Genomic DNA, 408962 nt, shown 5'->3' on the forward strand with positions numbered 1-408962 from the left:
TACGACGGGCAAATGCGCCGAACCGAAAAGGCCCGGACCCTGAGTGTCTTCGACTTGGCAACACAAAAGTGTCAGCACATTTGACTCGGGTCGCTCACAAGGCCACAAGCGCCGGCTCAGACGCTAGCCCGGCGCCGCCAAACTTGACGAAAAGTACCACACGTGGCGGCGCATACGAAAACGAAGTCTCGCCGAATGGACCCTCCCGGAATTTCAACCGCCGCGATGATTGGCCCAACGTGGCTGATTGCTCCGGCTCAGATGCATGGTACTTTCAAACCAACAACATCCAAAAGTACACTGCAGGCCAATATATGTACGGTACTTTTGGACATGCTGTCCGAAAGTACGTTGCAGGTTCAAAAGTACCGTGCATGAACAAACATTGCGGGCACAATATAAATACTCCTAGTTCCCCCCGAGGAGAATTCAGAAGGCTTCTTTCGGAGGGTTTGCCTCTCGAGGTGGCTGGGTTTTGCTAAGTTGGTTCAGCCCCCCGTTTACACCAGCGTTTGGAGGCAGGATTACAGTGCAGCGGAGTGCTGCCGCCAACGGTGCGATGTAAATCTTATTAGGAACTCTCCTTGGCCATTGGTCTTTTCATGGACGAGTGGGTGGTCACCGGCGCCCTTCTCGGTCATCGATCCGGCGCGGAATTCTCTGTCTGCGCATCCGCAGTACTCGTCCGTGATGCATCAGCTTCTATCCTCCGCTCAGTCAAGTCGCAGCACTGTAACTCTGGACCCAAACGGTACCCCGTCTTGAAAACATCACCGTTATGATGCCTCTCCAGGAGCGACAAGATTTGCTTGCCAATCTAGAACCTGACCTTAATCCCATCCCAAGCCCGTCTTATTAATTAGCTTACTCCGACATCTGCCAATTTCTACCATTGGTTATTCAAGCTGAAATCTAAGCGCTGACAAGACACGGATGAGGGGCATCCTTATAATAGCAATCCTCGGTCCTCAGGGCGGCGACCTTGACGACCATCTCCGAAGAGACCTCCAGCTCGTCTCCGATACCGACATGGAAATGCACGTCCTGCCTTCCATAGTTCTGAAGTCCGTCCCATGACTTGGCAACTTTCGTTCTCAAGTAGTCGTACACTACTTCAAGATCGACTTTGTAATCTTCCGAGGGCCCGCCGTTGTCTCCGAGGATATGGTGCAGGAAAGGATGCACTTTGGGCAGGTGTCGTGTCTGCGTGGCCGAGCTGTACCAGTACGTCCCTGATTCCCTCACTGATGCGGCAAAGAACAGTAAGTACCACCCGCCCCTAGAGCTATGCGCCTGGATGGCAACCAAGGCGGTGTGGTAACCGTCTTTCGCCTCTGGAGATGGTGGCGAAAGAAAGAGGATGTTCCTCTTCGAATCCAGCAATCCTGGTGGGAAGGTCAAGGTCCGATGGATGCAGACCGGACTGTCGCCTAACGTTTCGGTTTCTTCGAACCTTTCGAAGAATACCTCCTCGTCTGTAAGAAGAAACAGTCCGAGCTTGGCCGGGGGCTTTGGATCCGAGCCAGGCGGCGGCCTGAACTCGGGCTTGGACTGGACTATCATGTGCCGGCGACACCAGTTGGCGGGATTGCCGGTTTCCAAAGCCACGGGCCGCCGCGGGAAACGCGACCGCTCGAAGATCATGGAGCCTTGACTGATGCGACACAGGTGAATGTACGACCTCTTGTCAGGTCCATCCTGGGATGGTCCTGCATCCAATGCTGCGTACACTCCAGACAGTGTATACAGCACCGGAAGACTGATGGAGAGCCCGAGGTTGGTGATAGAGTACGGCGCAAGGTTTCCCGGAGCCCTCTTCGTAACATAATATGCCGAATCTTTGAACATGCCCGGAGCAGGAGCCAGCATACTGACCCAGTTCGAGGGGACTTGCTCGTTCCAGGTCCAGCAGAAGATGGTGTGGTCGTTGGTAGATCGCAAAATCTCTTCCTGTAGCCTGGTGAATGCCCGCATACCTTCGCCGTAGAGCAGAGGCATGTTGATCTCGAAGAGCCCGAGCATACAATACGCAATGTCCTCGACCCGAGTTGTCTCCCTCCTGGCGAGCCACGACATCTTCTTCGCCACGCTGGCCTGCCGGATGCTGTCTTGGCCCGAAGTCTCGGAGAGGCATGCCATGTCGATGCCGGTTTCGGCGGCGATGGAAGACGAGAGACTGGTTTTGGTGCCAATACTCGTCCATGACCGAGAGTAAAAGACGAGCCGGCTCGTTGCCAGTAGCTCTTGCAGTGTCCATCCGCGCGTGAACCATCGGCTCCGCCGGAACGAGGAGAGAAGCTCGGTATGATCGCCAGAGGGTGTGGGAACGTCTGCCATATAGCAGTAGCAGATTGTCGAGTCTCGGTACCAGGCGTACATGGAATTGATGGCTTCGCTGAGCTCGGCCGAGCTGGCTTTGTCGATGCAGTTGGTGTCGACCCACAGCCAGGTCAGCTGATCTTCTTTGGCTCTTTCGCAGGCACCCATGATCTTCTGGAAACCCTTCTTGTTGGCCACCGAGGGACATGCAGAGGCCAGCCAGGCCAGCCACTCCTGATGGGTCACCTCTTCGCCATCCCAAGTGTGGGTGAGGATGGCATACTTAGGTACTTGGTTGCCCCAGAACTCGTGCAGTTCGTAGGTGTGGACGTTGATCAAACGCATGTTGGAGTTGGTTTTGAGGAGGGGTGAAAATGCACGATCAGGCATCAGTATATCCACAATAGCTGCATGGGAATCTATTGATAGGCACATTTGCAGTCACTAGTCTCTTATATGGATACGTAGCCCCGTTTGTACAGTATGGTGGACAAAAGCGGCATAGTCCAAGTGGTTATTCTTAGTGCCTACTGACCTCCTTTTAGAACATCGACACCAAAGTCGATGTGATTGTGGACCAACATGCTGTATACCTAAGTATCAAAACGTATTCTGAGATGAAATGGTGACATGATTGCTAATGATGTATTTCTCTAAATTGGGTCGATCTGTATTCCCGGGCGTGGCTGGATTAAATGATTGTGATACCCAATATTGCGTGAAATAACAAACAACCGAACAAAAAACAGTCTTTCTTCAGTTGATATACAACTCGAGCCACTTGTAGGCCTTCAGCACCGCCTTCCACCCCGCCGACTCCGGGTCATTGCTCATATCGCAAACATGCGGCGCATCCGGCACCAACACCAGCTGCGCATCGATCCCGCGCCGCTTCATCTCCTCAACGGTGCGGACCGACTGCGTGTACGGGATCAAGTCGTCCGCGGTGCCGTAGATCATGAAGGTCGGTGTCGCATACTTGCCGGCCCGGACCTGGGCCAGAGGACTGCAGCGCCGGATCTCCTCAACCGAGGGCTGCGGCAGCGCATTCCAGTCCTTCGCCCCAGCGTCGGACACGTGCTTTTCCTTGTCGGCCCGGGCCCGGCTGGGAAGGCCGCGGATGATTACTGGCAGGGTCTGCGCTTTCCAGTTGATGTGGAGGACGATGCGGCACCGCGGATCGGTTCGAATGCGTGGGTCTGAGAGCGGGGCCCAGGCGCCTACGACGCCGTAGTTGGTGATCTATATCGGCCAAAAGTTTAGTTACTGCCATTAAGGATAAAAGAAAAGGTTCTATTCGACATCATATGCAGTGTAACTTACCGGCTCATTCTGAACAGCCTCCAACACGTCGTACTCCATTCCCCAGTCTTCGGCCCCGATGGGTTGGATTGGTGACTGCCACCCTGATTCAAAGTGTTAGCATACAGAGCCCAAACCTATCAATTCTTCGCGCACGACTTACAATCGTCCTCATAGTCTGTAGGACTATAAAACGCCAAGATGGCATCCGGCGGCTTGAGCCCTCTCTGCGGCGCCGTCCACCCCGTCGACAAAGCAAGCTGCCCCCTGACGACCAGCCGACAACAACAACCCGGTCGGGGTCAGGTATGATGTTCCGGTTCTTCAGCGGGATGTTGGGCAACATCGTCCGAGCCCATACAAGCGCATCGCAGACATCGACCATGGGACCTTCGGCCAAGGCGACCTCGGGGCAAAGCCGGTGATCTAGACTGACGGGGAGGAGCCCCATGTCCAGCATGATGCGCGTCTGGGGAGGCCTGATGTCTTTCCGGGAGAAGAGGATGTGGCTGCCGCCGTGGATCATCAACGCTAGAAGTAGGCACCGTCAACCAGCCGTGGGGTTACAGAAGAGTCAGTCATTCTCGACTCACCAATTGGCATTTTCCTCGCCGGGTCGGCATTCTCCGGACAGTAAATGTCTGCGTGAATATCCTGTCGTGCGATGGTCTTGTATACTACCTCTTGCACAGTGAAGGGAGTGTGCTTGGGAACTCCCTCGGGGTTCTTAGATTCGGCGTGTGGTTTCGCAGGTGCGCTCTGAGGAAAGCCCCCAATAACCCGCACCGTCTTGGCCTCCTCCGACTCGCCATCCGAGAAGAGCACCTCCTTGAACCCCGCGTCAAGCATAGCCCTAGTCCAACGCGCCTCGTCCGCCAGCGCATGCGACCTGCCATCCTCAAACAGCCACCACCCCTCCAAGAGCCCGACGATGATGTCGAAAATGTACATCGTCCTCGTCATCTCGATCAGCGCGACCGCACCGTCCGGCCGCACCATCTTGCGCACGTTGCCCAGGCTGCGCGCGAGGTCCCGCGTGGCGTGGATGCAGTTGGTCGAAATGACGACGTGGAAGGCTTCGAGGAACTCGGCGGGCGGCTCTTGCTCGATGTCGAGGACGCCGAAGGTCATGGTGCCGTCGGGGACGAGGGTCTTGAAGGATCGCTTGGCTTTCTGGATGAGGGAGCCGGATAGGTCGGTGAAGTGGTACTCGAACTTGATGCCGTGTTTCTGCAGGAAGTCGACGATGTAGCGCGTGGTTCCGCCGGTCCCGGCGCCTACCTCCAGGATGCGGAAGGGACGGCCGGCGGCTTCATTGTTGTTGCCGGTAAACGCGTGGTGCAGGAAGTTTCCCAGAAGTTTAGTGGCGGCGACCAACATTGGCCAGTTCTCGTACAGGTCTTCCAAGGTTTTCTTGTTGGTTTTGTTTCCGAACACAATCTGGAGGCCGTCGGACTGGCCCATCAAGCACTCGGCGAGCTGGGACCCAACAGCGCGGATGAGGTGTCGGACGGTTGCATTTAGGGGATGCTTTTCAATGATCTGCTGATAGACCAGCTCTCCTGGCGTCTCGTCAATGACTGAATCCGATCTTACGAAACCACTTGGCGCCTGATGGGACGCCAAGATAGCACGTTCGTCCGCTAGAAACAGATGCAATTGGTGCATGAGCTGTCGGTGTCGAGGTAGCACTTTCTCCAGACGTGGTATGGCTTCATACGGCCTCAACTTCCTCAATTCGCAACCAAGCTTTGCGAACGCCTCCGTGATGTATGCCATCATCAGACGCGCATCGTCACAGTAGATTTCATTCCAGTAGTCCAGGGCACAGGCATCGGCAGCAAGCCCGTCGTAGCTCAGCCTTACCGCGTTGAAAGCATCATACGCAGAAGCAATAGTTGGCCCTACTGGGATACTGTTCTTCTCGTTGATACCAGACATGCGCTCATCTTTCTTCTCGAGTGCATGTTGGGACGGCTCCGCCACCGGCTCTCTTGAAAAAGCGCGAGATTTGCTGCCTTCTCTGCACTCTGCAGCACTGCCCGTACTTGGCACGGCATGAAGGCCCAATCGTTCATCAATGTGCGCGACGAGGGCATCGATGTCAGCCAAGGTTAGCATCGTGGACAAGCCAAGGTCCACATGCAGTATCGAGCTGATATCGCTGATCATCTCCGTGACACCCAAAGAATCAATACCAATATCGGGGAGTGTTATCCCACCCGATATCTCGTCGATTTCTACATCGGCTATGTTGGCAATGATCTGGAATATTTCTGGGCGCTTGGTGTTAGAGGCTTCTGTTGCCACAGCAGAAGTTCTCGTATTGCTGGTCGGGGAAACATTGTCAGGCACTGCGAACTTCTGTAAGTCGGAGCCATGGTCAAATGGGGCCTTGGGTTTCTCAGCACTACTGGCGCCGTCGAGTAGCCGGGCGAGCGTGGAACACGAGATCTTCGAGAACTCCATCCCGAGCACAGTGAGTACGAGCTTCTTGCTCTGCGCCTCGAATACGTACACGTCAACCGAGGTGTGTTCCTCAGAACTGTCCGTCATGCTCGCAAACACGAACCACCGGCCCGCGTCGGGCGAGAACGCGGGCCCGAACTCGAGGTGCTCGATATGGTGGCACACGAAGAGGCTGCTAGGAGTCGAGGCCTCGTTGAAGTAGTTGCTCAGAAACCCGGCGAACTGCATAAAGCTGTCGGCCATGGGCGTGTCGGTGAGTCGCTGGTCGGCTGCGTCGTTGGGGTCGGGGGTGATGCTGACTTCGCCTGCGGCTTCGCCTCCGAGGCACGAGATGGTCTTGATGCCTTTGAAGAGGTCGGAATACTGGACGATCTGGCTGAAGGCGCGGTAGATGTGTTTTCCTTGCATCCGCTCGGCATCTCGGTGCTGCAGGATCCCCTCCCATCGCGCGGGACCAATTAAGGTCTCGAATCGCTTGAAAGTCTGCGCCACGTGGGTATCTGTGCTCTTGTTCAAATGTACTACGCCAGTTGTCGTCTCTTGCGCTTTGTTGCAACCCGGTCCAGCAAGTAGGATCGAGAAGCTCCACGTTGGCGACGGACCGTCGAGACGTTTCATTGTCAGGGTGATCTCAGACTCCGGGTCAAGGCCGATTGGTGACTTCATTACCAGGTCTTTGACAGTTGGCACCCAAGTGGTTGCTGACAGGTCTTCCTGGAGTAGCAGTCCTGCTCTTGCTGCCACTTCGAGGTACAGCGAAGCAGGCATGGCCGCGCGGTCGGCCATAACATGGCTGGCGACCAAGGTCTTGAACCGCTCGCTCTTCGGCGAGATCCGGAAGACTGCTTCCCCTACCTTGCCACCTTTGACAAGAGACATCAGCTCGTGGCGTTGGGGCTCATCGGGTTGGCCACCAGCAGTCTTATTGTCGGTCATCTTTGGGACGACGTAGGGTAGCCAGTGCCGTGTCTTCTGGAACTGATATGGAGGCAGGCTGAGGGTCTTGTATTGCAATCGCTGACTGGGATGGAACTGCCAGTATTGGACCTTCTGGCCCTCTTTCCATAGCTTGACCGTGACGTCGACCAGCGAGTCCAAGGAATTGGGAGTAGCGAGCTGGGGAGCGTGCAACGAGTGACGCTCCGGCGACTTCAGACACCCTCGGACCAGCTGCGTGACGGACGAGCCTCGTCCGGCCTCAAGCCAGACACACTCTGGGAACCTGTCCTCCAGCCGTTCGATTGCCTGCTGGAAGTAGACTGGGCGACGCGTGTGTTGGGCAATTGAGCGGTGGTCAAGCTTCTGGTCTCTAGACGCTTCTTCGCAGAGCTCGAGATGGATCGTGGGATTGTTCCACTGTAGCTCACTTGCGAGGTCCTCCAAAGGAGGAAGTAGCGCCTCGGTAAAGGCCGAATGGAATCCATGCGTCACCGGCAGTCGCTTGGCACGGATGCCATCTCGCTGCCCTTCCTCAGCAACGAGCGCTTCGATCTTGTCGATGGACTTGGAGACCCCGACGACAACATGATTCTTCGGACCATTAAGACACGCAATCTCGGCGTAGTCTGTTTTATCTTTGACCTGTTCGAGAAACGCTTTGACTCTTTGTCGGTTGCCTTGGATAGCCAACATACAGCCCGGCTCGGCGCCCCAATGCGTCTTGATGAGCGCGGCCCTGCCCGTCACAAGCCGGATCGCGTCCGCCAGCGACAGCGCACCCGCGATGCAGAGTGCCGTCAGCTGCCCGAAGCTATGCCCGACGACGGCGCTCACGCGCAGGCCGCAGTCCATCCACGCCCTGGCGGACGCGTACTGGACCGAGAACAGGGCGGCATGCAGCGTGACGATGTCCGAGATCGGGGTGCGCTGGAAGATGGCCGGGTACAGCCCTTCGAGGCCGAGGTAGTGGACGAGCAGGTCCTGGCACTCGTCGAGGTGGTGTCGAAAGATGTCCAAGGTGGCGGGGATGGATTCCGATAGGCCGACATATTGGCTCTCTTGGCCGCTGAAGACTAGGACGACAGGCTTGGGTAATGGTGGCGTGATGAAGGCGCTGTTGTCTTCTCTGGTGGCGGCGGAGAGCTTGGATTTGAGATCGTCGATGTCGGAGACGGATGCGAGGAGGTTTTGCTCGAGTGACCTGTTTGCTCTGTCGGCCAAATTGAAGAGCACGTCTGCAATTTGCGTATCGGGCGACTCTGGCGAGCGGTTTACTTGTAGCCAATCTAGAAGCTTCTGGCAGTACTGTGACAGACTGCTCTTGGTTGCCGCAGATATTATCAAGGGCAATTTGGAAGGCATTCCGGCTCGAGAAGCATTGGTCCGAATAATAGGAGCTGGCGTTGGCGGTCCGCAAGCCATCACCACGGAGTTGCTGCCGGCGGCGCCGTAGCTATTGACACAAGCCACCTGCCTCGATGATTTCCATGGCGTCAGTTGGCGCGGGACCGCCATATGGTCTGGCTCAAGCGCTGGGATGGCAGGGTTTAGCGACTGGTGGCTGGCTTGCGGGGGATCTGGCCGTGTTCCAGCATCAGAAGAACCTTGATCAGGCCGGCGACCCCGGCGGCGGACTCGGCGTGGCCCATGTTGCCCTTGATGGAGGAGAAGTACAAGGTCGAATCTCTCTGAGAAGCCCCTCCGAAGGCGTCGCGCAGACTGCGGATCTCGATGGGATCCCCGACGGTGGTGCCGGTCCCATGAGCCTCCACGAACGTTACGTCCCCGGGCGCGACTTGGGACATGTTCATGACTTTCCGGTAGAGGCTGGTCTGAGACCCAGAATGCGGCACGGTTATGTGGGCTTCGTTGTAGTTCTGGTTCACGGCCGAACCCATGACGACGCCTAGGATGCGGTCGTGGTCTTCGATTGCGGCGGCCAGCGACTTCAGCACGACGACCGCGACCGCTTCGCCGCGACAGTAGCCGTCGGCGTCGGCGGCGAAGGGTTTGCACTGGCCGGTGGGGCTGAGGAAGCCGGCGGCTTGGAGGTCGCGGTAGTCGTGCGGGCTCGTAATGATGTTGGTGCCTCCCGCGACGGCGCCGGAACAGTCGCCCGCCAGGATGGCTTGGCAGGCGGTGTGGATGGCGACGAGCGAGGAAGAGCATGCGGTGTCGACCGTGATAGCCGGGCCGGTCCAGCCAAAGTAGTGGCATACGGCACCTGAGATGAAGGATCGTCCAGTGCCAATGGTGGCGTACGCAGACGGGGGTTGCGTGCTGACGTTGTTGACATAGTTATTCTGGGTGGCACCGATGTAGCAGCCATAGTCTGTTGATCCCGAAGTCCGACATGTCTGAGCGCCGAAGTAGCCGGATGATTCTAGCGCATCATATACCACCTCGAGCAGCTTTCGCTGTTGAGGGTCGCAGGCTAGCGCTTCTCGGGGCGACTTCTTGAACAGCTTGTGGTCGAAGGTGTCGGGGTCGTCTATGAAGTTGCCCCACCACTTCTTCTGTGCGTAATCGTCCGAGAGACAGTCGAGTCCGATCCTGTCGGGAGCTCTCTGGGCACAAGACCTCCCAGCGGAGAGAAGGCTCCAGAGCTCCTCGACCGAGTTGGCGCCTGGAAACCTCCCTGCCATGCCCACCACCGCAACGGAATGACGCGGGAAGTCGAAGGGCTGGTCGCCAGTCGCAGAATCGTCTGCGCTCGACTCTTCATCCGACGCAAAGATCCAGGATCTGTCAGTCGCATCGCCTCCGTTGATACTATCGGGCGTGGGCTCCTGACCAGTGGTGTTGCTAAAGTTGTCGCAGATCTCGGTGTCGGTTCCACCCACCTCCTTCAAGAACTGGAGCTGGATGTCCGTATTCTGCATCAAGGAGAGTGGGAAATGGTTGGACAAGCCTGCAAGTGCAATGTGCTTCTGCTTCTGTGGGACATCGGCCATGGCCAGAGTGAGGGTTCGATACCAATCCACCGGTTTGAGCAAGGTATTCTCTAAAGCGTGCCTGACCAAGTCGCCTTGGAAGATAGCTTTACCATCCGTGGATGACCGGATGGGCATCTGCAGATTCTCTGGTCCTGGGAATCGATGAGAATGCATCTTGTCAAAGAAATCAACAAGCACCTCGACCGCGGAAGTATAGACGCTGCTGTGAAATCGACCGTCGACCGGGATCTCTCTAACAGAGAACCCGTGGCCCTCAAGACCAGGGACTAGACCCGCGAGGTGCGCGTCTGGGACGGTAATGGTCATGGAGGTTCCATCCGTAATGCCCGCGATATAAGCCTGTTGACTCGATTAACACTGTGTTAAATAAAACATTCCGAGGAGGGTCATTACCTCTGGATAGTCCTGCAGAACAGCCAAGGCCTTGTCGAGCGCATTGAGTTGCTTATGCCTCCATCGTGCTGAGATGCAAGTTGTCGCTTCCTTGGACGCGTCTTTATCGACATGAACGCCAATGGCTAACGCCAAGCGTAGTGCACGAGAAGCATTGTCGGCAAGGTCCTCTTCGGTTTTAGAAAGTGACACCGTGACGGCGCAAAGAAATCCCACGCAAAACCCATGAACTCCACCATCTCGCAACCTTTCAAGCACCAGTGACTGCGCATCATCCGCCCCCTCAATGTCTAGAGAGCGCAAGAGACGTATGTATTGCTTGATTTGGATCAGGAAGTTGAGTATGAACGTGATCGTTATTGGACATTGCTGGGCACAGTAGGGCGCTTTGCGTTCTCCCTTCAGCCACTCCACGAACTCGTGCAAATGCGACTCTGCCGGAACTTGGGCCAGGTCGGGAATGAAGAGATTGAGCTCTTGCCAGAACCTGGGTAAATCTAAAGCTGCAGCTAGAACCTTGGAAAGTGTTGGGTTGTTTATAAGCTCGTGTCGCAATTCCGCGAGATCATCTGGCGAAGGACGGGTTTGAGGCCCAAAGACAAGTAGCGATGATACTGGTTGCTTGAACGTGGCCATGGTCACAGGATAAGGATATGAAGCTCCAACAAAGATGTTCATTCAATAATGATCTGCCGTGCGGTATGTTCGAAGTAGAAGTACCTCATGTGTCACTATTCTACAAAACCAATATGGTTATTACTTGAACACATTTATATGAATCCGTAGGATTCATATACGATGATGACTACAGCGTTGTTGACTTAGTCCCGATTTCCGCACTTGCTTTTAGTTGATCCACTGTCGAAGTTGGGGGTCTGGGGCTAACGGATGCCCCTAGGACTTACCCCTGAATTAAACTTCAGGGCCTGTAGATGCTGCTGCCCGTTGGCCGATGTAAATAAAATAGTAGTTTACCCCGCCAATTAGGTGACCTAAGTCGTGTAGAGAGTTCCGAACGAGCACGTCAATCCAAAGCCCGACCTCTCACGGGAAGACCAGTCTCATATCTCTGCGTTGAGTAGAACAACCGAGACCATACTTACTGGTACTCTTCCCGGGCAGAAGAAACGACTCGCTATTGACACTAATCCTGAAAGTCAAAGTACAACCATTGCCACCATGATTCCCACTTACATCCCAGTGCAAAAGATCGAGGCTAAGAATTGCATCACTTATGCCTACAGACGCCTTGGGCCTGCAGAAGGCATACCACTTGTTATGCACATGCATGTGAGTATCCGCCGTGGTAAAAACGTGTACAGTCGTCCATCTGACCAGGGGGATATGTCTCAAGGTACGGGCCTCTATGGGCTATTGGGATCCAGTATTCGTGCGCCCACTGGCCCTCAAGCGCCCCGTCATCATGTTCGACCCTCCCGCAGTTGGGCAGAGTAGCGGTACCACTGAGCGCATACCGTCTGATAGTAGGTTCTATCAGCCCACCGCGACATGCCATACCGTATACACCATCGCGAGACTAATAGTTACATACAGTCAAGGACATGGGCGATGACCTCAATGAGTTCCTCGATGCTCTGTCCCTCGATTTCATAGACCTCCTGGGGTTCTCCATGGGCAGCATGGCCTCCCAGATGGCCATCCTCGCCAAGCCAGAGCGCGTGCGCCGCCTCGTCCTCATCGGCGCCGACCCCTCGGGCCCGACCCCGGGCGACCATTTCTGGCCGCGCACCGACCCGGACCTGAACCGGTTCCTGATGCTGCAGAAGAGCGCGAGCGAGGCGGACTGGCAGCGTGCCTACACGCTCGTCTTCTTCCGCAACGAGCCCCAGGGCGTGGCGGCCGCCGACGCCTACTTCGGCCGCCTGCGCGAGAGCGAGTACAACGAGAACGCAGGGGAGGGCCGCCTGCCGGCCTTCCAGGACGTCGAGGGCTTCATGATCCAGCTCGGCGCCATCAAAGACTGGTGTAAGCCCAAGGACAAGGCGCTGCACTCGTTCTACCGCATGCACGAGCTCACGATGCCGACGCTGGTCATGACGGGGGACGATGACTACGTCGTCCCCACCCCGCGGAGCTACGAGCTGCTGCACGCGCTGCCCAACTGCCAGCTCGTCATCTGGCCGCGCGCTGGGCACGCGTCCATCTGGCAGTATGCGGAGAGCAATGCGGCTCGGGTCAATGAGTTTCTGGACAGTGACCCTGAGAACTACGCCGAGCCGAGGCTGTGAGCTACGATACTGTACCTGCCTTTCTTTGGCTTCCTATTGTGTTTTATCTTCTTCCAGCAGGACCAGCCAGAGATAGGATACAACGCAATCTCTACGATATCTTGAAAAGACCTGGGGGGGGGTTCTCCGTGCTGAGACACTACCCCTACATTCCTTTCTGTCACCCAGTTTCTAGTTATTGAATGTAGTCAATAAACATCACTCTCATTATCACCAAAGATCATGATTGATGTGGAACCCGGGGCCCAGCCTGTCCAGGGGTACGTGGCGATCGACAGCGCTAGGTACGGGGAAGGTTTGCAGGGAAGGGGTAGAGTAGAGTAGTTCGTACTCCGCCCGGGGAAAGGCGGGAACAACGCCATGTGGTAAGTGACATGAACTGCTGGAGAATTCCGACCGGGCGGTCCTGGGTTTCTTCCATACTTTGTTCTAACGTGCCTCTGGAGTCTAAAAGCACACCACCATCAAGTTTTGAGGCAACTAACGCCTGCTTTTCAGACGGCAAGCAATGACGTACCCCATATAACTACATTCCCGCGGAGGATCGATATCGACCAGGATATACGAAATATCAAACCTACGTATATTAACGCGAGTAAGGGGCTTGCATCTTCCAGTCGGTGGGTAGGTTCGAGATGTTTTGTCCCTGTTTGTATAAGAAATTCATCGGAAACTACCGCATGTTCGTATCGTATTCGAAACCCGAGTCGTGAATTCTTGAGCTGAAGTCCGTAAAGTTTGCTGATGTTGCCCATCAATGCTGAATTGACTTTCGTTTGTCTACCAGTACACGTGGACCAGTAGTTCAGGCGAAAGCTTGGTTGGGAACTTGGGGCACTCTAATGCATAAAGCTTGGCGTTAGCTACAACAGAAATGATGTTCTAGAATGTGTGACAGAACGAGGGGTTGCCAACAAGAGCTGTCTAGCATTGGACGGTTTCATCCTAGCTTAATTTGGGCAGTAATCACGCATCCTACCGCAGTGACACCACAATTCTCAAGACATTAAAGAAAACGGCAACTCCCGAGGTGCGGGCGGAGCGGAGGTGAGCCCGAGAGGAACTGACAAATCGTATGGGAATACGGACTCCGAGGCAGACACTGGCCTGACTTTAGGTAAACCTAGTTGCCTGCGGCCATCTATTAGTGCTCAAGCAGAACCCATGGATCACGCTTGGAACATTGTCTACAACAGTGACCTCAATTGTTGCGCTGAACATGGATACTTCTCTAATAGGTGGATGGAAAAGGGGGATACTGGGCGACCAGTTGCAAATCTGAATTGTGGTAACCTAAATGCAACGAAAGAAAGATATCATTATCTCTACCCATCATCATCACTGAGTCGAAACCAATGTGCTATAGAAACTTAGACCCATCTGACACCACATCTGATACCCTCTCTAGCCAAATACGCCATCGTTCGTAGGGGTAAACTCAACATGGGGCAGCATCTTGGCGTGATCTGGCACCTCATCAAGCATGCTCGAGTCCATGCCTTCGAGCAGAGGCGCCGCCATGCCCATCTAGATAGTTAATAGAGAATCAGTACTTTCTTCCAATGCCAAAAATGGGATTACGAGACATGACTTACCGCATAGTACTTGAACTTGTTCGAGTGCATCATAGTCGCGCCGCGGACCCGTATCTGCCACCGAAACACCGCCCACCCCAGCGGCGGCACCTCGTGCACCAGCTGCTTGGCCGATGTCTCCACCTCGAGCTCAACGCCCGCCCGGAGAGCGTCCTCGACCGTGTCCCACTCCCACTTGGCGTCCCCCCGCGCGCCCAGCAGGTACATGGGCTCGCCGTGCTTGTACAGCGGCATCGTGTCGTTGGCCGTGTTCTGCACGACGACGTCGACGGTCGTGCCCCAGGGCAGGTCCCCCACAACGGGCGGTTCGACGTCCGTCACGTTGGCGCGGAAGAGGTGCGGCGACATCTGCGCCCGGTAGAGCTGGTACGGCTTCTGGTTCAGGTACCACTCGGTGATGTGCGGCTCGTACTTGGACGGGACTGACCCGATCTCGAAGTGCAGCGTCTTGTTGGACACGCGCGGCGGCGCGGATGGGGGATAGGGTCTCAGTGACGCTACGGACGTCGTGGTGCAGGTGGCGTGCATGGTACCGTCGGGGTAGACACAGGGTACTGATCCACCGCGTGGCGGGGGAATGGTCATGGGAGCTCCGTGTAAGGGGTAGCGCAAAGCCTAAGTTTCGTCAGTACACAGATGCAATAGTATGAGCTAGAAGAGGGATATACTGGATATCGTAGGATTGAGTATCCCTGAAGGTTCTGCTTCGTGCTGGTCGACACCAGGCGCATCGCGTAGTCGGCACCTTCCTGATCTAGCTTCACCAGGATCGTGTAGCGGACCCCGTTGCTGATGTAGAGAACGTCGACTAGCTGGGGCTCGACAAATCCGCCGTCGTTGGCGACGATCCATATCTTGTGGTTGTCAATGGTGAATCGGACGGCGTGCTCAAAACCAATGTTCAAAACATTGAGCATGATCCACGGTCGTCCGTGAGTTTCAATGATCTGTGCAATTTTCAGCTCCAACACCCGATCTAAAGAAGAGCGATGTGTGAATAGAAACGCACCTCGTAGTCAGCTTCAGTTGGAGTACACGGGACCCCTTCGTTCCCAGATTCAATGGCGCAGCCGGATTCATCGAGCTTCAACCCATTCAAGGTGGGATAGTCGGGGTGCCGGCAATGTCGCCGCCCTTTAGAGTTCACGAGAATGGAGTCGTAGCAGTTGAGGTTGGTGCCCTCCCCCTTCAGCTCGAGGATCCGCCAACCGACATCGCGCCGGTAGTAGTTCCAGACCAGCATGTGCTGGATGTTGCGTTCGGCCTCGTGGATTAGCGCAAGCTCCGTCGGGGACGAGGTGATGCGATGATATGGCCTGGGTCGGGAGGTAGACGGGGCGATGTAGGCCACGCCATGAGCGCCATCGATGATGCCCACGCCTGTGTGGTCCGCGTACCAGTTCAAGCCCCAATGCCCCGTGGTGTCGTATCGCGATGTGAAGTTGCTGCGCTGGAAGAGACCGTACTGTCAAAGTGTTACAAGAGAGGAACCAAGACGTACTAAGCGGATGGAAGGGTTACAAACTTGGTTTAGGCCGCCTGTGCCGTCATTCCAGAATCCAAATCTACAATATGTCAACAACATAAGCCCCGATCACTCATGCTGCCAGCGACTTACCTTCGATGATCCATGCCTGACCAGTGAATAGATACTTGCGAAAACAGATCATTGTGGACGTTCAACTCCACTACATCTCCTTCTTCGGAGTAAAGGGTTGGACACGGCGTCTCCCCATTGCACACGAGTATGCCTCTCCAATACCCCCATCTATTCGCAAAAGTTAGCACCGCTGGCAGGCTGCTACGTTATACTCGTAATACAGGAGAACTGACCCAGGTTCATCCAGCGCGCCCCGATGGTGACATTGTACCGCCGAACTACTTGCTCAGTTTTCGGTTCATTGGATGTACTGTGTCCGACGTTGAATTTGGGCTCGGTGTTGTATTTAAAAGTGTTGGTAATCCACAGAGTTAGCATCAGTAGGCCGCTAATCAGTGCAGCAGCCAGCCAACGTCGCCAGTGGTCGTGTGGCCTTAGGAGAACCGACTCTGGGTAAAGAGGAGTCGGTGGTTGCTTGCCGCCGCGCGGCATGCCTTTCGTGATGCTATCGTATATGACAGGCAACTGCATTATGGGCGTTCTAGGCAGTGGATTCGACACCGTAGAAGCTATGGGAAAAGATGATGTTGATCCAGATGAGAGCAAAGCCTGGGTCACTTACAGAGCACTCGAGGGTGTGATACAGAATAGCATGGTGAGAATTCGCCACCTTGATGGCTTTGAAAGTCGCATGTTCTTCCGAGCCTTGAAGATCTTGATCTGAGCCCGTTCTGAGAAGCCGACAGTCGGAACCAGTTTCCGCGTACCCGTAAACGGATAGTCGATCGTCTGAACTCGCGGGGCCGGGGGCGCGATTCAGACACGGCCTCCTGCAACCCCCTTCCCCAGCATCCCAGTCTACTGAGATCGACGCATTTCCGCGTCGAGGGCGTTAGACTTGCCTTCTCCGGTAACGATGCACGCACGTAACCTCCCCCTAGCGGTATTGTCTCCGTCATTGGGCATTGGTACGATCCGGCCTACTGGACAGGGGAAATCTAAATCTTCCCACTTTTGCTGTTCCGCTGGGATCTAGAATGATGTATGATGTCTATGAAACTCGGCACGTCATGTCCAGCGCCCTCATGTCACTTGACCAGGATAGGTGAAGCGATCCATCTAGGTCACTTGTGTTTATTGCATACAGATGTGACCATCTGCTGGTCAATACTGACTGCTCCTTTGGATGCAACTTGGACTCTCCAAAATCAACATCTATACACCTGGAGTTGGCGATATTGCTTCTGTCATTATGAGGTTCGGCCAGTTACATCTAGCATCGCTTTTCGCGTGGCTGGCTTTGAGCAAAGAGGTGCGACGGTATCACCTCAACCTGACGTACGAATGGGACAAGCAAGGTATGTTTACTCGAGCTTCAAGCTTGACCTCACATTCTTACCCCAAGTGCAGATGGTCATGGCCGCCCAACATTCTTGATCAACGATGATACCCCTGGACCTCTCCTCACAGTCAATGAGGATGAGACTTTGGAGGTATTCGTTGAGAACCACATGGGAATCGAAACCACAATTCACTGGTAAACCTGGCACATCGGCGCGCTATCATACGTAATTGCTAAGGGACATCACAGGCACGGCATATATCAGATCAACGAGCCCTGGAACGATGGTGTACCAGGGGTCACTCAGGTAGGTTGCACATCCCCATCCGCACATTGGTTCCCAACTAACCTCTGGCAGTGGACGACCGCGCCGAGGGGCAACTACACTTATCGCTTCACGCCTACCGACCAATATGGGAGTTACTTCTACCATGGCCATTTCGGGCCCGCTTTCTCAGACGTGCGTGTACTTTGGCGAGGCGTATGTCCTGAGAACCACGGGGGAAAGCTAACAGCTGAACCAGGGGCAACGCGGTCCCTTATGGATCATACCCGCCGACTGGCGTCCCAGGCCATACCATCTCATCTCAGATGACGAGCACGATGTCAAAGCCATGCGCGAGGCGGAAAAGAACCCGCGCCACATCGTCATTGCGGACTGGAACGACCAGCCCATGGACATGTACCTGATCCGCTTCCGCGACACTGGTTACATCCCGGTCTGTGCCAACAGTCTAACTCTGAACGGGAGGGGCGGGACCCGATGCGAGTCTGCCAAAGACATCGAGGACGCCGGAGGGCCGGCCCGAAACGAGCGGGGCTGCGAGTATCTGATTCCAGGTCATGAGTACACTAATCCCGAGTACTGTACCGAGACCCGCCCAGAGCTCGAGGTCGTCCAGGCGCAGGCGGGCGAGGAGTGGGTGTTTATCAACTTCATCAACTCAGGGGCCCATCACGCCCTTGGCATCAGTATTGATGAGCACGAGTTCTGGGTAGTCGCTTCGGATGGCGAGTTCGTTCATCCCCAAAAGGTGGTCCGGACACACGTGAATTTAGGCGAAAGAACGAGGTATCACCCATGATACAGTCCTGATATGAAATGTCGAAGTACCGGCTAACCACTGCTGTAGCATCCTGGTCCACCTTAACAAGCCGGCGGGTGACTATGCCATTCGGCTGCATTCCCTACGCTTTGAGCAGGTGATCCAAGGAGCGGGCATACTCCGTTACCCGACGACTAAGGTGAGCAACAGCTGACAAGAGACGATGCCTTCCAGTACTAATATTTCACGTGAAGGACCTGTCAACAGCTTCCAATCGAACAGTCCCCAGCACGAAGCCATGGCTACATCTCAATGGCAGCGTCATGGACCCAACCAGCAAAGTCATGAACGAATCCCAGCTCGCGCCCTTCCCCCTCGCCCGCCACCACCCAAGGCCGACTTCACCCTCAAGTTCCTCGTCAACAAGACGGGCCCCTCGACCTGGGTCCTGAACGCGGCCCCGCACGAGTTCTTCCGGCAGAACGTGCCGCCCATCCTGTGGAGCGAGGGCTCGCGCGGCGAGACCTCGTGGGGCGACGCCCACGGCTTCCTGCGCAACGGGTCGGTCGTCGACCTCATCATCGAGAACGGCGCCGATATCGACTCGAACCACCCGTTCCACAAGCACAACCACAAGGTCTGGGTCATCGGCCAAGGCGAGGGCGGGTTCCCCTGGCGCAACGTGGGCGAGGCGCTGGAGAAGGGCGGCGACGGGGTGGCGCGGTACTTCAACTTGGATAACCCACCGTACCGCGATGGCTTCACGCTTTATGCGGGTGAGGGCAAGTTTGTCGTTATTCGCTACCATATTACTTTCCCGGCGGTCAGTATGCTGCACTGTCATATGATTCATCACTTTGCGGTAAGTCATCATTCCACTGATTTAAATTCACTGCTTCACTGGGCTTTGCTGATGAAACCCATGGCACAGAGCGGACAGCAAGTCATCCTGTTGGAGGGCATGGAGGTCATGCCGCCGGTGCCGCAGGAGCTGAAGGACAAACCTCACGTGGAGTTTGACATGCCAGCACGCTACGGACCGCTGGATTAGAGAGAAAACGATGCCTAATTCATTGTATTTCTTCCGATTAGTGTCTCATTAAATGGTTTCATTTCTAGTCTACCAGACCAATACAGTGTCGCTGCTTGAGATCGCTCGAAAAGGGGCTATATGACTTAGGGGTAGTTATGTTGACAGTCCGCTATCAAATCCATTCCAACTGTTTTTGCTCCACAAAGGTGCGACTTGTTTGGAGATGGACTAGACCAACTACCGTTGTCATGAATGTCCGCATGCCAGATTCCGATTCCCAATCTGCCGGTTTGTCTGATGCTATTGACACCTAGGTAGGACTGACTCTCTAGACCATCTGCCGAGGTACATCTGCTAGAGGGGCCACAGGAATGACCTATTCAAGTAAGCTTGAATATCTAGTTGCATGGTCGATCGTCTCCTGTTTTGAACGCGAGAAAAAAGCTTGTCAAAAGTCATCCGAACCTGCTTTTTCAGCTCCTGAGTCAAGTCTGTCTATCCACCTTCGCATCATCCCAACTATCGAAGAAGGGGCGAGTCAAGGTTTCCAGGCGAGCTAGTCAGGTGACACCCGTCACTGCCACATGCCGCATCTGATAGGCAGTTGGCACATCTGGGGCAGTTCCGGGGTCGACCGCTGATTCTACCACTACGCTTCGTTTCCTTTCTTTCGCCTCCTCAACAGGGCAAGAACCAGCGAAACCTTAGAGAAGGAGACATGTCACATGCCACCCCAGAGACTAGCAGTCACCAGTATTAGTCTTCGTTCTCATAGAACCTCCTTCCGGAACGTTCGAGACTCTGGTGGGAAGAAACGGCAGCTTCCCCCATAACCGGTTCTTGATGCTCCAGCCAGGCTGACTCACCTCAGCCCCGTAACTTTCCCGGCGCCTTACCGCAGATCAGGCATGCAACGAAGCTTTCCTTGCCCATTGGTCAGGTTGTTCGATCCGCTGCAGAGAAGCACTATCGCAGGCTTTCATACAACGGGTTCGCTATTATACCTGAAATATCTAGATTCGGGATCTGGGGTGACATTTCATGGAGCCCAAGTCATGGCTTTCCTACGGCGGAAGCCACTATTCATTCGGAACATACCACCACTCCGTCATGGATATTGCGGTAGTGATCGATTGTAGAATATGTGAGCAAAATGAGACATCGCCCGCCGCGTATCCGGGAGTATATCCGGGACAGCTGGGCGATGCTGGGGGCTACAACTAGAAGCAAATGACCATTCATACTGCGTAGACTAGGGACTTATGTAGACAAGAACTTGAACGTTTTCGCTCTTCCACTAAGATTACTTTCTCATCTTCGACTGGCCACAATGGAGTTCAAATATTCCGAGATCGTCGACCCTTCTCGCTATGAGACAGAGGGCCTGAGTGGCGGCATTGATGTCCGTAAGAGCAGGCTCACGGAGCTGGAGGATCGAGGCGCTATCAGAGCTCACCAGGACTGGGCCAGGCACGTAGGTCCCTGTAAGGGGTACCGTGGCGGTCTGGGACCGGAGTATAGCTTCATTTCGGTGGTTATGCCGGAGTGTATTCCCGGCAGAATGGAAGTAGTTGCCTACGCGAATGAGTTTGCATTCATGTATGATGGTACGTAGTAGCCCCTGTTCATTCAAATCTTGCGTATGCTTACTTGGGGACACCCAAAAAGATATCGTCGAGTGCATGGGATGCGATTTGGTGAGTTTTCCCAAGGACGTTTTGCTCAGGGGTAACATACTCATGACGAAGTTTTAAGGGGCAAACCGAGAACAACGAGATTATGAACGGATTCTTGGAGGCTTCTCAACTACGATCTGGTTCTAAACCAAACGCCGTGGACGAGAGAGCCGGGAAAAAGCAGATCCAGTCCCTCATCTTCAGTGAGATGCTGTCGATTGACCCCGACTGTGCCAAGACGACGATGAAGGCATGGGCACAATTCATTGAATCTGGGTCTGCTCGGAAGCACGACGTGCGGTTCAAGAGTATGGCCGAGTACATACCCTACCGCATCAAGGACGTTGGCGAAATGTGAGTAAATCACCAAGTCCCTTGTCAACATATATTTGCATGACCCCCTAACCTAGGATGAATACAGGTATTGGTACGGAGTAGTGACCTTCGGCATGGCGCTCCACATCCCAGACCACGAGCTAGAGCGCTGTCAGGCCCTGGTGGCACCAGCCTGGATTGCGGTTGGGCTCCAGAACGATCTCTGGTCGTGGCCTAAAGAGGTCGAGGCGGCCAAGGCTCAGGGGAAGGACCACGTCATCAACTCCATCTGGGTGCTGATGCAGGAGCACAGTATCAGCGTCCGCGAGGCGATGCAGATCTGCCGCCAGCTCATCAAGGGTTATGTGGCCGAGTATCTGGCGACGGTGGAAGCCTACAGAGACGACGAGGCGCTGTCCGGCGATCTGCGTCGGTATCTCGTGGCTATTAAATATAGCATCTCGGGCCACCTTGTGTGGAGTCTCAACTGTCCGAGGTACAACCCGGAGGTCTCGTTCAACAAGAGACAGCGGTCTTGGATGTGCAACGGTGTGCCGGCAACAGGCCCCTCACCTAATTTGACGCTCCAGCAAGGGGGAGAAACTGGATACATCGGAGGGAAGGTCGCTCTTCCTGCCTAGTGTTTAGGCTTCTTGGGGAAAAACAGGCATCCAATGGTTTGGTAACAGAGATTTATTCAGCAAGTATTATACATGATTATACCAGTCATAGATCTCTTCCCTCGGCTGTCTTCTATTACAATAAAACGTATGTGAATCGTGCATTTTACGTACATTGAAGCTACATCGTACATCTCGACACTCCTCCGATCCCTAGGTATACAATGATAATACATGAACGACCTGTATATGTACAGATATTTACCGCAAAACTCACTCAGTCTTTGCCAATCCCCACTGCCTCACCCAACGCGCCACCCATTCTGCATTAACAGCACCCACCGCCCGCAGCGTCTCACTCGCCGCTTCCGCCCTCGACGTCTCCATAATCGGCTGTCGATTCCTCTCGGAGATCCGCCTGTAGAACTCCGTCAGCTTGGCCGCCGGGTTCTTCTCGACATCCTGCAAAGACTCGCGGCTGCTGTCCTCGAGGCGCTCCAGCCAGGCGGCGAACGTGGCTTTCGGTAGCGTGATGTTCGTGCACAGGTACTCGACGAAGGCCGCCCAGGCGATGTGTCGGGGATTGGATACGTGGAACACTTGCATGTGTGCGTTGACCGGGATAGGCGAGTGCTCGAGCGAGTCCAGTATCTCGAGTAGAATAGGGGGACCATATCGACCGGCAGCCAGTCGACGATGTCACGACCCGGAAACTCTTCGGGCAGGAGGCCGAGGTACGCAGACGAGTTGATCAGCTGTTCTAGATTTTAGCCATACTCACAGCCAGGGGGACAGGATCAAACAAACAAGGTGCATACGTACCGCTGGTATATACTCATGTCGAGTCCACAGCCCTTCGACTCTTTGCACAGGCCCCGCCACCACCCCAATCCGACACACCGCCGCCCTCAGCCCCGAAGTCTCGACCGCGCGCTCGAGGACCTGCTCCGACACCAATTTCGCCTGCCCGTAGCCCATGACCGCCGCATTCAGATCGCGGACCGGCGCCTCGGGCAGCGGTCGTCCCGTGTCCTCCGCCCCCGCCCACGCGCCCACGGCCGAGACGCTCGAGACGAAGAGCAGGAGCGCGTCGTGTCGCGACGCGAAGCAGAGGTCCACCAGGTTGCGCACGCCGCGGACGTGCGGCTCGAAGCACGCGATGGGCCAGTGGAAGTTGACGGGCCACTGGTTGTGCAGCACGTGCGTCGTCTCGGCCTGCAGGCGGTGGTAGACGGCCGGGTACAGGCCCAGCAGCGGGGCCGACAGGTCGGCTTGCAGGAACGTGACGCGACTGGCGTCCCAGTCGCACGCGAGGCCGCGGCTCGCGGAGATGGCGCGTTGGCGGGCCTCGCTGTCGGCGCCGCGGTTAAGGCAGACGATGCTCGATACGCGGGGTTTTGGTATAGCGTGTCGAGGAGGTAGGAGCCCAGCGAGCCGGTGCTGCCGGTCAGGACGACGTGCATTCTCGCCTCTCGGGACGATTCCATGCAGTAATCATCATCGACAGTCGGCGTCTCTTTCTGAAGCTGTCGAGGCAGGGCGGCGGTGTATAGTCGTAAAAGCGACTCCATCTTATCCACCGAATCTGTGGAATCGGACCGCTCATAGCCTTGGTCGGATGCCGCGTCGACGAGGAAGGACGCGAGCAGACGGATAGTAGGATGGCGATAGATGGAGGAGGGTGAAATGCCTCCTATCTCCCGCGAGAGCTTCATCACGTGCAGCGAGTCCACCCCGGCCTTGAAGAGGTCGTCGTCCGGATCCAAGTCTTTCCCGGCGACCTCGATCAGCTGCAACTTGAGCCAGTTTATCGAGTCATATACGGAGAGGAACCGATGAGGGCTTGGGACCCGTTTTTTTCTCGATCGCCTCATAGGCGGCGGTGATGTCGTCCTTGTACATGTTGAATGTCATGTGCCGTTGGATCTTGCCCTGTCCGAGATAGTGGATCGGGCGGGAAGGCTCTGCGAAGAAGATGTGGTGGTGGTCGAGCTGGGCATGCGCCGGCGCGAACGCATTGGCCTCGTCGATGAACGGCGACAGCTCCTGGATCAAGTGGTTCCTCTCGTGCTCGTCTCCCGGCGGACTTTGACCGTCGGCCAGCTCCAGCAGGGCCAGCGGCTGAAACCGGCGGTGACCGACCACCATGGCCCCCTTCACCATCGGGCTGCTCGTCAGCGCGGCCTCCATGAGGACGGGCACCACCTTCTCGCCGTTGCTGAACACGATGACGTGGTCCTTCCGGCCCCGGTACCGCCACAGGAACGGCTTGGTCGGGTGCCGGTCGTACAGGTCGTTCATGGGCCACTCGTCTAGCTCCGGGTAGGCGTAGAACACCCCCTGAAACGCCTCGAGCTTGGGGTCGCGCACGATCACGAGCTCGTACAGGCTTTCGACGTGCTCGCGCATCTGGATGCCGGAGTGCGTGGGGTGCCAGTAGAAGTACTGCCAGTCCGCCATCGAGGGGCAGAGACGGGGCAAGCAGGCCGTTTCCGTCGCGCCGAGGTTGTTGATGACGCGCGAGTATTTGGAGATCTGGTCACCGGCAGCTCGTGAGAGTGGAGCTACGTTTTATCACGTATCAGTAGGATAGGAATAAATGCGTGTGTTGATACCCATAACGCAGCCAAGGAAAGCTCACCTCCGCTCGCCACTACATAATGGAGATGTCTCATGTGGACCAACATCTTGGGATGCGCACAGAGATCTTCGTAGAGGGACGGCGCGCCCATTGACCCTTCTACGTCGGCATAGCGATGGATCTCGTCCACGTAGTCGGCGTTGGGGATCACGTGGGCAGCGCCGTACACCAGCGTGACTCCCAGAGAAAGAGCCCAGATGAGGGCTGCGTTGAGCCCGCTTGTATGGAACATCGGCAGAGACGTGTAGACCCGCCGGGCCGTCTGGTAGATCTCGGGCGGGGGGCAAGTACCCGTCGATGGCCGGAATGGTCCGCCAGGCCTCGTAGGTGCTCAGCATGGCGTTCTTCCAGACGACGGGCTTGGGGAGGCCTGTCGAGCCCGTCGTGTGCAAGATGACGCACGGGTCGTTGCGCGCCTCCTCGAAAGTCTTCGTGTACGGGTACGGCTTGATGGGCGCCTCGTTCAGGAACCAGTCCAGCTCCGGGACGGTGAATGTCCGCATCGGCCGCTTGTCCAGAATAGGCTGGACCTGGGTCGACACACCACTGGCAAGGAGGAAGATACCGCATCCGCTCCTCTCTAATACGTTCAGGTGCCCATCTAGGTTGTTCCGAGGCGACGTAAAGACCATCTATTCCCGGATATTAGATAAGAGCACGAGACAAGCATAGGATATGATTCGATGCCCACTTTATATCCGACTTTGATCGCTCCTAGCATGAATAAAAGATACCGCAGATCATCTGGGGCTCGTCAGCCATTTGTCTCTTGAATTTTCCACGTTGTTATCTTGTCCCTACTTGTGCCGTAGTAGCCCACCGAGTCAAAGTCCTCCGGCTTCCCGAGTTCATCAGAGAGGTACCAACTGGCCCTATTCACGGCGTTGGCGAAGCAGCGGGCCGTGATGTCAACGAATTCATCTCGTGGATTTGCTGTCCGGGCATACGAGAAGAGGACATATTCCGGGACGGCTTCTGCCAGTTCATCGGGTCTCGTGTGGACCAGGCGGCGGCATGAAGCACTTTCGCGCTGGAATACGGGGTGGATCTCTGGATACCTCAAGGTTAGCTCCGACATGTTGTGTCCCTTGGGCGTTCAGCGGTATGTGCTAAAGAAAGGCATCGAGATGAGCACGAAGAGTTCATGACACTGCTTGCCTCTGTTCCCGCCAGTATGCAAGGGCGTCATTTTGGAAAGAAAAAAGCGAATGCGATTACCAAACAGGCAAAGACATCTGAACATCGAAACGGAAGGAAGAAATGATGTAATTCCATTAACGTCCCATCGCAGCTGGACACAAATCGGGGGATCGACACTTATGAGATGTGAAACTTGGATTAGGCCTTGGACATGTGCAAACGAGGTAGCCCCGAAGTCCGTAAGGGGATTCCCATGTAACGTCAACAGTGTGCCCGTTGGAGTTTATTTGTCTTAGAGTTCATCCGAGGTATAGACAGGTCTGCATGCTACGAAACGTTTCACGATACGTGAACCCTAGAGTCGCCGCCTGCAACGAGTCAAAAAACGCCAGTAAGAAGACTGCGACATAATATATATAAGATCGGATGGTTGTCATGCAGCTACGTCATGCCTCGAGAGCAGTGTGATATCATGCGCGGGTTGGATCATTCCTATTACTAACGACAGTACCGGGAAAGGGGAGTTCAAGAAAAAGAGAGATGCAATTCTGGTTTTCAATTTATACAAGGTCAACCCAGTAAGAGGAAGAGATTCGGAAATTGCGTTATGTAGTATTTCAGGGAGACGTCGAATGCGGGTCTGTGTGATACGCAAACCAAATACATTCTTATTCCTCGTTCGCAGCTCGGGTTTCCAGAGATGTCGCAGGCCTAAGGCCGTGCAGATTGCTGGCGGTGCCTTGTACGGGTAAGCCAAGTCCAAGTCACACCTGTCAAATAGCAAAGTTAGCTTTCGCTCAGACTGACTTTTGACTGAGATGAAGGAGCCTTATTATTCTAACCCCAGTGTCATCTGGTTTTTCGATGCCTGAGGATTGTTCTTCATTTTCGCCTCCTACGTAGTGACGGTCTGATCGCTAGAAGCTTATCATTTATGCTGAGGGGGCTGGGACGAAAAAGGGGTAGGAAGGGTTCCTGCGGTTCGCAGCCCTGTACACTTGCCTGTAGGATTGAACAAGCAAGCGCGGCATTTACCGCCAGCCGTTATCGCTGAATTCCGAGAAACGATACACAGTATTACGCCCAATGGCATGAAGGCGCGGTATGGTTCCAAGCGGCGGCCAGACGTCGGAAGTCATGAGCCGCACAGGGGGCTCGTGAGAGTTGATTGAGCGGTTTCGACACTGCGACTCAGGGGAAGTACAACGACGACAGCCGTCATGAGCTGGTTGCTATGACTACCAGCCACATTGTGCGCCACACATGTGGCGTCGCAGTACGTATCACAACCCCTATTCAGTTGGGACAAACTCATTGAACCATCCATGATAGGGATGCAACGTTTCCTGGAAGCCTCCCAGCCTTCCCCCAACCCCAGATTGACAAGATACATTACCTTAGCTGGATAAGGAGCCTTCTCAATCTGCCTGACCCCTTACCAGGTGGACGGCTAAGAAAATGTTGAATTGGTGACTGTTCCCAGGCTTTGATGAAGATACACAGTTTTAGTCTGCATTGTTTTGCAAGTCCGGAACGGGTCTCAATGGCTGTACTGTGCCTCGAACCAGTTATCTTGCCAATCGGGCAAACCTCGACATTTCAATGGCCAGTTGATGTTTCCATATGACTATTCTTCGAATTGGTCAGTCTGGGAATACAATATTACCAGGGCCTGTCGACATCGAAATGCCATCGTGACCGACTAGTTTTGGTGAAAGCGTTTGTCCAAAATCAGCGGTATAAGACGGCGTTGGCAACAGGAAGTTGGAGCCTGGAACGCAAAAGCAACTCAGACTAATCACTGCGCAATTGCTTTTCGGGTATTTAAACACTTTATGAAGCACGTGAAACAGGTATATATTGCGAATATATTTGATTGAAGGCGAGTTTTGGAGAAGTAAATACTTCGGAGGAGGCAGTAACGAAGTAGGCATTCGACGTGCCTTGCACAATGCAAACGAGCACGGAATGGGCGAACTAAAGCATTTGTAATTAGATAAACTGTTTCATAGAATCATTGCCGTGCGCATATGCTCGACCACAGCATAATATGCGTCCCAAATCCGCAGTTAATATTTGAGGAAATACCCTAACATATCTACGACAATTTGTCAATCCAATACCAAAAAGGGTTCTGTCCACTCTCTACATGATCAGAATAAAAAGCAGGGCAAGATCTTGCAAAAAGAGAACATGGACTGGAGACCCCGGGATTCGAACCCGGCCCCTTGCGCTCTGAGTGCGCTAGCAATGCGACCACAACACCTGGACCCCTTGAGATTTGGTTGCCGGAAAACGACGACAAGATGTTTTTAAATAGCATCGATGCGGGCATTGTTGGGAGGCGTGGCTGTATGTGCCAGAGGTGGCTTGAAGGGGCGTGGTGTGGTTGTGGTTGTGGTTGTGGTCATGGTTGTAGTATGACGGGTTGGTGAAGGAAGGCAGGAAGGCAGGAAGGCGCGATGTGCTGGTCTCAATGTCGTGTGGGTTTCAAAGTAACCAGCACGGGAGGCACGTACAGCAGCCTGGCTTAGGTACGCCTAATTACATGTAGCCCTTGGTTGGTCTGTCAACATGATTTTGTACAGTCCTCGATTGGCTCAATTAAGTGTTACGTATTCCCAAATGCCACATCTACTGTGAATGTCCCGGCCCTGACACCGGTTATTGCTAATTCCCTGAAACGGAGTTTTGGAGCTAGTATTCGTGTTCCGTATCCTCTGAGCAGCTCACCAGATGATCAGAAACACCTTCTGGTGTACTCTCGAAAAGACACCCAGTGTCGAAAGCTTCCACCGCCTCGGACCCAGAAGCCTCCTCTTGCAAAGTAGCCTGCTTGAAGGCAGCCTTTGCCTCCTTCTTGGCAGTCTTTTCCATCCTCTTCTGCTTTTTGCCCCTTTCTCGTTTCGGTGGAAGATAATATGTGGTATGGAAAGACGGGGTCGTCCCCTCACGACACGCCTTCCAAACGACCAGCAAAAGCATCATTGCCCTCATGGCGTCTGTGGCGGCAGGGGCCTGCTTCTTGGCGCGTCGGTCATCATACTGATACAGGCCGACCATGTAGGTGCGAAGGCTTGGTGTTTTGTCCATGTGATAACCGTCGAGTCCTCGAACGTCGACCTTCTCCACGGCAAGCTCCCGGGAGTCCACCCAGCCGTCGAAGCAGTTCAGTGCTGCCGGCCACCGTGACATCAACTTGCACAGGTCCCTAGTGAGATTGAAGCCCACCAGAACCAAGAACTTCTTGCCGCTCTCGGCTTTCCATTTCGATAGCAGATCTTCAAGTCGGGGTTCTACCTCGGATGCGTCTATGCGGAATTTTTGGCCGAAGTAAAACGGCCTTGTCAAGGGCTTTTTCTCGCCACCGTCTTCTCGTTTTGTGGTGCTCAAGGTTGTCACCTGGCAGCCGTCGAGCCTGTCGGCCATCCGCTTAACACCAGCGTTTAGCGTCGCGGTGCTTCCGACGGTGGACAGCTCGGGAAGGTAAACGACTCCAATTTGTCTGGGCAGTTGGTCGTCTAATCCGACGACCCGGCATCCGACAAAGGCGCAGTCGGGAGCATATTGCATCAGTAAGTCACAGTTCCACAACCTGTTTTGGAGGAATTGCTTGGGTATCGACGACTGGGGAGAGCTCGATGATCCTGTGCGGGTAAGCGTTTTGTAAGGCCAGTTGGAGGCATTGACATCGGTAGGAGGCTGGATATCCATTGTGGTGATGATCAAATATTGGGGAAGGGTAATCTAGAACTGGTGTTTTGGATACTAAAATGTCTCCAGAATACTTCTTTGGTCTGCAGTGAAGGACTGAGCAGACGCGACAGAACGGGTTGTGATCGAGTTGTGTGGGAATTTTCCTTGCTCAATTATGGGTGTAGTTTTTAGGTAGTAAACTCGGGGGAAAAGAATTGAAGACCGACTTGGGCCACCGTTTTCATGTAAAAAGCAGAACGTTCAGATGCCGAAAGAAACTTATGGCAGCGGAGATACCTGGAGTGGCCTCGGCGTCTCCAGTGCCTCATGAAAATAACAGATTACAGTTTACCGTCTTCAACTGGGTACGGCTTGTTTTCATTCTGCGAGGTGATTTAGCAGTAAAAACAGCCTTGACAAATAGGACGGGAGCAGATCCATTATGCCATATCAACATCGCATTGGAATAATGCATTGGAATAATAAAATCCATCTTGAGAATTGAATGGTTTGGCATACGGATCAATAACGATATGAGATGCATCACTGCTCGCTGAGCACAGGCAGCCAATCTTATTATCGCTACGATTACAGTTTCGCCACCCCATGGGTCGCAATGCGCAAGGTTCGCTGCCTCATACCCAAGATAGTCCAAAGTTAGGCCGAGTGACATTCGTGCACCCGGATTGAAAAAGAGGCGACATGTAAGAAAGTAAGCTGAGCCCTTCCTGGGAGGTGGCGAAGTGGCCAATTGGTGATACGACAGCACAATGGCACTTCAATCACATCTCAAGCTGAGAAATTCGAGGGCCTGCAATGCAAGTTAGCCATCGGCCGGGTCAATTTGGGTAAGCGAAACTCACGTCCGAGGCGGTGGCCCTGCTACTGTCGTACTTGACCAGTGCGGCGACCAGGTCGCGGAACGGAGGCTCGACATCGGGCAGGATCTCGGGCCACTCGCGCACATCAAAGGCGCGGTACATCTCGAAGGGGGCGTCCGGAAGCGCGCGGCCTCGGGCCAGGACTCGCGCGTCGGGCTGCCCATGGTCTGGAAGATGCTGAGGATGAGGCCGAGTTGGTTGCCGTCCTCGTGCACGGCGCGGGACTCGAAGAGGGGGCGCGGCGGCTCGCGGCAGCACTCGGCCAGCATCGCGCCCGCACCCCACATGTCGACGGGAGGCCCGTACGACTTGTCGCCGAAGAGCACCTCGGGCGCGCGGTAGGGTCCCGTGCCGATGTCGAGGATCTTGCCGTCGGACGGCTCCGTGACGACGGACAGCTCCGGGTGCCAGGCGGTGCCGAAGTCGGACAGGTATGCGGGCCCGTCGGGCGGCTCGAGCAGTACGGCGGACGGCTTCACGTCGCGGTGGATGATGCCCTGCGCGTGCAGATGCTGCAGGGCGCCGAAGAGGTCCCCAAAGATCCGCCGCGTCTGCGCTCGGGTCACGGGTTCGCGGCGGGCCAGCAGCGACTCGAGCGTCAGCGGCATGTAGGGGAAGACCAGCACGAACCGCTGTTCTTGGTCTCGGAACGTCTCGAGCAGCGGGACCACGTGAGAGGTCTGGCTCAGCGTGGCGAGGATCTTGGCCTCGCGGAATGGGTCGTGCGGCGCGATGTCTCTCGTCTCGGTGATTACCTTGAGCGCTCGGGCCTGAGCCCTGTACACCTCGGCCGTCACTCCGCCCGCCACATGGTGGCAGTCGTGGTATGGTCCGATGGTGATGCCCGGCGACGATGCAACATCCTGGTTCTCTTGTTCGCCTAGGCCTTGGTGAAATGGCGGCGAGGCTGGAGGTTGTTGTTGATCTGAGGAAGGGGCAGAGCAGATCGCATTGTATTCCTCCTGTTCAGGGTTAGTTAGTCTATTGAAACGGCCCACAGCTGCGCGTCTAGCCTTGGGCAGAAATGGGCAGAGAACGGTTGGATATAGTCAATAGTGTCGACGCCTAGAACGACTTACTATAGAAGACGAGTTCTTGTAGGCTTCGTTTTCCTTCGAAAAAGCTTCCTTCTGCGCAGATGTGTGGGCGGGATCTGATGTCTCAATCGCGGTTTTTCTACGGTGCGGGGTGAGAGTGAGCTCTCATGCAGCATGATGCCATGCTAGGTTAACGTGTTTTTGAGATGCTGCATCCCAAGGATGACTTACATTTTCTGGATGTTCTCGTAACGATCCAATGAGGACACAGTACTGCGCCAGTCGTGCTCGGACGACATGGCCAATATCTCAATCTCCCAGGTTGTTTTGGCGATGGATGACGGGCCAAATACCTTATCTCCTTTCCGCCCTAGGTTACAATGTTGGGCGTCAATTCTACGAGGCCTGTAACGGAGTGCCTCTAATAATTCTAGGTTTCCGGGGTTTGGCCAAAGGACGCCCAGTTAAGGTACCCGCACATCAGACGACAGAACATTAGTTGGGGCCTTTGCTGATGGGGACAGAGGACAGCCTTGTTGTTGCGGTGCGATGCCTACATACAGTGGTTATCCTGCATAGCATAGGTACATAGCATCCATATGTTCCATCTGCCATGTTTCACAACGTCATGATGGAGACAGGTTACTCAGGTTGTGACCGCCAGTTCGTTCGGGATTCAGCCGATCAAATGGATGTTTGCCCACGCTGCTGCATGAATGAGAGCGCCCGAACAGTGCACGCTAAACGTAGCGGTGCAGTTTCGATGTCAGCCTCGGCTCCATCCTTTGCTTCATTTGGAGCGTCGCATTACCGATTGGGCGAAAGTGGCTCTTGAACCTAAGCTTTTTTCGATCCAGTGGTCGTGTTTGCCGTTCCTCTGCAAGGCTCAACGACGTGAGAGAGGGGCTGTTCACGAATGAAAGGACGTTCATGAATGTCTCTGGTGAATCAGATTGCGATGGGAGCGATTGGCCTGAAAGCAAAGGGTTCAAATTAATTGTCAGCATTGGCGTCACCACTAAAAAAGTAGATTAGATTTGGCAGAGGGTGAGGACTACTACTGAGTGAGTGCCGCGTCAGGTGCCCATTCTGGCCCATTCAATCGCATGTTCAATTGCGGTCCAATAATAGCCCCTGCAACCTGGACAGACCTGGAGGTACCAGCCAAGAGTGGGCACCGCGGCCGGGGGCATGCCAGCTCCATCTATTTCCATCGTCGCCGAAGGAGAGAGAGCGAGCAAGCAGCGTCACAGTTGTTGTCAAATCAAGGCTGGCTGGGATGTGACAACGGCACCCGTCGCTTCGTTGATCCATCTGATGAAACAACCATCGCATCTCGCGTCCTCAACTTCCATTCTCTACCTGCACATTTCCATCCACCGGCGCATCTCCATCTCTATGCCTCTCTTTGCACCATTTGCTTCTGCTACGTAGCCCGCCTGGTGTTTACATGACTGTCCAGCTGAACTACCTACCACCGTCGCAATGGATGACTCCATGAGAGTAGAGTACCCGGCTATGCTGGTAAGTCGCGCATTGCTTCCATCCAATCTTGCTCGGCCGTTGGGTCAATTCGTCGCGATCGGGTCACTACAGCGATCCCGCTCAAGCCAATCCTGTCATGCTGCTGCTGCAAACTGCCGCAACCACTTTTACTGACCAGGCGTGATTACCATGACCACAGGACAACCTCCAGCCCCTTCAGGCCGTCCAGGCCCTCAACGATCGAGTGAAGCGCATATCCAAGGTCAACATAGAGATTGCCGACTGGTTACAGGTACGACCGAACCCGCCACTGCTTCCAGGGCCACCTGCTTCTGCAGCTGTTTAGAGACGAGTCGCTGAATCATTACCCCCCTACAGGAACGTCGCAAGGTCGAGGAGCAATATGTCCAAGCCATGCGGAAACTCACCCAATTTAGGGTCCCCAACGCGCAGTCCGAATTAGGGTACGCCTGCTCACCTCCATCCAGCGCAAGCGTGTCTTTAGCTGACATGTTGGTATAGCACATTTCAAACACAATGGGACAAAATCATGCTCTCCACCGAAGCGATCGCCATGTCACATCATCTTTTCGCCGCCAAGGTCGAAAAGGACGTCGAGGTGCCACTGCGGAACTTCCACGCGAAGAAGGAAATGCAAAACATTACGACAATACAGGGCAACCTGCAGAACATGGCAAAGGAGCTGGACGATGCGCAAAAGAAGTCCGAGTCGGTTGCTAAGAAAGCCGGCAAGACCAGTGCGGCCAAGATGGACCAGGCTGCCTCCAGGCTCGAGTCCGCCACCAACCAGTGGGAGTCGCAGGCCCCGTTCATTTTCGAATCATTGCAGGCACTCGACGAGACACGCCTAAACCAGCTTCGCGATGTCCTGACCCAATACGGCACTTACGAGGGGGAGCAGGCACAGCAACAACAGTCCGAAGCCGAATCGGTCCTCAATAGCCTGCTGGACTTCAACACGGCCAACGAGATCCAGGCATTTGTCGCAAAAACCACGGCCGGCCGACCGAAACTAGAAAAACGATCGACTATGTCTCGGCAAGCATCGACTGTCGGTCCTCCTCCTTCGTCGTCTCCTGCACCGCCGCCCATCCCGCCGGTCCCTCAAACTCCCGAAGATAACAGAAGTGTTCACTCGGGTCAAAAGGAGGACAGAGGTAGCGAGAACAAGCTCCGTAGTCGCATTGGTACCATGCTGGGCAGGCGGCGACAAAGCGTCCACGGCGGGTTCGGTCAACTCTCCCCTCCCAAGGGGGCATTTTCGAGGACCTCGAAGAGCGCCCACGGCATATCGCCTAGGGCATCTTCGAGCAATCTGAACGAGTCCCACAACAGGCTTTCCTCCCTCATAGAGCGCCCTGATCTCACAGAAGAGTCGGCCAAAGCGCCGGAGACAAACGGAAAAGCCAGCCATGAGGGCGCGAATGGTGTGGGCGGCGATGCTACAGCTGAGAGAGCATCCAGTCAGCTGGAGCCGTCCCATCTCAATGGCACGAATGCCAATGCCGCGATGGACGTGAACGATGTCTCTCCCCCACCCGGCCCACCACCAGCACAGATGGAAGCCATGAAGGATGCAGAAGGCTTCACCATACCACCCACGCGACATGACCCGATATCAGAAGCCGAGAAGGAAGCAGCCGGCGACGAGAGCGAGCCGGCCTTCAAGTTGAACATCCAAAAAGAGCCGGTCGCCGAGGAGGATCCGGAGGAGCGGGAGGCTGCTCTTTCCAAGTTCACGAATTCGCTCTCCGCCTTGGGGATGCCGGCTCGCAAGACCGGTACCATCCGCGGCCGCAGAGATGTTAGAAACACCATATACGTGCCCGCACCTGTTTCCGAGGGTTCCTCAGCAAGCAACCCGTTCCCGCCCACGCCAAGTCTCCCATTGGCCTTCTCGAAGCCTGCCACAACCTCGGCACTGGTGTCAGAGCCCAGTGTCACCGGAACTTCGGACACGCAATCCATTCGGTCCTCGAACTCCCTGGGCAACCATGCTCACTTTAAGCATCCTGATCTGCACGAGCCTGGCCTTTGCTCGTCATTCATGGAAACCGTATCCGCGACTTTTGAACGTGGCAACATCAAATCCACCAAAATTAGTGGAGAGATCGCGTTCTCATACAACCCGGAGGGCGCAGCGAACGCTCCTAGTAAGCATATTTCCACACGATCCAGTTGCATCGTGAGACTGACCATACAGCTCATCAAACTATCCGGATCAACAACTTCCCTGCCCTGGAGTCGATTGGCCCGAACCGCATCTTTGTTACGAATACCGCGCCCGACCAACCGGATCACTTCACGCTCGATCTTTCACACCTTCGGCCTAGTCAACCTACTGTTGGCTTCTCTTACCGCCTACATGTCGAAGAAGCGAACCCTCCCCTGGATCATGCCCCGTTGATCGTCAGCCAAGCTTGGAAGCCCCAAGGCGATAAGCTTGGACTGCTTCTTCAATACAAGCTCAATCCGGCCTTCAAGTTCGCGTCCAACGAGACGGTTACGCTGCACAATGTAGTTATCTATGCGACCTACGAAGGTAGAGCCTCGGGTGCTCAAACTAAGCCTGCGGGTACGCATCTGAAGGATAAGCACCTGGTCTATTGGCGACTCGGCGACCTCGCACTGAGTGCATCCCAAGATTGGCAAAAGCTAGTGGCCCGTATCGTGGGCGAGGGCGGAATCGAGCCTCAGCCGGGCACGGTTGAAGCCCGATGGGAATACATTACCGAAACAACCCTGACCCAGGACATCGCGGACATTACCGTGTCCCGACTGGAGGAGAGCAAGGGCAAGGAAGTCGAGTTGAACGACGACGACCCATTCGCGGACGTTGGGGAGACTACTTCGACGTCCGATGAGCAATGGCATGATGTTCCGGCAGTAAGGAAGCTTGTCAGTGGCAAGTACGAGTCGCTGAGCCAGTGAGTGATATCCAAGGGCGTAGGTTTGCCCAGCGTGGCGTGAGCCACTATGAGTTTATGGATTGGCTTCTTGCAAAAAGGGAGAGGAGTTCAACTGTACATACCTGTAAGTGTACAGGGGAGAAAGATCGCATCGAAGATCTGTTTGTTTATTCTCTTGTTCATTTGTCTCTGTTGTTTTCTATGTCCATTCATCGATGAGGGAGATTCAGCGTACGTAGTAGTATAGGGAATTGCATCCATACCAGGAATCTGATTGTGTGAAATCGCTACGTCCGAATAGCCCCGTGAAAACAAGTCACTTCTCCACCTCCCAAGCACGAGTTCTATTGGTTGCCACTGACTTGGCGACGTGTGTATATGTCCCAAATCTGCTGGTTACAATCACCCGCTTAGGTGAGACGATATATATAGCTAGCGATATCCTACTTGCGGGGTCGACGATAAAGCGTCAAATCTCACCCGGTGTTCAAACAATTCCCCAACCTACTCAGTAAGCGACAAACCAATAGCACACGAGTCAAGTATCGAACCCCTCGACAACATCTTTCGTATCAATCAATCATGGCCTCCGGGAACTTACTCCACAAGTGGTTTCCCACCGCGGAACGCCCCTTGGTCATTAGCGCCCCGATGTTCACCGTCGCGAACGGGGCGCTAGCGGCGGCCGTGACCAAGGCCGGCGGGCTCGGCATGGTCCCCGCGGGCATGGACCCGAGCGCGACGTCGCCGCACCTGGCCGCATTGGACGAGCAACTCGCGATCGCGGGCCGGATACTCGACGAAAGCGACCGCAGCAGCGACTCGACCGGGGGCGATGGAAGCCTTGCCTCGCTGCCGATTGGGGTGGGATTCCTCACGCTCCTCGCCACGCCCGAGGCTTACCGCGCCAATGCCCTGCCGATTATCCGCAGGCACCGCCCCGCCTTCGTCTGGCTCTTCGGTTCGGAGCCGGCGGGGTACGGGCCGCTTATCGAGCTGTTCCGCGAGGCGGGCGCGGGGTGGGGGATCAAGGTCTTTGTCCAGGTCGGCACCGTCGAGGCGGCGCGGGAGGTGGTCCGGCAGGGCGCTGATGTGGTGGTGGCGCAGGGGAGCGATGCGGGGGGACACCAGTTTGCGGCGGCGGCGAGCGTGGTGACGCTGGTGCCGGAGATTGTGGATGCGCTGCGCGGGGAGGGGGAGTTCAGGGAGGGGAGAGAGGAGAGAGGTCGCGGTGGTGGCGGCGGGAGGTGTGGTGGATGGGAGGGGGGTTGCGGCGGCGTTGGCGTTGGGGGCGGATGGGGTGGCGATGGGGACTCGGGTAAGTCTGGCAGAAGCTAAGAAGCTGCTTCGAGATTGTGCCCAGTAAGCGGCGGATTTTACTGAAACGATGATGATGATAGTTCATGGCCTGCCCCGAGGCAGATTCCAGCTCGTTTGTGCGGAACGCTATATTAAGCACAAGCGACGGCGGCGCGACCACGGCACGGTACACTCCTGAAAAACTTGCCCTTTTACCTAGTTACCGGAGCTGAACATATTATTAGGTCCTCTGTCAACGACGCCATCATGGGCTATCCTACGTGGTCCAATCTCTATGCTGGCAGAACGATATTGCACTCGGGTCTTGAGGACATTGCGAATGGTGTATCCATTGAACAAGTGCACGGAGCATTCAAGAATGCAATGTCCGAGGGCGATGAAAAACGAATGATCACATTTGCGTAAGTCCGAGATCGTACCTTAATATCTACCCTATCTCTGGAAGACTAGAGTGTCTAACATATTCGCTACTCAGGGGCACGGGAGTTGGCCTGGCAAACAAGTCTCAGCCGGCTGGCGAGATCGTCCACGAAGTGCGGGCTGAGGCTTTGGCTGTCATTGCAAAGCTGAAGGCCAACTTCTAGATGATCCATAATCTGGACAGTGTCGTATGATATGGTCGGGAGCAGCACTCTCGCTGTTTAAGGGATGACTGCATACTGTGCGCCGAGGCTTGTCAAATAGGGGGAAACCTTGTGAGGTAACGTATTTACATGACTGGAAACTCTACCATGTTGTGGGAGCATGTTTATCAGTGGTAGGTTTGTCTCCATTGCCAATAATAGCTTTCTTGGTTGGGAGTTGGGTGGTGAAAGGTTGGATTAATGTGAAGCTACCTGGCCCTGATAAAAGAAAGTAACGTTGTTGCCTAATGGGATGTAGTTATGGGCATTGGAGGATGCATAACTGCTCGCAAAGAACGAAGACAAATGGGACAACGGATCCTGTCCGCGTTATATAGTAAGGAACATCTCCGTCTACGAGCGCAATGATCCGAAAATAACGTCCTATTGTGGCTATTCTACGTCCAGCCACGCCAAAAGCTTCTCGAATGTCCCAGCCAGTAGGCCTTCCAATACACTATCTCGGAAGTACGATTCGTCAAAACCGCTGAGAGCCCAAATCCTGCCCCTGAATGTGTGGAGTATCACACAGTTCATGAGCTTCGCTCCCAGCGTCATGACGTAGGTATCTTCCACCTCCAGTTCCAACGTCGGGCCCCGGCTGCTGCGGAAGCTCTCCTCTTCTTCTCCCTCGCAGCCATGGCTTTCGTGGAGACAAACCTCTTCTCCCTCTTCTCTCCCAGAAAAGGATCTTCGGATAAAGTGCTCTGCCACCCCCAAGCTCGAAAAGATGGGCGCGCTCGGGGCCGGGGTCGACGGTACGAACATGGAATGGACGTAGTGCGTCAGAGCATCCAGGCCGGTCGGGTCCTGTCCGAATTCGTGCCTGGTGGTCTGGAAGAACTCGTTCATGTCATGTGCCAGCTCATCCAACGATCTCTCCTGAACAGTTTCTTCTCCCTTTGTTTCTGCAGCCCCAACCGGTGATGGGATTATCATACCCAGGGCAAAAGGTATAATGACGTGGTAGTCCACCCCGAGTCCAACGCGATTGGTGTTGCCTGTGGCCTGTAGCCACGGCCGCACGTCAAAGTGATGAAAGGTGACGGCGTGGCTTCCCCCACTACCGGCTCGCTCAGTTTCTTGGAGGGCGCGGGTGGCGCTCGCGAGCGCCGCGTAGAACGCTGCAGCGACGGTGATGCCTCTGGCTTTGCAGCCGGCCACGACGGCAGCAGTCCGACTCTCCGAGATAGAATGGCGAACAAAGTCGCCCGGTCCAGAGAGCCAGTCCTTAGACTCGCCCGCCGCCGGGATGGTCGTGCTAGGCGGCAATAGCACCAGGTCTAGCTTCATCGCGGACACGAGCAGGTCGTGGGCCTTCAGCCAGCCCTGGATACTGGGCCACGAGGGGAGACCGAGTAGATCGTCACGCGATGGGGGTAGGTTTGGGGGTTTTGTTGATTTCTCAAGATCTAACATGGCAGGGCTGGCTCCCTTGACGACCTTCTCGAGGAGGGCGTCCCAGAAGACCCACGTGCTGCGCGCGTCGGCGTAGCAGTGGTGCATCGTGAGCACCACTTCGCCCGTCTTGGGCAACCAATGCAGACGGGGCTGGGCTTCGCGCTTGAGCGAGCGAGTGAGTCCTCTCGCGTCGAGACCGGGGTGGACCAGGAACGTGGCGTCCAGCCAAGCGACCAAGTCGTCCTTCTGGGTCGGGACCTTGTACGTGCTGTGGTTGGGCCCGAACTCGACAGCGAGGCCCGGGTGGTCGTTACGCATCGCGGTCCATGCTTGCTTAAGGCGCATCTGCATCAGATCATCCTTTATTTGAGGGCCGGCGGGATGTGTATCGCTCGAAGAGCGAAAGCGTGCGCGTATCTTGACGACCGAGACAACGATCAGACTTGTCCGCTCGCTCTCCGACTCGCGGGCCACCCAGTCGGCGAAGAACTGGGCGAACGAGTCGTGCGTCTGGGTGTATACGCCCGGAGACGAGAGAGTCCAAGGGTGGTTCGCTGTAGCGGACATGGTTATCATGCAAAGGAGTTTACTCGATAGATTGATAATCAGGAGGCTACTGGATGCTTGTGGTTGTTTCAGGCAGTTCACATAAAATGCATCGTGAACACCCGTCTTTATATCACTCTGATAATGATGTAACATTCGGGATACAAACTACCCCGCTCCAAAGCAAGCCACTGGTACGCCATGTAGACATTCCTGGGATATTCCCCTGAAAGGAAGCATGTTGCGGCCTTGGGGGTGCCGTGTGACGTGAGAAGTGCCACTCGAATCGGGGACTAGAGCAAGCCGCATCATAAAACCAGTTTTGCTTGCGCCACTAAAATCGCCGAGTCTCTCCCATCTTAATATATATGTAGATCTGCAATATTAATAAGTCTTCACTCCGTGAAAATCAAGGCTTGTAACCGAAGATAGGGACACCTGAATAGATTGGGTAGTACAAGAGGATGCACTCTAGTCATTGAGGCTTCGACCCCTTGGTGGCTTAAAGTTGAGTGCTGGTACATTTCATTTGAAATCTATGCATTGACGAAGAGAATGTGCCATCAGCTTGGCCTATATCTATATCTAGACCCTAAAGGACAGTCCTATTCTAATTCAACTGCAAGTCTCCATCAATGTTCATGATTCTCTCATCCAGATGGATCCTGTCCCATCGCCAAGTGCCATCCATGGTGCGGAGTTCCGCCTCGAGGAAGCGGCCGTCCTCAACGAGGCGCACATTGCGGGCGCTGGCGCCAAAGTTGCCATGCTCCTCGCCGGACCACCGGAAATGGCCGTCCATGTTGGTCAAGTAGCGGTTGAGCGAGATGGACGACAACCTCTGCTGGCCGCTGATGGTGCGGCAGTCGGCGATCAGGTCATAGTCGCCGTCGATGCTGATCCGCCACGAGCTGAGGGAAAAGTTGCCGAACTGGGGCGGCTCGGGCTTCGGCGAGGGCGAGCGTGCCGGGGCTGGTGCAAATACGGGCGCGGGTGCAAGGACGGGGACTGCCGCGTACTGTGGCTGAGGCGGCGCCATCATCATTGGTGGCGGCGGCTGATGTTGCTGCTGGCTGCTACTGGAGGTGGGTCGACTGTTCTGCTTCTGGTCTTTCCAGGCCTCCTCCAGCCTGTGGCCGGCATATGCGCCGCCCAAAGCGCCTAGGAAGCCATGGTTCACCTTGTGCCCGGCAAAGGCGCCGGTCGCGCCGCCTAGCATGGCTCCCATCAGGCCGCGCTCCTCATCGGCGGTCGGGGGCATGGATCCGTCCGCAGCAGGCTTCTCCTGCTTGAAATCGCCAGGGATATCCCCATAGACGCTGCTGCTGTACGGTGGCGGGGCCGGGGGGCTCGCATACTCCGGTTGAGAGGGGTATTGGGATGGAGGCTGCGGAGATTGAGGCGGCTGTGGGGAGTATACAGGTTGCGGGGGATACGCAGGCTGCGGGGAGTAGACGGGCTGCGGGGAATAAGCAGGTTGGGCTGCCGGGGTCTCCGCATACGTTGGCTGCTGGGGATACTGCTGGGTGGCATAACTCGGGCTGGTGGGCTGGGTGGGCAGGCCGGCGTAGCCGTAAGAGGACGGGACCGGAGCCGGGGCTGGCTGCTGGTAGGAGTGGCCTCGCACGTATGAGGGGTAAGACAGCTGGTCCGGCGAGTAAGGATAATCAGCTGGCTTATCTTCGGTTATCGAGCCCGAGGACATGGGATGGATACGGGGGGATCCCGGGTTCGTGGGAATCCGTGGCAAGGGTGAGCCGTAGTACTCAGGCTTCTTCTGCTTCTCGCCGCCTTGCTGTGGCGGTGAGTCAGAGTCAGCCATGCCGGGCTCGTAAAGTTTTCTGATCACCATCTTGCCGATTCAGAAGATGAAATGGGTGCCTGAGATTGGTTCAATCCGTTAAGATATAGAGATGAATGAGGCAGCCGAGAGCAAGTTGATTGCCTGGAGTTTTGCGAGTCTCTCATCAAGGTGGCAGCCTAATAAGCTGCTGATGAACGTCGTTGTTGGGTGAGTTGGGGGGTTCAGTGGGGCGCAGCCGCTACGCCACCAAGCCACCCACCAGTGGACGAATCATCCACTGTTAGGAGCCCGCTTAGACGCTCAGAGAGGTACACGCCCTAACCTCAGCTTTCAAGGGCGCAAAAACAGCGGGCAGAACGAGAGCTGTCACTTGCTGTCATTGACGACAGGTCTGTTAGGGGACCCCTGACAGCTGACGCTTCACCGTTACTTCGACCCCAGACTACAGCTGGCTCCTGATTGGCGCGCTCCTTCCTAAAGGGTTATGCAGATCCCCGGAGACTTTGATCGTAATGTCGCAGCTTGGCATTGTGGGCAGGCGGGGTTTCCCGCACCTGCCACAACTGCATCGCGAGCAGCTGGCTGCGCTCAACGGCACCCGTGATTCTAATCGCGATTCTCTCATGTACAAGTTCAGTAGTCCATCGAAGCATCACAAGTAACATGATTTCTCGATCCTGCAGAGCAATCTATGGCCTCGTGGTAATCTATCGTAAAGACTCTAGTCGAATACCACGATCCCGAGTTTGTCGAGTTCAACCGCTCAGCGTTCGATGCGCCATCAGCAGCCAAAGTCTCTAACAGCAGGGTTGCCGCCATATGATGGTACTATAGCGCAGCATATCTTCCTATTGTTCGATGCAGTAACCAAAAAATTAACCAAACGAGCTTCGTTGCATGTGACCCTCGCTTCTGACATAATAGGGCCCGACGCGACGATAGAGCAGCTCCAAGTCCTGCCTTTCCAAATCCACGAAGCCCCTTGCTACATCCCCGAAAAATCCCAGCTCTTCTCTGTAGAATGGGGCGCCCCGGGTGGCCGAAACAGCGAGCATGACTATCAGTATCTGCTAGATCTCAAGACCAGCAACTTGACCACGATACGGACCAACCCGCCCACCCGGAATCTGCACGGCTGCGTGTATTGCAAGGGCAGGCTCCACGTCGTGGCGGACGGGGGCCCTCATGAGACCGAGTACTTGGCTACTATTGACCCTGCGACGTGGGAGCGGACGACTATCCTGAACAACCTTGAAGAGCAGCCGTTCATCAGTCTCAATGATCTTGATATGGACCGTGAGGGGAATTACTACATGACGAATTCCTTATCTGGCTGGGTATGTGCACAACCCCTAGCATTCTCCCATCTTACGAATGGGGTCTAATTTGTGTGCTGACTGCGTTTTTATTCACAGGGCCAATATCTGCATCCTTGCGGAGCGCCAACAGCCCCAACCGTCTACTTCGTCAACACCACGACCATGCGCATCAAGACGCTCCTGTACTTGCAAAACGGCAACACGAGCGGCGTCGCCGTGTCTGCGGACGGCGGCTTGCTAGGGACTGGTAGGCCTGTTGAGTAGGTGTCCGCTCTTGGTTATTTGCAGACCAAAATACAAATTTCAAATATTTCAGTAGACTTGGTAGGTGTTTCATGTGCAGTCACCGAAAGAAAATATGTAGCAAGCAAAAAGGAAACCCCATAATGACACCTCGGGGATTCGAACCCCAACCTCTAGAAATTGAAATCTGGATACTACCATTATACTAAAGTGTACTTCCAGCGCTTCGACGCGTTGAGTGCTGAAGTTTGCTCAAAACCATCTGAAATATGCCAATCCCATGGTAGCATACATGCCACAGTTTGGACGCCCTGATCGTAGCCTGCTAGATTATGAAAATGGAAATTCCCCAGAGGAGAATTAGGCAACGAGTGAGCAACGACAGCAAGAAAGACTGCCTATTTTGCAAGCTTGCTCACAGCAGTGCAGTGTAACTGAGTATAGTGATCATACGAAACTGTCGAAGAAGCAAACAGCGAGCAATACAGCAATGTCTAGGCGGTACACTTGTCATTAAAATGTCATCCTTTTATCCATCCGGTTGATCATGACTTGGGAGTTGTTCCTTTAAGATCATGCCAGTAGTTTGGTATAGTCTTCTGCGCAAAGCCACCCAAATCAACCCCTGACCTTGTGGCAGTAGAAGGTAGGACATCCACCATCAATATCAATATAAGCACATCTATCGAATCCGATTCCCCGGTTCAAAATAGAGCCAAAATATATCCACAAAATCCTACATCCTCTTCTACAGCCGCTCCGTTATACGGATCAGGAATATCTGCGAGATGAGTAGTCGGCCCACTTGAAAAAGGGGGCATGTCAACTGGTGCTCGCAGCAGTATCAACTTCACGAATGCTCGGTACGATGAGAAAGCCATACACTCCATGTGTCATAGAACGCCAATCATTGAGTCGTACTCAAATATGTGACTAGCACGAGTAGAATGTTGTGTCTATCCAGAACAGATTCCCCGTGGTGGACTCATCCTCATGTACCCTGGTGTTTCTTAACCTGGTTCGAATCAACGTGTATAAATCCAAACAATACAGATTGGAGTCATGGTATTCAGTTCCATAATGAGGCCCTGATCCCATTGAACTTATTGTATTGGTCTCCTATTCTTGAAGATTCATTAGAAACCATATTCCGTCCTGGTAGGTATCGTCTCCGTAGAGTTCAATATTGAAGGCAGCTTTCGGAGCATTGATACCGGTGGAAAGTATGCGAAGCAAATCGCAGATGCCGAGACGGACTCGGCATGTGACGGTATCATCTTGACTGTTGCACGTATAAACTGACTAATAATGCGACGATATCGGCATTGATGTTAAGACCAATCTGTACCATTCAGAACGGCGAGAGTCAGAGATACAAGTCCTACCATTGCACTCCACATGGCTGTCTGGAATTGAAACGGCGGTGTTGCTACCTTCCTCCCGCCTCACTGCGGCAGTTCGGTGCTGATGTGAGAGTCTTGGCGGGATGGGTGTCGACGCATGTCTGCAGATACACGAGGCGCTGCTGCACAGGCAAGGGGGCCTGATTAGCTGAACAGGGACGCAGTATGACGGAGGTTCATGCATGAACAACTAGCAGTTGCATCCAGATGGAAGGGACTTGTGGTAACCTGTAGCAAAAGTGCAATTTCGGCAAATCCACGATGCACAGAATACAAGGCAGGGCAGGGCAGCCTGATGGTTGCCTGACTCATTGAGTTGTGTTCGTCGTTGTTCACGGGCAGTGCAGCCCAATTTTGATGGAGCCTGAGCTTCTGCCTGAGGCCCGGTAGATCGCTAAAACGTATTTGGGCCAATTAAGGTAGGGCTGAGCAGGCGCTGTCCCCGCGCTGCTCCACAGAGCTGCAGGGCGGCCCCAACAGGCTTTTTGGCGGCCTCGTTCATTCCCCGGTCTGTCTTCGTTCAGCTGGCAGCTGGGTCGCCGACCCCTGGCCGAGTGAGTCTGCTGCTGCCTGCCTAAGCACCCACAATCCGGCATTCCAGGTAGGCAACCAAAGGAACAGCCGAGGAATTGATGATTGTTGTTGGTGCGTTTGGGAGTTCCAAGAGACTAACGTTAGGAAGGAATCCAAGCCTTCGAATATCCACCGAGCGATGAATCAGAAAAGGTAGGCCGAACCAGCGCTAAACTAAAAATCCGCAGTTGATCTGCTCCGATGCGTCACACCCGGTCTGCAAGGACAGTAGGACAGTGGCTTGGCTGGAAACCAATCGACTTGTGCAGTAGCAAGCATCCACAGTTTGCCAGGCATCGGGTATAAGTTATACCAGCGTCCCCTACCTCGCTGCCTGCCGTACCCAAGTGAGAGCAACATATTCCATACGTACAAATACATCTCAAGTCCTCTTGTCTCGTCACATCTCGCAATCAGGCATCTTTCGCGAGCTATCACGACACTAGCAAAAGGAACACACGAGACGAAACCGCCATCGTGGATTATCTGCGACACCAGGCGAGCGTCACACCACACCTCACCTCCGTCATGGAGAACATCACCTCCAGCCTGCCTCCGTTGGAGGAGGTCACACCCATGGGCATCTTCCAGGCCATTCTCGGCCAGTGGGCGGGGAAGATGGACGTCACACAGTTCAGCTCCATCCTCACATTAACAGCCTTCGCCTTCGGCACCCTGCGGTGGCTGCGGGGATCTACCAGCAGCGTCGTAGACTCCTTGCGGGACTACGCCACCATCCGCGTCGTCATTCCTAGCAGCAACGAGATGAGCACATTCGTGTCCGAGTGGGTGAACGGGACCATCCTGCCGCGGAGGTATAACCAGTCGTACATATTCCGGGAGACGGTAAACGACGAAGGGGATGAGAATGGTGGCAGCACGGGCGCCGTAGTCCCCATCATCGCGGAAGAGGACGAGGAGGACGAGGATGAAGATGCGGATTCGGGCTCAGCAGCAGCCGGTGGCGACCTGGCCTTGAAAAAGGACCGCCAGCAGGCCGACCGGCCCATCGAGTGCGTGCCACAGTTCAACCGCACATGGTTTTTCTATCGGGGCCGGTTCTTCACCATCAGGCGGGGCAAGAAGGGCAGCAGCGCCGACGATAGCGATGACGATGACGACGACGTTGAGGGAACCGACGTTTTCGGGAAGCCCCACATGTACAGTCTGACCATCACCTGCGTCAGCCACTCCAGTCAGCCCGTCGTCGAGTTCCTCGAGATGTGCCGGAAACAGGCCAAGGCCGGGATCAAGAAGAAGCCCCAGATACGCATCCACGGCCACGACGGTTACCGATACTGGAGCTTCAAGGGGAAGTCCCCTGCGCGCCCACTCTCCTCCGTTCACCTCGACAGCGCCCTCAAGAAGGATCTCTGTAAGTTCATATTCCCAACTCCTGAAACGGTTACAGCAGATAATCTGCCAACACAACTTATGGATTGCCTCCGTTAATGCAAGAATACAGTGGCCGACATTGAGAAGTATCTGAGCCCCGCCACAAGGCGCAGATACCACCAGCGCAACATACCCTACCAGAGGGGGTACCTTCTGCACGGCCCGCCCGGCACGGGCAAGTCAACACTGGCATCGGTCTTGGCGGGGCGCTATGGGCTCAGCCTCTACGTGTTGCAGCTGGCGCACATTGACGATAACGATCTGGAGCGGCTGTTCCAAGACCTGCCGTCGCGGTGTATCGTTCTGATGGAGGACATTGACGCCGCGGGCATCGACCGCGAGGAGACCGACTCGGAAGACTCCGGGAATGAGAGTGACAAGGAATCCTCTAGCAAGAAGAAGAAGAGCGACGGCAAGAAAGACCCCAAGGTCAAGCGGAAGGAGTCCGAGTGCACGCTTTCCGGGATCCTAAACGTGCTCGATGGCGTCGGCTCGCAGGAGGGCCGCATCGTCATCATGACGACCAACTTCCCCGACGAGCTGGACGAGGCCCTAGTCCGCCCTGGACGCATCGACAAGAAGATTTACATCGGCTATATCTCACGCAAGAGCTGCGAGGAGATGTTTATCCGCATGTTCCGGCCAATCAAAAACGACAAGAAGAGCAAATCCAAATCAGCGATATACACCTCGAACAAAGCTGTGAAAGACGGCTACGAAAGGATATCCGAGAAGAAGAAGTCAGGTATGAGCTCTTCGGACGAAAGCGATGTAGAGGACGACGAGGTCTGCCGGTGCGAAAAGTGCAAGGCCACCACCATCGCCAAGCTGGCCTCCGAGTTCGCGCAGCTGGTGCCCGAGAACAGCATCACGCCCTCGGAGCTGCAGGGCTTCTTCCAGGTGCACCTCGACTGCCCCGTCGAGGCGGTCGAGCGGTTCGGCAACTGGATGTGGCAGATGCGCGAGGAGAAGGCGCCGCGGCGGCGGAAGCAGCAGCAGCGGGAGCAGGGCGTCATCAGCTTGCCTGACAGCCCGAGGTCGGAGAAGACGGACGAGGGCGAGCAGCAGCCTATTACACCGTCATGATTACTGTGATACAGGCATCGAGAGCTGAGGGCTGATAGCAGCTTCTGTTATTGGTTTCGTGCCGTATATGTACTACATGTGCTATTTGTTCTCCTTTTCATCCTTAAGGCGTTCTTCTATATAGGGGAATGGTTGGAATGCATCAAGCAAGCGAGTGGAATTATTCATGGCGTACTGGTTGCTAGTATTTGTTTACCATCTTGTTTATAGTTATGATGAATTTACATGGAAATACCATGCGACAAATGCATCCTTCCTCCGTTGTAATTTGACATGTGGTATATCTGACGCCTGTCAAAGACATTTATGTCATGCTCATGTGTTTCTTGGACCCAAACGCCGGAATAGCAGGTCGACTTTGTACGGCATCGGAGTAGCTAGAAGGAACATTTAAAACAACTTCGCGGAGTGACCGGGGTGGGAGAGTAATGTGAACTTATCTTTCCGCTCATATACTCTAGCTCGTTTATCAATCTGACGAGTTTAAAAGTTATTAGAAACCGAACTACCATAGATAGAAAGAAAGTGTTGAGTGAAGAGGGTACGGGCTGGGAGAGTCAAGAGGCTATTCATATTCATACAACGTTCGGATATTACGACGACTATTAGTTGGACTTGAACATCTCCTGACAGTCCCAGCTAGCGGATTATGATACCAATGGTCTTTTTGACCAGCATGAGAGTGTTGGGACATATATAGTTATTTGCTTACACATTCAAGATTTATTGGATACAGTTTCTATCGTTGTAACGAATACAACAAATATATCATATAATAAAACATCACTCCCGCCAATTGTTTCAAACATACCATACATGTAAGTCTCTGTGGTGGGTGGAAATCTAAATTCAGAATCAGGACAAAAACAGCGTAAGAGCCAAACCACTTCCCATAACCAACGCCGATATCGAGACACGAGCATGAAAACTACCATCTGATGCATGTGTCACTTCCGGAGAAGATGTAGGTGCCGCTGCCTGAAGGCCGGATACGGTGGCCGTGTTCGCCGTCCCCATTCCAAAATTGCTGCTCCCGGAAATAGGGGTAGGTGTGGGGTCCCCCGTCAAAGTTCGCGTACTGCCGGGCTTCGTGCTGCTTTTCGGCACCGTTGACGAGCTATTGTCCATTTTCAAAGCCGCCGAGACAGATCCCGCTGAGACGGTTCCCGCAGAGGCCGGTTTCGCTCCCCAGGGCTCGCCACTGGTCGGGTTGCGGTACCAGTTGGCCTCGGGGTCACCCAGACACTGCCCCAGCGGCACGAGTTCGTACCCGAGCTTCTTGGCCTGGTCGATCATGTACTGTGCGAAGCTCTGTACCGTGTTGGGCTGGATGTCGTGCGCTAGCGTTATCCAGGATGATGAGGCCGGGCTGTGCTGGGACAGGATCGAGGAGTAAGTGTTGCGGGCGTAGTTGTAGTCTCCTTGGTAATCTTTGGTGTCGATATCGTAGTTGACCTGCACGGAAGTGACAGATTAGTGTGCCGGTTTCCCCGATTGACTTTGGTAGAAAGAAACAAAACAAAACAAATGATAGGGGGAGAGGAGGAGCGAAATCATACAATATGGTATCCGAGGTCGCTCAAGTCTTTCACGCAGCCATCCGGACAACTGGTATAAGGAGGCCGGAAGTACGTCGGGAAGAACCCAAGTATATCGACCAGCGCAAACTCATTGCGCAAGATCTGGTCCCGGCGCTGCTGGGGCGTAATAGCGCCCAAGTCCTGGTGGCTCCAGCTATGTGAGCCGATCTGGTGCCCGTCCTTGTACATGCGCTGTATGATAGCCGGGTACGACCCCTGCTCAACCTGCCCCTTGCCGCCGTTGTTGCCAACAACAAAAAAAGTCGCCCGGACGTTGTTCTTCTTGAGCAGGTCCAGCAGCTCCGACGTGTAGATGTACGGCCCGTCGTCGAACGTCAGCGCCACCTTGCCGTTGGTGCCGGCCGCGCAGTGGTTTAGGCTGACGCCGTAGGTGACGGAGCCGAACCGCGGCCGCGGCACGCGCGAGGTGTCGCTGCCGGGCGGGACTTGGTTTCCGTCGCAGGCGGGGCCGAAGGAGAGTTGGCAGTCGGGGCTGCTACAGTAGCTCGCCCCGGTACCACAGACGCCCTATTTTGTTCCTGGTGTCAGTACTCAAGCTAGGGGGAAGGAAAGTCGTTTGTGAGGAGGCTTGAAGGCTTAGTATACGCACGGCAGACGAGCAGCACAAACTCGGTGCGCATACGGCGTTACCAGCTGAAGGGCCGCATTTTCCGCCAGCGGGTACGTCTCTTCGGCTTAGGCTTGGGCGTTCAGCTGAGCAGGCATAACTAGTATGGATGAAACCGAGTAGGTAACCGAGTATGAGCGAACTTTGCATCATGATCGACGACTCGGCGAAAGAGGACTGATCCAGGAAGTGGGGAGGGGACTATGCAACGACAACCATGGTGCCGAAGCCATCTTAAGTATTTGTATGTGTCGTCTTCCATAAGCACCATCAAATCTATGTATGCAGGTATGGGCATATCGTATGCCTTTCCCACGTGTTGCTAGGAGTGATAGCTTCCCGACTTGACGGTTACGCCAAGTCGAATGCGTCTTGAACTTGTCCTGATGTGGACCAAGAAGGATCGGATAGTTGGGTCTTGCCTAGCATAGCCGTCCCATCGGTAACTTCAAGGGGGCTCATACATTCAAGGTTATAATTTGTATGGCAGGATTTAAGGCCAAGAACAATCCTTTGTTCTACGCCGTCTCCTTCATATGCATTTTAGCTCTTGTCAAGACCGAAAGAGTTTGCCGTAAACTTTCTAATATTTCAACAGCCGGGGAAGTAGGATCGGGGCATTGCCACAAAATCATAGGCCGACTGGTGAATTCGTAACCGTTGATTGCGGCATTGCAGTCAGGTTTATTCGTGTCCAAGCCACTCGATTCCGCCATCGTGATAGCTTGTCTGCCCGTCGACAGTTGCTCCTGAAAGTAGGCTGGCTATTAAAACCCTAGCGCATGGAGATCCAAGGCCATCCATGAGGCTAAGCCTGTCCATTTGCCTATTCCTGTCGCCGAACCCGAATCGATAGGTAGTGCCCACCTCGTGGTGTGGCTGTTAGCTGAACGTCTGCGCCAGCCAATCACCGGTCCGGATCCAGCCACCTGCCGTCGTTGTCTTTTCCACCTCTCCTAAACCACTCTAAATAGTAACACATAGCTAGACCAAAGAGAACCATTGTAGCTTTAGACCCCATCCCAAAGCCTCTCCGTTCATGATGCCATGTACATGACAATGGCATACAAGCGTGTAATACTGATCACGTAACTGATCTTGAGGACAGTGTGATGCACGTAAGACAAAGGGAACTTTCCCTCCGAAGAAGACATGAACTGTATCATCGACCTGTATCTCATGGCCGGCATAGCCAACATGTCCCTGGCCCGTGATGAAAATCCAAACATCGCGATCGTCCAAATTGCGCATCCTGTCGATCATATGCCCAATTATACCAAGATTTGTGTTTGTGTCTTGTGCAGAACAGACAGACAAGCTATCAATCCAACCCCTGAAAGATTCTGCAATATCTTCAGAAAGCGCTTGTGATGATGCTGTGTGTATATGGTACACTGCCATGACCCTACCGACCGATACTCCGAGTACATCAAATACTCCATGGCGGGGCGTGCGAACTTGAGCTCTCGTGGTTTTGGCCGAGAAGCCCTCATCATACTCATCGATCAGGCCAATCTCTCCGCCGGGCATGTTATCCTCCTGTATATAGCACCAGTTGGGAACCCATGAGGGCAGTGATGGATCCTTTGGAGTAATTGCAGCACATACCAACCCCTTGAGGTCGCCATGCAACTTGATCAGGCACAGTAGCAGTTCAGTCGATACTTGAGAGGTATCTTTGCTGTAGTCGACCTCCATGTATCGAGCGATGAGCGGGAACATCCCGAGCACTGCGTAAACCTTATCTCGCGGATTCGTAGCCTGTCGAGTTTTACATGAAAATAGGGCATGTGTGATATCACGCTCCTCTCCAAACTCTCCAAGATGCGCGATGGCCATGACCCAGAAGCTGAGGCGGTCCAGGACATGGCCCGCGGGGCCATACCGTGGCTCTGGCCGGGCCGCCATCGTCCGGTATTCGAGGTAATTATCCTGCGCTTTATCCATGGCTTCCAACGTGATTTCCGACGAGCCGCAGACAAATATTACACCTCGTGGCAGTACCGCTTCTTGCAATGTCCACATCCGGCTCCACCATGGCAGCGATAGGAGCATCTGCAGAGAGCCTACGCAACTGGATATCTCGGGTCTCCTGGTAAGCTCGTAGCCAACATGGCTGACACTCTTCGAGTCGGGATCGCCTGCTAGCCGGTGCAGCCATTCGAAAGCTTCTACGGCGTTCGCTTCAGGTATTGCATTCTCCAACCGCTCTCGGCGTGTTGTTTCTGTAGCTGGGTCGTAGAGCAGCTCGGAGTACTCACCAAGCCACAATATCCCTCTCGATGCAACCGAGTAGACATTTCCCATGAGCGATACCTGACGTGCTTTCTCCTCCAGATCGGCCTGGTTGATACAGAGGGCATCGGCCCAGAGTAGGCGGGCCAAGGTGCGGTACCGCAAGCGGCGCAAGGCGGCGAACAGGTTGACCGTCACGGCGATTGCGTGCCCATTGAGCAAGACGGGCCGGGTAACAGAAGGATCGCCCCACGCGTACGACAGCGACTCGAAGACTGGATTGTCACTGACGAAAGCATTTGAAGTGGCGCAGGAGACGGGGTCCTCCCAGGAGCCGGGCAGGAGATGGAGGAGGCGTATCTGCTTCCGCTTCGTGTCCAAGGGGCTGTAGGCAGGCGACGATCCGTCTTGGTCCGGGCTGTCGATCATTGCGACAAACTGAAACTACGGCATTGAAAGCGTGTGATGGTGGGCCAGCAAGGGGACATAGATGAACATTGTTATCCGCGATGATTGGCTCGAATCGTCAAAGGTGCGGCTCCATGTAGCACATGACTGTATCCGAGGTATTGGAGCGGGTGGATTTGATGAAGTGAGGTTGTTGTCGATTGGCCAAGAAACAGGGGGGTCACGGGATTATGTAATAATTCTACAGATAGATGGGGGCCACTTTGCCGCATAGAAAGGACCATGGCGGCGTAACATCAGATCGATCTGACCTCGCGCGCACTGATGGGGTAAAGCAGTTGTGAGTGCTGCACCTAGATCGTACTGAGTATCCCTGAATATCTGAAGAACCGGCAACACCAGTCAACACGACTTGTAAAGCAGGTGCGACGGTAGTACACCGACATCGTCGCCGTTTGGCCCAGAACACTCGGTATGCAGGGTATTTACCGCCATTTTCAAAGTTAAAGTGCTGCCTGAAAGGCCTATTGATCCCACGTATGCTCAACCTTAAATCATTCGGGAACAGGGGATCGGGTGAACGTGACAAGCAGTAGCGGTACTACCCTCCGTGCTTCCTGTCATTCGAGCATAGGACGTTTTCGAGTCTTTTCGTGCGATGTCCGTTTTCTTGACATGCCTTCCCGGCCGGTGGTGGGATGACAGGTGCTTGTCCCCGGAAGGGTAAAAGAAACATCCTTGGCCATGTGGCTGGTAAATCCCAGATACCTACGTGGCTATTGCTTAGCCTCCGGCTTCGTGGCACCCACCTTCCCTTCTCCTTGTCCCTGTCCCGTATTCGGTTATGGGCCCGAGAGGCAGAAGCATCTCGTGTGAGGGGCCGAATCTTTCCAACCTTGTGTCGGTGATTGCACTTTTCCGCTGTTGGTTCGGCTTCAAGGAATGGCTTGGCAGAATCGTTGTCTACTTCGAGCGGCTAGCGATTGGTGCTTTGCACTGCATGGATTCGCAAGCGCCTAAGCCACCCACTGTCCGATGGCGATTCCTCCCTGGCCAATCAGTTGGGTGCAAATCCAAAGTTACGCGACGCACATCTGGCATCTGCAACGAGGAACTTATTCATGTCTGTCTACCTTACACATTCGCATCAAGGAGGAAGATACCCTGGCTGCGGGGATAGTTAAACTATGCGCAGCCAGCTATCTCCCTTGACAGTGAACCCCAAAGAAACGAACTGCGGACTGAGCTGATTGTGGCCGATCGACTCTCGTCGCGCTTCTTTTCAAGAGACTCACTCCTTTGGCTTGACGTCATTTCCACGGGAAATTGCCTACAGGCTGAACGGATCACTGTACGTCCGTCGGTGATCACTATTACATATCGCTAGACAAATCTATTCGGTATTGATGATGGCGAATCTATTGGGAATCCAAATCGGCTATAGCCTCGTTTACCAATCGAAGGGAAATGTAACACGTTGGGATGCAACCATTGGTTCTGCCGCTGTGGGTTGACATCACTGCTGGCTACCAATCTTTCTGGGTGGGTAGCAGCCAGCGGCCGCAAATGCACAAAGATCGGCTCCCCGGACATTCCACAAAATGGATTCTCGATGTCGATGTCGATGTCGATATTGTGTTGCCCTGTCGCAACCGGGGCCAACGTCAAGTCGGTTTCAAAGATGACCTGCATGGGCAGGCTAGGTAGGGTATTTTCCTGCCTTCCAGCCATGCGACGAGAGGGGAAAATGAAGAGGAAGAAATATTTTCAAGTGTATGTTGAAACCTTTGACCGAATAACAAAGTACCTGAAGTAGAAGCATTGACCTGAAAGCGTATTCGGTAAACCCCTACCTACCTAGGATTAACGCTGTTTTTGAGACATCCCTACAACAAGAGGCTTAATATTCGATCGACGGCGAGCAGGTCCAACGTGGTGTTTCACTCGGCGAACAGTTCGTTAGTGTTTTTCTATTCCTTTTCTTTCCCTTCCTTCTTTCTTCTTTCACCTCCGGTCGGACTTTGCAAACTCCGATCTGCCGCTTGAGCTCATTACCGGTACCCATGTGGCATGTACCTATTGGAGCCGCGGGGCCTATCAATTTTTTTGTTTACATGCAACAAGAACGAGACACCGTCGCATGAATGCATGCATGTTGATCGAAGAAAAGGATCAAATATGGACATCTACCTCGTAAAAGAGTCGTCGAGATTGGGGAGTGGAAACATCGGTCGGGGATGCGAGAATGGCACGAATGACCATGCCAAAATCTCACTTGATGCTCGGGCTAGAGATCCCAAAAAAACGTTGAACAGAGGGGCCTCAAGGCCTGTACGACAGCTACCTTGCTAGAGGTTACCTTTGCCTGGGAATAGCCTAGCTGCTATCGTAGCTGCCTATGTAGCTGCCCCTTCACAGCCGCTCCACCCGCCTGCTAGGGCGGGCGGTACAAGGGGGGGGGCACAAGCGGACAATTGAAGCTCCAACATTGAAGGCCTCCAGGGGCAGTGCAAGTTAGCAGCATGCAGGAGCTTGGATAGCCCCAAGTGCGACCCAAATGCCAGGATCCCAGTTGGCTGGCCGCTGCCCGGACGACGCACCTTTAGCACCTATCCACCACGATACGATGGCGTCGGTCCAGAACCTGCTGATTCCGCGACTAGAAGTTGCGTATGCAAGGAGGAGAGAGAGAGGAGGAGTGTAGCTGTTGAATTTGATTCATGTATGACATAAGGCATGTGACCGGCTGTCTCTCTGTCCGTTTGGCTGCTGCCCAAGTAAGTGTCTGCATTTCCTCTCCCGCGCGCTTTGTCCTTCTTCTTCGACTTCTTCCTGAAAGCATATGGGCTCGTGGGTTGCTTCTTTTTCTTCGCCGCCAGCCGTTTGTTTGTCCTCGCCGCAAGTCGCGCTCAAAGAAGACGAAGAAGTCCATTCATCCTTTGGTCAGCAGGCCACAAGTAATCCTACCCAGCATCCAGCAAGCGATCAACAAGGGCAAATCAACCGCCCCTGGCCCCCTTTGCCCCGCGCTTGTTCGAAACTGGGTGCGTCGCTGGGGAGACTTGCGGCCCTCCACTCCCCCTACACCCTCAACCGCCTACGGTCCTACGCAACCTGCACTCTTACGTCCACCCAGCGGGAGCTCCCACAATAGCCGTCTCAAGATTTTGGTCGCGACATCCCCTTTTACTTTACGTCTTTCGTCTCGACTTTCTTGCTTCCTTTTTTTGCAGATAGAGTTGCATGCCCAATACATCAGTATCTTGCGGATCAATCAGCATTCTTCAGGCACAGTACGAAACACCGGATCGCCCACCCTTTTTGGACGACGACAGAAGCCATCCCGACCCACGAGACTTCATCTGAGCTGTAACGTGCATTATCCCGGCCTGCGATCCGAACATCTCAGCCACCGAATTTTCGAGTTGCTGGCTTTTTGATTTTTGCCTATTACACCTGGTTTATAGGGCACGCATTCGCAAACGAAATATTCACCTACTGCCAGTTCCCGTCGGTTTGAAGGTTGTCACCAGCACGCCATTCTCCTTACTAGGAAGGATAGTTTCGACCCGCTGTATTTATACGGCGCCGTCCCCAACTTTGTCCCCTTTCTGCCGAGATCATAATTTCTACACACGTTACACATCGACAAACGAACACTCCCAGGGTTAGCCTTAAAAGGCAAGACCGCAGCCGGTCCCGACACCACTTGACTGGCGGCGACCAGTTCGCCCCACGTCGCCCAGCATGGACCGCGCAGCGCAGGTCCTCGAGGTCGCCCACCACATCTACGCCCGAGCGAACGAGACGGAACCCGCTGGAGATCCGGAGAAGGCCACCCGGCCCCCATATACAAGGTCATCGGTATATGCCTGGCCATCGCCTCCGGTTTATTCATCGGCTGCTCCTTTGTGCTGAAGAAGGTCGGGTTGCTCAAGGCGAACGAAAAGTATGAGGAGGCCGCGGGCGAGGGATATGGCTACCTGAAGAACTTCCACTGGTGGGCGGGCATGATATTGATGATCGTAGGCGAGATCTGTAATTTCGTGGCATACGCCTTTACCGATGCGATCCTCGTCACCCCCCTGGGCGCGCTTTCCGTGGTTATTACCACTGTACTGTCCGCCGTTTTTCTGAAGGAGCGGCTGAGTATGGTGGGCAAGGTCTCCTGCTTTCTCTGCATTGTTGGCTCGGTGGTTATTGTTATGAACGCTCCACAGGAGTCTTCCGTCGCCAATATTCAGGAGATGCAGCATTATGTCATCGCGCCCGGTTTTCTGAGCTACGCCGGTGTCATCCTCGTGGGCTCGGCCATTACTGCATTCGTCGCCGGCCCGAGATGGGGCAAGAAGAATATGCTTGTCTATATCTCCATTTGTAGCTGGGTCGGAGGGCTCAGCGTTGTTGCGACACAAGGTCTTGGTGCCGCCATTGTTGCCCAGGTACAGGGGACCTCAGGGAGCCAGTTCAAGCACTGGTTCCTCTACGTGCTATTTGTTTTTGTCATAGGCACCTTGCTGACCGAAATTATCTTCCTCAATGTAAGACACCCACTTCCCCTCCCTACGAATGCTGTATGTAGTTTGTAGTTTTGCTAATTTGCCAACAGAAAGCGTTGAACTTATTCAATGCCGCCATGGTGACACCAACTTACTACGTCTATTTCACCAGCACAACTATCATAACATCGGCCGTTCTGTTTCAGGGATTCAAGGGCACGGCGTCATCCATCGTCACGGTTGTCATGGGGTTTCTCACTATCTGTTCGGGGGTTGTGCTGTTACAGCTCTCCAAGTCGGCCAAAGATGTACCCGATACCGCCGTGTTCAAAGGCGACTTGGACCAGATCCACACCATTGCCGAGCAAGAACAGCCCGAGACGGAGCCCAAGGCAGACGCAATTCGTGGCGCCGCCGCGATCGTGCGAAGATTCTCCGTTGCTCGCCAGAAGATGGAGGAAGAGGAGTTGAAGCGACTGCACGAAGAGAAAGAAAGAGAGAGGTTGGAGACGGTTAGCGAAGCTGGACCGGAATACGAATGGGATGGCTTGCGCAGGAGACGAACTACTATCAATAGTCAGATGAGTCGGCGCACTGTGTCACCGAACCCTTTCACGCCACACCAGCAGAGAGAACCTTTCCCTGCTCCGCCGAGAACGCCGCATCTGCCTTTGGGAATGTCCTATATGCCAACAGCGGAAGAGATGGAGGAGGAAGAAGAACGTAGGCGGCAGGGATCGCCAGGATTGCTCTCCAGCATCGCCGGCACTTTACGCAGCCGGGGACGTACTTTACGCTTCCAGGACACCCCGAGTTTCTCGACGACAGCCATTCGAAGAATGCCCAGAGTCCGATGCGCCCGGTACAGCTAACCGATATTGCCATACCGAACGCGAAGCTAGGTGGCGAGGATAGTTCTTACGGCAGCAGGCGCGAACACGTTTACGGTCTACCGGACGGACTTCGCCACCAGAGAACTGAGTACGGCGGCGCTGCGGCTGCGGCCCTTGCCCGCAGTGCGGCGAGCATCGTGTCGGCCAGCAGCACGGGACAGCGGATCCACTTCGCAGAGGAGGATGCCAGCTCCCTGGCGCCGCCGACGCCGCCGCCGCACAGGGATAGCAGCCAATCAGCTCGTCGGCAATTCTCGTTCCAAAATGTTTTCCGTCGGCATCAGGCTGATGGATTGCAGGAACTAGCACACCCGCACCAGGAACGACCGCCGAGCCACCACCACCAGAAGCCCCCGAGCCGGTCCGGGATAGGGTCCCGGGGGTACTCGAACCCGCAGGTGAAGAACGCGACCGAGGAGGAGCGGGCGGGCCTGGTCAAGGGCGACTCGAACTCGATACCGTCGCTCCCGCGCTATGACGACTCCTACGAGGAGGAAGAGACCGACGAGGACCCGGATGCGTACCTTGACGACAAGCGGGCCGAGCGATTCGGACGCGGTATCACGAGTAGTAGCCCGCCCCGCCCCAATAATAGCGATTCGGATCGGGAGATCGATTACGACGCCGCCAGCCGGAGAAAGTGGGACCATAGCCGCACCAACTCGAGTCACAGGACGCCCAGAGATTCGCAGTCTGGGTCTAGGCCGCCTCCCAGACCCCGGACGCCGCCAGGCGGAGGAAGAAGAAATCCGGGGTCCTACTACTAAAAGTACTTGGTTATGGTCGACCGGTTAGAGGAGTATATATATATTATACGCTTTTGCTTTCACGACAACAGCACGGGTATAGAGGCCACACACAAGACACGAATCGGAAATAGTGTTGTACAAGTATATAATGACTGTCACGAAACGAAAGAAAAGGGGGGTACATGATCAAGCAATGTGGGGAACAACATGGGGAAGGAGGAGGAAGCGAACAAAAGGGTTTCGCGAACGGTCAATCTCCTTCCCGCCTTTTTCTCTTGGTCTACGTATGTATGGACTTGGACTTTCCAGGTTGCGGGCGGCGGATGGATAGATGGATGGAGGCCCCTTGCTGTATAACAAGAACATTGGGGACATGGCATGGTGGCTTTGCGTGCGGTCTGGATACATAGCAGCGAATGGCGTTCCTTGAGGGATACGGGATATTTAGAAAATAACGTAATTGACGATTATTTAATGTTACCATTGCACTTCGAGACCGGTGTTGATATTCCCACAAGCTTGGGAGCTAGCAGGTATTGTTTGGTGCACTTCATATACCCAGGCAGATGCAACCTGTATTGCGTCGCATAGAAACAACAATGACAGGCTACATCGGATGGGTTCGACATCGTTCGCACATCGAAAGGTGACATCGCCGGCACTCTAATATGTAATACGGCATTCTGTGACCGCATCCTTCGCAGACCCGTGCCCCTCGTCTCTTACGCCACAATGGATGCTCGCACTCATGGTTCGCCTGGAGGTCCCTCTCCAACCCATCGTTTCGGCCCGCGTCAGCCGCTGCCCGGTGGTTGCCCTCGTCGCCGACGAAGATATGCCCCAGAGGGCGAGGCCTCGCATCGATCTGATGGTCGCGCTGCATAAGTCGGCGTTCGTCCCAGTTCTCGCAGTCGCATTGCTTCCAGGATGTGCCGCAGACGTAACAGAACTGGGCGCCACATCGACAGCTGGACATATAATAAATATCAGCTTCTAGGCGTCTATATATGATGAACTTCCTCTGCGCCAGGAATGATGCAGATATCGCCAACCTTGAAGGAGAGGGCATGATGACGAGTTGCGCACCATGGGCATACTCACGTCATGTGGTTGCATCCCACGTCGAGTTCCACCATGGTCCGGCACTCTGGACAGCGTTGCCATCCTTCTCTGCCTGCCAAAACAATTACTTTTTGAAGCTGTTTATCCTTAGGGCAGTCCCCGCCGTGGCTCGCCTTCTTGCAACTGGTGCAAGTCTTCGCTTTACAGTCATGGCAGCGAGCCACGCCGGTCACACATTTCTCAGGGGGTATGAATGCTGAACACCCTTACGGTGACAGTATGTGCGGTTCGGGGTGGAAAACTCGATGGTCTTCTTGCGAAATGCCTGCACTACTGTCGGCGGAAGAAACTTGGTGTTTTCATCGAGGGGTATGGCCTTTTTGCAACATCTTGGAGGAAACAGGGTCTCGTCACGAATTGCGTCCTCAAAGAGTCGCCGAAGACAGTTTCGGCAGTATTCGTGTTCGCAAGGGCGCTCGTGCGACGTCCTTGGCTTGTCGTCTGTCACCACAAGCGACGCACTCGCGAGTCCCACGCTGCTGTGGTGGGGAGTGCCGGGGCAGACGGGCAGCTGCCCATGCGGAACTCTCTGCTCTCTGGCTAGTGATACCTGTCTCTTCGTCGGGTATATCGCCGATATCGTATGCGATATCGTGCTCGCCGTTGAAATTGAGGCCCAGCATTTCCTCCGCGAGCCCCATGTCTGCGTAGTCCGTAACAAAGCTACTTGCGTGGGCCACTTCTTCCAAATAGACCTGGAGTGCTATCTCTAAATCGCTGGGCGTGCTACCTTCGCGTTGCTTGCCTTTGGTTCGTCTTCCCAGGCGTTCTGCATCTTGGCGTTCGAGCTCGAGGATCAAGGCGAGACTCTCATCGTCAATGCCGACCAGTGGTGTCGGTAGTCGATCAATTGCTGCCATTGTGGGAGTCCAAAAAGATGGGTACCATGAACACCATGAACAAGATGCGAGACGTGAAGGGGCGTTCATCGAGATACGAAGGCTTTGGGTCCATAGCGATTGATATTGACAGCAGCGCTGCGTGACGAGCGAGACGAGATCAGACGGTTGATGTCATGGATAGATAGGAAATTGAACAACTGGTAGGCCTCAAAGTCGATTGCTTTTTGAGGCCTCTTTGCGTCGCCCATCGTTGAGAATTTGGACAATGACATGTTTTTGCTCTTCGCCATACATCATTGGACGCGATACGACGAAGGGATGAAGCCACTACGGATCGTATTGCTTTGGTTGAAGAGGCATGCTGCTGTTGTTCTGGCAATTAATGTCTCGGGGACGAAGTACAAGTCTACATCCCAGGGCCAGGCGGGTCTCGGCAGCAGCCGATGCCGATCTCGATAGTTGTCAAGTGCCTTTCTGAGTGCTGAGTGCCTCGCATCTCGCGTGTCTTGGTTTATCCACTTTGGCCTTTAGCAGTTGGACCCCTGTTTCTCGAAGTTTCCGGGAGTGCCCCTTCTGACAAATGGATTGGGTCAATCGATCATGGTGGGCTTGATGCCAGTCTGTCCACCCGTCCATTCAATTACTTACATACAAGTAACCTGCCGATCGGGCGTTGAACGTCGGGGCTGAGGGCGTTCAACGTTCATTTGCATTTGTTTCTTTGTTTCCTCTTCCAAGCAAGCCAGCACGTCATTCAATTATACATAATCCGCCACCCATCCATCACACCGGGGAAACACTGCGCTTTCACATCGATACTGCTGTATCTACTACTTACCGATACCACACCACTACCCCGCCTACGCCCGCCTCGCATCGCATCGTATCCTCCCTTACACCTGCAAATCCCCTTTAGCCATGGCACGCGACACTGTCAAGGCTGGGCTCTTAAAGACCGACGGCAACAAGCGCTTCCAAAATGGCGACTTTGTTGGCGCAGAGAGTCTATATTCCAAGGCGTAAGTTCCCACTTGACCACCCCAACCGCTACAGACAAGCGCCCCCCGGATCTGACTCGCACCTCTTCTTCACGACCAATAGCATCATTGCCGATGACACGAATCCCGCTTTGTATACGAACCGAGCGATGGCAAGGCTAAAGCTCAGCCTCTGGGACTCGGTCATTGCCGACTGCCAGGCCTGCCTCAAGCTCAATGACGAGAGCATGAAGGCCCACTACTACCTCGCCCAGGCTTACCTCGAGCTGCGCGCCTTCGACGACGCCGTCACCCACGCGAACCGTGCCCGCGAGATCTGCGCCCAGACCAATGACAAATCCCTCGCCCAAGTGACCACGCTCGTCCTGCGCTGCAAGAAGGACCGCTGGGAAGACTCGGAAAAGAAGCGGAATCGCGCGCACAAGGAGCTCGAGGAAGACGTGCTCTCCATGCTGCGGCGCGAGAAGGCGGACATCACGGAGTCCATCTCGGACGACGGCGACCGGCGCCAGGTGGCCGAGGAGTGGGATGACAAGATGGCGCAGCTCTCGCGCGTGTTCGAGGCCGCGCGCACCAACGAGGACAAGCGGCGCGAGGTGCCCGAGTGGGCCATCGACGACATCACCTTCGCCTTCATGGTCGATCCCGTCATCACCGTCTCGGGCCAGAGCTATGAGCGGGCCTCCATCATGGAGCACCTGCGCCGCTCGTCCACCGACCCGCTCACGCGCGAACCCCTGCACCCGTCCGACCTGCGGCCCAACCTCGCGCTGCGCAAGGCCTGCGAGGAGTTCCTGGACCGGAACGGCTGGGCGGTGGACTGGTAGACAGACGACGACAATAATTCTCCTGATTTTCTATACCTCCTTTTTTTCATATGGGACTTGGTTCAGATCAGGGCTTTTCAGCCTATCATTCGACAGCGATAACAGGGAGCGGCCTGTTATCGAGCGGCATTCGAACGGACTCGAATCTCCGTTATTATTACCTGTATCGGCGGCTTACAATTTGCTTTTCTCATGTCCTTTTTTCGGTATACAATGATAGTATGCATTCGCAGCGGCGTTCAGGTTAGGTCAAGGGACAGCGTGGCAGTTATCACATACCCATTTTCAGTGTTTTTGTCTAGCATTAGCACTCGAGACGATTTTCAGTTTTCAGAAATATGAAACGAGTTCCATCGGTGTTCTGTTTTGATATTGACTGACTGAATCCAGTTTTGGGATTGTAGGCCAGTCGTGAGGACGACAATACAATCGTGTCTCCAATCGACTTGTGGCTTAGTCATCGCCCGTCTCGAAACAAGAAATGGGTTACTCGTACACGCCGTAGCCACTGACTACTACTTTATATTCCCTTCCCTTTGTGTATTCCGTCTCCAAAAGCGCTTTACAGCACGGTCGTCATGGCTGAGGCACCATCGCACGATGACTTGTTGTCGAGTCCCCTCTCCCCTCTCGATTGGCTCATGCCGCGCGCTTATATCCGTCAGATGCTGTGTTTTCCCGCCTCTCCTTCGGCCCCAGCATCACCCACCGCGAACCAGAATGTACTCGCTGAAAGCGACATCGCTCGGACGCTGCAAGATGGTCTCGTGGGCACGACGGTCCAGGTCCCGTACCTGCTGTCTCGTGTCGTAAGTCTGACGCACCCGCACGGCGCCGTGGGGCTCTCGGTCCCGTACCAAACGGCCGAGGACCTCTTCGATGTCCGGGACGTTTCGCGAGATTACAACTACACCGCCTTGAAATGTGCGGGGTTCCCGCCCGATGTGCTCGGTCGTGGCGGGTTTGCGCCGGAGACTTCCTCGTCGGACGAGGAGCCCGTTTTCAGGGCGCGGTTGAGTCTGGTCGAGGGTGGATTCGTGCTCGGGGTTGCAATACACCATTCCACGACGGATATCACGGGATTCGGTGCCTTGCTCAAGATTTGGGCTTCGAACTGTCGCCGGTTGCACAACCGCCCTGGGAATGGGAACGAGCTTCCCCTTCTTGATGCAGCGATGCTCGATCGGGCCGCGGTGCGCGACTTGGGATCTGGGGTGCCGGGCTCGGACATACCCAGCATGATACCACCTGTCTTATTCTTCCAGGACGGCGAGCCGATCCCGAAACCTGCAGCAGTCCGTCCTCCGTCAGAGTTCATGACAGCCATATTTTACTTTTCCCGAACCTCCCTGGAACAGCTCAAAGTTCTCGCCGCGAACCGGCTTCCGTCGGTCGTGGCCGATGTGTCCTGGGTATCCACCAGCGACGTACTGACGGCCTTGCTGTGGAGTGCCGTCGTAGCGGCCGAAACTCCGCCACCATCCCCGACGAGCCAGAATGATGCAACCTCATCGTCGACGATCTCGATCCCCGTCAACTTCCGCAGCCGATGCGAGCCGCCGCTGTCCCCAGACTACCTCGGTGCCGCATTCGGTAGGGCCGCGGCCTCGGCGCCCATTCATGAGTTGATGTCGATGTTGGCCTCCACCAATGATCACCAGCAGCAAGAAGAAACGGGAGCAGAGATGCTTCTCGTCAAGACCGCAGCGACGATCCACAGATCCATAAGAGACCAGGTCAGCGTGCAGAGTATCCGCGCCGCAATGGCGTACACGGCAGCGCAGCCGGATATCACCTGGGTAAAGCGCCGGCCGGCCGACGGGATCTCCATGGTCTCGTGGGCGGACCAGGGGTCTGCGCGCTCGACTGGGGCCCATACGTTGGACGGTGCGAGGCCGTGCGGCTGGGGAAGATGGCTGGGAGACGGTATCCCATCGTCTTGCCGCGGCTGGCCGATGGGGGACTGGATATCATCTTGAGCCTGGAGGCGGCAGCGATGGAGAGGTTCCGAGTTGGTGTGCTGGTGAGGCAGTTTGGGGAGTTGCGGTGTTTGGTTTAGAAGAGGATATTGTTGTGGTATGTCCCTCTGATACGACCAACAGCTAAAACATTCTGTCCTTGACGAGTAGCTTCAAGGCAATTTACTACATGAACAGAGGGCAAAGGCATTGTCTCATATATACTATACTAGGGTGCGGGTTTCTACAATACCTTTGTTACCAGTGCATGATCGATGTATCTGGAATGACACGAAACACTTCACGTGTACCGTTTCGAGACCCTCGTCCATTTCCATATATAAGGCATATCTTACCACCCATACCATGCATTTTACCTAATATTCTGCAATAACTCCCATCGTCCTATCAATACAACCCCATGGCAAGCAACACAAATCCCTCCCAGGGAACTTCCGGAACGCAGACAAAGCCAGAAGCGGCCAACGAGAAGCCACAAAGTGGCGAATCCTGGCCGACATGGTGCTCAACATGCCAAGCTCTCAAAGCTGGCGAGCACGCATGTGAGAAGCCCGAGTCGGCAGCCGCCGAGATTACAAAGCCAGAGTCTGTGTATCAGTCCAGGCTATCGCATGGGAGTGAGGCTCGTCCTGTATTTAGAGCGCAGAAGAGAGAAGGTTAGTGAATGAGGCCTTGCATGTGCTGCCAATGGAAGAGAGATATTGAGATAGATTGATGTAGAGAATTTTACCATTGTTATGGGGAGCTTCCATATACCGCCAGCCATCGGCGAGATGAGGCTCCGCTCTGTTAGACTATGTGCAAACCATTGATTAGCCATGTCGTAGCTCATATTGGTCCGTACATTCCTCTATTCACTTCGTCGGGGGACGTTGAAGTCTGGTTTTTCAGCCTCCAGGTGTATCAAGATATTAATGATATAAACATAAACCTGCCAAACTCCATCAGGGGCAGCCTTGGAGGTTGGACCCCCTTTCTTTTTCTCTGGCCTCGGACATTTTTTTCCGGGACAGATGGAGATAGTTATAGCAAATAGGAGCTCCCTGCAGTCTATCGACGTGCCGTGAAGCCAGAGTTTCCGGGATAGGGCGCGATGTGTCGGCGGTGGGACAAGGACTGAGGACCTAATTTGATCTGGCTGGTCTACATAAGCACGTTATATAGTGTTTATACACATGCGTGAAACGATAAGGGTCATGATTGAGACCATCTACTGGCTGAACAGGATCACTTGTGTTGCAATTACAGGGAAGAATCATGAAATACCAGGTACAATGCATGATTTTATTTCACCAACTCCAAATTACATCTCCCCGCATCCTATCTCATGACAGCAACCCGAAGAGACCGTTGTGCGGCGTGTGTGTGTGTGTGCATGTGAATAAAGACAACCCATTCGAAACGGAAAACCAAATCGGTTTATTCCAGAAGCTGCCAGGCCAACACGAACCTATGGAGTAAGTTAGCTGGGGGGGCTAATATCGAATTGAAGTTTTAGTGTGAGGAGGATGGGCGTGACAGACCTGGGTCAATAAGCGAAGGAAAGAAGGGGGAGGGGAGAACAGACGACAGGAGACGGAATCAACGACATGAGATGAGGACGACAGACTTACAGATTAACGCATGTACAGAGACTGGGTTGGATGAAGGGGCTCAGTCATCTTCTACCTCCTCTCTTTCTTCTTCACCACCGAGGACGAATCCCAGATAGCAATGAAAAAGGATCGAAGGTAGGTATAGGAAGTCGAAGTCGAAGTCGGAGACGAGGTGGGAGGAGGAAAAGGAGGTGGGAAGAGGTGGGAGGATGAGGTGGCAGACGGGGTGGCAGACGTGGCAGGTAACGCGGTAATCGAGATGGGAAACGAGGTCGGAAACGAGGCGGAAAACGGAGACGAGGTCGGAGGGGGAAAAGGAGGTGGAATCGAACATAGGTATGGGGGCTGGAAAATGAGGCGGGAGGAGTAGGGAGTAGGGAGGGGGTCGGAAAGGGAAAAGGGATCGAAGGTAGATATAAGGGGTGGTACACGAGATGGACGAGGTGGACGGCGAAGTGATAAACGATGCTGCAGACGAAATAAACGACTACATAAACGGCGAGGTGGATAACGGGCGAGGTGGATAACGGGCGAGGTGAACGATGGATTGAAGGACGAGGTGGACTACGGGTGGGGTGGACAACGGGGTGGACGACGAGGTGGACGACGAGGTGGCAAACGAGGTGGCGAGCGAGGTGGCAAACGAGGTCGGAGGGGGAAGAGGACGTGGGAAAAGGACGTGGAAAGAGGTCGGGAAAGGAGGAGGACGTGGGAAGAGGAGGTCAGCAGAGGAGGTCGGAAGAGGAGGTCGGAAACGTGGTCGGAAACGAGGTCGGAGAGGAAAGGGGAAACGGGATCGAAGGTAAGTCGGTATGGATGGTCATGGAAATCGAGGTGGAAGAGGAAGTCGAAAAATAAAGTAGGAAAGAAGAATGAAAGTGGGGGAGAGATAGAATTGACGAGAGGACGCCTTTTATATGATTTTCAGGGGTGGGCCTTTTCGTGGAAATAGAGTTGCCTATTCTTCTACCGGCGAGACACTGTGCCAGAGGGACCATGCGAACTGGCCTTCCCCCTATTTAAGTTTATGATTCCTATTAATACCTGCTCACTATTGCCCACTTCGCAAGCGGCCTGCGTAGGGCAGAAGACACACTCCCCTATCCCGCCGGCGTTAAGTGCAAACATATTCTCTACTAAGGCTGGCTCACTCGTAAATTTCAGCCCACAACCATAGAAGTAGTAGAAGACAATGTCATCGATGGACCTGAGAGTAAGGGTATTTGATCCATCTTCGGCTGCGTGGTGCCAGTTGCGTAAATGACGCTCGCAGTCAACTTTGTTGATGAAGCCATCAGGGGCGGCCACGCAATTGCACACAAGGCAGTAGAAACGCCGGCTAACACTTCGTCAGCTCGGAAACCTCGGGTTTCCATCCATGTGCCCTCTCCATGTGCTGCTTGCAGTTGCTTTCCCGTTTGGACTTGTACGGACAAGGCTGGTACAAGCACTCGTACAGGGCAGGAGCAGAAGAATGCTTGTCCATGACGTGTCGATTCAGCTCCTTCTCAGTAGGCCAACCGTGCTCGTGGTATTTGCATGTGATAATTGGGCACTTCCATGGACGCGGCAGATGATGTGTGATGTTCTCTGCGTGGGTGGACTTGCCCGGGGCGGTACCAGTTCCAGCTACACCAGCACCAGTGAGACTGCCCGCTTCAGTTCCATGTCTCATTTGCTTCGCGTCACTGGCTTTCGGAGACTCCCTTGATGATGGCCCCATTCTTCTCTCGAGGTCTTCCAGACGTCTTTTGAGTTTCTTTTCTATGGCGTGTGTCAGACAGTTGAAATAACAATGAGGATGGAGATGTTTGCTCAATTTGGCCATACTTACTGTAGTTACGTTGAGCGATTCGGTTTTGGATTCGTCTGCGTTCTCCAAGATCCGATATTTTGGTCCAATCTTCGTCGGGATTCGCCGAAGGAAGGTATGCGCTTTGTGCACCCCGGCCGAGGCGTTTGGTGTTGGCCTGGTATGGTGAAATGTGTTGCAGTTGGTTGGGGTCGGGGTACGTAACAGGCTGACCATAGTTCTCTTCGCCCAATCCTGTTGTCGGATACGAAGGGTCCTCTCCAGGGTAGCTCTCTCTCTTTATAGCATCACTGAAATGTGTCATAGACGGTAAAGTACCCGGAACCGTCGATTTCATGTCGGTAGAGTAACCCTCGGCTGTGGTGATGGGCTCGTAGAGTGCGGCTGTGCCGTAGGGCGGCAGCATCATCTCATCCGGGGAGGAGGGTAGTTGGAGTAGGTCATGTAGGGCGGCGTGTGCGACCGCTCGCGCTCGTCATAAAAGGGCGGGAACAGGAGCTCATCGTCGGAGTGCATGGATGGTGCGAACTGCGGCCCGGGTTGGGCTACCTTGTGCGAGGCGGATGTAGACTTCCTCACATTGCTCTGCTCACCTTGGGCCCTTGACTCCCGAGTCTGGTCTGTTGCGTTTTGCTGCGTCCCCGGAAGATCCTTTCCCATGGCTGGGTCGATCTTATTTTTGTGCTTTGATTCTGAATTGCTCCATTCCCCACGCCCAGCCCTACGCATAGCATAGCTTGGCGTGTTGATCACAGGTCTCTGCACCGGAGGATGTGAGACTGAGCTAGTGAGAGGGCCCAGATTTTCGGCGCTCTGTTGCGGCCGCGGGAATATGGTCATCGGACTCTGGGCAAAGCCGTCGTGGGCAGGCGCTAATGGCGAACTTGGTTGGAAAGGTGAGCGCGAGGATGAGGCGGCAGGTGCATTTAGGTGCTGACTGTTAGCAGCCTGGAGCCGCTGCGCGAAGAGGTCGTTGGTAGGCGACATCGCCAACTGGCTCTGAGCTGCAGGGGATGCCGACGTGATAGTGAAGTTTGGACTGTACAGCTCGTCACTATAGATGTCTGTCATCGTACGGGAAAGCCTGTTCTGTCACCATTGATTAGCAAGTTTTGTCCAGCACTTGGTTGGCTGCTAACTAACCTCATCCTCGGCCAGCTCATATGAAGGCGCATTCCTGTTATCTTTGCGTTTAGCCTTGTCATCAGGCGGACCCTGCTCGCAGAAACGAAGACGGCGGCTAGCTTTACGACTGCTCGTAGGTTCTACCTCTTTCAAGGCTTCGGCGATGGACCTTTCTACCGAGCCTGCTTCGGTGTCGACCAGGTCGCCCTCACCGATTGACCAGGCCTTCTCGGGGCCCGTTGAGTGTGTGCGCTCTGTCTTCCATGTCTCATACGGAGCACGAATATCTTCAGGCGCCGTTTGAAATTGGGACGTATCGTTCATCAAATTTTCCTCGCGAGAAACGGGGGACAAGGATTCTTCGGCTTCAGATGCTTCCACTGCCGCAACGTTTGCCGGAGTGGCTTGCGAGGGAGCAGAAGCTGGATGAATCGCCGGACTAGGCACTGTATTGCTGCGTGACTTATCAAGCGCCCGCCCGACGGATACTTGACTGTACCCCGCTGAAGTCTCCGAAGATGCCAATCCCGAATCTAGGTCCGTTCCATCCTCGGAGTCAAGATTTGTAGGCAAGATGGTGAGTGCGATCTCTTCGAGATGTCGAGCTAGGTGGACCTGAGCGGTAATTTGGGATTTGGAAATATCATCCTGGCAAATCGGGCATTCAGATGTTGACGATGAAGACCCAAGGGGGCCATGCTCCAGTAAGACATGATCCTCCCACTGGGCTTTGGTTAAAAACGGCGAGCCATTGGAGCCGCACCCGTCTTCAAGGCAAATGTACGGCTTGAGATCGAGAAACAAGTGTTTCCTATATGAGAAGTTAATATCACCCGAGTCGCAATTGGGATACTGCTCACTTACTTCCAAGCTGACTTGGTCTTGATAGTGACCCTCATCCCACAGCCCACGCAATTGAATGGTTCGCCTTCTCGCGCACCGTCCGGAAGCGGTGGCACTCGAACCGAGTCGCCTCGGCCCGCCCGGTAAGAGACCATAGTTTCCGCATATTCGGTCACTAGGTTTTCAGAAGCAACAATATTCGAAGGAACCGAACTGCCCAATGCGGAATCATGGAAAGTAGTCGATGCCGCATGACTGGGCGCTGGCTTGTTTGTCGAAGACAGCACCACCAGTTCTGACCGGCTGTTTTCGCTCACCGTTTCCCGATGCCTTAGGACGCGCGCCCAATTGGCTTTTCCAAGACGTTCGGCGAGATCCGTTTCGCATTGAGGATAACGCCAGCGAACGCGGTCAACGAAGTTCATGGAGGGCTCCCATGTAGTCAATTGAGCGGCGCTGACTGTAGGCTCGACAGCTATGGGACCAACATGGTCTTCTTGGAATCTAGATCCCAAGTCCATGAGACACTGAGTGTCAGTGAGAAGATCCTCGGCAATCTCTTCCAAGTCGGTATTCTCAGCTTGAAATGAGGTAACGCTGCTCGTATCAGAATCAGAGTCCCCAGTGTCGTCATGTTCAATGAGGAATTTGATCTTGTCCGCTGCATGAGTGATATCAGTGATCTTGGCGGAGAGTCTAGTTCGATGCTCTTGGGAGACGAGTTGAATAAGCCCTGCTAGTATAAGCTTCGAGATCAGAATGGACGAGGGGAGTGTGAGGCATACGCTTGGTTAGTGTTTGTGAAACGCTGTAAAGCAGTCGCAGAGTAGTCGCCCTTGCTCTTCGAGACTTATCGAGCGACTTGTCAAGCAAGCCATCGCTTACGCCATAGCCATCGGCCCATAGCACAAGATAGCTCTGGCTTCGTTGCAAGCTGAGTAACGCGGACTTGTCGATCGACAAGTTGCTGGTGAAGACTGTTAAAATGTCGCGAAAGAGAACAGAGCATGCACCGTAAAGTTGCGCGAGCAAGGGCGGATCGTCTGGGTGATCTTCAGGATCCCGGATTGCGGTAATGGACTGCTGCCATTCAGCGACACGGTCAGCCCCCGCCATCGCCTCGAGAAGTGGTCTGCCGAAACAGTGGCGTCCAGTCGCGACTATGATTTCTGCTCTCAGATCCCAAGGTAGGTTGTTTTCTGCTCGGTATCGAAGTAAAGCGTCACGAATGTGCGAGGATGGTATTGGCAAATGCATCTTGATCAGGCTCGCGAAGTGGCTGAGTACATCTTGCCCCGCCTGAAAATGCAATGTTGTGCAAGCATCATTCACACGTCTTATTGGAGGGCATAGCCGCTGAGTCCCCTGCGATAGCGAATCCGTTCTAGTCAATGTTTTCGCCTCTCACACATGCTGAGATGCCTTTGCTTCCCCAACCCTTCAACGGCCGCCATTTTCGAGATCGCAGTCATGGCGGAACTTGCGCTCGCAATTCTGCCCCTTTGCATTGGCACCATAAAGGGAATCGCGGTGGCTCGGAAGAGACTCAAGGTCCTCAAACACCATTACAGCGAGGCCAGGCGACTTCAGAAGAAACTCCGGTCTCAAAGCACCGCCTTCCTAGACGAAATGCAATTGCTCTTGCAAGACGTGGTAGGCCGGGACGAGGCCCAGGCTCTTATTGAAGACGCCGCAGATACCCGGTGGAGCTCAGAGGAGTTGCAAGGCCAGCTGAAGGAATACCTGGGTAGAAGGTACGAGGACTTCCAAGAGACGGTGGCTGAGATTCGCGACTGCACTACAGCGCTTAACGAAAAGCTGAACGCTGGTATGGAGGATGTGACAACCCCAGAGGTAAAAGTATGCCAGTCATATATACTTAACCTTGCCGGCATGATGGCCAGGTAACTTGAGTGACTGACACCGCGATACCTTCAGATCAAGGCCTCCGAGCGTATGCAACAAGCTGTCCATGTCATGGTGAGGAAGCCTAGCTATCAGGCCATATTAGGAGACCTTAGAGAGGCGATTGAAGAGCTGAAGAGATTGCGGAAGGGAGCAGCGAAGATCCAGCGAAGCCCACCCAAGTCGCACCACAAACGGGTACGGCCACTGCCCGAGTCATTTCAGCAGGTTACCCAACACTCCAGATCATTTTACGATGCACTCCGATCGTTCTGGTCGTGTTTCCAAGCCCAACATACGAGCCATGATCTGCGCCTACTGTTAGATTCTCGAAAGGATGGGAGTCTTCGGGTCATTGTGCGCTACCGGACACAGAATGGCTTTGAGACCAAGGAGTAGGTGACTTCCCAATTCTTCAGTCTTTTTCTCCTTCGAGCCCCAGTTGACTTGGTCGATAGCGGACTGCTTGACCTGTTTGTTCGTTCTCAAAGTTTGCGCCTGGTCCACATCACTATGCCGTCGACGAACACGACCGCAGCAGATTGTTCCGGTGGCGAAGAACGGCCTAGCAAGGCAAGACGGGTTCGGTTCTCTGACGACTGCGTATCGTCAATTGCTGTTATGGACAAGGCTGGTGATGCTCTGGCGCCGCGACCAACCAACGACACGAGCCCGAAGCCGTTGGACCTGTGCTCTTCGGGGGACTTGTGTACACAACTGTGCACACAGACTAGTCGCTGCGGTGGATATTTAGATACGCCAGAGCACCTGAGGCATCATTTGTATCCGGTTTGCGACGAGTCGTGTGATCATACGCAGTGCTTCAGTCCCAAACGGCTAGGCGAACCCTCTCTGTTGGACGAAATCTTCAAATATCCCGTTGAGCGCACCCTTTCGGTCCCCGCACAGCTTCGGCTTGCAGTCTCCCTGGTGAAAGGGGTGCTGCAGTTCCAATCGACTCCATGGTTACAGCCCTTATGGCGTTTGCAGGATTTGTCGTTTTTCCAGGTAAACGAGGGTCTAGCGGCGTCTCTGGCCACTTTGCACATCGGCACCGAGCTCACCAAAGGGAAACAACGTGACACCGTCATGGCCAATGGATCGGAAGATCTTGATAGTGCGCAACTGGTGCATGGTATCCGCAACCTGACCATGCACAGTCTCGGCGTGGCCCTCCTTCAGATCGGGCAGTGGGATGTGTTGAAGCCAGACGACATTGCCGAAGTGCGGCGAATCGCTGATCTTTCGGTGCACGACTCTAGACTCGGGCCTAGATTTCAAAGAATCACGCAGCAATGTCTTGACTGCGATTTTGGGTTTGGCAAGGATCTCAGTCAACCCGAACTGCAGGGCGCTATCTATCGAGACGTTGTCTGTGAGCTGGAGGGACTGATCCATACGTTGGAAGGGAGTTGACCGGAATCCGCATTGGCTTCTTGACCAGAGGTCTCAATAAAAAGATATGATGGCCGACACGGATTGGCCCAGGAAAATCTTTCAAATTTTCCAATTGATACGGGTACCGATTGGTAATCGAGGCAATTCTATACAAATTGATCTGAGTTGGATGGAGGACCATGAAACGCCCGAGAAGCGTCTCTTCAAGAAGAGCCAAGAACGTCCCTGAGCAATGCCAACTGCAAGCTCGAACCCACCGACCCAACGACCCTAACAAGGCAGGCAGCACCTACCCTCGACTGCCTACCTTATTTGCATAAGATGTACATAAGCTCAAAGCCGTTCAAATGGAATTGATTAGATCCGACGGGACTTCCTCGGTAAATAACACAAGGATTGGTTGTAGAGGGAGACGCAGTTAGGGATGTCGAAAGCCCAAACACACAAACATGGAGATCAAAGTAGTAGTAATAGTAACTGACAAGACTACTCTCCTTCTCAATTCATGAACTTGCCACCACAGCCACCACAGAGCTCCGCCGACACATCTCTCTCAATGTAATCGTGCAACTCGCTGTTCTGCGTCATGACCTTCACCTGCTGGGGCTTCAGGCACTTCAGCCCACATACGCTACAGGTGTGCGTGCTGCCAGGCGCGATGATGGGAACACCGGTAGCGGCGCAGTTCTCTATTAGAAAAGTTAGCATTGCTTTCGCAGAAAAAAAAAGAAAGGGTAGATTGCTTACCAAATGAATGCCCATTCCCACATCGCGATAAACGACCCTGCAGCTGCAGTTTACAACCACAAAACACACAAGACTGGCCGTGTGCGACCTCCATCAACCTCTCCCTAGTCGCGTTCCGAGCCGAGTGATTAACCGACGCCAAATCGCTCGCCCCCGGCACGGGCGGTCCGCCGCCGTACATCCACTCCCACATGCTCCCCTCGGTGCTGAGCTTCTTCATGGCCAGGACGCGCTCGTCGGGCGGGGCGATGTTCTGGCCGAACAGCACGCGGCACCGCATGCCGCCGAACGTGTGGCGTTCGGGCTTGATGGTGCTGTTGAGCGTCACGAAGACGGCGTGGGTGCCGCCGCCGGGGCTCGCCGTCATGCCCCAGGTGCGGATGCGCGTCATGTTGACCTTCTCCATCCCGGCCAGCCGCTCGAGCTCGCCCAGGTATTCCGTCTTACTGAAATCCTCGACGGAGCCCCAGTCCGAACCGTCGTCATCTTCTTCTTCATCCTCATCATCGTCGTCGTCGTCGTCTTCTTCTTCTTCCTCGTCGCCGGCGGCATCCTCGTCATTGTCGCCCTTAGGCAGCTTTCCCTCGGGGTTCACCGGCCGGTATGCCAACGCCATAGGTTGCTTCTCCTCAATGAATTGGGTCATCTCAGTGGCCCATTTTGGTCTGGTACTAGGGCTGTTGGGATCGGATGCGATAGGGAGGTTGGTTTGGTACCAGTCATGGTTCGAGGCCGTCGCTGATAGGCGCACTAATGAGAAATACGGACTTGGACCCGACTCGGAGAGGTTGGGCGGATGAATCACCATGCCGGTGATGGGGTTCAGTGCCTGCTCGGCTTCCTCGTCGGAAGCATAAGTAGTGCCGCAAACCTCCGTTGAATGCGGTGTGGTCACATCAGGGGATGCCGAGCTATCGAAGGTGACTTGAAAGGGCTGGACTCTTGCTGGAGTGGCTATGATTCCACGGCATACTCTGGCACCTTCAACGGTCCATATCTAGAATGACAAAAGTCAGTGATGAATCGATACTGCAGATTCCGATTGAACATACCATGTCTTCCCATTGGAGAAATGCATCGGGGGCGAGATGAATACAGATGCCATTCGAGTCAGATGATTGAACGTCCACTTTAGGAGTCTCCATCGGTCTCCATGTGCTTCGCATAATGACTTCGCGGAAGCCAACATAGTTCCTTGTGATGTACGCCAAGATGCAAGTCTTGTAATTACCGTTTTTCTTATACCATGGGCCCCAACGGAGAGCAAACGACGATCCATGGGGTGAGAAATCAGGGTGCGACGGCTAGAAACCTGTCAGTAACGCGTGATTTCGGAGTGGAAATGCCGTGAAACGTACATCTCCTTTCGGGTGCGGACCGTCGGCCACGAAGCGAACCACCTCCTCGACCTTCCACTCCCCAGCACTGCCGGAAGGTGCTGCAGGGTCATGCCTGGACTGCACCGCCAGAATGACGACCTCATCCTCGTCATTCACATAAGCCAAGAGACATCCAGGATCATCCCCCTCCTTCGCCCAAGCGAACGAAGTGATGCGCTCCTTGGAGTAATCGGATTCGTGGCCCTTGGCCCGGGGGGACCAGCAGATTGTCGCCCACGCTCCACGGGACAACCCAGGAGCTCACGGTCCTAACGTTGCGCCCCTTCATCTTGATGGTGCCGAGCCCGTCCGACACGCCTTCGCAGAAGATGGTGAGCGCGCCGGTGCCGGTGAGGACGGCCAGGACCGACCGCCGCATGAGTCCCAGCCCGCTCGGGGACCACTCCACCGCGACGGCATGGTTCAGGGACGTCCCGATGTTGGCGACGAGGCTGACGCCGGCGCCGAAGGTGGGTGGGAAGTCCGGGAACTCCTGCCCCGACGCGGTGAACAGGTGCCGATTCAATTCCGGGCGCCGGATCTCGACGACGGGGAACCGGAAGCTCACTTCGTAGTACTGCCGCTGCGTCTCAAAGTCGGACCCAAATGCGCCGGCCGCAGTGGTGCCCCCGGACGGGAATTCGGGAAAATACAAGTACACGCAATCATCGGAGGTGATGGCGAGCTCCGCATCGGGCGACCATGCAATGTTATGGGTGGTCAATGGAACCGCGCTCACACCGAAAGACTCCAATGGCAGGATATGGCCTCGGTCTGGGGCGGACATGTTTCCCGGTACGAAGGGTCATCAAGAAATAAGCAACAATTGTGGATGGAGCAGGGAGGTGGAATGATTGGGCAGCATCTCGGTTCAGGTACGGATCTGGAAATTATGTTGTTGGTTGGTCATTGAATATTTCATCGTATTGGATGTTGTTGTTGCAACTGACAGCGGTCAGAACGAAAATTGGAATTCGACCAAACACCAATCTCCGAAACGAGATAAACAGGAGGATCTCCCTCTTGAATGAATATCTCATCGCTATTTGACTGTAGTAAAACAACAATTTTTGAATCCTATTCTGGTTACCGATTTTGGTCAATTCAAATTGAAGGTAGCTTGCCAGCACTGATGGGCAGCTGGCGCCTGTGCTAAGCCCCATCAATCGTAACAGTTGGAGCGGACTCCGATCAATTACAGATAGTGCAAATAGCAAAACTGGGATACACTCAACTGTTGTTCTACCACTTCCTTGAGATTGGAATAACCAGTCCAGGGATAACCGGAAGTTCGAATGGCTTATTACGGCTGGAATAGTAGAATAAAAACATCTTATCCCAGCAGTTATTACCCTACACTAGTAGGTTACACTAGTAGGTTACACTAGTAGAATGACTTAAAAATGACATCTACTAACCTTACTATCGCCATATTTGGGGTAATCATCTGGAGTAATCAGTCCAGACGTTGGATTACTGCTGGCGCAAAATGTTTATGGCAGTAATATATTTCAAGTACTTCAAGCTCACTCGGTAGCTTTCCAGTCTTCCTACAGACTAATGTGACAACACGCTCGATGGTTTGGGCAACCCGGACCCCCGGCACGAAAGAGACGACGGAACGAGGGCCGACAGAGAAGCTAGAGGGCACGAAGGAATTGGAGACTTGCGGGGGCTTGAGACACAATGGGCCATCGGTCACACAATGGGTTGTTACGCAACTGGAGGGCACAAAGAACAACTCGCTATGGCTTGGCAAGAGGTGACCACTCATGTAGGATTAGCTAGATCCCCAAGGATAGGCACAACGGCCAGATATCTCGTTTAAGATCATGCGCACGTGGTTCGTTCCAGGAGTGTTTTCAAGCCTTTCGGAGTATAGCCAGCACCCTCTTCTGAGTCTCCAGTGATTCGGCATATCTCCAATCCGGCGATACTCGGCAGCTTGCTGGTAATGTGTGCGTCGTCTCTCCATTCGTGCCGCGGAGCTTCCTCAAGGATCTTCAGGAGTGCCTTGCGAGCGTCAGTGTATGGCGTTGCATTGGTGACATGTTGATCCGTGAAGCATTTCGTGGCTTCCTGGATGACGTCCGTAGGGTGTGCGATCCCGAGAGGCGGAGCTAGCTCAAAGGAATCTTGCCAGTACTTGTGATTTGTCCAGTAGATATGCAACGAATGAAGATATTGAACATCAATTGGACTCCTGCCCTGGCTCTACTCTAAACACTACAACTTCGGGGTGCCGTCATACAGATGATTCAAAGTATGATCCTAATCCCCACAGAGCAGCACATCCTGCCAAAGCCGTAGCTCCTACTAGTTTCTTTGTCCACCAATTATCGTCGGTCAGCGGTTTCGTAACCTGCACCTTCTGGGGCTGAGGCGCTGGCTTCGCGGCGTTGTTGCTCTCATTATGCGCAGCCGCCAATTCTTCCTCTCGAGCAAGCTCGGAGAGCCGAGCAATCGTCTTGCTGAGCGAAATCAGCTCATCGTCGATCATCGTGGTGTTTCTAGTCCCGTCAATCTCGACGTTCTGGACGTTGCCGAAGAAGTCCGTCAACAGGCGGCTGCGCGCCGCGTCCGCGCCGCCCTTGAAGAGGTCGTACCGCACACCAGCGTGCGAATGGATCTTCTCGTAGCTGTAGCTATCGAACAGGTCGCCAATGGTCTTCCTGCTGCTGGTATCGCGGACTTCGGACTCGAGGAACTCTAGGTTATAATAAGTGTACCGGTCGATGACGGCCACACCGACGTCGTTGTCGGCGTGATGCGAGTACGAGGACTGGTCGAGCTCGGACGAGCCGGTCGCGATGATGTTCGGGGAGTACAGCTTGCTGTACATGGTGTTGGCCTGGCAGGTGTCGATCATGAAGAGGATCTCGTGGTATCGCTTCTTCTCCCACATCTGCTCGAAGGCGTCTGCCAGATCCGGCGCGCCGATCTCCTCCGCATCCTGAAACTTCAGGAACTCGTTGCCGCCGTGGCCCGTCATGTAGACGAAGATGTTGCTGCGGTCGTCCGTGAGCAAACGCTTGCTTCGTGGCATCTCCTCCCCACACGATCGGTCAACAGTCTGATGAAGTTCTCGACGGTGACCTCGTAACCCCGGTAGTCGACTTCGATATTGTCGCCATATAGATCGACGGCACGGTCCGAGTTGCTGTAGACGGTTCCGGGGAATGCGTTTCTTGGGTTGCAGGCCATATCGTCTGGCAGCATGAGGATGATCTGGGAGTCTGGAATACCGAGTCGCTTAACGGTTCGGTACATCGACAGTACGTTGGCGAGGTGGCGGTAGTTGAACCAGAAGCGTGACGTGCCCACCAGAACTGCCCAGTTGCTGGTGTGCAAGCCTGCTACCACAGTCAGCAGTGGCGCCAACAGCAATGTGGCCAAATGGAGCTTCATGGTCGCTGGCTGTTGATGTTGTAAGTTGGTGAAGGTGGCAGAGGCGCAAACCCCTGGTGAGGTTGGAATAATACAATAGGTCAGGGTCAGGCTGCTGAATAATTGCTAATTGACAGCAACAGCCGTTACCCGCTAAAGCTTAATGGGATAATCGGCTTAGGTAATTCTGCTGCAGTGGGGTAATCGGGACAGGGGATAGCACGGTGGAGTAAACACTGACCAACTAACTCTGGCACCTGGGAGCACATCCCGACAACATCTAGAAAACAAGCCGGGCCCAGCAAGAACTTCGTCATCGTTCAGCGGTTTCGTAACCTGCATCTTCCCAGAGGAGAGACTGCATGGCCCTCGGCGGTGGCGGCGGAGGCAAGTGCAAATGGTACCATCTGGTTGTCTGGGGTGGAATGAAAATGAACACAGGGGCAAAGAACAAGAGAAACTGTCGAGCTTGATGACATCCCTAGACCTCTAGTAGACGGGTAGAGTGGGCGACGTGTTCGTGAACCGGGTGCCACTTACGAGATGGTCAGGTCATGGGAAACATTGATGATTGATTTAAATAACTCAGCAAGGCCTTGTCCATACGCCAAATGTCCGGGAAAGCCCGATCCAGACTGCCGCGGCCAAGGCAGGAAGCTGGAGCGCAGCCGGGAAAGGACTCAGCACCCCCATGTATCAGTTATAAGTGCATCCTAATGCAGTAGCCCCCAAGCCTGGTTTCATGTCTGATGAGAGAAGAAAGAAGAAATATGAATTTGATTATTGTCTCTGCCAGAGAAGTACATATTTCATCTCTACCTGCTCAGCTATGTTTCTGCTTTATGCAGCGGCTTTCCTGACATGTACCTTCTCCCTTCCCGACGAGATACATAGACATCTGACTGATCGATTTGCCGTGTTGGAAGTTGCAACACCGGGTAAGAGCATTGGCGAAATGCATTGGCGCCGAATGGACCATCAACCAGATTGCTGGTCAAATGGCAACACGCTGATACGTTTTGATTTGCAGTATGGGGGAGCAACTTCTCCAGCGTATGGGAGATATGTAGATGAACCTTGCCAAGTGAAAGTGTGATTCTTCTCTTCGGGGGTCGTGAGGTACGATTGCTTCGTATGGACGTTAATGGTGACGTTCGTCCCAGGTTTGATCGAAGAGTGGCGAATGCCGGTGTCAAAGTCGAACGAGCCAACCCAATAATCTCCCCGCCTCCTCGTGTTTCTCAACTTGGACGTTTTGCTTCGATTCGTCGGCGGCCGAAATATAATCGAGGTCAACATAAAAGGTATAGGTTCGTCTGGGATCGCAGTAGTATTGATCTTCGTCACGAAAAATGGCAACTGCCAGCTTATCATCAGGATTCGCTATGCAGAAAGATCCTTCCTCCGGCAAAACGTTGTACTTGACGTCAAAGCAGAAGCGGGGAGGAAGTGATCCCATACCCAACCGGGCAAGAGACAGAAGGAGGGCGAGTGCAGACAACATTGGAGCAATCTTTTCCCGTGATTGCTTTAGTTGGTGGTAGAGACGAGGAGAGGGTAACGTAATGGCCGTGTGTGTTGGGGGATAGAATCCACAGGAAAGAAGAGAATACGGGTCATCAAATACAGAATATTCCCCATTATTGAAGTTGCGTTAAATACTTACGACAGCCTTTCGTCGACCCAAGAATCTGCATGCTCCTGAGGCGTGGGTTTAATGCGCGATATTCCCTTCATGTTTCCCCCTCGAACAGGTGGTAAAGTGCTCGTGGTGACTCTCCCACTTACACTAAATGGAATATCAACTCAAAGTTGGCGAAGGCAACTACCTGATATCCCATTCCTCGTCTGCTCGCGATGCTCATTCGTACCCAGTCTCTATTGAGCCTTCCAGGGCCTAATGATGTTTAGCAGGACGGATGAGCATCTTCTCCAACCAGTTATAACTGGATGAAAACATTCAAGATGTCCTCCAAACGAAAACGATCCGTTCATGCTGCCGGATCGTGTTCCACCTGCCCTGAATAGAGAAATATCCCATTGCGGATAATGCCAACCTTATGGCGGGAGCATCGCCTCGGCCGAGCAAGATAGGGGCTTGCTTCATGCAGGTAGTTCAGGATGACTTGACACTCGAAAATCGACTTGAAATCCACAGTGAAGGCGCCTTTCAGGATGGGCGCGTAGGCTCTGTTAATGTTGCGGCGGTCGAGGGCGAGAAGTAGTATGTCGCCCTCGCTGGCTTGAGTACATAGACAGAGTTGATCCATGGCTGCTTGCGTAGTCGATACGTTGGGTTGCTAGCATGGCCATTGTTAGTTTGCTACCCAACCGGTCGAGAAGAAGGATGAATAAGATTGCCCAGCATTAAAAGCAATATGCCATGCCCGTGGGCCCATGCTGATAAAGTATTGAGGATCGCAAAAGCGACGTGGAAGCTGGCAGGTAAGTAGCTGGCCGGAGAATGCAAGACGGGCGGAGGAAGTCACACCAAGAATTCACCTACACTGTTTGACCATGCAGAAAAGATATCCCCTTAATGGCGACAGCGCTGCTTCCACCGTTTATGCTGTACTCTATGGACCAAATGATTGTCTATACTACTGGTATAATGTTTATTCTACTGGATATGATGGCTAGGAATTTATTCGAACATAATACCTAAGCTGTCCTGGAATGGATGCAATGCCTAATCGGGCAGATCGGGAACCAGTTGGTCATTCATGGAAAGTAGTGCCAAAAGCAGCGTTCTCGCCATTAAGGGGATAGCTCGCATGCGCTTCACTCTATCATCATCATCTGTCTTCACCACTGCTGTTACCATCATAGCAGCCAAGAGTCACTGGCCACCAGTCATCCCACTGCTCAATACTTGAGAGTATCGTGAAACGCACCAGCTCCGACGTTTCATCCGTTCCCCGAATTGAAGATTTGGGTTAACATCGAGAGTGCGGGAACAAGCTGCGAACCCTCGAAGAACACTGGAGTTATTGCTCTCAAGGAGCTGCTGGATCAACCCAGCACCGGCAAGTGGGCTGGCTACATACTTGTACATACCTAGATTGAAATGTGGCGCACCTGCAAGCGAAAGAGCATGGAGCTATCATGACGGGTCTGTGGTCTATCAGTTGGGGCGCCTCTTTCTTTTTTTTGGTTGCTATGGGTCTGGCAGATGGGCGAGCCGTCCGGAATGCTTGACTGCTTCTCCTGCATGCATGTGGATGGATAGGTTCCGGCTCGTTCGCTGCGATACATACACATGTACGTGTGTTCCCTTGACGTGGCTACGGCGCTGCTTGGGTGCTCTTGAATGGATTTCAGGTCCAAAGAAAAGGGGGTGTACCCTCAATTGAGATTGCCTCGACAACGACCTGAGCAAACATCAATTGGTTGGTCAGAGATCCCAAAGGGACTTGAGTTGTCTCAACAAAGGATTGCAACGAACATGCAGATGGCCAAATATGTCAAGTAGGCAAGTAGGCATTCAACGTTGTCGATTATGAAATGATGCAACACGCGATGCATTGCATCAGATGCGACGCGAATTACTCCAAATCATTAGATGCTCGTTCGACGACAGCCAGTTCGCGAGTGCCTGACCTGCATCTACCAAATGGCGAGCCGAGGCTTGGCGTGATGTAGCAGTAGCTGCAAGTGAGCAGATGACATACTAAAATGCGATTAAGCTCTTCAATTGATCGGTTCTGGACGCCTTAAGTGTTGTTATTATTACTATTGAGGCGACTAGGTAGGTAATATTGACCTAAGCACGATGATGGAATGAGACAACGCCCAGTAAACGCCCCAAGACCACCTGGGCAGTCAGTACCAGAAGCACACACAGACGGCGAAACGTGAGCTGGTCCATGCCCATGTCCCCCCGCTCTTTGCTTGCTGCCCGCTGCCCGCTGCCCGCTTGCCGCATCTTGTTTCCCAAACATGCATGTGTTTGATGCACTAAGTAAAAGTTATCCCAGGTCTCCAGTCCCGGCCGGTCGGGCCAGTCAGAAGCATAAACTCGTGCTCCAGTCACCACATTCCAGCTGCTAGCGGACTCTAGCCCCCGCTCATTTCAAGGGTCCTCGTCCAACTAATCCATCCATCTTTGCCCAGTTTGTCCCTCCTCGCCAGGTGGGTAACAAAAATAAAAAGACCGCGAACGCATTTAAGCCATTCTAAAAACGATAACACTACCCAAAGAACACTTAAAAATCTTAGAAGAAATTCGTTATAACTATTTAAATAAAAGAATGTATTTTTTCTAATTTTTAAAAATGTTGTTTCTATTAGTGAGCAGTCGTCGAAATAGAGAAACAATTTAGGGGTACTTCGATACACGCCCTTTTGCAGTCTTTTTATTTTTGTCACCCACCTGCTCGCAGCCAGACCAGGAAAAAAGGGCAGTCGAGCTAGAGAAAGGGAAACAGAGAGACACAGAGAGGGCAGCTCAACCTGCCGCCGCCGTCGTTTTGCCTGGCATCATTGATCTTTTCCTCCCGCCGACGACGACGACAGGTGCAATTGTGTACACCGCGCTGTCTCTTGTTGTCTCATCTTTCTCATCCGGCTATTTTGAGTTCGTCCAGATCCGCCACCACTACCGTTGCGTGCAGTTAGTAGGTTCCAGGCACGAACGCAGCCCACCTGGCCACCCACAGCAACAGCAAGGCAAGACAACGGGACGATGCTCAAGGTTTGGAGCTGCAGAGGTTCCACTGCCACTTGACTGATGATCGCCCAACCCGGTCGTCATTCCCATACGATATTGCTCAATTTACCAGTCCACCGGAGAAAGCACTTACACACGCCATCAAGTCACATTCGTCTGCGACAGCCTCACCGTTTTACCTGTCTCGTACGGCCAACGGTGGTCTGACTCGTGCTGCTAAAACACCACCACCAACCAATTCGACGATAACTGCACACCAACACTGCTGCATCTGTCTTCTTCCGTAGCAGATCCCTCTCCCGACTCGACCACCTCGAATTTACACGCCAGAAAACAGAACGGAAACAGAACGGATCATGGGTCGCCCTCCCGCCTACGTATTCATTGTGAGGCATGGCAACCGCCTGGATGCCGCCGACAAGCAGTGGCATTTGTCTTCGCCTGCTCCCTACGACCCGCCATTGACTTACGGAGGATGGCTGCAGTCAAGGATGGTAGGCGCTCGCATAGCCTCCATAATACAAGACCGTGAGGCCGAGGAAGAGGCTGCCACTGCAGTCAACCAGACGCCTCGCAAACGACGACGATACAATGTCATCCTACACAGCTCGCCCTTTCTTCGGTGCGTACAGACCTCGATAGCCATCAGCTCCGGCCTAGCTTTGGAACCGTCGTCCTCGCCCTCTCGCACACCTACCAGTGGACAGTCGCCTCGCACGAAGCCCACACGAGTAAACCAGATGTCTTCTTTCTCGAACCCGGCACCGTCGCGAACACGGCCTGCAATGGCACCCGAGAACGACTCGAATAATACCACCCAGAGCCCGGTACATATCAAGCGGTCGGTGCTACGGCTCGATCCCTTCCTGGGGGAATGGGCATCACCCGATTACTTCGACCACATCACGCCACCCCCTAGATCAGCACTCATGCTGGCGTCTGCGAAGGCTGAGCTACTACGGAAGGAGGATTACAACAGTTATGCACACTTCAATACGAAACCGGCGGCACCCAGCACCCCCAGTGCCTTGTGGAACTCTCCGTCCTTGCGCAGCCCTCTCGCGACACACGCCGAGTCGGCAGACGAAAACGCAGGCCTTCCTGGACTAGACAGTCTCTCGAAGCTAGATGAAGCACTCCCCAGCCCAGCGCTCAAGTCCCCTTGGGCAGTATCGCGTCGTGGAAGCATTGCCACCACGCCAGTGGGCTACAATGCACCCGTACCGCCATACGCTGTTTCGGCTTCCGACCCTATACCTATTGGCTATGTGGCACATGCACGTGATGCCTGTGTGGATGTTGACTATCAATGGGATTCATCGCGCGACAGTCTCGCGTGGGGCGACGGCGGTGCCCTGCCTGAAGAATGGGCGGCGATGCACCAGCGTTTTAGAAAGGGCCTACTGCGCTTAGTGGAATGGTATTCGACAACTGAGCGCCCGGGAGAGATGGTTACCAAAACGTCTTGCATGGCAAAGATTCCCCAAGGCAATGGAGCCCAAGGTGAATGTGCAATCGACGATGGGGATGACGATGTCGAGACAGAGAACATCGTCGTGTTGGTGTCACACGGTGCTGGCTGTAACGCTTTAGTCGGTGGCGTGACGGCCCAACCCGTGCTGGCAGACGTTGCCATGTCGTCTCTTACCGTGGCGAGGAGGCGGCCTGCGTACGACGGTGTTAACTCGATCGATGCCAGTACCCTGGCATCTCTAGACGATGCATTCTCGCGGCGGAACATGGCCATTCCGGAATTGTACGAGATGACGCTATTCGCGAATAGTGACCATCTCCTGCCTTCGGCTGGATCGCTCAGTAGATCGTCAAGCATCAATGGGGGCTCCCGAGGGCGGTTTAATAGCCCTCTCTCTCCTGCTTTTCGGGACGTTGGCTTTGGGGCGTCGCATGGGCAATCCTCGCCGGTTCATCGCAGCAATTCCGTCAATGCGTCACTCGGTAGCATGCGCCGGTCCTCCCACGCCGCCAGCATCAGCGCTCGAGCTAGCCAGGCCGAGAAGGGCGGCATCACCGTTGGGAGCGGCGTAACGAAGTTCATCAAACCCACCCACACCCGATCGAATTCTAACGGGCTGTGGGAACCCCCCACAAGAGGCAGAAAGGGCCCAGGAAGATCTGCCCCTAACGCTCAACTTTGAGCACGAAAAGGAAGCGAAGAAACCGGCGCCCTTGGACCTGAAGGCGACTAGGGACGAGAAGAGCAACGGACACCTGCCGGTTCAGCCGCCTGAGACTCCGGTAGAAGATAATGTCAACGAAAAGACGAAATCAAACAACGACGAGCGAGACGCCTCGGACGGTCGCTCTTCTCCAGGCCTCTGGGGTGGCGGCGGTGGCGGTGGCGGAGGCGGTGGAGGAGGGCTCTGGGGCTCACCTCGTCCACCAGGTGAAGCAGAAAGGTTACGTGATCTGACTCACAGCAAGAGACGGTGGACCGTTAATGAGCGATGAAATGGAGGAAAGTATCCCCTTAATGGCGATAGCGCTGCCCTCACTATACCATATCGTCCTGTACGCATTAGGGAATAGTATTAAATACGGTTGTATAATGCTTATTCCACTGTACATGGTGCTTATCCTACTGGATATAACACATAACTAGCCAAATAGACTAATCGATCATTTGCGGAAATTACCCAACCGATTAGACGAAAGGCAGCGTTGTCGCCATCAAGGGGATAAGACACGCCGACTGCATCTAGAGGCGTTAATGGGACCATAAGCCGGTTTTCTGCATAGCTCTCCTCTTGAAAGAGTTTGCGCAACGCAGCCTCCTCCTCTCCCAAGCTAGCGCAAGGGGGGATGGAAGCTAGATTTAGCCTGCCCTTGGCCCCCTTGGCCTGGGCTTGGTTGGTCGGACGCTTCTCCTTTGACCCGGGAGAAAGCGAATGGACGACAGCAATTGGGCGGCCGTCGAGAAGTTGGTTGCACCATGCGCGGCCGAACTGCTGTGCTGCAATGCAGGCAGGACATATGCAAGCTTACTGGGTGCTGGGTTTACAAACTTGGGTACATGAGATAGTGACAAGAAGTTAGGATCGTATCTCACGAGTCGCATGCCATTCATTGCTTGTGAGTAATTTGCTACATGACTGTCTACTTCATATTTGCGACTCAAGTTCTCAATTGCACGTATCTTTCGGAGCGCCACTTCGGTACCAGGGAGTGAAGTGAGTGGTGGGAGCCGAGTCAAGGCAACCCTGTAGAGATCTGATCTGATAAAAATCGTCGGTCAGTTCTTCTCGGCCCAAATTGCAATGCCAGCCGAGGCACTGACGTCGTTGGGGTGGCACCTTGGAGGGACAGTGCGCGCATCGGCTCAAGTGCTAGATTTTAGTGTCAAGGATGACCTCTGACTTGGTTCGAATAGCATTCCAGATAAGAAAATGTTACGGTTGCGATTGAACAACCAAGTGCCGGTTCCCAAATGAATGCGATTCTGTCAAAATTGAGGTCAATAGAGGTTCCTAGCATCGGGCTCATCTGAATTGCTCTCTTAAATTGCAACCGGGGCAATTCCCTAGACGTATATACTGCATTGCATGTATGCGAATAGAAAGTCAGATCTCACCTACAGACACACTTGCTGCGTTGTCCAATGTCTTGGGTCGATCCCATGCTGCGAGATCTGAAGCTTCCGTAACCCCGGACCTCCGCCCAATTTCTGTATTTGTCCTTTTGCATCGAACTCGATCTCCAAAACCGTTGTTTGCCCACTACCTACCTACATCATATCCTGCTGCCTCCAAGCCCTGGCACGGCCTGCCGAGAAAGGCGCTGTCCAGTCATTCGACCCCCTCCGCGCAAGCTGACGAGCGACTAAAGCCCACTTGTTTGCTGTACCAGATTCGTGGGGAAGTGGGTCGCGATCACAAGCCGAGGGAAGATACTCAATTGGCAACGCAGCACCAGCAGCACGGGACTTTGGCCCGGACTTTTACATCACTCACTCGCCCATCCTCCCAACCGCTTTTTGTTTCTTTGCGACCAGATCAATAGACCGGCCATTCCCCAACGACTTGTCTTTTTTTTTTCCTTCTAGGAGACAAAATCTTCCTATACCGCTTATACCGTAACATCTCCAAAGCAACTCTATCGACAGGAAAGGCCGTCTTTAATCCTTGTCCAACTCTCTCCTCTCTCCTCTTACCCCTCCAGAACCCTCCCTCTTCCCCCCAGCCAGGAGACAACATGACCTCCGACAGCATCGACAGCAAGCTGCGGTCCGCGGTTCCCTCGCCCGTCGCCGACAAGCTCCCGCACATCCCCGACTCGAAAGACGAGCTCAAGTCCGAGATCCAGCAAGAAGCCAAGGCCGCGGCGAGTAGCGGCCTGTCGCAGCTGCGCTCTTTTGCCGCGGGCGGCTTCGGAGGTATCTGCGCCGTCGTCGTCGGCCACCCCTTCGATCTCGTGAAGGTCCGCCTCCAGACCGCCGAGCGCGGTGTGTGTACAACAGCGCCATTGATGTCGTCCGCAAGAGCGTCGCACGCGATGGCTTGAGGAGGGGGCTGTATGCGGGTGTCAGCGCGCCGCTGGTGGGTGTCACGCCTATGTGTAAGCTGGCCCTTATTCCCTTTGCTTGTTTCCTATGCGCACCCTTCCCTACGCCGCTTAGCTTGTATCGTACGCACTGACCTGACCACCATTCGCACAGTCGCCGTGTCCTTCTGGGGCTACGACCTAGGCAAGCAAATTGTGACGTCCCCTCTCGACGCCCGAGATCTCCCCCGCGACGGGTCGGCCGACGCAGCTCTCCATCGCCCAGACCTCGGCCGCGGGCTTCTTCAGCGCCATCCCCATGACGGCCATCACGGCCCCCTTTGAGCGCGTCAAGGTGATCCTGCAGGTCCAGGACCAAAAGACCAAGCCCGGCGAGAAGCCCAAGTACAACGGCGGCCTCGACGTCGTCCGCCAGCTCTACCGCGAGGGCGGCGTCCGCTCCGTCTTCCGCGGCTCCGCCGCCACCCTCGCCCGCGACGGCCCCGGCAGCGCCGCCTACTTCGCCGCCTATGAGTACTGCAAGCGCAAGCTGACGCCCGTCGACCCCAAGACCGGCCGGCCCAGCGGTGAGCTCTCGCTGCTGGCCGTCACCGCCGCGGGCGGTGCGGCGGGCGTCGCCATGTGGATCCCCGTCTTCCCCGTCGATACCGTGAAGTCGCGCCTCCAGACCGCCGAGGGCAACCCCACGCTCAAGGGCGTCATCCGCGAGGTCTACGGCCGCGGCGGCGTCAAGGCCTTCTTCCCTGGCTTCGGGCCCGCGCTGGCGCGTGCGGTGCCGGCCAACGCGGCGACGTTCTTGGGTGTCGAGTTGGCTCACCAGGCCATGAACAAAGTATTCGGTTGAGAGACATAGGGAACGTACAGAGACGCAACCACCACAAAGGCCCTCGTGAGGCTAGAGTCTGGAGAGGATGAAACGAAAGCGGATTCAGGGGAGGTACAGGACGAGAGGTAGCTGCGAGGACGGAACCCGCCCGCACTGCATCCGGACCAGGAGGAAGTAGGAGGCGGAAGGCATGCTCACTCAGGTTCAATCGGTCCCTATCGCCCGCATGGGAAGTAGACAAACGGCGGAGCGACCAACAGAAGCTCCCCAGCAGCTGCAACAATCGACGCGCAGGATGTGGTGGAATTGGCATACCCACTCACTCATATAGACAGCGTAGACATGGGTGAGAGGGCTCTCGGTGGCTTTTTGTGTCTTCCCCAGTTTAGACACGATACATACGTAACACGTGACGTACGTAGATGTACTGCTTATTCGAGCAATCCGCGTTGTTTAGAGATAAATTGAGCTGTTTCCCCATTTCTGCCTGGTTTTTGAGCATGTTTTGTATGTATGCATGGGCATGTTGGCACGAAGCTGGCTTTTCCCCAAATACGACTTGGCCCGTATATAAAAAGAATGCATATAAGCGCATCGGAAAACGTTAGAAACTTCGAAGCTGCTCTTCATATCTTTCTTTATTCGAATTTAGAAATACGTCTATCCTATTCTCGGATTCTTTATACGTAAGGTCTGGTTTGGATATACAGTTCAGTTATACAGTCGTTATTTACCCCTCGTCTCCTCTATTTTTTGAACCCCGGGCTCATGGGCGCCAGCGAGCTCCAGCCGCCCCATGCCGCACCAGCACGCCGTGTCGCCCTCCCGCTCCATCTGCACCGTGCTGTCGATGCCGTTCTCCAGCAGGTAGTTCCCGACCCGCTCGCGGACGTCCTCCATGTCGGCCCCGCGCACCGCCGCCACGTGGATCACGCCGATGAGCTTGGTGCGGGACTCGCCGACGCTGCCGGTCCGGTCGTCCTCCCAAATCTTGGGGACCGCGTACGACGCGACCCCGCGCACGCCTGTGATGCCCGACAGCGTGTTCCGCAGGTTGTACTCGGTGTCGTCGGGGTTCGTCAGCAGCAGCTTGTGCGCCGACGACTTGACGAGCGGCACGGCCGTCATGCCGATCAGGTACGCGATCAGGAACGAGGCGACAGGGTCCCAGCCGGACCAGGGGATGAAGTAGGTCAGAATCGTCGAGAAGATGACGGATGCGCTTCCAAGTGTGTCAGCCAAAATATGCAGGTAAATTCCGTGCATGTTCTCGTTGTCGTGAGAGTGGCCATGCGAATGACCGTGGGAGTGGCCGTGATCGTGCCCGTGTCCGTGATCGTGGCCATGGTCGTGACCATGATGGGCGTGCGACCCAAAAGCGAAAATGCCCAGCAAGTTCACAATCAACCCCAAAGTGCTGACCACAAACAAGTCCAGGAGTCGTTTCGTCTCCCTACCCTCCATGAGCCGTTCAACACCTTCAAACATGATTTCCACGCTGATAAGTCTGAATCAAGATATTAGCATCATGGACCATGTCAACACCAAAAGTTTACCTACATCAGGAAAATGCCATTGGCGAAGCCACTCAGCGTCTCGATTTTTCCGAATCCGTAGGGAAATCGTTCGCTGGGTGCCCATTTGCTCATCACCGCCGCGAATAACCCCACGGCCAAAGCCACACAATCGAAAAACATGTGTATGCTGTCGCTGAGCAAGCCCAAAGAGTCGGTTACATAGCCGTAAAAGGCTTGGACAGCCATGAAGGAAAAGTTGACGCTGGCGCATAGTTGTTAGCTTAACGTCCCATTATTCCCTTGGGGGCAAAAAAAATGGTATCCCCCTGGTGGCGACAACGCTGCCTTTCGTGTAATCGGTACTTTTCGCAATAATTGATACATCTATTTGTCTAATCGGGCATTACATCCAGTAGAGTAAACATCATGCCCAGTGGAATAAACATTATACCACGGTAGCCTTATTAAATCTTCCTCGATGTACCTAGACAGGACGGATGGCATAGTGGGGGCAGCGGTGTCGCCATTAAGGGGATAGGAGGCACGTACATCATAAAGTAGAATATGCGCCTCGAGTCCTTCTCCGTCATGACAGAGTGTATAAGTGGCCAGCGAGACGTATATGGTAGTAACAAGCCGGTAAATTTGGAATGATGCGCCGCATGAACGTGGCCGTGGTCGTGGGCGTGAGCGTGGACGTGGTTGTGGCCGTGGTTGTGGCCGTGGTCGTGGCCGTGGTCGTGGTCGTGGCCGTGGTCGTGGCCGTGGTCATGATCGTGATCGTGATGGTGGCCGGCAGGAGTTCTGTCGAAATAGGCGGAACCGTTCAGGCCGGGTGTAGCAGGAGATGCGTCCTGTACTGGACTCAGCGTATTCCCGCCCATCGCATTGCCTGAGGTCTTTCTAGAGAGTGGCGAGGGTCTGTTCTCTCGCCTTTGCATGGGCAGAAAGGAGTTGGCCTTGTACTGAGTCGTGTTCTGGGTGTGCGCGGCGGCGTGGGCGTGGTCGTCGCCCTCGCTGTGGTACTGGTCATGACTCTGGCTGCGGCTGTGGCCGTGGCCGTGGCCGTGGCCGTGGCCGTTGGCGTAGGCATTCAGAGACTCCAAGCTCTGGCTGTAGGAATGCATGCTGGCGCTGCTGCCACGGTCGGATCGTCTGGAGTGGCCAAAGGTTGGCGGCGAGCGGGAATGAGAGTGAGATTGGACATGTTCGTGGCCATGATGGGCATGGTTGAGGGGGCAGAGGAGGCGTGGGAAAGGCATATGACGATGCCATGGTGTTATCGGGAGTTGCGAGTCACGCAGACGCAGTCTGTCTATTGTGCCACTTCGACGAAGAAGCTTAATCGAAGGTTGCGGCCTAGTGTCTGTCGTCGCAACCTGTCGGTGCAGCACAGCGCAGCACAGGAAAGTGGTGGATTTGAGGTCAGTGCGACCCCGAGCTTGTATCAGCTGGCACTTCATGGAGTTTGTCGAGTGGGATCGATAATTGGGGATTGGGATTGCAGCAGCTGAAAGTCCTCTTGGAATTCCCCGAACAAGTAGAGATGGTGTTCGATGACGCGAAAGTATGTAGGTACAGGTGTGGAATTGAATTGGAACAGAAACAGCTGAACGGATTCGTCGCGTTGTCTCACCGAGACTTCTTTGGAAATGTTCGATTGACCCGCACACGTTCTCGGTGCGAAGGGGGCGCACCAAGTGTAAGCGCGGGACGGGGCGTCAGGGAGGCGACCTTAGTTCGGCTGGTGGCACAACTATGATGTCGTCGTGTCGTCGTCGTATCAATCCAGGCCAGTTCTCGATCTACTGCCAGCCAATTCGGAGAAATGGAGAGAAGAGCAGGAGAGTAAAAAGACGAGGAGGACAGAAGATGCCACCTGCAGACGTCGACATGTTGTTTGCCCTGCCCAATCTGGTTCGGGTATTGCCCATCGCTAAGCTAATCTCCATCCCCCTGTTCTGCTCGCTGCAATCTGGCAGTACTGGTGCTGCAGTTGTTATCTGTCGACCTGCTGATGGGTCACAAGGTTCGGGGAGGTTGAAACTTGACAGGCACTAAAATTGGCGGAGCTTGGCACCCGCTCGCCATCTCAGGTCCCTTATGCTTTGTTCGGTCTGCTTCATTTTATGCCATTCTCCAGCCGCAAGAACAAATTTCAAAAGATAAGAATGGTGTTTGGGCAATGTTCATTCAATAGATAAGATTGGGAGAAAAGAATTGAGAAAAGAATGTGTTTATGAGATCGCAAGAATCTTGGTGCAGTGTTGGAGGTATGCTACAAGTATCTTGGAACCAGTGCTGTGAGTGAACCATCTTCCTTGCATCTCGTCACGCACTGGACGATGCATTATCTCCTAGCGGGGAAACACAGGGCAAGGCCTGCCGTCTGCCTGCCCCCCCATTGAGGCCTCTGATTTGATGCCTGGCAGTTGCGACGCTAAAATTGGCTCCTTGCTGCAAGGTCCCCCAATGATCCATATGACTGTGATTGAGCTCTGAGCTGAAAGCGTCCCTGCGGGAAACTCGGGTAATTTTTGGCGACGATGCCTGGCGGGGAGGGAGTCCGTGCTGCATTTCGTAACAACCAGTCTCCCAAACTTCGAGCTCGGATTGACGGCCGCTAGCGCCAAGCATTGAGGTTGGAAGTTGGTCAAGTTGGCATTTTACAGGCGGATGTCATCCCAAAAGGCTGGAATCATAAATGCAAATGAGATGAATCTTCGTCGAAACCTTGAGTAGGTAAGTTCAACTTCACACGCGACGACAGTACTGCTGGCTAACAATGATCAGTAGAAACAAAACCGAAAAGGACATCTTGTATTTTGGCACTGGCGCGCTGGTTACACACACATACACATACTGATGGCCTCGTCATAAGAAGGCCCAGTCCAGTAACAAAGCTCACCCTCAGTCTCATCGCGTCCAGATCATGGCAATCTTGATCATCTTTCTCACAAGTCTTCTGGCTGCAATTCTTGTCTCCGCTATCATGCTGCTACCGTCGCGATATGTCAAACACTCGCCAGCCACCAAGGAGTCGACTAGAGTCCACGTCCTTGTGCTGGGTGACATTGGACGTAGCCCCCGTATGAATTACCATGCGCGGAGTATTGCCAGTCATGGTGGTTATGTAGATCTCATAGGATATGATGGTAAGCCCTGTCTTCTGTGTCTAGAGCTTTCTCGATTGCGAGCTGACATTAGTACCACCTGATAGAGTCGCCGATTCTTCCCGACCTCCTGAGCGATGAGCGGGTCAATGTATATGGACTTGCCACACCACCCGCGGTGCTCAAGTCGCTTCCGTTTCTGATCGCAGGGCCACTCAAGGTTCTCTGGCAGATTTGGACTCTAATACGCGTGCTTGGCTACGACACTCCGCCTGCACGCTGGTTGTTGGTCCAGAACCCCCTTCCATCCCCACCCTGGTCATTGCCCTTATCATATGTTGCCTGCGCAACACCCATCTCATGATCGACTGGCACAACTATGGCTGGACCATCCTCGCTGGTACTCGAGGAGCAGATCACCCGTTTGTCAGGATCTCAAAGGCCTACGAATGCGCCCTAGGTCGCGCTGCGCCAACGGCCAACATCACCGTCACCCATGCCATGGAAAGGCAACTAAAAGAAGCACCGTACCATATCAAGACCCCCATTCTGACTCTACACGACCGGCCCGCCGACATATTCCAACCCCTCCGTTCCGAGCAGGACCGACGAGCGTTCCTGGAGAAACTGCCCGAGACCAAAGACGTGGCCCAGGACATCGTGGCGGGCCGGATGAAGCTCGTCGTGAGCAGCACGAGCTGGACGCCCGACGAAGACTTCTCGCTCCTCCTGGACGGCCTCGTCACGTACGCCAAGGTGTACGCGACCCCGATCCTCGCCATCATCACGGGCAAGGGCCCGCAGAAGGCCCACTACCTGGAGCGCATCGCGCGGCTGACCGAGGACGGGCAGCTGCCCAACATCCGCATCGGCACGGCCTGGCTGTCCATGGAGGACTACGCGACCCTGCTGAGCTGCGCCGACCTGGGCGTCTGCCTGCACATGTCGAGCTCCGGCGTCGACCTGCCGATGAAGGTCGTCGACATGTTCGGCTCGGGCCTGCCCGTCGCCGCGTACGCCAACTACGAGAGCTTCGGGGAGCTGGTCAAGGAGGGGGTCAACGGCTGCGGCTTCGAGACGGCCGATGAGCTCGCGGCGACCCTGGGACGTCTCTTTACGGAGGAGGGCGCCCATGAGCTGAAGCATCTTCGGGAGGGCGCGTGTAAGGAGGGTAGCTTGCGCTGGGACGAAGAGTGGGATCGTGTCATTGGACGTGTGCTTGGTGTGATTGAGTAGACTGCCTATGAATGAAATAACTATAATGTGCACATACACATCTATGTCTTCCAACTCGCTTCAAATGATACCACCCGCCCCCCTCCCCCTTACTACTACTACCCCTGAGCCCCCACCCCCATGAACCAAACCACCGGCGCTGTATCCGTGAACCGCTTCTCATCCTCCTCGAACCTCTGCTTCTCCTCATCCGGCGTCTTCGTCAGCATATCGTCGACGGCGTCCATGTCCCGCCACTCGGCCTCGAAGATCATCGCGTACGGATCCCCCGCCGTCTGGGACTGGGACTGGAGGGCGCGGTAGCCGACGAGGCCGAACGGCGTCCAGGACGCGGCCACGGCGGGTACGTGGTGGGATAGGTAGTAGGTGCTGTTGAAGACGGGGGTCGCGGGGTAGGCGATCAGCATGGTTACGGGGGCACCCGCTGTCGCTGCGGTGAGGGGGTTGCTGGTGGTGGTGCTGGCTAGGAGGAGTGCCAAGGAGGGATAGAGTCGCATCTTGTACGAAACTGACTCGTCACCGGGCCAAGAAGTGCGTAGGGACGAGATTCCACGAGAAGTGGGCAACCAGATGAAGATATGCTTCCTTTGAGGGATCGGTGGCTACTGAGAGCAGTTCTTCAGTGGAAAACTGATGAGGTTATGAAGTGATCGCCTTTGTGTACGTTAAGACAGCAATGGCAAGTCTTCCCGTGTTCCTACCGTGGAAGTTACATGTGAGAAGAACAAAAGTTGACGATGAATCGCTGTACTTCCATCCCTAAGCACGTGTCTCCAAAGCTAGGAGCGACACAACCCTCATGCGATTGGACGTTGCTGGTTGGTGACATTGCAATCTGGCTAAATGGCAGCCATTTTGCCATCGGAACATGTAGACTCTACGTCGTCGCAAAATCAAGACCCGCACGTCAGTATCTGCGTGCACTTTAGTGATAATCGGTCAAAAATACTTATTACGTGGTTAAGAAGAAATACTGACTATATGTACCCCTATTCTGACCTGGCCCCCTCTTGAATAGGGGTAGCTCCTATATCCCATCTCGACGTGCGGAGATGTTCAAGTTCAGAAGACGCCGTATAAAAGTGTCTTTACTAAGTGTCATCGAATCGCCGAATCCTGTTTATTACCGGTCGAGCAGTCAAGAGCTCGGCACTTCCAGAATGTCGTGCGTCCATGGTCAGTTTGTACGCCCCAGGAATGGACCCAACCGCCGTTAAGAGAGCAGCTCATAGATCCAACCTCCGTATCGTTCTTCCGATCACTCAGAGCGCAAGAAAACCGTCGAACACAAATTTTTTAAGATGGCATTTCCCCGGCCAATCGTATTATCATGCGAAATTATATACAATCTTCACCCGCTCGCGACTTTTGTCGACGAAAATCATCGCGTGGCTGCATCGACCTCGCTCTTGCGCCACCCTCCTGGGGTGTGCTTTATACAAAAGTTATTGCAACATCGCCGATAATCAATCATCGCATTCCCGGGGAGGTTTTATTATTATTCGCTTTCCCGTTATTCTTACTTTCTCTTTCTCCTTATAATGGTGGACCGATCCAACCCAAACCGATCAATCCTCGCCGAGGCTCTCGCGCACGCACTTCCGGACGCGCTTGCGGAACTCCTTGGGCCCGCCCTCGCGCTCGGCGCGGAGCAGCTTGGCGGCGTCGAGGTTGGCGGGGCTCTCGTCGTTGGGCTCGCTGAAGAGGCTGATGACGCTGACGAGGATGGTCTCGGGGGGTCTGGACGGGCGACCAGCGCTCCGAGGCCGACTCGTACCCGTACCGGTCCTCCTCGGGCGGGTGCAGGATCGAGATGCAGAGCTCGCCCGACGGGTAGATGTTGGGGTGGAAGGGCACGGGGGTCTGGAACACCAGCTTCGGCGGCATGAGCGGGTACTCGGCGGGGAAGGTCATGTAGGCGCGGAAGTAGGCTCCTGTTCGGTTTCGTAAAAGGGGATCGTTGTCAGTCGGATGCTCGATCCGGGCTCGCCTTCCCGATACGGGACCGGGTGTACTGAGACCAAGAGGTTGATTGAGGGGTGAGAAGCTTACCACCGTAGTATTTGCAGTCATCGTTAATCATGAGCATGACCTCCCACTCGAAGATATTGGTATCCTTGACCAGACCGACGGAGATGCCGGGCAAGTCCTTGGCGCGCTTCATTTCCATCAACTGTCTCTGCAGCAACCTCGCCGAGCCAGAATTCTGGCCCGACGCGGCCGCGTTCGGCGTGGTAGACATGTTTTATCTTGTCGTCGCGACGGCACTTTGATATACCTAGGTCGGGATTGGTCGAGAAGCAAAGTATTGGTGGGTGGTACTAGATATGTATGTACGCAGGTAGGTCGGTAGGGATTCAGCTTTCACTGGAGATGGTTGATAAGCAGTACCTCAACTGTCTGTTGCTTGTGAAGTAGAAGTAGTAGTACGTTTGGCCGGCAGCGAAGTTTCGAAAATAAATAGGTCGGTAAGTTGAGTATTGCAAAGGCTTCGGCAGGTTTGGGGGATTAGGTGTATGCTAGGCGTTTTGGTTAGGAAGAGACGGGGTGATGCTTTATCATGGTCGATCATGAACTACCTCAGGTAGGGGCTGGGCGGTGGGTTGGTGATAGCGGGGTTCTTATTCTGTATGCGAGGTCAGGTTAGCCGGAGTGGAAGGTGGAAAGCTGACAAGAGGTGCTGAGGTGGGGTTGGCCCAGCTAAAACCACTGTTCACGGTACGTCAGGGACCACGCCTAAGCCAGATGAAGCTACTTCTGTAGCTCCAGTGATGGTGCGCCAGGGTTGCTGCTGCAGCCTGCAGGCCGAGGAAGTGTGTGGATGAGATCATGGGGCACCGCATATTCCCGAGTCTTAGGTCGAGTTGGGATTGAATTCAACAACTTGACGCCTCGGTATTAGACAGATGGCAGATCTACTGCTTCGGGCAGCGCAATCTGCATGTCTGACCCTGCCCTGCATCGGGAGCCTCGATCTCAAGGGTTTCGTTTGGCCCCGAGGCAAGGGTTCTTGCAGATCACCGTCGCACAGACATCTTCAAAAATGTGGCAGGCCGCATGCCATGCGATGATTCCGTGCCGACCCCTGAATTGCATGTCAGACCTTCTAACCTAGCATGTCATGTACATGCACATCTTACTGGCATGGTGCTCACTCCAACATTTGTTTTCGAGACATTAATTATTACGTCTATTGCTGTTCCTAGAAATACCAATCCTGCATTCTGCTCCGGTCCCGTTCCCGAACCTTAATCAAACAGCTACGTTAACATAAGCGAGTGTGTCTATTTGCCGTGGCTGATGAAAGCAAGTGTTTGCTCAATTCGGCGTGTACCGGCCAACGAGACCACCGCCACCGGGCCACGATCCCTCGAATCCCTTTTGCGTCTCAATGTTGGTCCCGTCCGCCAGCCGCATCACGGCCCACGAGTCCTTGGAGCACAGGCCGAATGCCTGCAGGTTCTGCGGCGTCTGGGTGATCCAGTGCATGTGGTCTGGTGGAAATGTCAGTCAGTTATTCCAACAATAAGGACGGTATATAGTCGAAAGATGAGACAGGTAGGGTACTAGGTAAGTACTTACTTTGGCACTGGAAGTTCCCAGCGCAAGCCTGGTACCCCGGCCCGCTGAAGAAGGCCCAAGACGCCGAAGCATACGTGTAAATATTGGAGCCGCCCTGGATATAGTTGGCGAACCCCATCCGGCAGCGCGTATCGCCGCTGCCGCACCAGCTGAAGTCCGGGTCCCCCCAGCCCTGAACGTCCGCAGTCCACGGCTTCGGCGGCACGCTGCCCGCCGGCACGTGGTCGCCCTGGTCGTAGTTGGTCTCGGTCTGCAGCAGCGACACCATGACGTTGCTGGCGCCCCGCAGGTTCAGCTGGTACAGCCACCAGTGCTCGCTGCCGAGGGCGTGCAGCCAGGTGCCCCGGGTCGACTCGACGAGCGCGCCGCCCTTGGCCGCGATGTTCGACCCACCCGCGAAGTCCTCGGTCGTGTGGTCCGCGACCCAGTTCCACACGTTCTCGACGTACGCCGATGATGTTTTGGCGAAGTGCAGGCCCAGGTACGCGCCGCGGCACTGGTTGTCGGCGTCGCCGCACGCGTCCGTCAGGCCCGGCGCGCCGCGCGTGCCGCCCACCGTCACCAGCGAGTTCCAGAGCGCGACTTGCCCCGGCGCGGAGCCGGCCATGTTGAACTGCACGAGGATGGCGCCCGGGAGCACGTCCGACACGGTGAACCGCATGTCCTGGATCTGCGCCGTGCCGACGTCGCCCGCTTTGCCCACGCTCACCACGGGCTTCGGGTTGGCCGAGTCCTTGAAGTAGGCGCCGTGGCCCGTGATGGTGGCCCAGGCCTCGCCCACGATGCGCGAGCCCTTGGGGACCAGCAGTGTGCTGTCGACGCGGTACTTGCCGAAGGGGAAGTAGGCGATCTTGTTCTGGCCGGCGGCGAACGCCAGCACCTTGTTCAGCGCGGCGGCCTCGTCGATGGTGTTGTCGCCCAGGATCTTGACGCCGCCGTTCTGGGCCGGGTCCTTGACGTTGATGAAGTCGCTCGCCGGGTTGTTGGCGTAGTTGGGCGCCGGGGTCACCGGATACTTGCCGCCGGGCGCGAGGGCGGCCGGGCGGCTGTTGGTGGACGCGGTGCTGCCGTAGATGGGGTCGCGGCCGACGGTGTTGCCGTAGGTGAAGGTGTTGACGTGGCTCGAGGGGCCGATGACGGTGCCCTCGGGCACCTGGGCGACGTCCGAGTTGGTGTCCTTGGTAAGGTTCTCGATCATCCACGAGGGGTACGTGGTGGTCACGAAGGTGACGCCCGAGTTCTTGGATGTCGCGTCGATCAGCGACACCCAGGGGGCGCCGCCGGTGACGCGGACGCCGGTGCCGCAGGTATCGAAGGTGGCCCCGATAATGCTGATGGTGTTGCCGCCGGTGATGAGCATGCCGATGGTGTTCTGGTAGAAGTACAGGCCCTTGTAGAGGGCTTGCTGGTGCCCATCGTGCCAGACACCGTTCTATCATCGTCTCAGAGTCAGTACGCCTGATTGGAACCGGGTGTGTGAAAACAGCCGGGGGATATAACGTACCTGGCCCTTTTCAATGCGGGTGTCGGCAAGGCCCAGCGTGGAGCCTCTGCCGAGCCTGATACCAGTGTGGCCATTGCCGTTGCTGGAAGAAGCCATGGTGATCTTGACGTTCTGCAGCTGTGCGCCCTGAGCGACGCCCCACCACAGCGCAGTGAAAGCATTGCCTATTACCCGCCAGGGGTTGTCAGTCCACCGAAATCGAGGTCTGGATCAGAGGCGAAAGGAGTAAGTAGTTACCTCCAGGAATCTTGGTGGTATCCAGGATAATGTTCTTCAAGCCCACGGTGAAGGAGAGCTCTCCGGAAACCCCAGTCGTGGGATCTTGGCCTACGAAATTGTCAGTTAAGTAAGAGCATACTTGAGATGAATGAAAGGTCGATATACCTGAAAGGAGCGTCGCGTCATCGCTCCAGAAGTTGGCTGCAGCTCTGATAACTGGCGGCTGTTGGTCCTTGTCAGTGACTGGATCGTGCTTGCACTCAATCTCCAGAGGGGTGCCAAACTTACGTTGGTAGCATCTCCCATGATGATGGTGTCGGTGTTCATGTAGATGGTCTTGCTGACTTCGTAGGTTCCCGGCGGGAGGTACACAACCTGTGCGACATGTCAGTCTCTCGCTGAATATGGCTATGTTGCCGCTACACATAAGGGGGCACATACACGAGGCTGGGAGGCAAGCCATTGTCCGTGACGCTTGGCGCCGTCAGTGCCGTCGTTGATGGCCGCCTGGATGCCGTTGCCGTCGCCGGCTTTCACGGCCTTGTAGACGGCGTAGTTGTAGTCCTGGTCGAGGTCCGGGGCGTAGCCGCGGGCATTGCCGGTGTGGTCCATGTTGGCGTACCAGTACCCGGAGGCCCGGAAGAGGAGGTCCGGGAGGGTAACATTGACGTCGATTTCGGCGGCAATAGCAAGAGGCGAGGCGACCACGGCCTGGACCGCGAGGACGGCGGCCGCGATGAGGGTGGATCTCATCATGGTCGTTGGTAGTCGGTTGGTTCGACTGTCGACCTTACCTAGGACTGATACTTAGGATAGAACACAGGAACGAACTGCCGATAGGGAACCGGAATTCAATAGTAAACGGCAGCCATCTTAGGACTTCTTATATATACCAGCTAAGGCCCAAAAGCAACACTAGGGGCTCCTCCTCGGAGATTGGCCATGATGCTGCGCGCGGGCTAGCGCTGAAGTTCACCATAAGGCTACTGTTGAAATACAGGGATGTTCTCACTCAGCTGGACTAGCCCATCTGCCCATCTCGCGTGCGGATCGATGCTAATTCGGCCCATCCCCTTCAAGGCCGCCAAGGCAGGGCGGTCCCACATGGTCGGGACGCATATCCCTTGTCGGGAGCGTCATCCATCTCAAGGCGCTAGCTGCGGTGAGCTTAGTAACAGGGGGGCCGATTCAGCTGCGCTTACGGGCGGACCGGTCCCGCAATCTTATTTCATGCACGACTACATATCTGTATACGGCCAGCCGTTTTTAGCTGCTGCTATTTTTGACCATCGTGAAATCCCATATACCTTACTCGAGCCTCCAAGAAAAACCCATTCCTCTGGCAATAAATCGAGTTCTCCGTACAGACGACATTCTGGCGCGAAGAAGCGAGGAAATAAGCACGCGATGGCACGTGTTTGCCCCTGCTTCCACGCACGAGGGTGGTATAGCGCCTTAGTAAGCAAACTACTACCCCGGTGAAGATCACATCCACTTACCTTACTCATGCCCGAAAGCCATGGTGCACCCTCACCGCCTGGGCCATACTCGATCACCAAAAATTCTCTCGAAAAGGCATCAGACGTGGTCGCCAGATCGCAGCTTATTCATCTCCACTGGAACTGGATCATGCAGCTCAGGCTGGTAAGGTAATCAGATGAACTGGGCATGTTCGGATGCTCCTAGTAGACCCAGGGTATATAGATACGCACCCCACAGCTGGCATCAGCACTACTGCATTCAAGTGCTTGATGAGGGAAAGACGACCGTTTACTTGCAGGGGATCGATCCTGAAGAGGCTAGCACTCCCGAAAGTGCAAAAAGGAGAGTGCCCAAGCTTGGCGAAACGATCTATCGTGTCATCTGATGTCCTCGATGGTCATCAGCATACATGGGAATAACAGCCAACGGGCAGACTATCGGTGTGCTGTGGTGATAGTGGCATGCGGGCAATGACTGACTTGCCCATATGGAGAGGAATGCAGCCCAGATTCAACCGGCACTGATATACAACCTGGCTGGGTAATAGCCATGCTCCCGCATGTTGTATTTGCACCCTGGGTAGCAGCAAGAGGAAATTTATTCAGTAATGTTACACAAGTGGCGTTATTCTTTTTCGAAAAATGAAATTATATTTTTAACGTTCTTCGTAAAATGATTATTGTTTTCGTAGGAAAAATAGAAAACCTACTTACGTTTATCACTTTTTTTTAGTTTAAAGGAGAAATTCTGCAACCGAGGGAGTACTCGGTCCGCTTGAGCTATGTTTACAATGCGCAGACGGTTAGTATGTATTTCGTGGCGATAAGATAGGAGGGGGTTATGTGGTTTGAGGTAAGGCCGGTGGGCGGGCTGAAAACCTAAGAGAGAAGGAAGAAAAAAAAGCACTAAGCTTACCTCGTGGATGGGGTGCTTCCCCTCCTCCTCGATAACCTGCATCAAGTCCTCGTCGACAAGTCGAACCACCTGAGTCGCCTCCTCCAAAGCCATGCCGCCGCATGTGGGTTCGCCGACCGAATTGCAGACAGCCTCCAGCATCTTGGCGAACTGCGAGCCTTCTTCCAAGAGACCCACACCCACCGGCGATGATGAGGAGGCGGCGTGGCCCGACGTGGTGGTCTCGTACCCGGAGAGCACCTCCACGGCCCACACCAGCAAGCTGGCAATGGCGATAGCGGCGGCGACGCTGTAACCCTTCTCCTTCTCCCAGTTCTCTAGGCACATCATGATGTCTTCGGCAGAGTGGGCACAGCGGGCGCGGAACTGGGCATCGGAATCCGCCGTGCGGAACCAGGAGAACACCTTGTCTAGATGCTTGCGCTGGTTGGGGTCGTAGATGACGGGGAACAACAGGCGGGTGACTTGGATGACGCGAGTGTTGAAGAGACACTGCTTGAGAGTGCCGATGTGGTCGAAGCCGAGGTAGGCGGCGAGAGTGGCGAGCAGAGTGTTGCAGGTGCGGCACATGATATCCCCACAGCTAATGCTCACTGTTCAGGTTGCTTGGCCTCTGTTATACTTAATAAGGATAAAGCCGAATACAGCTTTTATTGTTGCAACGGATTACCACGCTGTGGAGGAAAACTGTGGAGGAAAAGTTACATGTATATTGCTGGGATTTGCTCGCTTTGAACTCTTTGCTAGCCGCCTATGATGGCATTCTCCGTCTTGTAGCTGGTGATTGGAAATACAGGACTCTGACACCAGTCAAATGGCAACAGCATGACGAGAGCCAAAAATGTAAAAAGATATTGTTAGTTCATGGGTTGAAACTAGAACTCCACGTTAGTCTGTATTCCACAGTGTACCTAGGCAGCAGGACGTCTTGGAAGACCAAAACAACAAAAGAAAACAAAGGAATACGAGGAAGAACTGAGAGGAGATTCGCAAGCACGCAATTAACAAACTAAATTTGACCTGCATGGCTGTCAATACTGTGGGCCAGACGCAATCCAATCGGGCTTGTGATCCCAAAACACACAGCGACAGACAGTGTGGTATCCCGCAGCACCGCATGTAGTTCAAGTGCTCCAGTCAGCAAGTAGAAGTGCCGATTATATTGATCATTTGCTCTGTATAATGCCTGATTCCAAATGCAACTTTCCATCATGAACCTGCATTATGCCTCGCAATTCGAGGAGTCTCCCTGGGTGATGATGACCAGGCACCAAATGCTAGGAGCAATCCGAGCGATGGCTTGTAGTGCATACCTAGATCATGGATCCAAAAGTTATGGCTTCGTATGCCAGTGCCTTTGGCTTCGACTCTCTGCCAAAACCTAATAAGAAAACACCGAAACTCCCCGTATGGATATATACTTGGGTACCCAGAGCCCGTGTGCACAGCCAATACCCAAGTGAGGCTCGGTTGGGGGAGACATGTGCTCGCCTAAAGATGTCTGGACTGTCAAAAATGTAAAAAGAATAACATATCGCCAGACCCGGGACTCGAACCCGGAACTCCAGCACCGCCCCCTGGCTGGAGGTTTTACCATTAAACTAGCCCGGCTTTGGGTGCCATGCTGGGTGGCATGATTGATGTGTGTGGGGGCGAAAAGGGGTACGAAGGTAGGGGAAGGGGCGAGCCTTGACCGAAGAACGCAGCCCGGCACCAGGAAGAGCCAAATCCGCAGGCAATTTTCGGAAAAGGAGTGCCGTCTCGCCACAACAGCAGGTTGGCTTATTGGAAAGGGGCATTGTTGGCAGGTATCAATACGTTTGGATTTGTAGACGTGTTTCGTCCTCGCTGATGTTGGGTGTCCTTTGCCGATGTACCTGACATGGGTATGAACCTGATATGTGCCCAATGTTGAACTCGGATACTAGAATATAGATATCCTGCTCGATGCAGCATCCCACCTTGTACCAGGGACTCAAGCACTGGCTAGTGCCCGTCAGCCCTGTTGACGATCTCAGCTGAAGCATTTCGGGGTGGGCGGCAGGGCAGGCAGGGTGGCAGGACGAGGATCAATGGGCTGATGACTTGCTCGGAATAGAGCGAGCAGGCGCCACTATCCCATGAAATACTATGCCGATGACGATGGATCGTATTGTACCTTGCTCGGGTTTGTTTGCTTCAACCGCTTTGCCAGTCGCCATTGAACGCATTCCTCCGTCTTCTGGCTGGGACATGGGATTAGGAATTCCTCGCCCCTCGCGAAGGCATCCCAGGCAGCAATCATGAGGGCCATTGCCATCAAGGCGTCGGCTCCCGCGTTATGCGTCCGGCCAATGTGAAGTCTTCTGATGCCTAAGCTATACGCCATCTTCGACAATGATGGTCTACTGGTGCCATGCACATCCCTGGGCGCTCTGGCACCCCGGGCCAGGTCCATGGTGTCTAGCCAACCATCGAAGACAAGTGCAGCCGATGGCCAGTGCTGCGTCAGCACTGTAAGATCCGAGGGCGTGCTGAAACCCACCATCACCAAATATTTCTTGCCGCTTTGCCTTTTCCAAGAGGAGAGGAGGTCAAGCAAGAATCCATCCACGTCCTTGGCACGGATGCTGGCTACACGCGTGGAAAATCGACACGGACACGGCGTATGGCGTGGCACAAAATCCTCTCTAGGCTTGATGTTAAGGGACCAGAGCTCCGAACAGATCTTGTCATTGAGAAACCACAAACCGCCATGTAGCACCCCAGGCGGGATGGGCGTGGCTGGAAGTCCCGGGAGGTACGAAAGGCCGAGTTGGGTGGGATCACTGTAGTGTCCTTCAACATCGAAGCCAACAAAGGCACAGTCGTCGGCGTATTCCTGGAGGATACCGCAGTCCCAGATTTTGTTGCCGACCATCCTCTTGCCCTCGGCTGTTTTATGAAATGGCGTTCTCCGTATCAAGGTGTTGTGCGAAACAGGCCACTCACCAGGATTTTGGCGTGGAGGGCACTTGATGTGTAGAGATGTCATGGTGCAAGAAGTCATGATGCAAAGATTGCCTTCTGCTTTGGTGCTTCAAGTTGCAGCAAATAGATGGAAAAGGATTCCCTGTCAAGTGCAATGTTCCCGGTGTGTGATCGGGGGTTATTCAAAGAAATAACAAAGGTGGGTGTCTAGAAAATGAGACGAACGAGTGTTTGCATATTTATCTATGTGAGACTGCTGCCTGACCCGATGGCCGCTTCAAACTTAATAATGGTCTTGGGCTTTCTCCATTGAATATAATAGAATTTAGCACTCTGATGGTTCTGTGAAAATTTGACTTACACACTGTGGTTCCAGCATAGACCTGATATATTCCCCAAAAGGGCTTTTTTTGTAACGTGGTGCTCTTTACGGATGCTTTATAATGACGAATGTTCTAATATATTGCTGTACGACTAGAGTGTAGCCCACCGTGGCCTCTTTTGTAGAAATAATATACGAGATTCGGATGCATGATTTGAGCACTTTAACCAACGGGGACGACTTACCAACGCTGTACCAAGCATAAAGCCAAGTCTTGATAGGGCTCATTGTTCCCCTGAGAAGACCAAACCTTAATACTTCTGAGTAAACTCAGGGGCGTCAGGGGGCCCACAAACTGTCAGTGTTTTGTCTTCTTACCCGAACATTATACCAACCGGAGAAAGCTTGGGCAACCCCTTTTGGGCAGACCAAATGGAGTTTGTCCAGAACGATCGACTAACCACTATCAGATATGGATTCTCCTGAATATATCAAGGCGCATTTGCTACTACCTCGCGGACTGCCTGACCCTATCCCATCACTATCCTCTTCAACACATTCATGCAGAGAGAGGTAAAAGGACACTCACTAAGCCATGCACATCCAATGTCCCCCTCTCCACGCCCCATCAAACTGGCCTCACCGAACCTCCTCCCTCCTCCGACGCACCCCCCTCTACAAATCCCCCACCGGGAAGCGCTTCCTCCAGAACAAGATCTGGAACTGCACCCTGCTGGCCCAGTATGCCGACGACTGCGCCTTCGTCGGCCTCGACGTCGACGGCGTGGCCAACGCTACCGCGACCCAGATCGGCCTTGTCTACCTACCGCAGCTCCCCAGCACCACACCTATCCCCGAGGACCTGATCCGCGGGCAGCGTCCTCCGGACCTCATGCGCAACTTCGGCGCCGAGGTCTGGTGCCTCAACCTCGACCCGCCCGAGGAAGCGGGCCGGACGGAGACGCCAAAAACCCGCCGTCGCCGGCGGTGTGTCTGGGCCACGCAAGTACTCAACCTCCGCGCCGCCGCCGTGGAAGCGCAGATATGCGAGCTGCTTTCGAAATGGAAAGCGCAGAGCGGGAAGAAGTACCTGGTCTTGGTCGGCTTCAATATGCCGGTGGAGTTCGAAGCCATGGCCACCCTGTTCCCGGCCGCGGCGACGACGGGGCTCCTCGACGGCTGGACCGACGCGCAAGATCTGGCCCGGGACACGAAGCGGTACATTGGCGAGGAAGCCGTCAGACAGCATATGCAGAAGGAACCGGTCAAGCCCTGGTTTCCCGCTTTGGCTACCATGGCGGCCAACCTGGGGATTACCGGGATACCGTCGCCGAAGCATAATGCCGCAACTGATGCCATTATGGCAGTGGCAGTCATGATAGCTGCCTGGAATGCGTATGAACAGGGTATGATACTTGACATTCCTCTCCCCAGAAGCCAAAGGGGACAATCTGCGGATGGCAAATAGATCATACAAGTAAGTCATGATTGAGAAGTCGATAGGCAATTAAGATTATATTAGACAATCCTTAGATTGTCGATATGAAGTAGAATTCTCTCAATCACATCCCTTTTTTCCAACATGTCTCATCATATCCTTCTCCAGGATAAAGTCGTTAAAATTCCGCATTAAAATCTTGACACTCCCTTGCCAATTATTCTAAGAGGTCATGTTCTTGCCAGTAATGTCCAAACTCGTCATGTTGTGGTTACCCGGCTTGATGAGCGACTTGTCCTTGGGCTGCGCGTCAATGACCTCGTCGGTCAGGTTCAGCGTGTCCTTGATAATCTGCTTGGGCGTCAGGGCCAGCCACTGCGATAGCGAAATGTCGGTGAACTTGGGTGCCTGCAGCACCTCGAGGAAGATGACGTCCTCGTCGCCCGTGTTCTCGACATAGTGGCAGTTGGCCGCCTCAATGTAGCCGACGTCGCCTGCCGTGTAGTCAAAGGTGCGCGCCGCCGAGGGGGCCGCGAAGACGGTGATGCGCGCCGAGCCCTGGAGGAAGTAGTTCCACCTTCGGGGGTGTCAGTTTTGTTTCGTTGCTTTCATAAGACCAGGAAAAAGGGCGAATACTTACTCGTCAGAGGTGGAGTGCCAGTGGATCTCTCGCATGGCACCTGGCTGCAGCGTCACGAGGGCAGACGAGAACATGCTCGCGACCGGGAAGGTGGTGGGGTCCAAAATCTTGACGGTACCACCCTCGGTTGTGAAGGGCTCCTGCTTCGACCAGTGGTAGGTGTAGCTATCGGGGCCGCCGCTGAGCGAGCCAGCCTTGGAGGTGATGTTCTGCTTCTCGATGTCGGCGGGTGCCGGAGTGCCGTTGAAAATCTGTGTCAAGTTAGGATATGATTAGCCAATGCTCTTGCCGCAGTTTGGGTAAGTGTGGTCATCACGGCAAAGGAAAACGTACGAAGAGCTCCTTCTTGGGAATGTCCTTGAAGGCAGACACGTCGACCTGAAGGTTCTTGGCCATGACGGCCTTGGGGTTGCGCATGAAGACCTCGCTGGCGAGGAAGGTCTCGTCCTCGGAGAACTCGCCGTCATCGAACACGAGAAGGAACTCGCAGCCCTCGTCGAGAGCCTGGATACTGTGGGGGACGCCAGGCGGGAAGAACCAGACATCGCCAGCCGTCACGTCGTCGATGAAGCTCTTTCCATCCTCGTTGATGGCCGCCACGCGCACGCTACCCTTCAGCATAAGAGCCCACTCACCCTTTTCGATCATGTCTTGATTAGTTTCTGAACCAAATTGGAGGGGTTTGAGCATGGAACTTCATGGTGTTTTACTCACAGCAGTGTGCCAGTGAAGCTCACGGTAGGCGTGGGGTGCAAGTCGCATGTCCACAGCAGCCATCGTGTCTGCAACGGGGAGCACCTTCTGGTTCTGCTGGCGAGACCAGCCTGAGCGCTCGCCAACTCCCTGCTTGACATGGCTCAGTCCCATGGGCCACATGGCGTTTGGCACATCGCCCTGGTCCCCCTCCGGAGGTGCGAAGAGATCCGGGTTCAGCTTCTCGTACTCGTACGTCCCTGTGGCATATTAGTTAATTGAGTCTTTTACGGAGTGCACTCGGCACTGCAACTTACTGGGTCCAGGAGCAGTGTTGCCTCGGGATCCTCGAATGGGTTGCGGGACGTCGACGCTGTTGAAGTCGAGGAACAGACCCAGGTCAGCGGGCTCCTCTTGTCCATTGACCAGCTCCGGGTTGGGGACGTTGGCGGAGTCGCCTCCGGATGCTGGTGGTCGTTCTGCGTTTCCTCCCAAGAGCTTGGCGTCGCCGTACAGCGAACCACTGGCGGCAGTCACGGTAGGGATGGGAGGCGAGACACCACCGACTGGGCCGCTGTTCTCACCATAGTGCATCCTGGGACGTGGTCAGTGGTGACAATGACGGGGGAGGGGGCCGGCTCTGACTTGTGAGCGAGCCCAGGTGGCGAACATACTGTGGTGCAGGCAGCGAGAGCACGAGGGGCAGCAGCCCCAATGCTCCAAGAGATCGAATCATTGCCGGTTATGTAGTCGGTCGTTGGGCCTGGCAGAAGCTGCAAGAGTGACAGTGGGATTGGGCAGGAGGGACTTGAAAGACCGTCGAGTGTGCTTTGTCAAACTGCGGTTGGAGTGGTGCTTCCTGCTCTCTCGTCCTAGGCGAGGGACCTGGCGATATTTATACTTGGGTCTAGGTAGCCGAATATATCCGTAGCCATAGCCATGGTACCGATTTAGTCCAATAGCTGCCGTGCGCTATGCATGTCGGCCAATACATTAGTGCCGCCTCGCTGCAGAGAACGCCCGCCTACAGCACCATGGGTGGATGGTTCTTGAGCATGAGGAGAAGAGGGGAGATGCTGGTATAGGGCCGAGTGAAGTCCGCATATGCACTGCAACCGTCTTCCCTGGCAGGAAGTGGTGTCGAGAAGGAAATGCGCCTAATCCCGTTCCAGCATGCATATCGAAATGAGATGATCAGGCAGCATAGTTACTTGACCCTGTCCTGGCTGACCAATCTGCAAGCAAGTGATGGTGCTGGAAGCGCCTGTGAGTGCGAATGCGATTGCTTTGGGGAGATGCTGGCTGTGGCAACGTGCCGCGGATCCGGTCTATTCCCGCGGAAAGCAGGATGTAAGGCCAGCGTCCTGCATTGTATTGTGTAAGCAATTCCTGTGACGTCAAAACATAGGTATCTCGAACGATCTCGGATCAGAATATGCCTCTTCGGCACCTAACCTATGAAGACGGTGGTACACAGCTTGTCAGTATTCCAGTCTGTAATGCCACCACCTGCCGGTCCTTCGGCCAGGGCCCCCGGCCCCCGTGCTAGTTAGTGTGCTGCGGAAGAAGCACCGGGCAAATCCCATGCCGAGGTTTTCCTTTCTGTTATTAATGTGCCGGCCAGGATATACCGGCGAGGGTGCCGCGTTGCAAGGTCACATTGGTGGAGATATTGTTACGCGGCAGCTGCTGTTGGCTGCCTTTGTTCATGTTTGCTTTCTCCTCATTGATGCCCGCAATCCCGCATTAGCATCGAGACCCACGGCCGATGGACATGGGGTTACCCGAGAGGAGAGAGGAGAGAGGAGAGGGAGCTAGCCATCTTGACTAATCAGAAGATGGAAGGTCGATGAGGGAGGCTAATATCGCCAGTACGCCTGTAATCTATTAGATCTGACTCGAGAAGGGCCGGTATGAAGGTGCCTGTGACCAGGACAGGCCCTATATCCATCGCAGACCAAATAGACGAGTCATCTCCATTTGATTGCATCGCTGCATCGCTCCAGGGCCCCGACCAAGGCCAATAATAAAAACACAAAACCAAAGCGCGATGGAGAAAGCGATGGGCTGTGGGAATTGTACGCCAGTTCGCAGCATGGAAGATGTTTGTGCGTACATGGAGGAACCCCACGCGTAGCAAACAAGCCTCCAGCCAAGCCCTGCAAAAATGCTTAGGTCCAACGTCCAGCTGCAGTGTAACTGGAGCTAGCACCACCAGCTGCGGCTTTTGGGGGGTTCTAGGTGCCAAGAGCGATTTCCTGCTCTAGCCAGTTGCCAGGGTGGTGAGTAATCCGCGTAACCCGCCCCGCTCTGGGAAACAGGGTGCCGGCATCCCGACTTAGGTATCATCTTCGACTCTTGTCACTCGTCTCGCTTCCTTTCTTTTCCTCCCAGAGGGCTCGGCATTTCGGCACTTTCGGGTTCCCAACAGATGATGCGTACATTCTTCCAAGTCTACCTCCTCTATTTTGATGCGAGATTTCCAAGGCCAGCCGCGCGAAATAAAGGATGCCTGCCTCCATCAGGCATCTGGGCATAAGCTGACCTACATATCTACTTAGTAACAGGCGGCTATGCACCACGCCGTCAGCCGTATCTACCTCATCTGCAACCATCTCCGGTGCTATCTCGTCATGTCAGCTCTCCGAGAATCTCATTATTCAGCATAGCAGGCCGCCTGAACTCGGAGTGTGCACCAGAAGCTGACCTCCATCCCGAAGTCTCCTAGGAGGTGTGGTTGGAAGCATGCTTAGTCTTTAGGTAACACCAACAAAAAGGAACGGACGGCAGTCAGCCCTACAGCAAAGCCAAGCTATTGGACGCCGGTAATGACTAATTATATCAGTTGACAGCCGGGTTTATCTCGGTGTTGAACGCCAAGTCGTAGTTGACGCGACACTCTCACCCGATGGAGAATGCTGCTCTGTGCAGCTGAGGTACAGTACTTGCCGGAACACGGCATCTTCGTCTGCAGTCTGGCACGGTTTCCCTTTCTCTCTCTCCTTTCCGTTTTCTTCATGTCGGATGTTTTTCTATGGGCTAGCCTGCAGATTTTAGGCTTGGGAAAGGCGCTTCGAGGCTCCAAAAGCAAAGTAGCACTGTCCCTGAAGAAGCAACGAGCCGTCTTGCCGTGCTTTAGAGCTGAGACAGCAACGGCGCTCAAGTATCCAATTTTTCCTACTCCTACACGCAGTTACGTTAGAACAAAAGCGTACAGTTGTGCTAGAGAAAGGAGAGGAGCCAGCACACTGGCGGTGACTGGGTTGATCCCTCCGTTCCTGGCCACTCCTCCCGTAAAAGGTGTCGGCAAGCCCCCGGCTCCTTCATAATGAACGAGTCTAAGGTCATAGCGTGGGAGCTTATTCCTGGTATGATATCTGGGTCGAGATGGCCATGAGCTTTGTTCTCAATAGTGACTTTAGGAATTAGAATAAGCCATCCATGAATTGTTCCAGGATATGGTCATGCGTGTCGGAACACTATACCTTTGTTAACAATAATCAACCAAGGCCATAGCTGCCGGTTGTGGTAAATATCAACACCTGCACTTAACCCCTATCCCCATGTCCAAGTACACTTGTCTAATAACAATTATCCCGAAAACAAAGTTAAAAAGTAGCCCGGTGGTGTTGCAATAGAGGTGCTCTTAGGTTAATCTACTTTGCTGTGTACAAGCCAAGAGACCATTGCTTGCTATTCCAAGGAAATGATTCTCAGTACTTGGGTTATGCAAATAATATGCAGCTTCGAATCTTCATTTTATATGGAGGCATTGAAAGCCTTAGAGAAGGACGTTGGAACTGTATATCTCGATGCTTTAGCAACCTTTGAAAGCCAAGGGTCTTGGAACCATCTCTGGGTTGAATTATACGCATATTGGCTGCTATAAGGCAACACTTGGGGCAAATGAAGCAAAAGAACACTTTTTGTGTAGAGACATCGGCATTATAAAGCATACATATAAGTAGTGTTGTTGTTTCAGATGGACCCGGTTCTCCCACTGACCACGTGGAGTTGACAATCATTGTCAGCAGCATGCACCCATACAGGCCAAACTGCTTTAGGTCTCTAGAAAGTGATACTGCTGGTAATATTTGACCAACTTCCATCATGATTTTGGGATGAGGTTGCCAAGGTCCAGGTTTTAGCAAATCAGATTCCAGGGATATCATACTCTGTTGCAAGGAGTGGCACCAGACATTACAATGGCGATTCCATTGTATTTTGTCCGAGTCAAAGCTGCCATGGCATTGGCCGATCATAAATCAATTTGAAAGTTTCGAGTAGGTGGGTTTACCCCTTTTCTTTGACCAAACCCCCAGAGACGCACCTCAAACGACATCCAATCTTCCAGTCCACTAGTGTCCCCCTTTCCCTCGCCCTCAGTCATCATACCCATCCACCGGCATCGTCAGCACCTCCTCCAAATCCACTACCGTCGCCGAAAACGGCGTATGCAGCCCGAGCCCCATGTCATCAAACGTCTCGCCCCCGTAGATCAGCAGGTGATCCGGGTACCCTTCCAGGATCTGGATGGCGCGGCTGTAGACCGCCCCCGCGGGCGTCCCGTGCTCCTCCCAGCGGTCCGGGTCGCCGCCGTAGCGGTTCGTATAGACCTGGCGCCGGTCCGCGTCCGACACCACGATGGTGCCGTACGGCGTGCCGCCCGCGGGGCTCCAGACGACGTACGGGCTCGCGTTGGGCGCGGTCTGGTTGTTGACCACGATGGGCCGCCCCACCGCCTGCCCGAACTCGAGCGGGCTGTCCGCCATGACGTAGTACACCGGGTAGTGCACGCCGTGCGACGACGAGTTGCCGATGGGCCGCTCGTGCACCAGGATCCACTGGTCCACGGGGTCTGGCAGGTACGCCACCACCGTCATGCCGGGGCGCGCTTCGTACAGGTCGTACGTGACGTCGTTGACCACGGGGCCCCAGGTGCGGAGGTCCGGCGAGGTCTGGTGGGCCAGCTTCTGCCCGTGCAGGGGGTCGCGCTGGTCCGAGTAGTAGCAGACGAGCTGGTGGTCGTAGACCCTATACGTGTGTCAGCATCAACACCAGGACCAATCATCATGCTCACTCGTGGAGTGTCAATATCAAGAAGAAAACAAGGGTTACTAACATGAGATATGGTTCCCAGATAGGATCAGCCCCATTCGTCGTATTAGGCCGGCCCCCTCAACAATATGACTGACAAACTCCCAAGTCCGAGCCCGATCCGTACTGGCGTACAAATCAATCCGAGTCCCGTTATTGCTCCAGCTATTGCCGGACCCCAATATCGTCCCCGCCGGGAACCCGCCCATCTCCTCCGTCAGCTCCGTCAGGGCCGGCTGCGCGCTCAGGCCCCACCCGTTGACCGTGTCGGTGAGGTTGGAGACCTGTTCCCAGCTGGCGCCGCCGTCCGTGCTCTCGAAGATGGGGAAGTACCCCGGCCCGCCCTGGCCCGACAGCGAGGCCGTGGCCAGGATGGTGCCGTCCTCGAGCGCCGCGTAGCGCGGGTACGTGATGGACTCGCGGCCCGTCGTCTGGTAGATGGTGTTGTTGGTGAAGAAGCCCCACGGCTCCGGCTTCTGTCGCGACGACAAAGACTTGGCCTCGGAGGGGGCGGAGGTGCCGAGCACCGCCGCGAATGCGGCGGCCTTCAAAAGCGGGAGCAACATGTGGACGACGATAATCAAAGACCAGATTCCGTAGGCTTTCGCAGACGGAGTGGTGTCCGTTCCTCGTTGCTACTTTACCAGTGGCCGGGCTCTGCTCCCCGCATCAATGGGGACCGCATTGGACGGCTATATATATGTATGCCCGTATGCGGGCTGTCGTTGTGCCATCGCATGTTCTTGCCTGCCATGAAGCGTGGAACCCGTTACGTGATGGTCCAAATGAGCCGACTTGGCGAGCTCTCTCGCCCCAGGAACGCCGATCAGACGATCCAAAGGCCTGTTGAACATCGGGGAATTTTACAAAGGGTCGTCGCGATCCAATCGCAGGCCGAACGGCCAATTAGCCGGTCCAATTCTACCTCCGAAGCTCACCCCCAAGGATCTGGCTACTTATTTACCCGGAAATCGCTTGAGAAAGCCGCATGCTACTAGCCGTAGGATGAGGGGCTCCCTGTATGTATTGGATGACAGTCCTCGACCTCATTGGTGGGAACATAACGGATGTAGCAGCAACGTCGATTCAAGACAAAGTCTTGCTTGTCGCCTGATCAAGCCATGCATCAATACGAGTCACGGTACGGCAAGCTGGCGGATCTAATTAAGAGCATGCGAAGCAACTGCAGCTGGTTACACGCTTCAGCTTGCCCCCCGGGGCAACGGGTCTACCCAATTAGCCGCATGGTAGTTGTGCTGCTCTGTACCGACATCCATCGTGATCCGGCCACACGGCTCGCGCTAAGACTTTGGTTCTGATACTTCTATCATATCAAAGATTCACCTCGGGTTTGGGTCGGCTTCCGCCAGTGTAAATCGCCCTTTGCGACTCATGAGCAGTAACTAAATGAATGAGATGCAAAATATTCTAGGCAGGCACATTTTGATCTGAGCCAGAGACGGGCACAAGCGACTTCGCAACGGCATTTGGCACAGTTGTCTGCCGTTTACCCATCTTACTGGCACTTTCGGTACTGCGCATCCCTCGAAATCGGAAGCAAAGATGTGTTATTATTCGCTGTATAGTATTAAGCGACTAAATACAACATGCCTAGCTCCGCATGCCTTGCTTCTCAAGTATGACGCGCAACCCGCTAAGGCTCGCCAATATCCCACCACCAAAACGCCTGGCTGCTTCCGTGCAAATGCTCAAAGCTAGTAGCTGGTATAATCTAACGCCGTTCCCTTTTTGTTTCCGTGTTCATCAAAGTCATCATTGTCATTAGCAGACGCATCAAATGTCGTCATCATACAGATCGTCCATGAGCTCGTCGGGAAGAATGGCTCCGGGGTGAACCTCGCCACAGTTCTCGCACATCATCCCCTCCTCTTCATCTGTGTCATCGAGGAAGTCGAACATCAGGGCCTCATCTTGGACCTCCTCCCACGGCAGACCGCTGACTCGGTCAAATAAGATCCAGTTTCGCTTGTGTGGTCGCTCAATCCACTCTGGAACCCGTTTCCAGATGGTACGGCAGGACAGGTACTGCGAATACGGCGGCTCGCCCTCATCCGGGGGTGCAGGAGGAAACTCGTCGAAGTAGTCAGGGTGGTCGTCATGATGGTGGTGGTGTACGCCCATAACAGGTCGCATAGATCGAACCACCTTCTTACGGAACTCATTTCCTTGCAAAACACGCAGCCCGCCCTGCTTCAGGGCGACCAATGTCGGTGCGTGGTTAATTAACAAGCCATCATCCTTGAGGAGGCCCGATAGCTCTGTGCCGGTCCGTGAACCGGTATCGTCCGTCGGCAAACCAGTGACAATCAGTTCATTGAGAGAGCATCCGAGTTGGTGAGATGCAACATCGTGCAGCTGGGCTGGGGGATACTGAAACATGTCGTCCCCGAAGTTGACAAGGTCGATGCGCATGACTTCGAGATTCGGCATCAGTCTAGCGCGCGGGACAGTGTGGTCATGGCCAGGAATGTGAGGGGGCAAGAGTGCTTCGAGGAAGTCTACAAGCTGGTACCAGGCGTAAGATCGGAAGCCCCGGCGTGCCAGAGTCGGTTCTCTGGCTCTTCGCTGGACTCTGAGTCTCGGTCGTCCGTGAATCTGCGGGTGGTGGTCTCTCGGGAGACGATGAGGCTTGTCCTCGTCATCATAGAATCTGGCGATGATGCGCAGATTGGCCTGCTTCACGAGACTTCGGTACGAGGCATCAACCTCGGAGAACAACTTGACGGATTGGACCGAGGTGAAGGTGAATGTGTTCTGGGTCCACAGCATCTTCTTCCCCTCTTCATAATAGGCTCGGCATGTGGCGAGGAAATGAATGGCGATCTGGTTAGGCCGGTTCTTTTCCTCGGGGGTCAGATGTTCCTTCTTGATCTTACCCAAAGGGTCGATGATGGGGAATTGCTGGTGAGGGCATACGAGAGAATCTTCAACATGATCTCAGGTGGCAGGTAGGGAATCGAGGTGTTTGTGGTGGAGCTGCGGGTGCGCTTGCGAGACACAGTCTGATGGATGCCATATTTGTTGGGCCAGGTGATGCCGTTCTTGCGCAGGATACGCTTCAGCTGGAGGTTCTCATCTTCCAGCTCCTTGGCCTTGGTGCGGAGAGGATGGTTGTAGTAGTCCTCGGCCTGATCGGCCTGGTCACGAACTTCCCAAGCCGAATTCTGTAAGGAAAAGGTGAGTAGGCGATGTCGGCCTCATGACGAACATACAAGACGGCTTACCATGATGAAGAGTGAGAGGCAGTGGCATGCATGCTCGATTGCTCAAGGTTGCGATGAAGAAGTTGGTGGTGATGGGGGGTCTCTGAACGAAGTGCTGACGGTCTGGTGGATTTCAGCTTGGCGGAACCTAAATATCTCAAGTAACGTTCACCGCGCCAATGGTGGCAGGTCTCAATTACTGTGCTGCACCTGATAACGGAGAAAGGCCAATTGCTGTGCCTGGGGAGAAATGGCTCGTCGTGTGTTGACTCGGGGATTTGAGGTTGGGAAAGTGAAATCGGGAAATCAGACTTTCTCATACACGATCGATGACTGCAGCGACGTCCCAATGTGGTCGCTTTCCATTCACTCCCGGACCAGAGCGTGCGTTTGTTCAGTTCGTTCTATCCTGAAGCTGACTGGGATTGACTGGGATTGACCGAGCTCCTAGGTTCCGAGAGCTCAGTGGAGGCAGGGACGGCCGTCAGGTGGTTTTTGGGAAATGCAGATGCAGGTGATGCCGGGCCGTTGCTACCCAATTAACCTTCTTCTGATGTCTCCGAAGCGATAACACATGGAAAGTGGGGAGGCAGGAAGCTGAGGCATATCGCATCAACACTCAATTGGCAGGCAGTCTTCGATCCCTTTCGGAAAGTAAAAGGTACCTACATGCATGTACCTATGACATCCATATCATGGGGCAGCTCGCCCCAAAATGTTCTAGTTCCATTCCCGAAATCCGATATGATTTTCTTATCTTATGTGAGCTTTACTTGGAGGCACTCGAAGCGGTCTTGATGAATGAATGTGTTGATTGGTGGATCCTGGTTTGGTTGCATTTCACGGCAGCTGCAGGGCAGGTAGGCAGCGTACTTGCATATGCCGAATAGCGGGGTGAGCTCCGAATCCTCCTGCCGCCTCTCTCATGTCAATCTTGCCCCTTCTTGATACAGTTGTAGAAATCGAGAAGATTGATTGATAGGACTCCAACCTATTACCTACATCAATGTATTTTACCTACGGCCCATGCATGAGGTATGTGCCTAGCTACCACATTTGAAAACATCGCTTGGAAGAAATGGCTACATAGCAGAATGAAGGTTACGTCATACCTGAACCTTGACGCCTACATGCAATATGGTCATTCGGCTGTGTGCCACACAGGACGAAGAGCGCTGACTGGGATTCGGTCGATTCAGCAATGATAGGTACTGTTACAGACCCGAACTCAATTCATGTTTTGACCAATGCTTTCTGGAAACTGTCAGCGCCTAGGTATCATTCGTCATGACACCAACTCATGTCTTGTTGTCTGCATGCACCTGCCACTTCAACACTACAAAACACGAACAGACAAGTAGCCTCCAATAACTCCCCAAAACCACGTCGACGATTTGCATTATGCTTAAATAGAGATGAAGACCTATGATGCGAGACTAGCAGTTTGAGGAACCGATGCGTGTCTTGCGGCAATGGGTTTGAGGAAACGTGATAGCCTTGATGTTGAATAAAGATCGTGTAAATACAAACGGTTGCTTTGCTTCGCTCCGAGAAAGCGAGGTTAGAAATCACATCGTACAGGTAATAAGTGGCCAATTTGTCCTCGATATGGGTATGTACGTAATCAACATTTATGCAATTTTTTGCACGCACTTATGGCTTAAAGACTGGCTTGCACTTTAGCATCTTCTTTCTCCTCGGCGTTGTCGTCAGTCTGCGGAGCAGCAGGCGCATCCTGCTTGCCGTAGTCCCTCGCCCACAACGTGTCCCACGTCTCCTTGTCGACCGCGAAGCCCCGGGCGAAGTCCCGCTCCAGCTCGTGCGCCCTGCGGCCCAGCAGCACCATGCTGTGCAGCGGTGGGCCCAGCGCGTCGTCGGAGTCGCAAAGCTCCTTGAGCGTGCCGGCGACGAACTTCTCGTTGCGGCCGCCGACGCGCGCGGCCCCGATGGCCAGGCTGTCGGGACCGTAGACGCCCTCGCCCTTCTCCTCCTCGATCTCGAGCATCTGGCGCGCGCACTGGCCCACCGTCATGTAGCGCGGGGGCTCGAAGACCTTGTTGCCGCGCATCATGTTCTCGATGGTCTGCTCCTTGACCTTGATGTCGAGCAGCAGCAGCGTGTGCAGGCCGATCTGGCGGTTCTCCCGCACCCGGTCGTAGAAGGAGGCCGGCCGCCAGTTGTCTGTGAAAAAGACCATGCTGACCGTCTGGCCGAAGTTGTACAGCTGCAGGCCGCACGCCCCGATTCCGCTCATGATGGACGCGTTGGGAACCGTGCTCACGGGGATGCCGAGATGGCGGGCGCGCAGCACGAGGTCGGCGTGCGTCGTGGCTCCGAACGGGTCGCCCACTACGAGCAAAGCGACATCCTCGGTCGCGGCGTATCGTAGGAGCTCGTTACTTTCGGAAGGGTCGTTGCTGTCGAACTCTACCGTCTCGCGATCGGCCACTATGATGGAGCGGCCATAGTAAGACTCCTACTGGAGCAGTTAGATTTCAGCCGTCCGGTCCATCTATTGTGTTGTAGACAAGAACTTCAAATCAGGCATAGGAGTCATTACCAGAATAGATTGGTCTACGAGCAGAATGCTAGTGTACGCCTCCAGGTAGACACGGGACGCCTTCTTGACGATCTCCAGGCCCTTGACTGTGATGTCGGTCTCATCCGAGAGACCTAAGCCGACTAGGTACAACATTTGGAGTATCTGGACCCTGGCCGTTAAATGATTACCGACAATGCAGATTCCGTGCCTGAACCTGGGCGCAAGCAAACTTCGTTCCTTTGCGACAAGAAATATTTTGGAGGGGCAGCGAATTGATGGCGGGGTAGCTTCAAAAGACCGGGTCGATAAGCACATGCTTGAAGCTTATCGCCTAGAAGTGGTTCCAGTTTTGATTCAATCCCAGCTATCCGTCGACTCCCTGTCGCGCGTCACTAATTGAACCTCAACCCCGGAACCGCGTCTGCATTTCCTCAAAACGTCGACTATTTCTCGGCCACGCCAACTCACCAGCCTTAGATATCCTTCATCGTATCGAACGGTACCACGATTTTCAAACTGACTATCGATCCATCGGGACAAGATGGCGTCCAATAAAGGTTCTGCCTATGGCACCGGCAAGGCCAGCGACACCTTCCGGGAGGACTGGGACCTCGACAAGTACGCCGCGAAGGCCAAGGCGCGCGAAACCGAGGAGCGCGAGGAGTCGAAGAAGCGATACGAGGCGAAACTGGAGGGCAAGAAATACTACAAGCCGATGACGGGCGACGAGTCTCTGACATCGGCGCGGTCGCGCGCCACCGACTTCTCGGCGCAGGTGGGCAAGACCATGTTGGTGCCCGGCGGCGCGGGCGTCGGCAAGCGTGGCAAGGGCGCGGGTCTCTACTGCGAGTCCTGTGACCTCACCTTCAAGGACAACTTGCAATGGCTCGACCACATCAACTCGATGCAGCATCTGCGCGCCATCGGCGAGACGGGCCACGTGCGCCAGGCCTCGGCCGCTGAGGTCCACGAGCGCATCGAGATGCTCTGGGAGATGCTGCAACAGGAGAAGACGAACGCCACTACCAGCCTGAAGGAGCGACTCGAGATCCAGAAGGTTGAAGATGACAAAGAGCGCGAGGCCAAGCGCCTCAAGCGTAGGGAGGCTGCCGAGAAGGTCCGACTCGAGCGCGAGAAGAGCAAAGACGTCAAGATGGAGTATGGTGAAGATGTCCGCATCGATGGAGAGCACGACGAGGACGATATGATGGCCATGATGGGTTTTGCCGGTGGCTTTGGCTCGTCCAAAAAGTGAGGTGAAGGAGACAAACATTTCAACGACGTTCAGCACGGAAATGACGCCTGCCAGCTTCAAGGTAGGGTGCCTAGTCCGCTTCTCGCCTTCCATACCTCAAGGGAAGGATCTGCGCGTCCTGTCTTGATCCACTACGTCCACGTGTCGGCCGGGACTCATAAGACCTCCCTGCGGCGAGAGTGCGAGAGAACGTAGTACATGATGCACCTCTCCCCCGTAATAAGAAGAGAGCTCGGGTCTAAGACGTATAGCGCAGCCTTTACGGAGTCGGGTCTTGCCTAGCGCATAGCATTTACAGCACTCAACTTGATGCAAGACCAGAGGACTCAGGTCGAACTTCTGTCGTAGGATAAACTGGTTTTGGCCAACAGTTAGTCAATCCCCACCGCTTCACGAGCACTCCTACTCCTCACGGTAGTCTAATAGATGTTGGGTTGCAGTCCAGATATTGTACTATAACATAGAAACCTCAACAATATACCCGCTTCATGCGTATCCTGAATCCGCAGTATCGTCACTATCTGAACTTCCGGTGTCGCTTTGCGATGATGTATACTCCCTTCTCTTCTTTTTCTTTGACTTTTGCTTCTTCCTACTCTTCCGCTTGGCCTCGAAGCCTGAAGATGAGTGCGATGAATCGGGACGGCCCCGAATAACCTCGTTCAACTCCTCTTCCACCCAGCTGGTATTAAAATCATGATAGCCGCTATCCACGCGTTCCGGCACATACAGAGTCAATAAGCTGCTTTCTGGTGGTGCCATCACCTTCGCCTTCTTGGCCCGCTTCCGCTGTTTAGCCTCTTCTTTTTCCAGCGAATCTAGGATGTTCAAGGAAAAGGGGCTCGTAACCAAGATCTTGACAAATAGATCTTCGTCCTTGACAAGCCCCAGAAGGCCATCAAGGACATCCTGGTCCTTGTCGTCCTGGACCTTCCAAACCCCGTCAATCACGATATGGACGCAGGTTGACTTCGGCACTCGCCTGAGGAGCTCTTCCAGTATGAGGAACAGGCGGTTTGTGTCATCGATTGCGTTCTTGAACTTGTTCCATCTCGTGGACAAGAAGTCCAGATCGACTCCGTGGGTATCTTTCAGATGTCCCAAGAGCTGGGATGTCAGGGATGCTAGAAGGCCTCGTCCGCCTGCGAACAGGTCGCTCTTCGGATCAGAATCGCTTGCTCGTGGTACGCAGAAGTGGTAGAGGATAGGAAACGTTCCGATCTTCTGCACGGCCCGGATAAGTACCGTGGAGGCATAAGATGCCGGAGTGAAGTACTCGTTCCGGTCACTCTGCAGTTCGACGACAAGCAGCTTTGACACAGTGCTCCGCGAGTATGCGCACATCTCCTCGGATGCGAGGATTAAAGCGACGCGGTTTTGTTCGGCGTGGTTAGGCTTGCAACCCAAATCTTGGAAGCAGTCGACGAGATCTCTAGTCGCTATCTTGCAGACTCTTCGAGATAGCTTGCTCCAATCTTTGGGTACAGAAGGCCGGCCAAGCCCCGGAGTGTTCGCTCTATATATAGTAGGTGCCGAAACCGGTGTGGCATCTAGTAGCAGCTTGAGCTGAGCCTGGACAGGGTCAACTTGATGCGGGTCAGCATCCAGATCATACAGCTTCCAATCTGGCAACTTACGCAGTCCCTTGTCACTGATCGTACCCAATATCTTCTCCGCGCTGTTTGTCAACATTATCAATCTTTCATTTATTGAAGCATGTCCCAGCCGGGCCTCTGTTGAGAATTGCTCTTGAAATTCGGCAAAACTTTGGGAGAGTTGCTGCGTGGTCATGAGCGTGCTTTGAGTGACTGCATCCACGCGACCCAGTCTTTGTGCGTCACAAAGGCTGGCCTCGTCGATGAATCCTTTCACGTTTGCCTCCAAGGTTGCGACGGCATCGTCAATCGTGGACCCGTAGGCCTCGCCTTTGAATGGTGCTTTGATGATTTTCTCTGGAGGTATGGGTCAGCAAGCAAATACCAGGGGCATCTAGGGCACCTGATCTTACTGGTAGTACTCCCTGACAATTCTCGGACAATGAGCTCCAGCAAAACGAAGATGGCTACCAACACAGCATCGGCACTGGATCTCAAGCGTCCCGACTCATGGTGGACGTCAAGCCATCCGTGCAGCCTCCTCAGAATGGCGGGGATCTTCTCTAACGTGCTACACATCTTGTCCCGCAGCGACTCGGCTCGCTCTAAGGCCTGCACACATTCTCAATCTCGATGACTTGTCTTTTGGCGGTCTACCAGTGGGACAAAGGGGCAATACGTACTCCCAGTATCATGGTAAACCCCCACATATCACCGAGCCGTACGCGTCACTCGGCACAAAGGCCAGGAGCTTCTTGAACGTCGAGGCGTTGCGCCCTGTGGCTCGGAATAGCCTCTTGATGCCGCTGGTACACTTGTTGACATTATCGAGCTTCTTGTTGCGCTCCTGGACCGTGTTCGCGATCTGCAGGACATCGTCCAACGTGTAGTCCTGTGCGTCCTTGATGGTGATGCCGAACCTCGTGTCTACCTTTCGATCGATCAGGTTCTTCTGGAACGCGACGAGGGTCTTCTTGAACTGCTCGAGTCTTTCGCGGGACTCTTTATGGTAATCCTGTCTGGGAGCGAATGAGTTAGTTCACGCAAAACCCCTGACTGGATCTGGATTTTCCGCAGCTTACTCGAAAGCATTCTCACTGCCACCGGAGTGATCATATCCCGGCACAAATTCGGGTGACGATGTTTCAACAATCTCTGCCCCCGTGATCACGTCGCCATGGGTCTTTGGGGACTCTGCCCCGCGGATTGTCAAGATCCGCGCCCGGGTTGAGTCCCCTGAAGCTGAAGCCATGGTACCGCAGTTTCCGTAGCAAAAGAGATGCCTCTCGAGGATTGAGTCAATCAGCCAGAGGTTACGACTACGATTTGAACATTTACTATCTGGAGTATCGCTCGCTCCTACGCAGCAGGCAGCATCGATTGATGCCCACAGCCATAGGAACTGCAGTGTCTTGCGTAGCATTGTGACAAGCCCCTGTTGCTTTCCCCTCCTCTCAATTCAGTGTGATGTGCCTTGCAACTTGCATGTCCAGGGGGTCAAATAGCGGGTGCAACATGGCGTTCTGCAAATTGACCCAGAAACACCAATCAGGTGCGCTTGTTGGTTCTGTAACGGCTGAGCGGTTATCTGTCTGGCCAATTACTGTAAGTCAGTATATGGGGTCGGGACGGGCCGTGTACCACACACACCATTATTAGCACTCCGCCCGACCCTTGAACAGGACTCGTCGTGCTCAAATCTGCCTAACTCCTTCTGAGTAAAGTCCTAGAGCGCCCATTATATTTAGTTGCAAGTCATCGTCTTCTCCCTCGACGGCCGTTCATAATAACAGACCAACATTGCACCTCTACGGATGCCGTCAGCCCACAAGCGAAGGCGGAGTCAACCACGGAGCCATCTTACCCACCAAAACCAAGAACAGCGGCTGTGGTCTCGGAAGAGAAGGATTCTCCTGTTGCCGAGATGGATGGCCAGACCAGCAACAAGGATATCGATCCATTGATCGCATCTGGTAGTCGGCGGCAAAGCTCAAGCTGCATCACAGACCCTGAAGTGCGATCTATCGTGAAAGAGTCTGACAACTCTGATGAGGCCGTCAGGAAACTAGCGAAACTCGTGGATAATCTTCGAGAACGAACCGAAGGTTTGGAGATATGGGCGAAGAAGAGCGGAGGCAATCCGAGCTTTGAGAAGCCTAGAAATCCACCAATCCTCTACAACACTCCGGGCCCCGAGTTTGAGCTCACAGCCAAATTTCTCTATTTCGATCAGACGGCTTGGTATATGCGCTTCGGCCCGGAGGAAGGACACCCATTCATCAAGGCGCGCTGGGCCAGGCCCCAAGTTGATGCATTGTCGCCAAGGACTGGCAACCCAAACCCAGAATCTGCCGATATCCTCGAGTTCTGTATGCATTCCCGGGTCATGAGAGACTACCTCGATCATCTGGCTGTCGCTGTCATACAAGGGGGAGACCCGTTGAGCGATTCGAGGATAAGCAAGCTGGAGGACCATGATGGCACTATTAGTTTCTGCAAGCCCTTTCGATGGCTCATACAGCATCGCCATCTGATTGAAAAGGATGCAAGATCACTCGAGGAAGACCGTACTCGTTTCCAGCCCCATCGAGCCAATGGTGAAAACCCGGGTGCTGCAACCGAGCCCCTGAGCCTTGAAGATGATCTTCTTCCACAGCTTCGATACCTCCTAGCATTCATGGAAGAACACCTCGGCGAGCAGCTTCAGCGTTACGAGGATGCGCAAACCGGGAAGTTTAGAACGATCCGATTCCAGGATCTCTGGATGCTGTATAAACCTGGAAACCTGATATACACCCCGTCCAGGAGAAAAGTCGAAGTGTTTAATCGAGAGATTCCCCGCTCAGTCATTACGAAACGGCACGAACTGGGAGGTGCCTGGGTGGGAGCTAACGTGCAACAAGAAATTGAAAGCGATGACGACGGAGATGAGAAAAAGCCGGTGATAGTAGGTACCGGCACACCGCAAGCCTACAGGATCGCCGCGGTAATGGGCGGGCTGCCCATCGAAGGCCCGAAGAAAACCAGCTCGAGGGCGCTCGAACTCTACCATCCGTTGCGAGTCGTGCGGTATTACCTGGACTTCAACGGAATGCGCTACGACTGTGTTTGTGATCCCATCACGTTCCACCCCCTACGACGGAGAAAAGGAGATTCTCAGTCTCCCTGCTTACCCTTTGGCATATGCACCTGATCCCGAAAAGCCGTTGGGGGCAGGCCCGTCTGGTCCTGGCGCGACGGCCATGCTCAAGTTCTTGAGCAGACGAGGCCGATCATTCGTCCAAGTGTCCGAGGCATCTCATAGGCTGTACGAAGGGCTTACAGTAGGACAGACGAAAGAAAAGGTGGGTGGTTTTCCCCTCTCGCACGATCCACTGATATGATCATGGACGACAAACTCCCACTGAATGTACTGACACCCTCACAAAGATCAACACCCCCGTGGTGATCGACCTCAAACTAGCCTACACGACCTTTCCTGGTCTCCAGCCACAGGCTTCTCTACCCGACGCTGACGGGTATCTGAATGTAGACACAAAAGATAGGCAGATCCATGTAGAAATTACCGGAAACTTCAGATCGGGTTCCAATCACTTCAAGGCAGTCAGAAGCTTCGACTGGTATCAACGTCATCAACAGAAGTTGACTGAGAAGGCCACAGTTGATCTCAACGACAATCTCGGCAGCTATCCGTCCGTGTCTTTGGACACGCCTGATGCTATCGAGAAGATTATGGATGCGATGAGCAGAGACGATTACCTTTGCCTCCTACCTGGAACGGTATATGCCTATGCTCTTCGATCACGCAAATGGGGTGAGTGCTCTCATTATTACCCCCATGCATGTTTGTACTTTGCTGACCGATTTGCAAAGTATCTCTCGATTTAAGCCTTGTGCGGCCTGCTGATAATCTGGGTAACTGGGACGACCTAATTTTGCCCTCTGGTCTTAAGGATATGGTCGAAGCCGTCGTGGAAACCCACATAGGTCGCTCGCAGTCGACTGCTCGCGTGAGGCGAGCGGCGGAAGTTGATATTGTTCGCGGGAAGGGTAAGCATGTGCTACACTTTGCTGCTCTTGGAATTTGATGACTCAAATACCCATAGGAAACGGGTGTGTTGTACTCTTGCACGGCGAGCCAGGTGTGGGCAAGACTTCAACGGCAGGTGAGCTTGGCATACTATCGTACTCACATCCCTGTTACGCTCCAGTCTGATACCCTTGCAGAGTGTGTGGCAGCCTTTACACAACGCCCATTACTTCCTATCACATGCGGTAAGCTTTTGGCAGCAGATTCGTGGCAGGATTGGAGGCTTATTTCAACCACAGGGGATATTGGATACGAGCCCGCCGAGGTTGAGCGAAGCCTCGAGAAGCTCTTCACTCTAGCGCACCATTGGGGCTGTGTCGTGCTTCTTGACGAGGCTGACGTCTTCCTCGCTAAACGAAGTGTAAGTAGACCTGTCTACGAAGCTTACTTCCATGTACTCACATCAAGTAGAAGGAGGACCTAAAACGGACCGGATTGGTCTCTGGTACGTAGCTCTACAGCCACCCGCTCCCCCAAAACTTATCCATCGGTTAGTCCTCTACCGATCATACTGAATGCCTAACGATATTCCCAGTCTTCTTGAGGATTCTCGAGTACTACCAAGGAATTCTGTTCCTGACTACCAATCGAGTCGGCTCCTTTGACGACGCCTTTCGTTCTCGTCTCCACTTGACGCTGTACTATCCGAAGCTTGACCGCAAACAAACCGTTGCGATTTGGAACGTGAACTTGCGCCGGCTCGACGAGCTGAACAAGAAGCGCCTCGAGTACGGGGAACAGCCCATCGAGGTGCAGAAGGACAGAATTCTGAAGTTCGCCAAACGCGAGTGGCAGAAGCTATCCTGGAACGGCCGCCAGATCCGAAACGCCTTCCAGACGGCTGTTGCGCTTGCCGAGTTCGATGCCAACAAGGCCAACGATGCTGCAAAGAAAAGCATCGGCGATAGGGATCAACATATACCGCCATCTGTAATACGACCCGTCATCACGAAGAAACACTTCGAGACCATCGCGGGGACGTCGATGCAGTTCGACGAGTATCTCTATCTGGCGCACGGCCGCAGCGACGAGTCCAACAATGCCAAACGGGACCAGGTGCGCTGGGACTATGAGCTCCAGGACACCAACCAGAACCAACAGCGGCAACGTCTGAAGCGGCTCGGAGGTAACCACAAGTTCTCATCGGACTCGTCGTCATCGGACAACGATGGTGGCACCGAGACTGGGTCATATTTCCCGGCGGATTCGTCAGGTCAAGACGATCATAGCGATAGTGGGTCCTCGAGTAATTCGGACAGTGACGAAAAGATGAAACGGAAGAAGAAGAGTAACAGCAGTAAAAGTAATAAAGATAAGTCGAAGGGGGACAAAGAAAGGAAGCATAGGTCAAGGAAGGACAAAATCTAGAGGGATGGCCTGGTTAGGTATCTTCAATGGTTGCCCCGTAGTTTCACGTACATGGTTACACCACCCCTCATGTGCATAGGCCCCGTCCTATAAGTAAACAGACACAAGAAATAAGTCGTGATATAATAATGCGGTCTATTTGTGATAAACAACTACAAAACCAGGTTGGGGTAGTTGAAAAGCGCGTCTGTGTTGATACGCCAGTTCGTCATGATTCGTGATATTCCTTTCCTTTCCGTAAATTAAGTTCCTTTTTCTGCATTTACTTATAACCTCGCCTTCGATGCTTGGTAGTCGTCGTTGTCAAGGTTGGTTCACAGGGAGGCATACTTCTTGAAGGCGCCAATCAGGCCACCGGTGCTGCTGTCGTGCTTACCCTCGCCATCCTGGTCCAGCTCAGTGAGGATCTTCTTGGCCAGGACCTTGCCCAGCTCGACACCCCACTGGTCGAAGCTGTTGATGTCCCAGATGGCACCCTCGGTGAAGGTAAGGTGCTCGTAGTAGGCAATCAGGGCACCGAGCTCGGCGGGTCCAATGTGACCACCGACCAGGATGCTGGTAGTGGGACGGTTACCCGGGAAGACCTTGTGGGGTACCAGGTCCTTGGGGGTATGTTCATCCTTGAGCTCCTGGGCAGTCTTGCCAATCATGAGAGCCTCAGCCTGAGCGAAGTAGTTGGAGGCCAGCATCTTCTGGTGGAGGTTGTCGGTGATGGGGTTGTGGCTCTTGGCAGCGAGGATGAAGTCGGTAGGGATCAGCTTGGTGCCTTGGTGGACGAGCTGGAAGAAGGAGTGCTGGGCGTTGGTGCAAGGCTCGCCGAAGAGGATGGGGCCGGTGGTGTACTTGGCGATCGAGCCATCGGAGGTGATGGTCTTGCCGTTAGACTCCATGGAGAGCTGCTGGAGGTAGGCCGGGAATCGGTGGAGGTACTGGTCGAAGGGAGCGACCAGGTGGGTCTGGCAGGCGAAGAAGTCGCTGTACCAGACACTCAGAAGACCACCGAGAACGGGGATGTTGTCCTTGAGAGGAGTCTCGCGGAAGTGCTTGTCCATCTCGTGGGCACCCGCCAGGAACTTGTGGAAGTTGTCGTAGCCGATGTAAAGGGCGACACTCAGGCCAATGGCACTCCAGACAGAGTAACGGCCACCGACCCAGCTCTCGAAGCCGAACATGTTCTTGGCGTCAATGCCGAACTTGGTGACCTCCGACTCGTTGGTGGACAGAGCCACGAAGTGTTTGGCGATGTCGCCCTTGTTGCCGGTCTTCTCGAGGAACCAGGTCTTGGCCGTGTTGGCGTTGGTGCAGGTCTCGGCCGTGGTGAAGGTCTTGGAGGCGACCAGGAAGAGGGTGGTCTCAGGGTCAGATGCCTTGAGAGCCTCGGCCATGTGGGTACCATCAATGTTGGACACGAAGTGGAGGGTCATGTCGTCGGCACCGTAGTGCTTCAGGGCCTCGGTGACCATAACGGGGCCACTGGCTAGCTGTCAGCTGCTTGTCGATTATACGACAGAGAGCGTGGGGGCAGCATGGATAAAGAACAAGCACAAACTTACAGGTCGGAACCACCAATACCAATGTTGACGATGTTGGTCAGCTTCTTGCCGGTGAAGCCCTTCCACTCACCACTGCGGACCTGCTCAGAGAACTCCTTCATGTGGTTGAGGACCTCGTTGACACCGCCCTTGTTGTTCATGACATCAGCACCCTCGACCTTCATGTCCCAGCCGCCAACATTGCGGAGGGCAGTGTGGTAGACAGCACGACCCTCAGTGAAGTTGATCTTCTCGCCGGCGAACATGGCATCACGCTTCTTCTCGACACCAGCCTCCTGGGCGAGCTTGACCAGCAGGTCAATAGTCTCGGAGGTGATGATGTTCTTGCTGAAGTCGAAGAGGATGTCGGTGTTACTGGGGCTGTTCTTGAAGGTCTTGGAGAGAGTCTCGAAGCGCTTGGGGTCCTTGTCGAAGGCAGCCTTCATGTTCAAGTCGGAACCGACGGAGCGGAAGTGAGCGTCCAGCTCGGCCCATGCCTTCAAAGAGTTTGCGGGCGCCATCTTGAGGTGTGTGTAGTCGGCAATTGAGCACAGCTGAGGGGTATATGAATATCTGGAGAAGGACTGCACCAGGCAGACGGATGGAGTGTCAGTATGTGAGGTCTGCCGAAGAGCAAAGAGTCTGAATCTGGAGAAGCAGGAGAGAGATCGGATGGGCAGATGATTTCGTGAGAGGGAGACGGGAGCTTAATAAGTAGCAGAGAGAGAGCTCTTTGCTGTTCCTTCACGAGCTGGCAGGAGTGGGTTAGGGAGAGAGCATGGAGCGTCGAGCGTCGAGCTTGGAACCTTATTTAGCCCATGAAAAAGCTCCGTAGTCTCCGGCAGCTCTCTCCAGCCCGTCCAAGCAAGCAGGCAGGCACAGGCACGCTGGAGCTCTCCGCTCTCTGATGGGTGAAGCTTCCGAAAGTCAGAAGCTTGCCTCATCGTCACCCAGCAGCGCTTGCTTTCCCCACCAGCCCCTCCACTCAATGAAAGGAGAAGGCCAAGATGCATTGAGCCCGACCGGTTTCAACTTACCTCCTAAACCCGATGTCTTCTGCAGACAATTCGGTTGGTATGGCCGAAAATGGATGGAGTGCAGTGAATGATTAAGCAAGCAGCAGAGATTGACTTGTCCGGTTGCAAGGCCACGGGCTGGACGGACTTATATTAAATACGTCGGCGGATCTCACGGCCAAAAGTGGTGATGGGTGAGGGGTCGGGCGATTGGGTGGGAAGCTGTCGCACCGCCTAAGTACGCCTCACCCATACCATACTCCAGTCAATCGTATGTAGCTTTGTCTCACTCATCTCATCACACAGGTACCCCGCGCACCCTGCCAACTGATACTCTCTTTTGCTGCAATGCAGGCGGTGACGTTATCCGATGCTCATCCACGGCCATGTCACCCAATGACACGATCCCGAGGTATCGACGAGAATCCATTTCAGTTGCTCCCCGAGGTTTGACTCGAGCAGCACTTGAGATATGCAAAAACAAATTTTGTCTGTTACCTTGACCGTCCCTGCCAATGACGAATGACGCTGTTCGTCCAAGTTTTACTTCGGACACAATATGGAGCCAGATAACGTGCGAGAGTTAGCGGGTGGGCAGTTGTAGCCCCACCCTCATGTCCCGCAGACACCGGGCGCAAGCTGAAGAACCATCGCAATGGCACCATATCGTCCACTCATCATGGCTTCTTGTTGTATTCATTCTTTTATTTCACTTATGTCCGAGAAGACTTTTACTTCTCCAGGGATTGGAAAGGCTGCCCCTACGGCAGCCTTGTCTAGTCGAGAAGCCGTATACGCCAGCTTGATCCATCTAAGTCCTTGTTCCCCCATACCCCGTACGTACGTAACATGCACCAAATCATGCTTTAACGACCCGAGATACTGCCAGCGAAACTTGGGTCCTTCACACTGCCACCAGCATCACCCAGCCCGGCAATCGGTCGGTTGTAGCTGAAGCCTTGGAATTGATCCTGCATCGTTTGCGACAGCATCGGGCCATCCACAAACGAGTCCTGCGGCGCCTCGTGGGTGAAGTCTTCGTCAAAGTTGGTCACGTCCAACGCGTCAGTCTGTAAGAGAAACAGCATATTAGTAGTCTTCTTCGGCAAGCTCGGAGAATACCGGAACTTACCACTCTGGGTTTGAAGGTCGGCTCGTATTTGCGCTGCAGCAGCTTGCGCCAGTCGATGGCGTGGAAGAAGGGGTGGGCCTTGATCTCGGCACTGCCACCAGCTCCCAATCGGTGTTCGGGGTCACGGTTGAGCAGCTTGGTAAGAAGGTCCTTGGCGGCCGGCGGCACAACCTCCGGGCCGGGGAAGTGTAGCGGCTCCGAAAGAATCTTCCTGTACATCTCATTTGTGTTCTCGTCGTAGAAAGGAGGTAGACCCGTAAGCATTTCGTAGAGCAGGACGCCCAGAGTCCACCAGTCCACCGTCTTGTTGTAGCCGTTACCCATCAGCAGCTCGGGTGCCAGGTACTCGGGCGTGCCACAGAACGTGTTGGTGCGGTCTTCGTCCTTCATATCCAGCTTGCACAGACCGAAATCGCAAAGGGCAATGTGGCCTTGGTAATCCAGCAGAATGTTCTCCGGCTTCAAGTCACGGTAAATGACGTTGAAACCGTGCAGACATTCAAGGGCACACAGCAGTTCGGCCGTGTAGAATCGCGCCCGGTTCACGTCGAACCTTTGCTCTTTTTGCAAGTGGTGGAACAACTCTCCGCCGTTGACGAAAGCCAAAACGAAGTACAGCTTCTCCGGCGACTGGAAGGTGAACTTGAGCGGCACAATAAAGGGGTTGTTGATTTGCGCAAGCACCGAACGTTCGGCCAACGTATGTGCTACTTCGGATCGCGAAATGATGTGGGCCTTTCGGATCGTCTTCAACGCGTAGATTCGGTTCGTATCTTTCTTGCGGACCTGCATCACTTTGCCGAAACTGCCCTTGCCCACGACTTTAAGGAGGTCAAAGTCCTCAATCTTGAGCTTGCCGGCGCGGTTCTCGACGTACTGGACACCGATCTTGAGCTTACCCGTGCCGTACTGCACATCTACCCAGTCAACGCCAGCCTGGCCTAAAGACTTCTCTTTGCTGGCATGCTCGGCTGCCGCCTTCTCGCGGTCCTTCTTGCTGGCTTTGGGGTCCTCCACAAAAGCTTGCTTCTCGTCGAACCGCGGGTTGATGCGGACAACACCAATGAAGATATCCTGACTTCGACCCGCTGACGGCGGGGCAGTAGGGTTTCTCATATACAGATGTACGGCGAGCTCTGTCACTCGAGACACATCGAACTTGTATTGTGTGTTGTCGCCTGCCCACAGCGGGTTCTCGGGGTTGCCGGAGACGGAGTTGACGAACACTTGGACCTTGTCGAAATCCAGAAGCGCGTATGGCAGCCATTTGCTAGAAACTCTGCCATGGTTGGAGGGCACAAAGTTGCCCCCTGAGGTCTGTGGCCTGCCGTTGATAAAGGAGCCAGGAGTGCCCCGAGAACCTGGCCGCACCGAGCCTGCAAGAGCACCGCCGGATGACAAGGAGCCTTGATGGGCTGCCTGGCTGAAAGCGCTGCGATGTTGCTCGGGGAGTTGGAAATTCTGGCCTTCGTGGAGGGTAACGACGAGGATACCGGGTTTCGGTGTCTTAATGACGGGCTGTTGTGCCATTGCTTCGGATGCAGCTACGGAAATGAAGAAAACCCAAGATCAATACGCGTGTCTTGCACAGAACAGACTGTTGCGGGTGCATTCGTTTGTTGTCACTTACCGATAGCGTTGTCAGGGGGGCGGGGGTAGATGAGCTGGTGGGCGGTGCAGCCATCTTCTCATCAGTGCCTGTGATGGTCGATGTCGAAGGGGATCTAGAGAAGGTATTGGACAGGGGACCCAGATGGGTCTCCTTCAACTCTGGAGGCAAGTCGTAAGTCAGTAAAGATCCCATCAATCAATCATATCATTGCCCTCGCTGCTCGTCTTCCACACCAAGTGGCACCGCCCATGACATGGCATGCAACCCCTCTTCTCGATTGCCAACCAGGCGGTTTGTTGACTGGAGAGGACCCGAGAAAACGAGGTGAATGCGCGTAGGGGAAAAGAACTCACTCTTGGTAAGCTTCCACGACATCTCGACGATGCACGGGGTAGATTGCTAAGAGACGGGCGAATTGGGGGTTGTTGTTGTTGTTCGTCGGAAATCGAGGGGGGTAATGTGTGGTTGGTATTTGGTAGAAGCTGATCTGGTGAGGGACTGTCTGTCTGGAAGGAATGGTATCTATGGAGGATTTGGGTGGCGTATGGGAGCAAGAAAAAGGAGAGGGAGAGAAAAGAAGATGCAAAAGTGCCCGTCCGAGAGTAGGAGCTAAATGTTGCAGTGAAGATCGGCAGGGCCAGGTCAGGAGAGAGGGAGAGAGGGTGAGGCAATGATGTCGGTTCGGGAGGGATCTGAGCCTAGGAGCTGATGCACTGGAGTGGGAGAGAAGAGTGCGTGTGCGTATTGAATCCGAGAATCAAGGGTCTCTCGTCTTGTCTTCCAATGTTGACTTTTGTGTGTGGGCGCGCGTGGTGGTGTGTGCCCAGGAGTTGTCTTGGGGGAGTCTGGTTTGGGCTGGAGTGAGCGAACGAACGGCTGTTTCGTTCTGTTGCAGCGTAGCAGGCCGAGCAGCAGCAAGCGGTTGAGTTGGTACAGTTGCTGTAGAGTAAAGACTGGACACTGCGCTGGACACTGGACACTGGACACACTGGACTTGGACTGGACTTGCGAGGTTGCGTTGCGTTGCGTTGCGTTGCCCACTGTAAATTGTCGGGGTCGGGTCGGCTGGCTTATCCGTTCCAAGCTGTGTTACGGAATTTGTACAGTACCAAGGTTAGGCTGCGTCGTTCCCCTCCCAGGCAAGACAAGGCAACCAAAGAAAAAAGAAGGATTCTTTCTGGCTGGTAGGAGAGAGTAAGAGAATAAGAGAGGAAATGAGGAAGATATGGAGGGAACAAGAGAAGATTCCACGTGGAATGGCTTCACCCAGTGCAGCCAATGCTATGTACATGTAGTTACGCGTGTGTGTGTACGTCTATCTGTCTTTCTCTGTCTGTCTGCCTACATGTACTTAAACCTACTACAGGACTACCACCTAGCGGTTTTGGCCACGAGTGAGGAGGGCATTTGAGCCCAAGGAAGTTTAATAATAAGGGGAGCTAGAATGCGGCTGGGTTTTTGGCGGTTGCTGGATCTGATTGATTGATTCGACGAGGGGAGGTACTGAGAGGGGGGCCGATGGATTGAATCGATAGACTCCCATGCTAGAAACTGAGAACCAAACCCCCCTCAGAGAGTCAGGACCCCCGAACCCCCTTCTGTCTCTCTCTCTCCAGTGCGTGCCAGCGACCCCCCTCTTTTCCCTAGCCTATCTCTCTCTCACACACCCATTTCTCTCCGTGTCTCCATCTCTCTCTCTTCCGCGCCCCTGCCTGTCCGATGTTGGTTCTCGAATCTCGGCTTCTCACTGGCCCTTATGCCTGTCCCATCGCATGCCGACTGTGCCTCTGCTAATATGGAGAGCGGTGGCAGTGGGGTCTCCATCATACATACATCCAAGCGTCCTGTTTGTCCCATGCTGCCTGTGTCAATGTCAATCGCGTACTTGTATATCAGCAATAAGTCAGCAGGCGCATATGTTGCTATTGTGTTTTTGCTGCCCTGACTCTGCCAAGGGAGCTTCAGTGGTGGTTACCATGAACTGCCTTTACTAGAGTGACGCTCCACATGGCACAAGGTTTTGTTGATCCGGATGGATGATACACATGGGCTTTATGCCCTTGAGCAAAGGGACGTCTTTCTTCTCGGGGTACATGCTTGAGAATTCCATTGTGGCAGTTGCAGTTCAGCAGCGAGCGGCTGGATGTTTCGCCTCGGCCACTGCACTGCGCAAGGAGCCGTTCGTCTAAGCCCGATCTACCCAGATTCTAGAAGTCGAAGAACGCCTACGTACATACCCGCCGCAACTGGATACTGGATGGGAGTCCTCTACGACACCTACCAGGAACGAGCTCGTTCGTTCAGGAGGACTCAGGAGGCATCCCAAGCGACGAACGGGGATCCCAGCCAGCCCCGCAGTCCAGTTGCATCGCCGAGTGGCTAGGCCAGGAGCCCCACACATCAACATCGACTATGCATGGTGGGATGCAGCCTTTCTCGTGCTTGCTGCTTCGCATTGCAGCCCAGTTCATTTCAGCTCCTTGCAATCCTAGCTGTGGTGTTTATTATTAGACGGGATGCATCTAAACTTTTTTTTTCGTTCTTCCCTACGCCCATCAAGTCAAGCCATTGTTGAAGTCAATCCCGAACCTACGAAACCCCATTCCTACATCGTGCAACAACATGACATCCTGTTCCAAGGCTAAGTACATGTGATTACACCCAAACCACTTATGGCCCTGTCTGTTTGTCGTACACTATATAGATCAATCGATCTTCCCGTACGTTGGGAATTTTGGCTCGAACAAGATGTAACCGATCCTCTATAAAGAGGGCTCTAAATTTAGTTCGGTTACATCCAGGATTTCATGTACTGTAGTAGCAGCCGGATATGGCCTGGAGGGGGCGGCGTCGGCGGGCTGTCGCGTCTCAAGCAGACGTTCCAGAAGGAATGATCCCAGAGGGAGATCAATCAACCAACTAGGTTGGCCGGCATCCCCTTTCTGCTGCGACCCTCGATCACTTCAACCCTGGAGGGGAAGAAAAAAATGTTATCCGCTCAAACATGCCAACTTCCCATGTCTGACGAATAGCATGCGTTTATCTTATGACGCTTGCCCGGCCTAAATAACCGATGGCTGGATATTGTATAAGCAAGCATGAATGTCTTCCCATCGCATAGAGGCAGATCAGTGATGCGTGTCGCGAAATGTGGACTCGGTCGTGGTCGCATGTCAACGGAGGTAATGCGCTCGAGAAAAGTATGGCCGGTCTTGTTCTGGTCCGTCGTTTAATATTCCTCGAATTCCTCCCTCGGAACAAGCCGCCTTCGGCGCTGTCAGCTCTGCCATCTAATAAGCCTCATTGACTCGAGGACACCCATCCCACTCCTATTCATCCCTATCATAGAGCCGGGGTAGCCTACCTAGATCTCACAGCGGCACTGCCATGCCATGGATGGTTTGCAAGGACACACATGCAGCCACCACACGTCAACTTTTTTCCCTCGATTTGCTCGAACGGCAACTAGAACCTAGCGCGCAACTCGCTGGGGGCCCCTTTGCAACCCGTGTGTTCCCAAGACAGCACCAGCACCCAGGTTTTTCCCTGGCAGTTCTAGTTCCGCGCAGACCGTTGACCAGAAGGGGCCACGTGGAGTACAGTGGACATTGCGATGTGACGCGGGAGCGTTGCCGGGAGAAAGCAATCGTACGTAGCGCGGCGCTTCGTATCGTAGTATACTCCGGTAACTTGACTTGCAATCTCTTAGAGCTTTGGGAAAGCCCCAAAGGTGAAGCTTGGCCGCGTAGTCTCTTTTAAACTGTTTGGGGATTTCTCAGCTGTACCAGGGTGCTGCTGTGTTAAGTCCTGGTTGTCAGTGTCTTTACCATGAACTATCAGTAGTCTACACCTATCAAATTCTAGCACGCTGCATAAGCGAGGTTGTCATCGATCCTTCGGAATGAGCAAGGGGTCCTACCAAAAACAAAAAGGACATGTAGCCTCAATCTCAATACATGATCTGTGTCCCATAAAGCTGAAGCTCCATAGTCTCATGTCTTATTTCCAATCCGCATTGCTTTCTTTTCCACCGCCAGCGCACTCGTGATATGCGCAATCAAATGTCACCAGAGCTAGGAACAGCAACGGGGAGGAACATATCGACCCCCGGTAACGCAGCGGAACCGACTCCGGATGGTGGCACTCGTCCGGTCCTGGCACCATTGGAAGTGGATGCCGGAGACGGCAATACCACTACGGATGCCCGTATCGGCGGTGGCGGCGGTCCCAACGTCCAGAGCCAGAGGAACTATATTCAAGGCTGGACGTTATATACATTGATAACTGCGTATGAGTGTCTTCTTGTTTTCTTAGGTCTTGCATATAACAACGAAATTGCCCAGAAACCACAGTTCGAGCCAGACTTGAATTATGGGATCCGTAGAGAATGGGCTTACATCCGAGAGTCGAGATCCTGATTTCCTTGAAAGCTAACTAATGTAATGTATCTGGACTAAAGGCTATTTTTGTCCCTGCTACTCTCTACCCTCGAAACGACCATCGTCAGCACCTCGCTGGTCTCCATCACGAACGCTCTCGGCGGCTTCGAGCAGCGAGATTGGGTCGTCACCTCCTACCTCATCACTTATACCGGCAAGCACTAACCTCTCATTCTCCTCATGTCCCACGACGACTTATGTCTAACCCCATCCCGCTTCTCTGTCCAATTTCAGGTTTCTTGATCATCTATGCCAAGTTCAGTGATATCCTGGGCAGGAAGTTCCTCCTCCTGGTCGCCGTGGCCTTCTTCACCGTCTTCTCCATCGTGTGCGGTTCCGTCTCCGGCATGACTCAACTGTACGTATTCGCGTTTCGATACTCATTGTTTCGGCATACTGTTGGCGAGGGTTCCAAACAGAAGTTGACATTCGGGTACGCAGCATCGTCTTCCGCGCGTTCCAGGGCATCGGCGCCTCGGGCATCTACGCCATGGTGACCGTCATCCAGCCCGAGCTAGTCCCTCCGGAGAAATGGGGCCATATCCTGGCAGCCGTGGCCATGGTGACCGTCGTCAGCTCCGTCCTGGGCCCCATCCTCGGCGGCCTGATCAACGACCACGGGTCATGGCGCTGGGTGTTTCTCCTGAAGTGAGTTGTGTCATTCTTCCACGTACCCCTTTCTCTCAATAAATCGCATCATCCCCATCAACTCACAGCTTCTGCCCCCATTATTCAGTGCCCCCGCCGGCGCCCTCGCCACCGCCATGATCGCCTTCCTCATGCCCACGCACTTCCCCAACCAGGGCCACCCCGAGGCCTACGTGCACCTCCGCGCCAAATTCTCCCGCGCCTCGCTCGCGCGCCTCGACCTCCTGGGCGCCGCGCTGCTCCTCGCCGCCACCGTCCTCGTCGTCTTCGGCTTCGAGGAGGCCGGGTCGCGGTACCCCTGGGCCAGCGCGCCCATCCTGGCCGCCCTCGTCGTCGGCGCCTTGTTGCTGGTGGCCTTTCTCTTCTGGGAGCGCGTCGTCGGGCGGCCGCACCGGGTGCAGGAGCCCATTTTCCCGTTGCGGTTGATGAAGCGGCGGATCTTCGCTGGTTTGATGCTGTAAGTTGATTCCCACCCTGGCGGGATGAAGAAGAAAGAGGACTGCTGCTCATACCAGGTCTCTTCCCCTACACAGAGTCGGCTTCCTAACCGGCCCGCCCTTCATGACCGTCCTAATCAACCTCCCCAACGGATCCAAGCCGTCGACGGCGTCTCCCCTTCGACGCCGGCGTGCGGCTCCTGCCCTTGCTCCTCGCCTCGCCCGTGGCCACGGCCGTCGCGGGCCAGCTGGTGACCAAGCTGAAGGTGCCGCCCTTCTACCTGACCATGTTCGCCGCCTCGTTGCAGATGCTCGGCATAGGGCTCTGCAGCTCCATACCCTACCAGAGTGGCGCGGTCCTCTACGGGTACGAGGTCCTCATGGGCTTCGGGTTCGGCATGGGGCTCATTTCGTTGATCATCTATGCGCCTCTGGTCGTGGACCGGGAGGATTTAGGTAAGACATTCGGGGGTCGTACGAGTTCAATATTCTTGGTAATTACGTAAAACTGATAATTGTTATTAAACGCAGCTGTCACCATGGGCGCTATTACTCAGATCCGTGTCCTCGGTGGAACGATTGGTCTTGCTATTGGGTAAGTTTCACATCATACGAGCACGGGACACACATCATGATATCTCTGTATACCGGCATTTTCCATTGCTGTGATCTTCTAACCGCCTGGATTCTTTTCATCTAGTGCCACGATCCTAAACAACCACCTAGCCTCGCACCTGCCGCCGCTCCTCACCCCAATGGAGATGCAGCAAGTCGCCCAGTCCCTGTCGTTCGTCAACGGCCTCCCGGACGCCACCCGCGACGCGGTGCGGCAGGTCTTCGCCGACGGGTACAACAGCCAGATGCGCGCAATGCTCTACTTCAGCGCTGCCACTTGGGTGTTTGCCGCCCTGTTGCTGTGGGAGAAGAAGCTGAGGACGGTCGTAGATGTCAAGATATGATAAGGAGAGAGAGAAAAGTAAGGTATTTTCTGTTAAACCTTGGTTGGTAATAGACTTATTATCTATGATATTTTGTTGTATATTATAGCAAGTATTATAATCAGAAATAGGGACCGCCGAGGATGTATATAGCGACCGATCATATACAACATGTATACCATGCTTGTTTTTGAGTCGTGGTAGGGTATCACTGAAGGACAAGAAATCCCTTTGAATAAACCCAACCCTGAACGCCGTTGCATCACGATCCTCCAAGCTAATAGGGGACGATGCCTGTAATATCCCTTAGGAGAACAGATCCCATAAATCCACACAAGCACACGCCACAACCACCCTCTCGATCGCAGTCCGCCACCATCACCGCGCCCCTTTCAAACCTCCTCCCAACAAACCTCGCAAACCTCCCCAATCCCATCCCTCTGCACCATCCGCCCCCGAGCCGCCATCCCACCGTCCCCGCCGCCACCGCGGCCGCCCGCTGCCGCCCCTCGAGCCGCCGCAGCAGCACGTCCCGGACGCACGTCCTGCACTGCCCCGTCCGGTCCACGTAGTGCCGCAGCTGCACCTGCAGCTGCTGCTCCGGCGACGGCAGCTGCGGCCGCGGCCGCGGCGCGAACACGTTGTAGATGTAAGCTTCTTCGCGCTCCTTGTCGTCGTCGACATTCTCGTCGGACTCGCTGACCTCGTCTTGGTGGTGTTGTTGGTGTCGGTGCCGCGCCTCCTCGCAAATCGCCTCGAGCTGCGACCACGGCGCGACCGCCGCGTAGTTGACCGAAGCGACGTCGGGCCGTAGCAGAGGCGTCATATCCACTTGCTTCGCGTCGCCGCTGGAGCTGGGGATGGCGGCTGCCACCAGTCCTCCCTCCAGTCGGCTCTGTTCTGATTGCTGTCGACGCCGACGTTCGCGGCGGCTCTTGTAGTGGTCGCGGTAGAGCACCGTACCGAGAATGGTCGTCAAGACCAGAACGGCAAGGACGCACAAGGGTAAGATCACCCTGACGTCCTTGAATGCGCTGTATGCGGGCTCGTCTCCTGGTGTTGGCTGTAGTGGTGGCTCTGCGCGAGACTGCACCATCATTGCGGCCCACGATGGCATTGGTCGTGCCCCAAGAGAGGCGGCTGATGGGGTCTGGAGAATATGTTGCATCCTCATGTTGTCAATGTACTAGTATCACGGTATCGAGAGAGTTTTCGAAGACTGGATATGTATAATGAAAGCACATGTTCGCGGTGGTGATAACTTTTTCATTTTGTAGACCAGGTGACAGATTTCTCCGATCACTGTTTATACTTTATTTTGCATACCAATGCCTCCCGTGGTTCGCCGTACCGTTAATTCGCGGAAATAGCTTCATGGTATCCCCTTAATGGCGAGAACGCTGCTTTTGGCATTACTTTCCATGAATGACCAACTGGTTCCCGATCTGTTCGATTAGGCATTGTATCCATTCCAAGGCAGCTTAGGTATTATTCGAATAAATACCTAGCCATTATATTTAATAGAATAAGCATTATGCCAGTAGTATAAACAATTATTAGTCCATACAGTACGGCATAAAATGGTGGAAGCAGCGCTGTCGCCATTAAGGGGATACATTGGTTCTCCGAGAACTTAAAAGTCCCCTCTCTGGCACTGTGGAAGCGGACCTTCTGCTCATCCTCCCAACTGTCGTTTCGGAACCATCAGAGTAGTTGACAGAAGGCCGGAATACTCTGCTATGGGGCATCTCAACGGGCGATGGCACCAGCCGAACATCATGGCCTTGAAGCCAAGTATGGCCTCTACTTCGTGGCACCGCCAAGATATACCCGATGCCGCCCTCAAGAGGCGAACGAGCGAGCTATCCCCATAAAAGGCCGTACGGTGATGGCTCTAGAGAGGAGGGTCTCATAACCCACGCAGTGTCTCGTTCCCTTCGTACTCTCGGTCGCCGACTTATTCGTCCCGTCTTCAATAATCCTCCCATATCTCCTTGCGGTACGCCTCGGTCAACCGCTCGTCGGGACCGTACTTCTCCTGCCAGCCCACAAAGCCGCGATCCAGGATGTATACCGTCTGCGGCGGTTGCTGTGTCTCGCCGCCCTCCGTCTCTTTATTCTTGTTGTCGACGTCCTTCGCAGCCTCCTTCTCGCGCATGTACCGCAGCGCCGCCGAGGGCCCGCGCTGCTGCGACAGGGCGCAGTGGAACACGACCGTCTCCTTGCCCTCGAGCTTGCGCAGCAGCGTCGGCATCATGGCGTCGAGGGAGCGCGAGGGGAAGTTGAGGGAGCCCTGGATGTGGCCGCCGATGTAGTCTGTGGTGGTGCCCAATGCGTATTCTGGTTAGCCAACTGGGAGGAGGATAATTCCAAGTAAATGGAGAGAGGAAGGAAGAGAGAGAGAGAGAGGGTCGGTAAACATGGTGCAGCTGCTCAGAGGTCCATACCATCATCTCTCACGTCCACAACCGCGAGCTTGGATGTGTCGCTGTTCAGACCCGCCGCCTGGACCGCCAGCATCATGTCTGCCAGCTGCGTAGCCTGCATCCGCTTCAAGCTGCTTAAGGTTACCAGCGACATCGTGCAGGGAGAGGTCTGGCGGAATAGAGGGCGAACGCAAGAAAGAATGCCGGAAATAAATTTAGGTGTAAGGGGAGGGAGAACTTGGTAGGACCCAACCCAACAAGGAAGAGCAGCGACCGCCAACCTGGATGCCAGAAGTTGCATGTACGTAAGTGGTTGCCAACCCCGCGATGGATCTGTTACATGCATAAAAGCGCCAAGTTGCATAAGCATGCGTCTTCAACATACGAAACTCCAGAGGTCGGTGCAAGTTTCACGACGGACAGTTGGAAGAAAAAGCAATGTGGCTAACGAACAAGAGGTCTACTTCAAACAATGCTGTATTGCCTTATAATCCTATTTGGCTCCAAAACGCCGGGTATTGAATGCGTGTAGTACAGTGACAGAAAACCATACAAAGGTGGTGTTGCTCATTCCATTTCGTTTAAGGCCACATGCCATCGAACATGAACAGCCAGTCCTCCCAATACTGATCGAAGCGTCCCACCATGTAACTGTATCCATCTCCGTCTGTGCCTGGCCTGTAGGGTCGGTAGTAAATGCCGCCCGTCTTGAGATGCCGCTTGAGAGTCATGTAGACCGAAAAGCTGCTGGGCATGGGCCCCACAAAGTAGGTGCTTCCTAGCAGGGCAATGAAATCAACCAGACCCTGCTGGTCCCAGGTGAGTGAGTCAAGTTCCTCAAGGTCTCTGTCCGTCAACAGCTCCCGCTTGGTAACTACGCGCACGCCAGCCTTCTCTGCAGCTTCACCGGCAAACTTCTTCGCCTCCGTGCTGTTACCCGTCGCCAGATAGGCCGCTTTGAAACCTCGCTCAATGGCCTTGTTCAGGTACGCCGGAGCTTGCGTGTCGTATACCGGCCAGAAGCTCATCGCGTCCGATTCGGTTCGTAGATGGGCACCCAGGAACTCTCCCGACCGCGCGCCCTGGCTCCTTGCGAAGCCGTGCATGTTCTTCAGCACCACCTTGCCCAAGCGCAAGAGCTGTTTATTGAACTTGAGGATATGACCGAAAGTGGCAGCAAACTCGGGGCCATCCTTGTACACTTGCCAATCCCACAAAACTCCCCATTTGAAACGAATGAGACGAGGCGTTTCCTTCGTAGGTGGTATTCCAAAGGTCTCGTTTTTCAGCCATCCCCGGAAGGTTTGGCCGAAGCGATCCGTGTGCCGGTTCTGGTCCTTCCAATCACAGCCTCCACGGTTTCCAAAGTCCTTTGGCGAGATCTCCTGGATAGCGGGCTGGCCATCGGGGCCCTTCATGTAGTGCGGAATGTCGGTCACGTTGCCATAGAGCATGATCTGTGGGCAGTAGGTCTTCCATGCATTCTTGAAATGATCTTCATCGAACATGTAGGAGAGCGGAAGATAGTCGGTAAAGAGGTTCTCTAGATCTTCTGCAGAACGTTGACGAATCTTGGGCATGACCAACGAGGTCGCGCCGGCTTCGACGGCGTATCGCAGACATGTTTGGATGTAGTTGCGGATGTTGCCAATGCCACCCGAGTTGTTGTCGCAGATGAAGACCAGACCCTCGACATATGTCGCCTCGTCGCAAATGCGCCGCAATGGCCAGCCGACGAAAGGGGCCTCGGGATCGGACAGGTCGACCGTGTTCGGGGCGGGTGGGTGTAGAACGCCGGCGGCGGGAGCGTGGCCGTAGCCGCTAGTTGCCGACCATTCGAAGGGGCTTGGCTGGAGGCGCCAGCTCCAAACGGCGATGAGGAGTAGTATGGCACAGGCGGGGAGCAAAAGGTTGCGTCGAGACATCGAAGCCACGAGCTGTTGTGGTAGTAGCCGATGAGCAACGTGCATGGTAGTATATAGAAGCTCTTGAAAGCGAGAGTCCGTCCGCCCCCAATCCGTCGGATTAGGAGAGGAGAGAGAGAAGAGAGCGAGAGGCTCACCCTCCCTTATCTTAAGTTCTTGGGGGATTCGCGCAAGGTCGTCTGCGTGGAATGTGCCGGGTGTGATGACGAGTGCTGGAGGACGCGGAAAAGCGGCAGGGCGCCAATGGTGGATCTCTCTGATGAAACGAGGCTCTCTAGACCAACCCTCAGGGAGGTGGCATGGACGTTCGCGCAATGGGGCGATCGATACAAGCGTGCTAACGTCGCGGCCTTCTTTGGCGTGTCCCTTGCAGCTAAATCGGGAATATGTATGGTACACTTCGTCAATCGTTAGAGGGCGGCAAAACAAGAGCGCGAGCAAACATAGGAAACAAAAGGGCGGGTGTGCTGCTGGGTAGGTATGCGAGGATACAAGTGAATGTATAAATGCCGGGAGTGGTTGGGCCAAGGGAGGGAAATAAGCTAATTTAGCATGCGCGGCCTTTAGAATGGCGGGTGTTAGGCGACTCATCAGCGGTACCTCCTGCAACGTTCCTACTGTAAATTCGATTGTCTTGGGAGTCAGCGGCACTAGAGGCATTCAGCGTTGACTCGCTTTTCGGGACACGACACCAGCGGACAACATAGCGACCTTGGCACACAGACACTCCTCTCTCTCCCCTTGCCATTCGATCCCTTAACCCGGTTCGGGTGCTACTACGTCGCTGCTGTTGGGTCTCCCAATCGACTGGGCGCATTCTATGTACTCCGTAATCCTTGGCGGTCAGCTGCTGGACGCCGCCTCTTTCTCCAGTCAGGCCTGGTCCCCATGGTGAGTTAGCGAGTTAGGTAGGTCCAAAAATAATCTATCAATTCAATTCTCCCAGCATGGCCCTCGTCACCGTTTGCTCTCATTGTACACATGGCTTGTTCAATCGGACCTCACCTCTACGAGACTCGGCAATAAAGTCGACGTCGACTTTTGCTATGAAGGGGTCCAATGTTTTGCTGGCCTTTAATACACGTTTGCGACATCTTGGCATCCGAAGAAATAAAACAACGCCCCCGTATACTATCGCATTTCAAGAGGATAGTTACCCAACCCTCAGGTCGGCTGGCTACCTCCACTATTGCTAATAGTCATTTCTGCATTTCTTCTCTTTTCTTGTCGAATGCCAGCTGCCTGCCTCCATTCCTTCCTCCAAACCCTCCCCGCAAGGGAGATCTTTCCTTTGCAACGAACCCCCTGGCCTCGCCTGTACTGCCTGGTTGTCTGGGCTCCTTCCTTCCCTCCCGCTGCGGGGACGCAGAGAGATCCCTGAGATAAACGCCATGGAGGATCGGCGGGCGCCACGCTGTGCCACCAGTGGTTACCAGCAACCAAAGCTCTGGAATGCCGATTTTCCGTGTTTGCTATATCGACACGCATACGTGCTACAGGTATTGGACATCAAGACATGTCTATCAATGCACAATCTCACGTTTTAGAACCTAGCCAATTCCACCACGAGATTCCCGAATAGTATCACGTGGGAGTTCAAGGTTAATCGGCGACGGTTACCTACTCCAAGACCCTTAATTTTTACGTTGTACCCATCCGGTTGTTTGGTAGCTCGTTCCGTCTGGAATGGTTTGCAACTACCCAGTTGGAAGGATTCGGGAACCAATCGCGTTGGGCTTGGGGCTTTCTGTCAAGGAAAGAATAAACGTTCAACGCCCGCCTTGCAACGGGAGTCTTGGCGTCCGTCTGTCGATGAACGGTTCCCTTTCTCTTTCGTTGGCACGAACCCATATATTGTCGTAGGTTGGGAAAACTCCACGTTGGCGTCCTGGCGAAATCGCCCTAGGCTGCTAGGCTTATTAGTCTGACGCGCTGTTCGTATTGACATATGACAAGGTGAATGAACCAGCGCCAAGGTGGCTCAAGTCCCTCCTGTCACTTCAACATGGCGGAACTGCTGTCAACAATAAGCCCTAACCTCCTAGCCTCAATCCCTCCGCGGTGCAATCCGTATGCGCACTATGCAGAGGTCCCGAACGACCCGAGGATCATCGCACAGGGGCAAAGGACATCGAACCTAGGCAGTAGTTGTTGGTTTGTGCCACAATAAATGCCACCAGCGGCTGAGACAGGAAAATAATGTGAGTGTGTAACAGTAATCATTGAGTTACCTACCTGCGCAGACGAAGTATACAGAGCCTTATCGTCCTGCTTGCCAGATCCCGTTTGATTCCGCCGACTCCTGCCTGCATACGTCACAGGCCACCACCATCAGCTGATTCTTCCATGTTCAATTCTCTTCGCGCAATCTCTTGCAGGTTGGTTTTCGGCTTACTAGGCTCATTCTCGATAGCGAAATTAAGTCCATGTACATCTATTTATATATCTTGCTAGATACCTCCTAGACTAGGTCAAGTACTAAGTCCGGAGAGTTGCGCTTGATGATAGCTCCGGAGGGCCCCGCATTTCCGGAAAGCCGCACGGGATGACGAATCGGCCATGGCCACGGTCACATTAGGCTTTTACCCTGTGCCAGCCGCTGTTCCAATTGGCAAATTGCCCCTTTTCATATTGATTGGACAAACACACATGCAAACTGAGCTCCTAAGCCTCAGCCATCTAGAGGCCATTCTTATACTATCTGCTGTTGTTACGGCTAAGGTATCACATCAAACACACGACAGAGGATGGCGTGGGATTTAGTATGCATGGAACTTATCATCTTTCAATTTCAAAAGATATAAGGTTGGGAAACACGACATCTCCTTCCAGCCACGTAAACACGTTAGACTATGGCTTGTTTACTCTTAATACTTGATTAGAAGGCAATACCCAAATTTCACCTGTAAGAAAGAAATCTTCCTGAAACAGTATTTCGCTTTTTCCAGGATAGCATACTGGGAACACAAAATCTACTTATTCACACACGAAACAAAGCTGCAGCATGTAGGGGACTGTGAAAAAGTATCTTGATCTGGGACCGCCGGTTGATGTAATGAAATAAAATATGATGCCAGAGGAGATATGGTAACCAAGTTCCACTCTGTGGGCTCTGCATCTGCTACTTATGCCTACTACTTGTTTGCTTTACAGTTAGTGACACATCCTCTAAGCCCGTGCCCTAACTTCCTCCTTCTCCGTGAGGGTGAAATCACTCGGCCTTTTCTGGTGTGCAAGGTGCCTCCTTTCAAGACCATCCCTAGGCTCGGTGCCTATCCATGCTCTCGTATCCGAAGGACCTTGTCTTGAAAGTATGTCCTCAGACGCAGACTGTTCATAAATCCCAGTGTTTCCCACAAGTAGGCCGTGACAAGCCGGAATAGGTGCTGGCCAGACCTACTATCGGATAGCATGGACCAAGCCCCTGGAGCTGTCAAGTGATCGGCAGGTACAGGCTTACGGAGGGGAAAACAATTCAGGATGGTTGTGATTTGTCTGTTTGGCGAGGTTAACTGGCAGCTGAGCTGTTGATCATATGCACCACAGAAGTCCAGATCTTCACCCGGGCTGCGCCGGAACCCCCAAGCCAACTTGCTACCCCTTTGGGAGCAGGCCTTTATCTCTAGCGTTTACTCTAAAAGGAGATCGTGCCTTTTCCCTTCTAAATCGGGAATATTAACATATAAAAGGCGGCAAACTTTACTGATGAAAAGCAATCATGAAAAAGACCGGGAGGTCATAATAATCACCAAGTAGTAGAGTATTCGAGTTAATTACTGGTGGTGATAAGATCCCAACCGCTGACTCTTACAATTCGACCAGTTCATATGAACCAAGAAGAAGAAGCAGGACAGGAAAGTTACGTGTATGGTCCCGGCATCTCCTGCCCGTTGTTTGTCCGGTTCCGTCACGCCGCGGTCCTGCGATGCGGTTTCCTATATCGACGTTAGTGCCATGCTATCGGCCCTATGCATAGCAGTAATCCCAGCCTTGACAGCCAACCCAGTCCATCACTTGGCACCCCGGAACCGATACCGCCACGTTGACTTCCGTCGGCGTTGTCAAGCAGGCGCCGCATGCCTCCCGCACGGGCATGCAAGATGCCTCGATGTGTGCGTGCCAATGTTTCCGCCAAGAAACCTGCCCAGCGCGCATGGGAAAGACTGTAATCAAACCAAAAGGTCCATGGGCGGGCGACAGACGAATCACAGGCGCAGACCCCATCAAAACGGCTCCAAGTCGACGTGTTTCTTTTAATATCGAGTGAGCCTCCGGGATTGGTGGACGACTGAGCCGCTGATGCCAACCTGGACCGGGGTGGTTTGGCCCACAACTGGCGGCGGTCCAGTGTCCGTACTTCCTAATCGGGACGCCCACGCAGGTCCGGATTGGGCGAGCCCTTCCGCATGTTTCTTGTGGGAAGGGGCAGCGCCCGTTTGTGGGCTTTGTTTCTCTTTGGGGGAGGAAAGGGATTCGGGCCATGAGCCGAACGCTACTCATCTTTGGTAACGAACATGTCAAGCATGCCGGGATGCGCAGGCAGATGGAAGCGCGTGCGTGACGTGGGATCACGGCCCATTCCTCGATCTGGATGGGTTATCTGCCTCTGCGGGAAATAGGGTGCTTCTCGGTATATCGTTCGATATATAATGACCCTCCCTCGCCCGTGTCCTTCAGGTTTGACTCTTCCCTGGTTGTCCGTCTCTACTGTCCGCTTCTCATCCCCTTGCTCGCAGCCAGTCAGCCGTCCATCATCCATCCGCTAGACCACTGTCCTTCCTTATTACACTTTATCAAGTTCCAATCATCGACTTAGTCAAGATGAAGGGCATCCTGACCGCAGCGGCGCTCTCGCTGGCCGCCACCGAGGTGTCGGGCCACTACATCTTCCAGCAGCTCGACATCGGCGGCACCAAGGGGTCCGTCTACCAGTACATCCGCAAGAACAGCAACGGCAACTCGCCCGTGACCGACCTGGCCTCCAACGACCTGCGCTGCAACGTGGGCGCCACGGGGGCCGGCACCGCCACCGTCGACGTCAAGGCCGGCGACTCCTTCACCTTCACGCTCGACACGCCGGTGTACCACCAGGGTCCCACTTCCATGTAAGTTCCTTTCCTTTCTTTCATTCTTTCTTTGGGTGTGAAATAAAAGGGGGCGATGTGAAAAAGCTGGCTGACACCCTTGGGTAAACTAGCTACATGTCCAAGGCCCCCGGCTCGGCGGCCGACTACGATGGCAGCGGCGGCTGGTTCAAGATCAAGGACTGGGGCGCAACCTTCAGCGGCGGCCAGGCCTCGTGGAAGCTCGACGGCTCCTACACCTTCAACATCCCGTCCTGCATCCCCAACGGCGAGTACCTCCTACGCATCTCGCAGCTGGGCATCCACAACCCCTGGCCCGCGGGCATTCCTCAGGTAAGCACCTCCTAGCTCCTTCCGCTTCTCATCCAGACGACAGCCAAAGAGGACTGACTGACACTTTTCTTCTTCTCCCAGTTCTACACCAGCTGCGCCCAAATCAAAGTCTCCGGCGGCGGCAGCGCCTCCCCCGGCCCCACCGTCAGCATCCCCGGCGCCTTCAAGGACACGGACCCGGGCTACACGGCCAACATCTACAACGGCCTCACGAGCTACACGGTGCCCGGCCCCTCGGTCTTCACCTGCAGCGGCGGCGGCGGCGGCGGTTCCAACCCGCAGCAGCCCGCCCCGGCGCCCACGACGACGCTGAGGACCTCGACCACCGCCGGCAACCCGGGCCCGACCAACAACCCCGGCAACGGCGGCGGCGGCTGCTCCGTGGCCAAGTACGGCCAGTGCGGCGGCAACGGCTACAGCGGCTGCACCGCCTGCGCCAGCGGCAGCACTTGCTCTGCTACCAACGAGTACTGTAAGTCGTCCTGCGCGAAGCGGCCTCCCTGCTTTTCGTCTTCGTATTGCACCGTTAGCTGACTAGAAATACGGCAGACTCTCAATGCATTTAAAGGCGCCATGGGCCGCCGATACTTTTCTAGGGGTTTTCCGGACGAGGACTGAAGCGACATAGTGCATACCAGCAGCTCGCCAGGAAACGACCTTCTGTATATAGCTTCACATATCTGGCTTGATTCATTGGGCGGACGGCTGGCATGATGACGAGAATTACACTACATTCACATACTAAAGACCAATGGCGTGGACCGAAAAGGAGGTGACAGTGCTTAATACCTACTTAGTATGTACAGGTATTGTACCAGCCTAGCTCAGCCTAGGCTAACCATCATCGCCAACACCACCTACAGTTGTCAATAAGCGACTTATGATCATGCAGTAGTTGATTATGTCAATGGTGCCCAGCAGGAATGAGTGAAGACAGTACACGGTCAGGGATCAGTCCGTACTACTTGTATTACAAGAACATTCAAGAAGCAGGGACCGCGCAATCACAAGACTTACCGATACTGTGGACATCAGGTGAACAGGTGTACTCTTCATGGAGTAAATTGGAAGGCAATAGCCATCAGACGAAGTCCACTCATTTCGAGTCGTTCTGTTCATATATGCATAACTAAATATGTAGGTATCATCTGCGCGGAATAGTAAAAAGTAGGGTTGTGCTTGCATCCATGGGCACGTGCAAGCTTCGTAATTATAAAAGCGATGTGCAAGACTGCCTTGCCGCATCTCCCCTCTATCTCGAAGGATTTTGGTTACGTGTGCACAGAGCAAATATGGTAACATCGAGCGAGAATCTCCTCTTCGACCCCATCGACCTCAATCTCACTAGGCCTTGCCGATCCACCCCGAATTGATGAAGAAGTCGAAGATCCGGCCGCCCTTCTGCGAGTCCAGCCGGCATATCTCCTTGACCTGCTTCTTCTTGAGTGTGCCGTTGCCCTTGAGCGCCTCCTTGAGGACCTGCTCCTTGATCATCAGATACGGCTTCGGCTGCAGCCGCGACACTTTGCAGAGCTCGGCCTCTTCGGGCGTAAGGAGGTGCAGGTCCGGCGCGTTGTCCTGGCTGAGGTTAAGGGGTTGCACACCCGAGATGGGCTGTGAGATGAACTTCTGCCGCGTATTCGCCGCAGGACCGGTGCCGTTGGTAATCACGCCGTTGGGAGCGCCGTTGGCGGCACCATGTCCGTTGGTTGTTGGCTTCGCTTCGAGATTAGTGCCATCCATAGCGTTGTGTGGAGTGGCACCGGTCGTGGCCGGTCGATAAGGTAACTCGGGTGCGATCAAGAGAGCCGCACCACTCGGAGGTTCTGGTTGCGTGTTCTGCTTGGATCGTTGGGCGGTTGCCAAGCGCTCGCGGTCCATTGAGCCCATAGGAATCGCTTTCTGTATCCTGGTAGCCTTGTCCTGCTCATACTTCTCCCCGCTGCGGAGATCACCAATCTTCAGGTTCCGCCATTCTTGTAGTTGGGCTATGGCCTGACGCAGGTTCAACTCGTCCACCAAGCCCTGGCAGAAACTCTCAAAGTCGTCATGGTTCATCATCCTCGCGAAAGGTTTCGCCTTGTTGAGTAGGTCCTTCTCTTCTTTCGTCCTCTTCTTCTCCAGCTTGCTGTTCTCCCTATAATCCAAGAGATTGTGTTCGAAAACCACCTTCTTCCTATCCACACGCTGTGTTAACCGTGCGTTGTATATGTCCATGACGGTGAGCTTAAGTTCCATCTCTGGTTCCAGCTCGCCGGTTCGGGGATTGATGCCATCACCGGGATCGAACTGCATGAGCTGCACTGCCTCTTCAGCCTCGTTGGCATGCTCTGTCTCGAACTCCAAACGACCGGGCATGTAGCCTTGGATTTCGTGACATGAAGGTACACTGGCGGTGGGCTTCGTCTTGGGTGCCATGGCCGGGGCGTTCTTCTGAGCTTCCCTTCGCTCTTCAATGCGCCTCTTCTTACGGGCCTGGAACTCCTCGCGCGAGACCTCCTGCGCCAGCTCCATATCGGAGGGGCGGCATCGCTTCGGCAGGGGGAAGCATGGGGACTCGACATAGGTCTTGATGTAGTGGTCGCGTACTTCGTCCTTATTCCGGTAGCCACCAATATGATCAGCAATGTCGGCCCAAGATCCTAACCCGTAGATTTCGCATCCTTCTAACAGTAGAAGCTCTTCATCGGCACCCCAGTCTGAATCAAATATCGGTATGGAGTTTTGTTCGATGACCTTGAAGGGATGTGTGGCTGGCTGATGGGAGCCGCTCGAGGAGCCGCTCGAGAAGCATTGTACGCAGAGATCGTATTCGTTGCAAGCGCTGTGGGCGCATCTTATTCGAACCTGTGAAACAATAATGAGCACGGATTAATCACCAAGGCGATAGTCAAAAGAGCTATAGGTGCATCCGGCAGGGCATGTGGGGAGGGACGGCCATGGCGGTTGAGGTGGCAGCGGCCGGAAACCGGCTGACACATCGAACGGGGGAGCCACATTGAGCCGACAAGGCCGCAGCAACAATCCGAAAAGCGGCAGGCAACGCGACCAGTAACGAAGAAAAAGAGACGGGGCAACAAGAACAACAACAACAACATGACGACTTACGGTTGAAGTTATGTCTGCCGAGCACGCATCGCAAACGTATTTCACACCTCCTTCACCACCCCCTCGTGGCCGTCTTCTTGCGAATAACACCCATCTTGTTTCGTGTAACTTGGTACCACCGAGCTCAAGGCCAGCTTGGTGCCCAGCAGAGTCAAAGCGCGAATTACCGACGCACAGCGGGCGGAGCAGCACTCAATTAATATTCGTCGGATAGTGCTCAATTTGGCGAGTGTATTGATATGCGTAGGTTGATGGATCGACGGGAGTAGGGTTGTTGTTTTGATGGACAGTGGTTGCGATGATGTCGTTCGAGCGCCCTTCGTGCTTGCGCCAGGCTACAATGGCCAGGGGGTGTTGGGTGGTGTAATTGAATCAATTCATTACTAACCCGAAAGTGCGACACGCGCTAAAACGAATTGTTGGTTTTGTCTGGTCCGAGCGTCTGGTTTCCCCCAGACTTTCCACAATCCAGCACTGATCCAGATGCCTTCGATTGACGAGACTCTGAACTAATAAGATGAGCACCAAACCGTCATACAATTATGTACATTACTTAGGTGCTGCAGAAGCCTGCGTGCCACTCAAATAAACGGTTACAAGCATAACAATCGGCCAACTCCTTTTCAGACGGTATCACACCTTGACGACTAGATTAAGCTGGTTCTTTGGGTTAGTCCAGTTCAGTGGACTTTGAGCCGCATGCACGTGACTCATGAGCTTGCTTGGTGGGGGTGGTCACTTCGGTTTAAAAATCTCCGAATAGCTCAGAGCTATCGCTATGGGATGGACGGACTGTTAGTTGGGATGTAATGAGTTTCGAATTGCAACAACAGTAAGTAGAAATTACGAGAACCGGATGCCGCTTATCATCGGATTTCAAATCCAGGTACTCAAAATTACTTGTAGCTGATATGTGGATTTAATTGTCCTCCTGAAGGACAAAAATTACCAGATACGATTACCTACATCTGCTGTATAAAAAATGGATTTCAAGCAAATCCTCTCCGAGAGCCTCAACAAGCCCTCCATCATCCCACCGGGCTATGTTCTCGGTTCTTGCTTCCTGGGCCTGGGCATAATGGGGATCATATCGCCCGCGCAGGCCGAGCTCGCCTTCCCAGTACGACGGGACGAGGAGAAGGACGAGGAGGAACCCAGCAACGTACACCCGGCTGCGCGCGGATTGACCATCACGCGCGTCCTCAGAGCGCACCTCTACTCCAAGGCCGGCCGTGATCTGGTTTTCGGTCTTTCCTTCTTTGCGCTGCAGTACCAGGGCAGCATGCGCGCTGTCGTGGCGCTCGAGGGCCTCGTTACGATAGTGGGGTTCGTCGACGGGTTCGCCGTGTGGAAGTACGGCGCCGAGGATGCGAAGCCGCTGGCTTGGAGCTATTGGACATGGAGCTTAAGTATTCTCGCGATTGCGGGCGCCAGACTCTATTTTCTGCCATCGAGTCAGTAGTAGCGACGACTACTTGTGGGATCTTCGATGATGTCCATGGACAATGCCACGGCTAGGAATAGACCAGCTCAGGGATAGCGATGCTGAACTTCAGAGACAGAATCACGGACTTTCCAGCCATTTTGAGTCGCTTAGATCTAGTTCAAATCCAGCCAATGTATCCAAGTGATAGAGGCCATCCAGAATATGACCAGAAAGTCGAACCAGGAGCCGAGAAACATGATCACGTGGGTACCAGAACAGGGACCAAACATCCGACGCGACTATTGCGTCATGATCGACATCAACGCATATATGTATAACACACCTTGTTTGGTTGTTTGGGTTGATGATTTATGTGTTCTTCTCTGGGATCCCTTATCCTGGAGGAGACAACCGTGTGAGCAAATATTGCCACAACCTACATAAAGTCAAACCACGAGGCCAATCACGACTTCTTTCATTTCCAATCCGTGAAACCTCAAAATAGTCATCGAAAGAACTATTGAGTTTCTTCAAAATGGTGCAGGAACAGATGGCTCGCCAATCAAGCCCTATGCTTAGCGACGCGGAACAACAATTGTGCTTCGTGGAGGACGGTGATAGAATCCGAGAGCGCCTTGTGTCCGCGGTGAAGCAAGACCGGGATGATGAAGACGAGATCCAAAACCTTGCTTTGAGCTTGAGCAAATTCCACAAAGCGACACATAGCCTCATCAAGTGCCTGCAGGGTGACATTCAGCGGCTCAAGCAGGACAATGCCGATTTACGATTAGGGTCGCGTCGCTTTACGTGTTTCAGCCGCCTGCCGACCGAGATCCGGACGGCGATCTGGGAACTGGCCGCGGTCGAAACTTACACGCCCAAGATCTTCCAGGCCAACATCAAGCGGGTGATCCGCCCAGACGGAATCCCAGAAGTTTGTGTGCGGTACCCGCGACATAATGTTGCGCAGGCATGCCGAGAATCGCGATACCTCTTACACCCACTCAAGCCTAACGAACATTCCTGGGAGACGATGAGTATAGAGCGCCGCGCCCTGGTCCAGGCCGGGCTGGATTGGTGCTGGAATGATATCGCGGGATGGCAATGGTTCAAGAGTGATCTGGACGGCATCTTGTTTGCCGCGACACTGCTCGATTCCGAGCAGGCGACAGGCAAGGAGTCGCTGAATACCCTCGAGGCCCTCGTGGGCCCCTTGCACCGCATCCTCCTGCCTTGGCGGGAGGACCCAAGCGGTAATGACCTGGGCCTCGGTTCAGGAATCTTTCCCAAGTTTGGCCATCTACAGCACTTGCGGAGCGTCGAATTCGTGATGGCGAGGCGCAAGCTCAAGCGGAGTGTGTGCGCACGATGGCCAATCCTGCCCTTCGCTGTGGATGTCAACGACAAGGTCGCTGTGAGGGAAACCCTTGCCGCCCTGGGCCCCGATGATGCGGAGTGGTTCCGAAGGGATGTACGCTACTTTGCAGAGCCTGGGTATGTGGATGGGACCGGGCCTGCCGACTATTGGGGTATCTTCCACACGTGTATCCGAGAGGACTGGTTGCTGGCGCAGCATGAGATGGACCCGCCTAGCGGTGATGGTCCTCCACCAGTTGTTGAACGTGAGGTCGTGAGTTGGGACCACCCTTGGGTGCAGGAACATCTAAAACGCATCCCGATATTCAAGAGAGTCATTTTGCTAGAATAGCCCAACAAAACAACATTGGCCGAGACGGACCTTGGTATGGTAGGACATGAATTGGTCAGGTGTGTGGTGATCATAGGGTATGACAGACAGGCAGGTATGCATGCGCTCTGGAAGGCATTTAATGCAAGGCATGACAAATCCCGGACAGATGGGAAGCCTTGAATGGTTGAAAATAAATTGATATTCTAGTTGGATAATGATGCATGTAGTTCATTGGTCACTACATGCATATCGTTGCGCCAGCTGTTCCTAGTCGGTGTCCTATTACTGAGAGGTATGTCATCGCTATCAATTCTCCCGAACCGACTGTTCCAAGTTGCGTAGGACGGAAGACCTTCTCGGGTGCACTATACTAGTCATATGAACCTAGGTTAGGTATATTCCAGCGCGTAGTAAATGAAGGCTGTCGATTCTGGAAACTGTCCAATTACATCATACGGATGTTCGTGGGGCTTACTTCCTGTCGCATCGCGATATTTGGACAGTTCTCACCCCACCATCGCATGTGATGGGCAATGCCCCGCGTCTATGCGGGCCCCCGGACCTACAAGATCAGCTTGTTCGCAATCCCCATAGCCTGACAACCAATCTCTACGCCTCTTCCCTAAGAACCAGCCCAATATGCCGGAGACGATCCTCGACGATATTTCGCATCGGCGATATAACCCTCTGAAGGGTTCTTGGCTTCTAGTATCACCTCACCGGACCAAGCGACCATGGCAGTAAGGACGCAACGCTTCGAGCTATTTTATGGTCCTTCCGCAGACTAACCATATAATGCGCGCAAAGAGGCCAACAGGAAGGTCCGAACACTATTGATCTCCCGGAATACGATCCCAAAGTGAGCACCAGCAACATGCAGCTCGAAGTAGCTCCTGCTGACCAACCATAGTGTTACTTGTGCCCCCGAAACTCGCGCGCTTCTGGCGACAGCAACCCCGATTATAGTAACACCTTTGTCTTTGTCAACGACTACAGCGCCGTGAAAGAGCAACAGGCCGACTACGACGCCGAGACCTCCAAGGATGGTATGACAAAGCCTGTCCCTATTTCTCGAGGCTGCAAGGCTAACCGTCCCAGACCTATCATCGCTGCTGCTGCGCGCAGAAGGCGTCAAAGGGCGATGTTACGTCTTGACCTTCTCTCCTAAGCATAACGTGACCCTCCCCGACATGTCCGCTGCCGATATCCTTCCCATCATCGAGACCTGGACCCGCATCTATGCGTCGCACCTCGCCCCTACAAACCCTCTCACCGAGGTGGCCGCCAAGTCCGACCTAGGGGAAGCGCCGGCCGAGACCAAGGTCGTCCCGCCCAAAGACCAGCTCCGCTACATGCAGATCTTCGAGAACAAGGGCGCCGCCATGGGCTGCTCCAACCCGCACCCGCACTGCCAGATCTGGACGACGAGCACGCTCCCCGAGGAGCCCGCGGCCGAGACGGTGCAGATGGCCAAGTACCGCGCCGAGCACGGCGGGCGCCACCTGCTGGCCGACTACGTGAAGCTCGAGATGGAGAAGCAGGAGCGCGTGGTGTGGCAGAACGACGCCTTCCTGGTCGTGTGCCCGTGGTGGGCCGTCTGGCCCTTCGAGGTCATGATCCTGGCCAAGCGCCACGTGCGCGCCCTCATCGACCTCACGGCCGCCGAGCGCCTGCAGTTCGCCGAGGCCGTGCAGGAGGTCACGCGCCGCTACGACAACCTGTTCGAGACCAGCTTCCCCTACAGCTCGGGCATCCACCAGGCGCCGCTCGAGGGCTCCGCCGACGAGGTTGAGAACAGCTACTTCCACATGCACTTCTACCCGCCGCTGCTGCGCTCGGCGACCGTCCGGAAGTTCTTGGTCGGGTACGAGCTCATGGCGGAGCCGCAGAGGGATATCACGCCCGAGCAGGCCGCGGCCAGGCTGCGGGACGACTGCGGCGGCGAGCTGTACCGCAAGAAGATGTGAAGAGAGGCATGGCGAGCCTTGTTCGAGTTCAATTACAAATTACGTTACATGGTATATACTGCACTCATAGGGGCGCAACCCCGCTTGACGATGTCAATTGACAATCCAACCCATTCAACTGGCTACCCAAGTCGCTCAATTTATTGTCCTAGCCATCTATGCGCCAGTGTAGTAGCTCTTCTGCATGACCATCCAGACCGTGCCGGTCGTGGCGAAGAAGAAGGGCATCAGCTGCGGGCCACCCATGTAGTAAGTCTTGTAGACGAAGTACTCGGCGAAGAAGTGGCCGAGGGCGACGAGGTAGGTGGACATGGCCATCATGTAGACGGGCTCGAGGTGGAGGTGGTAGCTGGCGTAGAGGCGGACGATGGCGGAGATGAGGGTGTAGGTGCCGAAGAGGCGGGCGGCCAGGGGCGTGACCTGGTCGACGCTCGCGGCCTTGCCCTTGGCCGGGCCCGCGGTGGTGTCGTAGTCGGCCGCGACGGGCAGCAGCTTGGCGGTCGAGTCCTCCGGGTCGAAGGCCGCGGTCTTGGGCGGCAGGGCCTTGTTGGGCACGAAGCGCCCGTTGTAGAAGCGGCGCGAGAAGTGCAGCGTCATGTAGTTCTGCAGCGAGTTGCCGACGGCGATCAGGGACAGGGTGAACATGTAGTAGGGCAGGTAGCCCTTGTCGCCCGCGGGCAGGTAGGCGGCGATGGCGTCCATTGCTTCAATTGTTATAAGTTGCTTGAGCAATCAATTGGCCGCGAGTACGGACGGAGTTGTTTGGAAGATGTTGGGTCGTTGGTTGCTAGGCGAGTATGCGATAATCGGAGTTGCAATTAAGTAAAGGCCAAATGTTCGGGGACCAGCACCCACTTCGAAGAATCGCTTCAGCTCCGCATCGCCAGACGATCTTCCGATTATTTTATTAGGCCCCCTGGTCTAAGCTTCATCTTGGCTGGTGTTAAGTCCAGTGATTTCCTGCCCCACATGATAACACCCAAGAAGATGCCGAGGATACGTGGCATACAGTCTTTGATACCTACTCCTAGAAATCCATTGTGAATGTGGGATAATTACCTAAAGTAGCAACGAGAAACCTCATTGGTAATGACATACATTGATGGTGGGTGTTAGAAGGATGCTTGGTTGTGGGATAGATGGCGGCGCATGTGGGATACCTACTCGTTGATGATGGAATGGATTATGAGCTGGCTTTATGCTGATAATTGTCGGGTCACTTACTAGGTTACCTACAGACTATGGAGGTCAGAAGAGGACCCTTTTGTTTCTTTATACATGAGATGTATACCCTGCCCAGTCCGATTTTGTTTTGTTTCGTTTTCTCTGATCCAGATGTTTCGAGTTCAGATCAAGACATGATGAAGGTGCTGTGAAAGCTGGTCCCAATGTTCACACGTGTACCCTTGATCCATGTTATAGAGCTATCAACGGTTCAATGCCAGCTTTGAGTTCACTTGATTGATACGCCTAATCTCTCGTACTATTCACTCAGAGACATAGTGATTGCCAGGTGGTCACCGTAATTGAGAAAGTATCCCAAAGGTTATGTGAAGCGCAGAGTGCAATGGAGGACCTACTAGCCCGCCCAGGCGCATGGCAAGAGCGTCAACCAATGAGACAGCAATTTGATTTTCCAATGACGCACAGCTGGGTAGTTCCCGGCCGCGTGGGGTCCACGTCCACAAACTCAACAAATCCCGGCAACTTTTCCATGTGCCATGTCAAAGTATTAGACACCACCACCTTGACATTTTCCTGTCAAACTGAAGGGTCCCCTCCACTCGTCCATCTCTCGTCAGATAGCCTCAATTGGTTGACATAACGAACCCGTCCCATCTCCAGGCGTCGAGTATTCTCAATATGGCCAACATGAACGATGTTCTGAGCGTTGTCCCGCAGTCGATCCTGTTGGGTTTCGCTGGTATTGGTGCTCTATTCCTGGGCTCCAAGGCGTTGAGCTACCTGCAGTTCTTCCTCAATGTTTTTGTCCTCAGCGGCACCAACGTAAGTCGACGACACAATGCCCAATTGAAATGGTCTATTGCGCCCCTTTTTGACCTGTATCTAACTGTTGTCCTCGTTTGCAGTTGCGCAAGTATGGAAAGAAGGGCACCTGGGCCGTTGTCACCGGCGCCTCGGACGGCCTCGGCAAGGAATTCGCCAGCCAGCTTGCAGCTAAGGGCTTCAACCTCGTCCTCGTCTCCCGAACCCAGTCCAAGCTCCAGGACCTCTCCAAGGAGCTCGAGCACAAGTTCACCCACATCCAGACCAAGATCCTGGCCATGGACTTCAGCGGCGACAACGACTCCGACTACGAGCGCCTGACCGAGCTGGTGCGGGATCTCGATGTCGCCATCCTGATCAACAACGTCGGCCAGTCCCACAGCATCCCCACGCCGTTCGTCTTGACCGATAAGAAGGAGTTGCAGGACATCATCACTATCAACTGCATGGGAACCCTGAAGGTCACCCAGATTGTTGCCCCCGGCATGCAGCAGCGCAAGCGCGGTCTCATTCTGACCATGGGCTCCTTCGGTGGCTGGGCGCCCACTCCCTACCTGGCTACTTACTCCGGTTCCAAGGCCTTCCTCCAGCAGTGGTCCTCTTCTCTGGCGGCCGAGCTCAAGTCCAGCAACGTCGATGTCCAGCTCTGCCTCTCTTACCTCGTCACCACTGCCATGTCCAAGGTCCGCCGCACGAGCGCCCTCATCCCTAGTGCCCGCGCCTTTGTCCGCTCTGCCCTGGGCAAGATCGGCACTGGCACCTGGCAGGCCATGCCTGATACCTACACGCCCTTCTGGAGCCACGCCTTGATGGGCTGGGCTGCCGAGACGTTCCTGGGCACAGGCAGCAGGATCCTCCGGTCCTACAACCTGAAGATGCACGTGGACATCCGTAACCGAGCCCTAAAGAAGGCTGCCAGAGAGGCCAGGAAGCAGTAGAGGACCCTCGGATGAGGTTTCGTTTATAAGGAAACCAGTCGAGAGACGGGGAACCTGGCAATGGAATGCGGAGAGGTGTTGTGCACTTCGAAATGCAGCTATTGGTAGTATATACAAGATGCCCAAGGCCTAATTACTAGCTCAACTAATCAATGAATAACCCAATTAACCAATCAGTTAATCAGCCCTTTGAATTGTGCATGTCACAACGTGATTTGCAGGTGTTCATTCCATCTAATTATTCCACCTGATTATTATTATGATTCAAGCCCCAGTGACGTACAATGGTTATTCCAGTAGAATGGAATCAGTGACACTGGAATAGGCCACTGGAGTAGCTGGAAGAGTTCCTGGATAACCGAATAAACATCTGAAGCAGCAGGAGACAACATTAGCTATACAAGAGCTCAAGCTACTATCCAGGTATAAACAATCATCTTTGCCTTGTCTACTCCATACCTATCAATGGAATAATTCAGAGACGGGACTCCTGCTTACCTTAGGTACTTAAGGGAGGCAGGTGTTTATGCTATGTACATGCAGATGCCGATACTGCTGCATCGGGCCTAGCGTGCATTTGTCGCGAGAAGCAGCTGGGAGCTTGTCCGCAGGGCTTTTCTATTGGCAGGAAGCGCGCCCAAGCTTTCGAGAGCTCCAGCCGATCGCCCTAAAAATTTCCAGCCTTCTCATAAAAAGTAAGGTACGAATGAACGCGCGACACGGGCCCGGGCAAAGGATTGAAGGCAGAAAGAATTGAGCGATGCTCCGGCCAAGTCCACATAAACATCGTCACGATTCACAAGCATCTACGTTGCAACACAATTGCATTTTTCCCCCAAGCAACGCGACCCTCCATCTCCAAAGGGAAGCAAACATTTCGACCCCGATTCCTTCATCTGCCAGCACTTGCCCACCTGCACGCGCACGCACTCGCACTCCTGAACCCGACGCCTGCAGCGAGCTCCGACGATTGCCATTGATGCCCTGGTAGTCTGTCGCCGAACCTGGTGCCTCGCCGGCTTCAAGTGGCATTGACTACACCCTTCGTTTTGTCTGCAGGCCGCTGCAGATAAACGGCTATTGTCCTTAAATACCTACCATCTCCATCGTCGTCCTCTTCGAAGCCCGTCATCGAGCGACCCCAGAACAATCCCTTCAACATGCAAGCAACACCAATGCGCCCCATCCCGGGCGCTTTCATGCATACGCCGGCCCTGGCACGGAGATTTGCTGCTCAAAATGACCCTGTTCGGAGACGTCTCTTTGGCGAGGAAGCCGCTGGCCAAACCTTCGACGCGCCCATGCAACAAGAACTCGGTCCTCAAGGACCAGATGAACAGTTACAAGCTGGACAAGCTCTTACGCCCATGGCCAATGGAGTAGCCCAAATCGCGCCGCCACGCCCACCTCAGTCGCCTCTTTCTAAAGCTGCAACATACATCAACACTGCGCTCGCGCAGGACGAAGCTTACCCCGAGCTCGACTCCTACTGTCGACAAGTATCCTCCGAATATGATATGCCCAGTTACGACTCGGCTTGGGCGCCTTTTGCCGAGTCCCAAGTCTACGAGATTCCCCAGCGCGTTTTCGAGCAATACAACACGGCTGAGGTCTCGACCATGATGGGTCTCTTCGGTGAGCTCAACTACGCGTGGGTTACCGTCGATAACAGCCTTTACCTATGGGACTACACCCACCCGAATCCCGAACTCATCGGCTACGAAGATAACCCACACAGTATCACGGCAGTCAAGCTGGTGGCTCCCAAGCCAGGCGTGTTTGTTCAGGAAATTAACTACATGTTGGTGGTCTCGACAGTTCAAGAGATGTTTCTTCTCGGCGTGGCAGCCGACATTCAGCCAAACGGTGCCAGCAGTGTCACTCTGTACCAGACGAAGATGACGCTGCCGCTTCGAGGCACTGAGGCTCGCGTTATCGCCGCGGCTGCCAATGGCCGCATCTTCTACGCGGGCCAATCGGAACCGGATATCTACGAACTTTACTACCAGCAGGAGGAGAAATGGTTCTCCAGTAGGACTGGCAAGATCAACCACTCCTCGCCCGGGTGGACATCAGTCGTGCCTCGTCCTCCATCGGTCATCTGGGGCGGCAAATCACATGAGTACATTGTTGATATAGTGATTGACGACACAAGGAATTTGCTGTACTCCCTCTCCAGCAACTCGACCATCCGCACCTACCACATGGAGGGAGCTGACAGATTGACCAAAGTCATCGAGAAAACCAAGAACGACTGTTTGCGTGACGTTTCTCACATGCTCACCAGTCACTCGCCCTTACTAAGCGATCGAATGGATATTGTTGCCATATCCCCCATTACGTCTACCGAGGACTCCAAGGTGCATCTCATGGCCGTCACTAATACAGGATGCCGCCTTTACCTCAGTGCTACGCGTAATAGATACGTTTCCTCGGGCTCTGCGGCGCAAGCTCCCCAAAGCATGCAGCTCCAGTCAATTAAATTTCCTCCGCCTACACAAAGCCGCCAAGCGCGCCCCCGCGATCCCTACGGCGGACCTAGCGATTACATCGATGTCAGCTCTCGGTCGTTGGCTCTCACTCGCAAGGCTATACGATACGCGCCAGGTTATTTCATCGCATTTGTTCATAAGGAAAACATGGGCGAGAACGACGTGGTGTTTGCGTCGGCTCCGGATACGGGCCGTATCAAGAACACGAGCCACGTACAAAACCTGAGGAATTATGAGCAGGCGAACTGGATAGAAATAAACAGCAAGGCCGAGGACATTGGCCTGATCAGCAAGCCATTTGGCGCGACAGAACAGCCCACGGGATTCGGGAATGAGCTGGCTGTCCAGTTCGATTGTCCTACCAGCGAGTTCGCGATTCTGACCAACACCGGCGTAATAGTTATACGCAGGAGGCGACTAATCGACATCTTCTCTGCATCCATCAGAACGACCGTCGGCGATGAGGGATTGAAGGATCAGTTCAACAAGTTCCAGACCCTATATGGCCGTGTCGAGTCTGTCACGGCGGCATTGGCGGTAGCTTGCGGCCAGGGCTCAGCCGATCAACGTATGGGTGCTGGACGAAGTGCTATTGACCAGACTATTGAGGATCGCGCGAGACAGGCTTTTGTCAACTTTGGTGGCAACCCCATGCTTCCTGAGCAGGATGGCCAAGCGCCTACGGTTGAATCTGTCCGGCCCTCGTCCCGGCACGCGGCTCTCAGCCTGTACCTGAGCCGTCTTATTCGATCGCTATGGAGATCTCCGGTCATCTCTCTTGGGACAGATGCGGCCGGTGCTCTTGCTATCACGTCGACAATCCCCAATACCAAGCTGGCTACCATTCAGGAGCACCTGGAGCGACTCAGGTCATTCCTCGACAACAACAGGGGCCTCATTCAAGGACTTTCTGGACCTTCCGACTTGGCGCGGGCCGGCAGCAGGGCAGAGGAGGTCGCTTTCCAGGGAGAGCACCAAGCTATGCATGCTCTGCAGGTCCTGATGGCAGGCATTTCCGAAGGGATCTCCTTTGTCATTATGCTGTTTGATGAGCGCGTCACGGACATTTACTCCCGCCTGGACGAGACTTCTCGCCAACAACTTCGCGAGCTTACTTTCGAGCGCCTTTTCTCCCAAACTGCCGGGAAGGATCTGGCGAAGGTGCTGGTTAAAGCCATCGTGAATCGAAACATCGAGAGCGGAGCGAATGTGGAGACGGTAGCCGATGCTCTGCGACGGCGTTGCGGCAGCTTCTGTAGCCCAGATGATGTCGTCATCTTCCGCGCGCAGGAGCAACTGCAGCGCGCGTCGGACGCCGCGCTGAACCCCAATACCTCTCGCACCCTTCTTGCCGAGAGTTTGAGGCTGTTCCAGAAGGTCGCAGGAAGTCTCGGCCAGGCGAACCTCGATAACGTCGTTGGTCAGTATATTGACCTGAGATACTACGCCGGCGCCATTCAGCTGTGTTTGACTGTGGCCCAAGAGAAGGACCGCGGAAACACGGCTTTGTCTTGGTTCAATGACAACAAGCCTGCCAACGATCCGAGAGAAAGGACGTTCCTGGAGCGCAAACGCTGCTACGAGCTGATTCAGCATGTTCTCCAGAACCTGGATGCCGCTTCAAGCAGGGAACCCGAGATGGTTGACGGCAAGAGGACATTGATCGCCACCAAACGCGACGAGGCCTATGAGGTGGTGAACAGCGCGCCAGACGAGGTGTTCCACTTCGATTTGTACGACTGGTATGTACAGCAGGGGTGGACCGAGCGCTTGCTCAACGTTGAGTCGCCACACGTGGTCACATTCCTACAACGCCTGGCCGTTAGCGAGTTCCGCCACGCGGAGCTGCTCTGCCGATATTATACAGCGCGGGCCCGCTACTTCGAGGCTGCCAAAGTGCAAGCCGACCTGGCGCAATCTGAATTCCCGATCTCCATCAAGGATCGGCTCAATCTGCTCAGTCTGGCGAAGACCAATGCTAGTGTCATGACCCCTGGTATTAGCCGGCAAGATATGCAGATGCTTCATCACACGGTGACTGAGCTACTCGAAGTGGCCCATATCCAGGACACGCTACTTGAGCGCCTTCAGACGGACCCCCGCATACCTGCTGAGAAGATCCCCGAGATCACCGATCAGCTGGATGGCCCTATTCAAGGCTTGTCTGAAGTAAGTTTCTGCTCCTTGCTCGCTCCTTCACGGTTCCGACGATACTGACTGATGTGCTACAGCTTTTTAATGATTACGCCGACCAAGCCGAATACCACGATCTGGCACTGCTGATATTCCACGCCGCGGACTTCCGCAATGCCACCACCATCTTGCAGACGTGGGGCGCCCTGATCGAGCGGACGCACAATGAGGTCGCAGGCGAGTGGGAAGCCTTCCACGCGGTGCGCAACGCTAGAGGCGCTGTGCCCGAGCCGCCACCTCAACCGTACGAGAAGATCATTGGTGTCATCCGCGAAGTATGCCACCGAGCCTCGAATGATTCGTTCATCTTCCCGGTGCCCCAGCTCCTTCCCGATTTGTGCCGCTACGCCGTGGATAATGCCCAGGATGGCCGCATGAACGCAGATCCCAACTGGCCCATCATGGTGTTCCTGGGGCTTGGAGTTAGTCACGATCTGGTGACACGCTGTCTGGAGCGGATGTTCGAGTCGCAAGAGATCCCCTTCCGGGGAGCCATGCTTTCGCGGGTGGTGGAGTGGATCGTGTATGCCGTCCGCGTGTGGATGAGGGAGCTGGCCCGCACCGGCCGACCGGAACAAAGTCTTCCGGAGTGGGTTTCTGCTTTGGTATCCGAATGCGATGCCTGGATCCGGACCGCACGCGGTAACAACGAGGGTGGTCTGGAGATGCCCGAGCTTGTGCGACAAGTCCGTGACCTGAAGAGGTCGACAGATGGAGCGGTCGGCCTCGGTGGCAGCTTCCGAGGCAGCATGGGCTTCCTATGATACAGATAAAGAAAGCAAAGAGAAAGGGTTGTGGCGAGAGGTGCAACTAGTATACCAGGGCTCAGACAGTGGTGGTACCTGGGGATGAAGAATATCACGATATAGCCTCCGACTACGACACCATCGAAGCAGACGGAATGTGCTCTGGCTTCTGAAGAAAGGTTGAGACAGGATGCCGGGCTTTTATTTTCCGCAGAGGTGGCACAACAAAAGAGGGTGGATGGAGAAATGTAGTTTTATTATTCTGATGCAATGTAGGCTTCCCGAGATGGTGTTTCCCCGTTGGCTACACCGCAGTACCGAAAAGAAAGAGCGAGATGGGCATAAAGAACCGGTGCTTGAGGCGTTTTTCATCAAGAGGGCGGCGCATGGGAGGCACGATTAATAATGCATGTGGCCTATATATCAAGTATGCATGTCTGTATCTCGCTGTTTGTGTGGTGTCTGTGTGTACATGTAATCGACTGTATGGCACTAGTGAGCGAGTGTACGTCCTGTCATTGACTTACTCATGGCTCGCTCTCTCAGTGCTTGGTGGTCTTCGTGATGAGGCTGCCACCCCTTTTCTCTTGGGAGTGTGAACTGCCAACAGTTCTCGAACTCGACCTGTGATTGTAGGCTACTTACTTCCCTGTCTATCTCCCGGGTCCTTCTACATAGAACCGTTGAACCGTTTTTTTCTTTTCCTCGCACACTTTCCCACCTGTAGACACAACATATGGTCCATGTCTTCCCAGAAACTGGCCCTAACCGTCACATTATGCTTTGAGAACCAACTGGAACGGGGCGTTACTGGTCTTCTACGTATATCATTTGAGTCTTTTTATATTGTGCAGGCCGGGTCGTTCATATTCAGTACTTCCAGGCCAGTCCCCCCGTTCCCTCTTTTCTTCTTCTCCTTTACTACAACGGCTACTTGCTGTTCATCCAGATCACTCATTGCAAGAGACTTGATGAAATTCATTCAATTGAGGGATATCACTCCAGCCTAGAACAAAATTTTGAGAATTGCTTGAATACTGTCTGCCTTCTTTTCCCTCTCTATCTTTATTTTTCTTGTAAATGGAGGCCAAAGGAAGTGGTAGAGGGCAGACTCTATAGTAATAGAGTTTCGGGACGTTGAATCGTGGTGAATACGAGTATAGCTTAAAAAGGGGGTGACGAACATAGGTGTTGATGTGGCAGCAGCAAGCACTCCAATTGTGTCCGAGCACTTCACATAATTCCTCCCCTTTCTCCCCAATGGAATCGGAAGAAGCAGTATATGGCGGGTGGCACGGCATCGCCACTTAGATGAAAGATACCCTCGCCAAGACTATGCGTTGTGATGGCAACAGCCCGTCATCTGGGCATATTGTTGAAGATCTGTAATTTATCAGGACCTCTATTGGACGCGGGCCATTGAAAGAGCGTAATGGAATCCACCGCGTGAGAATGAATCATAATTCCCTGGCTGCTGGTGCCAGGCGAGAGCCAACTGCCATGTTACGTAAAATGACCAAGAACAGGCCGCATCGCCAAGTCCAGCCGTAACAATATATTATGCCCCCTCGAGCGCCCCCAAGAAACCAAAAGGACTGTTGCATCTGCACTGCCAATAATCGCTATAGTCCCGGGTCTGTCGCCAACTATAAATTCCCGAATTACTTTAACTGCGCTGCCCTGCCCGAGCTTCTTCATACGAGAGCTTTCCCCGGTGACTCCTGACGCTGGCTATACAGTATGAACCCCCGATATGCCCAAACCTTCTTTTTCGAGGCACTTATAAACTCCTGCCCGCTCCCCGTCCTGAACTTCTGACATTCCATCTTATACAACCAACCATACGAACATACACTGAAGAGTCCACCCACATCTACCGAAACTTGAGCTTTCAATTACTGTCGCCAATCTGTCTGTACAGTCCAGCACTCTGCTACCACCACCGCCATACGCGTCATACGCATCATCATCACCGCCCACACACCCATCACTCAAGATGTTTCCTATGTTCCCTACCAGATCTGAAGGCCGTTCCGGCTCCAAGAAGGACCGTAACACTGAGGAGGACGCCACTCAAACCATGATCAGATCCAACGTCAACGGATTCGAATACACCATTCGCATCAGTCACCGTGTTGAAAGCCGCCATATCCGCTTCTCTCAATCCGACTCGCTGCCCCACAAAACGGCTTCGGATCCCTCCCTTCCCCGGGGCCAGCCCACCAACCAGATGAACGGCAACCGTGAGGGAAGCCGGGCTCCCTCGCCCTACCCTGAGGTCCGGGGCCGTACCACCACCCGCGAGGCGGACGGTGCGGGCAGTGTCGTCCGAAGCCGATCCCTCTCTCCCGCCGGCGAGGGACAAAGTCAAGGCCTGGTCACGTTCCCTCCCCCCAGGACCTGCCTTGCAAGACTGCTTCTCCTGGCTCTTCCCTCGTGAACCTTCCCACCAATCAGAAGCAGTCCAAGTCCCCATCATCATCATCATCGGTATCCAGCAGCGGCGATAGAAGCCGAGCCCCTTCGCCCTACCCTAGAAGCCGTCGCCTGATCAGCTTCCCCGGCCCTGAGGAGATGGCCCACAGGACGCTTCCCCCACTGCGGCCCACCAACCAGAAGCAATCCAAGAGGAACGGGTCATCTTCGTCATCATCATTTTCCTCCTCCTCATCGTCGTCGTCCACCAGTAGAAGCCGGGCCCCTTCTCCCCACCCTCTCAGCAGAGCCCATCGCAAACAGATCCTCCAACAGCTAGAATCATCCCGCACTGGTCACTGGAACGGCCTCCGCCAGCCTCAAACCAGCAACGACAACGAGGACATTGCCTCATCTCCCGTGTCGTCCAAAACGAATGTGTACCTCGACGACTTCCACCAGGCCGCCACCACCGATCGGGCAGTTCTTCCCTTCATGAACCCCCAGCCGAACAGCAGCTTGTCGTCCGGCGCCCAAGACGCAAAAACATCGACAGAGGAAGACGCCCAGGCACAGGAGCCAGCGCAACAGCAGCAGGAGCAAGAACAAAGCTTCCAGGAGTACTGGGACAAATTCGAAGACTTCAATGTTGCCCAGATCCCCCAGGGCTACTACGACGCCGACGAGGCCGAGTCCACCGAGTCGCGACGGGCAGGCGGCGGCTGGCCCTCCAGCTGGTTCGGCCGGGGCCACCGACACTGATCAGTCGTCACGTCGGACATGGTGCCATAGGAAGCTGGTCTCTGCTGGGGCCGCTGAGGTGAGGGGCAGGGGGAGCAGTTCTCGTCATTGTCATCCAATCCCTCCTCCCTCCCTTCTTCCCTCTCGGCCTTTTGGTCGAAGAACGAAACGTGCTTCCGAATGGAGTATCGGAAGTAATACAGGAGTTCCATGAGCATAGGGTCCATGATGTATGGGTATCGGCGTTGTTGAATTATCTGAATTGAAGTATGGCGTTTAGGTTGGAAAACGATACCAAGCAGCACCACAATTATTATCGGTTGCTGCAGCACGAATTGAGTTATTGTATATATAATGGGAGGGATCTGGGGGCCTGTAATGATGTTGCTGAGGTCAAGAGGCAAGGATGGGGAGACGGATTGTGTTCGTCAGGATACCCGCGGTCTGTACCGGCGAGGGACCGGGAAACCATCCGAGTTGCAATGGGATGAAAGCCAGTGGCAGATACTGGCTGGGTAATGAGGTAATCACATAGAAAATGAAGAAAGATCTTCGCCAAAAAGATGACTTCGTGAGAACTGTGAAGTTGGCGTCACAGACGTATGAGATGTGGATAAATGCAGTATTTGATCGTGTGTGGTATTCACATATATATGATGGTTCTTAGCCTGTCCGCCGCTGCTTCTCTCCAGCCTAGCTTTTAGACTTCTAGGGCCGCATGCGAAGCTGCAGAAAAGGGTGCAGAGCGATGAGCTACCAGGAGGGCGGCAGAACCCGGATTCACGTATCCGAGTAAGCACTAGGGGATTCTCAGCCGCGACACAAGCGCAAATTCTGTTCAAGAAGACGCTTGCGTCTATCCCTTGGCATCGAGGCGAAGCCACCTACCGAATGGTAGGCGGGATACGAGCCTGTTCGCAAGCTCGTGGTATATATAGGCAAGTCGCCACGTCTACTGGACGCCTGAAGCTTTCGGGGTGCATATCTTCCAGGGGCTGGAACCGTGGCACAGATGCCTGTGAGATATCCGTGTTGAGAGATAAAGCCCCCAGATAGAGATACCTAGTGTGTCACATGCTGTCCCAAGTAATTGGGATGCGCCAAAGTCTGCAATGGGGTTTGGGGACAACGAGATCTTCACCTTCAGCTTGACAGGCGGGTGGCTTAAAGACGGCATGTTTATTCGGTGGGGGAAGGGTTAGGGAAGTTGGGACGAAACAAAACAGGGGTGGCCGAGACAACACAGTGAACTCTCCCTTGCTGACGAGATCAAGCTAGAGGCTAGCAGGAAAGAGGGTTGTGAGTCTCGGGTCTCGACTCTCTTGGCTCACGATCAGACCAAGGAGGGTAGGCAGGCAGGCAACTTACATACGAGGCCGGCATATGTCAACTTGAATGGGACGAGCATCGGGGCTGGCTCGAAACCGACCGGAGGGAAAGGCGAGGTAACTTCCCGCCTAGGATGGACGGTATATTCTACGAATCTGTGCGCGTCAGAATTCACGTTGTTACTGGTAGAAAGTCCATTTTAGGCCAATTCCGCGATAGTTGCTGTTGGGCTTGTGCGATACGATATGACGACCTTGGCAAACGATATGGTTGTTGATACCCGTGACGGCATGTTTACCCAAAAACCCCCTTCGTCCCGGCCAGCCGCGCTTTTTGCCTCTTTAGGCTTGCAAGAGCTGTCGCTTGTCATGATCCTCTGGGTTGTTGATGGTGGTTAAAACTCTACCATTGCATCATGAAAATCAATCAGGCGGGAGACGATTCGCAGCCTTTCTCGGACCATCTTGGCATAGCCCAAGAGCATTCCTGTGAGCTCGACTTGAGAAGCATCGAATAACTCGTTTGTTTCTAGAAAAGCTTGCTGGCCGTTGCTCTAGGAAATTCTCAGGGTGAGAACAGGCCCTCGTCGGCGTCATCCGGGACAGTACCTGCCTCGCCGGCGGCAACTTGAAGATGAACCGCGTGCTTGAAGACCTGGAAAGAGGTGCCGAATCTTGGCTGGTAGGCGGTTCGGCCTCAAAGAAGAACTGCTTCCTGCCACGGAGCATGGCGGCGCAGGGGAACTCCCATGTGCGGGTTCTTCGCACTCGAGCAAAGCTGGTTCTCGTACTCATGGAGAGATTGAGATGCGCAGCGAAACGGGGCGCAATGAATAGGCATAGCAACTTGGTAAGATGACAGCAAAACGGCTGCGTCAATATGACGGTAGCTTATTTCACTCTCACTTGTAGGCCGTCGACAGTAGTTGATGTGTTTTGTCAAGTTGGTAGATCGTCTTGATCATGGTAAGTAGGTAGGCAAGTTAGTATTGAGCTGTGGAAGTGACGTTCAACCAATGGTGAGGTCCCTACTGCGTTGCGCCTAGATTACTTGGGCGGTTAGGCTTGGTTGCGCTGGAGGCTAGGTAGACCGATTGGCCACTAGAAAAATCCCCGCCGTTAGCAGTCGATAGCTTGGCCCAGCTTGAGCGAGCCTTCTGAAAGGACCAGGCTGTCCAGAGCAACAATTCCATCTTGGGGGAAGCTCCCTGTCGAACCCCGAATTCCCACGGACCTTTCAGCCTTCCACCTCCCCCTAAGCTCTAAGCTCTAAGCTCCCGCTGGGCGAGTTATTTGTTTTACTTTTACTAATATTAATATTTTTGGACACCATCGCCAACTGCACCGGCAGGCAAGCGAACACCATCTGCATGCCCCCGAACCACAATTGCGCAACTAGACATGTGCCACCTTTGGACGTAAGGGCAAGGCATATATCTTTTTATCCTGCACGGTTCCCCGAGGAGCAATTGGCCGACAATTGACAGTTGATCCCGCCCGCCATGCCGTCCGTCTCCCAAGCGCTCGTCGGCGCTCTGGTGTTGATGGTGGACTTTGCGACAGCCACCCTGCGCGAGGGTGTCCTGCCCGCCTACCACTATGGCGCACCCATTCCCGTCTCGTGTATGAACCGCAGCACGTACGTACCTACATGTAGTTTGCGATTGTCCTCTACTCTGACATAGCAAAAACCACTGACACTCTCCTTCGCGACGTTCCGCAGAGAAACGGGCGAGCACATCCAAGATGTCCACGACGAGATCCAGTGGATCCCCTTCCCCGTCTGCAACGAGACGTCCAAGCCGCTCGAGTTCCACTACGGCACCGAGTCCGAGGTCAACTGCACCGTCGCCATGATCGACGACCCCTTCTTCCACCTGCTCGAGTTCTATATCCACAGCGACGCCCCCTTAGCCTGCCGCCTGCCCGCGCGGCCCCAGCCGCACATCGAGGCCGTCGGCGAGGCCCCTACAAGCAAGAGTACATCCCCCTCGTGTTCGCGCTGGCCGGCACGCTGCAAAAGAGCCACCTGCACATCAGCACCCACCTCAACGTGCTGCTGCATTCGACGCCCAAGCACCACGTCCACCCGCACGACTCGGGCGTGCTCGACTCCGGCATCGCCTACAGCACCAGCCCGCTCAGCCACATGGACGGCAGCCAGACTAAGCGGCTCGTCATCGGCGACCCGCTGCCCCTATCCCTCAGCGTGCGCTGGTTCCCGACCCCGGCCCTGCCCAAGACCGAGGGCAAGGTCGAGTGGGCCGGCATGGGCGGCCACGTCTACGCCAGCACCATCTTCTACGGGCTCGTCTCCTTCACCGCCGGCGTCCTCGGCAGCGCCGTCTACTTCTTCGGCGTCGTCCTGCCCAAGCGGCTGCGGGGCCGCGGCCTTGGCGGCGCGACGCCCCTGGGGTATGGGTTGAACGGGAAGGGAGTCGGCAACGGCTGGGGTATCGCCAAGAGGATCGATTGAGTGGGGATGAAACATCGTTTCCCATCTTTTTAGTTATGTACCATCACCCGGAATAGGGATTCGGATATAGATGACGGGCGGGTTATCTTTGTAACAGTCGGTTTTTCTTGTACATATCATCTGGTCTTCTATTTTGTTGCGGAAGGTAGAAAGGGAAAATACCCCCAGCCCCAAAATATGAGACAGAGAGAGCGGCCATGAGAAGCTATGCTATGGGATTTGTTTGCTACTCCGGAGTTGAACGGCGTCATACCACCATACCGAGGACTAGGCTAGAGTCTGGCTATGGCTGAATAAGTAATAATGCCATTATTTCGTCTACCTTGCCCCCTTTCCGCCCGCGGTAGCAAGGTCAGACTATATGCCACCCATGCATGAATGAGGACTCGACACAGATTGCAGTAAGCAAGCTCACAAGGAGCACTTCTACTGTACCTTCTTGACCCTGTCTCCAGCTTCCAGTTTGCTGGTGAGCCGCATCCACATGTCGACGCTCAGAAGCAAAGCTACGATGGATCACACAGTCAGCACGACAGATCACCCCCTTAAACAACCTGGAACAGGAATGACGGGGACGAAAAGAAGACTTACCAACAGCGAAATAACTCCCATACAACCCCCAATCAACGTAACCTTCTCCGCCCCCGTAACCAGCTCCTCACTCCACCCATACGCCTCCCACATGCACGTCGCCGTCGTCAGCGCCGTCTCGACGCCGTACAGGAACAAGAGCAGCTCATCCCTTCCGCGCAGCGACGCCTTCTTGGCCAGGACGCCAACGGCCCAGACCGAGACGGGCAGGTGGAAGACGAGCTCGAGGAAGCAGAAGAGCGGGAAGAAGCTCGGCACCCCCGCCGGGCTGAAGAACTGGTCCTTGTAGCTCTCGAGGTAGTACGCCCGCAGGCGGCCCAGCGGCGCCAGCGGGCCCGCGGCGGCGTACCAGGCCGGCGGGTAGAAGTAGACGAGGTCGACGCCTGTCGGTGTCAGCGGTTAGTGAGATCCATCCATTGCAATAAGAGCTTTTCATTGACGATCATTGCCACCGCTTCATCAGACAAAACGGGGAGAGCGAGAAGGAAAAAACGTACAGAAGAGGATGGGGATGTGTATGATAAAGTACACGAGGTACACCGTGTTGAGCTTCGACGTGGCGCCCATGGTCGTTGTCGGTTGGCTACAACGCGTTGTGTAGACGCGACACACGATGGTTCAAAATGAATGAGGAATTTGAGTTATTACAAGACGAACACAAGACAGGTAGTCAATAGATCCCACGCGACGTGAGATTTCGCGATGAACGGAGGTAACCTTCAATGTTCTCATCAGCGTCGCATTTGCTTTTTTGGTCAGCTCGGGGAAATTAGGCCATGTGCAAATTAAGAAAATTACTATAAACAAACACCGTGCAAACCCAACCAACATGACCAACCAATCCCAATTCTTGTAGTGGCTACCTTCACTTGGCAACCCACCCCCTTACTCCAATTGCCAAAAACAAAAAGAGGCCAGCCTACCACCACTTCTGCCTACGGCTTTTCTCAAGTCTATGTTAGGGGGCTCAGGCTACTGGCAACGAAGGAGGATGCAGTGGGCCAGAAGATGTTAATGTCATGACTTCGTTATCACATTCTCCCTTCTTTTTCAAACGGGGGCGAGTATAAGATTGGTGTTCGGATCGGGCGTATCGGGGTTAGGGGAGAACAAGAAGAAGAGGAATATATATGAGTTGAAGTCCAGTAACGTCCGGCCGGGCGGGGAGGCGCTGAAGAAGAAGGCGAATGAAAGGGGAAAGCGGAACGAGGGGGAAATAAGGGAATCATCGACCCTCGAGATCAAATCTTCTCCCGTGCAGGACTGCTTATCTCGAGCTCGTTCCTCCCCGTTTGCCTGCCTCCCTTCTTGGGTTTCCTGAACGTCTGCACGAGGTCCATGACCGCGATTGTGCTGCCGATGGAGAACGTCTGGAAGAGAGCGAACCCGATGCCGATGGCGGCCGAGAACGGAATCACCTGGACCAAGCAGACGGTGAGCCCGCTGAGCTCCGAGAAGCCCAGGATGCTAGTGATCATGGCCATGAACACGAGGAGCGAGTTCGAGGCCGCTCGGACCTTGATCAGCGTCGCCGAGCCCGTCTGCTTGACCTTGACGATGAAGTGCAGGACCGTACAGCCCAAGGTCAGCATCACGGTGAGAAGACCCATGACCTATATTTTCCCCAGATGATTAGCAAAAATGCAGCCGGGTCGCCTCAAGACCCAGGAGAGACAGGGTACAGAGAGCAGGATTATCAATGTACTTACGTTATGTCCACTGCGGAAGTGCCCTGCGTTGCCGCGCCCGACAACGCCCATGATGAGCAGTAAGATAGTAGACGGGGCAATGATGAAAAGCCACGAGATATTGATCCATTTGTCATACTTGGCAAGAGAGTGTCCTCTCCCGATGCGGCCAAGCATGTTCTGGAGACCTTCCACACCAAGCACCATGGGCAGCAACGTGAGCATGACGCCGATCGCCAGGGCAACTAGAAGGATTGAGAGTCAGGTAACAGTCACGGGACATAGGACTGTGGGGAGGTATCTACTTACTATGCAGGGCCGTGACAACGACGGTAGTAATAATTCCGTTGCCATTGACCTTGAAGTTGCGATTGATTCCTCCCAGGTTGAGGGGCTTGATGTTGTTGATGAGCTGCGAGGCATCCATCTCGTAGTTGTTCGTTTTGTCGTTGGTGAAGTGGATGGTTCCTTTCGGGACGAGATCTTTGAAGGCAGTGAGGTTCATATCTCCTGAGTTGGGGTTGATGGTGCCCGACTCTACCAGGCCAACCCCAACAAGTGCGAGACCTGCGACACCTTCGCAGCTCAGTATATTGATACCTGTCTGGAGAATGGTGGAGATGGTGTCGGCTTGGAGCAAGCTAGAGATATTGAACGACGTGAGGTTCAAGTTGCCCAAGAGGCTTGACGGGGATGGCAATTCGGCCTCTCGCAATACCAGAGCCGTCGAGGCTTCGTCTCGCTTGCGCTTGCGAGATTGAGCGTTGAACTGTGTGACGAGCAGCTTCGCCACGGCAACACCCTGGCTACCGGCGCCTTGCCCCAACCCGACAGCAGCACCTCCCAAAGAATCGTCCATGTTCAGAGGGGTCAGAGGGATATCCGTCACGTTGCTTGCGTTTCCGTCGATCAGGGCCTTGACGCCTCCCATGGCCATGATGCCATCACCTGCTCCTTGCAAGAATCCACGCGCGAGGCCGCCGGCGGCCGCGCCCAGGTTCAAATTACCGACCAGGTTTTGAGCGCCTCCCAAACCGCCCGCTCCTCCAAGTCCGAGTATGTTCGGGTCTGATGCGATCTTCTGGATCGTGCCGTTGGCCAGGAGGCGGGACGTGAGACCAAAAGCTAAGCTTCGGGTGACACCATCGAAATCGATACCTCCATTGGGCATATCCTTGATGGCAACCTCACCAGGATCAGGCTGAGCACCCAGACCAACAGCAATACCTTGGCCAAGGCCCTTGCCAAGGCCGGAGGCAGCAGGCGGGAGGATGTCCTTCAAGCTCATGTTACCACCCAGGCCACCACCCAGGCCACCCAGGCCCGAACCGCCCGTAAGGTTAGACAACTGGTCTCCAATCTGCTTGATGTTGATGTTGGAAGCCACTGAATTCGTTAACCCGTAACCGAAGGAGCCTGCAATGTCGGGGATGCCGGTGCCAGACGGCGCAGGGACGTTATTAATCTTCAGACCGTTGACCAGACCATTGCCAATTCCGGAAGACAGACCCAAAGCCGCAGGGGCTATCTGAGCCATCAGCTGGCTTGTATCGATGCCACTTCCACTTCCGAGCATGCTCTTGATCTTGTTAACATCAATACCACTGGCCACGGTGTTTGTCAAGCCAAAACCGAAGTTGTTCGCGACGTCGGGCAGAGAAATGTTACCGAGAAGACCGCCGGCGGCCGAAGATTGCGCGGGTGGCGTAGACGCCTGACGGCGTGTAGGCGGTTTTTGACCTGTAGCCGGAGTGGGGGTACCCGTATTGATTTTGCCGATGTTAAGACCCTTAACTAGTCCATTGCCAATGCCGACTGCCAGTCCGTTGGCAGCAGGCGCGATCTGGTCGGTAAGTCCACTGCCAGCACCGGCAGAAAGAGATTTGAGATCGACGGATCCTAGGAGGGTAGCTGCTAGACCACTGCTGGTACTTTCGATAGTTGGGTTGAGCCCGGTGTTTTCCATACCAGCCGAAGCAGCGACCTTGGCTCCGATGGCCTTGGCCTTTTCCATAGTGGTCAAGTTGAGACCTGACGCAGCCCCCCTCACCCAGGCCAATGCCTAGAAACATGCCAGCACCTGCCACGTTCTTGGAAAGACCGTCTGTAATGCTTGCCAATCCGTTGGACAGGGCGTCGCCAATGGCGTCGCCCAGGCCTCTCTGCGTTATACCAGAGACAGGGTCCACGTCGCGGCGGCCCAGGCTTCCCAGACTGCCCCAGGTGCCGCTTCCAGACACGGTCCGGGAATGTACGCGCAGTGCCTCGCGCGTCTCCGTGAGTTCCAGCATCGGGTAGCGTTCCGTGAGCCATTCCGTGGCACGGGTGCCAAGGTCGACGACCTCGACGTAGCTCCTCCTCAGTTTCTCATCCCTTTCGATCGAGCGCAGCGTGTCTGGCGAAACTATCTCTGCGAGAGCTCTTCTCAGGAGGGGACTTGTAACGTGCTCGCGCGGGCTTGCGCTATACAGAGCGAAGCCCGTGAACAGCAAGCTTAAAAGGGCAAACGGCAGCAGGAAGAGACGCCACTGCAGCCACCGTGGGCCCTGGGCCGTTCCGGCTGTCGACGGCATCACGACGGTAGTGGCGCTTAGGTTTGTCGGAGTCGTGCCGGAGTGAATGTGAAGGGATTTGGAATAGGGTCGCCTGCGACTACTGACATTAAAATTAGACTGTAGAAAGAGCGAAGTGTACCCAAGCCAGGGGGCCGAAGGGCTTCAGTCCATGGACGTAAAGCAGAGAAAGGGCAACAGTGCTTCAGCTTCAGTAGACGGAAGAAACTTAGAACAAGCCATCGACCGCCTTGAAACCCACGTCTGGGGGTTACAGCAGTGTTAAATCAAGTCGAACCGAGAAGGGTGCAGCAGGGCGGGCAGGAAACATGATAGGCTCATTTCCGGAAGATCTGTGCGGATCGATCAGCCCGATGAACCAGTATGGATGATAGACAGGCACGCCAGCCGTGCATGTGCATCGCCATAGCGGCGTATTCGCTTGACTGGGAGCTGGGTTGAACTCAAGTGTTTGGTGTCAAGCCTGATATGGCATGTTTGAAGGGCCGCAATGGGGATAGACCAGGGAGGACCAGGGAGGTGGGCACGCACGGTGGCAGCTGGGCAGAGGCCATCCCGGCACACACCCAACCAGACCCCAGTACTTAAGAACAAGAGTATCCGTTTCACGGCGTTGCATCATTTATGTGCAGGCGGACGAGCTAAACATGACGTCGCATCGAGGGTCCAATGGAGGTGGATGCCTCGCTTGGGCGGCAGCTGTTGCAGTAAGCACCTCCGTGATGCCTCGAATCCAATTGAACTGCACCGCGTGCTGCTCAGCCGCTGCTTGAAAATTGGGCGAGTCATGGCCATATACTGTAGCTGCGCAAACACCCAGGGTCGTCCAGAAATAGATAGATAGATAGGCGACCAGGATAGACGGGCTGCGCCTTGCCTACCGCATACATATATGATTTGACCAAGGTTAGGCACTCGGCCGACGGTGTTTACTGGTCGCTGCTGGTGTCGATAGCGGGGCGGGAGGCGGCAGTTCACGCTTCTCAGCGCCCTGGCCAGGGTTGCTTGGTTGCTTGCAAACGGAGCCATGCCAGAATGAATGCTGCAGTCCCGTCAGGCCGTCGCATGTTTCGTCCGTGACCACGGACAGGTCTGGCAGTTAATTCGATTGGCCCATCGTGAGGGAACATGGAAAATTGCACGGTAGCAGCCGGGTGGGCCAATGGGAGAAAAAAGGAAACCAAGCCAGCAACGACAGCGCCCGACAGGGTTCAGGGCTAAAGTGTCAGAAGCGTTTGACGTTTCAATCTAAACGGGAAGGAACAGCTGGGGCCCCAGTCTTTCTCGGATCTTGAACCGTGGCCATCCCAACCTCCGAGAGGAAATCACGACAGACAGACACAACGCAACCCAATCAAACATCGCCCGCCACACTCTCAACTTATCCCAAAAACGTGCCGCAGAGGAGGTCACAACGTCCGAGTACGACCTCCACAGATCCAAAGAAGAAGAAGAAGAAGAAGAAGAAGAAGCAGAAGAAGCAGAAGAAGGCCCTACCCAGCCTATGTCTGTCAATGACAAATCTTTTTACCTTTCGTGCCCGGACGCCCGACTTGCGTAGAAGAACGCCTCTGAGCCGTTGACCTTCTTGGCCCAATCGATGTCGATCTACCACATCTCCCAGCATCCAATTCATTAATTGTCATGCGAAACTCACAATCCGCTTTAAAACACGTCGCAGTTCATTCTATGCAGGATGCTGTTTGTATACGAACCCGCCGTAGAATGGGTTTGTATGATATCCACTCTCCGTGGACAGTTCCGCTGCCAACTACCGATTATCAAATTACTCTTGGCTCTGCTCAATGAGTCATGAACATCGGCAGCAATGGGCCCCCATCTGCGCCTCAGGCCATCCAAGTTCTTCGGGCTGAACTGGCGGACGGCAATACCGCATGCGACACCGCACGGAAGAACCTTGGACTGCCAAAGATGGGATAACTGACCACTACCAAGTGCCGGCTTGGCTTGGCGATTTTGGAACAGGCTTCTGGTATGACAGACAGCCCTGAACGTGGGAGGAATCGCCGAGGCCGTAGTCTGCTCTGTGTCCTTCCAATTGCCGTGATCGAGATAGGCTCAGTATCCGTGCATTCTACTCAGCCTCTACCCACCGACCCCCAGCAAATATCGTCGTTCCTCTATCTCCGATTATGTAATCACACTGGTCTTGGAGTATGCCCACAAGACACGTCCTGCACTGGTCTGATATAGCTGGTGGTATGCCAGCTCATAGTATCAGATGACACCAATCTTGCCGCCACAGCGTTAGAAGTGTGACAAGGCCAATACAAAACCAACTTCTGTCGAGGTAGATTGCAGGCACGGCCTATCAAGCAAACGAGTTGATCGTAAGATGGGCTGTCAAGATTGTTCAGGAACTTTCGTGCCTCCCCTTGTCGAAGAGCACCCATTGCATCTATCCAATTAGTGTAGGAGTAATAGGGCTAGGCCTGTCTGGTAGTAGGAGACAGCATCCTGAGAGCATGGAAAGGGCTTTATTATTGACCACGTTCTGCATGAGCCCATTTTATATGATGCTGTTGCTTATATTGGTATGGTTGATTTACTCACAAGATTTCCGTACCTGCTGGATGATATGCTGCTCTGAGTATTGTATTAGGGCTTGGCGAAGACAATACTAGTATATATTCGTACTTATATAATACTGTGCAGATTAATAAAACCTATTGACACTTGCAACGTGACCTCGATACTATCCTGCCATTGCTTTTTCAAAGGCATGACAGTATCTATAACTAGCTGGATATTATAGTAAGGCTCATGGATTCACGTTTAATAATGCCCCTGCTTAAAATGCGTTTGCAGTTATTCGAATTGCCAGTTGTGGTATCGGACTCTAGGTCTGTGTTGTTGAAGGGAGCTGTGGGTATACCGGAAAGTAAAACCAGAAGAAGGTGCGCAATAAACACGTTTACCGTCCATCGTGTTTGCCAATGGCTCACCTGGACTGTGTTAGCCTTCGCCCAGGTTGACTCATACGCTTCTCATCGCGAAAAATGGTATCTCCGTTCCAAGCAAGAACTCTCAGCAGGGGAAAATGCGGCTCTCCATCAAAATTGAAAATTCTCTGCAACTTGCATCGTGGTTATAGATGTTTCTCCGTTATCCCAACACCATGAACTCGCAAAGACTCATATACGGCTGGGGTCACCCATAGCCTAAGCTGGAAGACCTTTGTTCACAGAGCCATATTCACACAGGTCCTGTCGTCTCTCCCCTCCGCGCGCATCGAAACAACCTCTTCGCGCGCGTATCAAAAAGGCAGTGACAGTCCAGCTAAATGGGTGCGAAACAGACCACCTCTGATACGGCAACCCAGCAACGACATGTCTTTCATCAGAGCGGCATCCTCAGATGCCCTTTGAGTCGGGACCAGACCAAGCCTGATAAGCGCAAGGTCACAATCAGCGACCTCCCAGCTCTCGGCTCCCTGAAGAGCACCAGCACTCTTGATCTCGAATCCCTGGACCCTCGGCTGCGCAAGGTGGCCAAGAAAATCGCCAAGCGCGTCTGGAAGGGGGCCAAGGTGTCCGCCATGCTGGTCTGCATCGCCCCTTACCTACCCGTGGTGCTGTTCCTCGTCTTGTGTGACTGGGTTAAGCACGAACTGGACGAGGTCCTAGTGAAGGGGGACAGCGGCTCCATATCATCAGACTGGTCTCAGTCCACACTAGTAAACTGGGAGGAGGCTTGTGAAAGTTGGAAACTGGAGGACCGATGGAGCGATTCTGATTAAGTGTCAGGAGAAATCATTGAAAAAGAATGGGTATACTCAGAACAGGATATCATTATGTAGTCCTGAGGGAAAAAACCCTTGTTGAGTGAAAACCCCTTTTTGGACAGTCAAGTCGATGATTCGTTCTAAAGTGCAACGTAACACCAATCAGAGTGATTGTAAATTGCCGCTTCTGATACACAACGGGGAAGCGTAGAGACCGCCTGATGGATATGCGTCGACGATTGGTTGCACTGCGCCACGGCTTGGCAACCTCGGGGAACTACAAAGCCGTTGACGGCGTGGAAAATTACCCCGAGAAGGACGACGGAACTATTGGCCCCCGGGTAAACATCCGGATCGTCAAATATATCTATACCGCATATATAGTCTGTCTCCCTGATTAAAGGCATTACATCGATGGTCCTCATCCCTCGAGGACCGGAGTATTTGGTAACTTTCTGTTGGTCGATTTCATACCATTTCGTGCCAGATATAACCCAGGATCCACAAGTAAACTACCAATGACACAAATGCCAAGATGGGAACTCAACTAGGCCATGTCTACCGCCAAATCACCTTCAAGCCAAAACCCCTCCCCCGTAGACGTCCGTCTTGACGGCCAGACCGCCATCGTAACCGGGACTAGCGCCGGCGGTCTCGGTTTCGAAGCCGCCAAGGAGCTCGCAGCCCACGGCCTGGCGCGGCTGATCCTAGCCGTGCGGAACGTCGCGTCCCGCAGTGCTGAAGCCGCCAGGGGGAAATCGCGGAGCAAAGTCCGTCCTGCAACGTCCAGATCTGGGAGCTCGACTACGAATCGTTCGAGAGCATGACGGCGTTCGCGGCGCGGGCTCGCTCCGAGCTGGATCGTCTGGATATTGTTATCCTGAGTGCCGGGGTCAAGAACCTCGAGTTCGTGCGGGCTAAGACGGGGCACGAATCGAGTGTTCAGGTATGTCCGTCAAACAGCATTACCGAGTATTTAGCGCTAATGACCATACACCATCCCCAGGTCAACCACTTGGGCACCGCCTACCTCTCCCTCCTCCTCCTCCCCATCCTCCGGTCTACAGCAACCCATACCAGCCGACCCGCCCGCCTCACCATCGTCGCCTCCGAGGTGCACTTCTGGACCCCCTTCTCGGAGCGCCACGCCCCGTCAATCCTGCAACGTCTAGACGAGGAGTCGAGCTTCAAGCCGGGGGAGATGGAGCGCTACAACACGAGCAAGCTGCTGAACGTCCTCTGGACGCGCGAGCTGAGCTCTCGGGTAGCAGAAGAAAGGAACGGTTCTTCTGGTCCTGCGGCTGTCACTATCAACGCTGTCAACCCGGGCTTCTGCGCCAGCGCGCTGCACCGCTCTCACGCGATGCCCGGCCAGGCCTTGATCAACAGATTGCTGGCTTGGACGCCGGGGCAGGGCGGGCACTGCCTTGCGGATGCGGGGTGCCGGCATGGCGACCAGCAGGGGGCGTATATCAGCGAGCAGGAGGTGAAAGCGTATGTCCAGACATCCTTCAGTCCCCAAATACAAAAAGAGAGTAGGGAAGTGAATCTTACCAAGTTTACTAACATACTCACTGTACTATAGTGCATCCAGCTTTGTAACATCAATGGAGGGAGAAAGGGCCCAGAAGAGGTTGTGGGACGAGACGATCGCGTTGTTCCAGGGGGTTGACTCATTGTTTGACTTGGCGAATCTACTTGAAGCATAAATACTTAATTTTTCGAGTATCCGTAGATTCAATGCAACGGACAATACATACTGGATTTTGCGAATCATGGCTACGCCGGAGTTGAAATTATGAAACGGGGGAAGGGGAAAAGGCAACTAAGCCCCCTGAATTGGCACGCAGTGGTCTTGTAATTAAATACCACGCCGAGGGACCTCATTTCTTTTTGAAATGCAGCAATGAAGTTTCCCTGATGGAAGGGAATGTCGGATAACCCAAAACATGGTATAGAGTTCAAGAGATCCATTGCTATACCAAACTTCGAACTCTCGCCTTTCTATGAGTGGACTATATCCGGCTTTGTCGTTAACCTTTCAGAACCTGCCCTCTGTAACGCTCATTAACGAACCGCTTCTGTTTTCCCTTTCGTTTCTCGTTCCAATGCGTACACCATTGTCACTCTGTTTGACTCTCTATTTCAGTGTCAACAACTCTAGTTAAGACCCATGTCGAGCCCTCATCCTACGTTAGACTAAGCTAACGACCATATCCATCCATGATCCGTCCTACAACCGCCTTTTGCCTCCACCATGGCACCTCTCCAGCTGCCAGGGGGTCTTGGAGGCCTGATGACGGCATTCCGCGAACCAAGCTCTATACCCGGACATAAAAATGTATTCCCATCATCATCATCGCCTCAGTTGTCCGACATCGAACCAGTCACCCCACCCTCACCACCACGAAGCTGGCCATCAGCAGCGTACTACTCGGCGCGTACGCCGTACTCTGCACCCTTATCGCCATCGCCATGCTCACCGACTGGGCTGGCCCTAATATTACCAGCCGAAGGAGCCCGTGGCGCTGGGTACTGCTCCTCTGCACCGGCATCCCCACCCTCGCCTTCATGTTCGCATTGCCGCTCATGGTGGCGCACCTGCTCCTGCAACTCATCGTATGGCTCTGCCTCAACATCTTCATCTTCACCGTCCGACAGAAACGGCAGCACGGACTGGTCCGCCTCTATCACCGACAGAACAACCACAGCAGCACCATGCAGCATTAGCGGCACATAAATAACAACTGCACCAACAAGATCAGCCCCTCCAGGTCCATCCGCCTCCTAAACCGCTACGTCGAACTGCCACCCCCTGCGCTGGTCCCCGCGGTACCCGCACTACAACACGCCCGACTACATCTGGGACTGGAAAACAACTTCCACAACAACCGACTGCTTGTCGCCCAGCGAGGCGGTGCGGCAACGGCGCCACGCGCTTCGGCGGTGGTGGACTGCGCAGCGGGACCGCCGGCAGCCACAGCAGCAGTTCCGCAGGTTGCGGCTGCTGCGACCGCAGTGGGCTTCGACACTGCCGTCCATGTACGAAAATCTGTCGGCTGCGTAAGGTGTCGCCGCCGCCGGGCTTTCTGCGACGGATGGGCGTGGCGGCTAGGACAAGTAAGAACGTGGAGTGAAGCAGAGAGATAGCCGGTGCCGAGAGTGGGCGCTCAACTACCTACCTAAACCATATCTAAGGGGTTGGGAAATCGGGAGATACCGCCAGCCAGCCGTTTTAGTAAATTTCAGGCATTAGAGTTAGCACGTCGTTGGTCTAGGCTACGATAACGCCCACAACGTGTTGTTACTGGCCATCAGACTACCTAGCTAAGCCACGTTTCAGGGCATGCGTTGGTATTTGATTGGATTATTGTCCGTTCTGATTAGAAATGATTGTATCGATTCCCCCAATCCAGATCCCCTCACCATGATTTACTTTGCCTGTGCCAAGATATAAGTCGCCGCCGCGCTGGCGTCCGTCAAGTATGTAAGATGAGACAACAGGACCAGGTCGCCATTAACGCAGATGTCATCGCCCAGGTGACATACGACCGAGACTTTGTTCGGCGACGCGCCTTGGACCGGGAACTTCGAGTCTAATGCACCGTGTGTCAGCCAAGTCACATTGCATACCCTTCCAATCAGAGATAGTGTCTGCATATGTATCAACTTACAAGGATCACCGAAAATCACGACCGAGCTGACAGCCGCCATGGTCGCTGCCGGGAGCAGCTTGGCAGCGTTATGTACGAGCTGGCCTCCTTGGGAGTAGCCGGAAATGACGATCTTGGACGAAGGGCATTGCTTAAACGCCTTCGATACCAGGTTGGCCCTATTTGAAGTTCATCAATATTAGTTCACCAAGGCAGTAAGTGCATGCAAGCCCTGTCAAAGGATTCCGTTCCGAGTGGAGTGCGCGAGGTATGCATGTCATGGATGTGACGTACATCTGCTGGCTCCCCGAGGCGTCGCCGCCCTGCAAGTACCCCGTAACACTAGCCTCGTAGCGATCAACGCCCTGGACGGCGAGGGTCCTGCCTTGGGCGCCCATCTGCGCGCGCAGGGCCTGGAACAGCGGCGGGCCGACGAGGGCGCCGACGTTGCCCGGGCTCCGTAGTCCCGCGCGCAAAGACGACGACGACGTCGCCGCAGCGGCCGTTCTGCACGTCGTTCTCCGTGGTCGAGAAACCCGCCAGTATCGCGAAAGCCTTCTCGGCGAGCGTCAGGAGCGCCGCACCGTCCTCGAGCGCGATGTTGACGGGGAAGAGCTGGGTGATGTAGCTCAGAAGCTGGTTGATGGGCTGGTTCTGCCGCTTGGTGATGATGGGCAGAGTGGCAACCGGACCCTCCTCCGCTGCCGCGGCGAGGGGCGCACCGGATGCTGCGGGCAGGAGGGAGAGCGATAGGGTGACGAGATTGAGGAGTTTCATGATTGCGACAAGGACAAGAGAGAGTCGGATTATGAAATATGAGTTATGGTACGAAAACGAATGGACGTCAGAGAGACACTCGACTACTTGCGTATATTACTGCGCGCAGCAAGCAATCTTGGATGGGGATGGGGATGGAGGTTCTGCAGCGGCAGAATGCACAATTTGAAGGAAGGCACGACCTATCCTGGCCATGATGAGCAAGACCAATGCTTCTATTCTTATATATAGAAAGCCCCAATCTTCCGTTTGAGCGAGGGCAGGCTGTGTAACGATGTAAAATGAGGTAGCACGATAAAAGAAAGATCTGCGACGGGAACGTAGGAGACACTGAGACACCTGAACTTAGCAGTCACCGAGGCACCCGTGGCACGAGCCGTTGCCTCTGCGACTTCTTGTTTTTGGACTTGTGATAACACGAAAAAGACGGCATTGCAATTTGATTTGCCGGCCGCAGCATGCCTAGTTCGCATGCTCCCCGTACGGTCGTGTGGGCATAGGCCCGATGATTAGATGACTGGCGCGCAGCTTGGACAATCTCCCCGGGCGATTGCTGGTGCCTTTCCAGTTTTCCACCCCTTTAAGATTTAGCGACCGGCCGCACCGTTGGAGGTCGCGTGCTTGGCAGGAGTGCTACCGCTTCGTCCTTGTGCCCAATCATCTTACATCCGCGCAGTGCTGCAGCTGCTTTGACGCCCCCTTTTCATCACAAGCTGTCCAATTGTCACATATTCTCGGCGTGCTCTGTTTTCGACATGAATACTCAATTCATACAATTGCGCAGCGTTTCTTTCTACATCCTATTCTCTATGTAACGCCTACATGTACTTACCTAGAAGTAGGTCCTTACTCACTTACCTTTACTTACCTAGTGCCTACCACAGTCCACATCCCAATAATGCTCGGAGCTGGTCTGCTGCTGGCCGACACAGGCGCCGGTGCCGTTCCTGACGGGAGCACACTTGCTGGTGATGCGGAATTGCCGCCGGACGGTCATGCCGCAGGTGGCGCAGAGGTGGAAAATGATCTTGCCTGTACACATTGTAGCGGTGGTGGTGGTGGTTTGGGGGTTTGTTGTCGAGGTTGGATGTTGGTAGTGTTTGCTTGGTGAAGCTGGTGGTGAAGATTCTCGAGAGATGTGCTAGTGAAGGGCGAGTTATATACACGATTCCTTGCCAAAAACCAGGCATCTTGTGGCGTGGGAAGCATTGTGCGCAAATACAATGCATTGTGTTCTCGACAATAAAAATGATGATATCAGGTCTTTGACATGGCCCTCTATTGTTTTTGGTTGTTCTTAAGTGTTGAGCTTCCTGCCTACTTGACTGCCCCTTTGCCAACCTTGGAAGACTTAAGGACGCCAAGGAAGCGGGTGTTGTCCGCAAAGCTTGCGATGATTGCCATCTCCACAAGTATCTTGACTGGCCTGATCTACAGAAGTGGAAGCTCCATGGTCTAGATAGAGTTCTGGCTCCAAGTGATCACTGGACGCTGCAATTGGTGAGATGTACGCGCCTTCATCCGCAGAAACTGCCAAGCCGCTTCCGTCAACCACAGAGGCGTGTCCGATATGATGTGTCAAAGTCAACGCGGCACGGCCGAAAGGAGTGACCTCTAGGTCATTCAAGCATCCGTTAACGTCGTATGCGTGACAAGACAGATCTCGCTAAAATCCGAGATCCAATGTCTCACCAGAGCCTCAATGTGCACCGGCTGTCGGGTTCGTACGAAAAGGGGGAAAACAGAAAAGATTGGAGTAACGTTCCCCAGGTTTTCGAGCCCCGGTTAGTACCCCGCAGTGCAGTGCGGACACTGCGGAGAAAAGCAGGTCTCCAACACCAAGCCCTCCTGCTCTGGGCTCCTACCAATTAGGCATGGATGCGCTACAAGTGCATCCTTGCACAGCTGAGGAAAATGACATGCACCAAAGCACGAAAGAATACGCGGCAGGTTACATGAGCGGCAATGCGTGACAGCTCCAGTACAAGAACGTGACTCTTTGCCTCGTACGTTCCGTAAGTCAGGTACCACCTTCCCATTTTATTGATTAATGCCCTTGTTGGGGGTTCGGAGACGGGCGCACCTCAAGCTGGGAGCGTTTAGGCAGCCGGAGAGCAGCCCGCGCTTTAGAGGCAGATTGGACTAGAGAGCCGCTAAGGAAAACTTTCAGCATCCGGAGTCTCGCCCAGTAAAAAGGCCCTATGGAATCAAAAATATTTCAAGGGAGGGGGAAAAGGGAGAGATAGTCGAAAATTAAAAGGAACAAAAAAGGTACGAAGAGTAGGCGAATGCTAATTGGGTAGGTATTGTCTCCAGAATCCCCTGCCTAAGTAGTCTCTGAGGAGGCTTCCTCCTCCCTACATGTACCCTCTACTGGACTCCAGTCGCATGTCGACTCGACCCATTCGGCCGTCTGGGGGTCATCTGCCCAAATCTTCGCGATGAGCTCTTGCTGGCCGCATGGTATCGTGTCCCAGCGCCCTGCGTCCCAGATGACGTACCCGGTACGTCTCAGCGGCTCCGGAACGAGTTGCCCGTAGATGTTGGCATACTTGTAATTCCACAGGAGACACCAGCCTAACGGCGGCTCATCGGGTGGTATGTTGTCGCCGACAAACTCGAGCGCGTCGCGCCTCTGTTCTGCTTCATCACTAGCGGTGGGAAAGCTGGGTAATTCATCGCGCCTGTCCGCCTGGGCAACAAATGACAAGACGTGTTTCATACGGTAGTCCATCTCATCGGAGTGGGTCAAGCAGCGCTCCATCTTGGCGACTAGCTTCTCGTGCCCCTTTACCGCCAGGAGTCGAGCTGTCAGGTCCAACCCGCGCGCCACTGTGCCATCCATATAGTCTGATTTGATTCCAAATTTAGCAATAACGCAATTCAAGTTTCAACCTGGCAAAGACTTACAGTCATACTCTCCTTCGAGGTCAAAAGAGTCACTCGGGTCAAAGTTGCCATTCTGATTGAACCGAGGGTTTCCGTCACATAAATCCCACGTTACCTGTGCAGTATGATGTAAGTGCCACCGTCACAATATAAACCATGGATGCTAGGGTACATACCTCTTCAAAAGCTTACGGTATTGCTCTCTGACGAATAGGTCGACTGTCCCGAACGCCTCAACTTCCCACGGGTCAAAGAGGCAGCAGAATATCTCATTAACATTATGGCGAAGGAATTCGGTTCCTCCACGGACGCCGCGGTTTTGACCAAAGAGATGGTAAAACGTGTCGTAACGGTAGATTGCTCGGAAGATGCGAATTTCTTCGCTCCGAGAGAGTTTGATCTCGTTGCCTTTGACATCAAGCCGCTCATCGTCGCTTGAGCCTCTCTGAACAGTAGTTACTGAAGATGCCAGATTTGTCAGATTCTCAATGGCCCATTTCGCATAACGTTGCGCTATGGGTCGGGCAACTGATAGGTGGTATGCTGCTATCCAACGAAGGCTGCTGGGATGCATCTCTGCCACGGAGAGGTATGGCCTGGACCCCGAGATCCAGCCACCGTACCCTTCGAGGAAGTCTCTGATCTTCTCGTCAGTTCGTGGTGAACCAATGTAGCGCACACGCGACGTGAGAAGGGCATAAGAGTCGAGAACGAAGCCATCCAACTCACGCTCCATGCATGAGCAGAGTATAGCGCTCCGATCATGAAGATATTGAGCGTGTAACACGGGGGAAGCTCGCACCAGCGCTCGGAGCGATAAGAGGTCTGGTACACTTGAAAGGATTTGAGATCTGAGCTCGGCGGGAAGACTTTCCAGTCTTGACGTGGAGCTGTCATCCTTTCTTTGGTTCATGATGTTGGCCGGGACCCGTCCTCCATTTTCTGGCTCGGAACAGTCAGGGCTGGTAGCAGTGAGCTCTTCAATCGGCTCAATGAATTCAACTGCGTCGTAATAGACGGAATTTGAATCTTCGCTGTCGCCAGGCTCTAACATAGTGAAAGAAATGAAAGCTTGAGCTTTACAAGAGGCTTGTGGGCGTTGGAAGTTGTGATGGGAAAGGCAAAAGCATGTTGGAATTGATTTGATGCAGTGTGATTAAGTGGGGATGGGGCAGTTGAGTAGAGCGCGCGCCAAACCCACCAATCAGAACAGCTCCAGACAGTGGCTGTAAACGCAGGGACAGAATAATGGGATCGACCAAGAGTTCAAGCCTTCGAGATATATAAGCGCTGACCCAAGATGTCGGTAACCTGCCAGCGAGCATGTCGGACAAGGAAGATTGGATCCTTATGGGGTTTCGACCTCTGCTACCGCAAGCACAGCGGCCGGAAGCTATCCGGCGCTTACAGCTTACAACCATACTGTGGGGACGAACTGGGTAATATATATATATATTGATTGTGACCCTTGTTTGCATATGTTTCAAGTCAAAGTCACTGGCCAATAGTATGTTAGCATGTTCTATGGTTCCTAAATGGTTGGATACCAGTTGTCGAGATCTGGCAGAAACTCGTGCGATTGCCAGCGACTCGCTAAGGGGTAGCCCTTACGGCCCGACGCCTTTTGCTTCTCTGATATATTATCACACGGGGGGTCGAGTATTAATATCTCGTACTACTCGACCTTGTTACTTTGGCATTTGCAAACCATCGCTCATCGCTACAAGCAAGCACATCATTCACCTCATAGATTCTGTTTGTCGAATCATCTTATAGAATCATATCACAATCCTACTCACTTTAGCCTACATCATCAGTTCTTTCTCATCCGAGTCTTTCCCATCTCATCCCACCCGTTACAGTCCATTATATAAACCCAAGCCCTATTTAAACCATGTCTCGACGCGGATCCGGCGACTCCAACGCATCCACCGCGTCCTACTGCTCGGCTCAATCCGACGTATCCATTCAATCCTACTATTCCATACTTTCTGACGACTCGTACGCCGTTGAACTCAAACCCATTGACAAATCCTTCCTCGAAATGTGCGAGGAGGTCCGGATACTGGATACCGAGCGGAACATCCTGGAAGAGCGGAAGATGCAGTCGCACAACGCTAAGAAGCGCGACCCCAAGGATACAGCTGAACGTGTCTGGCCGGACGCCCAGGCTGCAGATTACAAAGTCTACAAGGAGCTCGTGCGACGGATCCGGCCTGTGAAAGATGCACATGATGCAGCCATGGTCGCTGTCAAGAACAGCAAAAATGCAGATCTTGCAACGATAGAGGCAGCGCGAACAAGAGCCATGACAGTCGAACAGACATGGGTTGAAGCAGCTATGGCGTAAGTTTACGGTTCTAGGTCGATGGAAGACTCTGAATGGGTACTGATTGCTACTGAAACTCCAGAGCGGCGGAGGCTCGAGTCAGTTTTATGACCAAATATCCGGGCGCTTTCAAAACAGCCAGCCACCACAACATATCAAGGCGGCTGTAGACAATCTGAACTCGGCCAGGGCTGGTAAAAGAGAGATTCAGATCCAAAACAAAAGTGAGTTTAAGGTGTGCTTGGGTGATAAGAACTTTACTGATCGGCTTGAAACTTCTAGAGATAGCCGAGGCAAGGGCTATAGCTCAGAGGAAGGCTACGACGACGAGGTGATGTTGAGATAAGTGCTACGGCTGAGCCGTAGGCCAAAGGTGTATTTATAGTGTTCATATCAAGGGGTTTCTTGGGGATTGCATAATCGGACTATGTTTTCGAATCGTTACTACAATTTCAGAATACTTTTTCCGGGGAAAAGCCATACGCTTCATAATATTTGTGTGCTTGCCCTTACTGGTAATACCCAACCGTCATCATCTCAACTCGAACTTATGCTGAGCCAGCTTTCGCACGAATTTCTCCCGAATCGCCTCACCATCCATCATGCCGTGGATATAGCTCTCACCCATAACGTGGTAGAAGTAGTGCCTGTCATCGTACTCCTCGACCACCAGGTCCTCCTTGACCGGTGCCACCTTCAACAGATCCTTGGCGAGCTTGGCCAGCTCTTCTTTGGCTTCTTCCTCGGCTTTCTGTCGATTCTCAGCAATCGTCTTCAGAACTCCGAGATGCTTGTTGACCAGTCTGGTTGTATCTTCAACATACTTTTGGTACTCTTCCCCCATCATGCTGATCTTGGCATATTTGAAACCGTTGTTGCAGAGCTCTCGGTATCTCGCCTTTCGGATCTGTCTTTCCTCATACTTGCGCACAAATCTTTTCATTCTCTCCACGTTATCCTCTTTTTCCTCGCATAGGAGCTGGATTTGCAGATTGCGTTCCCGAACATCTTGGGATTTTGTCAGTTGCTGGCTTGATGTATTGCGCAGGAGTGCCTTTATATCGTCTTTGTTCTCGCGAACCAGCTCGAGAGCATCCGCTTCGGCGTCTTTCGCCTCCTGTGCAGTACCTGTATTGGATCGTCAATAATGATCGGGGTTATCATTTGAATATTTTCGACACTTACAGTGATTCCAACGCTCTATGGCATCAATTACCCTTTGAAGCCTTTCCTGCCACTAGGCTTCATACCGGTATCTGTGGCGTTGGGACTCGTCGGATGCTGCGCCTGAAGCTCCTTTGTATCTTCTAAGATGACATCTCCTTTGAAATGGCGCCTGAGTATGACTGGCACCGAGCAGCCATAGATGATGCACACAAAGTCCCCGGATTCGACCTTTTCCGGGGCCAATCCGAGAATTCCACGCTTGGTCTTGATCAGCCGTCGGTTCCATATCACCTCCTGGACCCTGCGGCAAAACTCGGTGATGATCGAGTTCTGTTCGCTGTTGATCAGGGCTTCAGTGTTCACACGACCACTCTCGATGCTACCCTTGCTAATAGATTCCCGGCAAGCCTTGGAGTAGTAATGCGGTGGGTTTCGATTCCCCTTTCCACGGTCTGCTACCAAGGTCCGCAGGAACGCATCCGGTGGATCTTCCTTGACATCTGCCCAACCACCTACATCGGTCCATACCTTGGGTATGTTCCCACCGTAGGCAGGGGCCGTCACTTCCGCAACTTCGTCCAACACAAACCCCTTTACGTAGAAGCTGTAATGGCCCAGTACTGGTCTCCTCTTGAACTCGAGGTCGTACGTCTTGTCTTCTGGCTTTTGCTTCTGTGCAGCGCTGTAATTCCTGTCGCTATCTTCCGGTAGCCCGACAAGGGGATCGGCATTCTTTCGGCCAGTTCTCCGGAAAATGCATACCGGGATGCTGGAATAGTCCGAAAGGTGCGGAATCAACAGTGGCGACCCATGATGGTAAGTTGATGTCTTTGCGGTGGGACTTCGAAAGAGCGCTTGGAAAATATTTCCATATTTCCTTCTGTACGGCCTCTTCTTTGCAGAGTACCTGTTTTCGATATTCTGCAAGCGTTCTGCGGTCTACCATCCATTTGGACTGGTCCGTACGATCCGACATCTCTCCTGCCTCCTGTTCTTTCACTTTAGGTTTCCTGATCCAAAATCTGGAGTCAGAACGAGGTAACAGCAATGACACTGGTTTGCCATCAACAAAGATCCCCTTTGGCCTTTTGCGTTGTTTGGATAGACTGGCATCGGGCAAGCTTTTATTCATTTTTCGGCTGCTCTGACTCAATGATTGGCTCTCGTCCAATTTGGTGGGCTTCAATGCCCATGGGCGGCACAGAATATCCAAGAACCTCGACGGATCCGCTGCCTGCGAGCGCTCGATACAGAATGAGAAAAAGTCTTTGCATACGTCTGAGTAGGGTAGTGTATAGTCGACGCGATATGGTTTCTTCTCAAGAAAGTTGGACAGTGTACTCAAAAGCAGGGCGTCCTTGGACTTGTCTCCATGATAGTCATTCACCTCGGCCGAAGGTGAAGTATCTTTTGCTATGGCCAGTAGTGCGTATATTGCATCACGTGGCTCGGTCGCTTCGAATGTAGACAACGTCGATACCAAGTACTCAAGACTGAGGAGTCCACGGCGTCCACGCGGATCAACTGATACCCCTTCCGCGCCCGATTCAGATTTGATTTCTTCATCCTCATCAGCAGCAGCAGGTACCGATCTGTTATTGAGCTGCTGATGGACCTGGATGGACTGGTCTTGGTTGGTACCATTGTCGATGTTGCCTCGTCCCTGCGACGTATTGTCGCCGTGCATAACATGATGTGACGTCTCCGATGTAGTTGCCGGTGTGTCATCGACAGCCACGACAGGACTGGAGATATCAGTCAGACCAGTAGATCGAGCAGCCATGGTCTGAGGTCTTGAATCTCCATCTTGTCTTAGCGTCTCCTGGTCCTTGGTGTCGCTCTTATGGATTTCTGTTGCACGAAAGACTTTGGCTGTAGCTCCGACCAGTAAACTGGCCCCAAGATGCGAAACATATTCGAACCATCCTGGTACATGGTAAAACCTTTCATCCTTTTGGATCACCTCGGACAGTCTATGCGTTGCAGTCTCGACTTCGACAAACAATTCGACAGCTACCGCGAAGTCCTTCCATGGAATCTCATCCGGGCCGCAGTAGACTCGAGCGTCCAGAGCCAAGGCAATCTCCTGAACAACCCATCGCCTTCCAAACCAAGGCCTCTGCATTAACGCTAACAGGGCTTGCCACTTGTCTGCATTGGCCTTGTTCTTGCAGATGTCGTCAAATCTCTCGAGCCGCATGATCTCTTGGCTAATGAACTTGATTGCCATGGCGCTGTCGTCGTCGTCGTCGCCGAGCCAAACGCATACTCTTGTGGCCCGGCTGTAAATCATTGCCATGATCTGAACCTGATGATTGCGCTCGGTAGGATTGGCCTGGTTGATGCATACTGCATCGATCCAAAGATAGCGATCCGTCTTGTCTTGGCGCAAATATTTCAAAGCCAGTACCAGTTCCTTCTTGGCCCGCAACTTGTACTTTTCCTCACCCCTGCGAATGCGGATGGCATAATCCGCATCTTCCAGACCCCAACACCAAGATAAAGCCTCATAGTGAACCTCCTTCTTTTGAAGATGAAATGGTGTAAAGGAAGGGATATCTGGTTGGCCCGGAACACCTGAAATGTCTGGAACACCGTGGGGTTTGTACTTGTCATTGAATTCAATCTCGAAGAGTTCGCAGTCAATGATGGGGTTCTGGATGGAACTGGAGTCCAGCTTGAGAATCCTAATCCTTTTTTCATGTCTTCCAGCTCGGGGTACTCGTACTCTTCGAGGTCGACCTCAGAATACCTTTGTACTCTGGAGCGTTCAGCCCTAGAGAGGGTTCGATCCTTGTCGTTCATCATCTTGTTGAGAGGCGGGCTGGGCAATCTGATTTGAGTAGAAAGGCGATGTTTTCACAGATGAGATTGACGAGCCAGTGGGTCCGCCAAGGCACTGCTGTATAAGCAGCCGGAATGGCTTTTATGTAGGGGATGAGAGGCCGCATCCTGGTCGATGAATGGGAGATGGCGCGCTGACCGGAAAACGACTCGGATACCAATCGTCGGTACTGACCGGAGATGGTGGGATCAGGTATCAGATACCAATGCAAGCCACGAAGCGCGTCGGACGCAGGTAAGGAAATAGAACACAAGTTGAGGATCATGATTGGAAGCCTGATTTCCGAACGCTCGGTGAATGATGTGACAGAGATGAGGTGGCGTTCCCAGCTGGGGTCCAGGTGAGACAGCGGGAGAGAAAAGGTTGCTGGGTACATATGTACTTGCGTACAGGTACACATGCCCCAGTTGGCGTTGGTAAGTTGATGCTTTTTGTAGGAAGGCACGACATGTGTATTTGTGCTCTTCCCCTTTGACCTTTGGATCGGTCTTTCCCTTTGATATTCGGATCATTCTGAATTGCATTTGTCCAAATGCCCCTTTCGTTAATCGACTCTGGACACTCAGGCAACGTGAAAGAAACCATGTGACATCTTTGCTGATAGTTCTCTTTTGACTGGGTGTGAATATGATGAGTAGATTACAGATGTGATACAACATGGAGATACGAAGAAACTGGAGCCTCAGGGGTGGGCACACATGCAAGTGCGATATGTTGTGTCACCCCAGCTTTCCAAAAACACCGGCTACTGAACAGCCACGGCGGCTATGGAAGATCTATACCTGGGCGCCACCCTCAAAATGGACTGAGTACCTAGGTATGAATAAATGTACATATACTGGCTGAGGCTTGAGACAGGGAGAGTATCACCTGCAGGCTGCGAGATAGCGGCAATACAGCAGTATCCTCACGGGATCATTCACTCATTAAGAAGCCATTTACGATAGCCTGATCTGGATCCCTGTCTGTGGTCCGCATGATCAATTATAATCCCGGTTCTGGACAGACGCGGCTTCTTGATACACTGCTCGATGACGCATGAGATTAGACTCGATTGCCTAGTCTCCAAGATGGTCCAGTAATTACACCTAAAGAATTATCTGCTGTGCGTATCCATGGCAGGTATGGTCCAAGGCAAAGAACCCAAGCGCTGATTACTACCCCAGTTCAGCAGCCAATACCACATGAAGGCTTTCCCTAGTGGACGTTCCCAGGTCTTCATACCCATCCTCAACGTAGCAACCCATCTAGAAACCTCAGAATCCCAAAGACCCCCCTTCATTCTTCTACTTCTTGAAGGTTCCCTGGATTATGCTTAGGTGCTTCTCCTTCTCGTCGAGCATCTGTTGCATCGTGGCAATCTTTGTCTTATCCTCGGCCGACTCCCGTTCCTGTTTAGCGATCGTCTTTCGAAGCTGGGCGACTTCTTCGGGTGTAGCCGTACTTCTCTGAAGCCGTTCAATCACCATGCGATTCATCTCATGCTTCAACTTGGCCTCGGCAAATCTCTTATCCTTGATGTCGCACTGCAGTCGGAGCTCCGTGTTGTCTTCCTTAAGTCTGGCCTCACGTTCCTGACCGGCCTTTTCGGCGTTCTTCGAAGCCTCTATGACCTGCTTGTACTCGGCCACCTGGAGAGACAAGCCTTGGCTCTTGGACCCCGCCTCGGCGCGGGCTAGTTGGGCGTCAGCAAGCTGATGTTGCATGTCGGATAAAGCTTGTTGGGCATCCGAGAGCTTCCGCTCGGCATTCAGGCGTCGTCGATGGTCCTTCTTTCCACTCTTGTCCATTAAGCCGACAAGGCCTTGGATTGTACTGGTGTTTATGTCCCAGTTCTCTTCGTCTTCGCCCTCGCCCTCGCCACCATCATCGTGATGGCCGCTGATGGTGGGAGTGTTGGTTACTGTGGCGGGATTGTGTTCCACGTCGGGCGTCTGAGAGCTTGAGTTGTTTTTCATCTCCTTGTTAACAGACTCATCCCTGTTCGACTTGATGTTATTGGGAGAGATCGTGCTCTCCTCGCTGTCCGAGTCGAGCGCGACGGCTCTGCGCTTCCTCTTCGATCTCAGGTTGGGCATTCTGGTGGCGACGCGAATTGTTGAATGAACAGATTCTTCTGAGTCGGATAGGGTGATGAGGTCTTCTGGCTGTTTGGGACTGGCTTGGTCTACCATGTCCGCAAAGAGTACTTTCCGTTTTGAAAACGAAGACCTCGCTTGAATTTTAGTGTTACAATTTTGCGAGGTCGTATAAGAATTTTGACCATTTTGGAGAGCCGGTGAGCTGTTGTTTGGGTGCTGAAATCGTCATCGGTGACGCTCCTTCCCAAAATGAGGGATGGTGCCTTGATGAGCCTGAAACCGCCACGCTAATGGTACCAAACGATACCTGTATTGCAAATTATGAGTTAGAACAGTACAAGGTGAACGATAGCTGGGCTTGGGCTTATGAGGGCAAGTACTGATACCCAGGCAGTCGATATAGGATGAGGAGGAAGTTCGAGACGCGGCTTACCTAGTCTGTTACGAATCTTGGTCTTATTCGAGGCACTGGCTGGTCATGTTACCAAGTTGACGGAAATGGAAGATCCAATGCCTTCTGTTTTCCAGCTTCGGTTCGGTTGGCCCAAAGTTCCCCAGGCTCGGTTTCCGGCTAATGAGGAAATCTTGTGCTTGCCCCTTTACCGACACAGGGTGCCGCGTACAAGTAACTCGCTTCGTCCAAGTGGGGGAAGTATGGTGTTTACTTGAATCGATAGAACAAGTAAGTGGTGGAGGGAAAATACAAAAGTTGATTCAAAGGCGGTCATGAGTCAAGGGTTATGGTTGAACTGTCATCTTCTATCCATACATAAGAAGTGACCCACGACGACATCTAATACATATTACACCACAGTGGCACCGGAAGAACTGCAAACACTGAATACGAGCAGATCTTTTGTACCAACTGAAGAAAAGGCAGTTTCTAAAGCATGCATCTATGATCTCAGTCTCATCTCATCCGTCCTTCACTTTAATACATAGCCCAGCCCTAGCAAAGAAATTCGAGTTAGCAAAAACACATCCTCACCAGAAACCACAACAAACAACCAAGAGCCCCTCCGAAACGGTAAGAGCACGAACAGGCAGGTTAGGTTGAAAGGGAAAAGTTCACAAAACTTACACCACTAGCACTAACAACCTGCCCCGAAATCCAGTCCCCGTCCCTCCCCGCCAGCGCCGCAACCACGCGCGCCACCTCCTCGATCGTCCCGAGCCGGTTCTGGATTGGCGTCTGCGCCTTCTGCATCTCGACGATGTCGGCCGGGATCTTGTCGAGCATGGCGCTCTGCACCGGCCCCGGACTGACGCAGTTGACCGTGACGCCGCGGCGGCCCAGCTCCGCGGCCCAGCACCGCGTCAGCGCCTCGAGCGCCGCCTTGGACGAGCAGTACAAGCTCAGGTCCTTGAACCCGGCGCGTGCGCCCACGGAACCGATGTTGAGGACGCGCGCGCCCGTCGCCGCCAGGTAGGGGAGCGCGGCCTGGGTCAGCAGGATCACGCCCCGCACGTTGACGTCGTACACCTCGTTGTAGTCGGCGACGTCGATCTGGCCGAGGGGCACGACGCGCTCGCACCCGGCGTTGTTCACCAGGATGTCGATGACAAACGGCCGCTGCGGGTGCGCGACGCCGTCGCCCGTGTGGGCCGCGGCCCGGAACTGCGCCTGCAGGTTCATGATGAGGTGCGAGGGGCCCTCGGTCGTCGAGAGGTCCGCCTGGACCGCGAAGGTGGGCGCCGCGTACGGCAGCGCCCGGATGCGCTCGGCGAGGGCGCGGACCTGGGCTTCGCTGCTGGGCGAGGTGTACGCCAAGGCGACCTGTTGTCAAAGGTCAGTCCCATCCGCGGAGATGATGTAGGTTGTGGTTTCCCTTGGGGCGTTTGTCTCACCGAAGCTCCGCGGCGGGCGAGCTCGAAGGCGATACCCTCGCCAATGCCCTGCTCGCGCCGGTAATGATCGCCAACTTTCCCTCCAAAGGGAGCCTGAATTCGGAAGATGACGAATCCGACATTTCCGTTTTCTCAACTTCAACCGAGATCGACCCTTGTCTTGGTATGTCGTCGTGGGATATAGGAGGCTTGTTAAACAAAGAGTTAATATATATCAATCAATGGATGCAACGCTTTATCATTAGATAAACCCCCAAGAGGAAAACATACCGGACGGGCGGGATCAAAGTGCGAAGTTTAAATATCCGCCGCCAAGACCTGGCATCATACCACGTCAAGAGATCCGACGTAACCAGTCGGCCGGTTCGCTGTATTCCTCGCCCGCCGATCCCCGACCCATTCTCGCGGGGCGGTCCCCCCAAGACAAGTTTAGCGGCCCGTTGACCCCATGACCGAACCCAAACGAAACGAAACTCAACCCGTGCCGCACGCACGCATGCTGCCGGCGATAATCGCCCTTTTCGGCTTTACGGTAAACGCCGAAACCCGCGCGAACAAGGTCCTACTATCTTTCCCCGGCTTCAGCACGAAGAAACGATCCGGGGAAGAAAGCTGAGCGGAGTTTAGGCGTGACATGGATTTGGCCCTGAGGTGGCATCAGTATTCTTCACCTTGTTCAGAAATGACTCTGAAAATCTGACAGGGGAAATGAGTTGTCACAATCACATTGAGCGTTACCCCTTGTCCGTCCCTTGACTGAAGCACAAGTCCCAACAGAAAGGTCGCATCCGCATCGATTCGATTCCAGATAATAATCAAGGATCTTCTTTACTTTGAATAGTAGATGCATCGACATATCCATGACCAGAATACTCTCTCCCAGCTACCACTGCTGACCCTAACAAGCCAAGTCCATACTCTAACAAAGGAAATGGTATATCTATATACCAAATATATGGTGACATATTATTCTATGCTTCTTTTATAAGCAGGAAGGAGCCCCATTATCCCAGCCCTGAAGTATCATCATAGGACAAGGGCTTTATCCTCCCAATGCATTATGTCCTTTTCCCCGATCCCAATATTCATTACAAAAGTCATCAAAACGTAAAAGGGGTATTGATATGTGTGCAGCATGCATGTCCAGATCCGAACGCCATCATTTCACAGCCCGTGGCCTGTCGATCTTCTTGTTAGACCGCGGGATGGCCCCCTCTCCTTCTCTTTTTCGTATTATTTTTATTTGTTTCTTTCATCTTCTTACGCGTTGGGGATAGGCGTAAGGAGCAGCACGACCCATTCGGTCACGCCCATGGCATTCTTAAGGGGCACCCAGTGACTGTACAAGTTCTCGTTCTTGGGCGTCTTGCCAGCGGCAGCGGCGCCGCCCTTCTTATCCGCCATCGTCGCCGCCATCATGACCGCCTCGCTCGAGTCCGAGTGGCGCGGTGGATCGCACTGGCCCGCCAGCTGCTGCATCGACTGGCGCGGGCTCATCGACGTCGACGTCCTTGTGGCGGCCGTGCTGCTTCGTCGGCGTTTCGAGAGCAGACCCGGGCGGCTGGAGCCGCTGTTGCGGTCCAGGACCATCTTGACCGTCGTGGAGCGGCCCTCGGCGAGACGCTCCCCGCACCGTGCTCTTAAATGACCGTGTCACGGTCGGCGAGTGCGCCTTGTCAGCCAGCACTTGGAAGATGTCGGCACCTGTCACGTCTCCCCGGATCGAGAGAAGGTCCACGGCGGCTTCGTTATAGTAGGCCACCGGTAGCTTCGGGTTGTGCTTCTTGCCGCTCTTCCCTCCTTGCGACAGCGACCCCGAGCCCGAGGTGGATGACGATGTGGCAGATGACGTACTCGACCCCAACGCAGAGGACGAGGAAGAGGAGGAAGTGTCAATGGTGCGCGGCAGGGGCCCAATCGAGCCATTGATGCCTGGCGGGGGAATCGGATCGGATGCCACGTAGCGCAATACCATGTAGTGGGAGTAAGCGGTAGGGTACACGTGTACCTGGGCGCGGGGCTGGTATCGCTGCGCCGCGAAGCGGGAGTTCTTGGGCATCTTTTGTTGGTTGGGCATCGGCTCCGAATTGTCGACGAGGGGCAATGGAGGGGCCGAGGATGCTGTCGCCGAGGCGGCACGTCGACGGAAGCTATCGAAGAGGCGGCGGGACTTCCCGCCGTTGCGCACACTGCTGTTCCTCCGCGACCTCTCCTCACCCTGATGCGTCGTGGGCGGCGAGTTGTTTTCCGACGACAACCTTTCGCTCGAACTCGAGCCGTCAAGTGCGTCGCCCCCGGGCGGCACGCCCGCGTTTAGGGCACACAGAAGATCTTTGCGGCTGTCCAGGTTCTCGGAGACGTTCACCTGGGCACCGAGCCAGTACTGGATTTGCCCCCGTCGCAAGTCCTTGAGGGGCAGCATGAACAAAAGATTCCAAAAGGCCTCGCCGTTCTTCCGGAAGTTGAGCACCAGCTCGACTGCTTCCCGTCCTTCTCGGATCGCGGCCTTCATACGCCGCAGCGCATCGAGATCTGTGAATGGCCCCTGTAGCAATGAGCAGTTCTGGCCGACAATGTCCGCCCGAGCATGGCCAGTCAGGGAGACGAAATGGTCCGACACGCAGAGAATAGGGTTATCGGCACCCATGGCATCTGTCAAACAGAAGCTTGTCCCGAGTCCAGGGTACTCGAGCTGAGATGACGACGCGCCCGCCATTCCGGATTCTAGCGCATTCACCGTGCATTGGACGAGCTGATTCTTGACGAAGCCCGGGAAGACGTCAGTAGCTAGGCGGTCTTCGATATGGGCCCGCGCATCGGTAAAGACTGCCTCTAAGCCCGGTATCGTAGTGTGCGCGATGCGTTTGACATCCGAATTAAGTGCCCTCGAGATAATGGAAGGGAACATCACCGGCTTGGTAGCGCCAAGAGATGTGTACTGAGTAGAAATACTCGTCAAGGCCACAGTCATGTCATTAGTGGCCTGGGCGTACTCTCGAATCTACATGTAGTCTTTCCCATTAACGATCGGCTGTTTAGCGGGGAAGGAGCAAGGATCGCAAACATATACGACGTACCTTGATGAGGAACTCAACATTTTCCTCGCACCCTTGCTTCTCGCAATAGTGCAGCAGCTGGCGCATTACAGCAGGACTGTCCAGTGCCATCTGGAAAACGTCTCGGCCCACGATATCCATGTAAGGAAGGCAAGACGTGAAGCCGCCCGGAAGGCTCGGAAGATCTCGGCTGTAGGGGCTAGCACTGCGTGCGAATCTGTCGTCGTTTGCCGGAGTCGGCAAACCTGGCGAGCTTACATCGAAAGCGCTTGGTGACCTTCCATAACAGTTGTAGTCGGTGTATTGGCTCAGGGCGTTATCGTTGGTATGGAGTGCCATTCCGGAATTGCTCTTCAGTCGCAGCGAGAGTCTGTCTGGCCTCATCATTGGACTCCTTGGTGTAGGGGTGGTGAGAGTACCCTCGGTGACAAGGGAATCGCATTCATGGAGTTGATATTCGGGAGAAACAATGAGTTCTGTCGTCCGCTATGCATTGCCCCCATCCCTTTGGGCGACAGAGGCGTGAGTTTGTCAGGCGCTTGAGACATGATGTGGATTGCCGAGACCAGGATGGCAAAAGTGGAAGAAGGAGACGCCTGTCTGGACCCGAACCCTTTCGGCAGGTATTGAAGCTCAAAGATCAAAACCAGCAGGCAAGACCGAAGTTTTGATTGGACACAGGCGACATATTTAGCGATTGCAAAGATTAGGGAGAGCCCAAGCGCAAGAAACAATGCGCAACAACAAGTTCCCCTCTCCCCAGGGGACATGATGGCTTGCAGCATGAAACTCTGGAAAGTAAGCATCGGGGATCCCACTTGGCGGCGCCGGTCGTGCCTAGTGCTGAACAAAATGATGCGCAGGGACTCTTGTGGTGACTATCAATAGAACAGCCCATTGCCTTGCAAATAGCTGCACTCGCGGTCTGGTGGGGAGCCACGACGATTAGAACGATTAGGACTCAGGAGCCTCGTTTTGAGTTCCACTTGCTGGACAGCATTAGCACTGGCGGGCGCGAACGTGGCTCGCGCCCCTCATTCAGGGAATACACACGCGCGAGCCGGCTAGGCAAATGCGTGGAGGCCTTGGTGTACAGACGGCTTCTGCCGTGGGAGGCCATGGGAGGTACTGCCGATGTGGCCTGGGGCGGCTGTTTCATGCCTCGAGATGGCACGGCGGAAATATATGTTGGGCCATCTGGTGGCTGCAGCGGCGAGCAATGCGAACGCATCCTTGGGCCATGAACTGTTAGATTGGCTGGAGTGGACACCGAGTTAGCGGGCTGGGTACAGAACCACAGAACCCAGGCCCCATCAATCAATGGAAATGAGCCGGCTAGTCCGTATGACAGCCCGCTTCGAGACCAAGGAAACAAGGGAGGAAGCAAGCAAGGAAGGAAGTGAGCTCCCGCTAGAAGCTTCGGGGAGATGTTGCTTGACAAAAGAATGGGGCATCATTGCAAAGACAACGGTCTGCGTGCACGCGTTGGAGATTAGGGGAATATCGTGGCGGGGAAGATTTTCAGGGAGGGACCCAGCGGCCTGGGGTTGTCGAAATGGCAACCCGATTGGCTCCTCCGAACCAGCCGCCACGCCCGGACTCGTAGATTAGACAGCAATTAAATACCACGAATGGCCCCCTTTGAGTCTTTGACGAGCTGTCGGCATTGTCACGGATGCATCAATCAAAGGGGTGTCTCCCATACGGAGCGCGTTGCATCCACGGCGCCCGTCCGACTCGAGGGCGCCGGACACGGACCGACCGTGATGCATAATTGCAGCGCCACCAACTGACGGCGCGACGCCAGGTGCGATCTTGCGCAACTACATATCCGTCATCTGACATGAGCACAGCACAGAGTTTTGGTCATTATCTTGAGCTGGACGCCATCGTCTGGAGAGAAAACCCTAGCAACCGGGGACACACAGAAGGGGGTGCCAATGACAACCAGCGGTGGTGACACGGTCAGACAGACTTTGTCTGTGTACAGTCTGGGTTGCGAAATGATATCCTATGCGAGCCCGTCCTTGGCTGTTGATATGAAAAGAAAAGATGGGTGCAGGCCAACTGACAGCTGGTGGTAGGTCGCAAGCGCCACATCCATTGACAACATCAGCACCCAAAAAGCTACAGCACTGCTCAGCTCGAAGCTCTTGCAGAGACGCGGTGTCTAGCGCGATTCAGTACTTCCGCTTCCTTGTCTTTCCTCCATTGGCAGGACTCGGCGAATTCGCACGTTCGGCATTTATAGGTCTCCTCTATTGCGACACCGTCCGGTTCTCTCTGGCCCTGCCACCATGCAAGATTGTAGTCGAGATATTTGTTCAATGCATCATAGTCGGCGGGGAAGACTTGGTTGCCAATGATGCGGCCGTCGCTACGGTGACGGTATTGAACCGACAACAGGTCGCCCATCGATTTGCTACCTTGAGGAAAGGTGGTCTGGAACTCAGATTGCAGCAACGGGACAATCTGCTGTAGCGTTCTATACCTGATTAAATCCGGAGGTGGAGTCACTGTAGGTTCAAGATTGGGTGAGGCATCCGGGTAATGGCCATGCGAGCTAGATGATGGCCCAGACGGGTTGCTTTGGGATGCAGTGCTCTCCATGTCGGAATCGGCGTCGTAGAACACCTCGTCATGGAGACTTCCAATTTCCGCCATGAACGCGTCTGAGAAGCGAACACCGGCTCGCAGGCCATAGCGATTAAAGACGGCGGAAAAGTCCAACTTGATAGCTGCCATATCGGAGAGTAGCCGGTGGTAGAGGAACAGTTGGACCTTGGCCGGGCGAATTGCAGCACCTGACGGCAAGGTGGCTGATCCTCTAGTCTTGACATCAGTCAAGTAAACTTGGCGTTGACCTGATTCAAAGTAGGTCTTGATGGACGATTGCTGGACGTCTTGGCCTTGGGAGCCCAAGTCCTGGCCGAACTCGGCGTTCGGGTTCGTGTAGCTGATTTCGTCGATGACGCCGTTGACAAAATGTCCGTTCACAATTCCCCAGACTTCTAGCTCGCGGGTGAACCCCGTATCCCGAAGAGTTCTTAGCCCTTGGATGATGTTCCATAAACGCGAAGCAAACGCTTCCTCTTTGGATGTGATCTGGACTTGAACCGTGGTATGCACCTGATCTTCCAAGGTTTGGTGGACCTTGGTGCCACCGCGCATGGCGGCGGTCCGCGTCTTCTTACCACCGGGCAGCGTGGTCAGTGTGTACCAGTACTGCAGTTCACACCATGCGCCAGACGACAGGTCCGTCACAGTAAGGGGCCTCCTGGGGAAGGAACGAAAGCGCTCCACGGGCGATTGGGTTTTCCTGAGATTATCATCGGCAGGCTCATTTGCATTGGATGGTGCCGCGTTTTGCGGTTGCAAGTCCGACAAGGCGCGACTCACTAGACGCTGTTAGTCAGTCAGAAAAGACGCGGAGGCGACACTGGGGAAAGGAAATCACCTACGGTCCGGGTAGTTGATACCATCCAGCGGCATGGACGCCATTTGCCAGCTTTCATGAAGGGCAGCTCGCGACAAGTTGTCCCGCATTGCGGCACGAGTCCGTGCCTGGCCCATGGTAGCCGGCCGCTGAGGTGCATCCTGGAAAGATGCATCATCGAGACTGCGCTCCTCTGGCAGTATTGGCGTGGCTTTGTCAGCTGTCAATTGCCGGGTCGGAGGATTGGATCCAGCTCGAGTCTCAGTTGGAATGGACTGAAGACCGTCAAGTAGTTGAATGACGAGGCTTTCTTCACCGAGCGAGAAGTCGGAGCCGTAGTCGTCTTCTGAAGGTGGGACATTTGCCGACATTGTGTCTGGGGGTTTTCTTGAGCGAGAAAAGGACTAGGTAAATTGGTGTAATAGAATATCTATGATGTAAGAATGGCCGAGCTGTCGGAGGGACGGTCCCAAGTCATGATGAATTCACCAAGCCCCGTCAATTGGAGGCAGCAACAGTAGCGGAGACTGGGCCAAGCTGGCCATTCACGTCTTGTGTTCGTGTTGTCTCTTGGATAATCACGACAACGCGGTGGCGAAGACGACTCGAAATCGCGAAATCACGTGCACCTAACCGAGAGAAACCTTTCCACGCTGGTGTATGATTGCGCGCAAACGACATCCTGGAACCCTGGAATCTTTAGGGGCTGAAGCTGAACATGTAGGCAGTGCAGTGCTTGAGTGCCACTGACTTTGGTTGACGCTTGCTCAGCCTAACCGGCCAGTTGCTCTTGTCCGCGTTGGAAGTAACTTCTAACTCTCATCGCCTAAGAAAAAGAAGCACTTACATGCATAGACCAAACCACAATAGCTCACTGATGCGCATCGTTCAATCGCAAAAAGTCGCCAAATGAAATGCATATATCGAAGAAGTCGGCCACTCACAGTAGTTCGTACTGGCCTTGGCAGTCGGGTCGCATCTATCACGGATTTGTTGGAATTCCAGATGGGCCGCTCGCTTGGTGCATCATTGATCTAGGTCTCCCTCCTTAGGCCCTAGGTTAGGCGCATTGGCGCATAACATTAGTTCCGCCGGTCGCTTTATCTCGGTGCCTGGGCATTAGCCGCCTTAACTGCCAACCGTTGCTCCCCACTTTCTGCCCAGCCAGCGCTGAAGCTCAGGTGAGCGGGCGGGAATCTCAGCTCAGCCCCCTTCCAGATTCGACGTTGATCTGGGCTAGCAAAGCTGCAACGCAGAGGCAGGCAGCCGTTTAAGCAATGTACAATACCATCGTCGTTCCGTGATTTCGTCTTGTTGCCAATTCATTCATTTCAACCGTACCATTGCGCTGTGTATCTGTATCTCGTTATTTCTCTTTTGTATTGCACTTGTAGTTTCATTTACCTGTTCCGATTGGAAGAATACCGCGTACGATTAAAGCAACCACCGCTCGTACCCATCAACCACCGGATTAGGCATCGTCGATTGCCTCCCAGAACCCACTCAATCCATACCTACCTCCTAACCTTACCGGAAATGCTGCTCAGGAGACACCAGTCGAACGATAATGCCGTGCTGTCGTCGTCGAAGCAGCATGTGCATGAACATGAGCTGCCGGGCAAGGAGGGTAGTGCCGACGACACCGCCAGCCAACCAACACCGCCAACAACAAGCCGGGGTTCGGCAAGTCTAGCGACGTTGCCGCCCGAGATCCACCACCTGATCGCCCAGCAGCTCATCTACCCCGATGCGCTCTCCCTGAAGCACACCTGCCGCTACTTCTACTCCCTGGTCAACACCGGCGTCCGGCTCAAGGTCGAGTGGCTCGTCCAGCGCCGCATGCTCCACCTCGAGTGCCCCAACGACAAGCGCTGCGACCTGGGCAGCGACTTGAAGTTCTGCAGGGGTAGCGTTCCGTACGTACTTCTCTCTTGTTTTCCCGGCCCCTTTCCTCTTATGCTACTTTTTTGTATAACCTCTCAAGCACACACACGAACACTTGCTTACTCAAACCACAGATTGCTCATGCAGCGCCGCCGAGAACACATGGAGTGCGAGTCCCGCCCGGGGCTCGGCTGCCTGGTCTACGGCACGACCTCATGCGCGCATCGGCCGCAGCTACAGCACCGCTGGAAGAAGTGGTTGCGCCTGCAGCTCACGGTAGAGCTGTGGTGGGTTCTGCTGGCGCTGCTGCCCATCGCACTTGGCTGGATGTGGCTGCTGGAGGTCGCAGCTTGGGTTCGCGGGGCATAATGAGTTATTTATATATCTTTGCAGAAGAAGAAGAGCATAGCGTAGGTGTAAGAGTACGTTCGTGGGTCCTTGATGGAACAACGATCTAGCAAGTAGGCAATGTTGATTTATACTCTTATATATTGAGGCACAATATATTAGTAGTCTGTCTATACTTGAAAACAATGGCTACGTTAAGCAATGGCTATCGAAGCAACAAGGGCAACCACGGCCCAGACCACCGTACTCCCCCAAAAACCTCTCCTCCAGGACACACCGTCACTGCTCGGTGCTGCTCCTTGCTGTTGCAACTTGCCCGTCACATTCGACGCCGCGAGGCCCTCGTTCGTCAGCATGCTCATCTTGCCGCCCGAGAAGGTCGCCTGCGTCTGGCTCATGACCTTGTCAACGCCCATCATGGCCTTCTTGAGCCCCGGCTGCGTCTGCGCCGTCATGACGACCTGCAGCGACGCGAACAGCTGGTCCATCTTGTTCTGCACGCCGGCAGCGTCCTCCACCACCTCTTTGCCAACTTTTTCTTTCATCATGATCGGGGCCTAGTGAAATCATTCGTTAGCCAAAGGTGGTTTCGCGTGTTAATTGTGACCCTTTTTCTTTTGTGATGTTTCTCTTAGTAGAGAGCGCCCCCGAAACAAAACGTACCTTCTCCTTCAGCGCCATCGCAACGGCCTTGACTTTGGGCAGCATGGCCGCGACCTGGCCCGCCACAGCCGAGTTCTCCTTGTCCGAGAGTGGTTTGCTCTTCTTGACGGCGGCGGTGGCCTCGTCGAGGAGGCCTCGGTCGCCTTCTCCGCCTTGTCGAGCGGCACCAGCGACAGGTAGCCGATCTTGTAGTTGCTGACGGCGCCCGCCCAGCCATTGAGGTTGTCGCTGACGGCGCCGATCCCGGCGATGATGGCTTGTGCGCCGCCGGCGTCGCCGCCCGCTGCGGCGCCTCGTATGCTGTTGCTGTGGGAGGGTGGCAAGGCGCTCGCGCGGGATTGCCCAACGAAGTAGACCGCGGCGACAAGTACGTTGCGGAGTTGCATATTGGCAGGTCAAAAGGTAGTGGTATAAGACTGGTATACCAGGTCCGAGCGTGAGATGGTGACCAACAGGAGTCTTGCTGGTTTGGTACAAAAGAGACAGGGAGAGCCCAAATAGAGCAAGGGAATGACGCAATACGGAATATGTCAAAAGTATACAACGAGAGTTTTCGAAATCTCTACCCAAGATAGCGAAGGTTCTATTGAATCTAATAACTTCAACAATGAGATTGATGTCGTTAATATCTCTAAGAAAGGGAACCAGATGCATGAGGTTGCGAGACAGACGCCTTTATAAGTCGGGCACATCGTTGGCCATGGCCCGATGGCCAAGTTTACAACACCGCCGACTACGTATGGAATTCTTCGTTACGATATTACGACTATTCCGCGTCCCGAACACAGCCTCGACTCCTGACGGCGAGGCTGAACCTAGCCCCCGATCAACGTAGAAGGTTCAAACTAGCGGATGAGCGCCAGTCTCATATGCACGCCCAAAGCTCGGATGAATATCACCCAGCCTCCGTGGACCCTTGTCGTAGTCTTGGTCTCCGAGTGACAGGAGAGATCCATGCTATTCTAGACTTATGTGACTGGCGGGTTGATCTTCAGATGAAACGGAGGCGCTCGCATACGATGCGCAGGTGCCGTGCAAGGACGGTGTGATATGACGACGGCGTTATATCATCCGACGCCCGATCCCACGGTTCTGCATATCACGTTGGGAGCCGTTTTAGGGCTTCGGATTCGATGGGCGGGAGTTGGATAAGCCGGCTTAATCGTTCATCTGGCGCTTGGAACGCATCCTCGAGACCCCCTTAAGCAGTAATTGACTTTCCGTGTTAGCCGATTGGCCTCTGAGTTTGCGTGCCCCTATTCCTTGACCAAAGGCGAAGAATGCTGGTGTGTCCAAGCTTAAGCTGAACTTGGACAACTCCGTGTTCAGGTCAGGTCTAGAATGGCCGGCCCTTCTACCCTCATATCACTAGTTATCTCGTGAGCATCTAGTTGTCACGTCGGTCCAGGCTCTCCGCTATGGGGAAACCAATACGAACGCTCACTGGGAACGTGTCCAATCGTATCTCCCGACGTGCCACGGTCCGTCACAAGTCGCGAGAACGATGCCTTGAACACCTTCGCATTTACGGTTGCGGCACGTGGCGCCGGCAGTGCCATCTCATATAAGATCTAGAAGGCGCCGACGACGGGTCACACCTGGTAGTAACCGGTCTGATGTGCCCGAATGCTTCCCCCATACCCTACTGGCTCTGCCACCCCTTCTTTCGTTGAAGATCCCAACCCGTCTGCGTACTTTCTGTTACACCAGCATGACCGCTGGGAGTATTATTGGTTTCTCTGCACGACTCCCCCACCAAGCTGCTGCCCACTTGAACGGATGCCCGCAAGCGGGATGGCTATCACGACATTCCTTCTGTTCCTCGCCACTCTGGTAGTGGTGTCACAAGGAGCCCGCATCAGGGTAGACGTCGGATCCAATGGCGCTCCTGCCTTAATCTATACGCCGAAGGTGGTCACCGCGCAGATTGGAGACATTGTCGACTTCCACTTCGTCGACGAGAATGCAGCGTCCAGCGTGGTGCGGGGAATAGCCGGGGCGCCCTGCACCCCTTCACGCCGACGAAGCAGGGCTTCTTCAACTCCGGGTTCGTCCTCGGAGATCCGACTGGTGTATGTGTGCTGTTGCTTGGCTTGTTACACACATACTCATGTATCCTTGAAAACCCCCTCCCCCTTTGTACCCTAGAGAGAAACAGAGACTTGAAGACTGATATTTGCACCTTCCCTCGATGTTTGCGGGCTATTTAGAGCAATATATTCTCAGTCAAGGTCAATGAGACAACCCCGATCCCGATTTACTGCAGCGTGGGCGGCCACTGCCGAAGTGGCATGGTTGGCTACATCAACCCTGGCCAGGGCGACTTCGAGGCCTACGCATCTGCGGCCGCAAAACTGTCGCAGAACCAGCCACCTCCTATGGTGCCACAGACTGGAGGGGTATTCCAGCAGGGCGTGGAAGGGGCTACATCATGATCACCTTCGTCAACGGTAAGTCGTCGGACAAGTGTCATCCCGAGCGTACTAGTCTTGGTACTTTGGCTAACGAGAACTTCTCTTCAGGTCCGCCTGGCAGTGGCGGTGGTGGAGGGGGAGGCAGCACCGGAGGATCAGGTGAGCCCCTAACAAAGCGGACTCGGCTCGGCTCCGTACTAACAGATTCTCAAAGATCCTTTGAGTTCGGCTGCGGATTCTTTGCTGGGAGGTTCGGGAGGCGGCTCTAAAGGCAAAGGCTCAAAGTAGTGTGGTATTCCTGGCAACAAAAAAAAAGTTAGCGTTCTGGTTGAATCTTTCCAATAGATTGGATTATATCACGACAAACAAGTGCAGTAAATGACTCCAAAGACGCCTGGTTCCAAGTGAAGTTGTTCGTCATGTCAAGGATGTTCATGGCCCCATGCCTGAAGACGTGAAGTTGGACCGGAAGAGACTAGCAGTGGTCTTTCAGACTGCCCAGTAGTCTGACTGAGGTCTTGTCAGAAAACGCTCCAATCCAAACGAAATGCCAAACAAAGTTTGATCAACCAGTGCATAGATGAGAGCTACTGACATGCTTTTGAGATTGGATAAAGTGGTGCTGGTGTATCTTAGGTACATGCCGAAGTCGTCGGTAGGGAACCCCCGACAATCGTCCGGGGAACACTCCGGATCGGGCCAAGAAGCTCCTTGAAGACCCACCGTAACTCCGCTCAGAATAACACCCAAGCACGCCGGCTGAAGAACTGATCCCCGGGGCCAAGACCTCTGGTCAACATCGATTTAATGACTAAAAAGGAACAGCCGATCCAGGTACTTCTGATGCATATGCAACATTATGCCGAGTAAGAGGTTATACACCCATATCCTAAAAGTCCAGGGGTGTAGGAAGGTTTTACACTCGATGCCACCTCATTTCCAGCACCTTGGTTGTTAAAGTTTTCATCCAGGGGTATACGGAACTTTATCTTCAACTGTAAAGAGGCAATCCATACCAAGCGGGACATTCTCATCATTACCCATCACCAACTTCGTTTAAGACGACACCAAGTCCCGCCGATAATCGTGAGTCCTTTGTGCGTAACCCAGGATCTATCCACCGACCAACCAAGGCTGACAATTGCGATGAAGTTCCTCACGAGTATCCTGTTGTTCGTCAGCTGCGCCAGTGCTTATACCTACGAGCGTCTGAACAAGAATGATACTGTATATAATGTCCATTCCCCCTTTCTGTTCTTGCGGGCTAAACAATTGTGCCAGGCATTTGTGATCATCGACATCCAGGTTGGTCTCTTCAGCATCGCTCGAGACTATGACGCCATCCTCTACCGAAATGCCATCTACGCCCATGCCGAGCTGGCCAAGGTCTTCGGCATTCCCATGGTTCTGACCACCTCTGGTGATGTCGGTGAGTCTGAAGATCGGCCCTGTCTGGGTAGTCAGTTGCATGGAAAGCAGGTGCTGATCATGGCTTCTAGGTCCCAACGGTCCGCTGCCAGCGGACTTCCTCGAAATGTTCCCGGATACTCCTGTGGTCAAGCGTCTGGGAGAGGTGTGAGTTACCAGCTAGCCCCGTATGACTCGAAGGGAACACAAGTGCATTCTGACACGTCACTTTCTCAACTTAGGAACGCATGGGACAATCCGGAATTCCGCAAGGCCATCGAGGCTACGGGAAAGAAGCAAGTCGTCCTGGCCGGCATCACTACCGACGTCTGTGAGTCTCACCCAAACACCCGTATGCCTTGAATTCAAACTGGGTATCTGAAGCAGTTAGCTGACCATCTGAGAAATCTCCGAAACAGGCACTTCCTTCGCCGCCTTGTCCATGCGGGAGGCGGGCTACAGCGTCTTTGTGAATGCTGAGGCCTCGGGAACCACCACCGAACTCGTCCGCAGCGTCAGCAACGACCGCATGCGCGATGCCGGTGTCCAAGTCCTGTCGACCTTTGCCATCATGAGCGAGCTGATGCGTGACTGGCGGGAGTGAGTTTATCCCCGTTTCCTCCCCTTTTGGCCCCTTCAATTCATTCTCTTCTTCATCCATGTGCTGTGATCACTTCAAAAGCTTACCCGACCCCTTTCTTCTTCTTTTGTAGAACTCCTGGTGCTGCTGAGCTCTTTCCCTTCCTCGACAAGTACTACCCGGCATACACCATGGTTGCTCGTGCGCATCGTGCTGCCGTCGAGAATGGGACCGTCATTACTGGTGAGGACAAGCTTCACTAGAGATAGCTATGTTCAAGACCATCTCCTAGTGATGGATCACTTCGTGGCGTGAATGGGATATTTCGAGTGAGATCAAATCGTCGTGTCGGTGGATGATAGGTGAAAGATGGTCGTAGACTCGGTCCTTTGCGCTTGGAATCGATGGCCCGTCAGTTTATTGAGAGGATAAAGTGGAATAATGTCTAGAAATCTAGAGAATGGTACTGGATGAGCCTCTGTACTTTTTGAATGGTCTTTCGGAGTTGACAGAGTTGGGCAATACTGACCTTAATAACAAAGCACTCTTCGCAATTCCTCGTGATACTCCTTGGTTATTTTAGAATGCTTCAAGATCATACATATCTCGCCCTGGAAACGCAGAGGAAAACACAGTCCTTGGGAGGTGGTTGCCGGAGAAGATTGGAAGATTGTTCTCTTTTTCCTCGAAACGCGTCAAAACTTGGCTTGGTTAATTGTGAAGTCCTTGTTGTGTTGTGCCAACAAAAGGTGTCGTCGACCCGGCCACTGTGAGCGGACCCTTTGCGTTTCTCGAACGGACGCTGCCTCCGATGGTGACCTCCCGAAGCTACAGCACATAATCTCAGCCTGTGTGACCTGAAAAAGGCACGAATGGTTTGTCTGTCAACCCCCATTCAAGTGCCAGCTGGGTGGTTCTGTTGGGTACACACTATCGCCGAGTATAAACAAGGGCCTTGTTTACCCCGTTTTGATTTCACGACAATAGACGAAGTTGGGCTCCGCCGTGCCACAACAACACGCTCTTGCCATTTGACTGCTCCTGCCATTTTTAAAATCAACGTGGCAAACACAATTTCATCACTTCCGATAGTCTGTACTGACGACAGTCTGCTCCGACGATAATCTGCACTGCACTGACGAAAGTCTGCAACCCTGATAGTCTGTACTCACGATAGCTTGTCATGTATTGACGATAGCCTGCATTTCCGATAGTCTGTGCTGACGATAGTTTGTACTCACGATAGTTTGCACTTCCGATAGTGAGCGCTGACAATACTTTGCACCCACGATAGTCTGTACTCACGATAGCCTGCATTGTACTGATAATAGTTTGCATTGTGCTTCCGATAGCGTACACTTCCGATGGTCTGTATTGTAATCCCGATAGTCTGCACTCACGATAGTCTACACTGCATTGACGATAGTCGGCACTGACGATAGTTGATACTCACGATATTTGCACTGACGATAGTCTGTACTTCCGATAGTCGGTACTTTCGATAGTCAACACTGACGATAGTCGACACTGGCGATAGTCGATAGTCGGCCCTTTCGATAGTCTGCGCTGACGATAGTCTGTCCTTCCGATAGTCGGTACTTTCGATAGTCAACACTGACGATAGTCGGCACTGACGATAGTTGATACTCACGATATTTGCACTGACGATAGTCTGTACTTCCGATAGTCGGTACTTTCGATAGTCAACACTGACGATAGTCGACACTGGCGATAGTCGATAGTCGGCACTTTCGATAGTCGGCACTGACGATAGTCTGCTGCCAAACGCTACCTCAGTACGGCATGGAGACTTTCGAGGCTCCACGTCTCTTCCGCTCCTTCACCTCACCCATTGTTTTACGTTCATCTGTCCACATTTCCACGTCTACCTCCTTCCGGCCATTCGTGTTTTCCACTTTCCACAACTTCCGCACCCGATTTTAATTCACCATTTACGAAATCCCATTACCACCCACAGAACTTCCACTTACTACACCATCAAGATGCCTGCTACCTGGACTACCGAGCAGGAGCTTCAGCTCGCCATGACCATGCTCTGGCATCACACCAACAACTTCAAGAACCTGGACTGGAAGAATGTCGATCCTCACATCTTGGGGGTCTTCGGCAAGACTCCGACTGCCAATGCCTGCCAGTAAGTCGATCACCCGCTCATCCTAATGCTTTTTGGGCCAGAAACTCTCGGTCTTCATCACTTGACTGAATTCAACATGGCCATTCACTAACGGGGTTTGCCCTGCCACCACAGTCTCCATTGGGCCGCCATGCGCGACAGATTCCTGAACGCCAAGGACAAGGGCGACGATACCGAGGCCGCTGCCCCCAAGGCCGAGGGCGGCAGAAGACGAAGTGCTCGCACCAACAAGCGCCCTGTCGCCAAGGATGACGACGACGAGGAGGTCAAGGTCGAGGACGACGGCAACCGAGCTCCCAAGCGAGCCCGACGAGCTTCCGCCAAGGGTAAGGAGGTCTCGTACGCTGAGCTTGTTGAGGACGATAATGATTTCGTCTAAAGACAGTCTACGCTCATGTGAGTTTACTCCAAATTATTCTTATTTTATTTTTCTTCATCTTTATTTTGAGCACTTGGATATATACTGACTCTCATAATCATACAGGCAGACACTCGCATCGAATTCCGTATTGAGCCCCCTTCGGTGGAAGTGAGGTTCTGTCATACAATTCTCGGTCTTGGTCTCAGGTTTGGCCATCTGGTCTACACGTTTCTTGCGACATGACGATTCACCTTTCAGTACACATCATCTTGAGACATGCGTGTGATACAATTACAGGGCACAACGAGAAGTCATAGGGGTGGACTCTCAACTTCATGTATTTCAGGTAGACAATAAAGGTCACCGTAAACCATAACGACTCCGTCAAACCGTATGCTCCGCGAACCCAGGTCATTGTAGAGATGCCAGGAAGTGTGGTTTTAGCTGCTTGCCCTCTTTTCTATCAAAAGTAGACTGTCGTACGTGTTTGAGCGTATGACCGGCGGGCGTCATCGCCGCTACAAGTTTGCTAAGTTTGGGCCTGCCTGCGTCACAATCACTTTGTTCCCCCCAAACGAAACGATGGACCCGTCACACCCAAATTACAACGCGCCTTCCCTATGTAATTGTCATTAACGCCTTCCCCATCAACAACAAGGCAGTCGCCTAACGTAAATCCGATGTGGTGTAGTGGTCAACATTCGAGATTCTCATTACACTGAAGATTCTCGGGCCCAGGGTTCGATTCCCTGCATCGGAGCGATTTCTCTTTTGGCCCTTTTTGAAATACGATAATCTACTGAACTGGGTCTTGCTTTGCATCCTATCTATCCACCATCCCTGTTTGTGTTCAAATTCCTGTTGACCACACGTCATTGGTAGGGACTTGGCCTGGCCAAGTTGGACCAGATACAACACTGCACGGAAACGTTGCCTGTACGAACGAACCCTCAGCCGGACGTGACGAAATATACGAGGCAATTTTGGCGTGATGGCGGCACGCCTTATTTCTTACTGCTTGATCACTGTTTTTGTCCATATCCCCGTTTTATGACACCCTTCTCATCGTACAAGCATTTCAGGGTAGTATTTACGTGGAAATACCTGTACCCACCTACGTGTAGAGTTATTATGCGCTCAGTTCCAAACGCCAAAGGGAGTCAACAAATGCATATTTGTAGGGTTCGATTCCTTTGAAAAGGGACAAGGCCAGCTGTGGACTCATGATCTTGATGCCAACCGCCTTGGTAGAGGTATACAACAGTAATTAGGTAGTTGGTTTGATGCCCCTAATGCAGCGATGCTTCTGGATACATGCAGTGCAGGTGGAAAATGAAACTCCGTGTAAAGGCTTTGGGCTCTCCAATTCAATTCAATCAAAATTTTCCGTAATGATATAAGACTAACCTTATAAAGCATGTACCTACACGCACTCAAGTATGGACACAAGTACCGCGTCGTGATTAATCGGCTGCATCAGTCATAGATCATTCTTGATATGCCAAGATCGTGGGACCCGGGACAAAACCTCCAAGCATCATTTTCTGCAGAACTGGTCTTCCACACCAAGGTACCCTTCCACATTCATGAGGTCCCCAACAGCGCTGTGTTGCTCTCGTTTTTAATAAAATCCATATTACTGTGAACGGAATCATCCTACAATCAAGAAAGGGGGTGGGAACGGAGCTTACGAGAATGAGGTCTTTGAGAGAAGGGACGTATCGGAACTTCCTCCCACCGTACAATACGATATCACCGTGCTTCGAGCACGATGATGTATGCCATATTAGATAACGTAACTCAGTTTCCGTCGTAAAATGCTGCGTGTTTTATTGCCGTTTTAGACACATAATTAATTAATATGCGATTCTGACAGACTGGGTAGGCGCATAATATATTTGAAGCTCAAACCGTAAAAGGACGCCGTCTCCAACCGAGAAGCCAAGTAGCCCAAATCGTGCAGTTCAATATCAAGCGGCCTACTACTAGATATTGCGGTAGCATTCTCCCAAATCCAACTGTCTCATGACGACCCCTTTTCTGTTGAAATCCCTAATCCATTCTCAATATCACCGCGTAGCATGCCCCTAAAGGCGTCTTTGCCCTCCTGGTTCCGAGAGTGATATGTGACGGTGAGGTCAGCGCGCATCATATCCAGTCCATTCTTAGAGTTTCCGAACAGGATGGATCCATGTCGTCGGTTCTGTTGGTTTCCGGTCGTGTTACATGGCGGATGGAGTCGGTTCATGAACGCCTCGGCAGCCCCGTATTCCGTCGAGGTCGAGGCCCCCACGTGCGAATATCGAGAGATGTACATTGCAAGTACGATGTAAAGCTGCCACCCAAGCCAAATATGTTGTATGCCGACCGGCATCCACATAACGTAGCAGAGCAGCCCGATAGGAAACAAGGAGATGAATATGAAGACCGTGCCCAACTGAAGGACTTCACGTACGTGGTCCCTTTGAGGGTGTCCGTAGTGCCGGAAGAACTGGAGAATCAAGGAAGGAGGGCCAGTGAGAACCATGAAGTTGCCATCCGACTGGGGACAGTGGATCTCATAGTTACACGGTGGCTCGCTGATAGAGGACGCGGATACCGCCGACACAAGTCGCTCGCGATGGATGGCAAAGACTGCACTGAACAGCCGGATCAGCAGCGGCGCGAGCCACAGCAAAGCCCAAGCCGATTGGTATACAGCAGTAATACCAATGGCGCATAGGATGGAAGTAAGCTCCGAGAACGAAATGCCGAGAAATACTCGAAAGCTTGGGGTCCTCGTCCCCTCCGAGACAAATGGGAGGCTTCTGCTCTTGTCTGCTGATGTTTCTCTGCTGATGTTCAGCCGGTAGACTGCCACTTTCGCACGGAGAGGTACGGATGTGGTTTTGACCTCAGCCTTCATCGGGTTGGGGGTTATGTTGGATGTTGACATGGATATGTAGCTCAGAACCCGAGTCCAAAGGCAATTGCGTAGATCTTCGGTGTGACTCTCGTAATATGTGCCACCGTGCATGGTGTAAGTCCATCCTTGGTCTGGGAAGAAGGCGGTCCCGAGCATGTGGCCCTGATATGACCCCCTCAGGAGGCCGTGCTTGTAGATGGTGTCGAGTGCCTTCAACGCAGCCCTATACATCGGCCCACCCATAGGCGTGAGCAAAGCCACACCAGGTGCTGATGAAAGGCTGAAATTCGAATATGCCCGCTGGGGCCATAGCAACCGCTCAAATGCTGAGTCGGCCGCGGCTTCGGCGCCTATGTAGCCCAAGATGGCCCCCAAAACTCCGAGAACGTTAGCTGAGGCTGCCTCGTCGTCTGAATCCATCTGGGGTGATTACGGACTTGGATCTGTAGCCATGTAGTGCTGCTGAGAAAACCCCAAGACTGAGTTCCCTCTGTCTACCATATCAGGGCCACTGTATATTTGACTGGGGAGTGCGGATTGGATGTCAGACTTAACCAAATGCGACATCTGAAGGCTGACAGCCCATGATAATATGTATTCTGAATACCTTACAAATATGCGATATAATTTAGATGTGGGAGGCAGCGAGGCCCAGTTCTTATAGAATTGGTGTCGAAGGAATGGTGCCGATCTGATGGAAATAAAAACAAAAACTCCTTCGCTGACCCCAGAACCCCACCCAAAGCCCTATGTGCCTGCCGGCAACTGCCAAGCACGGACTCCGATAGACCCATGTACTTTCATGTCCATGATTACACATGGCTGCCAAAGCCATGTACAGCCTACCATATGCGAATCATTTCCTTGTACGTCGATACTACATATCCGTAGATGCATGCTAATACATTGATTTGCCGACAATTGAGGTATTGGGCCCTTCAGAAGACTTGCTATCTGCTCGGGATGAATATCCCTTTTGCAACAGGCTGGCTGGGACGGCGTACGACGAACTTCATATGAAAAACGCCCAACTCAGGCTGTGGCACCACCCTCAGCCGGTCATTTGCCAATAGAGTCCCTAGCTGCAGGTGACGTGGCAGTTGTGCATGCACCTCGCCTCATAGTAATGGATGGAGATGTGAACCCCGCTCGAGACGAGACGCCCGGCTTTGCCTTATATTACTTTGATTCTGAAGTAGGCCTCGAACAACAGTGTCTATGTGCGAATTCATCGAGCTCTAATGTCCATCCGGAAGCTGCCATAACCTCCTATTGGCTCTGTGTTGTATCTGCTACCTTCCTCATCGAGGAAGCCTATCTGGCATACCTTATATGTCTATCAAGTCGTATGCCCACTCCTGTATCAACACCTACCACGCGTAGTGCCAGCACATGCAGTGCATAGATAGGACCTACATGATCTTAACGAAGGCCTGGAAACTCCAATTTTTTTATCCATAGATACCGCTCTTGGTTTGCCACAAATCCCAAATTCCGTTGCTACCCAGAGTCCCATATGCCCTCCCAAATCGGGTACTGTCAGCCAAATCAGCGACACTGTTGTGATTTCCAGCCTCCTGTAGCCCGTAAAGCATTTTTGGTCGCTCTTTCCCCCCGGTGTACCACACCATAATACCTAGCCTATGCCAATAGTGAACCTCCCTAACACTTAGGAACAATAGCAAAAGACAGTGGTGACGCCCATAGTAACACCCAAGGTAAAGAATACAGAGGCGATTTCTCCTAAACTTTCTTTCAAGGTAAGTCGCAAAGGCTCTGTGTCGTTCCCGCTTCTCGGGTATGTAGATGGGCGAGTGATATTCGACCGAGTCAATAAATAGCCGTGACGTGTCTGGGTAGAAACGCCGGAAGCCGGGCCAATCGCATTCGCCAGACAGTACGGAGGCATTGGCTTCAAGCTGGTCCCAGGCTTTGTTGAAGGCTGCGAGTGAACACATGCGACCGTGGAAGTGACCATATGTGGTTTCACCGATTTGCCTGGTCGATAGATGACAAGCAGGTCTTGGATCCTTCGGAAATTTCCAATCAAACACAGCATGAAAATCGTGGTGGACGTGGGATGAGCTGTTGATACGCCAGCCCTGGCCCTGTTCCGGCGGCTCCATGAATACGAAGAGTTGGCTCTGCGCCTGTCGGTCCGCGAGGAGGGTCGCCCCCAGCTCCAGTTCAAGGTCGCTGCGGTTGTACCATTCGTCGCTCCGGGCATTGGGCCGCGAGTTACCCAGCTGATACCCGAACACCTGGGAGATTCCGTACACGCAGTCCTCGTCCATAGTCGCCCAGCGGTGACTTGCAATGGTCAGGAGGTTTAGCGGGTTCCCGTCGCGTGCCATAGCGCTAATACCAGACAGCTGCACCAGTCGTTTCAGCTCATCCACAAAGCCGTCGATGCCGTCGCTTTTCAAGAAAAACTTCGCGTTGTGTGAGTATCGCAACACTCGCCGACAAGATTCGGCAAAATCCGCTAACGTATAAGGAAGAGAGTGCATTTTGCCGGCATCGGTGGGGGTGACCGCCCTCCTGCTGGAGATAGCAGCGGGACCCGGAGCGGCTGCTTCGCCAGGAGGAAAAAGGCTTTTCTCGCAAGAAATGCCTCTTGGAGTGTCCAAATTCCAGTGAACCACGGATCACACAGCATCTCCCGAACCCCATCGAGAACTTCGGTCTGAGCCACACTATCGAAGCGCAGGCGGAAGTGTCGTTGCTCGTCCTGTTGAGTCGCTGTACCGGCTCTTCCCTCGTGGGCCGTAGTCCCAGATCGGGCTGTCCTCAGCAGGCCGGCGGCTCTCTCGAGTAGGGCCAGCCTCCGCACGAGTCGAGCCGTGCTGCCGTCATCGCCACCAGTACGCGCCAACCACACGGCGACACCGGAAGCTCGCAAGAAGATGCTAGCTTGGCGGCCCACCTCACGCGAAGCCGCCGGTCCGCGCCGCTGGTCCATGCAGGCGATGTCGAGCCACACAAAATGCACGGGCGGGTCGCCGAGAGCGCACGCGCGCTGTAGCGCCTGCGTCAGATCCGCAGGGCGGAAGTGCACGGGGTCGATGCGCGGGATCCTCCAGGGCACCCCATGCACCTTGATCGCCGCTGACTCCACGCCCGTCTCCCCGTCGTCGTTCGGCAGCTGCCACCGGCCCCAGGTGTAGGACACGGCGCAGTAGGCGGGCTCCTTATGGCCGCCGTACACGTTCCCGGATGTCCACTCGTAAGAGACCATGGACTCCACGTGCAAGAGTCGCTGCGGCCAACCGCCAAGCTCCTCGATGTGGGTGTGGGTGTATGGGAGTTGGTCAGGAATGTACCAGTCACTTGGTGGTTGCCGCGTCTTGGGCGGTGACTGGGCTGTTCTACTTCCGCTTTCATCTTCAAGCGGATTGTAGGGAGGAAGCCCTTCAACATCGGAATCTACTACATCTTCTAGCATCATTTGTGTCTCGTAATCCCTGGTGCCCAATCTCGGTCGCTCAAGGAACTGTGGCCGAAATGTCACCTCTTCGGTGACTGGGTTATTCGCATTCTCCGCATTCACTGTTAGAATCTCGGGGTCTTCGTCGCTCATTGCCAAATGGTATTGATCCTTGAGTAATGAAATTAGGTAAATGTCGTTACTTGATTTCAATTACCAGTGTCTTCGTTTTAAGGGTGCACTGTTGAATCAAAATGAACTTTGAAACGTTTCGGAGCAGTAAACTTCTCGGTCAATGCTGCCTCATATACTTGATGGAGGATGGGCGTTAGAGTAGGGAGTTCGGTAAGGCTTTACGGCGTGCAGATCTCATAAGGCTTCTGACAAGTACCCCTTGGTAATGATCCGCGGTCCATGAATGCTGCACTCAGGATCGAAAGTACATGTTTACCTGGGGTTGGATAGTATCAGTACATTGGGACAACTTAACAGGTCTCATCATGCTGCTCACCTGGGCCAGGCGCAGCCCACGTCCGGGCGACCTGATTATGCAGTCATGAACATGTCCTACCCACAATTGGACAGGCATAAAGAAAAAGCCTTTCCGCGGTGCCTAAAGTTTGGTGCCACCTCGTCACAGCTTTACGATTGGCAGGGCGATCCCATCATTATTTATGCGGAAGCCTACCTGTGCCATATTAGGCGACGGCTTGGGGTTGCACTTGCAGTACAATACCCTAACAATACTCATATCTTACAAGAGGCCGTCTGCCTCGGATCTTTCTAGACCATATGACTCGTTATCTACTCCCTTCCTTCTATAAATCAAGACGAAAGCCCTCGTTGTTGTATGATAGACCATTTTGTCATAACACCTTAACAATGAGACTCCCCTCACTTTCAGGCTGCAGGAGCTAATACACTTGGGTGTCCCAGACATTTGGTCACATCGGCGATGCATGTTGCGGCGTATCTCTCATAAACTCAATGCGGCTGTCTTCTTTCTGCTGCCATCCTCAAATCGTTAATTTTGTTTCTCCTTGTAATGCCCTGAAATGAAGTAGTGGTCGCGAATTTCCACTGGTTTGAGTTTCGCTCCCATTTTTTCTCGTCCCCGCAACCGTGGTTCTCACCTACTCGGGGATGGTTTCCCAGATCTGCGCCATCGCCTAACACCCTGGGCCAAGCCACCTTGGGCCAGTCTAGGGGCTAGTAAGCGCCATGCCAACCGAGTTGTCAGCGTACATTTCTTGAGCACGAAGGTGCTTCTTCTCCCAAATCAGGTAGCCAATGTCGATTGACGGAGAATAATATTAAGCTACTGCAGGCTTCTGCTTGACGTGTTGACTCGTCCAAGTCAGGCCGGAAATGTCTGACAGGGGTACTCTTGGAGACAGTCGCTAACTGACAAGGGTGGCTTTTGCGAGCGACCTGAACCCCAGCTGATATTGAGAAGTAAGCTCGCAGGGCTCGGTCTTACTCAGCACCCCGCCATTAACGTCTTATCTTGCTTACGTCCGAGTAATGCATGATGTTTTCTGGCGGCCAGGCACCGAGCTGATGGCATTGCCAAAGAACATCGATTAAAGACGGTTGAGGCTTGAACGAACTACTTATCCGCTAACCTTAAGTGCCACATTATAAGCTTAAGTTCAACGGCCCTATCCGGAGTTACGGGTGATGAAATGCCCACTGATAATTATACGTTATATCACTGGAATGCAGCCAGCATCGAAACCAGATATCCCTACACAGCAACACCAGGGCCGAAAAATGGTAGAGGAACCGATTCCTCTCACTGACTTCTCACTCAATCGTGAGCCAAACTCTGACGTTGGCAATGGACCGCCGGCCGTTGTTTCGCCAGCCAACAGCGAGGAAGAGGACGGGCACGCCTGGGTTTCCGGGTGGAAGCTGGGTATCATCATCACTGCCATCACCTTACCCTGCTTTCTTTTGCTACTCGACACATCTATCATTGTGACGGTACGTACCGCATACCGCCCCATTGTTGCACTATTCGTGGTATACTGACAAAACTTAATCGCAACTCAGGCCATCCCTCAGATCACAGACGACTTCCGCTCACTTCCGGATGTAGGTTGGTATGCTGCTGCGTACATGATCTCAAGGTAGGTTCTAAAGGAAAGCCCCGACATGATCTCAAGATGTCCCCAAGCTGACTTCATCCTATAGTGCTGTCCTACAGCCCCTAACCGGTCGGTTCTACACCAGCTTCAACTCCAAAGTCAGTTCAGATGCAATCCCCTGAGACCACCCCCATGTCTTCTGACCTGCTCGTTGGATTATAGTGGGCTTTCGTCTCCTTCGTCACGCTCTTTGAGCTTGGATCTCTAGTGTGTGGGGTGGCGACCTCGTCCACCATGCTGATCATCGGGCGCGCGGTGGCCGGAATGGGCGGTTCCGGTATCGTGAACGGCGCTTTCACCATCATTGCCGGGTGTGTTCCCATGCCGAAGAGACCACGTACGTCAACTTCTTTACCCCACTGATGTGACACTCTGACTAAGGTGTTTGGCAGCATTGATCGGATTCGCCAGTGGCATCGCTCAGCTGGGACTTGTGACCGGTCCCCTGATCGGAGGTGTTTTGACAGAACACGCAACATGGAGATGGTGTAAGCGGCGCCCTCGTGTTGCTCCTGGCATTGAATGACCTTGGATTAGGCTTCTACATCAATCTTCCCATCGGCGGTCTCGTGCTCGGTCTCATCGCATTCGTCCACGTCCCCGACGAAGTCCCGAAGGCCCCGCCCCTGTCCGTCTTCCGAACCCTCCCATCCAATCTTGACTTCATCGGCTTCACCATCTTTGCTCCCTCCGCCATAATGCTACTCCTCGCCCTGCAATGGGGCGGCAATACCTTCGCCTGGAACAGTTCCCAGATCATCGGCTTGTTCGTCGGTTCCGGCGCCACGTTCTTCGTCTTTTTGGCGTGGGATCACCATAAGGGCGATGACGCCATGATCCCCTTCTCCATCATTCGCCAGCGGTATGTTTGGGCCAGCAGCTTGACTTACGGCTTCTTCATGGGCTCGGTCTTCTGTGCGAGCTATTACCTCCCCATCTACTTCCAGGGCGTCAGGGATGCCTCTCCGACCATGAGTGGCGTTTATATCCTTCCTTCCGTCTTGCCGAACATCCTATTCGCCCTCGCAGCAGGCTGGCTTCGTGAGTAAAACCTCCCCCATATCTAATCGTTTTACATTCGCACTGACTGAAGTTGATAGACGGTCGTGTGGGCTACTATCTACCATTCAGTCTGATTGGTGCCATCCTGGTCTCAATCTCCAATGGCCTGCTCTCTACGCTTTCACCTGCCACTTCGACCGCGAAGTGGATTGGATATCAAATCCTTGGAGGAGCCGGTCGAGGGATTGGAATGCAAGCTGTAAGAATTATCCCTTCTCCCCCTTTCCCCCCTTTTCCCTTTTTCCCTTTGTTCCATTTTCTTCTTCTCGCTCTCCCTTTTCCCAGTTGATTGTTCCGTTGCAAATACAGAAGAGACCCCTTTCTAACACATAAAACCCAGTCCATCATCGCCGTACAAAACACCGTCGAACCCTCCCAGATCCCCGTCGCCATGGCCTTCGTCATGTTCAGCCAAGCCTTCTGCGGTGCCGTCTGGCTCGCGTTCTGCGACCTCATCTTCACCAACGGCCTGCGCGCCCTGATCCCCGTCTATGCGCCCTCGGTCGACCCCCAGACCGTCATCGACGGCGGGGCCCGCAGTCTCTCGGCGGGCTCGGAGATCGACGCCGAAGCGGCGTGGGGCATCTTGGTGGCGTACGCCAAGACCGTCGACCGCGTCTTCTACTTCGCGGCGGGGTTGAGTGTGGCGTCCTTTGTGCTGGCTTGGTTTCAGGGGTTCAAGGATATTCGGAAGAAGAAACAGGTTGTGGGGGCCTGATTGATGAGTTGCTTATCTCGGAGCAAGGGGGTTCAACACACCCCATAAAGCTCATATCCGTATATTTCTTTTCCCTTTTGGGGGTTCTTTCAAAGATCAGACCATTTTACGTAGACTACATCTGCCACTTTGGGCACTGCGTACATATTGGTTGAGATTCATATGTATCACAGGGGACATCCCTATCTCAAGTGGAATATAGCTCGACAACAGGTAGACCCTCGTTCGAGTTCTCGGCCGTGTAATCTCCCATGCAACGGTACATGTTCACGGCGCGCTCGTAGATCAGTTTCGACGCTAGGAAGCAGCACGCGATCATCACAGGATCCTTATGATCTCATAGTGGGATGGAGCCTGCATTCCAGCGAGCAGGCATCGGCAGCCCTAGTTGCCGAACCTAATTTCTGCGGGTACATATAGAAGACTATCCTTTTTTGGCTCGAACGGCTGAGTCAGGGGATATATTGGAACCAATGGAGTGATGTTGTGCCCGGCTGCGTGTACCTGACAGCTCAGCTCCATGCATGCAGCACGGGTTGGAAGTGGGTCGAACAACAATATTCTACCACTTATAAGTTGCAGGATTCATACTATCTGGTGGTGCTGCCGTCCGCCAGAGTACTTTCAAACGGGATGGACCGTCATTGTGGGGTTGAGAGAGGGCTTTTGCCGCCTGTCGAGTAAGCCCACGCAACTACTTTATGGATTGCATCATTATACAGAAATGCCAAGACCGCTCCGATGAACTATTGCGCCGTTTATGTTTCCGACTGGTTCTACTAGGCAAAGAAGAAGAATAGAGTGTCCACAGTTTGTCGTTGGTCACTGTAAATAAGAAGTGTTTCCGGTTAAGACTCAAGCAAGTCAGATGGCGTTTATATGCGTATTAGACACACACAAGGGTCCCCTCATTGTCCCTTTCTTCTATCTACTTTTATCCGTTTTCCTCTATAATACCCTAGGTTTCTAGCCTAGCAGTGCCCAAATATGCCAAACCATACCCTAGGCTCCCACGACTACGTGCAGACACTCAAGGGCCAAAAGCTACGCTTTCCGGATTTTGATGGCCTCGTACAAGGATGGCCACAGGGTATCAACCCCAACTTCGAAGCTGTGAAAGAAGTTCATGAAGAGAGACTCAAAGCGTAGTTGTGCCAACAGAAGCCGGGATCCTATGATATTTGCTAACCCCCTGCCGCAGACTGCTTGGACCAGGCAAGCGGCTGGACATCCTGATCCACGCTAGTAGGTCTCATCTTTCTGTGTGCCAGCCCAAATATCGAAGCGATATATCTAACTGTCCACAGCGAAAACCGCCCATCTCGCTGCAACATGGGTGAGTAGACTACCATGTAATACTGGAATACTGTCAAACTCTTTCGTCCCCTACTTTTAGTGGCCAACCGCAAGTTTCGACGCGCTGTTGTTCGCAGCAGACCTTGCCGCCTGGGTAAGTTTTTCCAGTTAATATGCAATAAGACAAAAGCTGTACAAGATAACCAACCAAGCCGGGCTTCAGATGTACATCTGGGACGACGAACTGGACAGTCCCGAGCTCAGCGATCTTCACCGCGACTGGGTTGGAGGCGAACAGCTTCGGCACAAGACCATAGAGTACCTGGGCGCCGCCCTCTCCGAGACTCCACGGGGAGAAGACGATACGGCCCGCACCGACAACGTGCCCGTGACGCTGGCCAGCTTTGCTCCGGTAGCGAAGGTAGCGACCTCCCGAATGGCGCCCGGCCCTCGGCGGCTGTTCCTGCACGAGCTAGTCCGCTCGGTGGAGGCGGCTGGTGTCGAGCAGCTCTCCGAACTGAGTGGGCTGGCCCCGTCCCTCGACGAGTATATGGAGATTCGAATGCGGACCTGCGCGGCGGCACCCATCTCGGCCACCATCGAGTATGTGTATTTCATCAGATTGCCCCTTAATACGACCTGGACGGTCTGAAACTCACAGCAGTATTGGGATCAGGTTCATGAATAATGTCGATCTCGGCGATGAGATTCGAGCCCATCCTTGCGTTCAACAGATACATGAGGAAATCAGTTGTGTCATTGCGCTGACAAACGACGTCTTCTCGCTGAAGAGAGAGCTCAAGAATCCGTTTTACAACAATGTGTAAGTGCTGAGCCCTGTGTTGCACGACCACCTTATACGGGTTTGGCTAACGCCACCTGGCACTATTATAGTATCGCGGTCCTCTACCACCAGCACCATGACTTGCAGACCGCGGTCGACAAGACGTACGAGATGGTGAAGAGCAGCATTGAACGGCTGCTGGCCGCAGAGGCGAGACTATTGGAGCTCTTCCTGGGACGACGGGAAGATTTGCCTGCATTTTTCGGAGGCGCCAAGACGATGATTACCGGCAACATTACTTGGAGCATCCAGAATGAACGATACGGTCTAGGGATTTCGAAGTGCGACGGTACGACGGAGGTGGTGATCTGACGGGACAGTTAGAGCCGTATTCTTCTCACCACTGGCGTATCTGTATGGCAAGCGAATAGATTGTTTTCTTACCCGGGTTGGATGAATCTTTCGTGATATCGTGGCTTTGACAACGTCAGTAATGGCATTTTTCTGTAGAGCTCGGCGCCGAACTCGTTGGGGTGGAAGGACGGCCAGACCTGCCGTTGTGTCTATTCATAGAAACAAGAGACATATACCAATGGCGTATCAATACCGATGGTGTATCGTTAATATCGCCTGTCTTTAGTCAGAAGCATCTCCTCGCTGGAAGTTAGGAACTATTGTCATATGTTCAGTGTCCTTCGGAAACTTCTGTAATCACCCTGTGAGAAAGGTTAGCAACATACGTAGCTACAGACGTCACAGACTTAGGCGAGGGGACCATTCCTCCGCTAGGGCGGTAAAGCATAGCGTAAAGTGAGCAAGCAGCAACACTTCATACACAACAGATCAAAGGCAAACTTAACGGGTCAGTGGAACCTACTGTCAAGAGCTCAAAATGTAATTCCACTGGCATTTGGTTGAGGATAGCCCAAATCATTGTATGCCTTTCGCTGCAGCAGAGTACCTCCCTCAAGGGTTGCGTTTTTCTTCTTCGTTGCCAATGCGGACCTCCGGGGCGCCGTTGTCAACATCCTGCTCTCGTTGGGCAGAAAGGCTGGCCCAGAGCCTGTGGTGGAAGCGAGCAAATGATGAGAGGGTAAAGCTTCTCAGTTATTACAGTCAAGACTTTCCGCGTCCTGGTCTCAACTGATCCGTTGACGCCCTCACTGGAGCAAGGAGAACTGCCGGGACAACTTACTTCTGTTAGCGATGGTGTTAGGTTTAGTATGTCTTCCTGTTTATCAACAAATATATAAACAAATATATAAGACTTACACGAAGTGAGTCTACAATTCAGCAAGGTATTCAAATCATGATGGTTCGATTGTCGTGGCTTCATGTTTACTGAACAAAGAGCTCTTGCTCGACAAGCAGTGGGGAAGCGTAGAATGTATGTAATCTCTCTTCTCCTCAGTATTCGATCACATCTCGCATGTAGAGAGTGTAATAATGTGTAACCAAGAAAATTGAAAGCAGTCATAGTACTGTAGCTCATCCACGTCTCAGGGGTATGCCGGGATACCTTTCGTCCTGCGTGCCTCGTTTCAAGTATGTGGTACAGGTTTCTTTCACTTTGAGTACTCTCAACGGCCAAGACTTTGAACAGAGCAACTATTTTGGACTCAAATGCGCTGGATGCTACTCAAGCTCTTAAACAAGCAATTAGAATCAAGGGGCGAGCAGTATCCGAAACTGAATCTAGAAAGGGGTGACCAGGTCCGAGTCTCCTCCGCGGGAGTTTCGATATACGATCTGTCAAGATGTAGTAGAAGGCAACGTCAGAAATCTTCAGAGGCGCGACGGACAGCGCGATGTGCTTTTAAATATAACGCGGCTGAGCCTACGCGCTAATACTGCTAGCGATTTTTGGGGTAGCGTTATTGCCTTAGAGGCTGATATCAACGGAAAACTCGGATTCGTTGGCCAATCCTTCGTTTTCTAGGACAAGTTGGGGCCACCATCAGGGTCATTTATGACTTGGACTGGTTATGTTTCGGAGAGGAGCGGCTAAGCATGGTGGCGCGATGTATATCGGGTGATATAAGCATGTCGAGAATGCTGCATGAGACTCTAATGCACAGCATTCCCCCCACTGAGTGTCATATCTCAAATGTACTGAGTAATGGTCATTAACCAGACGGGAAATGAAGCTCTCTAAAGTTTCATAGAATCATACCCAGGAACAGGACAGGCCACACAGACATGAGCACTGTTGACTCAGACGTTACCCTGTTAGCAGATAAGAGGTCGATGTACGGATAAGAGTCATCCGATATGATTCGGGAAAATTCTTTATTCCTGTGTTCCACTACTCTGGATGGATAAGTTTAACTCTCTTACCTTTACAAAAGTGTACTTGGTAGGGGGCGTTAAACTATGCCCGGTAATTTCGTAGTACTTTCTTAGTCCTTATTACCAAACGACGTAGCAACCTAGGTTTGTAAGTTAAAGTCAATTGATATCGGTCAGAGGCGAATGCCGTTGAAAAAAAAATATTGCTCTGCTATATCTCCGGGTAACCGAATACAAAGTTGCTCACTTTTGAGAATCTGTTTCTGGTAGATGCGTCGTCTCTCATAATCATCGTAAATCGCTGGGTCGGTCCCGGTAAACACCAGAGCTTACTTGAGTAGGTAGGTAGCCAGAGTTTTGAAAGATTTCTTTTCATATGAAGAGTCAATCACGCAGCTTTCCCTCGGCTTTCTATCCGATCACCGCTTCCATTCCAGAGCAGATACATGAGGCAGTTGGTGTTCCACCTGACCGGGAAATTCTTCACTGTATCAAACGTCTGTTGGGCCATGAGCAAGTTCGATGCTTTTAAATCTCGTGAAGGGGCCGTGTTGTCCGATCATCGAGTTGCGGCATGTCTCCGGCATTCTTGCACATGCCTCAAATAGGCAACCTTCACATACTTCAATTTTTAAATTTGTGTCTGGCATCGACCCGATGCCACAAAGGTCTGGTCTGAGTTCACCACGAGAGCTCTTTCTCCCAAAGCCTCGCTGCTCTAGTAGGTCCACCATTGCTCTGAATACCGCTATTCATAGCAACAGCCTGCATGAGAGCGTTGCTTGCTCACTGTACCCATCTATTACTGAACACATATTGTCTCTATATATATGCACGGACATAAAACGGTCTTCATTTCTTTCTATTTAAAAGGAGCACTTGCTCTCGTGCTCATCATGGCAACCAGACGAGCCGGGACGAGAGCGGCATACCCAAACGTGCTTCGACTACTCATTGTATTACTAAAGGCATTCAATATCAACGTCGCTATGGTTGGATACATCTTAGCCTGGGAGTACGAAGAGGCGAGGGGCGAAAACGTCGTTGCGCCGGCGCTACAGACCCCGGACCCAACTCCGACGAGAGACCTGTCCGACAGCAATACCGACAGCAATTCCGACACCATGCCAAGCCCCGAAGCTGACAGAGCGGCAGAGATAGGCAGCACCGCCGTAGTAATACGACCGAAAGCGCCGCGGAACCTCGATACGCTTACTATCCCTGAAAAGAGGAGGGCAAAGAGGACAGCAGACGGTACCGCTAAGGCTCTGCTGGGAAACCCATCCAGCTTCCCCTTGTTCAACAAATTGCCGCCGGAGCTGCGTATCATCATCTGGAAAATGGCGGCCGAGCAGGGGCAATGCCTCGAGATGGGGCAGATGTGTCGGTGCACCAGCCACCCCGGCGCAGTGCACTTCAAAGCCGACATGGAGCTTCTCAAAAGGCGGCTCGCCCTGTTGCACGCGTGCCGCGAATCGCGCTTGGTTTTGGCCCCTCGTTACGATGCTTTCGAGTACAGGCGCAGCAGACAGGGGCTTGCGAAGAACAACAGCAGAGAAGGGTTCGTGGAGGCGTTGGGAGACCTTTACTTGAGACCGAGTCGTCTGGGAGCCGGGGACGCCAAGCAAAACGAAGACAAGCCGGAGCTGACTTGGAAGTTTGATCACAGCTACGTGCCCGGCGGCCTGAGCTGGCGCTATAACCAGCACCCCCATATGCTCGTGGACTGCCAGCAGGACACATTCAAGGGGAGACTGAGTTGGGTTGGCGTACCTTATTGTACCGCCAAACGCGATGTGATTCAATGTGCTCTTAAGAGGCCTGAGGAGCCTTTGCCGGGCAGACGTTCTGCCAATGGCATTTGGAAGAATTGAAAAAGGGACAAGTAGAATGTATCAATCAGCTTTAGTTGGATCGAGAAAACGGTGATGCAAGGGTCCGCGAGAATGAGGTGCTTCTCAGTAAGGAGATACGCTGGAGTATTCAGCATAATGAGAATCGAGATCACCAGCCAAACAGTCGACCTAAACTCTGATGATCAGCATACCGCTTGACTCGGTTATTGCTATGTGATTGAAGGCGTCCCCAGTCTTCCAATCGGGTTTTCGTATTTGTTGCGCTGAATCCAGCCCTTGGCGAAACCACTAATGCGCAAGAATTATCTCTAACCTCACCTCTTCTCGATTCCCTCCCTCCTTCCCGCTTCCGCTAATTGTATGTGAACTCAAGGTCAGCCCCCAAGTGAGTATCGTCAATAGCCGGTACAGCAATCTTAGAGTCTCCTCTACTAACCAGATCCCCCTTGCTGAGAAGGCCATTGACCGTTTTGGGGCGGGTTCTGCCCTTGCATTTGACTCTGTAGCGCCGCGAGGAACGCGGGGTTGTAGAATGCAGCATTTTGCGCGTTCTGCGTCTGTGGCTGCTGCTGCTGTTGGAATTGAGGGGGTGGCGGGGGAATGAAGTTCTGGGGCATGTTCTGTGGCCAAGAGGGGAACGGGTAGGGTGCGGGAGCTGCTGGCTGCTGACCACCGGCGCCTCCGAAAAATGGGGGCAGTGTTGGAGGGTACTGGCCTTGAGCAAACTGCGGCGGGGGAGGTGGAGCAGCGAAATTCGGGAATTGCTGAGGTGGCGCTTGCGTCTCCTGACCATACGACCTCGATGCCTGTCCGGAGTCGCCGCGGTGGTACCCGCGGCCGCCACGTCCACCTCGGTCATGCGGACGGCCACGCCCTCGGCCTCTATGGTCGCCACGACCGCCACAGCGATGAGGTCCGCCAGATCCGTGGCTGAATGGCGTAGACGATGCAGCGCCGGTGCCGAAGCCAGCAGGCCGGGCCAGTGGTCTATAAGGGCCATCGTCGTCTTCCTCGTCATCATACTTCAAGGAGCCGGGATCGGCCGCAGCATGTGACGTGCCATCATGGTATCCGCCACGACCTCCACGCTTACTAGGTGGGCCATTCGCGGCCCCGGCTTTGTTGGGGTTGCGCGCCCTCTTCTTCTCCTTCAATTCCCTCTTGTAGGCCTGCTCCTTCTCATCATCCGAGAACTCCATCTCGTCCTCGGCCACCTCCTCGTCATGCCAGTTGCTTGCATCTGTGCCCTTCATGGCCTTCAGGGGCCCAGTATCGACGAAAGTGGAATGTTCGGGGAAGAAGAAGACTTTAGACCCAACGGAGAGGCCAAAGGATTTGATTTCCTCCTCATTAGTGAAGCGAGCCGTGTAACGAGGTTCGCGCACACTTCCAATTATGTTGTCCATGGCGGCAATGACCACCCTGTCCTCGTTGCAAAGAACCGAACCCGTTTCCAGCGCGCGATATTCGCCAGTGGCGCTAGACTTGACAACGATGATGCTGTCAACAATATGTTCGACATGGCCTAGCTCCTCCATTTTGGTTTCGGGCGTGATGGTGACATCAGGCTTCGGTATCACCTCTTCAGGCATTTCGTTTTTGGTCCGAAGTTGACCGCCAGCGCCGGCACCTTTCCCACGGCCTTCGCCGTCATCATCTGATTCGGCCTCCATGAGAATGCGCGCCATGGTCTCGGGGTCCAGCAGCGGCTCTCCGTCATCATCCGAGTCATCATCGGAATCGTCAGAGCTGCTGGAATCGGATGAAGACTCGTACGGCGAAGAGTCCTCTTCCCATTCGGGCTGATCACCTTCGGCCTGCGTTGCCGCTTCATCTGCCAGGGGAGCCTGGGCCTCAGTGCCCTGGTCGAGCATTGCCGTATTCTGCTCAGCTGTGGGGGGCTGTGACTCTGATGGCTTGCTGGTTTCCACGGGAGCGGCGAAGGAACCTAGCTGGGCCTCTAAACTCTGAAGTAAGGAAGGCGGACTGGAAGGCGACTCAACGGCCGTCGAAGCAGAATCATCCTTTTTGGTGGTATTTTCAGCCGAGTCAATTTCCATGGATGCGGGTGACTCTTCTTGGCCCGCTGGCTCCTTTGACACCTCGTTTTTGCTGGCCAGAGTCTGTTTCTCATGGGATTCCGAGGTGCTTGGCTCCGTGACAACCCGATCTTGGGGCGGAACTTGAGCTGGTCCTTGTTGTGCCGGCGGCGACAACGTTGACAGCCCAGGAATCTGGAAGAACTGCGAACCCATTGTGAAAGTGATCTCACTGACCAGTTCCGAGAATCAATGTATGGAGTTCAGACGTTAGTGTTTTCTGAACTGGCGCAAGTCGCCAATGGTCGCAGGAACTGAGAGCTCGCGCACACCACTTGGGTCTGCTTGTATGCCTGGAGAACGAAGAATGAGTAACAAAATGGCCGACAGATCTATTTGGCGGCGGTACTGATGCCTACTGGATCTAAAAGAGGGATGATGCAAAGAATGGTATCGCGGTGTGAGCCAACCAAGCGGTAGAGATTTGTTATGAAGGTTCTACTTGTAGTAGTAGCCTGTCAAGGAAAAAAAAGTCCAGTGGAGCCTGGCCTAGTACCAAAATTTAGACTTCGGGATACCGCTAGCGCCGGCTGATAAGCCCCGTGCAGCTGCGCAACGATGGGGCCTGTCGCCTGTAGAATTTCGGTACGGAATTCCAGCCGCCGTTCTCTACGTTCCTGTCCGTTACTTACCTTGTACTGTCTCTAGAAGCTCGCCGGCCTTTTGCTTTCACTGACCGGTGCCGTTCCACTTCGGACTTGACTCAACATCGGATGGGCTATTTTTGGGTTAGGTCCAGTCTTCACATAGCCCATGATAAGCATGAGATGACAAAATGTGCCCGTATTTTGTAAGCCTTTTGATTCAACCAAGGACTTCCAGGTCGATGTTACTACATGTGTAATTGTACTACAGCAGGCTGATTCTGCAGGTGCTGTATGGAAATCGATCTGAAGGAAGCACCTGCCAAGATGGATCAATTGATTCTGGTCCGATTCATCTGAATCAGATTGGTCAATCAACCGTCTGGCACTTTTGGCGGGTGCGGGTACAGCTACGAAGTAAGTACTTAGGTACCACCCCCCGAGCTCCAGTGGCAGCTTCACGTCATGATTGCTCGGATGCACTAAAAGACCCTTGCGAGCCTCACCAAAATCTCCAGCTCAGCTGTTCTGGTGCGGGCAGCTGAAAGGTGACAACTTCCCACCAATTCCACCAACACCTCGTTGCCAGCCATTGCACCACATTGCAATCCCACACCATGGCGCCACCGGCAGGAGAAGCAGAGCAGCGCGAGTTTGTCCACCCAACGGCAAGCCATGCTAAGAAGAAGTAGGTTGTTTCCAGCTCTCTCTTGCGATAAACGTGGCGATTGCCCCGCTAACGAATGCCCTCAACACCCAGGCGCCCCTCGGCTTTCGCCATGGAACCCATCACGGCCTTCTACATTTTCCTCGGTGCCAACATGATCTCGGCCCTCTGCGCTCCCATCCAAGACTGCGACGAGACCTTCAACTACTGGGAACCCACCCACTACCTCTCCCACGGCTACGGTCTGCAGACCTGGGAGTACTCGCCCGACTTTGCCATCCGAAGCTGGCTCTACATCAGTCTGCACGCCATTGTCGGCAACATCAGGCGCCTCTTGCCCCAGTCAACCAAGCTTGGCGAGTTCTACTTCGTGAGATATGTCTTGGCTTTCGTATGCGCACTATGCCAGGTCTTGCTGTTCCGCGTCGTGAGCTTCACGCTCAATGCTCGAATCGGCCTCTTCTTCCTGATCGCGACAGTCATTTCACCTGGTAACTTCCATTCGGCCACCGCGTACCTGCCATCCAGCTTCGCCATGTACATGTCTCTCTTGGGGGCAGCAGCCTTTATGAATTGGCGGGGTGGCCTGAAGACGTCCCAGGGAATCTTCTGGTTTGCGGTCGGTGGTGTTGTTGGCTGGCCCTTTGCTGCTGCTCTTTGCGCCCCCTTCCTCCTCGAAGAGGCGATTTTCGCATTGATGAGCGATAAGGAACGGCTCTTCGAAGCCTTCATTCGCCTCGGCCGCGGTGCTGTGGCTACCGTTCTGCTACTTGTCAGTACATGGTCACTTCCTGGTCGTTCTAGCCCCATGCTAACAGTTGTTTTCGCAGCTCGGTGAAGGTACCATTAACTGGTTCTTCTATCGCAAGTTCGAGATCGCGTCGTGGAACATTGTCAAGTACAACCTGTTCTCCCAGACTGGTGGCCCTGACCTGTACGGAACTGAGCCGTGGACCTTCTACTTCCGAAACCTGGCCATCAACTTCAATATCTGGTTCGTGCTTGCGCTTCTGGCCCTGCCGCTCTTCCTGCTCCAGAAGGCGTTCTCTACACGCCATCATGGCTTCCAGTCAGGAATGCGCACCATCATTTTCCTTATGCCGTTCTACATGTGGCTGGCTATCTTCACTTTACAGCCACACAAGGAAGAACGCTTCATGTACCCGGCTTATCCGTTCTTGACTCTTAACGCTGCCCTGGCATTGCACATTATCCTCAATGCTTTTGGGCATACCGATCCCAAATCCCTTATTGGCCGCATCCCTGCGCGTCTCAAGCTCTTCGCCGTCACCCTTACTCTGTTCTTATCCCTGGATCTCGGCTTGGCGCGCATCGTCGGACTGTATACCGCTTACTCGGCCCCCTTGAAGCTGTACACGCCCTTGGGCGCGGGCGTACCTGGGCAGCAGGGAGTCGGTGGTCGGGGTGATTTCGTCTGTCTCGGGAAGGAGTGGTATCGATTCCCCAGTTCCTACTCTCTCCCGCGCGATATGCACGCCAAGTTCATCCGATCTGAGTTCCGCGGGCTACTGCCAGGTGAATTCTCGGAAGCGCGTGTTGGCTTTGGGTTCTTTGGCGGGACTTGGCTCCCTACGAGCGGCATGAACGACCGCAATGAAGAAGACATGGGCAAATATGTCGACATCCGACAGTGCTCCTTCCTGGTTGATACGCAATACCCCGAGCGCGGTGGACCACTCCCGCCCAACGAGCCAGACTACGTGGCCGATGAGCAGAACTGGGATGTGGTCAAATGTGTTCCATTCCTCGATGCGGAGAAGACGCCTTGGCTTGCTCGGGTCCTCTGGGTGCCGGATTCCAAGCTCGTGCCTGAGCGGTTCCGAAGACACTGGGGCCAGCATTGTCTGCTGCAGAAGAAGAAATGAGAAGGCGAAGGTTAATCACTATGGTTATTATATCTTGTGCCATTTTTAGTCGTGTATATCGATAACATTCCTCCAAAATCATATACGTAGGGATCGACCATATTGTCACAAGTTATTAAGCAATTTCAGTATTGCCCCTGTGATACGATGCAGACTTGGCTCTGCGAGATCCATATACATATTGCTATCATCGTTTTTAGTGTTGAGTTGACACCGATTCACCATCTTTCCCACGTTGGTTCGATATCAAGCGTGAAATGATTGAGGGCAAGTTCAGTGTACTACTCAGCAACCCGGAGTGTGCAGTCAACCAATCAATTCATCCTATTATCATTTACTTATACCGTATGTTTAGACAGCAGGCTCTCAGTCACTCCAACTCAAGAACGTACACCGCTTTCTCGAAGCAGTACACAAGCGGGTTGTTGTGCCAGATCGCGCCACGTCTGTCAAGACTCAGTAGCAGATTGCCTATCAGCCATCAGCGTAGTCGCCAGGATCGTGTACCGAGAGATGTCCAATGGAGATACGGAGCCAAGGTATCACAGTGAATCAGGAGGTCGTGCGCTTCTTCACTAACTAGGCGTTCTCCTGTTGGTTGGGTGAAAAACCGCCGTCGTCGCACAACTTGGGCCAGCCGTTCTCGTCTATCTCCATGTCCTTACCGCGCCGGATCTTCCCGTTGTCCACGAGCTTGTCGAGGACTCCGTACGTGGTCCGTAGTGTGGATAAGGTCGACGGGCCGTTGGGGACCTGCTGCCTGTGGTGCTTGCCGGCCTCGATTACGGTGTGTTGCCAAATGAGCCTATCGAAGGCGCTGACGAAGCTCTCCAGCTCTCGTTCGCCGTCCCCGGGCAGTTGCATGTGAGCGATTGCCTCTCCCATTGCCCTCTTCTTCTCAAGCAGGATTTTCAGCGTCTTGCCGGCCCTCTTTGCCCTAGATCGCGCCGCGACAACGGCCGCCTGCGAAGCGTCGGCTTCACTTGGGACTCCCTTTGGGACTGGGGGACCCTGCTCGGCAAATCCTGCAGTGATGGCATCTCAGTCGACTGCCTCGTGATATCCCACCTGCGTTTGTAGGCTTCTCTTAGCAGTGTGGTATGCAAGAAGCGCCGACGAAAAGTCGGCGTCCAGTTATACGCTTGCTTCGTAGCTACGGTCTGGTAAGCATACTCGCAATTTAACTCTGGTGCGTTGTACCCTCGCTTGCGTACCGTATTATCATTTCAGGATGTGCTTTGGTCGTCATATTGGCAGATGATGATGCCGCCGTGCCGGTGCTGGAATTGGCACTATTTGGAACTGTTCGGTCATCCGTGTATCCTGCGTTGTCTGTACAAGTTGTCTCGTGGCTGGGGCGGTCGGTGGTATTGGCCAGCTTACCCATGCTGTGAGAAGAGGTATATATAAAAACAACGGAGAAAAAGTAAATGCATGCGGAGAGATGTGATGACGACTCGATGTTGACGAAGTGGCGTGGCAGTCGCAGCCTCAAATGTTTGTCCGCTTCATCTCTTTCAACTCTTGTAACTGACGGCCATGAACATTTGAGGTGGCGACGGAATGGTTCTGAGAGGTAAATCCTTGGTCGCTGGCGGGAAATCTGCAACTATTTTGCTCATGGGCCTGATATAATGTCGCCTCTCTCTCTGACGTTTCTGGTTCGGTTCACCTCTCTTAACTGGTCTTTCAGACCATCCTTTCCAACAACCAATCCTTTGGGGTGTGATCCACTAGCAGCACATATATGGGCTTACATAAATATATTATTTGTCGCTGCTGTTTGTATTCTCAACCATACCCTTATATCGCCTGTTGCCCTGACTCTGGTACGCAGGTGATCATCAGCAGCATCTACTCCCGTCACACGCACCCTCAACATGTCGAATTTCTATTTCAGGCTCAACAAAGGCCGAATTGGCGTCAGTTCCGTCTCCGGGGAAATTATGTAAAGATCTCTAGCAGCCGCCATGAAGAGGAATGATACTGTCGTCGAAGAGCACGAGAGTCTCAACTCTGGCCCCGAGCCCAGCGATGAGACTTGTCATCTCAATGACCATAAATGGAGACTATTCTAGCGATGAGGACCTCGAGTATGACCATAGACCAATGCCATTCCTGTCGCCAGGATCAGTAACATCGTAGCAGTCTGCTAAAAGGAACAACAAGTAGCGAATATAAACTAAAACTAGCAAAATTGAATCTACAAAAAGTCTACAGTACGTTTTCATGTTTTATCCTACTAAATACTGTTTTCTATACCTTGTTTCACTTGCTCGTTGGTCAAGACGGTCACAAGAGGGATTCAGTGTAAGAATTCTTTCCTCCGCGATCATTGTCGCGACATGACGGATCAGCCTGACGTCCGTCCCTTGAGAGAATGTACTTTGAATTTGGAGGAGATAACCCTGTAATACAAAGCGCTCGATCCTCTGGAGTAAGTAATTTTACTGCGATCGTCGGCATCATTGCGCGGTTCTATCCCGCGCTTTGCGCATATGTCGTGATAGATATCCCGGGACAGGAGAGCCCATTGAGGGTCGTCGCCCAATGAAGGAGTGCCGCCATGTTCTCCCCAAAGCCGAAAACGAGACCCTCCACCCAACTTTAGGCTGCTCCATGAATGATAAGTCAGTCAGTCTCCTGCCGGAAAAAACTTGGGACTCACTACGTCAGTTAGCACGTGGAGGTTTGGGCAATGCACACCGCACCGGCCAGTACCCAGAATCTCCTCAGGGCGCCGATCGCCAAAACGTGGAGATGCCGACCCGCATCATACCGGAAAAGGGGGAAATGCGACCACGGTCCCTCTGCACAGTCTTTCCACCTGCCATGCGTTATCTCTTGCCGCCCACGGAACAGCAGCGGTTCGAGGACGACCCAGGTGCTCGTGGACCAGGACGGCACCAACGGAGTCAAGAACGATCTCAAGACTGTGGGAACCGACTGCGAACGGCGGCTCAAGCTTGATCGATCGCTTGGCCCAGGGCCTCACCACCCGGCAAGAAGGGCGAAAGAAGACGCAGTAGCAGTAAAACACGCAGGCAGCTACACAGATGTAGACCAGCTGCAAGCGTCCGATTGAATACAAACCTGCCGAGAAAGATGGATCAGAAGCGCGGCAATTGCGACTGCCATCGGGAATCCTTCAGGTCAGTGGCTTCCAACTAGCCCGGGGTATCAGACCTGAGGCTTCAAGGCTGGATTAGACCGCTTCTCCGTCACTGCTTCGTCGACGAATCAGACCTCTCTACCATGCAGCCTCAACGTCCGGATACCATTCTTATTCTTGCATGACGCCGGTTCCGGATCGCATTCTGTGGCATTGTTTTGCTACGAGATCGAAAAAAAAAAGAAAAAAAAAAAAAACCTTTGATGTTATGGAGAAAGCGGGACGAGTTCTCAAGAGCCGAGCGTGCATGCATGTCCAAGCAGAAGCAACGCGGGCCGCGCACGCCCACCTCCAGCTGTTTGGATCCTCAGCCGGCGCAAAGATGCAAACGTAGATCAGGGTAGCGGTGTGAAAATGCACCTTCCTTATCTTCGGCGAATTTGCATTGCATACACACATCTATGGCGGCACAGTATTGCTTTTTTGCCTTCCACTTACATGGACGTTCACGATGCCTTGGCGAAGCGGGCCTGGTGGACTGGCTTGGGAACCTGCGGACCAGGAACCCGCAGAGAGATGAAGCGGGACGTAAGTTGGGCGGCACGGGGAACCACTCAGCCACAAACGCGCAATGCGAAACGGCCATCATCTCTTTTTTGTTGGGTTTCGAACCTTTCGAGCTAGAAGCGCTGACTTGGTGTCATTATTGGTACTTTGCAATTTTCGCGTGAAGGCAAGCATGAGGCATGTCTTGGAGAATACCTACCAACCCAGCGCTGTGAAAGGGGGAATGGAGGCATGGCATAAGCCAGCCCGGACCACCGGGGCGGGTCGGGAATGTCCTGCAGAAAGAAGGATGCTGACAATGCGATGGTATGTGATGATTAGAAAACGTCATCGCCATACCCTAAATACCTTGCGCACTGCAGTGCAGTTGGTTGTTGCTGCCCGTCTCCAACTTCTCGAATGATCATCGTCAGCACAGCGCGTGGCGTGGTGTTCACACCCAACGAGCCAACCGCTGGCCAAAACAATCCAAAAAGGCTGCACTGCCCTGACCATTTTTAATACGGATCGGCCTTCTTCGAGGGCAGGGATGACGACGAAGCCAGGAAGGAGGGCATATCCTGGCTCTCAGGCCTTGGGGCTAGCTCGATGCGATGACCTGCACCTGGCTGTCAAGTTTCAACAGGAGAAACTGGGGAGAGATCGTCTGATTGCCCTGATGCAAACGCGACTCGCGGGTTGAAACGAAACAAAGAAAAAAAAAAGAATCCTGAGAAAACCTTGGGACAAACTCAATCGGAACAAACAAACACCTGTAACAGCTAGACATTGCTATGATTGGGCTGCTCGATGATCGATCCACCGCTGGAGGTCCGTGGCTTTCAAGTCTCGCCGCCAGAATACGAATATGAAGTATTAGTAGACGCCTCCAGCTTCAGGTTGCTGCCAGCTGCCATGCCAGTCTGTCTTTTTTGCTTCTGGAAGAAGGCCGACGAAGTCAATCATCAGGTCTGCGCTGCTCTGCCGACCACACCGTCGTGAAAGCGCCAGGGCGGCGTTCGGAGTAGGTACTCCAATTCTCACCCAAAGCCGCGGACTGTTTTAGTAGCTGTGATGGGATGGCATGATGAAAGCTCATTTCGGCTAAGCAGCTGGAGCTCTGCACTGCCGGCCAATCAAAGAGCTCGTGTTCCTGGATCGTGGCTGCCTGCGTGCCTGGCTAGCGCTTTTTAGTCGGAGCCAGCGCTGGGCAACCTGCAGTCCAGGGTTTGGGCTAAGGGGGTTTTAGTTAGTCGGGCGCTACGAAGAAGCCGCCGCCTGTTTGGGTCTTCTGCTCGCCTTCCTCACCTACCTCCCCCGTGTCCGTCAGGTAGCTTGTTGTTTGCACAATCTCGAAAAGTTTGAGGGTCCGAGGATATTGACAGAACTGACTGACCGACAGAGAGAGTGAGGAGCCTTTTATGTCAGGCCTGTGCTGCGTATGTAATTGTCTCGCCTGCGTGTCTGTCTGTCTTGTGTCTCCCGAAAATGACAGGTGCTCATGCTCTGCCGAACACAGGCTGGGCTTGGTCCTCGGGAAAATCAATCGAATGTAACGTGGCCATGTGCCCCCGTCAATTGATTCTATTGCAGGAGAACATACGTATGCGCTTGCTTTCAATATTGTGATGTGTGTATGTGATTGCGTACGAATATGGCTTCCTCCGCAAAAAAAGAAAAGTAAACAAAGGTTGGAGACATGTTCCGCAAATTGCATGCTATGTCAACCCTAAGAGCTCCAGCTTGCCTAAAGATGTTTTGCATCAATTGATTGATCTTCGGCTTCGGCTTCTGACCGCACCATCCAGAAATAGAGAAAACGCGCATCAGTTGAACAGTGTACAGTAAATACGACAATAATCCAGGAGGCATGATGGTGCCAAAATTGGACAAAATGCCTCTTCGCTGTGAATAGCAGAGCCCAGCATAACCGATACCACGCACTGATGGCCCGAAATTGTAAAGGATGCAGGTCAGCCAAAATTGATGGAGATGTTCGTGATCTTCGACTGTTCCCCTCCCAGCTTGAGCCACTCAGAGCCGATCCTGCCAGATGGTGGCTCCACCCACGGGCTCTTTCTGCTCCCGCCTTACTGAAAGGGGCTAGCGGCTGTTGGTCGCGAGAAAGCGCTGATCCCTGATCCCTGTCTGTTCCTGGCCTGTTCCTGGGCCTTGTACCCTCATTAGCTGCAGGCTCGCAGGCAGGTCCAGGTAGGCCCAGGTAGTTGTGCCGGGGCCCCAATATCGTATGCACCCAGGCACTTCGGGCAGACAGGCCCAGGCATTCACACACACGCCCTCTCCAGGAAAACGAACGACCATTTCTCTCCTCCCGTCCCCTCTCCCGCCTTTTTCCTTCTTTTTCCCTTACTTCGTCAAGTCGTTGCGACCCTACGGCCTCTCCTCCCTACCCTAGAGAAATCTGGCTTGTGACCTCACTATCACGACCAATTCTCGTTCCATTCTTTCCTCCCCCTCCTCGCGACTCAACTGCAAACACGCCTGTCAAAACAAACGACGTCGTCGATATCCGAGGTTTCGATCCCATTCCTTAATTTCACCAACACAACGCCTTGCTGGTCAGCACGATTCGATTCACTGCTTAACCCAGTCAACACCAAGCGCGTACATTCCGCTCGTTCTCTCGACCCGGATCCAAACCCGAAAGTAGCCTATCCAGCTACTTGACGTGCAAACTTCACGACGACGCTCTTGAGCGCATTACATTCACTGACCAAGTTTGACTGGCGGTCTATCACCCGCACTCAACTTACTCACAAGGAGGACCCGTACGATACACACGGCTACCGACACATACCACGCACCACCACCTCGATGCAGTGAAGCGCGCGCGCCCTACTTTAAAAACAACCCTCGTGCGCGCCTGTGTAAATCTCGGTTCATAATTCAACCTTAATACGACCCCAGTACAACAAATCGCCAATACATACATATTACCGAGTAGCAAGTAATTCAAAATGCCTAATCACAAGCATTTTCACCGGCGGTCGGTGGGCGAGAAGTGGGACGATATCAAGAGGGACATCAAGAACATCGCAAACGAGTTGACGCACAAGTCTCCCGACCAAGCGCAGATTGAAATCAGAGCCCCCGCCCCTTCGACGGTATTCAAGACGGTATTCAAGACGATGGCGCCAACTTTCACAGGAGAAATTGGTGGCTACGTAACGATGAGCTCCGGTGCCGACGGCAACCCGACTGTAGCGGTCTCACCGGCAGCTACTTCTGATCTCTCCCCTTCAAGGCTCAGGCCCTGCCAAGCAATGGCGGGGGTGTGTTGCCAGAGTCGCTTGTTCCTACTTCGGCTGGAGCTTTCAGCGACCACACCGGCTTGGCTATCGAAACCGCTCCTACCACCGCCCGGAACCAAGCGAGCAGTACCCTTGACCCTGCCGCCAACAATGTCGCCACCCCGTCGGCCTCATCCTCAGCCGCATCAGACTCTTCTAGTGAAGGCGGTGGCGCGGCAGTAAAGGCAGGTATCGCCATTGGTGTCCTCGGCGGTCTCCTGATAATTGGCTTGGCCGTTTTCTTCCTCTTCAGCAGGCGCAGAAAGCAAATGGAGAAGGAGCGCGCCGCGGCGGAGGCTGAGAAAAGCAGCCCCCGTTCGGCGGCGCAGCAGTTGCAGCGGCCGCAACCCACAACCGCCAACCTTCGGTTCACTCGACGCACACCACGCGTACCACGGCCACTGCTCCCCGCCTGAGCCTGCGTCCGGTCACTCAGTTCCTCCCGGAATTCGGCGAGCGACGTTCAAGCAAGGGTGCTGCCATGGCTCTTGCCCTGGGACCGGCACCCTCCAACTCGCAGGCCAACCGCCCGGCTGGCCAAAGCCCCTGGGAACGCCCGATGACAGCCCAGAGCAACAGTCAAGAGAACCCCTTTGGCGACCACGCAGAGCATTACGACGGAGCCTCGCGATCTGCAACCATGGAACAGCCCAACAACCCGTTCGATGCGCCCGAGCACGTTGTTGGAGTGGCTCAGACAACCGATGCGCCTAGACAAGCCCCTAACGGCATCGCTGCCGCTGCCGCTGCTGCCGCCGCCGCCTCTGGAGCTGGTCTTGCTCGCAAACAGTCTGTTCGCAAAGATGTTCCTCAGCCGCTTGACCTGACCAGAGTTAATGAAGCACCTCTTCCTCTTCCGTCTCTCGTTTCGCAGCCCAGCCCCACTGGTACCGAATTCAGCTTTACCTCAGTTGCTCCAGGTCAATCCCCCGGACCGTCGCAGAGCGCGAATGCTATCGCCGCAGCTGGAGGTCCGGCTCACTCGACTGTCCACCGTGTTCAATTGGATTTCAAGCCCTCCCTCGAGGATGAGATGGAGCTGAAGGCTGGGCAGCTTGTCAGACTTCTGCACGAGTACGATGATGGCTGGGCTCTCTGCATCCGGCTCGACCGTTCTCAACAAGGTGTTGTCCCGCGTACCTGTTTGTCCACTCGTCCTGTCAAGCCTCGCCCTGCCGGTGGTCCTCCCGGCGCACGCAATGGCCCGCCCATCAACCCGAACCGCGGTCCCGGTGGCGCTCCCCGTGGACAACGGCCAATGACACCTCAAGGCGGACGTCCTCAATCGCCTGCCATGATGGGCCGTCCCCAGTCACCCGCCATGATGGGCCGTCCCCAGTCGCCCGCCATGAGCCGTCCCCAATCCCCTGCGATGCGAGGACCGCAGTCTCCAGCGGGCATGCGTGGTCCCCAATCTCCCGGTGGTCCTATGAACGGAAGGCCCGCTTCTCCTGGGCCTCGCCCCATGAGCCCTGCAGGTGCGCGAGGACAGTCTCCTGGCCCCCGGCAGCGAAATGGCAGCGAAAGTGGCAAGAGCGCACGCCGCATGACCCCGCCGGGTCCTAGCCCCCTTCAGCAACAGCAGGAGCAGCAACAAGCACCACCGAGACCTGTGGCCAGGAAACCGGTGCCCGGTCAGGCATACTAGGCTGTAAATCATACGGACGGCTTATAGACTTCCTTCGGCGTATTCTACAACGGTGTCGAATTACTTCCTTTCGGTCTGCTAGACTTGAGCGTCTTGCGCTTTGGTCTTCACCTGGCCTTTCACGACTTTCTGACGAATCTCAAAACCCCATTTCCTTGAAAAAACAACCTTCTCGACACTCGCTTGCGACACGTTCTTTACTCTTTTGCGTACTTCATTTGCTTTGACTGCGGATACTTGGTGTCGCCCTGCGTTTTCCGCTGCGCAGATCAGCGTTGACATCTTCGAATACCCCGATTGTACGCGGTTTTTTTCTGTGCTTTTCAGAGCTGAGCAATCTGGTACTTTCTTGTCCAACTTCTGGTTCTATGCGAAGGGTGGTGTGTTCACTCGTGGTCTGAACGCTTCGGAAGTTTAATGATGCTCGAACAATCTGCCAGGCTTGCTTATACTGCTTGCTGGTAGTTCGGGGATCCTTATTATCTTAATTTTCTTCATGTGGATTTGGGTGCTACCCCCAAGACACACTTGGTTCTGGTCCTTTTCTTCCAGGCACTAGAACATTGGCAATGCCTACATTCTCCCCGCCGCATTTTCACAGTGCTGCGGGAACGAATCCAATGGCGACCTGGGCGTTGGACAGGATGTCCTCCGTTTGGGCATGATTGTGGTTGACGTGTTTCGGAGCGGGAACTGGGCGACAGGCAGGGCCCATGTATTATTGATGGTAGTGGACAGGGGGCCATTCGCCGCTGGGCGATGACGGCTAGTTCATTTGGGGGATGGCCATGTAAGCACTTTGTTAGAATAGTGCTGATGGCAGGGCAGGGTGGCCAGATGCTGTGTAGATAAGATAGACGGTTGAGAAAGTTGAAAACAATCTAGTGATGCTCTTGCATGCGTCCCACAAACAGTATTATGACCCTATCCCAGTGAATAGAACTGCCCAACCTAGAACTCGTTGTTTCCACGCAGACCCTGCAGACATAACACTGTTGACCTAGTACATGTACATGTAAACAGCTGTCGAGGGGTTGGTTATCTACAGACTCGTGTTTGAAACCTCATCCTTGCGTGTAAGGCCAGAAGTCCAACTGGTTGATCTGATCGATCTAGAACTAGCATAACCCCACGAGGCATAGAAGCAGACGACTGCTACCTTGCCCGTCTGTATTTGAAACCAGATGTAACAGTCGACGACCCAACTGTTGATCACGCCTAATTGAACGCCCAGTGGCAATCCGCACACCTCGGGTAGTTATACCTAAGCCGATCGTCTGGAACTACGACGGGGAAACTACTTCCCTTTCGGGCAATCTTCAGGCCGAGAGGGCCGTGGGTATATGGCATTATCCAGAAAGAGTGCGGCACGAGCAACGCGAAGGTGGAGATTCTGTTCGAGGCGACCTGGAAAGATAGGGCAAGGTAGAGCTGGTGAGGGGGCTTAGAAAGTAGCGAGAAGGAGTGTCAGTAGGTGAAAGAGAGACAATGTTGAATTTCACGCGAAATATAGAAGTATATACAAACGATGGGATATCTTTACGGCACCAAGGGAACAACACGCTACTCATCACAAACCACTACACCCTCCGCCCGACCAAGTACGCCATTCGGTCACGTTCACACATAAACCTCCCTCTCCGCATCCGAGCACCGTGGCCGCGACAAGTTGAGCGGCAAGCACCGCAGATTCTTCCCCTCCTCGAGCGCCGCCAGCAGGTCCCCGTAGTCGAGCTCGAGCATCTGGGCCATCTGCACGTAGTTGCGCCGCCGCAGCGTCGTCGCGGCTTCGACGATGCGCTCGCCGAACAGCGCCGTGTCGCCCGTCTCGAGCTCGAGGATGCCTACCATCAGCATCGCCGACGCGTACGCGCGGAAGATGATGACGAGGGGCTCGCCGGGCGTCGTGTCCATCTGCGCCGCGCACCGCCGCAGTAGGTCCTCCGCCATGGACCGCGCGCAGCAGGCCGTGTCTGTCAACCCCGCGACTTCCTCTTCCTCGGTCTCCTGCAGCACGTAGAAGACGTGGTACAGGAAATCGAAGAGGATGCCGATAGCGACGGGCGATTCGGGCCCCAAGTCGTCCTCGGCCTTGCGCAGCGCCTTGCGGTACTGCCGGACAAAGTTCTTGCTCGAGGCTGCGGACCCGCGCTGGTACCAGGCCAGCGTGTTCCAGGTCATGAGGATGGTCGGGTGCTCGTGCCCGAGCATCTCCTCGAGGGTGCGCGCGCTGGCCCGCATGCCGCTGTTGAGCGCATGCGTCACCACGGCGTCGCTGCACTCGCCCTCGAGGAAGGACCGGCTGAAGCGCAGGATCCGCGATACTGGGTGCGACGACACCGTCGTGCCGCGGAAGTTGTTCTCGGTCGCGTCGCACAGGAACGTGATGAGGGAGCGGAGCAGCTCGAACTTGTCGTCGTGCACTATAAAAGATTAGTTGGTTATACACAATCCTTCAAATGAACAAGATAAGTAAACATACCCATAACACAGATATCATAGGCCTTGCGCCACAGCAGCCAGAATTCGTAGAGCATCAGGGGGTGGAGAGTCGTCACCCCTTGCTTGAGCGTTTCGCAAAAGGCGTGGATGGTCTCGTAAGCCTCGCGGACGCAACCGATCTTCATGAGATGGAGGGTCCACAAGATGGTGGTCTCGGACTCGGTGAAGTCAAAGCGGTCGTGGTCGGCGCGGACCTGCTTGGTGCCCAATGCCTCGGCGACCCAGCCTTGGCCCTCGAACTGCGACCGCACGTACGCGCGCGAGGTCACGAGCGGCAGCTCCTGGAAGGCCAGGTGGTCCGGCAGGTTCAGCCATCGCGGGGCCACTGACGCCGCCACCGCCGGGTTCATGTGCGTCATCAGCCGCCCGCGGCGGTGGCCCCGCGTGACCGTGGAGCACTCCTCGCCCTCGCCGGCGGTGGTGGCGGCAGCGGCGATGGCCCGGGCGCGACTGGGATGCTTCCGGGAGATGTTCTTGAACCAGCCCCAGCGCTTGAAGCGCGTCTTGAACATCTTGGTACTTTTAACAAAACCATTAGCATGTACCACATCTTGCTTTCGATGTTATCAAAGACTTACGTGGCTGGGAACAAGTAAGCAGCCTTCATGATCTGCTGGACTTCTTGCAGGGTCCGCCCTTCGACCATGTACAGCTGATACAGGGTCGCCTTGTAGGCGTCCCATTCATCTTCGCTGTACTGGCTGATGCGGCCCACGCCCCGATGGGCTCGAGAGAATTCGGCCTGCTGCTTGTTCCGCCTCGGCTTCTTGGGCGTTGATCGCCCGGGTTCGCCTGCAGGCGGCTGCAAGAGGCTCTGCGAAGCTGCATGACGGGGTGCTGACGGTTAGCAAATCTGCAGGCCAATCAGGCAAACGAGTAATGCAGTCAAAAGCAAAGCCGCCACGTGGGATGTACCTTGATCGTCGGTTAATTGAAACGGTTGGACTATTGCGGTAATCCCTCCGGGGGACTGTAGCACTCAGATTTCGGCATTGGCTCATAGCCTGAGGCATAGATTAGATCACGCCGCCATCATGCATTGAGGGTAGATGTAACTGAACGCAGCAGGCTGCAACGATGTAAATGCAGATGCCTGCGGTAATCTTGTGATGGGCTTTGCATACTCTGAATGACGTTGGGAGCATTGCTCCCCGACCTCTCGCGCAATGCTTGCCCTGCATTGCTCGCATCGTCACCGGCGCTTCTGAGGTCACCTGGCGTGAAAAGGAGGGTTGACTCCATGGCCAAAGGCACAGACAGAGCACACAGGATATAGACGATTGCTACCGTAGGCAGGCAGGTGTATCTTGCTTGGTGTGTGAACCGATAAGAATAGAATTGGGCACTTTGCTGCATGAACGCCGCACTAGCCAGCATAGAGTCCTTGGGAAGGAGTGAGATGCCCGTGGCAAAGGGAACCAAGGGGCCGGTGCTCGAATTAAACAAAAACAGTCAGCAATGGTCCCGTACGGTCGGGTCATATATTAAACGCTCGCTGGCACACACTTGCTTCCGCGGAGACACCAGCGCACGCAACCAAATACCGAGCCTGCACGCACGTCAGCAATTGGGCGAACAGGGGCGGGGAGGCAGGGGGCCAATGCAACGGAAGGGAAATGAATGGCCAACCCCGATGCAGATCCCCAACGGGAGGGTTCAATGCAGCCTTCGCGTAACAGTACCCTCAGTCGTGTCGGAAAGCCATCATCTCTATTACATAAAGGGGGATGGACACACTCATCATGATGTGTACCACACGCCGAGACGCCCTCCTTTCCATCCTTTGAGCCGGATTTGGAGCAGCAGCAAGAGCCTGCGCGCTCTTGAAGCAATCTAGGGCTGACTAAGGGGCAGCGAACCGTTGTTGGCTCCCGATGGCTAGACCTCCAACAGCAACGTACGATGTTTATCGGTCGACTCAGGATGAAGCCCACACAACCTTCAGTGGGCAACACTATTGACAATAAGGTGCTCACGATGCAAGCGTGCGTTCCCAGCGGCTGTTGGTGAAAACATTTCGTACCCACATGCTTGACCGGTTCGTAGATCACCGTGGTGGCGGACAGCATGCGTATCAGTAATACATGACCCGGCTTCTTGGCCAAACCCCGCAGAACATGGTTGTAGGCGGGTGATCGACTTCCCACCAGTGCAAGGTACCAATGAGAGATCGCGCAGTGACCCGTCCAGAAGCTCGTCATGTCCAATATATGACCCGAGCACAAACCGTATTTGGTTAACTCACCCTGTGATGATTTGTTCTTTTCCGACGTTAAGAGACCTGTTCGGATATCTACACACGGAAATCGCTACAGATGGAATTCCGAAGATCGCCCGTCACCGTATTTGGATACGAACAAGCCCGATTTGGGCATTGGGTACAGCAGGGGCTCTGAATTGGTATTGCATTCGGAGGGCATCTTAGTCATTGACAGCTGCCGCGCGGTCACACACTATCCTCCACCCTTGGTGGAACCTCGTCCGTAGCTGGTCGGCGACCTCTATGCGGCCGATCATGCGATTGTAGCGTTCCAGTTCGCCCAGGGCACGAACAGTATGGCGTGCATCCGGACCAACCGCCTTGAGACATGCGTCATATCGTGCTTGGTATGACTTAAGCGCCTCATCTTCAAGCCCGAGGCTCTCCATGGTCTGCGCCCTCAGGTACCAGTATACGGTTTGTGTCCAGATGTCATAGCCGTCTGGCGTGGCCTCGATCCGTCTCCCGATATCCTCGAGCAGCTCGGCGGCTTCGGTGTCGAGACCTGCCTCGACATAGATGGTGACTAGTTCGAGCTTCGCCCACATGACGTAATCCAACGTCCAGTATTTGACGTCGGCAGCCATGTCGTCCACCATCTGCTGGATGCCGGCCTTTGCCGACATCATCGATAGGCCGCCAAACCGGTGCAAACTGCGAATCAACTCAAGTCGATGCACGGCAAGCTCTTTGTGGCGCGTGCCCAGACGCTGCTTGAGAGACTCCCACCAAGCCTGCAGAATCATCCAGAGGTAGGGCCGAATCGACACGACACCGAGGGCATTTATGTGGTGCCATATCCGACTGATTGGGTGGTTCTCCCCGAGTACTATGGGGAACAGGCTGGCTGAATACCGCACAAAGGAGGCGCCGAGCTCGGGGCCGGCTTGCAACATGTAGAAGGCCACGATTAATGTCTTGAGGAGCATTTCGGGCGGCTGCTCTGTCCGTATGATAGATTGGTACTGCTGGAAACAAATCTGCACCATTCGGAAACCGGCCTCAGTGTCGCCGCGGAGGACCACCTCCCTCGCGACACCAGCTTGGTTCGTCCAGAGCCCCATCTTAGGACCCAGCTCCATGCCCCAGTCATTGGAGGCATTCCAAGCCTGGTTCTCAAAGCGTTCATTCGTCCAGTCTAGGATGCATCGCGCACATTCCTCGGGTAAGCGTAGTATATCCGGCGTCTTCACGGGGAACGGCACCTGGGGCGGTGAGTTGGCGCGATGGAGCAGCCTTGCCGCCGCTGACTGCATGCTAGATAAGCGCGTAGCAACTGCATCCCCAACGGCTGCAGAATCGTCTTCTTCACTGCTCGATGATGAAGATGGCGATAATAAAGATGACGATACTGGCAAACGATTTGAGAGTGGTAGTACTTTGATGGGGCCTGTGCGGATGATGCTCTTCCCGACTGCGATGGGATTCCTGGGAGGTCCGACGAAGCCGCGCTTGGCTAGCATCTGGCGAGCGTCGCGCTGCTTGCGGCCCAGCTTCCGGGCATCGCGATATTGGTCTTGGAATGCCATGTTCGTTGTTGTAGCTGTAGTTTGTGAGCCGAGATGTTGGTCTTGGTCATTGAACAATGGAGGGGCCCGCGAGCGAGCGGCGCAGACTCACGTGTCCGAGGCCTCGGGGTCCAGCAGCATCATGTTCATGTCCATCTGGCCGAGGAGCGATTGGGTGCTCTCTCCATCGACGCACCCCTGCTCTGTGGTCCTGCGCGATGCTTCTGCCGTTGGGTAGTCCGACGCTGTGTAGACGGGCGTCATGGGAAAAGGTCAATTGCCAAATGCGACTTCCTGCATCTAGCTTCTCAACAAATGCGGGCGATGACTGGTATCATTCGATGATGATTAATTGAGAGGAAGGATAGTCCATCCAGCGTTAGGTAAGCGAGACGGAGAGCGGGCTTTTGAAAGAGACCCGTCGAGGCTCGACCCTCTTTGATCGATCTCGTTCTCTCTAGCTCTGTAGCAGCGCTCCTTCCGATCCTCACACTCAGCCCTTTCCTCCCCTCTTGCCCTGTCTACCCACTGGAACACTGCCCGCCATGGCACTAACCCACACAATCTGCCACTCACCAACCGTTCTGGGTCTTTCCCACCACCGGATGTCGATTCCATGACACCAATTCGCAGGGGCCCCAATCAGTCAAGGATTAGTAGTATGTAGCTGCCTAACATCCTCCCGTCTTCACTGCCAAAATCCCTTGATGATTGGTCCGGCTTTGGGGAAGGGCGTTACATTTGGGGCTGAAGGGGTCCGCATATTGATTATGCATCCTAAGCTTGACCACAAATAGCAAATAAGAACATGGACCACAATCTTGTGGGCGCCAATCCCCCAATCCCCCAGTCCCTGAGTCCCTCATTCCCCTCCTTTCCCGCTCCTCTCTTTCCATGATGTCAGGCAATTCCAGGCATTGGGGGTTTTCTACTAACCCGCACGAGACGGCTTCCTGTTGTTTTTCGAGTTGCCTTCAACCACTACTCGGTATGCACCTCCGTCTCGTAAAAGTATATTCTACGTTGCCTGGCAACTTTGTCCTGTAGAGGAGGGATATGTCAGTACCAAGTTATGACCCGGAGAGTCGGCTGAGACCGAAGGCCGAGTATTTGACGTATGCCATACGACCTACGTAGTTCCCATACTCTTATTGATCCTTTGATGGGCCCATGCCGCCAAAACGGGTTCTGCTCGTGTGCTGCAGTGGCGATCTCACCTTTTGCGGCCTCGATGTTGCGCAATCACGTTATCAACCGTGAAAGAGCTCGCGATCCTCTGCCTGGGGCCATGGGCGTTCAGATCTCCCACAAATTCGCCGCCCATGGGCCATGGCAGCTTGGTTCTCATCAAGACGGACATTTTTGTTATCAAGAACCCCCCAGCCCCCAGGGCCCAGAGATGTGCCGTGCAAGTAGACTATCGCCGGGATGTTTTCTGTAGTCGTGCAGCTTTTCTGTTTGAGGTGCGGTTGGACGAAGCTCGCTAGGATTCAAACGGGCATCGGCAGACATCAAGATTCATCAAGGCGTTCAAGCTATGCCGAATTGGATCGTGCCTCCTTGCCGCTTGCATCTCACCTCAAACCCCGAATCTCCTGGCCGAGAACTCTCGCGACCTCGAAGCTTGGTGGTTGATCTCAGTCACAGACTCGCGGCCTCACAGACGGGTTAGCATCGATGCGGTAATGGTCGCGTTGGCGGATCCTTAGTTCCTTGGCCGCTAAGGATATTTCCGAGCTCGCGCCTTCTGCCCTCAGCGTCTGGTCCCACCCCCGCAAACATCCAATCTTTTCCTGTCAAGAAACCGCAGTGATCACTAACTCTATTATGCGCAGGCGCATTGATCATATGTTGCGCGCGAAGCACTGGCACTGCTTGCCATCATTCTGCACATCTCCCGCCGTAGGCCGTGGCAAGCCGACGTCTGAAGTGGACGAAGATCCCGAGGAGGTCGTACGAGACAGCATCATCTTGACCGGATAGATCCCCGGGCTGCCTCAACGGAGGCCCCACTCTGGACCCACGGTTTGCTATGAGATACAGAAGACAGCACTCTGATGGAACCTTGCTTGACTGCAACTGCAATCCCTGAACGTGTTGGTCTCGTTGGCCGGCAGCTGCTCGCTCACTGGAAACCAACAGCCTGCCTCGCGTAACACCTAAGTTCGAACACCTCGTACGGGAACTCAATTGCGGCCTCCCGCACGTGGATCTGAAGCCCGCCGAGCTGTACCCCGCAGCGACAAGAAACGATCCAAAACCAACCAGACCCAAGCGGGAACCTTAGACGAGAGCATCTGGGACGATTTGAAGCATAAAAGGCAGGGCAATTAGGTTAAGGGTCTGGGGGTATCGCCTGCTAGCATGCCCGGGAGGTGGACGGCCCAGATCACAGGTGGCTGATGCAGCGCATCGATGCGGTGGGCAAACTCTCGATCGTCCAATGGTGTGGCTAGAGGGGGTGCTCGACAGGGATCAATCTCGACATCACTCAGCAGCAGTGACGACACGACTTCTCAACCTAAAACCTTGAATCCCTCTCCCCTTCCAACATGAGGCTTGCTGACCGCGCACGCTGCCAAAACGTAATGAGAAATGCCGACCCCTCTTCGGGGGCCCGTATCATAAATAGGGAGAGGGGAATGCCTGGCAGCGAACGAAACGCCTTTCTGCTTATCTTGTGTCTCTTGAGCCTCTGACGTATCAGGATATTTCGAGATAAACTATATGCAACCTCAACACTCACTCGCCAGTGAATCTCTAGCAACCGCTTATCAGCTCAGTACCATCGTCTTCACCATGGAGGAAGTTCTCAGGAAGACCACGGCCACGGCTACTGCCACGCCGACCAGTTTCCCCACCGTCACGCCGGACCTGCCGACTTTCTACTTCACTGATGTCGCCACTGACACTGGCAAGCGTACGCTATGGTGAGTAAACCCAGGTGCATACTACCACTGGATCCCCAAACTAATCATTTTTTGCAGGGTCGTCACCGTCTTCATGGCCCTGTCGTCGCTCGCCTTCTACGGAATGGCTATGAGAGTCCCAGTTGTTAGTATAGTCTATGACTCCATGAGGACTATGCTTGATCTCGTCGTAACTGACCATTGATAGCAAAAACGCCTGTTCCATGTCTTGACTGCCTTTATCACTACCATTGCCTTCATCTCGTACTTCGCCATGGCCTCTGGCGATGGAATCAACTTCCACGTCTACAAGGAGAAGACCACCAAGCACCACACCGCCATGGAGGTCTACTCGCGCCAGGTGTACTGGGCACGCTATGTTGACGTAAGTCTCGCGCTGGAGGTGTTGAGTGATGCGAACGAAAATGAAAGATGCTGACATCTCTTCAGTGGTCTTTGACCACCCCCTGTTGCTGGCGGATCTGGCTTTCCTCGCCGGCCTGAACGGTGCCAGTATGCTCGTCGCCATCTTCGCCGACGTCATCATGGTTCTCACCGGTCTCTTTGCTGCTTTTGGTAACAGCGACGGTCAGAAGTGGGGATACTATACCATGGGCTGCGCCGCCTACCTGGTCATCGTCTACCAGCTCGCCATCAACGGCCGCACCGCCATCTCGAACAAGGACACCAAGACCAAGACATTCTTCACCATGATTGCTGGCTACACCCTGCTTCTCTGGACTGCCTACCCCATGTGAGTTTTCCTGAGTGCGACACTGAATAAGATATTGACCATCCTTTTAGTGTCTGGGGAATCGGTGATGGTGCTCGCTTGATGAACGTGGATGCTGAGGTCGTCTGCTACGCCATCCTCGATGTTTTGGCCAAGCCCATCTTCGGTTTCTGGTTGTTGACTACACATGACAAGATGTCGCGCAACACTGCTTCCATTGAAGGCTTCTGGGCCTATGGTCTCACCCAGGAGGGTGCTATTCGAGTTGGCGACGGCGCTTAATAGCGAGACGTACGCAAGTCTCACACGGCATGTTCTCCCTTGGCTGCCGAAGCTATACGACATTACAGCACCTCTTGCAGAGGCCTAGTTGGGATAGGAGAGCTCAAGTTTGCGAGCCTTCACACGGGCGTTCTTCGAAAACGACGCTGTTCATGGTACGGGGGTGTTCAACTGGCATTGATCGTGCGAAGTCTCAGATTGATCACATGTTTTCTCTATCTATGTAGTACTTGGTCGATGGTTATGTATGATCAACGGTCTACGATCATTTAATAATTGAAAGCGTTAGCATTCGCATCGTCGCAGGAGACCGTATTACCTTCTTTTCCTTAGTAATCAATGAATACTATGTCCATGCAAAGTTCAAACTCTTAATACCCTGTTGTCAATCCAACTCAAATCATCCGGCTCGCCTTCCCAGCCCATGAACACATCCCTGGGACTGGCATATGGCTCCACACTCGTATCATTCAGGACAGTCGTGACATTACTTCCCCCCATCGCCGCCTCGTCGTAGCCGGGCCCCTGGTTGCGGTAGACAGCCTCCAAGGTCGTCGCGGCGTCGAAGCGCGGGTCGGTATCCTGCCACTGGATGTAGCCTGCGGGCAGGATGCTCGCGTCCAAGTACGAGTTCATGAAGACGCTGCGGTGCAGCGCGTTCCATGGGCGTCCCAATGGACACTGGCCTTCGATCGCCGCTCCGATGGTGCTGTTGGCGGCAATGACGCGCGAGGACGAGATGTAGGCGCCGTACTTATTGGGAAACGTCGTGTTCGTGCCTGCATGGAATCACACCGGCACTCATCAGTACAGTAAAAACCACGAAGTAAAAGAACGCAATACCCATACCTTTCCAAGTCGTGATCCCACCCCCGCAATTCCGCAGCGCCAGCGTCGACCTCTCCACCCACGCCGTCCCGAACCCGTACAAGAAGTCCACCTCGCCCGCCACGACGCAATCGTGGAAGAACGCGTTCCCGCGCTTGCCCACGTAGACGGTATCTTGGAAACTATAGAACCCGCAGCCGTAGAAACTAGCGCGCGCGTAGCCCACCCCAGCGCCAGCGCGGGCCCCACGGACCGGTCCGAGGCCAGGTTCCGCAGATCCACGTTGTACAGCCGGAAGTCGCGGCTGCCAGGCGGCGTCGAGGGGGAGACGGGGTAGCCCGTCGGTCCCGTGCCGGTCAGGGCGGCTTCCCAGGTCGGCGCGACGGTGAGGACGCTGGTGACGGCGTTGTCGGTTATTTTGCCGGTGCTGTCGGCGTTTGCGCGGGACCAGACCACCGTTACTTCGTTGGCGTGGTCCGTGTCGGAGTGCACGTCGGCGTAGGGCGCGGACCCGTTCGGGAACGGGGCGTTGGTCTGGCCTAGTAGGGTCAGGGGGCCTGGGCGCGTCACGTTGAGCTGCTCGATGTAGGTTCCCGGCGCGATGAGGATGGTGTGCGCGGTGGCGTCGTGCGGGAGCGAGGCGATGGCGGATTGGATCGTGGTGTGGTTCGCGAGCGGGCTGGTTGCGCTCACGAAGAGGGTCCCCGGGGACAGCCTGCCAGGGGACGGCAGGTCTTGCGCTGGCATTCTGCGTAGGTTCTGACCGGGGGCCCCAGGGATACATCGTCAACACCGCGGCGCTCGTTTGTCGTCGGGGCCGAGGTGGCGAGCTGGCTCAAGGCCAGGGCCTCGAGGATTGCTACACGTCCGAGCTGCCACATTGTGTTTCGCTGGATATCCTCACTGCATCAGACCAGGTGAATGGGGATAGTTGGCTGGCCGTTGATCAACGTGCGGGCCTAGGCCCAGTATATGTAGTCAGGCATCGTTACTGTCCCATGATCCATCTACGTTTGACAGGCAGTTCCTTCGATGTTCTCCGTATAGCTATTGCAGGCCAGGGGTCGAGATTGCGGGGAGTTGTGGGGAAGTTGGGGTAGACGCGGAGGAAGTAAATCCACGAAACACACAGCCTGTAAAAGCAGTGACTAGGTTCCACTTGACTGACCCCGGTGCATACAGCTGAGAGACTTGGAGTGCGCAAGCGAGGTCGATTGAGGAGATTAAGGCCCTCAGCACTCGGATTCATTCAAGTAAGCACAATGCTTTTCACTGGAAGACTTCATGACGGTGCCAAGCTGGGGGTGGGACTGGCAGGGACAAGACTAGAGACATCGGGATAGCCAACAACGGTATAGCTAGAAATGGGTATTTGCGTTGACATCGGTTGAATTCGAGATAATTGCTATGCCTTCCTCCATCTATCTGCCCCGTGGGGTATTAAAAACTACTATTATATCTCTTTCAACTTAAGCGATAACCAACACCTCCATCTCCTATCACCAGGGCAATAACGGCCTCGCAACCGACGACTCTTCCGTCCTTACAGAGAATGCAACTTGGAATCCTTGGTCATCCGGCGGAACCTCTTGCCGAAGGGGATGAAAACAGCCAATCCAATGACGCAGATTCCGACAGTAATGGCCATGAGAGTGAGGACAGGGGCCAGGTAGCCTCCAGTCGCAGCCCAGTCATTGAAGAAGAAGATCATTCCAAACTGCATTATTAGTCTAGTCAGTACCACATTCGGCGGACAGGTAGGGAAAGCGGAGTGACTTACACCAAACGTGTTCTTGACAATCGTGGCAGCGATCATGATCTCGCCGGGCAGCGACTTGTAGCAGTCTACGGCATAAGCGATGGCGATGGCAGGGATACCGACGACCTGGATACCGACCAGCATGTAGCCGGCGACGACGGTGGCGGCCCAGGGCCAGCTGCGCTGATAGCCGACGGCGGTGACGGTCATACCGATCAAACACAAGCATACGTAAGGGATAAGGGCGGGCAAGCGGAACTCAGCCTCGAGCACACCACGGTTCTTGCGGGCGTGGCGCAGCGCTATCCAGTCCGCAAAGGGCCCTGCGGTGACAAGCGCGATGGCAGCGCCCACAACAAAGGCGAAGTTGACGAAGCCGATTTGGTCGGGTGTGAAGAGGTAAGGCGGGGGACCAAACACCTGGGCCTGAGTCAAGTTGAGCGCGAGCAAGCAATTAGCCGCGAAGCCCATGGCGAACGCGGCCCAGAGGATGATGGGGAAGGAGAAGATCTGGATGGGCGAGACGATGTCGCGCGTCACCTTGGCGAGGCTGTAGTCAAAGCGCATACGGGGGATGAGGGAGAACTGCTCCTTGGAGGGCCGGCCGACGGGGCGGATCTGGACCGTCTGGGGCGCCGTCGACGGGGTGGATGTACGGCCCTCGGTGTCGGATCCGTTCTGGCCCTCGTTTGGCTTGTCGGACTGGTAGGTGATGTTGAAGACGGAGTTAGAGGGCGAGCCCTGGCTCGGGCGCTCGTACTTGGTCTCAGGGTGGGCGACGATGGTCAGGATCCAGCTGACGCCCTGCAGGATGGTGCAGACCCAGAACTAGGACACAGTCAATACTCTGAAGTCTACGAGGTATTGGTGGCATGACTTACAAACCACCTCCAGCTGATCTGGGATGCGATGGCACCCGAGATGATAGGGCCGATGAACAGACCCATGAAGTAAGCCCAGCTAAGTCCATTGTTAGCCCGGCCCCTTATCGAGTGATTCATGGGGGGTACTTACAAGTAAAAGGTCATGCTTCGGCCTCTCTGGTGGACGAACAGGATATCCGAGACGACCATGGGCATAATGCTCTCGTTGGCAGCCGCACCCAACCCGGAAATGACACGAGCCCCGATGAAGCTCGAGTAGCTGGTGACGAGCCCCTGCCAGATATTGGCGAGGATACAGATCAGGCCGCAGATGATGATGACGGGTCGGCGCCCGAAGACGTTGGCGGCAGGCACGATGAGGAAGTTGGCGTAGCCGAGGGTGATGGCGGCGGCGCCGAAGAGCATGTTGACCTGGGGCAGGGTCTTGTGGAACTCGGCCTCGAAGATCTGGGTCATGGGGGCGATGGCCAGGGGCGTCATGATGCTGATGAAGACGAAGACGAACTGGTTGGCGATGATGATGGTCTTCCACGTCGTCGACCAGTTGAGCGGGTCGTCGAAGTGGTTGGACGGGTGCGGCACCAGCACCAGCTCGTCCTGGGCCGGCTCGCCCGTCTCCTTGAACACGACCTCGGTGCCGGGGAGGAGCTCATCCTCTCTGTTGGTGGTGTGGGGAGCCATTGATGCCGATCGAATGGGTATGGACACTCACGGATCCAGTGGTAGCTTTGCAGAGGAGTGGCTACTGAACCTGTCTCTTGAACAGATAAGAGCGCGCGCGAGGATCTTATAGAGGGAGACATGGCTCTTCTCACAGTCAATGGCCGGTATACCACGAACGCCACATTTGATAAGCCAACTTCGGTTCAAGGTGCAGGATTTCTATTGACACAAGCCGTTGACCCAGATCCTTCAATAAGGCTACCCACATCCCAGCATTGCCGGTAAGGGACCATGTGCTCCATCCCCTGTGGTCTACTCTGCAGTTCCTCGGAAGGTTGGGATGTCCCCTGCGACCTGTGCATTGTGGCGTCGGACGTCCGAAGTCAATTTACATCACCGGTCCGACAGTCGTAGTAGGTCAATGGGGGTTGCGATCAGGAATGCAAGCGAGAAGGCGATTCTCGACGGCTCTTTTCTTCGTCCGAAGTTCTGTTCGCGATCTTTTGGGAGAGGTCGGCGTGGGTTTGACCCCCAAGGATCAGATACACTTTGTTGTTGGAATCCTTCAGCGCTCTTTCAAGTCCCAGCCGCCTTCAATTTACAGGCCTGGCGTGCTACCAAAACCCTCTACAGTGGGGAAGCCCGCTCGGCCGAGCTTCAAATGCACAACTGACAGGCAAACATCCCCCTCCCAGCTGAGACATTCCGCGAGCATGGTAACTTCAAGGGTTCTTTTTATCAAAGGCAGGATCTAGAACCGCGAACCTTTAACCTAGTGTACTTGGAGGCGAACAGAATACATCGTTCAGTACGCAAAACTCAGCGCCAACATACGTCCTCCCCCATCCCTGATTCCCATACCCAGCCCTCCTGTCATCCTCCTACCGAAGCTGCGATACCCGACTAAGCGCCGTGCTGACATGCGTTCGACCATCAATTATTGGCATGTGCATCATTATAGTAGTGAATCTGGGGCAACTGCGTCAGCCCGCTTCTAGAACACCCACCCACCAGGGAACGAGACCGTCTTACCGTCTGATCCGAGCACCCCGCCGGCGTCTGGTAGGCGTACGCGCCCGTGTTGATGAAGAGCGCCTGGTCCTTGCACACGAGCCACGCCGCGACGTTCTGGCGCTGCACCTCGGGCGCGCTCCACGTGAGGGCGTCGCCCTGGAACGCAAAGGCCCCGAAGCCGTTCTTGGTCGTGTTGAACCACGTCGCCAGCGTGCGCTGCGTGAAGTCGGACACGGGCTTCTCCACCCACATGTACAGCGGCGTACCCCCTCGCCCGTGTTCTCCACCAGCTGCCCGTCCACCACGTTGAACTGCCCCGCCGTCGTGTACGACTCGAGGAGCGCCGTCCCCGCCGCCACGGCCGGCTTCGTCTGCAGGTACTTGTGGTAGTTGGGCGCCGCTACGGCGCGGACCCAGTACCAGCCCTTCTGCAGCGTTGTGCCGGGCCCGGCTGCCTGTCTGTCTTCGAGCTCGACGGCTGTCGGCTGGGGTACGCGTGGGTTTCGTCCGTAAGGCTCGTCGGGGACCAGTGTCAAGGTCATCTCGGGCGATGTCAGTGTAAAGCCTGGCTCGGACTCGACACCGCGGGCTCGGGCATTCTGGGAGCCATCCTCTGCCACTGCAGACGCGGCAAAGAAGGCCAAGAGCGTTGACCTGCCTAGAATCATGTCGGTGATGTCTGCTGAATGCCTTTTCTTTTCCTGAATGAAATATGAAAACCCAGAGGCTAAGATACGTAAGTTGCCTTGAAAGAGTTGTATTCCAACCCAGCAAGGATTCGTGGCGATGCGGTATAAGTAGCGCTGTCGCGAGTAGAGATGCTCCGCCATTGCCATTCTGGGCCACCGGCGTCTCTCCTTCCACGGCCACGCTCAGCTCGCTTCTCGTTTGGCTGGAGACTGGGGACAACAATTGCCTGCCTACTAGTGGAAAATGCCTATTAGCGCCCATATTCTTCGGTAAGGGCTTCTGAAAGATCTTCCAATTCGTCGCAATTGACACCATTGGCTGAGTTAATCGCGGACATTGCGCTTCAATACCACGGCTATTAGGCTGATTGCACAAAGCCACACGCATGATGAAAAACATCTACGAGGTAATCTACTCCGAATTCAACAAGTCTATATAAAATGGATGTGCCGACAGGCTGGTCGAGGCGACATCTTGATGATTTCAGGTGTCACCCGTTGAGGGCGACCGTCGCTGAGAAGGGCGAACCCTAGGTGCACGGTGGTGGATCGACCCCCTTTCCAAGTCCACGACGGACAACGAATAGACCGGACCACAAAGACCGGCTTTATCATATCAGGCTGCGCCAAGCTTAAGATATATCCTATTATTCTAAGTATATATGTAGTAGTACAATTGTTCCACGGGACTTCGTTTGCCCCCGTTTGCCAGATCACTCGATGACAGACCTTTCTCCCACATTCAATGAGCTTCGAACCAACCTCTCCCGCCCAAACGTCAAACCCTTCCTTCCACGTGCTCACTCCGCCTCAGAACTAAACTGTGACATGCCAACTCTCAGCATCCTCGCGACCGGTGGGCAAAGGAGCACAGATGTCACCGTCCAGCATTACATCTCCATACTCAATCGCGGTGCCAGTCCCCTTCGAACCCAGTCCGCTGAAGAGCACACCGAGCAGCATCGCGATCATGCGCTCGCCAAACTTGTTAGACGCGGGGCATAAATGAGGAGCCAGTCCAAAGGGCATGTAGGCATCCTTCTGGGTTTGTGTCAAGCCCTGGCCCATGCGTGGCAGGAAGAAGTCGTGGGCGTTGTGGCCCCAGATGAAGGTGTCGCGATGGAGGGACTCGATGTCTGCGGCAATAACGACTGGTTTTGCTGTATGAGTGGGAAGTATGGCTCGGTGTATGCGTTTCGTCGGTGGGTAGAGCCTAAGAGCCTCCTGTAGAATGGCGTCAGTCTAGGCGCCTATCCCTGAGAACGATTACTGTTGCAGTGGAAACAGTTGGTGCTTACCTTGGATATCATCAACGCAGCGATTTCCTTTTCGCTACCTGTACCCAAGTGGCTTGGAAGGTCACCTAGTAAGCCCCTGGCCAAGGACTCCGTCGTGACCCGGGGTCCATCTGAACCAATGCCCCTGAAAGCAATATGCACATAAGTCAAGAGAACGACGCGCCACAGCGTTTCAAAGGCGGGCAGGGTGATGTTGAGCGGGTTGCTTTGCTCTCCGGGACCATAGATATCATACAGCTGTCCGTTCATGGGAAGCATATGGCGGATCATGGTCACTAGACGGTCCTGTTCGCGCTCGGATACAGGCCGAGATGCGTCCTTGGACTGGACCCAGAGACGGTTGATGTCCTCGGTAACGTTGCGGGCAGCTTGGAGATCGATGTTCTCGACTTCTGGGAACAGGAAGTGCAATACCACGACGAAGCAGAGGATCCGTACGGTCGATGTTAGGTGTAGCCGTTGCTGTTGGTCGCCGGGCTCGTGTCCTGACTCTGCTGAGAGAAGGCGCCGCAAGGTGTCTTGCCCAAGCAGCGAGAGGTGTCGCCATTCTTCATTGTCGGCGTTGACGCGATTGATCAGACCCGTGGCATAACGAACGAACCTCTTGTGCACCCAAGTATCCGTTGTGGTGAACGCATTGTTGATGCCGAATGCATCAATGAGTCGTTGGTTGGGGAAAGCTCTAATCAGTAATCGTTCCCCCAGAGTACGAGCGTTGAAGTACTTGAAGTTGACAATGCCCCTAGCGACATTCATCTTACGGGCCGAATGATGGTAGAGTACATCCCACTGGCGGCACACCAGGAAGAAAAACAAGAGAGCCACGAGGATGATAGTCCACATGTTGACTTTGAAGAGGAGGTTTAAAGGGGTAAGGTTGTGTGGGTCAGGACGCAGAAGCTTTGGCAAAGAGATGCAGTAAGTCCAAGATGGTACTCAGTGAAGGCTAATGAGATTTGCTTTAGGTAAATCTCTGGATATCTACTCTGAAAATGTCTCGAGTTAGAGAACCAACGTGATATATGTCTCAGATGGGCTCCATTACTACACTTCTGTGTGTCTATTCTTTTTGTCCGTCTGCGTTAAGATTGGCTTGTTCAGGATATATAATCTGTCGGCAAGTCAGTCGTGTCTTCATGCGTCCTTCCGTACCGTCCAGTCTTCGATTGAATTGTAGCTTAAGCGGATCTGATGGCAAACGCATGGAGTGCAGAGTTACTGACTGGGAGGCCATGGGCTTCCGGAGTCGGTTGAACCATACCCATGAGGAACAGCAAATAACAAAGGTAAATTGGACCCGGAGAAGCAGATATGCCATTCCATGTCGAGTTTGAGAGAGTATGCTGGCAAGAAGAATGCCACAATGCATATCGTTCTATGATGATTCTCGGTGAGTCTTCGTTCATCCCCTGCACTCTGCGTTTGTTCATGTTGCGATTCTCGGCCGCGCCGCAAAGACGCAGTCAGCCTCAAATACAGTACTCGATACATGACGGAAACGGCACGATATGAATTATCAAACGAGCCAAGCTTCATTGATAGGCCCAGAATTGATGTGCAGGTCTCTGAGTGCCAACTGGAATGTTGTTAGCCGCGCTCGGATAAGGTGGAAGGAGAGATGAGGCACTCACCCGTGCCTGTGACCAAATTTGAGATCAAGTCCCCAGAAGCAGCTGGAAACTTATAGAATATATTACCAGCATCAGTCAAACATGGGAAAGGCTTTCCTTCTGCATATGCAACTAGACGAAAGCGGTGACATGGGGTGCCCCCGGCCCTTCTCAGCCCAATGCAACCAGCAGCAACAGTAAAATCAAACGGACCTGCATCAACTTGAAACTCCATAGGCAGTGGAACGCTCGCTTGATCTACAGCCGTTGGCTTGTCCTACACCAGACAGATGCCACATCACCGAAACCTGCGAGGCTAAGGCGGGAGGCCCACCGCCGAGAGCAGATTTTTGGGGGAGACCGAACTGCGAAATCCCAGGCTGCGGACTGGACTTGATTCGGAAACACGCGCAACTTGATACTGAGTGGCCGGCCGGGGTTCCCGGAAAGATGGAAGACTTTTCATATCCAGGGGCAGGTAGGTTTCTAGGTCCTAAAGTGGATGGACGCAGTTTGCTGGACTGGAGGAGTAATCACAGGCGATATTGCGTTTTTCAACAACGGATGATTATTCCGGTAGCCCAATACTGGACTGTAAAAGGATCACTCCAGTTTCATTGAATAACTCTTCTCATAGCCAAAATTCACTTCCTTGAGCTGTTTTCTTTTTGTCATGGTGACCCCTTTTTATGGCGGCATAATCACTACGGTTGCGCTTATGATCGACGATGACCAAAATGTATCTTGTTTTATCCCAACAACTGTTCTATGTATACACTGTATTATAGGGAATAAAGATGACGGCACGTGAAGGCTTGTGGAGGATAGGATAGGACAGGACACGGCCCCTGACACCCCGAGGTTCATTATCAAGTTCTCTATGTCTGACAACATAGCTGCGCGGCATGATCCAACGTACCTTCTTCAAATAGAGTCACATTCCCATCACGGGCTTACAAAAACAGAACCTGGTCCGCAAAGGTATCCGGGGTTCAAAGCATTTGAAACCTAAAGACACAAGCACCATGACTAAATCTCAGAAAATCAAGATTTCCATTGAGCTCAAGCTGGAACTCCCGCAACCCTCAAAGGCCAAGGGTGTCCAACACGTGCATGTTACCGAGCCACCCCCTCCAAGCGTGAGCGATCCCCGGGCCACTGACGACTCTGGTTCGTACCCCTTGCACGTGGCTGGCGGAAGGTACGGCCGTTGCCGTTTCCACGGTCGCCGGGGCACATCAGTAAGCCGCGGACGTGCCGACTGCCGCGATAGCTGCAGCAACGACCGCTGCCAATACTATGGCCGTTGCTCCAAAAGCACCAGCCGCGAGGGTAGCAACAGCGAAAGGCCCGGGACGTCGGCGCGATCGAACGCCAGTAGCCCACCCGCTGAATCTGTTCACTGTGGCAACACCCCGCTCCTGATATGGGGGACTAGACTGAGACTGAGACGTTACAAACCCCTCTAGCTGAACAAAGTGGAGGTGACTGGGAGTCTCTTCCGAACAGCATGGAAGAGGACCAGATGACCACCGTAATACTTGTTGCCCCGCCGGTGTGAGTCGAAACATCTTTCTTTTGAAAAGAAAATGCAGAAAGTAAAGAAACACCCATCTTGTGCCTGAGAAAACACAGATGTACTCGGCCGCATGTGGCAGGTAACAAAGTAGCTCACCTTGGCTAGTTCTAATTCCATGTTTATCAGCCTGGCCTTGACAGATATCTGTGAGACATTCTCGATGGTTCAAATTCCCCCTTTCTTGCAGATGATGTAGTTTCTATAGCGATCACAACCCTAGGAAATAAGGGAACGTTCAACGAGCAGCCATGTCACTTTTTGTAGTCTGAGATATCAAGTAAAAGGAGTCGCTACTTCTAGTGGTGTGGTAAACGCATTCGATAGCTATTAAACCCGGAAGATAACTACGAAGGGAGTTTCTTCCCACGCAGCAATACTATCGGCATCCAAAGATGGCATGTCTATTCGTTCACGCCCCTTCCTCGAAGGGACACAATATTCGAAGAGTGAAATATGTTTATATATAGCTGGGTCTGCTCATATATATCAACAAATCTAAACGGTATGTGAAGTATCTCATAAACATCGGAAGTATCATATCGTGATAGGGGTCCGTCCCTGATGCCGCCCTAGTTAAATACCCAAAGTGCCCATGTTCAGCCGGGCCCTACGCCGGTATACCAACTGATTCCCCTGCAGGGGGCTTCTGTCCATAGACGACGACCAACAGGATATAAAACTGATTATTCCGATCGCTTATCTCCAGCTTGACGTTATTCGTCAACTCCTCGTACTCCAAATCCGACATGCCGCCCCGGAGGAAGATAGGCTTCGCGACCTGGAGGTCGCCCGTGCGGGTCTTGACCAGGGCGTAGCTGCCGGCGAGCTTCAGCTTCGGGTTGCTCGGCCAGGGGCTCATGGGGATGGGGATGAGCTCCTCCTGCACGTTGACGAAGCCGACCTCCTCGAGCCACTGCTTGTACTTGCGCGGGCACTGCAGGTCCCGCCCGAACTGGCTCATCGTCTCCAGGAACGTGGTCACGTAGCGGTGCCATACCGAGCCCTCGGCGGTGCCGCCGTGGCGCATGGGCTCCACGGACTGGTCTACGTATTCAATCCAGCCGCCGGGATTCACTGCCCACGTAATAATTAGCCGAGCATTTCTCACTGGTAGGAGAAACGATAATTGTCCATGTTCTTCAACGTAAAAGTTCTGGAAGGGTCTGCAGTGGTACCTCAAGGAGGTACAAGAAAAGGACTTCAGGGGCCACAAGGACCACTCACAATTCTCATAGGCGTGACGCATAATCGTCCTATGGTCTTTGAAGCACGTCACCACGTAACGCAAATGTACATAATCGAACTTATGATCTAAGTTATTTCACACGTCAGCCGCTGCATCTGGAATGGTACCCAATCGTGCATGCGACCCGAACGTACGTTCGGGTCGATGCAGGGTTGGTTGCTGCTTAGGGTTGGTGGCCGACAGCTGTGTTTGCTTGCTTGCTAGTAGAGTGCGCCAATCGAAAGTCGCACAAAGCCACTGAGACCTCTAATACGCTACCAGGATAACACGCGCAGAAGAAAAGAGAAAAGAAACACTCACCGTACGTCCAGGGATCTTCCGAGTCCTCGCGAATGAACCTGCAGTTGGGCACCGTATCCTCCATGTCCGGCTGGATCAGACTGAGGTCGGTGCCGATGACCTCGCTCTCGGGGTTCTCCGTGGCGTAGTCCAGCGCCCAGATCCCGGTGCCGGTCGCGATGTCGAGGACGTGCTTGGGGTTCTGCACGGGCGCGACGGCGAGCCGCTTGTCGAGCAGGATGGCCGTCATCTCGTGCTGGAAGTCGAGGCGGTCCTGCTCGTCGGCGTCGTTGGGCAGGTAGTACGTGTCCTCGCGGTAGGCCTGGTACGTCCGGCCGCCCACGCCCACCTGCGAGGCCGGGTCCGAGATGGAGGAGTTGGTCACCTCGCGCGGGCTGTCGAACAGCGCTGCGGGATCCATTGTGGCGGCGGCGGCGGCGATCTAAAAAAGAAGAATGGCAGGACTAAGTATGTATGTATGTATATCGTGACGTTGCTGAAAGGGAATGCGCAAACAAAAAGAGGCGTTCCTGAGACTGTCACACTGCAAAACCGACAGCGCACGCGCAGAGGCGGCAGGCCGTATATCTCATATGCAGGTCAAGCCAATTACCCCGCTATATCACACCTACAGAAACTGTGCCGCTTGCATGCGCATACCCTGGGTAAACTGGCAACAATAAAGTATTCTGCAAGAATAGATGCTCGTGGCCTGCGAATAGATTCTCGAAGCATAGCTAAGTAGGTAGATAATCATGGCAGCGCACTCTCTCGGCCATTGATACCATATGGACTATGAAGCGTCACACGCTTGGGACGACAATTACCGTAATGACTGGATTGTGTATGTACCTGAACTGTAATCTAAGCTACAGGCTAAGAGAGGTCGGCAGATTCACCAAGCTGCCGACCCTGCCCCTTCCACCCGGGAGAAAGTCCCCGTCGGGTCCTAAGCGAGACTAATGTGTCCTCGCTTGTTGATGTATCTCTGCTTGTACCAGATACTCGCGCCTTCCAGCGTCTGGAACAGGGCCAATGCGTACTCAAAGATGAGCACAGTAAGCCAGATGTTGCGCGTCCACTCCGGCACATACATCTTGCCGTCGACGCACAGCAAGCAATCGAGGGCCTTCTCGCGCGCCGCGAGCATAAAGACCAAGACCAGCGTCGCCAGCAGGACGTCCAGGAACGCGAGCCCCAGCTTGGCCGTCAGCGGCGCGAAGAGCCCGTCGCCGCTCTCGTCCGGGTCGCCGTACGAGAGGAGGGTGCGGCCGCGCACTGTGACCTTGACGGGGAAGGGCAGGCCGTCGGCCAGGCGCTGCAGGTGGGGGTGCACGGCGACGGCGACGACGCAGACGGCGTTCCAGGCGACGGCGGCCCAGCACACGGCGAAGGCGGCGCGGACGTCGGTGAACTGGTAGAAGGGGCCGATGTAGGAGTGGCCGTTGAGCAGGGCGAAGACGCTGAAGACGAGCAGGACGGTGCGCAGGATGGGCACCAGCTGGAGGCGCGGGGCTAGTTCCGACGCCATCGTTTGCTGCGGTGTCCTGTGGATATGGACGCAGCGAACTACGTTAGGGAATCCGGGGTGGTTCAACTAGTGTTCGTCTAGGGCAATTTTGCTTCAGTCCAATGATAATAGAGTTTCCAATTGATGAGATTCCAGCATCAAATGGGTTGTTGTTTTGTGCAATTTGGGCAAAGTTGGACCTGAGACTCCCGCTTCTACTTCAATGGACGGAACAGGGCATGACGTAACTTGCCGAACGCGCGTTTTCGGTGGTATTGCATGGGCGAGGTTCTGGTTAAACCCCTCACCCATTCTCACGCATGACCCTGCCGCTGTTTCAAGTGTCCATCACCAACGTCGCAGCCAATGGTTAGTCAGCTTGGTCGAGGCCCTGTCAAACATCAGACAAGATTGACACAATTGACGGCGTCCGATCGAGCCACCGACTCGGGTTCACGCCCGAAAGCTTGACAGGCGGCGTTTCGAAACGATCCTCAGAGTGACATCGCTTGGCACACGCACGATGGGAACATGCCGCCAGGAAAAGCCACTTGCAGCAGACGGGACCACTCCCCTACCCCCAGGCTTTGACAATGCCTCCTGAATAGGCTGTTCTGGACCTCCAGCGGGACCCGAGAACGCCGCAAATAGTTCCTTTCCCCAGATGGAAAGTTCGCAAATCTGGTTTGGTCGCAAAGAGGCCAAGGTTTGCGGTTTCATCGGGCGCACTGAGCACACGTCTCGATTGCCGCGGAGTCTACACGGGTTGGCCTCGGGGACAGGAATAGCATCATATCATGGCAGAAGGAGGCATCCATTCCTGGATGTATATATATGGAGTCGCCGCACTGGATGAATGTTGTCCGTGCAGGTTGGATACCCATCATCACCATGAGACGAGCGCACACCATATTCACGCTTCTCTGCGTGCCGTTGACACAGGTCTACGGCAAGCTACTGGACTCACACAATGGCCAGCTTTTACATCTTACTTCGTCCACTGGCTCGTTCTGCCCCTGGCACCGAGATTATTTGAGTCTGACTCCCGAGTGGGCGGAGACGGAACGCTCCCCACTGGGGCTGGTCGCCGGCTCCTGTGCCGGCAATCTATCCCAAGAGATATGCGTCTACTCCAACCCGTCATTCGGCAACAGTCAAGGGATTGCCTTTTTGACCAGCCCCAAGCGGGCGGCCCGGCTCGCACAGTCGACCACGTTGACAGACCCGTCGCTCCATAGCCAGACTGAACGGTTGAACATGGTCACCAATCCCAAATGGGAGGTGCAGCCGATCCCTGGAAAGGGGATGGGCGTGATCGCGACGAGCCATCTCAGCCTGGGAGACCATGTCATGAGCGCCACCCCGGCCATCGTGCAGGATTCCGCCATCTTCGAGCTGTCAGACGACGAGGCAATGGAGCTGAGAATCCGGGCAGTCGAGCACCTCCCTCCGGTTCTGCGCTCGGCCTTCCTGAAGTTGACTACCCACGACCATGCCGCCTCTTTGTCGGAGCGAATTGAGAAGATCATCGACGTCAACTCGTTTGAACTCGACCTCGTTGGGGACGTTGAAGATGACGAGGGCGAGAAAAGCTGGCTTGCCGTCTTCCCCGACAGTAAGCATTTCCACAGGCGGTTACGGGTCACAGGCTAACCAAGACTCGATAGTCTCACGACTAAACCATGCATGTCGGCCAAACGCGCAATACTACTTCGATCCTCTCACATTGACTCAGCATGTCCATGCGGTGAGGGACATCCACCCAGGAGAAGAGATCACAGTCTCGTATATCAAGTAGGATGCCTGCACCCCTATCAATACCCATACCTGCGAATAGAGAACTGACCTGAGCAAAGTGCCTTTCAAACACACCGACGACGCCAGAAGAAAATCGCGAGCATGTGGCACTTCGGATGCACCTGCGACTTCTGCTCGAAGAACCGCCATCAGATCAAAGCGTCGGACGAGCGGATCCTGCAGATCCAGAAGCTCATCAAGGAGTTCCAGGACCGCACTCCGCGTTCCAAAGCCACGCCGCAGGCAGCCGAGTTGCTGATCTCGCTGTACCGCCAAGAGAAGCTGTGGTATGCGTTCTACGAGGCGTACACGATGGCCGCCCTGGAGTACAGCTTCGTGGGCGAGGAACGGCAGGCTATCATGTACGCGCGGCTGGCCATTGAGCACGGCATCGCGAGCGCGGGGCCCGATGACGAGAACGTAGAGATGATGCGAACGCTGGCCAGAGACCCGCGGAACCATTGGAGTTGGATGTATCGGATCGACATACGAGAAGGCAACTATTAGGCTCGTACGTAATCAGCGTGAGGAGGTATCACATAGAACGAGGAGCCCAGTTAACGGATACAATTGTACATATTTATAGAGGCTATGTATATACTTCGAATACCTACGCCGAGAGGAACTCCTCGACCTTGGCAGCGAACTGGTCCGGGTCCTGGAGAGGAGCAAAGTGGCTGACGTTGGTCAACGTGACGCGCTGGCTCCCGACGATCCAGCTGTTGAGCAGGGCCGGCTCGGCCAGGACGACGGCCTCCTCGTACTGCCCGTCGGCGATGGTGACCTTGGCGCCGAGCTTGATCCGGGCGAAGTCGGCCTCGGTCCAGTTGGGCTGCGTCGACTCGAGCGTCTCGACCGCGGCCGCGAACGCCTTGAGGTCGCCGTTGGGCTGCAGGGCCGCGTACTCCTTGGTCGCGCGCCCGATGAAGGCCGCGTACGTCGCGCTCGACGAGAAGGTCGCGTTGGTCGACTGCGGGTTATGCCCCCGCCGAAGGCGAAGGCGCGCTCTACCAGCGTGCTGTTGTTGCTGTCGAGCAGCGCGGCGAAGGTGCCGATCGCCATGTCGCTCCAGCCTACCCAGGCGGCTTTCGCGATCCCCAGCGTCTCGAGCAGGGCCGAGGCGTCGGACGCGTACAGCTCGTACGTGAAGGGCGTGCTGTCCATGGTGCTGCGGCCGTGGCCGCGCGTGTCCATGACGATGACTTGGTGCTTGGCCATGAGGGACTTGACTACGTCGCCTGTATCACACGGGTTGGTTCAGTCAGCTTGCGAGCCTAAAGCTCAGGTGAAGACGGGTACTTACCATAATAATCCGAGTTGCCGAAGCCGCCGTGCAGCATCAGGACGGGGACTTGGCCGTCGACGGCGGTGCCCAACTCGGCGTGCCAGATCTTGACGCCGTTGATCTCGGTCAGGGTCCCGGCGGGGTTGCCGGGCAGTTGGGGCGTGGGAGGCAGGGTTTCCCAGACTGGCGTGGTCTGCGCAGCGGTTACTGCTGCGAGGCACGAGATAAGGCTCGAGTAGATGATTGAAGAACGCATTGTGGAAAGTTCTGACGCTAGGTGAAGGGACGACACTGAAGAGAGCGTATTGTAGTTGGATGATGCCGCGGCTTCAAAGGAACGAAATCTAGTGAGTGTGATACTGGATGAAGCAGTGGGTGAAGAACTCAAACACAGAGAATGGACACTTTAGATATGGTTATATATCAATTTCCTATTACTAGTACGTGAGGCTGTACATGATCTTCAGCAACGAAAACAAGACCTCGGGACGTGAACAGAGCATTGACGGACATGGGGGCTTGGAAACTAAGTCGGCGTGCACGACGTGTGCGTTACTCCCGAGTCATGCCCAACCAGGGGGGGCCTGCCTGTCAATTTTGGGACGAAAAGTCAATCCTCAAACTCTCGTCTAATAATATCCAGGGTCTAGAACTCTTCCATGGGGACTCTTGGCTAAGGAGGCTGGCCGCTTCCTTTTACTGGGCAGAGTCCAAGAACATTGTTCGGCTTGCCAATGGATGTTGAAGACAGGTCATTCAATGATTACCCTGCGCAAGATGAATATCAGGATCCCAACAGACGGAGAAGACGCAACTGTGTGCATAGTCGCACTACTCAAAGAACTAGAGTTGAATTGTCATTCTCCTTTTGGGTGAGTCCATGGAGGAGAGAAGACCGTAGCTAAACAGCGCCGGGCTTTCGACCCTACCAATTAGCACCACCAAAACCAGTGAACATTATGACCGATCAACAAATGGAATAATGGCCGTGGAATCAACAACAAAACGGACTCTTGAAATACTATATTCCAAGGTAACGATCGTTATACCAATGTATATTGAATTGATTATACCATCCGACAGTACACTAACGTTGGCACATGCTGCTCCGAAATCTGGTTGCCTGAGGGTCCTGTCAAAGGCACTAGCGTCCTGTAGAGGTGGCTGTCGTCGCCCACCATATTCACCCACCTACTCACGCTATTATATACCGCATGAACAAAGCTATTTCACATCGAACGGGGATGTGGTCTAGTGGTATGACGTTTCCTTAGCATGCGCTACTCTCTCTCCTAGAGTCTGTAGACCAGCATGGAAAAGGTTCTGGGTTCGATTCCCAGCCTCTCCACGATTTCTTTTGTGCATTGCGGGCGAGCTTTTTGCAACCTGCCTTTCCAGCGCATATCATTTACTGAGTCGCCGGGCGCCGTGCTGCATTATACTCTTTTGTTTCGGGGGATTTCCTTTTTCTCTGGATCCGGAGGAACTTCGTCGCTGCATTACTTGTTCAGTGCATCCTAGACACAACACTGTGACGTATGGGCATGCCAGTAATCGCTGCTGACAAATTTCCCCTGCTGGTCAACAATCGGGGGTGTAAGACGGTCTTAAGCCCAGCTGGAAGATGTATCCTCGACCCTCCCTCTAGGAACACGTATAGCAGTTGCTTTGTTGGGAATTGCTGAAAGTGTCCAGCAACCCTTATCCGTGAGAATGGCGTCTACCAGCGTGTCAACCATAGAGTTGGCGCCGATGCAGGATCGTGGGCTTGTATCTAGTAGTTCCGCCGATATTCTGCCAATTCCACCGGCCGCTGCGTCGAAACCGGCAACAGTAACAGCAATCCCAGCGCCGTCCACCAGCGCCTCCGCTGGAAACATCGGAGCCGGTACCTCCAGTTCCACCGTGACGGCCACCGACAAGATCTCCAAGGTCCGAGGCATCACCGTCATCGCCACACTCGCGGGGATCAGCTTCCTAAACACCATGGGCTCGGGGATCCTGGTCTCGGCGATCCCGCAGATCGCGCGCGACGTGAACCTGCAACGGGGCCTCGAGCTCTGGCCCGCGGCCGTCTACGCGCTCGCCGCGGGCTGCCTGCTGCTCATCTTCGGCGCGCTGGCCGACAGCGTCGTGGGCGCGAAGCCCATGTGGGTGGCCGGCAGCTACCTCTTCTGCGCCTTCACGGTCGCGCTCGGCTTCGCGCAGACGGGGCCGCAGGTCATCGCGCTCCGGACACTGCTGGGCGCGTCGATCGCCATGTGCCTGCCCACGGCCGTGGGGCTCATCACGCTGACCTTCCCGCACAAGGGCACCTGGCGCAACGTCGCGTTCGCCATGAACGGCATGGGCCAGCCGCTCGGCTTCGCGCTCGGGCTCGTGCTGGGCGGCATTTTCACGGATACTATCGGCTGGCGCTGGGCGTACTACATGATGGCGGGGATCAACTTCGTGCTGTCGACGGCGTCCATCTGGTCGCTGCCGCACAAGCCGGTGCGCACGGGGAAGACGCTGGCGACGCGCCTCGCCGAGATCGACTGGGTCGGCGCCGTCATGTTGAGCGCGGCGCTGGGGCTGCTGATGTATGTCCTGGCCATGACGACGTCGTCGTACCTCAGCATCGGCTATGCGCAGAACGCGGCGCTCCTTGCCGTTTCGCTGGCGCTGTTGATTGCCTTTCCGTTCTGGATGCATTGGCAGACGCTCAAGGGGCGCCCAGCGCTGATCCCCAACCGGCTTTGGCGCAATGCGACCTTCACCTCGGTTTGTATCAATGTGTTTTTCTGCTGGGCGGCGCTGAATGGTCTAGAGTACTTTACCACTCTCTAGTCAGTCATCCTCTTACCGAAACGATATACGGGGCGATTCACTAATGCATCTTGCAGCTTCCAAGAAGTTGAGGGTCTCAGTGCACTGCAGAGTTCACTGCGTTTCATCCCGCATCCGATCTTGGGGGCCCTCACCAACATCGCGACGGCGTACCTGATCTCAAGAGTGAAAGTTCAGACCTTAACGACCGTCTCGGCAGTGGCGACTATAGTTCCCCCAGTTTTGATGGCCACTATACGCGTGGGTGAGAACTACTGGTTCGCTCCCTTCTGGGTCCTGCTGCTGTCGCCTATGAATCCCGATGGTACTTAGCACTCTCCCCAACCGCCCCCCTCCTCAAACTGAGCGTTTGCTGATACACCAACAGTGCTCTTTACCGCATCGAACCTCGTCATCTCGGAGGCCTTTCCGCCAGAGCTTCAATCGCTGGCTGGCGGCGTCTTCAACGAAGTCGCCCAGTTCGGGAACAGTGTCGGTCTCGCTGTGACTGCGGCGATCGCAGCTTCCGTAACGGAGCATTCGCACTCTGTTGACAGTAAGGCGGCTCTCATGGAGGGTTACCGCGCGGCGTTTTGGACTATCTTTGCCGCCACCGGATTGGTAACCATTGTCTCATACGTTGGTTTCAGAAAGGGTGGCACCGTCGGCAAGAAGAACGATTAAGTGATATAGGAGGGGCAATTACTGTTTCGCTTTCGGAGTAGCCCTACGATGTCGACGGGTGTGGGCTTCTATGTTCCATGTGTAGACGGTAGTAAGCTGGGCGCTCAAGATCTTGAGTTGGGGCTTCTGCCAAGAAGAGTCGTAAAACCCCTTGTCCACTGCCTTGAGAAGGGTGCCAGTAGCAGTCGATAGCCCCTTTTTGAAGTTGACAATGATACTGAAAGGAGAAGGGCAGTGCCCAAATTTTGAAGATTAGAAGAAATCGCCAAGCTGGTCTGCACATGTGCGTGGTCAAGCTGAACGGAGATTGATATTACGATGACACGCCCCTTTTCCGATACGCAGTGCCAGTACAGGACGCCGTTTCCAAGATACCAACCAACATAGCTTGACTGCATGGGTTTTGTCTACCAGAACCATACGGGGTATTTTAGATAGAGCTTCTTTTCTATAACAGTGAGGCAAAGCACTCTCTTTACACGAGGCACAGTCTACGATCTTGAGACATAAGTCGAGTGTTAATGGTTATTAAATAATGGAGTTGGTTCCCCCAACCACTTCTAAAAAATCTCGCAGCTCAGGGATCTGGCTTTGACCAAGTCCTTCCGCAGCGCGAAGGAAGCTGAGAAGTAAAACAAAAGACCAACGAATGCGATACGCTTTCAAGTACTTCAGAATCATACCTTCCTTCCCCCTCCCCGTTAACTGCCAGCTCGTGCGGCACACGCCAAAAACACTCTAGAAGAGTTTAATGTTGCAGAAGTCGTGCTCGGAGGGCTTGGTATACCCGTAGGCGTAGCCATGGCCCCTGTAGCTACCTGCTTTATACAACCCGCACTCGTCGGTAATCATCTTATTGACGCCCTTGGAAGACCCGGTGTTGCATTTCGCCTCCTGACCGTACTGGCAGTAGAAGGCGACGACGTCATCGCTGATGATCCACTTAGTGCCGTACTCGCCGCCGCCGCAGATGCGCTGCAGCTCTGCGTTGGCGTTGTCCGTGTTGGTGTGATTAAGCTCGATATTGTCGCAGCCGGCTTTGCGGGCCACGAGAACGCCCTCGCCTGTAATCTTTGTGTTGTTCGTGGGGCGGTCCAGGGACGCTGTGCTTCTTCGAGCCGCATCGCTGGAGAATGGGGTATAGTTGATGGAAGGCGTGCCCACGTCATCGTATTCCACGCTGTAACTGCCCTCTTTCATCTCCTTATTCCCTGTGAATTTATAGAAGCTCAGCTTGCCCGAGTTTGCCGGGAGGGCGGAAGCGAAAGTTGCAACGAGGGCAGCAGTGGTAATGAAAATAGGGGTAAACAGCGTCATGATGTAGGACGATATGGGCTGTATGTGGAAGGTTATAGGTCTTCAGTGTCTTCAATTCAACCGTGTGATCAAATATGGAAGGAGGATTTGTTCTTGATATTAATGCTTTAGCTCCTTCAAGTTCTGCGATTATCGGGGATAATTTCGTGCTTATATACTGTCATTTGCCTTTGGCCAGCCAGCCTATACATCACAATAAACGCCACTGAATCTCTTTCATAAGCCACTACTGTGTTTTGGGTTCTTCAGAGCCAGCAAACTGCCGTCGCATGCGGCAATATCACTCATGTCCTGATGTAGCCTGCTGCAACCGGAGGGACCAACACCTTGCTGAAGGAGTTTGTAACATATACGTACCATCACAGTTCGCATCCAGCAGAACTACCCTTTCTTACTACTCAGTCACCACGGGTGGAAGTTTTCGACGTATATCTAGTATGCATTGGTATTCATGGTGTCTCGGTTGCTACGCTAGTGCAAGTACCCGATATGAAAAGAATTAGTGTCTGGCCCCTATTCTCGCAGGCTTGGAGCACATATCGCCATCGACATAGGACCGGGGAGCCCATGCCCTTTATTAACCTACATGAGAGGAATCGCGCCTTCGGTGTTTAAGCATGTCGCCCTACTTGGCCTACCAGGATCGACAGTACCCACTCACCCTTGCCAATGCCTCGGGACCAACCGCAAACGAATTTGATCCCTGTATTTCCAACCCAACTGTATTACGAGCGCCCCCTTACCAACACATCAGTGCCGAAAACGTCACTCGAAACCTTTCTAGACGTTAGACCCCCAACATCAATGTTACATCGCTGTAACATAATGTCTAACCAGTTGGCTAACTTCGTACATGAGGGACACTTGCAACCCCCAAAGCAAAAGCGAGTGGCTACCATCCTAGGTAGGATGACCGACGCGCCATTGTGTTCTGGGCAGCGACTTGTTTCCAACTACGTAATTTTCTGGACTTCATCTTCCATTTCGCGGTATACAGCGGTATACAGGGAATTATGTCTTTCTCAATACCAAGGTTTCCTCAGCAACGTCGAATTGTACTGTCAATTGTTTCCGTTGTTACGCTTCTGCTCTTGTTCTATTCGTACTACGCTTACTATTGGTCTCGTCCAAAGACTAACCTGCATTGGATTCCGACCTCGACCACGCCCTCGCTGATCCCGCGAAGGATATGGCAGATTCTATTGCCTATGCCCGGGAACGTACATGCGAAGGGGCTTGCGGACGCCCAGGCGCGCTCGTGGCTCCTCTTGAACCCCGACCACACGTTTAGCCGGTTCAGCACCGACGGCGCCGAAGACTTCCTGCGCCAGCACTATCCCCAGACGCCATTTTATCTCGACACCTTCCGCAGCCTCCCGAACCCGGCCCTGCAATCTGACTTCCTACGATATCTCGTGCTGCAGGCAGAGGGCGGCGTCTACACGGATCTTGACACCAGTACGATCCAGCCCATAAGCAGCTGGATCCCGGAGGAGTACCGAAGTCGCGCCAAGGTCCTCGTCGGCATTGAGTGGGATCAGCGCGACGAGAAGGACCTGCGAGGCATCTTTGCCTACCCTGTACAATTTCAGCAGTGGACGCTGGCCGCCACGCCGCACCACCCCATACTTGAGGACCTGGTTCATCACGTCGTCGACTCCTTCCAGAACTTGACCAAGACCTACAACGTCACCCTCGACCGGCTGTCGCTGAGCGACCAGGAGATACTGATGGCGACAGGGCCTGGCGCCTGGACGGGTGCTGTCTGGAGGTACATTGAGAGACACGGGGTGACCAGCCTGCGGCACCTGTCCTACCTGCAGAGACCTACCTTGGTGGAGGACGTGCTCATCTATCCCGTCAACGCTTTTGCCTCGGGTCAAGACCACTCGGGCGCCGCGAGGTGGTTCACGCCCAAAGAGGCCCTGATGAAGCACCACTTCAAGGGCTCATGGAGAGTACATGACTAGCTAATGGTACTTCGAACACGACAAAGTAGATAATTGCATTGAAACCTTAAAATTCGAACCGATTCCTCGTTCACAGCCACCTGCCTTTATTCCACCGGTGTCGTCTATCTGTCCTGGTGATTAGAGGAATGAAGGTGGTTTGTTTAACAGTAGAACCGTCAATTCCTGGATTCTCTACTAAGTCTGTTAAATGTACCGATGCCAGTGGGTTAGAGCTTAAGGAGTCGCTGCCAGTGATATTAGGTACATATGCCTCGAGGCATGTTGTGTCGATCAACGTACCTGCCCAAGGTACATACCTCTTGCTAAGATGTGGGTAATTTCTGGTCACAACGACTGCCGACAGAACTTGAGGTGGCAGCTACGAGGTAACTGTTAGCCATGCCCTTTCCACAACTCTATATACGAGATTCTGGGAAAAGTCAGGCTGGCGCCTACTTCAGAGCAGTCGCAAAAACGGCCAACCCCCGATGCGCTTCCCAACGCCCTACATACTTCGGGGTTCCTCAACCAGGTTCTCTCTAATCTTCCTAAAGTATACTCGAAACTGAATTCTGTTCTGCCTTTCTTCTTACCACAATCAAAACAGTTTCTTTCACCTCCTATCCTCAAATTCGCTCGCCGCGACCACTTTATCTTTCCTTCGAGTATCGCCCATACGCCCCCTAAAGGGTCGAAGGTCCCGACAAGATGGAGGGTGCCAAGCCGGTTCCGGTGGCCCTCCTTGGGGACACCAATCCGAGCGGCACGACAATCGACCACCTGGCTCAAGCAATCGCAAAGGCCCAATCTGCCCAGCACGAACGGGCAGCACAACAAGTCGATGACCGACACTTAGCTCTAGCCAACCGAATCGACGAGTTACAACAACGGGTCGACCGAGGCTTCGAAGCCACCATCGCACGATCGAGAGGAAGGGAAATGGAGAAGATTATTAGTCGACTCCACGAACGGAATCTGTATATCGTGCACAGGTCGGCTATACGTCCAGAGTTGCTTGGAGCGATCTCTGGAAGGAAGGTCGGCCGGCGGTCCTGCCACTCGGATGGATAAGTGTTCCCCATCATGTATTTAGTACTTTCTTTCTTGCTGTATCGTTAGCTTTCTGGTTGGGGTTGTTGTTTGGTTTGCTCTTTGTTTTCTTTCTGGATTTGGACATATGTAGGTAGCAACTTCGAAGAGCCTGCGCCTCACCATGGCGAGGGTGTCTAGTACATTGGTTGCGAGTGCAATCTATGGAAGCCAAGACAGGCTCATAGTGTACGTTAGGTATATAGAAAACACGCTCAAATATGTCATGTTGGTTGGTTGCTGGATGGTGTGGTTCGAGGTCTTGGCTATCGTGGATGAGCTCAATGGGGCCGAAGACCAGTTGATCAGTCTAGCGGGAAGAAACTCTAGTCTATTTCGTCTTTTTAATGAGGACGCTTTTGAAAACCCGTCTATGCCCACTCTAATGATGCGATGAAGCCGCACCAGTTCTAATCGAAGCTCTTCTTGATTTCCGCAACAGGAACCTTCTTATCCGCCAATGTGGCCTTCTCAGTGCCAGTGACACCAGGATGTGGCGTTCTCTCCAACGTCCAAACATCCGTGACACCAAGGCTCTCGAGAAACTCGAGGCCCCTCTTGTAATTCGTTGCTACCTGAGCGATACCGTGGCTGTCATCTGACATGGTGAACTTGCCGCCCATTTTCAGGAATTCCTAGAAAGACGTTAGTGTCTGCACCCCACATACGAATGGATCGGACTGCTTCTGCCAAACACACCTCTGCAATGGTCCAGCATGGGTAAGGCTCCGCCAGGCCTTTCTCAGCGCGCTGGTGTTGCACTCCAGCCAGCCGCCGTAGCCGGCGACGAACTGCAAGTTTCGAACAATCTTCTCCCACACGGCTGTCCACTGGCGAACGTCACGCGCAGGGTCTTTGCTCATCAGCCGGCAGAGGTCGAAGTGGCCGACCACGCGAGGCTTCAGCGCCTGCAGCATCTCAAACTGCTGGTCGTAGTATCGCTCGTAAAGCTTCTCCTCGGTCCCTCCGGCAGAGTCAACAGCCTTCTGGTAGTACGATAAGTCATAGTCGATTGGCACGGCGTTGACGTGGTGGAGGGAGCCCATGAAGTAGTCAATGCAGGGCTCGGCTGCAAGGGACTGGATAAAGGGCCCATAAGATGGCCGTAGCCACTCGCCCTCGAAGCCGATTAGGATATGGATCTGCGAGGCGTAGGCGGCTTGCAAGCGCTTGGCTTCTTTGAGGTAGGCCTCATGGCGGGGAGCAAGCTCAGCAAGGGATTGCTCTGGGTTATCCAACTGAATGTTCGTTAGGCATAGTTCTCCCAAGCACTGATGGAGTAGAATATAGTCACCTCTTCAGGATAAAGATCGTCGAGATCTGTTCGTGGCATGTGCTCCGTCAGGCCTATCGTCTTGTAGCCGACGCTGATGGCATGCTTGATCACCTCCTCCAGCTGGTCCTTGGCGTGACCTGGGCAGAATTGGCCCGAATGGGAGTGCATAGTGAACGCCATCTTGACAAGATTGGTCTTCTATATCTGTAGGTCCCAGAGCAGTTGCGACAAGAAAGGTGTACCTGAGAATACCGGCGAATCTCACACGCTAGGTTTGGTGAGGGGCGGTGGGGACTGAAGGTGGAAGCGAGTCTACTAGCAAACAAGATCTATGAATCTAGGAAATGGTGGAACGAAGAAGATATGGGCAGGCAATTTGCAGGATCGTCTTGACATTTCTGGTGAATTTACGAGAAGATATGAGTGTTAGGTATTACTTTTTCTCTAATAAGACGTACTAGACAAGGTTGAAGTCCAACCAAAATGTTGCGCAGTCAGATCCATGGATCTTTATCGGAGGCGGGCTGCCAATCGATAAAGCTGCCACCATCACGTTGTCTTAAATTGTGCAGAGATCCTGCCTGGGCTCGGGACAACGCTATCTTATGTTGAAGCCCTCAATGAATACCTTATTTGGCACTAGGTTCAATAATCTGCATACAAGGAATCTATCACCATCCAGCCTTGGCTATGGGCTGGGTAGAAGTGGAAGCAGATGATGGACGACCTTAAACGACATAACATCAGCCCTTGATTGAAGCTCTGATAGGCAGTGCCCCTCCCCCCGCACCAGTGATTCCAGCTGAAAGCCAGCCGCTGTGTAATTGCACTGAAGTGCCTGGGAGGAACCCACTCGGTGCTGATGATCCACAGTGCAGCGTAGCACGGCAACCTGAGCTCTCTAGCTGTCGCGTTGCCCCCACTAAAAAAAGAAAGAGCCGGTGCAGAAGCTCTCATCCTTTCAACACGCATCGCGCCTTTGTCATCCTGGTCCGAGATTCCATGCAAGCAGAATTTCGTCACATTTTCGCATGATTGACCAATCAAAACAACCCTGTCAAAAAATATCGCCAGAACCAACTCCTCCAGCCTTGCAGCTGAAGCTCGGTAATAAAGTTCCAGTGCTTGCTTGGGCTACCAGCTCTGATCCTGACGCCTCGGCCTTTTCTTCTTGGAATCCTGCGACCTAGGCGCAGTCACTACCGATCCGAAAGGTTGTCTGGCCTTTGTGGAAAGTTGCGGTCACATACTGCAACCACAAGCAGGACCGCCGTCAAAACCTCGCCAGTCGAATCGATTCGAATCGAAACCCACAATGACATAGAAGAGCATTCTATACGCCCAAAAATCGTCACATAGTAATCATGTTATTCGCCGAGGAGGATGCGTCGCATCTCAAATCGTGGATAGTCAAGCGGCTTGCTAATACGTGAGTTTGTTCCTTGTCAGCTTTCCATTCCACTCAAGCTCAAACTGACCCGATACCTCTTTCTTTAAACCAGCTCCGATGCCGATTCAGATGTCCTCGCCGATTATGTTTTAGCCCTGTTGCGACACGAGGGCGACACCGCGGCTATCCGACAGCTCTTCGAAGACGAAATACCCGATTTCCTTAGAGAGGATTCCGCCGCCTTCACCAACGATGTCTTCCAAGCCGTCCAGTATAAATCATACCTCCCCGGAGCACCGCCTGCTCCTCCCGCTCCTTCCGCCCATCCAAATCTAGCCCCGCCGGCCCCTCAAATACCCCAGGGCCCATCCGCCCAGCAGTTTCCTCTGCCGGGCCAGGGTTTCGCGGATTTCCAGCATACTCCCTACGCCGAAACACCCTCCGCTTTCCCCGGGTCTAATTTGCGCGGCGGTAAGAAGCGCTCGTATCGAGATCTGGACGCGCCGGATACTCAACAAATGAGCTGGGGCGCATATGGCGCCAATCCCTACCAGCAGGGTCCGCAACCACCATTTAAGCAGGCACGAAGAGGTGGATCACAGGCTGTACGCGGCGGTCGGTTTGACGATCCATATGCATCGCGAGGCCGCGGGGGTTATGGCGCGTTTCCTAGTCCCTCGGGTCAACATGGCCCTCCCTTTGGGGCTCCGGACGATGCCTACAACCCCAACCAGCCTTTTACTACGGCTCCCTCCGCAGGCATGCCCCAGCTGGATGCCAACACAATCATGGAGAATATTCGCCAACTGCAAGAGTTAGGGGCGCAAATGGGAATACAGATGCCTCAAGCTCCTCATCTGCCGCGACCGGTCTACTCGGGCAATGCCGCCACCCCCAAGCAGCCGCCCCGAAGGCGAGCGCCGTGCCGAGACTATGAAACTAAAGGTTTCTGCTCCAGAGGAAACAAGTGTATGTTCGAACATGGTGCAGGGTCGGGGTTCGTACCAGCATTCAAGCCTCCGCCGTCCGGAGCTGGGGAAGAATACGACCCCAACAATGCGGCACTGGCCTTGCCTTTTGAAAACCCCGGCCAATTCATGCAACCGATCGAGCCATTCGCGCCGCATATGCCTCCGAACAACCGTCGGGACTCTAAGAAACCTCGACGCAAAGGAGGCCGGCCGGATTTTGCGGCAGAAGGTCCGATGAACGACAAGACCAAGACCCAGATCGTGGTGGAAAGCATACCCGAAGAGAACTACACCGAAGAGGCAGTCCGCGAGTTCTTTGGCCAATTTGGGGTCATTGAAGAAGTCGAGCTCCGTCTGGCGCAGAAGCGCATAGCTATCATCAAATTCGATACGTGGGATTCAGCAAACGCCGCATGGAAGTCGCCCAAGGTGGTCTTCGACAATCGCTTCGTCAAAGTCTATTGGTTCAAGGACGAGTCTCATCTTCCCAATGGCAAGCATGCGAATGGATCCAGGAACGGCGCAAACCATTCTATGAATGGCGAGCAAGCTGACACTGAGCCCGAATTTGACATGGAAGAGTTTAGGCGGAAGCAAGAAGAAGCCCAGAAGGTACACCTTGAGAAGGCGCAATTGAAAGAAAAGGTCGAGCGTGAGAGGCAAGAGATCGAACAGAAACGCAAGGAGTTGTTGGCCCGCCAAGCAGAAGAGAAACGCAAACTCCAGGCCAGGTTGGCTGCCAGTGGTATCAAGGAGGCATCGCTGTCTCCCCGTCCTGCGAACGAGTTCCTTGCCTGCCTCGGAGGGTGGCAAACCTTCGACTCAGGCTGAAGCCCTGCGGGCCAAGCTGGCCGAGCTTGAGGCGGAGGCAAACTCCCTCGGAATCGATCCCAATGCAGCACAAGACGAGGCATCCATGTGGTCCGCACGGGGACGAGGCAGAGGACGGCCGTACAGAGGACGTGGTGGCTTCCCCTCCCCGCGGGTTCCGCGGCGGCTATGGCTACCGAGGCAGGGGTGGTGGTCTCGGCGGAGATGTGCACACCGCGTATGCCGCCTACTCTTTAGACAACCGGCCGAAGATCGTGGCATTGACTGGCGTGGACTTCACCGAGCCGGAGAAGGATGAAGCTCTACGCCACTACCTTCTTGTATGTACTTTCCCTCTTTCAATTTGTGTGAAATGACTTGACTAACATGGCCCAGGGTATTGGCGAATTCACGGCAATCCACAGCGACCAGACGACAACTCACGTCACGTTCAAAGACCGCAAGACGGCAGAGCAGTTCTACAATGGCGTATCGGCCAACAAGAACATCCCCCAGGTAGATGGAAGTGTGGATCTGGCTTGGGCTACTTCGGCACCCAAGGCCGCCGCCGCCGCAGCAGCAGATGGCGACGTCGCGATGGCTAGTGGCATCGAAGAGGATCAGTCCATGAAGCCCGCGGCGGAAATCGACGACAACAGTGGCTTTGGTGACCCGAGAGACCAAGGGGACATGGATTACGAGGGTGGCGACTGGGATATCTCATAATTGGCAATTGCATCCATCCGCTTGTATTATACGATGGCAGTTTTAGAGACGAATGATACCATACGATTATGCCGTACTAGACGCATCATGAATGGTTAAGCGCCGTTGGCGTAAACATTTGAAAGTGTTTATTACACGGGATTAATCTGAATTTGGCATGGGGCGTGCTAATGATGTTCTGCATCTGCATCTGGAAGGTTTTCATTGCGTTTCAAGCTCACGTCACCATGAGCAGAGACGATGACAACAGCAAACCGACAGGCTCAGGCTGTGTCTCCCCACCAGAAGCAACAGCAAACGATGTACCCAGACCACCACTCGCCTGCCGGGTACAAGGTCAAAATTCGCCGAAATCTCCGAAGCTCAACGATGTGTGGGAGTGTTCCGAGCACCAACCACTTCCGACACTTATTGGAAGAGGAGTCGTTTACTGCAGCTGTCATCACTCCCAAGGCGGTACATGAGGGCTCCACGGGCGACGGGCAAACGACACCCATGACGCGCGCTCGTGTTCAGTATATTAGTGCAAATACAGGCAGTCAAAAGACGAGACTTCTCGACAGAAGCTCCAGCTCAAGATTCCCAGGGACCGGGTCCTGGGCACCAAGCCCATGCCAATGTTACCATCTGCGCCAGGCCAGAAGCTGATTAAAATTGGCATGACGCTCCAGGCAGCATCTAGCCCGACGACCTCGGGCTCGTTCCGTTCTCTCGAGGCCTTCCGTGAACAGACCATTCCTTCGATGGGTTGGGGCTCGCACCAAGTCGACAGGCATTGAATCTCGGTTACATCCTCACTAGGTAAGTATGCAATCAGCGATGGCTCTTGTGCGACGAGCGCTAGATCCAGACATTGATTCTCTAGCAGTAAAATGGTACTCATGAGCTCCAGTCCATTCGTATCTTGCTCTCATACCATGCTTGTACTTTGCGGCCCGGTAAGCTGGCGGCGGTGTAATGATCGCCGGCTAGCGCTATGCTGGGATACCTAACAAGCGTACCTTTCCAGATCGCACATTGCCATGGTTGTTCGGTACCGAGGCTTTGGGTATCTGCAAGGCTTTTTGCTGTTGAGAATGGGTTCCCGAGCAATATGGCACCGTATCCGTGCCGCGTCCTTGTGCTGCGGCACATGTCCGAGGAGGCGGCCCGCTCTGAGACATCGCGGGCGGCCTCAGTCCGAAACCACCCCAGATAAAGAAGCAACCCCATTTGCCGACATTCGAGAGCCGCAGGTCTTGGTTATCCAGGGTATCGCTTGGTATTGGGGTCGAGGCCTCTTGGAGATCCCCATTGCAGATATTCGACTGGCCACAGATCCCAATGGCTCCTCCCTTGGCGTGTCGACTTCCTGGGAATCTGGGGATGGTGGACTTGGTTCTACCCCAGACAACCAAATATGGTGTCGGTGGAGTATGCGGGGAAGCTGGGGTAGCTTCCGACGATACGGTTGCGTTGACTGACTAGGTAGTCACTTGGCCAGCCGCTTCGAGGTCAGGAGTTGGGTTGCCCATCGCCGTCATGGGAGTACAAATACGAGTCCTGATCCCTAGGGGATTCCAGTCAACCTACTGGACTATGCGACACTGACTCCGCCTCTGTATTAGTTTCAAAGAAAGTGTGGCTTCTTTCAGCTCAGTCAACATGTCTCTGTCACGCAAATCCTCGATCGCCTCCAAGGCGGAACATTTCGAGGTCGAGGAGGTCCCTCCGCGGGATGCGACACTAGAGAAGTTTGCGCTGCTAAAGGACAAGACCGAAGATGAGCTGAAAGCCGTGGAGAAGTCCCTGGTTCGAAAGCTTGACTGGAAGTTCCTTCCCATGGTCACAGCTATGTTGCTAATGAAGTATGTAAACGACTCCGTCCCTTTCTTTGCCCATTCTCAATATCCCCTCCCTCCTTGAGAGCCGCACTAACAGTCGGCTCGGCGATAGCTACCTGGACCGTATAAACGTCTCCAACGCCCGCCTCGCCGGTATGCAGCGCGACTGCCACATGACCGACGTGCAATGGTCAGCGGGCATCTCGCTCTTCTACGTCGGCTACATCATCTCGCAGGTCCCGGCCAATATCATGGTCGCCAAGGGCAAGCCCCAGTACCTGATGCCGTGCTTCATGCTGTCCTGGTCCGCCGTGACCATCTCCATGACGGCCCTCAACTCGGTCTGGGGCTTCATGCTCTGCCGGTTCTTGGTCGGCGTGACCGAGGGGCCCTTCATCCCCGCCGTCTCGCTCATGACGTCGTCTTGGTACACCAAGAGCGAGTCGCCGCTGCGAATGAGCATCTGGCACGCGGGCAACGTCGTCTCCAACATCATCTCGGGCCTGCTCGCCGCCGCCGTCCTGCAAAACATGGACGGCATCCGCGGGCTCGCCTCGTGGCGCTGGTTCGTGCTCATTGAGGGCGCTGTGAGCATCGCCATCGGCATCGCGGCGTTTTGGTTCATGCCTAACTTCCCTTCGTCTACGGGCACCTACTTCATGTCTGCGGAGGAGGCCGAAATGGCACAGTATCGTCAAGAGGTCAATGCCGGCGGTATTTCTGAGGACGATGAGGGCGGGCATTGGGAGGGCGTCAGGCTCGCGCTCAAGGAGCCTTTCACATGGCTCTTCGCATCGAGTCATTTCTTTATCATCATCGGGCAGTCTTTCAAGGACTTCCTCCCATCGGTAAATCACTTGGTATTATTCGCGTTATTGAAGCCAGCCTAACACCTCTTGCAGATCATGAACACCTTCGGCTTCTCCAAAACCAACACCTACCTCCTCCAAGCCCCGCCCTACGTCTTCGCCTACTTGCTGACCATCGGCATCTCCTGGTCGAGCGGCCGTCGGCTCGAGCACTGCTGGCACATGGTGTTCGCCATGGCGCTCTGCCTCGTGGGCGCCGTCATCATGATCTCGACGCTGTCGCTGGGCCCCCGGTACTTCAGCCTGTTCCTCTTGTGCGGGGGCCCCTTCGTCGCCCTCAATCTGCAGATCTCCTGGGAGACGGCCGTGGTGCCGCGCCCGCGCACCAAGCGGGCCGCCCTGATCGCCATCGCCAACTGTGTCAGCAGCGTCAGCCACTGGTTCACGCCCTATTTCTTCCTCCGCAGCCAGGAGCCCCGGTACCAGACCGGCGGCGGGGTTATTGTGGCTGGATGCGGGCTCGCTATAATCTCGTGTATTGTGACGCGCTGGTGGTGCATGAAGAAGAACAAGGAGATTGAGAAGAGGGAGAATGAAACGGGCGAGACGAACGCGTGGCGGTTTGTCACTTGAAGAGCTACGTTGGGTATGAGTGTCGCCTGTGTCACTATGGATGCAAGATGTCCTGCTCAATTGACACTGTTTCTATAAATACATGTGTAATCCCCATACGATTTCTCCGCACAATTCCTTATTTACCGGGTACTTATCTGCATCAGGCAATGGCTTGCAGCTAGTTGCTGAAATCGTCGTCAGGGGCATGCACCTCTGCGGCACAGCCACCTGATCATATATTCTCAAAGGTAGCGAAAATTTCTATGAGTTACCTGGCTTCTATCTGTGGTTTTCATGGATGAAGTCGATATGCTGAATTCAATATGTTGTCAAAACACTTCAAAAAAGCTGCCGAGGTTCCTTGTGAACCGCCTCTGCCACCTCACCCTTATCTGTCGCTTCAGGGAGACGAGATTCGCTTGCTGACTATCAATCCCGGCTCTCCCAATCTGGAGTCCACATCGCAGATATCTTGCAGTCTACAGCATGTCGACCTACCCGGTAGCCAGGACAACGGTGTTGGTGGTGGTGTCGCTGATTCCGGCCGCCACCGTGGTTATGCCCGAGACTGGCCCGAACTACAAACAGCGCCAGATAAAGGCCGGCTTCTCAAGACCGATTCTTGGGTCCAGAAGCAAGTCTTGTCGAAGTATGACGAGAAGTCACAGCAATCACTTGACCCGGACGTCGGGGGCTGTACATTGGCCCACGAAGAAGGTCTTCCGTGGAGGCATAGCTGGGGCGACTACGTCGCGCTCTCGTACGTCTGGGGACCGCAGACCCCAGCCAAGACCATCTTGATCGACGGACTGCCATTCCTCGTAGGACCGAACTTGTACCTCGCGCTAGAACAGCTGCGCAGGAGCCAGAGGATCCAGCAGGGCTTCAAGGTCTGGATCGATGCCATCTGCATCAACCAGCAAGACATCGACGAGAGGGGCCAGCAGGTGGGCCGCATGCGCGACATCTACGCTTCAGCCTGGCAGGTGGTCAGCTGGCTGGGTGGCGGGCAGGATGACAGCGATATGGCGATTGATGCGCTGCGTTACATGGCACGCTTGCCGACCGAACCTGGCGAGATCGAGGGGTTGTACCGGGTCAAACGCGGGATGGACGTCCGGCCTCTGTTCATCACATGGGACAGTTATGAAAGTCCCTTTCGGAAGGAGGTTTTCAAAGCGATCCTTGGCTTCCTGACAAGACCCTATTGGCGCCGGATGTGGATCTTGCAGGAGGTTGCCATGGCGCACCCCGAAGCGCCGGTCTTGTGTGGAGGGAAATGCCTTTCCTGGGCGGAGATCCGCGATGCAGCAGCACTCATCACCGCCGACGAGGAGCGCTTTGGCCGTTTGGTCACGGGAACGCTACCGTCGACATGGAACTTCGAGATCGGCCAGGCCAGACTCAGCGAGAGGAGGCACCTGTCACCAGAGAGGCTGTGGAGGCTAATGACGGAGCTGCTCCAAGTCCAAAACGACCAAAACGATGCATCGTTTCCGGGAGTGACGACGGACATGTTAAGGCCACTGCTGCTGGCCCGCGACGCGGCCGTCACGCAAGAGAAGGACAGGGTGTACGGGATACTCGGGATCAAAGCCGTAGCGGAACGAGTGTCTCTGGTCCCGGACTACACCCTGCCGCTTGCCGTCAACTTCCAGAGGTTCTCTTCGGCGCTCCTTCTGGGCGGCAACTTGGACCTCTTCCGACTTGTGTCGCTCCTCGATAAACCCATCTACACGAAAGGCTCACTCGCCGGACTCGGAAGCAGAGTGCTCGAGGCTGCACCGTGCGTTCATAACCTCCCTTCCTGGGTCATCTGCTGGACGTGTGCCGCTCTGCCAGCCGCGCATTTGCGAGCTGCGTATCGCGCAGGCGGGAAGCCGACTGTCGAATCGCAGTCTGCGGTGGTGATATCCGACTCGTGTCTCAGGATGCAGGGCTTGATTGTCGATACTATTGTCAGCTTGGGGACATGCCATCCAGCGGAAGCCACAGATGACTACCCCGCTAGTGGTTCCAAATGCAGTAACAATCCATATGGTGGACTGGATGAAACACGCGAGGCACTATGGAGAACAATGGTCGGCAATAGTACAGCCCAAGGGGAGTGCCCTGCCCCTGAAGAGTACGCCTGGCTCCTGGATCCGAGAATATGGCGTGATGCCGTCGCGGGGGTCTTTGCCCACGGGCTCGGTCTGGAGAGCGTGATGAAGCGGTACGGGTCTCTCGACTTATGTGGATACAGTCTGAAAGAGCTCATTTTCGGCTCTGGACGGACGCGAAGACCGTGGGGAGAACGTTACTACAATCCGACGAAGACGCAAAGGGAAGCTTTGGCCTGGGCCGTGGACGTGTTGGCCTGGAGGCGGCTGATGAGCACGGAGTCGGGGAGACTGGGACTGGCGCCTACCGGCGCTGTTGTGGGGACAGGATCGTCATTTTTCCGGGTTGCGATGTGCCGATAGTTCTGAGACGGCACGATGCCATGGACGGATGGAGGCTGGTGGGCGAATGTTATGTGCATGGAATCATGGAGGGAGAGGCTCTCCGAGAAGGCGTCTTGTACTCCGACATTGTCATATATTAAAGTTACCTATGTAGGCAATGGTTAGGCTAGGCCATTGAATGATTACATGCGTGTGCCCGAGTATCAGTACACAGCATCAACCGGGTTGTTGCTAAAATGGTGAGTTCCCAATGCAACCAACGTCGTCTCACGAACTCCATCGACATCAAATGGTTGGAGAAATCATAGAAACTCCGAAGTGCAATATTTTATTTCCTTGAACCACCCTGAAAATATCCATCGGCAACAAGGTACTCAGTAGCATGAGAAGTTCGGTCGTACCTACCTAAATATGTACATAGTCCGTATCAGCTTTGGTGACCAGCACGTACCTGCTGTAGAAGCATCTGCAAATGTGAAGTTGTGGAGAACCACCAGTGGGAGGGACATGTAACACATCGCCCCATATGATACCTAATTCGTTCGTTTCTTTGCCAGCAGCTACCAGATATAAAGTCCTCTTTGTGAGCACTGATGCGGACGTGAAATGACGAATTGGACAAGACGGGTAACGTCGAGGGCATGATGAATGGCCATGCGGAACTATATCTGCGCTGGCTAATCGAGATACATATCATTTGCATATTAGGTAGTGGACAGTTCTGGCAACAATCTCGTTCATTTGCTTGGATTAAGACATTCGTGGCTAGCCTCGAGATTCAAGGCAGCATACATAGGTACCCAGGACGCTTAGAAGCCCATGGTCCTCGCGAACAAATTTAAGAGGAAAGATCCATGGGAAACAACACAAAGATGACCCACGGTGAGTCATCGCACAAGGCTGCAAGGAAGGAACCGTAGAGGTACGGGCATCTTGGGTACGGAACTTGATCATTTACGCTGCTCGCGCCTGACAGACATCCTTCAAGGAAGGAAGCTACGTGGTTTCGAAGTGCCTTCCCACTTTGCCATCCCATTCAAACCTGGGACCTATTCAGCACACCTTGCAAATCGAATTGACAGAACGCATCAATCTGCAACCCAACTCGGCAGCTTTCCACTCTTTAGATTCATCCTCCGTCCTTCTCTTTCAAAATCAAAGTCAAGTCCGAAACAATCACACCTCACTTCAGCAAAGCCTCATCAGCCATGCCCAGAAGATGAGCATCCAACTCCCCGAACTCGTTTTCCTCATCGTGGACCAGCTCCATGATCGCGGTGATGCACGTTTGGCTTCCTATGCATCCATCTCGCCCATTTGGCAGCATGCTGTCGAGCGGCGCACGTTCGCGCACCTGGAGATCTTCGACACTGATATCTCAGATTTCGCCAGAGTCTTCTCCAACTATCAGCACCGTCGCAACTACCTGCGTCAGCTTGATGTCGACTTTCATTTCCTTGAGCCTTGTATCTTGAATCAGCAAGTGGACGAAAACAAGCAGATATTCCAAAGCACTGTCACGTCACTTCTTGGAACACTCCAACAATGGGAAGACCAGGACGATAGGGAATCATCCCAACCCGGTACTTTCTTGACACTGTTGTTTCGGTACCACGAAGGCGTCAATATCTATGGGCCAAGAGGACGCCAAATCGAGCCGTCACACGACTGGCATGTTCTCCATCTCCCTAGATTACATAGAGTCGGGGGATTCATCGACTGTTCTCAGCCATATCTATATTCATTGCCTCCGCTCGTGCCGCATCCATCCGTGGTGTGCGACATGGCTAGGCTCTTCTCACAGTTGCGGACACTCGAACTCCAGAGCATCGAAATGAAGATACCGTCACAAGAAGGTATGTGGCCAGTTACGCGGGTCATTGGTAGCTTGCGACTAACAATTGTATTCTAGATCGCATGAAGTACCGCCTGGATTTGGCTTGCGGGCTGAATTCACTGTGTGGTACACTCCCTTACTTGGAAGCTTTCAAAATACTCACGGCGCCTTAGGGCCCCTTAGAGAATTCTGAACGATATCGTCAAGACTTTACAGAAGGGCAAGGAATCGATCCGCTGTGTGAGGCCATCAGAAGATTGGCTCAGCCTACCGTGAAAGTGTTGATGGTCGGAAGATTTGCCATTTCAGCAGATCTTTTCAGAAACAGGCGGCAGCATGCTACCAGGGAAGAAAACTCATGGAAGGCATTGGAGAAGATCGTATTATGGACACACCTCATGGACGCGACCGGAAGGTGGTATCTCGATGATGAAGCCTCAAGGAACAGAGGTCTCGGATCGTTCCTAGAAGACTACACTGATACAATCTTCAACAACATGCCCTGCATGCGCTACGCCCGATTGGTAATAGGTTGGGAGGAGAAGCGAGGTGTCGATATTCGCTGCTATAATTTTGGCAAGCATTTTCTCAAACCCGACAGAAGACATCTGCGACTTGCTTGGTGGGGGAGGACAAAGCAGTCACTACCGGACAGACTCAGGGCTAATTGGGACGATTGGCTAGAGGGATTCGATGTTGATGAGAGGGAACCGGGGTATATTGAAGAGAGTGATGAGTCTGATGATACACCTAGGGACGATGACGAGGAAACTTCATCTGTTGAGGAGGCAGGCTTGCTTGATGCAGAGGAAGATGTTTCAGGTGAGGATTGAGACTTGACAAATGTAGCTCAGCATACAAGTAGAATAAAACCCAAGAATACATCAACAACTATGAACTTACACAATCTAGACTTGTCAGCTCTGAAATAACTAGCGGCAGAGTAGCTAGCGATGATCATTTCTGGTGGCTTTAGATACATGGAATAATTGTCTCTGGCAGTATATATGATGATGTCAATTCTGCATGGACAGTAAGTTGACCATGCCTTGGCATGATACGTATGTCCTCTCAATGGCGAAAGCGCTACTCCCACAAGAGTATTCAGTGTTGTAGAATCAGGGATTACTTAGTGCCATTGGAAACGTGGATCTCCTGTTGAGTTATATAGAATTCAATTGGATAAATTTACCTGCAGATCATGTTCCTAAAGTATTATACCAAGGTAATCTATCATTTCGATTTCGCCACCCACTCACTCTCCTTCTCAAGCCAATCACCCCACGACTGCAGGTCCGGGTGCTCCTTGCGCAGCGCGGTCAAGTCGGCGCCGAAGCCCTCGTCGTGAAACCAGCGGAACATACTGCCAAACTCCGCCGACAGCCAGAAGAGTATGCGAGCGACGAACTGGAACGTCTCGGGCATGTCGCGCCCCGTCTTCTGCTGGAAGACGGCGCGCAAGTCGGAGAGCGTCAGCTCGTCCCCAGCCAGCGTGACGCTGCGACCCGCGTAGGCCTCGGGGCGGATGAAGGCCTGCGCCGCGAACCAGCCGATGTCCCGGGCCGACACGAACTGGAGCGGCTTGCCGTTGAGCGACACCCGCATCCCGGTGGCCATGATCTTGGTGCCGAAGCCGACGGTGAAGTTTTCCATGAAGGCGACAGGGCGGAGGATGGTCCAGGTCATGGCCGGTCGTCCGTTGGAGGAGGCGGCAGCAGCAGTGGCAGCAGCCTTCTCGACGAGGTGGTGCTCGATGTTGTACTTGCTGACGAAGTGCGGCACCTGGGTGGGGTTCGAGAAGGACCGGGCCTCGCCGCCACGGTCGGCCGAGGTGTAGACGAAGTGCGCGACGCCGTTGGCTAGGGCGGCGTCGACGAGGGCTTTGCCTTGGCGTTCTTCGCTTGCGGGCGAGGCGCCGCCGCCGATGGCTGCCTGGGGGATGATGTTAGTGACTAGACTGGCGATGCCACTTTCGAATTGCCCGGGTCGATTGCTTACCTGGACACTGAAAACGCCCCAGACTTTGGCGCTGTCGCCGCCGCTGCCCACCAGTTGCTTCTTGACATTGGCGAAGATGGCGGGGACGTCGTTGAGGTCGCCCTGGACCAGCTGGACGCCGCGGCTGGCTAGCTTCTGGGCGGAGCCCGACGCGGGGTTGCGGGTCACGGCGATGAGGGTGTGGGTATCAAGGGCACCGCTCGCGATGAGGGCGTCGATGGTGGCGCTTCCCTGTTTGCCAGTCGCTCCTGTTACCAGGATGACTCTCTTAGAAGGTTCGTCGGTCATTGCTTAGTGGATGTATTGGTTCCTTCTATTGGGTGGAGGCAGAGAAAAGAGGCAGTTGTGATTGGCTATCTTGGTTGAATTGAGGGTTTGGTAAGGGGTACCTAAGAGCAAATCTGTAAAGCTGGCGAGAATGAAAGGTGAGATGGATGCATGATGTTTTGATTCCATGAAGGCATGAACAGGTCATTATATACATCATCGCAACCCACAGTTGCTCCAAGATTCCTGCTTGTAGCAGAAGTTTGATGACTGTCGCTGTCCATGTTGTCGCTGCACGCATTGAAGCAATTGGAGACGAGCACACACAATTGAGCCGCCTGTTTGGTGTTTGGTAAGCCGCTACATGAGCTCGGTGCTTCGCGTCTAACGCCCCGGCACAATCAGACCTCCGAGCGTAGCTGGGTAGGTGCTTGATTTGAAATCGGTACATGTGTAGGGCTGTCAGCTGAACTAGGGACGGGCACTAGGAAGCATCAGCTCGTCATAGACTAGGGGCGCCAAGACATGCACGAATCCGGCATGGGACAGCATGATTCTATCCAATCTATCTACCATTTTTCATTGTTTTCCTCGCCCAACTCAGCGCCGGTGTATTATACATCGTCGCAAGGAGGTGGAATAGACCGTAGTAGTTAAGTTCCGCCCAAGAACTTCAGAGTGCATTCATTTTGCTGCAACCAGGACACCGACGATGCCGCTGCGTCTCCATCGATGTACCCTCTGACGACCACTACGTTGCGCTCGTGGCTGCCTGGCACTGAGCATCAGGCCATTAACCGCGCTGGTAGCAATATTGGTATAGTCCTCAACCTATCAGTAGTTGCTTCACCGCCGTGGATCCGGGGCAGTTTATAAGAAGCAGAGGAGGAGGGGGTCTAGGTCCCTCTATGCACTAACACACGGTCCCGAATCCAGGCCAACGCATGTTAGGCATGCATTACACCTTTACCAGCGCTGAAGAAGGCCACTCAGAGCAATAGATGTATAATTTTGTGTGGCGAACTAGTTCGCAAGAGCCCTGACTCCAAATCAGAAGATGGCGCCCTCAGCGAAGCCCCTTTCCTCGCACTCGTCAAACGGCAATAGGAACATTGCAAGCTCACCCTACTTCGTCAATCTTTGCTTTATGAGGTTTAAATTCCTACCAAACGAATACGTGGTGGTGATACGGAAACGTTATTGCGTTCAAGGAGCTACTTGCAACGCATGTTACTTTGCTTGTCCTCTTGTACTTGAAATGGCCCAGCCCGTCGCCGACGCCCCACACTACCCAGTTGGAATCTTGTCGTACGAAAAAGCAGCTTACTGCCTCAAAGAACCAATGAGAGCATGAGCATCAACCGCGTGATAGCTCATGCAAAGAGTTCGACGGCAGTGCTGAGACTGCGGTGTGATTGTGCTCAGTGAGCTTAGGGGATAAGGGTAACTACGCCTCCGCGGAGCTCTTCACTGTCCTGAAGGAGGATTTCCTACGGGGTATAGCCAGGGTACGTGACGTTCGCGTAGAAGGTTTAAGTTTTTCTGGAAGCCGACTTCGTGGCATCCGAGCAGGCGGCGATACCCGACGACTCCCGAGTGGGGACCGGTGGCCCGAGCCATGGTGGATGATCGGCCAAGCTTCCGATCTGAGTCATATAACCGAGTCATATATAGACTATCTCGTTTCATAAACATCTGCGCCTTTGGTACATCTGAGGCTCTGCTTTGGGACCCGCTCTGATGTAACTCGGCAGTGCTACCGTGACTATAGCCAGGGCTGTAATTCTAACCGGGCAAGCCATGAAGTTTAATGATGAAGCGAAAGGCATATGCCGTCAAGATTAGCTCTACCATGGTAGCACTTGCCAAGCCCCTGTTATAGTAGTAATAGACCGCCCTATACTCAGCTTCACTGAATGCACACTCGACAACTGTGACGACCCCTCAGTATATCGAAGAGTCAGTCGATGGACTGAATTAAATACCACGCCCCCTATTTGCAGCTGCTCAGATCACGTCTATATAAGGGTCCAACCCCGAGAGCCTAGTTTGAACTCTTCACCACTCACTCTCAAATCATCCTTCCCAGTCAGCCCTTAAACAACATCTCACTCTCACTCACTCCTTTCCGTCAGAACCGACTAGTACCATCTTTGGAACTCAACCAGTCACTACTACTACTACTACTACTACTACTACAGTAACCAACCAACCGCCCAACATGCAGTTCACCAACCTCGCCTTCGTCCTCCAGGTCGCCACCATCGCCGCGGCCGCCGCCATTCCCCCTCAACGGCGCCTCGGACGCCCTCCTCGACAAGCGCGAGCCCAAGGTCGAGGTCGATGTGCAGCAGAGCACCTACTGCATCCCGGGTACTTTCGGTTGCAACTCGCGCCGGTCCGAGCCCGAGCCCGTCGAGAAGCGTGAGCCTGTGGTCGAGGTCGACGTCCAGCAGAGCACCTACTGCATCCCGGGTACTTTCGGTTGCAACTCGCGCCGGGCCGAGTCAGAGTCCGTCGAGAAGCGTGAGCCTGTGGTCGAGGTCGACGTCCAGCAGAGCACCTACTGCATCCCGGGTACTTTCGGTTGCAAGTAAACTTGTCGCCGCGGGGGACTCTCCGACCAATGTAATTCACTCATGTAAGTCCAATCGTTCCGGAGTTCCATAACATCATGTCCTTGACACATGCTGGGCTCACAAGGCTGACTCGTTTCTTTGAGCAACCAGCGAACCGCGCAGCAGTACACGAGGATGCGACAGAGCGGAGATGACGGCTTAAGCAACGCGGAGAGACTTATCTGGCTATAGGCAATGAAAGTCGGGAGCGGACAGGAACGGGTGGTTAAATGACGGAAGACACACGTGTATGGATCAAGATAGACGAAGTGAAGACTAATAGACAACAATCCTTCCTTCCTATGATACGCTTAATTAAGCATGTTAATTTGTCTGTCATATCCGGAACGCTGAAAGAAAAATACCAAATGACTCAAATTTTGAGTCTCTTCTTGCCCTTGAACACTACCATCCCCTGCTTCTCAAGGAAAGGTCTCCAGAACAAAGGGTCATCTCTAATGATAGGGGCGTTCTCGGGAGGCTCCGTCTCAAAGTCCGTGATCCCGTACTTCTCCGGCACCTCGTACGAGCCCGACATGCTGACGTTCAGCGTGCTCGCCTCGAACTCGAGCGGCGGGTCCAGCTGGATGACATAGCGGTAGCGGACCCCGTCGGGCGTGTCCTCAAAGTCCTTCATGTAGACCCCGTAGCGCCCGTCCAAGGTCGGGGCCCGCGGGTCGCCCATGCGGACGCCCAGGAACCGCCCGCCGGGCTTGAGGTAGGCCGCGCAGTTGCGCCACATGCCGTCGTACTCGGCGCGGTCGCGCGCGTGGTCGAACACCCAGGCCGCGATGACGAGGTCGTAGGTCCCCTCCTCCTGCAGAGGCAGGTGGCCCAGCGGCTTCGAGACGTCGGCCTCGTGCCAGCGGATGCGGCCGACGCCCTCGCGGCCGAGGGACGCCTCGGTGGCGGCTTGGCCGGACTGCATCATGGCTGCCGAGATGTCGACCACGTCGACGCGGGCCGCGCCCGCGTCGAGGGCGGCGCGCGCCTTGAGGCCGCTGCCGCCGCCGAGGTCTAAGACCTTCAGGCCAGAACAGTCGTCGCCCAGGGCGAGTCGGAATAGCTGCGCTTCGAGGTCGCCGTAGGGGGTGGACGTCGTGTAGTTGTCGTATGACTTGGACTGTTCATTGTACTCCTTGGCCACCTGGCTGTTCATGTTGAAGAGTGTGTGCCACTTCAGGGTGTTGCTTTTTACTATGTATGCAAAGATAGGCTGATGTGTAATCAGTGAACACGGGGAGTTCAGCGGAGCAGGGTTTCAGAAATCATAGAGACAACACGGCGAATTTATTACCTGATCTCACTTACCCCTCGTAAGCGTACCTTCCTTTTCCGGAGCAGCTCCGCGGGCAATGATTACCTTGCTGTGACAGATGAACACGCTGTATCCCCGCTGTCAGTGATGGCGGTCAACGAAATCTGTTCCTGAATGCGGGGATGCCGTGTGCGGTAGCACAGAGAATTGTGCTTTGGCCGATAAGTTAAGCTGCCTGACAAAAGCAAACACGTCCTATTATTACCCCTTTCAATGAACATAACGTATCCTTGCATATCTCAACAAGTAAAGAACATGCCTGGAAGCGCCAGGCCAAGCCACCTCAAGGCCAAGTCTCGCGTGCGTGCACAACCCCGGCCACAAACCCATCGCCCGACGCGAACGAGGCCATCGCATACACGCCGTTGACCCACCACAGCAGCGAGAAGACGCCGTACTGCCAGATATTCCCATCCTCCTCGAGCCACAGCGGTCCGCCCGACTGGCCCTGCGACGTATCGGCGTCTGTGTCGAGGGGCCCCGTCGCATCGCAGCGTTTCTCCGTGCTAACCGTAATACTCTGCTGCCGGTACGGCCGACTACCAGAGTCCTTGTCGCCCGGGTATCCATAGTTATAGAAAATGGGCTTGCCGCGCTTACTATCGTCAATGGAGTTAGCGCCGAGGTAGCCGAGCTGCTCGCCCAGCGGCTTGTCCAGGATGAAGATGGCCCAGTCGTAGGGCTCGCCGCAGGCGCCCTCGGGGAATGGCTCGGCCGGCATCAGCACCGTGGTGACCTGGGCGCCGGGCAGGACCTCGCCGCCGTTGTAGGCCGGGGCGAAGTAGTAGGGGATCTCGGGGAAGTGGCAGTGGCGGGCGGTGGCGACGTGACGCGGGCCGATCAGGGAGGCGGAGCAGAGGAAGGTGGGGCCCGTGAGCCGGCCCATGGCCGAGTAGGGGTAGTTGGTGTCGTCCCAGCGGACCCGGTCATCGGGGCCGATGGTCTCGCGCTTCTTTTGCTGCTGTTGGGCGGCGGCAGGGCGGCTGCCGCTTGGGGGTGGCGGCGCGGTGATGTTGTATAGAGACATGAGATGTGCCTCGGAGATGGTGACCACATTGGGGGGAGGAATGTTTGCTAGTCGTCGGTCGGGCTTGTTGGGGTTGGGTAAGATGGGATGCATCGAAGTCAAACCGGGCCGGCCATTGGTGGGCATAGCGAATGACATGCTCGCGAGGCATATAGCCAGACTGAGAGCCGTATAAATCGACATGGCGGATGCGTAATCGTTTGATATGGCTAGTCTGGCTGAGGTTTATTATGTTGAACTGTTTCTCGATAAGATACTACATCCTGAGCCACCCCTTTTATACAACACCCCGCGCCCGAGTACCAGACTGCATTCCGACGGATATTCGAAGCGCCTACATAAATCAAAATTGGCCCAACCACGAACCCGAGGTCTGGAGCCGGCCCGAGATTCCCGTCATACTGAGGTTGGTCATTTCATCCGACCCCCTTCTCGAAGTCCATGGTAGGGAACTACGCCGATTGATTCGACATGATCCTTGTGCTGAATTGCAAGGGGATTTCCGGACCGCGATCTAGACCGGCCCGCGGAGCATCTGGGTATGTCCCGGGTGTTAGAAATTCGTCCGATTGGTATCATCGGCACACCCTCTTTGGGGGGCACCCGACAAAACTGAGGTGGTTGATTCATGCAGTGTTTATTAGAATCAGGAAGACGTTCGAGCCAAAGCCTGTGCGATTGATAGGATGTTAGCAATCTATAATTGCTGTGCTAAGATCTCTTCAAATTAGTAGGATGCATCTTCACGTTTCCGGGTAAGACCCCGAGCCGTATTCGGGCTCACTTTAAGGCAACCTATGACGGTCTAACCGGGGCTGATATTATTTGAGACACATGTATCGGTCTTGTCACCTTTTGTAGCTATCAAGAGAAACATCTCAGTGGTAATGTCAACATTGGGGTCCATGCAGTCATCAATACTTCCGACTGGATTCTATCACAGATATTAACCTCCCTCAAGCCAAGGCACCCAATCCTGCCGGTAAAATTGTAAGCGAGCTCAGTCCATTCTGGCAAATCACCGTTGTGCAGAATATGCGGGCAACTCCCATCACAGCCAATAGCAAATCTCCCTTGTCGGGTTCCAGTCTATCGGGTCCAACCGATTCGGAAAAACATGCATTTGAAGGGGCCACGTTGGTCGCATGAGAACTCCGACTTCTGAATTTTGGCAGATGGTAAATGCCTCGCTCACCCATTCGTGGCCGAAAAATGTTCAGCTACAGATAGATGCATGCATGTTTGCTACTTCCGTCTACATGGCACATGCTGTTATAGAATGTTCTGGATCTTATAATACATCTCTATACAACAATTTAAGCTTATGTAAGAGCAGGATGAGGGTTGCATATCAAGAGATAAGGCAAAGGGTAAAGCCTTCTAACCCGGAACCCCCGATGGCAACCGAGGAAGTCGGTATGGCATGAAATGCCAGCACAACCAAACAAAAGTGACTGATACTTCTGTGACAGGGCTGCATGGCCCGAATCTCTTGTATTTTACCAGATGAATTCCCACGCAAGAAACTTGGCTCGATCCCTTGCTGTGATCCTGACCTGCAAATCCTCCGCAGGAGTCTGAACGCTCATGGAGACATGGTTCCTCGTCTTGGGCATTCGCCATTTGCCGCGTAGGTGCGTGATATTATACCTGAGGGTCATGATGACCAGGATAGACATCATCTCGTTCATGGCAAAATGTCGGCCTGGACACAGGGCATTACCTCCGCCAAAGGCACGGTACGAAGAAGCCGGGGACCGATTAGTGCTATTTCGTTGCGACGATCCGAGGAAACGTGAAGGGTCGAACGTTTCCGCGTCCTGTCCCCAGGCGACTCTGTTGGCATGAACTGGTCCCGAGGGCATTGCGAGGAGCGAGTCCTTCTTGAGGAGGTACACGGTGCCGTCCTCGTCCGTGACGATGGTATCTTGAAGTATATAACGGGCGGACATACTGTTACTATGCACACGGAGCACCTCCTTAATTAATGACTCCAGCAGTGGGAAATCTTTGATAACGTGCTGGATGCTGATAGTGGTCGTTGAGAGGCCTCTCTCCTGGGCGGTAGGGCTCTTCAAGTGGTCAAAAGCCACATCTTCGATGCCTCGCCGAACCTTGTGCAGAAGCGATGGGTCGGAGAAGACATGGTACAGAACCCACCATACAGCCGGCACCGTGTTGACCAAAAGGGCAGTGCAAACGCCCAGATCGAAGTGTGCGATATCTTCATCCGAAACACCGTGCTTAGTGTTGACACCGTAGCGCTCATGGATGAACGGAGCTGCATTCTTGATACTACCAGTGGCGTAGTATTCTTTAAATGCTGCGAAGAAGCGCTTTCTTCCACGATTAGCAGCAGGTGCTATGATATCAGGCACGATGTTGAGGCCCAAAAAGGCAAACTCCTTGTCTACTTTCCTGTCGTTACAGTTTAGTCTCTACTTTCTTCATAGTCTTGTTTGAATACTGGGACTTTGAACTCACCAGAAGTCGTCTGAGACACTAGGATCTTTCATGGGGTTCTGCTCAGAGCCGTACGCGACATTTGTGCTAGTGATGCCCACAAATCTTCGAACCCATGAGAATAGGGGCACAGTTACTTCGGCCCCCCGAGCAAGGTGCGTATCCAAGAAGCCAACCGAGGATTTCAACATGGTCTTCATCATGTGGTCTAGCGATTCGCCTGGGCGGAGAAACTGTTGCATGACTTTCATAGTCTCAGGGCGAAGCGTCACGGGGCCTTTGTCCTCAAGTAGGTCCTCGGATAGAAGACAAACGCTTTTCTCCCCGGCAGCCAGAATTCTTTTGGCGGATGCCACAACGTACGGTGCAAACGAGACCGTCTTGGCACGCCTGTCGCATGCCGTGACTAGACTAGGCGAAGTGACGATGTACATCTTGGCTCCTGGGAACATGATGGTGAAGATGGGTCGCCCGCAGGCATTACTATGATACATCTAAGTGATTAGCTAGTGGAACCTGGCTAGTGAACATGTACCTTCCGATGACGACTAACGCAATTCTTGAGTGATAGTTGGTACCGCAACGCAGCAAGCCAAAGATATGCCCAAACAGCGGTATACTAGATGGGACTGATGGTGGCTCTAGTGTATCATGACTTGGAACCAGTACATAATGCAAGATACAGCACGCAACCACCAGAGTAGCGATTGCGGCGATAAATAGAGATTCCATTGCAGTTGTCAAGTCCGCTGCTGTACCAGATACTACCGAAATATGTGATTTGAGAATGACAAAGACAACTTCAAATGATAAATGTTGGTGCTGCTTCGAACAAAACAACAGTTGGGGAATGAAAAAGAGGGGAGGGGGTTCTTGCCAGTACTGACCGTTTGATGTTGGGCACCATATTACATACCCATGTCGTTGTGATGATCACGGCTGTGGAGGCAACGGGTGTATGTACTCCCAAAATGTTAGGTCAGATTATTACAATCACTGATCACCCCCACCAAAGGATGCCTGTGTGTCACATTCAGTTACCTGTGCAAGGCCTGCAACTCGGCATGCAGGCCGTGACCCGAAAGTTATGACGCTGTGACATCGGGATCACACCCCTCTCTCCGATGCAGCCTGATTCTGGATACTTACGATGATTCGATGCCCCCCTGAAAGGGCCACAGAAATCTCACTATCCTTGCCATGTTGCCAGCGGGTAACTGCGATACAATGGTACCCAACCTCTTTGCCCAATTCGGATCTGCGAATATTGGTGTGTCATCCCGCTGTGAGGACGTGACTAATGGCATGGAAAAGCGATTCGAGGCAATATTCAAGACACATCTCTTTGAGAATTTGGGGGCATCTTATGGGTCAGTATATTGGCTGAAATTTCTACGTACAAACTTGGTCCTAAACAATTAAATAGCCATCCTGACTAACTCAAAAGAGTAAGTCATGTCAAGATATTGAACCGATATACTAGTTATGGATGTTATGCTAGAGCCGCAGATTGCTCAACTCATAAATTAATGCTCCGAGGGGGTGGACTCGATTAGATAAAGTGTGTTATGGTGAGGGAGTGTGTAACCAACTAGCTTTGACGAGCAGTCTCACCGTCCGCCATGGCATCCTCCGAAACGAAATCGATTGCCTTGTCTGCTCCTGAAAACGTAAAAGTCCACTTCTTGTTCGGACCTCGAGGACGAAGCTCGACCTGAATGTCCTTGTCTGGAATGGGGGAATCCAGTTGGGGGTGTGTTCTCAAACGTAGGCTCGGTCCACTTTCCCCATCAGGGACGACGTCGAATTGGAGGATGATCAGCGCTGCAAGAGCCATGATCTCGTTGCTGGCAAGATGCCTTCCGGGGCAAAGGACGTGACCACCACCGAATGCGCGGAATGCGACTCGGTTGAACTTGTTTTGTCCCATTGCTGTGGGTGTGCGGGAGAAACGCAGGTGGTCGAACCTTCCAGCATCTTCACCCCACGCTGTAGTATCAGTATGATGAACCGTGGCTGGTATCATCAGCATGCTCCCCTTCTTCAGCAAGATGCCGTTATTGAGAGCCACGTCTTCGAGTATCACGCGTGGACCCGGATTCACGGCACGGTAACGCAGCGTTTCCTGAAACGTACTCAGGAGAACTGGACAGCGTTCACGTAGGCTGGCGATGTCAAGGTGGCAGCCACTTTCGTCTTCATGCACCGCTGCCAAGAGCTCTTCGCGAACCTCGCTCAACACACGAGCATCGGAAACAAGGTGGAAGATTACCCACCACGCACAAGGTGCAGTATTGCCCAGTACGGCAAATGTGTTTCCGATCTCACCGCGAGCAATGTCTTCGGTTCCTAAGCCAAACAGCTTGCTGTGATGCTCAAAACGCTTGCGGACAAGTCCAGAGGCGGTTTCGAAGCCACGGTTCCGCACATATTCCATCATGGCGGCGGCGACAAGCTCGCGTGCCTGAATAAACTTAGGGAACAATGTGGTGGCGAACGGAAACATGGAAAAGAACAAGAATCCATTCTCAAAGGTCCTAACTCGGTTTATTAGTAGTGTTCCCAAGGCCGATGATGGGGCAACTGGAACACACCGCCAGGCGTCAGCAATCGCTGAGTCTCGATAGGGATTCTGTCGTCCCCAGATAGCCTCTGTCCCGGAGATCTCCATGAGTTTGCGCAACATGCCGTACAGGCCAACCTTGACAGGGCACCCCTGGGCTCTCATGGGATCTAGCTGGGCAGACAAGGTTTCGACGAATCTTCTGCTGGTCATGTCTAGATCCTTTCCGGGTGCTATCGCGGGTGCAGTGAAGATTGGCCAGCTGACGCTGAAGCTATGCTCGCTCATCAGGTCTCGGTGCATGATTTCCTGGGCTTCTTTGCTCATGCCAACCACGTGGTCCGCATCGGCAGCGATGGCGGCAAAGCTGACAGCGCGCCATTGCTTTTCGAGCTCGGGAATGAGGCTAGGGGAGTTGACTACATAAATTCGTTGGAAGGGCATGCGCAACGTGTAAATGGGCAGTCGGTATTGGTTTCTAAATCACACGTGTCCATGTTAGCCATGGGAACCCCTGATGTTCTGTTTGGGGCGAGAAATATAAGAGGGAAAGGAAAATTGAAAAGGATAAAGCAAAAGAGAATTCGGAATTCAAAGGAACCGTAGGCGGAAGTGGAGGCGTGACTTATCCCTCAACATGCCAACGAGGGGGCCGATGAATGGCAAACATGTCTCAATGGCTGGCGGCTCCCGCGCATACTGCGTGCAATATAGGAGTAAGCGGAGGGATCCATAGAGGAGAGCAACTATTGCTCCGGCAACGATAGCCACATTAGACGCCATATTCAATCTGGCGATTTCAGCCTTTAGCTTTGAGTTGAAATATGAATTTGAGAGGGGATATTCTGTGATGCAATCGGCATTGATTACATTAAAATCTTGGAAGAGTCGATGCGTGAGAAATGGAAAAAGAGCCATTGGCAACAATAACGACAACAACAGAGAACCAACATGCTATGCACCAACCGCATCGGACCGAAACCCTTGCCCTGGCACTCATGCAGCCTCCCTTCGAACGACAGGGGGCTGCTGAAATCCGTTAGAGACACACCCCTCCCGAGGGTTACACCAGGCATGCAGGCATGTCACACAATGCCAAGAGCCCACGATGCAACACTTAACTTGGAGTTATTTGCTCCAAACCCACACTGGATATCTCATTCACCATAACAAGTACCTTGCGCTCAGAAACTTATCGACAGACAACGCCGATGACAAGCCTCTGGGGGACCATCCTCATCAGGCGTCGATACGTCTCTATTGATATATAACCAACATCCTAATATCGAAGATTTTGTCTCTGGATGAATGAGTCCCCTCTCTTGCTCTACATGATTCTGCCGAGTCTTTTGCACTTTTTCTGCACTCAGATATTGAACTCCCATTCATACTCCCACTACCCAGCTGTGCACCATGAATACCAGTAATAATACGACCACCCAGGTTATCTTGCCGACCTCCAATGACGTGATTCAACCAACTGCCTTCTATGTAAGCATCGTGAACTACCACGCGATTTGGACCGGTTCTGACGCTGTGTAAGGTATTGACTTGGCTCGTCTTTGCCCTGTGCGACATCGCATTGGCTGTTCGACTCTATCCGCTACGCATGCTTTCGCCGACTATGGTACGACGATTAACTCATGTTGGTTGCATTGGTCCTCTATACCGCTGAGGCGATCTTGATACAGCTCTTCGTGGAGAATGCCTACGACCTCGAAAAGGCCGAGAATGGTGACCTTTCTGTCATTGGTCCCGACTTCTTGTCCAATTCAGGCAAGGCCTTTGTTGCCCTCGGGACCAGCATTAATATTACCATGGTCGGCGTTTTGGTTATAAAGCTGAGCTTCTTGCTCTTCTTCCGCCGCCTTGGCACCAACATCCGCTTCTTCAACCCGGTGTGGTGGGGCATCATGCTCTTCACGGTAGCCGCATCTGCCGCCCAGATAGGCATGCAGGATTTCCAGTGCTTCTTCGCAAACGTCAACGATATCTTGAGCGACAGGTGCACCAGTGAGCCGGTACTGCACCGTATCTTCATCAATGCTGTCTTCTCTGCAATTGTTGATGCTCTGTCAGATTTTCTTAGTGAGTTTGCTTTCCTGCACCATATCTGGTATGAGGTAGAAAGGGGCTCTGACTGACATAACAAACATACAAAGTTGTCGGTTTTCCAATCGCAGTCTGCTGGAGAAGTCGAATCAATCGGAGTAAGAAGATACTCCTGACGGTGGTTTTCGGTCTGGTATCTGTTACCATTGCTATCACCATTGTGCGTGGGAGTGTCTTTCATTCCTCTTATACTGGCAATGGAAAAATACAGAGTGCGACGTTTACTGGTTTTGGTTTTACTGCGAGTTCAACGTTGGTACGTTATTTATTTCATACGTTACTGTATCTCCTCTTTTCAACGAAAGTCCAATAATAACTAATATTCGCTACGTGCATGGACAGCCTTTCTCGTAGCCTGCATTGTGTCATTCCGCGCTCTATTTGTCCAGAGAGAATCGTCCATCAAGGCCCGCCAAGAGAAGGAACAGCAGCACGAAGCGGCCTACCAGAGCGCTAAACGCAGAGGCTGCTTGACACGCTCAGATCGGAAGAAATATCGGGGGTCGACCAAAGGAAGTCACGAGGGCTTCCAGACGTTCCTTCGGGCCTGATGACAGTGAACTTCGAAGATGACAGCAACTGGGGCAGGACTCTACCTAGATCCAATGCGGGAAGCAACATCAAGGTTTTGGATGAGTGTGATGATTCATTGATGGGAACCATGTTTCAGGGGTTCCACCACAACATGCGAATACAGCAACACTCGTTGACGAGCCTTTGAAAGGAAGACAGGGATGGTCACAAATTATACTTCTCTTTCGAGTCTTGTTTATGCTTGGATGCTATTTCCATCATTTTGCGTTTAGGGTCATCGGATGGTTTCGTTTTCCCAGAGGAGTGACTGTGCTGGATAGGGTTGTGTTGTTGACTCACCGCCCGATATTGGAGAGGTGTCTGGGAACTGCGCAATGTTTCTTGTCTCAAATGTAGCTAGATCAAACCGATAATATGATTGAATATACGGAGAACATTTGCTTAGTGAGATTGGCACCTGTTGGCTTTGCCTTCGTACCACGTGTGATAGCCGCCTTCAAGAGGAACCGACATGAACCGACATGAACCCATATGATCTCACCTCCGACCAACAAAAGAATTCTCCTCACTGGTGTGGTAGTATCATGCTACATACTTTATGTGACAGCCAGACTGTTGACAACTTGTACATTATTTGGTGTGGCGGCTAACGCTCCCTGCTGGGACCTGGAACTTGTGATGGACTGTGGTGCAATGGTTGTTATGCGAACCGTTCTAACCTTGATACAACCCACATCCATCTATAAATAGTAAGACACGACCAGGTTAGAACCAACTATCACACTGAGTGTGATGATGCCTTGGCCCCCAATCCACCTTGCCTGAGGAACGGGCCGCACGTATTTGCAACTGCATTTCTGCTGTAGGGGCCTAAATGCTGCCAACAATGCTTATTAGTCCCATGCATGCGCTTATGTCAATTTATTCGACACTGCTAGTGCATTGCATAATTTTCCTGCCTCAACCCTTTGTCCTTATGTATAACGGGGCCAAGCTGATCCCTTTGCCCGTTTGAAACTTTGAGAACCCCTATATTCATTTAATTCCTGTATCACGACTTGGGAATTAGACTTGACAACATGTTTGCGACCGTACCGTGGCTTTGGCCAATTCTTGCATCATGGCTTGGATGGACAGTATATACCACGTACTGTCTATATCGCAACTATCTTCAGGCTTGCAAGATAGGAGTGCCCATCCGCGTGATCCTCATTGTCCACCTGAACAAGGCGTGGCTTCTTGTAGATAGGCAGGTCGTGGCCCTTGTGCGCAGACTGCCCTGGGTGCTGGGAAGGAACAGCTTTACCCGATTTAACTACAGAGGCTGGCACGAAGACGACGGCACACGAGCCCATGATGAAATGGGTGACGCTTTCGTACTGGTGACACCTTCTCGAAGTTGGCTCTATATCGCAAATCCAGACGCTTTGATGGACATGTACCATCGAGAAAAAGACTTCCCGCGCTGGGTTGAAATAACCAGTACGTGGAAATAGCACGTCTGCCCCTTAACGAAGCACGGGACTTACCACTTCAAGTATAGAAATGTTGGATGTATTTGGCGGGCCGAATATAGCTGCCATTTGCATCTTTCCCTGCACCAACAACCTCTTGGCAACAAAAAAGGTCACATTCTGCCACCGTTTGAGGAAGAAAGCCGATGAGCAATGTTGTCCCAAACTCTGCATTGCTTCTCGTTTGTCTAGAGACATGAATAGGGTGCTCGGGTTGAAGCCAGCCGGAATATGGGCAGGACTCCGCAGATACCAAACACGTCATTGTCTTGCAATACTCGTGACAAGTATAGCAAAAGAAGGCCTAAGAAACACTCATATAAGACTCTTTACAGTTCCATTAGAGATGTCTAGCAACTTATTTACATTTCATCTACATTATATATCTTTACGGAGAGATGGCTTTACGTTCCGTACTAGACAGCCCCCTGGTATTGTCGTGCATTGTCTGAAATATCGATATGATGCAACAATGGTTCCTTTTTCGTCGGGTGACAAAAGGCAATTGTTCGACCGAAAGACAAGTGCCATCGTTTGTTCAGGGGTTCGCCATTATTGTCTGCCACTGACGAGTGGTATATAGCGTTCCCACGGGATCTCGTAGAATGGGATTGTTACTTTCAAACGATTCATTTGTGCAGTTGAACCGCTGCAATCCTTTTTGATACACTTACCCCGAATTGATACTAGAGATATCTGCGATACAGCCACCATGTCTGGAACACGCCGACAGTCGAACAAACAAGCAGCTGTTGGGATGCTCGCTTACGAGAAGAACCTCTATGAGGACCTCTGAAGCTTCTATGCCCAAGGAACCAATGATGCAGCAGTGGATTGGGAAAGACGCCGGAGCTGGATGCTTGAGCGGGCCGATTTGAACTGCGGTACGGTCAGTTTCGTCCTCCGGACCTACTACAAGCGCTTCTTGCTCCCCGAAGACGAGCCCGAGGCACACGGGAGCCGCGAGGCGGGAGTGGCGATACAGCAAGCCCGGCTCAAATACGGCTACAAGCTGACTCACAGCGAATGGAGGGAATTAGTTATCACCAAGGGCTTGACGGTCGATGAGACTGTCGCGCATCTCATGCGAGGGCGTAAGATTCACGATGATGGGAAGACGAAGAGCGCGAGTGCGCCAGCTACCCCTACCCGAGCAATCCCGATGAAGAAACGGTCGTTGCTACCGGTACCTAAGAAGCCGACGACGAAGCTGGGTGGAACGTTGAGGCCCATCGCCGAAGAGGAGGATGCGATGGCAGTCATCATTTTCCAGGCCGGCCGGTACGACCTGCCCGAAACTTATCAGCACCTTGTCACTGACCTGAACGTGGGAGCAGATGCGAATAAGATCTCCGTTACGGCGCTTGCCATAGAGCGGTCCGCTACGATGCCCATGCCGCTGTCTATTGCTGATGAGTGGCAGAAGGAAGCGACCGTGGTCCTCCGAGTGCTCGTCAAGATGATTGATCGTAAGATGGAGTTCCTTCAGAAGATCTAACTGGAGACGGGGGGCCTTGGATTCGCTCTCTCGCTTCAGAACAAGCCTTGAGAGGTGTGTTACGTCTGTTGGCAGATACTGTATTTGGAGCTCACGGTAAGTTATGATAATATGGCGTTCATAGATCCTCGTATAAGTCATCAGTAATTGGAACTTTTAGAAATAAGCCAAGCAAAATGCCGATTAAGTAGATTACTAGCTGTGGTGAATTTAGAGAGTTCAGTATCCGGGGATGAGTTTCGCCATCTTGTTGTCGGCCCCCTTTACCCAGCTACCGTCCCAGAGTTGTCAGCACAACTAAAGGCGGAACCAATCTCGCCATTATTGTAGGCTTCTTTGATCGACATAATCGAAGCATATCTAGCGAGATTGTTAGTCATGTCTTTATTGGGGTTGGCGCATTGTACTCACGTTCCACAGACTGTAATAAAGACGCCCAAAAGGATCAAACAGATATGCAGCGCCCACTTTGTTCTCTGGAGCAGTGTGCCCCTTCGGTATGCCGCGAAGTCGTGGAGATATAGAAATCCTGGTAAGATTATTGCCATGGGGGCGAAGCAGACCGAGCCGGCGAGGGCTAGGATGTAGTTGAAGATGGCGATAGACTGGGACAAAACGAAGGCAACGGCGCCAATCGCGAGTGTACTGCCCGCCCACGTTACCCAGTGTGTGATGGTGTTTGACTGCAAGTGCCGCGAGTTTCGAAGAAGACGCACAAATACATATTTGGCGGCGACATGCTGGTTGATGGCACCGCTCGCAATGAGGCCGACCAGCGCAACACCGTATGATATCTTTTTGATGAGATCGCCGGCGCTCCCTAAAGCGGGGTTGGACACCCACTTGCCGCACCAAGCGTACACTACGACAGCAAAGGAAAGGTAGCACTAGTAGATGATCAGTTTCTATTAGGGTACGGCCTTGAATATGTGGCCCCTGAGGACCCAATTGAAATGGGCTTTCACTTACCGATAAAACGATGCCCATGCAAGCATACACAGCCTTTTTGAAATCCCTAGGTTGCCTCATCTCACTAATAACCGGCAAGAACGAACTAGACCCCGCGCTAGAAATGAAGATGGTCGCCGTCGCCATCATGCCGGCCACGAAATCCGGGTAGTTGACCGCCACGAACCCGAGCTCAAAATCGCCAGTCGGCGGCGCGGCCGCGGGCCGATCGCGCGTTGTGACGCCGACGGTGACGATGAAGACGGCGACGAAGAGGGAGACGAAGCCGGCGAAGGTGACCCAGCCCATGTTCTTGAGCGTGCGGACGAGGGAGCAGGCCGTGATGATGGCGGCGGAGACGAGGCCCCACCAGACGGTGCAGAAGGCGTGGTCCGAGAGCGCGTTGAAGGCGACGGACAGGCCGATGATGCCGGAGCCGGTCACGAGCACGTAGGCGACGAGGAAGATGAGGCCGACGAGCTCGCGGAGCCAGGGGCCGCCCAGGGTGTGGGCCATGTCGACGATGGAGTGGCACTCGGGGTGGCGGTTGCGGAAGTTGCCCTGGACGATGGCGCTGTCTAGTAAATATCGTCACGTTATTAGCAAGACACCCAGCATCACGCATATCAAGTCAAAAGCAGTTTTACTTACACGTGTTGACCGCCTGCCACGCCACTAGCGACAGAGTGCCCCGACCGCACCCAAGGCGTAGAGCGCGGTCGGGATGGACAGGATACCGGTCGAGAAGATGATCTTGAGGAAGATGACGGTAGCCCAAGGCCATCCGACCGTGCGGAAGTCGACCCCATCGGCGTTCTTCTTGAAGACCTCGTGGCTCTCGAGATCTGCCTCCGAGCCGGGCGGCAGCTTCAGTGTCTGGTGGTCGGGTCCTTCGCCAATAGCTCTTGCATCCGTCACGTCACTTTCTACCTCGTACTTTTTGGAATCCATGGCAAACTAAATTGAAATATCAGGCCTGCATGGGATGCCGAGACCAAGTCGTAGAGAGGTGAGGAAGTGAAGGGCTCATATGTGAGATGTGTGAGGATCGAATGCTCTTTATCTATCTAATGATATCCCTTTCAATAAGATCATAACTGCAGCATGTAGTCATTCAGTAAAGATACGGTATAGTACGAATGGGGGCAACAAGCTTGCCATACGCATTAAATAACTATGCATGTACATGGAAGAGTGAGCGGGAAGAAGCACCGGGCTTATCAGAGGCAGCGCAGCCGTATCGCGTGTTGTCTGACGTAGTGAAAGGACCGGAGTGACAGAGCCGATCATCGGTCGGAGGGCCCCCGAAACCCCAGATTACCGGACCCCTGCATCTACGCCTAGCAACTGCCGACGCCTATGATATCGGTCGGAAAGGCGGGGCTATGTCGTCCCCGTCGGGATGTCGTAACCTACGCATCTTAATGCTACAGGGGCATGATTGGGATTAACGGGCGCAGAGGAGATAAGGCATTTGGATGTGTTTGATGCTACGCGAATGGACGGGTACTTATGAAGCCATGTTCGGTAAGATGATTCTGACTCGATAGTACTTTGATCTAGTTGTATTACCCTAGTAACAGCACGACAGACACCGCAGCGAATTTTGCGATAACCCTCTAACCACCTGAATTACGCTTCCGTCATGTGGTTGTACACGCCTCATCTGTAGGTGTCTCAATCGTGTTCACGGTCAAGTTGTAAACCAGCAGATTTCCTGTATGGGGTGTCCAGTTAGGCACCCCATTAACACCCTTGGCCACAGTAAAGGCTGCGTCGCCGCTGTGGAATTGGTCAGCCACGACACTGTGAAACAACTAAATATCAACCAGATTGGAAGCGGGAGACTATTGACTTACTGGGCCTGAGAACAGTTCCCCGGAGTGTAGATGGTCTGGATGATTATCTTGGCATTAATCGTCTTCGTCTTGGAATCCTCGCTGACCACGTTGGCGCCCTGGATCAGGTGCCACCATGCCTTGTTGCCGTCAGGAGGCAGAAGCTTTTGCTTGACCGCAAGGATAGAGGAAGCTCCTTGAAGGTCTTGCCAGCGGCAACGAGCGAGCCGTCAGCCGGCCAGAAGTTCGTGAAGGCAGTGGTAGCTGCCTTGTCCTCGGAGACGCGGTAATATCTATCAGCTAAGGTCAGCTTTCTTCCACTACTCGCTTGATAGGGGTGGTGGATGTAGCCGTACTCTTCAACAAATGGAGAAAAGGCCACATCAACGTCTGATTCGGGCTTATAGGGTCTCATGTCCACCGGGGAGGCGGACGCGAGACCAAGAATGGCCAAAAGGGAGGACGAGAACTTCATATCTAGAGGTTGGTGAAGGCTTTGGCGAAACGATAAAGAGTGACTTGGTATAACGATATTATAAATGAGTGATGAGGTCTTAACGAGAGTTGGATGCCTTCGAACGTAGGATAAGTGCACGTGGGTGGTTGCAAGTGATCAAAGACCAATTGTCAAAGAATTAGCAAGTATTATGTTTTTAAGTGTACGTCTACTCACAATCCACAACACCGGGAGGCCCTCGCGTAGCTTTCCTTGATCGTCAAATTCAGCCACGGGGTCTCCCAGATCTTCCATGCTAAGCGTGAATGGAAATTCTTGGCGAACCTTCAGGCCCCTATCCCATAATATGCAATTTGTCTGAATTTCGGTTTTGAGCCGAGTGGAGTTCAAGGATAGTCCCCTGGACCCAGTAAGATCCCTGTATAGACACCTGGTTTATAAAACCTCTATTAAAATACACACAAGGACTTCAGGAAACATTAGAGGCTTAGTGGAAACGGCCATCCCGTCCAGCTCTTGATCGATGCTGGCCGGGGATCACCCCTGGAAGCTAGTGTGTGCGGCTTCTCCCGCATTTACTGCCAAGTCTCTATGTTGGGTTCTTGGCAGCACTTCAATCTATTCATGAGGCAGTGTATAGTTCTATTTAGAGCGTCGACCAATCGGTACATGGCCTGCAAACCTTTTCGTATACTGCGGACGGTTCTAGCCCCCATCCTCAATAATGCGGGAACCCCCTTTCTGTTTTCACGGGGAGCTTATATCGATGTATGAAATTTCATATAAGATAGGCCCAGATATCTCATCCCTCATCAGTGTACTGACTATCCGCATCACTTTCATTCTCATTAAATTCATCTATACATTCGTTCATAGTCACCATGCAGTTCCGACACTTCTTCTTGTTATGTCTGGCCACCGGAATGGCCGTGGCCGTTAACATGGTCAACTACGACCCCCAGCCCGACGTGGCAGCCGAGTTTCGAGACTTCTTAGAAGCGTATGCACCGTGGCCTAACTTCTCCTCTCCAATGGCGTGAGGCTGACAGATTGCATAGGCTCGTTGGTCAGGCTGATAATGCCAGTGCAACTGATTCCTTCACGGACTATTTCACATCCACTGGCCGACAGACAACACTTACCAAGGATTGTGTTGGCCCAGCCGCGATTCTCAAATGTAAACAGGGGTTCTTGCCGCCAGATGGTCGTATGACGCTAACTGTACGCCCCCTTTTCTTTCTCGTCCGTCGCACCTTGGTCCACGACGCTGACCTGACGCGAACTAATTAAAGCACTTCCCCAACACCACCTTCGTTGCAGAGGACACAGCGGATTCGACCGTATATGAGGTCCGGGGCCGTATCGAGAACAACTTCAAAGCAGGAAACTGCTCACAGATCTAGTACGTGGACTGCCAACCGGCATCATAAGTACTGAGAGAGGTTCCCTGATTGCTAACGTTACGGGCTCAGCTACCAAACGCAGTACACCATTTTGAAGACGTCTCAGGCGGGTGGGATGCTACCCAACTTGACGCCGCAACCGCAACATCAAGTGTCATGGTATCACGACTACGTGATCACTCCCGTTGGAGTGCCCTCTGAAACCCCATGCGATAGCCTGGCGCAGTAAGAGTGACTACTTGATACGATATGGGCGCATACAGACTCTACCCATTTGTGTCACAGAAGGAGGAGGTACGCACCGAAAAGCAACCGCCAGAAATAAAAGGCCTGGAATTATCCGTGCTAGCTACAGAAATAAATAGAAATGGCCGTGTTGATGGTCATATCACCAACTTCGGCGCAGAAGTAGTACCGGGCTTAAAGCGAGGTGAACACGCTTTGGTGGCTGTCTCGGCGTGCAGCTTCATTATGGGCAATTAGTGCCTGCATGTACTTGTAGACCGTGGCTAATCAAATTTGAGTTACTCAAGAATTCTTTCGTAACGTAAGGGTGAAGTATCTTCTGTTTTGCATGGGTAAAGTGGAGGGTTTACACCAACTTTCTGGCACCCGCGAGTGAACTACGACAAGGGCCCAAGCACAATCTTACTGCACTCTTCAGTTGGCTCAGGATACCGATCTCGGTTACGCTGTTCACAGAGAACATGCATCCAGGACACCGGATCCAATGAGACCAGTTACGCCAACTAGAATGAGAGGCAGCGCGATTTCGGGACCTGAACAGATAGGTAATTAACTATTGAATCTAAGAGAGGACGGGAGCAAAGGTTAGGTTTGTTTGAACATCTGATGTTAAAATGGAATGCTGATGGAGGGAGTTTAGTGAAACTACGAGCTGGAAGGTTCAAGCACGGTGTTCAGGTTGCCCGCAATCGACTGAGGGGCTCGGGGGTTGCACAGGGCCTGTCCCGACTTTCGAGAAGCCCTGTCGCAGCTTTCGTAGTGGGGAAGCTGTCGCAACACCCATTGCCCTGGACAGCGCTGTCGCCGCATTACCACCAGCTGCAGCAAGCCTTCTAAGTCACCAGGGGGGACCACGATAACATTATTTTGGTCAATCTGACAGAAGTCGCGTCGAGGATTGAATCAGACACAAATTGAAGCTAAATGAACTAACTATGGTTACTCGGAAATAGAACAAAACAGATACACTTCATTCCCCTGGTTTTCAGTTATGGCAGCTGCAACAGTATTGACGTCGATTTGAAGAAAGGTCAACACGAACTTTAATGGCACAGTTCCATTTCTTCTCCACTAACCATCAAAACTGCGAGCAGAAACATTGTCCCAGGTATCTTCACCCTTCTTCAATCCCATGATACCAAGGCCTGGAATGCCCTCATCGCCCTGAGGGAGATGTGCGCCATCTGTGAGCCTGACATCGAACCGATGTAGAATGATCGAAACACACATCTTGATCGCGTGTTCGGCGACGTACCGGCCTGTGCATATGGATTTACCTCCGCCAAATGGTCTCCACCATCCTCCTCGGACCCGGTTTCCCGTATCTAGAAACCGTTCAGGGCGGAATAGTGAAGAGTCTTCCGTGTATATCGTATCATCCATGTGGAGCAGCCGAGAAGGGATCATGATTTTGTTTCCTTTGCGCAATATTTTCCCGCCAATGATTGTGTCCTTGTTGATACAGCGAACAGATGATCCCGACGAGGAAAGGCGAAGAGTCTCGAGCCAGACGGCCTCTAGCTGCGGGCAGAGAGACTTGTCAAACACATAAGAGGGGTTGACCAAGTCGTATCCCTCGAACGCTTGCGCGATCTCGTTGCGAAGCGCTTGCACAAGAGATGGGCTGTGAAGAATATACGCCATCATCCAAAACGTAGCCCTTCGGGTATTTGTATTGATGCTATTTGCTTGTCAGCATGCAGTCATATCTTCTTTCAGTCAGATCATAAAGCTCGTACGTTAGGTATACTGTTAAGAATATAGTTGCTATGTCGTCGTCGCTCACCCCGATGGCCCTGAGCTCATCCTCCACTGCTGTGGTGAACCATGCGGTCTCGTCCCTCTGAGACTGGGGAATCTGGAAGTAAGTCTTCAAACTTCTCTGCAGGGTATTCTGCGCTGCCGACATCTTCTTAGCAAATAGTTTCGGAATCCGATAAGTGATCTGCCAGCTAAGTTCGTCAAATACGTAGAATTTCTTCGAAAAGTCAGGGTCTATGTCACCCAGCGTATTACCAAAATATGCGTACTCTCCGGCCCGCGTGAAAAAGTCTGCGCACCACTTGTACATTGATATTGGACCGGACGTTTGTGCTTGGGTAATATGGGAAATGTGTTCGACCCGTAGTTGACGATGGAATGAGCGGAGGAATCGAGCTTCGAGTGCACGTTGATAAACGCCCGGATGAAGCTGATGGACTTGCATTTGACGGATCAAAATGCCAAGAGGGTGTCCTGAAGGATTCGGAAACCCAGATTTCTCCTTCGCCAGCCTTTGGAGGAAGCAGGCTTGGACGGCGCTCTCGCTAAGTCCAGCGCTACGAATAAAGTCTTGAACGAATTCGTCAAAAGAAAGGGCCTCTGTGTTCTTGTCTATCTCCGAGGCGTGTTTTGCTTGGGTGATGACATAGAAGGTGGTACCGAAGATCATGAAGGCGAAAGGCCCTCCTGAGCTTCCAACCGCGTCGCTAGGCATCGTGTCAGTGTCGTATCAATGCATCACAGTTATTGTCTAGCACTGGCTTACCGGGCTCGGCGTAAGAACGAGTGAGAGTTTCGGAAGAACGGGATAGCATGACCTACACTAGCCGTCAGAACTGAGAGGTCTAAGCATATTGATTGAGAAATACCAACCTATAACTAAACAAAACGTCAGTAGACAGGCCATCAAATTGGTTGCACTAATGGAGACTCACATGGTACATAATAGGGAAATTTTGGAGGATCCTCGGAATATCGAACTTGGCAGAGGTGACGTGCATAGAGTCTCCAGACTGCTAAGGAAAGGAGCCCAAGCACGATGAGGCAATGAGTGACAGACGGGTTCTGAATAGAGTCAGAAATAGTCTGACTCCACCGTCCGACGTTTTGCATTGGTTTGACTGTCATCCCGTAATTCCCTAGAGGCCTTTGTTATACGAGTTGCAAGTGATTCGTGTAAACCCTCCGGGTGGTATGTGAGTTGAGTAGTCTAATGCTCTGTAGTTGAAAGCATAGGTGATTGGTGAACAAAATAAGAGAAGTTTGAGAGTGTTCTGGACGAGTCACGGGCAAATACACTTGATTGATGACTGAGGGCTACATAGAAGCACATGAGTCTCGATTCGATCTGAGCATTGGTAGTTCCAAGTGAAAACCTGTTTGAGGGAGCATTACCTATTCCCAACCGAGGACTTTTACTGGCCCCCGGAAATTGAATCATGTCAGCCAAGCCATATACTACTCCAATGTGTTATCATGACCCTCTTTAGCGGTTTTGAACATTGGCATGCAGTGAAAGCATCGTGATTGTGCGTTGTGTTGCCTGTCAGTGATGAGCATTTAGCGGGGAGGAAAGGTAGGGTTGGTTCCCAGTCGAGAATGGACTGATCTTCAAGCTATTAGTTTCGGTCAATATTCCCGTCGTGACGATTGTTTGTTATATGCAAGTTGTAGTCCTCGGGGGCAGTGTCTCGCAAGGCGCTCATGCATCTTGAGGTTCGATGCAACACTTTCAGAATCGAGTGATGAAATCGCGGCTATTGCTAATACTACTTCAGGTACTTCCATGGTACCTTGCTTGATATGGTACCCTGTATCTTCATGCACCGATAATTGGTCACATCCTGTTGGGCTGATGCAGTTTAAATCCTGCCGATCACATTCACGCAATGCGTGTAATTGTCCGAGGCAAAACAACAGGCGAAGCCAATTGGCTGTATTGCTAGGTTACTTGAACGGTAATACGCGTACAATGTTACACTCGGAAGGCTGAGCACTGTCAAACCTTGCTACCTGCAACAGCATGCTTAGAAGTGAGTGATTGGAGAGAATGGGACGGGCCGTCCCCATAACTTAAGCGCCGTATAGCTTCCAACATTGCATAAGAGGTTACGATTTCCAACACGACTTACCAATAGGCTATGATGCGTCTCTTGCCGATTACATGTGATAGGCGAAATGGAATCGGTCCGCCTATGACCGAACCGGTAAAGAACGTATTTCGAGTAGCATCGGCCCAGCCTTTGGGAATGATAGGCTCGGCACATGATGTTGGCGCCGGTTGCCACCTCGTGTGACGTTGATCTTCAATCGCTAACCAACATGCATCGCGACAACGACAGATGACAATGGTAGATGCAATCAAGGGTCAAGTACGTGGTCATGGACCACGATCACAGCGAAGCCGCCATTCACGGTGTAGACAAAGACACAGTTGGTAGCAATCGCTTACAGCTTGCATTATGTGTTATATTGCCTGACACTTCCTAGTGCGTCTGAAAGCAGTCTTCTTGAAAAGTGATCAACGTCTGCACATACAATATGCCAGGCTTGAAGTGCTATATGTCATTGTACATCGGAATCACGTCATCTTTTGGGATCGAAGACCGATGTGAAAGGGGATAGCCCGGAGACCTCAACGGGATAGCCAGCCTTTCAGAACCGCGGTAACCGAACATCTCCCGGAAGATAGACATAAGACTTGAGCATGACGACGAATGCTTAGTCTTCTACGTGGAATGAGATCAAGAGGCATATGGAGCCCATTGGTATCTTGGATTGCATGTAGAAAGTTCGATGAGTTCGACACACCACCGGCCTTACAGCACGCAAGGAAAGTATACTAACACTATACGAAGCAAACATACTTTTGGAGGGAAAACCATCACATATCCTTATGGGATAGTTCACAGTCGCTACTGTCCATGTGCATCCGACCCAAGCGATTGTCTGATGTAGCCACATCATCTTCAAGTAGCTATTCTACTCCCTGGTATCATGGCTAAGTCTACCTTGATTCTATCTGAACAAATTATGTAGAACCAGCATCCCGTCATGCTTTGGTGTTCTAGAACTGCCGAAAGCACCTGCCTGGACCATTTGGAGCTCGACTAGTGGTAGTAGTATGGCGTACCTAGCAAAGTTAAGCAATGGGTTGACCTTGAAAGTGCACATGCATACACGAAGTACATATAGGGTTACATATCCACTTGAATCGTTCAGAGTTGTTTACTCGCGCTTAATGCTATCACATCATGGGCTCGGCCCGTGTTTGGGGTCCACGTAGGGTCTTTCTCGGCATGGATTGAGCGAGCCGTACAATGCATATCAAATGTAGCCTACCCCAACATTCGTCATCCATGTTACCCAGAACTGTACAGTACGAAGGTGGGAGGTGGGCTGAAGCTCTTCATCCAGTTTCTGTCAAGGTAGTTTCTATGCTCTACTTGATATCAATCCCCCTTTACCACATCATATTGTTGCACAACGGTCTTTCTGGTGAAATCCAGACCTTGTCTTTCCAGCCCCCCCATCATTCTCAACCTCATCAGACCATTTCAATTTTTCAAAGCTCACGAGTAACATGGAGGGCCTTGACCCAAATATGACTCCAGCGATGATGCCCCCGGAAGGCATTATACCTAACTTTGTTGACCCGCCGTCACAAGCGTACCTGCCGAAGGTTTTCACCTATGTGACACTGCCTCCAATGTTGATTTTTCTTGCTTTGCGCTTCCACACCCGCATTCGAGGTGCTGGAGTAGGCATTGATGACTGTAAGTATAGCTATCTTATATCTCGGCGTGGGTGCTTGAGAACTAACATGAGCTTAGACCTTTGTGCCCTAGCAGCGGTGAGCTACTTGATCAATCCCTTGGCGCGATAGCAGCCTCTGACCTGAGATATGGAGCAAAGTCAGCCATTATCGTCAAAATCGCCCTCTGTCTTACCAGTAGGTTCTCCGATGGCAAATCTGGGGGTCCATAGACTCATCTCACTGTCCAGATATCAAGCATGCTTGGGGCCCGCACATGTGGGATATACCACTCAGCAAGATCACTGTATCTTATGCTCAGGTAAGAGATTTTCTCTCGTCAATGTTTTGACGTTCTTACTAACAGCCAATCAGATCAGCATGACAATGGCAGTTATGTATTTCGTGGCCGCCATGTGTATTAAAGGATCATTACTGGCTCTCTACAGACGACTATTCAAACCATCGCGAGCCGCCAATATATTAATTTGGGGCGGGCTTGCTTTCAACATCGTGTTCTATCTTGTTGTCACCGTGGTTCTTCTCGCCTTCTGTATCCCGCGAGCCGAAGATTACCCACTTGGAGGATGGCTGTCACTCCAGTACTCAAATCGTTGCTACCAAGTCGATGGGCATATTACTGGGGTATCCGGGATTGTCGGTAGTGTGATCGATTTCTACATTATGGGTGTGCCGCTGATCGTTTCATGGGGACTTCGGACTTCGAGAAAGCGCAAAATTGGCCTTTCCGCCATTTTCGTTCTGGCATCTGCGTGAGCGTCTCTGATCCCAGTTTTTGTTGGTGTCTAACAGCATTAGTGCCTGCATCTTCTCGGTTGTTGGGGCCGTATACCGGATGAAACTTGTATCCACGAATGGACAGCACCAGGACCTTAGCTGGAACGCAATGCCAGTGCAAGCTATGAAGTGAGTTACAGTACGACTCTTATATTCAATGATCGGTGCAAATGAGAACTGACCAGAAGCGCAGTATCGCTGAGGTCAATATGGGTATAACCTGTAGTTGCCTGGTCGTGTTGGCTAGTTTCTTCAAAGGCTTCTGGTCGTGGTCTTTATCATTGATCACTAGACTGTGGTCTCTAAAAGCTACGGGCGCAAACAAAACGAACAGAGCGGGCAGAGCGATATCCAGCTACTCAATCAAAAAGAGACCGCAGGGGGCAGCCTGCCGGAGATTCCCAAGGGAGGACTGACAGGACTCAGATCGTTTGTGCGCAATATGAGTCGAACTAAAGCCTCAGACACGCCGCGGTCAGTCACCGAACCAGCAACTCTGGCAAGTGTGGATTACCAATACCATGAGCAGCTCAAACGAGATGCCAGGGTGATGACCCCTCGCTCGCGTTGAACTGGATACGATGGACATTTTACTCCATTGCTATGAGTGAATACACATATTCGAGGATGACAGCGGGGTGGCACTACTTAAGTCAAAGCTACTCTGAGCTTCAGGGTGCAGTTGATTGATATGCCGGGTCAGAATCTCATTAGTTATTTGTTTTGGAAGTAATTAGAGCATCCAGGGAAATTTTTTATCTCCATGTTTAGCTGTCGTTATGTAAAGTCTCAATTCAATACATAGCACCCCGATATTTTCCGTTCTACCAATACTTGATCGCGAACGACTTACGACTTATTATAAGCCTTCTTCATGTTTTCAACACATATCTTTTCGTATACATTAGGATGTGCCCATTGACCATTATCAATGCCCGGCAAATATACGTACAGGAGTTTCTCCTGGAGCATCATGCAGAAACCTCCACTGTTCTATAGACACTCACTATTTGCACCACTGGAGACGAAGTTTTATGGCAAATGAATACGACATATTGTACTATGGAACCCTATCGATTACATCTCCTTGTATCTGCATCTCAAGTAAATCGGCACCTTTGGCTTTTCTGCCTTGTGTCTATTACGATCTGGCAATGGTGGTGCTTCGTGAGTGGGGTAGCCATGTTCGTTCGAGACCTCAAAGTCGAAGTGCGAAATGAAATAAGCCATAAACATTGTAATCTCGAGCCTCGCTATTTTGGTCCCGACTTTGTTTGCAACATGTTAGCTTGGTATTGAAAGGTTGGTTAAGACTTACCACATGGATGACAGCCAGATCCCCAGTCTACGTAAGCGTGTGGCTCATTGGTCCGAGAGTCATACTCCTGAGAATATCGACCAGGATTGAATTGAAGTGGTTCTTCATACAGAAGAGGATTCATATGCACGTTATCAACATGGAATGCTGCAAATGAGCCGTTCGGGATAACTGTGCCTGTGTTCCCGATCGGTATGTCAGTGCCACTTGTGTTCTTTCTAAACATCGTGCCTGGTACCACGAGCCGGATGGTCTCGTGCAAACAGTTGTTAAGCATAGGAAACTTGGATTCCCAAACTTCGAGTCCTAGGCTCTTGAGGACCACACAAGAGGACTGAAAGGGACATTTTCTGTGCCTGGCTACTACATCGACAACTTCGCGCTGGCATTCTCTTTTCCATGCCACGTTTGAAGCCAGAAGGACTGGCATCCACGACGCAACAGCACCTGCAGTAAGAATGCCTGCCCATACGGCACTGATTTGAAACTGATGTGACGTCAGCTACTAGCTATCCTCCATGGCAAGAGCTTGGGTACCTTGATAATATCCGCAGGTTTGGTTCCCTCCCAAGGAGGTATTGAAGAGCATCATTCTCCCGCTTCCCACTCATCTGGCGTTCATGGATAGCTTTTGACAGAACTCTGTACAGCTTGATACCGATGAATATTCGCCTGGCATGGGTGGACGTGATGAGCCACGGTAAAACGAAGCTTGAAACCCCGCTTCTTTCGAACTGCTGGAAGATAGATAGTGTTCGTTTAAGTTCGATAGGGTCTTCAGCGATTTCGGTTGATCCCATCAAACGCATGGTGAGCTTATAAATGAGTTCGTATATGCTGTCGAAGGGGTTAAAAACTCGCCACCCGTTGCTATATTATTTGATAAGCAACTGCGTTGGCTCTAGTGCCACTCTTGAAATGGATGGGTACCTATGCTAATGGCTGAGGAGAAAGATCACCACACATTGCGCGGATATCATCGTTCCAGGGGGATAGCAGCGTCGCTAAGTTCTGCCTCCGTCCTATTATCATGATAACCTTGTTAAAATGCTGGTGCCAGGCAGTCGCTTTCTCTGGTTCGCCCAAAGACGGTATGCCGGCAAATAGTTCAATGAAGCTTGAAGGTATGACGTCAGCAGCTAGACACTAGCCATTATCATATATGATATTGTAGACCTACCCTGCGGCAAAGTTCATCTCCCTCGTTTCAAAAAACATGTTCCTTCCATCACGACTGCCGAGGCTGACCACGTGCTTCTTGCCAACAAAGAAACTGAAATCGCCACTTGGTGACCATCTCGTCCCCTGAGAAATCATATCGCTCCGCCTCGAGTAAAACCGAAGGGCGGAGCCCACGGCGGGCCAGTCATACTCTCTCCATTCACCTGGAGAGTTGAGTGCAAGCTTGGAACGGGCTATCAAGCGGAAGCCAAGAATGAGGGCAAGGAGCACACACAGGGCACAGGAAAGTAGGGGCGGTGTAAGGGGGTGAAAGTGGGCATTGAGAGCAGCTGTTCAGCATCTAACGATATTGCCATTTTGCTAGCTGGATGGTCCAATCGACAGCATTACACACTTGAAAATGCCATTTGTGATTTCTCTGCTGGGTTGAGTCATCCGGGGATGCTTGATATAAAGACAGCCCAGGCCATCTTGTCCGCCTCCTCGATCAGCCTATCTGTATCCTGTTACACAGCATTGCTGATTTCCAGATAAGTACAAGTTATGTCATCAGTGGTTTTCGAACACCAATGACATTTTGGAATACATCGATGTGGTTGAAGATACGAACGTGTACTTGATACTATGTAGCTCAGACATCCAAGGCCTCACAAGTCTTCTCTTTTCCAGTTTCTTGATCACGCAGTTGTTCAGCTGCATCAATCAGCTGATTATTCCTCGCTTCGTTAACGGACGACATCTGTTCGAAGCACGAGAACGGAATTCGAAGTCATATCGCTGGCAAGTGTTTATTGCTGCTAACCTGCTTGTCGAGCTAGCCTGGCAAACTCTCATATCTGTCCCGGTGCTTGCATCGTGGTATTACCCTACGGGGTTATTCAGGAGCAATGAGCATAGCCCTCATAGCAACGCAGAACGCGGCGCCATGACATTTCTTCTCATATGGCTATTCAACTTATGGGCCAATACTCTGTCTCAAGCATTTGGGGTGGGGATCGAGCATGCCGAAACAGTCGTACAAGCAGCAATGCTATGCTTTTGGCTTTCGCTTGTCTTCTGTGGGTAGGTGGCACTTTCTTTTTTGGCAGCCCCAATCCGTAATTCACGCATGCACAGACAATGATACATACTAATGTTTTCCCAGAGTCCTTGTCCCTCCTGATACCCTTCCAGGTTTCTGGATTTTCCTCTACCGCGTGTCTCCCCTAACGTACCTCATTGAAGGGCTTGCAGGAGCTGGGTTGGCCGATTTGAAACTGTCCTGTTCTGAGATTGAAACACTCCATTTGCAAGTACCCGAAGATGGACAAGATCTATCCTGCGGCCAATACTTGGCATCGTATAGTACTATTGCCCATGGCTACGTCGTGAATCCGGAGGAGCGGCCCGACTGTCTGTACTGCCCAGTGGGGAATGCTAACACGGTGCTTCAGACCTTTGAGATGAACGCAGCTGAGCCCTGGCGTGATGTTGGCTTCATGGCGGCATATGTTCTGTTCAACATCCTTGCCACCTTCTTGATCTACTGGCTTGCAAGGGTGCCTCGAAGGTGGAAAGGAAACCCAACCAACGTTGAAGTGGATTTGGACATATGACAGTTTCATGTATTTTCTGTAATTTCATAGGGGATATCTAAAGAATGATAGACACGGGTTTCCTACGTATTCCCCTTACGCATAGAGTGAAGCATGGACTGCGACAACGTGCTTATCGATGGTATCTCGGGCGATTGTTGAAAAAAAGAAAAAAAAAAGAATGAAAAAAAAGGCCCATGCACGCCGCCAGACTGCTTAATGAGCATGCATGCTTACGTGTAGTTCGAGACAGTGTTCTGACTAATCGCAGCTACATTGTAGGTATTCAGCAAGCTGGTCAAATGGCCTATGCTTGGGCTCACTAGTATCCCATTACTCTCCTGATATCTGCGTTCGAGATGATAGTCAACCCATCTACACTTCCCTGCACATCTTCCGCGTTGATGTCGTCGTGATGGCCCATTGCCAACTCGTTCAGGAACTCACCCAGCTTGTCGGTGGGCGCCCATAGGTTCTTTGCGAAGTGGCGGATGGGCGCGCCTAAGACCGCCTCGGCAACGCTGTGCACCAGAGGCCGTGGCGCGATATATGGTTTGATGGCGTCGTGGCCGGCCATGTCGGGGTAGAAGACGCGGACCGAATACCCCTTGAGGTGGCTGGGCCTGCATATGGCACCCAAAGACAGTTCTGTCTCCCCCTTGATGCGCGCCTGGAACGCTGTCAGAAGCCCCGGCTTCGTCGTCGTGTCGCCGCCGGCTACATATACGAATCGGAAGGGCGGGCTCGCTGGTGGCACTTTTCCTGACGCAGCAGCAGCACTGGGCTCGGTCCCCGGAAGCTTTGAGAACGCCTTGGCGGCTGCTTCTGCAAACGTCTTGGTGATCTGGACGTAGTCTCTGAATTTTGGCCAATCAGTTTTGGGTTCCTCGTGTTTCTCTTGCCATGCAAGGGGCAAACTCCCTGCTGCATACGGGACCAGGATCAGATGAGGGGGCAGGGGTGGGGTTGTTGGGGAACCAGCTGACTTCCTCGAAACTTGCGACTGTGCCACACCGAGAGCCCAAACACAGCCCGCGGCGCCCTTGAGTTGAGCGAGGACCTCCTCGTCGTACGTCTCGAACTCTTTGCGGATGATGACGTTGACCCGCGGGTCGGGGCGGTCTTCGACCATTTGCACGGGGCGCCGGCTCAGGATGCTGATCTTGGTCACGCTGTTCATCCGGAGCATGGCGTCGAGGGCACTAGAGCCGATGAGACCGGTTGCGCCGGTGAGAATGAGATGCATCGTGGCCGTATTTATGCCCCCAAGTTGGTTGTGGATTGATTCACGCGTCAAAGATAGTATCACAGGAGCAATAAAGTGCCCGAGACTTCTCAACTGGTCCGGAGACGGGTATCTTGGGCAAATATTCGGCCAACGACATTCGCTTTTTTCAGCTCGCCGAGAGGAAGTATTGAAGGAAGGGGGGTTGCGAAGCCTGCAGTTGGTGCTGACGTTCCTGTTCGCCAGCTATCCCCTTGATGGCGACAACGCTGCCCCCACCATATCGTGTCGTTCTGTGATTACCTAGGGAATAATCAGTGCCGTGGTATAATGTTTATCCAAATAGTGGTATAATACTTATTCCTACTAAATACTACCTATACGACCTGATTGATAAATGATTAGGCCAATCGATTATTTGCGATAAATACTTACTTATAATATTATACCAAGGGCAGCGTTGTCGTCATGAAGGGGATAAATCCAGAAGACACTGCGACCAACCACGATTGTCGTATCAGGCTGGCGATGCTGTCGTATAGCATAACAGATCAATCAGGCAATTCTCTGAGGCACAGGATGTCGAGCATTAGCTCCTGGTAATAGAAGTTGCATCAGCCTGTCCAATTAATGGGGGTCACGTGATGGCGCGTTGGCGGTTGCCGCGCCACCATTGTCTTTGACGTCAATCCGAGCATTGTCTCGCGTCGATGCAAGCCGCCCGAAAACAAGAAACTCATTTCCCCAAATGCATCCAGAGTACGGGTGAAGAAAATGTCGACTCTCCGGGCGGCCACAGTATCAAATAGAGTCATTCGGCGGAAGAGGAAGCGCACGGAAAACGACGCGGAGTCGCCCGAAGCTGAAAACGCCGAGGATGGTTCAGTCGCAGGTGCTGGAAGCGATGCAGGTGGTGCCAGTGGCGGCCTTAGTGATGCCGAACCCACCAAAGAGCCCGCGAAAGCGGCTGGCGGCAGCGCAGCAACGAAGAAGAATAAGAAGGCTCCAGCGCCAAAGAAGAACGCCAATGTCGAATGTGTCATTGAGTGGCCGTCGCTCTTCAAGGATTTGGACAGGACACATCGGGCGCTCAACCTGGTCTTCACCTTCTGCTCGACCCGGAAGCATCTAGCGACCACGTTTGACACGATCAAGTCGGCGGTGGAATCCCACACAAAGAAGGAGCTGAAGATTGAGGATGTCGCCGCGGTGGCCACCTTGCGCCCCCAAGGCGTGAACTTCACCTACGTCGACGAGGTCATGCTGCAGACCGACATCAAGGGCGCCGAGCGAGACACGACGTTCAAATCGGGCCGCGCCCGGAAGGACATCCGAACACAAGGTCCTGCGCCCGATGCCTCGGTGGGTGGGCTCACGGGCATGGACGAGCTGGGCCAGCATCACCCGGACGAGGCGCCCCCTGAGCGGTAAGGAGATCCTCTACTTTGAGTTCATTGACGGCGACCTCAAGCGGCAGGTGCAGAGCCGCAAGACGGGGGAGCCTACGGACCCCAACCGGCGGCTTCGGGATGAGGACCTGAAGATGCCCGTGTTCAGCCAGAAGCAAATGACGTCGTTGATAGAGAAGCGCAACCAAAAGTTCATCAACGCCGTCAGCGCATACATCAATCGGTGCGTCGAAGCGAAGATCGACCCCGAAGTGATGATACGGCAGGAAGCAGAAGCACAAATGCCCGTCCCCGCGGAGTCGGAACATAACACACCTGCACCGAAACCCGAGATGGACACAATACCCAAAGAGATCCCCAAGGAAAGGAAGAGCATCCCTGAGATCGTCCAGGAGCTCAAGGAAAGCTCTTGGTACGTGAAACAGATTGTGCCCGACGGCCATCGCGTCTTTGAGCCCCAGGAGGCCGTCTATGGCGAGCTGGACTTTCTTCTCAGCCAAGCCATGGTCAACGCACTTTTCAATGCAAAGGGCATCACCCAGTTCTACGCACATCAGACCGAGGCCATCAACGCCTTGGAGAATGGGCACCATGTTGTCGTTTCGACTTCCACAAGCTCGGGCAAGTCTCTCATCTACCAGCTCCCTGTGATACACGCATTGGAGAAAGACCACAACGCCCGAGCCATGTACATCTTCCCGACTAAAGCACTAGCCCAGGACCAGAAGCGCAGCCTGAAAGACATGTTATTATATATGGAGGGCCTGGAGCAAGTGCTCGTTGAGACATTCGACGGCGACACACCGATGCAGGACCGGAACCAAATCCGAGACGAAGCCCGCATCATCTTCACCAATCCAGACATGCTGCACATCACGATACTTCCGCAAGAAGATAAATGGCGGACGTTTCTACAGAACTTGAAATACGTGGTCGTCGATGAACTGCACTACTACAATGGTCTCATGGGTTCTCACGTGGCATTCATCATGAGGAGGCTACGGCGCATCTGCGCGGCGGTCGGCAATCGCCGGGTCAGATTCATATCCTGCTCTGCGACGGTGGCAAACCCGCAAGACCATTTCCGGACCATTTTCGGCATTGAAAATGTACATCTAGTTGATTTCGACGGGTCACCCTCCGGGCGCAAGGAGTTCCTCTGCTGGAACACGCCCTACAAGGACCCGGGGGATCCGTCAAGCGGCCGCGGAGATGCCATGGCGGAATGCGCGCGATTGTTCTGCCAGCTGATATTGCGTGGGGTTCGTGTCATCGCCTTCTGCCGCGTGAGGAAGCAGTGCGAGGTACTCGTCTCGGCGGCCAAATGGGAGCTCGAATCGTTAGGACGGCCCGAGTGCATGGCGCGAATCATGGGTTACCGCGGAGGTTACACTGCCCAGGACAGACGTCAAATCGAAGCCCAAATGTTCGAGGGCAAGCTCATGGGCATTGTTGCCACCACGGCGCTGGAGTTGGGTGTAGACATTGGCACGTTGGACGGCGTGATTACTCTGGGCTTTCCCTACACCATTGCCAACCTCAGGCAGCAAAGCGGTCGTGCAGGTCGGCGAAACAAGGATTCACTCTCGGTTCTTGTGGGGGACTGTTTTGCCACGGACCAGCACTACATGCAGAATCCGGACGAGCTCTTTACCAAGCCCAACAGTGAACTGCAGGTTGACTTGGAGAATATGCTCGTGTTGGAAGGCCATATTCAGTGCGCAGCATACGAGATGCCCATCAGGCCGGTCGAGGATGCTAAGTACTTCTCGAAAGACCTGGCCAAGATCGCCGAGGAACGCCTGATAAAAGACGAACTCGGCTACTACCACTGTCATGACCGCTTTCGGCCAGTGCCTTCCAAGTTCGTCGCCATTCGCGACACGGAAGAGGACCATTTTGCCGTTGTCGACATCTCACATGGCAAAAACATTGTGCTCGAGGAGCTCGAAGCATCCCGAGCCTTCTTCACGATCTACGATGGTGCCATCTTTCTTCATCAGGGCAATTCTTACCTGGTGCGCGACTTCCAGCCGGATAGAATGATTGCGAAGGTCGAAAAGGTCAAGGTAGACTGGACGACGCAGCAGCGTGATTTCACTGATATTGATCCGGTCGAGACGGAGTTGATACGCAGGATTCCCGGATCGCTCTCTAGTGCTTTCCATGGGTCGATACGGATTACGCAGAACGTGTTCGGATATTTCAAGATAGACAAGAAGCGCCGGATCCTCGACGCGGTGCAGGTGGACAACCCGCCCATCATCCGGCACAGCAAAGGCATGTGGCTCGACGTGCCCAAGCGGGCTCTCGAGATCTTGGTCGATCGCCGACTCAATGTTGCCGGCTCCATCCACGCGGCCGAGCACGCGGTCATGAGCCTGATGCCCAACTTCGTCATCAGCATGCCCGGCGACGTGCGGACCGAGTGCAAGATCGGCCTGAAGGAGTTTGCGCAAAAGGAGACGCAGCGGAAGCGGCCGGCGCGCCTCACCTTCTACGACGCCAAAGGCGGCGCGGGCGGGTCGGGCATCAGCACCAAGGCGTTCGAGTTTGTCGACCTGCTGCTGGTGCAAGCGCTGAAGCGCGTCGAGCACTGCTACTGCGAGCACGGCTGCGTCGAGTGCGTCTGCTCGGAGCTGTGCAAGCACGCCAACGAGGTGATGAGCAAGGCCGGCAGCTCCGTCATTCTCAAGGCGCTGCTGAATATGAGTATTGACGTCGAGGCGCTGCCCATGGGGCCCGAGGAGATGAGCCCGGTTGGGGTCGAGACGGTGGTGCTGGCGAAGCCGGTTCCGGGGAAGGGACGGATTCCTGTTGTGGTGAATGACGTGGAAGTGAAACTCGAGGAGGAAGAAGATGTTGGATTGGGTGGCCAGTGAGGCGGTTGTTTGTTTGTTTGTTATGATAGACGATACGATAGATGGATAGCTATGGACTTGATACCCTTTACCTTCTTCTTGCAGTTTTGATTATGCTCAAACGCGAATGGGGCAGCCTCGTTGTCACGTTGGATTAGACATCCACGGTGGTATTACTAAACGACTCATAGTTCGTAAACGAAAGATGTTGGCCAGATCAACCAAGTATTCAGAGGTGGCGATGGTGATTCCAGAGATTTTGATGCGGATTTAGCAGAGCGGTTGTCGGGCGGCAGTCGGATTTCCGCACCCGCACCCCCGACCGCAACTGATAAGCGGTAAAAGTGACGTGCAGCTGTTTCTCCTGCACAGTAATCAGCAATTACCCAGACAGGACAAATTTTGCTCCCGAGGCTGCGCTGTTGGGAGCAGAGCCCGACCAGGGGTCTCCGAACCAATACAGGGGTCTGGCGATCGCGTCATCGGTTTCTGCACTTCGTTTTTAGCCTCTTTGACAAATCAACGACATGCTCTGCGTCACGTCTTTTCCTTCAGCGACCGACTTCAGCAACTGCCATTCTGACCGCTGTACCGCACTCGCCCAGTACCATCCCACCAGTTAGCCCTGTTTGCCCGCCTGAATGCACTAGAAGCCCCCTGTAGCCCCAGCCGAAACCCGCTAGAAAGAGGATAAAAAAAGGCCATCAATTCAAGAAGCTTCACTCTCTGGACTGAATTGTTTCTGAATAAGCCACCTGCAAACACCTACCTACACCTTTCTCTGCCTCGGAATCCCGGTCCCCATATAAAACATAAAACCCCTCCTCCCGCCTCTCCCACCATCCCACCTTCTCCATGTCAACACCATTCCTACGCAGCACCATTCAGTCTTCTCTCTTGAGACGCAGCATCTTCAAGCCATCTACACTCCAGCAGAACATTCGCCAGTTCCACTACACGTCGCCCAAAATGACTGTCCACAACATCAGCACGTAAGTGTACCTACCTACCTGCCTATTCCGCACAGCTCTCTCTCTATCTCTCTCACTCGCTGAAGCGCGCAAACGCAAGCATTGCTGCTGCACCTGCCCGCCTGCACCCCACTTCCTCGTGTTGCTGGTGGCGCCGAACGCCGGACTTGGCAATCAACAGAGAAGAAGCATGAAGAGGGAAAACATCAAACTGACATTCCGATCCTCAATGTAGTACCCAGGAGTGGAAGGACGCCCTCAAGAACAACAAGATCGTCATGCTTGACTGCTTCGCCACCTGGTGCGGTCCCTGCAAGGCCATTGCCCCCATGCTGGTCAAGTGAGTTTCCTCTCCCGCGTCACTCCCCCTACTCTATATACCCATGACTCAATCTCTGCTTCTTCTGTCCCATTGCGACGGGACGTCGAGCCCGAAATCCTCCATGGAAGTTGGGTAAATAGAAGACTAACCTTTGCGACCCCCCAAAAATAGCCACTCCAACGACGAGCAGTTCAAGGACATCTTCTTCGCCAAGATCGACGTCGACGAGCTGCCCGAGGTCAGCCAGGAGCTCGGCATCCGCGCCATGCCCACCTTCATGCTGTTCAAGGACGGCGAGAAGGCCGAGGAGCTCGTCGGCGCCAACCCCCAGGCTCTGGTTGGTCTGCTGAAGAAGGGCGCCGAGGCTTAGAGCGCCCCGGCCCCTACTACTGCCCCCGCCACCGCCACTGCAGCCCCCGCCTCCGCCGCTGACGTCGCGGCTGCTATCACCGCCGCTGCGAACTCGTCTGGAGGTCTTCCGGAGGGAAACAACTAGTCGTCGAAGGGGGCAGCGGATCTGTCGACACGATTGTGACGAGAGGTCGGCCGCGAGGAGCACAAGCATGAGGGTGGCAGCAGCGCTTGCTGTGGTGGCAGCAAGACTGACACCGCATGAGATGGACCCTAAGATACCCTATCCTCCCGAGGTTTAGATAGATCAGTTTGAAATGCACGCGTTGCGGCCAGAGCTGGCATTTTCGCACGCATAACCAAACACTCATGAAATAACAAAACACATCAGAGAACCCCCATTAGTCGTTGTGTCATCTATTATTGGCTTCAGCCATTATGTCTCACCAGTGACATGTACGGTAGTTGCCCCACTAGCTTGTAATCGTATGCGGCAGAAACACGACAAGACACTCGACCAGTCAAGTATAGTAACGGACATAGCATCCAGTGCATACACCCGATTCGAGCCAGTCCAAGTGTCACTACTTGCATGATGAACTGTGTTCATTCGAATACTATGCCCGTTATCCCCATGTATATAATAAACATGTACACCTGCATCTACTAATTACATGATGCTCTGAACGCAAGTGGTTTAATCCCCTTGATGGCGACAACGCTGCCTTTGGTATAATCGGTACTGTCTGCAAATAATCGATAGGTCTACTTGCTTAATTAGGTATCACATCCAGTAGGATAAGCATCATGCCCAGTGGGATAAACATCATCACGACACTTAATATTATTCCCTAATGTGTACAGGACGGAATGGCATAGGCAGCGCTGTCGCCAAGGGGATAAGCGAGAGTTTATGTCAAAGGTGCTTCTGTGGGACAAATAAGATCGTTTCTGAGATTATGAAAAAATAGCAGTAGGAAGGACATTTTGTCGGTCTTCCCTGCCCAATCTCAAAACTCCTAAACTCCAGCCAGGTATCATGTGATCCATCCGATCAGCCAAAGTATGCTACCTACGGCGCGCATTACTCTATAAAGCAGCATCTACCTCCTACACCCATCATCATCTACTCCTTCTGCTCGTTGTTATGCTGCTCGTAAAACTCTAGCGTCAGCGCGGCCAGGAAGCCCGGGATGCAGCCCTTATCGCGAACCCAGAACTGGATCTGGTCGGCGATGCTGCGGGCGAAGACGCTCTGCGGGCCGCCGCTGACCTTCATGGTGCCGCGCTCGCCATCGAACACGATGCTGTTCTCGTGCTCGTCCGTCTGGCTCGGGTTGAAGACGCTCTCGACGCGCATCTTGCCGTTCGGGATAAAGGTCACGGTCCAGCCTAGCGTGCTGAAGATGGCCTCCTTGAACTCGTTCGACTTGGCGCCCCAGACCTGCTTCAGGCGCTGCGACGTCTTCATCGCCGACGCCGTCTCGCGGTGCGCCTCCTCGACCTCGCGCTTCGCGGCCGCGAGCTGCGAGGCCGGGATCACGGGGAAGGACGGGTTGCGGTGGGCCTTCTGCAGTTGGGTGAGGAGCTGCTTGTTCTCTTCCTTGAGCGCCGTGAGCGTGGCCACCTTGATAGCTTCCCACTCGGCCGTCGGGTTGGAATGCAGAGACAACACCCGCGTCTTGTTCTTCTTCTCGGCAGCCTCGAGACGCTCTCGGAGTGATTGGTAGTCGACTTGGAGCGTGTTCAGAGTCCTGTCCTTCTCTGCGACTTGGTTGAGCAGTGCTTGTCGTTTGCGGTTGAGCTCAGAGATCGTCTCAGATTCCACATCGTCGTCCTCCCTCGGTCGCTTGGAGCCAACCGCTGGCTTAGTTTCACCGGGAACAGCAGCTTCCGCAGAAGAAAGCTCTTCATGGAGAGCCTTGACTTCAGCTTTGTAGCTGTCCATTAATTGCTCCAATTCGGCGACACGGTTGTTTCTGACTTCGTCGACCTTTTCTGGCTCAAAGGTCTCGTCCTCGGCGTCAAAGGTCTTGAGCTGAGCCCGCAAGTACTCGACCTCTTTGGCTGCAAGAGCGCGCTGGCGCTCCAGCCTGGCTCGAGACTTGTCGGCTGGCAGAGCAGATGGCGTGGTCTTGAGCTTTTCGATTTGCGTCTTCAAGGTGCCCATTTCCGCCTCCAGAGACTTGATGATCCCGTCTCTCTCGCCAACCTGCTCCTGGATTTCACCCAGCTTTTCGGTCAACGATGCCGTGGTATAGCGTTGCTCGACAAGTGCGCGTGCGACGTGTTCGGGCGAGTCAAACTCCATCATATCGTCACTGGCATTTCGCAGGTAGGATGTCCAGGCCAGGCGTTCATCTTCGAGTCGTTGCCTTTGGAATCTGGCTTCGGCAAGTTCGGATTCCAGTCCAGCCGCGGCCTCTAGTTTACGCTGCAGCGTCCGCTTCTCCTCTTCTACCACTTCGACCGCCTTGTGGATCTGTTTGTAGTGGCTGAGATCGCTGTGCATCTTGGTGTTCTTGGACTCAGATTCCGGATGTACTGCACGTGGTCTGACAGTTCGCGCCGGATCACAGCAATGGTATCGGCATCGCCAGTTTGCGCCTTCAGACGTAGAACATTTGCTTCGAGATCCCCAATGATCTCGTCCTTTTGGGCGAGCTGCTCTTGAACTTGCTGCAATAACTCATCCCGGGACTGGTTCTCTTTCTCGTAAGCTTCCATCGACTCGCGTAGATTTGAGGCTTGTAACTCGAGGTCGGACATGCGCTTCTGATTCATGCGATCTGACTCTTCCTTGACGGCTTGTAGATCGTCTAGCTGCTCCTGGAGCAACCGGGCCTCGCTCTCTGCTTCGCGCGCCTTCTTCTCAAGGGCTCGGGCATCACGTTCTGCTGACTCCTTCACCTCGGCCAATTCGGACATGACCGACTCGATCCGGCGTTCAACTGCGCCTCGTTCTCCTTCGGCATCTTGTCGCTTGTTGAAGTCTTCATCAGCCTTCCTACGGCACTCGCGGATTTCCTTCTCATGTTCCAAGGCGGCCATGTCCTTTTCCTTCTCGTAGTTGTCGCATTTGTAGTGCATGGCGGCTAGCTCAGCTTTGAGCTCTTCTATCCTTTTGCGCTGTGTCTCGTATTCCTCTGCGTCGGGAGGGGCCAGGTTCTCCTTGGAGCTTTCGCGCGAAGAGGCCCGTACCGATTCGCCGTTGGCCTGACCATGGCGGGCAATGGGTTTGGCGAAAGGAGAGCTAGTCGCATTGTCGGCGCCCGTGATGATGTCGTACTGGGGTTGTGATGTAGAGGCGCGGAAGTTGGAGACCTGGCGGGACGTTCTTTGTTAGTAGCGGTGTCGCGACAGAAAACAGGCAGATTGCGCTCTCCCTTGTTGGGCAACGGAAGAAGACAAAAAAGGACCAGGGTAGACTTACTCGTGATGCTCGAAGGGAAGTTTGTGGTCGCGGCAGAGCATTTCCGCCCACGCTGTGACGGAATTGGCCAGTCATTGATTTGCGCTTCACCGCCGGCCGGGCAGATTTTGGAGTAGAAACAGTCATGTTGAAGGTTGGCTGCTTGGCCACTGACTGTGTGTTTGTTTATTTGGAGAAGTGCAGCGCTGGTGATGGGCTGTGAGTGGCTGCCGCGAGCAAGGTCAGGCGCCACTTTACCACCTGCAGGGGTCAAAGAGATTGATGAACAACGCTTCCAACGCTTGCTTGTTGCTGTTATCTGGTCGGGATTGGTTCAGCCAGAACAAAGGACGGCCGCGAGCCTGGCGTGCACGGACATCCAGCTTCCAGGTTCCTATCGCGTTCTTGGCTCTAGTCGTTCTTATCGCTGTGGCGCTAGCAGTTTATCGGTGTTCAAGATGGCGCTAACCGTAGCTGGCTTATCCAGATGCCGCTAGCCGTATAGAGCTTATCTTAATGACGCTAGCACGTTGGCGTTCTCTCTCCCAGGACGTAGATGGCCTGGGAATCGTACTGAGCCTCCTTCACTCTTTGAATAAAACCACGAACAGATCCAAGAGCACGTCGCGCGAACAGGGTTTGGCGTTCGAGGTTGGGAAGGGAGAATTGATGCCTTCATGCTCAAGTGAGCAGGAAAGAATGCGTCAGCCCCTTTGCTTTGCAACCCGACTCGATGAACAAGCTGCGCGACAGTCGCCTGGAATGTTTGTCAGCACCGGTGATCAAGCAGGATGGACAATGGATGCGCACAAGTGATGTCGCCAAGCTCCCTTGCATGTCCGCCAACGGCTGGACGGACACCTGGTGGTCTTTTTTCTTTCAGGACAAACCATGGCTGATGACATGATGCCACCAAGACATTTGGATGGCATATCACTGTTCAGTCTGACAGTGCTTGGGTAGATACGTACCTGCAGGCAGGTATGATCTCCCCCCGTTCTGTTGATCAATGGTCAACATGAATGGCACAAGCGAGTCAACTTGTGCATCTTGGTGATGAAGCATGCATACATGTATCCCAAGTACAAGCACACACGCACCCACGCTACAGTCAGTTCCGCTGCTGCGTGCCTTATGTCCGACTGTTGAACCCTTGTACACTTGTACGGGACGACTCACGTCACAATGCACCAAGTTCCTGGCTGTCAGTGGGGCCCCTAACGGGGCTAGACCCGGGTGCGGTCGCCCCGTCGCATGGCCATTGGGGCCGCTGGTTGGCTGCTGGGCCTGGGATCAAGCTTAACAGCTACGTAGCTGAGCTTCCTGCCCCCTACCCCAAGCTCGCGGGTAGGGTCGCCGAGCCTTAGAGGAATTAGTGCGGTCATCAGTGTGTGTGTGTGTGCAGCGCATCGTCAGATGTTAGAATTTGCTTCACTACCTCCTCCGGCGACATCATTGAGACTGTCCCCACCGTTCTGCACGTACGGACGAGCCCTCACGATCTTGACACCTCGACGTCGAGGCACAGAGCCATATGGCTGATTTCCCGAAATAATACTAGGGCGGCACCTGCTGCAGATCAAACTGCTTTTCTCCCAACCTACGGAACGGAGCACATCACACGCCATCCACCTCTCACTTCCATCTAGCCGGGCGTAAATACTTACGCTGCCTGACCACACACCGCGGATATTCATACACGCTCCTTTGCCGTGCGACTAGGTTACCGGTTACCTTATTGCCGCCATATTTTGCGTCTAGACTTTGCGCGCGTTCCGGTCTCTTTCCACCGGTGTTCTGCGCGCACTCCGGGTTTCCTCTAACGTCAACACCACTGTCCACAAGTGTTCTACACAACCCCCGTGTTCCTTCCTCTACGCCAACGCTTCTTTCCTCCGGTGTCTACGCTCACGCCCCTTTTGTTTGGTGTTTACGACCTGACCTCTTCTTTCCGTTACCTGCAACCCGGCCTGCCTGCAGCAGAAAATGGCGCCGGCAATGCTGCACAAAGGCCTTCCGGCCGCCGGTCGAGCACTTGCACGTCACTCCGCTGCTGCTGCAATCCGCTCCAACACGATTCGGGCTTACCAGGTTACCGCCTTCCCGGTTACTGCTACGATCCACTCCGCGGTTACCCGGGGAGCACCCCGTATTCCCGCACCAATTCAATTCTCTGCGTACCTACGGTACCTCGACCGACAACAACAATAAGAGCACTGGTTCGGAGGCGGCAAAGAAAAAGGAGGAGGCATCTGAGGATGCTACAAAGGTCGATAATGCAGAGGTTACTGCCCAGGCTGCGGCTAAACCGAGCCCTCCGCCCTACGACGAGGCTGCCGGTCCGCCTGCGTACGATTGGGAAGAGGACGGCAATTTCAACATCGAGAAGTTTGCAGACCTTCCCTACACCAACTTCGGTGTCAATCAGCACATTGTAATCGAGAAGGAGTTCAAGGAGTGCTTGCGCCAGGTCTTGTGGCAGTTCCGAGCTCCGGTCCGCTATGCTTTCGCTTATGGATCCGGCGTCTTCCCGCAGTCCAAGAAGGGCAAAGACATTGCAACCGAGGATCAGATGAAGTTGGTCCATCCCAAGGCCCCATTGCCGGTCCAGAAGGCTCAGAATGGCGAGCCGAAGATGATTGATTTCATATTTGGTGTAACTCACACCCAGCACTTCCATTCCTTGAACATGAACCAACATCGTGACCACTATTCATCACTTGCTTCTCTTGGATCTGGTGCGGTTTCCTTCGTCCAGGACCGCATGGGTGCTGGTGTCTACTTCAATACCCACGTCACTGTCGATGGTCTTCTGATCAAGTACGGCGTGGTTTCTCTGGACACACTGAAGAAGGATCTTCGGGATTGGAACACACTCTACCTTGCTGGTCGCCTCCACAAGCCCGTCAAGATCTTACGTGACGATCCTCAAGTTCGCATGGCCAACCAGATCAACCTCCTGGGTGCCGTCCGAACTGCTCTGCTTATGCTGCCTGAGAAGTTCACTGAGCATGAGTTGTATGCTACGATTGCTGGCATTAGCTACCTGGGTGATCCGCGCATGGCTTTCCCGACCGAGAATCCTCGCAAGGTTGCCAACATCGTCGACCACAACATGCAAAACTTCCGCCGCCTGTATGCTCCCTGATTGAGTCGCTCCCCAACACGGAGTTTGACGACCCTGCCTGCAAGACACTCGATTGGATCAGTACCGAGAAGGACCGCGTCATGCCGATCCGACAGGACATGAACCCCGTCAAGCGCGGCAACATGGTGCGCCGTCTGCCCAAGGAGTTCCGCTCGAAGCTCTACTTCAAGTACCAGGAGAAGTACAAGATCCCGCAGCTCGACTTTGACAAGATGATGGACGAGTCGGCCAACGAGGACACCAACTCGTTCAAGCGACAGCAGGGAGGCAGTTTCGAGCAGCGCATCGCGCAGGACAACCCCGATGAGCTCCGTGCCATCGTCCGCTCTGTCATCCGCAACACCATCAAGTGGCCCAGCACCACCCAGAGCCTGAAGGGACCACTCACTGCGGGCTTCCGCAAGACGTTCCGCTACGTCGGCGAGAAGATCGGCAAGTACCGCCAGGGCTCCAAGACGGAGAGAGCATAGCAACGTCTCCGCGAGGAAGCACACTGGACGGGCGTAGCGATGCGGATCATGTGGGACCGGATCACAACAGGCCTCTGGTATACAAGCCTGGCTGTGCTCTGGGTACTCTCCGTCTACGTGTGGTACGTCATTTTCAGAGACATTGGCATGTGGGTGGTGACCATGCTTGGCTTGAAGTAAGGAAGGAAGGGGCCTAAATGAATTCTTGCAAATAATTGGAAGGCCTGTAAATAATTGCTAAATAACGAATGAATCAATGATGAACAAGAACTCTATCTTAAGCGACTTTTGCAATTTCTCGTTGGAGTAGCTGTCGTTCCTTCACAACCTGCCGCTGTTAAATTGATGCAAAGTTATATTTGCTTCGAGATTTATTCACATTCCTCCTGGCATCCCAGTGGTTTCTAGTGACACGCATACTAGGCACACAATAAAGAAGACGCGAGTAAGAGCGGAGAGGTTCTTGGTGATGTGGCGACAGTGAATATCTCCATCATTGCCGCGCAAAGCCTTTGCAAAATAGGGCATCGTAAGGGTGCCAAGATGGCCCAAATTCGGGGCGAATCGAGGTGCATACCTTGCTTGGGCTTATAGTCGTCTTCCCATCTCGGTTCATGTTGATAGTTGAGCATCCTCATGGGCAGATAACACCGCCGTTTTTCGGTACAACATCGGCCAGCACGAGTTACGCGAGCAGGCGTTCCTAACCAACTTCAATCAATTGCTGGATGGCGATGCGCAAGCTTAATACAATTTACTCGACGATTCCATCAAGGAAAAGATGAAACTGGACCTTCGATTCGGAAAATAAGCAGTCGCAACACAATAGCGCATTTACTGCAAAACTATGTCCGACTCAAGGGCGATCATTTGTAGGTGGTGATCAAGATTGAAATGTGAAGTGTAAATCATGATCTCGAGTATTAATTGTCATATTGCTTCGCTATGAATTACATCCCGCTATGTAGTAAACGCTCTCCTTCGTATCGTATAAACATTCATCGTGTGTTGTTGTACATCGGTGGTAGCCAGAGTAGGCAAATCAATCTACCACTTCTTCTTGGCGTAGGTGGCGACCCCGTCAATGACCTTGTCGGTGAAAGTCTCGTCCTCCTTGTTGTTGCTGTTCTTCTTGTCGTTGCTGCCGCCGCCTAGCATGCTACCGAGCATGCCACCGGCGCCGGAGCTCTCGTTCTTGCGGCCGTTGTCGTCGTCGTAGCGGCCGCCGCCAGAGCTGCTGCTGTTGTTGTTGTTACCATAGCCGCTGCTACCGGTGCCGTGACTGCCGCTGTTACCGTAGCTGCCACCGCCGTTGCCGTGGCTGCTGTTGTTGTTGCTGCTGCCATAGCTGTCGTTGTTGTTTCCGTAGCTGCTGCTGCTGTTGTTGTTGTTGTGGCTGTTGTAGCCGCCTCCAGTGCTGTTGCCGTGGGAGGACGAGCCAGTGCCGTACGAGTTGTTGTTGCGTCGGTCGTTGCCACCGCCGCAGGAGCTGGAGTTGCCGCCGTAGCCGCTGCCCTCGTTGTCGGAGCGACGGCTGTTGTTGCCGCTGCTGCCGTACGAGTCCCGCTCGGGGCCGCCGCCCCCGTAAGAGGAGGAAGTGTTGTTGTTTCCGTACGAGCCGCCGTTGCCGGAGGAGCCGTACTCGTCACGGCCGCCGGAAGAGGAGCCGTACTCGTTGCGGCCGGAAGAGGCGCCGTATTCAGAGCGGCCAGACGAACCGTACTCGTTGCGGCCGCCGGAGGAGCCATACTCTTCACGGCCAGAGGAGCCGTAAGAGGAGCTGTTGTTGTTTCCGTAGGAGTTCATTTTGGATATGGTATTATTGAGCTGATGTGTTTATAAGTGGAAAGTGGCTTGGAGGAGTGGCCGTGAAGTAGTAGAGGCTGTAGATGATGATAGACGATGTTGTATTAGGATGATGATGCTAAGTTGATTGAGATGAGGGAATGAACGCGGTAATTGATGCCCTTATATCCTCGTTTTCTCCTGGCAGTCACTTGCAAACGAGCAGGATGACTTCATCAGGAATTCCGTCACTTCAGTCTGACTTTGCTTCAGCCAAGCCGCACACGCGTCCCTGGCAAGGGGAATGTGAAGTCATCGCGCACCCACCTTGGTTGACTTGTTCTCTGTCGGAAGGTGCCATGCTACATCGTATCGCGGAGGTGGATGCTCTGCGATCTGCATTTCGCATGAAGGCAGTGAGGCTGTACGTGCCGTGGCAGTCGTCAGCTCACCGGGCAGGAATCAGTGTCCTGCTGCATTCCACCCCAGCTAGGGGTCCAGCTGGCAATTGGGGTGGCGATCCGGTATTCTAGAAGCAATTCTTATGACGGCTGGCTGGCTGGTGTGTCTAAACCGGAGAGCACCCCGGGCCACCAGTGACAATGCGAGGCATGGCAGTGCGGGTAGACGGCAGCTACTACCGAAAATCAAGTTTCTGGGTCTTTCGTATTGCGTTGGCCGCGTTCGTATTGCACGATTCCAAAGATAGATTACCCACCCATCGCCAACGATGGACCAAGGTATCGGCTATCCGGGTTTCCCATCTTGTCGTCTGGTGTGGCCGATCTGCTGGGATAAGGCGATTTGCTAGAGCCGTTCCTGGATTTCTTGATACCACCCGTGGGCCCCGTCCCAGCAGTGACGTAATGTGCCAGGAGAGCTAACCAAGCTCCAACAGGGGGTCCGTCTGAACAAAACATGCCCATGGTTCCAGATCGAGGCGTTGGTATTGACCAATTGCCATTGTCTTAAACCTGGGCATTTCTATACGATGGGATTATGAATGAAAATCCGATGGCTCTGGCGCTGTGTTGAAGACAGTTTGCTTCTACCGGCTGGAACTACTTGCGTGCGCCAGGGCTAGTGAAGAATAAAGCACTGGACCCCGCGCCCCCAACTGCACAAGGGAACTTCGCCAAATCTTCAACCTTAATACTGCCCCCAGCGGTCTCCTGCAGGCTTTCTTGATACAGCGCATTCCTTGAATCTCCGTTCCCATCGTCTCCCAATTAAGGTGAACTCCGGCCTGAAAACACCTCAATTGGAACGTACAGCTCTGCAGAGCACCATGTTGGGGACACTCTTCGTGATCTGGGGTAGGACGGAGACAGCTCGAGGCACCGCTTCTGCGTTAAACAGACCAAACGCGACGAAGGACTCACTAAAAGCTCTAGGCGCATTCACTAACCAAGAGTTACTATCACGATTCACCTGACGTTTATCAGCCCGTTTTCATAGACGATGTTTCAATATATTGCGAATAAGCGACATAATTCACATGTGAAAGTGCTTCTGCCCAGGTATCCGTTGAAATCATGCGGCCCAGGGTGACTCGTATGACGTCATGACGTCGCTTCTGCGTTCCCTCGGGAATTTCTCTTATAAACAAAGGGGTAACTCCTACCTTTGAAGCCTCTGGTTTTGAATACAATCATATTCGTTTTCTAGTTCGTATTCGCTGAAGAGTCATCATGGAGGGCACTATGGAAACGTACGCCGACGCCGTGAAGCTGGACCCGTCTGAGACGGAAGTCTTGCTCGCGAAGCCAAAGCACGCAGTCACCAACGGCGTCGCTCCGCCAGTCGTCGGTTCCATTCCTGAAGTGCCCGTCACGATGCAGCGAAAACCGTTCTTACAGCCGGAGGACGATGAGCGGCTTCCACACACAGGTTAGCATACGCCCAAAATCAGTTACTGTGGAGGGGATCAGGGGACAGTTGCTTACATCGCATCCCAGGGACTGCACGCGCCAACCTCGCAGCGACCTATGAGAAGCCCTCGGGGACGACAGAGGGCGGATGGGCGGAGAAGCACCGCGACCAGACCGTGCTCCAGCAGCACTGCGAGTTCTTCGACACCGTACGTAATACCCATCTACATATTTACCCTGCGACTCCAAACTAACACATGCGCAACCCCAATCAGGACCGCGACGGCATCATCTGGCCCCTGGACACGTTCCGCGGCTTCCGCGCCGTCGGGTTCGGCTACCTCCTGTCGCTGCTGTCGGTCGTCATCATCCACGGCAACTTCTCCTACCCGACGGGCAGCAGCTGGCTGCCGGACCCCTTCTTCCGCATCCACCTGGCGCGCATCCACAAGGACAAGCACGGCAGCGACACGCAGACGTACGACGCCGAGGGCCGCTTCGTGCCCCAGAAGTTCGAGGACATCTTCGCCAAGTACGCCGAAGGGCGCGACTACCTGACCGTCTGGGACATTGCCAATGTGCTGCAGGGGCAGCGCGTCATCATGGACCCCATCGGCTGGTTCGGCGCTTTCTTCGAATGTATGTTTCCATTATTCTTTGGCGATATGCGAATGATCTCATATATACTGACTTGACTTCTAGGGCTTGCGACATACCTGATGCTTTGGCCGGAGGACGGCAAGATCACCAAGGAGGATATCCGGCGAGTGTATGATGGCAGCATCTTCCAAGTCATGGCCGACCGACGGGCCAAGAAGAACAAGGAGTAGGGTAGAAGAAGATAGGAGATGGAAGTACAAGAACCTTAACTAGCGAGACCCATATACCCCCTCATAGATCGTTCTTTCAATGGCAATGATTTACAGTCAATACACTTTTGCCCGAGACCGCATCACCTGGAGCTTCTAACGGAACTTCCATTTTGCGTCTCAGAGTCATCAATACGTCCAAGTATATACATATGCACTTGGTCTAGGTCTAACAAGTGGTGTTGCACAAGTCACAAGCTACACGCTTCTACCCCGACCCAAACGTCTCGCCCCCGCCCTCCAAGTACGCCGCCTCCTCCTCCGTCGTCTCCCGACCCAGCCACTTGTTCCGGTACGGGTACCGCCCGAACCTGCGGATGATGTTCATATGCCTCTCCCCAAAGTCCAGACTGTTGCGCAACGACCCCGCGGCCGCCGCGTCGCCCGCCTCCTCCGCCCGCGCGATCTTCTCGCGGATGTAGACGTCGAACGCCTCGTGGTCCGCCAGGTCCTCCGAGTGCATCAGCGGCATGTACAGCCAGTACCGCTGCACGTCGCTGAAGCCCGGCCCCGCCAGCACGTCCCGGGCCCGCGCGTCCTGCGAGACGGCGCGCGCGAGGCGGTCGTAGTGGGCGTAGATGGGGCCCTGTTCCTTCCGGTAGACGTTGCGCGACAGCTGGTCCAGGAGCAGCACGATGGACAGGGCGTTCTTGCCCGCGGCGGCGCTGTCTTGGTCCTTGCCGTACTGCGTGGCGAAGGGGCGCGCCATGTCCGGGTAGTGGGCGCGGTCCTCTTGGACCGTGGTGAACTTGGGCAGCGCCAACCGATGGGGTCCAATCGAGTCCAGGGCCTCGGCGCCCGCGGATTGGCACTGCGCGTCGAACTCTTGGCCCCCGGCGAACCAGCGCATCGCCATCTCCTTGGTGGGCGCGGTGCCGCCGACGGCGGGCGGACATGCCGCCGAACCAGACGTCGTTGATGGACTTGTAGAGCGAGGCGTTGAACACGCGCGGGTTCAGCGAGAATCCCCGTAGCGGCGCCGCCATGTCCGGGATGTCGTCGGGGTTCCTGGGACTGCTGCTGCTGCTATTATTGATTCCGCCGTGGGAGATGGCGGCGTAGACGGCGATGAGAATTATGGGTAGCAGACCTAGCCAGACCACGGTCCGGGGACGAGGGAGATCGGATGGCATTGTCTCTGTCGACGCAGATGGCGTGGCGATGCTAGTTTATGCTTAAGAGTGGATCAATGCTTGATGAGGGCAGGCACGGGCATTCGGGGATGCTTCAGCTCTTTGGGCAAGCCTTGGCTTAAATGCTGACGCTATTCTACCAGCGCCGTTTATTCTACCTATGTACTTTGGGAGCTCCCGCTCTCCGAGATGATCGGGATTGGTAATCGCATTATACGGAGTGACCTGCTAGATTAGGTATTCTCATATCATTGACTTTGCATCCCAATGAAATCTAGCGCCACCCACCAATCCCATATTCCGATGGTCTTCTACGTCAGACAAAGCGGTTTAACTTGCTGGCTATGTCTGCATTCCTCAGATAAGTATAAAATCTGGTGATCTACAGGAGTATCTACATCCGACTCAATAATATGGACGGTTTGCATTTGCACTGACGACCTCTCAACCCCCAAATTGCAACAGGGACACGGCTTTCATTCTTTACTCTTCTGCCTTGGAGTATCCGAGACCTTTGACTGGATAAAGACTCTTCAAACGCTATATAGAAACGGCCAATGATCCAATGTGTCATTCCAAGAGACCATATAGAACCTACAAAGATCCCCTTTCATTATTGTCCAACCATGTCTCACAAAGAGCAAAGACATCTGCCAAACAATGACAAAATACACCCCTGGCGCTCATAAATCCCAAGTAGGACCCATGACTGGAAAACAAAGTGATTCAATATATTGTGTAACACTTGCCACAAGAAATTGTTTCCATTACCAGAGGTGAGTAGCACGAAGTCGGACCTGGTTTTGCTGACTTTGTTTCGAGTGCAGAGCATTGATAAAAGTCTCGCACCGTCGCCAGTTGCCCATCATGGCCGTAGCTGTTGCCCCTCCTCCTCTCCCATTCGAGTACACGCCGCTGCTCAACCCGACCCTGCCGAAGCCGCACTACCACGCAACCATGAGCAAGCAGCTGACTATCGTCATTCCGGAGCGGCCTCGGTCGAGGGTGCTGCAGGTGCAGCCGCCGCCGCAACAGCGAGGGGACGAAACGAGTTCTTCATTGACTGACAATGTAAGCAACACCACAGTATCTATCGACAGCTGCCCGGACAACGGCAACGAGGACAATGACAGCACCCGGTGTGCTTCTTCGGCCTCGAGCTACTGCACTTGCGATTATCTCAGCCCCCTCTCGCTGCACTGTGAGCACTGCATAAGAGATGGGCCGGATCACGCGCCACGTCACCCGCGGCAACCGCGACGCAGCCGCGAGCGTGACTGGATGGCCACGATGGAGGAGGGCCAGCTATATACCTCCTTTTCCCCGTATATCGACGAGCGGCAGCGGAGGAGCGTGTGGGCGCGCTGCACCGAGAACGAGGGGATGCTGGCCTTCCTCGAGTTCATGATCGTGCTGCAGATGCGGCTGCTGGCGATGGCGGTGCCGACTTCGCTCTTGTTCATTCTTTTGTTCGTGTGGTATGAAAACAGCGTGGACTTTTCGGTATTCGGAAGCTAGGTTTGTCTGTTACTCTTTTAGATAGGTTTCATATGTTATTTAGTTCATTTTGGCTCGTATTCTGAACGGTATCTTGGACGGCGTTATGACATTTCGACGTGCCGGCGCAAAGCATGAATCTGCCGTTGTCTGGCGTAGCATTCGTACGCTGACAACTGAGCCGTCTCAGTGGGTGGCCTCATAACTGCAGGCCAGGGAGCGCTAAATTACAGGGGGCTAGTCCAATCGGGGCGCACCCTATGACCCCCGAACTTGATTGACTGAATGCAACCAGGATCGACCATGGCATCATAGATTTCAATACAACAAAAGGTCATTTGATTGAAACAATAAAACAACGTGGTTTTCTAGTTGCTCGGGTCTATTGGAGAAAAGACACATTTATACGTGTATGTATATAACTACATGAGCATAACGAATATGAGTGCCCAAGACGAGAACCCAACATTCAACATTAGCGACCGCGCCAAGCTACGATCAACGCTGCTGCAAGCCACTGACGAGCCTGTCCTGATCCACCTCAACGCCGACACTACCTGGCTGGTCTCCCTGCCGTACCCACCCACGGCCTCCGCCACGAAGCCGCTCGCAGGTAGTGGTCGTAGCAGTGGTCGCAGCCGCTTCAACATCCTGCTGGACCCGTGGCTGCAGGGCCCGCAGTCGGACGTCGCCTCGTGGTTTTCCACTCAGTGGCACCTGGTCGCGCCGAGCGTGCAGACCATCGACGAGCTGAACCGCTTGCTGGCCGAGGTGGAACTAGGCGATGCGAAGAAGAAGGCGGGCGAGGGCGAGCAGCCCGCGTCGCTCATCGATGTCGTCGCCATCTCGCATGAGTTCACGGACCATTGCCATGAAACCACGTTGAAGGAGCTGCCGCGGGAGACGCCGGTCTTTGCGACCGACAAGGCCGCGGAGCTCATTCGATCGTGGAAGCATTTCGACAGCGTGATTACGACCCCGGGCTTCTCGTCAGATGACACGGCGGACTGGCGGAAAGTGTTGAGCGTCTCGCCACTTCCGGACTGGGTTGGGATCGGTCGGGTCATCACGGCTGGCAATGCGCTCTACTACCACTCCGCTATCATGATCGCGTTCAAAACCGCGGGCACAGACAAGACGGAGGAGAACAATGTTCAACCCGACAGCACGACTGCCGCCGCCGCCGCCGTCATCTACTCGCCGCACGGCATCAAGGCGTCGGACCTCGCTTCAGTGAAATCGGCCGGGATCGAGACGCGCGCCCTCCTCCACGGCCTCCACGACGTCCGCATCTGGATGACGAAGCAGCTGAACCTGGGCGCCCTGAACGGCCTGGAGGCGGTCCGCGCGAGCGGGGCCAAGTACTGGATCGCGACGCACGACGAGGAGAAGAAGGGGGCGGGTTCATCGCGCCCCTGCTGCGGCGGACCAAGTACACGGTGGCAGACGCGGTGCAGCGCGAGACCGAGAACATGGGCGACCAGGCGCCCGAGTATCAGTTCGTTGAGCTGGGGTCGGGGGATGCGCTGGTTTTGGCGTGAGGGCTTGGTGTTCCCATAGGCTTTGTCACATTTGGATCTACATGGGGTTTATTCGATATATTCGCACTTTCCCCCTATTTTAATCGTCCCAACAAACCATAGCCCAGTTCTAGGTCGTGGCTCTCGGTCCCACCCCTTCGAGCTCATACGTGGTATTTGGAGCTTCGTATACCATTTGCGGCGCGGCCTCCACCTCAGAGACATATTTAGGAGCCGGGCTTGGATAATAACTATCTGGTATCTGGGGTGCAGGCTGTATTTGCTTCTGCCGTCGTCGTCTCCTGAGCATCATGAAAAGTGCACCAACGACGGCAAGAAGCAGAGCGACCGCACCCACGGCGATACCTGCTGCTGCCCCAGCTGACAGCCCGCCACTATTAGATGCACTCGCTGTGTCCGTGTTCGAAGCCATGTTCGGGTTATTACTAGATGCTTTTGTTGGTCCGGCTGTGGAAGTCTGCTTTGTCGCGGTTAGTCTAATGGTCATTCCTTTGTTGTTGCCAAGTGCAGAATGGCATCTTACCTTTTCGAAACTCCCTGGAGTGATGAGGTCGCTGGACTGGAAACGGACTTGTATACTAAATGCGTTTACTCCGCCCTGAAACCCGAGACTCTTTGACGCCACCGTCTTACCGTCTTGGACATCGAGCATCGTCCATGTCGTCGTCAGGTCGGAATTGATAGGGATCGTGCATCCCAACGTGGTCTCCCACTGGTAGAAATTGGTGGACTGGCATATGAAGTCGAACTGTCTGTGTCTCACAAATCAGAACTGCATCTGTGTCGATTTATGATGCCCAAGTATGTCCATTCCTGAGGTGGAGGAAAGGGAACGACATCGTAAAAGCTTATTCACTCACGTTGGGCAGCAGGTGTATATGGTCTCCGACTCCCCATTTGTGCTGGTACACGCGGGCGTGAAGCCGAACGGGCACGATGCAGCGGGGTAATAGTAGTGCGAGCGAACGCCCGCGTAGGCGCTCGGGTAGCACAAAGCCGCCTCGGGCGGGCCCTGGAGGAGATAGTAGCCCGGGTACGTGTTGATCTTGTAGACTTGGTCGAGCTCGTCGGCGCAGGTGGACGGCAGCGTCGGCGCTGCCGTCAACGGCCCGAGATTCTGTCCGGCGACCATGGTAAATCGAACGACTGTGTTCTTATTGAGTTGGGAGATGTGTCGAGAAATTTCAAAGGGGTGCCAGACGAACAACGAACCCAGCCAGCTCATGGCGTTGGCTGTTTATCCAAATTACCAGTGTCGACAACCCCCTTTCTGTGTAATGCGACGCTGCAGCAGCGAACCGTTTTGATTCAGGTATCACAGTGGAGCCGACTCAGGCAAGGGGGTATCTACGCCCACCAATAACGAGCACAGAACCGTTGGAGCCCCTTGTTACCAACCGCATCGTTGCCCATTCGCCATTCATTCGCGCTCTGTGTTCATCCGCGTCTCGATTTCGCTTCATCACGCAAGGAGTTAAGACCCCAGTGACGCACACACGCGATCATGACAGCGCATTTGCTGCATCGCCTGCCATCCCTTGGGTCTAGCCTACGAAAACTCGGGCCGTATCAAGACGGTGTGGGAAATAACTACCTACCCTCCCAACCGCCACTACCTGGACCCCGGACCCCGTTGCTAAGCGCCCAAGACGACCCGAGCTGACACCACAGGCAACGGTTCGTATTTACCCCTGACCGTAGTTGGATGACAAATAGCCGGGGTGCGAAAGTAGGGGGCTGTCAGTTGTTAGCAAACATATTACTTGGCGCGTAGCGAGCCTGTCTCGTGGCCACGCTGCTTCCATATCTCTTTGAACTTCGGTTCTTTTGGACCCCAGGCAACAGGACCCGATGCGGAATACGGATATGCCCCCATTCTCAAGGGGCAGCACGTTTTCCAAGCCCTGACTGAGCGGTTGGGTCGGTCAGTTGGTTGACCACCCAATCTCCTACCCGGCATACGTTGTTAATGAGGTGTTGAATCCTCCTTCTCATATCAACTCCTTTTCTAGACTCGGTTTCTTCTCGCCAGTCACACAACACACAATGGTCTGGCGTCGGGGACTTCGCCCTGGTTGCTTGATACTCAGTATTATTCTATTTTTCACATTGGCCTATTTATGTGTCGTTTCTCCCAAGTTAACGCTAGCTGGTATTCTTGATGTTCGTAATAAACCCTCTCCTGGCTCCTATCCTGCTTTGGTGGTTTTCACCTCTCTCACATGATGAAACTTACATGGTTCCTAATGAATTTGACAGACTGTCTCATATTCTCGTAAAGAAGAGTTGAATAATACAGCCACCTACCATGCTCCTGTCACACCCGAACCCATGGTGCCGAGCAGCCCGCGACTGGCAATAATTATCGAAAGTGACGTCTCGGCATCACCGAACTTGGTCCCCATCATGTTGCACTTTGCTACTGTCCTGGGACCCGCGTGGTCGCTCGTGCTGTTCACCCTGGAGGAGCACTGGAAGATGCCATACTCGCCCGCCTTCGTGCGAGCAGTCCAGCGGGGCCAGATCGAGATCCGCTACCTCCCGCCCGCGACCCAGCTGACGAGCAGCCGCGACGTCTTGGACTTCCTCACCCGGCCGTGGATATGGGAGCAGGTCGAGTCGGCGCACCGCGTCCTCATGTTCCAGCTCGACAGCATCCTCTGCTCCAAGTCCATGTACACCGTCGAGGCCTTCTTCGAGTACGACTTCGTCGGCGCGCCGATCGACCCCAAGTACGGAGCGGGCTATAACGGAGGACTATCGCTTCGGAACCCGAAACTGTTCGCGAGTATCACGAGGGAGGCGGACTTCGGGCAAAGCGGCCAGGAGTTTGAGGATCAGTGGTTCTACGCCGAGGCCCTGGAGCGAGGGCCGGTGCTACCGACGCAGCTTGCGGCCCGGGAGTTCGCGGTCGAGACCATCTATCAGGAAAGGGCGCTTGGGTACCATCAGCCGGAGCGCTGGCAGCATGATAAGATGGAAGAGATCAGGGAGTGGGGTCCGGAAGTTGGTATGTTGGTTGGTCGTCGTGCAGTATGATTTATAGGGTGCTATACAAAGTGGCAATGTGTACAATCACGTGATATGACTTGCAGTAGTCCAAGGGGTCAATTCAGAAACAACAGCAACCGAAATACATTTCTTTGCCTCTTGTCAATTATCCTCGGAATACAGATGGCGCTTGTGGGTCTTTCTTACGGTCATGATAATTCAAGCAACGCAAGATCAACAGAGCCCCTCATGAGGATTATAGGTACATGATAAACGGCTATTTTGTATATTAACGGGCTATATTAATTATAAACATCAATATTACATCGTCTCTCTATATCGTTTCCTCTCGTAATTGCCAATGTCATAATACCTAGATCTGGTCTCCCGGGCCCCCTTTTGATCAAAAGATCGAGTATACTAAGAGTTGAGAGTTGAAACCCGCACTTGTTTTGAAATGTCAAACATCGTGGCCTGGAGGTGGACTGGCGTCGGTTATAGCCAATATAGCCGAGTAGACCTCATGAGCCGCTCGTCCCTTTGGTGTAATTCGAACTGTAGTCGTAGCCTGGCGCCTGCTTTTTGTACCACAGATCAACCTTGAGCAGAACGAAGCCAGGGTCACCGGCCGCTAGCGCCCGGGGCCAGCACGGGTTGTCGCACAGGCCGTAGTCGGGCGGTGGGGCCTGGCCGGGACTGTGCTCAAAGCGGGAGATGGAGAACTCGGGCGTCGTGTCGACGTCGACCTCGGCCGTGAACTGGACCAGGTCCTGGTTGTTGACGCTGCGCGTGCGCTTCGACGGTGGTGCCCCCTCGACCTTGCGCTTCATCTGGGCGCCCGAGAGTCCCTCCACCGACGCCATGCACACGCCGCGGAACATGCTGCCAGCGCCCATGTTCTCGCCCGCCGGCACGAAGCGGATCATCTGCCCCTGGTCAGTCTTGCCGCCGTTCTGGTAGATCGGGCTGCTTTCGTCGAGCACCGCCGCCGGCGGGTATTCGTCGGCCTGACACCCTCGCAGGTCGATGCGGGACCCCTTGACTAGGTCGTTGGTGCGCTTCCGCCAGTCCTGGTTGTGCTCGTTGTACCACGTCGCGACGGCGGGCCGTTTGTGCGCAGCCGACGTGGTGCCGGCCCCGGGTGGGCATGTCAGCGTCTTCCACTGTGGGTGCACGTCGAGCACCGAGCTGTAGTGGTAGCAGGGCTGCGGCCATTTCCGCGAGCACGTCCTTTCCACGCCGTAGGTGGCTTGTCCATAATTGATGGACCCAATGATGTAGTCCGTCTTCTTCGTCTGTTGATTCGTGTCGCAATACTGCTCTCGTACCGTGTTTTTGACTTGGCCAAGCACATACTGTTCCTTACCCCGTGGGATCTTGCACTTCCTTTTCTTGGTGACACCGTTGCCGCTGCCTTTGCCTTTGCCATTGGCGCCGCCGCCTGTTCCGGCTTTGGGCTTGGATCGATCCGTAGGGTTAGCATCTTCACCCTTCTTGCCGCTTCCGCACTTGAATTTTGGCTGTTTGAAGCTTGATACGCCATCCGCTACCGAACTGAGGGTATCGAAAACCTTCTTGATCTCAACCGGGACAAGGTCGGTGCCGCCACAGGGACTCAGCCACCATGAGAAAGCATCCTCTGGCTTTTCTTCCTCGGGATAGGCGTATGATGCTACTTGAGCCGCCACAGTCACCATATCTGCATTTCTATTGTCAGCGCAAGCTTGGATCATCCAGCCACGGGCCAAAGGTACGACATACCCAGTCCAGCATCCAGGGCTTTCCCTACACCAGGGATAAACTGCAACCCGACGTCTAGAACGAGCTTGAAAGCAGACATCACCATATAACAGCCGACCTGCCATTCCTGTCAGCACTCTATCAATATTGTCGCGGATGTGGCTGGGACCACATACCTGGGCAATGATGGGCATCGCATCGATGACCAACTCAGCGATCTCATTAACAAGCCAATTGTCGCAAGAACACTTCCCCGGGACGAAACGTACAGTCTTGCCAGGATCACTGATCCATGGTAGCTCTTTGTCTACCGGGAAGTTACCCACGAACCCATAGTTTATTTTGGCGACCTCGTCGTACTTGATGTTGCAAGCCCTCCGACACGTGTTCATAGTCGCATCACGATACTTCGCATCATCGTAGATGAAGCAGTTCTGTCGGTTGGACATCTTGTTCTCGTCGTACCCGTTTCCGGCCTCCCCGTCATTCTCCGTGACGTCCTCCCATTCGTCCACGGGGGGCCGTCCGCAGGTGGCGTCGGGACAGAAGCCGCGCGCGCAGGCGAACTTACAGAGGTGGTTGAGATCGACGTTTAGCTCGTCCCAGGCAATGAACTCCCCCGAGTCCACCTCGGCCGGGAGCTCCGCCAGGGTACCCCTCTCTAGGCAAACGCAGAGGGATTCAGGACAGTAGCCCAAGGCGCAGGAAACGTCGCATAGCTCTCCGGCATTAAGATCTGTAGCCTCGCCGACAATGCATCCGCCTTCTTCCGTTACAGGACGCTCGGGCTTGACACCCATATTTTCACGGCCGAAGGCCTGCAGATCAACTGCCCAATCGATGCTACCGGCAAAGTTCAAGCCTTCCCAGTCGGAACGTCGCGTTTCCTTGGTTACTGGAGTCATGTAACTGATAAAGTCACCTAGTCCGGGGAAGGCAGGTAAGCTAAAATCTCAGAGGATGGCTGTTAAGTCGGTGAGTGTAACGAACCTTGGTAGAGCAACACATCCGTGTTCGAGTCGCTGTCGTGCAGCTGGCGACCGCCGCCCGACCTGAGGATTTCGTTTATTTCCGCATTGGAAATGTAGCCCCTGTGTTCGTGTATCTCCCCGGCTTCGCATCAGATTGCGTCCGAGAGCCGGTAAATTCGCACATGGGGCCCCAACAGTTGTCCTTGGCCATATGAAATGAGCGCCCGTAACTCGACTCTCCCACGTATATCTTGTTGTTTGGGACCTCAGCCTTTGTAACTGTTGTGGCAATTCTTAGCCTGAGCCTTGTCCAACGAAGCATCCTTTCGAAGGGGTTGCTCTACTTACTGATTGAAAGGGTGTTGCGCGTCTCGGTAAGATTTACTTGGTGATGCCAGGAGTTAGCGACCTGCCATTCTATACATAGGCTCATGCCTTACCGTGACTCCTGATACACTTGCCGGATTCGCAAGAGTCGAAGGCATTGGGGTTTCCGTAGTCCCATTGCCCATGTAAGTCGTACGTCCTGTCAAACCGGGTTAGGTATGCCCGCCAACCAACCCGGCCAATGGCCGACCAGGGACGTTCGAGGTATAAACTCACATGTACACAATGTAGTCGATTACTGCTGCGATCCGATCTATGGGAAACGCCTTCAGGTACCAGTAAGATGCTGGAGCTGCAATCGACACCGACTTGGTGGGAAGTCGGTTCTTCAAACTCGTCAAGAAGCGGAGGTAGGCCACGCCATCGCCTTGTTGGCCTATTGGAACACCGCCTACCTCAATATCAGGTGCCTGGTCTCAGCAACAGAAGTCAGCAAAGTGTATCATGTATGGGAGGTTTTCTTTGGGAGGGAAACGATCGCGTGCGGGCTAGATGAGACTTACGCCTGGATATTCCCAATCGATGTCCACTCCATCGAGACCCTCGTCGTCAAGAAATCGAGCTATGTTCTCAGCAAACGTCTCGCGGTTGGCAATAATAGCTGATCGGATAATGTTGTATGTTGCTGCTTCCGTCGAGTAGGCCCAGCCGCCAAAGGAAACCACGCGTTTAACTCCCTTTAGGCCCTTGAAGCCTTCCCACTGATTGTCAGTATCCTTGATGACGGGCTTGAAAGTGGTGGCATCTATTTCGATAAACCCCCAGTGGATGATGGTATACGTGCCATCCGTGTTTGAATTCCCCGAGTCGAGCCACAGGCAGTCTCGTTGGCGGTTCCAAGACTCGTAGTAGCCGATGCGGCCAAACGCTGCTGGAGGTCCAGAATTCTGCTTGATTTCGTTACCGCAATTAGAGACGCAGGTATTCTGGAATCCGGGTAATTTAGCCCCCGGGCCTGAGTTAGGAGGCGCGTGGATGTCGCAGTGCGCGGCAAAGGGGCCGCAGAAACCCCAGTTGCTGCAACACGCCTTCAGGGGACATGGGTTCAGCTCAGCCATCGGTGTGGATTGGTCAGACCATTTTGTGCCCGGAACCAAGGGACCACACTGGGCACCTTCTTGTGGGGGTGGCAGAGGAGCTCTCCCTTTGCTGAGGCACATGTTGTATCCGAGGAGCATCTGTTTGCACTCGGTCCAGGCCCAAGTGTTGTTCTGGTTGAAGTTTTCGATGTCTTCAACCGTAATGCCATGCTTCTGTGCCAGGGAAGCACACGTGTCGCCGTTCTCGATGAGATGTACGGCGCATGTGCCATCTTCCCCTGGCTGCGGGGAGTCAGGCTTTGTCGGAGTGTAGGGTTCGCCCGCTGAGCAGCAGACGTAATCGCCGGCTGTTAAAGCAGAGCAAAGGTCCGATCGAGGATTGAATTTGACAAAGTCAGCGCCGCGGATGCCGCACTTGGCAGCAAGGGAAGCGCAGCCATCGCCCGCCTCAACTCACTTGTAGCTGCATGTGGCACGCTTATGAGACTTTCCTCGCCTCAGGGCGGTCAAGGGCCGGTCTCCCTTGTTGGAATCTGCCGAAAGGGTGTCATTGATACTGGCGGTACCATTTGACGCGAAAGTAGCTTGCGTGATGGAGTGGATCTTTATGTCCAGTGTTTCTGCCGAGGAATCATGAGTTCCGGCCCCAGCACAGTCGCCCTGACTCCAGTCCGCAGCAATTCTCTGGACGGCCGCGAGATCGCCTGTAGTGTCGATGGCGACACCAAAGATGGACTCAGGCTTCGTCCCATTTCCGCAGATCTGTGCAACGGTGCGGTCGGCCATGGGGCCACGGGCTTGCAGTTGTGTAGCCACGGCCTCGAGGGCTGACGATACGGTGGGTTTCCCGAGTCCAGCGCCGATGTAGACGCTTGCAACTGTTTTCTTGAAGTAGGCAAACAGGAAACTCTCGTCACAGTTGTCTTTGGCCTCGAAGAACTCCCGTATCCCACTCAGAAGCTTGGAGGTTTCATTTCGTGGCGCCCCAGCACTACTGCCGCTCGCTGTAAAGATCAACGACCCATCAGACTCCTTTCCATCAATGTAGCACGCTGGAGCCGTGCGGAGACTAGGGTTGAAAAGGTCTGATGAGGTTTTGGGGTTATCATGGGAGTCGGATAGTGTAGTGCTCATGTTCCTATACCCAGCAGCCCCATCAACGGTGAGGGTGCAGCTGCGGATGAGAACAGTGGTCTCGGAGCTTTCCAGGGGATGGGAGGCCGAGAGTTGGAGTAGCATAGGTTGACCACAGCGTTGCAGACGCTTGACCGAGACATAAGGTGTCCATCCATGAGCGTTTGTGTAGTCCACACATGGCAACGGACAGTCATACTGATCCGGGACGTACGTGTTTATATCCTCCACAGGTGAAGGATCGTTTTCGCTGATGGGCTCAACCACTCTGGTCCCGTTGAGGTCAACAGCGGAGCTGGCTATGCTGGCCCAAAGCAGGATGATAACTTGAATAGACCTCATGAAGGGCAAAATGGAAAGACTAAGGCCACTATGTGTAGTTTCAATGAGCTATGAAAAGAGCGGATGGGATGCAAGGCGGATTAAGAAGCCTGGGTAAAACGCAACAGCGATGCGTCTGGTCATGGTCTGATTATCACTCAGAACAGCCCTGAATCCACTGCTTGTCGGGCCAACCCTATAAATGCTAGCTATCCAACGTTACCCGACGCTCTTCTCATGACTGTTAAAAAAAGACTTGCTGTTTCTCCAACATGACATTCACGCGGACATAACGCCCCTGGCCAAATGTATCTTCCAGTAGTGTGCTTGTGGAGACATTGACAGTACTGCAGTGTGCTTTCCGACGCACATTGATGACATTCTCACATGCCTCAGTTCTTTACCCGTGCTACGCCTTGTTACTCCATGCTAGTACGTTGTCAGGTTGAGGGTGGCATCATATATCACATATGCAGGCGCGGAATTCCGGTTAGCTATCACCTGCTTCTTTCTGCAACGGGTCGGCACGGTGGTACAACACGACTCCTAAGTTGCCGGGCATAATATGAAAGTACAATTCGCCAAGACGTTACCTCTCGCGTATCAGTATTATCCTGCGGTACAATACATGTAGCCCATTAGCGGCCCTGGAGCATCTTCCCTGCCCTCTCTCACTTCGGACCTAATTATCGGGGTAATTGGCCTCGATCGCCTCACGCACAGCTCTCAAGCAGTCCTCCTTTCTGTATGCGGCCAGGTTTGGCCACCCGTGCTCATGGTAGATCTGTCGGAGCATCGGGATCAACCCTTGAGGATGGAAGTTCTCAATGTCCTCCAAGACCTCCCTGTTGCTCACGGGAATGAAGTGAAGTTCAAGATAGAGGCCCTTCAGAACCTCGAAGAAGTCGGTGATTTCCCATGCTTCGCTCTCTGCCCGCCATTTGGCTTCTTCTTCGGGGGCCCAGTCGTAAGGGGTCGTCGGTAATGGGCTCCCGGATGTGAGTCTCCTTGTTACGGAAGGGGTAGCTATCCCAGTGGATGATACCAAGTTCTGTATCGACAACCATGATAGAAGCATCCCTGTGACTGCATGTGAGGCCGACAACGTGGGGAGGGGCAATCTCGTAAAAGGCATAACCCTCGGTGATGATTCTGCATGACTCTACATTCGCTTGCGGGGTATATAGGTGAAGATGTCGTCCCAATCGGCAAAGGGGCATTCAGGCGTGGCTTGGATACCATCTTCGATGCCCCCTGTATTGCGAATGTAGGGGAGGTGTGCGAGCAGCGAAACGACCTTGTCGGTTTTCCCAAACCGGGCAAGAACCTCTGGGTCAGCCTGAGCAATGGAGGGCCAGCCGCCCTTGGGCGGGTAGATAACTTCCGATTCGTCGAGGTACATCTTGGTCAGAAACTCATAGTAAGCACCGACGGCAGCGACGCACTCTGCCTCGGAGTAGGACACGTCCTCGAGTTCAGGCATTCTTAGCGCTTGGCTGATAGGGCAAAAGGGAGGCAGGATTAACAAGTGGTCTGGATCGAGAGTAAAGATGATTGTGTTGGGGAATTTCAGAGCTGCCGCATACACTTTATGTATCATAGCGCAGGGATGCTGTGCAGGAAATATAACGGTGTTACAATGAAGGGAGTAACACCCGTCTTGGCAGACAGTTCTATTTGGAGAGCTCCTCTTTGCCGCTTTCTTTCATGTGAGATGCATCAATATGCAATTATCAGGACCAACCCGTGTGCCCCTGAATATCTGCAAAACCAACAGGTAACAGCCAAAGAGTCCCATCTCGAACCTTCCATCTACACTTCTTATTTTTCCAATTTGCTGACTCCGTGTTTGGTGAACAGCCTTTTCCAACTAGTCAGTCTTTATCCCACTGTCACAATGATGCGTCTCCTTTTTCATGGGCTTCTGGCCTTACCCACTCTCCCCCATGCATTGGCACGACTCACACCAAGCATCCCAACCGCCACGATGCTGTCACCCACGGCTGGTACAGGAGTCCTCCAAGCTAGAGCAGAGGTCACCACTGCCACCGAGGAGCCGATGCCGACTAGCACAGCGGACCCATGGCAGTGTGCACTTGCAAACGTCACAAAGTATTTCGATGTCATCACGCCCACCGGTGCCTTTTCCACTGCCTTGGTGTCGTACGGATCAGTCTTGCTTGCGCCCTGCGTTGCCACGGCCACGGGACTGGATGAACTGGACTGCACCGTCAGCAACGGCGAGGACTGGTGCGGTTTCAGCACCACGGCACCACCGGCCATGGCCAGCAGCTATGTGTCATACGCAAGCGCAGCGGCCGACTTTTGGAGATCCAACAGCGCGTCTATCTCGAGCATATCCTCAGACTGCCCCAACTGGTGGGGAAGACCTGATGTCAACCAGCACGTGTGGCTGTCTCAATTCATCACCCACGCTGGGTGCTATATCGCCGCCCACCCGTCAACGTCGATCGATTCTCCATCTTCAACACAATCTGGGTTTTCTTCCGTTACCAGTTCGGGCACTGAGAGATCTTCGACCGCAGATTCCACACTTCCGGGGGCAACCGCTGCCGCTGATCCGGAAGCCGCCACCTCTGGGGCTGCCAGTCTCGGCTCACCCCTTCTCCGTCGTGTATCTCAGGTTTTGGCCTGGTAGAACTTTGAGTCATATCTGTAACTTGGTTATCTGGTGTACTAGTCCATCTGGCTGTATAATATTCTTCTGGGGCATACAACATGTATTAGCTTCATTTCTATATAGTTCCTAATTACCCTAAACCCTACAAACTAATATCAAGTATCTTGTGCCTGTATGTTGCCGTCAATTAGGTGAATATGAGTCCTCAGAATTGTTTTTCTTGTCGTACTTACCACGTCCATAAGACCAACGGGACTGTAGTCACAATAGCTTGGCCGGATGGAACACGGAACAAGGGATACGGCTAGGGAAGAGCTCGCATAGTTACATACATGCGCTTATGCATCATATGCTGTCTAGAGGGTAGCTCACGGGTGATGATTCCAAATTTCGCTTAGCAGCGCGGCAGGCCAGACGGCCCGTCAGGGAGGCCGGGCAAGTTATGATGCATCGGGTTGCAAGCGGATGCCACCCTTGTCACCAATAAGGCTACGTCGATAGTAGAAACAAATCGGGAAATAGAGCATGCTGCCCCATGCCCCGTCGGTCATCGAGGCTCATTTGAATTGAAATGATCATTTTGGTCGTACTCACTAACGTGCAATGGAGTGTTCGACTCAAGTTGAGCACTTGGCGCATAGTACTTATAAGTCGCATGGTTAGTCAATACCTAATTGCCTGCCAAAATGTCATATACGCTGTGTGGTATCCGGAGGAAGTTGGGGGCTAGGCCTGGGCCCGACGGCTAATTGACCCCTGAGATACCGCAGGTGCCAAGCTGGTCAATGGCCCCAACTTGACCCGCCAAGGAGGTTTTGCCGCTGAATGGGTTGCAGTGGCGCCACGCTTCAGCGGCATCACCCGTAACTGGCCGCCATTGGCGCTGCTAGATAGGGACAGAGCAGCAGGACAGCACGAGTTCCGACATCCTTGCCGGCCATGGGGTATGACCGGACCGACTCCAACATATTTAGATAGAGCCCCGACCCGTAAAAACTCTACGATGCGGTCGGAACTGGCTCATGCATGTCCTGCAATGTAATTTTTTCCAGAACTGGTAGGTGTCAACCTAGGCTTAAACAGGGCAACACGGCGGCTGGGGTAGTTTATGCACCAGTCCAATTCCCCCGGGGCATGTCTTTTGAAGGTACCGTTTGTAGCTTCGGTCCTATCGCTTTGGAAAAGCATCTACATATCACATCACTCCACGCAGCTATTCGGATATTAGATTCCTAGTTAGGTTTCCCGTTGCCTTGAGCTCACATCCATCAAGAATATGGCACTTTGGGCACTGCAGGCAGGCAGTGTTCCGTAGAACACTTCTAACGATGTAATTAGGTGTCCATCACAGAGCATATAATGCGGAGGAATCTGTGAGTCGTGACTTCAGGTACACACATACGCAGCACGTTGGGACTTGGGTCTACACAGCCAACGCTTTTTGCCAAAGAGGATCATCATGACTTCGGTTCGGACCGCCCCCCCTTTTACTGTCTGTAGCCCGCATATTGGGTGTTATCTCAGCTGCAGCAATCCATGTTACCCGTGACGGTTCGTCCCCTAGCTTACCATATGACCCCAATACCACCACCTACTGTTCTTGGTGGGTTGACTTGACGGCGTCTGTGGCATGCCCTACGCTTTGGAGGACAATCTAATCGACCTGGACACCTTCAGAAGATGGGTAAGGTCCCCCTTTTCGTGGTTCTTACAGCAGGTCCCCAGTTGACATTTTCTTTCAGAACCCATCCATTACGGCTGATTGTGGGAACCTTGAGTCTGGTCACTCATACTGTGTTGAAGCCTTCTTCGAGCCTGAGGTGCCAGGATCACCAACTACGACTGTCACTAGCAGCACTCGGTCGCCTACCACCACTTCTTCACCGCCGTCAACGACAAGGCCCCCGAATGGCATTGAAACTCGTGCGTGTTTCCTGCGTCGCTTTGGGCCCTCCACCCCTTCTCTCCAAGCACTAATGAGAACCTGTGACACAGCCTCTCCGACCCAGCCGAACATTGTTGACAATTGTAACGCCTTCTACCTAGTTAAGGCCGGTGACAGCTGCGCCACCATCGCCAGTTCACATGATATTACGCTCGCTCAGTTCTTTGCCTACAATCCCGCGGCCGGGTCGACATGCAGCGGTCTCTGGGCCAATGCGTATGCGTGCGTGTCCATCATTGGCATGACGCCGCCGCCGCCGACAACCACCCAACCTGACAATGGCGTGACTACCCCGGTTCCGACACAGTCTGGCATGGTCTCCGACTGCAACAAGTTCCATTTGGTTGAGAACGGGCAGACCTGTTCTACCATTGCCTCCCTTTACTCCATTAGCTTTGCCCAGTTCGTACAGTGGAACCCGGCCGCCAAATCGGACTGCTCCGGACTCTGGAGCTCGACTGTGAGTCCATCAATTCTAGCTAATACGCACCTGACATCATAAGTGTATAAGCACCTCTTATTGACCTTCTGACAGTATGCGTGTGTTGGCGTCCTCGGTGGCGGTGGCACTACGCCACCGCCGACCACTACCACAGCAGGCAACGGCAACGGCATCACAACGCCGACGCCGACACAGCCAGGCATGGTGGATAATTGCGATGAATTCTATCTGGTTAAGTCCGGTGACAGCTGCGCAGCGATTGCGTCCAGTTCAGGAATCTCCCTGGGGCAGTTCGTCGAATGGAACCCCAGCGTCGGTAGTGGATGCAACGGGCTTTGGCTCGATGCCGTACGTAACCTCTTCCCACTTTGTTGCAATATCCCTCCTCAACTCTCATGCTGACTTCATTTGGAATTAGTACGTTTGCATTTCCACTATTGGTCATAGTCCGACCCCCACCAAGCCAGGCAACGGCATCGCTACGCCGACCCCGATCCAGAGCGGCATGACGGAGAACTGCAACACCTTCCACTTCGTACAGTCTGGCGATACCTGTGCTTCCATCTCTTCGAAGTACAGTATCCCGTTATCGTCGTTCGTGTCGTGGAATCCAGCTGCTGGGTCCTCTTGCAACGGCATGTGGGCCAATACGTATGCATGTGTGGCGGTGTTGTGATTAGCGGACGGGTTTCTCGCTGTTGAAATGGAGTTCGCAACTCTGTGATAAACACACTGCCAATTGGGGACGAGTTGGCATATACCATTTGATGGACATCTCGAATGCGAGGAGGTCTTTTACTGATCATTGCTTAATCGCTAATATCGTTTGTCTCTGCCGCCACTTGTTAGACGGCCGTTTATGCCGGGTTGCCCGTTGAAGCTTTGCACCGTAGGAATATGAATACTTGATACCTATGTCATTAGCTCTACGATGTGTCACATTGCCTATGTGTACCCGAACTCGACTCATGAAGATTACACAGCGTCTACGAACTACGGAAACTGCTACTCAAACTTGCGTACCTACCCTCGTTTTCGTAGTAGCCGTCCGATGTATCGTTTCCTAAGAAGCAGCATTTTAATATTAAGACTAAGAGATACCATGAGACCACTTGCGTTTAGTTTAGCCATGGAAATAGTAGGAAGGAATACGAACATTCGCTTATCACTTTAGATAAAGAGGGATGTGTGCCGCATTATACCATCAAGATACTAAAACATCACACTGCAGCTTTGAGGGCTTTCCCTCGGTGGTTAGCCGATATTACTAGTACATTCAGCTTGATCCATATATAGCTATTGATCATGGATGGAAGACGATGCCTTGGATTCTCGGCATTGGCGTGTCGTGGGCTTTCAAGAAGGATCCCTGTGTTTCAGGGGCTGCCATAGAAGGTAGTAGTATAAAATTAAAACATGACTACAAAAGTCGAAGATTGCTCAACTAGAACTGCAAACCAATCGAACACTACACCAAAACCTCAACTACCGAGCACATCAAAAGCAAAATACTATCATCAGCTCAATCATTACGAAGAAAGCCACTGTAGCCGCCCGCCATTCATCCCGCCTATCCGCCATGGCGAACGTCATCAGAGATGTCATGAGGACAGCTTTCGACGACAATCCTATCTCTATCTTGTTCAACGTCATCCACTTTCAGATTCTAATCTCTGCTGTGACTGTCCTTTACGTCTTCCTTCTCGACCCGACGCCACTGTGGGGGTTCTTCGCGGGACTCATGTTCGCCAGTCTAGGAAACATGCTACATCTATGTTATGGAAATTGGGTTTTGGTCAAGAAGTGGCGGGCACAACAAAGATTAAATGGTCAAGTCATGGAGTTGGGAAACAGAGATATTGGCCCTGCGTAAACAACTTATGGCATTCCACCCATGGTTTATCGCGTCAGGTTGGCCGTCGATGCGGGCAGTGGAGGTTTCTGCAATTGGGCTTAATCCTCCTGTTTCAGGAGGCAAACTAATGGATATCTCGATTTATTGTCAGACCATGCATTCTATTTTCCAATTCCCCCAACTTCTGTCCTCAAAGATATTCAGTAGTCAGTTGCTTACAAATTCTTCCCGTCGATAGCAGCATCATCATACGTCACGTCCTGCAGCATAGCCGTATGACCCCCTCCATCAAACTGATGCAGGACTGTATCCGCCTCTGTCGCGCAAATTCCTCAAGTTCGGCCCAGGATTCGAACGATAGCAGCCGCTTCGAGTGCCGCAACCGCAGAGCAAAGGGTAGCTGCTTGCGCATCTCGTCGAGTCGCTTGGGATCGCCGCCGCACTCCTCCCAAATATCATCAAGGGCCACCTGCGACAGCGGGTGGTTGCTCCAGTCGATCCAGCCACCGCGGACATCGTCCCCGCCGTGGGCGCGGTACCACCACATGGATGTATAAATGGCCTGCAGCTTGGCCTCGGTCGAGACCGCGTCTACGAGCGCGTTGCAGTACAGCGCCAGCGCCACCATGACGCGCGACCGCGTCGGGTACAGGCTGCCGGGCACGACGTGGCGATCCACCGTGTCGAGCTCCGCACCCGTCATGGTCCGCACCGCCTCCTGGAGCTGCCGCGGCTCCTCGACCGACTCGAGCTTGGTCCAGAGGACCGCGAGAGGGTGCCGCTCGCCCAACTCGATGCGAGCGAGGGGCGCGGCGTAGCGTACAAAGGCGCGGGCGAGTTCGTCTCCGACACCGAGGAGGTCGAGGACAGCAATGAGGCTCAGGATGACCAGCGAAGGGTCTTGACGACATAGCAGTGTGCGGTACTCGTCGAAGATGCTGTGCAGGAGATCGAAACTGGCCGCTAGATGTTGTCGGCTCCGCAGCTTCGCGGCCGCGAACAGCAGTTTCTGGTACCAGCTTGCTACCGGCTGGGTATCAAATCCGAAATACTCTGGAGAAAAGTCCCAGACCCCTGTCTCGAAACACGTGTTTGTATAGGTCGTCACGGCTTGTAGTGCAGATTCTATCCCCGCCAAGTCGCCACGTAGATTTAGCGTCGTCGGAGAGAACTGGGTCGTGGATAACACAGCGGATCTCTTCCCCGGAGCGGACTTCTGCAAGCGAAAGGAGGACTGGTGGAGAAACTGCCGTACCCGATGTAGATCGAGGTCGCGATGGCGTGGAGTCAAGGTTCTTTTCACCGGAAGCTCCCCCTCAACTGTATGTGCGGACTTCATGTACTTTCGGATGCCCCACCGCTTTAGACGGTCTTTGTACATCTTTTCACTGGTGATGATTGGTCTCGTTAGCCCCAATGTACCGTACTTTTGCCCGCTGCAGGACATCAGACATGATGGATAGCATATTTAAGGGGGTAGCATTTCAAGCTTTTGCCAAATGCAAGACAGGACACTTACGTAGCATGGAAGTCGTACTCTTGAGCCATCCAATGCACAACTTCCTTCAAGGGCCGGTTTTCCTCGCTGTATAGACGAGTGATCACACCCCTATAGCCCTCCCAATCTCGATACAGGCCCGAATCGTCCGTCGTGTTAGTCATCCCCATATTGGTCTGTCCCGTTATGGCTGGTTCTTTTGGGAGGTCCTTTTCGGGGAAGCGTAAACTAGTAGTAGCTGGGATTGTACGACTCTTATTCCAGGTTTGCCCACATTATAGAAAATAGGGGAATAATAGACCCTCACTTCGCCGCGTGAGTCAAGTTGTCGATATGCAGCACATGGCCGGCATCTATTTGCATTGATTAGTGGGGCATTCATCGTCGAGGGTGGATATAGGGATTGCATGCCGTCTTTGGCAGCAGTGCTTGCTTGCTTACTTACTTCCTACTTAGGTAATCTGGCACTTGCATATGGCGGGCCCAGGGCTGCCTACATACTGCTCCTGAGGGGCCGAAAGTACTTGAATCGTTGTGATTCGATCGTTTGTTTCTGGTCAGAGGCTGATGTAATTGGGGCGAGTGTCTTTGGAAATGTCTCGGTATGTAGGAAAACAGGAAACCGCAGGCTTCCGATCCCGGCCCGGCATATGTTCTTCTTACGCCTTGCAGGGCGGGCGGGTTGGTAAGCAAATAAAGTAGCCTTAGCCTCGAAGACGTGCGCGTCGCCATGCATAGAAGAAGCTGAGCTGCTGATTGCATGCTTCTAGCGCTTCTTCTGTCATCGGAACGAAAGAGGGGCGGACCGTGGAGGACCAGCCAAGCTTCCTCTGTGGAGGTACCGCCAGATTGGTAGATACGCCGTATCGAATCCAAGTACATGTACTTTATGTAGGTAGGCAAGGTAAGGTACGTTCTGCCCAGGTCTTGCCAAGGGGATAAGAAACTCACGGCACGCGACAGCTTCACTCCATGGTCAAATGCTGCCGGGCGCAAGGGCACTCCGCCCCTTCTCCGATCGGCTATCGCGAAAGTCTGCTGACGACAGCTGGGGGAAGTCGAGGTGAATAATTGCGAGGGTAGGGATTGGCCAGGCCAAAAGCAAAGTCGGTCAGCCGTTGGTACCGTAATAGCCTATCTCGCCAACTACTGCAGTCGCGCTTTCGCTACTTCTCAGCTGCCGAGCTTTGCGGAAGCAATCTGATTGGCAGCTTCACCCAATGACAAATAAATGGAGTAGGCACATCCGAAAAACCACATGGCAGATGGATTAGATACAGCTTATTAACTATTAGCTAAGGTTGACTCTGCCACCACGAGCAGTCTAACGTAAGCACCATCTTCAGATGGCTGCATAGACATACGTAATCAGACACAACTCAAATCAATGATCGGAAGACCAATTAAGGCAGGAATAACAGTCACTGGAGGAGTCAAGACGAAGTACGTTGTTTAAGTAATTTGCAAATCAATTTCGCCCAATAACGGGTGCGCGGCATCGCTCTAAGCCGCAGGTTATATCCTTGGGTAGGTAGGGGGTATTGTTGTCCTGAAGTAAGAACCATCTTCCAACGCCAATTTTCAACATGCCATAATGTGATCACAAATCAAACCAGCCGAGTTGCACCAAACGACAACGACGTTCTTCCGATCATTCTTTTTCCGTGCCAGCCAAGAAAAAGGTGTCCGAGAAAAGACAAGTCGCCGCTCTAGTACAGACCAATAGCGATGTCACCACGGACGCGAGCCGTCAGGTGGACCTCGGCCTCAAGGTCGAGCTTGATACCGACCATGAGAGCGGCCTTGGTGTTCTTGCCCTGGTCGTCGACGGCGCCACGGAGCAGTTGGCCTGTGAATGGAAGATGGGTCAGCTGGTCGTCCTCGGCCGAGTGGAGTCTGAGAAGGCGCAGGGTTACTTACCGGCAGGTGCAGACAAGCCGGAGCTGGTGGGCAGAGGAGGGAGACCAGTCTGCTGGAGCTGGCGACGTCCGCCGCGAGCCTGACCATCGGAGGAGTCAGAGTCGAAGGTGGTGTCCTTGGTAGGCATACTGAAGACACGGAAGGCCTGATTAGCTAAGCTCGAGAGAGAGAGGGTGGTAATGCATGAAGCTGCGCCTGTCTGGATGGGCAGAGGGACTTACGCGGAACTGGTGGAGGCCATTGTGGAGTTTGTGGTGGTTTTGTTTGGGATTAGGATGCTTGGTGTTGGTCTTGCTTCGAGATATAACCGTGCTGGCTCTGAATTAAGTAGAATGTTGATCTCGCAGAGATCTTTAGAAGGGGAGATGGATGGTTGGTGAGATGGTTGATGGTGAGGAAGGGAAAGAAGCGTTCTTGGACAGCATCTGCCAGTGTCTTATATAGACAATTGACAGCATTCTCCTTTCTGGCGCCGACGGTGCTCTTCCCGCACCTGCAACCGACTAGTAATGTGTCGTCCAATATGCCGCGCGGGCTGTTGTGCGTTGTGTTGCAGCTCTAGACCCAGCCGAGGTGGCCACGGTTTCGGGTCTGTTCTCAACAATCAGGCCGTTTTCCTAGCCGATGCACCGTCTACCGTCGGATGCGTCCAGCTCATCTGATGATTGACGGACTCTGTGCACGACAAGCATGGGACTGAACCCCTGGTGATTTTCTGTTTCGAGGGCCAGGAGGGTTGGCAATGGAGCCCAGAGGGTCGCGACATTACATCGCGCTTATCTGGGAGATCCATCCAATTGGCTCGAGCACCGAGCACCGAGAGGAGAGGAAAGGAAAGGCAAGGCGCGTTTCCCTGCACAACCTGCCGTCCCTTACCCGACGGCCTTCTGAGACCGTGGCTACGTGGCAGCTGCGTGGCACAAGTTCTGCACAACGGTTGCACAGGGTCGCACAAGCGTTGCACAAAGTTGCACGAAGTCGCACGAAGATGGTAAATTTGCTACGCTCAAGCCGCCCATCGAGTTTGATGGCCGGCTCCGTTCCTGTCCGCAAAGACACCCAAGGGTCTCAACCGGTAAATCCGCATGAGACGGAACCTGGGGTTGGTGTTGCATCGGAGAAAATCATGGGGCGGAGTGGTCCGAGGTGTGGAGCCCAGAATGGCGCCAGCATAAGGCCATTCTTGCAGCTAAGACTTTTGAGCCTCATATGTGAAACGAGCGTAGGCGAGGGTGCAGAAGAGCCAAGCTGCCAAGACCTGTCCCAAAAGCAACGAACGGAGGGGAGAGTGGCAAGGGAGCGAGCTGCCCTGACTGACACCTGAGTAGTACCCGACACCAGGGTGTCACTCACCCGTCTCCGACAGGGTTGCCTGTTGATTTTCCTGGGATCGCGGGCTTTTGTTTTGTTTCTGAGCCTTTCCCATCGTTCTGGCATTACCCTCTTCCCATTCTGACAGCAGCCGTTCAACACGCGACGAACCAATAGGCCGATTGGCGATACCCATAAGCCCCCTTGATCGCCCATATCATATCCATATCTCGTATCGAGCCATATTATACCATTTGTCGTTAGATAATTGCTGTTACTTGTATACTTCCTTGCAATCAATTGAGAGAGAGAGAGAGAGAGCGCGCGAGATTGACAGATTACACACACAAACTCCGACCGCCAAAATGGTACTCGGCATGCTCTTAGCCATTACCACGTGCCCGGCCATGCTGGGCACACAGGAAGCCATCCGCCAGAGCCAGTCCAAGAACCGCCGCGAAGAACACCGAGCACAACGATGCAATCTCATGGTAAATTGCCTCTCGTCGTCAAATCGGAGTCATGAACTACACGGCAAGACCATCGTGCTCAAAGGGTCAAAGGTAGGTCCGAGCCCAACCATTTCCATGTCCGATGGAGGAGATTACTGATCCGCATCAGCTTTTCGTGGACACTGGCAACATTCCCGACTTTGACGGCACGGGGTTGGCACCGCACAAGTTCAATGGCTACTTCTTACCCTATCCTGACTCGGAATATGAGGGTCTCGTCAGTACAATAACCGACGAGGCCCCTATCCTGAACTGGATCTACGTGCACAAGAACACATATGAAGTCAAGTATGGCGTGCGTGACTACGCGCAACCCAACCTTACCGGTCCCTGGGACTGCACGCGGCAGGACCGGCGCATGACCTTTGAGGGATGGGAGGGCTTCGCGGCGGTCGAAGTCGCGCCGGCCGTCTGGTCACTATACTATGACCGTGACGATAACGGGCTGCGGGAGAAGCTGCCACCGGGTACCCGGGTCTTGGAAGTCGAGCTGACGCGGAGAGAGAAGAAGGTGACTAAGCCAGACGACGAGGATCAGCCGACTCTAGACGAGATGTTGGAGAGGCAAAAGCGAGAGAGAGCTGAAGAAGAGCAGAGGACAGAAGAAGCACAGCGCTCGGCAGAAGGAAAGGTCCCAGGAGAAGAACCCCAACCTACACAAGAACAGGCACAAGCGCAAGCGCAAGCACAACAACAAGCGGAAGAACAAGCACACGCACAAGCACATGCAAGTAGTAGTAGTCCGCAGCAGGATCCAGAGAAAGTAGCGGGCCCGGCGGTAGGGCAGACCCAAGCAGCAGTAGTAGCAGTTACATAAGGCCAGGGGTAGGCAATACCAATAATAGTCAAAGTCAGGTCAGCCTCGCTTTTCATCATCAGACAACCCGTCGACTGCTGTCGCTGGATGAATGAATGAACATGTTCTCCAAGGACGTTGACCCCGTGCCAAGGACCGGGATGGCAGCGGTCGACGAATCACGTCCCAGACATTACTGTACATGCCAAAAGCTTCTTCGTGGTTAACTTCTGTCGTGTCAATCGATCGGCGGTATGGGAATCCCCTTGCGCATCTGAAAAAGACGATGGCGTGTTAAGAGGTGGACACCAGCCGTTTTTCTTGGCTTGGCCGTTTGAAGTGGTAATACAGCGACAGCGCTGTCCAGGGCCAAGTCCAGGACAAGTCCAGGACACTGGGTGTCGCGGCAGCTTCCGCTCTACCGAGGGCCACGCGACAGAGCCCAGAGAGCTTCTCGAAAGCCGGGACAGGCCCTGGGTAGGCATGGCTGGCAGGGCTTATGTGAAATCGAGTATATAGCCCTGGCAATCCCCGGTGCTCTCATAACCTTTCGAGGTTGACGGTCATCGAAGGTAATCGGGATTGGATCGTACGATAGACAGTTAAGCGCAACGTTGGCCAGGGGGCTCGGCAGGGGGTTGCAGGGGCCTGCAGTACACAAAGTGCAGAAAGTGGCCTGTAGCGGACCCGCTGGCGCCATTTCGGGCACCCGCGACAGGCTGCTTAGGGTAAGTGGGGAAAGCCTGAAGACACCCTTTTGTGCTGAAGAGCCCCCATCTCCACCGGCATTGTCGCAAAAGCTGCATCACCATCTGTTTGAGGAGCCGTTGTGCACCCAGCTGTGGCTGGCCTTCCGCGTACATACTTTGGCAGGCGACCCGGCAGGGAATGCCGTCTTGTCTTTAAAGTTGTGGTCACGGCTACGTGTGGAGCTTGGGTCGTACCTAGTCCGATCAGCGCAACATTATTTCTCTTCTCGAAGTCTGTTATTATGGGAGGGATTGCTCCTTGTTGTTTTCGTTATTGCTGCTCTTGTTGCTGAATGCTCCCCGGCCAGTCCCGGTGTCTACCCTAATTAATTATTACTATACATACAAACGTACATACTTTACTTACCCTACCGACGCCCGGCGCATCATCCAAACGCTTGTTCTTCTTCTTTGCTTCGCTTCGCTCTTCTGGAAGGCGAACGACACGGCGAGATCTCTTAATGAGATGTGGACTACGATGAAGTGCCACTTGTCCGGAATGAGATGCTATCTAAACGCTTAGAGGAACTGAGCAGAGACCCAAGTAATCCAGACAGTATTGTCGAGCTAGCCGTCACTGCACTTGGACCGCAGGGAAGCTTCTACATCTGTTGGAAGACTCGGTCCGGCCAGTATCAACAAGGTACGAAATAAAACCTCCAATCTGCGTCGCCACAGACATCAAGCTAACCATGACATTCTCCATCCACAGATAGCCATGGGCTGCCACCAAAACTCAAAGAATGGCTCTTCCCGCCAGACAATAGTCAAAGGGATTTCGGATCACTACAAGTGATCTTGGGGCCGCGCGACGGTGAATTCCTAGCCTCGGACAAGAACGGCAAGGTCGACCAGAAGCCGACCGAGCCCAGCCCGAGGCCGTTCAGCCTCAACAGAGCCTCGACGTTCGCGCCCCGCGACTCGTCCAGCACCTCGAGATCCAGGAGAATCTCGTTCATCAGCGACGTGCCCGAGGAGTCCGACAAGACCAGCCGGCGCCGGTCTGCCACCCTCTCTAGCCTGGGCTGGGCCACCAACAGCAACCGGAGGACACTATCCCTGCCCAAGGTCCCGCTCGATCCCACCGAGACGGAAGAACAGCGCAAATCACGACGCACATCCCTGCTCCCGCTTACACTGCAAGCCGTGCCCAGCGCCCCCGCCCCCTCTGTCGAACGGAGTCGACTACAGCAACAACACCTCCAGAACGCCCAGCCGCTCCTCCTCGCTGCGGTCTTCGTCCTCCAACCATTCGCTCAACTCTACACCACCATCACGTGAGAGACGTGAGCGACGTGAGAGTTCAGGCAACTCTCAGTCCGACCCCCTTCGCGCCATCGCAGCAGGAGTCGATCCCCGAGGAGCCCCAGAGGGCTCCCCGCGTGCCCGTATCGGTGCCCGTGCGAAGGCCACGACCCGTGAGCTGCTACGCCGACGCCTGCGTGCAGACCGAGGTGGTCGAGGAGGAAGAGGAGCCCGACACACCCCTGGCGTCGTACCAAACGAAGCGGCGCCACCTACGCGAGCGCTCGTCGGTATCGAGCGCGTCGTCCGTCTTCTCGGCCGGGTCCGACTTCAGCAGCCGCCGCACCAGCGTCGCGTCCGACTTCAAAGTCGACAACGGCAACTGCTGGGCCGAGGAGCCGCCCGTGCTGGCCAACCCGATCTGCATGGGCCGGATGCAGGACTACTTCCGCGCCGGGTCCTACCAGCTAGGCGACGCGTTTACCACGCCGAGCAACACGTATTGGGGCTCGTGGAGGCAATGAAGAAGGGTCTAGAAAGCAACCAAAGCAGACTCTCATCCTCCTCCCCCTGTATACATACATCTATGTACTATTCTTCTTCGATCACAAAAACCTTTTATAGACTTCCGTCGGATACCACTATTTTACGAAAAAAGCAAATGAAATGCTCACGGCGATTTGAGCTTATTAATCTCCATTCACCCCTTTCTTTCTTTCTTTCTACTACGTGCAAAGCGACTCCTTTGGGTGCTAGGCGGCAATGCATTTGTGTTTACTCTGTGCTTGTGAAGTTTTGTGATTTCCCACGTCGAATTCTTCACTTTCCATACTGATGCGGCCCACGGAACATGTGAATCTCGCCGAGTTCATCTTCAAGCGAACCAACTGCATGTAATAACTTGGCAACGGCAGCCAATCGAAGTCAATTCTATCGAAGTCGGCGCAACTCCTCATTCTTGTGTGCATGTTGATCAAACCCATATAAGAGCAGCCAGCATTCGCAATATTGATTACCAATACCACCAGTCTCAAAGTGTCCCAAGGTTCTTGCGTGATTGAAGGGGCAGCCATGGCAGCCCAGCCCTCCAAGATCTTGGATGTCGCCAAAGCGCTTCGAGGCGGTGATGGGACCTCTGCCATCGCAGCTTCTTGGTTCGGGACGAACGACACGCCCATCTCCACGGGTTTATATGACATTTACGCAGTGAGGTTCCTGGACGATGATGATGACGGCAAGGAGACCACCACCACCACCTGGGCCATTCGCGTCCCCTCGCAAAATGGCAGCAACGCCTTGCCTCCCCGAGTCCATCACGGTCATGATGGAGGTCGAGATGGGAATCCTGGCCGAGCTCAGCGACGCGGGTTTCGCCTGGTCTCCCAGGCTGATCGGCGGCGACGCGAGCTTCGACAACCCTGCCCTCAGCCTCCCGTACATGGTCCTGAGCTGGGCCCCCGGCAACCCACTGAAGTGGACAGACGCGCTGCCTCGGACCGAGGAGCATCGACGCAAGATCCTGCGCCAGCTGGTGGACATCCAGTTGGATCTGGTCAGTCGCACCATGAAACCGACAGGTTGGTTCACTACTGAAGGATCCCTGTCCTGTCATGTGGCCCCTTGTCCCATCCCATCATCATCCCCTGTCGCCAAACCCCGCGCGCAGTTTAAGTAAGCTAACTTGCTACCGCCCACGAACCACATGCAGAATCGAACGCGTCTTCGTCCTCGTCGGCTCTTGAGTTCCTGACTGGAATCATCGATGGCAAGATCGGGCGCGTAGCTGAGGGAAAGATCCCGCAGCTCGATCCGCGGAGCTGCTTCGTCCACCGGGCCTTGGTGCAACACGTCGACAGCGAGATCGATATCTCTTTGCCGCCCATGACAGCTATTACTCACTGGAATCTGACTTCGAGGGATATCATGGTCGACGATGAGTTCAATATCACAGGGTGAGACCAGCCATTTGCGGGCGAAGGGGGGTTTGTGTGCAAAAGCGCTAACGTGGATGAATACCTTCCCACACAGCATTACCAAAACGGCCGGAGGTACTGCTTATTTTACGGGTATGCTGTAGGTCTACGTGGATTCACTTAGGGGATCACTTCTAGTATAGCATTGAATCATTATTCTTTGTGAATTTTGTTTTATTATGTATTAGGACTTACCTTGTATTGGTAATTCGCTAAGTGTATTAACTATCGCTGAGAACAAAGACGCATTGAAAACAACGAAACAAACAATAAACAAATTCAAGTGTTTCCTTGAATGCAACAACAATGGGCTAGAGAAAAGGGAAATCCCCGAAAAGCAAGGAAGGTTACAAACCAAGGACAGAGTCGAAGAAATGTCCTGCTGGGGCTTAAGCCACTGCTTTCCGAGGGGCACGGGGCCGACGTCGGCGACGTTCAGGTTCGGGTTTTGCCTCGCAACGCTGACGCTTCGGGCTCGCGGGTGGTGTGAGGAGCCCTTCGTCGTCAGACTTTCGCTTCTTCGACTCGGACTCTTGCTCAGGCACAGGCTCAGGTTCGGGCTCAGGTTGAGATTGAGGTTGAGGTTCCGGCTGAGGCTCGGGCTGAGGCTCGGGCTGGGTCTCGGGCATGGGCATGGGCATGGGCTCGTGCTGTGTCTCGGGTTGGGTCTCGGTCTCAGGCTCGCACAGGGGCATGGGCTCGGGTTGAGTTTCCGGCTCATGCTCTACTGGCTGCTGCTGCTGCTCCAGGGGCTGCTGTTGCTGGAGTTCGACCAACATCTGCACCATGAGCGCCGCGTCGGGCATCCCCTTGGTGAACTGGTCGGGGTTCACCAGCGGTGCCGCGTCGCCGCTCGCCCTCCACGCCTCGAGGTCCGAGGCGAAGGCCTGCGCCAGCAGCTCGCGCTCGGCCGCGTCCAGCCCCTGCTTGCCGGCGTAGTTGGCGGACAGGAAGGCGGCCGCCGCGTTGAGCTTCACGGCGGGGCTGTTGTTGGTCTTGCCGTCGCGCCGGTAGAGCTCCGCGACCTTGCGCGCCACCGCGACGTCCTGCTCGCGGATGCGCTCGACGAGACCATCGTCGTCGCTCTCGTCGTCGGCGCCTCTGTCCCGTCGTGAGGGCTTGGGCCGATCCGGGCCGATCGGGAGGGTGTCGTTCCCGACCCAGCCCGCGCGCCGGATCTTCTCGATGGGGACGCTGCGGTACGCGGGCTTGGTCACGGGCCGGTAGACGAGGTATTCGTAGTCGAAGGCGTAGTCGTCGTCGACGGCGGCCATGTCGGTCTTGACGAGGTCGGGCACGTGGAAGACCAAAGGAGGATCCGACTCGCACTCGGACTCAGCCTCGGCCTTGCCTTTGGTCTTGGACGGCGGCTTCTCCCGCACCAAGGTCGTGTCGAGCATGGCCAGGCGGCCCTCCGGGGCCGTGTACTTCATGGCGACGCTCAGGCTGGGCGACCAGGACGAGAAGGGCGAGTTGCCGGCGTGGGTGCCGATCAGGTGGGCGTTGACGACCTGGCGCAGGTTCGGCGTGGTCCAGAGGTCGTAGTCCTCGCGCGTGTCGACGAAGGCGTGGGGCACCACGCTGTCGGCCGTGTTCAGCCGGTCGCTTATCGCGGCGCCGCCGCCGCTGTCGGGCCGGATGCCCCGGAACAGGAAGCGCGGGTACGTCGGCTGCGGCTCCCCGAACTTCTTGATGGCGGCCGCCCACTTCGTCCGCATCCGCTTCGCAGTCGTCGTCTTTCGGGCGTCGGCGGCGGCGGCCTTGGCGACCCGCGAGTTGCGGGTGCGGCGGCCGGTCGCGTTGGAGACCTTGTTGGCGCCCGGGTCTACGTAAAAAGGGGCGCTGGAGCGCCTCGAGTTCAGACATTCTTACCTTCTTTTGGACCATGTTGTCTTTTGTTCTTCCCAAATGTTGTTGAATACTTACCTTGTGGATACTTACCTTGATTGCTGAAGGTTGTTTGCCGAGCTTAGATGGACCAGTGGACAGACATGCTGCATTTATACCAACCCTCTGTACCCCTTTTTCTTTATACTCAGGTCATTAAGCCTCCATGACAATAGCAATACCATGACATTATTTCAAATATCGCCTTTATTATAGACACTGCCTTTGTTCCAACAATGATGGGCTGCTGAGCCTTTGTAAGTGAGTTATATCTGCACGGACCCCCTCTAACCCCTTTACACGAGATGCTGTGCTACAATAATGGGGGCGTACAGACAATGGCAGCGAAACCCCCAAGTATTAACTCAGGGACCCAAATTACAATTGTATGCCGCTAATGGATCCGGTTCAGTCTGCCCTCTTCATCCACGTCGTACTTATAACTCTCGATCAAATCGACTACCAGTGCAAAAAACGCCATACCGTCTGTATACGAAGTGCGTCAGTAAATATGCGATTACAGCATGGCGTCGTGGGAAATCCCTCACCAGAAAGTCGGTAGCCACCATCGTCTTTGTCGCTTTCCACCGTTACGATCATGTGCGTCATCTCTTGCAGCAAGGTAAACTTGGGCGTTCTCAGAATATGCACGGGTTTAAAATCCCGAAGATGAGGGTGCGCGCGTTTGATTTCGTCCAGCAGTGTTGGTGACAGGGCTCGTTCCACGCGGTCGCTGTCAAACCGGGTGTTCTTATCGACGTAAGCCTTCAAGATGCGTGGATGGAACGCAATGACGCCGGGTGCGTGCTCTGGCCACCCCTGGTCCTTGGTCCATGATCTACTGTCTTTGGTGACGAGCATGACACTGTTGGAGGCTGGGTCTTTGAGTGACAGCAGTGGATCTCCGTCAACTACCGGCACCATTTGTGCGGTATCAAACCAATGGATGTTCTTCTCGTGCCTCGAATCATCTTTTATGATGTGATCGGCGTTGCAGAAGATCTCCTATAGGCCCAGAGATGACACGTCAGTGAATGACACTTCCCGGACGTCGAACATCTGTTGAAGTTGAAGTATCTCACCAGATCCTTCCCGTCCCTCCCGTCTCTGTAGGACTTGTCCGCCCTGACGTCCACGTCGTGATAGGCGTACTTGGCTATCTGCTCATAGACTCCTGATAGATGCGACAGCGTGATTAGCAACCCTTGAGTTGCGAATAACCAAGGCGAAGGTGGCATTGGAAATATTACCATGAACATTTCTGATTGTTGACATGTCATCGTTAGGGAAATTCGCCCGGAATGCGGCCATGATGCGGTCATTGGGCCGGAAGTCCGGGTCATCGAGAAACGGTCCGAACCTGTCGACAACCAATTGCGATTGCCTCCGAGAAACCTCGACATAGTGCTTCACTCTGTCGTACATTGCGCCAGCTATTATTCTCTCATTAGTATACTACATCTCTAAGATGCGTGTCGGAACTCACTGCAGCTCGCTCTGTCAATTGCATAACGGTACTCTGCAGCGGCAGCTCCGGCGAGGCAGATCATGAGGGAGTTTTGCAGTTGCATTGTGTTGGTATCAGGGGGTTGTATTGGCGATTTCGAATGTATTCTGATTCTCCTTTGGTGACTTGAGAAGTTTGTATGTGGTAAACAGCTAGAGAAGACCATGAATATATATTCGTATTTGGTTTTTCTGCCAAGTATCAAGGCGTCAATATCATAGGATTTCAAAGGACCGGAAGTCTAGAAAGTATGGAATATTTCTTTCAAGCACTGTGTCGATCTTCCAAGAATAGATTTTAGCAGTCAGCTCTATTAGGTAAGAACTATTTATAGCTATCCCTCGCAAATTCTGGTTTTATATAGTGATAGATCGAAAAAAGATATACAACACCAAGCCCAACCACTTTCTGTTCTAAGGCTTAGCAAGTTCGGCAAAAGGATAGGATATGATAAGATGTGTACCTAAATGCTGGACAAGTTGCCTCGGAGTAACAGAACTCCATGTAGTATTTCCAACAGAGAACGGTTGGCCCTGTCTGTGCGAACAACGTATCCCTTGCAGGAGAATGCCCGCCCCTGTTTTTCCGGCCGACTCAGCCTCAAGCGACGCCGGGATGCGAAGTCTACCAAGCCATTACACAGCTGAAATATTTCCAACCTCGTGTTGGATATACGTCGACGAGCCACCGCCAAGTTCGCATAACTGTATCCCTACTAACGTTGGTTGCATCGTCCCCCGGGCTTTGTTGGAAGACCTCAGTTCGACTCTCCGCTTCTGCCTACAGCACCGGTGATGTTTGTTGACATCCATGTTGGTTTCATGATTTGAGGCTATGGATGAGGCAACTGTACAGTGCAAAGTTCTCTTACAGGGGCTGAGAATGGACAATGATCGCTAAGCGGAAGTTGATGCTGATACCTCAGCTAACTATCCGTTGAATAGTCGTGGGTGGTCCTTTAAGCCCAAGTGTATATATTAGGCGTTCGTGTCTCATCATTGATTTCGGAAAGAATTATCTACCATCCAAATAGTCTAACAGAAACAGACATATTACCATCAACATATCGTCTTGATATATCTATTAATCTCCCAACCATGGCACTGCCAACGTATCTTCTCCTCGCTCTCTCTATCAGTCGTCTTAGTCTAGGCCAGGCGACGCTGCCGGCGCAGACCCAAAAACTGCCCGAAAGCGCCCAAGTTGCCGCTATAGTCCCAACCAGCTTAGGGCAGGTGGGCATCAGCCCAGTTGATATTCCCCCCCCTGAGAACTAGTACGCAGGACAACCCGGCCCTCCTTCCAATGATCTACTAACTGAACAACTACTCAGTCAAGCCCCCATCGGTGCTGATTCAAAGTACCTCGCGGAGGAGGTATGCGACGGCAAGACAACTACCTCGGTAAGTGCGACATCACTTGGTGGCCTTCTACTCTGAGGGTCCTCGATACTGAGACACACACCCGCGCTAGTGGATCCACCGCGACAGCGACTTCGGGACGGCCACCATTACCACTACGGACAAGCATGGCAAGCCGGAGCCCACAGCCATCCCAGAAGGCTTCCGCGTCGCCATAATGGGCGGGAAGCTCGAGCTCACTCTGAGCCAGTGGCTCAAGGGTATACTCGATGGCATCGCGCACCAAGCTCCGGCATGCCCGCGAAAGACGCGACGAGGGTGGGACTACAGGCGACACCAGTACCTCGAGGGCCGAGCGACTCCAGACATGGCGTGCGTACGAACGCGCACCAACAAGATATATGCAGCATTTCGCCAAGTCCCGGCCGTCATGGCCCAGTTCAGCCATCTGAACGACCAGATCGCCCGAGCTACTGGCAACGACGCGGCCACCATGGCGCTGGCCGGGCAGATGGAGACCTTTGTGGATGGACGTATTGCCTTTGAGGTGATGGATACTTACGAGGAGGTCGACGTGGCCGTCATCCCAAAGGCGTCTGAGATTCTGGCGTCGGTGGGAACGAGGGTCCTCGGTGTCGCTAGCGCGCTGGCCTTCTTCTACGGCGCCCAGGACAATACCCTCACGCGGCCGTGGAAGCTCCGGTCCGACCCCGAACCGATGCCCATCTTCCCTTCCTGCCCTGTCATTAACCCTGGCAAGCCGGAAAGGTGCCCCGATCCGAAGCCGGCCTGCGCAGGAGAGAGGTGCAAGGGCGGCCCCGATGGGAGGTGCACCAACGAGTTCAGGGACTGCAACTGTATTGCATCGTCAAAGGCCATCCCGCACACATTCTACGATGGTTGGCAAGCTCTCGAAGACATGATTTCGGACTTCGACTTGGCCCTGCACAAACGTTTACCTGAGGCGAATTGCGACATTGGCAAGGATGGCAGAAACCAAGCAGATGTCGATTCTGAAGCATGGTCGAAGTATGGTTTTGCCCCTCTTCCTTCCTTTATATTCTTGAAACCTCATACGTTGATGGCCTACCCATCCTCCTCACTAGCATTGCTGACAGCCTATGCAGGGTAATTGATAACCTATGCACGGATGTGACGTTTCTCTCGGAAGGATTCATCGTGTCGAAGAAGGCTTCCGATATAGGTCTGGATTCGTATCAAGGTTGGAACTTCGAGCTCGGCTGGTCGTCGGATGGTGGGGGCCACAAGGGCTGTTCTCGTTTACATTGCGCCGACGTGTTTGGCAAGTTCAAGGATTGTAAGTAGCGGCACCTGTCCCTAGCCGCAAGATGAAATCTAGCAATCGGTACTAATATGAGGGAAACAGGCTCATATAACGATTATACCCAATTCAAGACGGGCAAGCTGAAGTTGGATTGCGGCACCGCCAAGTATGCCATACACGGCCCCAAAGATTTCACGCTTCGACTCAGATGACAAACATGCCAGGTTCGTGCAATTGACAATAATTAAACGCAGGGCATAAGGCTGATGTGACTTTCATAAGGCAGGCATCTCGGAATACTGGGCCGGTTCATCCTAATTCAATTGCCGATGTGAGACAGAGCCACAGTGATCTCGCGCGCGTTGGTGCATGCAAGCATGGTGCGATGACCCAGGGGCTGCAGTGGAGGGCTCAAGGTTGCTGGACCAGGTTGGAGCCAACGAAACAACATTGGAAGAAAAGTAGCCCCGAAGGAGGAAGAAAGACGGGACAGCTCACAAAACTCATTCTCAAGCGGAGGCCCGTGAGGGGCCACAACCCGCTCTTAGCTTGCCTAAGCGCCCCTATGTTTTCCCATGTCGCGAAGGCAGGCATAACGGGAGATGGCCGGCAGCCAAGAAGTCGAAATAAAGCTTAAAATCGCAACGCTGAATCCGTCGGGGAATTAAATGGCCCTATGGCGGAACGCGCCTGAGACCGTTCGCTCTCGAGAAAGCAAATGAACCATGAAGCGTTCGGGCCGCAGTCCCACTAATGCGATCAACGACGTCACAACCGTCGTCAGCATATGCCAGTCCAGTCACACCAGCCAGTTGCGGCGGCGGCGGCACGGCGGCAACACTAGCTCGGGGAGCCTCAGATTTGATTGATGTATCCACTCCCAGGGAGGATCCTTTTTTCTTGCGACGTGAAACCTCATATAAAGAAAGAAAGTCGCGTGCCGCCCGCATCCTGAGCGTTACATAATTACTTCGTCGTCGCGTTTTGTCAAAAGTAACCGTAAGCTCAGGTGCCATTTCCACACGCCTTTTCAGTTATGCCAGCCGCCGCTGGCCAAACCACCCAAAAAGCCAGTTAGTTACTGTGCAACGGGAGACCGACCTCTCCCTCCTTTACCGCGTCCTCAGGACCGTCATCAAGCCCCTGCGGCCGCGTCTTGTCAAGCCCGGCAAGCCAGAGCCCGCCGGGAGCCCCCGTCTGGCCAATCACCCCAGGCGCAAGAATGGCTGCAAGATCGTAGAGCGCTGCCATGATCGCACCGACACGTGGTTGTACGATTTCGTGCCCGAAACCTCGTCGTCCTTCGTCAGAAAACAGGGACCGGGACCGCTGCACAACGTTTACTATTTCGCCGGCGGCGGGTTCCAGAGCCCACCTTCGGGCCAACACTGGAGCTTTGTGGGTAAGATCGCCAGCAGCCTCGCGGGCACCCACAGGTTCACCATCGTGAGCTACCCGTTGGCCCCCAACAGCCCCGCGAGCGAGTCGCTGCCTGTACTGCGGCAGCTGCTGACCCGGCTCGTCTCCGAGTCGGCCACCGCCGGCAAGAAAGTCGTACTGATGGGTGACTCGGCCGGTGCCAACGTCGCCCTGAGCTTGGCCTTCTGGTGGGCCACGCACCTGTCCAAGACCATTGATGCATACTCGCGAAAAACATCGTTCGGTCTCGGCCCCATTGAGACAGGAAAGCCGCTGGACCTCGAAGCAGACATGACAAGGCTGCGCTCAGTCCTGGAGAGCGTCGTGGTCATCTCGCCAGCGTCTGATCTGCGAAACTCCAACTCGCAGATGGCGGCACTTGACCAGCACGATCCTCTGTTGGGATCCGAATACACGGGCGCGGTAGCTGAAGCATGGACTGCCTCGCCCCCGGGAGAGCTAGATACGGGGATCAGTGCTGATGACCCCAGGTGTCTCCTGCCCTGAACAGCGGTGTGGCTTACAGGGCACTGGCGCTCCAGAAGATCCATGTGTACGGCGTCTATGGAACGCATGATGTACTGGCTCCAGATACGGACGTGTTAAGAGAGAATTGCGAGAAGCATGGAGTCAGGGGCAGCTGGATGATTTGGGAAGGACAGATGCATTGCTTTCCCCTAGCTGGGATCTACGGCATGGAGGAAGGGGTCAAGGGCATGGGGTGGCTGATCAGGATGCTAAGGGAAGAAACAAAGATAGAACACAACCCTCTTGTTGGTGATAGACCTCTGACGCAAATCCGCGAGCGGCCACGGCTGTCGGGACGTGGGAGGCAGCATTCCGTATAAATTTGTTGGCGGCTTGGCTTGATGGGTTTCCTTCCACTTTAATGTATAATGGTTAGAACAATGCGCGTTAACTTGAGAGAACTGGTGTGCTTCGGAGAGCAGGTCGAGTCTCGCATCACCGTGATAGCGTGTGTCATAGACAATGCCCGTTGAACCCTTCAGGCGTAATTGGACGGGGTTATATGGGCTGCAAGAAGGGTGATATGATATCATGCCATTACAGCTTGCCAGCCGCCCTCATGGCTTTCTCTCCGTCAACGAGCACACACCAGCCTTCGCTGCCCCTGCCGCCGTCTCCGGCAACAACCTCGCCACCGTAGCCATCCTCGCCTTTGGAGTAGGCGAACTTGAGCACCTCGTCATCGAATGTGCCAGGTTGCAGCCACACAGCAGGGATGCCCAGCTCCTTGGCCTCCTTGAGCACCTTGAGCGTGGCGGCTGGGGGTGTGATAATGGACACCGACGTCTCCTTGGGATGCGGCAAGGCCGACAGGGTGGGCACTGTGGCATAGTCCTTGCCCGAGATAGCGATGGAACTGCTGCCCGGGTTGATGGGGGTGGCTGGGATGGAGTGGGCGATATACCAAGCAAAGACTGGTTAATGGGATCAGTATGTCGCTGAGTAGTGATGTTCTTATCGTAGATGCTGAGAGTAATATGAAGTTGAGAGTTTGCCGGTGGGTAACGACTTGAAACCAGAAGACCAGGTGGAACATTGAAAGTGGAAGAGCTTACTCTTGTGTCCGAACTTGGCTGGGTTGGAACTTGCACCCACTACAGAGAAGTAGGGCGAGGAGAAGAAAGCTTTCGCGGTGGCTTCGGTAGTCATCTTGATGGCTCTGCTCGACATGGAAGAGCTGGATGTCTGCAGTGTGATGGGCGAATGAATGGGATAGGATGGATGGGATGGGATGGGATGGGATGGGAGATGGGAGATTTTGTACTTATGAACAGGTAAGTTCCCTGTCGCACCTACCGCACCGCAAAAGCTCTGTAACTTGTACGTACGTACCCTGTACCTTAAGGCCGTTTGGGGTTTCGCGGGGCAGCTTCCGAACAAGGCAGTCCCCTCAACCCCGCATTCTCATTGGGTGACTGCTTCCGTCCCCCAGGCTTGGTCTCGGCCTAGCATTCGGATTTCGTCTCGGCTGCGAGGTCTTGTCGCAGCTGGGGCACTGCAAGTATATTTGTATATAACTGAATACCTTCACAGGCGGGATTGCACAGATATAGGGGAAGATTACAAGCCAAAAAAAGCACACAGTGCCTGCTGCAATCACGCAAATTTGCAAAACAGTCAAGCGATTTGTACTCACATTTTCAAAATGTCCGCATTTGCGTAAGTCACTAAACTGCACGTCACAGTCATTTACATCAAGTCGCTAATAACAAACCAGGAGATCAACGTTCTCGGCAAAATCATACGCTGCATTCCGGCCATCATACCCACCCGTTCTCTATCGGGCAATTCTGGCATATCATCAACTCCCCACACCCGCCGGCGCCTTGCTCGATCTGGGCTGCGGCCATGGCCTCATCTCTCGGGAGTTAAGCCCCCATTTCGCCTCCGTGACCGCCGTCGACCCGTCGGCCGGCATGGTCGCACAGGCCAAGAAGACGACGACCATCAATAACATTCAGTTCCGGCAGGGCAACGCCGAAGACCTGACCTTCGTGGCGGACAAGTCCCTCGACATGGTCGTGGCCGGCCAGGCCGCTCACTGGTTCGACTACGCCCAGGTCTGGCCGAACCTGGCCCGTATACTCAAGCCCGGCGGCACCGTGGCCTTCTTCGGCTACAAGGACAACGTGCTGCTGGGCTACGAGCAGGCCACCGAGGTCATGGAGTCCTTCGTCTATGGATTCGGCGAGTTGGCCCCCGGCATCGAGGGCATGGGGCGCTTCTGGGAGCCCGGCCGGAAGATCCTGCGCAACTTACTGCGCGAGGTCGTACCGCCGGAGAGTGAGTTTGCTGACGTGCAGAGGCGATTGCACGAGCCGGGCCAGCAGGGCCAGGGCGAAGAGGTGGCGTGGCAGACGAACAAGATGAAGCTCGGGGCCGTGGAGGCGTATACCCGTACTTTTAGCTGCTACAACTCCTGGAAAGACGCTTACCCTGATGTCAAAAGTCGGGCAGACGGCGGAGAGGGTGACGTGGTGGACGTTATGTGGGACCAAATGATTGACTCAGTTCCGGAGTGGAAGGCCATGGGAGACCGCTGGAGAGAAGCCGAAGTGGTGTCGGACTGGGGAACATATCTGCTGATGGCGAGGAGACGATCATGAGTTTCTTTTATGGGCAATCACTGTATCATTATGTATATCTACATGTCAAGGCAGATCTTGCAAATACGACATAGAAACTGGGGTTGAAGGCAGAGTACCAAAAATGGTGAAAAGCGGAAGTCGGTGTCCTGGCTAGGCGAAGTTGATCCGCTATTTGAAACCGTCCCCGGAAGATTGTATGCGGTACCTACCTAGGCATTTCCGTCCGATGTTTGACACCGGTGATCCAGCAGACCCTTTGCCAGACAGGAGACACACAAAGATGACACGTCCTCTGAAGCTGCATGGGAACCATCAGTCTCAGACTATCAAATCGTTCGTGGGGCAGCTCAGCTGGGACTATTTCACCGCCGCTTGCCGCTTCAGGACACAAGGGCAGCGTTGTCCGTTTGGTTGCCCCTGACGATGGGGGGTAGTGGGAGTAGCTTGGGCGCTGAGTTGGTCGCACCCCACTGCAATCTGGACGCATTGAGATGGCACAGACCAGTAAATGCCAATGGACCACCCGCTGATAGGGAGAACCAAAGAAAACCAGTCTGATCAGTTGTTTCACTGTTTGGATTCCTCCCTTTACTGTTTCTCTCCTCCCAGAAATCCCATCACCAAGTCCAAATTGCTGTTTAGCCAGAATTCATATTCCCAAACCGCCCTATTTCCCGCGAGAAATCCCTCACACGACAGAATGGTATGTTTGCAAAACCCCCAATGTCCCCCACACACCCCCAAATGCACCACCCCACCCCACCGCGGCCATGCTGTGCGTGTAGGGGACTTGTTGTTACCCGGCCGGCCTGCGAAAAGTAAACACGACCTGTTCGACAAGGAAAGAAAAAAAAAGGGAGCCAGTCGGTGCTGCCGATCGAACCCCGACCGAGCGACAGATGAAGCGATGCAAAGCAAGAAAAAGAAGGCCAGAATCCCTGCATTTAGCGCCCAGCGATGCCGACAGAAGCAACCAGTCAGCGCCATCAAGCCCAGTCAACTCGCTACAATTGAATAGGAAAACTTTCCGAGCTTCTTGTAGTTGGCCCGGCTGCAATCCTATTTTGCCTCTGCCGTCGTACGATGAATCCCCCTCTTCCCAACACATTGGATTAAATCAATTGTCTTACGATCGCTATTTCCTCTTCCGCATCCTTGCCACGGAATATCAACAATCGCTACCGCCAGATTTCTATTTTCTTGCTGCATCAATTCCGCACCCGTCGGCAAACGACAACAACAAGTCCCTGCGCGCGCATCTTGCAATTCGCCGGTGTAAACAAAACCATCACCCAAAATGGCAGCTAATGAAGGAGGACAGGCTTCTACCAACTACAAGGAGGCTTTCTCCCTGTTCGACAAGCGTGGTAACGGCCGTGTCCAGCTCGACAGCTTAGGCGACCTGCTCCGAGCCTGTGGCCAGAACCCGACACTGACTGAGATTCGCGACCTGGAGAAGAATGTCGGTGGTGACTGTAAGTGACACTTTCTTTGTACCCATGCCGGCCGGACAGCTCGTCCCTTGGGCTGCGGCCGTCTTCGTGGCCATGGAACGACTACGACGAGACAGCGCATCAATCGCAAGACAGTGCGACATGATCCTACAGAGTATCAACTAACGAGGCGATTGCTACGAAATAGTCGACTTCGAGACCTTCCAGCGCGTTCTGAACCGGCCGGGTGGTTTCCGCGACCCTGGCGAGCCCGACGAGTACTGCCGCGGCTTCCAAGTGTTTGACAAGGACATGACCGGTTTCATCGGAGTTGGTCAGCTCAAGTACATCTTGACAAACCTGGGCGAGAAGATGACCGACGAGGAGGTCGATGAGCTGCTGAAGGCAGTCGACACCAGCTCCGGGCAGGTCAACTACACCGGTAAGTCGCACATACACGCCTTTCCCCTATTGAAAAATAAGGGTGCATTGGGCCGAGATGAATACTAATGCGATATGCAGATCTTGTACGGACCATCTTGGCCAACTAGGGTCGGATCTCGTGACTGAAGGGGAGATGCCGAAGTGCGTTGGGAGTTGTGGGTGATTGGACGTCTTTTGTTTTACTGCACCGAAAGCCCAGAATCAGGCATTGCAGAAATTTGCATGGCTGGGGGAATGACATGGCGTTTGCTCATTGATTGATTCACGGAATTACGCATGTATTGATTTAAGGGGGAACTCGCCCCTGCCTCTTCTCGGATAGATAATCATTGAAGGACACATGGCACGGAATGATGCGCTTGTGAATCCCTACCCATACAAGACGATCTCTCCCCCGATGTTGTATTTTCATTTGTATGTGTGTGCTTGTTTGCATATCTACGTTCTACATCCAGTCGACTGTGTGACATTGGATGCTACGGTAGACGTGTGTGTGTGTGTTGCGGGGTGGTGGTGAAGACTCTGGCGACCGCAGTGACGACGGGCTGGATTGCAAACAGCGCCCTGACCGGGATAGCTCTCCTCTCGAAGCATGCTGTGCTGGGATACTGCTTCGGGCTGAAATCACTGGACGCCCACCGCCTAGGAACGCCGCCCCTCTCTAAAGCTGACGGGACAGTGGGCAGTGGGCAGCGTGCGTGATGAAAGGGGCCTAACTTATCCCCTTAATGGCGACAACGCTGCCCTTGGCATAATACCTAGGTAGTATAATTTCTATATCAAAATAAGTCGTATAATCGACTGGCCTAATTACTTACTAATCGTATTATGCTACTAATTGGATAAACATTATACCACGGTACTGATTATTCCCTTTTCTATACAGGACGACAAGATATGGTGGGGGCAGCGTTGTCGCCATTAACGGGATACGGTCTGGTAGGTTAACACGTCTAGCCTCGCTGGCAAGGATCCGAAGGAATTGTCACAGCATTACTGTGGGTATTGCCTGCCCTGGCTCTGGCTGTAGGTAGCTTCTGCGGCCCATCACTGGTGGCATCGTCACTATCTTACCTGGTCGGAAGGTATCAGGTGCACATTATCTACATTATCTGTGTCTTACTTGCATTGATGTACATCCCTCTAAACCCAAGAAAAAGGACCCCTCCAGAGCCCCTCCTGTCCCGGAAGTCTAACGTGTTCGGCCTCTTGTTGTTTCGGCTAGCTTCCACTTCCCACCTCCCACCTCCCACCTCGCATCACAATCGCCCTGCCGCTCGCTTACCTCGTCAACCCTTTGTTACCCCGCGCCGCGCCTACTAATACTCTTTCTCGACAAGCAAGCCCCCCTCCAAGCTCGTTACCGCCCTTCCGCCGTGCATCAAAGTACCGTAGCAGGTGTTTAGGCCCGAGGTATACCGTATACCTGTCGCACAGTAAGTACCGTACCTACATCTGGATCTGAAAGGACAGGACATTCGGTAGCCTGCCTGCCCGACTCCAAAACCGCAACGGCAACTACCCACCCCCCACCAGACCTGCATTTTCTGGGTGCCGGCTGACGTTTGCCATTGGAACCGGCTGCAGCTGAAGACTACCCCCATTGGACGCTGTCTCACTTGAAGAAGCCAAAAGCGTAGCTACCAGCCCAGTTGCATAGAACCTAAAGAGCACGAGACGAGTCTGGCTTCCACTACAAGAAGAGGCTTCAGTCTCCTCCTCCTCCTTACCTCCCTCCTTGTCCTCCTCGCCTCCGTCACCTTCAATCTGGCTTCCTCACGCGCCGCCTCCCGCCTCACTTCCTACCTGAACCATTTGCGCTTCAGGCCCAACCCCGTCGTCAGCAGATACGCACTAGCCCCCTCGACTCGGCCCATCATGTCTGCCGCCATGGCTCCAGACAAGTACAAGAACCCGCCCCAACCCCCGCCGACCTTTACCGGCACCAAGGACAGCATTGCGAGCCAGGCCAAGGCTTTGTGCGACACCACGCGCAGCGTGTTGGACAAGGTCGTGGCCCAGGTCCCCATCGAAAAGGCCACGTTCGCCTCCGTCCTGAAGCCCATGGCCGAGGACGAGGACCAGTCTGCACTCAATGGCCGCATCTTGGGTTTCTACCAGTACGTGTCCGCGGACGAGGATCTGCGCAATGCCTCGACCGAAGCAGAGAAGATCATGGATGAATTTGCCATCGAGTGCAATATGCGAGACGATGTGTTCCAGCTGGTCGATGCCGTCTTCAAGAAGCGTGAGTCGGAGTCGAAAATAGACTCGGAAAGCCTTCGGCTGCTGGAGAAGGAGCACAAGAACTATATCAAGAACGGTCTGGGGCTGCCGCAAGGTCCCCAGCGTGATCGTTTCAAGGAGATCAAGAAGCGCCTCAGCCAGATCAGCATCCAGTTCCAGAAGAACCTGAACGAGGAGAACGGTGGTGTCTGGTTCACCAAGGAGGAGCTGGACGGTGTGCCTTCTGATGTTGTCGAGGGCCTCGAAAAGGGCACTGGCGAAAACGAGGGCAAGGTCCGACTCAGCTTCAAGTACCCCGACCTGTTCCCGACTCTCAAGTTCGCCAAGAACCCGGAGACGAGGCGCAAGGTCTTTATTGCTAACGAGAACAAAGTCAACGACAACCTACCCCTGTTCAAGGAGACGATTGTCCTGCGCGATGAGGCCGCCCGCATGCTGGGGTACCCCAACCACGCCGCTCTGCGCATTGAGGACAAGATGGCCAAGACGACTGATACCGTCAACACCTTCCTTTCGGATCTCCGACAACGTCTGACCGCTGGCGGTGAGAAGGAGAGAAAGCATCTGCTTGAACTGAAGAAGAAGGATGAGGAGTCGAGAGGTCTGAAGCCCGATGGCAAATACTACCTTTGGGATCACCGATACTATGACCGCATGATGATTGAGCAGGAGTACAGCATCGACGAGACCAAGATTGCGGAATACTTCCCTCTCCAGAATACCGTCAAGGGGATGCTGAAGATCTTCGAAGAGCTTTTTGGCCTGGCCTTTGTTCAGCTTAGCAAAGAAGAGCGCGCCAAGATATCGCCTACTGGCAAGGCGGAAGACATTGTGTGGCACGAGGACGTCATTGTCTATTCCGTCTGGGACGACAGCTCCGAAGGTAACGGCTTCGTGGGCTACCTGTATCTTGACCTGCACCCCCGACAGGGCAAGTACGGGCACGCCGCCAACTTCAACCTGCAGCCTGGTTTCGTTCAGACCGATGGATCGCGCCACTACCCTGCGACGGCCCTGGTCTGCAACTTCTCCAAGCCAACCCCTACGAAGCCGTCGCTCCTCAAGCACGACGAAGTCACGACGCTCTTCCACGAACTGGGCCACGGAATCCACGACTTGGCAGGCCGTACCAAGTATGCCCGTTTCCACGGAACCTCGACGGTGAGAGACTTTGTCGAGGCGCCCTCCCAGATGCTCGAGAACTGGTGCTGGACTCCTAGTCAGATCAAGGCCCTTTCAAGTCACTACGAGACTGGCCAGCCCATCCCCGACGACTTGATCAAGAAGCAGATCGCGACGAAGCATGTCAACGATGCGCTGTTCAACCTACGACAGCTGCACTTTGGCATCTACGACATGAAGGTGCACGCACCCGAAAACCATGAGACTATTGAGAAGATGGACCTCACGAAGCTCTACAACGAGCTGCGAGCCGAACTCTGTGGATTCGCCGGCCCGGAGACTTTTGGCGAAGGCTAGTAAGTTTAAATACCCCTGCACCCACCAGCATATCCCCTCCACTCGTATATCTGTGCTGACTTTATCGTAGCAACTGGGGCAGCGGACAAGCAACGTTCGGCCATCTTATCGGCGGCTATGACGCTGGCTACTACGGCTACCTTTCATCTGAGGTGTACAGTACCGACATGTTCCACACCGTCTTCAAGAAGAACCCCATGGACGGCAAGGAGGGAAGACGCTACCGACACACGGTACTCGAAAAGGGCGGCAGCCAGGACGAGATGACCACTCTGGAGCAGTTCCTTGGAAGGAAGCCCAGTACCGAGGCTTTCTACCGCGAACTCGGATTGCAGGCGTGAACTACCTCTGTATGTAAATAGAAGATGTATCGTCAGGGGCGCAACCCATATGTATGGCTCGCTGTTTCCAAGGCGTCACAAAAGCATTGGTACTCGCATACCGTTATTTCCAGGAGAGGCCATCCTGACTTGGAAAGAGCAGGCATTGGTTTAGCAGTACAGACGAGAGTTGAAATACAAATAAGATGAAGAACAATCGCAACCCTTGATGGTACTATGTAAATTATGGTAACTACCGATAGCCATGGGCAGGTGACGTTGGCGATGGTTGATTTAGAAGTAAACAGCGTCTGATCTGGTTCCTCTGTAAACCATGCGTCCATTGCATTGTGGTGGTTAATGCATTGCATCACAAGTCGTCGGGCGAGTGCATTAGCCAGGTAGATAGCCTTTTGCTTTGCTTTGGTATCATGACATGACTTGCCTGGTCTTCCAAATGATGGGAGATTGGAGCGGTCAAGCCGGAGGTCTGCCAGTCTACGTTAGCTTCAACTTGGTGGACTTGACGGTTAGAGGCCAGTGGGCACTGAGCAGTGCTGCGAGACTTCTGTGCGAGGGACAGCCTACAGGGACTCTCAGTCAATTTTAGAAGCGCTAGAGCCTACCTAAGACTAAGAGAGCTCGAGCCAGGCCAGCTAGGGCGGGCCCCACTTCGATTCCGGGCGTCCTTAAAAGTCGCCAGAAAGTAAACAAACGCGATCCCGGTCGGGCCAATCGCAGTCGCGTCTTTCAATTCCTTTAACCCATTTACCAATTGTGCGCATCCCACTTTCTGTGAACGTCCGAGTACCTCGACCTGTAACCCGGTAGCGCTTGTCTAAACAGAACAGCCCGCCCACCCCCAGACTAACTATCACGACTTTTTTCCGTGATCGCTTCTCGAATAACAAACAACAAACAATCCGAGTTACGTCAAGTACCCTGGGCACTCCTTTGCATCACGGCCTTACCTAGAAGCTTCCTTCTGCAATATCACTTCACTACGCCCCCGCGCGTAGACCCTTCCCGTCGCTGCGAGACGCGACATAACGACCGCGACCATGGACGACGGCGAGGTTCCCGATCATTACTACACCTTTGAAGGCCGCGTGGCCTCCTTCCAATCCTCACAGCCTGTTTCGGGCAGGAAACGAGGGCCCAAGACGCTGGCATGGCCGCACAAGGGACTGGACGAGAACTCGGTAAGTGTTTCTTCGTGCGCACGAGGGTGCCGATGGCGGCGATAGCAGGACAACCATGGACGCTGATACCTTCCTTCCCCAGCTTGCGAGAGCCGGCTTCTACTTCGAACCTACCGCCGACAAGCCCGATAATGTTGTGTGTTATCTATGCCACGCGCGCATAGGAGGCTGGGAAGATGACGACAGCCCCATCGAGGAGCACTTGCGCCTTTCGCCGCGCTGCGGCTGGGCCATTGTGACGGCTATCGAGGCCGGACTCGGCGACTACAACATGGACGACCCCAGCCATCCCAGCATGATGGAGGCGAGAAAGGCGACGTTTGCGAAACGGTGGCCTCACGAAGGAAGCGGGCTTGGAAATGCAAGACGAAGCAGGTGCGTTGTTTCCCAAGAGAGCTTGACAGCCAAGAAACGCGTCTTCTTGTTGTGCTTTTCTAACACGACAGCAGATGGTCGACGCCGGTTGGAAGTACACGCCCACAATCGATTCTGACGACATGGCTACGTGTACATACTGCCAACTCGCCCTGGATGGGTGGGAGCCCGCCGACAAGCCCATGTAAGACTAAACACGCGCGCTGTGCCTTGGCTGCGATCGCTAATATGCCTCGGCAGGAATGAGCATTACAGGCGCTCACCGGAGTGCCCGTTCTTTAGGCTCATAGACCAGTACCAACAAGGTCCTCTGAAAAAGACAGCCCGTGGCAAAGGCGCTAGGACCTCCAAAGCCTCGAGGTTATCAGTACAGTCTGTCGCCACCTTTGCTTCCGACGCACCATCTACACTCGCCGATTACGAAGATAGTGTCATGACGACCACGTCAGTAGCCACGGCGGGTGGGACGAAGAAGCCGAGGGCGAAGAAGGCTACAACTACCAGGGCCAAAAAGGGCCGCGGGAAGAAGGAAGAACCTATCGAAGTACTAGAAGATCCTCCCGAGGATGAATTACCCCCCCTCCGCCCAAGCCAACTCGCGGCCGCAAGCGAGCTTCTGATTCGGTGGACGACTCCGTGATGACCAATACCGAGGCTCCTGCCCCGAAGAAACGGGCTACCCGTGCTCGCCAGAGCAATAACCCTGAAGTTTCCGTCGTTGAATCAAGTGCTGATCAGAGTATGGTCGATTCGTTCTCTGCGCCCCCGACAAAGACCACACAGAAGAAGGCGCGAGCACCAAAAGCTCGGAACACGCGAAAACTGTCTACTGCGTCCACTGCCTCCGCCGTCTCGAATGCGGACGAGGCAGGAGTTCCCGACGACGCCGAAATAGATCGCCAACTGCAGGCGGATTTGGACAGACCATTATCTGAGGATGAAGCTATTGCCGCAGACTCTGACTCGGAGAGGCGAAAGGCACCAGCTGCTAAGGGCAAGGCCAAGAAGGCGGCGCCGAAGAAGAAGAGCACAGCTGCCAACAAAGAGCCCCTCGGCGACCACGCCATGTTCGACCCCACGCCAGTGGAGGTCACTGACGCTGATGTCTCTGCTGAGCTCAAGGCCATGCGGGCTAATATGGAAGCTGAAGAGGCTTCGACGCTACAGGTTCCCAAGAAGGGCCGCAAGGCTGGCACTACCAGAAAGGTATCGAAGCCGACAAAGGCACAGAAGGCGAAACAAGCTGCCGCCGAGGCTGAGCTGGAAGCTGAACAGCGAACCGAGCCCGAAGCGGAACCTGCACCTGCGCCAGCTGCTGCCCCCAAAACCATCGCTGCTCCGACTCAGTCCATGTCAGAAGACGAGTTGAGCTTCGACGCAACTGTGCTCACCACAGCCTCGGCACCTGCTAAGAAACGTGGCCGTCCCAAGAAGAACAGCACACACCCCCACCGGCCGTGGAAGAGCCCAAGCCAGAGCCTCCCCGAAGGCAATGACGCATGTGGATTTCTCGGACGAAGTTCAGATGTCTTCCACGCCACGAGCTGTAGCGCCGACTCCAAAAAGAGCCATCTCGCCCTCCCCTGCTCCTGAGATCAGCGAAACCCCAGCAACGCCGAAATCCGCCATCTCCCCGGCGCCTTCCGCGAGGCAATCTGCTTTGTCTCCTTCACAGTCACCGCAAGCTTCTGACGAGGAGAACCAGCCGCCGTCCTCGAAGCCGTCCAACACAGCCAACTCTAGTCGCGTAGCATTGGAACCGGTTGCCACCACCCTGCGCCCTCGTCTCCGTCCAAGCGTAACAATAACATCCTCTGCGGGCTCGAGAGCACGCACCCGTGGACAGCTGTAGACATTGACCAGGTATTCGAGGACCTGAACAAGGAGAACATCAACCCTCATTCGCTGCTCCAAAAGGGTGCCCAGCTTACTACGCCGGAGAGGAAGATGACGGTCGAGGAGTGGATCAACCACAACGCCGGCCTAGCGGAAGAGCGTCTCAAGAACGAATGCGAGACCATGGTGAGCAAGTTCGAGCAGGAAGGCGGACGAGCCATGAGAGTGCTGGAGGGGCTGGTTGCCGAATGAGACTGAGTGGCGGCAAGTCGAACCACTCGTCGTAACGCCTTTATCAAGAATTTATGACCACCCCACATTGTGTGTTTAGGCGAAGGCGTTTTATGGAGGTTTGGGCAGCAGTGGCAGACCCTATGGCATACGAAAGAATGGTCGGCCTTGTGTATGGTGTTTCGCGCAGGGCTGTTTTGGGGCGTTTGGTTGAGATTAGGTTGGCTGGCTGGTTGAATAGCATAGCATGTTCGGATGAGAGTATACAAAGAACAGAGATCACGATCATGTTAATGACATGGATTCTATGCTTCCTTCAACTGCCTTTGAGGGGTCAAGTCGGGCTTTGTTGTGTAGATACCAAAAGCTCGTATATACTTGCCCGTGATTCTTGGCCCTAACAATCAGTGACCAGTGTGAGCATGCTGAATGGAGCGCGCGAAACAGTCGCGAATGACTTATTAGTTGCGAGTGGAATGTGATATTGAAAGTGTACTCATCGCGAATCCGCCCAGTGATGTTCAATGTTATTATCAGGGAACAATCATCCATTATGTGAAGAAACGATAGGCCTGCGCGTCGTATGTTGGCCACCTCGGCGATCACCCTCCATCACGGCACGGCAGCGACGACCGATCGTTTGATTACATTCACAGAGCCACAGCAACGTATTGGCCAAAATTCCTTTTGCCCTTGCCCACCGCGACCGGGCCTGTGATGGGACGACGACAGTAACAACTAGGCGGCAAGGCAACTTCTGCTTATCAATTTGGTTCATCAGAACTTGGGACGGAATCGTACTCATCTCCCACGCGTCCCAACCAACACGTCACCACCGAAACCCTCGAGGTCAAAGCCACTCTGGATATCCATCAACACCTGAGCTGTTCTGGACACGAAACTCGAGCAGTTCGTTCACGGCTGAGCAGCACATCATCATAACTCTCGACGTCGAGGAAAGCCTTTGTTGAACTTCATTGATTCCTTCACCCGCCTATTCTGAGACTTCGTTTACATCTAGTAGCCACCTCTCAGTCAGCAACAAGATGGACGGCGACGGCGAGACCCTCAGTCCCTGCTGCACCACCGGCCACCTCCACGAAGGCGAGCCCACGGGCACCTATCGCTACATCGATGGCTGTACGTGAAGTCTCCCTCCCCTTTATCGAGCCGGCAACGACACTGAGAACTAGCTGACCGATCTCCGATCCCCTCACCCCAGGCCAGGTCTACTTCAAGCGACCCCCAACGGCAGCTCCCAGAACGCCGTGCTCCTCTTCACCGACGCCATGGGCCACACTTTCAACAACAACCGGCTGCTAGCCGACAACTTCGCCGCCAACGGCTTCTTCGTCGTCATGCCGGACCTCTTCCACGGCGATCCGGTGCCCGACATCCCCAGCGCGGGCTTCAGCGCCCACAAGTGGAGTATGTATCTTTCCCTCCTCTTTTTATCTATAATGTATCATAAGATAAATACCCAGCATGTATGAGACCCCAAATACTGACGTGTGTTTTTACCTACCTTTCCCTTGAAAAGTGACGAACCACGGCTCCCAGCAGACGGAGCCCATCGTCCGCGCCGTCATCGAGGAGATGCGCAAGCACGGCTGTCGCTACATCGCGGGCGCGGGCTATTGCTTCGGCGCCAAATACGTGATGCGCTATCTGCTGCATGGCGCCTTGGACGCCGGCTTCATCGCGCACCCCAACTGGTTCGACTCAGACGACGCCCTGTGCGTCAAGAAGCCCCTGTGCGTGGTAGCTGGTGGTAAGTTGTTGCCGACCCCTTTTTCCTTTTCTTCTTTCCCTCAACGCCAAGCCCCACGCATGGTTCGTTTCATGTCTGCTTTGCCCCGTTTCCTCTCCTACACGTTCACGTACAAGGAGAAGAAAGGAAGCATATCATTCGAAGCATCGGTTATAAACGAAGGATAGTCCGACTAATCGTGCACTTAGAGAACGACGAGGTTTTCGGCGGCGAGCAGCGGCGGCAGATGGAGAAGCTCCTCAAGACGGCCGGCGTCGCCTACCAGATGACGGTGTACTCGGGCGTCCAGCACGGGTTCGCGGTGCGCTGCGACCCCAAAAAGGCCGCCGAGGTCTTCGCCAAGGAGCAGGCCTTCAACCAGGCCATCCAGTGGTTCAAGTTCCACCTCAAGGCCGGCACGAGGTTCGTGGGCTAGGGGGGGCCAAAGGGAAGCAAGGCGGTTATGATGAAAAGAGAAGAAGTAATTTCGCCATCTGGATGAGGAAGGCAATGCGACCCAAATCGAGTCGTCTTTCTTGATGCTGGTTTGCTCCTTGGCGTGGTCAAGTTCAGCGATGCCGCCGAATCGGAAGAGCCAAAAGGCAGCTTAGCTCCCGAACGTGAGACGGGTAGAAACGGGCACGTTGCATTCGCTAGACCGCAAACATAGCTGTACTATACTCGATCGATCAATGATTTTGTTCCTAGTCGTACGAACTGTTGCTATTCGTGTGAATAACCAAATTGCGCTCCCTGTCGCGCAAGTCCATCCCAAGGCGTCCGAGGACGCACGTGGGCGCTAGGGGATCGTCGATTGGCCTGGAGCGCCATCGAACCGTCGGGGCCCCTGTCAGCGTTGGTCGGATGAGGTAATCCCACCACACCTCCCGGGCCCTCGCCAGGGCCAATGGCGACCGTCTGAACGGGCGGCCTGAACTTAGATTCGGTGACCGAGGCCGAAATAGAGCGTCCCACCGCATGCAGTGTCATCTAAGCAATGGGGCACCCGACGCCTGCCCGACGGGGATGTCCCATGGCGAGGGCTCGTCGCATATGCAGCCCGTACTAATATCACGTCTCTAAAAGGTGCGCGCGCCCTACCCGACCTGCCGGGCTCAGCCATCTGAGACTTGCAGACAGGTAAGGTGAGAACATCTGGACAGAAACACAGCAACTCGCAGCAACTCAGTGATACGACGGATCACGCGACCAATTTTGCTGTTTGTCTTTCTTCAATCAATTATCGTCCTCTCTATATGTCGAACGCAGTACGGGAAAGCTGCTACACCTAGCCGCGCACATATACCTTTGGGGCTCCGGGATTCGCCCGTTGACCCCGTTGCCGTCATGCCGGTTGACGCGGAGTGCTTCGTTATCCACCCTTTCCAGGAGCTGGTCAAGATTGCGAAGGAAGCGACGGCGAATGCCGAGGCCGGCCAGAGTGAAGATCCCGAACGGTCAAAATGCATGCTCAAGGCAGCTCGAGGTTTGGTCAAGGAAGGCGAGCGCGCGCTGCAGAAACTCCAGCCCCTCTGGGATGCCCAGATAGAAAGGCATGGCGATGCTTTCAAAAGAGGTATCCGTGACAATGGTAAGCTTGCCTCATCTTTATTGACCGTTACGGCCCCCTATTAATTCGAAGATATCTCGAAGCTGACTCGCTTGAAGATGTCGATATGGAGAATCGGAGGACCCTGGAGGATCTGCTATACGACCTGGATGACTTCATCGAGGTGGACACGTTCGATGCAGACAAGTATGCCGAGGTTCAGGCGGCGTCGAAAGCGTTCGCTCTGAGTGCATTGGAAGCTATCAGGCGCTTGAAGATCGAGGAAGATTCATCGACCCTGCCAGCATCTTCTGAGCCGCACCCACTGACTGCACCTTCCACAAACACCATATTTCCACCCCTGCCTCCTTTGCCACCGGGAAAGGCCGAGTCTCTTTTGCGGTCACCAAGCCGTCAACCAGCACACTCCCCGCCAGCATCAACTTCCACGTCTAGGCAGGACTCGCAGCGTACGCACTCGACACGCACTGGTGATAGAACTGCCTCAGGAGGCGGCCATGAACTACAGAGAACGGTGACCAGGAGCTCTCACGCATCGTCAGCAAACTCCTCCGGGAGCATCAGATCCTCGGTCTCCTCAAGGCGAAGTGACCAATGGCCTCTTCATTCTAATCTACTCCAACCGGCACGATCGAATTTCAATAAGAAACAATCGAATCTAGACAAGGACGGGCGGTCCTCGCCTGCACATAGCGATGCCAATGGTCGAGAAATCAGCCCTTCGCAGGCTGAAATAGGTCCAAAGATGGCGTATATGTCGTCGACCCCGCGGATAAGTGAGTGGGTCAGAGAGCAGCTGTCAACAACCCTGCCGATTCAGACGGAGGCGATCCCGGAGGCGATCCCGGAGGGCGGCACACTACCTCACATACGCGCAGACCGTCCCGATACAAGCAGAGCAAATCGTGATACGCTGGAGAGCTCGGCATTGTCCGAGTACGACTCGGCTGGTCCCACTAGCCCAGCCTCGACATCGTATCGCACTTCCGTGTTCTCCAATGCGAGCAGTCGTCTGTCGACAGCGAAAAGCAGCCTTCAGGTACCGGTCGACACGTCAAAAATACCACCCTTGCCTAGTCGTTTCTTCAGTGTGTTCCCGACTTCGGGTCCCGAAACCCCTCCCACCGCGACTCGACTTGCTGATGGGGTTAAAGCTGCCTCTCGCGAATGTGTAGCAGATGTACCGGCATCAGAACCCGAAACGGAGCCATGGTACGCCAACCGAGCCAACTGCAGCATCGGCCCGGATAGCAGTTTCAATCTCCTGGGTGGTTTCTGCGAAGGCGCGTTCGTTTTCAGGGAAGGCGGAGGGCAGGCAGCCACAGTAGCCGGCTTGGAACAGGTAAGGGAAGCTCACCGGTAGAGTTATCATGTCGATTTTAGCTGACCAGGTGTGGCAGAGTAACAAAGTGACTGTTGCACGTTGTATTGAATGCAAGTATCGGCATACACTGTCCGAGATCGAAATGGACAGCAATCCAGAGAGTGAGAAACCCACCGTCATGTCCAGCCGACACAAATGCTAATGTGATCAATAGTGGGTGGTGGCCTTGGCGCGTGGGGTGTCAGATACCGATTGAGGTTTCTTTACAAATCGCATTTGCCATCGGACTCTACACATGTGACAAGGTACGGCTGCGTCTTTTGCTGGCAAGAAAGACGAACCCCTTACGAGTCCGACGCAACAGTCTTCACCACACCCGACCAGCTGTTTCGCCATCTTTCCCGGCATCCTCAACCATTGCCCGAGATGGATGATTTTCTAGTGGCGTATGGAGAAACTCCGTCAGACGTTCCAGGGCTAGGGGATGCCGATCTGGTATTCCCCAATCCTCAAGCTGTCAACCCGGTGGCCGAAGCAGAATCAACGCCATTTGAACTGCTTCCGAACGCTGTTGCAGTCACGGACCATCTTGTTCGCCCAGGTGACCGTCTGAATGTCGGACCCGATGGCGAGAAGACCCTGCAGTTTCTGAATGGCGCTCGCATTATTGGGATAGAGTTTCCCGATAAATGGGGTGGTAAGCAGTGCGTGGGGTGGCATGATGGCGCCCGTGGATCTTTCCCGGCAAAGTGTATTTCCTTATTGCCGCCGCGCAAGGGCGATATCCGTACCCCTGGCATGAACAACGATGGCGTGACTGTCACGGCCAGGTGGAAATGGGAACCCAAAGACCCGTGTTTAGGGTGGTTATCTTTCGATAAAGGGGCCACGATTCGTAACGTTAGCTGTGAGTTGTACCAAGCTCGTTCGTCCAAGCTGAAGATCACTAACCAAATCCACCAAATCCAGGGCTTGATCAAGATCAATGGTGCTGGTCCGGGATGACCAAGGATGGAAAGGTCGGCTTCTTTCCCCAGTCCCACATCAATCCCGTGTCGGTCAAAGAAGCTATAAGTCCCGAGTCCCAACACCTCAAGCACATACGGCCAACGAGATTATTCAAACTGCGACGGACTTTGAGCCATGTTTCGTAGTTAAGGGGAGATAATACGATTAGTAGGACACCAGCCGCACACCTCTGAATCATCCTATAATGGCCGAACTGCTCATGACACCCCGCCGCATCGCTTGCAGAGGGGCTTAGTTGGGTCTTTTCTTTTTTAGATCGTAATGGCTCCGCCCCGGAAGGGTATCCGAGAAGAAAACGGCGACTCAGACGAAGACCGGATAATGCGGCCATGATCGCGTGGACGGGCAATGATATGTTTGAGGCCGGTTACCAAAGGAAGCGGGGCATCCTCGCCATGAGGGAATGGCCAGTTGACCCGAAAGCTGACGAAGGTGGCATTCTAGGGGCCAGTGGGTGGGTCAAGGAAGAAGTAAGACAGCCTGTAAGATATGTGGTATTGCAAACCATGTTCTTTTGCTGTCCACGTCATGGAGAAGGCCGACTGGGCCTCTCATTTACCCACTGGCTTGCCAAAGTAGTTCATCAGAGTGTTGGCCTGTTTGGGCGCTGCATTCTTTGCTTTCGCCTTCGCCGGGCTGCTCCCCTCTGGCTTCTTGCCAATCTCCAGCACTTCAATGAGCTCTTCGAACTCCTTTCGGGGGACAATACCCCCAGAAGCTTCCTTGTGACCCCTGGCGAAGGACTCCCCGAGACGTTCTCGGAGGGTCGGGTCTGTAGCGTTGTCCGCGATGCTTTTCAGAACCTCAATGATGTTGACAGGAGGCTCACGAGCCCTTGCGCTTCGTGGTACGCGGCAAGAAAAATTCACCATACCGGGTAGATACCCTTCGTTGGCGACGAGAATCACTTCAAGCTTTGGTGATTGTAGATGACCAGCCCACCGGGTTGCAATGACTGGGTGTATCTGAGCAGCCGAATTGATTCGGAAGACAGCGATCCTGCCGTCTGATGAAAACTTGGGTGCTGTATGAGTGCAGCGTTCGACTTCGGCGTTCACCTCAGCTCTGGCAGAAAGGAGTGTGGAGTTCGTGAGGAGTTCCTTCGGCGACTTGGCTGAGATCAAGGCCCGCCATGCCCCTGGAACGTCATACGTTGAGGTTCGTCTGGGGGCATTTATCAGAGACACGGCATCATTCACGGCCTTCTTTGTGTATGCCTTGAAGGTAGCTTTCATGTCTGGGAAAGGGGGTTCCCATTTCAAAGTGTTGCCCAAGTCTCCGTGGGTGCCCATGGCGCACAGCCAAGCGCAGGTGGTTGCAACCTTCTCGTGGAGCTCGGAGCATAGATGGTATGTCAGAAGCGCGCTGGTGGCTACTGGAGGAGAATTGCAAGCTGTTACATGCTCCGAGCCCTCAGGGAAGTCGTCGTCCAAGGCGAAGTGGTGGTCAATTACGAGGGCCTTGTGGGGGCCGTCAATGACGGGCGGGGACTTTCGCGATCCTTGGTCGAGCACGAAGATATATTCGGACTTATAGGATGCCATAATACTTCGCTCGGTTTCAACGTGGATGTTACTGCCCTTCTGGAGCAGGTGGGCTGAAATCAAACTGGGATCCAGCCCGAGGAGGATTAGAGTCTTCTGTAAGATAGCCCCCGACGTCAAGCCATCTGCATCCTTGTCAGGGATAATTAGTGTTTTCTTGCCCGCTGCAGCACTACGAAAGAAGACGAATGTTAGATAGATACGAGCAAACGATTTTCGAGGTAGAGCATACCATTCTTTGATGAAGTTCCGTGCCACTGCGATCTGGGCCGATGGGGCCGGCCAAATGATCTCGCCCGTTTCATCTCTCATGGAAGGAATCGAGTGGTACTCGGGCACCTCGGGGCGAGGTTTCTTGGCCTTTGGGCCCGATGTAGTGGAAGATGGCGCGCTTCGCTTCATCTTGGCGGTTGCAGCGCTGGCGTTCGCCGCAGGAGCTGAGTGGAAAACTCTGCGCGATGGACTTTGTGGAATTCCGGGACTGCGAATGGATTGAGGGCCAGAGATTCCAGTATACACATAACGTCGGCAAGGCGTCAGGATCCTCTGCAAATTCTTTCGGAGACACATTCCATGTGTATACTTGGAATCGATGTTAGATATCCAATGAGTATACAGGTCGACTCGTCTTTGTTTACTTCTTGTGCCTTGAGTTAGTGACGAATGCTGTGCTCATAGACGGGTTGGCCAGAATCAGTACAATAGCGCCTAAAGTCCGATATGCTTAGCGGACGTCAAAGTCTTTGTGACGTCAATGATAGCGCCCGTTGCCTTCTAAAGCACGGCCATCCGTCACTAAAACACCTGAACCTTACCCACCGATTGAGGTGAACAAAATCAAACGCAATTAAAGAAAGAAGTCCAAGACCAGAATATGAACTGCATCAAATTGACCAAGTCCTCAATTGATCGTGTAGTCTTCTTCGGCAATCCTAGTTGGCTGCTATTCGTGATAATCGTAGCTATTTACCTTTCCAACCCGGGTTGCGAAACAAAACCTCAGCGTACTTAATATGGACGAGCACGACTGAATGCGGCTAGCTGATGTGCATTTCAATAGTTAGCAATCAACATCTTTTCTCCGGGAGGCCATGCCCATATGCTGGGACACATGCTTGCGATGGAACACGAGGCATAGTCCTTCTGCCGATTGGCTGATTTGCATCTGTCTGGAAACATCATCAAAAACCATGTAATTGTTATAAAGGAGTTGTCGAGCTGCACTTCTAATGCCCATCCTCCTCCGCATATAATGCTGTGTAGCTAGATAGGTTAGGTAGTCCGACGCCTAAGCTCGTCTTCGCGGTTGCTACGCACAAACCTGCTCTATTTACCTCTGCCTAGGAATTTTTCTCAGATGAGTATTCGGGAGTCTCCAAGATGGCTCATCAAACCCCCATCACTGTATCTAGCCAACACCTGACTAGCATATATTTTTAGCCATTGGCTCAAGTAAGATCGCTTTACAGGAAGTAATCAAGAGAGCTCCCCCATGGACGACGGCATCATGAGCCCCAACGAGTTCCATAACATGGACGAGGTCGACAGTGACGCGCTCGAGGAGAAGGAGGAATCTCGCATAACCGAGCACACGGACAGTCCAGATACGACGACGCACCGAGCTGATGAGCAGAAGGCCGACCACGCCGAAAATGGCGCCGCCCATCAAATGAGCACCACGGGCGGCGACGACAAGTACGGCCGGCAGAAAGACTTCAGTGCCCCTTGGCACCGTGGCTTGGTATCGAGCGCTTACAAAGTCCTCTCAATTGTGAGTAGGTGCTGGGTCTGGTTTACGGAGGTCACCTCGGACGGACCCTTTCCGTACGATCCGCTTTCGCATAATCCGTCTTCGCATGATTATGACAATGTGACCGGAACAGGTCTCATATGATCGCTTCGGCTCACGGTGTTATGGTCCTGCTGCGGTTTGGATTCTCTTCCAGCGCGCCTGGATGAACGGCGGCTCTGGGAAGGAGGTGGTGTCGCGCGGCGCGTAGGGGCACAAGGCCCGGTGGCGGCGCTCCAGCGTCGGTGCGTTGTTGTCGTCGTCCCAGAGGACGCAGGTATAGACCAAGTCTCGAATTTCGGGCGGCAGGGCGAGGAAGCGGAAGGGGGCCTGCGAACTCGGCGGCGTCGGCGGCGACGGGTAGGGGTCCAGCGGGGCCGGGGACAGGAGGCGGCCTTGGTCGTCTCTCCGTTTGGCATGCTGCAGTATTGAAGCCAGTCTGCCAACTCCCACTCATATTGGCTTGCCACCGCATCTTGGTTTGGTTCTCTCAAGAGAATCCCAAGTAGAGTGGTAAACGCACATATGGGCATGTTGCTTCGAGGAGCGCGGCCAGGCAGCAGCCACGAAGGCCCACCCTGATACACATATCCCCAACGGGCGGGCAATGCATCGTGACGTGTTATAGATGTTTGAGCATCACATCAGCTCCAGAAATATGCCCACCGGTCAAGATAAATAATCTCGAGAAGAGACCGGAGAGATATATGAAAGACGGTGTATTATCATGTTGCGCGCTGGCGGAGGGGGTGGATAGCGCCGCAATCGAAACTGCCCGCACTGCCCTCGGGCATCTTGCATCCCAAGCGATACCACGCGATAGTGATGAAGACATGCGTCCAAATATCCCAACCGATAAAATGGAGGGCAGCTACAATTCAAATGGCAACACTGACAGCGAGAAATGAGCGTCGTATGCCTAAATCGGCATACTGAAGAAATTCAGTGTTGAGACTATCAGAACTTCCTGGACCCAACATGTTATTGACCACCGCTCGCATGGATTCCGCCCTGCTCCCTCAGCCTGACTGACAACTGCAACCAACAATCTGACCTATCAATCGCTGACTCAGGCTTGCTCTCCCCAAAACCATATCGTAGTGATGCTTGTGTTGACGACAAAATAATAAAAATCACCTATCCGTTTCCTTCCTTTTCACACCCGGGGTATCGTTGAGATAATGCACCATGTTCGAGCCTGACCCTGTTCGCCAAGCTCCCGTTGCATGCCCTCGTAAATTTTTGTTGAAAATCAGGACTCCGTTGAAAAAAACGCCCATCATATATGCTTGTTGTTGAAAATCCAAGAATGCCGTTGACCTCTAGATGAAATGCATTACGCCGTAGCCGCAACCGCTGCGGCACCATTCGTCTCGGCACCGGAGACGGGCTGGTGAACTCCATTCGCCGTCGCCTCTATCGCCACTTCCTTGTCTAGCTCGTCCACTGACAATCCTTCAAAAAGTTCGAAGATAGCACGTGGGGAGTGGAAATCGTTGTTTACTGCAAGAACCATTAGCAGAATGAATCTCATGTTCGAGGATGCGTCGTCAACTTACCGATGTTGATGAGGTACCAATCATTCATCATGCCTTCAATCAGAGCACGACTGGGGGTGTTGGCATCATGACAGTGCGACCAGTCCAGACCCAATCTAAAGGCTTCGTCCTTCCATGCGAGGAAACTGATGCTCTCGACAATAGTTGGCTGCACAATCTCCTTGCCCGGGAAAACACCCCAAGTTACTGCGTTGGGTCCTTCAGAAGGTGCATTGGACTTCAGCTCGCCTGTCATGGTCACAGCGTAGTATGACATGTCTGGGTGGTTGTGTAGACGAGGAAGGACCTTCTCAAACAGTGCTGGCGGCACCAGCAGTTCGACGTAGGCCTTCTGGTATACATATCCGTTGGGTGGTCCCCAACCATATACAGGGTCAGAAGACTTTGCGCCGTTCACAGCGGGTTGCGAGTTGATGGTGAGCAGTCCACGCTTGTTGATGTCAATCAAATCTTGCTTAATTGACTCGGCTTCGCTTGTGAGTGGCGCCTCACTCCAAGGAAGGCTGTCAATGTCCTTCTCGATGTAACGCACAAACAAGTCGGCGATATCCTCACCGACCTAGGCTCTCCCCACTTCTTGCGGTTCGATTCATTGGTGCCGGTAAGTCCAATACCATATGCATCCAGCTCACCGAAAGCTGGAGAGCGGGAATCACCCCATCGACCGTTAGGGAATTCGTCCCAGTCTTGTGTTCTCGCCACATACGACTTTCCGCGGTTACGCCAGAAGATCGGTCGCACATCCTCGGCACGACGACCAAGGCCAAGAGATTGTTTCCAGGGCAAGGCATGCTTCCGTGGGCGCGTCGTTGTGGGCATCCAGTTCAACTCTTCCAATACCAGTCTTGTAGCCTGGGCGAGATTCATCGTGTAGAAATGCAGATGGGGGATACCAGCTGCTATGATCTTACGGCACATATCCGCAACGAGTACCTTGCCAACTTCTCTGACAGCCGCATCGTCGTTCTTTACGGATTCCAGTGCAGACATGAAGTGGTCGGGAACGCCGCACTGCATGTGCTTAGCTCGACGCATGAAACTGGCATAGGTCGCAATTGGCATGATACCAGGAAGAATGGGGATGTTGATTCCCCTGTCCCGGACCTTGCCAACCCAGCGGATGAAGTTGTCGACGTCATAGAACATCTGGGTAACAATGAAGGAGGCACCCAGGTCAACCTTTTGCTTCAAATGATCAAGCAGTTGTTCTTCATCCTTGTTGTCGTCTGTGCCCTCGGGATAGCCAGCCACGCCGATGTCAAAGTGGCTACCGTACTTTGGCGGATATGGCTGACAAGGTCCCTAGCGTACCGGAAGTTTTCGTCGGTGGCGGACCATTTCTCTTTGTTTCGGGGCGGGTCGCCTCGCAAGGCCAGAATGTTGGTGCAGCCAGATTTGTATGCCCTCGACAATGCGTCGTTAACCTTGTCTTCTCCCATGTCCGTGCATGTCAGGTGCATGCAGGTCTCAAGGCCAAAATATGTCTGGGCCTGAGTAACGATCTCTCCCGTCAGGTCGGCTGTTGTACCACCAGCGCCCCAGGTGATGTCGATGAATTTAGGACCGAAATCGTACATCCGCTCCATTCGGTCGTAAAGGTTCTGCACACCCTGGGCGGTCTTGGGCGGGAAGTACTCGAACGAGAAAGATGGCTGGCCGGTTTTCTCGGCCTCGGCGACCATCTCGTGGACGTGCATGTTGGCGGCGGCAGCGTCGATGCGGGCTTTTTGGTTTGGTTGACGAGGAAAGTATTAATTGAGAAATGGAGTATTACGAAGACCGGAACTATTATGATTGAAAGAAGAAAAAAGTTAGCGGAAGGAGGAATTCTTGCGTGCGAATTGACGTAGGCAGCTAAACCACGATTACGGCTACGAAGGACGATGCCGATGCCGGTCAATAAAATTGAGGGCCTGGACTAGAATTGGACCTTACCTCAAAGAAGTCTGAAGCGAGCCGAAGCAGCACTCTGCTCTCAGACGCCGAATACGAGGAAACCTGTGTGTTTGCGGTTTGATACAGGAGGTTCGTGATGAAGCACTCCGTTCTCACCAGCAGATCGAGGGCGTAGTTGGTTGATCAAGAGTAAGTGAAGGAGGTGGTTACGCAAAAGTTCGAGATTGGGGAATTAATGGGACGGGCAGGTAGTCGTTCTAACTTCTGGCAGACCGGAGGGCGGGTGGATCACCGGCGACTTTTATCGATTGAGGGATTCCAGTGATTGCCAATTGGTAGTACCAGACCACGCCTTGCCTTGATGCGTGTGTTTACAGTACATGCGTATTCGCCAGTCTAACTTCACCTAACCCACTCAAGCCCTGGACCAGACCTTTCTTCCTTCCACTTCCATGCCGTCCTTCGAGAGCCCTACCAGTGGCCCTGCCCGTAAGAGTCCGAGGAGAGAATCGGCGCCGACTTCTGGGGGAGGCTTCATTGGCTGACTCGTGCGTACGTACCTGGCTTGTAGTCTCAAAAAAGGGAGAGTCCGTCGAAACCGAACGAGCACTGGTGTCATCCAATCTGCGGGAACCTCTCGCATTTCCTCCGAGCATCGCTCGGGGGCGACAAGGAGGCCGATCTGGTCTCCTTGGCCGACATAACATAGTCTGCGGAGCACGTCACCTGCCTCTCCCTATTCTTGTGTTCTCGGATGCCTCCTGTTGTCTTCACCGGTGTTGTCATTGCATTTCAATTACCTTAACTTCAATACAAGACTGATCCTGGTTCCTGGAGCGCAAGTGCCTGCCCCTCACCATCCCCTCCCTCACTAAAGTCTGTCAAGGGCACAAAAAGAGGGTCTAACTCGACCCCGCGGCCCCTCGCTCACTGTCCACCCTCATGCTCTCAGGCTCGATTCTGAGTGGGTAACACCACCCCACGCCCAGCAATCCGGATGACCCCCAGTTGCCCGTGCATCCAGAGCCCATTGTTGTGTTACTAATGGCGGGATACCCAAGATAGCGATCCTAGGAATATTGCTATACAATGAGTGTCAGATACTGCTCCTCCTCTGCTCGCATCTTGGCTCCGAGTGAATCTCTGGCCACGTCGTTTCAAGTGCAGATGTAGTTGCATACATGTATGTACCTAGGAATGTAGGTATGTCGGTGTGATGGGTTCACCGACTGATCCAGCCAAGCACCGGTTGGATACCACGCCACATAAAGTATCACCTTGCATCAACGTCCGACACCAAACCTGCCGAGACAGTCCATCAGGAAACAATTGAGGAAATCCCACCCTTATGTGAATTGTTTTGCTTTTGCGATGGCTTGGTAAAGTCGCGATGAATCACACAGCTCCGCCCGCCATAGTACATACTGCTGCTCTCCCCAAAGCGCCCCTTACTTCTCATGCCTCTACAATGCAGCCATGCATAACACAACAACTGCATCTTGACGTTTCAGTCGGGCGAAAATGCAGGCTTTCGTGGCTTATTAAGAGCGCGTTGGCATGAGCTTGAGCGGTGCCCCCGCCCGCAGCCTGAAAGTCGCCGAACGATCGGGATGGCATGGATTGATGAGTGGTATGGTTTCCAGGAACCCAGCGAATTTTCCCTTCGAGGAAAATCAAACCCTGAGGACCCTAGAAGTGTGGACTCTAGAACATGGTCCCCAGCCCCTCCCAGCCAAATCGCGCTCTTGTTAATAAAATGCACATACTGACCCTTCTTTGAACTATTGATACCCAGATGGATGACGGACTAAATTAGTAACTTGGAAGATAACCATAGCTGTATATTCATAAGACTTTTTAGAAAAAGATTCTAGTAGAGGTAGCATCCATGCATGTGCATGTGTGCATTTTGTCTTGAGAAGCGCGAGCCAGCTGTTTACTCAGGCCTGTTGCAAATGCTCATGCTGGTTTTCAGCCTACTGCTACTGTACCCACGCTTGTTCTGGGTTTGCTACATGCGTGTCGTATCTGATGGCTTCGACATTCCATGACGGACACAATAGACATTGATATGGAGGCGGTTGAGGCTAGTGCGGTGCTTATATTTTTGCTGATCCGCTCGCTTGGGTTGCCCGTCTCAGTGCCTGGCCCGTTGTCATTGCCAGAACACGCCTCTAAAGAGCCGTTGATAGCATATTTCAAGTCCATATCATGTATCCCTTTAATGGCGACAGCGCTGCTTTCACCGTTTATGCTGTACTTTATGGACTAAATGATTGTTTATACTACTAGTATAATGTTTATTCTATTGGATATAATAGCTAGGAATTTATTCGAACATAATACCTAAGCTGTCCTGGAATGGATGCAACGCCTAATCGGATAGATCGGGAACCAGTTGGTCATTTATGGAAAGTAGTGCCAAAAAGCAGCGTTCTCGCCATTAAGGGGATAGTGTTGCATATAGCTTGTCGCCGATTCGATGATACTCCCTATAGTAAACATGGAGTATGTCACATATCAGTTGCACACATGGGCAGTTATGGGCCAATGTTACGAGTGGATGTTCGCAGCAGTTTCTCCCCTCCTTCCAGAATCTTGGTTGCATCTACGGAGTACCTGCCCACAATTTCGGGGCCG

At 53.8% G+C, this 408962-nt stretch overlaps 157 protein-coding genes across 157 annotated transcripts; 76 read left to right on the forward strand and 81 right to left on the reverse strand.

The window, feature by feature from the left end:
- Nucleotides 1-912: 912 nt before the first annotated feature.
- PG997_008034 (uncharacterized protein) lies at nucleotides 913-8544 on the reverse strand (the record flags this gene model as incomplete). Its single annotated transcript, XM_066812349.1, has 7 exons — nucleotides 913-2738; nucleotides 2855-2904; nucleotides 3089-3561; nucleotides 3643-3725; nucleotides 3785-3848; nucleotides 3914-4152; nucleotides 4215-8544. The coding sequence occupies 7 exons, from the start codon at nucleotides 8542-8544 to the stop codon at nucleotides 913-915; spliced, it is 7065 nt and encodes a 2354-aa protein (XP_066667691.1).
- Nucleotides 8545-8576: 32 nt separating this feature from the next.
- Nucleotides 8577-11015, reverse strand: PG997_008035 (uncharacterized protein; the record flags this gene model as incomplete). The annotated part of the gene is made up of 2 exons (XM_066812350.1): nucleotides 8577-10325; nucleotides 10380-11015. 2 exons carry the CDS (start codon nucleotides 11013-11015, stop codon nucleotides 8577-8579), a joined length of 2385 nt encoding a protein of 794 aa, XP_066667692.1.
- Nucleotides 11016-11558: 543 nt separating this feature from the next.
- PG997_008036 (uncharacterized protein) lies at nucleotides 11559-12628 on the forward strand (the record flags this gene model as incomplete). Its single annotated transcript, XM_066812351.1, has 3 exons — nucleotides 11559-11669; nucleotides 11734-11863; nucleotides 11934-12628. 3 exons carry the CDS (start codon nucleotides 11559-11561, stop codon nucleotides 12626-12628), a joined length of 936 nt encoding a protein of 311 aa, XP_066667693.1.
- Nucleotides 12629-14032: 1404 nt separating this feature from the next.
- PG997_008037 (uncharacterized protein) lies at nucleotides 14033-16354 on the reverse strand (the record flags this gene model as incomplete). Its single annotated transcript, XM_066812352.1, has 7 exons — nucleotides 14033-14155; nucleotides 14224-14838; nucleotides 14892-15170; nucleotides 15233-15688; nucleotides 15749-15788; nucleotides 15842-15991; nucleotides 16053-16354. The coding sequence occupies 7 exons, from the start codon at nucleotides 16352-16354 to the stop codon at nucleotides 14033-14035; spliced, it is 1965 nt and encodes a 654-aa protein (XP_066667694.1).
- A 721-nt stretch (nucleotides 16355-17075) lies between these two features.
- On the forward strand, nucleotides 17076-19262 carry PG997_008038 (multicopper oxidase; the record flags this gene model as incomplete). The annotated part of the gene is made up of 8 exons (XM_066812353.1): nucleotides 17076-17181; nucleotides 17234-17360; nucleotides 17415-17472; nucleotides 17524-17646; nucleotides 17690-18237; nucleotides 18299-18410; nucleotides 18501-19073; nucleotides 19143-19262. 8 exons carry the CDS (start codon nucleotides 17076-17078, stop codon nucleotides 19260-19262), a joined length of 1767 nt encoding a protein of 588 aa, XP_066667695.1.
- Nucleotides 19263-20574: 1312 nt separating this feature from the next.
- Nucleotides 20575-21876, forward strand: PG997_008039 (terpenoid synthase; the record flags this gene model as incomplete). The annotated part of the gene is made up of 4 exons (XM_066812354.1): nucleotides 20575-20851; nucleotides 20913-20941; nucleotides 21000-21274; nucleotides 21342-21876. The coding sequence occupies 4 exons, from the start codon at nucleotides 20575-20577 to the stop codon at nucleotides 21874-21876; spliced, it is 1116 nt and encodes a 371-aa protein (XP_066667696.1).
- A 252-nt stretch (nucleotides 21877-22128) lies between these two features.
- PG997_008040 (uncharacterized protein) lies at nucleotides 22129-25574 on the reverse strand (the record flags this gene model as incomplete). The annotated part of the gene is made up of 8 exons (XM_066812355.1): nucleotides 22129-22488; nucleotides 22536-22610; nucleotides 22678-23206; nucleotides 23245-23645; nucleotides 23689-24419; nucleotides 24497-24617; nucleotides 24664-25076; nucleotides 25298-25574. The coding sequence occupies 8 exons, from the start codon at nucleotides 25572-25574 to the stop codon at nucleotides 22129-22131; spliced, it is 2907 nt and encodes a 968-aa protein (XP_066667697.1).
- A 2759-nt stretch (nucleotides 25575-28333) lies between these two features.
- On the reverse strand, nucleotides 28334-29350 carry PG997_008041 (uncharacterized protein; the record flags this gene model as incomplete). Its single annotated transcript, XM_066812356.1, has 1 exon — nucleotides 28334-29350. One exon carries the CDS (start codon nucleotides 29348-29350, stop codon nucleotides 28334-28336), a length of 1017 nt encoding a protein of 338 aa, XP_066667698.1.
- A 760-nt stretch (nucleotides 29351-30110) lies between these two features.
- On the reverse strand, nucleotides 30111-31549 carry PG997_008042 (uncharacterized protein; the record flags this gene model as incomplete). Its single annotated transcript, XM_066812357.1, has 5 exons — nucleotides 30111-30143; nucleotides 30196-30315; nucleotides 30345-31175; nucleotides 31293-31389; nucleotides 31482-31549. The coding sequence occupies 5 exons, from the start codon at nucleotides 31547-31549 to the stop codon at nucleotides 30111-30113; spliced, it is 1149 nt and encodes a 382-aa protein (XP_066667699.1).
- A 1186-nt stretch (nucleotides 31550-32735) lies between these two features.
- On the forward strand, nucleotides 32736-35687 carry PG997_008043 (uncharacterized protein; the record flags this gene model as incomplete). The annotated part of the gene is made up of 5 exons (XM_066812358.1): nucleotides 32736-32774; nucleotides 32935-33027; nucleotides 33114-33199; nucleotides 33258-34909; nucleotides 34960-35687. 5 exons carry the CDS (start codon nucleotides 32736-32738, stop codon nucleotides 35685-35687), a joined length of 2598 nt encoding a protein of 865 aa, XP_066667700.1.
- Nucleotides 35688-36247: 560 nt separating this feature from the next.
- On the forward strand, nucleotides 36248-37569 carry PG997_008044 (FMN-dependent 2-nitropropane dioxygenase; the record flags this gene model as incomplete). Its single annotated transcript, XM_066812359.1, has 3 exons — nucleotides 36248-36983; nucleotides 37185-37386; nucleotides 37461-37569. The coding sequence occupies 3 exons, from the start codon at nucleotides 36248-36250 to the stop codon at nucleotides 37567-37569; spliced, it is 1047 nt and encodes a 348-aa protein (XP_066667701.1).
- Nucleotides 37570-38001: 432 nt separating this feature from the next.
- PG997_008045 (uncharacterized protein) lies at nucleotides 38002-39576 on the reverse strand (the record flags this gene model as incomplete). Its single annotated transcript, XM_066812360.1, has 1 exon — nucleotides 38002-39576. One exon carries the CDS (start codon nucleotides 39574-39576, stop codon nucleotides 38002-38004), a length of 1575 nt encoding a protein of 524 aa, XP_066667702.1.
- A 589-nt stretch (nucleotides 39577-40165) lies between these two features.
- PG997_008046 (uncharacterized protein) lies at nucleotides 40166-41407 on the reverse strand (the record flags this gene model as incomplete). The annotated part of the gene is made up of 1 exon (XM_066812361.1): nucleotides 40166-41407. The coding sequence occupies one exon, from the start codon at nucleotides 41405-41407 to the stop codon at nucleotides 40166-40168; it is 1242 nt and encodes a 413-aa protein (XP_066667703.1).
- A 464-nt stretch (nucleotides 41408-41871) lies between these two features.
- On the forward strand, nucleotides 41872-42942 carry PG997_008047 (uncharacterized protein; the record flags this gene model as incomplete). Its single annotated transcript, XM_066812362.1, has 3 exons — nucleotides 41872-41995; nucleotides 42284-42696; nucleotides 42775-42942. The coding sequence occupies 3 exons, from the start codon at nucleotides 41872-41874 to the stop codon at nucleotides 42940-42942; spliced, it is 705 nt and encodes a 234-aa protein (XP_066667704.1).
- A 2483-nt stretch (nucleotides 42943-45425) lies between these two features.
- Nucleotides 45426-47378, forward strand: PG997_008048 (uncharacterized protein; the record flags this gene model as incomplete). The annotated part of the gene is made up of 2 exons (XM_066812363.1): nucleotides 45426-46272; nucleotides 46363-47378. 2 exons carry the CDS (start codon nucleotides 45426-45428, stop codon nucleotides 47376-47378), a joined length of 1863 nt encoding a protein of 620 aa, XP_066667705.1.
- Nucleotides 47379-48233: 855 nt separating this feature from the next.
- PG997_008049 (polysaccharide deacetylase) lies at nucleotides 48234-49739 on the reverse strand (the record flags this gene model as incomplete). Its single annotated transcript, XM_066812364.1, has 3 exons — nucleotides 48234-48833; nucleotides 48938-49486; nucleotides 49569-49739. 3 exons carry the CDS (start codon nucleotides 49737-49739, stop codon nucleotides 48234-48236), a joined length of 1320 nt encoding a protein of 439 aa, XP_066667706.1.
- Nucleotides 49740-50570: 831 nt separating this feature from the next.
- PG997_008050 (uncharacterized protein) lies at nucleotides 50571-52250 on the reverse strand (the record flags this gene model as incomplete). Its single annotated transcript, XM_066812365.1, has 1 exon — nucleotides 50571-52250. The coding sequence occupies one exon, from the start codon at nucleotides 52248-52250 to the stop codon at nucleotides 50571-50573; it is 1680 nt and encodes a 559-aa protein (XP_066667707.1).
- Nucleotides 52251-55976: 3726 nt separating this feature from the next.
- On the forward strand, nucleotides 55977-58388 carry PG997_008051 (uncharacterized protein; the record flags this gene model as incomplete). Its single annotated transcript, XM_066812366.1, has 4 exons — nucleotides 55977-56093; nucleotides 56150-56770; nucleotides 56839-57407; nucleotides 57473-58388. 4 exons carry the CDS (start codon nucleotides 55977-55979, stop codon nucleotides 58386-58388), a joined length of 2223 nt encoding a protein of 740 aa, XP_066667708.1.
- A 589-nt stretch (nucleotides 58389-58977) lies between these two features.
- Nucleotides 58978-60352, reverse strand: PG997_008052 (IBR finger domain-containing protein; the record flags this gene model as incomplete). Its single annotated transcript, XM_066812367.1, is given in 4 exon segments — nucleotides 58978-59338; nucleotides 59472-59688; nucleotides 59703-60032; nucleotides 60043-60352. The coding sequence occupies 4 exon segments, from the start codon at nucleotides 60350-60352 to the stop codon at nucleotides 58978-58980; spliced, it is 1218 nt and encodes a 405-aa protein (XP_066667709.1).
- Nucleotides 60353-61252: 900 nt separating this feature from the next.
- PG997_008053 (u-box domain protein) lies at nucleotides 61253-62159 on the forward strand (the record flags this gene model as incomplete). The annotated part of the gene is made up of 2 exons (XM_066812368.1): nucleotides 61253-61353; nucleotides 61436-62159. The coding sequence occupies 2 exons, from the start codon at nucleotides 61253-61255 to the stop codon at nucleotides 62157-62159; spliced, it is 825 nt and encodes a 274-aa protein (XP_066667710.1).
- Nucleotides 62160-62737: 578 nt separating this feature from the next.
- PG997_008054 (uncharacterized protein) lies at nucleotides 62738-64138 on the forward strand (the record flags this gene model as incomplete). Its single annotated transcript, XM_066812369.1, has 1 exon — nucleotides 62738-64138. The coding sequence occupies one exon, from the start codon at nucleotides 62738-62740 to the stop codon at nucleotides 64136-64138; it is 1401 nt and encodes a 466-aa protein (XP_066667711.1).
- Nucleotides 64139-67072: 2934 nt separating this feature from the next.
- Nucleotides 67073-70771, reverse strand: PG997_008055 (uncharacterized protein; the record flags this gene model as incomplete). Its single annotated transcript, XM_066812370.1, has 6 exons — nucleotides 67073-67497; nucleotides 67568-68011; nucleotides 68140-68635; nucleotides 68690-69482; nucleotides 69536-70247; nucleotides 70300-70771. The coding sequence occupies 6 exons, from the start codon at nucleotides 70769-70771 to the stop codon at nucleotides 67073-67075; spliced, it is 3342 nt and encodes a 1113-aa protein (XP_066667712.1).
- A 213-nt stretch (nucleotides 70772-70984) lies between these two features.
- On the forward strand, nucleotides 70985-72835 carry PG997_008056 (uncharacterized protein; the record flags this gene model as incomplete). The annotated part of the gene is made up of 3 exons (XM_066812371.1): nucleotides 70985-71368; nucleotides 71459-71814; nucleotides 71878-72835. The coding sequence occupies 3 exons, from the start codon at nucleotides 70985-70987 to the stop codon at nucleotides 72833-72835; spliced, it is 1698 nt and encodes a 565-aa protein (XP_066667713.1).
- Nucleotides 72836-73315: 480 nt separating this feature from the next.
- PG997_008057 (uncharacterized protein) lies at nucleotides 73316-75730 on the reverse strand (the record flags this gene model as incomplete). The annotated part of the gene is given in 5 exon segments (XM_066812372.1): nucleotides 73316-73504; nucleotides 73632-74561; nucleotides 74617-74868; nucleotides 74923-75147; nucleotides 75164-75730. 5 exon segments carry the CDS (start codon nucleotides 75728-75730, stop codon nucleotides 73316-73318), a joined length of 2163 nt encoding a protein of 720 aa, XP_066667714.1.
- A 1458-nt stretch (nucleotides 75731-77188) lies between these two features.
- On the reverse strand, nucleotides 77189-78351 carry PG997_008058 (peptidase C13 family protein; the record flags this gene model as incomplete). Its single annotated transcript, XM_066812373.1, has 2 exons — nucleotides 77189-77974; nucleotides 78001-78351. The coding sequence occupies 2 exons, from the start codon at nucleotides 78349-78351 to the stop codon at nucleotides 77189-77191; spliced, it is 1137 nt and encodes a 378-aa protein (XP_066667715.1).
- Nucleotides 78352-83355: 5004 nt separating this feature from the next.
- PG997_008059 (uncharacterized protein) lies at nucleotides 83356-85468 on the forward strand (the record flags this gene model as incomplete). Its single annotated transcript, XM_066812374.1, has 2 exons — nucleotides 83356-85041; nucleotides 85112-85468. The coding sequence occupies 2 exons, from the start codon at nucleotides 83356-83358 to the stop codon at nucleotides 85466-85468; spliced, it is 2043 nt and encodes a 680-aa protein (XP_066667716.1).
- Nucleotides 85469-87208: 1740 nt separating this feature from the next.
- PG997_008060 (mitochondrial carrier domain-containing protein) lies at nucleotides 87209-88361 on the forward strand (the record flags this gene model as incomplete). The annotated part of the gene is given in 4 exon segments (XM_066812375.1): nucleotides 87209-87462; nucleotides 87474-87640; nucleotides 87672-87712; nucleotides 87738-88361. The coding sequence occupies 4 exon segments, from the start codon at nucleotides 87209-87211 to the stop codon at nucleotides 88359-88361; spliced, it is 1086 nt and encodes a 361-aa protein (XP_066667717.1).
- A 708-nt stretch (nucleotides 88362-89069) lies between these two features.
- On the reverse strand, nucleotides 89070-91323 carry PG997_008061 (cation efflux protein; the record flags this gene model as incomplete). Its single annotated transcript, XM_066812376.1, has 3 exons — nucleotides 89070-89850; nucleotides 89904-90122; nucleotides 90494-91323. The coding sequence occupies 3 exons, from the start codon at nucleotides 91321-91323 to the stop codon at nucleotides 89070-89072; spliced, it is 1830 nt and encodes a 609-aa protein (XP_066667718.1).
- A 1432-nt stretch (nucleotides 91324-92755) lies between these two features.
- Nucleotides 92756-94209, forward strand: PG997_008062 (glycosyl transferase group 1; the record flags this gene model as incomplete). Its single annotated transcript, XM_066812377.1, is given in 3 exon segments — nucleotides 92756-93015; nucleotides 93081-93168; nucleotides 93183-94209. The coding sequence occupies 3 exon segments, from the start codon at nucleotides 92793-92795 to the stop codon at nucleotides 94207-94209; spliced, it is 1338 nt and encodes a 445-aa protein (XP_066667719.1). The 5' UTR covers nucleotides 92756-92792.
- A 98-nt stretch (nucleotides 94210-94307) lies between these two features.
- PG997_008063 (uncharacterized protein) lies at nucleotides 94308-94706 on the reverse strand (the record flags this gene model as incomplete). The annotated part of the gene is made up of 1 exon (XM_066812378.1): nucleotides 94308-94706. The coding sequence occupies one exon, from the start codon at nucleotides 94704-94706 to the stop codon at nucleotides 94308-94310; it is 399 nt and encodes a 132-aa protein (XP_066667720.1).
- Nucleotides 94707-95777: 1071 nt separating this feature from the next.
- PG997_008064 (Ubiquitin-conjugating enzyme- active site protein) lies at nucleotides 95778-96451 on the reverse strand (the record flags this gene model as incomplete). The annotated part of the gene is given in 3 exon segments (XM_066812379.1): nucleotides 95778-95939; nucleotides 95956-96143; nucleotides 96262-96451. The coding sequence occupies 3 exon segments, from the start codon at nucleotides 96449-96451 to the stop codon at nucleotides 95778-95780; spliced, it is 540 nt and encodes a 179-aa protein (XP_066667721.1).
- Nucleotides 96452-97527: 1076 nt separating this feature from the next.
- On the reverse strand, nucleotides 97528-100270 carry PG997_008065 (glucan endo-1-3-beta-glucosidase; the record flags this gene model as incomplete). Its single annotated transcript, XM_066812380.1, has 7 exons — nucleotides 97528-97703; nucleotides 97792-99223; nucleotides 99296-99459; nucleotides 99533-99622; nucleotides 99680-99737; nucleotides 99803-99889; nucleotides 99956-100270. The coding sequence occupies 7 exons, from the start codon at nucleotides 100268-100270 to the stop codon at nucleotides 97528-97530; spliced, it is 2322 nt and encodes a 773-aa protein (XP_066667722.1).
- An 897-nt stretch (nucleotides 100271-101167) lies between these two features.
- PG997_008066 (uncharacterized protein) lies at nucleotides 101168-102481 on the reverse strand (the record flags this gene model as incomplete). The annotated part of the gene is made up of 2 exons (XM_066812381.1): nucleotides 101168-101176; nucleotides 101912-102481. 2 exons carry the CDS (start codon nucleotides 102479-102481, stop codon nucleotides 101168-101170), a joined length of 579 nt encoding a protein of 192 aa, XP_066667723.1.
- A 1558-nt stretch (nucleotides 102482-104039) lies between these two features.
- Nucleotides 104040-104924, reverse strand: PG997_008067 (uncharacterized protein; the record flags this gene model as incomplete). The annotated part of the gene is made up of 1 exon (XM_066812382.1): nucleotides 104040-104924. The coding sequence occupies one exon, from the start codon at nucleotides 104922-104924 to the stop codon at nucleotides 104040-104042; it is 885 nt and encodes a 294-aa protein (XP_066667724.1).
- An 853-nt stretch (nucleotides 104925-105777) lies between these two features.
- On the forward strand, nucleotides 105778-106650 carry PG997_008068 (uncharacterized protein; the record flags this gene model as incomplete). Its single annotated transcript, XM_066812383.1, has 1 exon — nucleotides 105778-106650. One exon carries the CDS (start codon nucleotides 105778-105780, stop codon nucleotides 106648-106650), a length of 873 nt encoding a protein of 290 aa, XP_066667725.1.
- A 192-nt stretch (nucleotides 106651-106842) lies between these two features.
- PG997_008069 (oxalate decarboxylase OxdD) lies at nucleotides 106843-108547 on the reverse strand (the record flags this gene model as incomplete). Its single annotated transcript, XM_066812384.1, has 5 exons — nucleotides 106843-107197; nucleotides 107261-107511; nucleotides 107594-107896; nucleotides 107975-108213; nucleotides 108271-108547. The coding sequence occupies 5 exons, from the start codon at nucleotides 108545-108547 to the stop codon at nucleotides 106843-106845; spliced, it is 1425 nt and encodes a 474-aa protein (XP_066667726.1).
- Nucleotides 108548-112335: 3788 nt separating this feature from the next.
- On the reverse strand, nucleotides 112336-113616 carry PG997_008070 (glycoside hydrolase family 93 protein; the record flags this gene model as incomplete). Its single annotated transcript, XM_066812385.1, has 2 exons — nucleotides 112336-112987; nucleotides 113186-113616. 2 exons carry the CDS (start codon nucleotides 113614-113616, stop codon nucleotides 112336-112338), a joined length of 1083 nt encoding a protein of 360 aa, XP_066667727.1.
- A 1228-nt stretch (nucleotides 113617-114844) lies between these two features.
- On the reverse strand, nucleotides 114845-116298 carry PG997_008071 (uncharacterized protein; the record flags this gene model as incomplete). Its single annotated transcript, XM_066812386.1, has 3 exons — nucleotides 114845-115894; nucleotides 115948-116235; nucleotides 116296-116298. The coding sequence occupies 3 exons, from the start codon at nucleotides 116296-116298 to the stop codon at nucleotides 114845-114847; spliced, it is 1341 nt and encodes a 446-aa protein (XP_066667728.1).
- Nucleotides 116299-117934: 1636 nt separating this feature from the next.
- Nucleotides 117935-118969, reverse strand: PG997_008072 (uncharacterized protein; the record flags this gene model as incomplete). Its single annotated transcript, XM_066812387.1, has 2 exons — nucleotides 117935-118750; nucleotides 118835-118969. The coding sequence occupies 2 exons, from the start codon at nucleotides 118967-118969 to the stop codon at nucleotides 117935-117937; spliced, it is 951 nt and encodes a 316-aa protein (XP_066667729.1).
- A 388-nt stretch (nucleotides 118970-119357) lies between these two features.
- On the forward strand, nucleotides 119358-120071 carry PG997_008073 (uncharacterized protein; the record flags this gene model as incomplete). The annotated part of the gene is made up of 1 exon (XM_066812388.1): nucleotides 119358-120071. One exon carries the CDS (start codon nucleotides 119358-119360, stop codon nucleotides 120069-120071), a length of 714 nt encoding a protein of 237 aa, XP_066667730.1.
- Nucleotides 120072-120557: 486 nt separating this feature from the next.
- Nucleotides 120558-123089, reverse strand: PG997_008074 (uncharacterized protein; the record flags this gene model as incomplete). The annotated part of the gene is made up of 5 exons (XM_066812389.1): nucleotides 120558-121657; nucleotides 121709-122023; nucleotides 122080-122278; nucleotides 122382-122685; nucleotides 122749-123089. The coding sequence occupies 5 exons, from the start codon at nucleotides 123087-123089 to the stop codon at nucleotides 120558-120560; spliced, it is 2259 nt and encodes a 752-aa protein (XP_066667731.1).
- Nucleotides 123090-123590: 501 nt separating this feature from the next.
- PG997_008075 (atpase aaa+ type core protein) lies at nucleotides 123591-127124 on the forward strand (the record flags this gene model as incomplete). Its single annotated transcript, XM_066812390.1, is given in 6 exon segments — nucleotides 123591-124772; nucleotides 124816-125010; nucleotides 125096-125538; nucleotides 125556-125703; nucleotides 125773-126117; nucleotides 126312-127124. The coding sequence occupies 6 exon segments, from the start codon at nucleotides 123591-123593 to the stop codon at nucleotides 127122-127124; spliced, it is 3126 nt and encodes a 1041-aa protein (XP_066667732.1).
- A 314-nt stretch (nucleotides 127125-127438) lies between these two features.
- Nucleotides 127439-129177, reverse strand: PG997_008076 (Glucose-6-phosphate isomerase; the record flags this gene model as incomplete). The annotated part of the gene is made up of 2 exons (XM_066812391.1): nucleotides 127439-128597; nucleotides 128678-129177. The coding sequence occupies 2 exons, from the start codon at nucleotides 129175-129177 to the stop codon at nucleotides 127439-127441; spliced, it is 1659 nt and encodes a 552-aa protein (XP_066667733.1).
- A 1361-nt stretch (nucleotides 129178-130538) lies between these two features.
- On the reverse strand, nucleotides 130539-132334 carry PG997_008077 (serine/threonine-protein kinase gad8; the record flags this gene model as incomplete). Its single annotated transcript, XM_066812392.1, has 2 exons — nucleotides 130539-130742; nucleotides 130805-132334. The coding sequence occupies 2 exons, from the start codon at nucleotides 132332-132334 to the stop codon at nucleotides 130539-130541; spliced, it is 1734 nt and encodes a 577-aa protein (XP_066667734.1).
- Nucleotides 132335-137035: 4701 nt separating this feature from the next.
- On the forward strand, nucleotides 137036-138899 carry PG997_008078 (major facilitator superfamily domain-containing protein; the record flags this gene model as incomplete). The annotated part of the gene is made up of 7 exons (XM_066812393.1): nucleotides 137036-137054; nucleotides 137090-137213; nucleotides 137297-137503; nucleotides 137592-137960; nucleotides 138101-138396; nucleotides 138472-138535; nucleotides 138641-138899. 7 exons carry the CDS (start codon nucleotides 137036-137038, stop codon nucleotides 138897-138899), a joined length of 1338 nt encoding a protein of 445 aa, XP_066667735.1.
- Nucleotides 138900-139155: 256 nt separating this feature from the next.
- On the reverse strand, nucleotides 139156-139974 carry PG997_008079 (uncharacterized protein; the record flags this gene model as incomplete). The annotated part of the gene is made up of 1 exon (XM_066812394.1): nucleotides 139156-139974. One exon carries the CDS (start codon nucleotides 139972-139974, stop codon nucleotides 139156-139158), a length of 819 nt encoding a protein of 272 aa, XP_066667736.1.
- An 876-nt stretch (nucleotides 139975-140850) lies between these two features.
- PG997_008080 (uncharacterized protein) lies at nucleotides 140851-141458 on the reverse strand (the record flags this gene model as incomplete). The annotated part of the gene is made up of 2 exons (XM_066812395.1): nucleotides 140851-141194; nucleotides 141326-141458. The coding sequence occupies 2 exons, from the start codon at nucleotides 141456-141458 to the stop codon at nucleotides 140851-140853; spliced, it is 477 nt and encodes a 158-aa protein (XP_066667737.1).
- Nucleotides 141459-141885: 427 nt separating this feature from the next.
- Nucleotides 141886-143274, reverse strand: PG997_008081 (uncharacterized protein; the record flags this gene model as incomplete). The annotated part of the gene is made up of 1 exon (XM_066812396.1): nucleotides 141886-143274. The coding sequence occupies one exon, from the start codon at nucleotides 143272-143274 to the stop codon at nucleotides 141886-141888; it is 1389 nt and encodes a 462-aa protein (XP_066667738.1).
- Nucleotides 143275-148050: 4776 nt separating this feature from the next.
- PG997_008082 (glycoside hydrolase family 61 protein) lies at nucleotides 148051-149264 on the forward strand (the record flags this gene model as incomplete). Its single annotated transcript, XM_066812397.1, has 4 exons — nucleotides 148051-148334; nucleotides 148427-148646; nucleotides 148728-149118; nucleotides 149215-149264. The coding sequence occupies 4 exons, from the start codon at nucleotides 148051-148053 to the stop codon at nucleotides 149262-149264; spliced, it is 945 nt and encodes a 314-aa protein (XP_066667739.1).
- A 726-nt stretch (nucleotides 149265-149990) lies between these two features.
- PG997_008083 (transcriptional coactivator HFI1/ADA1) lies at nucleotides 149991-151943 on the reverse strand (the record flags this gene model as incomplete). Its single annotated transcript, XM_066812398.1, has 2 exons — nucleotides 149991-151493; nucleotides 151755-151943. The coding sequence occupies 2 exons, from the start codon at nucleotides 151941-151943 to the stop codon at nucleotides 149991-149993; spliced, it is 1692 nt and encodes a 563-aa protein (XP_066667740.1).
- A 793-nt stretch (nucleotides 151944-152736) lies between these two features.
- On the forward strand, nucleotides 152737-153216 carry PG997_008084 (uncharacterized protein; the record flags this gene model as incomplete). The annotated part of the gene is made up of 1 exon (XM_066812399.1): nucleotides 152737-153216. The coding sequence occupies one exon, from the start codon at nucleotides 152737-152739 to the stop codon at nucleotides 153214-153216; it is 480 nt and encodes a 159-aa protein (XP_066667741.1).
- A 499-nt stretch (nucleotides 153217-153715) lies between these two features.
- PG997_008085 (uncharacterized protein) lies at nucleotides 153716-154888 on the forward strand (the record flags this gene model as incomplete). The annotated part of the gene is made up of 1 exon (XM_066812400.1): nucleotides 153716-154888. The coding sequence occupies one exon, from the start codon at nucleotides 153716-153718 to the stop codon at nucleotides 154886-154888; it is 1173 nt and encodes a 390-aa protein (XP_066667742.1).
- Nucleotides 154889-155509: 621 nt separating this feature from the next.
- Nucleotides 155510-156837, forward strand: PG997_008086 (uncharacterized protein; the record flags this gene model as incomplete). Its single annotated transcript, XM_066812401.1, has 4 exons — nucleotides 155510-155610; nucleotides 155678-155729; nucleotides 155781-155916; nucleotides 155969-156837. 4 exons carry the CDS (start codon nucleotides 155510-155512, stop codon nucleotides 156835-156837), a joined length of 1158 nt encoding a protein of 385 aa, XP_066667743.1.
- A 156-nt stretch (nucleotides 156838-156993) lies between these two features.
- PG997_008087 (uncharacterized protein) lies at nucleotides 156994-157539 on the reverse strand (the record flags this gene model as incomplete). Its single annotated transcript, XM_066812402.1, has 1 exon — nucleotides 156994-157539. One exon carries the CDS (start codon nucleotides 157537-157539, stop codon nucleotides 156994-156996), a length of 546 nt encoding a protein of 181 aa, XP_066667744.1.
- A 1161-nt stretch (nucleotides 157540-158700) lies between these two features.
- PG997_008088 (uncharacterized protein) lies at nucleotides 158701-159782 on the forward strand (the record flags this gene model as incomplete). Its single annotated transcript, XM_066812403.1, has 2 exons — nucleotides 158701-158844; nucleotides 158928-159782. 2 exons carry the CDS (start codon nucleotides 158701-158703, stop codon nucleotides 159780-159782), a joined length of 999 nt encoding a protein of 332 aa, XP_066667745.1.
- A 1160-nt stretch (nucleotides 159783-160942) lies between these two features.
- PG997_008089 (uncharacterized protein) lies at nucleotides 160943-165231 on the forward strand (the record flags this gene model as incomplete). Its single annotated transcript, XM_066812404.1, has 2 exons — nucleotides 160943-164443; nucleotides 164506-165231. 2 exons carry the CDS (start codon nucleotides 160943-160945, stop codon nucleotides 165229-165231), a joined length of 4227 nt encoding a protein of 1408 aa, XP_066667746.1.
- Nucleotides 165232-167209: 1978 nt separating this feature from the next.
- PG997_008090 (uncharacterized protein) lies at nucleotides 167210-167653 on the forward strand (the record flags this gene model as incomplete). The annotated part of the gene is made up of 1 exon (XM_066812405.1): nucleotides 167210-167653. The coding sequence occupies one exon, from the start codon at nucleotides 167210-167212 to the stop codon at nucleotides 167651-167653; it is 444 nt and encodes a 147-aa protein (XP_066667747.1).
- Nucleotides 167654-167787: 134 nt separating this feature from the next.
- Nucleotides 167788-168390, forward strand: PG997_008091 (uncharacterized protein; the record flags this gene model as incomplete). Its single annotated transcript, XM_066812406.1, has 1 exon — nucleotides 167788-168390. The coding sequence occupies one exon, from the start codon at nucleotides 167788-167790 to the stop codon at nucleotides 168388-168390; it is 603 nt and encodes a 200-aa protein (XP_066667748.1).
- Nucleotides 168391-171199: 2809 nt separating this feature from the next.
- PG997_008092 (uncharacterized protein) lies at nucleotides 171200-172173 on the forward strand (the record flags this gene model as incomplete). The annotated part of the gene is made up of 3 exons (XM_066812407.1): nucleotides 171200-171336; nucleotides 171421-171652; nucleotides 171673-172173. 3 exons carry the CDS (start codon nucleotides 171200-171202, stop codon nucleotides 172171-172173), a joined length of 870 nt encoding a protein of 289 aa, XP_066667749.1.
- Nucleotides 172174-172599: 426 nt separating this feature from the next.
- On the reverse strand, nucleotides 172600-173331 carry PG997_008093 (uncharacterized protein; the record flags this gene model as incomplete). Its single annotated transcript, XM_066812408.1, has 3 exons — nucleotides 172600-172679; nucleotides 172788-173147; nucleotides 173262-173331. 3 exons carry the CDS (start codon nucleotides 173329-173331, stop codon nucleotides 172600-172602), a joined length of 510 nt encoding a protein of 169 aa, XP_066667750.1.
- Nucleotides 173332-174005: 674 nt separating this feature from the next.
- On the reverse strand, nucleotides 174006-177025 carry PG997_008094 (uncharacterized protein; the record flags this gene model as incomplete). The annotated part of the gene is given in 4 exon segments (XM_066812409.1): nucleotides 174006-174377; nucleotides 174474-174697; nucleotides 174762-176483; nucleotides 176503-177025. 4 exon segments carry the CDS (start codon nucleotides 177023-177025, stop codon nucleotides 174006-174008), a joined length of 2841 nt encoding a protein of 946 aa, XP_066667751.1.
- A 3304-nt stretch (nucleotides 177026-180329) lies between these two features.
- On the forward strand, nucleotides 180330-180785 carry PG997_008095 (uncharacterized protein; the record flags this gene model as incomplete). The annotated part of the gene is made up of 1 exon (XM_066812410.1): nucleotides 180330-180785. The coding sequence occupies one exon, from the start codon at nucleotides 180330-180332 to the stop codon at nucleotides 180783-180785; it is 456 nt and encodes a 151-aa protein (XP_066667752.1).
- Nucleotides 180786-181324: 539 nt separating this feature from the next.
- On the forward strand, nucleotides 181325-182479 carry PG997_008096 (short-chain dehydrogenase/reductase SDR; the record flags this gene model as incomplete). Its single annotated transcript, XM_066812411.1, has 4 exons — nucleotides 181325-181540; nucleotides 181561-181716; nucleotides 181777-182264; nucleotides 182365-182479. 4 exons carry the CDS (start codon nucleotides 181325-181327, stop codon nucleotides 182477-182479), a joined length of 975 nt encoding a protein of 324 aa, XP_066667753.1.
- Nucleotides 182480-183200: 721 nt separating this feature from the next.
- PG997_008097 (alpha/beta-Hydrolase) lies at nucleotides 183201-185200 on the reverse strand (the record flags this gene model as incomplete). The annotated part of the gene is made up of 6 exons (XM_066812412.1): nucleotides 183201-183517; nucleotides 183667-183881; nucleotides 184207-184366; nucleotides 184445-184602; nucleotides 184718-184808; nucleotides 184870-185200. The coding sequence occupies 6 exons, from the start codon at nucleotides 185198-185200 to the stop codon at nucleotides 183201-183203; spliced, it is 1272 nt and encodes a 423-aa protein (XP_066667754.1).
- A 724-nt stretch (nucleotides 185201-185924) lies between these two features.
- Nucleotides 185925-186242, reverse strand: PG997_008098 (uncharacterized protein; the record flags this gene model as incomplete). The annotated part of the gene is made up of 2 exons (XM_066812413.1): nucleotides 185925-185944; nucleotides 186080-186242. The coding sequence occupies 2 exons, from the start codon at nucleotides 186240-186242 to the stop codon at nucleotides 185925-185927; spliced, it is 183 nt and encodes a 60-aa protein (XP_066667755.1).
- Nucleotides 186243-187526: 1284 nt separating this feature from the next.
- Nucleotides 187527-189143, reverse strand: PG997_008099 (uncharacterized protein; the record flags this gene model as incomplete). Its single annotated transcript, XM_066812414.1, has 2 exons — nucleotides 187527-188050; nucleotides 188282-189143. 2 exons carry the CDS (start codon nucleotides 189141-189143, stop codon nucleotides 187527-187529), a joined length of 1386 nt encoding a protein of 461 aa, XP_066667756.1.
- An 840-nt stretch (nucleotides 189144-189983) lies between these two features.
- PG997_008100 (uncharacterized protein) lies at nucleotides 189984-190439 on the forward strand (the record flags this gene model as incomplete). The annotated part of the gene is made up of 1 exon (XM_066812415.1): nucleotides 189984-190439. One exon carries the CDS (start codon nucleotides 189984-189986, stop codon nucleotides 190437-190439), a length of 456 nt encoding a protein of 151 aa, XP_066667757.1.
- Nucleotides 190440-190950: 511 nt separating this feature from the next.
- On the reverse strand, nucleotides 190951-194393 carry PG997_008101 (uncharacterized protein; the record flags this gene model as incomplete). Its single annotated transcript, XM_066812416.1, has 5 exons — nucleotides 190951-191546; nucleotides 191604-191618; nucleotides 191669-192286; nucleotides 192348-194272; nucleotides 194314-194393. 5 exons carry the CDS (start codon nucleotides 194391-194393, stop codon nucleotides 190951-190953), a joined length of 3234 nt encoding a protein of 1077 aa, XP_066667758.1.
- Nucleotides 194394-195716: 1323 nt separating this feature from the next.
- On the reverse strand, nucleotides 195717-196604 carry PG997_008102 (uncharacterized protein; the record flags this gene model as incomplete). The annotated part of the gene is made up of 1 exon (XM_066812417.1): nucleotides 195717-196604. The coding sequence occupies one exon, from the start codon at nucleotides 196602-196604 to the stop codon at nucleotides 195717-195719; it is 888 nt and encodes a 295-aa protein (XP_066667759.1).
- An 838-nt stretch (nucleotides 196605-197442) lies between these two features.
- On the reverse strand, nucleotides 197443-198481 carry PG997_008103 (NAD(P)-binding protein; the record flags this gene model as incomplete). The annotated part of the gene is made up of 3 exons (XM_066812418.1): nucleotides 197443-197460; nucleotides 197593-198288; nucleotides 198395-198481. The coding sequence occupies 3 exons, from the start codon at nucleotides 198479-198481 to the stop codon at nucleotides 197443-197445; spliced, it is 801 nt and encodes a 266-aa protein (XP_066667760.1).
- Nucleotides 198482-199752: 1271 nt separating this feature from the next.
- PG997_008104 (uncharacterized protein) lies at nucleotides 199753-201889 on the reverse strand (the record flags this gene model as incomplete). Its single annotated transcript, XM_066812419.1, has 2 exons — nucleotides 199753-201360; nucleotides 201437-201889. Coding segments are annotated over 2 exons (2061 nt in total), but the record flags the coding sequence as incomplete, so codon positions are not given.
- Nucleotides 201890-203554: 1665 nt separating this feature from the next.
- PG997_008105 (defects in morphology protein 1) lies at nucleotides 203555-205222 on the reverse strand (the record flags this gene model as incomplete). The annotated part of the gene is made up of 2 exons (XM_066812420.1): nucleotides 203555-204813; nucleotides 204877-205222. 2 exons carry the CDS (start codon nucleotides 205220-205222, stop codon nucleotides 203555-203557), a joined length of 1605 nt encoding a protein of 534 aa, XP_066667762.1.
- A 1165-nt stretch (nucleotides 205223-206387) lies between these two features.
- On the forward strand, nucleotides 206388-207104 carry PG997_008106 (F-box domain-containing protein; the record flags this gene model as incomplete). Its single annotated transcript, XM_066812421.1, has 2 exons — nucleotides 206388-206767; nucleotides 206870-207104. The coding sequence occupies 2 exons, from the start codon at nucleotides 206388-206390 to the stop codon at nucleotides 207102-207104; spliced, it is 615 nt and encodes a 204-aa protein (XP_066667763.1).
- Nucleotides 207105-207277: 173 nt separating this feature from the next.
- Nucleotides 207278-208132, reverse strand: PG997_008107 (uncharacterized protein; the record flags this gene model as incomplete). The annotated part of the gene is given in 3 exon segments (XM_066812422.1): nucleotides 207278-207640; nucleotides 207747-207843; nucleotides 207855-208132. The coding sequence occupies 3 exon segments, from the start codon at nucleotides 208130-208132 to the stop codon at nucleotides 207278-207280; spliced, it is 738 nt and encodes a 245-aa protein (XP_066667764.1).
- A 1408-nt stretch (nucleotides 208133-209540) lies between these two features.
- On the forward strand, nucleotides 209541-210181 carry PG997_008108 (uncharacterized protein; the record flags this gene model as incomplete). The annotated part of the gene is made up of 2 exons (XM_066812423.1): nucleotides 209541-209818; nucleotides 210013-210181. The coding sequence occupies 2 exons, from the start codon at nucleotides 209541-209543 to the stop codon at nucleotides 210179-210181; spliced, it is 447 nt and encodes a 148-aa protein (XP_066667765.1).
- Nucleotides 210182-211306: 1125 nt separating this feature from the next.
- On the forward strand, nucleotides 211307-212410 carry PG997_008109 (Isochorismatase hydrolase; the record flags this gene model as incomplete). The annotated part of the gene is made up of 6 exons (XM_066812424.1): nucleotides 211307-211387; nucleotides 211442-211589; nucleotides 211660-211735; nucleotides 211810-211898; nucleotides 211987-212167; nucleotides 212281-212410. The coding sequence occupies 6 exons, from the start codon at nucleotides 211307-211309 to the stop codon at nucleotides 212408-212410; spliced, it is 705 nt and encodes a 234-aa protein (XP_066667766.1).
- A 1740-nt stretch (nucleotides 212411-214150) lies between these two features.
- PG997_008110 (uncharacterized protein) lies at nucleotides 214151-214681 on the forward strand (the record flags this gene model as incomplete). Its single annotated transcript, XM_066812425.1, has 2 exons — nucleotides 214151-214302; nucleotides 214417-214681. 2 exons carry the CDS (start codon nucleotides 214151-214153, stop codon nucleotides 214679-214681), a joined length of 417 nt encoding a protein of 138 aa, XP_066667767.1.
- A 2005-nt stretch (nucleotides 214682-216686) lies between these two features.
- PG997_008111 (uncharacterized protein) lies at nucleotides 216687-217988 on the reverse strand (the record flags this gene model as incomplete). The annotated part of the gene is made up of 1 exon (XM_066812426.1): nucleotides 216687-217988. One exon carries the CDS (start codon nucleotides 217986-217988, stop codon nucleotides 216687-216689), a length of 1302 nt encoding a protein of 433 aa, XP_066667768.1.
- A 2065-nt stretch (nucleotides 217989-220053) lies between these two features.
- PG997_008112 (uncharacterized protein) lies at nucleotides 220054-221148 on the reverse strand (the record flags this gene model as incomplete). The annotated part of the gene is made up of 1 exon (XM_066812427.1): nucleotides 220054-221148. One exon carries the CDS (start codon nucleotides 221146-221148, stop codon nucleotides 220054-220056), a length of 1095 nt encoding a protein of 364 aa, XP_066667769.1.
- A 1566-nt stretch (nucleotides 221149-222714) lies between these two features.
- On the forward strand, nucleotides 222715-224925 carry PG997_008113 (MFS multidrug transporter; the record flags this gene model as incomplete). The annotated part of the gene is made up of 8 exons (XM_066812428.1): nucleotides 222715-222981; nucleotides 223051-223127; nucleotides 223192-223243; nucleotides 223308-223482; nucleotides 223538-223633; nucleotides 223683-224186; nucleotides 224246-224406; nucleotides 224548-224925. The coding sequence occupies 8 exons, from the start codon at nucleotides 222715-222717 to the stop codon at nucleotides 224923-224925; spliced, it is 1710 nt and encodes a 569-aa protein (XP_066667770.1).
- A 987-nt stretch (nucleotides 224926-225912) lies between these two features.
- On the forward strand, nucleotides 225913-227377 carry PG997_008114 (uncharacterized protein; the record flags this gene model as incomplete). Its single annotated transcript, XM_066812429.1, has 7 exons — nucleotides 225913-226070; nucleotides 226127-226170; nucleotides 226233-226261; nucleotides 226322-226375; nucleotides 226421-226824; nucleotides 226886-227044; nucleotides 227116-227377. 7 exons carry the CDS (start codon nucleotides 225913-225915, stop codon nucleotides 227375-227377), a joined length of 1110 nt encoding a protein of 369 aa, XP_066667771.1.
- Nucleotides 227378-230283: 2906 nt separating this feature from the next.
- PG997_008115 (uncharacterized protein) lies at nucleotides 230284-231168 on the forward strand (the record flags this gene model as incomplete). The annotated part of the gene is made up of 1 exon (XM_066812430.1): nucleotides 230284-231168. One exon carries the CDS (start codon nucleotides 230284-230286, stop codon nucleotides 231166-231168), a length of 885 nt encoding a protein of 294 aa, XP_066667772.1.
- A 413-nt stretch (nucleotides 231169-231581) lies between these two features.
- On the reverse strand, nucleotides 231582-233405 carry PG997_008116 (uncharacterized protein; the record flags this gene model as incomplete). The annotated part of the gene is made up of 1 exon (XM_066812431.1): nucleotides 231582-233405. One exon carries the CDS (start codon nucleotides 233403-233405, stop codon nucleotides 231582-231584), a length of 1824 nt encoding a protein of 607 aa, XP_066667773.1.
- A 1045-nt stretch (nucleotides 233406-234450) lies between these two features.
- PG997_008117 (alpha-1-2-mannosyltransferase alg9) lies at nucleotides 234451-236386 on the forward strand (the record flags this gene model as incomplete). The annotated part of the gene is made up of 3 exons (XM_066812432.1): nucleotides 234451-234521; nucleotides 234594-235272; nucleotides 235331-236386. 3 exons carry the CDS (start codon nucleotides 234451-234453, stop codon nucleotides 236384-236386), a joined length of 1806 nt encoding a protein of 601 aa, XP_066667774.1.
- A 579-nt stretch (nucleotides 236387-236965) lies between these two features.
- PG997_008118 (uncharacterized protein) lies at nucleotides 236966-237773 on the reverse strand (the record flags this gene model as incomplete). Its single annotated transcript, XM_066812433.1, has 2 exons — nucleotides 236966-237411; nucleotides 237587-237773. The coding sequence occupies 2 exons, from the start codon at nucleotides 237771-237773 to the stop codon at nucleotides 236966-236968; spliced, it is 633 nt and encodes a 210-aa protein (XP_066667775.1).
- A 5249-nt stretch (nucleotides 237774-243022) lies between these two features.
- Nucleotides 243023-245003, forward strand: PG997_008119 (variant SH3 domain-containing protein; the record flags this gene model as incomplete). Its single annotated transcript, XM_066812434.1, has 3 exons — nucleotides 243023-243265; nucleotides 243310-243744; nucleotides 243792-245003. The coding sequence occupies 3 exons, from the start codon at nucleotides 243023-243025 to the stop codon at nucleotides 245001-245003; spliced, it is 1890 nt and encodes a 629-aa protein (XP_066667776.1).
- Nucleotides 245004-246623: 1620 nt separating this feature from the next.
- PG997_008120 (Clr5 domain-containing protein) lies at nucleotides 246624-248747 on the reverse strand (the record flags this gene model as incomplete). The annotated part of the gene is made up of 4 exons (XM_066812435.1): nucleotides 246624-247426; nucleotides 247486-248024; nucleotides 248084-248327; nucleotides 248630-248747. The coding sequence occupies 4 exons, from the start codon at nucleotides 248745-248747 to the stop codon at nucleotides 246624-246626; spliced, it is 1704 nt and encodes a 567-aa protein (XP_066667777.1).
- Nucleotides 248748-249926: 1179 nt separating this feature from the next.
- On the reverse strand, nucleotides 249927-251537 carry PG997_008121 (Clr5 domain-containing protein; the record flags this gene model as incomplete). Its single annotated transcript, XM_066812436.1, has 2 exons — nucleotides 249927-251022; nucleotides 251386-251537. 2 exons carry the CDS (start codon nucleotides 251535-251537, stop codon nucleotides 249927-249929), a joined length of 1248 nt encoding a protein of 415 aa, XP_066667778.1.
- Nucleotides 251538-254072: 2535 nt separating this feature from the next.
- Nucleotides 254073-255197, forward strand: PG997_008122 (uncharacterized protein; the record flags this gene model as incomplete). Its single annotated transcript, XM_066812437.1, has 5 exons — nucleotides 254073-254203; nucleotides 254261-254327; nucleotides 254391-254592; nucleotides 254633-254936; nucleotides 254987-255197. The coding sequence occupies 5 exons, from the start codon at nucleotides 254073-254075 to the stop codon at nucleotides 255195-255197; spliced, it is 915 nt and encodes a 304-aa protein (XP_066667779.1).
- Nucleotides 255198-255560: 363 nt separating this feature from the next.
- PG997_008123 (uncharacterized protein) lies at nucleotides 255561-256772 on the reverse strand (the record flags this gene model as incomplete). The annotated part of the gene is made up of 2 exons (XM_066812438.1): nucleotides 255561-255976; nucleotides 256217-256772. 2 exons carry the CDS (start codon nucleotides 256770-256772, stop codon nucleotides 255561-255563), a joined length of 972 nt encoding a protein of 323 aa, XP_066667780.1.
- A 796-nt stretch (nucleotides 256773-257568) lies between these two features.
- PG997_008124 (MFS general substrate transporter) lies at nucleotides 257569-259349 on the reverse strand (the record flags this gene model as incomplete). The annotated part of the gene is made up of 4 exons (XM_066812439.1): nucleotides 257569-257742; nucleotides 257806-258612; nucleotides 258666-258744; nucleotides 258799-259349. 4 exons carry the CDS (start codon nucleotides 259347-259349, stop codon nucleotides 257569-257571), a joined length of 1611 nt encoding a protein of 536 aa, XP_066667781.1.
- Nucleotides 259350-260264: 915 nt separating this feature from the next.
- Nucleotides 260265-261013, reverse strand: PG997_008125 (uncharacterized protein; the record flags this gene model as incomplete). The annotated part of the gene is made up of 2 exons (XM_066812440.1): nucleotides 260265-260528; nucleotides 260612-261013. 2 exons carry the CDS (start codon nucleotides 261011-261013, stop codon nucleotides 260265-260267), a joined length of 666 nt encoding a protein of 221 aa, XP_066667782.1.
- An 837-nt stretch (nucleotides 261014-261850) lies between these two features.
- PG997_008126 (uncharacterized protein) lies at nucleotides 261851-263175 on the reverse strand (the record flags this gene model as incomplete). Its single annotated transcript, XM_066812441.1, has 2 exons — nucleotides 261851-262276; nucleotides 262333-263175. 2 exons carry the CDS (start codon nucleotides 263173-263175, stop codon nucleotides 261851-261853), a joined length of 1269 nt encoding a protein of 422 aa, XP_066667783.1.
- A 1792-nt stretch (nucleotides 263176-264967) lies between these two features.
- Nucleotides 264968-265411, forward strand: PG997_008127 (uncharacterized protein; the record flags this gene model as incomplete). Its single annotated transcript, XM_066812442.1, has 1 exon — nucleotides 264968-265411. The coding sequence occupies one exon, from the start codon at nucleotides 264968-264970 to the stop codon at nucleotides 265409-265411; it is 444 nt and encodes a 147-aa protein (XP_066667784.1).
- A 717-nt stretch (nucleotides 265412-266128) lies between these two features.
- PG997_008128 (uncharacterized protein) lies at nucleotides 266129-267467 on the reverse strand (the record flags this gene model as incomplete). Its single annotated transcript, XM_066812443.1, has 2 exons — nucleotides 266129-266832; nucleotides 267068-267467. 2 exons carry the CDS (start codon nucleotides 267465-267467, stop codon nucleotides 266129-266131), a joined length of 1104 nt encoding a protein of 367 aa, XP_066667785.1.
- Nucleotides 267468-267995: 528 nt separating this feature from the next.
- Nucleotides 267996-268577, reverse strand: PG997_008129 (uncharacterized protein; the record flags this gene model as incomplete). Its single annotated transcript, XM_066812444.1, has 1 exon — nucleotides 267996-268577. The coding sequence occupies one exon, from the start codon at nucleotides 268575-268577 to the stop codon at nucleotides 267996-267998; it is 582 nt and encodes a 193-aa protein (XP_066667786.1).
- Nucleotides 268578-269447: 870 nt separating this feature from the next.
- PG997_008130 (uncharacterized protein) lies at nucleotides 269448-270860 on the forward strand (the record flags this gene model as incomplete). Its single annotated transcript, XM_066812445.1, has 3 exons — nucleotides 269448-270171; nucleotides 270224-270350; nucleotides 270413-270860. The coding sequence occupies 3 exons, from the start codon at nucleotides 269448-269450 to the stop codon at nucleotides 270858-270860; spliced, it is 1299 nt and encodes a 432-aa protein (XP_066667787.1).
- A 103-nt stretch (nucleotides 270861-270963) lies between these two features.
- On the reverse strand, nucleotides 270964-271894 carry PG997_008131 (alpha/beta hydrolase; the record flags this gene model as incomplete). Its single annotated transcript, XM_066812446.1, has 3 exons — nucleotides 270964-271371; nucleotides 271431-271591; nucleotides 271657-271894. The coding sequence occupies 3 exons, from the start codon at nucleotides 271892-271894 to the stop codon at nucleotides 270964-270966; spliced, it is 807 nt and encodes a 268-aa protein (XP_066667788.1).
- Nucleotides 271895-273351: 1457 nt separating this feature from the next.
- On the forward strand, nucleotides 273352-275130 carry PG997_008132 (uncharacterized protein; the record flags this gene model as incomplete). Its single annotated transcript, XM_066812447.1, has 3 exons — nucleotides 273352-274466; nucleotides 274524-274771; nucleotides 274835-275130. 3 exons carry the CDS (start codon nucleotides 273352-273354, stop codon nucleotides 275128-275130), a joined length of 1659 nt encoding a protein of 552 aa, XP_066667789.1.
- A 738-nt stretch (nucleotides 275131-275868) lies between these two features.
- PG997_008133 (uncharacterized protein) lies at nucleotides 275869-276447 on the reverse strand (the record flags this gene model as incomplete). The annotated part of the gene is made up of 1 exon (XM_066812448.1): nucleotides 275869-276447. One exon carries the CDS (start codon nucleotides 276445-276447, stop codon nucleotides 275869-275871), a length of 579 nt encoding a protein of 192 aa, XP_066667790.1.
- Nucleotides 276448-277655: 1208 nt separating this feature from the next.
- PG997_008134 (Initiation-specific alpha-1-6-mannosyltransferase) lies at nucleotides 277656-278417 on the forward strand (the record flags this gene model as incomplete). The annotated part of the gene is made up of 1 exon (XM_066812449.1): nucleotides 277656-278417. One exon carries the CDS (start codon nucleotides 277656-277658, stop codon nucleotides 278415-278417), a length of 762 nt encoding a protein of 253 aa, XP_066667791.1.
- Nucleotides 278418-279107: 690 nt separating this feature from the next.
- On the forward strand, nucleotides 279108-279470 carry PG997_008135 (uncharacterized protein; the record flags this gene model as incomplete). Its single annotated transcript, XM_066812450.1, has 1 exon — nucleotides 279108-279470. The coding sequence occupies one exon, from the start codon at nucleotides 279108-279110 to the stop codon at nucleotides 279468-279470; it is 363 nt and encodes a 120-aa protein (XP_066667792.1).
- A 428-nt stretch (nucleotides 279471-279898) lies between these two features.
- On the reverse strand, nucleotides 279899-280944 carry PG997_008136 (uncharacterized protein; the record flags this gene model as incomplete). Its single annotated transcript, XM_066812451.1, has 3 exons — nucleotides 279899-280123; nucleotides 280184-280726; nucleotides 280783-280944. The coding sequence occupies 3 exons, from the start codon at nucleotides 280942-280944 to the stop codon at nucleotides 279899-279901; spliced, it is 930 nt and encodes a 309-aa protein (XP_066667793.1).
- Nucleotides 280945-282128: 1184 nt separating this feature from the next.
- Nucleotides 282129-284661, forward strand: PG997_008137 (uncharacterized protein; the record flags this gene model as incomplete). Its single annotated transcript, XM_066812452.1, has 4 exons — nucleotides 282129-282193; nucleotides 282267-283931; nucleotides 283988-284276; nucleotides 284332-284661. 4 exons carry the CDS (start codon nucleotides 282129-282131, stop codon nucleotides 284659-284661), a joined length of 2349 nt encoding a protein of 782 aa, XP_066667794.1.
- Nucleotides 284662-284901: 240 nt separating this feature from the next.
- On the forward strand, nucleotides 284902-285440 carry PG997_008138 (uncharacterized protein; the record flags this gene model as incomplete). Its single annotated transcript, XM_066812453.1, has 2 exons — nucleotides 284902-285117; nucleotides 285186-285440. 2 exons carry the CDS (start codon nucleotides 284902-284904, stop codon nucleotides 285438-285440), a joined length of 471 nt encoding a protein of 156 aa, XP_066667795.1.
- An 865-nt stretch (nucleotides 285441-286305) lies between these two features.
- PG997_008139 (uncharacterized protein) lies at nucleotides 286306-287926 on the forward strand (the record flags this gene model as incomplete). Its single annotated transcript, XM_066812454.1, has 3 exons — nucleotides 286306-286508; nucleotides 286597-287332; nucleotides 287387-287926. The coding sequence occupies 3 exons, from the start codon at nucleotides 286306-286308 to the stop codon at nucleotides 287924-287926; spliced, it is 1479 nt and encodes a 492-aa protein (XP_066667796.1).
- A 305-nt stretch (nucleotides 287927-288231) lies between these two features.
- PG997_008140 (heterokaryon incompatibility protein) lies at nucleotides 288232-290373 on the forward strand (the record flags this gene model as incomplete). The annotated part of the gene is made up of 1 exon (XM_066812455.1): nucleotides 288232-290373. One exon carries the CDS (start codon nucleotides 288232-288234, stop codon nucleotides 290371-290373), a length of 2142 nt encoding a protein of 713 aa, XP_066667797.1.
- A 1201-nt stretch (nucleotides 290374-291574) lies between these two features.
- Nucleotides 291575-293025, forward strand: PG997_008141 (uncharacterized protein; the record flags this gene model as incomplete). The annotated part of the gene is made up of 2 exons (XM_066812456.1): nucleotides 291575-292211; nucleotides 292400-293025. 2 exons carry the CDS (start codon nucleotides 291575-291577, stop codon nucleotides 293023-293025), a joined length of 1263 nt encoding a protein of 420 aa, XP_066667798.1.
- A 400-nt stretch (nucleotides 293026-293425) lies between these two features.
- PG997_008142 (NAD(P)-binding protein) lies at nucleotides 293426-294478 on the reverse strand (the record flags this gene model as incomplete). The annotated part of the gene is made up of 2 exons (XM_066812457.1): nucleotides 293426-294124; nucleotides 294191-294478. The coding sequence occupies 2 exons, from the start codon at nucleotides 294476-294478 to the stop codon at nucleotides 293426-293428; spliced, it is 987 nt and encodes a 328-aa protein (XP_066667799.1).
- A 1237-nt stretch (nucleotides 294479-295715) lies between these two features.
- Nucleotides 295716-297054, forward strand: PG997_008143 (uncharacterized protein; the record flags this gene model as incomplete). Its single annotated transcript, XM_066812458.1, has 2 exons — nucleotides 295716-295765; nucleotides 296712-297054. The coding sequence occupies 2 exons, from the start codon at nucleotides 295716-295718 to the stop codon at nucleotides 297052-297054; spliced, it is 393 nt and encodes a 130-aa protein (XP_066667800.1).
- Nucleotides 297055-297448: 394 nt separating this feature from the next.
- On the reverse strand, nucleotides 297449-298234 carry PG997_008144 (methyltransferase-like protein; the record flags this gene model as incomplete). The annotated part of the gene is made up of 1 exon (XM_066812459.1): nucleotides 297449-298234. The coding sequence occupies one exon, from the start codon at nucleotides 298232-298234 to the stop codon at nucleotides 297449-297451; it is 786 nt and encodes a 261-aa protein (XP_066667801.1).
- A 442-nt stretch (nucleotides 298235-298676) lies between these two features.
- PG997_008145 (uncharacterized protein) lies at nucleotides 298677-299546 on the reverse strand (the record flags this gene model as incomplete). Its single annotated transcript, XM_066812460.1, has 1 exon — nucleotides 298677-299546. The coding sequence occupies one exon, from the start codon at nucleotides 299544-299546 to the stop codon at nucleotides 298677-298679; it is 870 nt and encodes a 289-aa protein (XP_066667802.1).
- Nucleotides 299547-300919: 1373 nt separating this feature from the next.
- PG997_008146 (cytochrome P450) lies at nucleotides 300920-302335 on the reverse strand (the record flags this gene model as incomplete). The annotated part of the gene is made up of 2 exons (XM_066812461.1): nucleotides 300920-301838; nucleotides 301905-302335. 2 exons carry the CDS (start codon nucleotides 302333-302335, stop codon nucleotides 300920-300922), a joined length of 1350 nt encoding a protein of 449 aa, XP_066667803.1.
- A 1139-nt stretch (nucleotides 302336-303474) lies between these two features.
- On the reverse strand, nucleotides 303475-304890 carry PG997_008147 (cytochrome P450; the record flags this gene model as incomplete). Its single annotated transcript, XM_066812462.1, has 2 exons — nucleotides 303475-304420; nucleotides 304478-304890. 2 exons carry the CDS (start codon nucleotides 304888-304890, stop codon nucleotides 303475-303477), a joined length of 1359 nt encoding a protein of 452 aa, XP_066667804.1.
- Nucleotides 304891-306089: 1199 nt separating this feature from the next.
- PG997_008148 (uncharacterized protein) lies at nucleotides 306090-306590 on the forward strand (the record flags this gene model as incomplete). The annotated part of the gene is made up of 1 exon (XM_066812463.1): nucleotides 306090-306590. The coding sequence occupies one exon, from the start codon at nucleotides 306090-306092 to the stop codon at nucleotides 306588-306590; it is 501 nt and encodes a 166-aa protein (XP_066667805.1).
- Nucleotides 306591-308171: 1581 nt separating this feature from the next.
- Nucleotides 308172-310104, forward strand: PG997_008149 (uncharacterized protein; the record flags this gene model as incomplete). Its single annotated transcript, XM_066812464.1, has 2 exons — nucleotides 308172-308574; nucleotides 309419-310104. 2 exons carry the CDS (start codon nucleotides 308172-308174, stop codon nucleotides 310102-310104), a joined length of 1089 nt encoding a protein of 362 aa, XP_066667806.1.
- Nucleotides 310105-310367: 263 nt separating this feature from the next.
- PG997_008150 (Amino acid transporter- transmembrane) lies at nucleotides 310368-312003 on the reverse strand (the record flags this gene model as incomplete). Its single annotated transcript, XM_066812465.1, has 4 exons — nucleotides 310368-310464; nucleotides 310516-310991; nucleotides 311074-311630; nucleotides 311754-312003. 4 exons carry the CDS (start codon nucleotides 312001-312003, stop codon nucleotides 310368-310370), a joined length of 1380 nt encoding a protein of 459 aa, XP_066667807.1.
- Nucleotides 312004-313014: 1011 nt separating this feature from the next.
- PG997_008151 (uncharacterized protein) lies at nucleotides 313015-313365 on the reverse strand (the record flags this gene model as incomplete). The annotated part of the gene is made up of 1 exon (XM_066812466.1): nucleotides 313015-313365. One exon carries the CDS (start codon nucleotides 313363-313365, stop codon nucleotides 313015-313017), a length of 351 nt encoding a protein of 116 aa, XP_066667808.1.
- An 863-nt stretch (nucleotides 313366-314228) lies between these two features.
- On the forward strand, nucleotides 314229-314979 carry PG997_008152 (uncharacterized protein; the record flags this gene model as incomplete). The annotated part of the gene is made up of 4 exons (XM_066812467.1): nucleotides 314229-314347; nucleotides 314406-314568; nucleotides 314640-314749; nucleotides 314820-314979. 4 exons carry the CDS (start codon nucleotides 314229-314231, stop codon nucleotides 314977-314979), a joined length of 552 nt encoding a protein of 183 aa, XP_066667809.1.
- Nucleotides 314980-316067: 1088 nt separating this feature from the next.
- PG997_008153 (cytochrome p450) lies at nucleotides 316068-317472 on the reverse strand (the record flags this gene model as incomplete). Its single annotated transcript, XM_066812468.1, has 2 exons — nucleotides 316068-316677; nucleotides 316736-317472. 2 exons carry the CDS (start codon nucleotides 317470-317472, stop codon nucleotides 316068-316070), a joined length of 1347 nt encoding a protein of 448 aa, XP_066667810.1.
- Nucleotides 317473-320340: 2868 nt separating this feature from the next.
- Nucleotides 320341-321288, forward strand: PG997_008154 (integral membrane protein (Pth11); the record flags this gene model as incomplete). Its single annotated transcript, XM_066812469.1, has 4 exons — nucleotides 320341-320537; nucleotides 320591-320709; nucleotides 320763-320833; nucleotides 320887-321288. 4 exons carry the CDS (start codon nucleotides 320341-320343, stop codon nucleotides 321286-321288), a joined length of 789 nt encoding a protein of 262 aa, XP_066667811.1.
- Nucleotides 321289-322386: 1098 nt separating this feature from the next.
- On the reverse strand, nucleotides 322387-323436 carry PG997_008155 (uncharacterized protein; the record flags this gene model as incomplete). Its single annotated transcript, XM_066812470.1, has 3 exons — nucleotides 322387-322577; nucleotides 322628-323103; nucleotides 323165-323436. 3 exons carry the CDS (start codon nucleotides 323434-323436, stop codon nucleotides 322387-322389), a joined length of 939 nt encoding a protein of 312 aa, XP_066667812.1.
- A 1298-nt stretch (nucleotides 323437-324734) lies between these two features.
- Nucleotides 324735-325404, forward strand: PG997_008156 (ABC-2 type transporter domain-containing protein; the record flags this gene model as incomplete). Its single annotated transcript, XM_066812471.1, has 2 exons — nucleotides 324735-324871; nucleotides 324954-325404. 2 exons carry the CDS (start codon nucleotides 324735-324737, stop codon nucleotides 325402-325404), a joined length of 588 nt encoding a protein of 195 aa, XP_066667813.1.
- A 301-nt stretch (nucleotides 325405-325705) lies between these two features.
- On the reverse strand, nucleotides 325706-326629 carry PG997_008157 (uncharacterized protein; the record flags this gene model as incomplete). Its single annotated transcript, XM_066812472.1, has 1 exon — nucleotides 325706-326629. The coding sequence occupies one exon, from the start codon at nucleotides 326627-326629 to the stop codon at nucleotides 325706-325708; it is 924 nt and encodes a 307-aa protein (XP_066667814.1).
- A 753-nt stretch (nucleotides 326630-327382) lies between these two features.
- PG997_008158 (DEAD/DEAH box helicase) lies at nucleotides 327383-330899 on the forward strand (the record flags this gene model as incomplete). The annotated part of the gene is made up of 2 exons (XM_066812473.1): nucleotides 327383-328035; nucleotides 328094-330899. The coding sequence occupies 2 exons, from the start codon at nucleotides 327383-327385 to the stop codon at nucleotides 330897-330899; spliced, it is 3459 nt and encodes a 1152-aa protein (XP_066667815.1).
- Nucleotides 330900-331733: 834 nt separating this feature from the next.
- Nucleotides 331734-332541, forward strand: PG997_008159 (Thioredoxin; the record flags this gene model as incomplete). Its single annotated transcript, XM_066812474.1, has 3 exons — nucleotides 331734-331870; nucleotides 332085-332189; nucleotides 332343-332541. The coding sequence occupies 3 exons, from the start codon at nucleotides 331734-331736 to the stop codon at nucleotides 332539-332541; spliced, it is 441 nt and encodes a 146-aa protein (XP_066667816.1).
- A 1107-nt stretch (nucleotides 332542-333648) lies between these two features.
- PG997_008160 (spindle assembly checkpoint component mad1) lies at nucleotides 333649-336081 on the reverse strand (the record flags this gene model as incomplete). The annotated part of the gene is made up of 3 exons (XM_066812475.1): nucleotides 333649-335026; nucleotides 335068-335846; nucleotides 335956-336081. The coding sequence occupies 3 exons, from the start codon at nucleotides 336079-336081 to the stop codon at nucleotides 333649-333651; spliced, it is 2283 nt and encodes a 760-aa protein (XP_066667817.1).
- Nucleotides 336082-337920: 1839 nt separating this feature from the next.
- Nucleotides 337921-339552, forward strand: PG997_008161 (uncharacterized protein; the record flags this gene model as incomplete). Its single annotated transcript, XM_066812476.1, has 3 exons — nucleotides 337921-338111; nucleotides 338149-339069; nucleotides 339144-339552. 3 exons carry the CDS (start codon nucleotides 337921-337923, stop codon nucleotides 339550-339552), a joined length of 1521 nt encoding a protein of 506 aa, XP_066667818.1.
- Nucleotides 339553-340599: 1047 nt separating this feature from the next.
- PG997_008162 (uncharacterized protein) lies at nucleotides 340600-341358 on the reverse strand (the record flags this gene model as incomplete). The annotated part of the gene is made up of 1 exon (XM_066812477.1): nucleotides 340600-341358. One exon carries the CDS (start codon nucleotides 341356-341358, stop codon nucleotides 340600-340602), a length of 759 nt encoding a protein of 252 aa, XP_066667819.1.
- A 1670-nt stretch (nucleotides 341359-343028) lies between these two features.
- PG997_008163 (Caleosin related protein-domain-containing protein) lies at nucleotides 343029-344038 on the forward strand (the record flags this gene model as incomplete). The annotated part of the gene is made up of 4 exons (XM_066812478.1): nucleotides 343029-343227; nucleotides 343296-343417; nucleotides 343484-343847; nucleotides 343911-344038. 4 exons carry the CDS (start codon nucleotides 343029-343031, stop codon nucleotides 344036-344038), a joined length of 813 nt encoding a protein of 270 aa, XP_066667820.1.
- Nucleotides 344039-344285: 247 nt separating this feature from the next.
- On the reverse strand, nucleotides 344286-345210 carry PG997_008164 (uncharacterized protein; the record flags this gene model as incomplete). The annotated part of the gene is made up of 2 exons (XM_066812479.1): nucleotides 344286-345000; nucleotides 345023-345210. The coding sequence occupies 2 exons, from the start codon at nucleotides 345208-345210 to the stop codon at nucleotides 344286-344288; spliced, it is 903 nt and encodes a 300-aa protein (XP_066667821.1).
- An 867-nt stretch (nucleotides 345211-346077) lies between these two features.
- PG997_008165 (uncharacterized protein) lies at nucleotides 346078-346728 on the forward strand (the record flags this gene model as incomplete). Its single annotated transcript, XM_066812480.1, has 1 exon — nucleotides 346078-346728. One exon carries the CDS (start codon nucleotides 346078-346080, stop codon nucleotides 346726-346728), a length of 651 nt encoding a protein of 216 aa, XP_066667822.1.
- Nucleotides 346729-347148: 420 nt separating this feature from the next.
- Nucleotides 347149-348248, forward strand: PG997_008166 (uncharacterized protein; the record flags this gene model as incomplete). The annotated part of the gene is made up of 2 exons (XM_066812481.1): nucleotides 347149-348109; nucleotides 348154-348248. The coding sequence occupies 2 exons, from the start codon at nucleotides 347149-347151 to the stop codon at nucleotides 348246-348248; spliced, it is 1056 nt and encodes a 351-aa protein (XP_066667823.1).
- Nucleotides 348249-348357: 109 nt separating this feature from the next.
- Nucleotides 348358-349473, reverse strand: PG997_008167 (uncharacterized protein; the record flags this gene model as incomplete). The annotated part of the gene is made up of 4 exons (XM_066812482.1): nucleotides 348358-348622; nucleotides 348675-348724; nucleotides 348772-349000; nucleotides 349109-349473. The coding sequence occupies 4 exons, from the start codon at nucleotides 349471-349473 to the stop codon at nucleotides 348358-348360; spliced, it is 909 nt and encodes a 302-aa protein (XP_066667824.1).
- Nucleotides 349474-350654: 1181 nt separating this feature from the next.
- PG997_008168 (uncharacterized protein) lies at nucleotides 350655-351287 on the forward strand (the record flags this gene model as incomplete). Its single annotated transcript, XM_066812483.1, has 1 exon — nucleotides 350655-351287. The coding sequence occupies one exon, from the start codon at nucleotides 350655-350657 to the stop codon at nucleotides 351285-351287; it is 633 nt and encodes a 210-aa protein (XP_066667825.1).
- Nucleotides 351288-351760: 473 nt separating this feature from the next.
- On the reverse strand, nucleotides 351761-356853 carry PG997_008169 (uncharacterized protein; the record flags this gene model as incomplete). The annotated part of the gene is made up of 9 exons (XM_066812484.1): nucleotides 351761-352938; nucleotides 353001-353097; nucleotides 353156-353901; nucleotides 353970-354031; nucleotides 354133-354229; nucleotides 354391-354476; nucleotides 354554-354747; nucleotides 354841-355724; nucleotides 355854-356853. 9 exons carry the CDS (start codon nucleotides 356851-356853, stop codon nucleotides 351761-351763), a joined length of 4344 nt encoding a protein of 1447 aa, XP_066667826.1.
- Nucleotides 356854-357994: 1141 nt separating this feature from the next.
- On the reverse strand, nucleotides 357995-358315 carry PG997_008170 (uncharacterized protein; the record flags this gene model as incomplete). Its single annotated transcript, XM_066812485.1, has 1 exon — nucleotides 357995-358315. The coding sequence occupies one exon, from the start codon at nucleotides 358313-358315 to the stop codon at nucleotides 357995-357997; it is 321 nt and encodes a 106-aa protein (XP_066667827.1).
- Nucleotides 358316-358819: 504 nt separating this feature from the next.
- On the forward strand, nucleotides 358820-359491 carry PG997_008171 (uncharacterized protein; the record flags this gene model as incomplete). Its single annotated transcript, XM_066812486.1, has 1 exon — nucleotides 358820-359491. One exon carries the CDS (start codon nucleotides 358820-358822, stop codon nucleotides 359489-359491), a length of 672 nt encoding a protein of 223 aa, XP_066667828.1.
- Nucleotides 359492-361449: 1958 nt separating this feature from the next.
- PG997_008172 (uncharacterized protein) lies at nucleotides 361450-362536 on the forward strand (the record flags this gene model as incomplete). The annotated part of the gene is made up of 3 exons (XM_066812487.1): nucleotides 361450-361878; nucleotides 361954-362208; nucleotides 362324-362536. 3 exons carry the CDS (start codon nucleotides 361450-361452, stop codon nucleotides 362534-362536), a joined length of 897 nt encoding a protein of 298 aa, XP_066667829.1.
- A 1432-nt stretch (nucleotides 362537-363968) lies between these two features.
- Nucleotides 363969-365383, reverse strand: PG997_008173 (uncharacterized protein; the record flags this gene model as incomplete). Its single annotated transcript, XM_066812488.1, has 2 exons — nucleotides 363969-365103; nucleotides 365235-365383. 2 exons carry the CDS (start codon nucleotides 365381-365383, stop codon nucleotides 363969-363971), a joined length of 1284 nt encoding a protein of 427 aa, XP_066667830.1.
- A 1539-nt stretch (nucleotides 365384-366922) lies between these two features.
- On the reverse strand, nucleotides 366923-367374 carry PG997_008174 (uncharacterized protein; the record flags this gene model as incomplete). Its single annotated transcript, XM_066812489.1, has 3 exons — nucleotides 366923-367062; nucleotides 367134-367261; nucleotides 367355-367374. 3 exons carry the CDS (start codon nucleotides 367372-367374, stop codon nucleotides 366923-366925), a joined length of 288 nt encoding a protein of 95 aa, XP_066667831.1.
- A 1435-nt stretch (nucleotides 367375-368809) lies between these two features.
- PG997_008175 (uncharacterized protein) lies at nucleotides 368810-369773 on the forward strand (the record flags this gene model as incomplete). Its single annotated transcript, XM_066812490.1, has 3 exons — nucleotides 368810-368935; nucleotides 368984-369007; nucleotides 369066-369773. 3 exons carry the CDS (start codon nucleotides 368810-368812, stop codon nucleotides 369771-369773), a joined length of 858 nt encoding a protein of 285 aa, XP_066667832.1.
- Nucleotides 369774-371005: 1232 nt separating this feature from the next.
- PG997_008176 (uncharacterized protein) lies at nucleotides 371006-372270 on the forward strand (the record flags this gene model as incomplete). The annotated part of the gene is made up of 3 exons (XM_066812491.1): nucleotides 371006-371144; nucleotides 371214-371681; nucleotides 371786-372270. 3 exons carry the CDS (start codon nucleotides 371006-371008, stop codon nucleotides 372268-372270), a joined length of 1092 nt encoding a protein of 363 aa, XP_066667833.1.
- Nucleotides 372271-373028: 758 nt separating this feature from the next.
- Nucleotides 373029-373702, forward strand: PG997_008177 (uncharacterized protein; the record flags this gene model as incomplete). Its single annotated transcript, XM_066812492.1, has 2 exons — nucleotides 373029-373323; nucleotides 373455-373702. 2 exons carry the CDS (start codon nucleotides 373029-373031, stop codon nucleotides 373700-373702), a joined length of 543 nt encoding a protein of 180 aa, XP_066667834.1.
- Nucleotides 373703-374108: 406 nt separating this feature from the next.
- Nucleotides 374109-376530, reverse strand: PG997_008178 (uncharacterized protein; the record flags this gene model as incomplete). Its single annotated transcript, XM_066812493.1, has 2 exons — nucleotides 374109-375544; nucleotides 376155-376530. The coding sequence occupies 2 exons, from the start codon at nucleotides 376528-376530 to the stop codon at nucleotides 374109-374111; spliced, it is 1812 nt and encodes a 603-aa protein (XP_066667835.1).
- A 1680-nt stretch (nucleotides 376531-378210) lies between these two features.
- PG997_008179 (uncharacterized protein) lies at nucleotides 378211-381685 on the forward strand (the record flags this gene model as incomplete). The annotated part of the gene is made up of 6 exons (XM_066812494.1): nucleotides 378211-378389; nucleotides 378447-378516; nucleotides 378587-379551; nucleotides 379602-379792; nucleotides 379862-379925; nucleotides 380794-381685. 6 exons carry the CDS (start codon nucleotides 378211-378213, stop codon nucleotides 381683-381685), a joined length of 2361 nt encoding a protein of 786 aa, XP_066667836.1.
- A 558-nt stretch (nucleotides 381686-382243) lies between these two features.
- Nucleotides 382244-382855, reverse strand: PG997_008180 (uncharacterized protein; the record flags this gene model as incomplete). Its single annotated transcript, XM_066812495.1, has 2 exons — nucleotides 382244-382620; nucleotides 382762-382855. 2 exons carry the CDS (start codon nucleotides 382853-382855, stop codon nucleotides 382244-382246), a joined length of 471 nt encoding a protein of 156 aa, XP_066667837.1.
- Nucleotides 382856-383351: 496 nt separating this feature from the next.
- Nucleotides 383352-384312, forward strand: PG997_008181 (uncharacterized protein; the record flags this gene model as incomplete). Its single annotated transcript, XM_066812496.1, has 2 exons — nucleotides 383352-383365; nucleotides 383424-384312. The coding sequence occupies 2 exons, from the start codon at nucleotides 383352-383354 to the stop codon at nucleotides 384310-384312; spliced, it is 903 nt and encodes a 300-aa protein (XP_066667838.1).
- Nucleotides 384313-385591: 1279 nt separating this feature from the next.
- PG997_008182 (uncharacterized protein) lies at nucleotides 385592-386278 on the forward strand (the record flags this gene model as incomplete). The annotated part of the gene is made up of 3 exons (XM_066812497.1): nucleotides 385592-385769; nucleotides 385936-386169; nucleotides 386250-386278. 3 exons carry the CDS (start codon nucleotides 385592-385594, stop codon nucleotides 386276-386278), a joined length of 441 nt encoding a protein of 146 aa, XP_066667839.1.
- Nucleotides 386279-388049: 1771 nt separating this feature from the next.
- Nucleotides 388050-390238, forward strand: PG997_008183 (peptidase family M3; the record flags this gene model as incomplete). The annotated part of the gene is made up of 2 exons (XM_066812498.1): nucleotides 388050-389896; nucleotides 389968-390238. The coding sequence occupies 2 exons, from the start codon at nucleotides 388050-388052 to the stop codon at nucleotides 390236-390238; spliced, it is 2118 nt and encodes a 705-aa protein (XP_066667840.1).
- Nucleotides 390239-391278: 1040 nt separating this feature from the next.
- PG997_008184 (chromosome segregation protein BIR1) lies at nucleotides 391279-393882 on the forward strand (the record flags this gene model as incomplete). Its single annotated transcript, XM_066812499.1, has 7 exons — nucleotides 391279-391419; nucleotides 391502-391834; nucleotides 391869-391978; nucleotides 392035-392338; nucleotides 392404-393295; nucleotides 393363-393516; nucleotides 393546-393882. 7 exons carry the CDS (start codon nucleotides 391279-391281, stop codon nucleotides 393880-393882), a joined length of 2271 nt encoding a protein of 756 aa, XP_066667841.1.
- Nucleotides 393883-394907: 1025 nt separating this feature from the next.
- PG997_008185 (dienelactone hydrolase) lies at nucleotides 394908-396047 on the forward strand (the record flags this gene model as incomplete). Its single annotated transcript, XM_066812500.1, has 4 exons — nucleotides 394908-395001; nucleotides 395101-395289; nucleotides 395402-395632; nucleotides 395821-396047. The coding sequence occupies 4 exons, from the start codon at nucleotides 394908-394910 to the stop codon at nucleotides 396045-396047; spliced, it is 741 nt and encodes a 246-aa protein (XP_066667842.1).
- A 911-nt stretch (nucleotides 396048-396958) lies between these two features.
- On the forward strand, nucleotides 396959-398544 carry PG997_008186 (uncharacterized protein; the record flags this gene model as incomplete). The annotated part of the gene is made up of 2 exons (XM_066812501.1): nucleotides 396959-397202; nucleotides 397280-398544. 2 exons carry the CDS (start codon nucleotides 396959-396961, stop codon nucleotides 398542-398544), a joined length of 1509 nt encoding a protein of 502 aa, XP_066667843.1.
- A 501-nt stretch (nucleotides 398545-399045) lies between these two features.
- On the reverse strand, nucleotides 399046-399225 carry PG997_008187 (uncharacterized protein; the record flags this gene model as incomplete). The annotated part of the gene is made up of 1 exon (XM_066812502.1): nucleotides 399046-399225. The coding sequence occupies one exon, from the start codon at nucleotides 399223-399225 to the stop codon at nucleotides 399046-399048; it is 180 nt and encodes a 59-aa protein (XP_066667844.1).
- An 860-nt stretch (nucleotides 399226-400085) lies between these two features.
- On the reverse strand, nucleotides 400086-401480 carry PG997_008188 (DHH family protein; the record flags this gene model as incomplete). Its single annotated transcript, XM_066812503.1, has 1 exon — nucleotides 400086-401480. The coding sequence occupies one exon, from the start codon at nucleotides 401478-401480 to the stop codon at nucleotides 400086-400088; it is 1395 nt and encodes a 464-aa protein (XP_066667845.1).
- Nucleotides 401481-402585: 1105 nt separating this feature from the next.
- Nucleotides 402586-403078, forward strand: PG997_008189 (uncharacterized protein; the record flags this gene model as incomplete). Its single annotated transcript, XM_066812504.1, has 2 exons — nucleotides 402586-402849; nucleotides 402962-403078. 2 exons carry the CDS (start codon nucleotides 402586-402588, stop codon nucleotides 403076-403078), a joined length of 381 nt encoding a protein of 126 aa, XP_066667846.1.
- Nucleotides 403079-404203: 1125 nt separating this feature from the next.
- PG997_008190 (methylenetetrahydrofolate reductase 1) lies at nucleotides 404204-406123 on the reverse strand (the record flags this gene model as incomplete). The annotated part of the gene is made up of 4 exons (XM_066812505.1): nucleotides 404204-404370; nucleotides 404427-404929; nucleotides 404986-405693; nucleotides 405738-406123. 4 exons carry the CDS (start codon nucleotides 406121-406123, stop codon nucleotides 404204-404206), a joined length of 1764 nt encoding a protein of 587 aa, XP_066667847.1.
- Between the last annotated feature and the right edge of the window lie 2839 nt (nucleotides 406124-408962).

The sequence above is a fragment of the Apiospora hydei genome (genome assembly GCF_038363865.1).
Source record: "Apiospora hydei strain CBS 114990 chromosome Unknown utg000006l_segment0_segment0, whole genome shotgun sequence".
Taxonomy (NCBI): Eukaryota; Fungi; Ascomycota; class Sordariomycetes; order Amphisphaeriales; family Apiosporaceae; genus Apiospora; species Apiospora hydei.